This window comes from Chanodichthys erythropterus, chromosome 15, assembly GCF_024489055.1.
Source record: "Chanodichthys erythropterus isolate Z2021 chromosome 15, ASM2448905v1, whole genome shotgun sequence".
NCBI classification, from domain to species: domain Eukaryota; kingdom Metazoa; phylum Chordata; class Actinopteri; order Cypriniformes; family Xenocyprididae; genus Chanodichthys; species Chanodichthys erythropterus.
This window is the reverse complement of record NC_090235.1, coordinates 38,695,951-39,272,666: the sequence shown is the minus strand read 5'-3', so window position 1 is coordinate 39,272,666 and position 576,716 is coordinate 38,695,951. Positions and strand designations below refer to the sequence as shown.

The 576,716-nt window shown below is 40.7% G+C and overlaps 2 protein-coding genes, 2 long non-coding RNA genes and 2 pseudogenes across 9 annotated transcripts; 4 read left to right on the top strand and 2 right to left on the bottom strand.

Annotated features, from left to right (window-relative positions):
* Nucleotides 1-1,483: 1,483 nt before the first annotated feature.
* On the top strand, nucleotides 1,484-6,892 carry LOC137037687 (uncharacterized). Its single transcript, XR_010897308.1, has 4 exons — nucleotides 1,484-2,714; nucleotides 3,366-3,432; nucleotides 3,548-3,598; nucleotides 3,879-6,892. It is a non-coding gene; the product is annotated as an uncharacterized lncRNA (long non-coding RNA).
* Nucleotides 6,893-92,030: 85,138 nt separating this feature from the next.
* Nucleotides 92,031-476,459, bottom strand: thrb (thyroid hormone receptor beta). 6 transcript variants are annotated; one of them, XM_067361444.1, is made up of 14 exons: nucleotides 476,304-476,459; nucleotides 427,587-427,729; nucleotides 330,652-330,726; nucleotides 295,612-295,678; nucleotides 200,170-200,221; nucleotides 199,988-200,049; nucleotides 198,236-198,280; nucleotides 103,432-103,532; nucleotides 103,115-103,262; nucleotides 102,768-102,973; nucleotides 101,090-101,176; nucleotides 100,271-100,417; nucleotides 98,938-99,196; nucleotides 92,031-96,053 (listed from the first exon to the last, which is right to left on the bottom strand). In XM_067361444.1, exons 6-14 carry the CDS (start codon nucleotides 199,992-199,994, stop codon nucleotides 95,812-95,814), a joined length of 1,242 nt encoding a protein of 413 aa, XP_067217545.1. In that variant the 5' UTR covers nucleotides 199,995-200,049; nucleotides 200,170-200,221; nucleotides 295,612-295,678; nucleotides 330,652-330,726; nucleotides 427,587-427,729; nucleotides 476,304-476,459; the 3' UTR covers nucleotides 92,031-95,811. The 6 variants fall into 6 exon arrangements, with proteins under 6 accessions (XP_067217545.1, XP_067217544.1, XP_067217543.1 ...); XM_067361443.1 differs by lacking the exon at nucleotides 330,652-330,726; XM_067361442.1 differs by lacking the exons at nucleotides 330,652-330,726; nucleotides 427,587-427,729.
* LOC137037933 (uncharacterized) lies at nucleotides 182,421-182,935 on the top strand. The gene is made up of 3 exons (XR_010897326.1): nucleotides 182,421-182,441; nucleotides 182,588-182,770; nucleotides 182,869-182,935. It is a non-coding gene; the product is annotated as an uncharacterized lncRNA (long non-coding RNA).
* Nucleotides 209,614-211,653, top strand: LOC137037187 (ELKS/Rab6-interacting/CAST family member 1-like). The gene is made up of 2 exons (XM_067410996.1): nucleotides 209,614-210,251; nucleotides 210,306-211,653. The coding sequence occupies exons 1-2, from the start codon at nucleotides 209,614-209,616 to the stop codon at nucleotides 211,651-211,653; spliced, it is 1,986 nt and encodes a 661-aa protein (XP_067267097.1).
* LOC137002293 (5S ribosomal RNA) lies at nucleotides 426,779-426,895 on the bottom strand (annotated as a pseudogene).
* Nucleotides 476,460-522,991: 46,532 nt separating the features above from the next.
* Nucleotides 522,992-526,387, top strand: LOC137037186 (uncharacterized; annotated as a pseudogene).
* The last annotated feature ends 50,329 nt before the right edge of the window (nucleotides 526,388-576,716 follow it).

The window sequence follows — 576,716 nt, the reverse complement described above, 5'->3', positions numbered from 1 at the left end:
ATAGTACAAAATAAAATAAAGAAACCAACCATTTGTACACATATTTACAAATAATATTAAAAAGAGAGTGAGTACATTTCAGCAATCACTCACAATCCTGGCACTGCCTGGCAATATATTATAAATACATTTTGTATATATTCATTATATATTAATCTTATATTTGAAATACATCATAAGTCCATTTTTAAAAGTGTTTGAAAGATGGGTTCAAGTGTACTACAAGTGGTAACTAAATACATTTTTCTATACAGAGATAGTATGTTAAAAGCACATTTTAAGTTCAAATTCATGGTGTCTCAAAATAGTACACTTAGATGTTCTTAAGATTATCTTAAGAAGTACTAAAGAAGAGCTTTTAGTATATTAAGTAAAAAATAAGTGCATGGAAATAGAGCACTGTACATTATGGAAGTGTAAAAGTGTACTAGAATAAAGTGTATTTTACTGCACTTTTTTTCACCTGGGTAGACACTCCAACACTTTCCGTTTGCATTAAGATTATTTTTATTACCACACTGGCAGATATTGATCATTTTACTTAAGTAAAATGCACTTAATTTAGATCCCCCCAGGAAACAAGACTAAATATCATATATAATTTTCTCATATAGAAAATCCATCTTGATTTAAGATTTTTTTTTTTAAATTTACTTGAAATAGGATAAAAAATACTTAGTATGAAAAGCATTTTTGCAGTATGAATGAGTGAGTTAACTTTTTAAACATCACTTGCACTCCCTCATTTCAGGGTTAACATACTCAGAGTTTTCACTTAACCTCCTTTCTGAAACCGGCCCATGGTCAATCAAGTTCTCTGCTTTTAGCAGCCCTCCCTCCCCCACACATACAAACAAGCCACCAGCAACCATTCACACACACACCCCCAACCCCCCTGCAGATTGCTCAGGTAATGACCATATTTACACATGAATTGATGCTAATGATAGCCAAAAGACTAGCCAGTTAGCATCCACTTGGCTAAAGGAGGGTTACAAATCTCTGGGACTTCTAGTGTTAAACCTAAAGTCTAGAATTAATCTAATTAAGAGTACAATTACGGCTTCTGTTATTCACAGTGATGAACTTAACATGAAATGTTTTCTGTTTACTACTCTTTGTGGTTTTTAGCTAATTTGTAGCTAATGAAACAATCACAGACAGTTAATCACAATAATGTCTTAAATTTCAGTCTGTTTTCAAACAAAGCTATTGGATGACTTCAAAATAATTTGAAATATACCTCATGTAGGAACTGTGGACGAACCAGACAAATGAATCATTCAGATGATTCTTTCAAAACATACTTCTAATTTATAATCAAGGTTCCGGCTCCGGCCCATCTGCAGATAAAGCCAGACTGATTACTTTTACGACACATGCTTCCTGATAGCAGGAGAAGCGACTTACCAAAGGGTCACCCAAGAACAGTTTCTTTGATCATCAGAGCAAAGAAACAGAGAGACAATGCAGACCCTTTTGTTTCCTTACTTCACAGGAAAGCCACAGAGACTGTTGAACAAATAAAACTGCATCAAAATTGTTCCAACAATTTTAATGGACTTATCAAACATCTTTTAACTACATACATTTTGCATTATGCGTCCACAAGTACTTCCTGTAAAAAGTTATGCTTCAGAACACTCACAATTCATGTAAATGTGTTAACTCTTGACTGAATGACTGAAAGTATGCCTTATTTGGACTTGCTCTATTTCTTTTCATCTTTCTTAAATTATGGCTTGAATGAAATCCGTTTAAAATGTATCATATTCCAGTTAATAGAAATTATGTTAAAATGGCACTCTGCTAAAGCAGAGACAGACCGGGATGTAACACTTATGTTTTATTGGGGGCAGAGGAAGGCCCTCTTGAAACAGGTCAATGTCTGATTGGCCAAGACTCCTCTGAGGTGTGACAAACAACTAAGTTTAATGATCATATTGCAAGATAGTGAACGGGGGAGTTGGTTAGTAAACGAGGAAGGAGTTGGTTAGTTCTGGGAAAAGAAGCCAAGACAAGTACCAAGAACAATGGAGTAACAAGAAAAACAGACCAGCTGCTCATTCAAGCCATCCAACCTTCACTCACTTTTCTTTTCTTTTACTTAATTCTCCTTTACCGCTGAAAGTCTCGTGTTCTAAGTTTCGCCGCAAAGTTCAACCAACGACTTTTGCCGCTTCAACACCAGCGACAAAGAGACTTCCTTTCATTGTTCCACACGGACCTGATCTGGACCAATCATCGACTTGGGAAACCCTTCTCTGCACGACGAGGGAAATTCACCTTTAAGTCAATGCAAGCAAGTACCTCCAGATGAAAACTGAACTGGTGCATTTAAATTAATGATTCATGGTTCGTTCGGGTCTTTGAAATGCATTGATAGGAATTCTGTTAATCATATCACTCTCTCTCTCTCTTAACGCTCCGATGCTTCCTGAAGCAGTGTTTTGAAATCGGCCATCACTATATAAGTCGTTATTTTGTTTTTTGGCACACCAAAAATATTCTCGTCCCTTTATAATATTAATATTGAACCACTGTACTCACATGAACTGATTTAAATATGTTTTTAGTACATTAATGGATCTTGAGAGAGGAAATGTCATTGCTGGCTATGCAGGTCTCACTGAGCCATCGGATTTCAACAAAAAATATCTTAATATGTGTTCAGAAGATGAATGAAGGTCTTACGGGTGTGGAACGACATGAGGGTGAGTAATTAATGACATTCTTTTTATTTTTGGATGAACTAAGCCTTTAACCCCTGGTTGTTTCAGTGAGAGTGTCTGTGAAAAAATCCTTTAGCATAAAATAAATGAGATGAGGTGACAAATAATGTTTTAGTGGTTGTAGTTATGATAAACTATTATGATAACAGGATGTTATGGTCATTAATATTTTTTCTCTAGGTCTTTTTTGAGTTATTTATTTATATGTATTTTTTACTGATACATTCTTAAATAAGTTTTACTAAATATTTGGTAACTCTTTACAAGAAGTTTCATTTGTTAAACATTAGTTAATGTATTAACTAACATGAACTAACTATGACCAATACATTTGTTGCTGTATTTACTAATTTTTGTTAATGTTAGTTAATGAAAATACAGTCGTTCATTGTTTGTTCATGTTAGTTCACAGTGCTTTAACTAATGTTAACAAGATTTTAATAATGTATTAGTATATAATGTTAACTAATGGACCTTATGTTACCAAATACTTAAATACTTTAAATGCTGACTGGTTCAGGGGGTCAACAGCTTTAGGCCTCTAAAATGCTTGAATTAAAATCACCAATACAATATCAGGGGGTAAAGATGTCATTAGAGTTCTTACAATTATGGCTGTGCTCTTGTTACCAGATGAGATATGATCGCCAGCGTTTGGCGCTGAGATTCTTCAGGATGTGGCCTTGATGCCGTGAAGATGGTGAGTTTCCCCAATAGCTGCCACTACCGAGATCAAGAGACTGGTCACAACTTCAATCTGTATTAGTCTATTTTGATAGGTATATATGTAATGTGTCTTTTCTTTTTCATTACAGCCCATCACTGACAGGCTTTCCTGTGTAAACCATCATATTTATCCAAATGAGGTTTGTAAATGCATGAATTCTTTATATTTTAAATTAATCATTAATTTTGAATAAAAATTACTTGTAGAAGAAAATGTGACAAGGCCTCTCACAAAATGCCATATTAAAGGAATATTCAGAGTGCAAGTCAAAACTGCTTCTTTTGGGCAATATTATGCTATAAGTATCATCTATTGAGCTAAAGTTAAATTGAACCTGGAATGTTGATTTATGTTACCAGATGCGATACTTTGTAATGGGCATGTACAATGGATTTTTAACTCTACTATTTTTATTGCAGGGTCTCTGGGATCCCCAGCTGAAGGCATGAAAACATCAGATCTTGGCCTGGACAGATGTACCAACAGTACACCACACCGACCTCTGCTTTTGCATGGATGGCTGATTACTACCATGTTCTGAGAGGGTATTACTATAGCAAAACTGAGCACCTGTGACACTGGGATTTCTAGTTGAAAAGAATAATCACACAATGTTTTTTAGACGTTGCAAACTTTTCTCTCTCTTTTTCTCTTACAAACAACACAACAGTTAAACCTTTTCAAATTCTTTTCTGGTGGTGCACAAGTCCTATTCTACGAAACAGAAATTAAGATATTCATATGCTCACATTTAAGCTGCGGACACATTACTTTGAGCATGTGAATTTTCTTCGGACACTGCAACTGGCGTGATATGACGTCTGCAGAGTCTTTTTATAAACATGAATTCAACATTTAACAAATAGTATATTCAAAATATAAAAATATACAGTCTACTCGACTTTACTACACTTTTTTTTTTATTTAGCCATTAGGTCACACCTTCTTGTAGCGATTTTGTACTCTTTACACATAGTCGTGTGTGAATTCGCAGGTCAGAGTTCCAAACCAAACTTTTTGCATGAGCTTGTGTCTCTGGTCTCCCGCATTTGTCTGCATATGGAGGTCAGTGGAATGAAATGCGTAGTGTGACCGGACCTTATTCTGCAGTTGCTGTACACCTTTATCAAAAGTGTGAAGTCATGGACAGATTTTATTTGTGAACTGATATGCGAAATCTCACATATGACATATCAGTATGTGACATCCCACTGAAACATGTGCTCTATGCAGTGATAAACATTTTCTTGTTGTTATTAATCAATCAGTAATCAACACAGCACCACCCCGAAATTGCCTTGCACTGCAGAATTATGCTTTTGGCAAGAAATGAAAAGAAGCCAATAATTTATTATAAATGCTTCTATTTTACAATTAATATTTAAGACTATGTTAGAGAGGGATAGAAGTCATTTTTATGGATGATAGGATTTTTTTCATTACAGGTCATTTATTTGAATGATTAGCAAAAATTTGAGCCTTTGAGAATAATTTGAATTCGTAGAATAAGATTAGTACAAATTTAACTGTTGTGGTTGTGAGAGAGAAAAGAAAAGAAAACTACAAGTTTGAAAATCCTAATACATTTTCTCAGTGACATTACTGAAATATTCTCTACAGATTCCACTGTCACAGGAGCTCAGTTTTGCTACAATAATACTATATATTATACAGCACATGCATAATTTGAGACAATATCCTCATTAATTTCCAGTCTCATTTTACCAATGACAAACCACGTCTATCTTATTAACTACTGTTCATTTTGTGTATAATCAATATATAAACAAGTGATATTTAATTGTTAACGAGGGATTGGCTGGACCCTGCTGACCCAATCAGTATTTCTCGTCCAATGGTCATACTTAAATTTTCCGGTTTCTCTAGTATTGCATCCTTCTCATGGGCATTTAATGATTTTTCTGTTTGGGTTAAACCTCTTTTTTGACCCATAATATGTTTTTTTTTTTTTTTAAAGTAATTAAAAATAGTTTTGTCTATAGTATTGAAATTGTGGGTTACATCTTTGTCACCTTTTTCACCCAAGGAGTTTACATTCCTGGCAATACAAGAGCGAGGAACTTACATTTTAATTACAATTCTGTCCTCCGTTTTCAAGGGTAAGATTTCTTTATAAACCATCTACTCACCCATATGTCTTATTTTTGTGGAACACAAAAGGAGAGAGTCCCAGTCTCAGTCACCATTAGAAAAGAAACTGTGATAGTGAATTATGACTGAGACTGTCAGTCTCTTGATGTTCTGCCTTACATTTCCTTTTGTGCTCTAATAAAAATAACATGTACAAAAGAACATGACCAGTTTTGTTCATGAGTAAATATTCAGCATAAGGTAAGCAAACGATCCGCGTCGATTTTCCATTAGTTTTGAATGGCGTGTGTGACGTTGGTCTTTGATGTCGTGAGAAACATCGATTCTAGGTTGATTCTGGGTCAATGTTCTATCTCGGTGTAGCCTGAAAGGTTCAGCCTAAATAAATAAAGGCCATATATAAAGCCCCTGCACAGCGGCCAGTATTTACAGCTTTGCATCGTCCACGCATCGGCCAGAGAGCATTCGCGATCAGAGGCCGACGTCTCGCGACATTTTCCCGATGAGCAAACGCTCCGTGAGCTACGTCCCGGCGATAGAACTTTGTCCATCGAGACAATATGTGTGTTATCTGGGTTACTTCCTAGGGTGTTTTCCCTACACTCATGAGTCATTGGCTACTTTTTATGATTATTTTACTGTAAAATACTTTGCTTTAAATTAGAAGTCAGCCAGAAACCTTGCATGCAAGGTGCAGCATGACTTTGTCCCTTTATCAGCATGGTAAAGTTGATATGTTTTTTTGTTTGTTTGTTTGTTTGTTTGTTTTTGGTGTCAATGTCTCTCAGTGTCTCAGAAAATGTGTCAATGTGTCTCAGATGTCAATAGTGACTGACTTTGAAACTGGGTTTTAATTACTGTTTAGGATTATTTTATTAATTTTATTTTTTAATGACATTAACAGTTACTAGGTATGGTTAACGGGAGGGGACATGTGTCACAGACACGTCAGGTTCCTACGTCACCCAACCACAACACTCACAGTCTCCTGAGTACTAATCACCGCCACCTGCACCTCATCACCTCACTCATCAACAGCACTACAAAGCACACACGCACACAGCACTCTATGTCCGGTCTCGTTCGCAGATACTCCATGTCATGCTTACCTTAAGGACTCCTCTTCGTATACTCACCTGTTTCCAGCGTCTCTCCTTCCCTTTGTGTGCCTCGTCTGCTGTGTGGGTGTGTGTCAGCCAGCTCCAGATAACTCCAGCGCTCTCTAAGCTCCAACGTATCTCAACCTGCAAAAGAAAGGACAGTAACTATTCCTCATATCATCTGCTCATATCCATATATCATCAGTTCACTCACCTGTCTGTTGTTGCAAGCTCTACTGTGGTCAATAAAACTACCAATACCTGTTACTACTGTGTCCGTCTCCTGTATCCCGTAACAACATGTTTGGTTCACTTAGTTTTGTCGTGGCCACGACATATAAACTCGTGGGAACGTGATAGTAAGTCATGGCCACGAGATAATTTTGTTAGGTAACGACATCCTTATGACGTTGCAACGCTATGTAAAGTCGTGGCCTTGAGATCATATGTTGAGGGAACAACATATTTTTCTTGTGGCCAAGACTTATAACATCATTATTTCTCATGGTCACAAGTTAAATGGGTAAACAACCTGTGCGCCCATGGCAACCTGGAATTATCAGAAATGGATAGGCCTATAATATAAATATATATATATATATATATATATATATATATATATATATATATATATATATATATATATATATATATAATTTTTTTTTTTCTTCTTTTAATTAAGAATAATAAAATAATGGTGGAATTAAGAAATTATATATTTTGAATGTTGTGTATGTAGTCAACATCGTGCGCACTGTAAGCTATAAACAGCCTATTAGCCCATATCGTGCGCGATGTTGCCAATACAAATGAATACTATTTTTATCTTTTTTTTTTTTTTTTTAAATGTTCTTAAATGAGCTTAAATGTTCCTTTTAACATATAACCTATTAATAATAATAAATTATTTGAACTTCATTCGAATGCTGTCACGGGACGAGGGGCTACAAATGATAACGGACACTCGTTTAGCTTATCTTCACATAGGCTAGTCAATACAGTCATAAATTCACATTTACATATATTTAAAGTATTTACAAAATAAAGCTAATATAGGCCTACAGAAAGGTAAAGAGATATGGGAAATGAAGGGGGAAATAAAGCAAACATGGCTACATAACAATGAATAAAAAAATTTAACCAATAATAATAATAATAATAATAATAATAATGATAAATATAAAAATATGAAATAAAAATTAACAATCAGTGAATGGATTTAAAAGACTGTTGGATGTGATAAAAATATACACGGCATATTCTAATATTTATTGATAAACTTCATTTGAATGCTGCTATACTGTAGGCATCGCACACACAATAGCAATATGTTAATATAATCACTTCTTAATTCTGCACTTTTTCTTAATTAAAAATAAATATTATTATAGGCCTATCCATTTCTGGTAATTCCAGGTTGGTATGGTCACGCAGGTTGTTTACACATTTAACTCATAAGAAATAACATAATGAAGTCATGGCCACAAGAAAAATATATTGTTCCCTCACCATATGATCTCGTGGCCACAACGTAAGGATGTAGTTACATCGACAAAATGATCTTGTGGCCATGAGTTATCACGTTCCCACTAGTTAATATCCAGCGTTAGTGTCAGTTCTGGCAGGTCACGTCAGTCAAGCTCGCATCAGCTGACTCCCAGGTGACTCACGTCTACCTATAGGAATATGACGCCTATCACAGCATTCATATATAAGCTCTTCAGTATTATCAGCAGCTATTGCATTCTCAGAAGCTAATTACCCTCCTCCATCCCCAGCTCCTCTTCTTTTCAGTCAGGATTGGCCTTATGATTCCCCTGAATCAAACTAATTCTTGAAATATGTGTACATGTTAAATTATTGACATTAATTATATCTACATATATTGGTTTTGTTCTGTTTACCCTATGGGGGGTTATTGCTGCTCTCCCTGCTCTTATCCATGCTAGGCTGCATGGATACGCAAGGAGTTCTTGCCCAGAACAGAACCATACCACCAATACAAACTCTATGCAATTATCAATCATATTTGACGATAGTGGTCCTGACAGAAATGACATTCCCATGAATTAATATCTCGTGGACACAACATATTATCACTTTCCCACAAGTTAACATGTTGTGTCCTCTCCCGGTAACCGTAACTAGGCACTAGTATGTGATGGTGTGCGAGTTTAGCTTTTAGCAATGCTTGACACATTCGCTATGGTGCAAACGGCTGCAAGCACAAACATACAAACATTAAGCTTGTTTGAGATTAACAAAATCTGTGCTGAACCGGCGATAACCATGAGATGCATGCCGGTAAGAAAAGAGGTTGAGTATGGTCCAAATCAGTATCGGCTCCTGGCCATAATTTTAGGTAGGGCAGAGTCTTAGCGCTAGTTTATGTTAAACATTTTGTAAGCTTTATATTCTAATTGCTGAACACATTAGACACTTTGGCAGAATTCTAATGTCCTTGCATTATTCAGTCTGAGGGTGGTGCTCTAATGATGATTGACAGACTTTAGTACTGTAGTGATTTTGGATTAGCCTCACACAAGGGCACGACAAATGTAGTTATTTATGGTCTTAAATATTACTATTTTGTATTAATATTAATATTGAGTCAGGTGATTCATCCCTATATTTTAGGCACCAGCCAAGGACTCTCACCTTGACAATAAAGAACAATCATTTAAGATTGTTGACTGAATTTGAATTGTATAAATTGGAGGAAGTTTGTCATCTAACCAATCTGAAGGATTTAGTGAGATTCGGGCGAGCTTGTAGAGCCTCTGATTATCAGCACAAGAATGACACAGTTTGTAATAAAAATGTATTTATTAACAAAAAGATATACAAGAGTAAAATATCACACTCACTAAATACTACTACAGAAAATTAAATCAATAATCAAACACAAGATACTATTGCACAAATGGACATTAACAAAATCAATGCCAAGTAGATGAGCAATGGATTGGACGAAGCAATGAATGGGTAATTAGCAGTCTATGGAGGAGTCAATTGTGGTCTTTCTGGATGCTGGTATGAAATAATAAATAAGCATTTACTATGAACACACATAACATGTCTGATGTATCTATCTGTATACGCTGACCCAAGGTAAACAGTCTGTGCTGAACCGGCGATCACCATGAGATGCATGCCAGTTAGAAAAGAGGTTGAGTATGGTCCAAATCAGTAGCGGCTCCTGGCCATAAATTTAGGTAGGGCAGAGTCTTAGCGCTAGTTTATGTTAAACATTTTGTAAGCTAGCTATCTCATATAGCAACAACTTAATGCCAAGGCCTTTGGAAAAAGGTTTGGTTAGCTTATATTTACATTTCACTTGGTCGGGTGATCAGTCCGGTGATGGGAAATGTCTTTCACTAGTATCCTTCTGTTTGCAGTGGGAGAGACTGTGATGATGTGACTGGGTCGTAGCATTCCAGGTGTCCGTCCATCACGCCCACCTTTCATCTTGTGGAACTTGTTGCATTGTCCCAAAATACAGGGTTAAGTAAGTAAGTAAGTAAGTAAAGTTTATTTATATAGCACCTATGACAGACAAGGAGGGGTCACAAAGTGCTTCACAATAAATATAAACAAAATAAATAAACATAAATATACCCTACAAATACTATCAATACAAACAGGCAAATCGTATTGTTAATTAAAAGCTTGTCACCTTTATTTATATAGCGCTTTTTACAATGTAGAAAAGCAGCTTTACATTGATAACTGGTACATTATTTTGGCTGCACTGCAGCACTTAAAGAATAGTATCAATGCAGGCAGATCAAAGCACTGTTGAATATCAAATGTCAAGTCAAATGTCAAGTGTCCCCAACTAAGCAAGCCAAAAAAATGCATCTTTAGATGTTTTTTAAAAGACTCCACAGAACCCATAGTTCTCAACTTTAAAGGAAGAGAGTTCCAGAGTCTTGGAGCTACTACACAGAAAGCATGATCACCTCTTGTCTTAAGACGTGTTCTGGGAATAGTTAAAAGGTCTTGGCCTGAAGACCTCAGAGACCGACCAAGATTGTGTGCATGCAAAAGATTTTTTATGCACCGGAGTAATATGTGACCTCCTGCTGGACCTAGTCAAAAGCCTGGCAGCTGCATTCCATACAATTTGTAATCGATCCATGGAAGATTTGTTCAAACACATGTACAAAAAAATAATAATAAAACAATGTATTTAGAACCTTGGGAATGCTTTATTTCTTTTTAAAAACCTTTCTCAATGTCCTTGTGGCAGTGTTCTGAACTCGTAGAGTCCAAACTTGATGTGAATTGGTTGAGGTATCATATTTCTGTCTCAATGGGTGCAATCGCATTGACTTTTATTCCAGTGTGTGTACACAGTTTCGTGGGTGAGTAAAACGGCATATAGGACATGTTCCTTGCATTATTCCTGTCAATTTTTGGTGATTTCAAGCCAATATGTTCAGAAATTGTCTTTCTTTTGAGGCCTTTCTTTGTTCTTGCTGTGCTCTAGCCAGAACCGGTTTGGTGGCCCTGGGAGTCCATGATCATTCACACATTGGTCTCAGGCATGGAGTTGCAACAAAGGCAACTCGTGATGAGATGTGATCAATGGGCCATTGATGTATTGCCTTAAAGTAGTATTTATTGCTTTAGAATGTTGTTGTAGAATGTTGCAAGTTGTGTAGGAATTCCAGTGAGGAAAACAAAGTCTATTCTCAGAACAAACATAAAACAAATACAACAGAACTACCATATAAAAAGGCTATTCACATGAGCACATTTAAACTAAAGGATTTATTCTTTCATTAATTTGAAATACTCCACATAGGAAGAACAGACATGCCAACAAGTTACTGACCTGATGCAGACAATTAGATGAAGCAGACTGATATTGTATTTGTCACGGTTCGCAGATGCATTGTTTCCTTCTTGTCGCGTGCTCTGTGTTATGACAGCAGTGGGTGTGTTTGTGTTTGTGTGCGAGTGTGTTTGTGGGTGTGCCCAGGCCACGTGGGTGATCAGTGGACCCAGCTGCCACTCATCACTCTCCCCACCTGCTGCTCATTCCCTCAGTCTTTAAATACTCACCTTATTCATCTCTCCATTGTCAGATCGTTGTTTGGTGTCCTGTTCGTTGTCGTCTATCTGTGGATTACTGTCTTCGTGCCTTGTCTACTGTCTGGAACCTGGAATCATCTCACCGCCACTCTTCTGTCACCACGTCACGTCACCAGCCGACCATCTCAGTCCCTGCGCCACCTGAAGCCTGCACGTTTTCATTGACTGTGTTTCTGTTACTGCTTGTTGTTGAATAAACAGCGTTACTTGCATTTGCTTCCTGTAATCAATCATGACAGAACGATCTGACCATGCTACGGAAGCAGCAAGCACTCAGCAGTCTGCACTGGAGGATTTCGTCAACAGCAGCATTTGTCGAATGGAGTCACAGGAGAGAAATCTCAACGAGACGGGAAGAGCCTTGCAGGCTCTCGTGGCGCAGGTATCCGAGCTCACCCAGCAAGTCCAGCTGCTGAGTGCTCCGTCTTGAGACAACCCCGTCTTTCAGTACCCGAAGCTTATTCAGGTGAACCAGGATTTTGTAGAGCTTTTCTGACACATTGTACTATGCACTTTGCTCTACAGCCCCGCACTTTCAGCACCGAACAAAGCAGAGTGGCTTTCGTACTGACGCTTTTGACGGGGAAGGCGTCGCTCTGGGGAACGGCGGTGTGGGAGAACCAAGACCCCTGCTGTACCTCGTTCCAGTCACTCTCCGCAGAAATGAAGAGAGTGTTCGATCGCTCAGTCGCGGGGAGAGAAGCCGCCAGACAGTTGGCGGAACTACGCCAAGGAGAGAAGTCGGTGTCTGATTATTCCATCGAATTTCGTACATTGGCGGCAGAGTGTCACTGGAACGAGGAGGCGCAGTGGGACATGTTCCTGCATGGGTTGGCTGACCGTGTCCAAAGGGAGATCTACGCGCTGGACCTCCCCACCACGTTTAATGGTCTCGTCGACCTGCCGCTCCGGGTGGATGCTCGGCTGACCAGGGACGAGCGGAGAAGTCCAGCCCACAGGAGTGAGGAAGTCCTGAGGTCCAGCGGCGGGGACACGGTCAGTCCCATTCAAGATCATGAGCCCATGCAAGTGGGTTGAGCTCGGCTTTCCCGGGAGGAGCGGGAGAGGCGGAGGTCCCAAGGACTTTGTTTATATTGTGGCAAGGCGGGACATTTCGCTTACAACTGCCCGTTAAAAGGGGCAAGCCCGGCAGTAAGTTTGAGGCTACTGTCGGGTGGGATCTCCGCTGGAAAGTCCTCAACCAAATCCACCCTCCTCCCGGTGAGATTGGGATGGTCGCATCACCTTCACAGCTGCAACGCACTTCTGGATTCCGGGGCAGAGGGTAACTTCATGGACCAATCTTTCGCCACCAAGTTCCACATTCCTTTCAAACCACTCACCGACAGAATTGCTGTTCACGCACTCAATGGACAGAGCCTTCACACCATTTCTCACGTCACTGAAGATATAACCCTGATCACCGCTGGCAACCATTCTGAACGGATTAAATTTTTTATTTTTGATTCCCCTCACACCCCCGTCGTCCTTGGTCATCCTTGGTTCACCAGACACAACCCCCGGGTAGACTGGGTCCAGAACTCCATTGTGGCCTGGAGTGAGGAGTGTCATAAGTCTTGTCTTGTCTCTGCTTGTTCGTCTGTTTCTGGTTCTGTCTTACAGGAGGAAACAGTGGATCTGTCTACCGTGCCCGTTGAGTACCAGGACCTGAAGGAGGTGTTCAGTAAGTCCAGGGCTGCTTCTCTTTCTCCGCATCGTCCCTACGACTGTGCCATAGATCTAGTACCAGGGAAGTCTCCGCCTAAAGGCAAGTTATATTCACTTTCGGTTCCCGAAAGAGAGGCTATGGAGAAATATATTTCTGATTCACTAGCAGCCGGGTTCATTCGCCATTCCTCTTCTCCAGCGGGGGCGGGGTTCTTTTTTGTGGGGAAGAAGGATGGTTCCCTGCGACCTTGTATTGATTACCGGGGGTTGAACAACATTACGGTAAAGAATACCTATCCTTTGAAGTTAATGTCTTCAGCCTTCGAGAGGTTGCAGGGAGCATCCGTCTTCACTAAATTGGATTTAAGAAATGCTTATCATTTGGTCCGCATCAGGGAGGGTGATGAATGGAAGACCGCCTTTAACACCCCTAGGGGGCACTTTGAATACTTGGTCATGCCGTTCGGGCTTTCCAACTCCCCAGCGGTCTTCCAGGCACTCGTCAATGACGTGCTGAGAGATATGGTCGATCAGTGCTTATATGTCTACCTGGACGACATATTGATTTTTCCCTCATCTCTCCAGGAACACGTACAGCACGTTCGACGAGTGCTTCAAAGGTTGCTAGTGAATGGGCTTTTTGTCAAGGCGGAGAAATGCGTTTTTCATGCACAGTCTGTTCCTTTCCTAGGATACATCGTGTCGACTGAGGGAGTACGCATGGATCCTGAGAAGGTTAAGGCTGTGGTGGATTGGCCAAATCCAGATTCCCGTAAGGCCCTACAGAGGTTTCTGGGGTTCGCCAATTTTTACCGGCGTTTTATTCGCAACTTCAGCCAACTAGCCTCACCTCTGATCGCCTTGACCTTCCCAAAGACTACATTCAGGTGGTCAGACGCAGCGGAGGCTGCGTTTGTTAAACTGAAGGCTCGCTTTGTTTCGGCCCCTATTCTCGTTGCCCCTGATCCATCACGGTAGTTTGTGGTGGAGGTCGATGCATCAGAGGTGGGGGTAGGTGCAGTGTTGTCCCAGCGTTCTTCCGCAGACGATGAGATGCATCCGTGCGCGTTTTTTTCACATCGCTTATCTCCCGCCGAAAGTAACTACGACATTGGTAATCGGGAGTTGCTGGCAGTCAAGTTATCGTTGGAGGAATGGCGCCACTGGTTAGAGGGCTCTGGGGTACCCTTTATCGTCTGGACCGATCATAAGAACCTAGAATACATCAGAACTGCCAAAAGATTGAACTCCAGGCAGGCTCGGTGGGCACTTTTTTTCGGACATTTTGATTTTACTCTCTCGTACCGCCCGGGTTCCAAAAACATCAAACCCGACTCTTTGTCTCGTATTTTTGACCGTTCCGAACGCCCGTCTACTCCCGAGTGCATTTTTCCCGAGAGATTAGTTATCTCCACACTCACATGGGAGGTCGAATCGAGAGTCAAGTCGGCTCTAGAAGGGATAACGCCTCCGCCCGAGTGCCCACCAAACCGATTATTTGTGCCGGAGGGATTACGGTCCATGGTCATTCAGTGGGGTCATTGTTCCAACGTGGCATGTCATCCAGGAGTCAGTCGAACTAAGTTTTTGGTTAAGCAACGATTCTGGTGGCCTCTCATGGCTCGTGACGTTCGCGATTTTGTCTTGGCTTGCTCAGTCTGCGCCGTTGGTAAGACTTCCAATCGTGCCCCAGATGGGTTACTTCAACCGCTGTCAGTCCCTTCGAGACCCTGGTCCCATATCTCGCTAGATTTTGTGACCGCCCTCCCACCCTCCCAAGGGAACACGGTTGTTTTAACCGTAGTGGACCGGTTCTCGAAGGCGGCTCATTTTATTCCCTTGCCCAAATTACCCTCAGCCAAGGAGACAGCGGTTACGGTCATTGATCACGTCTTTCGGATTCATGGCCTCCCGGTAGACGTGGTCTCTGACAGGGGTCCCCAATTCGTTTCCAAATTTTGGCAGGAATTCTGTAGATTGCTGGGGGCGACTGTTAGTCTGTCGTCTGGGTTTCACCCCCAGAGCAATGGTCAGACTGAGAGAGCCAATCAGGATTTGGAGCGAACGTTGCGATGTATGGTTTCCAAGAATCCTTCCTCTTGGAGTCAACAACTCTCAATGGTGGAGTACGCACACAACACTTTACCAGTGTCGTCCACGGGCCTATCTCCGTTTGAATGCAGTGTAGGTTACCAGCCACCTATTTTTCCCAGTCTGGAATCTGAGGTCGCGGTCCCCTCTGCCCACGCCTTTGTCCAGAGGTGCCACCGAACTTGGACGAGAGCCCGAGAGACTCTCCTCCAAGTGAGGGAACGCACCAAGGCCAAGGCCGATCGCCACCGGTCAAGGCCTCCGGTTTACGTCGTCGGTCAAAAAGTGTGGCTTTCTACTAAGGACATTCCTCTCCGATCCGTTTCTAAGAAGCTTGCTCCTAAATTTATTGGCCCGTTCCCTGTCACCAAGATCATTAGTCCGGTGGCAGTCCGCCTCAAACTTCCTCCAGTGTACAGGAGGATTCATTCCGTCTTCCATGTCTCCAAAATTAAACCTGTTTTTCATTCTGAGATTAATCCGCCAGCCCCGGTTCCCCCACTGCCGCGTCTCATAGATGGGGAACCATCTTATTCGGTAAATCGTATTCTGGACTCTAGGCGGAGGGGACGCGGATTTCAGTACTTGGTGGACTGGGAAGGTTACGGTCCAGAGGAGAGGAGTTGTGTGCGAGTGTGTTTGTGGGTGTGCCCAGGCCACGTGGGTGATCAGTGGACCCAGCTGCCACTCATCACTCTCCCCACCTGCTGCTCATTCCCTCAGTCTTTAAATACTCACCTCATTCATCTCTCCATTGTCAGATCGTTGTTTGGTGTCCTGTTCATGGTTGTCTTGTCTGTTCCTGACCAGAGTCCCAGTTGTTGGTCATCTATCTGTGGATTACTGTCTTCGTGCCTTGTCTACTGTCTGGAACCTGGAATCATCTCACCGCCACTCTTCTGTCACCACGTCACGTCACCAGCCGACCATCTCAGTCCCTGCGCCACCTGAAGCCTGCACGTTTTCATTGACTGTGTTTCTGTTACTGCTTGTTGTTGAATAAACAGCGTTACTTGCATTTGCTTCCTGTAATCAATCATGACAGTATTGGTCTGGGGTGAGGTTTACGTAAGGTAACGTGAAAATAAGTGTCCAATAGCTCACAATTAGTGTGCTCCGCAGTTACATTTTTGCCACAGTTTTACATTGGAAATGTTTGGGGCACTGTAGAGCTGGGGAGGGCTCTTAGTATCATTATGCCTGCCTGCCATGTGATAAATTTTAATATATACTGCTAACTTTATGACTTAAAATATTCTATAAAATCTTAAAAATATTTGTTGCAGTATGCTAAACACATGTACAATTTTTTTTTTTAAATCTTAAATAAGGTCTAAAAATAGAAGGACAACACATATTTGAGGACAGAATAAATAACTGATATTTTGGGTGATTTGTTCATCATATTCATTTTTATATAAAAACAACAGAATTTAAATTACATCAAATTCATTAGCAACAAAGCACCTGAGCATGAATCATGCAAAATTCATCTTCAAACTTGTAGGTCCAATATGAGAACTGAGAACTATCCATCTTGACTGCCCTTTTTTCAGTCCTCCTCTGACTGCAGCCGCCTACTTTCATCTACATTCGAGGTGAGGTATTTGACATCTCAAATAAGTTTGTCGCAATGCATTCTAGGATTGCCAGAATGTATTGCAACTTTTTTTAAAATCAGATTAAAAAATATTTGCCTCTGACAAATAATGATAGCACTTTTAAATATGTAATCAAAGCAAAAATGAGTGAAAACAACAGCAATTACTAAACGTAATTACCAAAACAATGTTCCTCTGCAAAAAATAGAACAAGAGGACCAAAACTTCTGTACTGCAGCTTTAAATGTTGCTTTGTTCTGTCTGACCTAAAAAATAAATAAATAAATAAATAAAACATAAAAAACACAACTCTGTAGTGAATTGTGAGGTATTTTACTGATATCATCGATAGTGAATCTAGCCTCTCTACTGTTCTAAAGACATTTACATGCAGTCTGATTGGGCCTTTGATTCCCTGCTTAGAGCCCTGGGATAATGGGACCAACATGTCTGCAACAAAATCCATACTGGGGATTTATACTTCACAACAGCAGGGATTGGGAATGTGGTGCTTTTCAAGCTGGGTTTGATTTCTCATCATCTGAGGAAGTGTTTTTTCAGAGGACCGGGAGCAGCTAGCCTGACTTGTACATGGCAGGATTTTAAATGCAGTCTGATTCTGTCTTTGGCATATTGGAGGAGTGATTCTCATTGTGAGAGTTCTCTGTTTTTAGTGGCTCTTCAAAGGCCTTTGCTCAAGGGTGAATGATGGAAGAGTATGTGACATACACAAGAGAGAAGCGACCTTCAAACACACGTATTCTCCCTCTGAGCAGCAGATGCTGTCGTGAATATTAAAATTGGGATTAAAATTATGTTTATGTCAGGCCAATATTATTACAGTTTTTAGTATTTACAGTTATTTATTTCATTTGGTACTATTGTCACAAGTGCTACATTTTCAAAATTGTTAATACAAAATCTCAATAAATTAGAATGTCATGGAAAAGTTATTTCTTTCAGTAATTCAACTCAAATTGTGGAACTCGTGTATTAAATAAATTAAATGCACACAGACTGAAGTACTTTAAGTCTTTGGTTCTTTTCAATTGTGATGATTTTTGCTCACATTTAACAAAAACCTACCAATTCACTATCTCAATAAATTAGAATACTTCATAAGATCAATAAAGAATGATATTTTAAACAGAAATGTCAGGCTTCTGAAAAGTATGCTCATTTCTATGCACTCAATACTTGGTACGGCCTCCTTTTGCATGAATTACTGCATCAGTGTGGGGTGGCATGGAGACAATCAGCCTGTGCCACTGCTCAGGTGTAATGGAAGCCCAAGTTGCTTTTTTCATAGCGCCCTTCAGGTCATCTGCATTGTTGGGTCTGGTGTCTCTCATCTTCCTCTTGACAATACCCCATAGATTCTCTATGGGGTTCAGGTCAGGTGAGTTTGCTGGCCAATCAAGCACAGTAACACCATGGTCATTGAACCAGCTTTTGGTACCTTTGGCAGTGTGTGCAGGTGCCAACTCCTGCTGGAAAATGAAATCAGCATCTCCATAAAACTTGTCAGCAGAAGGAAGCATGAAGTGCTCTAAAATTTCCTGGTAGATGGCTGCGTTGACAGTGGACTTCAGAGAACACAGTGGATCAACACCAGCAGATGACATGGCGGCCCAAATCATCACTGACTGGAAACTTCACACTGGACTTTTCAAGCAACATATTTTCTGTGCCTCTCCACTCTTCCTCCAGACTCTGGGACCTTGATTTCCAAATGAAATGCAAAATTTACTTTCATCTGAAAAGAGGATTTTGGACCACTGAGCAACAGTCCTGTTCTTTTTCTCCTTAGCCCAGGTAAGACGCTTCTGATGTTGTCTTAGGTTCAGAAGTGGCTTGGTACGTGGAATATGACAGTTGTAGCCCATTTCCTGAAGACGTCTGTGTGCGGTGGCTCTTGATGCACTGACTCCAGCTTCAGTCCACTCCTTTTAAAGCTCTCCTAAGTTCTTAAATCTGCTTCGCCTGACAGTCTTCTCAAGCCTGCGGTCATTCCTTTCACTTGAACATTGTAGAGGGTCTTGATGATCGTCTTCTGGACAAGTGTCAAGTCAGCAGACTTCCCCATGACTGCTGTTGGGATTACTGACCTAAACCCAGTATTTATACCCTGAGAATGGTAATTTAATAGAACTTAAAATTAAATACTCAAATAATTTGAGATACTGATTTTTTATTTTTATTTTGATGAGCAGCAAGCTGTAATCATCAAAATAATAAAAAGTCTGAAAATATTTTACTTTGTCTAATAAATCTAGAATATATTTAAGTTTTGCTTTTTGAATTAAATTACAGAAGGAAAAAACTACTTACTTACTTATTAATTCTTAACTTACTAATTCTAAAACGTCACTTTAGAACCAGTAACGAAGGAATGTTGAGTCCCTCCATTGAAACTCATTGTATTTGGTACAGTGTTAGAGAGAGAGAGAGAGAGAGAGATTTTTTTTTACTTTTAACACACTTATTAAAACATTCTAAAAACACTTCATTATACCTCACACATATCACATTGCAAAATGTTCAAGAGATAAAAAAAAAATAATAATAATAATAATAATTAAAGCTGCAAGCAGCATTTACCAGGGTTCAAGCATTTAAGGCCTTTAATAAACACATAGGCATAAAAAAAAGACATTAAGCTTTATTTAGCAAGCATGTCACCACTTAAATCACAGATGAACAGCTATGATATATGCTAAACCAAACACAGAGAAACAAAAAGGCTTAAACAATAATATGCATGCTTACAACGACTTTAATTAATGCCACATGAGGCTGTGTTTAGTTATAAAGTTATAAGTTAATTTATTTATTACATTACAGTAACTAGCATTACATATATTCTATAAACATTCTATATAAGTAATTAAATAAAGTATAAGTGGCAATATGGCAATATCAGTGATGGAGGCTTCATCAACGTTGGTTTTGAAATTCGTAATGTGGACAGAGTTCATCTAGATGGTTCGAATGAGCCCAGTGCTGGCTGGATTGGTTGAGATTTCATTTATAAACATAGGAACATTGTCATTTTTCATCATTGTAACTGTTATAACTTCTACAACTGTTGCCCAATCTCCACAACATTTATCATGCTTATTTAGAATCATATGTGGCATATGCTCACTTATTTTCATGAAGTTCTGAGTTTTCTTTTAGGATTTATAGGCCTTTGAGTATATTTTGACACAACCATTTTCTAAATGACCCTGTTATAGCAACCCAAATCATAAAGTTGATTTTTTTCCCATAATTATTGATCTAGAGAGTCCAGAGAATTGTCCTGCATTGGTTTAGTTCCGATCGGGTGAAAAAACTAGGACTAGTTCGCAAAAGTAGGTTTTTCACATAATCATGAATATTTAATGAACAATTTGATTGACAGCATTGGTTCTTGAGGCAAAGTTGTTCAGAATGAGGAGATCTATAAAATGATGTGCATATTGTCTGTATGTGTGAAACAACACATGATTACAGAGGCGTAAAACTCGTTAGCGCCAACTTGTGGCCGATTTCTTTCAAAATTCTTACAGACCTCTAGAACAATGAGTCGAACATGCCCACAGAGTTTTGTTCCGATCGGCCTCTATTAACCTTGTCTAATAGGTGCTCAAATTTCATTGGCCGATGGCGGCCATGTTTTTTGAGATACGCCAATGTCCTCATAGACCATCATGCCCCCTTGGACCAAGACACTGCATGGGAAATTTCAAGTCGATCGGAATAACGGTTGCGTAGTTACAGCTGTTATCACATTTTTTCCAAGTTATAGCGCCAGCTAAAGGCCAATCGACGCAATTTTTTTTTTATCGTGACCAAAGAATGAGCTCTTACATATATGTACCAAGTTTGGTGCAAATATCTCATTTCGTTCTGGAGTTATAGCCATTTTAGTAAAAGTGGCTCCGCCCTTAAAGTACGTTTTAGCACCCCTTAGCGACCATGATTAAAAATTTCAACTTTTTTTTTGATAATTATTGATATACAGACTTCCAAGAACATTTCTGCACTGGTTTGGTTCCGATTGGGTGAAAAACCTAGGAATAGTTCGCAAAAGTAGGTTTTGAATTTACTTCAAAATGGCAGGAAAACCGGACCTCGTAGAGCGAATCTGATCTTCTAGGCTTTTCAATGCCTTGACCCAAGGATTCCAAAAATGAATTTTTTTTTAATCTACGACAAACGGTCTAGGAGTTATTAGAGATTTTCTACTTTTGGTCGCTGTAGCGCCACCTATTGGTGGATTGGGGTCATACTCTGTCATCCTCTCCTCGATTTTTGTACTATCATCTGACAAAGTTTCAAGTCTCTAGCACTTACGGTTTGGGCTGCACAATGCATTTTACGGCAGAAGAAAAATAATAATTAAAGCTGCAAGCAGCATTTACCGGGGTTCAAGTATTTAAGGCCTTTAAGCACATATGTGCAAAAAAAAAAAAAAAAAAAAAAAAATATATATATATATATATATATATATATATATATATATATATATATATATATATATATATATATATTCATTTGCACTATAGTTATTTGTCATAGTATCTGTAGTAATGATCTAAAAGAACAAATAAAGAAATAAAATGACAAACTATATTTTATGAAGTTGCAATAACATGACTTCTATGAAGTTGCAATAATGATAGCCTCTACATATCAATAGCATATACACAATACACTGTGACTCTCAGGCCTGTGTCTTAATGTATTATTATAGTCAATGCAAAGTGCAATGATACAGTAATGCAATAAAACGGACATAAAACACACACACACACCTGACCCAGAATAATACTTCCGTGGCTAATGCTAATTAGCGCATTTCTAGCTGCAAATTACGACCACAATTACATTTTCAGAACTCGCCTGTCACAGACACGTCAGGTTCCACCTCCTTCCAATACCCATGCACACAATCACCGGAGTTCTAATCACCACCACCTGCACGTCATCAGCACCGCAATCACCTCCACCTCAAAAGTCCCACACTCACACACAGTCACTGTCTGGTCTCGTTCGTACCACTTCTCCATGTGTATTTACCTCAAGGACTCCAAACTGCTACTTACCTGCCTCCAACGTCTCCAGTGTCTCCAGTCTTCCTCGTGTGCTTCTCCAACTGTGTGTGAGTGTTCCCAGTCTCCAGTCTCCAGCGTGATTCTCCATATTCCTCCTACAAATCAACAAAGGACAGTATCAACTCTAATATCTACATACCAAGCTTCTATCATTGCTATATACTCACCGTTATCTCTGCTGATATCAATAAACTATTGTACTTGCTTTTACATCTGCCTCTGAGCTGTCTCTGTTGTAACAGAAGACCGGACCCTACCAACTGGATATCAGCATGAGTTCACAGGATCCATTTCAAGAGCTCGTTGACGCTTTGCGCCGAGCACTCACCCCACAACCACCGTCACCCTCACCTGCTGCCGCTTCCGCATCCACTTCTTCCACTCCTCCACCGATGATGCACGCCAGTCCCATGGCCCGACCGGCGCCCTACTATGGATCGGCGGAAGATTGCAGCGGTTTCCTCCTGCAATGTGAGTTGGTCCTGGAGATGCAACCGCATCTCTACCCCACCAACACGGCTAAAATAGCGTTCATAATTTCACAACTGCAAGGCAAGGCTCTCCAGTGGGCCGACTCACTCTGGACTCAGAAAGGCTCAGTGGTAAAATCATACTTCTCATTCGTCACCCACTTCCGCAAAGTCTTTGGAACCTCCTTGGCTGACTCATCTATTGGTGAGAAACTCTATAACCTAAAACAAAGATCAAATTCAAATTCTGTGACTGATTATGCCTTGCAGTTCAGGACGCTAGCCGCTAGCAGTGGATGGAATGAACATGCCCTCATCACCTCATTTCGTCAGGGGTTGGAACCCAGAGTGCTGTTGCATCTCGCTGCATACGAGGATTCCATTGGCCTCGAACGCTTCATCCAACATGCCATCCGCGTAGGCACTCGTATGCAGTCGTGTCTCAATGAGCACCAGGGCCAGCCACTTTCCACCATCTTTTCCCACCGATCAGAACCCGTCAGCTCCCCAGAAGCAGCCAACGAACCCATGCAAGTGGATAATTCCCGTCTATCTCCCTCCGAACATCAGAGAAGGCTGACCCTGAACTTATGTTTATATTGTGGATCTCCGGGGCATGCAATCTCCGCATGCCCAATTCGTCCTCCTCGACCTTTGGCGAGTGCCATCATTCCCTCCATTAAGAAGATGAAACCACTCACTACTATTGTAAACCTTACTGCTGTTGATGTATCTGTTCCAGTGGTGGTGCTCCTCGACTCAGGGTCAGCAGGAAACTTTATCTCAGGCTCCCTCTGCCGACAACTCAAGCTCAAAACTTCGTCCTCTCCGACCATCTACCAAGTCCAATCCATCACGGGCAAACCCCTGAGCCGAAAGAGGATCAGTCGTTGCGTGGGACCCCTTCAGCTCTGTGTAGGCATTCCACACGCCGAAGACATCCATTTGCTGGTTCTGGAGGATTCCACCGCTGACGTGGTTCTAGGGCGTCCGTGGCTCGAACAGCACAGCCCCACCATCTCCTGGCGCACGGGCGAGATCCTGAAGTGGGGCGAATCCTGTTTCTCCAGTTGCTTCTCCGAACTTCCAGTTCCCAAGTCTCCATGTTCCAAGAAGATCTCCATCTGTACTACTTCCATTGAAAGCCCCATAGAGAAACGCTCCACAGACATTCCATCCTGTTATGCCCCCTTCAGTGATGTCTTCTGCCCGCAACGCGCCTCCAAGCTTCCTCCACACCGGCCATGGGACTGTGCCATAGATCTGTTACCGGGTGAACCAGTGCCCAGGGGAAGGCCATGGAAGAATATATCGAGGAGGCCCTTAACCAAGGATATATACACCCGTCTACTTCCCCTGCTGCCTCAAGCTTCTTCTTTGTGGCTAAAAAGAACGGAGGCTTGCGGCCCTGCATAGATTATCGCTCCTTAAACAAGATAACAGTAAAGTTCCGGTATCCACTTCCCCTCGTCCCAGGGGCCCTGGAAGATCTCTGTGGTGCCGCTGTGTTCATCAAGCTGGACATCCGCAGCGCGTATATCCTCATCCGGATACGCGAGGGGGACGAGTGGAAGACCGCCTTCATCACGCCCACCGGCCATTATGAATACCTGGTTATGCCCTATGGACTTGTCAACGCCCCCTCCGTATTCCAGGATTTCATTCATGAGGTGCTCTGGGAGTTCCTCCACAAGTTTGTACTCGTGTATATTGATGACATCTTGATTTACTCCCGGAGCCTGGCCGAACATCGCCACCACGTTGCGGAGGTCCTCCAATGCTTACGGCAATACCATCTATTCCTCAAGGCAGAAAAGTGCTCATTTCACCAACCCTCGGTCCACTTCCCGGGTTACTTCATTGATCACAGTGGCATCCGGATGGACGAGGGGAAGGTAGAAGCCATCAAGTCCTGGCCCGCTCCCACAACCATCAAAGAACTCCAATGCTTCCTAGGCTTCGCCAATTTCTACCGTCATTTCATCAAAAACTACAGTTCCATTGTCCCTCCACTAACCAACCTCCTCCGTCACCAGCCCTGTCCTGGTCCGAAGAAGCCACCAACGCCTTCAAAGCCCTCAAGGAAGCTTTCACCACCACTCCCCTCCTCGTCCACCCGAACCCTGACCTGCCTTTTGTCGTCGAGGTGGACGCTTCCACCACAGGAGTGGGAGTGGTACTCTCACAGCAGCAGGGGAATCCAAATAGACTCCACTCATGCGCCTTCTCCCGCAAACTCAACCCGGCAGAGGTTAATTATGACATTAGTGACTGTGAGTTCCTGGCCGTCAAGCTTGCTCTGGAGGAATGGAGGCATTGGTTGGAGGGAGCCAATCATCCCTTTCAAGTATTCACCGACCATAAAAACTTGGAATACCTCAAAGCTGCCAAAAGACTCAACCCTCGTCAAGCCCGCTGGGCCATGTTCTTCTTCAGATTTGATTTCACGATCTCCTATCGCCCCGGCTCCAAGAACATTAAAGCTGATGCCTTGTCCCGTCTCCATGCACCTGAGGAAAAGAATGAATTTCCTGAAACCATCCTTCCAGAATCCATCTTCGTGAATCCCATCCAATGGTCCGAATAAACTTTACCCTCCTCCAATGCCTCCTCCTACACTCCGCCGGGTTGTCCCCAGGACTGTCAGTACGTCACCCGGACACGTCGCACTCCACTCATACACTCTGCTCACTCATCACTTGGCACTGGTCACCCGGGGGTCAATAAGACCCTCTCGCTGCTTAAGGAGCGCTTCTGGTGGCCCAACATGGCCAGGGATGTCAGAAGGTATGTGCAGGGCTGCAGGGAGTGCGGCCTCGCCAAGAGCCCTCATCATCTGCCAGCCGGCAAGCTCACTCCGCTGCCCGTTCCTGAGCGACCATGATCACACCTGGGGGTTGACTCCATCACGGATCTCCCAGCATCGGATGGTCACACCTGTGTCTTCGTGGTAGTAGACCGATTCTCTAAGGCCTGCCGTCTCATCCCCCTTAAGGGTCTACCTACCGCCTTAACTACAGCAGAACTTATGTTTAACCACATCCTCCAATATTATGGAATCCCTGAAGACATCGTATCAGACCGAGGGCCCCAATTCATCTCCTGTGTCTGGAAGGCCTTCCTGTCGCTCCTGGGTGTGACCATAAGTCTATCCGGCTACCATCCTCAGACGAACGGGCAGACGGAACGGAAGATCCAGGAGATTGGCCGCTTCCTGCGTACCTTCTGTCATGGCCACCAGAACTCCTGGAACCAGTATCTGGGTTGGGCCGAGTCACGTATCGTTTGCAACTTCCACCTCAATACAAGATTCACCCAACCTTTCATGTCTCCCTATTGAAACCTCACCACCCTTCTGTTTCTCCCTCCACAGAACCTGACGTGGCAGCCGCCGACCCCCCCCTTCCACTCATCCTGGACGACGAGGCTGCTTACGAGGTTCGCGAGATACTGGACTCCCGGCGCCGTGGTGGTCTACTTGAATACCTTGTCAACTGGGAAGGATACGGCCCCGAGGAGTGCTCAGGGGTGCCCAGAAACGATATCCTCGATCCCAATCTTCTACAAGCATTCCACGCCAGCCACCCTGACAGACCTGCCCCATGCCCAAGAGGACGACCACCACGACGTCGGGGTCCTCGGCCCTCAGGAGCGGGCCGTGGGAGGGGGGCTACTGTCACAGACACGTCAGGTTCCACCTCCTTCCAATGCCCACGCACACAATCACCGGAGTTCTAATCACCGCCACCTGCACGTAATCAGCACCGCAATCACCTCCACCTCAAAAGCCCCACACTCACACACAGTCACTGTCCGGTCTCGTTCGTACCACTTCTCCATGTGTACTTACCTCAAGGACTCCAAACTGCTACTTACCTGCCTCCAACATCTCCAGTGTCTCCAGTCTTCCTCGTGTGCTTCTCCAACTCTATGTGAGTGTTCCCAGTCTCCAGTCTCTAGCGTGATTCTCTATATTCCTCCTACAAATCAACAAAGGACAGTATCTACTCTTATATCTACATACCAAGCTTCTATCATTGCCATATACTCACCGTTATCTCTGCTGATATCAATAAACTATTTTACTTGCTTTTACATCTGCCTCCGAGCTGTCTCTGTTGTAACAATAGGGATTCAGTAATTGCTTGAACCCCTAATAATAATTAAAGCTGCAAGCAGCATTTACCGGAGATCAAGCCTTTAAGGCCTTTAATAAACACATATGCATAAAAAGATATTAAAGGATTAGTTCACTTTTAAATAAACTTTTGCTGATAATTTACTCACCCCCATGTCATCCAAGATGTCCATGTCTTTCTTTCTTCAGTCAAAAAGAAATTAAGGTTTTTGATGTAAACATTCTAGAATTTTTCTCCATATCATTCATTTCAATGGGCACCAAACGGTTGAAGGTCCAAATGGCAGCTTCAGTGCAGCTTCAAAGGGCTTTAAACGACAGCAGACAACGAATAAGGGTCTTATCTAGCGAAACGATCGGTCATTTAAAAAAAAAATTAAAAAGTTTAAGTTTTATAAGCACAAATGCTGGCTTTGCTCTTTTCTCCGATGCGCGTTCGTGATGTCACGTAATACGCAATGACGTTAAAAAGGTCACGGTTGACGTAGGCGTAGCAACCACAGTTTCATTCGCTCAGGATTGTGTATAGGAAATCTATGAAAAGTCACAAATTTCTGTCCTGACAAAAAAAATATTTTAGGCTTTCTAATATTAAAACACCCAGGATAGTTTAAAATATTCTAACTGACTGCCAGAGTGAGTTTTTTTTTTTTTTAAAAGCGACCCTTATTTTAGAACGTTTGCCCTTATTGTTTCCATGGCGACGCGTGCGTGTCACGAGCGCTGAACGTAGCCACAATAACACTGTATGAGAGATGGATCACTATTATTTTGTTTTTCCTTTTTTATTTAAAATATTCGCAAACTTGCTTACATGTCTTCAACTATATGATATTCCGATTCTCAAATATGTGTGAGTGAGTGTGTTTTGTTGTTTAAAAACCTTTATAACTGATACTGATACACTTTATCTTGATCTATAATGCGAGATGGGAGCGCCATCTTAGTTTGCACTGTAGTTCACATAGTTATGTCAGTCTGATTTACAGCCGGTGAATACATCAGTTTCTCCTGAAATATATGCAAGTAAGTGGCTGGTGAACTGGAAGAATAAGAGAGTAAACTTTATAGTTACTTAGACCCATTATGTCTGATATGAATAAATGTCGGCAAATTATATTTGAATTCACTGTTTATTGATGCTTCCACTGACGTCTGACATCAGTGTGTATTTTATAAACTCCAAATGTATTGTTTAATGGTGCTTATGCGTATTTAAATGTCTGAAACCTTAAAATAAACATTATGTGGCTGAAAACACTGCACAGCTGTGATGACAGAGCGCGAAAGCACAGTTTGAATCTAAGCGGCAACCTCCCCCTTTCTCTCGTGAAGCCAAAACGGAAGTAACTTAAACTGCGATTCATCGACTGGCCGCTAGGGACAGGCTCCAAAAGAGAGCAGAATCTCATAAACTCAAAGTTTATAGCAGAAAAAAACATGTTTACAAGTTGGTTCAAATTGTGGTTTTGGTCTATACTGCTATTTTTGCCCTTCATGACAACTCTGAGGGGGGTGAATTTTTTTATAACTTATCCATTTAAATTATATTAAGCCTTAAAGTTCTGCATAATTAAGGGTGTGGTCACTTGAGTGACAGGTAGATTGCGCTGCTGTCTGTGAGCCGTCATGTTACCTCAGCTGCCGCTGAATTTGGCATCTCAGCCGTTTTTGTGCTTTTTTTTTCTCGATTATTCTATACAATTATTAAATATGGCTTTGTGGCGACCAGGGCGGGCGAGAGGGAACGGCGCAAGGCCGGTGACGCAAGTGATAACAAGCATCACCTGGGAGGCGCACCGGCCTTGAGTCTCTCACGGAGGAGCTCCGGGAGCATAAAAGGAGGAGCGACGACCGTGGAGGACGAGAGAGGACCAGGCCTGGACTTTATTTTATGTTTTATTATGTTTGTGTGGCCGGCAGACGTCCGCGAGGGTCTGCCGGCATTACTTTCGTTTTGTTTGTTTATTTTATATTAAAGTTTTGTTGAATGTTCGCCGGTTCCCGCCTCCTTCTTCCCACATCTACTAACCTCGTTACAGGCTTGCTGCATAATATTCAAGACTGATGTGTGTCTGTGTGCATGCATGGGGAAGAGACACAGAACCAAGCGGCAACCTCCCCCTTTCTCTCGTGAAGCCAATACGGAAGTGACTTAAACTGCAATTCATCGACTGGCCGCTAGGGACAGGCTCCAAAAGAGAGCAGAATCTCATAGAGTCCCATGTTAAATTGGCCAAGTTTATAGCAGAAAAAAACATGTTTACAAGTTGGTTCAAATTGTGGTTTTGGTCTATACTGCTATTTTTGCCCTTCATGACAACTCTGAGGGGGGTGAATTTTTTTATAACTTATCCGTTTAAATTATATTAAGCCTTAGAGTTCTGCATAATTAAGGGCGTGGTCACTTGAGTGACAGGTAGATTGCGAGGCTATCTGTGAGCTGTCACTTTACCTCAGCTGCCGCTGAATTTGGCACCTCAGCCGTTTTTTTTTTCTTGATTATTTTATACAATTCTAAAATATGGCTTGCTGCATAATATTCGAGACTGATATGTGTCTGTGTAGATGTGCATGCATGCGGAAGAAACAGAACACACGTTGTTGGATCGTGGCATTGGCTGAAAGTTTTGGTTGTGAGATTTACTACAATGACAATGGCGGGAGGATATCAAAATCAGACAGCACTGCTTGGATATTATAACTAAAACTGCTGCACTATTTTGAAAAAAATATACTTTGGACACAGGCTCATTTGTTTGTTAGATACGATCGCTGCTCAGATTGCATCCTTTCTTGAAGAACGATGACAGAGAGCAGATCATTCAGAAGAAATGTGAAATGTTTTTTTTTTGTTTTGCAATGGACATTTATATTTTACCCACGTGCCACAGATTGGATTCATCTCGCGATCTCTATTATAAAGGTATGAAGTCCCATTTGATTTTCCATGTTGTTATTTGCACACCCAACACTACTGGTGTTTGAGCATCTATATCTTAAAGAAACACCGTAGATTGACAGTAAACCTTTAGAACTTTCTGATGATAAAACTTATCTTGATTAATAATTTAGACAGTATCTAGATAGATAGCTCCTTTGCTTGCTAACAGGCCTGGACTGGTAATCTGGCATACCGGGCAAATGCCCGGTGGGCCGACGCACTTGAGGGCGGGGCCGCTATATGATATGATTTTTTTCAATAAACATAAAATTGGCCAACGACTGGCCCATAAAGCAGGGACAGCGGCCCATTGGTTCATTTTCCATACTGACACTGGGCTGGCCCAATTACATCTCTTAACAGACTCCACCCCTTCCCCTCTGTTTCGCCAGAACATCTGTGGATTAGGAGGATGGAGAAACAAAAGCGCAAGTGCAAGGGGGGTGCGGAGAAGTTGCGGGCAAAAAATTAAAAAATGTAGAGGTTGATGCCTCAACGTGCAAAAATTACTGGCATGTTTAGTGCGGTTACTGTAGCTTCAGTTTCCAAACCTACAGTACCTGACGTGCAAAAACAGGTGAACATAGAAGAACATGGAGGAGACCTGTAAGGCAGAGGAGCAGCAGGTGTCTGACAGTGAAGCCAATGAGGGACAGAGTAAGCAGGAGAGTATAATAGAAGCGGTAAGCAGGGTAGTTACATGATTAACAGGGAGGGACTCATGATGCGACGACGACGACGATGATGCTTAAATGAATGAATATTATAAGACAACATTATCGTCGTCGTTATTATAAAGCCAGACTGTCACCTGCTGCACTGGTCACTCAGTCAGCCAAAGTCAAATAGCACAGCAAAAGTTATTTTGCACTGTTTTTTGTAGTTAGCAGTGCCCTTGTAGCCATCAGAGTTCACTGCAGTAACGGCCCTTTTCATAGAAAAACCTGAAATGATGCAATTTGATTTTTCAAAAAAAAAAAAAAAAAAAACAGGTTATTATTATAGTGTAATATTATAGCTGTTAGTCGTGATGATGGTCTACTAGATCTCACTTTTCAGCTAAAAAGTAAGCTATGTTTTGTAGCTCTTGTACCCTATTACTCTGGTATGAACACTTGGTTGATTATGCAAGTGAATAACATGAATATCATTTTATAAGGACGTTTTTTGTGAGTAATTTGGTAGTATAGTTTTCTTTTTCATTGTTTTTAAAGGGGAGTATCTGAACAATGAGAGGTAAATGTTTGACACTTAAACAGGGGTTTGTGCTCTTTAAAACAAAGTATATTTGTAATTGTAAATTATAGTTTTTCTGCTGTCTGTTTCATTGAAAAAAAAAATTCTTTATAGAATTATCAGTATTCTACATCCACGTTCTAAGGGTTAACTAGCTTTTATATCATGGAACACATTGACCATCTAGAAATCCTACTCTTACTAAGTGTACTTTTAATAACTCTACCAATTAATTGTAATACTCTGGTGGGTGGTGTCCGACCGATTGTGGTGGGCTGGTCTGAGCAAAAATGCCAGGGCCATTTTTTTGTCCCAGTCCAGCCCTGCTTGCTAACATGGTCACGTCGAGCTAGGCGGGCGTGGTTTCAGCAACCAATCACATAAGCTCAAACCACCTCCCCGCCTCTTTGCCCATTTTCAGTTATCCGGGAGTGACGTGCGGTGACGCGCAGCTAAGATGGCCGCGGCCTCATTTACGCATCAAAACTGCTGTTCAGAACTCTATGGGTGAGGTCACGGACGCTACGTCCATATTTTTTTACAGTCTATGTTTGAATCTAGCAGTTATGTGACGTCGCTGAACATTCTAAATCCCATATGTGAAACCGTACGCCCAGGGGCACAGAAATAAACATCCCATATGTGGGAACGTACCGCTCAAAGGGTTAAACAATAAACTGACACAAAGACATTTGAATATGTGTATACGATCCTCCTTCCGCACATTTTTAATGTAAACACTGACTCGATACTTCCGCCTTCGTCAACCGTGATCTTTTCAACATAATTGCATATTACGTGACGTCACGAACGCGCATCGGAGAAAAGAGCAAGGCCAGCATTTGTGCTTATAAAACTTAAACTTTTAGGTAACACTTTAGATTACAGCCCGGAAAGTACTGTGTAATTACAACAAATTTGCAGCGTAATTTTCAATAATTATAGTGTAACTATACAGTAAGTATGTGTAAGTATAGGGGAACAATATGTGAAGTATTGGGAATAAAGGGGTAACAACCAGGAAAAATATCAAATTATTCATACTTTTAATATTTTATAAATAAGGGGTACGTATGACATAACTAAGGGGTAAATATGACATTACGGGCCGTAAATTAAAGTGGAGCTTGTTACACTCTTGTTTCATGTAGTTACAGGGTAAGTATGACATTACGGGCCGTAAATTAAAGTGGAGCTTGTTACACTCTTGTTTCATGTAGTTACAGGGTAAGTAATTAATAAAAATAAATAAATAAATAAATAAATAAATAAATAAATAAAAATGCAAACAGTCATATCACTTGGAAAACTTTATTTGAAAAATAACTTATTTCAAAACAGATTTAAAGTTACAACACTTCTTATTTGTTTCTCTTGCTTGGCTTCCTCCTCCTCTTGTTCCTCTTTTTCTTTCTTTCCACTGATGAAACTTAAGAGGGAATCCCATTTGCTATTCTGTATTTAAAAAATACAGAACACCCGGAAATGTGCTCACCGTTTACTCATCTTTTACCCTGATGCCATCTGAGATGTATATGACTTTCCTTCTTAAGATGAACACAAAAAGGATTTTAGGAAAAAAAATAATCATCTGGGAACGCTTTATAATGCAAGCTCACGTGTTCCTAAAAGTCGAAGCATCAAACAGCACAAACAGCAATAACTACAGTAATCCATACGACCCTAATGGATAAATCGATGTCTTCTGAAGTGAAACGATACGTATTTGTAAGAAAAATACCAAATATTTGAATATTTTTAAAACTTTCGACCAGCTGTCTTCTGCGCGTGCATGCGAGGGTTGAGAGTTCATGCTTGCCGTAACTTGAAGCGTGACGTAGGCGTGCCGAGAAACTCACGCAGATGTTGGATGCCGTCAGTTTTTTTTTTAAATAATTTTTTTAGTAATGCTCACAACAAAATACACAGAATAACAGATAATGAGAATGAGAAACAAACAAGACAGAATAACAGAGACGGCAGCTCTCGTGCGAGTTTCACACGAATCTCCCGCGAGAACGTCATGAAAGCTTCACGTTGCTCATTTCAATGTGCTTCATCGAATGCGAAGTCGACTCTCATGCAGGCGCTGGTGACAGCTGGTCGGAAGCGAAAAGATGAATAGCCTAAACCATGAGAAAATTTCGGGGTGTACTGTATTTTCTTATAATACAGAATAGCAACGGGATTCCTTCTTAAGATTCATCAGTTGAGAAACAAGAGCAGGTGGAAGCCAAGCGAGAAACAACAACAACCAAAAAACGGACAAAACTTGTTACTTTCTGTCAGGACTTTAGAGTTTGAAATGAAAAGTTGATTTAAAATAATGAATAATAAGTGTTGTAGACCTGTTTTTAATAAAGCTGTTTTTCAAATAAAGGTTTCGGAGTCAGATATCAGATTGTTTGCATTTTATTAATTACTTACCTTGTAACTACATGAAATAAGAGGGTAACAAGCACCCCTTTAATTTACGGCCCGTAATGTCATATTTACCCTGTAACTACATGAAATAAGAGGGTAACAAGCACCACTTTAATTTATGGCCCGTAATGTCATACTTACCCTGTAACTACATGAAATAAGAGGGTAACAAGCTCCACTTTAATTCACGGCCCGTAATGTCATACTTACCCCTTAGTTATATGTCATAAGTACCCCTTAGATATAAAATATTTACAGTATAAATAATTTGTTATTTTTCCTGGTTGTTACCCCTTTATTCCCAAAACTTTACATATTGTTCCCCTATACTTACACATACTTACTGTATAGTTACACTATAATTATTGAAAGTTATGCTATAAATTCATTGTAATCACGCAGTACTTTCCGGGCTGTAATCTAAAGCGTTACCAACTTTTTAATTTTTTTTTTAAATTACCAATCGTTTCGCTAGATAAGACCCTTATTCATCGTCTGGTATTGTCTGGTGTCGTTTAAAGCCCTCTGAAGCTGCACTGAAACTGTCATTTGGACCTTCAACCGTTTGGTGCCCATTGAAATGACTGATATGGAGAAAAGTCCTAGAATGTTTACATCAAAAACCTTAATTTTTTTTTCGACTGAAGAAAGAAAGTCATGGACATCTTGGATGACATAGGGGTGAGTAAATTATTAGCAAAAGTTTATTTTAAAGTGGAGTAATCCTTTAAGCTTTATTTAGCAAGCATGTCACCACTTAAATCACAGATGAACAGCTATGATATATGCTAAACCAAACCCAGAGAAAGAAAAGGCTTAAACAATAATACGCATGCTTACACACACACACACACACACACACACACACACACACACACACACACACACACACACACACACACACACCACTTATTGGTTCACTTTCATTCTGTGTCAAAACAGTATCTGTTTTGTGTTTTAAGTATATTTTCCATGTTCACTACATTAATTAAACGTGCTTTCAAACACATTTTGTTGCAGATATGGATATTTGAAATCATTAATGAGGTAAGAAAATGCTTATTCCAGGTTTCCCCTTTAAAAATCATCATTTTCAGGTCTCAATGTAATTGTAATGTTATATTATTGCAAAAAAACATACGTCAGATGAACAAATGAAGAGGTAAACCTTGACAAAATGTGATTTGTAATGATATTATAAGGATTTATATAGTTTAAAAGGGAAAACCTTGAAAAAAACTTTAAATCTTGAACTATATTAGTGGCCTTCTACTGCCATCTGGTGGCAAATGACAATTTCAGGACATACAAAACATGAACATTGTCATTCAACACATTTTTAACTGTTAGAGGTAGCTATTGTCCCCATCTCCATGAAATTGCTTGTTTAGAGTCATGTCACATCCTTGCTTATTTTCAGAAAGATCTGAGCATTCCTTGGAGAGATATATGGCTTTCAGGGACACTTGGTGAAGGCCACATTTTGAAATGACCCTTTTATATCCACTAATGCAAAAGTTAAACTTTTTTGATTTTTATTAAACAACAGAGTCCAGAGAATTGTACTGCACTGGTTTTGTTCAAATTGTGCAAAAAACCTGATTAGTATGCAAAAGTAGGTTTTTAAAATATTCTTGAATGAACGATTTGATTGACATAATAAATGATGAGTACCGAAATGTTTACTCCAAGTCTCTTTAAAGTTTTACATAATGTGGCACAATCATCATTAATACTTCAACCGAAATTAAGTGATGCATTTTGACAAAATGTGATTGTAATCATTAATAGTGATTTTATCAAGTCTAAATATGGATTATAGAACAATATAACTAATTTAACCAGCACGTGGCAGCAAAGGACCAGTCATTAGCCTAGTTTCAGTTTAAAAATGGTCTGGTTTTGGTTTTGTACATTTTCCATGACTGAATTAAACATGTTTACACACACATTGTTGTAGATATTTTAAATACATGATAGGTAAGAATCAATCAATCAGTCAATTTTAATTTATAGAGCACCTTACAACAGCCATAAGGAGCACTAGGTGCTTTCCAGTAAAACAAGACAATAAAAAATATAAGAAGATTAAAAAAAAAAAAATTAAGAACAAAATGAACATCAAATAGGAATTGGGACTATGTATTAAAAGCTTGTATGAATAAATAAGTTTTCAATTTCACTTTAAAAACACTCAGCACAGTGATGGAACGTAAGTGTGCTGGAAGTGCGTTCCTCAGCTTTGGTATGGGATCAGATTCCCGCCAATAGTATTGCGGTCACGGATCAAAAAATAATACCACATGTATAACACATGTAAAAATATATAGCACAAACTTAAAAAAATAATGCAAAATGATCGGAATGGCAAAGAACATGGTCACGGATCAAAATATAATAAGCGTAAATCGAAAAATTAAAAGCACATTTAAAAAAATAACAAGCATGAATCAAAACTTTAAACACATTAAAAATGATATTGCACAAATCTTAAACTTGTGTTTATGCGTTCTTAAAAGTTGTTTTCCTTGCTTTTATTACTCTTTTCTTTCTGCTCTCTTTACATTTTCTGCTTATATTTTACTCTTTTGTGCGCTTGTGCAGTTTTTCTCTTTGCTCTTCTTTCTATGTTCTGCTCTTGCTTTTCCAAATGTTGCAGTTCGAGTTTCATGTAAATTAGGCTGGGCTTAAGCGCCACCATTGGTCCACTAGTTCTAGATTGACAGCTCCTCCTCTAGCCAATCAATCGAAGGGAGGGAGATGACATCACTTCAATGCGACTCATGGCTACTGATGCTCTTTATGTTCATAATATATGGTATTTGGTGTTAAAATATTACTTGGCTCATGGTGCTAATATGCTAAGGCTACTGTAGCTAATATATTTCTTAATTGTTGTTAAACGATCATAGGTAAATTAATTCTAAGACTGAATGTATCATCTCTGCATTGACTACGATAGTGTTACAGAGAAGATAGTTACAGAAACCAGGTGGATTTGATATGCAGTGATTTATTCACACATTTATTGTGTTTAATTAAATAACTACATAATTGCACAATACTATAAGATTAATGTTTTAAATAAAAACAAAATTACAGATACATTTATGTAGGTGGCGAAAAGTTCATTCAAACTTCTCGTTCAAATCAGGAATTCATTAATGAAACACTGCTGCGTTGCTCAGAGACGAGCGAAGCTGTTCTGCTGTGACTTTGTTTGATACTCCTTTCATTAAAATAGTGCAAAAACACATTCAAAATTAACTTATAGCTATATTGATTTATACAACAGCTCAATAAACATTTGCAATTGCTCTAATATTGGGGAAAACACTGATGTGAAGGCTATTGCTTAACTTTATAATTTTATAATCTCAGTGTTAAAATGTGATCAAATTCATAAACCAACACCCGTGTCAATGACATACTGTACATGGAAGACAAAATCTATAAATCTGTTTACAGGAAAACAATACATGACAAAATATGCACAGTTTACTATTACGAGCAACATACAATGATCTAAACCAGTGGTTCCCAAACTTTTCAGAGTGGAGTACCCCCTGAGACACTTACCATCCTTCTGCGTACCCCCTCTCTTCCACTTAGATTGTAAATTTTCCATTAAGGGACAATATTTGCCCCCTAAATTGACTTTCTAGTGCAGTTTTTGATCTTTATGAATACCTTTAGAACAATAATAATGTTTTAAATTAAAAAATGTTCAATAGAGAAATATGCAATGCTAAAAACGTGAAAAGTGATTATTTTAAATACTAAAACCGCCAGTAGATGGCGGTAAGTCACTGTCTTAATGCCTGAGTCATCGAGTCATTCATTCAAAGAAGCAAGTGGCTGTATTTATGAATGAATCATGACTTTCACGAACAATTCATTCAAAGTTGCAGATTCGTTCTCGAAGCACTGCTGTGTTGTAATCCTGCTGTTGTTTTCGTTGCAAAATAGAGCAAATACTGACAATACTGTGAAGAATAACACTTAATATTACCCCTTTGTTTGTTGAACTGTTGTGTGGATATTTGGATTTGCATTCTTGCTCATATAATATTATCAACATTAAAAACAAGAACTCACAAAAGGTAGGCTATGTTTTGTATCAAGAGTTTGAATCTTAAATTGATATTTAACCTCTTGAGCTCCTGGACCATTTTGGGGATTTCCGCCTGGATTTTGACTACCCAAATTGAAAAGCTTCCCATACCCACATACAGTGCTCTAAATACAAAATTTTGGTGTCATTGTACATAAAACCCTTTGAAGTTTCCTAAAACACTGCTGAAAGTGATACAAATTATAGTATATGTTTTCTTTGCTGTAATAAATCCCCCCAAAAAGAGGCGCATTTTTATTGTTTTTGTTATAAATTATTTTTTGAAAGTGCCCTGAGTGCAGTAGCACTATGCAGACAATTCTACTTGTTTCCTCTATATTTCAGCAAACACTGGAAAAAAGAATTTTGTCTGTATCTTATGGTATGCCAGAATTATTCAAATACACCTGAAGGGAGAAATTTTACCCTTTTTGCTGTAATTTTCCGCCTACCCAAATCTAAAGTCTCCCCATACCATTATACAGTGGTTTAGATGCAATATCCCAGTGTCATTTTACAGAAAACCCTTTAAAATTACTCAAAACACTGCTGACAGTTATATTTAGTAAAGTATATGTTGTCTATGCTAATAATAATTTTAAAAAAGAGAGGCGCTTTTTTGATTTTGATCAGTTTTATTCTTTCAGGAGACATAAGACTCTATAAATTATAATAATCTATATTTATTTTATAGTCTAGAATATAATCTATACCTTCCAGATTTGTAAAATTCCCTATATGTGCATAATTTGTCACCTGTGTTGAACATAACATGAGCATCACCTCAGGATCACCCGGGTGCCTCCTGGAGATGCTAGCTGTGCCACCTGTGCCAGCTGCTGTTGCTCACTAAACTGAACTGAACTAAGAAATCACTGTTTATGCACAGTAATAATATACATATCAAAATGATGGTTTATTGAAATGACAATATTATTCAAGTCAACATATTTCCATACTTCAGTGAATGCAGCCTTGCCATGTATACTAAACGCAGTTTGACTTTATTTTGTCAAGTAATAGTTTATTAGATCGGTTTATATGCTTTCGCATTTCAAAATAATAATAATTCAATCAAACATGAGTATTAGCATTGTAAATAAACCAATACAATAAATGTAAACAAAGCCAACTCACCAAGCGCGCGTTTGGTTTCGCTTTCTCGCCTCCTCCCTCATCTCCGCGCTGCCTGAGATAAACTGCCTAAGATTCGCTTCTAAAGCTATCATTTATCAAAGCTTTTCCCTTTCTACGTGTAATTATCGAAATAAAGACTATAAATTGACACGAAAACTATTGAGAGTAGTCCTATGTCGCTCTGGAGAGCTCATCCGGGAACAGCCAGTCACCACCGGACTTCACACGCTCGTGTCAGATTTCACACCTCTCATTGGAAGAAGCGCCTGTCAGTCAAACCACTCAGGCCACGTAGTTCCCGTCAGATCTGTATACAGTTGATAGAGCCTCAGGCAGCAGCAGCGCGCTGTCATGTAGCTTGTAACTCGCCAGTTTCTCCGCTGACGCGCGTGAGGTGATATTGGGCAACCGTGAGAAAACAGTCGATTACTTACCAACGAAAGCTCACAGAAACGTGAAAATGGTCTCGTTTGAAAGGTAATATCCCAATATTATATAATATAATAATATTATGATATAAATGTTTGTGGTTGACTGAAGCTGTAATCGGTGTTGGAATGTGACACTTTTCTTTGTTTTCTCAGAATTATCTTATTTCCCTGAGGGATTCTTTGGAACATTACTCGATCTATAATCACACAATGAAATAACCTACATAGGCAAACTCCTTAGAATGAGAGCTTTCTTGTGATATATGACTTGACTGTTTTTTGAAAAATATGAAAAATAAATTTACGCAGAAATTTGTCTTCGCAATCGTCAGGCGGAAATTTGTGTCTTGGACTAATGCAATGTAAGCTCGATTTTAACACTCTTATGTATCATAAAAACAAAAGTTATGGTATTATTTGTAAAGCTTAGATTCTGAGCTTTCAAATGATACCAAATATGGGCTGATACCAACGTGAATTATGACGCAATTTCATCCCTCATCCGGGTTTGAGGAGTTTAAGAGGTTAAGCCCGTTTTGTGCCAGGCTATTGTTCTTCGTGCTAGTAAGTGCTAAATCTGCAGGTACAGAATGGCAGTATGTTGCGCGTTTTGCTCAGGCTGCAGACTCCCCACGCAACCTATACTGTAGGCTATATGCACCCATATGTGCGCTGCATGTGGAAATGGACTCTGTCAGATTTGACCGCAAAAGATGTGGTATTTTGATTGGATGTCATATGGCATATTGTACCTGTTAGAAAATACATGATCAGTTTTAATGTTATTTTAATGTAGAGACGAATTAAATGAATGGCAAAATTCTGCATTTTGTTCGTGTAACGTTACCCCCTCTGTCACCTCACGTACCCCAGTTTGGGAACTACTGATCTAAACAATTGCCATGGCATATCTTACTTTAAATGTAATTCACGAGCAAATATATTAGCCTAGTAAGGTAGGTTTCATATGTTATATTCTCTTGTGCAAAAGACAGGAATAAAAGAGACAACAAGCAAGCATATTATTATTAATATTATTGTATGAATACTAAAAATATCTAACAGTAACATAACAGGTATAGACGAGCCAGGCACACATAAGAGTGATGTTGTGAGGCTGCTGCATGGTGGACGCTGCGTTTCACGGTGCCAAGTCCAGTTGTAGGTGCATTAAAGATTAATATAACAATGATAGATCGTCAGACAGGCACAACTGTGACAGGTTGTCATTAGGATGGTAAATTTAACAATAAAAGATTGTCCAGGTAGAAGTAGCCTATATACCGGTGACAGGTCGATTTGCAGGTACATATGTATGAAGGTACATATGTACATATGTTATAATGTATATATATACATTATAACAGTGTCCTGCAACAGAAAGGGTTTACCACAGCTCGGAAATTGCCAGCTGTGATGGTTATCTTCTCCTGTGTGAGTGTGAGCATCAGTAGCCATGAGTCGCATTGAAGTGATGTCATCTCCCTCCCTTCGATTGATTGGCTAGAGGAGGAGCTGTCAATCTAGAACTAGTGGACCAATGGTGGCGCTTAAGCCCAGCCTAATTTACATGAAACTCGAACTGCAACATTTGGAAAAGCAAGAGCAGAACGTAGAAAGAAGAGCAAAGAGAAAAACTGCACAAGCGCACAAAAGAGTAAAATTTAAGCAGAAAATGTAAAGAGAGCAGAAAGAAAAGAGTAATAAAAGCAAGGAAAACAACTTTTAAGAACGCATAAACACAAGTTTAAGATTTGTGCAATATCATTTTTAATGTGTTTAAAGTTTTGATTCATGCTTGTTATTTTTTTAAATGTGCTTTTGATTTTTCGATTTACGCTTATTATATTTTGATCCGTGACCATGTTCTTTGCCATTCCGATCATTTTGCATTATTTTTTTAAGTTTGTGCTATATATTTTTACATGTGTTTTTAAATTTGTGATTCACGCTTATTATTTTTTGATCCGTGACTGCAATACAATTGGCGGGAATCTGACCCCATGCTTTGGTCCCTGGATGGTAAAAATGACCGGCCTCCGAACTTATTGTAATTGTATTTGGGAATGACCAGAGAGGTATGTCCAGAGGAGCGGAGAGCTCTGGCTGGTTGGTAGACCTTTATTAATTCGGCAAGGTAGGCTGGAGCCAGACCGTTGATGGCCTTAAACACAAAAAGAAGGACCTTATACTCCACCCTAAACCGCACCGGAAGCCAGTGAAGTGAGTGGAGTACAGGGGTGACGTGTGAGCGTTTGGAGGTATTAGAGAGAAGTTGTGCTGCAGCGTTCTGTCAATCTTCAATCTTCGAGCTGATGAAGGCATGTATAGCTTTTTCAAGGTCAGCTTGGGACAAAAATGATTTGACCTTGCTGAGTAGTCTTAGCTGGTAAAAACTTGCCTTCACTACTGCACTGACCTGCTTATCGAAGTGCATACTTTTGTCAAAGATAACACCCAGGTTACGCATGGTAGGTGAAAACTGAGGTGTTAGAGGACCAAAACTAGGAGAAATGCTAGGTGAATCTGGACTAAACAGGATGTACTCAGTCTTATCTTCATTAAAATGAAGGAAGTTCTGGGAAAGCCACTGTTTGATATCCTGAAGGCAATTATGGAGCGGGTCCATTGCAGAACGATTACTCAGAATCACAGGAAGATAGATCTGGAGGTCGTCGGCATAGAAATGAAATTGAACATTGTGATTGGAGATGATTTGACCAAGTGGCAGCATATAGAGTGAGAACAGAGTAGGCCCAAGAATAGATCCTTAAGGCACACCAGATGGCAGAGAAGCAACCGAGGAAGAATAATCATTGAGCATTACTGAGAAAGTTCTGTTAGTGAGGTATGATGAGAACCAATTTAGCACTGCACCCTGCAGACCAACAGCATGTTGAAGACGAGAAATGAGGATGGCATGATCTACGGTGTCAAATGCAGCGGTTAGGTCCAGTAGCACCAAAACAACAGAGCTTTTACCATAAAGGGCTCCAAGAATGTCATTATGGACCCTCAATAATGCTGATTCAGTGCTATGTCTCGACCTGAAACCAGACTGAAATGTATCACCAATGCCGTGCAGTTGAAGATGAGACTGAAGCTGTGCAAAAACAAGCTTCTCCATCAACTTAGATAGAAATGACAGGTTAGATATAGGATGGAAATTAGAAAGTATGGAGGGATCAAGGTTGGGTTTCTTGAGCAGCGGCCTAACAATAGCGTGTTTGAGAGCACCGGGAACAGTACCCATCCTAAAGCAGCTGTTTATGAAGGGGACAAGGATGGGACCTATGATATCAACAGCCTCCTTCAAAATCCTGGCAGGAACAACGTCTAGAGGGCAGGTGGTGAGCTTCAACTTGTGGACAGCTTTTTTGACGTCCACTAGAGTAACTGCATCAAAGTTATCTAGCACACATTGTGCCGCAGGAGTAGCCATGACAACAACAGGGACTTGAGTAATGGTTTGCCTAACAGTCAAAACCTTGTCTAAAAAATGTTGCTTAAATGCATTGCATCTGTCTACAGATATGTCAGTCAATGCGACAGACACCGGATTTATAACAGAATTAATAGTGCTGAATAAAATTCCAGGGTGGTGGCTATTGCTATTTATGAGAGCAGAAAGGTACTGTCCTTTGGCTACCTTGAGAGCACTCTGATAGGTGGCTAGACTGTCTCTAAACATCTCCAGTGACACCTGCAGCCTATCCTTCTTCAATTTTCACTCAGCCCGTCTACACTGGCGCCTGAAGGCCCGAGTTGTATCAGTGAGCCAGAGGTCCACTGGACCATTGGTCGACTTTACCTTGAAGGGCGCAACAGAGTCCATAATCTGGGAGCAGATTGTATGGAAGGAGGCGAGAAAACGATCCGGACAAAGAGGCGATGCCAATTCAGCAGTAGAGGCGAGGTCTGAAACAGAGAGGGCAGCAACAAAATTGTTAACTGTAGGTGAGGTGATAATGCGACGGCGATGGAGGGCAGTAGATGTTCTCCGACCGTGTCTTCTGCGGCGCTTCCTGCCTGGTAGCAGCCAGACAGGGCGTCTCAGGAAATGTGGAATAAATGTCAGCAATGGCGGTGGTGGTTTAAAAGACTGGGTATTTAAGAGGCGATTAGTTGTACAACGCAGTTCCATCAGCGTAGTGCGATCATAAACAATAAACAAGGAGAGAGTAGCAGGAACAAACATGAGGAAGCAGAGGAGCAAGTGGCAGGCCAAACACAACGGTGCCATCTTTTTTACATCTCCTATATGACATGAAAATCTTTTGACACCAGAATAATGAATGAATGAATGATGAATGGGAATATGGTTTTTCACTTATATCTCAGGAACAGGACATCGAATAATTCTGAAACTCAGAGGGTAGATAGAGCTCAACAGGCCCTGTGGAATGAGACCATCGCGGGGACAGTGGGTGATGAGGGTCGGGAGTTACGCCTGATCAAATGCATTGGGTGGGTGGTGTCCCCGAGGCCCACGACGGATGTGGCCGCTCAAGGGCCCGGAGGGGACCTTGCCATCCAAGTTTGAGCTTGCGGGGACTTTCGGTTCCTGAGTTAGAAGCAAAAATGTACCGGGATTGTGACGTCATTGGCGGCCGCCATTTTAAATCGCGCCCGCTGGTTTTTGGCTAATATCTCTGCGAAAATTTCAATGCCTGAAATTCATAGTGTGGACAGAGTTCATCTAGATGGTTCGAATGAGCCCGGTGCTGGCTGGATTGGTTGAGATTTAATTTATAAACATATTAACATTGTCATTTTTCATCATTGTAACTGTTATAACTTCTACAACTGTTGCCCAATTTCCACAAAATTTGTCATGCCTATTTAGAACCATGTGTGGCATATGCTCACTTATTTTTGTGAAGTTCCGAGTTTTCCTTTAGGATTTATAGGCTTTTTGAGTATATTTAGCCACACCCATTTTCTAAATGACCCTGTTATAGCAACCCAAACAATAAAGTTCTTTTTTTTTTTTTTTTTATAATTGATCTAGAGTGTCCAGAGAATTGTCCTGCATTGGTTTTGTTTCGATTGGGTGAAAAACATAGGACTGGTTCGCAAAAGTAGGTTTTTCACATAATCATGAATATTTAATGAACAATTTGATTGACAGCATTGGTTCTTGTGGCAAAGTTGTTCAGCATGAGGAGATCTATCAAATGATGTGCATATTGTCTGTATGTGTGAAACGCCACATGATTACAGAGGCGTAAAACTCGTTAGCGCCAACTAGTGGCTGATTTCTTTCAAAATTGTTACAGACCTCTAGGACCATGAGTCGAACATGCCCACAGAGTTTTGTTCCGATCGGCCTCTGTTAACCTTGTCTAGTAGCTGCTCAAATTTCATTAGCCGATGGCGGCCATGTTTTTTGATATACACCAATGTCTTCATAGACAATCATGCCCCCTTGGACCAAGACACTGCATGTCAAATTTCAAGTCGATTGGACAAATGCTTGCGTAGTTACAGCTGTTTCCATGTTTTTTCCAAGTTATAGCGCCATCTAGAGGCCACTCGATGCGATTTTTGTAACGTGACCAAAGAATGAGCCCCTACACAAGTGTACCAAGTTTGGTGCAAATATCTAATTTCCCTCTTGAGTTATAGCCATTTTAGTAAAAGTGGCTCTGCCCACATCGTACATTTTGGCGTCCCTTAACGACCATGAATCAATATTTCGACATTTTTTCGATAATTATTGATATACACACTTCAGAGAACATTCCTGTACTGGTTTGGTTCCGATTGGGCGAAAAAACCTAGGACTAGTTCGCAAAAGTAGGTTTTGAATTTACTTCAAAATGGAGGGAAAACTGGAACTCGTAGAGCGAATCTGATCTTCTAGGCTTTTCACCACCTTGACCCAAGGATTCCAAAAATGTAATTTTTTTTAATCTATGACAAATGGTCTAGGAGTTAGGATTTTCTACTTTTGGTCGCTGTAGCGCCACCTATTGGCCGATTTTGACGAGTCCGGGTATCTGAGTAGCGAGCAAGACTACTATCCTCTGACAAAGTTTCAAGTCTCTAGGCCTTACGGTTTGGGCTGCCAATTCAGTTTTAGCAAAGAAGAAATAAAATAAAAATCAGAGCAATTACAATAGGTTTTCAGCACTACGTGCTTGAATCCCTAATAAAAATCAGGACAATTACAATAGGGTTTCAGCACTACTTGCTTGAACCCCTAAAAATCAGGACAATAACAATAGGGTTTCAGCACTATATGCTTGAACCCCTAATAATAATAAACACTCAAAATAACCACCTCATATCACCAATTAAACATTATTTCTCCATCCTTACAGTGACAGTTAAGCTCCATTTGCACATCATTTAAACTCGAACTCAAGCAAGTTATTTGTCATTTGAAAAAAATATATGCTCCACTCTTATTCTGGATTCCACCAAAGCAGAAATTAGCAGAGAAACATTTATATTTTGCCCTTCTTTTCAGTCTACAAGACTTCCAAATGGCTAATTTGGCTTGTCCAATTATGAAATTTGCTGCTGTCTGTGTGCTCTTGAATACCTGCAACCATAGATAACAATGTCTTGTTAAAAACAACTCCCAGATTCCCAAGTGGTCGTTCTAGCAACATAAACAATGGAACCAATCTAGAACACTCAGTAAAACATGAAATACAGGTTCTGGTAAAGAGCAGAAAATGCAGGGTTGTCTAAACATTGTCTGAAAATGATTTTCCTTCCATCTAACAACATAACTGCAAACTCAAAAGAGGTTAAAAAGGTGACATTTAGGTGACATATATTTTTGTGATTTTAACATTTAAACGAAGCATTTCGGTGAACATTTGGAACAAAATCTGGCAACAGGACAACCTTATTCTTATAACAAGGTTTGGGCCATACAAATTATCCCGGGAGAAATATCAAAACGGAAGGGGGAGGGAGATGGGTGTGAAATGCGGGAGACTCCCGGCAAAAACAGGAGTGTTGACAGGTAGGCTATGTGGTCGGTTCATGTGCTAACTAAAGCACTACAGCGATCAGTCACTCCACAGAGTGCCAAGAAAGATCGCGACAGCTTGAGAGACATCCATGGTATCACTCTAATGTATGGGAAAATAGTCAGTCACTCCTCATGTTTGATGAATAACAGGTGAGCCGAAGGATAGCACAAAATGACCCAAATCTCTAAAATCACTACGCAATAGGCTAATGTGTGTGTGAAGTGAATGAGTGTAAACACAAAAACAACACGGCTATTTACAGCACAGCCTACCTGAGCATAGGTAGGCTGTGCTCAGGTAAATAGCCGCGCTGTTTGTTTCTCAGAAATCAGAGCTTTGACAAAATTAGTCTAATACATCAATAAAATACTGCATCATAAACATTTTCTACTATTTGATATGTATTTAAATGTTCAAACCTTGCAAGATGATAGACGATATGATACACAAATGGGTGAAAACTCTAATGAGCAGCGCATTCGTAAATCAAATAGCCGCTTTTTTCTTGCGTCTCTCAGAATTCAGCTTTGTCAAAAGTAGACTGCTATCAACTAAAACTCTACATCATATACACTTTCTACTATTTGATGTCTGTTTAAATGGTTAAAACATTGTACAATATGATCAATTAATGAGTACAAACTATATGAATGAAATGAAGCAGATAGGAAGTCAAGACAAATGTAGGACTATATATTTTTTTTCTGCAGCCAAATGCCGCACGCCGGAGATCTGGCACGGTGCTGGAAAACTTTAAGCCCTGCATAAACTTACATAAAGGCCTATAAATCTCTTTTTTACAGGTGTACTTGTGGAAATTTTGCACCTATGGCCCTCAAGAGAGAAAACATATGTTGCAGGGAAATACCACAAGTATTTCACAACTACACTGGATAGAAATTCATTCAATCCATATGTGTGCTTTCTGCTACTTCAGAAGTATTGTAACAGTCACTGCCTGTCACAAGGTTTATTGGATTTATGGTTGCTATGTTCTTCCTGGACTCTAGGGGGAGAGGGAGCAAACTCATTATGGTATATAACAGGAAACAGTAGAGTAAAAGTTTGCTACCTGTTCACTACCTGTTAGTGATGGGCAGAGCGAGGCTTCGTGAAACACTGAAGCAGTTGAATCAAATGTGCCGTGATGATTCGAGGCTTCGAAACAATCGGACACTTGACTCCACGGTGACCCCTAGTGGTCAAAAGAGTGTAAATGCAACAAAACTCAAACTAAACATGCAGTAAAAACACCATTTACAAATCTATTGCAAATGTTTTATTGAAAGTAAAATCTATTAAATGCAATTAACTAATTCTCTAATAAGATTAGGCTACATATAGAGTGACTGTATATTCTCTGTTCCATGGCTCAAGCTAAACAGGCCAATAAGAGATTAATAACTACCATTAATCATTTTAATTATTCTAATGTCTAATTAAAACATCTACAAATTTATAAAACTGATCAGAGATCAGGTAAAACCCATAGACACTTGTTCAATGCTTCTCAGGTGAATCTGCATGATTCATGGGTTAACTTTATCATCGCCCTCTACCGGTGAACCTCTGAAATTTCGAACTGTTTTGAAATGTTTCGAAACAGTGATGACATAATGAAGCCTCGTTTACTAAAATCACGTGACTTTGGCAGTTTGATACACGCTCCGAATCACTGATTCGAAACAAATGATTCATGAAGCTTCGGAGCTTCATGAAGCATGTGTTTCGAAATCGGCCATCACTACTACCTGTTTGCCTAATACTGTTTGAGAAACTGTTTCCTGCTCAAACGTAAGTTTAATGTTTGTATCAGTGTGATGAACTTGCATGGAATGTATTTAGTTTAATTGGTATATTGTTTTCCCTTCATAGAGGATTTTTGCTGTGATGTAGCTTTTGCTAATCAACTATGGCTACCTCTACATGTTTACTTGCACACTGTGTTGCTGAAGCCACCCTTGGTTCAAGTGTGAGATACTGAAATTGACCAGCCATTCAAGCATAGGACAACAAACGACCTTGTCAACTTCTTTGTCATCTGTAACTATACTCAACAAAGGATAACACTGCTTTCCTTCAATTCATGAAATGTTTAAGTTCTCAAACATCTGTGCTGGACAATTTGATTCCCTATATGCACATACACTTGCCTTTGATGAAATTGTTGAACTGTATACGCATGTATAGTTTTGATGACTGGCAGTATATTGGGTATTGTGAATATTGAATGCGAAACATTTTTTTGAATACATGCTAAATGAAACTGCACTCTTGTTTGTACAAGACTTTATTAATAGACCTTTCTTGCACAAAAGACGATTCCCCCTTAACTCTTGTAGCTTGACCTGTGCAAAGTAACTGGGATGGTTATAGTATGAAAGATTATTGTAAGTAAGAGTGACTTTTTTTTTTTCTTTTGCAGATTAGAAGATTAGTTCCTTACGAGATATCATGCATGACAGACCATCCCGGCCTTGAACCTGTGTGCTTAAATATATATTCTTTGCAAAATGCAATTAATGTTTATAGAGCTGATCATGGGCGTGTGAGACTCAGAGGGATGGAAAGGCAGTGCAGACACTTGGCCTACAGGTGGTTTGTCAGCTGGTGCTGGGGTTCCCATGGACGAAGTGTGTGTCGTCATCCCTTCATGTGTGGTGCTGTGTGGCATCCACATATGGAAGGGGATAATGGACAACCTCTTCAAAAACACTATCCATCAAGTTGACGATATAGCCTGTAAAGTATGAGAAGTTATTTTTATTTATTTGAACATTTATTTATTTATTTAGGAAATTTGTATTGTTTTTAAAATAAATATTTTTTGGAAAAGCTTACAAAATGTTGGCTCTGTCTTTACCGGTTTGACGGTATGTCCTCCCTTTTTAGCCTTTGGAAAGAGAAGCTTGTACGCATTTCCCTTTAGATGTTGTCACTTGTGGCCAGACAGCATTCTCATTGAAGTGCAGTTGTTACCGTCCTCAGATCTAGGGGATACCTGAGACGGCGGCAAATGATATACAGGCAGTGTACACTGTGGATCGGTGCATAAACTGTAAAAACATGAGAAGACAAAAGTTATATCTTTCCACGGCGGCAGTCAGTTTATTGCTGAGTGCGCCGAACAGGGGGAAGTAAATCTCTCACATTATTCATGTGTGCGTAATGCGCCATCTAGAGGTATGGCGGTGTAGTGCCACAAAGATGTTTAACCTTAACTGAAATGTTATCATTTTGTGAAAAGAAAAGAGAAAAAAAAAGAAAACATGAGGAAATGTATACACATATTAATGGGGGGGGATCAACTTTCAAAATTACATTTTATCATTCCATTACACTCTCCCCTACTTTCTTAGATGGCTCCTGACATCTGAATTACCTCTGAAACTCGTTTTTTTATTTTTGTTTTTACTTTGATATTTTTTTTTTTTCAAAACACTACCTCAGTAACCATTAGGATACCAATGACAGCAGGGATGAGTGGGCATATACTGGTAGTAAAGAGCATTTTCATATGGGATGTATTGTGGCGTAGACCAAAGTGCCTTTGCTTCTGCTCTCCAAGGTCGATATGATGGTTTGCCCAGAACGTCATATGTGAACATTTCTTGTGGTTTTCCCGCTCTTTGTGTCCTTCTCACATTTCCTTCCTCTATCGCCTCAGTTTCTCTTTCAGTTTCATTTTCTGCCATTCTGACCATATCTCCTTCATTCCTTAGTCTCTCCTTATCTTTATCTGACGTCACAGACCGTGGACTTGGACCAGGGACACATGGAGACTCAAAGGTTTGTTCCAACTCTTGAACCCGGTTCCCTGTGGGAACACCGCTTTCATCAGGATAGAATTCCAATGCAGTTGGACGGAGGTAAGAATGGGTTTGGGTTGTCTGAGTCTTGGGTCCACTCTCTGTTTGTGGAACTGTCACAAAATTGTAGCAAGGGATGTTCATACGACGGTCGAACCGGTTAGTATGCTCCTCCTCATCTGAGGCATCTGAGTCTGACTCATTCTCCAACTGACTTCTCACTTGTTTTCTTTGTTTTCCTTTTCTTGTCTCCTTAGCATCAGCCATGGGATCTTCCAAAGGTAAGTCATTGACAGCAAGAAGGAGGTTACGGTGAAGCACGCGGAAAGTCTTGGAACCTGTCTCAGGTTGTATCTTGTACACTGGGCCATCACCAATGCGCTCTACGACCCGGTGTACATCCTTTTCCCAATATGCACGTAATTTTCCGGGGCCACCTCTTTCGGAAAGGTTTCTGACCAACACTCGGTCTCCTGGTTGAAGAATGGCACCTCTTACTGCTCGGTCATAGTATTTCTTGCCCTTTGCTGAAGACTTCTGGCTGTTCTCCTTCGCAATTTTATATGCTTGCCTCATTCTGTCTTCCCATTTTTGTGCAAAAACTTGTTGATTTGAACTCTCTGTCTTGTTTTCCAGGTTAAACAGCAAGTCGACAGGCAATCGGGGTGATCTGCCGTACAAAAGGAAGAATGGAGAGTAGCCGGTTGCTTCATGCCTGGTGCAATTATAAGCATGCACAATGTGAGGCAAGTAGTCTTTCCATTCCTTTTTTTTTTCCTCCTCCAGAGTCCTGAGCATTTGCAGAATTGTCCGGTTTAACCTCTCCACAGGGTTACACTGAGGGTGGTATGGTGTGGTTCTTGAGTGGGCGATTCCGGACAGCTGTTGTAACCTCTGAAACAGGTGGTTTTCAAACTCTCTGCCCTGGTCGTGGTGGAGTTTTTCAGGATACCCAAACCGAGGAATGAAGTCCTGGAAGATCTTTTCGGCGGCAGTTTTACCAGACTTGTTTCTCGTTGGATATGCCTGTGCGAAGCGGGTGAAGTGGTCTATCAGCAGAAGAATATACTCACAACCACCCTTGCTTGACTCCAGATGTAAGTAATCCACACTCACAAGCTCAAACGGGGAACTGGATGTAATGGAACCCATGGGTGCTCGTTGATGGACATGCGGATGCTTTTGTTTTATGCAGGCACACTTGGTTGTTACATACTCCTCAATCTCCTTCCTCATTGAGGGCCAATAGAATCGTTCACGAGCAAGATGGAGCACTTTTTCTACTCCTACATGTCCCATTTCGTTGTGCAACTTTTTAAGTACTGTTGTTTTGAACTGCGGAGGGAGCACTAATTGCTTGTTCTGTCCTGTTTTTCTGTACAAAATCCCATCCTCTAGCCCCAGTTTGGGCCATTCAAAGAGTAGTCTCCTTGTTTCTTTTCCCATCATACTTTTGTCTTTTTCATTTGGTGTCCAGCTCTGTTCTTTCAACTTGATTATCTCACCTATTGCTGGATCACCTCGTTGTGCAGCTTTGATGCTTTCAGGTGTGACTGAGGAGATACTGCCCTTAGTGCATATGATCTCTTCTCTTGGACTGTTGAGCTCTAAAGCAGCAACCCAAGGAACATCACTGTCAGCCACAGCTTTACTACCCTGCCAAACAGCAGACACAGTTTCAGGTGATAATGTTTCTGTGTGTTCACCCATGACTTCTGTCAGTTTCAGGGGGTGTCTTGACAGAGTATCGGCATCAGCATTTGCTTTACCCGGTCTGTATCGGATGTCGAAGTGAAAATCTGCTAACTCACCCACCCAGCGCTGTCCTACCGCATTCAACCTTGCTGTGCTGAGGACATACGTTAGTGGATTGTTATCGGTGTAAACTGTGAATGTTGGAGCATAGTAGAGATAATCTCTAAACTTATCACAGATGGCCCATTTGAGCGCCAGAAATTCCAGTTTACCCGAGTGTAGGTGGTAGTTCTTTTCCACTGGGGTTAACGTGCGGGACCCATACCCAATGACACAGAGTTTATTGCCCTGTTGCTGATACAGCACGGCCCCTAAACCTTCATTGGAAGCATCCGTGTGTAATACAAAGGGTAGGTCAAAATCTGGGTAAGCTAGCACTGGCGGGCTTGTCAACATGTCAACAAATTTGGAAACGACACTCTGATGTTCTTCAGTCCAAATGACTGGCGTTCTGGAGCTCAGTTGCCCTTTTTCGCTCTTTCTTAGTGCACCCCGACGACTGAGAACCTGGGGATTTTGTGTACTCTCATTTGTTCCAGGTGCTCGTTGGAGAAGCTCAAAGAGTGGCTTGGCCAGTCTAGAAAAATCTTGGATATAGGATCTGTAATAGCTCAGGAATCCCAGCAGAGTCCGCACTTCTCCCACGGTGCGGGGTTCCTTGTTCTTCAAAGCTCTGACTGCCTCCAAGTCTGCTGGGTCTATCTGAATTCCATCTCCTGACACCAAGCGGCCAATGTATCTCACTTGACTTTTAAATAGTTCGCATTTTTTTGGTCGAAGTTTAATTCCATGCTCCTTCATCTTACGAAACACATTTCTGAGATGATTGACATGATCGTCGAAAGACTTTGAGTAACAAAGTACATCATCTAAATAAGGGGCGCAGCACTCATCTCTAACACCCTCTAAAACTCCTTCCATGCATCGCTGAAATGCAGCTGGGGCGTTCGTCAACCCAAAGGGAATACGAACCCACTCATATAATCCCCATGGAGTATTAAAGGCAGTAACATGTCTAGAGTCTTCACTCACAAATCCCTGATGGTATGCGCTCCCCTGATCCAGAATGGAAAACCAAGAATTTCCCCCAAGGCTGTCTAACAGATCTTGAATTCTGGGAAGTGGATGTCGATCAGGGATGGTCTTACAGTTAAGATCTCGAAAATCGACACACAAGCGCAAGCTGCTGTCTTTCTTTCGAACGCATACCACTGGTGACGAATATGATGAGGATGACTTCTTGATCCAACCTCTGTTCAACAGGTTTTGCACATAGTCTTTGACCTCCTTATAAAGGGGTTTTGGGATGGCATTATAACACCTCTGGACTGGTGTTTTATCTGATAGATGGATTTTCAGCTGAAGATCAGAAATACACCCGATGTCTCCCTCATCCTGAGCGAACACATCTGACTCATCAAACAACATTTCTCTTACAATCTCTTGTTCCCGTTTTTCAAGGTGCTCAAGATCAACAGGTGGGTGCCATTTTTCTCCAACTCTCCTCTCATGATCTTCTTCTCTTTGACCGATATCATCTGCTGACATGACCTGGGATGAACACAAAAGTGCACCATTGATCTGCTTATCTGAATGCCGAACACTGGAGGATGGGCATATTGGTCTCATTTCGCTGATGGGTTCGATACTACCCAACACAAGTCTCTGAGGTAGGTAAATGTTATGGTTTGTGGAATTTTGAATTGGAATTTTCACTGTCTTTGAAGCACCAGGAGGCACATTTACAACAGCAAGAAACAACTCCAGTCCTTCTGGGATGACACTTCCTGACGCTGGTTCAAATATCATGGTTCCACCCTTGTGCCATGCTTTTACTCGACATCTTACCTCTAGGACTTGACTACAGGGGATGGTGACTCCGAGCTTCCCAGTCTTCACTTTACAGATTGCATTACAGTCTTGGGAGGAGTTCACTGTGGACACCAAGGTTTCAGCGGCACCTTTGTGCATCTGCAAGGCCTCAGATAGAAGATCAATTAGGCTGATGTTATTCGCACAACTATTACTCTCCCTTATGATCTCCTCAATTACATTGAAACCTAGCAGTGGACAGTCCATGCATTTTTGACTCACCAAAAAGGGCACTTGGATGGCAATTTAGTTTTGTTTGCCACTTGAGATTTGTAATAAAACCTCAACCCATCCATCAAAGGGTACGGTTGTTCCATTTGCTGCAGTGACATGAAGCTGGCAATCCGCTAGTAGAGATTCTAGTGGTTGGATTTCAATGTTTGGTAAGTATTGCTTTAGCCACACCCGTCCAACAATACTGACCTGGGCTCCACTGTCCAAAAGCATTTGAGCCCGGACACCATTTAAATGGCAAGTTATCATGCAGCGACTGCCAATCAGCTGTGCAACACGTTTCTCTACAGTCTCAATTGCTCTGCTGTATGTGTTTTGTGTTACAGGTTTCTCACCTCTGGGTGCATGGGGAGTAGTTTGGGACACAAGATCATCTGCGGTCACTGGTGGTCCCTCCCCAGTGACCTCCTCTCTTTTAACGCTCGACTTTTCATGAGACAGCCCACAGCTCGGTGTCCTGCTTGACCACAGAAGAAACAGTGAGTACACACTTCAACATTCTGGGATATACACTGCTTGCATTTTCCCTTCACTTCCGATTTTAATAGCTGTTGAGCACTTGCGGTGACTACTTTTGTTTGCTGTTGAACACAAGGGCCCATGGACATGACAACTTTCTCCAGATTCTTGGTCAGCACAGATACTTGAGCAGAAAGTTCCTGAATGGCATCACGATTGGCTTTAACTTCTGCAAGACTCAGGGGAGAACACTGCCCAACCACATCATCCTGCTGTGTTACACTTGAAATTGTGACTTTGGACTTGTTGGTGTGACCTATTCGTTTTTGTCTTTCAGTTTCCTCACTAACAGACTGTGTAATCAGTTCTAGGATCTGATCATCTGTGGCTGCCTGGGTTGCTATTGCTGCTTTAATGTCCCTCCGAACAAATGTGTATTTTTCATTCAGACCCTGATACAGTGAGTGTAGGAAAACACCTTGGACCAGTTTACGATCATACTGAAACTCAGATTCGGTTTGTTCTGAAGCAAACAACACTCTCTGCTTAAGCCCCATTAACCTATACACAAACTGTTGGGGGGACTCTTTGTCCTGTTGTTTTGCATTACTCAATTCCTGAAATAATTCAGTACTACTTTTGTCCCTCAGGTGAGCTCTAAGGAACCGTTTCAACTCAGCTACTGTAAGGCTGTCTTTTGTGATAAGCATTTCTTTGAAGGTACCAGGTTTGATTACCTTTAACACTGTTCGAATGATTTCTGTCTCTGTGAAATTATCTGCAATACCTTCATCAATTTGCTTGCAAATGCTGTTGAAACTCAAATCTGAATTTGAATCAGAAATTTGTCCACCATAAATTTTAAACTCTCTACGTGGCAGATAAGATGCAACATCAGAGAATTTGATCAGACCAGTCATTTGTTCAGACACTCTAGGCAATGAAACAGTTTGTTTAGCTCTTGCATGTGATGTCAAACCTGTAGTTTGTGCTACCTGCGCCCTGGAAGCTACTGATGTTGATGCAGATTGCGATACCAGTCCCACAGTCTCTTCGTTTTCTTCGATGTTGGAGGCAAAACCTTGTTCTGTAGCAGTCAACTCATGAACGAGGTCAAGAAGTGCCAACAAGCGGGCCATTCCTTGGTCCTCTAGACTCTGCAGTTGATCTCCTCGCATGAAATCAACGATGAAGTCGTAGAGTTCCACTTCTGTTGCATCCACGCCTGGGACCACCTCTCCTTCCTCCACCGCGCAACACAGGGCTACTTTATAGAGTGCTTTGCAGTACGAAGAGCTGACCAGCAGGTGGAGCTGCTTCTCGATCTCCCACCGTAGTTCTCGAAGAGTAGCCATGACTGGACTGCTGATGTCTGCCGTTCAACTCGCTGGTCTGGGATGAAAGACGTTCAACCACTGTGGTTCTTTACTGATCAGCACCCGACCACCAGGTGGCGCTGATCCCGGACGAGCCCCCAAGTTGTTACCGTCCTCAGATCTAGGGGATACATGAGACGGCGGCAAATGATATACAGGCAGTGTGCACTGTGGATCGGTGCATAAACTGTAAAAACATGAGAAGACAAAAGTTATATCTTTCCACGGCGGCAGTCAGTTTATTGCTGAGCGCGCCGAACAGGGGGAAGTAAATCTCTCACATTATTCATGTGTGCGTAATGCGCCATCTAGAGGTATGGCGGTGTAGTGCCACAAAGATGTTTAACCTTAACTGAAATGTTATCATTTTGTGAAAAGAAAAAAAAAAAAAAAAAGAAAAAATGAGGAAATTTATACACATATTAATGGGGGGGGGGGGGGGGGGGGGGCAACTTTCAAAATTACATTTTATCATTCCATTACACATTGCTGCAAGGTACAACCTAAAGCAGAAGACAAACAAACACAAAAATTGTTCATATTGCCATTGTGACTAAGTCAACATTTGTATTTAACACTAAAAGTATGTAAATATTCAAGATACAATTTTAAAATACAGTAAAGCTATACCATTCTGTAAACTGTAAACTCTAACTGAAAGGCGCTTCACTTCAGGTCTTTTAGTTAGAACAGCCCCAAACTGATTTGCATTTTGATGGCCAGATATTGACTGTTACACTTGATGTTTCCTGGCAACTGTTCATGATTCACACCTCCACAACCCAAGACTATTTCCCCTAGACAGAAAACAATAGTGTGCCCCCTTCCACACTGTTTGTGTTGTGTTCTGACCTATGTTCAAATTGTGAGGGAGAAGACATACCTGCATAGCAACATGGGACACTCTTGTTTATCAGGACCTTATGTAGCCTATTCAGTGCAGTCGAACCTTGGGGAAAACCAGTGTAATGTTATTGATACAACGCATGAAAATGGGAGGATTTACATAACATGCCCCATTAATGCTTATGAGTGTTTTATGCAAATAACACATTGAGGTTACACACCTGGTTGAAACCACTTACTACAGTCCTTAGACACCCTTTGTTTATGTTGACACCTAGCTGGGTCAGAATGTGAGTGAATGTCTTGAATGTGGTGAATCAGAGCTAGTGGCAGACTAGTACAGGTGGTTGGTGATGCTCTTATGCCACATCTTCACCAAACTACAGTCCTTTTCTCTGGAAATTTTCACCCCCTTCTTTGACAATCCGAATGAAGTAAAATTTACAGGCAAAACATATCACAGATTTAAATGTTGATGCATTAAGCTTCTTCAGAAGTATGGATAGCTACTTCAACTATGAATATTTGAAATGTATTTTCTGTCAACAAAGATGCAAGCATTACCATGTGCCAGACGTCATAATAGTGGTTAATTTTATGATTCTTTTAGGAACCTTTGTATCTGGGGGTGACGGTCAGAGACGATGCAGTCCTACTTTACACCGCTTTCCTCCTGGAGATCTAAGCTTCTTCTAAGGCCCTCCTTCTCCATGTTGTTGCTTCCCCCTACCTCGTTGCTCTGTGTATCCCTCATGCCTGCCAGACACAGCCAGAGATGGCATTTCTTGGACCATCGTGGACATCGCACGACCCACTGACTGCGCTGTAACCTTCGTCGCTCAAAGCGCAAGGTCCATTGCGGCACGAAGTTCCTGAAGAACTTGTGGATCGTGACCACCCTCGTGCAGGTCCCTCAGTGCCTTGGCCTGATGGCCCTGAAACAACACCATAGCGTGTAAGGCAGAGGCGGGAAGGGATACACGGCTCCCCCCTGCCAGGTGGAGTTAGGGCACAGTTGCATAGCAATGGCCACGGCCCAATCCACAGGAGGGATGTGCGTGTAACCCTTAGTCACCCCTCAATCAAGGGTGGTGAGGAAGGAGGAGCCACTGGAACCGTTTCGGGCAATAAAAGGTGCCATCCACGAACTGTGATGCTGCACACACCATTTTGGATTGGATCATGGCAGCAGCACCTGGACTCTGCCTCTTTTCATGATTTGAAAGTCTCAACCGCAACTCAGAGATAGTCATCTTCCTGCAATGGGTGCATGACTCATCCATGAACGCCGCCTCCGCGTGCTCGACACCCAGACATGTGAGACAACGATCATGACCATCCCTCGGCACCAGGTAACGACTGCATCCAGAAACACAAGTAGAACATCATCTTTAAATAGACACAAGCTCTACTTGTGTAAGCTCTGTCAGGGACTTGTGCTGCGTGGCACAGCAGCTGCTGCAAATGTTTGCATGCCCATTGCATGTGCATTGGCTCGTTTTAGTTACGCTCCAAGTGGATTGGCCTCTCTAGTGAGATTCCTATTCATTGGTCTGTCCGATGTACGTCAAACGTGATCGACTGAATGGAAGCAGAAAATTTAATAATTCAGTTTTTGAAGAAATCCAGTACAAATTTTAAATGAAATGCATTTAACATTTAAAATACTGTACCAGTTAACAGTAGAACAGTTGAATCAAAATTTAATAAAAGTTGAATTAAATATTCTCAATTTCCTCAAATATTCTTCAATTTGACCTGAACCTGATTTTGCCTGAACATAATTCAATCTTTATGTCATTGCAGATTAAAATCTATAAATCAAAATATTTATTCTGCATATGTCATGTTAATAATTTTGCATACTGATGGGCCTATGCAGTTCATGATAATATATACATTTCAGTTTTGATTCTAAGGGCATTTGTGTTACCTTTTGAATAACAGGGTATAGTATTGGATCACTACTTGAAATACAATGTAAAACCTAAAAGCATCAGACCCTAGTTCCTATTTTGGATTTTTGAAAGTGAAATCAAGTCATAAACTGCAAATCCTCAAAAGATCTTTACAAGATGTTCGTCATGCATACTGCATGCATGCATCGGATCATGTGAGTATAGTATTTATTTGGATGTTTACATTTGATTCTGAATGAGTTTGAGGCTGTGCTTCGTGGCTAAAGCTAACATTACACACGAGTGGAGAGATTTATAAAGAATGAAGTTGTGTTTGCACTGCAAGTGTTTAAAAATTAAAATAGCGACAGCTCTCTTTTCTCCGTGAATACAGTAAGAAACGATGGTAACTTTAACCACATTTAACAGTACATTAGCAACATGCTAACGAAACATTTATAAAGACAATTTACAAATCACTAAAAATATCATGTAATCATGGATCATGTCAGTTATTATTGCTCCATCTGCCATTTTTCGCTATTGTCCTTGTTTGCTTACCTAGTCTGATGATTCAGCTGTGCACAGATCCAGAAGTTAATACTGGCTGCCCTTGTGTAATGCCTTGAACATGGGCTGGCATATGCAAATATTGGGGTCATACATATTAATGATCCCAACTGTTACGTAACAGTTGGTGTTATGGTGAGATTTGCCTGTTTTTTTGGTGGACTTTTAAACAAATGAGATTTACACAAGAAGGAGGAAACAATGGTGTTTGAGACTCACTGTATGTCATTTCCATGTACTGAACTCTTGTTATTCAACTATGCCAAGGTAAATTCAATTTTTGGTTCTAGGACACCTTTAAATTAACTATTCCTTCAATTCATATGCCCAAGGACATGCATGCATTTAGCCTTTTAGCTCAGTAGAGTTTTAAAGAATTTTTATTTTTGTTATTTTTATCTAGATATTAAATATACTGCATCAAATTGTGCTCATAATAATTCAAATAATACAATTTTTAGGACAACTCTGTGTTCATTTATTGTATGTCATAACTGTAACTGCCTGTTATGATTATACAGACAGCAAGTATTCAAGTCCAAAAACAAACAAATAAACTAGTTATATACAAATAAGAAACAATGGATAAGCCTATGCATTATCAAAATATAAAGTATTCCTTCATCCTGACCTACACCTCCATTTAACCAGATCTGACAAGCATGTTTAGCAGTGATTTGACAGTGTAGCAGGTGATTGGTTATATGTTATGTTAAGTCACACGACCATGGTGAGATACATTAACTTCTCAGATAATGGATACCTTCTCTAATCTGAGGAGTATTTGACACCGACTGATTGCAGTTTGCAATCACATGAACACTGACAGGTTTCTTTCAAGAGCTAGAGGGTTCTGTAAGGTATCGTTTTAGGGGTGTTACATAAAATTGTACATGAATTTGTTCATTTTCATGAATGAAGCCCATCGAAGCACTTCCTATAAAATATTTGTTAATATGTATTCACTGCAGAAACTCTTTCAAATAGGAGCGCTTAATTTAAAAAGAAGCTTCTAGTTCTAACAAACATTAGGGTGAATTTAAAAATCTTTGATGCAAATACAAAGCCATACATGAAAGCAAAAAGTATATAACAGTGGTACTGAGGCAAACAGCAGGAGAAATTAACAACATTATTAATGTAGACGTACTCCAGGCTATTACAGCTTCAAGCTTCATCCTTTGATATATTTCTCTCATTACTTTTGCATGGCTGAGAGTTTAATCACTACCTAACGCTCAACCTAACGCTGTCAACACCACTTGCATTCTAATAAGAGTCACGGAGCATCCCAGATGTTCCAAATGCCTTTGTGCCGCTGGTCTTAAATTTTTTATTTAATTTCGCTAGGATAAACTGTCATAGAAAAGTGTTAATGAAAAGAATCAGTAAATTGAAGAGTATTAGCATATCACAAAACCCTTAAAAAAATCTCTTCCAAAGTGAAAGAACATCAAAGGGTTTTCTTTTCACAGGTATTTGGCACAAAATGCATTTGTAACGAGACGACGAGCCAGAACCAAGCCTGCAGGAAGAACACAGACTCACCCTGTCTGACAGTCATGCAATCTTTAAAAAAAATATGTAGCTGAGAGAGACTGTTTGCTAGAATTCCCCAATTTTAATTGTATTTTATATATATTCACACACACACACACACACACACACACACACACACACACACACACACACACACACACACACACACACACACACACAGGCAACATTATATATAATGATTTAGATTATATACACACACTGAACAAAATTATAAACGCAACACTTTTGTTTTTCATGAGCTGAACTCAAATATCTAAGACTTTTTCTATGTACACAAAAGGCCTATTTCTCTCAAATATTGTTCAGATAATCCATCCACCTCACAGGTGTGGCATATCAAGATGCTGATTAGACAGCACGATTATTGCACAGATGTGCCTTAGGCTGGCCACAATAAAAGGCCACTCTAAAATGTGCAGTTTTACTGGGATGTCTTCCCAGCAAGAACTGGGATGTTTTCAGCTGTGTTGCATACTGTAGATGTGTGAGGGCAAGGCGTTGTCCTATGTTATTTCTTTGAGATCTTCTCTCCAAATGAGTTTTATTGCTTTATTGCAGGGAACTTGATCTCAGTTTTTGTCTAGCAGGAAAATCAAGTCTTAGACGAGCATGCAGATAAGCTTCCCTGAGACAGTTTCTGACAGTTTGTGCAGAAATTCTTTGGTTCTGCAACCCGATTGTTGCAGCAGCTGTCCGGGTGGCTGGTCTCAGACGATCTTGGAGGTAAAGATGCTGGATGTGGAGGTCCTGGGCTGGCGTGGTTACACGTGGTCTGCGGTTGTGAAGCCAGTTGATGATGATCTACTGCTAAATTCTCTGAAACGCCTTTGGAGACGGCTTATGGTAGAGAAATGAACAGTCAATTCACGGGCAACAGCTCTGGTGGACATTCTTGCAGTGAGCATGCCAATTGCACACTCCTCAAAACGTGAGTGGCCTTTTATTGTGGCCAGCCTAAGGCACACCTGTGCAATAATCATGCTGTCTAATCAGCATCTTGATACACCACACCTTTGAGGTGGATGGATTATCTCGGCAAAGGAGAAGTGCTCACTAACACAGATTTAGACAGATTTGTGAACAATAGAGAAATAGGCCTTTTGTGTACATAGAAAAAGTCTTAGATCTTTGAGTTCAGCTCATGAAAAATGGGGGCAAAAACAAAAGTTTTGCATTTATAATTTTGTTCAGTGTGTGTGTGTATATATATATATATAATATAATTTTTTTTTTTTTTTTTCTCGATGTGAGTCATCAGCTCCAGTCCACTACAATTTGGAGAGTGAGTTAAAGGTGATAGAGAGGATTTTTTTCGTCAACTGAGAATCCAAAGACTGTTACTGAATTTTTTCATTTCAAAGGAACACGAGTGTTTACCACCGGCATTCGCTGTGTCATGTTAGTGGATTCATTATGTCGGACTCACCGCAGGTAACTCCATAATCTGCAGTTGTTATTCCTGTCTCCTGACAAAAACATTGCATGCGACGCCTGTGGAGTATGGAAAGTTACTTGAGAGCGCAGCCGGGCTCGTTTCTCACAAGGAACGTCATGGCAGTGATTGACAAGCCAGAGGGCCAATCGTTGGCTGATGTTTTTAAGGCCCTACCTCGTGCACAGATGATGTATATTAATGTTATTCCTTTCAGTTCACCTAATAAATAGTCTTTTATCAGTTAGTAAAGACAGTTTCAAGTAATATTGCAAAAATGTATAAAACAAAACATCCTCTTTAGCACCTTTAAGGCCTGTACTTACTTCATTTCCGCTTTGAGACAGAGCGGAACGCAGGAAAGACGTGTTCAGCATATGTACACGCACACCGTCCGTGGTCACAAAAATTTGGCCTCTCTGTTCAGAGAGTCAAAGCTAATCTACAGTCTAGTAAACGTTTCTTGCTTGCGCCGACTGAATACATACAACAAATATCATGAGACATGAGAGACTCGAACATTGCAGTACTGAACACTGAACAGTCCATGCAGGTGGATTTAAATAAAAGTTGTGTTGACGCCGTGCTTGAACGCCATAGTAGCAGTGGCGTATAGTGGACGGGCACGCAGGGCTATTAAATTATCCTTCTTATTATCATGCTACTTTTATTATTAAATTAATATTGCAATTCATTTGGCCCACGATATCATAGCGCATTGCGATGGTAATAAAATATTAGATGGCTTACTATTAAGAAAATAAATAACATTTATTTTTCATCGTCTCTAAGAGAATATGCACCATTAAGGGTCAGATGCCAAAAGCTCAGTCAGTTTTTACTCTCATTTTCTGTAGTGAATAATTGACTGGCGTTTGAGACTTCACTCGCATAACTCTCACACAAAGTTTGCACATTGTTTGTGTGATATGCACTGGCTCGCCTTCATGGTTTAAAATGGAAATATTTTCAATATTGCAACGTGGCATTTTTCTTTATCACCAGTTGCTTGCAAAATGATGGACACTGATTCACATATCTGTTACATCTCTGTTTCAATTAAATGAACACACCAACACACACGACTTGTGGCTCCCACTCTGTTCACTCTCACTTGCTTACTGAAGATTCTCACATCAACTTCTTTACAGGTGACATTGCCCTCTAGTGACCAATACTGGATACAACCCCAGTAATCCTGATACAGAACATCCCCCCTTTTCTAGGATGCAAAATTACATTAACTAATTAATCAACTGAACATGTCCAAAACTAACTTATATAATAACTCAAAGAACATCTCATAAACTTCTTCAACCACTTATTTAGTGTATTTAACCACTTACTATGTTTCTTGTGGAAAAGGAAATATTATTAACAAACAATATTTTATGAAAACATGCATACATGTAGGCCAGTTATTTAGTTGATATTTCCCCCCTTTTCTGTGGTTAAATTGAACAGCCTACATCTATAGCAGTTATTCCTTCTAGTTCATGACATAATCAGGCAATTGTCTTGTCCGTAGGGGTCTGTCCTTTTTAGGTCTGTCTGACAAATCCATTTTGGGGGTCAGATCATGAGATTTGGAGTCAGGACAACAGCTCTTTTCGTTCTGGTCTATCTGTTCGCATTCAGTTTTTGCATCAACTGTTTCGCGGGTGTTGACGTGAGTGGTGTTTCGCGTGTATCTTGCACCAGTGGGTGATTCCACAGTCACTTGGTTTCCAGTTTTGCTCACGACTTGGTGCAGGATTGGGTTAAATGGAGTTGTGAATTTATCCACCTTTTCCTGTTGCACAAGCACTGTGTCACCTACATTCACATTCATGTATTGTGCTCCCGACGGTCATCTGCATATCGTTTTGCCTTTGCTTTTTGTTCTGCATCCCTGTCGCATACTTCTTGATCTTTACATGTTTCTGAAAGGTTGGGTAACTTTCCCTGAATCTTCCTGTTAAAGAGCAGTTCCGCTGGGCTTTTTTCCAGCCATGGGATGTTCAATACTTCTATACACAGTGACATTTTCTCAGCTTTTTTTCCAATCAAGTCTCTCAGCCTGTGCAATTCGGATTCTTTTCATTAATAATGAGTTTTAGCCAGGGCCCATTTGGGAGTGGTTTTGACATGTCTGATGCCATTGCTCTTGCAGATCACATTTATTTGTTCAGATTTGGACTGAGGTCCTTGATCTGACCGATATGTGATAGGCAGGCCGTGTCTACTAAATATAGACTCCAGGCTGTCTATGATTTTGTGTGATGTTGTTGACATCAGTACACCATATTCATAGTAGAGACTATAATAATCCACCACAACAAGTATGGAGTGACCAGTTGGAAGTAGGCCAAACAGGTCTATGGCCACGTCCTTCCAGGGTCCATCTGGTAGTGGTGTGGGTCTTAACGGCTCGGGTGCATCTGGCCTGGATATCACCATCAGTATCCATGACATGACTTGCAGTACTTCTTGGCGGCGAGTCATATGCCTGCTTGACTGAATGAATTCAAAACAGATCATTAGGCAAAATTTTCTTTCCCTTTCAGTCGGTCACGTTCGACGTACATCAGTAATGACCAACGAATTGGGATATCGCTAGAGAGCCCCTATCAGCTTTGAGAAAACTAAAACAAGCCAATGGACATTGCCGTGCGATATTTGCATAACGCACCCCTCCCCTAACCGGGGCATATAAAAGGGGGAGGAGATGCAATCGCACTCTGTCTTTCGCTTCGGAGCCAAACTTTGGTGTCCTACAAGCTGAATCTCTTACAGTGTTTGGCGCGATGACACTGCAGCAAGTCCGAGAGCTTCCGGGTCCGGGCAGGATCAACGGCTGTGATACAGCGTTCTGCTGTAATTCCAAGTGTTTGGTCTGCGATTTGGCCGGGTCCCTTGTGTGTGTGTGTATTCACACTCTCGTGACACTCCCTGTGTGTCTCATTCACGAAAGAGCTGTATTTCCCCTTCTACCAGACTTCACAGATGAACCCTGCATCTTGAAAGATGTCATTTCATCTGTGCGCTACTGGATGTGGTCATTCCCTGGTCCCTGCTGATGGGCACAATCGCTGTATCACGTGTTTGGGCGTTCAGCATGCTGAGGCAGCGTTTGTAGATGGTTCATGTTCTCATTGTGGGAACATGACTATCGCGGTGCTGAGGTCGAGACTCTCGTTCCTTGATTCTCAGGTAGTGGGGATCCCCTCCCCTATGCCCCGTGTGGCCATTTTTTCTGGCTCCGGTCGGAGTGATGGCTCGTCGGCGTGTAGGCAGGGTGACTTGAGGATTACGGTAAGGGCTTCCCCGCCGAGCACTGCTCCGCGGGCCCCTGCCGCCTCTTCAGCACCGCAGCCAGTGGTGTTACCGTCGTGCCGTGCCGGGCCCTCTTCGGAGCGTGCGGTGCTGTCCTTCGGCACACCTGCAGAGGATCAGATGTCGATCACGGCATCGGAAGGCGAGCATGAGTCCTCGGGAGAGGATGACTCGGCTGAGCCCTCGTCTCAAGGGGTGGCGGCTGTGACCGAGTCGGATCCTGAGTTGACGGCTGTGCTTACCCGGGCAGCCGAGAAGGTCGGGTTCATGTGGAACCCTCCACCGTGTCCCAGTCCCTCTCGGCTTGATGATTGGTACCTCGGGGTGGGTCGCGCTGGTCCTCAGCGTCCCACTCCGATACCTTTCTTCCCGGAGGTGCACGATGAGGTGACCAGGTCTTGGCGGACACCATATAGTGTTCGTTCGAGACCAGGTCCCTCGTCCGCCTTCACCACCCTGGATGGCGGAGAGGCTAAAGGTTATACAGGGATCCCTCCAGTCAAGCGGTCTGTAGCGATGCAGTTGTGCCCTACGGCCGCCAACTGGCGTGGTGAACTACGCCTTCCGTCCCGGGCCTGTAAGTTCTCTTCCTCTCTGATGGAGAAGGCTTACAGAGCTTGTGGGCAGGCCGCCTCCGCCCTGTATGCCATGGCCCTTTTGCCTTATACCAAGCAAAAGCGTTATCGGAAATGCCGCAGGGTGGTCTTGACCAACATCTGCTGGGGGAGTTGCGTGCTGCCACCGACCTCGCTCTCCGGGCGACTAAAGTGACAGCACGCTCCATTGGTCAAGCGATGGCTACTCTTGTAGTCCAGCAGCGCCATCTATGGCTAAACCTGGCCTATCAGCGACACAGTGGAGAGCTTCGCCCAACAGTTCTCCGCTGCCCAGAAGCAGGCTGAGGCGATTAAACATGTCTTGCCCCGCCAGCCAGCTTCTGCCTCCACCCCACCGGCGGCGCAACCTTAGCCTGCTCATCGCCGAGGGCGCCCGCCCGCGTCATCCTCCGCCCCTGCTAAGTTGGCCAAGCAGCAGCCTCCACCAGCCAAACAGCTGGGAGCAAGCAGCGGACGGAGCACCCAGCCCGCTCAAGCCAGGTTGCAAGAGGTCGAGGAAGTCATGATCCTGAGATGGGCGACCTGGAGGAGGAAGTTTCAGCTCTTCGGGGGAGGATTCCATCTTACCCTCCACTCCCGGGGGAGAGCCGGGAGAAATTTGTTGTGTCTGTCCCGCCTCTGGCTCTCCGGAGTCCAGCAATACCCACCTTATCACAGAAAGAGCTGTTTATTTTCCTTCCTCCAGGTGACAAGAGGGCGCGGTGTCCGCAGCCCCCTCTCAATTCGCCAGTGGGTGGCAGTCTGATGGTGCAGGCCATACCACGTGTGCCGTCTCCCATCTGTACTGTCACCTTGCGGAGTCTGACTCCACTTCGGGCCGCTGTGCCGTCCGAGTCGAATCTCAGTATTCTGCCTCGCTGCCCCACTCCCAGTGCGCCTGTGGTGCCTTTGGTCCCGCTGGTTCGATGTCTGGAAGCCTGGCTAGCGCTCCCCAGCCTGTCCCGCTGGCTCATTTGTACAATCAGGCTCGGCTATGCGATTCAGTTCGCCCGACATCCCCCGGTGTTCAGAGGTGTCCACTACACTCAGGTGTCACTGGACAGTGCTCCCGTTCTTCGGGCGGAGATTGCTGTCCTCCTGGCGAAGGGTGCAATCGAGCCGGTCCCTCCAGCCGATATGAAGTCAGGGTTCTACAGTCCCTACTTCATTGTACCGAAGAAAGGAGGTGGGTTACGGCCAATCTTGGATCTACGAGTCCTGAATCGGTCCCTTCACAGGCTGCCATCCAAGATGATGGCGCAGAAACGCATTTTCGAGTGCATCCGTTCCCCAAGATTGGTTCGCAGCGATAGACCTGAAGGAAGTGTATTTCATGTCTCGATTCTGCCTCGTCACAGACCCTTTCTACGGTTTGCGTTCGAGGGTCGGGCATATCAGTACAAAGTCCTGCCATTTGGGTTGGCCCTGTCCCCCCGTGTCTTTATGAAGGTTGCGGAGGCGGCAATTGTTCCCCTCAAGGAACAGGGCGTTCGTATTCTCAACTATCTCGACGACTGGCTCATTGTAGCCAGCTCGCGAGAGCAGTTGTGCGAACACAGGGACATGGTGTTGGCATACCTCAGCTGGTTGGGTCTTCGGGTCAACTGGGACAAGAGCAAACTCTCCCCCGGGCAGATGATCTCTTATCTCGGTATGGAACTGGACTCGGTTGCTCAGACAGCTCGACTCACAGAGGAGCGTGTCCAGTCGGTGTTGAACTACCTGAGTACGCTCAAGTGCAGGACAGTGGCCCCACTGAAAATGTTTCAGAGGGTCCTGGGGCATATGGCATCCGCAGCCACAGTCACAAGCTCTCATGGCAGCCTCCACTTGTGGGCGAATGGAGACTCCATCCCCAGGTGGTCCAACTGATATGGCGAGGCTCAGATAGATCTGTTTGCCTCCCAGGAGAATGCTCAGTGCCAGTGGTTCTATTCCCTGACCGCAGGTACTCTTGGCACGGATGCTCTGGCACACAGTTGGCCCCGGGGTCTTCGCAAGTATGCGTTTCCCCCAGTGAGCCTTCTTGCACAGCTCCTGAGCAAAGTCAGGGAGGACGGGGAGCAGGTCGTGCTGGTGGCCCCTTATTGGCCCACCCGGACATGGTTTTCGGACCTGATGCTCCTCACGACAGCCCTTCCTTGGCCGATTCCTCAGAGGAAGGACCTTCTGACTGTGGCACCCACGTCCCGACCTGTGGAACCTCCACGTGTGGTCCCTGGACGGGATGCGGAGGTTCTAAGTGATCTCCCGCAAGCGGTTGTAGACACTATCACTTCTGCTAGAGCTCCTTCCACTAGGAACCTCTATGCGTTGAAGTGGAACCTGTTCATTGAGTGGTGGTGTTCTTACCGAGAAGACCCCCGATCATGCTCGGTCAGATCTGTGCTTTCCTTCCTGCAAGAGGGGTTGGAGCGAAGGCTGTCTCCCTCCACCCTCAAAGTGTATGTTGCTGCCACTGCCGCACATCACAATGCAGTTGATGGAAAGTCCTTGGGGAAGCACGATCTGGTCGTCAGGGTCCTGAGGGGGCGAGGAGATTGAATCCGCCTCGCCCGCCCTCCATACCCTCTTGGGATCTCACCTTAGTTCTGTAGCGAATTACTAGCGTTAGGAGCTCCTACAGGTTCGATGCAAGCATGTCCGGTCACCCTTGTGCTACCTGCTGTTGGAGATCATGCGGTGTCTGCAGGAAGAGGATGTTTCCGTCCATGGCTTCTCCCTGTGGTAGGCCTGGGTCTGTCTGAATTAATCCTTCTCCTTCTGTAGCTTTAGAGGATTTCAGGAAACTAGCTGATAAGGTGTCAAGCAGAAGGTTTTGGCTCCCCCCTCTGTACCTCTGTGCTTGGCTGGGGGAGGTTCTTCTGCTGCAGGCAAGAGAGTCTTAGTTCTCATTGGGCCATGTCAAGTTCATCTTTGGTGTTGTCCAGCTGCTGGGTCAGAGCTTCAGTCCCAGATCTGGACACATCCAGAGGACGTTCACAGGTCCTGATTGTGTCATCTTTGATCTAGAGTTCAGAATTTGCTAATTTTAACAGTGACTATTTGTCCAAGAGTTCTTTTACCACGTCTTCTCTGGCTGCCTTTTCCAGCTGCTCTCGTTGCGGAGCAGCTGTCAGAGCCGTTTGCAGTTTGTGGCTTCTCTTCTGTGTCTCTATTCTGTCAGGGTCCTTGTGTCTGTCCCGAGCCTCTAGCTGGTCTATGTGGCTTTTAGCATGCATCAGTTCCTTGTGAGTCTCTGTGATCTGGAGTTTGAGGTTGTTCACCTCCTGTTTCAAAACAGTGAGGATGTGGGCCAGGAAGAAGTTGACTTCAGTCAGATCATTGTGACCATACCTCTGGTTTGAGTCATCTGCCTTTACTTCTCTTCCATCTTTGTCCAGTTGCTTTTGGCTCTGTTGCTGTGATTGATCAGCAGCACTGGTTAGGAGGGTGTTCCTCACGACACCTAGCCAGCCCTTTCGGTCTGCCATCTGGGCAGTTAGGCTGAGCATCTGCAACATTTAGGCACGCTTGTGGTGAGAGTAAGGGCAAGAGACTACTGCAAGATCAAACAGAATTTAGGGCTAAAGGCACAGTGAGCAGCCAGGTGTATAAAATACAGCTAGGTTTAATAAATGACTTAAGATGGTTCTTGTGGTCAAATTATTTCTTAGTATTTCTTACTGATGGCTCACAACAGGCTTGACCTCTGAACAAATGGAAAAGAGAAAGGGAGAGGAAGAGAAGAGCTTTCCTATTAGATTGTGCTTATTAGTGGTGCTCAAAATTATGCCATAGCAATCATTCAGATTCCTTTGTAACTGGCTCATAAAATTGAAGCAACTGTTGTAAATAAACAAAATCAAGAAGGAGAGTATGTCTAGTTGCTTGTGGTTATATTGGGAAATTAAACCACACAAGACTAAAAAGGAAGATGTAAATAAATCACAAAGATGAAAGAAATAATACTAGTAAAAATTAATAGCTGACTGCTATTATAATTAAAATCAATAAAAAGATTTAAAGAAGTGACTAAAACAGCAGAATGGGTTTAGATCAGTTCACACTGCACACACACAAGCTGTAGTTAAAGGTTTCACATAAATGATGCTAACCGCTAACTGTAGAAGCTATTAGTTAGCTTAGCCTGAGCGGAAGGGTTGCTAGGTGGGGTTAGCTTAGCCACCTAGCCTGGTTTGTTTACACCATGGCATCACAAGGTGATGAGTTAGCACTTCCTGTGACAAGTCGTTGTCATGGGAACCAATGCACACCACAGCAATTCAAACAGTTCATGAAGACGGTCTGCTCATTTCAAACTAGTTACGTACAGAGTTAAAATGTGACGCTTATACTTTCAGATTTTCAAAACTTGATATTACATTTAGTAAAATGCAAATATGTTTTGGCATTTGCAAATTTTACTCATGTAAACTCTTCTCTCTACTTTAAACAATGTCTTGTACTTGTTTAAAGGGGTAATTACACAGTTTGCTGTAAGTCCAAGCTTGTTTAAGCATATATAGTTAAGTCCGTCTTGTGCAGGTATACTGATATTCCTTTCAGCGAGTGAAACACAGTTTTGGTCAAGAGGTAGCTATGCTTGTAGATGCAGCCAAAGTTTAGATGAATGACATCAATCTTAACTATAAAAGGGGAGCATTACCCAAATCTACATTTATATAACGCTGTACTGAGATTCATTCATCAGAAACAGGTTAAGCAATACTGCAGTTGGTATTTCTCCAACCAAAGCAGAATAATCAATTCTGGTACAGTTTACATGCCGCTGAGTTGAGATTCCTTCGTCAACACAGGCTTACGCTCTAATACTGAGATTAGGATTTCTTCGCTAAAATCAGATTAACTTTACACTGATACCATTTGAACATATGCTAAAATGTCTTAAGACTCTTTCTGTTACGGCAGAGGTGTCACTTCAAGCTATAGTTTTATCTGCATCTAACAAGCCAGCACCATCGATCTACATGCGAATCAAACGTTGTCAAACGTCATGTTGGAATTATCAATTATTAAACACACTTTTAGTTGGATGATGGTTTAAGCAAGTGGCGTTAGGCCATGCTGGCTTAACCGGCTCAATCTAGTGTCATATTTCAAAATAGATTTACACATTCACACAAGGTTTCCTTCCACTCCTACTGCAGACTCCTGCATTTCTGCGAACACACATTTTCATCTACTTTAAAAGCTTTATGCCCTATGCTGCCTAGGAACCTTTGTAGAAGCTATGGGTAAAGCACTGCGTTGGCAGTTCAAAGTCATTGGGGTCTTGAGAACCCCCTGCTGAGGGGCCTTGTGTGTTACAGGCCTTCTGTGTCAGTTCACATGAGTGGCACTGTGTGAGGGCAGGTGGTGCTGTCCAAAGGGGTGACTAGCTGTTGTAGGAGGCAAAGGTCCTGTTGGTGTCCTCCATTCATTCCAGGTTTGTCTGAGTCGGTGGCAGTAACCTTGGGACTTTCAGATCTGCCCTGCTTGGTGTCAGGGGCAGCACTCAATCTGCATTCAGGCTTCTGGGTCTGAGAAATCCTTTATGCAGACTGGCTTCAGCTGCTGATAGTCTAATTGGAGTTTTTCTGGCTGTTAAGTCAAAACTCATAGTGAATCTGGTGGGGTGTGATCCAGAACAGAGAGCCTGTTTTCGTGGATCACACCAGTCAGGGACTTTGGAACAAAAGAGAATGTCTATTATGTTGGCATTGGTGCTGTGGTCTCCTAAGCTGCAGGCTCTGGCCCCTCCCCCCTTTGTGAAGGGTTGGGGGAGCTCTCGCCGCTGCTGCTGCAAAGTCCATCAGGTTGCAAGTTCCTTGTGTGGTCCATTCTTAGTTGTTCGGGCTGTTTCAGTTCTTTTCGGACCACAATGTGTTTGTTTCTCACGCTGCTGAATTGTGGAGTCAGTGTTTGACTTTCAGTTCTGCATGCGGGTGGCCTTCAAGGGCCTTAGCTTTAGTGTCTCTTTAAATTCAAACCTTACGTTCCTTACGTTCTTTAACTGGCAAAGTTCAACAGCTGTCAGACTCTCCTGAAGACTGGTGACCTCCCTCAATTGCTCTGCTCTGTCATGGTTCCTGCATCTGTCCTGTGCCTTCTCATGCTGAGTGGGTTGGTTCTCTGTGGAACTCAGTGACTTGCAGCGTTCGTTCAATTACCTCCTGTTGGAAGCCCGTATGAGCATGGGCTAAGGAGAAATTGAAGCTCCTTTTGGCTCAGGTCAGGTGTCAAGTGTCTGCTGGTGCTGCCGATCTCGCTGTCCCTTACTCTGCTGTTGCAGGTTGTTGACTGCTTTAGCTGAAGGGCAACCATCACATTGTTCCGCTGGGTCTCCAGGGGGTCCTGGATGGCAGGGCTGGATGTACTGGGCAGACAGGCACACTTATGGGGACATGAGAGAAAGGGATAGCACAGGCAAATGCAAGTTCGTACAGCTATGTGGGCCATATAGGAAGTGGCTAGCTGAAGTGGGGGAAGCCAGCATGAGACTAAGGTGTTTAACTATCTTGGATGACAGCTGTAAGCTGTGTTGACTGATGACGGGGCTGGTACACGTCATTAAACTATTACTCAGAGTACAGATGATTCCTTTCCAGAAATTATCACCATAAGGTAAATGAATAGAACAAACTGGTAGAGAGAGAGAGAAAAAAAAAATGAAATAAGAAAAGGGAAAGGAAGGAAAGAGTTTTTTTTTCCCATTTAGTCTTGCTAGGAGATATGGTTAAGCAGGTGTCACTGGTTCAAGTGATGAACTAATCTCTAGACTAACAGAGAAAGACCAGATGCCTTGAGGTCGAAAGGAGAAGAAACAACGGGAAGAGTTTCTAGTCCTTTCCGGAGCCCCAAGTGCACTGGATGGTGGCCGTACTTCATGTACTCAGCACTAAGGAGTGAGGAGGGGGAGCTGAGAGATTGGTGTTAGCGTAGTAATAACCTATAACTCATTATGCCTCATTAAGGAAACAACAGTTTCTAGAACTACTGTAATCCTATAGAAAAAGGGAAGAGGGTGATAGTAGAATAACACAAAAAAAATAAATAAAATAAAATAAAAATAAAAACAGAAGGTCCCTTTAGACCTAGGGAATGTGAATACCCAGGTTGATTTAATTAAATGCTAAGTTTGATTAAATCCAACTTGACCGAACAGAGATATAGAAAGAAAGTGAAGGAAATAAAATGACACGTAGAGGAGGAATGAAGTTGAACAAAATAAAATTAGAATTTCCTAGTAGATTTAGAAATCTAAAAGGAAAGTTAAACAGACAAAATTGATTTAATTAAATTTTCAAATTTAACCAAATTCAACTTGGCTGCATAGGGATAGTCAGGTGAACAATGTATTAGCATGAAGTAGAGATAGGAAACTAAACAAATTGATTTAATTAAATTTTAAATTTAACTTAAATTCAACTTGACTGAATAGAGGTACTCAGACTTGACAACATGAGTGACGCCACATACGCACACACACGCACACACATACAAACGGTTTAAACCAGAGATGGGTGCCTTTTGAGGCGTGCCTTGTGAAGCTTTGGAACTCAAATGAATTGTTTGTGTTGCATCAGTGATTCGGAGCGTGTGTCAAACTGCCACAGTCACGTGATTTCAGTAAACGAGGCTTTGTGATGCGTCCTAGCAGTTTCAGAGTGTTTCAATAAGCGCTACAGTTTACTGAAATATCATGTCTTGACAGAAACCTCAGGTTTAAGGATATAAGATGATTCATTGATCACATTTAATTGATAACAACTTAATAATAACCATTTGTGAATGGCTTATTAAAGATGTCTCGTATTCATATATCTCTAGTATTCACTACGCTTACTGTTCTGGCTCGCAAAGGGGCGCTTTGAGCGGTTCGAACAGTGAATCATTTGTGACGCAATTGATTAATTTGATTCGGAGCTTCACAACGCATTGTGTTCCCATCAGCGGTTCAAATCAAAATCCCTCCTAAAGGGAATCCCAAAGTCTATAAAGTCTTTGGCTTGAATGCTTCACGCTTACACATGTCTAGGTGCTAGCAGGGTGCTAGCAGCTTTTAGTCGAGGTAAAGGGTTTTAACTCGTAGGGTATACGCGTAGGGTTTCTATAGAGCTAGATTCGGCTACGTGTGCTTCGTTGTTTGCACAACAGTCTGTGATGTGGGTGTGCTGCTATCAGACTTTCAGAGGTGTCTGCTCTACACGCTCTGTTGTCATGCGTTGCCAGGAGACCAATGCCAGCCCGCAACACGATCAGAATGGAGCAGAATTCTAACCGCGTTGCAAGCCTGCATTAAGAACTCCAGTGTGGTCACGCATAACTCACAAATCACAACAGCACATCACTTCACAGACAGTGGTGATTGCTAGTTAGCTACGCTAGAATTTACACCACAGGTTCGTTGCGTGTGTTTCATATGTGCGGTCCCGCGCATGAATATGAATACAGTGACGGAACGAACAGTAAAAAGGCCTTTAATCGGTGACTGGGGAGTCTCGCCCAGAACACCATTACAAACTCTGTAGTGAGATTTCTTCGTCACACAGGTAAATTTATGCTGCTTAATCTGGAATTCCGTCATCAGAAAAAGGCTTATGCATTTAAAGCTGAAAGTGGGGATTTCTTCGCCCAGATTCAGGTTAGTTTATTTGTTCGTGCTGCTAATCTGAGATTCCATCGTCAGAAAGACTTATGCATTTAAAGCTGAAAGTGGGGGTTTCTACGCCCAAGTTCAGGTTAATTATTTTCGATACCCTTTTGTACGTGCTACTAATCTGCGATTCCGTCATCAGAAAAGTTTTACGCTCATTTAGCAACTGAAATTATGATTTCTTCGATAATTTCAGGTTAGCTTCTTCATACAATTTAAACATGCATTATAGCATCGAGGAACGTTCTGCCGTTCAAGAGAATGTGCATTGAAGCCCCAGTTTGTGCATGTATAAGATGTTAACAAAAATTATGCCAAAACACATGATTGATTACTGGTCCATCTGCAAACAATTGCTTAAAATGATGCCCGCATTCTCCACCAAATATGTAGCGAATTAACTCAAAGGGGAAATATTAATAATTATTCATAACTCATTATGATTATTAATTATGATTAATTATGAATATGCAAATCCGTTAATCAGATTAACTGGACATAGCTACATTAAAATTAATATTACAATCAGTTAACCTGTTCGTCCAGTGAACGCTCAGTGTTGATTGTTTATTAATTCTAAGAAATGTTAATTTCCAAGTTATGGAAAAATAATATTTCTTATTGTACTGTACTACTCAGAGCAGGTAGTCCGGATCTATCACTTAAGCGGCAATTCATTAGCAGATGGAGTCAGAACCAAACATGTCCTGTGCACAATCTTTATTAACTAACTCACAAACACATAACTAAACTAACAAACACGTAACATAACATACACAAAGGGTCACACACACATACACAAGTCAGAATGAGTAATGATAGAGTTGAACCAGAAGAGATGCTGTTACTAGAGCTACATGAAATGTCAAAGGCAATCTGGAAAGGAATCATCAGTTTCTTCGGGAATAGCCACGGTACATCTTACAAATTTATACTAAATTGCTATTTAGTGTTAAAATGTACGATACTTGCAAGGTGCTCTTAGGCTGAGGAGCATCGGCTTTGCCATCTGAGGAGAGGTCTTGAGGATTCAGTTCGGAGTTTTTATCAGTCTTTTCCATGTTGGATGAGGAGCACATGGCTCGTTTGTAGGCCGAGGCCTACAGGCCTTGCAGGCCTCGCCTAGGCCGGCCGCAAGGACAGTCCGTTCGGTCGTTCAGGAGCAAGGAGAAAGAGAGGGAGTGGCACTATCCACTGACTTTTAACCTCCGGTCAAAGCCAACCTCTTAGGAATGATGTGGGCCAATCAGGATGTTGTATTTCCGGGTGACATACACCTCCCCTTGTTGGGGCTTTTATGACCGATTAAGATTAAACTGGCTGAGATTTGAAGGACTATTACAAGATCCTTGTAATACTTATGTGTTGCGCAGGTATGGACATGCCGCATACACAAACATTCAAATCTTCCCGCTGGGAACCCGTAGACACTAAACATGGCATGATTGAAGTTACCTTGCATGTCATACTACTTAAAAATCATAAAACATGTAAATACAATGAGTATCATACAACAACAGTAATAATGGATACCATTTCATGAGAAGGGTTCATTTATAGCACAGTCTGTCTATACATTAATGCCATAGAGTCTGTGTTCTGTGTGGAAAATGCAGGGAAGATGCAGATTTTCTGTGTCTCTACTCTGTTCTCCATGCAGCAACCACATTCCTCAGCGCAATAAACTTGTTACTGAAAACTTCCCGGGGGATGGGGACAGACTCCAGAGTGAGCTTAAACTATTGGTTAACTAACCAATAATTGTGTCTGATTTGCCTCAGTCATTACAGTTCTTTCATCGTTTCGGCGTCATCCCTTCAAGCCTTTGCAATCAGTCGAGTTAAAAGTACTGTCCCTTAAGACCATCCTCCTGGTTGCATTGGCCTCGCTCGAGGGTAGGGGACCTGCAGGCATTTTCGGTCGACGAATCGTGCCTGGAATTCGGGCCTGGGGATTCTCACGTCATCCTGAGACCCCGGCCTGGATATGTGCCCAAGGTTCCTACCACTCCCTTCAGAGATCAGGTAGTGAACCTGCAAGCGCTGCCTTCGGAGGAGGCAGACCCAGCCCTGGCTTTGCTCTGTCCAGTTCGCGCTCTGCATGTTTACGTGGATAGAACTCAAAGCTTCAGGACCTCAGATCAGCTCTTTGTCTGTTACGGAGGCCAGCAGAAGGGAAAGGCTGTCTTCAAGCAGAGGATGGCCCACTGGATAGTGGATGCCATCGCCCTGGCTTACGATTCCCAGGGCGTGCCTTGCCCGTTCGGGTTGAGAGCCCACTCCACCAGAGGATGTGGCCTCTTCCTGGGTGCTGGCTCATGGCGCCTCCCTGACAGATATCTGTAGAGCTGCGGGCTGGGCGACACCCAACACGTTTGCTAGGTTTTATAGCTTACGTGTGGAACCGGTTTCTTTCCGTGTACTCGCTTCCACTAGCCGGTAGACGCGTTGAACCTGTTCTATGTGTCGGCTTGCAATGCCATTCCCGCCCTCTGGGCTGGACACGTGCATCCTTGACTCCAGTCGTGTTCCCCGCTCGGTGAACCCTGTCGAGTTCCTTCGCCTCCCCCTTTGGCTCGGACATTGCGGATTGTCTGATGCCAGACCAATATCCATCTTCGATGTTGCTGTTGGTTGGGTTCCATATGTTGCAATCCCTCTACATGAGTGATTCCATATGTGTATTGTTCCACGGAGCCTGTGTCTTTCCCTTAGCAGAGTTTTCTGCTGTCACCTGTCAGATGAGTCTCCCCCTACTCAGATGGAGCCATCCCAGGGACTCGTGTGCGTTCTGCCCTCCGGGCCAGTCCATATGTTTCCACGTAAATTCCTTCCCCACTGGGTAGATAGTTTACTTAGTGGGTATATCGGAACAGCGGTAGACTTCCCGGCGTAAGCTCGCCCCCTTCTCCGTCCCCTTGGTGCGACGGGCGGCTAGAGCCTGCGCTGGGCACTGGAAGGGGTTTCGTAACAGTGGCGTTTTAATTGGGATCCCAATTCGTTGGTCACTACTGACGTACGTGGAACGTGACCGACTGAAATGGAACGTCTCGGTTACGTATGTATCCCTCGTTCCCTGAAGGAGGGAACGGAGACGTACGTCCCGTCGCCACAGTTTCTGTACCCTCGCTGCAGTGCGGACACCAGTTGTCTCCTCAGCGAAAAACAGAGTGCGATTGCATCTCCTCCCCCTTTTATATGCCCCGGTTAGGGGAGGGGTGCGTTATGCAAATATTGCACGCCAATGTCCATTGGCTTGTTTTAGTTTTCTCGAAGCTGATAGGGGCTCTCTAGCGTTATCCCAATTAGTCGGTCACTACTGACGTACGTCTCCATTCCCTCCTTCAGGGAACGAGGGTTACATACGTAACCGAGACGTTTTACCATAATAATCAAGTCTTCTTTTGAACTTCAGTAAACAAATATGTATGTGCCACTCAAACCAGCAACAGATAAAGGAGCATATGTGTAGACCTAGAAGAAAATGTATATGTATCTTAGTTGATTGTCTGGTTTGTTTCTCAGAGATTTGCAAAGACGGAGCGTGGTTATTTGATTTGACATTGTGCTTTGCCAATTACATTCATTCATGTTATCAGATCAGTGCAAGGTTTACATCAATTACATATACATAGCCTATTAAACAGTAGAACATGCGTATGATGTAGTATTACTCATGTCAAGCTCTGATTTCGGAGAGATGCACGGAGAGGCAACATCAATGTGGTTATTTGATTGGCACTCATTTCATTCATAAAGTTTACATGCATTCAATTCACACACTCATTATTGCGTAGTGATTTTAGAGGTTTATGTATCTCGCTATCATCTCCTGGCTCATCCAGCAAACATGAGGAGTGACTGTTTCAGCCTCATATTATTCGTTATCCATTATTCGTGACTTTCCGAATAAGGTATTCAGCTTTGGGCACACTCCTATAAAGGGACACCACACCCCTTTATGAAAAACAACGGCCAGCCAGTGTTTAACATAGATGGCAGAAATTAGCGCAACACCAGCATAAGTAGCAGTAGCATACGCCACACAAAAGCAGCAGCACAGCCAGTGCTTATCATAGAAAGTGATTGTGGCGAGGTCTGCAACCGGAGAGAATAGCGGGAGACGCTTGGTAAGTGAGTGGGTTGAATACAAATCACGAACACCTGTGTCTCGTTCTAGTGATTGGCGCGGAGACAGGATAAGACGCCGTGAGAAGCAGGAGTGTGTGAGAGAGAGGGGAACTGCTGACTGAGGCACAGCGCGTTGCTTGAAGTGAAGCCCTTGTGGATTGCATCTACCGAATCTGGAGTGAAGCCCTTTGTGGATTATTTATGTTGCTGTTGTTGTGCGCTACACAGTCTTTCTGTTTAACTTTGTTCTCAATAAAAGCTCAGTCAGCAGTTGTTCGTCGACCTAGTCCTCTTCCTTCCCACACACGAACTTTAACTGTACTACACTGGTGCCGAAACCCGGGAAGGAAGACGGGAATACGCCGCCATGCAGTCATCGTCCTCCACCCCATTTGCGGACGTCATCGTGTCCCTCGCGGTCCTGCACCAAGAGCAACACCAGGCCCTGCTGGATCTGCGCCAAGACCAGGAGCGGTGCTTTCAAGCCAGTGGTCTATGAGGCTGGTCCCGCTCCTCTCAGGTGAATCCCAGGTGGCGGCACAGCAGCTTCCAGTCCAGAACCTCCTGGTCTATGACGACCTATGCCGGGCCATCATCCAGCGGGTTGGCCGGACCCCGGATGATGCCCTTCATGATGGCCCAACAGCTCCGGGACTTGTGCCGCAAATGGTTGCTGGATGAGGGAAGCGATGTGGATCTGGTCATCGATCGCGTGGTGCTGGAGCAGTTTATCACTCGGCTCCCGAAGAAGACGGCCGAGTGGGTCCAGTGCCACCGCCCCACGTCGCTGGACTACATGGTGGCGTGCCAAGGGGTCGATGAACCCCTTCCAGCTGTCTCTCTCTCTCCCTCTCTTTTGTCCCCCTCTCTCTCTAGACCTGTCCCTCTTCCCAGGTCTCGTCCACTCGGCCCACCTCGCCCCGACACCGCTCTATGGACCCAGGGGGGGCGGGACTCCCTGCTGCCGGGACGGACCCCACTCCTGCTTCTCCCCTTTCTCCGCGTCAGCCATTCAGCCCACTCCCTGCCACAGGAGCGGCGGGCAGGTCTGGGCCGGCTTGTTGGCAGTGTGGGGATCTGGATCATTTTGTGGATAAATGTCCGGTTATGGAATTTGGGACGATGGTCCGGGTCCCAGACGATCCACAAGCTGCCCTTGGTCAAGCTGGCAGGTACCAAATACCTGTGAGTATCAAGGCCTTGGTACCTATCAGGCCTTGGTGGACTCGGGCTGTAACCAAACCTCTGTCCATCAAGGCCTGATTTCATCTGGGGCATTGGATACAGGCCACATAGTTGGGGTTCGGTGTGTGCACGGGGATGTGGTGAAATATCCTGTAATGCCCGTCATAATTAAATTCAGGGGACAAAAGCATAGTGTTGAGGTTGCAGTTAACCCGCACCTCTGGCATCCAATAATTTTGGGAACAAATTGGCCTGCGTTCAGTCAATTATTGGGATGTTTATGCTCGGATGCCTCTTGGGGAAAGAGAACGCAGGGTAAGCAGGCGCGGGTGCAGGTAGGAGAGACTGATCAGGGACCGGGGAGCGCTGCTGCAGGGGAACAGAGTGAAGCCGGAAGACTAATTCTTCCGGAGCGCGATGATTTTCCCCTGGAGCAGTCTCAGGATGAGACGCTAAAACATGCGTTTGAAAAGGTCTGTGTGATTGATGGTCAGCCTCTCCAGCCTGGATGTCCGCTTGCTTATCCATATTTCACGATTATAAAAGATAGGTTGTACCGAGTGACCCAAGACACTCAGACAAAAGAGGATACAACCCAGTTATTAGTTCCAAAGAGCCGCAGGGAAATGCTTTTCCACACGGCTCATTCTAATCCGATGGCGGGGCATTTAGGACAAGCGGCGACACTAAATCGTCTCATGACCTGATTTTTCTGGCCGGGCATTCACGAGAATTTACGCAGGTGGTGCGCGTCTTGTCGTGAATGTCAGTTGGTAAACCCACCGGCCACCCCAAATGCGCCATTGCGCCCACTCCCATTAATGCAGGTCCCCTTCGAAAGAATTAGTATGGACCTCATCGAGCCATTGGAACGATCAGCCAGGGGACATCGCTTTGCATTGGTCATTTTTGATTATGCAACGCGATATCCTGAAGCAGTGGCTCTCTGCAACATTTCCACTAAGAGTGTTGCGGATGCACTGTTTCGTCTAATCTCCCGAGTGGGGATTCCAAAAGAAATCCTCACTGATCAAGGCACAGCGTTTATGTCACGCACGTTATGCGAATTGTACGAATTATTGGGCATTAAATCGATTCGTACCAGCGTCTTTCACCCACAAACGGATGGGCTGGTCGAACGTTTTAATCGCACGCTTAAATCCATGATTCGTAAATTCATTCAGGAAGACGCCAAAATTGGGATAAGTGGTTAGAACCTCTGTTATTCGCAGTGCGAGAGGTCCCGCAAGCCTCCACGGGGTTTCCCCCTTCGAGCTTCTCTTTGGACGCCAGCCCCGCGTGGTGCTGGATGTCCTAAGGGAGCCTTGGGAGGACGGACCATCTCAGGCCAAAAACGAAATTCAGTATGTGCTGGACTTGAGAGCAAAACTCCACACTTTGGGGTGGCTATCAATGGGGAATTTGTTACAAGCCCAGCACAAACAGAGCCAGCTGTATAACAGACGGTCTAATTTACGCAAATTTGCACCGGGAGAGAAAGTACTTGTATTGCTACCTACTTCAAGTTCTAAATTACTTGCAAAGTGGCAAGGACCCTTTGAGGTTACACTGCAAGTGGGCGAGCTCGTTTATGGGGTGGTACGTCAAATTTATCACCTCAATCTCCTTAAAAAATGGAATGAGGCGGAATCAGTGATGCTGGTGACGGTGATTAGCGGGGAGGATGATCTCGGGCCAGAGGCGAATGTAAAAACTCAATCCTTCGCTCTAACCCGGGGAGGAGATCACCTCTCGCCCTCCCAGCTCAATGATTTATCTAAACTGCAAGCAGAATTTGCAGACGTGTTCTCTCCCCTGCTGGGGCGTACCAACCTCATTCAGCACCATGTCGAGACGGAGCCGGGCGTGGTTATTCGCAGCCGGCCATATAGATTACCTGAACACAAAAAAAAAGTAGTTCAGGACGAATTAGAGGCAATGCTTGAGATGGGAGTAATAGAAGAGTCCAGCAGTAACTGGGCGAGCCCAATAGTTTTGGTCCCCAAAACAGACAGCTCGGTTCGTTTCTCTGTGGACTATCGCAGGGTGAATGCAGTGTCAAAATTCGATGCGTATCCAATGCCACAGGTGGACGAATTGCTTGACCGGCTAGGTGCGGCTTGATTTTATTCGACACTGGACTTAACGAAAGGATATTGGCAGATCCCCTTGTCGCCATTATCAAAAGAAAAGACAGCTTTCATGACGCCGTTCGGATTACACCAATTCGTTACGCTTCCGTTCGGGCTGTTTGGGGCACCGGCTACCTTTCAGCGACTCATGGATAAAATTCTGCGGCCCCATGGTGCATATGCGGCTGCCTATCTAGATGATATTATTATCTATAGTAATGACTGGCAGCGGCATATGCAGCATTTAAGGGCCGTCCTGAGATCGCTGAGAGGGGCTGGGCTCACGGCCAACCCAAAGAAGTGTGCAATTGGGCGCGCAGAGGTAAGGTATCTGGGCTTCCACTTGGGGCATGGGCAGGAGCGTCCCCAAATTGACAAGACAGCAGCGATTGCGACCTGTCCGCACCCCAAAAAGACCAAAAAGGAGGTTAGACAATTCCTCGGGCTGGCGGGATATTATAGAAGGTTTGTACCTAATTATTCCGCCCTCACCAGCTCGTTGACTCATCTAACTAAAAAGGATGCACCAGATACGCTCCAGTGGACGGAGCTATGCCAGGCCTTTACCCAGGTGAAGGCTGCTCTATGTGGCGGGCCATTGCTTCACTCTCCTGACTTTTCTCTCCCTTTTCTGTTGCAGACTGACGCGTCAGACAGAGGGCTGGGTGCTGTCCTGTCCCAAGAGATAGAGAGTGAGGAGCGGCCGGTGCTGTACATTAGCCGTAAGCTCTCTAAGAGAGAAGCTAAGTACAGCACTGTGGAAAAAGAGTGTTTGGCTATCTCCTGGGATGGGAATTCACTCTCTGTTCGGACCACGCTCCCCTGCAGTGGCTCCACCGCATGAAGGATACCAACGCACGGATCACTCGTTGGTATCTTGCTCTACAGCCTTTTAAGTTCAAGGTGGTCCACAGGCCGGGTGTTCGGATGGCTGTGGCCGATTTCCTTTCCAGAAATGGATGGGGGGCGTGGTTCAGCGAGGTCTGCAACCGGAGAGAATAGCGGGAGACGCTTGGTAAGTGAGTGGGTTGAATACAAATCACGAACACCTGTGTCTCGTTCTAGTGATTGGCGTGGAGACAGGATAAGATGCCGTGAGAAGCAGGAGTGTGTGAGAGAGAGGGGAACTGCTGACTGAGGCACAGCGTGTTGCTTGAAGTGAAGCCCTTGTGGATTATTTATGTTGCTGTTGTTGTGCGCTACACAGTCTTTCTGTTGAACTTTGTTCTCAATAAAAGCTCAGTCAGCAGTTGTTCGTCGACCCAGTCCTCTTCCTTCCCACACACAGCAGACCGCTGCCCTGAAGCGGGGGGCTTACTTAACGCTTGAAGAGTGGGTGACTCAAGCTTTTCCATGCTCCAAGTCTGAACATTGCAGACTGCTGCTTTGAAACGGGGCTACTTATGTGCGGGAATTTTGTTTTCTGTACACGACTGACCACTGCACAGAGACAGGGGGCTGTTTAAATCGTGTGGGCACCGGGAATTTTGTCTTCTATACATATCCAACCGCTGCACTGAGACAGGGGGCTGTTTATATCATGTGAGTGCTTGGAATTTTGCATGAGCGTGAGCTCATCACTAGAGTCTATAAGGTCCAACGCTGTTATTGAAGGCAGATGGACTCACGCTGCACTGCCTTTTGAAAGGGCCTCACCCAGGCAGAAACCCCGTAGTCCGGAAGGCATCTGAGGAAAAAAATATCATACTCACCAGAGAGCTGCAGGGGATCAGCAATACTTTTAGGCATCGTCCCCTGAATAAGTGTACCTCAACGGCGAGCTGTAGATGGCTTCTTGTAGCTGGAGGAAAAGATTCTGAGGCATGTCCAGCGCAGCCTAGTGCGGGAGAGCCCGATCTATTTAAAATACAGGTCTCTGCAGGACAGTAATGATCAGTGGGCAAGGCCATAAACAGAGGGGCATTTTTGAGAGCATTACTTGATTTGTCTATGTCAGAGTGTGGGTAAGGTTTAGGGGTGGGGTCGGGTGAAGGGGATCATTTTCATTGCATGATATATAAACACCAAACAGTTTGAAAACACCCACAAATACAGCAATGGCCACTTTTGTTCCGCAGAGACCTCATACTCATCTATTTTGCGCACTTTAACGCCATTGGCGGGCGAATTCTCACCTGCGAGATTTCGTAAGGCTTCAGTAGATTCGAGGAAGGAGGGGATAACCCCAAGCGACATCTATCGATGACGCAGTGTCGAGAGATTGACTCAAAAGGCGACTTGTTCTATGAGACAATTTTTTTTTTTTTTTGTTTTATGGGGATTTTAAAAAAAGGAGTGGGTGGATTTTTATCATTATAGGGTGGTTGTGTACACACACTGCTGACATATATTTATGTTCAAACACCATGTAAAAGTGAATATTGTATAATAGGTACCCTTTAAGACTGAAAGTTGTTTAAAGGAATCAAATGTAGTGTCAAAGAATAGGTCTTTGAAGCATTTTAACTAACTTTAAAACGTTCCATCCTGCATTGTAGGTGGTTATGAGCAACAGGGCTAAGGAGAGAGAGAGGTCTTGGAAGCTATTTCCTGTAAGGAAATATGCTTATGTTTCTAGAACAACCCAGGATAGACTGTTAGGCAAGTGGCGATAATGTCACTACTCACATATTTTGTATTAAAAGGTAAGCACTCCAAAAAGGTAAAGAGACAATAGCTGTGTCCCAATTCAGGGTCCGCGCACTTCGAAGTGCATGAAAGGGGTGGGGTTTTGGAGTGGAGGGTTGCCAGGTCTGCGCAACAAAACCATCCCAAAAGTAGTGTAATCACAGCACAAGTGTAAAAGTATCCCAATCCCAGACTTGGCAACAATGAGCCGAGCGTCGTTACATGGCTATCGGCTGTTTGACAGACAGCTGACAGTTGACGTTGTGTGCATTTTAAAGTTTATGACTTTCATTGGGTTTTGACATGCTTCACTGCCGGCGACGACGGGACACTGGACCAAAATATGTATGGTTAAACTATGTAATGTTAGTTTTATATCATTCGCAACTAGTTAACCTTGTTTGCTTTTTATGTTAAATTTATGTTAACTGTGAAAATATATACATTCATATTTATACATTTACTCTGTATTTAAGTCTGAATTTAAAGTACAGTACTTTAGGATTTTATTCAACCGTACTCCATCTCAGTCGTTGTTTATGATGTTCAACCTAAGTTCTGTTGTAAACAGCTGTAAAGGTACTTTATGTAATGTATAGAACGATGTAGCCTATTTTAATGTAAAAATATTTAATTTACATGATGAAAAAATAATTGTATATGCATTGTATATGTAAAATTCTTCATGTAAAATTATAAGTTGCATAAAAGAAATAAACAATGAACAGAACAATTCTTTTATTTACAGACGTGAGCATGCATAAAAAAAAAAAAAATTATCTAACAGAAATTATAGTAACAGAAATTACTCTGGCTCATTTACAAATAAATTACTTTACAAACATAATGTATAACTTATGCATTTCATTTTTAACTTACATCACAAAAATAAGCTGTACAGAAATTAGGCTGTTTCATTGAAAAAGTGACATTCAAATAATATTTATATCGACACATTTTATAAACTGTATTCTGTTCTTGAGAAAAATGGGGGGAAAGCGGACTTTGAAGTGCGATTCATTGCGGCGCGAGGAGGGATGACGTAATTCGAGAGCGACTTCAAGTGCACCCTCTCCGTTTCGCAGTGGAATGGCGTTCTCAAGATGGCGTCGGTGTAGGTTGTGTTTTCTTGGCTCTTTCGTGAATTTTGTGCAAATCTTGTTTTTTTCTTACCCTCTCTAGATTTTTTTTTTGTACTCATGTGCTGACTTTATACTCTGTTTATGCTCTCCGCATATCTAATGTTCTGTCGTTTTGTGAACTTTCACTTTTTTGAGAGCTTTTTTCAAGTTTCGTCAACGACTTCTCACTGGATAGGCTACAGCGCAGATTCTTGAATTTTTGTGTGGCGTCATGATGGAAGTGGATGATATCCCGAAATCTGAGAGCATTAAACGCGCGCATTCTTATTCCAAATCCGATCATGTTGTGGATTCCTTGGATGTATGTCTTACCGAGTCTCCTGCAGCAAGCCCTTTGCCGAAAATGCGACGCCCGACCTCAGATCCCTCAAATGCCGTCTTGCTTGAAGCAATAGAGAGACTGGGTAAGAAGCAGGATGACTTTATGGATAAACTTTTGGAGATCGAGAAATCGGTCGCGTCAAATTCTATCCTAATCTCTGATCTTACTACGAGAGTCGACGCTGTTGCGAAAAAATCTGAGGATACAGCTGCTAAATCTGATCAAATGGACTCTCAGCTCTCTACCCTGGTTGCCGAAAATAAACGCTTATGGGATAGAGTAGATGAGCTGGACGCCTACAAAAGGCGATGGAATTTAAGGATCTCAGGTATTCCGGAAGTAGATGGGGAGAATGTCAAGATGGCCATAATGGACATTTTTCTCCAGGTGTCCCCATGCTTGGCGGATGTTCTGCAAACTTCGATTGATGTCGCGCATAGGCTTGGCCCAAAATTAGGCAATGCACGCCCTCGCAGGATAATTGTACAGTTCCTTTCTAGATCTCACCGCGATCGTATTTGGGCTGACGCAAAAAAATCTGAAGTGCTTAAACAGAAAAACATCAGGATCTCGGAGGACCTGACGCAGAGAACGAAGGAAGCCCGGAACAGATTATGGCCTTTGGTGAAAAAAGCCCGAAAAGAGGGTCGTTGTGCTGGTTTTAAGGGTCCGTTTGCTATCGTAGATGGAAAGAAGATTTGTGCGGACGATATCTGACTTTTAAAAGAAGGTGAAGGTCAGCGCTTGCAGGCTTTGCCAATGATGTTCACTGCCGTCTTGATTGAGAAACTTTTGTCTGACGAATTGTATTGACATTGACTTGATGTCGTTATATATGAAGGTTTGTTGCAGTATGTTGAGGTAAGAGGAGGGCAGCTAACAGATGCTGTTATAGTGGGGTGTGGATATATTTCAAGTTTTGCACTTTATTGTACTTTGTATTACATTTTATAGATCTCCGTTACTATTGTAGTAGTATAAAGTTTTTCTCTTGTTCTGTTATTGTTCTTATGTCAGTTAAATTGTCTTGTTTTTCTCTTAATGTACGGGGGATTCGTGACTTATCTAAATGCAAGGCTTTATTTTTATTTTGTACGTCACTGAAAAGGGATGTTTATTTTTTTCAGGAAACACATTCTTGTTTTAAAGATGAAACCTTTTGGCGCAATCAATGGGGAGGTAATGTCTTGTTTTGTCATGGTACTAATCGCTCTGCTGGAGTTTTGATTTTATTTGACCGTAATTTTAGCGGCTCTATTCTTCAATCCTTTTCTTCTTCCGAGGGCAGATGGATCATTGTTGTAATTCTTTTGGGAGAATTTTTGTTTATCTTGGTCAATGTTTATGGTTTTAACAATCATACGCAAAATAGCATTTTTTTTCAGGATCTGTCTTCTAAAATTCTTGATTTAAAATGTAAATACCCCTCTGCTGCAATAATTGTTGGAGGGGATTTTAATGAAGCTCCCGATCTATGTTTGGATAGATTTCCTCCAAAACCAGAGTCATGCAGATGTAACATTATTATAAATGATTTTTGCAGTAAGCTTTCTCTGTTGGATGCATATAGGTTTATGCATGTTGAAAATGATTGTTCATATACTTGGTTTAGTGCGGATCTTTTAAGGAAATCGCGTATAGATTACTGGCTTATTTCAGACTTCATGTCTACTTTTATTAAATCTAGTAGTATTTGTCCTGCCCCTCTCACAGATCATGCTTTTATTGACCTTATTTTTTCTGATTCTGGTGCTGGTTGTCGTAGAAACCCTGGATACTGGAAACTTAATTGTTCTTTATTACGAATTTCCTCTTATTGCTCAGGTATTAAGAATATTATTGAAGAATTTAAAGGAAAACCTTCTGCTTCTGTATCTTCTAATTGGGAGATGTTCAAATACGAATGTAGAAAATTCTCTATTTGATTTAGTAAACAATTAGCAAAGGCAACATCTCTAAAGTACACCTCTATCTTAAGTGAAATGAATCAAATTTTAGGCAAGCAACAGACAAATGAAGATGATAAAATCAAAATGCATAACTTAAAAGAGGAATTAAATAATTTATATGTAGAAAAGGCTAAGGGTGCTTTTATTAGATCCCGAGTGAAATGGTTAGAATTTGGAGAGAAAAACTCGTCATACTTTTTTAATTTAGAAAAGAAAAGAGGAAAAGCTAAAAGAATATCTTCTCTATATATTGAAGGCAATTTGGTCACAGATGAAGCCAGAGTTTCTAATTTTGTTTCCAGTTTTTATTCCCAACTCTATACTTCTTCCTTTAAACCATATTTTTCTGATAGCTTTTTTGAGAGGGTTCAAGCATTCACACCTACGATAAGTGATGCAAATCAGTCGTCTTGTGAGATGGATTTGATGGTGGAAGAGTTGGATATGATTATTCAGAAAGCTCCCCTTAATAAAAGCCCAGGTCCAGATGGACTGCCTTTTGAATTCTACAGGACCTTTTGGCAAGATATAAAAGAGTTTGTTTTAGAAGTGTTTAAAGACTGTGTACAGAAAGGTGAATTGACTGAATCCATGAAGCAAGGCTTGATCACGTTAATCCCAAAACCTAACAAAGATTCCCTGTATTTAGATAATTGGCGCCCAATTACTTTACTTAATTCGGATTATAAATTATTAGCCTCCTTCTATGCAAATAGACTGAAACCATGCTTAGAAGAAATTATTTCTGTCTCCCAATCTGGCTTTATGAAAGGTAGGCATATAGCAAATAACATTCGGCTAGTTTTAGATATTTTAGATTATAAAGAACTGATAAATGATAAAGCAATTATTTTATTTTTAGATTTTTTGAATCTTTGCGTAAATTTGGTTTTGGCTTTTCTTTTGTTAAAGTAGTTCAGACTTTTTACAAAAATATTAATAGCAATGTGTCTTTGGTGAATGGTGTTTCTCCTCGTTTTGTGATTAGCAGGGGCATTAGACAGGGATGTCCCATTTCACCATTATTGTTTTTGTTGGTCGCCGAATTTCTGAATATTTTTATTACTCATTGTTTACCTGTTCGGGGTATTCTAGTAGCGGAACATACTTTTTTAATTAGTCAGCTAGCGGATGACACCTGTTTGTTTTTAAAAGACGAGGAACAGGTTCCTGTTATTTTGGATGCCTTAAATTTATTTTCTAATGCTTCTGGTCTCTCAGTCAATCGAAACAAAAGTGAAATCATGTCTGTACACAGCCTTAACAAAGATCAGATAGAAGGTATCGAGGTTAAAGATTCTGTAAGATATCTAGGTATTTTAATAAGTAAATCCCCCACTGATAGAATTCTAGATAATTTTTCACAACGGATACAAAAATCAAAGAATATCTTCAACTGTTGGTTACAAAGAAACTTAACCATATATGGTCGCGTTTTGATATCTAAAGCTGAAGGTATCTCTAGGATTGTTTATCCGGCTCTATCTTTATATGCTGACAGAAAAACATGTTCGTCAATCGATTCCATGTTATTTAAATTTTTGTGGAAAAATAAAACTGAATATGTCAAAAGGAAGACTCTGATCAGAAACACTTTGGAGGGAGGTGTGAATGCTTTGGACTTCAGTACTCTCAATCAGGTTTTTAAAATTGGCTGGATTAAACGTTGCTTGAACGCTGATCCTAATATGTTATGGTTTTATATTCCTAAATTGATTTTTGATAAATGTGGAGGCTTACACTTTTTGTTGGCTTGCGATTTCAATTGCAGCAAACTCCCAATCAAGCTTGCCAATTTTCATAAGCAAGCCTTGGAAGCCTGTAAGCTTGCCTTCTGCCACAACTTTTCCCCCCATAGATGTATCATATGGAATAATCAGAATGTGCTGCGTGGGAAAAAATCATTTTTTTTAAAAGATTGGTATGACAAAGGTGTAACTTTTATTTTAGATCTGTTAAAAAGGGATGGTAACTTCTATTCTTACTCTGAATTTATATCAATTTTTGAATTGGATACCTCATCTAAAATTTATGATTGGGTTATTAAATCTATCTCACCCAAACTGTTACATCTAGTTAGGGCATATTGTAGTTACAGAGTAGCAAAATATGAAGTACCCAAATTGTCAATTGGAGGTCTGGAGCTCTGTAACGTTAAATGTAACAATTTTTGGATGAGAAGAATCATTATTAAGAAGTTCAGCTGTCACCCAAAAGCATTTTTTAAATGGAAAATAAATTATCCTTATCTTTCTACTATTAAAGTATGGTCTGGTATCAATAAAGTTTTGTTACCTAACAAGATGAAAGAACTTTACTATAAAATTCTTCATAATTACTATCCATGTAACTCTTTTCTTTCTAAATTTAAATTGGACATTTCTTCACAATGCACATTCTGTAATTCTAATCTTGAAACAATACCACATTTATTTTTTGAATGTGATTATGTAAATGATTTTTGGAAAGAAGTAGCCTGGCTTATTTCCTGTTTATAGCAAACTTTTTATTTTTGAAATAATTAATGTTCTGTTTTTGATGTGGGAAACAGGATCAAAGGAGATGGACAATGTGTTAAAAGTCCTGACTATATGTGGACTATTTCATTTGCATAAATGTAAAGTTACTGAATGTAAGCCTTTAAGATTTAAAACTATTTAATGACTCTTTTTGTTCATCATTCAACAAGAAAGCTGCAAAAACTGCACAACTGCTAAAAATAATTATAATGTCATTATAATACCTCCTGTATATTTCCTGAAAATATACGTGTTAATTTATTGTTTTATTTTTTTTTCCTTTTTCTTCTCTCGCTTCCTTGTTTATGCGCTCTTTTTTGTATTTTGTTTCAAATCTATTTCATGTATCCCCTGTATGCTGTTTAATAAAAAAAAAAAAAAAAAAAAAGTTTCGCAGTGGAATGAAGCGCCGATTTCAAGACACTTCGCGGTCTACACTATCCTACAGTTCATTGCGCGCCAGTGACGACAGGAGTTCTGTGTGAATTCACATAAATGTAAGCAATGCCCCGTATTCACCAATATCTAAATCAAACTGTAATATCTGGTTTTCATAAATATAGTATTTGTCTCTGAGATGGAGTGCAGCTGAATAAAATCCTAAAGTACTGTACTTTAAATTCAGACTTAAATACAGAATAAATGTAGAAATATGAATGTATATATTTTCACAGTTAACATAAATTTAACAAAATTTAATATAAAAAACAAGGTTAACTATTGCGAATGATATAAAACTAACATTACATAGTTTAACCATACATATTTTGGTCCAGTGTCCCGTCGTCGCGGGCAGTGAAGCATGTCAAAACCCAATGAAAGTCATAAACTTTAAAATGCACACATAAACGTCAACTGTCAGCTGTCTGTCACACAGACGATAGCCATGTAACGACGCTCGGCTCATTGTTGCCATGTCTGGGATTGGGATACTTATAAACTTGTGCTGTGATTACACGACATTTGGGATGGTTTTGTTGCGCAGACCTGGCAACCCTCCACTCCAAAACCCCACCCCTTTCATGCACTTCGAAGTGCGTGGACCCTGAATTAGGACACAGCTCATGGCTTCATTTTTAAATGAGTGTGTATGTGTGTCATAATGATATTGTCCAGTAGATGGCAGCATTTAACTACACCAAATTACAGCAATGCACTATGGGGAATGGGAAAATTCTAGAAATAAAGGCAAAATCTGTGTAAAATGAAAGTCGGTATTTTTTTCATGAAAAAGTACAATACAAATTTTCCACAATTAATAATACTTTCACCAAAAAAAAAAAAAAAAAAAAAAAAAGTAAACTTATCTTTACAGACTGAAATTAAAAGAGGATTTTTTTTTATTAAAACATTTTGTTAAAATTAGTTAAAATATGTGAGTCAAATATGTAAATATCTTTATGTGAGATTACAGTCATTATTCAAATAAAGACTGCTAAATAAATATACATCAATTTAATTCACCCAAACCCCCCACCCCTACCCCTACATGCAGAATCTTACATTAGTCATGTACCAAACACAGCCAACAAATATTTCGGGGGTTTCTCAAAACCATCTTTATTGTCCTATTCACCTTAGGTGCAAATATCATCACCGTCATCATTTTTTGCCAAATCCAGGATTATATTTTTAGTGCAAGGTCTCTTCCAGGATATCCAAATCATCATGATCCAAACTTGAATTTAATTCAAGGCTTCACTGTCATACAGTAAGCCTGAGCAATATGTTCATTTTGGTAATAAAATAAAATAAAAGTAAAGTAAAGAAAAAAGACATTGAAGAGAAAGTGAAATACAATTGCTTGTATTGTTGGATAACTGATTCACATTCAAAGTTCACTTATTCATGCAACCAGCATACTGTGGATGTGATCAGATAAGCGTTAACTAAGACACAGAGAAAAAGAAGTACATGAACTGTGATTGTTTCTAGGGGTCTATTTCTTTCAGTTTAGCCTGGTGATATCTGGTCAGTTTCTTTGACTATGGCCTTTAGGTTTCATTCCCACACACAGAGAATCACTTTTTGTGATTGGTTGTGCTGGATTTTTTGTTTTTGTTATGATTATTAGTTAAAAAGTATATATTAGTTGTCATTGACACGGTTAAACAATGGCTTTAGAATGAAACACATAATAAGGAGAGATCACCAGTGAACTGGGACGGCTAAATAAATCAGGACTTTTTGAAAAAAGACAGTCTTTTGTTTTCTGCTAGTGTGTAAAACTGGAAAATGTTAATATTGTGCATATAACATGTAAAAAATATCTGCAGTCTGAAAAAAAATACAGCCTTTTCTTTCCATAAATATCTTTATTTTTGTAGTGCTTTGTGTTTTTTTTTTTTTTTTTTTTACTTACTCACTCAGAGGAAATAGTATTGACTCCCAGCGTGTCTGTGCATGCATGTGCTGATCTGTGGCCAGGGTCCAAAATTAACACACCAAGTGCCGGCACAGAAAAAAAAAAGGCTTTAGCAAGTACATAAGTGTTTACTTGCCAGATGGCTGGTAATATTATTAGCAACAACATAATACATGGTTTAAATCAAATTGTAAAAACAATTTTCTGAATCTTGTGTGTGAGCGATTAAAATCAAACAATATAAACTACTAAAATCTACTGAAGAATTGCAACAAAAATAGATTTGGGAAAAGCTGTAAATTAAATTTTACTAAAGTATTAAAAACTGGACTTCCTGTCAAGCTTGTCTGCATAAGCAAATGTAAAAAGATATTGGTGTGGAGCTGAGCAAAGGGTCAGGTCACCCGCCACTGACAGTTGTGGTGTATAAGTTAATTTTAGATCCTGGCTGTGGCCTTTACTTCCCTCTGCATCTTTCTATACCACTCTCTGCTGACACATTGATTGTCTGTGCAATGACATTGAGTCTGTTTAATATCTACGTTGGCATGTACGTTTGAATGTATAATCCAAAACATGTAAAACCACTGGAGCAATTCTATTGCTTAAAAAAGGAATCACTATAACAGAACACTGATTGAACATGTGCTGTGTTTTGAGGTGCGATTCTGAATTCATGTCCGTTTTTCAACAGCAAAAAAAAAAAAAAAAGTTCTGGCGGTTCCTGATAATCAGTAGAGGTATGTGGGATTCAAACCCTTTTGCAGCACACACGGATGTCTCTAGAAAGACTAAAAACACTACAGTGAAACAAGAAAACCAGGAAAGAAATGAAAACAGCTGAAACAACATCACAGACACATCCAAAAGCATCCCTGAACATTGAAGGGTTGACCACTGACCTCAGCATTGTGTGTTTTTATGTGTGTCAATCACCCAGACCATTCAGAGGTTAAATGACAACAGTCCTGGAGGTATAAATTGGCAAACTCATAGCACCAACAAGTTCAAGCAGAAGCATTGCCTTGGTCTATCATGTGACAGCTATAGAAGAGAAGAAAAAATCAACTGAACAGAGTTCCATCCCAGCAGTTTAATAGGTCTAGTTATGGCTGGGTACAAATGTGACCTCAAGTTCCTCCAAGCAGCTCAACACAAGTCCAAGCAGAGTATGATTTTCAGGGAAGTTTTTGGCACCTTAATAGGAGGCATTATGAACTAATGTTAGTGTATGCTGGCTAGAGAGTCTCTCATGGGCTTTTAATGTGTTTTCTGCTGACAGTCAAAAACGTTTCTTCAAGGACTAAAGTTTATAGAGATCAACATATGAGATCATCAAAAAACATTGTATGTGCTATGTATAACTGGAATTTACTCTTTCTGTCTAACTCTAACTAATGTATCATGAAGGTCCACTTGCCCAGTAAGCTTTAACTGACAAAGAAACATTTTACTTAGGGATTTACCACCATTAAAACTGATGCCACCTTGCCATTTAGAAATGTTTTGTTTACCTTGCCCACTTTTTTTCAGAGAACAGTTCCAATTCCAAAACCAAGTAAGCTGCTTTACTGTCTATTGCCAACATAGGCTTCAAAGAAAGCATGCCAAATGAAATGGAACCTGATAAGTGATAGTACTAGTATGGCACACAAAGTGTCTGACTATGTAGAACATTCCAAATCAGTGCTCCTCACATGAATGAAAGGGAAATTCACAATCCAATTGATCCAACAGAGTTTGATGTTAGCATGTTGCTAAGCTATGCAAAACTGGGATACATAGAGCAAACACACATTGGGTGAAATATTTAATTGCTAATTAGAACTATTTGATCTATATACTTTGACATGACGTGAATGCCAAGTATAGTAACCCATACTCAGAATTTGTCCTCGGCATGTACTCAAAGTTACTGCACATAAATTAGGGGCAGTGAGGGGCAGTGAGTAGTGGACACACACACAGCAAACCGTGCCTTTTTTTTCTGCGGCACTCTGGGAGCGACTGGGGGTTAGGTGCCTTTCAAGGACATCTCAGTCATTTCCTGCCTGTATTGAGAATCAAACTCACAACCAGTCTGACTCTCTAACCATAAGGCAATGACTATTTTAGAGAGAAAATTAGACAAATGAGACAGTTATTGAAAAAGTAAGAGTACAGAGCTTTAAAATGAATGTGGATAGCAGCAGATCATTAGGTCTTGGTAGAAATTGACTATCGAAATCGACTGTCTTTGAATTAATTTGTTATTGAGGCAGCTGAGATGTAATATTACTGTGGTCTTCCTCTAGAGCAGCAGCAGGAAAATTTAAGTTACCAAATGTCTTAATTCGCTTTGCATTAAGCGATCTTGTCTAGGACAAACAATTGTGATATTAAAGAGCCCTCAGTCGTGATTTTGCTTTTGTACACTCTCAATCTAGGGAAATGATGCCTAGGTAGGCAGCTCATTGGGTTTTGGAACAGAACTATTACCAATCTATGTCTTAATGTGAGCATGAAAAGACCTTTCAACCAACAGATTAGGGAAACAAAGGGAAAAAAGGTATTGCAGTGTGGCGCTTTTTTCTGAGGACTGACGTGACATGAAACCCAAATGCATAGTTCATACATCTCACTTAAGCGGCATCAGAGACTATGATTAGAAATAAAACAATTTAGCAAAAAAATTGAGTAACAGAAAGGTGATTTTTTTTTTTTTTTTTTTTTAACAAACAAAGAGTGAAAGAAAACAAACTAACGCTATTCACACGTACCCGCTTTGTAAAAGGAATGGTTCCATTCAAATTAGGCCAGAGAGCTACTCCTAAAACTATGGAATGAAATTATGCTCAGTAGTGACCAGGAACAAAAACAGTGTGTTCATGTGACCAAGAACAGGGACACAGAGTTCGAGGGGAGGTCGGATTTGTGGAGGTTGGTGTTGGTGGGAGCAGCCTGGCCTGATTGGTTGGCCATCAGTCTTCGAACACTTCCAGGAAGAGGGGCGGAAAGAGCTCTGTGGGACATTCCACCTTCATGTGCAGGAAGCGGCTGGCATGGCAGGCACCAATCATGCGCAGGTCTGTCACCTTCATCAGCAGCTTGGGCCAGAAGTGAGCCAACTTGTGCTTACGGTAGTTGATGTAATGTTCAAAGGCCAATAGGAACTCCTCCTGACAACGCTCTATCCGTTCTACACTCGTTAAACCTGGACGATCTGCCAGTGAAACAGAGGAGAAGAGATGATGGCTGGTTCCAGTTTAATTTTAAAACAAATTCACTTTAAATAAAAAAAAAAAGATGGGCTTGAAGGTGATGTCATGATTTAAAAAAAACTTTTAAATTATTTCTATTGTAGTTTGAGTCATTTAACATCCTGAAGACAAGCGTATGTAAACACCAGCCTGTTGAAGTGTGCCTTTTTATAGCATTTATACTTTATATGTGTTGTCTATGTTGATTTAAAGGGGTAGTTCACCGAAAAATAAAAACTTCCATTGTAAGGCCAAAAGAAAAAAAAAAACAAAAGAAAAAAAAAAAACACCTGAGACATCTCTATAAATATCTTTGGGTTGCACAGAAGAAAGTCATACAGGTTTGAAGTGACATGAGGGTGAGTAAATAATGAAAATGCCACAAACGTGCCCACAAATTTAAATACAAACTGCGCAGTGCTACATTTATAACAGGTACATAGGTGCCACCAGTGTGCTAGAAATTACACACTTTAAACAAAAAAGAAAATTCCAAGCAGAATTAGAAGGGACTATTGCAGTCTAGCTGTTATTGGTTTTCTTCATGACCAATGACATCTGTTGTGTTACAGTGCTGGAAATAGAGTCAAAAGTACCGACTTTGGTACCTATCGGTACTGAAATTTTAAAAATGTGACTCTTTGAGCACCGTTGAGTGGATTTGTAAACACCTTTTGATTGATTGGCCATTGTGTTGACGCGCTCATCAGATATGTCTGTGACTGGCTACAATGATCAACGCACGGCAGTGTTTGAAAGCACACGGAAGTGTTTGAATTTGAAAGCGGGAGCAGGAGCGTTTGAAAGCAGGCATCTATCAGTGGACTGGTCTGCGATAGACACCTACTTTCAAATGCTCCCATGTGTATCTGTGTAAGCGCTCGGTGAAGAGACTATTTACAGTGTTTTACAGCATTGATCATTGAAGATAATCACAGACAAACTCGATGAACTGTGATCACAATGGCCAATCATAGGTGTTTACGAATCCACTCAACAGCGCATAAAGCATCACATTTTTAAAATTTCAGTACCAACTGGGTACCGAAGTACAACAGTACTTTTGACAACTCTAGTTGAAAACGTTTCATATGTTAAAGCAGAAAAGTGATATAGAAAAAAGAAAATCATCACCTTTGTTCTCTCTCTAAAACCAAATCAGAAAAAAGACCTTTAGGACACTAGTTAAAACCCAGTTAATTATCAAAAAATCATTTAAGTCCCTGATTGAGTTAGGCCAGCTGCAGTACTGGACAATCTGTTTAAATGTGCTGGAATCGATAAGAAATCGATATAAGAGTAGACGTGGGCACTGAAGTCTTTACCTATTGATTGTGACATTCTCAGTTGAAGCAGAATCCCATTTTAATAGCGTTATTAAGTAGGCCTGTGTAATCCCGGGTAATCGGCACTCAATAACACCCACTGCAGCTGGCCTAATAGCTTTTAAACATACTTCCAATGGAAGTCATGAATCATACTGACAAACTGACATTAATCAATCATGAAGGAAAACAACTTTAGGAGAACAACTTTATGAGGTTCACCAAACCAAGTACAGTACTGTGCAAAAGTCTTAGGCACGTCAGTATTTTCACCCCCCAAAAAAGGTTTTAAGCCAGTTATTTATATCTTTTGCTGTAGTGTGTCAATAGGAAATATCCGTTCACATTTCCAAACATTCATTTTGCCATTAATTGTAATAATCCAGTGAGATTTTTGAATACACAAGGAGTCTGACAACAGCTGGTGCTCCACACAGTGATCTGATCTCACCATCATTGAATCCGTCTGTGATTACATGAAGAAAAAGATGAAACTGAGACAAACTAAATCCAGGAGAACTGTGGCTGTGTCTCTAAGATGCTTGAAGAAACCTGCCTGCAAAGATACAGTACTGTGAAGAGTTTTAGGCACTGTAAAGTAAGGATGTTTTTAAAAAATACTGTTATAAATAGATTTTATTGATCAATTAACTTATATTAACTAAATCAAAACAATATTTTGTGTGACCACCCTTTGCATTTAAAACAGCTCTTGTCCAGGTACACTTGGGCATCATTTTTCAGGTAGCTTTGGAGGCAGGTTTCTTAAAATCTCTTGGACACACGGCCACAGTTCTTCTGGATTTGGTTTGTCTCAGTTTCATATGTTTCTTCATGTAATCACAGATGGATTTGATGATGGTGAGCTCTGATCTCCATGTGGAGTCTTATTATTACAATTAATGGCAAAATGAATGTTTGTAAATGTGAATGGATATTTCCTATTGACACACTACAGCACTTTTTTGGGGGGGTGAAAATAATGACGTGCCTAAGACTTTTGCACAGTACTGTAGTTAATACGCTTTTTTTCATTGTTCAAAATGAACATTTTAGTCATAGTACATCCTTCTTTAATACAGCATTGATATTAATGTATGTATGCCCCTCTCCCTGACTGCATTTGCACACACAAGGATATTCTGATATTTATTGGAATTAGATTGTTTTGATTATGAAGGTGCCATTTAAACATGTTTTACCCAATTTGCTATTAGCCATTTTTTTTTTTTTTTTTTTTTTTTACTAGAAATTAGAAGAAAACTGACATATGCCTGCATCAATCTGAATTCTTAACCATGTAACATTCTTAGGATTTTTCATTGTAACAAGAAACTAATTTATTTATGTTAATTAAAATGAGTTGTTGTGCTAAGAGAGGGAGATTTTTTTTACAATATTTAAGGCTGATTTTTGTATACATTTTATTTGTATACAATGTGCATACATTTTGACATAATGTGATGGACAAGAACAAGAATAAATGATTGGATTAACTTTGAGAAGTGAAGATAGCACTAACCGGAGGAAAGCAAAATCACGGCTTGTAGCAACGCCACCTCTGAATCATCCAAGTTGAAGGAGGACAGCGAGACGCCCAGATCAAAAATGGCATCTGAGACCACGCCCAGGCCCCCGTTCTTGAGCTGGCCCCGTGTGACGGCCATCTCCCCATTCAACGTTAGAGTCTCGCTCTCAGGATCATAGCGCACCGCCGCTCGCAGAGACATGATCTCCATACAGCAACCTTTCAGCAAAATGATCTGGTCCTCACAAGGCAGCTGAACAATTACACAAATTACACAATAATCACAGTCACAGTATGTATTATTGTGCATCAAAAAACAAGAGACTGTCTGGTGCACAAATGAATTAATTTCATCTCATTAAATTGTTCCCTCATTTTGATGCATTTTCTGCTTTGATTTTTGTACAGAAGACCTTTAAAAATTCACATTGACCAACTGCTTGTTTGGCTGTAAGCTAGGTTTTGAAGGATTTAATTTCCTGCATTTAATGCAAAACGTTCTCCCTCCCAACTAGTCACATATAGATGCTTGATCAGGAGGCCTTGACACCCCTTTTTTAATGCATAGCATACCCCTTTTAGCATTTTTCAATGTGTAGGGTACTCTATTACTTTCAATGAGAAATCTTTGGCATCATACACAGACATGATTGGCATGGGAATTTTATCGTCATGATAAAATTATGTATTTGTGTATCATTTTGCCCTTATGACATATATGTAATTTATATAGTAATTTCATTTACATTACACTATTTAGATATTTTTCCGGGGGGGCCAAAAGATTGTTTGGTGTGAGGAACAGACCCAAAAGCGATCACTGTCTCCATCCATCATAAAGCTTAGATTAAAAAATTGTTGACAGAATAAGAGTTATGTAGGCTTTTTTTGTGAAATGGTATTGGCTCTTGTATGCCTCGAGACCGACTGCAACAACCTAACATATTTTGAATGATATCTGACAGTGTGCGTTCATGGAGCAGGATCATTTTCAGCAATTAAAACTTTAAGTTCCACTCTGTTCTTCACATAAATATATCGTATGGCTTTAGAAGACTTGGAATGCAACACAAATTGCCTGTTATAATTTAATACTCTACGACTGCACTTTTATTTGCCTGTTACCCATTTTATATCATTGAGAAGTGGTTAGGTTTAGGGTAGGGGTGAGGTTAGGTGCTCCAAAATATCTATGAAATTATAAATTACACTAAAGGGGTACCCTGGTGTGTTAAAAAGTGACGCCATGGAGTCCACCAAGCCTCCATATGTGACGAGTTGGGAGTGAGAATGTGTTGTTTGATGGAATGTACAGCAGGCTTCTTACCTCACAGAACATGGGCAGTTTTTTGGCAAAATCAACAACACGAGTGATTGCGGGGGTGATAATTTTTGTAAACTGACTGAAGGCTTCTATGTCCACTTTGCTCCCTTCTGGTGCGTTGACGATGGGTGCCGAACCGATGTCCTCCGGCTGCAACGAGAGGAAGGGGAGAGGTTGTGTGCTCAGTAACACAGATATTTATAGGTAATGGACATTCACAGAGACGAAGGTGTGACACAGCAAATCCTCATTCCCCTCTAAAGCACAAAGAAGGCCAAAGTTACAGCAAGACATGTCAACGAAACAAGAGTGGAGCCCAGTTATTAAGAGGGAAAAGAGGAAAGATGAGAAACTTAAACTAGAAGATCAGAGCAGAGAAGCGTCTTTGATATCTCCTTCTGCTGGAGAGCTCATTGACTAGGGTTATCCACTGATATTTGGATTTATTTATTTATTTATTTTTTAAGATTTGTGACCTTCTGACCAGAAAAATGTGACGTGAAAGACAGAGCAAAAAAAACAACAAAAACAAAAACAAAGCAAAAGAAGACTGGGAGCTGAGTTCAGCGCAAAACCAGCCTGATATTCCCCTTTGACATTAGTCAATTATTCAGCTTTCCTCTTCTGTGTACACCTTCATTCTGACACAGCGAGCAGAGAGCTACACAAACACTCCAAACAAATGCCTCAAGCATTCAGCATGTAAATGTTTCCGCAAAAAAAAAAAAAAAAACGTGACAGAAATGGAAGCAGCTGAGAATTTGAGAGAGCGTTCTTTTGGATAAAATCATAAATAAATGTGTTTGCTCTGCTGGTTCTTACCTTTGCTTCCTTCACCCCCACTGCACTCTGGTCAGAAGTACAGAATAAATTACATGTTATTTCATTAAGTAGCATTGCTTCCTCGACCTGTTGGGCAATCAACAGGGATCGTGAAGTTTCAATGAAGAACCCGAGTCAAGTCAACTAAAAAGAACAAGTTTAAACTGGACAGGTGAGTGCAGACAGAAAGTGACAGTGAGATATTTAGTTTGCGTGGAGTTTCCATGGATTTCGAGGCTTTAAAATCATCATCATATAATATTACATACAGAATAACTGCATACAGAAATTTAGGATTGAAAGTATAAAATTTTTACTGCAAATTGGCCATAGGAAAACCTGAAAAAAGTTTTAGTACAAATGTTGCTGTTAATTTTGTGTTCTACCTCACAATATATGAAAACTAGAACTGGGCGATTTAGCTTACATATATATTTTTTTGTTGATATTTTTCAGCCTTTTGACATTTAATGATATTTGCATGATATCTGAAGTGGCTTAATAGTCTGTTCAAACAGACAATGATGCTTTAATCATAGCTCATGAGCAATTTTTTTTTTTTTTTTTTTGTGAAAGTCATCAGTAAAAACTAACATTCAATTCAATGTAACAGTTTTCATAAGAATGTTTTACGAACAATTTACACAGAAATTCACTGTTGTGTTTTATGAGTGAAGCCCATTTTTGCTATGGATTCAAAATGTTTAGTACAAGAACTTAAGTAAAAATCAAATTATATGTATCAATATACCTCATAATAAGCTGTAATATTTACCTAGATATATTTTTGTTACTTCAAAGTCTTACATGAATTTTTGAGTAATGCTAACAAATCTCTGAATCAGTTATGAGTTAAGAAACAGACAGATGAATTAGCCTTGCTAAGCCTAATACATTTTTCCTACTGAAGTTCAAGTAAAGTTTGTAATTTCTGTACCTCTAGCATCATGAAACACAATTGCAAAAATAACTGGCTGTGTCTGTGCACTCAATCAGACAGATTTCAATTCCACTTGGTGCCACTGGCACAAAAAATACATACGTCTCCTTTAAATTAGAAATCTTAATGCTGTAACATATAGAATTAAGAAACTAGTGGAATGACGTACATTGGGGTAAATGTAATTGCCAAATAAAAAGCTTCAAACATTTAAAGAAGGCAATTAAAACTTCACATGGAAACCCACAGCAGTGTTAAAAGAATCCTCAAACAGAATTTCAATCTGTAGAGGACAGTTAGATTCAAGAGAAAAGAACAATTGTGAAACAATTAGAAATTTGGTTAGAAAAAGACAGAGAGAAGAATATCAGAAAAAGGAACAAACATGAGAAAACAGTTTTGGTTTAGGAAACGGAGCTTGAGAAAAGAAGGACAAAGGTGTTCCATTAAAGTTAGTGCTGCTGCCTTTGTGGTAGAAAGTCTCCAGCGTCCATCTAACACTCCCCACTCTACAAGGAGATACAAAAACATGGACATATTAACAATGGGAACAGCGGTGAGGAAGGGCTTGGGAATTGTGCGGGAAGGGTTGGGGAAAGGGAATCTAGGGTTGTGGTAGGGTAAAAAAAAGAAAGAAAGAAAAATAGAATCCCACCCAAAAAAAAAAAAAAAAAAAAAAACATCCTAAAACACAAGAAACATCACTGCGATCCGGTCATCAGGGAAGAGACCTCTCACCAGGAATTTACGCTTCTGTTTCCAGTGGTTGCCTTGGGCGTTTGTGGCCATATGCGCCTCTGTGACAACCCGGATCAGCTCCCACTCCTCCTGCGTGGGCTCGGGCCGCTCCCACACTGTCTTTTGCAGCTCCTCGCGTCGCCGCCGTTCACGGTTCTCCTCAATCAGCTTCCGCTTGGCTAGACGCTTACTGTCATCCAACACCACTGGAGGAACAACAAGATGTTTGCAAGAGCTATGCACAATATCTGTCTCTCTAACAATCAAAGACATAGCAACTTTTTGTCAATGCAAAGACAGCAAAGTGCACAAGGCTATTCAAGTGTGTTTGACTTTAGGATACTCACAGTCTGTTGCCATGCCAACAGCAATGCATTTCTTGAAGCGACATTCTTGGCACTGGTTGCGGGTGACTTTGTCAATGACACACTTTCCCTCGTACTTGCAAGCGTATGTTGGGTTTAAATTCTTCTGTATTGTTCGTCGAAAAAAACCCTTAAAAACAAGATTTCATTTTTAATGGCAGAGCATGAGCCTTATTTGAAATTTTATAATGAAGTAATGTAAACGGAGTGTGATATATGGTACATTAATAATTAGTCTGCACTGTGTGCTTTTCTATGAGAACAGAACGGCTGAACTCAAATACATTTGAAACACTCACTTTGCAGCCCTCACAGGTAATGCAACGGTAATGGTAGCCAGTCGCTTTGTCTCCACACACAACACACAGCTCATCCTTGTCCAGGTAACTTGGTATGTACCCTATAAACAGTTACAAGTACAGTAATACACACATTACATTAAAATAAGCACATTAAACATTGATAAAACTACTAAAGTTATAAAACAGCACTAAAACTCAAGATACAGAATACTCCCAAATATACCATCAAAAAGGAAAATGAGTAAATTATAACAGCTACATTTAGAAAGTTCAAATATATATACACATTTAGTCTTTTGAGTTATTTTATAAAAAAAAAAAAACATAATAAAAAATACTTAATTGAGATATGTCGAGTTTTGGGGAATAATTCAAGAAAGAAAAAGTAAGAAAAAGAGAAAATAAAGACGTGAGAAAGAAGAGAAGAAAAAAAGGATTAGAGAAAAGAAAAAAAGAATTTTATCAGAATGCTCTTATATTGAGACGAAACCCATCAACAACAACAACAACAAAAATACAAGTTTTAAGACATAAGTTCAGGCAGCTTGCAGCAGCTCAGGAATCAATGTGTGATCAATATTGTGACCTTTTGAGGAGGTCAGTGGCAGGACAGGAGCTCAGACCTTCTGTTCCTCTGTCTGTGTCCTTACAAATCAATACAACATACCCCAAACCTCCATCCAACCCTAAAGATCAATACACTACACAATGCCAAACTAGCTCCATGAATATCTGCAACAGGTCTTTGAAAGAAGCACTCAAGTTCAGTCCAGAAGACTAACTCAGCAGTTTTACTACTATAATATCATAATAATAGTTTTTCCAGTACTTGCTAAGATTGATTCATTTTTTGTAACTGGCACACATAGAGGATATAATAGAAAACGAATTATATAAAATGGCAATACAATCTGCAAAAATGTCACAAACACATTTTGAATCAATCCTCAAATGTTAGACAAAAAAAACAGGTTTTCATAGTCATAAAAAAAAAACATTTCTTAATCTCAACTGAGCACACCGGAGTTTAAACACTTTAAGAACTTTTTGAAGTGAGATATTAGACTACTACATATGCAATGCTAGCATACAGTCAGCCACCTAAAACATGCCAATTACATGCTCAAAAAAAGAAAAGACAAAACTCTGGTAGCCAACGGGACACTTCTATGCTTCTTTCTAGAGCTTGCGATACCTTTCTTGTGTGGCCCCTGCATCCACTGCATCTGAGAGAAGTCTGGCCTGCCATCAGAGTAGTAGTCTGGTTGATGGTAGTGACTGAGAGGCACCTCCATGGAGCATAACTCACTCTTGAACACAGGGTTGCCCCCAGTAAATGGGCACTCGTAGGGTTGGCTGGGTGGCCAGGCCTGCTCCATACTGGGAGGATGGTGGTGTAATGGCTGCGGCTCACAGTGAGTGAAACCAGGCCCTTCTCCACCATACATGCAGTACTCACCTCCGGGCGCCACTGCATATCCCCCACTCACACCGTGGGCTATGTCATACATGTCTGACATGCAGTAATTCATTATGAAATTCTTCAAAGGCACAACCACGAACACACACAAAAAAAAAAAAACTACTTAAAAAGCTTAAGTTAATGCAACAAAAAAGGTACAGTTAATGCACTTGACCAAAATGCGATTGGCGGTCGCACTGACGTGCGTACAAATATCAGAGCTGACATGAAGTCATGAAGCAAACTATGTGAAAAGTGTCTGGAGGACACCAGCTCTTATATATGGAGAATCCACCCGCCCCACTTGCCCCTCGCCCTGCCAAATTGGGTGGAAGATTTTGAGCACGCTCTCTTAATCTGACACCGGACAAATCCAAGAGGTTGAACAGCCGGGACGACACATCCTTGGACAGGAAGACCGTCATACATGTGTATGATGAACCTTTAAACAGATCAGATCATGTTAAATTCGCCATCAGACCAAGCCTGTCTAAGATGGTGAGATTACAATCGCAATCCCAAAAGCCAAAGTTTATTGATTTCAAATATGAGGCGCTTCAGACACTGATCTTAAGCTGTGATCAGTCATATTGATTGTTATTTGTTCTAATCCTAAATGAAGCAGTACAATGACTCGTGACACATGTGAGGGCTTGAGCCACGGGTGGCATTTACTTATGCATAACTTCATAGAAGTAATCACATAATTAATAAAATGTGGACCTGTTTTACCTTCAGTCTGTCTGATAGTGTCCTATAGAAACATTAATGAATTGCCTTTTCCCTTTGTTTACAGAATTTACTATGTTCTGTTCAAGAAATATTGCATCAGATAAAGGTAGATATACATCTTTTAAATGTCTTATACAATTTTAATTTACATTTTAATTAAAAATAATAATAATACATTAGAATTATAATTATTTACTTAGTGCTAAACTTTAAAAGAATATTTCAAGTTATATACAAGATCAAATCTATGGATATCGTATGTGCCATTCTGTTGATTACCACAGAAGATTGAAGACAATTTATTTTCAAATGTGGTGAGTTATGAAATATACTGGACTGAACCACTGTGCACTTGTCATTCAAGTGCATTTATATACATATTTTATCATTTGAAAAATGAGGTTAACCTTTTCTGTTGTAATAACTTAACTGCAATACAAATGTAAGTTCAATATAATTTGAATTACATACAAATTACATTAAGATGGAGTATAAAATACATCAAACAATCAGTCTACAATACTTTTTTTTTTTCACTCTCACAAGCTTCAGTCGAGATACTGTAGCATCAGTATCAGTACAGTACTGCTGTCTTTTCAGGAATATACAACAAAACAGTGCACAAGATCAAATTAACTAAGTTGGAAACTGGGTTATGACGCTGAGAGTTAAGACAGCCAAAGTGACCAGCAGGTAACAGCTGTTTTTAGCAAGGGCTCCTGAGGCAAAGCCCCTCCACAACAGAGCCTGATACCAGTTTAACTTTTTGATGAGGTGACTGTCTCACATAAGCCTAATCTTTACAGGGATTTCATAAAGGCTTTAATAGCCAAAAACAACATTCAGACACATTAGCACACATCTGAACAATCTGGCAATGCTTGAAAACAAAGAAGAACTTGCAAATTGGGTTGCAGATTATCAATATTTAGAAGTAAGCCTATATATTTTCAGTATGTGATTTATAATATGCAAAAGATATTTATACAAAATACCACAAAACACACATAAAAAAAAAAAAAAAAAAGAAATAGGTTAGGAATCTTGAAAAGCATCAATGCTTTCGTTAAATGCTTAATTGATTATTTGGGCAGACGCAAATGGTAAACTGCTCTATATCTTGATAGGTAAAAAATAGGGCATTTCCACCTAATTGCATATAATCATTATCCAATTGTAAAGGATTTTATGACCAGTAATTAAAAATATCCATGACTGTACCAATACATTGAAACATACACATACAGTTATGGTCTGCAGTTACAGGTTATCATAACATAAAACAGGAAACTTATTCTGAAAAAGAAAAATGATGAACTTACCAGGATTAACACTCCTTCAAAGAAGTAAAGTACTCCCACAATCTCAACAATAGCCTCCTCAAAACATCAAAAACCTCAAAGATGACTGATCCATCACAGACCACTGGAGATCCTAAAATCACCCAGTAATCAAGAACACTGATTTGTTCGAAAACACCTCCATAACCCGCACACTCTCTCGGTCTCAGCACATGGGTCGTTGGTTTATGTAGGAAGTGTGTGTTCAGTTTGGCAGGTCTGTGTGATTATGCACCTACTAGCGAGTTTTCCACCAATTTATTCCCTCCTGGATCGATCACTTGAGGTCCTGGGGTTCAAGGCTGGTCATGTACAGTTTTCAGATGGTGGCCCTCATAGCACTGGGGATAGGGCCTGGGTTGACATGGCTTCCTGAGCCAGATGTCCCCAGCGTTACCTGAGCAGTGAGCTTCGCTGAGGCCACCTTAAACATACAGCCAGGGTGACCTGAGGGAAAGACCAAAACAATGCTGTCTCATCCCTAGAAGACTCCCCAACCTTACCAATGACTCTCAGCAACACAAAGACAAAAGACCCACAGCGAGGGACTCATAATGACTCAATGTGATTTACAAGAGAATCAAGCCCGCCGTAAATACAAGCTGTCACTGGCCAGCCATGGCAAGATGCCTTGATCAATACTATAATGATAGACATAACTGATGAATATGGTTACTGATCTAGACACAACTTAGCCAGAGCAAATCAAGGGCACTGATCAATTAACTAATCACCTTAATTATGTAATCTGCAGCAAATGAAGACCAGCGTCAGGTTAGGACTGTTGATAGAATATTTTCATTTAGCCTACTGGAAAATCAGCAAAAAGACTGGTAATAAGAAAAATGTAAATTGCGTTGCCACATTTTGTCAAAACCATAAGCTTTTTTTCTGAATCCTAGTGAGCTATCTTTCTAGACAGCATTTTAAGGCACAACAACCACACTTCTGAATCATCCAGAAAGTAACGTGACAAGCTCTAATTATTATAGTCATTTCTCATTTATTTCATTTTCTTTTTTTCCATTTTTTTAACATGAGCTGCTTTTAGTTATATTGTTGGTACAAAAACACTTGATTATGCTCATATTATTATAAATCATTATCTTTATCATAAGCATACTGAGCACATATATTTTTACAGTTTAATTGCTCTTAATAAGAGAAGACATCTGTAGCAGTATATGTCACTGCTCTCTACATCTCAATGGTTTTCAAAAGCTTGACCAGCATCTCCTAAATATCCTATTGCCATAGAGGCAATCAAATTTTCCAACCAAACTGAACCAAACAAATCTGTTCATTATCCACTAACTATGCAATTTAGATCAGTTTCAAGAATGCAAAGATGGACAGCACTGCCAAAAAAACAAAAAAAACTTAAAACCAGATTGTGTATTTGCAAAAAAGATAAGTACCTGCAACTATAGCCATACACACATTAAGTTTCCTCTCAAAACAATTTTTGTCAATGAGGCAATGATACCTGCAAGCACATGGTTTGGGAGAAAAATTGAAAATGACACTGTCAAAAGGCCTGCTTTAACTCCTAACCCTAAAGACAGGGCTGTGAATACGGCAGGATGGAGGATTAAGAGGTTAATTAGAGGGTCAGAAGTAATCTCTATCTCACAGGATCAATAGGACGCTAACCAGATGCATATATGTGAACAAGAACCTGACAGAGCTGGACTGGTTAGAGACATGGTATCTGGCATCTAGCAATAAGAGTCAAAATGTGTTTATAAGTATTTGAAAGTCAAGTCACACTTTTTTTTTATATAGAGCTTTATAAAATACAGATTGTTTCAAAGCTGCTTTAATAAACTGGAAAATGACAGTGTCATTTACTAAGCATGCGTACACACAAATTTGTTAGTGAAAACTTGTTTTTACGACTAAATCATGATTCACCAAAAACATTACTACTAAAATGTATTCAAAATTTACACACACACACACACACACACACACACACACACACACACACACACACACACACACACACACACACACACACACACACACACACACACACACACACACACACACACACACACACACACACACACACACACACACACACACACACACACACACACACACACACACACACACAAATGTAGGAACTGAAACCACTCGTATGCCAAAAGCACTTTCTCTGTGCGGCCTTATAATGTTGAGAAGTTCATCTTAACACAACAAATATTATATTACATTATATTACATTATTATTTTTCTATAAAATTATAAAGGCCTAATACAATTAATAAATAATAAAATTTCATCATATACAGTGAAAGAGTAAGAAAAGCCGCATTATAGCTTTAAGCTGCATGTTTTCTCTGAATAACAAAGATATGTGTGTATGTACAGCTGGCTAATCACAGCTCTGTAATCTGGGTCTGTATAAAATGTGTTTGTTGTGTTTGAACTGGTTTTGAGAATGACACACTTGTATTATGCATATTACTAACCTTGTGCAAGCGACAACTCTTTTAGAATACTCCAAGTTCAATAACATTAGAACGAGATTAGGGACAAATTCATGTGTGTGTGCACATATTGTGAATTAGGCGGGATTTTTTGTGAAAAGTGCTTCTGTACATACAAATAAAAAATAATCCAAACAATTATTAGTGAATGAGTCCTAGTGTTCATTTTGCAAAATACTGAGTAATAATTAACTACATGTACTTACTATAGGGTTAGGGCTAGGATAAGGGTTTGGTTTAGGGTTAGTTGCATGAAATTATTTATAATTTATGATTTTACTACAGTAACTAAATGTAATGTGTAATAAGGACACTATAATAAACTGTTAGAAATTAATCACTGACCAACAGTCCACTAACAATTTTCTGTGATTTTACTATTTTTTTCAGTCTGTCTGAGGTATGTAGACTCCTGATGCCAGTAGCATAAACACAGTCAAGACTGTTAAGAAATGTCTTAAAGGGTTAGTTCACCCCAAAATGAAAACTATCCCATAATTTACTCACTCTCAAGACATCCTACGTGTATATGACTTTCTTCTTTCAGTCAAACACAATCAGAGTTATATTAACAAATATCCTAACTCTTCCGAGCTTTATAATGAGAGTGAATAGTAACCGAGATTTTGAAGCTCAAAAAGTACATCCATCCTTCATAAAAGTAATCCATATGGCTCCAGGGGGTTAATAAAGGCCTTATGAAGTGAAGCAATGGGTTTTTGTTAGAAAATGATCCATATTTAAAACTTTATAAACTATAATCATTAACTTCCGGTAACTTCCATCCATCTGTCCACAAGAGGGTCGCGTTCCGGCGTAGGATGTAGGAGCGTAAGTGTAGGTGAGAGTAGATGCCTCTCACAGTTAAAAAAAATAGGGCTGGGCAACAAATTCAAGCTCCTCCAACATGTCGCTTTAAAAATTATCGTTTTAGACTTTAATTTGTAACTGGTGTTTTGCTCTATCCTCTGCGCTTCTGCGTTTATCAATATGTCATGAATCAGGTCAAAGTTCACTCTTCCATCGGAATCGATTCGCAATAGGAAGCCAGAGATTCTAGTTTATAAATTTATAAATAAGTATATTTTTCTTACAAAAACACATCGCTTCACTTCAGAAGGCCTTTATTTACCCCCTGGAGTCATATGGATTACTTTTATGATGGATGGATGTGCTTTGAGCTTCAAGATCTTGGTTATTATTCACTCCCATTATCTTCAAAGCTTTAGCCAGATTATAACCCTATTTTTTTTATAACTCTGATTGTGTTTGACTGAAAGAAGTCATATACACCTAGGAAGGCTTGAGGGTTAGTAAATTATGGGATAATTTTTGGGTGAACTATCCCTTTAAGAACTAGTTTGATCAACTACCATTTAGCTAAAGTAATCAGTCTTTTCAGATTTTAAATTAGGCCAATCTGCATTTGTAGCAGACTTAAAAAAAATATGACCAATCTTAAAAAAAAAAAAAAAGAAAGAAAAAAAAAATAGTAGTAACTTAAGTAAGCAGTTTATGCAACTGGCTACTATTCACACAGAATGCATTCTTATATTTCATTTTTGATTTTTTTTTTTTTTTTTTTTAATTGTTGGTCTATGTACACATGCAGACTGAAAGGAAAGACACTTCTGAGTGTTCAGGTTAAAGAGATTTCACCCAAATCTTTTGATCCATTACATCTTGCTATTGTTAAAAATAAGTACCTATTTAGTAATGAATTAAAGGATTAAACACAGAAAACCCTCGTTAAGGACACCAGTTTCCATTAACACACAAATACAAATTTGACATTGTCAAAACAAATGATTCTGAATTAGATTATACTTGAGTCATCATGAGCTGGCAGGGATGGCTGATTCCGGGAATTCTTGTTACCAAACACAAATCTCATCTTGGGCCAAACCAATCCAAAAACAGAACACATGAATAATACACTACTAAAATGTCTACTGCAAATTGTCCATTGTGAATATATAACTTTTTCATGCTGCAGTTCAACATGAAATGTATTCTAATTTATTCAACTCAACATTAAAACGGTACATGAGTGTCTGACAGACTGAATGGCTCATACACACAGAACAGACTGGCTGAGCAGAAGCGTTTCATACTGATGTCACAGCTAAAGCAGGTTCAGCACCACATGGCACATCTGATGCAACAAAAGATTGGAAAAGATGCTGAATGAGGGAGATTGCACAGTTTTCATATGCAAAAAACAGATGCCCTTGTTTTTCAAAACGAATACGTTGACTAGACTTTGACTAGCATCTGAACACAGAGGGGCAAAAAAGTAATTCAGGGGACCTTTTACCACAACTGAAAATAAATGTATGGTTGCAAGTTAAAAATCTAATTTATTGATATCATTAAATGTTTTAAGTTGTAAACATTATTTTGAGTTCTGTCAACATTATAATGCTGATCATTTCATTAACTGTGTAATTTAAACATTTTTTTAAATATATTTTTATTATTATTGTTATTATTATTATTATTATTTTTTTTTTAATAAGTTGTAGTAGGTTGTCTTGATAACTTTGAAAATTGGGCAGTGGATTACTTGTTCCCTCCATAATTTACACAGGACTAGATATAATAATGTTGAAATTAAGTGTTATTTAATTAATGTTGAAACTACGTGTTATTTTATTTTATTTTTAGTGAAGAGAAAGATCTGTTAGTGTTCAATGCTGTTATGTTTGACATTTAAAAGAGCTACCATTGCGCTGAAGAGAAGACAACATGAAGGTAAACACTACATTGACTCCATAAGCAATGATAAGTATAAGCATAAGCAATGCCAGTGATAAGTAACATCTTACTTGCTCATTTAATTTACATGCTAAATAGGTTACATTTAGCATGTGCTATGATAGCTGTGGACTTTTTCTGAAATAGATAAGATTAATTGGTTCCAGAGCTACAACTCAAATAGTTTGAGCAATTTTTGAGAAAATTAACTGAAAGTGAAAAATTAACTCAAAATGATTGATGCAAACTTTTTTTTTTTTTTTTTTTTTTTTTTTTTTTGAGCCAACACATTATTTTTCAAGCATAAAGTGCACTATATTTCAATGTAAAAACCTATATCTTGTCCACTACCCACCCACAATCTAATTTAAACAGGCAGTTACAGTGATGGTAAAAAGTAAAAATTCATAAAAAGTCATTGTCATTCTTGTTCAAATTATTAACCCTCAGTAAAAGCAACAATGATAATGATGTTTGTCATTGTAAACAACGCTGATGAGATGAAGTGTGCTGGTTTATTTCTTTCCATTGACATGATGGAGTTTACAGCGTTTAGAACACACAGTCACCACACATTGACCTTAACATGGTCTGACGCTCTACACAATAATGGCCATTATCACACTGAAGAGGAGGATTTGTCACTCTCAATTAGTGTTGGTGGGACGACAGCGCTCCTCTCAGGCTCGGTCCTGAGGGGCCCATCATGCAACAGATGGCCTGCAAAGACCTTCATGATATCATACACATCACACTCATATTTACAGGCTGCTTTCAAAGACCGAAAGCTTATATATACACACACACAAAAACATTTGGAGAATGGTCTGCACTCACACTACACAGCTGCTGATCAATATACTTAGTAACTAAGAAGAACCAACAGAGATAAAATCCTGATTTACTAGCAGGGTTAAGAAAAAAAATGAATTTCAAAATGGGCTTGACATAATTCACAGGTTGCAATTGCCCACAGTCTAAGTAAAAATAAATAAATACAGTGGTGTGAAAAAGTGTTGGCCCCCTTCCTGATTTTTTTTTTTTTTTTTTTTTTTTTTGCATGTTTGTCACACTTTAATGTTTCAGATCAGATAAAGCACGTTTTCACACAGGGCCATGTGGGTTTGGATTTTGTTTTCCCTTCAAAAGCCTTCATTTAAAAACTGCATGTTGTGTTTACTTGTGTTATCTCTGATTAATATTTAATTTTTTTTGATGATCTGAAACATTAAAGTGTGACAAACATGCAAAAAAATAAAAAAATCAGGAAGGGGTCCAACACTTTTTCACACCACTGTAAATAAATGTTGTCATCTGTGACGTCCCAGCATAGGCTCTGCATGTGCTCTGTATGTGTTTTCAGGTGGCATTTGGGGGGCATGGCCGACACACTTGACACTTGTTAGACTCTGAATGAAATGTCAATGGAAGGGTTTGTGGTGGAACACTGCTTTGCTTGTTTTCCTAATTCAGTTTGTACAAATTGAACCAAAAGGGTATCAAGTTCTGTCACTGTAGAGAATATACCCCAGCAATTTTCTGTTTAGTAAGGAAACAAAAATATGTTGGCAATAGGCCCAAATTATATTTGTAAATGAACAATGCTTCGGTTTGTGTTGATACTACTTTATTATACAGCTTACAATGATGAGTTGTGAAATTACAATTTGTTATAAATCTGAGAGCACCATGATAAAGAGTGTCTATGGTACATACAAGTTTGGTATATGCCGATTTGTACAAAACATCACCTTAATGAAGAACTGGTATAAACAACTAATCTATTTTTTTATGTATTTATTTTTTTTTTTGCCTTAAAGGAAAAAACAGGCTTTGTTTTTAAAATAAAACCACAGCTTTAACTTGAGTTTAGTCCTTAACCAATTTACATGAGATTAAAAAAAATAAAGATTCATTAAATATAAAACCAAGATATTTGTTTTCTGCCACTATCTCTATTACAAGTAAAGTGGTATCCGGTAATAGATTCGCTGCTTGTTTCTTTGAATTTGAATTAAGAAAAGTCACAAACTGTAATAAAGATACTGCTTCATGCAATTTGGATGCACTACAATAAATCACTGTGTCATCAGCATAAAAATGAAAACTAGCTTTCCTGATGTTAAAATTTAGATGATTAATAATAAAACATAGAGGTCACAGAACAGATGTCTGAGAAACACTCCTCTTAATCTGTGAAGGTGCGGATGAGTGACCTTCCAATAGCACATTGTGTCCTGTTCATTAAACAGTTTTTAAAACAGGAGATATTGTTATTAGACAATCCTATCAGTTTGAGACTAGATTTAAAAGTGCTGAAATCAACAGTCCCAAACCTGACTGATTATGTGATAAAATATTATGTTCAGTTTAATACTGTTATGAAGGGGAGACTCAGGCAGGGGACCCAAGTGTAGCGTTTTATTAAATGTAAGCGTGGTCGTACAGGCAGGGTAAATCAGGAGCAAACAGGTACAGCAGAGGGTAGACAGAATTGTAATCCAGGTACAGGCAGAGGTCGGGACTGGCAGATATCACTCACAGGTCATTATACAAAGCAAGGGTCAGGACAGGCAGCAATGGGTCAATAAACAGGGAACAGGCGGGAACGGTAATAGGGAACAGGCAGGAACGGTAACAAGGAACAGGCAGACAGTGAATACAGGGAACCGCTCGGAATTGACAACAACAGTTAACAATACTTCGCGGTGAGCTGGTGTGTGTGGAAGTCCTTTATAGTCCTGGTAATGTGCTGCAGCTGGGTGTGGTGATCAGTGTAGTGTGCTAGCCTGTATGTGGCAACAGGTGATTGGTGTGAAGTGAACATGTGACTGACAAGGAGGATTGTGGGAAGTGTAGTCCGGGAACTGACAGGAGCAGACGGTGATCGTGACAAATATGAAGACAATTGTTCACTAATAAGAGTTTTGAAAACCTTCAAAAAATACAGAATTTAGAAATCAGTTATCCATGTTAGTGGGATCTCCTCCTTTTAACAATGGGATAACAAAGGCAGATTTCCCAATTTTTGAAACTTAAAACAAAGCAAAAGATTAAAAATCTATGTCAAATGGGCAGTAATAAAGTTTGCAGCAACTGTTTTAAACTAAAATTAAGATCCAATAAATGTCTTTCTCTATAATCCATATCATTGTTCATATCTACAGTTTTAAGTAGGTCTACCTGGAATAGAAATTCATGGCGACAAAGTGCTTATTAAAGCAATCAAGCATTTTTGTAAAATTTTAATGGAATTATCCAATATATATGAAGGAAGCTCTGCAACCTTTTTTGCCCTGATAATTTTTTTTTTTTTTTTCCAAAATTGCATAGGCTTATTAAAGTTGCCAGTTGTTTCATTTAAATAATCAGCTTTAACATAGTATTTGAGAGGAACATGTCTATTTATAATGAAGTGAGCCCTTTATAAAAATATTTCCAGGCATACTCCATTTCTGGAATCAACAAAAACTTTTCCTACCCAAACCAAGCAAGATCATTAACAAAACCCAGTTCACTAAATTGAGACATACACCGCCTAGTAATAATACAAGGTTTTGTTTTAAGTAAATTTACATTTCTATCTGAAACAGCACAGTGATCACTAATGTCATGTGCATTAACAGCTACTGAATATCTATGAGGTACATTTGTAAAGACAAGTTCAAGATGTGATGATTTATTGGGATTTTAATTAAATTGAATTAAACTGATCACAAATAATGATAAAGACCTTTCTGAAAAATATTTCAATGTTTCAAATAAATGGTGTTCTTCTGAACTTTCCATTTATCAAAGAATCCTGAAACTCAAAAATATTAAGCAGAACAATTTATTTCAACATTGATAATAAGAAACATTTCTTGAGCAGTGAATCAGCATATTAGAAAGATTTCTGAAGGATCATGTGACATTGAAGACTGAAGTAATGGCTGCTGAAAATTCAGCTTTTCCATCACAGGAATAAATCACATTTTAAAATGTTAAAACAGAAAACAGTTATTTTAAAAAGTATAAAAATAATAATATTACTGTATTTTTCATTAAATAAATACTTGGTGAGCATAAGAGACTTCCTTCATAAGAGTAACATTTGACCAGTTCAGGTCAAAGTTCAGTCTGGCCTTTGTCAGTTTGTAGCTTCATAAAAGAGAGAGATGGAAGGACCAGTGGAAGGACACATGGAGGAGCAGACGGTGGAAACTTAAGCCAAACCAACAGCGGTGACGCCGGGAGTTGTGGAGGCCCAGACGTTGTGTGATGGACCAAGAGACCAGGCATCATAGATGGACCAGGAGACCAAGATGGAGACGTGATGATGAGTGGCTGAGGTAGGGCCAGTGTGCTGGAGAACTGAAGCGATGACAGTGTGAGTTAGAACAGAGGCAGAGCCGGAGGGAAGGTAAAGCCTGACGGAGCCCAAGGAGATGAGGGATGAGGTACAGCTGAAGGCCCGGAAGTCCAAGCTGATGGTAGTCCAACGACTGACCAAGGTGGTGAGGTTGATGGGCCGAGGTGGAGCTGAGGGCTCGGAGGGATGAAGCGATGTCAGGGAATACCCACGGCACTGTGGAACTGTTGACCCCAAGGCAGATCCGGGTTGCATGGCAGAACTAACTAAGGAGCCGAAGGGCTGAAGTGAGCCAGCGGAGGTGTGATCAAAGGAATGGCTGTCTTCTTTGGAGCAGGCAGGAGAGGAAAGCTGAATTTGAATAGCACTGATATAGTACAGGTGCTGTGTGAGAAAACAGGCTTGGTGTAATACAGACTAGTGGCGACGAAGAATACTGAATCAGGGTGGGAAGGCGCTACTTCCATCTCCCAATCAATTAGCCTCTCCTCTTCATCCAGATCCACCAACATTCCCACTGGCATGGATGTAATGGCTGGCTCACACACCTGGTCAGCCAGGGCTTCAAACTCTTCCTCCGGGAAGGAGGAAGCTGCTGCCCACCGTAAAAGAGGATCCGTCAATCCATAAGGCAAAAATTAGGTAATCTACCAGGGTCCAGCAGGAATCCCCCTGAGACATGACAACCTGAATATCATCATCAAGTCCGCACCTGAATCCGTCAATGAGTGTCAGGTTGTTGCAGATGACATAATGGCAGATGCTGACAAACTCCTCCACGTATTCCTCCAGGTTTCGTCTGTTTTAGAAAATGAAAATCACAGCCCCTGGAGGTCCGTTCCCCATCGGAACAACATTAATTGAAGCAATTTCCATTTTTCTCTTTTTAGGTCTGGTATTCTTTCATGTTATGAGTCCAAAGATGATGAAGATAAACCAGGGATTTAAAAATAGCAGTGAGGTTTATTTAACAAGCAAACGCCAAGCAAAAACAACACTGGAACAAGAACTGATCAAACTGAGGGATTTAAATACACAAGGATAATTAACTCAAATACAGATAGGCATGCTAATTAATCAAATCATGAAATGCCATGACAACTAAGGAGCAAACATGAACATAGAACAAAGGAACAAAGGGAACAGGTAACAAAGAGAAACAAACTGAAAGTCCATGACTACTGTAGTGAACAGCACATTCTAGCGCCCAGTTTATGGCCGGGCCCCTCTCTGTCCGTAACAGCGGACAAATGTTTGCTACATTTTGATTGGATCTTGGTGGCCTAACACTAACAAACTGTCCAACGCCATCAGATAAAGATGGAAGGACAACATCCAGACCTCTCTTAGAGGGTAAGAAGAAGACCTCTTGTACCAATCCTGGGAAGGACAAGGCTTCTCATTGGTCCACAGGCAGTTACTGCCCTAGACCCATCTAGACATTATTTCGTAAAGTTGGCCAGAGACTGCCATAAAAATTCCTTGGGACCTTAGCAGAAATGGGTGAAACAAAGAGAGATCACAAAGATCCATCCAAATCCATTCAAAACTATGTTTGAAAATCTTAGAACTGATGCAAACTACACATCCATTTGATACTTATTCACAGAAATAAGTATTCTCAGTGACAGCCATTTGTAGTGCAACATCTGATACAAATACAGCTGTTAATGTACAATTGAATGACAGTTCAATCTTTTTCCATCATGTTTAGTCTCTATTAGTTTAGAATATTGCCAAAGGTATTCTGGTGGTGGTTTGGAAACTGAGAAATGCATTGGTAAACTTTAAAGACACTGTAAAGACTTCCAACTTTGTGCTTTATGCAAATGAGTTCCACAGGGGAGAGAAGGGTGGGCCACACTCTGTGTGTCCCCTCTGATGCCAGCAGCCAATCACAGCACTCGAATGGAGAAGCGCCAAAATGCAATCTCCTCCTCATCGGAAAGGGATAAAGGTACCCTTTCTACCGACACTCCTTGTTCTGAGTCTGTCCATCAAAGGGGATAGACATTAACAGATGCACAGTTCTGAGTCTGCCCTTGAAAGGGGGAAGACGTAACAGATATAGCGTTCTGAGTCTGTCCGGCACGGGGACAGATATTAACAGATACAACACCATTCTGAGCCTCTGGTCCATCCACAGAGACAACAACAGATCCCATGATCTGAGTCTACAGCTTGTGAGGCAGCAACAGAGACGACCACGTTCTAAGCCTCCAGCTTGTGAGGAAAGAGACATCAACAAACACTACGTTCAGAGTTTCCGTCCAGCGAGACAGTAACGACATCTGCAACAAGGTTAAGCTCAGGAGAGCAAACCTTCACTTCAAGGTACCTTCGTCTGCGTGTTCCAGATTGTTAAGGACCTTCTGCACCTACACCAGGGCCTCATCTGCGTGTTCCAGATTTTAGGACCCTTTGGTGCTCCAGGAGATCAGCATCCCACAGAGCTTCGTGTTCAAGACTGTTGAAACAGATTCTGGCTCCTCTCCCCACTGCATTGTCGCCCAGCACAACCAGTGGAAGACGTCACCGTCATTGGACTCAACAAAGTCGAACGTAAATATCACTTAACCAAACCTCTTTCCAGAGACCTTGGCATTGTTGTATTTTATCAGTATATAATTTCCTAATTTCCATTAGATGTAATATAGCTGATGTTAATAACAAATAATCTTTCGTTTATTTGTTTGGTGCATAATAAGGTTCTCCACCTTATTATTTTCAGAGAAACAGTTTGTCTGTCCATAAGATAACGTAACTCTTCCATAGCCACACCCAACTTAATCACTTGTATTCTATGTATCTTGTGGTCATCTGATGTACTCATAACCACAACCTTAAGAGACGTGTGATCCAAAATCACAACGTCAGTACCAATCCCTAATTTACTTCGCGTCCTTGGATGGACAAAGTAAAAATCACTACACTACTAAAGTTAACTAAAGTTATACACACAAAGAATGTTACGAAAACATGATCTGTAGACTTCAAACAATCAGCTTGGTGAAATGAAATGTCCATGTAGTAATGATCAAGTTTGTCAGGGAAGGAAGAGGACAAGGGCCGGCTTTGACTGCTGACTGAGTTTTTATTTAAAAATATACAAAAAAAAAACAAACAAAAATAAACAAACAAAAGTCTTTGCAACGCACAATCAAACAATCCACATCTACAGACGAGCTTCACTCCAGCATTGATATCCTGATCAGCTCCAGCAGTCCCTCTCTCTCTCACACTCTCCTGCTTCTCCTGGTGTTTTATCCTGTCTCTACGCCAATTACTGGAATAAGAAACAGGTGTTCGTGATTTGCATTCAACCCGCTCGTTTACCACGCGTCTCCTGACGCTCTCTGCCGTTGCAGACTTTGCTGAAACACGCCCCCCACGCCACAGTCCACATCTGTGACCAGTGTTTACTGAGCTTGATGACTGATGATACGAAAATAAGTTGACCTTTAAAAAGAACAGCTGAACAATCAGTTCAATAAAATATATTGTTTAAATTGTTACTGGCTTGAGTTATTATTTTGGAATAAATGTAAAATAAATAAATAAATAAATAAATAAAATCATTAACTTGGAAACATTTACTTGGTTTTAATAAATAGTACATTAATTACATTGTTAATGTAAAAATACTTTTATTTCCTTTACAGGTAAAGAATTCACATTAAAACAAAACAAAACTGAGTACTCCTCATTTTAGAACACCACTGCATACCACTGATTATCACCCAGTAATACATTTAAATTTGGATATATAGTACATTCAGCTTTACACACATACATACAGTACAATCTCATACTACTGTATATAGCAAATCTTGGCTGTGTGATTGCTTATATCATTGCAAAATTTTAACTTTATTGTCACCCAGCTCTAATTTGCTAAATACCAAATTTTTCTGTAAAGCTGCTTTGAAACCATGTGTATATTAAAAAACGATACAAATAAATTTGTCTTGACATGCTTTTTTCTGTCATAAAGGTTATAAATCTACTGTCATATTTATTCATAGTGGTTAAAAACTAGCTGAATTTCAAATAATTGAAATTTCCATTAGCTGTCAATACTATGATATGTTAATTAAAAGTAGCATGTAAACATATGAAGTGACATAATGATATGTATAAATGCATAAGATGGTGTGGAAAGAAAGACACAGCTCTTTGAAATCAAACAGGAATACAGTGATTCTGAGGTTTTATTTTAGCATTTTTAATAAAATTAATACACTTATAAATAATACAATTTTATACTATTAATATAATATTAATATAAAAACTAAATTCATATAGGTATTTGTTGTAGTGCCTTTATATGTGTGTATATTTGATGTATGTAAATATTCAATTGTTTTACAATATTTTGTACTCTAGTAAAGCGAAAAAAAAAAAAAAAAACTAAATAACACAATACAATAATAATAATAATAATAATAATAATAATTTTCTTTAAGTTAAATATAATGTTTGTTTTTTTCCCCCTTTTTGGATTGTGGAGCGGAATATGACCCTGGCATATTCACGAGGTTAGTCCACATACTGCACACAGTAGCCTATACTATATACGGAAAATAACTGTTGAAGCAGTGCAGTAGTACACCATTCCAAACATCTTTTGTTCCCACTGGCATGTTTTTGACCAGCACTGACTGTACTGGACTAGGCTGCAATATGCTTTCACTGCCCCCTAGCGGTAGATTATAAAAGTGCAATATATTGGATAAACAAAGGAAGTTGTGGCCTATTGGTTAGAGAGTTGGAACTGTAATCCAAAGGTTGGGGTTTTGAGTCTCAGTACTGGCAGGAAATGTAGGTGGGGGGAGTTAATGAACAGCACTCTCTTATGTTTTCATTACCCACAACTGAGGTGCCCTTGAGCAAGGTACCTAACCCAACCGCTCCCCGGGCACCACAGCAAAAATGGCTGTCCACTGCTCCATGTGTGTGTTCACGGTGTGTGTGTGTGTGTGTGTGTGTGTGTGTGTGTGTGTGTGTGTGTGTTCAATACTCACTGCTGTGTGTGTGCACTTGGATGGGTGAAATGCAGAGCACAAATTCCAAGTATGCCTACACATCATGTCACTTTCACTTTCAATTAAATAATATCAAAACATAATTATTTGCTGACTAATGTATAGGGCTGCAGCTTCATTCGGGATCATGATTGAAGTATTGCTCAATGATTTCATGTGTCAGTGATATGAAGTCATTGCAAAAGTGTCTCAGAAAAGTGTTCTTTTAACATTTCTTTGCAGATGCCACTTGCTTTAATATTTTGTATCTAATGCAATCGAATTGCATTAAATGTGATTTAAGTGGCCAAATATTGTTTTATCTTTATTTTGAAGAGTTTATCTACAGTTTTGTTAATAAATACAATATAAAATATTAAAACATTAAAACATAAAATTAAAAAAAATAAAAATAAATTCTTTGAGTGAAATGTTTTCTTTGAAGTTTGCTTAATGCTGTCATTAAAAATAAACAAACACTTTTTCTTTGTTGTTTAATGATATGACAATAAGTATCTTAATTTTCTAAATGTTTTAAGAGGCCACTATAGGCCAGCATAGTGAACATTAGTATTTTACAACTGATGGCATTAAAGCACAGAAGATTATGTTGCACTAATACAGGCCACTATGAAAGCAACCGAAAAACTGCTCCAGTATCAGCTTTTATTTTAACTCATTAACTGTGGTGTAGAGCAAACTGAGTTTACAGCTATTATACACCCACCCAGAGAGACAGAAAAAAAGACTACATCATATAATACAGTCTTTGTTTCATTAAAGCAGAATATATGCAGTTTTTAAAATCAAATTGAAGACTTTTTAAGAACTGCCCAAATAAAACTAATACCATATATCCATTCAGAACAAACCTCAAAATAAATCCTGTATCTCAGATTATTGTACTTAAACAGGCAAAACTGCAAGTTAAAAATACTAAAAGATATGTTCCCTTTCAGTCGGTCACGTTCGACGTACGTCAGTAGTGACCGACGAATTGGGATATCGCTTAGAGAGCCCTATCATCTTCGTTTAAACTAAAACAAGCCAATGGAATTGGCGTGCGATATTTGCATAATGCGCACCGCCCCCGACAGGTGTATATAAATAGGAAGCAGATGCAATCGCACTCTGTCTTTCGCTTCGGAGCCATTCACTGGTGTCCTGTTCAGAAGATTCCTTTCTTCGTTTGTTTTATTCTAAAACATTGCCTCAGAAGAGGATTTACAGCGAGCTTTCAGTGCTGGTGAAACGGCACGTTCAGCGAGGTCGCGAGTCTCCGAGGAGCTGAGCTATAAGCTCGAAAACTGCTGTTTTCACAGCAACACAAAGAGTGTGTGCGTGTGCAGCGATTTGGGCCGGTTCCTCGGTGTGTCAGGGAGTGGTGTACCTGACACATCGCGTCGCTCCCTGTGAGTTGTGAGTGAGTTGACTTCCCCTTCTAAAAGAGCCAATGGAATTGGCGTGCGATATTTGCATAATGCGCACCGCCCCCGACAGGTGTATATAAATAGGAAGCAGATGCAATCGCACTCTGTCTTTCGCTTCGGAGCCATTCACTGGTGTCCTGTTCAGAAGATTCCTATAAGCTCGAAAACTGCTGTTTTCACAGCAACACAAAGAGTGTGTGCGTGTGCAGCGATTTGGGCCGGTTCCTCGGTGTGTCAGGGAGTGGTGTACCTGACACATCGCGTCGCTCCCTGTGAGTTGTGAGTGAGTTGACTTCCCCTTCTAAAAGAGCTTTACAGACGAACCCTGACAGTATGTCATTTCGTCTGTGCGTTAATGGGTGCGATCGTTCCCTGGTCCCTGCTGATGGGCACAATCGTTGCATCTCGTGTTTGGGCATTCTGCACGCTGAAGCAGCTTTTGTGGATGGTTCATGTTCCCATTGCGGGAACATGACTATCGCGATGCTGAGGTCGAGACTCTCCTTCCTGAAGTCTCAGGAAGCGGGGGTCCCCTCTCCTGTGCCGCGTACGACCGTTTTTTCCGGCCCCGGGAACCGGAATGACGGTACGGCGCTGTATAGGAAGGGTGACCTGAGGATTACGGTCAGGGCTTCCCCGCCGAGCGGAAACGCTCCTCGGGCCCCTGCCGCCTCATCAGCACCGCAACCCATCGTGCCACCGTTGGTTTCCGCTGGGCCCTCTACGGACTGTCCAGCCGTTACCTTTGGTGTGCCGGCGGCGGATCGGATGTCGATCGCTGCATCGGAAGGTGGGCCTGAGTCCTCGGGGGAGGATTCGGACGCACTGCCGCCCGGGACGGTAGCGTTGCCCGAGTCGGATCTCGAGCTCACGGCTGTGCTCTCCCGGGCCACCTTGTGTGTCGGGCTTGAGTGGAACCCTCCACCCTGTCCCGGCCCATCTCGGTTGGACGATTGGTACTTGGGGGGGGGGGGGGTCGCGCTGGTCAAATCCAGCGTCCCGCCCCAATGCCTTTCTTCCCGGAAGTACACGATGAGGTGACCAGGTCTTGGCAAGCTCCGCATGGGGCTCGTACAGGGCCTGGTCCCTCGTCCGCCTTCACCTCCCTGGACGGCGGGCTAGCCAGGGGGTACGCGAGGATCCCGCCAGTCGAGCGGCCGCTGGCTGGCGCGGTGAGCCGCGTCTCCCGTCCCAGGCCTGTGAATTCTCAGCCGGTCTGACTGAGAAAGCTTACAGTGCCTGTGGGCAGGCTGCCTCTGCCCTGCACGCGATGGCCCTTTTGCAGGTCTATCAGGCAAAAGCGCTGTCGCAGATGCCCCAGGAAGGTCCTGACCAACAGCTGCTTGGGGAGCTGCGCGCTGCCACTGACCTTGCCCTCCGGGCAACGAAGGTGACAGCGCGTTCTGTTGGCCAGGCGATGTCTACTCTGGTAGCCCAGCAACGTCACCTCTGGCTGACCTTGGCAGACATGAGGGAGACCGACAAACATCGGTTCCTGGATTCCCCCGTGTCTCCGGTCGGCCTTTTCGGCGACGCGGTGGAGAGCTGTGCCCAACAGTTCTCCGCTGCACAGAAGCAGGCTGAAGCTATCAGACATGTCATGCCACGGCGGTCCGCTGCTGCCTCCACCCAGCCGCCCGTGGCTCAGCCTCAGCCCGCTCGTCGCCGAGGGCGCCCGCCTGCGTCTTCCTCCGCCCCTGCTAAGTTGGCAAAGCAGCAGCCTACACCAGCCAAACAGCAGGGTGCCGGTCGCAGACGTGGTGCCCAGCCCGTCTCTGCCAGCCAGGTGGCAAGCGGTCGGGGAAAACTCGGCCCTGAGAAGGGCGACCTGGAGCGGAAGGTTCCTGCCCTTTGGGAGAGTATTCCATCTGCTCTCCCACCCCCGGAGGAGGGCTGGGGGGGATTTTGTGGCGGCTGTCCATCTACCGCCGCTGGCTCTCCGGAGTCCAGCGGTACCCACTTTGCCACAAAAAGAGCAGTTTCCTCAAACTCCAGGTCACAACAAGGGGTGTCTGCCAGTGTGCCAGGCTCCGCCTCGCCGCTGACAGCTCCCTCCCCATTCGCCAGCAGGCGGCAGTGTGGTGGAGCAGACCGCGTCCCGTGCGCTGTCTCCCATACACACTGCTGCCTCGCAGAGTCCGACCCCACTCCGGGCCGCCCCCAAGCCGCCCGAGTCGGGTCCCTCTCTGCCTTGCTGCCCCACCCCCGGTGCGTCTGTGGTGCCTTTGGTCCCGCTGGCTCAGTGTCTGGAAGCGTGGATCACGCTCCCCAGCCTGTCCAGTTGGCTCATTCGTACTATCAGACTCGGCTATGCGATTCAGTTCGCCCGGCGTCCCCCGGTCTTCAGGGCTGTCCACTTCACTCCGGTGTCGTTGGACAGTGCACCTGTTCTCCGGGTGGAGATTGCTGTCCTCCTGGCGAAGGATACAATCAAGCCGGTCCCTCCAGCCGATATGAAGTCGGGGTTCTACAGCCCCTACTTCATTGTACCGAAAAAGGGCGGTGGGCTACGGCCAATCCTGGTCCGTCCCCAGGATTGGTTTGCAGCAATAGACCTGAAGGACACGTACTTTCATGTCTCGATTCTGCCTCGACGCAGACCCTTCCTAGGTCGGTCTGCGTTCGAGGGTCGGGCATGTCAGTACAAAGTCCTACCCGACATGGTTGTAGCTCCCAGCCGGTTGGGTCTTCAGGTCAACTGGGACAAGAGCAAACTCGCCCCCGGGTAGAGGATCTCTTGTCTCGGTCTCGAGCTAGACTCGGTCGCACGGACTGCGCGTCTCACCGAGGCGCGCGTCCAGTCGGTGTTGAACTGCCTGAGCTCGCTCAAGTGCAGGACAGCGGCTCCACTGAAAGATTTTCAGAGGCTCCTGGGGCATATGGCATCTGCAGCCGCGGTAACGCCGCTCGGATTGCTTCATATGAGACCGCTTCAACACTGGCTCCGCGGCCGGGTCCCGAGATGGGCGTGGCAGTGCGGCATGCTCCGTGTCCCCGTGACACCGAGCTGCCGTCGCACCCTTGTCCGGTGGTTGGACCCTTCGTTCCTGTGGGCCGGAGTACCCCTCGAACGAGTGTCCAGGCACGCTGTGGTCTCCACAGATGCCTCTGCCACGGGATGGGGGGCCACGAACAACGGGCATGCAGTGACAGGTCTTTGGACGGGGCCTCAGCTGCATTGGCATACCAATTGCCTCGAGTTGCTAGCGGTTCGTCTTGCGCTGGCCCGCTTCAAGAAGCTGTTGTCAGGCAAGCACGTTCTAGTCCGCTCACACAGCACTGCAGCCGTTGCGTACACCAACCGTCTAGGTGGTCTACGCTTCCGTCGCATGTCGCAACTCGCCCGCCATCTCTTGTTGTGGAGTCAGAAGGATCTGAGGTCCCTTCGGGCCACTCGTGTCTCAGGTGTGCTCAACCGTGCAGCCGACGAGCTGTCACGGCAGCATCCACTTGCGGGCGAGTGGCGGCTCCACCCCCAGGTGGTCCAGCTGATTTGGCAGCATTCCGGCGAGGCCCAGGTAGTCCTGTTTGCCTCCCTGGAAACTGCCCTCTGCCAGTGGTTTCATTCCCTGACCGGCGGCACGCTCGGCACGGATGCCCTGGCACACAGCTGGCCCCCGGGTCTGCGCAAATATGCGTTTCCCCCAGTGAGCCTTCTCGCACAACTCATGTGCAAGGTCGAGGAGGACGGGGAGCAGGTTCTGTTAGTGGCTCCGTACTGGCCCACTCGGACCTGGTTCTCAGACCTCATTCTCCACGCGACAGCACCTCCCTGGCCGATTCCTCTGAGGAAGGACCCCCTGACTCAGAGACAGGGCACCCTGTGGCACCCGCGTCCCGATCTTTGGAACCTCCACGTGTGGTCCCTGGACGGGATGCGGAGGTTCTGAGTGATCTCCCGCATGCGGTCGTAGACACCATCACTTCCGCTAGAGCTCCTTCCACTAGGAATCTCTATGCGTTGAAGTGGAACCTGTTCGTCGAATGGTGCGCCTCTCGCCGAGAGGACCCCCGATCATGTTCGGTCAGAGGATGGCCCACTGGATAGTGGATGCTATCGCCTTGGCGTACGAATCCCAGGGCGTGCCTTGCCCGCTCGGGTTGAGAGCCCACTCCACCAGAGGGGTAGCCTCTTCCTGGGCGCTGGCTCATGGCGCCTCGCTGACAGATATCTGTAGAGCTGCGGGCTGGGCGACACCAAACACGTTCGCTAGGTTTTATAGCCTACGTGTAGAGCCGGTATCCTCACGTGTACTCGCATGCACTAGTCGGTAGACGTGTTGTACCCACTCTAAGTGTCGGCTTGCAATGCCATTCCCGCCACTGGCCGGATACGTGCATACTTTCACTCCAGTCGTGTTCCCCGCTTGGCGAACCCTGTTGAGTTCCTCCGCCTCCCCCTTCGGCTCGGACATTGCGGAGTGTCTGATGCCAGGCCTACATCCGTCGCTGACGCTGTCTGTTGGCTGGGGCCCATATGTCGTGACCCCTCTATGTGAGCAGTCCCATATGTGTATTTTCCACGGTTTAAAACTCCCTACGGGCTGAGTCCGTGTCTTTCCCTTAGCTGCCTTAGGGAAGCGCCCCTTACTCGGGGGTGTCGGAAAGGCCTATGTCGCACTCCGCGGACAGCCGTTCGTGGACACTCCGCACCGCCCCCTAGCATCCGCAATCCGTACAGGAACGTCCTATCTGTCCACTTTGGGCCTACTTTGCACTCCGTGTACGGCCGTTCGTGGACACTCGACGTCGCCCCCTAGCGTTGGCGCCCCGTACATGAACCTCCTATCTGTCCCCTTTCGGCCTACGCCAGGGGTAAGGGGCAAAACGTACACTTGGCCGCTCACTTAAGAAGGAAACGGGTGTCCATTTGTTGCAGCGCTCCCTCCGACTGCCTAGAAGTACAGTGGCAACTCACATGAATGGGGTTTTTCCCACCAACGACCTAAATTCCCTTGACTGCCTTAGGGAAGCACGCTTGCTCGGGGGTGTCGGAACGGCCTATTTTGCACTCCGTGTACGGCCGTTCGTGGACACTCCGCACCGCCCCCTAGAGTTGGCGCCCCGTACAGGAACGTCCTATCTGTCCACTTTCGGCCTACTTTGCACTCCGTGTACGGCCGTTCGAGGACACTCGGCGTCGCCCCCTAGCGGCGCCCGACCCCCGTACATGAACGTACTATCTGTCCACTTTCGGCCTACTTTGCACTCCGTGTACGGCCGTTCGAGGACACTCGGCGTCGCCCCCTAGCGGCGCCCGACCCCCGTACATGAACATACTATCCGTCCCCTTTCGGCCTGTTCCGCATCCTCCCACCTGCGACTTATCCGACGCGACCCCTGTAGTAAGTCCGCGGACGGACCCACGGAAGACCAGCCGAACGACCGCGCCGGGCGAAGCGTCACGCGCCGCGCCACCCGGGCGCGTAATCGGGAACCGAGGCGACTCGGGGCTCGAGACTCGGGTCCCCGGGGGCTCCCGTGGGGTCCCCGCCGCAGGCAAAGTCCCGAGCCTCGGGGCCCTTCCGCTTCCGAGATACGGCCACTTCCTGTCCGGCTTCGGGCGGCCGTATCTCGGGAACCGAGGCGACTCGGGGCTCAAGACTCGGGTCCCCGGGGGCTCCCGTGGGGACCCCGCCGCAGGCAAAGTCCCGAGCCTCGGGGCCCTTCCGCTTCCGAGATACGGCCACTTCCTGCCGGGCTTCGGGCGGCCGTATCTCGGGAACCGAGCCGAGTGGGAGCCCGGGACTCGGGGCGTCGAGGGGTCCCGCCGAGACCCCCCCAGCACTCGGCTCGGTTCCCGAGATACGGGCACTTCCGGTCCGGCTTCGGGCGGCCGTATCTCGGGAACCGGGCCGAGTCGGAGCTCGGGGCTCGGGGCGCGGGAGGGGCGGGCCTCGGGCCCCCCTCGACGGGCGCGCGGAGCCCCCGGGACGCTCGTTTTCGCCTACGGGCCCCCGTCGGATAAGTTGGGTGCGGGCGCTTGCCGGTTAAGGGAAGCGCGTTTTGCGATCCGCGGCAGCCCATTACCACGGGTCCCGCGGGGCTCCCGGGGGCCCCAGCGAGACGGGGCCTTTTCCGCGCGTTGCCGGAGGGCGCGCGGACGGGCCCGGCGGCGGCGCCGGGCGCGCGAAAAATCGTGCAGCGCAGCGTCCTGGAACAGCCGTCCACCGAGTGCAAGATAGGCTGTTCTTGGCGGCGGGGGTAAGGGAATTCCCTAATAGGGGTTAGGGCACGTAGTTAGTTGGTGGAAATTTTGCCCTAGGCTTAAGAGGCCACTGTACCGATAGCATGTGTGAGGACAGGGTGGCTGTCTTTGTACACCCACCTGCTGCTTATTCTGATGTCCATTGTCTGTTTTTCCCTTACTCCGGGGGTAAGGGTTTTTTTCGGGCGATAGTCGGTGCGTGTCCACCAGCGGGGGCGGTGTTGGGTCGGGGTGTACAGGGACAGCCTATCTGTACCCTTCCGACCTAATTTTTGGGAAACGGCCCGTGGCGCCCCCCGACGGGCGGCGGAGGGCCGGGGGGCGCCTGGGGCGCCCTCGGGCGGGCGTTTCGGGGGCATCCCCGAACGGCCTACGTGCCCTTGCCGGATAGGCCGCGCGTGTACGCGGGGGAGCGCTTCCCGCACAGGGGAGGAGGAGGGGGGTCCATTTCGGAGTAAGTTCGCATACCGGGCAGGCCGAGGAAGCGCAGTTACTTGGAAATGCACCAGCGCCGCCCCCTGTGCATTTTCGAGTAAGAATGCATGCGTTTACCCGAAATTGCAGGCCGGGTGGCCCGGTCCATTTGCGGGTGAATCTAGCTGCGTCTTACTGGAGAGTGTAAGTCAGAAGGGTCTCAGGGACTGACAGGTGAGACAGTTAGGTTTAGGGTGCAGGTCCAGTGGGAGATGGTTAGGTTTAGGGGTGCAGGTCCAGTGGGAGATGGTTAGGTTTAGGTGCAGGAGGGCTGAGACGGTTAGGTTTAGGGTGCAGGTCCAGCGGGAGATGGTTAGGTTTAGGTGCAGGCGGGCCGAGACGGTTAGGTTTAGGGTGCAGGTCCAGTGTGAGGTGGTTAGGTTTTGGAGGAGAAGAGAAGTAAGTGATTTGGCCACGACTCACTGGACCAGCAGAACCGCGAAGCTCCGGGCCCCCGGGAGCCTGTATGTACACCGACAGCCTACGTAGAATAAGCAGGGGGTGGGATGCGCGGAAAGCCAGGGGTCAAAAGGTCGCAAAGGCTCCAAACTCGACGTGGTGGTAGTCCAGGGGCCCTCAGTTCCAGGTCCTGGATTTCGGGGTTCAGGATGGTTCCCAAGCATGTTTTTTCACGGTGCAAAATTCTTCTCCCTTTTCGGTTCCCATTGAAAAGAGTCTTTCTGCCTATGACAGCAAGAGGCCCGAGAGAGAGATTGCAACAAAGCGGCCTAAAAACGTGTCCCTGCGTGCGGGAGACCCTTCCTCTCAACAAGCTGTCCCTGGGGCCCCACGTATAGTTTGGGCCCCTGGCTGTACACCAACAGCCTATGTAGAATAGGCAGGGAGTGGGATGCAAAAGGGGCAAAACCATGGCCCGTGGGCCACGAACTATCCACGGACGGCCTAGGGGGGCCCTGTCGGATAAGTTAAGAGTGGGAGGGTGACCAGTGGTTGTCCACGGAATGCGCTTTGGTCCCCTTCCAGCCTATTTGGCGGGTCATCACAACAACTGTAACTTATCCAACGTGTGCAATCTGTGTACAGGCCATCCACTTGACCTGGACATCCCCAAACATCCTACAGGGTCTGTGTCGAATAGATAAAAAGTGGGAGACTTGCAGGTAAGGGAAGCCACCTGTGTACAAATATATGCACACTTTCAAGTTGTTCAAGTCAAAAATCCCATAAAATGAAACTCAAAGTCACTGCAGAATCCCCAAAACAGCCTAAACGGTCTGTGTAGAATAGATATAAAGTGGTAAACTTGCGTGTAAGGGAAGTCGATAAGCCGCCTGTGTACAAAGATATGCATCATTTCAACATTTTTCAAGTCAAAAATCCCATAAAATGAAACTCAAAGTCACTGCAGAATCCCCAAACAGTCTGTGTAGAATAGATATAAAGTGGTAGACTTGCGTGTAAGGGAAGTCGATAAGCCGCCTGTGTACAAAGATATGCACAATTTCAATATTTTTCATTCAAAAATCCCATAAAATGAAACTCAAAGTCACAGCAGAATCCACAAACAGCCTAAACAGTCTGTGTAGAATAGATATAAAGTGGTAGACTTGCGTGTAAGGGAAGTCGATAAGCCACCTGTGTACAAAGATATGCATCATTTCAACATTTTTCAAGTCAAAAATCCCATAAAATGAAACTAACCGTTTGAACAGAAACCCCAAACAGCCTAAACAGTCTGTGTAGAATAGATATAAAGTGGTGGACTTGCGTGTAAGGGAAGTCGATAAGCCGCCTGTGTACAAAGATATGCATCATTTCAACATTTTTCAAGTCAAAAATCCCATAAAATGAAACTCAAAGTCACTGCAGAATCCACAAACAGTCTGTGTAGAATAGATATAAAGTGGTAGACTTGCGTGTAAGGGAAGTCAATAAGCCACCTTTGTACAAAGATATGCATCATTTCAACATTTTTCAAGTCAAAAATCCCATAAAATGAAACTCAAAGTCACTGCAGAATCCCCAAACAGCCGAAACAGTCTGTGTAGAATAGATATAAAGTGGTGGACTTGCGTGTAAGGGAAGTCAATAAGCCACCTGTGTACAAAGATATGCACAATTTCAATACTTTTTCAAGTCAAAAATCCCATAAAATGTAACTCAAAGTCACTGCAGAATCCCCAAACAGCCTAAACGGTCTGTGTAGAATAGATATAAAGTGGTAGACTTGCGTGTAAGGGAAGTCAATAAGCCACCTGTGTACAAAGATATGCATCATTTCAACATTTTTCAAGTCAAAAATCCCATAAAATGAAACTCAAAGTCACTGCAGAATCCCCAAACAGTCTGTATAGAATAGATATAAAGTGGTAGACTTGCGTGTAAGGGAAGTCAATAAGCCACCTGTGTACAAAGATATGCATCATTTCAACATTTTCAAGTCAAAAATCCCATAAAATGAAACTCAAAGTCACTGCAGAATCCCCAAATAGCCTAAACGGTCTGTGTAGAATAGGTTTAAACTGGGAGGTTTTCGGGTAAGGGAAGTCGATGATAAGCCGCCTGTGTACAAAAATATGCACAATTTCAATAATTTTTCAAAGTCAAAAATCCCATAAATTGAAACTCAAAGTCACAGCTGCATCCCCAAACAGCCTAAATGGTCTGTGTAGAATAGGTGTAAACTGGGAGGTTTTCGGGTAAGGGAAGCGGCCTCCCACCTGCTGTCTATCTGACGGTGACCCAGTAAGCCACCTGTGTACACCAACTTGTGTACAGGCCATCCACTTGACCTGTCCCTAAACCTAACCGTCTCGGCCCCCCTGCCCCTAACCCTAACCGCCCGGGCCCCCCAGCGCCTAACCCTAACCGCCCGGGCCCCCCAGCGCCTAACCCTAACCGCCCGGGCCCCCCCGCGCCTAACCCTAACCCCCTAACCCGCCTGGGCACCCCCGCCCCAAACCCTGGCCGCCTCCCGCCCCGGGCGGTCGTTTCGGGGGAGTTTAGGCGGTCAGGGGGAGGTTCGGGCGGTCCGTGGACGCGAGGAAGACTACGGTGGAGGAAGGTCGGTCAGGGGGAGGTTTAGGCCGTTCGTGGACGGGCAGCGGGGGGTAGTCGGTCGGTGGGAGGTTTGGGCCGTTGGCGTACGTCTAGGCGCTCGGGGGGAGCCCTAGGCTGCCCCCGTCCCGTGGCGCGAGGGCGCCCCCCCCTGGCATCCGTGCGGGATACCGGGGGTAAGGCCGAAACCTCCCCCCCGCGCGCTAGGAGATGGGGGAGCGGGCGTCCACGGCTCCCTCTGACCCCCTAGACGTCCAGTCGCTGTCAGAGGCTATGGGCGGCGCGGGCCACGAACAGCCGGTTCCCTTGCTCCCCTAAGGGCACGGCGTTCCGTGGGAGCGTACGCGAACGGCCTGTTTTGCAGGCCGCGGACGGCCGTTGTTGGGAGGTGCGCGCCGCCCCCCAGGGATTTTTGGGGAAGTCGATAAGCCGCCTGTGTACAAAGATATGCACAATTTCAATATTTTTCATTAAAAAATCCCATAAAATGAAACTCAAAGTCACAGCAGAATCCACAAACAGCCTAAACAGTCTGTGTAGAATAGATATAAAGTGGTAGACTTGCGTGTAAGGGAAGTCGATAAGCCACCTGTGTACAAAGATATGCATCATTTCAACATTTTTCAAGTCAAAAATCCCATAAAATGAAACTAACCGTTTGAACAGAAACCCCAAACAGGGGCCGCCGCGTCTCTCGGCCCGAGGGGGGCCCCGGGGCGGGGGTCCGAAAATCCTGGCTCCCGGACGCGGTACTGGCTGCGGCCACGGGGTGGAACGCTTCTCCACGGACGTCCTAAACGTCCCCTTTCGGCCTAGGTGCTTCCACGGAAGTCCTAAGCGTCCCCTTTCGGCCTAGATTTTTTCCACCAAAGTCCTAAGCGTCCCCTTTCGGCCTAAGTTTTTCCACGGACGTCCTAAACGTCCCCTTTCGGCCTAGATTTTTTTACACCAAAGTCCTAAACGTCCCCTTTCGGCCTAAGTTTTTCCACCAAAGTCCTAAACGTCCCCTTTCGGCCTAAGTTTTTCCACGGACGTCCTAAACGTCCCCTTTCGGCCTAGATTTTTTCCACCAAAGTCCTAAGCGTCCAGTTTCGGCCTACCTCTCGCCACCAAAGTCCGAAAACGTCCCCATTCGGCCAAGGCTTCCCACCAAAGTCCTAAACGTCACCTTTCGTCCTATGCCATAGGTAAGGGGCAAAACGTACACTTGGCCGCTCACTTAAGAAGGAAACGGGCATCCATTTGTTGCAGCGCTCCCTCCGACTGACTAGACGTACAGTGGCAACTTAAATGAATGGGGTTTTTCCCACCAACGACCTAGTTTCCCTTCTCTGCCTTAGGGAAGCGCGCTGGCTCGGGGGTGTCGGAACGGCCTATTTTGCACTCCGCGGACGGCCGTTCGTGGACACTCGGCGTCGCCCCCTAGCGTCCGCAATCCGTACATGGAAGTCCTATCTGTCCACTTTCGGCCTACTTTGCACTCCGTGTACGGCCGTTCGTGGTCACTCGACGTCGCCCCCTAGCGTTGGCGTCCCGTACATGAACGTCCTATCTGTCCCCTTTCGGCCTATGCCAGGGGTAAGGGGCAAAACGTACACTTGGCCGCTCACTTAAGAAGGAAACGGGCGTCCATTTGTTGCAGCGCTCCCTCCGACTGACTAGAAGTACAGTGGCAACTTAAATGAATGGGGTTTTTCCCACCAACGACCTAAATTCCCTTCGCAGAGCCAGCTCTGCTGTCACCTGTCAGATGAGTCTCCCCCTACCAGGTGGAGCCATCCCAGGGACTCCATATGCGTACTGCCCCCCGGGCCAGTCCATGTGTGTATTCCCACGTAAACTCCTCCCCCATCGGGTAGGTAGTGGTCTCCGCAGCGTCCCTTACGGGTTCGCTTCCCCAGTGTGTCTAGTTTACTTAGTGGGTAGTGGTTAGACAGCAGTAGACTCTCTCGGTGTAAGCTCGCCCCCTTCACCGCCAGCCGGTGCTATGGGCGGCTGAGCTTGCGCTGGGCACTGGAAGGGGTTTCGTAACTGTGGCGCTTTAGTTGGGATCCCAATTCGTCGGTCACTACTGACGTACGTCGAACGTGACGGACTGAAAGGGAACGTCTCGGTTACGTATGTAACCCTCGTTCCCTGAAGGAGGGAACGGAGACGTACGTCCCGTCGCCACAGTTTCTGTACCCTCGCTGTAGCGCGGACACCAGTTGTCTCCTCAGCGAAAAACAGAGTGCGATTGCATCTGCTTCCTATTTATATACACCTGTCGGGGGCGGTGCGCATTATGCAAATATCGCACGCCAATTCCATTGGCTTGTTTTAGTTTACACGAAGATGATAGGGCTCTCTAAGCGATATCCCAATTCGTCGGTCACTACTGACGTACGTCTCTGTTCCCTCCTTCAGGGAACGAGGGTTACATACGTAACCGAGACGTTTTATTTAATATATGCATATGTTTTGAAATATGTATTAGTTTATGTACCAGTATATTAATACATACACATTGATTGATATTGTTTTTTGCCAATATGATAATAATTTGTTTAAAGCAAAGCACAAAAAAAAAGATTATTGTGCCGTTAACAGTAAAATCTGAGTTAAATAATGATTGCGAGCTGCTCTAAAAAAGTGAACTTGTAGAACACGCAGCAGTGTTGTGTTTTGATTTTAAACGTGCAGTGCTCATATTTAATTAAATTATCATATTAATCACATTAATCGATATCGCAGTTCCTCAGTTTTTTTTCTCATCTCCAAATCAATGTCAACCTCATATGAGTTATGAACAATCAATGTCAACAGTTCAACAGTCAACATGAAATTAGAATTCGGCATTAATTACTATGTTAGTGCATGTTTCTGCACTTAATGTGAATGATTAATCAGTGTATGTCATTGGAAAGAAAGTGTATTATCTCAGAATGTAATCCCGAAACTTGCTTTGTCAACTTTACTTTTTTCTTTTCTGATATTACTTTCTCAGGTGAATAAAATCAAGTTCCTCCCTTCTATCATTGAATGTACTGATTCACTCAGAAATAGGTCATATTAGTAAGTAAAATGAGGTTAACACTCTTTCATCTCTGACATTATGATCTGCATTCCCTCATAAAACACCCACTTTAACAGCACTCCACAAAAGAAAGAGAGAAAAGCGAGAGAGAGAGAGAGAGAGAGAGAGAGAGAGAGAGAGTGTTTTACAAACACTTTATTAACAGTTCTATGAATTTAAGTTCTTCAAATTACCTTAATTCATGTATAAAAAACAACTCATCATTAAGTACAGTACCAACATCATTACACCATTCAATTGATTCATTCATCAATTTGTAATAATTGAAATCAACAAGAAAGATTCTTGAACATATTCTTAAAAACTTCTACAATGTGCTGTCCATTTCTCTGTTCAATTTTATTTCTTCTAGACATATAAATTGCCATTTTGGCTTGACCAACAATAAAGTTAATTAATTGACACCTATATTTCTGTAGTTTACTGTACTTAAAAACCAGTATAAAACATTTCTTTGTAAAAGAAATCCCTAATAGAGAAAACAAAAAATCGAAGAGATCAAAGAGCGGAAAAAGTCTGTCACAATTCATAAAACAATGGAAAACTGTTTCTCTCTGCATACAGAAAGGACAATTATCATTTATAGTGGGATTCATTTTCGTCACAAAAGCATTTACAGCTATGGCAACGTGCAAGATTCTCCACTGGAGATCCCCTGCTCTTTTAGTCAATGGTGGTTTGTATAGTACTCTCCACTCTGGTTTAATTTCCTCTACCACTCCCAAATTATCTCTCCAAACTGTATCAGCTCTATCTTTTAACATATTTTTTATTAATAATCTTCACAATACATCTATATAGCACCTTTCCTTTGATTGTGCAAAAATCAAGATTTTAATTTTTATTCAAACACAACAGTGGACTATTATAACTGGATTTTTTTTCAAGATCAGGTATAATTCTGATGTCTGGGAAAAATCATAAGCATCAGTAGAAATAAGACCCATATTATATTCCTCAAGTAGAGCTTTTTCTTTGGAGTTTAAAACTCCCCAAAAAAAAAAAAAAAAAAATAGATGTTGCTGACTCAGTCCACTGATGTTTAAAAAGTCTCCACACTTTAAAGAGACTTTTATAAAAAGAGGGTAATCCAGTCAAATCCAGAAAAGAATGATCCATTAAGAAAAGCGCAGCATGAAGTCCCATTCCATTCACTCTACGTAAAATGCTTTGTGCTAATGGCTTCCACACTACACTTTGAGATCCCATCAGTATTCGCTGAATGAACTGTAATCGATAAGTTGCTCCTCTGCTGACCAGATTAATCAAACCTTGACCTCCTTCATCTCTTGGCAGGAAAAGAACACTTTGAGGTATCCAATGCAAATTGTCCCAGAAAAAATTAACCATTTCTCCTTGAAACTTTGGTAAAAGTCCAATAGGTGGATCTAGGCATGTTTATGCCATAAAGAGGACCCCACTAAATTATTAATTATAAGTGCGACCTCTATAAGACAGTTGGGGAAGTAGCCATTTCCATTTCTGTAAACGTCCTTTGATTTTTTCTAGCATACAATCCCAGTTCCTTTGAACAAAGTCATCATTACCTAAAACACTCCAAGGTATTTTAAAGCATCTTTCTTCCAGATTAAACCACTAGGTAAATTGGGAAGTCCTCTATTCCAGTCACCTATTAAAAGGGCCTCACTTTTTGCCCAAGTTGACTTTTGCAGACGAAAGTTTTTTAAAACCATTAACAATGATCTCCAATTTTTTATCATCAGCATTAGATATAAAACCAGTTACATCATCTGCATAAGCAGAAAGGTGCGAAGAGACATTACAGATTGGTATTATAAAACCACTTAACTCAGTTCTTAATTTATGAAGTAGAGGTTCAATAGCAAGGTGAATATAACATCCCTGACATAGCACATCCTTGTCTTACTCCCCTCTGAACTTCAAAAGGAGCACTCAAACCACCATTGACTTTGAGTACACTCTTGATGTTACAATACATGGCCTCAATCATATTTATAAAATTCTGACTAAAACCAAAAGCCTCTAAAACATCTCTCAGATATGCGTGTTCAACACGGTCAAAGGCTTTTTCCTGGACCATAATTAACACCCAACAACCTTGCAACCTCAAGAACGTCTCGAACCAATGATATATTGTCGAAGATTGATCGATTGGGTATACAATAATTCTGATCAGAATGTATTACTTAACTCAAAACTTTACCTAACCTTGTAGCCAAAGCCTTTGATAGTATTTTGTCATTAGGATACGTACCAAAAACTTTTAAGCTGGCTATTATTAAACCTCATTAAAAAAACACAACTAGATCCTAAAGAATTAGTCAATTACAGGCCGATCTCAAATCTTACTTTTCTGTCAAAAATACTAGAAAAGGCAGTTTCATCGCAACTATGTTCCTTTTTAGAAAGAAATGATATCTGTGAGGATTTCCAGTCAGGATTTAGACCGTACCATAGTACTGAGACTGCTCTCATTAGAGTTACTAATGATTTGCTCTTATCATCAGATTGTGGTTGTATGTCTCTATTAGTGTTACTGGATCTTAGTGCTTCATTTGACACTATCGATCATAATATTCTCTAAAATAGACTTGAAAATTATGTTGGCATTAGTGGAATTGCATTGGCATGGTTCAAATCATACTTATCTGACCGTTATCAGTTTGTAGTAGTAAACGATGAGATATCATATCGATCACAAGTTAAATATGGAGTTTATTTGGTTCCCTTGGGAGATATCATTAGGAAGCATGGCGTTAGTTTTCATTGTTACGCTGATGATACTCAGCTCTTTATTTCTTCACGCCCTGACGAAACTTACCAATTCACAAAATTAACAGAATGCATAGCTGATATAAATAACTGGATGACCAGTAATTTCCTACTACTAAATTCAGAAAAAACAGAGATTCTAATTTTTGGACCAAAAACTTCTTCACGTAATAACCTAGAATATTGTCTAACACTTGATGGCTGCTCTGTTAAGTCTTCGTCGTCAGCTAGGAACCTGGGTGTGCTCTTTGATACCAATCTTTCATTTGAAGGCCATGTTACTAGCATCTGTAAAACCGCTTTCTTACATCTTAAAAAATATATCTAAACTACAACATATGCTCTCAATGAAGAATGCAGAACAGTTAGTTCATGCGTTCATGACCTCAAGGTTAGATTACTGTAACGCTCTACTGGGTGGTTGTTCCTCCCACTTGATAAACTACAGCTCGTACAAAATGCAGCAGCTAGAGTCCTTACTAGAACTAGGAAGTATGACCATATTAGCCCAGTTCTGTCATCACTGCATTGGCTTCCTGTTAAACATCGTATAGATTTTATAATCTTGTTAATTACTTACAAAACACTAAATGGTTTAGCCCCCCAGTACCTAAGCGAGCTCTTAATGCATTATAGTCCTTCACGTTTATTGCGATCTCAGAATTCAGGCCAGCTGATAATACCTAGAATATCGAAATCAACCGCAGGTGGTAGATCCTTCTCCTATTTGACACCTAAACTGTGGAACAACCTTCCTAGCATTGTTCGGGATGCAGACACACTGTCAGTTTAAATCTAGACTAAAAACGCATCTCTTTAACCTGGCATACACATAACACATTATATATTTATATTTTCAAATCCGTTAAAGGATTATTAGGCTGCATAAATTAGTTCAGCCGGAAACGGGAACACTTCCTATAACACCAGATGTACTTGTTACATCAGAAAAAGAATGGCATCTACGCTAATATTAGTCTTTCTGTTTATCCCGAGGTTTACTGTAGTCAACCGGATTCGGGGCCGTTTCCAGATGAGACCGAGGACCGGTGCCTTGACACGACCACAACGCAGCCCTGAAGTATCAGCAGAGATCGAGTCGACTAGATCATCCATTGTGAAGACATAATCAACACGACAGCCAGTGCCACAGTTTCCTCAAAATTATAATTACGATTATTAATCATGTTTATTAATCATGTGACGATTAATTAAAATCAATTGAGAGAAGCGGATATCGTTATCGTGATAAAATACGATTAATCGTGCAGCCCTAATTTAATTTAATTTGACTTGACATTTGATATTCAACAGTATCCTTGACATTTATTCAACAGTGCTTTTGATCTGCCTGCATTGACACTATTCTTTAAAAGGAAAAATTATATACCAATTATCAATGTAAAGCTGCTTTGACACAATCTGCATTGTAAAAAGCACTATATAAATGAAGGTGACTTGACTTGACTTGTAATCTGCACATAAAAGAGATATTGGTCTCCAATTACTTATGTTTTGAAGATCCCCTTTCTTAGGCAACAGAGTAATAACAACTCTTCTACAGCTTAGTGGTAACAATCCTTTATTCAAACTATCATTAAGAATGCAAAAAAAAAATATATATATATATATATCTTCACCAATCACTGGCCATAAAATTTTATAGAAATCAACAGGAATCCCATTAATACCGGGAGTCTTCCCATTTTCCATACTCATCATAGCCATGTATAATTCATTTTGTGACAGATTGTTCAAGCATATTATTAGACTCCTCGTCAATCTTTGTAAGATCATTAAAAAAAAGTAAAACCTTCATTATCTCTTTGAGACAATTCACATCTATATAAATTTGAATAAAAAGCAACAGCATGTTTGCGTATTTCACTAGGCTCAGTAAGCTCTTTTCCTCTATCAGAGCGCAATGAGTGAATGATACGACTTTGTCCATTTTTGCTTTCTAAATTGAAAAACATTTTAGAAGGTGCATCCATTTGTGCGATACTTTGAAAACGGGAGCGAATTAACGCCCCTTGTGCTTTCACACCTAATAAATCTGTAAGCATTTCTTTTTTGGATTTACTATTTTCAAAACAATCACCATCTCCATCACCTGTAGAAGCTGTGGTACCCAAACGTTTTACTATTTAATTTTCTAACTCTTTCATTGACTGAGCCATTTCCTTAGTAACATTATAAGTGTACTCTTGACACAGTTGTTTAATATGGACCTTGCCACAATCCCACCATTGTTGTAAGGAAGTATAAAATTGTTTTTGTTCTTTAAAGTTTTCCCAAAAAGAATTATAAATTTCGATAAACTTCTTATAATTTAAAAGTGATGTATTTAAATGCCAGTAAGCACTCTTTAAATTCACAGAATAAATAAAAAAAAAAATTACAGATAACTGAACAATGATCAGAAAAACCAACTGGAATTATTTTACATTCTCTAGCAAGATTTACTTGAAAATTAAACACATAAAGCCTATCAAGTCTTGCCATAGAGATACGATTATCTCTACTGTGTGTCCAAGTATATTGTCTGTTTTTATGATGCACATTCCTCCAAACATCACATAAATCATAAGCTACATGTTGTACATGTCCTTGCTACATGTTGTACTGTTCTGTATCACGCACCATCCTCCAATAACTGCAGTAGCTGAAAATCTGGACTTTGCATTGCTGCAGTACACTTAAAAAAACGGGAGCGAATTAATTAGAGCTGAAACATGACAAACCAGGGCCCAGATCAGGACGCAGACAAACTGACTAAACCGACCGTCTGCTAGCCGCCTCACGTCACAGAACTCAGATTATTCAGAGCACATAGAAACTCTTTCACCTAGATATTATCACATAGAGACTGTGTCTGTACCTCAAACTAGTAAATACAAAAAACTTCCGAAACCTTTTAAGGGTAAAAATTTAATTGATGTTCAAAAAATGAAAATCACAGATGAATCAGATAAACAAATGATAAAGCTTGGGTTACTGAATATTAGATCTATTTCTTCAAAAGCACTTATTGTAAATGAAATTATCACAGACAATAAACTAGACTTGCTGTGTTTGACAGAAACCTGGCTAAAACCAGACGATTACATTATTTTAAATGAGTCTAGTCCTCAAGGTTATGACTATCGACACAATCCTCGACAGAAAGGCAAAGGGGGAGGTGTTACTGTAATTTATAGTAATATATTCAGAATCATTCAAAAGAATTTCAAATATAATTCCTTTGAAGTGATGGTGCTTTATGTAACATTATGTAAGTTGACATTTGTGCTGGTTACTGTATACAGGCCACCAGGACACCATACTGACTTTATCAAAGAATTTTCTGATTTTCTATCAGAGTTAGTACTGGCTGCGGATAAAGTCCTTGTTGTTGGTGATTTTAATATCCATGCAGATAATAATAAAGACGTATTTGGATTGGCATTTGCAGACATTTTAAACTCTATTGGAGTTAGACAACACGTGTCAGGACCCACTCATTGTCGTAATCATACCTTACAGTAGGTGGCCATCCAAAACGGTGTTTCTACCGCAGCGCCTGCCGCCGCCGCCGCGTCGCAAAGTGCATTTGCAGCTTTTGACCGCTGAGTGGCGCTTTAACCACATGTTATCCAACAAATGCATCAAATCACATTTATCTTTATGCAAAATGTAAGTTCTCTTACATATTAGGCCTATATTTATCACAAATACATGTTTTATTTATATTTTAAACTCCTTTAATAAAACAGCATGGATTTTTGACTCGCACATACTTTGTTATTCGTTACCTGTCCTTTATTTGACAGATAACTACTTAGGAAAAATATAGCCTAACTGTTTGGACACTGATTAATAAATTGTTGCGTGTTTCATGAATTATATCCCTTTATTTTAGTAAAACGTGAGTCAATGAATAATTTCGCTCCCATTATTACGGCACGATTTAGCTAAATCATTGATACTAAAAAGATTGGACGGATTAACAAAACTGCACCTCCTGCAGCCGCATTTAAATGCAGGAGTGTATTCTATTCCTTAAAATATCAAATACCAAATTCAGAAACAACACATTCCAGCGGGTAGATCACCTCTTATTTAACACAGACCTACGAATTTATTATCGAATTGAGATATTTCTTTCTTTTTAGGTAATTATTCGCTGAGTTTAAGTTACGTTTCAGTTTCTCGCAGAGAGACAGCTAAAAGCTCACCGTTTTTATTTATTTTATTGTACTAAAGCACAAGGTTTTGTTGTTATCGTGAGCGCACACAAATAAAAGTAGACCATTTGTAGTCTTGCACTAATCTGTAAGCTATCGCCAAAAATGACGGAAGGCCTGTTTTAAGTTGTTTCTGTCATGAGGAGAAAATCCGCAAGTTCCGTCGTTACCAATAGAGTTCAATGGGACTTACGACCATGGTTCACCAACGATGCTTTTGGGAAACGCACCCCAGAGGGATAAAAATGTAACCAATTTAGTTTCATATTTATATTTAAATATTGGGCTATAGCCTATTTTTTTATTTTTTTAAAAGATGTCACCAATGTTGATTATGAAAAGGGAATAGCATGCCGGATGCGCAATGTTGGGGAGACAAATGCAGCGGGTCAGACATAAGTTTGACCACTTCATTAAGTTTTGTTTTATGTAAGTCTTTCTTTAAAATGAATTTTGTTTTGTAGAAATTGTATCTTAATTTCAATCAATGTTTCATCAACCAATTGCCTATATTTAATTAGGAAGAAAACCATGAACGTCAGGAGTGGAATGGAAACGAAACCATGTTTCCGCGGCCTTTGAAAAAGGCTGAAGCAATAGAAGTCTTTCTGTTTTTATTAAATTTCTTAAATACATCCATGTCTTTATTACTTAATTATTTGATAAGATGTTTTGGTCTAACAATATATTTTAGCTGCTCTAAATTCTAAGTAAGACACAAATTTCAAAACTAAATTCATGTATTTACAGTAAAAGAATAAAGAAATAGCCTAACTCTAGACTTATATGCTATTTACGTTTGGGCAGTATAATAATAATAATAATATCTCAGCAAAGACCGAACATATTTATTTGTCTCGGCACACCACCGCTAGCAGTAACACAGCGCATCAAAGCTTGCTGTTGTCTTGGCTACCTTACAAACGGCGATGGAAACAACAGTGAATTTTTCCCCCTTTTGTGGTAATTTAGCACTAGTTTCTGTGGTATTCTGCTTGCATTTTTGGGCTTCAGTTGGATACTTTATTTTTTATCTTTAGTCAATTGAGTTTAGTTCTAAAAAAAAGCAAAGGCTAAATAGTAAATAATCTGCGCCGGGGCCCATCATAGGGTGCGGGCTGCGGGGGTGTCCCGTACGCCCATGATGTAATGGTAATACATCGCTTACAAAGGGTTCATGTTAACTACTGTATGATTATCAGACGATTTTAATGTGTTAATGTTTCAGCTATAGCTATGTAACAATCTGATAAACTGCAATTGTGCCGTTTGTATCCATTAACACGCTCATAAACATTACAAAAAGAAATGTCATGCCATAAGCTACACAATTACGAAAAAAAAAAAAAAAACGTTATCCCAATAATCAACATTTTGTTATTCAACAAATGCTAGGCTATTAAGATAAAGTTTCTGCTGTAGAGTTTGCGCCTAATCTGACTCTCCATGGGCTACACAATGCATCTGAATATTTTATAGGCCTATTTGTATTTTGACTGCAGTTAAGAGCAAAATGACGAGAACATGTTTAACATTGGAAATTTAAGATTCTTTATTAAATATTACTTTGTGCAAAACATATAGGCATCTGTACATTGTACTTCTATAACATCATAACATAAATCATTAAATTATAGTTCAGATGAACCGTACAAACCCAATCTTGTTTTTTTCTATTTATTTAGGCCTATTTATTTATATCAGCAGATCTGTGTTGATTCAGATCATTTCAATAACTGCTGATGTTGCAAACTGTGGTTAAGCTGTAAAGCAGCTCGAAAGAATTGACCAAGATATGTAACATTATGGTTCCGTATATTTATTAGAACAATAACTGTACAGAATCTGCCATCCAATGTTCCTAAAAGACAAAGAAATAAAATAAAAATGTTAAAGAAAAACAAACAAAAACAACAAACCGATTGTGTTCCATTTATATATCAATGTATAATTTTTTACATTATCTTGTGTGTATAAAAAGCACTCTCCCAACCTAACAGTGCTTGACAAGTTTGAGATGGGGGAAGGGCGCTTTGTTTAAAATGTTTGTCACCAAAGCCATTAATCCAGAGAGCGGGAGACTCAAAATATTAGCCTTAGCTATGCGCGTGACAGACCTTTTTGCAATCTTGGTGCTTTTTGTTAATTTTAACATCCTGATCTGATCATATGAAATAAGCTGACGAAATACACAATTGTTAGACTCTGTTATGAGTATTTGTAGTAAGTTTCTTTATTTGTTTGTATTATGGAGATTTGCAGTGTTTTGCAGTGTTTCACGCTCCACTCCAGAAGTTCCGAATGGGATCAACCCTCCCCCCGCGCGTTTGCCAGCGTCTGCTGCTGCCGAGCAGAGTATGTGCGAAGTTTTGACTGGAGCGAGGAGGGATTTTGTAAAAGTCGGAGCGTCGTGTTTTTTCTTTTGTTTGTTTGTTTGTTTGTTTGTTTTTTAAATCTGCAAGAAATGTTTGGCATGTGGTAGGAAAAAAAAAGTTTGCACAATAAGCCACTACGCAAATGTGTGTCTAAGTAGACCAGCTAAAATATATTGTTCGACCAAAAACATCTTATCAATTATTTAAGTAATAAAGACATGTAATAAAGTAATAAATAAATTTAATTAAAACAGAAAGACGTCTATTGCTTCAGCCTTATTTAAAGGCCGCGGAAACATGGTTTAGTTTCCATTCCACACCCTACGTTTGGTTGTCTTCCTATTTATTAAATGTAGGCAATTGGTTGATGAAACATTGATTGAAATTAAGATACAATTTCTACAAAACGAAATTCACTTTAAAGAAAGACTTACTATAAAACAAAACTTAATGAAGTGGTCGAACTATGTCTAACCCGCTGCATTTGTCTCCCAACATTGCGCATCCGTCATGCTATTCCCTTTTCATAATCAACATAGGTGAAATTTATTCATTTAAAAATAATAGGCAATAGCCCAATATTTAAATATAAATATGAAACTAAATTGGCTACATTATTATACCTCTGGCCGACGAAAGCGCCGGCGCGTTCTGGTGGATTTTTTCCTCATGACAGCTGAAACAAAAACAGGCCTTCCGTCATTTTTGGCGATAGCTTACAGATTGATGCAAGACTACGAATGGTCTACTTAGTGTACGCTCACAATAACAACAAAACCTTGTACTTTTGTTTTGAATAATAAAATAAAATAAATTAAAAAAACAGGGTGCGCTTTCAGCTGTCTCTCTGTGAGAATCTGAAACGTCTCAAAAGTGAACTTAAACTCAGCAATAATTGTACCTAAAAAGAAAGAAATATCTCAATTCGATAAGATATAACTGTTAGGTCTGTGTTAAATAAGAGGCGATCTATCCGCTGGAACGTGTTGTTTCTGAAATCATGGCCAGTGCTCGTTGCTGCTGTTATCAGTTCTCTTGGCGCTCGTGCACACTCGCAGTTTCACACAGACAATCGAGCGTTTCGGTCTGGTAAAAGCACAAAACAAAATGCACACAACGTGTCCTTGCTCTTAATGTACAATCACAGATGAACACCTTTGGTTTTAATTAGTAAATTTGCCTAAATATTTATTCCTGCCGGTATTTTAGTCTGCGACATCAAAATCACTAAACATTACATACCATATATAATAGCCCAAAAATTATATATATTTGTATATATATATATATATATATATATATATATATATATATATATATATATATAAAATAATCAAGAACAATTTAAAAAATCAAGAACAATAGCAGTAAATAAGAATTATTGCTATTAATGCGGTCTTAATGCTGGACCGTTCTGAATGAAAATATTACAGAATGAAAATATTAAATTTATAATCCGTGTGTGTGCTCCTAATATGAATAAATAAATAAATAAATAAATAAATATATATATATATATATATATATATATATATATATATATATATATATATATATATATATATATATGCCTAATGACTGTAATGACAATAGCATGCAGTAAGACTTTGTGTAAAGGTCTTTCTTTTAATTTTTGATGCATAGAGTAGCCTAAGACTATCCCACGTTTTGAATGTAACTCTCACTTTAAATTTTCTAATGTTTTTTAAGGATGTTAAAAGGTTATACTGTAATGTTGTTGTTTTACTTCGTCCTTTCATCTCCGTTTACAAACCGACATTTTTTCATTACAGTCACTTTCCAATCCGTCCCTTTGCGCCACCTGGCGGTAGTTTTTTACACGCGACTGAATTTCAGTTAACGCCGCGGCCCTGCGGCGGCGGTATGCGCGGCGGTAATACCCATTTTGGTTGTCCACCTACTGTAGATCTAATACTGTCGCATGGAATTGATATTGATGCTGTTGAAATTCTACAGCAGAGCGATGATATATCAGATCATTATTTAGTCTTGTGTATAATACAGTTAGACAAGGCTACAAAATCACCACCCAGCCATAAATATGGTAGAACCATCACTTCTACCACTAAAGATTGCTTTATAAATAATCTCCCCGAGCAGTTTCATCGCCTTAGTATACCTGACAACTTAGAAGAACTCGATGCTGCAACAGAAACTATTGGCTCTCTCTTTTCCAGCACATTAGATGCAGTCGCTCCTTTACGTCTAAAGAAGATTAAGGAAACTAATCCAACGCTGTGGTATGATGAGCACACTCGGGCTCTAAAACGAGCTGTGAGAAAAGCTGAACGTAGTTGGAAGAAAACAAAACTAGAAGTTTTTCGCCTTTCGTGGAAAGAAAAAATGATTGAGTACACAACGGCTATAAGAAATGCTAGATCTACTTATTTTTCAAATCTCTTAATAGAAAACAAACATAATCCTAGGTATTTATTTGACACAATGGCTAAATTAACTAGGAACAGAGATTCAACTGCTGATGTTTCCATAGAGCACAGCAGTAATGACTTTATGAACTTCTTTACTTGCAAGATTGACAATATTAGAGAGAAAATTATAAACATGCAACTGTCTACAGTTTCGCTTCAGACAGTGCACTGTAGTGTCCCTGAGGTAAAACTAGAATCATTCGCCGCTATAGGAGAGGAAGAATTATCTAAACTTATCAAATCATCAAAATCAACAACATGTATGTTAGAACCAATGCCGACTAAACTACTGAAAGAAATGCTTCCAGAGGTCGTAGGTCCACTTCTTGATATAATTAATTCATCTTTAACACTAGGATACGTGCCAAAAACTTTTAAGCAGGCTATTATTAAACCTCTTATTAAAAAACCTCAACTAGATCCGAGAGTTTTAGTAAATTACAGGCCAATCTCGAATCTACCTTTTCTGTCAAAGATACTAGAAAAGGCAGTTTCAACACAACTGTGCTCCTTTATAGAAAGAAATAATATCTGTGAGGATTTCCAGTCAGGATTTAGACCATACCATAGTACTGAGACTGCTCTTGTTAGAGTTACAAATGATCTACTCTTATCATCCGATCGTGGCTGTATTTCTCTATTAGTGTTATTAGATCTCAGTACTATCGATCACAACATTCTTTTAAAAAGACTTGAAAACTATATTGGCATTAGTGGAATTGCTTTGGCATGGTTCAAATCTTGCTTATCTGACCATTATCAATCTGTAGTAGTTAATGAAGAGATGTCGTATCGATCACAAGTTCAATATGGAGTACCACAAGGCTCAGTACTAGAACCGTTGCTTTTCACTCTGTTCATGCTGCCCTTAGGAGAGATAATTAGGAAGCATTGTGTTAGTTTTCACTGCTACGCTGACGATACTGAGCTCTATATTTCCTCGCACCCTGACAAAACCTACAAATTCACAAAACTAACAATGCATAGCTGACATTATAAACTGGATGACAAGAAATTTCTTATTATTAAATTCAGAAAAAAACTGATATCCTAATCTTTGGACCAAAAACTTCCTCACGAAAAAACCTTGAATACTCTCCAACACTTGACGGGTGCTCCATTAAATCTTCGTCCTCAGTTAGGAACCTGGGTGTGCTCTTTGATACCAATCTTTCATTTGAAAGTCATGTTTGTAGTATCTGTAAAACCGCCTTCTTCCATCTAAAAAATATATCTAAATTACGACATATGCTCTCAATGACAAATGCGGAACAGTTGGTTCATGCATTCATGACCTCAAGACTAGATTACTGTAACGCTCTACTGGGTGGTTGTTCTGCTCGGCTTTTAAACAGACTACAGTTGGTCCAAAATGCGGCAGCTAGAGTTCTTACTAGAACCAGAAAGTATGACCATATTAGCCCAGTTCTGTCAACATTACATTGGCTCCCTATTAAACATCATATAGATTTTAAAATCTTGCTACTTACTTATAAAGCTCTAAATGGTTTAGCTCCCCAGTATCTAAGCGAGCTCTTGGTGCATCATAGTCCTTCACGTCTATTGCGATCTCAGAATTCAGGCCAGTTGATAATACCCAGAATATCAAAATCAACTGAAGGCGGCAGATCCTTTTCCTATTTAGCACGTAAACTCTGGAACAATCTTCCTAGCATTGTTCGGGAAGCAGACTAATCTAGACTAAAAACACATCTCTTTGCTCTTGCATACACATAACACATTATCAATACATTAACATTTTTCAAATCCATTAAAGGATTGTTACGCTGCAATAATTAGGTCGGCCGGAACCGAGAACATTTCCTATAACACTAGATATACCTGTACATCAGAATAAGAATGGCATCTACGCTAATATCAGTCTCTCTGCTTATCCTGAGGTTTGCCAGGTGCTGGATCCAGGCCGTATCCAGATCAGATGGAGAACCTGTGTCTGCACCTGACTACAACGTAGCCCAGGAGACAGTGGGCCTACAGATCCAGTTCTGGCTGCATCTATAATTCAGATTTTTAATCTCCGTATCTGCTTACATATATTTATATATAATCTATTTTTAATCTCTATAATAAAATTTATAATTCTGATTTTGATCTCCATATCCACTTACCTATATTATATATATCTTCCAAGGGGTTTTTTCCCTCCTAGGACTTTTTTCCCAGTGCTAGCACGCTGGGTTTTTCTACTAGGGGGTTTTTCCACCCCTGGGAGTCAGCCGACATTGGCTTAATGTAGCACCATCTTGTATATGTTACATATTACCACGCTTGCTTGTACAGCTTATTTTTAACCACTTCTCTTTTTTTCTGTGCTTCTAATATGTAAAGCTGCTTTGAAACAATTACCAATTGTATAAAGCGCTATATAAATAAATTTGACTTGACTTGACTTAACTATACACATTTTTCCTGGCTACTAGAGGTTATCTATCTTATGTTTTACATTCCTTGTTTGTCACATGCTGTCTGGGTTATATATTGTGCTATTGTAGATCTTTTACACTTTATGAAATCGATTGAATGCTCTAATGTAATCTTGTTGTATTCTTACAATGATAATAAATGATTATTATATTATATTATATTATATTATATTATATTATATTATATTATATTATATTATATTATATTATATTATATTATATTATATATCAAATGTTTTTATTACTTGTGTGAGAGCTTTTTGAGAGGCAATATGTGGCTCTAATGGTTCCTGTCTAATTTATCATTTACTGTACAGTTAAAATCTCCACCTAGGCATGATAATTCTTCTGAACTTAGGTCTTTCATAACATCACTAATTGCATAAAAAAAAGAACAATTCTTTCAGCCCCCTTTGTAAGAGCATATATATTTAAAAAAATCATTAAAACATTTTCAAACTTTGCTTTAAAAAAAAATGTCCTTTAACTATTTCCTCTATTTCACAAGAAATTGGTAGTGATTTATTTGAAAACAACACAGCTACACCTCCACTATTAGAAGACAAATGACTCATAAAAATTTGACCATTCCATTCCTTTTTCCAGTCTATCTCATTTTTTAAGTTACTATGTGTTTCTTGAACAAAAGTAACATCAAGATGTTTTTAATAATAATAATAATAATAATAATAATAATATGTTTAATTTATATAGCGCCTTTCCCAAGCTCAAGGACACTGTACAGAGACAGTTGATTCACATGAACATGTTTTTGTTTATAAATTCGTACAAACACATTCTCTTCTGACTGTCTCTAGAACCATTTAAATTGAGAGTTCCAATTTCAAAATCTCCCATAATAAATGATTTAAAAAAACAAAAATGAAAAGAAACAGCCAGCAATGCTAAGACTTCTACCAGAAAAAAGGAAGTTACACCATATCTTGTTTTTCATCATTAAGAATTTGCTTTTAAAGTTTGTTCACAATTTTTCTGAGACGATAAACTTCTTTATCAGCAAATACACCTTCTTTCATTAAAAACTTTACATCAATGAAAGCTGATCGATCAGGGAAATAATCTTCAACCTGAACTCCAGGTAGCCCTTTAGTTTCCATCTCCAAATCAACAACACCCTCACTGACCTGTTCACTGACCTGTTCACTGACCTGTTTGTCAGTAGTTGTCAAATTATCTGCAGTTACATCACTGTTTTTTCTAGCAGTCTCAGAAACCATTAGCCTGGTAATACCAGACTCTGCTACTTCACTTTGCTTCGTAGACAGAGTCTGGAATGGCATAATAGAGAAGTGTTTTCTCTCTCGCCAGGGGGCGCTTGTCTGAAGTTTAAAATCCGTTGGTTACCCGTAAGCCAATCAGATACGTTTAGTTATGACGTATGTTATGTGCCTGTACAGCCGCATCGAAGCACAGACATCATGCATCGAACTCAAATCTATGATTGAACTTCCACTGTAAACCTGTTGTAAACACATGATAAAACAAATGTTTATCAAACACTCTTCTTGTTCTGGCTTCAGTTTGAAAAAGAGTTGAATGTTCTCCATAACAGAGCGAATTGCATCCCGTGTCTCGTTTCCCATTTCCGCGGTCGTTTCGGTTTTCGATTTCTCTAACCTACAATGTAAAACTCGGCGCTTAGCATCTACGTCACGGCTCTCAGCCCGCCCTCTGTTCGTTGATTGGCCCGGCTGTTTCCAGACCGGTGGTAAACAGAAAGCTCTGACGCTGTCTCAGACTGAGTACAGAAGCGAAATGAAATTGAGCGGAAGTAGGAAGTCTGACGTAGTCAGGCTAAGAAACCATGAGATCAGTTACAGAAAAAAGACCTGCAGTAATCTCTGCCATTGTTGGTTTATTTGGTTTGTTTACAACTGACCCACCAGAACCTGAGTCAACAGCAGCAGAAGCCACAACATCCTCTGTAACAGACACAACTCCAGAATGATTATTCTCAGAGTTTGTCTGCACAGTAGCATTTTCTTCCACTTTTTCAGAACAGGCATGTATCAAATGGCCAATTTTGCCACAACCAAAACATTTCATTATGCTTTCTGATGTAGCATAAACTGTATAGTTAAAGTCCTCAACTTTAACATTAAAGGACAGGTTTAGTTCGTCAGCATTGTTTATTAGAATCATATAAACCTGTCTCCGAAAAGACACTACATGTTTCAGTAAGGGTGATTTACATCCAAGAGCAATTTTCCGAATGGGAGAGACTATTCTTTAGCACTAAAAACAATTCTTTAGCAATAATTGCATCAGAAACAAAAGGAGGAACATTTGACAAAAAAAATCTTTCTGGAAGGGCTACTAAGAGGGAATACAGGTGGGGGGGGCGCTCGTGCGCAGTGATGGACTAGACGTGTTTCCGAAGTGCTCCGTGTCTTCTCCTTAATTTTACTTTCATATTATTGCACCTTAACATTATTTCACGCTGGTTTCTCCTTAAAACTGTGCTGTACCCTGTCGGGAGTGGGTTTATGTCAGCATGCCTAAGAAAGACAATAGTCAGAGGAATACATCCAAGACGAGCCCATCGTCCGCTAGCAACGAGGCTATTTTAGCTGGTATCGCTAACCACGGGGCTGAGCTTGCGAAGATCACCTCTCTCGTAGATGGCTTAAAGAAATCGATGGAAGACCGCCTCGACGCAATTGAAGTAACGCTATCATCGCTTCAGAAAAAAAAACACGAAACTGAGCACCGCCTCGATGATTTTCGACGAAGCCATGTCAGCTAGTGACAGCCGCATAACAGCTCTGGAAGCTACGTGCAACGAGTTACAGGTGGCCAACGGTCTCCTCAAGGCTAAAGTGAACGATTTGGAGGGCCGCTCCCGCAGACTCAATGTCAGGATCGTGGGCATTACAGAAGGGGAAGAGAAAGGCAGCCCTACTGACTTTGTTTCTAAGCTGATCCCAGAGCTACTCGGCCAAGACAACTTTAGCAGGCCCATAAAAATAGACCGGGCCCACCGTAGTCTGAGACCGAAACCACAACCTAATGAGCAGCCACGGATCATCATTGCCAAGGTCCACAACGATCGGGACGTGATCGACATACTACGACTCAGCCGTCAACAAGCACCGCTGCACTATCGCGGTGAGAGGGTCTCCATTTTCCCCGACTACACAGCGGAGGTCTCAGCACAGCGGCAAGCCTATACAAACGTGAGGAAGAGGCTAACTGAAGCTGGTGCTAAATGTTCCTTGCGTTTTCCAGCCAAGCTTCACGTCGACTACAACAACACATCTAAGATGTTTGCGTCACCAGAAGATGCGGAACGGTTTGCCAACTCTATAGCTCCAGCGAATGTCTCTTAAATCCTATATACTTGATGTTACTCAGGTCTAACTTTTATTTTCAGCTGGTTATGGATGCAGCATACGGCAACGCTATGTGTTTACATAGCGTTCCACATAGTGTGCTTTCTCGGATACATAAATCTAGCATTGAGACAATTTTATTTTTATCCTCCGTTTTGCATTTATATTGTCTGATACTTCCGGCTATGTGTATTAATTTGTATGTTCCCCTTTTCATAAAAACACACACTCCTTTATGGGATGCTTCCCTTATTTTCTTAAGTTTGCTATATATCACCAGCGTGTGTTCTGAATATTGCATACAGTGTGTACTTCTTGAAGGTGCAATATAAACTTTTGTTAATGTGATTGGGAGGAGCACGGAGCCCTGTGGTAAGTGGGCTTCTTTGTGTGTAGTTTGGCTGGCTCTGTTACCCGGCAGCCTCCTTGTTAGCTTGTGGGATGTACCGCTTAGTTCTTTTAGCGGGTTTGGGTTTTGGGGTTTTTTTTTTTGGTTTTGTTTTTTGCCATTTGTTGCTTTGCCAGCCCTCTGTATGGCGTATGTCAAATTGTACCTTATGTCCCTCCTCATAGATCTATGTCACTTACTCACTTAGGTCTGGGATGAGTCACATCACTTTTACTTCCTGGATTGTAGGGGTATGGGAAGTGCTCTTAAAAGAGGCAAAGTATTCACACATTTGAAGTCCCTGTCGTCTGATATTATATTTTTGCAGGAAACCCATATCCAACCTTCAGAGCAGAGGCGTTTAAGATCTGCGTGGATTTCTCAGGTGTACCAGTCCACCTTTTCCTCCAAGGTGAGGGGGGTTGCCATTCTTGTTCACAGAACCATCCCTTTTGTATTCAAATCGCAGACTACCGATCCAGGTGGGAGGTTCATACTTGTCACGGGTACGGTCAATTCAATTCCTTTAGTTCTTCTAAACATTTACGCCCCAAATTTCGACAACCCTGACTTTTTCTGTAAAATATTCAATTTTATCACAGAATACAATGATTACAGCATAATTATCGGTGGCGACTTTAATTGTTATTTTGATCCGGTATTGGACAGGTCCTCCTCATCCATGGCCCCATCATTAAAATCCGTCTCGGTTCTCAATAATCTTGCCAAATCCCTGGACTTGGTTGACATATGGAGGCACCAGCACCCCTTAGAAAAGAAATTTTCTTTTTTCTCCCCCGTGCATGGTAGTTTCACAAGAATTGACTATATGTTGGTTGACTCCAGACTTATGTCGAATGTAATAAGCTCAACTTACCATAGTATCTTAATTTCCGACCATGCACCCCTCTCACTGGTGATTGATTTTAAGCTCTATACCCCTCAATATAGCTGGAAATTTAACCCCTCTCTATATTTAGATGACATGTTCAGTGTCTATATATCGACCAAGATTGCTGATTTTATGCTCATTAATGACAATGGGGCTGTTTCAGACTCCACTTTGTGGGAGTCGTTTAAAGCTGTGATAAGAGGGCACATCATCTCGTATCAGTCGTCTCGCAAAAGGGCCAGGCTCAGGCGTCGCACTGATATTGAGGCTGAGTTAGCAGAACTTGAGGAGGATTTTCGAAACACAGGCTCTGAAGATACACTTAGCTCTATTTTGAAAGTGAAATATGAATACAACCATATTCTAGGTGAGCAGGTAGGGAACTATATTCGTAAACTAAAGCAGAAGTATTTTGAGCTGGGCGACAAGGCCAATAAATTGCTCTCTAGGCAACTGAAGGGCGTCATATCTGACAGGGCAATACATAAAATTTACTCTTCCACTGGTCAGCTATTAACTGACCACAAGCAGATTAACGATAGATTTTTTATTTTTTTCAGCCAGCTATATATCTCCAGATCCACTGCCACAGATACAGACATTGACAATTTTCTCCATACTTTAGACATTCCAGTCCTTTCTGAATCTGCAAGACTAGAATTGGACTCTGATTTTACCCTGGAGGAGATCAGAAATGCCATTCATTCTTTCCCCGGTGGCAAAGCATGCGGTCCAGATGGATTTGGGATAGAATTTTATAAGACACACATTGACGTTGTCGCCCCCCTTCTGCTTCGGATGGTCAATTGTTCGTTGAAAAAGGGCACTTTCCCTCATACTCTTTACGACGCCCATATCTGTGTCCTCTTAAAAAAGGACAGAGACGAAACCAATGTCTCTTCATATCGTCCCCTATCTCTGCTCAATTCGGACCAAAAAATTATAGCAAAAGTCCTCGCCATCCGGTTAAACAAATACATTGGCACTTTAATTCATCCTGACCAATCGGGTTTCATCCCCGATAGATTTTCCTTTTCAAACACGAGGTGTTTGATTAATCTAATGTATTCCACTAAATTGCCCCACTCTGCAGTAATTTCTTTAGATGCCCAGCAGGCCTTTGATCAGGTGGAGTGGAGATACATGTTTGCTGCTCTTGACAAATTTGGCTTTGGGTTGAAATTTAGGTATATATTAAAAATGCTGTATGCCGCTCCCCAATCCTCTGTTCTAACCAACCACGAAAGACCCCCCCCATTCCCATTGCACCGTGGCACCAGGCAGGGCTGCTGCCTCTCTCCAATGCTTTTTGCTTTAGCTCTTGAGCCGCTGGCCATAGCCGTTAGAGCCAACCCCCAAATCTCCGGTATCAAGTGCGGCACATCTGAGTGCACCATTGGTCTGTACGCAGATGATGTAATCCTGACCCTTTCAGATGTAAAATCATCTCTCTCACCCCTTCTCAATTTGATAGATGACTTTGGGTGATTCTCTGGGTTTACTACAAACTGGCAAAAATCTGTGTTTATGCCTCTGTCTAATGATCTTGACTCCAGTTTTCTTCTCAATCTGCCTTTCCGAGTCTCCCATGACCACTTTTCTTATCTGGGGGTCAAAATCCAAAACTTCTCTTTAAACTTAATTATATGGATATGATTAGCAGGCTTAAGTGTATGATAGATAAATGGAAACTTCTCCCCATCTCATTGATTGGCCGTGTCAACATTGTTAAAATGGTTGTGCTTCCTAAATTTACTTACTTATTTCAGAACGTGCCAATTTTCCTCACTTCTTCCTTTTTCAAGACGCTAGACTCTATTATCATGCCCTTCATCTGGGCCTCCAAGCCCCCCCGTATTTCAAAGGCCCACTTGCAGAAGCCCACTGTAGAGGGGGGTTTAGGCCTGCCAGTCTTTCGGCACTACTACTGGGCTTGTAATGCTAGAGCATGGGTTTTCTGGAATAGGTACACAGCTGGGGGTGCAGAGATGGACGGATCCAACCCTAGATGGCCTGAGTTTGAGCTTTCTAAAGCCGTTTCACTTACTGGTGCTTCCTTGTCCGCCATTCTATTCTCAAAACCTAATATCAAAATTAAATCGCTGCGAAATAATTTCTTGCTCTACAACTCGATTAAAATCTTAAAGCAAATCAAGGTAATTTTGAACCTCCCAGATAACTCAATTTATGCCCCCATATGTCAGAACCCCTGTTTCAAGCCTGGCTTGATGGATGCTGTTTTTATGCAATGGTCAGATAAAGGATTATCTATTATTAGGGATCTCTACATTGACAATAATTTTGCATCTTTTGCCCAGCTCCAGACTAAGTTCAAACTCCCTACAAATCAATTTTTTTGTTATCTACAAATTAGGAATTTTGTTAAACATACTTTTTCTCGTCTAGATGTGACCCCCGTGCAACATGACTTTTTTGTTATTATGGCCAGCCCTCCCACCTCCAAACATTTGATTTCTCGGTTTGTAAATCTCTTCGCAGTGGCTACCCCCTCTCTCCATATTAAAGAGGCGTGGATTAAGGACACTGGTGAAGTTATATCTGATGAACTATGGGCGAAAGTATTAAACAGGATAAAAGCATGCTCCATTAATGCTCGACTTCAGCTCATTCAGTTTAAAGTAGTTCATAGGCTGCACTATTCTAAGATTAAACTGAACAAATTTTTCCCTGCTATTTCCCCCTTATGTGACAAATGTAAATCAGCTAATGGAACTCTTGGGCACCTTTTTTGGTTCTGCCCTAACCTCACTAGATTTTGGGTTGACATTTTCAGATTGTACAGTGCTGTCTATAAGAGACAACTGGCCCCGGACTGTCTTTTAGCGATACTGGGCTGCTCCAACAGTTCTTTGGCTCTTCCATCCGCTTTACAACAAGCCCTCATGTTCGGTATGGCCATTGCAAAACGGGTAATCCTAAAGGAATGGAAGTCAGCTTCCCCTCCTTGCTTCAAGACATGGCTTAATGATATGGTTTCCTGTTTACACCTTGAAGAAGTGCGGTTTTCTATGTCTAACTCTCAAGATAAGTTTATGAAGATCTGGGGCCCTTTCATAAAACACATCAGGAAGGATAATCCACAAACTGGGTCCTAAAGGCAATGTACTGGTTTTGCTTTTTTAACTTTGTGTAAGCAATCTTTATTGAGACTTTGCCACTCCCCTCCGGCACAGGCCTCCCTGACTTTATCTGTATGAGTGGACTCTGTGGGAAATCTGTTAAGTCAATTGACGTGTATAATCATACGTTTTCCTTCTATAAGATCTTCTTTAAGTGCTGGCTGTTTTTTTGTTTGTTTGTTTTTTGTTTTTGTGTGCCTTAATTGTCTGATTCACTGCCTTTTTTACTCTGTATTATGTGCACTTGTGTAAACAAAAAACCTGTTTAAATAAATACAATTTACAAAAAAAAAAAAAAAAGAGGGAGTACAGGTGTAAGCACATCATTAATTACTACTCCCGTTTGAACAACCTCATTAGCCATTTTGATCAAGTTCAAAAACAGAACAAATGCGTTCATTCTAGACGCAGAAATGATAGAGTTGTAACCCACCACATTGCCAACCGCTAAGGCACATTCATCTACACTGAATTTACACAATATTTTAATCCCATGACGCCGCATTAGACCATCACTATTCGTAATACTGGAGCAGCCATGCTTCCCGGCAAAAAAGAAACGCCGAGAGCAGACTCCCACAACTTTCCCTAAGCTACTCTTATACAACAAATACACGCAAAATACATTTAAAAAAACCCAACAAACTACAGAAAAGTTAGAAAGAGATGACACTCAAACTCACCACACGCTCTACTTACATGCACCCACACATGCTCACGCACACAGAGAGAGAGAGAGAAAGAGATTTTTTGATTTTCAAAACCCCTTTTATTACAATTGTATGCCAAAACCCAATACAGCAAATGACCAAAACTAATTAAATATTAAAATTCAATAAAAATCATCTCAACAAAAAAGAAAAATACAACTCTTCTTCAACAATTTCACAAAGAATTCCACTTAAACACCAAATTGCTTCAAAGGATACAAGATCATGCATTAATCTATAATAATGATAATCAATCAAAATCCTAGATTTTACTAATTTAACAAAAACAACTTCTAAGCTACTACAAACATTTTGCTCAACTTTTCCTTTTCTTGTAGCATAAATAGCCATTTTTGCTTGACCTAATAAGAAGTTCAACACTTGAGACTTTTGTCGACATTTTTTCACATATCTAAAACCACAAATAAACATTTTCATTGTAAAGGTCACATCAAAAAGATTAAAAATCCTCTTTAAGATATCAAATAAAGGTTTTAACCTCTCACAATGCATGAAAGCATGAAAAAGAGTCTCTTTATGCAAACAAAAAGGACAATTTTCAGTGATTTCAGAATTTATCACAGAAACAAATGCATTAACAGCAATGGCACCATGCAACACTCTCCACTGTAAATCCCCAGTTTTTTTGACCAATGGTGACTTGTACAAAGCTCTCCATTCTGGTTTCTCATTGACATCAAGCTTAAGTATGCTTCGCCATGGAGTATCACACCTATTGTTCAAAGATTTCTTATTAAAGGCTTTTACACAACTCGCATACAAATCCTTGCCACATACAGAATTTGAACCCACAAACATCAATTCTTTATTATCCAACAGCATACCATTACACTCACCCAAAATGGGGGTTATACTCAAGTTTGGAAAAGGGTCTTTACAGTCAAAATTAATAGACCCGTTCGAGTACTGATCCAACAACTCTGTTTCTTCTCCAGTAAGGGCTGATCTCCATTTTTCAAGTGCTTTCGCCACTATGCGGCATGATTTGATTTCTAAACGCTCAGCAATCACAGTCACATTTTTAAAAGCAGTTCCAGCTATTTGATGCAGATGACCGATTGTTATCAGCTGGGCATTACGCAAAGTCCTTTCTGGTATGGCAAAAGACATCTCTCTTGATAAGTCCAGTCGTGAGCCAAAAATCAATGGCTCCTGTAATAACCAAAAGAGGGAAGTATTACTTTCCCTATTTGTCTTAAATAAAGACCAGACTTTAAACAGGTTACGATAAAAAATTGGAGAATCACAGAGTTTTAATCTTTGAGGGTCCAACCAAAATAAACCTTTGTCTAGTCCCAAGCCTTCAATACGTCGAAGAATTGCACAAGCTGCGCTCATCCAACTTGACTCTGCAGAGCACCTTAAAAGTCTTTGAACATACTGCAGACGAAACGCAGCCGTTCTGCTCTGCAAGTGTACCAAACCAAGCCCTCCTTCATCTTTTGGCAAATACAAAACACTTTTTGGCACCCAGTGCAATTTGTCCCAGAAAAAATCAATTAAAATTGACTGGATTTTCATCAGAACATCAGCTGGAGGATCTATGCAGGCTAAACGGTGCCAGAGTGCAGAGGCCACTAGATTATTAATAATCAGAATACATCCTTTATAAGACATTTTAGGAAGTAAAAACCTCCACTTATCCAGTCGCCCTTTTACTTTTTCAACAGTACCCTCAAAATTCTGTTTTACAACACTTTCATTTCCTAAAAAAACACCAAGATATTTAAAACCATCTCTGGACCATTTTAGACCATCAGGAAGCCTTGGTTCACCATTCAACCATTTTCCAACTAAAATGGCTTCACTCTTTTTCCAGTTAACCTTTGCAGAAGAAAGAGCTTTAAAATCATCTAAAATCTTTAACATCACATTGACATCATTGGGTTCACTGATTATTATAATAACATCATCAGCATACGCTGATAACTTAAAAGTATTTTCACAATTTGGCATATATAAACCATGCACATCATTTCTTAATTTATTTAACAGGGGTTCTATGGCTAAGGTATATAACATGCCTGACAGTGCACAACCTTGTCTAACACCCCTATATACCCTGAATGGAGAGCATAAGTCACCATTAATCTTTAATATACTCTCAACGCCACAGTACATAACTTTTATCATTGAAATGAAATCAGAACTAAAACCAAAAGCTTTTAAAACACTCCATAAATACATATATTCAATTCTATCAAAAGCCTTCTCTTGATCAATTGATATGAGCCCAAAATCCAAATCAAAAAGTCTTCCACAATCTAAAATGTCTCTAATAAAGGAGACATTATCAAAGATTCTTCTTCCTGGTACACAATATGACTGATCTGGATGAATAATAGATTCAATGACTTCACCAAGTCTAATTGCTAAGGCTTTAGATAGTATTTTATAATCATTACATAATAAACTTACAGGTCTCCAGTTTTTTATTTCATTTAAATCTCCTTTTTTTGGCAATAAAGTAATGATTGCTCTCCGGCAACTTCTGGGCAATTGTCCATTTACCATACTCTCATTAAAAACAGATACTAATTCTGGACCCACTTCTACCCAAAAAGATTTATAAAATTCAACCGTAAAACCATCAATACCTGGTGCTCTTCCATTTTCCATTTTTTTAAGTGCCTCTTCAAGTTCACCTAAGCTCAAGGTTTTACTAATTTTCTCATTAGCATCTTTAGTAATCTGTGGTAAATTTTCCAAAAAAACAAAATTACCATCTTGTTCACCTGAAATTTCACTTTTGTACAAATCCTTATAAAACTGTACAGCTCTTTTTCTGATATCTAAGGGGTTAGTCAAAAAATCCCCCTTTTCAGACCGCAAGGCATGAATAAGTTTTTTCTGACCATTCTTTTTTTCTAAACTGAAAAAGAATTTTGAAGGAGCATCCATTAATTCTGCATTTTGAAAACGAGATCTAATTATAGCCCCTCTCGTTGTCAGACCCAGCATATCAGCTAATAAATTCTTCTTCTTTTTTATGTTCTTCATATAAGTTACATCTTTTCTGGACTCCGCTAACTCTTGTAACTTCATTAAATCCTCTTCCAACACATTAATTGAGCTATTAATATCTCTTGTGGCGTTGTGAGTATATTGCAAACACAATTGTTTTATTTGTACCTTCACAAAATCCCACCATTGCTGTAATGTTAAAAATGAAGATTTCATAATTTTAGCATTTGTCCAGAACTCTTTAAAAACTTCTCTAAATAGAGAATCACACAACAGATTATTATTAAAATGCCAATAGGCGCTTTTTGATTTTACATCATTTTTTGCCACAACACATTTTATCAAATTATGATCAGAAAAACATACAGGAAGTATTGAACATTCTCTAAACATGCTTAATTGATGCTTAAAACCATAGAATCGATCAAGCCTTGCCAAAGATATCTGATTATCATGAGCATGAGCCCAAGTGTACTGTCTCTGTGAACCATGGAAATTTCTCCATATATCCGTAATGCTATGAGACTTTATCATTTGAATTAACCTCTTCCTTGATTGCATATGTGGTTCAACATGATTTCGGTCCATATCATTTTCAGTGCAATTAAAATCTCCTCCTAACATTAAGAAATCATCATTGCTACAATCATTTAAAACATCATCCAAAGTGTTCAAAAAAGTCATTCTTTCAATTGCCATAGTTGGAGCATATGCACAAATAAAAACAAAAGAGCTATTTTCAAATACAGCTTTAACTTTCAACACTCTTCCTTTAGTTATTTCTTCAACATTATAGGAATATGGGGTAAAATTCTTTGAAAATAAAACAGCAACTCCACCACTCAAAGAGGTATAATGGCTTAAAATCACTAATCCATCAAATTCCTTGGCCCATTCCACAGCATTAGATGCATCGCTATGAGTCTCTTGTATAAACAATACATCAATTTTCTTTTGTTTCATTAGTTCATATACTTGAGCTCTTTTCTTAAAATCTCTTGCTCCATTAGCATTCAAAGAAGCAAGATTTATTTCGCCCATTAAGAAAAAAAGAAAAGAACAAAAGAGACAAAAAAAACAAAAGATGCATCAAACTATCCATTCTGACTGTTTTCGCTGGACATACCTGACTGACTACTTAACTTTGTAAGAATTTTCTTCAGACGGTAAACCTCTTGATTAGTGAAACAACTTTCACTTCTGAAAATCTTTACCTTTTCAATAAACTGTACAATGTCTGGAAAATACTCTTCTATTTTTACCTTTTTCAGATTTTTTGTCAATTTCAAGAAAGACTTAATGTCACCAACTGTATATGATCGGCTAGAAAAACCACTTTGGGGCAGACTAGCAGTGACACTACACTCTGAAATGTCACTTTCACTCTCTGTGTCGGTCTGGCTCATATGAATACTATCTGTTCTTTTTGCTTGTTTATCAGTAGCCTTGCATTCCATCAACTTTCTTTTTTGGGGGATTTTAAAGAAACATCCTTCATCTCCCAATAAAGAACCTTCATCCTCTGGATTTACCACAGCCTCATCTTCACTATTGCCACCTTCTGATTCATCTGATCCACCTACTATTTGTTCTGTTCTCAGAGAACTTCTCACCTTTTCTATCTCAGTTGCAGCTGTCCTATCTTTCTCAACCATTTTCCCCTCCAGAAAACCTGCGCCATTTTTCACAGATTCTACGTCAACCGGTGCCCTACTTGGGCCAGGCATCTCATCATCAACCGCAGCAACATCATTCTGCACTTCAGCTACATTTTCTGAGACAACAGTTTGTGCAGTTGCAGTTTCCACCCTTTTTGGACAACCACGAATAAGGTGTCCATTTTCACCGCAACCAAAGCACTTCATTGTGTTTGTTGTGGCATATATCACATAATTAAATTCATCATGACGAAAATTAAGAGTCAAATCAAGTTCTTCCACGTTATCTTTCAGTACCATATAAACATAACGTCTAAAAGAAACCACATGTTTCAACAAAGAAGACTTACTTCCAATTGGAATCATTTTTATTGAAGAGACCAGTTTTCCATACCTAGAGAGCATACCAATTAGAACCTCGTTCTTAATAAACGGCGGCACATTAGATAGTGTAACTCTCTTTGAAGGCGTAGAAAGAGGTAATACTGAGGTAAAAATACCACCAATTTCTACACCACTCTCTACTAACAAGTTCGCCAATTCAATCGTCTTAACAAACAAGACAACCGCGTTGTTCATTCGCGATGCCGATAAAACATTTTCATGTCCAACTACTGCACTTACCGCTAAACTACAATCCTCTATACTGGCAGTAGCATCGATTTTCACACCATGACGTCTCGTTAGAAACTCCAAACTCTCTGCACCTGGAGCTGCCATACTCCCAGTACACAGACTGGGAGTAAAAACTCCCCCAAAATAAACACCTTTCTCTCGCTAATATTACCAATACCTCAAAATAACTAATATGACACAAAAAGCAGAGATAGAAAAGGTAGAAAAAGTTTTCAAACACTCGTACCTCACACCGGCGTCACTCACTCCCCATCCACGCTACTCACTCACTCACTCAGCGCATGCGCACACACGGAAAGAGAGAGAGAGAGAGAGAGAGAGAGAGAGAGAGAGAGAGAGAGAGTTGAAGTGAAGTGAAGAAGCAGTAGCAGGTCAAAAAAAATTGTTACAATTTTTTTCACTTCTGGAGTAAGGCAAGCCTAACAAAACATATATCAAACCGAAGATAAAAGCAAGAGGAATATTAAGGCAAAAAACAAACAAAAAAACTAAAAAAAAAAAAAAAAACAAGAAAGAAAGAAACACTGAAACAGTACAGTCAGGATGAGAACTGGAGGAAAACAGAAGATACTGGAATCAATTCACATCCAAATAACAGGCAAGACTGAGTCTCCATCTACACTGCATTTAAAAGACTACTGGAAATTAGTGAGACAGAACAAAAGAGAAAGAAAGAAAGAAAGAAAGAAAGAAAGAAAGAAAGAAAGAAAGAAAGAAAGAAAGAAAGAAAGAAAGAAAGAAAGAAAGAAAGAAAGCAAGTAAGTCATTTCTTGGTTTTGTGAAATACAGTATAATATAGAAATTAGCATAAATATTACCAACAGTCTTAAGGGCCGCGACACGTATTTAAAATTCGAACAAAATTCGTAGATGGGCACTGCGGACGGGCGCCGCGGACAGGCGCCGAATGTCGCCGTCGATGTGCGTATGCTCATAGAAAACAATGCGTTCGAATTTTAATGACGTGTCGCAGCGCGGCGCTGCGCTGAGCTTCACGTCCGGTGTGCGAGCCCCTTTACAGTGACAGTTAAAGTGACAGTTACAGAAAACAAAACAAAACAAAAAATAATGGAAGCCACTGCAGGGAAGCCCCTCCCCACTCCATCACATACCCACAGACTATCAAGAGTACAAAGGACATGAAAGCCTATAAATACAGCCTGCTGAAGAACAACCTAGAGACTTTAATGGCAGAGGTTTCACAAAAAGGGGAACAGAGCATCATCACTAATCTGCTCCTCTACACAACAAACTGTAATGTTTGGCACACGGTAATCTGGAAATATTACAAAAGTTACAGAAAACTGGGTATCTGTAATGGCAGACAGATTCAAATTTATGAAGAAAATGACACTAACAAGGCATTTCTAACTGTAAACATCTACCATAATGGAACCATTATGTTCCAGGTGACGGAAGCATGCCTCAGCTCTGTCCAGGCAAACTTTACCAGCCTAAAAGCTCTGGCAAAGGCTGAGAAAGGAGCTGCAGGAGACTGTGAAGCCCAGAGCTCAAGGGAGGGGCTGGAGGGGGCTGGAGGGGGAAGAGCCTAATGGCCCTTTCACACAGGATGCAGAATGCACTGCGTTCACCGCTGGATTCAGCGCAGCCGTAGCTACAGTGTACACTCGGCGCAGAAGTATAAATCAGCCTTTACACACACCTGCAAGCAGCAGCAGCCCACCTCTCCCACCTCTCCCACCTCCCAGACAGCAGCAGCCCACACTCTGACACCAAAATCCAGCAATCCAGCAGCAGCACCACCACCACCAACGTCACAGGCAGAGGCCTCTGAAGGCCCCCAAGAGCAAGAAATTGCCCTACAGAATGCAGAAGTCATGATCTTGATTGATTCAAATGGCAAATTCATCAATGAAAAACAGCTCCTGGCCACAAAACATTAAAACTCTGGTGCCCAAAAACAGATAATGCCCTACAACAACTGATCAGGGAAAATTTGGGTGAACCCAGCCACATCATCATCCATGTGGGCATGAATGACCTGAGGGCACAACAAAAGCGAGTGGCAGAATCAGTAACATGGGTGGCCATTAAAGCAACACAAACCTTCCCAACAAACCTCCCCACCATCCTACCCAAATCAAACTTTCATCCTCACACCATACAAAGAGTAAACACAGACATCTCACGTAGATGTGCTGGAATGCCAAACATGGCACATAATCCCAAACTGGACCTCCAAAACCTCCATGACCACATCCACCTCCATAAAGACAGTGTTCATATGTTTGCTAAAACTCTTAAAGACGTCGCCCAGGGCCGTACCCCTGGCAGCTTCCCAAAGAACACCAGAGCAGGGGTCTCAGACAGCGAGACGCTTTATTCATGCAGCACCACAAAACATTGTCCTCTTCTCACTCAGCTGAGCCTCACTCTACAGCCCTTTCCCAGAGGCCTGGACCCTATCACCAACTCACTGAACCCCCACAACCCCGCCCTGGGCCCCGCACCCACATCCTGCCCCCCTACATCTGCATCCTGGACTCCACTGCCCATGGCCTCGACCTCCACACCCTGCTCTTTACCACCATCAACCTACACCACAGACACAACACCCTGTGCCACAGGACCCTTTCTTCTGGCACCACAACCACAAAAGACCCAGAGCAGCTCCAGCGAGGAACAACAGCATCTCAGCAGAACAGCGGTCCAGTCCAAATTTATATGAGAGATACAAACTATATATATATATATATGAAGAGTTTATTTGCAAAAACAGATAACTCCATTTTTATGAATTCTCACAAATCATGTTTTTTTTATTGTGCATTCCAAGTAATAACAATCAAACTGCAGTTGGGCTGTTTTGATTAAGTAAAGATAACTCTAAAAAATACAGGTAAATTAAAAAATTAAAATTCAGTGAAAGTATGTTTTATATATATATTAAAAGTTTGTTTTTTAGCAAAAGCAGATAACTCCAACAGTCGTTTTTTTGGCAAAAGCAGATAACTCCACATTTCATGTTTCATAGTTAAACAAAACCCAAGTAATTGCATTTAAAACACTCTCAAACACACATGTGCACACAAACGCACACACACACCCACCCACCCACGCGCGCGCGCGCGCACACACACACACACACACACACACACACAAACAGATCGGCAAACATACACACACACGCACGCCCTCTCTCTCGCTCTCTCTCTCTCTCTCTCTCAAACACACACACACAGATCGGCACACAAGTACACACACACGCACTCACACACACACACACGCATGTGCGCGCGCGCACACACACACACACACACACACAAAAGGACAACCAATTTTTCAGCATGTAAGTCGTGTATGGTGTACAAGGACTTACAGGAGTCGAAATCATAAATCCTCGATCACTTTTAGTGAGCTTTGATAAAACTTCCCTCAGCTAGCATGTCTTTTTGAAGTGACTAGAAGCCTTGTCACCTGACCTGAATACTGCGCGCTGATTCGCTAAAACGGACTTATCGGTTTCTGTACACAAACAACAAGGGCGCTTGTCGGCTTCTGCTGTAAAACGTGAACTTGCGATGCCTGAAAGTGGACAAAACCGGCTCTTCTGACAAAATGGATTTAGGGTACAGAACGTGCTATATATGGAGAATAATGCACAACACTTAGTTCATTTTTTTTAAAAATGGCGTTTATCGGTTTTTGCAAATGAACTCTTCATATATACACACACACACTGAACAAAGTTATAAACGCAACTCTTTTGTTTTTGCCCCCATTTTTCATGAGCTGAACTCAAAGATCTAAGACTTTTTCTATGTACACAAAAGGCCCATTTCTCTCAAATATTGTTCACAGATCTGTCTAAATCTCTGTTATTGAGCACTTCTCCTTTGCTGAGATAATCCATCCACTTCACAGGTGTGGCGTATCAAGATACTGATTAGACAGCATGATTATTGCACAGGTGTGCCTTAGGCTGGCCACAATAAAAGGCCACTCACATTTTGAGCAGTGTGCAGTTGGCATGCTGACTGCAAGAATGTCCATCAGAGCTGTTGCCCATGAATTGAATATTCATTTCTCTGCCATAAGCCATCTCCAAAGGTGTTTCAGAGAATTTGGCAGTGCATCCAACCGGCCTCACAACCGCAGACCACGTGTAACCACACCAGCCAAGGACCTCCACATCCAGCATCTTCACTTCCAAGATCGTCTAAGACCAGACACCCAGACAGCTGCTGCAACAATTGGTTTGCATAACCAAAGAATTTCTGCACAAACTGTCAGATACCGTCTCAGGAAACCTCATCTGCATGCTTGTCGTCCTCATCAGGGTCTTGACCTGACTGCAGTTCGTCGTCGTAACCAACTTGAGTAGGCAAATGCTCACATTCACGGATGAATCCCGGGTTTCACTGTACACGGCAGATGGCAGACAGCGTGTATGGCGTCGTGTGGGTAAGCGGTTTGCTGATGTCAAAGTTGTGGATCGAGCGCCCATGTTGGCGGTGGGGTCATGGAATGGGTAGGTGTATGTTATGGACAATGAACACAGGTGCATTTTATTGATGGCATTGTGAGATACCTTGACAAGATCCTGAGGCCCATTGTTGTGCCATTCATCCATGACCATCACCTCATGTTGCAGAATGATAATGCACGGCCCCATGTTGCAAGGATCTGTACACAATTCCTGGAAGCTGAAAACATCCCAGTTCTTGCATGGCCAGCATACTCACCGGACATGTCACCCATTGTGCATGTTTGGGATGTTCTGGATCGGTGTATATGACAGCGTGTTCCAGCTCCTGACAATATCCAGCAACTTTGCACAGTCATTGAAGAGGAGTGGACCAACATTCCACAGGCCACAATCAACAACCTGATCAACTCTATGTGAAGGAGATGTGTTGCACTGCGTGAGGCAAATGGTGAACACACCAGATATTGACTGGTTTTCAGACTCCCCCAATACAGTAAAACTGCACATTTTAGAGTGGCCTTTTATTGTGGCCAGCCTAAGGCACATCTGTGCAATAATCATGCTGTCTAATCAGCATCTTGATATGCCACACCTGTGAGGTGGATGGATTATCTCAGCAAAGGAGAAGTGCTCACTAACACAGACTTAGACAGATTTGTGAACAATATTTGAGAGAAATAGGCCTTTTGTGTACATAGAAAAAGTCTTTTTGAGTTCAGCTCATGAAAAAAGGGGGCAAAAACAAAAGTGTTGCGTTTATAATTTTGTTCAGTATATATATATATATATATAAGCAATATATATAAGCAATATCACACTCGTAGCCGTGTGATATGGCTGTATATCAGCACGGCTGTGATTCGTCCGTAGGCATGAGGCCGCAGGCCGAGTGCCGTAGGACTAGTAACGAAGGAACTAGTAACGAAGGAACTAGTAACGAAGGAACGTTGAGTTGCTTCATTGAAACACATTGAATTTTGTACAGTATTAGAGAGAGAGAGAGAGAGAGAGAGAGAGAGAGAGAGACTTTTGACTTTTAACAATCCTTTAATTACAATTTTCCTTATAAATTACATAATTTCATAAATCCTACATTAAATATAAAATAAATAAATTAAAAAATTAAATTAAAATAAGACCAAAAAAAGACTACTCAAACTTTGTTTACAAAAAATACACCAATTAGACATACATTTGTAGAGAACAATCAATGTCAATTTCACATAAACAGTTTTCCACTCCAAGTATACTTAAAGGTCTCCATGTCTTTAACCAATTGAAAATAAGCATATTCCACCTTTATCCTTGTTTTTATTAGACATTTTAAAATAGACATTGCATCAGTTAACACCGTTCCATTTAGTTTACTTTTACGTGATAGCCACACTGCCATTTTAGCCTGCCCAAACAAAAAAATTCACATCACGTGAATCTGCTTTCTATTTTTATTATACTTGGGCCCATAAATAAAAATTACAGGAGAGAACACTTCTCCCAAAATTCTACACCATTCTTCTAATTGAGATAGCAAAGCTTCCAGTCTAACACAGTGAAAAAATAAATGAAAAACAGTTTCAGTTTGCCCACAAAAAGGACACCCCTCCTCTACCTGTGGATCAAGGTGTGCTCTGTGTCTGTTTGTAGCTATTAAACCATGCACAATTCTCCACTGAAGGTCCCCGGACCTTTTCTCAATGGGAGCCTTGTACAAGGTCCTCCAGCTACCTTTAGGGGGAGTTTCTGATCCAAAACTCTACTGCCACTTAGATTCTTTTAGTCCTTCTAAAGAGTTCATATGTGAGACTTTGACACATGTGACATACAGTGCTTTTTTCCCAGTTGTACTGAAAAAATCTAGTTCAGGAGTCCTGAAGGTAAGCAAAGCCCCTTCCCTTTCTTGAAAAGCATCATAAGCAGGTGCAATTTTTAACTCTGGAAAAGAAACCTCTGTGTCTTCATTTGATGTTTCCAGACCATGTTTAAAATCCATAGGTAAACAATCAAGAAGATCATCAAACAGTCTCTGTATCAAACGAATTGACCTCACACCCAGCTTAGCAGCCAGTATTTCAGCAGACATCCATTCATTTGTTGTTATTAAATGTCCAATCTTTGTAATTCCAGCATTCCTTAAAATATTCCTCATTGACGCCGACTTCAAAATCTCTAAATCCACAACTGGATTATGCAACAGGGGTTCTTCTCTCATCCAAAGGCAGTTCACATCCTTGAGACTCCTTGATACACTTAAACTTTTCCAAGCTTTCAGCATAGACCGATAAAAAGGTGTCAATCCAGACAAATCAACTCCTTCAGTGTCCATCAGAAAAAGATGTCGGTCCAGTCCCATATTGCCCGCTTCTCTTAGAAGGGAACAAGCTACTCCAGCCCAGCTTACATCCTTTCCATAAAGTAGTCTTTTTATTGTCTGGAGTCTAAAAGTCTTTATCCTGCTTTTAATGTCCACCAATCCTTGGCCGCCTCCTTGTCTAGGTAGATATAAGACAGGACCTCTTAGCCAGTGCTGGCCAGACCAAAAAAAAAAAAAAAAAATCACTAGACGTCTTTGAACATTTACCACCAGTTCCTCAGGGGGTTCTAAGACAGTCAATTTATGCCATAAGGATGAGGCTACAAGGTTGTTGCAGACCAAAACTCTTCCCCTGTACGATAGCTGGGGGAGCAGCCAATGCCAGTGAGACAACCGAGCAGACACCTTTTCCAACAGGCCCTCCCAATTCGGCCTCTTATAATCCTCTCTTCCTAAAAAAACTCCCAATATAGTATACTTATAGTATACTAATACTTGAATCCAGACCTGCCCCACTGTTAACTACCAGGAAGACTAGGACTATTATAATCTAAACCACACCAAAGTGCATCACTTTTATCCCAATTCACTTTGAGAGGAAGCTTTACCATAACTATCCAAAGTATCAGTTAAAACCTGAACATCATATTCATTTCTTAAAACCACAGTGATATCATCAGCATATGCTGAGATTTTTACACACTCATTAAAAACTGGAACATTTGTCTGTAAACCCGTTAGATTTTTCCTTAGTTTACATAGGAGAGGTTCAATGACCAAACTATACAGTTGACCTGAGAGTGGGCATCCCTGTCTTATGCCCCTCTCTACTTTAACAGGAACACTCAGTCCCCCCCGCCATCTTTATCATACACGTAGCATTATTATACAATATTTGAATCATTGCAACAAATTTTTCTCCAAAACCAAAAGCCTTTAAAACTCTGAAAAGAAACTGATGATCAACTCGATCAAATGCCTTTTCCTGATCTAGTGATACAATTCCTATCTCAACATTATTTTTCAAGGCATAATCAATAACATCACGTACTAAATGCAAATTGTCAGTGATACATCTCTCTTTTATACAATAGGATTGGTCTTTGTGTACAATACTATGTAATACTTTGTTTAACCTATTAGCCAGACATTTTGATATTAGTTTGTATTCAGAACATAAAACTGCCACTGGTCTCCAATTCTTAATTAAAGTAAGATCACCTTTCTTTGGAAGTAATGTTAAAACTGCTCGCTGGCAACTTTTAGACATCAAACCCACACGTAAAACTTGTTTTAGTACTTCATAGAAATCAGCTCCAATTAATGTCCAGAAGTGCTTGTAAAATTCACCAGGAAGTCCATCTATACCTGGGGTACGGCCTGAAGCAAGTCCTACTACTGCAGCAATTAATTCCTCAAAAGTAATTTCCGACTCCAAAGTTTGTTTGTCTTCAGCGGTTAAATGGGGAAGATCCTGTAAAAGTTAGTTTTGCCTCTTCTCGTCAGTTTTCTCAGCAGAATATAACTTAGAATAAAAGTCTACTACCATTCTTCGCATTTCCACAGGGTCACTTGTATTATGACCATGACTGTTTTTCAAATTATACATTTTTTTTCTTGTACATGTTCATGTTCCAAGTTAAAAAAAAAAAGAAGTAGGCCCATCCATATCATTCATTGATAAAAACCTGCTCCTCACAAGAGCACCTTTGACTCTCTCGTTTAAAATAGAACTCAACTTTAATTTCCTGTCAGTCCACTCTTGTAAATTAGCAGAACTACCGGTCATCATTTTCTCTTCAATTACTAAAATTTCTTTCTCAATCCACTCCAAAGTCCGTTTCAAAAAGACAAAGTTGAATAAGATGTATATTGTTGACAAAAATCCCTTATATGTGCTTTACCAATTTCCCACGAAAGAATTACATTTTCATATCTATTTTTTTCACTTTTCCAGGTTTCCCAAAAATGCTTAAAAGATTCACAAAAACTTTTGTCTTGTAATAACTTTACATTAAAATGCCAATAGGAACTCTTATTTCGTGTAGACATCAATGTGCAGTCAACAGTGATAAGCTTATGATCAGTAAAATGTGTGGGAACAATAGCTGTATGTACAACTCTGTTTTTACTATTCTTTGATAAATACAATCGGTCTAATCGTGCAGCTGAAATTCTCCCCCCATTCACCTTTATCCAAGTATATTTTTTACCAAGGGATTATTTTCTCTCCAAATATCCATCAGATTAAAAGTTTCAATAATATTAGCTAAAAAAGTAGGTGAATGAAAATTAGGTTCTTCTCCATTTCTATACAAAGAAGGGTCAAGTGTACAATTCCAATCCCCTCCTAGAAATATTGAATCATTAGCCTGCTGTTGTTTTAAAAAAACTTCCAATTTTTTAAAAGTGTTTGTCCTATCAGAACCACTATTAGGCGCATAGATATTAACAGAGACAAAAAAACAGACCATTAATATCAACTCTAACTGCTATTAACCGTCCTGGTTCAATTTCTTTTTTGGACAGTATTTTAAATTTAGTGTTTGAAGAAAAAAGAAAAGTTAGTACCATGAGTGAAAACACACTCATTACCCCACCACAGTTGCCAGTCAACCTCATTATTAACATCACTATGAGTTTCTTGCAAGAAAGTCACATTTAAATTTTTCAACTTAATGAATTCTATGATCATTTCTACCTTCCTCATATCCCTCATCCCATTAACATTCAAAGATCCCACCCGTAAAGTCTCCAATAGAAGAGAAATAAAAAAGAAAGCAGACAAGAAAAGCATATTAACCATAGTGTTTAATTATTTTTTTTCCCCCCTCTTTGGTCTACCTTTACCGGTTTCACTTTTTTGTCGGATTGCAGTAATATGTTTCTTTAGCCTAAAACGCTTCTGCTGTGAAAGCTCCTCATAATTACTATGTCTCCTTGCCCACATAACAGATGCTATAAATTTATCCAAATCCGGAAAAAAAAATCACTCACTTTTTTACCCTTTGTTTCATCAAGAAACCCACTAATTTCAGCCACAGTATACAAATCTTCTTTCATCACTTTTGACATCTCTTCTCCTTCAAACCATTGTTCATTCATGTTATCATCAGTACATTGAGACACCCCATCCAACTCATCTACTGAGACTTCCTCTACTGCTTGTGCATCAGTCACACTCTCACTAACCACATCTTCAACTTCACTTAAAAGCCTAACAACAGCATAACTACATCCAGCTTGCTCGTCTTCAGCATCATCACCGCTTTCACTCACCTCATTGTGCCCGATGACTCTCTCAGACGGCCTTTTTTTCTCTGTCACTGGTATTTGTGGTGTCGTTGTAATTTCCACTGCATCAGTACTATCGTTGTTTTTAGATTTTTCGCTCTCCGTTGAATCGGCAGGCAAACGCTGTTCATTATCCACTTTCTTATTCGAGCAAGAGAAACGTTTGTGGCCCAAGTTTCCACATTCAAAGCACTTAAGATTGTCGGTACTTGCATACAGCATATATTAATTTTCTCCATTATTCACACGGAACGAGATTTCTAACGTATGCTCAGGGGAAGTTAAAAACATCAAAACTTGACGTCTAAAAGACAGAACGTGTTTCAGTGCCGCGTTTTTACATCCTAATGGGATCATTCTAACTGGACTTGCAATTTTTCCATATCGTGTCAATTCTTTAGTAATTGCCTCAGTTGAGATGAAAGGTGGCCCATTTGAAATTGTCACTTTAGTAGCCGGAGCCGCTAAAGGAGTCATGGGCACAAACATTTCATTAATCCAGATTCCGCTCTCTGTCAGCTGGTTCACTAACTGCTCCGTTTTTAAAAACACTACAATAGCCTTGTTCATTCGTGATGCTGAGAGAATGTTTTCAAAACCTACTAATTCTCCCACCACCACGAGTACATCCTCCACGCTAACGCCAGGCTCAGCCACACACCTGCAGCCATTTCGCATCGACAGGTGTGAGTTTACCTGTACGGGGTCATACGCCATACCGTCACGTGACAAACGCCGCGAGCGGCTTAGAAGACAAAACTTACCTAAATTATAATGAAATTACCAAAAAAGGGGAAAAATTGAAAAAAAAAGAACTGAAAAAAGAACAGTTTTTCACGCTCACTCAAACCAAAACGCTCTACTCTACCCACCACACTCGCACATGCGCACAGAGAGAGAGAGAGAGAGAAGGCTATTACCTGTGTCTGAAATATTGCATTACATTCATTCTTCAAGTCTGTTTGAATGTCCGCTGAGGAAAGCGATCTTTGTATTTGTCCTTTTTTACAGCTTTGGGAATTTTCCATAACACCACAGCGCTAAAACAACTTCCTTTGCAAAAGTTCCTTTCAATTTAAAAGTCTCTTGTGCTTCACTGACTGATTCTGGCGTATTAATGTAACTTTCACTCAATCCATATTACTTATTAAAGGACATATTTATATAAAATAATATTTAATGAACAACAAATAAGCACAATTGTACAGTTCAGTCAAACATAAAGCACTAGTTATAAAAAAAAAAAAACTATAGGTCACCATTTACGCATATATATGGTTTTACTAATATGAAATGAATGAAAAGGATTTTAAAGAGTGTGTGACAAAACCTTGTAACTCCATTGGATCCTCAAATTGTCAGTCAAACCTGATCAATCCGCCTCACCTCGTGAATGAAGTGCGCACACAGTTTGGACATCTCCTCTATACAATGCAGAGGTAAATAAAGATCTGATGTTTTACAAAAAAATTGTAAAGCGTTTTCTTTACTCAAAAAACCCTATGTTTATAAAGTGTAATGGTTTACGTATTTGAAGAGCGGAGAAGAGTCTTCGTCTGATATGTCCCATCTAGTTGTAGTAGCCAATATGCTATATAAGGATGTAAAATAACGTTTATTATCAAATTTAACATTGCACAATTTGACTTGCTCTGGAACAAAGATTGTCCGTTCTATGTACTCAAATTGAATAATTTCTCATGTTTAACCACTATAAGAGCCAGCGGCAAATCCCCAAAGCACTGGCCGAGATTAAGCTGTTCTCGGCGGTTACAGAAGCACTGAACGGCCGCTGACGCCCTGGAGCTCGCATCTCCGAAAACGTCAAAACCAATTGTAAAATAGGCGCTGTTATTAAATATGAGTCACATATTTCAGGTCTAAACAACTACATTCTCGCCTAAAAAAACTATTAAAACTACAGTTCGTGGTACAACAAGTAGTATATGTAAAAATTACAGTTGATTTGCTCAGCCGCCATGATGGTCACTTCAAGCGGAGTGATACAAACGGTGAAAAGGTAGGAGGAGTGCTGTTATCACTGAAATATTGCATGGCTATCAGCCAATCAGATTCAAGAACCAGACAGAACTTTTGTATATATATATATATATATAATATCACAAATCACAAAATTCTAACCTTTCATTTAAATAAAACAATTGAAAATGGGGGAAAAAGCTCATTATGATATGTTTTTTTTCTAGTTCACGTTGGCCACAATTATTGGCACCCAATTATTGCAACCTCCTTTTGCCAAGATAACAGCTCTGAGTCTTCTCCTATAATGCCTGATAAGTTTGGAGAACACCTGAAAAGAGATCAGAGACGATTCTTTCATACAGAATCTCTCCAGATCCTTCAGATTCCCAGCTCCATGTTGGTGCTTCTTCTCTTCAGTTCACTCAACTTATTTTCTTTAGGGTTTAGGTCAGGGGATTGGAATGTCCATGTCAGAAGCTTCATTTTGTGTTCAGTGACACATTTTTGTGTTGGTTTTGATGTTTGTTTTGGATCATTGTCCTGATGGAAGATCCAACCACGGCCAATTATAAGATTTCTAGCAGAAGCGGTCAGGTTTTGATTTTTTATCTGTTGGTATTTGATAGAATCCATGATACCGTGTATCTGTACAAGATGTCCAAGACCTCCAGCAGTTTATTTAACCATGGGCATGGGGTACTTTTTGTCGCTGTGTGCACCAAACCCAATCTTTTTTTTTTTTTCATCTGACCATAGAACCAGGTCCCTTTTGAAGTTCCAGTCATCTCTGACAACTGAATATGCAGGAGATTGTTTCTGGATGAGTGAGGAGGATTTTTCTTGAAACCCTCTTGAACACCTTTTGGTGATGTAGGTGCTGTTTGATTTTTTTTTTTTTTTTTTTTTTTTAGCTTTCTGAGACTCAAAACTTAATTAATCTCTGCAATTCTCCAGCCGTGATCCTTGGAGAGTCTTTGGCCACTCAAACTTTCCTCCTCACCGTGCATTAGGACAATATAATCACGTCCTCTTCCAGGCAGATTTGTAACATCTTTGGTTGATTGGAACATCTTAATTATTGCCCTGATGGTGGAAATGGGGATTTTCAAAGCTTTACCTTTTTTCTTACAGCCACTTTCTAGTTTTTGCTCAACAAGCTCAATAATCTTTTGCTGCACATCAGAACTACATTTTTTGGTTTTACCCATTGTAATAATTGATTAAGGGAATTTGGCCTTTGTGTTTACAGGAAGTTATGGCTGGACAATTTCATGTTCATGGTCACCCTGGTGTGCTACAAAAAAAAAAAAAAAAAAAAGAAAAAGAAAAAAAAAAATGAATGGGAATATATTTCAGAGATATTTTACTTATAAGAATTTCTAGGGGTGCCAATAATTGTGGCCAACATGTATTGGAGAAAAACAGTTATTTCATAATGTGAGTTTCCCCCCACTTTCAATTGTTTTACTTCGATGAAAGGTTAGAATTTTGTGAATTTTTGAATAAAGATCAGAGGGACAAACAATGCAGACATTTTGCATGTGCCTTCAAATGCAAATTAGCTGCTGTGCCCCGCCCCCTCTCTATGATCACAGTTCCTGCCTCGATTCTCTGCCAAATACAAACAAGACATCTGCTTGGTTTTGATTATCATCTATATCGCGAACACTCTCACGGATAGCATAGTTTTTCTTTCATCATTAAAGTTTATTATTTCCATGCATTTTAAAGCTATATCAGTTTAAACCTCTAATGGATTGTTTTCTGAGCGCACTTATCTGAAGCGTACACACACAGACATCTGGCTGTCAGACGTCAAGTGTCATAAGTAACTTCTCTTCTTTTTTTTTTAAACCAGGGGTGTCCAAACTACGGCCTGCAGGCCAACTGCGGCCCGGGGATGAATTTTAAGCGGCCCGCAGCTTGTCTATTAAAATATATTATGTGTGGCCCACCATGCATAATTTAAAAATCGTGCATTTTCACAATGTCAACACAAGGCGGCAGTACTAGATTTTTGGCAAGGAAAACAACGCACCAAAAGCAGAACGAAACAGCGCTACTTGTTCACACTGCACGACTCACAAGCTCACAAATGTGTTTTCTTGCTCACTAAACCACTAAACAGCCAGCGAGAAGTGCTTGAGTTCGGCGTAGAGGTCTCGGGTACAAGCTGAAAATCTATCTGTGATTTAATTCAGTTTAAAGCCAGTTGAAACAGCACTGACTTTATAAACAACACTGTAACCGTGGTTGTGGCGACCAGGGCGGGCGAGAGCCGTGAGGGAACGGCGCGAGGCCGGTGGCGCGAGTGTTAATGAGCTTCACCTGGGAGGCGCACCGGCCTTGAGTCCCTCACGGAGGAGCTCCGGGAGCATAAAAGGAGGAGCGACTACCGTGGAGGACGAGAGAGGACCAGGCCTGGACTTTTCTTTTTCCTCTCTCCCCTCTCTCGTCCTGTCGCTCCCCTTGCTTCCGTCTCCTTTCTCTCGTCTCGTCTGTCCTTACCCCCAGGTGCTGCGGCCGCCGAGACAGGCCCCGGGGGGGAGTAGAGCGCAGTCTCGGGAGTACCCCCCGGCCTGCGAGGGGCGATGGGGGTATGTGGCGACCAGGGCATGCGAGAGCAGTGAGGGAACGGCGCGAGGCCAGTGGCGCGAGTGTTAATGAGCTTCACCTGGGAGGCGCACCGGCCTTGAGTCCCTCACGGAGGAGCTCCGGGAGCATAAAAGGAGGAGCGACTACCGTGGAGGACGAGAGAGGACCAGGCCTGGACTTTATTTTATGTTTTATTATGTTTGTGTGGCCGGCAGACGTCCGTGAGGGCATTACTTTCGTTTTGTTCTATGTTTATTTTGAATTAAAAGTTACGTTGAATGTGCGCCGGTTCCCGCCTCCTTCTTCCCACATTTACGAACTGTGTTACAGTGGTATATTGTCAGAAATGTAGGTTAATACTTTATTTAATTTTTAATGTAGACTTGTATTAAATGCCAATAAGGCCACATTACAAACTTTTTTTTGTCATAAACTTGCAGTTTTGTGCATTCGTATTTATATTAAATGTGTTTATAGGCTAAATACCTTAAAGCCATTCTAGATACAGAAACGATATTTTTACTTTTTCCATGTAGTGAGGTGCCATGTGTGGTTTAACCTGCAGTGATCTAATTATTCTTATTTAAATTAAAAAGTACTCTAGAGTCCTAACTCAGTAATAATATTTAAATTTCACTCTTTAAAAACAAGGTTAAGTTTTATAGATATTGTTTGTGTATTAAATTTGCATCTGTGTCCTATCACAAACTACTCTACTGTCAGCTCAAGCTTTTGTCAAATCTGCTATGTTTTCAAGAAACAAAACATGTAGGCCTTTTAAGACCTGAAGAAATAAAAATTAATACTAGCATAGTAGCCTATACATTATGGCTGTTTCCAATCAAATGAAATCATTATCAACAAAATCCATCTTTGCAATACAGAGGTGACACAGAATGAGAAGTGACATATATTTACACAGCATTTACAATTTGTCTACATAAATTTAATTTAATATTTAAATATTTAAATATTTTTTTCTAATTTTAACTTTTTAATGTCCCTTAAATATGAAACTAAACTAAACTGCCAGTAGGTGGCAGCAAGTCACTGTCTTAATGAGTGAGTGAGTCAAACGATTTGTTCAAATTACTTATTCATGACTTCATTCAGGAACGAAGCTCGGATTCATTTGTTCTAAACGCGATTCAGTCTGTGTAACAAAAACATTTCTGTTGCACAGGGCTTTGTTCTGCTGTTCATAATTTTAAAATTTTCGTTGGCGAAATAAAGAACAAAACAAACAATATTAACAATACTGTGTCTAAAATGTAACTCACATTGTTCATTTAACAAGCTGAAGGAACATTTCATTTGTGCTGATTTGGGGAAAACAGCACTTTTGCTCGTGTGATATTGTAAAACAACTACATCTTATAATATGATATAATGACAAAAAATTGTTGGGGCAAAAAATGCCCGTGTATCTTGAATTTTGAGGGCAAATAACTGCAAGCATATCTACATCACTCTGAGTAAAGGCCTTTGCACACTGAGTCCAAAATTTTCGCATGCGTTTTTTCATATTCACAATCCTAAAAATTCGTCACGCACATAAGACGAATAAAGAAAACACGGTACTTAAATTAATCACCCTCTATTTAAATACGTGAACACAGAAAATCGCTGTTACCAGGTTAATATAACATTTCAAATTCCATGACTAGTAAAATAATCGCAACTTACTCTCTGTAAAATGGAGTAAAATGGAATCTGCAGGGTGATGGACACGGAGGTGGGTAAGAGGTTGGTGGTAGTGATGGGACATTTGAACCGAGGCTTCGGAGCTTGTGTCAAGCATAAATTAGGTTATATTAGGTTTGTATGGTATAATTTATGAATAATTAATTATCTGTGTGTGTGCGTGTGTGTGTGTGTGTGTGTGTGTGTGTGCGTGCGTGTGTCTGCCAGTTGTCTCTGCACAAGTAAAGTCAGACAGAGAAGATACATATTTTATTTTATACCCAGGCAATACACAAATGTCTGTTCAGGTCATACCCTGACAGCAACATTGTGTCGACCCAGATCCGGCCCACATCTGATCCGCGTGTGATCCATATGTACCAGATCTGGGCCACAGTATGTTGCTGTCAGGGTAGGCTCAGGATTAATTTTGTCTGCTATTTCTTTGCACAGTAGCTAGGTGTCACTAGTGAGCAATGCTAGTAGAGTATCATATACACTGTGTCAGAATGATGATTTATTACCCTAATTTATGGCTTAATTTATGACCCATATTTCTGTGTGTTGTCAGTCAAGCTGGCTGGACAGTGGATGTCAAATATGTTTTATGAGGGCTGTGAGCCTTGATTGGCAGGTCAGTGGTTGTCAATGGTTGTTTTTTATGGCTGAATTTATGGCTGTTGTCCCCTGATTGGCAGGTCAAGAGTGTCAATGAGATATAGGGTGAGTTGGATTTATAGTTAGATATATGGGTAAATTTATGGAGGTTGTATCTCAGCCCAGATTTGGCATTTTTATGACATTTTGGTGAAACCCGGGTATCTGGCTCCTTTCAGTCTGTTGGGAGCTGATGGTGACCATGTTTTTCCTTTGATTGTGGGGTGAAAGTCACCCAAGCAAATTTCACACCTTGGAGTGAAAATCAAGTGTTATTTCATCTAAAATATTGACTCTGTAGAGAAGCAGTACAGGGCTCTCTCTTATCTTAAATCATGCTGAGGAAGCAAGATGTCTGCATTTTCATGTTTGCATTTTTAGATTGAGACCTCACCAGGGATGAGCATCAGAAGCCTAGTTTCTCTTATCAATTACCTGCTGTGATTGAGAATGTGTTTTAATGTTTTTTAACATGAAAGTTGCAGACGCAAGGTCTACTGATGTCTACTTATATCTATACAAAAATATCCTTTGCCCCCCAGGAAAAGGAGAATCAATAAAATAACTTTTTATAAGCTTCCCTAAATACAATAGACAAATTGGATGTGTTATTTTAAAGATTTTTGTTAAATCTCATCCTTTGAACAAAAAACAGTAAACTTTCTAGGTAAATAATAGATGTACAGGGTTTTATAATTATTAAAAATTGTAATGCATCTATTTATAGACGGATGAAGCTATGCATTGATTTTTTGTTGTTGTTTTGTTTTTTATCTTATTTTTATTTTGAAAAGCCGACATAGTTTTATTCTTTAAATATTCCGGTGTTCAATCCTTTTCCTCAGGGGTTTGTAAGGAGGTGGGGTCTACCGAGACGTAACACCCCCAGTTTTCACACCACTGATTGTGTTACCTATAAAGACCATTGGAGGCTAGTAGGCCGGTTTTTCTGTGTGGCTAACACAAAGAGCATTTGCTACGATTTTACTTGGTTTTACTTTAGATTTTCTAAAGTCATCAAAAGGGTTTCCAGTATTCCATTTTCACCCTAAGGACATATTTCTGAAAATGGATCCTCCTTCAAACGGTAGGTCTATTTTTCTGATTTGGTGTTTTAATCATAAATAAAATAAATAAATAAAATGCATAAATAAATTGTTTATGTAGTTCATGGCATCAATATGTTGTTCACTAGGTGATATGACGTTCTGCGTACAGAACTCCCATTATGACAAGGCTGTGGATCAGCTTCTAGCTTTGAACGGTGTTGGTATGATGTTGTTATGATGTCAATTTTCAACTCTATAAATATTAAAAACGTATATGGAGTGTGTTATAATTGTGATTTTAAAGTATTTTCCCCTGCCCAATAGTGCGGGGCCCTCAGGTTTCTGGGGCTGATGTGAGCCAAAATCAACAACAATCTCTGCTTGGTAAGTTTTAGCTCATCGTTTTATTGTTTGTTATAACGTTTTTATCATGTTAAAAACATGAACTAATATGAATACATTATTATTTTTTTTTTTTTAGCATCCTTGAGAAGTATTGTGAACAGTGTTGGAAACAACGGTTCTGAAACGAAGGTTGGGAAGCATTTGAAAGTAAAGGCCCAAATTCACACTCCAACTGAGGATTCTGGAATATCTGATCCGATCGGTATGTGGGTCAATGCATTGGTGGATAATATATATATATATATATATATATATATATATATATATATATATATATATATATTGCAGGGATGCAAATGTTAAAAATCGGAAAAAAATCACTCATACAGAATTTCATTACCCCCCCAGGACATATAAGGGATGCTGTTAGAGCCATACCACCACCCACTGCATTTGCTGATGATATCACCACGCATGGTATTAAAAGGAAAGAGCCTGGGTCAGGATCAGTAGTACATAGTTCTGAAGAATCAGATGAAATATGTGTGATACCCAACACCCCTGAGCAAAAACGTCAAAGACAATCATGGGGTATGTATATACAGAAAAATATAGATATATGCTAATGTTTTTCCTTTTCATGTTATTAGATTAATCCCGATACACTTATACAAATTATTTTTCCACAGAATCGTTCCCGGAAAATGGGGTCCCAAGCGTGGATAATGCAGATAATTGGGATGATGAGATGCTGCATGCATGGACCATTTCTGACTTTTCAGAGGCTTTACCAATTGAGTCTCAAACAGTAAAGAGTGGTTCGGAGAACGTCGCTCATGTGTCTGGTTCAGAACCGGATTCGGATTCGGATGCACTACCTTCCAACCAAGAGGCCTTCAAGAATGAGGGACAATCCTGTGTATGCCAGAGTAAGGATGTGATGTCGGGACAATTTATTGCTTTTAGAGAAGAGAATGAACTATTACATCAGAAGAGAAGAGCAGAAAATGAGATATTACGTCAACAAGTGAAAAGTTTAAAATCATCCGTTGAATTGCTGGTAAAAAATCAGAACATTGCGTCAGACCACAGACGAAGGGATAGACAGGAGTATGAACTCTTTAACCGGACTGTGACTACCGAGCTCCAGGGACAAAGAGCTGGTTTGAAAGAAGTTATTGCGTTACTAAGACGTCACGGTTCTATACAACAGCTCTTAAGAACTAACTGTGGAGTTGATGAAGCAAATGGTTGAGAAGTTTATACCTCGCTTTGGTAAGTCCTGATTGATTTAATACAAATGTGGATTTACAAATGTTCGCTATGTTTATGTTATGATTTTGTGCTATATTTTATGTATTATGCTTACGGTGTGGTTTTAGGGTTTCATTTGTAGGATTATTTTTGTGTTCTGGTGTTTTGACACTTTCCAGCTTATTGTTGATTATTTAGTGTGTTTGTGCTAGTTGGTTGTGGATTTTAAATAATTTGTGTTAAAAATGGCCACAAAACGTTGTCTGGAGTCAGATAATAGTGAACAAAGTCCAGCAGTGAGATTTAGATGTGATAATGATTCACATCATCAGCAAAGCACAACAGAAACTATGCATTATTTAATTCAAACAGTCGAAAATATGGATAGACCTAAATCTAGTACACAAGTTTTGGTAGATTTGCTAAACACTGTACAATCAGCGGTGGTAAATCAAGAAGAAGAAACAGATTTTGATGTAGACCAATTTTTTAATTCTCCTCTGACCAACAATGCGTCTAATGATTCGTCAAACACCAATTTTGATGTAGACCAATTTTTTAATTCTCCTCTGATCAACAATGCGTCTAATGATTCGTCAAACACCAATTTTGATATAGAGCAATTTTTTAATTCTCCTCTGATCAACAATGCGTCTAATGATTCGTCAAACACCAATTTTGATATAGAGCAATTTTTTAATTCTCCTCAGATAGGTGGGGGGGGGCGACCCCCCCGCAGTACCAAGCATTTGATCCAGCAGCACCCAACATGGGCCTTACGCAGGGTGAAATAGATTCTCTTGTGAAAGATGGGGGTGTCGTGCATGAGTACACAGTGATTCCCAGAGCCCGATTCAATGGTTTGGAAATTCATAGGCTTATAAATCTGCGGCAGATATCTTCTACAGATTTATCTGCCTACACTACATTTTTACATGATCTATTGGCCGAAATTGTCTCATTTTCCAGATTATTAGCAGGTGATGGGGGGGTAATTAATATTACTTTGCGTGGGTCCAGCTTGACATCTGATGTTGATGCTCTCTTGTCACCTCAAAATAATTACGATCCAGATCTCTTTATTAACCAGCTTGAAAAGATATTGCAAAGCAACTCTGATGTAACTGTCGATGAGGCATTGGATTTAAGAGTGTCGATAGCAATGTGTAAAAATGGCGGTGCTCGTCGAAAGATACGTGACCTTTTGCATAACCAAGTAATCAGTAAAAACAGGATGAATTTATTCTGCCCAACAAACATTACAAATAATCTATGTTTTACAATTTGTCTCGCTCATTTTCTAAACCCAGAGAAACCACACACAGAGTTAGAGGCTGTAGCAGCATCTATACAGAAGTCAGCTGGTTTCACAGATCAGCATAAAATACGTTTTAATGACATTTCATGTTTTGAGCGCATGCTGAATATCAAAATTGTTACTTTCCATCGCACAAATGCAAGAATGTTGGAGAAGTATACAACGACGGACGACCCGCATCCAAAAACTGTGTTTTTATATTTGCATGATTCGCATTACTATTTGATAAAAAACCTAAAAGCGTTTTTAGGCGTGCCATATGTATGTGTGTATTGTTACCAAGGGTATACTTGTCGCAGAGATCACAAATGCAGATTTGTTTGCGATGTGTGCAATTACCCAGATTGTCACACACACCCCAAAAAGATAAAACACTGTGGCGATTGTTTGCGATACTGTACATCTGATTATTGTTTTGAAATGCACAAACATCCCGCCCCTGGTGAGGAATATGCACAGTGCACTGTCACCAAATTTTGCCCCCAATGTAATAGACGTTATCACGTCAGTGGGACCAACCCGAAACCACACCGATGTGGCGCTGAACATTGTGTCCAATGTGGTGAGAGTTTGGTTACCGATGGGGAGCATCAGTGTTTTATTCAGCCGATCAAACCAGAGAAACCAAATGATCGGTACATTTTTTATGATTTTGAAACAAGATATGAAAATAATACCCACATTGCAAATTTTGTCTGTGCAGTCACGTTTAACGGTGAGGAATTTGTGGCAGAGGGCCCAGATTGTGTCGAACGTCTCATTAAAAAGTTCAGACAGCCTATTTATAGTGATTTCACATGGATTGCACATAATGCGTCCGGATTTGATAATTTTATACTTTTGGAATATTTCACTAGAATGGGGATCACTCCTAAAATTATAATGCAGGGCTGTCGGTTGATTTTAATGTATGACAACGCATTTAAACAGAGGTTTATCGATAGTTATGCATTCATTCCTATGCGTTTGGCCAAAAAAACCTGCTGCTTTTAATCTGACTAACAGTGAGAAGGGATATTTCCCGCATCTGTTTAACCGTGCAGAAAATGATGACTACATCGGCCCGTACCCAGAAAAACATTTTTATGGTTATTCGACGATGTCAACACAGGAGATGTTGAAGTTTGATGATTGGTACAATGGGCTCTCTGGTGCAGTTTTTGATTTTAAGAAGGAACTAGAAATGTACTGTAAGAACGATGTTTACTTGCTACGAGAAGCGTGTATGAAATATCGTAACGAGTTCATCCTCTGCACAGATCTGGACCCGTTTAATTACACCACTCTAGCAGGTTGTGCAATGGCTGTATATAAGACCCATTTCCTGCCAAAAGATACAGTAGCGCTAACACATGACAAGGCGTACACTAATCAAAACAAAACATATTCAAATGTTTCAATTGAATGGCTAGAATATTTGCAAAAATCACACTCCAATGGCATTCAGCATGCTCTAAACCATGGTGAGGTATCGTTTGGTAAATATTATGTCGATGGGTTTTATGATGATGGCACTGTGAAAAAAGCATTCAAATTTCTCGGTTGTTTTTTTCATGGATGTGAACATTGTTATAACCCGAACGATTTAAATCCTTTATCAAAAGTGCCTTATGGCAGCATCAGAAGACAGGTTGATGACAAGTTTGAAATTTTGCAACGTGCATATAATCTTCAAATTCATTTTGTTTGGGAGTGTGATTGGATGCTTTCCAAACAGACTGATGCTGATGTGATGGATTTCATTTCCACTTACACACACACAGAGAGGTTGAAACCACGCGATGCACTTTATGGAGGGCGAACAAACGCTTGCAAGGTGTACCACAAAGTCAGTGAGGGTGAACGGGTGTGTTACCTAGACTTCACTTCGCTCTATCCGTTTGTTCAGGCGTGAAAAAGCTACCCCGTAGGTCATCCACAAATAATTCATAAAGATTTTCAAAATCTTGAAGATTATTACGGTATAATAAAGGCAACCGTCGTGCCACCACGAAAGCTGCTTCACCCCGTGCTACCATTCAGAAGCTCTGGAAAACTTATGTTTCCTCTTTGTCGAAGTTGTGCTAAACAACAGAATCAGACCACGCCGTGCAAACACTCGGATGATGAAAGAGCTTTAACAGGCACATGGGTCAGCATAGAGCTTTTAAAAGCTGTTGAAAAAGGCTATGTCGTAGTAAAACTGCATGAGGTTTGGCATTTTTCGCAAAGTTCAGAAACGCTATTTTGTGATTATGTTAAAACATTTTTGCAACTCAAACAGGAAAGCTCTGGATTCCCAAAAGATGTCGTGACAGAGATGGACAAAGAAACCTATGTCAGAGAATACTTTGAAAAAGAAGGGATTAGACTAAATCAGGACAAGATTGAGATTAATCCTGCACGTTGGTCTATAAACAAGCTCCTTTTGAATTCTTTATGGGGACGCTTCTGTTTACGTCAGAATCTACCTCATTCAGAATTGATTTCAGAACCTGAACAGTTTGCCCAACACATTTTTGGTCGGGGGTATGATATTAAGTATTTCACATTTTTATCCGACTCTGTTGCATTAGTTCAGTGGGCTTATGCTGAAGGAAAAGGTGGTCAGAGTCGTGATGTAAACGTCTTTATCGGTGCTTTTACAACAGCGCATGCCCGGTTAGAATTGTATGATGTTATGGATAAACTGGGTGACAGGTTGCTTTACACGGATACGGACAGTCTTCTGTTCACATCAAAAGATGGTGATTGGGAACCCCCGCTAGGACCCTTTCTTGGTGATCTTACGAATGAACTTGATTATGATGATTACATTGTAGAGTTTTGTTCAAGTGGTCCAAAAAGTTATGGCTTTAAAACGGTTAATGGTAAGACAAGCATGAAAGCCAAAGGTATCACTTTAAATTCTGTAAACTCTCAAATCGTCAAATTAGACTCGCTGATTGAGCTTGTTGGTCAGTATGTGAGGGGGGATGGTTGTGATAATTATATTCTTGCACAAACCGATGGTATCGTAAGGAACAAAAAGCGATTCACACTACATAAGACATTTGCAAAAAAATTCAAAGTCGTTTACAACAAACGCGTTCTGCTACCTGACTTTACCACACTACCATATGGCTACTGACAACGTTTTTGGACACCAAGGTGTGCGAGACACAGATGGTTTTGATTTCAGATTACAATTTCCATTCAGTTGTGTTTTATGTGGACCTTCTAACTCTGGAAAAACGTTTTTTGTAAAAATGTTATTATAAAAATGCTAAAAGTGTGTTTTCTAAAAAGATTGAAAATATAGTCTTCATATTTGACTGTTGGCAGGGTTTGTATGATGAATTGTTGGCATTGTATGATATTAAATTTATTGAAGGAATCCCCCAGAACCTGAATGATGTTCATCTTTTTCCTCCCTTATGAACGATGCATGTAACAACATACAGATTGAACGTTTATTCACTAATTATGTGCATCACAAGCATATATGGTCCAGAACCTCTTTTGTAAAGGAAAATCCAGTAGAACCATCAGTTTGAATACAAGTTATTTGGTGTTATTTAAAAACCCCAGAGACAATACCCAAATTAATGTGCTAGCACGCCAGATGTACCCCAGAAACAGCAAATTTTTTATGGAATGTTATCAAGATGCTACCAGTATTCCTTTTGGCTACCTTTTGGTTGACTTTAAAGCAGCAACCCCAGACCATTATCGTCTCAGAACGAGTTTACTCTCAAAACACCCTGTTGTATACATTCAGAAAAGAAAACACTAAGACTCTTGGATGTCACAATATCTGCAAGACTTTTAAGGAACCTCCCAGTTTTAAAGTTGTTATTAAAAGCAACACCCAAACAAAGGCGTGCTATTTTAGAGTCAGCATCAGACGAACTCATCGTTGCATTGTGTGAACTAGCTCTTAATGTTCTCCATGGTAATAGTCCACTTACACCACAGCAATATCAGAGACTGAAGAGAAGAAAAACCAACATCAAAATTGTTGCAGATAAGAAGGTTGGTGTTAGAAGGAAAAGACAGCTAATCAATCAACAAGGAGGTTTTCTATTACCGCTTTTAAGTGTTGCAATACCATTCATAACAAGCTTGGTTAGCTCTAAATAAGGTCCGGCGATGGAGTATGGTGAGAAGATGTTTTTAGTTCCACAACATCAGCTGGATAAGTTGAAATCTTCTAACACACGCGAGTCTATACAAGACCTCGTGGAAAATGACCTAGACATTTCTATAAAAAGCATCCTGTACAGTTCTGATCTAAATCCCAAAGAAAAAGCAAAAATGTACACAGCTGTTTTGCAAAGGTTTCTAACAATAGCTAGACAAGGGGATAAGGAGTTTGGTACATTAAAACTAAGTTTTCCACACCCTGATCACGTTGAAAAAGAAGACCCACCCAGGGCAGTTAGTGAGCCTGTTCATGACTTTTTAGATAATGTTTCAGAAGAAATATTAAACAATGTTCCACAGAGGAGTGTGAAAAATGTGCGATACATTTTAGAAAAAATGTCTAAAGCTAAAAGTATTTCTTCATGGACTGACACGGGTGAGTTTGTGTTTAAAGGGCGCACGATCCCCGGTCCACACATGTTTGATTTAATTAAAAACATCACAGCTCCACATAAGATTGCAGATGAACGGAGACCGGATGGATGGAATGAGTTTCTGGAGGCTTTTGCTGGTTTAAATTTACCATACTCTGTGGTACCAAATCATCAGGTCAGACGTGCAATTAACTCTTTCAAAAGCAAAACGACACCATCTGTAACTAATTCATCTAAGAAGAATAAACAGCAGAAAGTGTGTCCTAGTACACCATCACCATCTGTATTCAAATCACCCAAACTTGAACATGGACAGTGGTTAACTTTTTAATCTGTGAGTTCTGTACACATGTATATTTTGTTTTATCATTATTAAAATGTATTGTTGAAATAATGTGTATAATAAAAAAGAGACAATACAGGAAATTAAAAATTGCTTTGTTTTTATTAAAAGAAATTAATCATGAGACATAAACATTGCACCTGTTTGTACACACTGAACACATTTGAAAACATTTTCATTACATGGGGATTGCTTTAGTTTTTTCACAAAGGCTGACACCATTTTGTCATTTTTAATACAATCATGAGTATACAATTTCAACACATAATCATAATCAAACCCTTTTGCCATGTGGTACAGGAAGAACACACAGTGCTGACCACATGTGTCTGATGAAAAGTCTTGGACTTGGACATTTGAATGTTGGACCTCTTTAGAATTCCGAGTTAAAAAGTTTTTGATGAATACTGGAAAACGATGATGATCCGGTTTGTTTCCAAAGCTGTCAAAAAAACAAGCAACACCATCTTCGTTTATGTAGATGGCTAGCCAATGCTGACCTGGAAGCCCCGATATATCTGTATTTATAATAACTGCTGATGGTAGTTTTCTTAGCTGGTAAAACTCACGCACTGCAGAACCGTTTTCATATTCAGGTTGCAAAGGTTTTGCGGGGTACTGTTGCCCATCCACATAAACTGCTAGAAATTCAAGGTCATAATTTTTAAATGCGAACGGGTTTTTATTATATGATCCTGTAAATGCATCATTATCAACCATCGCTATAACCATAGATTTTGGCAGTGTGCCTAAGAACAAGTTTTCTTGATTACAGACACGTGAACCTGCAGGTATTGAGAATGTCTTCATACACACGCGGTCCACAGGGTATTTTGCTGTTGTTGTAAGCAGAGCTTGAGCATGACCCAACCTCACAGCAGGTGCCACGGACAGTGATGCAGACAATATGATTAGTTTATAAGGTGTACCGTTGCTCCTCATTAAACAGAACTCATCTTTACCTCTGGTCAGGCGAACTTTAAGATCTAGACCAGGAATTAGAAGTTTTGACTGAAAAAATATATCATTATGTACAGGTGCTAACAGCTCGACGATATTACTAGCATTGGTAAAGGCTGCTCTCTTTGTCAGCCCGCGATTTTCTCCAGCGGGGTCTGCGACATCCATTTGTCCTGCTGTGTCTTTGTAAAAAAGCCCTGCAGACAAATTTGTTTCAAGCGTGTCTTTACCATAATTGGTAAGACAATCTATTATGCAGCGATACGGATATGTACTTGAACTCTGTGATATAAGACGATCCCCAAGCGATACATCTACTTGCGTAAATATTGTTGCTCCAGGGTAGTTAATCAGCCCAACCGGATCCCCATCTGCGATATCAGTGCCATCAGGATTGGTAAGCTTGACCCGCAAAAACAGAAGTGTATTGTTTAGGTCGATGTAGTCCTCACCAGCCCCCGCAATAAAAAACTCCAAAGGTGTTGTCTCCGATATTGCTGATAACGGGGGGACTTCAATATAAGTATTTCTTTCAAGCGACATTTGGGTGGGTGGCACGGTGAAAAGATCCAGCTCAGTTTTTAAACATTCTTGTGACATGTTATGTATTGCCGCCATATTTTTAAAATATTGTATTAACAGCTCTCTTTGCTCTTTTTGACCCAGTACGCTTGGCTGTCTCCTTACGCTTGCGTTTTACAACTGGTGTTTTTTTCTGAGCACGTTTTGTTTTCTTCTGTGTCTGGCCACTCCTCCGTACCCCTGGAGGCCTGGAACCTCTTTTGCGAGCCATCACCATTAACCCGGATCCATCTTGAGTACCATCGTTGTTAAAAGATTGTGATAATGTATTGCTAACAACATCGCTTAATATATTTTTCGCCGCTGATTTAAGATGTGGTTTCGCTATGCTAAATCCACGCTTTAGCAAGGGTATTGCCATTCTAAAAAGCCCACGAAAAAGCCCCCCAACCCCCGCTCCATACATAGGTCCGGCCCCGACATAGCCGGACTTTGGCACGCAGTTCGTGCAAAATAGTATCCACTGACCCCTGGATCCTTTGGGGATGAATTCTTAAACCACACCGGTTCAGTGCCTGAGCTATGATGTGTTTGAGTCCTGGTTTAATTAGATTATGAGCCAGCTCCTCAAAGTATGTGTCAAAGAAATAGGCATCAGGTTCAAACAAACAGGAATGTCTAATCTGACTCGGGTGCTCCACCTCACAACCAAAGCAAATCTGTTTTAGCTTTTTGTTGATGAGATGTTCCAGGAGGACCACAACAGTTGCTTTTATGATTCTGAACCCATCAGACCGAATAATTCCGTCTGTGTCGTCAACCCCACCATAGACTGCAGCTCCAGCTACTGCTCCTGTGTTCCCATACGGTGTTGTAAGGAAAGTCAGGTTGTGATATCCCAGATCCATGCAAAATTTATCCAGCCAGCTGTTGTCATAAGTTTGTGGGTGGGACTCCTGCGATATAGCACTGTCATTAGACATTGTTATGTCATAAATTTGTGGGTGGGGTTCAAATGGCATAGCGTTATCGTCAGGCATAGCTGGTCCAGTCTCAGAGGTACTGGTGTAGCAGTAGTTAGATGCAGTTTCTTGAGACATGGTGAATGAATGCAATGAGTGTACCAATCCTGCAGATGTTTTAATGTTTGTAGTAAGTGGGCGGACTTAAGAGGCGGTCTTCTTGGCTGGTAACGCCCTGCTCAGGATGAAACAATTTCACCTTTACACTGTTGTAGCGATCGTACATATCACACCATCTGAACATCTTGTTAATACAGGTAAAAAGATTGTCAAACAGACAAATATCTTTCCACTGAAACAAAAATTTCATGTCATAGCACACGTAATGCTCAGTCTCAGGGATAGGCCATACACGTTCGCAGAGTTTTGTCTTTTCGTTGGAGCAAAATATATAGACACAATCGTCTGGTAGCTTTTTACTATGATCACCGACCACGCGAAATCTCGTGTCAGGACTCACACCATCCCACTCTGCGATGTACAGCGGTTCGTCGCCACAGTCATTCGGATCTCTCCAAACGTAATTGAAAAAAATAAACCAGTCTTTCGCAGGGAAAATCAGACACGGCTCCTGTGATGTAAATTCATCTCCAACATCCACAGCGTAGAGTTTTACAACCCGCATCACTTTGTCAAACACATAGCGCCCGACGCGTCCACCAGACATTGAGAAATCACGTTTCACAAATTTCATTTCTTCATGAAGAAACTTTGTCAAACTGACGCTTTGTCTCTTCTTTGGTGCAAAAGTCAACTTTTCACCCATTTCAACAGGGCCTCTTGTTGGTGAAATACACATCACTTTTCTTGTAGTTTTAGGGGTGCTTGGACTACCCATTGTAACAGATGACTTGCAGATTCTCCTCTGTGTTCAACAAATGTACCCCATACACCTTATTTAAATAACAGGACCATGATTCACCAAAATGTCATAAAAATGCCAAATCTGGGCTGAGATACAACCTCCATAAATTTACCCATATATCTAACTATAAATCCAACTCACCCTATATCTCATTGACACTCTTGACCTGCCAATCAGGGGACAACAGCCATAAATTCAGCCATAAAAAACAACCATTGACAACCACTGACCTGCCAATCAAGGCTCACAGCCCTCATAAAACATATTTGACATCCACTGTCCAGCCAGCTTGACTGACAACACACAGAAATATGGGTCATAAATTAAGCCATAAATTAGGGTAATAAATCATCATTCTGACACAGTGTATATGATACTCTACTAATGCTGAATGAAGCTTCGGGTAATGAACCTTTTGGTGAAGCAATGGGTTGCGAAGTCTCAGTGCTTCATGAGGCTTCATTTGCCCATCACTAGTTGGTGGTGTTGCCACCGTTCGCACTGACTGTAGCTAGGCAAATCCTGAGGTTTGGGCTGTCTAAGAAGCCGAAAAACTCCCATATTGTCGAGCTTATTTACTTTTTTCGGGTGTGTGAACAGAGCATAGATAGTAAAAGAAATGGACACAGCGACCCCATTGGAACTCAATTGAGACAAGTGAAGCCCATTTTTAGCGATTTTTAGCACTTCCGTTTCTGACGCGCAGACTCAGACTAATCTTGATGACGTCAGCAACCTGTCTGACAGATGTAAATCTCCTAGTAGCTGTGCATGCAAACTGCCATCGGTAATCTTGCAGAGACGGCGAGCTTGAGCGGGGAGTTCTTTGGCGTGAGTGAGCAGGAGTAAGTATTCTGATTAATTAATTTGTATAGTATTTTAAAATGTAACGCCAGTACGCCATATTAAGTTAATGCATACTATTGCCTGCGAGCTTCTCCTCCTGTCTGTACGGTAATTTCTCTACTGTGCGACAGAGAGTCGAATGGTTATGACGCAATCGTTAGCCTATTTTTACAAAAACTGTTTCTACGGGGCCATAATGTAACATAGAAGGTAATGGAGCCCTTTATACATTGTCGTGTATGTTTAGAAATAAATAATGGACAAATGGAGTCTTTAATCGCCTCAGATGTAAAGTTATTCGCCGTCAAAGTGACACCAAAATGAATGGGAGTCAATGGGATGCTAACGCAAGTGAAGTTCACTCTCCCGCTCGGAATAGCTGGGCGCTGCGTCTTCTTCTTGTTTGACAGGCGTCAGCATTAGGGTGCAATACTGCCACCTGAGAGCTCAATCAGGTACTGACACTGGAGTATTTACATGTCATGATATCATAAGCGTCCTATTCATTTTAAATATCGTGGTTATCGCCAAAACCAGTATAATCGTCACACCCTAAATTAACACGATATTGATATTTCATGCTTTGAATATCACGGTTATCATCAATACCTGTATATTGCGACACCCCTAATATATATATATATATATATATATATATATATATATATATACACACACACACACACACACACACACACACACACATATATAATAGAAAAGGAACCGGCCCCCACATGTGTCCACAACATCGAGTCTGGCCTCCTTTTAAAAAGGTTTGGAAACCTCTGGTTTAAACTGTCAAATACACACAAAGTTCTGTCAAAAACACACAGTTCACATAAACAGAGTCAGTTATGTCTGTGAACGTAAATAACAGGCAACGTTACAGAAATTGTATGTGTATATTAGATCTGTTGAGCATTCCCTTCAAAAATAAAACTAATTGACTGCATTCAGCAGCTCAGATGTCAGTAAAAGAAGACTATTATGTTCACTCTTACATCCAACAACAAGACATCTCAATTACTTAACAGACATTGTTGTCGCTACAGGTGCTGTCAGTCAGTGGCTGTGGGCGGGGCATGAGGAATGTGACGTCACATTACTCAGAGAATCAAAACGGCTTGTCTAATGAGTCTGCTTTGGTTTAACGGGGATTAAAAAAAAAAAAAAAAAAATCATTCATTCACCCAGTTTTGGTTATAAAACCCAAACCTTAGATTTAAAACAGCAACAACAACAACAGAAAACATATCAAACATGGACATAATATTACTACAGGAAACTTGGCGCAGAACTCATAAAGTCACCCTTTGTCCCTCAGGATACTGTGAAACATCTCTAAATTCTAGAAAGCATGAAATAATCACACGTGGGAGAGATTCAGGGGGCATCATAATCTGGCACAAACAAGAAATCGAAAAAATACATTTAAACAGTTAAAAAAGACGAATCACACATCTGGCTCAAAATCAACAACCACCTTATCCAAACAACAAAAGATGTGTTGTTATGTGCCCTTTATATTCCTCCCTATGAATCTCCATACTATAATGAGGACATCTTTGAATCTCCAAAGTCAAATTAACCACTTCCAGACCCAAGGAAGTGTGTTAATCTGTGGGGATCTAAATGCCAGTACAGGATCCCTTCCTAACTACACAACGGATAATGGTAATAACTATATTTTTGGACAGAGCTTCCCACAAAACATTGTAAACTTCCCAAGGTATAACTCTGATGCCCAAGTAAATAAAAATGGTAAGCTTCTGATTGAGCTCTGTCAAAGCCTCGGTCTGTACCTCGTTAATGGCAGGGTGAGAGGGGATTCTCTAGGGAAATACCCCTACAGTTCATTTCATGGTTGCTCAACAGTAGATTACATGATCACAGATTTAGTCTATTCACTGTCAAATCACTAACACTCCTATCAGATCACAGCCAAATTACAATTTATCTAAAAAGGACAAAAAATATTCACATAAATTCACAGCCCAGTAAGCTGTACAACATTAGAGAGAAATACAGATGGGTGAAAAACAGCACAGAAAAAATATGTGACAGCAATGGACCATGCAAAAATATGCTCACTTATAGACAACTTCCTCGGCAGAATTTATCCTCATGATGGAGGAGTAAATCTGGCAGTGGAGAACATAAATTATATATATATGATTATTTGGCAACTTCATCTAACCTCAAATCATCTAAGAAAATCCATAAAACCAAACAAGATAGTGACAAATTTGGACTGATTTAGACTGTAAAACAATGAGGAAAAAATTAAGACAATTATCAAATCCAAAACACAGACAACCAAACAATGCAGATTTGCGCCATCAATATTGTGAGGAACTTAAACAGTATAAAAATGCACTCAGAAAAAAAAAAGAGAACAGTGCATGCAAAATCAGCTAAAAACTATTGAAGAATCTGTAAATTCTAACAAATTCTGTGACAACAGGAATTCCCTGAATAAAAAATAACATGAACAAACAGTATATACAAAATGGAAACAACTTGGAAAAAATCACTTTCAGCAACTTTATAGCGAAATAAAAATGAACCCAGAACAGATCCAAATATATGAAAAAATGATCAATATGGAACATACAATTGGTAAATACCAAAACCCATTAGACTACCCCATCACAGAAAATAAACTGATTCATAAAATCTAGGCCCTAAATATAAAAAAAAGCAAGAGGACCAGATGGCATCCTCAATGAAATGCTGAAGAACACAGAGCACAAATTAAGATTGACTTTACTAAAACTGTTCAACTTGGTTCTGAGTGTTATTCATTTCCCTGACACCTGGAATAGAGGACTCATAATACCCATTTTCAAAAGTGGAGACAAATTCGATCCAATTAACCCTGCAGGTCATCTGTGTGAGCAGTAATCTGGGAAGCTGTTCTGCCGTATCATCAACACAAAACTCATACACTTCCTCACAGAGCACAATGTCCTAAGCAAAGGTCAGATTGGATTCATACCAAATTATATAACATCAGACCATATCTTCAATTAGGGCTGTTCAGCGATAACCGTGGTTATCGTGTACAAAATAAGAGTCTGTGTTTACGTAATATATGTGTGTTTGTTATGTGTATAATTATTATGTATATATAAATATACACACATACATGTATATATTTAAGAAAAAATATCTTATATTTCTATACAAATATTTACATATATATATATATATATATATATATATATATATATATATATATATATATATATATATATATATATATACATACATGCTTATATTTCTTAAATATATACATGTATGTTATATTTATATATACATAATAATTATACACAAAACAAACACATATATTATGTAAACACAGACTCTTATTTTGTACACGATAACCACAGTTATCGTTGAACAGCCCTATCTTCAATACATTAACCAAAACAAAACCAAAATTTTTGCTTGCTTTGTAGATTTCCAGAAGGCCTTTGATTCATTTTGGCATGAATATCTTCTGTCTAAACTTCTAGAAACAGGTATTGGGGTAAAACATTCAACATTATAAAAACAATGTACTCAAACAATCATTGCGCTATTAAATTTGGCAATAAACAAACAGGGCGAAACAACTAGAACAGTCAGCAGCACCTGGCCTCACACTTCATGACTCCAAGTTCTTCCTGTATACCGATGATCTGGTCCTACTGTCTCCAACAGAAGAGGGTCTACAGCAGAACTGGTACATCCTGCATCGGTTCTGTCAGACCTGACTATTAACCATAACAAAACTAGAGTACTAACATTCCAGAAAAGACCTAGATTTCAGGGAAAGAGACACAATTTCACCCTTGGTATTACCAAAATTGATCATGCCAAAAGCTACACATAGCTCGGGCTGAAAATAAGTGCAACTGGAAAGCTAAATTTGGTCATGAATGAACTGAAAGAGAAAACAAGAAGGGCCTTCTATGCTATCAAAAAAATAAACAAATAAATAAATCCAAATTGAAATACCAATCAGAATCTGGCTCAAAATATTCCAATCAGTCATAGAACCTATTGCATTATATGGCAATGAAGTTTGGAGTCCTCTTCTAAATCGCAAATTTAACAAATGGGACAAAAACCCAACAGAAGCCCCGCATGCCAAGTTCTGTAAGAGTATCCTGAGAGTACAGAAGAACACACTGAACAACACATGTAGGGCAGAATCAGGCCAATATCCTCTATTAATCCACATTGAGAAAAGAGCCATCAAATTGTGGAAACATTTAAAAATGAGTGACCCCAACTAAAAAACATGAAATGAACATTGAAAAAAGAAACACTTTGAATTGAATTGAGAGAGAGACAGAGAGAGAGAGGTGAGAATAAATGGGTGATGGAGGGTATTACTGTACCATTCGGCTCATCTTTCCAGCGGGAGGTGCATTTGTCTGCTTGCTCTAAAATAAATGGGAGAGGCATTTTATTACAAAGACATTTAGAGAAATTGAGGCAGAGACAGCTTGTGAAGACACAATTTGTGAAACAGCAAGTACAGGGATCAATAGTAAGGATGTTCTGACGGCCTGGGACCAGTGTGAGAGGTAAATTCAACTGCACCTTCAGTGTGCTGTAGAAAACTCAAGAAGAAGCATATAGACACTTGAAGTTTCACTTAAAACTTTCATTTAATTTTTCAAAGGGTCAGTGGGAAATAATAAATAAACTTAGTAATGAGCCCTGAAGAAAGCAAGCAGAAAAAGAGAATTTTTGGTATGCTTGTCATCCAGGATCATGGGGTTAGAATTAATGTCACAATAACAGACCACAATGTAGATCATAGGATGAGAACGCCGGTGTGTGATAGCTATATGTCTGTCTGAGCAAAAAGTAGTATAAAAGTAGTGTAGTCAAGCTGTTTCATCAGAAAATGCTAAAGATAAGGCAATTAGCAAACTGAGAAAGCCTGACATAATTCAGTTCAAAGATCATTATGATGTGCAGCACTGCTAAACACAAAGGAAACTGTGATAACAGAACATACGCATTTATACTTTGATAACAGACACAGTCTGAAAATACCAAATATTGTGTTGCTACAATGGTTACTGTTTTATTTATTAGACTTTAACTATCTAGATCAGACATCAACTGATACAATACCAATAATAGCTCTTTTCTTAAACCTAGACTGAGCTGAGCTGCCAGTTTAGACAACATTTTAAGGCATCATATGTACGTTCCTAAATTCTAATTCTAAAGGCAAATTGTATTTATTCTTCGTGGAGAAGGCAATCCCAGAATCCTTTATGATGAAAACATTTCATTCAATAGTGAATGTAATCAAAAATATTACCCCCAAATTTGTGTTGGAAAATCAAGTCATTAGCAACATGCTAACCCAAACTCTAATGGAAATGATCAAGTCCTGTCTCTGTTTTTCATTTGGCTGCACAATTATAACTGAAATATTTGTTTTAATATTTGTTCTAATTGTTAATTATTTCCCCTATTGTTATCCCCAATATTAATTTAGTTTACACATTATTGGAAAAACACAGCAATATTTACTTTTTCTGAGATGTATATTGCTATATGAAGAAATACATGAAATTTAACCAGATGACTTGAATAGCTATATTTGGAAAGAATCAATCATCCCAGAATGAGAGTGATTTTGTTGGGGAGTGCAAAATTAAAATAATTTAAAAAGCTTGTAAAAAGCACAAAGATTTTGAAGTGATACTGGAAGTAGTGAAAATTAAAAACACAAAACTGTTTATATGTACAGTAGATATAAAAAAGTTTACCCAATATCACTTCTTAATTCTTTAATAAATTAAATGGAATGGAATGTGTTCTGGTTCAAACTAACCCAGAACATAGTGTATACATACAAAATGTAACAGAGAAATAAAGATGGTGGAACATCAATCCAGATTGCTCCGGATTAAAATAAACAAACAAACAAACACACACACACACACACATATATATATATATATATATATATATATATATATATATAAATATATATATAGATATATATATATATATAATATTAAAATTCACGGGATGCTGCCTAGAAGGAAGCTGTCTATGCAGAATGTATAGATTTTGGAACAGAGCCAAAGTGTGTAGCGTGTTTTAGAATTGTATGACATTACCTGACATACTGCTGTATATTAGACCTCAAACATTCTTTTGTCATCCACAGACTCACTGATATCTGACAGAGAAACAGAATATAGTCAAAAGAAGAATGACACAAAAGAAGAAAAACAGAGCAGAATGAATGCAGTAAAAATTTTGCCTGGTGGTCTACACAACGAAAGGTGCTTTGGCCCACCTTGTTCTTTGTGATATCGGAGTTGTCCCAGAGTGGTTTGGAGCAGCAGAGGCTGAGGAAGACACACACAATGAAGAGTCACACTTACAAAATGCAAGAAAACGGTATTCATCAGAGAAGGGCAAATAACAATATGCATGAAACATTGCACACAACAGCAGCACCAAAAACTACGCTAAACTGTTCATGTTATTAGTGGTGTTATTGGTAGTTCAAGCACTGCTATTACATTTTCTAAGACTTAGGGATAGTGATTTGAATAAAGTAGCGCTGTCAATTAAGGGCTGCTGGATCCAGGCTCAAACCCAGGACCTTCGGGTAACAAGTCCAACTCTCTAATCAGTAGGCCACATCTACCCTGCTCTTTGTTCTGTCCTTGGTATTGTCAATTTTGAGTGAGAGATGGTTCTCCTGGCACCATTTTGTTGGAGTGTGCACCTCCTCTCTGTAGGCCATCTCATCGTTGTCAGTGATGGCCTACCACCATTGTATCAGGTGTTGCTATGTGGTTGCTAGGGTACTCGGGGGGTTACTAAGGTGTTGCTATGCGATTGCTAAGGTACTTGGGTGGTTGGTAAGGTGTTGTTATGCGGTTGCTAGGGTACTCGGGCTGGTTGCTAGGATGTTTCCAGGGTGATTTATGTGGTTGCTAGGTGATTGCTATGGTGTTCTAGGTGGTTGCTATGAGATAGATAGATAGATAGATAGATAGATAGATAGATAGATAGATAGATAGATAGATAGATAGATAGATAGATAGATAGATAGATAGATAGATAGATAGATAGATAGATAGATAGAAATGGACAAATGACATCTGACTATTTATTTTTATCTATCTATATATCTATCTATCTATCTATCTATCCATCAATCATCTGACTATTTCTATCTATCTATCTATCTATCATCTGATTATTTCTATCTATCTATCTATTAGGCATGTGACGGTATCAAATTTTCATGTTGCGATTAATTGATGAAGCTTTTATCGCGGTATACGGTATTATCACGATGTTAAAATAAGTTGCAAAACCATTTTTGTCATAGTTTAACAGATTTAAGAACTCTTTTTGTAATAAAACAAAACAACTCTGAAATTTTCAAACAGATTAAAATGCAAAAGAATTAGGCTATAAAGAACAACAGATAACACTTTACTCTATTTAATGCATTAACTAAGATTGAGCAATAGCTACATTTGTTACAGAAAGTGTTATTTTTTGTTAACCTGTTAGCCAGCAGTTAGTTTAGAAACACAACTGATCATTGTTAGTTTTATCTCAGGTCCATTAAGTAAGTTTTTTTTTTAGTAATGTTATTAAATAGTAACTAAGAAATTAACATTAATTAATAATAATTAATACTTTATAAGTATTTTTATTGTCAGTTTAGTGATAATGAATTAACATGTTAACTAATGAAGCTGTATGTTTTCAAAGTTTTACTGAACAATAACAAATAATCAGAACATTCCTAATCATTAGGGCATGTTGTAGTCCAGATTAAAATATAAAAATGTTTAGGTTTGAAAATAAATATCCTTTTAAGTATTCAGTATTTGGTGCTGTGATGAACAACACTAAGATTACAAAAAAAATGAATGGCTGTTTGAAGCATTTTAAAAACTTGTTCCATCAGCGCCCTCTGCTGTCAGAGAGTGAACGCGCACTTTCATTCAGCTCGTCTCCTTCACTGGTTCCGCCATGTGCTTCTCGTGCACGTTGGGATTGTTTACATCTATCTATCATAGCAACCACCCAGAACAACCGCCTTATTGCATAGTCTAATATTTTAAAATGGTGCAGTAGATGTGGAACATCACTGTCACTGTGATTTGTGTTCATAACAGCACACTGCACATTGAACATCAAAGTTTCTCTGCCTACAGTACTCTGTGCTTGGTTAAGCATTTAATTTGTGCTTTATTGTGCCCCCATCCCCTTTGCATGGTTCTCTGAGTAAGCCTTATCTCTTCACTAAGGTATCGAACGACGATGCTCATTTCGTTATTATTTTGCAAAGGTTTTCAAAATCTTTAATTAGCTAGTAAAGCATTATCAAGTAAAAGCGTTCTTATCCCTCTGCAAAGGTATTGTATGCCAAAGCTTATCAATCTTCGTCTTTGTCTTTCAAATACTTATCTTCTTTAAAATGGCCTGTCACGGTATTTCATGGCTTTCATATTTCACAGACAGTCATAGCCTTTACTGAATTTTGCCTTTTGCGGCCCTTCGCACAAAGCAGCGTTTGCCTTTTGTGGCCTTCGCATAACGTGGCTTTTGCATAATGTGGCCTACTGCGGCCCTTCATATAATGCAGCCTATCGTGGCCTCTATATAATGATGCCTATCATGGTCCTTCACATAATATGGCCTACCGGGGTCCTTTGCATAACACAGCCTACCAGGATCCTTCTTTTTACATGGCCTATCGATGCCTTTCACATAACACAACCTTTCACGTAATTAGCCTATCATGGTCTTTCATCGTTTTATTTTCAGAACTGGCATATCGTGGCCCTTCATATAGTATGGATATCGGGACCATTCACATAGTACGGAATATTGGGACCATTCACATAGTACGGCCTATCAGGACCATTTGCATAGCATGGCCTATCGGGACCATTGGCAAAACCTATCGGGACCATTCGCATAGTACGGCTTATTGAGGTAAGACTGACTATTATTATTTTATGTAACCTTGCCTTTAGTGGCCCACCACACAATTGGCCCATCATGGCCTTTCATTGTTCAATTTACACATCTGGCATAGCACAGCCTATCGTGACCTTCGCATAGCATGGCTTATAGCGGCCATCAGTTAAGAATGACTACTATTGTTAGCTGGCCTTTCACATAATCGGCCGACATGGCCTTTCATTCTCACAACTGGCGTATCGTGGCCCTCTGCATAGCACGGGCCATTACAGCTCTTCACATAGCACTGCCCATCACAGCCCTTTGCATAGCAACGCCTATTGTGGCCCTTGCATAGCACAGGCTACTGTAGCCTTTCATGCAACATGACCTACGTGGTCTTTCTGTGTTAACTGGCATAACGTAACCTCTCATGTCCATAGCTTTTACAGTCAATCGCTTATCACATGGCCTATCGGGGCCATCAGGTACGACTGACTATTGTTGTCTTATGTAACCCGACCTATCGCTGCCTTTCATATGTATATGTCCTTCGTGGTTTTTCCATGTTGAAAAGCCTAACATGGCCTCTCATGCCCATAGCTTATACAGTCATTTGTTGATAAATATTTACTATTTATGCCTTTTTGTCATAAAATGTACTACTAATTTTCATTGTTCTTTTTAGGAATTCAAGTTAAGAAAAGCCTCAACTGGTGGGTAACAATCGAATGTCTTCATTCCCCCAGGATTTGGAATAAGGACTGGGCCTACGCCAAAACACTTATTTAACTAAACATGAATCATTGTTGCTCACTACCATCTGTTAATACATTATGGAATAAATACCAAGCAAATGTTCATCTGCCCTCTGAGTCTTTCTGATAGAAAATAAAGCTTTAGCGTATGTTCTACCAGGAAGACTCTAATGCCACATCATTCATTCATACTCATAGGTCTGGCCAATCACTGCTTTACACCTTGAGTATATAAGCACTGAACTCTCTGTTTCACATTCACAGTTGATGACCCTGACGTTCCCCTCCATCCTCTCCACCACCAACAGGTTGGCCCTGTCCATCCATCGGGGATAGGCTCTGCCCCTGCCTTCATCTTCAGGCAGGATCAGCCGAATTCCCCCAGGATTCGGAATAAGGACTGGGCCTACGCCAAAACACTTATACAACTAAACATGAATCATTGTCGCTCACCACCATCTGTTAATGCATTATGGAATAAATACCAAGCAAATGTTCACCTGCCCTCTGAGTCTTTCTGGTAACACAGCGCTGTTTTATCATATTAGATTAGGGGTGAAACGGTACACGTATTCATACCGAATGGTTCGTGGGGCAAGTTCCAAATGGAAGTGATCATCTCTATGCAGTGGCGTACCGCAAGTCTGTGAGGCCCCCCCGCAAATAATGAGATGGGGCCCCTCCCACAAGCAGTGATGTCATATGTTAAAATTTGTTGTGCACCTGAGTCCATCTGCCCCACAGTTTACAAAAACTGATTTAACAGTGAATCATGTGGTGAATTATCATTGCATTGATTTATTTGATGTTATTATCGAATAATATTATAGCCTATATGATAGGCCTATATAATGTTTAGTGATTTTGATATCGCAGACTAAAATACCAGCAGGAATAAATATTTAGGCTAATTTACTCATTAAAACCAGAGGAGTGTCAAGAGAACGGATAACAGCCGCAACGAGCACTGGCCATGATTTCAGAAACAACACATTCCATTGGATAGATTGCCTCTTATTTAACACAGACCTACAAATTTCTTATCAAATGGAGATGTTTCTTTCTTTTAGGTACAGTTATTCGCAGAGTTTAAATTAATGTTTGAGACGTTTCAGAAAGAATCTCGCAGAGAAACAGCTGAAAGCGCACCATGTTTTTTAATTATTTTATTTTACAAAAGTACAAGGTTTTGTTGTTATTGTGAGCATACACAAATAAAAGTATACCATTTGTAGCCTTGCACTAATCTGTGATATCACCAAAAATGATGAAAGGCCTGTTTTAAGTTGTTTCTGTCATGAGGAAAAAATCCATCAGAACGCGTCACCTATGTTGATTATGAAATGTGAATAGCATGACGGATGCGCAATGTCGGGAGACATGCAGCGGGTTAGACATAAGTTTGACCACTTCATTAAGTTTAGTCTTTCTTTAAAGTGAATTTTGTTTTGTAGAAATTGTATCTTAATTTCAATCAATGTTTCATCAACCAATTGCCTATATTTAATAATTAGTAAGAAAACCATTGTAGGGACCCGTTCGACAGACGTTACCAAATGGCTTTATCAGCCAGAGGCATGATTGAACAAAGCTTCATTTGGTCCAAAAGATCCATTTCCTGACAGGGAAAACCTAGCTTTTACAGGAATGATGACGTGACTTCTTTTAACAAAGGACTCTGTCTAAAGGACTTCTTTGCTCATCAGCAATAAACTAATCAGAACCCATCACGTGGGTCTGATCACATTAAATCTATTGATTCTCTCACAAAACCCTCTTGTATTATCGAACGGAACAGGAAAACACCCATCAACGGATTTAAAGACAAATCTGTCCTATCAATACCTCCCTTGTGTGGCCGTCCATCGTGACCCGGTCACCCATGACTCCGGTCAAAGTTAAACTATGCTTAGGACTCAATCTTGAATCTCAAAAGGGACAATTGTCGATTACTTAAAGTATTAACTATATCCAGAATAACATTTGCTATGATGTGATTACTAATATGTTGGAGTCAATGCTTTATATGTTTATAGTCCTGTATGCATCTTCTTTCTCTTATAATCATTGTTTTAATTAGGTCAGTCTAGTAATATGTGTGGAAGAAGTGTGTCGTGTTTGAGCTCTAAATGCAGAATTTATAATTCTCTGTAATTCTGTGTGAATGAAACATTGAAATTCAGTATCAGGAAAATATTAAGAAACTTTATAAAGTTGTTAATAAAACAAGAGAATGTCCTGCAGATATCACGCGATGTGATCAATAGACAATAGACGAGGCGTGTCTAATCTCCGTAGCAACGTCTCATTGGAGGATCGCATCTGAAGGATGGAGCCAGAATTGCTCCTTTAAAACTATGCTGTCCGAACAAGCTGACAGTCAAGGCAGTTGAGAAATATGAAGTAAAGTCAGAGTCAGAAGCTGGAAGTCAGAAGTCGGTCAGAAATACTGTGACCACGGCTGAAAAGTTGCTTGGGTCATGCTGAACAGAAGAAGTTGAGAAGATCCTTTATCGGGGCTGATTTTCCATCTAACAGCCGCCGATTTCAACTACGAGCCACGCCGCTGATCAACAGCCGTCACATTCAGACTCCACAACCCTCGGTGAAATATCTGACCAAAGTCTCCCAAGAAGAGAGCCGCTCAAGCCAGACGCTCAGATCAGAACAGCTTCACCAGCCAGCAGCATCCTTCAAAGCTTCCGCGCAACCCACAGGACTTTCCCGAGAAGACGTCACCTGAAAGACAGCCAATCCAGAACGCGGGACTCCGCTGTACATGAGTCACGGAACAACCCGATTACCTCAGCTGTCAGAGCAAACGCAGGTACAAGCAAACTTCTCTCTCTCTTGCTGGAAACTGGTGAAACTCCTTTAAACCTAAAGAATCAAGCCAAAGCTCTGCTTTTGTGATTTTCCTCAGGTTATGAGTTAGCACTGAACTTGGGACTTTTCATAACTCATCAACTCCGCGAATGTGTGTGCATGTATGTATGTGTGTGTGTGTGTGTGTGTGTGTGTTTAGCCTTAGTTTCCTGTAATCGTTAGAAGTAGTCAATAAATCTTGTTTTGATTTTCACATATAGTGTTTCTTGTATTGTGTGTCAAATTACTGCCTTAAACTTAAGATCAAGTTACCTCTTGCTTATAATAATATAATAATTATAATAATAATCATAATAAAATATTGTTACTGTTGGCCACAGAATAATATTTTATCCAGAATTGGTAAAATACTCTAACCTCAATTTTCGCTGGACGAATAATTGGTGAAGTGTTAAATATTAATTCTGAATCATTTACAGTGAATCATTTACAGTTGATTCAATTCTTATTCCCTTTAACAATTAAATTGAGCTAATAAATGACGTAAGGCTAAGGGTACTTACAGTAATGGTGGAGAAAATTCGTGCAGTTTAATCTAATTTGTACACAAAACAAGTAACTTGTGTGATTGTGTCTTTTCTATTGATCCGGAAAATAGATTAGAAACAGAAACGAGGCTTTTTGATTGTCATTACAATGATTGCACATTAGGCGCGGTGGATGAATGAAATCTGAACTCGAGTTGTTTGTCTGTACGTTTTGTTGTTGTTGTTAAAACTGCAGTAAATGAATCTAAGATTGCCTGCCAAGACAAAAGGAAAGTCGCCTTAGAGAGCACCAGGACAGAGTAAGCGTGTTCCTTGCTTTTGTTCTTAAGGCCTTGTAGCTAGTGGATAATATTGCGTGTTCCAATGTTATTTCAACTAAGCTAAAATCCCTGCATGGTTACATTAGAGAGTACCTACCTACCTGCCGCCTATATCCGCTCATTCGTGAGATGAGATATTAATACTCTAAACACCACGCGTCTGAGTTTGATTTGAATGGGATTATTTTTAAAATTCTTGATCAAGTATTGTTGCAGTAAATCTTGCATGTTGTTGCATGTCCAGAAACTGACACGAATTCAGATCGCCGAGATCTCAGTAACGTTAATTATTAATTGCAGAAAAATCTGTGGATTAATGTGCCTCACTCTAACTTGAGGGGGTTGTTCAGCTCTGAAACGCGAGAAGCTGAATGGTTCATTGTGAATGAACTGCGCTGTCAGTTCAATAATTATTGTGCTTTTGTTGTTTGTTATCTGTGTGCAAAGAGTAAAGAACAAGTGTATTCTTTGTTGTGCGTTAGTCACCACGACAGTGACAGCTGTAACCCGGAAGCCTTAAGAAACATTTTCCGGGACAACCTTTAAGTGCGCATGCGCAGACTGCCAGCGCCATATTTAACTGTGTGTAAACAAAGCCTAGCATAAGCTGAGCTAGCTAAAACTAGCGCGGTTGCATTACAGTCTATGTAAAGCTAGTAGCATTGCTAAAGGGCTAGTGGCTAGCATAGCATTTTGGGGTCTGAATGCAATGTTGCAATGTTGGAATGACTTCTTTCTTACTGAACTTTAATTCACTCTAGTGCTTTCACCCCTCTCTCTCTCTAACTTACACATCTTATCTTTTCTCATCTCCTCCCATTTGAGAGAACGTGACAAATGTTAAATTAATAAACCTGTTTTGTTAATCTCATTTGTTGAAGAGTTGTCTCTCTCCTAAATTTACTCTTGTCAGTTAAACACGGTTTTGTTTTATAATTAGCAATCGTCCTGATTATTTTAATGTCATTTCCTGTTATTTGTAACTGCTCTTACTGAATTTAATGACATCTGGGAATATGAATTTTTGATTGGAAACTTTAATTCGATTTCAATGTTAATTGAAAATCAAGTTCATAATCAATTTCAGTTTAGCTTTCATATGGTATGGATATTTGTGGATTAATTTAATGGTAGTTGCTTACAAACATCTGGCAATTTTAGTCATTAACTAATCATTATTTCTTTGAAATTTTAATTTCATTAGTCATTAATTAGGATTTGGGCTTCCCTAATTCAGATGATACTTGATTGATTAATTTGATTATAATTGCTCTCAATGTTTAAGGCTGAACCCATTACAATTTTCATTCACAACTATAATTTCCAAATTTGAATTCAAAATCTTACTTAAAATAAAGTGTATTCTCAGACTTTTACTCCCTTAGTCTTTGATTTAATTCATTTATTCAAAGGAACATTTTGGGGTCTCCCTCAATACTTGGGTCAGTTGACTTCTGCTAGCGCAGTAAGCCAACCCCCTAGGTGTAGCGACTGGGAGCAAAACTTCACTCTCTTCTTCTCTCTCTCTCTCTCTCTCTCTCTCTCTCTCAGCTGTCCTCTTTGGTTTGACTACTGCTGCTGGTTTTTGGAATTGTACCTGTGAAAGTCATAAAAGCAGAGTGTTTGAGAAATATTTGACAAATATTTGGGAAACGGAACACTTCTTTTAAAATAGTATGACACTCACTTTACCTTCCCTCCTCATCCTGTTATCCTACTTAGCCTAGGCTCAAGCAGGTCGACAAGGAGACTGGTAGGCGTCCATAAACCCCGATCGCGCATCTAGAAACACTTTGTGGTGCATGGTTGTCAATCCTACTAGCTGAGAAACCAATACTGTCATTGTTATTGTTTTTCTTTCACCCCGAAGGGAATTTTAATAACAATCACAGTCCTGGTACCTTGAAATCCTTTTTCAAAACCCCTGTCTAGAACCATCCTTCTAAATTAAATTTTACAAAACTCATTCTGCAAACAGTGTTAAAGACAAAACTTCATTTTATAGGGAAACTGGAAGCACCCCATTATTATTCTGCTCTTCGCTGAATGCTATTCTGTTTGTTTCGTGCTTTTCTTTTCTTCTGCTCTTCTCTAGCTGTGCTACCTGTGTGTGCTTACTGATTCTTTTCGCAGAGACTCCGAGTTAGAAGCACATCCACGAGAGGACCACAGTCGAGAACCAGTCTTACCTGCACATTTACACACTCATTACTCATTCCCATTAGCCCACACTTGACATTGCACCCTTACACCTTTGATTTGCCCTGCTTGTTGTTTTGTTTCGTTGTGTTTTGTTTTGTTCTTTTCTTCAAGGTCTGTGTCAGTTAGATCTCCCTCGCAGTGCCAAAACATGTCTCGCACAACAGACCCTGCTGGACACTGGGAGGACCTGGAGACCTGGCTAAGTGTTGTAACAGACAGCCTCCTACCTAAGGTCGCTGAAACACTAAAGCATCAGACACAGGACCAGCTGGATGACAACATAACAGGCCTCATGAAACAAGACCCAAGCCAGAGCTACAGCCACAAAGAACTAGCCAAGATCACCGGCTCCTTAAGCCACACACTCATCGCCACCCTCAAACTGAGCGACAGGCAAGCTGCCCATCGCCAGCAGGAGCTGACACGCGCACAACGACGCATCGAACAGCTGGAGCTGGAGGCTCAGGAACGACAAGAAGGGCCTGATGAAGTGGAACAAGGCGCAAAAGAGGAGATCAACAGGCTAAAAGAGACCCTAGCAGCTACTACGCAAGAAATGGAACGAGGAAGAACAGACTACGCTGATCTCTCCGACAAGCTACAGTACGCAGAACAGCTACTGGAAAAAGCAAAGGCTGACTTCAGAGACAAGAACAGCCGAATTAAAGCTCTCGAAACTCACCTGAATGAGTCAAGAAATGAGGTCAGCCGCCTAACACGTCAGCTTGACTACATCAAAGAAGAGTCCGACAGTATTAAAGAGGAACTCAAGCATGCATATGAATTGCGCTGTGAGCCGTCAAGAACACATCGGACACCAACTTCACCTTTGCCGAGCAGGACCGGCTCCCCTGTTCCTGGACTGGCACATGATCAGAAGGGGGCAGTGCCAAAACAGTCACCAGCTCCCTCCGAAGAATCCTATCTCCCCACTAAACTAAAAGAATTTGCTCCAGCCAGCCACAGATCATCTCATGGCTTGGACCTCAGAGACCTTGACAAGCTTGCTAGAAACATTGGCAAATTCACTCCAAATGTGCCAGGTAGCCCAAATGTTCAGAGTTATCTGCAAGATATTGACTTCCATCTGGAGATGAGACCCAATGTCACTGACAAAGATAGACTTTATTTGCTCAGAGCCACATCCAGCTCTGAAGTGCGCAGCTTCCTGGACCGGCAGCCTGCCCACACAAAGACTGATTACCACCTGCTCCGAGAAGCTCTCATTAAAGAGTTTGCCGACCCTGAGTCAGAACAAGGACTAGTGGCTGCCCTGGAAACAAAACAAGGTCGCCATGAATCTCCTCAAGTCTTCTATAGCCGACTCAGGCTAGCGTACTTCGGGTCTTGCAACGAACAGAATATGGAGGAGGAATTGAACTTCAAAACTCTCTTCCTGAGAAACCTCCATCCTGGGGTGAGCCACCATCTTGGCGTCCTTGCCTGTCCACGCACAATGAGTGCTCAACAGTTAAGAGACTTGGCGCACAAAGCTTACTGCAAACAGAAGATGACCTTAGAAAAGGGCACCAAAACCACCACAGTTCTTGACTTCAACACACAGAGTCAAGGGCTGGCCCTAGAGAGCACCCAGCGTCAAGACCTTGCCAAGCCGACACCCAAAGAGTGGAATGCATCCTCGTCCAACAGAGAGTGGGACTCCCACACTGGTACCCAACCTAAACAGAGAGACAACCGCTGGGATGGACCACGTGGACGACAACGCTCACCTGGACGTCACTGGGAAAATTCATGGAACCAATCAAGACCTCATGAGAGTCATTGGGAGAAAACCTGGAATCAGCCAAGCTCATTTGGAAACCCCAGAGGAAAAGGCTCCAAGGGAAAACAACAAACACACCCTGGAGAAACCAGCCCAAGGAATCGACGAAAAAACTCACAAAGATTCCAAGCTGACCGAGCTCAAAATGAATCCATACCAGAACAAAAGACTTCACCTTGTTTCAACTCTCAAGAGCTGATGAAAATGATGATGAAAGAGTTCTTCCAACGAAAGGAGGACGACCGGAAGTGGGAAGAGAAAAAAAAAAACAGATTCATCCTGACTAGCGGCCGGACGAGATGGCAGCGACCACCTGACTCAACACACCCCAGAGAACAGCACCTCATCTCTCTCCCAGAGAACCACAAGCACCATAACTCCAAACGGACAAGAAGTCCCACCTGAACATCCCACAAAACAGTCAGAAACTGATCCAACACCTGATGGGTCAGATCACAGCAGCATCCAACAAACGCCTGCTGTGGAAACCACTCCAGTTCCTGAAAGTGCTGTCTTGGTCGTCTGCCACTCCTCCGAAGAAAACGAAATAAATGCTGACATCCTACCTCTCTCATTCCAAACTCCAGTCCCACAACTCCTGGGTGATCTCATTGAGAAAGGTATAGCAAGAAAGTTTTACCTCTCCGTTATCATCGAACAACACATCAAGGTTGAAGCCCTCCTCGGAGCTGACATCACCTTAATGTCAACAGAACTCCTTGAAGAAGTCCAAAGCAGAACAAAGAGGTCTAATGGAACCTTTAAACTTCAAAGGTGTGAGCTAAACCTCCAAGCATATTCCCACACAGGCCTACAACTAAAACATGTGGCCCCAATTCACCTAACTGTGGGACCAATGAACCTTGTTCACCCAGTATACGTCTCACCACTCAACACATATCCTCTCCTCATTGGGAAAGACCTGCTTAACCGCTTTGAACCCTTAATAGACTTCAAACATCTGAAGATATGGACGCAAGTCCGTGAGCCTCTGCCTCTCCAGTCAGTAAACTCCAACAGCAGTTGAGTGTCAAGTCACAGTGTCAAGTCACAGACACCGCCCCCCATCTACTGACTGACGATGCAAGTTCAAAACCAAGAGCCAGTTCCACTCCAAGCAACAGGAACCAAGACCCATTTCTCTGCTCATTGCAAGCATCTGACTCAGACTCAGGTTCCCTCAGAATCATGACTGCCATAAAATGTCCAAGACATATCAGTGCCTGATGCAGCATTAGCCCTGTGGGCTGAAAACTCAGCTATCAGCCTGAAACTCTTCAGAACATTGAAGCAGACAAATAAGAGCATACCACACATCTCGAAGCATAGCCGCTTCCCTCTCAATCCTTGGTCAACAACCATGGCTACCTCCAAGATCGTCTGTGCTGTAGACATACAATGGAACAACAGACTCTTGACTCACTACCTCCTGGTTGTCCCCAACCTGCCTCATGACATTTACATAGGAGCAGACATCATGGTCCGTCTCAACGCCTGCGTTGACACCGTGAATGACGTCATATGGACTCCCTTGTCACACCAATTGACATCTTCAGTCAACCTCAAGAATCTTCGATCTGGTCAAACAATACCAGATGCATGCTCCATGATCAATGAGCAAGAAGCCACAATCCCCGCTTACAAATTAAACCAGCAAGTTCCCTTATCGCGGTGGCCTATGACTCAATTGGACCAAGAGATTCCCAAAATCAAAGGCTCCACGATCCTATCCACACTGGACGTCGCCTCAGGATTTTGGACAATCCCTGTCCACCCTGATGACCAACACAAATTGGCATTCACCTTTGGCAATCAACAATTCACCTTCACAAGGAGCCCCTTCGGCTATGCCAACTCCCCAGCTGAATTCAACATCTTTCTGAACAAAGCTTGCCCCGACGCCAGAGCCAGAGGCAACCTCATCTATGTTGATGATATCCTTATGAAAAGCAACAATGTGGCAGACCACCTCAAAGAAATCGACCATGTCCTGAACCAGCTGACAACAGCAGGAGCGAAAATTGCCCTCCACAAAGGACAATGGTGTAAAACCAAGGTAAATTATGTTGGCTTGCTCGTCGGACGAGGCGGCATTGAACCGCAGTCCAGCCGTACACAAGCAATACAAAACATAAAGACGCCCACTAACATCTGTGAGCTACGAAGCTTTCTGGGAGTGTGCAACTACTCACGACAGTTCATCGAGAATTATGCTGACATTGCACGACCACTGACTTCCCTCCTGAAGAAGGACAAACCCTTTGTTTGGTCGGAAGCCCAGGACACAGCCATGAGCAAGCTCAAACAACGCCTGTGCTCCGCCCCATGCCTGGCCTACCCCGACCCAGGAAAAGAGTTCTATCTGGAAGCTGGATTCTCCAATCATTGCCTCAGTGCAGGTCTGTACCAGCTCCACGACAAAGACAAACGGGTGGTCGCTTATGCCAGCAAAACCTTGCTTCCCCCAGAATGCAAATACTCAGACTGCGAAAAAGCCTTGCTTTGCACTGTATGGGCCATTCAGCGTTTCTCCAACTACATTGGAGCTCAGAAGGTTATCATTGAAACGTGTCACCAACCAGTGACCTTCCTCAACAGCCAACGAATCAGGGATGGCGTGGTAACCAACGCCCGCATAGCTACATGGTTAATGACGCTCCAAGGACGAGACGTCGAGGCAAGATATGCCCAAAACCACAAATCCTCACTGGGAGACGGGCTAGCAGCCTGTCAGAGCTGTTCAACAGACACGCTGAATACCTCAGCAGAAGCCAAAGAACCGGCACCACCGCAACTGACAAACTATAGGTACTTCGAGGAGAATGTGTGTGAAGGTATGCCAACAGCATATGTCGATGGTTGTTCCTACAATCAACAGGGCAACTTGAAAGTGGGAGCTGGAGTGGTCTGGCTCAACAATGATCCTTGCCCACCACAACAGTTCAAGTTAGGCCCTCACTCATCAAAATATGCAGAAATAGCAGCCATCCTTATCACCCTACAACTGCCCGCCTCCCATAACATCAAAGAACTCCTAATATGTACCGACTCGAACTATGCCCGTCTAAGTTTCACATGCCATCTAGCTGGATGGATTCAAGACAGCTAACAACAAGCCTGTCAAACATTAGGAACTTTTCCAAGCATGCGATACCATTGTCACCACACATGACATGATCATCTACTGGAAAAAGGTCCGCGGTCATTCACGCCAACCAGGGCAAGACAAAGATCTCAATGACCAAACCGATGCCCTTGCCAAAGCAGGTGCATCACATGGAGTGCCTTGGAAATTCCCATCCCTCCCACCCAACCCTTCAGTTGCAGCCATAACCCGCCGCCAGCACGCCATTGGCGCGCAAACCCCCGCCTCCTCCCATGTTGACCTCTCACCTCAGTTCGCTGCTGATGATCTCCTCACCCTCCAAGCATCGGATCCCATGCTGCAAACCATTGCCGCTCACATTTCCGACCCGATAACTCATCCCATTTCCACCTCCGACCTATACAAGTCCTCTGATCTCCGCCACCTTCACTCTATCAAGCACATGCTGCATCTCACGGACGGCGTTCTCACATATGTCCCTGAGCCCCTAACTGCGCCAAAGCTTGTAGTTCCTCAGAGCCAAAGGGGGATGATGCTGACACACGCCCACGATGCACCATGCGCTGGACACCATGGTGCCAAGGCCACCTATGAAACGCTCAAACAAGTAGCATATTGGCCTGGCATGAAGCAAGATGTGACGGAATACGTAAAAGGATGCCTGGTGTGTTGCCAGTTCCAACCGGCAAACCCAAACCACAGAGCACCACTACACCTGCTGTACCAACCTGGTGACATGAACCTCGTCACCGCCTACACCACTCATCAGTATCTGGAAGAGTTGCATCAGCACCTGAGAGCGACTTTCGCCTTCGCACAACAAAACCTCCAAAGAAGCGCGGAAGGTCGTAAAGCCTACTACGAAAAAAGGGCCTCTTACCAAGAACTCAATGTCGGCGACAAAGTGTGGTACTACAGCTTTGACCAGCCAAGGCAGAAAGCTCCCCATCACCTGTCAAAGAAATTCCTACCTCACTGGACAGGGCCACATGAGATTGTGGACAAGCTCTCACCTGTCGCCTACCGAATCAAAATCAGACAAGGCCGCAACGAGCCTGTCCTTCGATGGGTCCATCGAAACCAGATAAAGAGGCACCAAGGTTCCAACCGACAGGAAAAGGGGGAGGTTCAAACCCACTGACACAGACCGACAATCCCCTACTCTACACCAAACTAATGACTTTGTCATTTTAGGGAAAGTTTTTACTTTTATTTTTCTGGTTTTGTTTTACACAACACTTACACATGCTCCTCCACAGCACTGCTAGGAACAACCTCTAGTAGGAAGGAGTCGCTTCACACATGTGACACTCATTTTGCTCTAGTAAACTCAGTGTCCTTGTGTCTCCTTGTGTTTTATTTTCTCTTTCCTTATGCGTTCCCTTCTCCTCTTTCACTATCATCTCCCTCTTCCCCTCATCAGGAAAATCCCGTAACTGATTCAGATCCCAAAATAGGATTGACTACTCTTCACCAAAAGCGTTAGAGTTTGTCGTAAAACCCATTGCCAACTAATGAAGGTGAGCCTACCAAATCATGATCTTCGGTGCTAATTGTTCCTTTTCTCTGCTCTATTGCCAGGGAGATGCTCAAATTCGCTGCCTTGTGTCTCTGCATACTTGGGGTCATGCCCCAGCCAGAAGTTGCGTCACCTGGACCAGCGTCAGGGATAGTACTCCGTGAACAACCGGGGTTATTGATAACGAATTGCAAAACCTACACTCAAAGGGTTTATGTCAGATTCAGCCCCCGTGATGTTGTCAGAGCTCACTACACCCCCACAGCCGCTCAAACCACCTGGGCCGGAAGCCGTTGGACTAGGGAGATCCTTGGCCATGCCCAGGCAGATGTGAACCACATGCTGCAACAACTGCAGAAAATGACCGTAACCCAGGCTGAATTAAGCGGGTACAACCGGCGTCCCAAACGATTTTTGGGCGCCCTACTTGGGGCTGCGGCGGCTGTAGGAACTCTGTTTAACATTGGCGTGAGCACCGCTAATGCTGTAAATTTGGCCACCGTTAGACGGCATGTGGGCGAAATACAGGCCGAAATGCCTGTAATACGACAACAGCTCTCAGTGCAGAGCCAGGCCTCACAAACCTTTGGGAAATCCTTGAACGGGACTATCACAATCTTAAACACGCATAGCACTCTTCTCAATCAAACTATAAAATCCATCAACACCCTATTTTCGGTCGTGCAAAGCGATTTAGCCCAAATACAACTCCTAACTACACTTATGCTAAGGGAAATAAGTTCCTCAATCGATAACTTAGCCATGGGTAGGATCCCCTACTATTTGATACCCCTTAGCTTGGTCCAAAACATTCTAGCCTCGGCCACTCCAGGGCCTGTAAACCCTGTGCAAACCCATCTCGCTTTTTCCCTGGGTAGCGCTATTCCCCTATACGTAAGCCCAGAAACAGGCAACTTGGCTTTCCTCCTCAGTTTGCCCATTATCGACTCAAACAATATTTACCGGCTCAAAGACGTTGTTAACGTCGGATTTTGGCAAGGGAACACCTATGTCAAAATACACACCCCTGAGGTCGTGGCGTACCACGATAACAACGAACAGTTGTATCTAGCCCCAAACCTAAAAATGTGTACGCTCACTAAAGACATTCATTACCTTTGCCCAAGTAAACCATTCGTCCGCGACAATACCGAGGGCATCTGCGGCCTAGAATCAATTAGACCCGACACTAGCTGCCCCGCTGAAGCTACCCCATGGTCTCAAGTCGAGGCAACGCAAGCCGAAATCATAGGAAACCGATGGTTAGTCAACACCCCTGCACGTACCGCTACCCTTACCTATGATCAACACGATACTGCCACGCGCATCAGTCTGCCTAATCAAACCCTCTGGATCAGTGTCCCTAAGGGCTCGATCCTCCACATAGACGACCTTGCATTGTATCACCTTGGCGACGATGAGTACCAGGCAGAACTTGAAATCTCACCGTTCTTCAAACAGCATTCCTTCGTCCTCGATCCGGAATTGGAAGAAAGGATCAGGGAGGAAGGAACACAACTTATTGATCTGACTCCTGTTGATACAGCCTTAGAAGCTATAGCTCGCCTTCCGCCCGCTGGCGTGTCGTTCATTCAGTCTTGGTCTGCTGCTGACACAGCACTTTGCATCTCTACTATTGTAGGATATATTGTGACCTTGACACTGGCCTTCATCCTGCACAAGCGAGTGAACGCCGCGCAAGAGTCTTTTGATAGATGCACGTCAGGCATCCCGCGCATCTTCCGACGTGATAAGATCGACCAAGGACCTGAACCCGAACTCGAGAACTCAACCAACCTGATTGAAATCACGCCTCTACCTCCTCGTCGAACCACTGACAATTAGATTAGTAGAAACCACCCAATTACAACTGATCTTAAACAGTACGCCCCTATGTTAGTTGGAGTGTTCCTAACCCGTTTAGTCCAAGATACCCAAGTCCTTCACCAGGCCTCAGTCAAGTGAGGGAAGCGTTGTTTGTGTTTTGTGTTTGTCTGTTCTCTCTCTGCCTCTTGTTCCAGTGCCTGCCGACGTTCGCACCAGGAACCTCGCCAAGCAAAAGGGGGACTCTGTAGGGACCCGTTCGACAGACGTTACCAAATGGCTTTATCAGCCAGAGGCATGATTGAACAAAGCTTCATTTGGTCCAAAAGATCCATTTCCTGACAGGGAAAACCTAGCTTTTACAGGAATGATGACGTGACTTCTTTTAACAAAGGACTCTGTCTAAAGGACTTCTTTGCTCATCAGCAATAAACTAATCAGAACCCATTACGTGGGTCTGATCACATTAAATCTATTGATTCTCTCACAAAACCCTCTTGTATTATCGGACGGAACAGGAAAACACCCATCAACGGATTTAAAGACAAATCTGTCCTATCAATACCTCCCTTGTGTGGCCATCCATCGTGACCCGGTCACCCATGACTTCGGTCAAAGTTAAACTATGCTTAGGACTCAATCTTGAATCTCAAAAGGGACAATTGTCGATTACTTAAAGTATTAACTATATCCAGAATAACATTTGCTATGATGTGATTACTAATATGTTGGAGTCAATGCTTTATATGTTTATAGTCCTGTATGCATCTTCTTTCTCTTATAATCATTGTTTTAATTAGGTCAGTCTAGTAATATGTGTGGAAGAAGTGTGTCGTGTTTGAGCTCTAAATGCAGAATTTATAATTCTCTGTAATTCTGTGTGAATGAAACATTGAAATTCAGTATCAGGAAAATATTAAGAAACTTTATAAAGTTGTTAATAAAACAAGAGAATGTCCTGCAGATATCACGCGATGTGATCAATAGACAATAGACGAGGCGTGTCTAATCTCCGTAGCAACGTCTCATTGGAGGATCGCATCTGAAGGATGGAGCCAGAATTGCTCCTTTAAAACTATGCTGTCCGTCCAAGCTGACAGTCAAGGCAGTTGAGAAATATGAAGTAAAGTCAGAGTCAGAAGCTGGAAGTCAGAAGTCGGTCAGAAATACTGTGACCACGGCTGAAAAGTTGCTTGGGTCATGCTGAACAGAAGAAGTTGAGAAGATCCTTTATCGGGGCTGATTTTCCATCTAACAGCCGCCGATTTCAACTACGAGCCACGCCGCTGATCAACAGCCGTCACATTCAGACTCCACAACCCTCGGTGAAATATCTGACCAAAGTCTCCCAAGAAGAGAGCCGCTCAAGCCAGACGCTCAGATCAGAACAGCTTCACCAGCCAGCAGCATCCTTCAAAGCTTCCGCGCAACCCACAGGACTTTCCCGAGAAGACGTCACCTGAAAGACAGCCAATCCAGAACGCGGGACTCCGCTGTACACGAGTCACGGAACAACCCGATTACCTCAGCTGTCAGAGCAAACGCAGGTACAAGCAAACTTCTCTCTCTCTTGCTGGAAACTGGTGAAACTCCTTTAAACCTAAAGAATCAAGCCAAAGCTCTGCTTTTGTGATTTTCCTCAGGTTATGAGTTAGCACTGAACTTGGGACTTTTCATAACTCATCAACTCCGCGAATGTGTGTGCATGTATGTATGTGTGTGTGTGTGTGTGTGTGTGTGTGTTTAGCCTTAGTTTCCTGTAATCGTTAGAAGTAGTCAATAAATCTTGTTTTGATTTTCACATATAGTGTTTCTTGTATTGTGTGTCAAATTACTGCCTTAAACTTAAGATCAAGTTACCTCTTGCTTATAATAATATAATAATTATAATAATAATAATCATAATAAAATATTGTTACTGTTGGCCACAGAATAATATTTTATCCAGAATTGGTAAAATACTCTAACCTCAATTTTCGCTGGACGAATAATTGGTGAAGTGTTAAATATTAATTCTGAATCATTTACAGTGAATCATTTACAGTTGATTCAATTCTTATTCCCTTTAACAATTAAATTGAGCTAATAAATGACGTAAGGCTAAGGGTACTTACACCATGAACGTCGGTTGTGGAATTGATTGAAGTGCGTAACAAACGAAACCATGTTTCCGCGGCCTTTAAATAAGGCTGAATCAATATTCTGTTTTTATTAAATATCTTTATTACTTTATTGCATGTCTTTATTACTTAATTAATTGATAAGATATTTTTGGTCTAACAATATATTTTAACTGGTCTATAAGTTAGACAAAAATTTGCTTATATCCCTTCTAGACAAGCTCGTAAATTGCTGTTTCGGCCGCAAATTTTCAGTTATTTTGAGCGGTGCATCAAATGATGTATGATTCATGTAGTTATAGTAAAAGAATAAAGAAATAACTAGACTTATTGGCTAGGCTACATTTGGAAAAGAACTTCAGGCATTCCGGTAGCTGACCATTAGCAGAGCTGGCGATGGGGTAAATACGTTTGGGCAACATATATAATAATAATAATAATAATAATAATAACATTAATAATGTCTCAGCAAAGACCGAACATATTTATTTGTCTCGGCACACATCCGCTAACAGTAACACAGCGCATCAAAGCTTGCTGTTGTCTTTGCTTCCTTAAAAAACAGTGATGGAAACAACAGTGATGATCCAAAAAAAGTTGGAATACTGTACAAATTGTGAATAAAAAAGGAATGCAATAATTTACAAATCTCATAAACCTATATTTTATTCACAATAGAATATAGATAACATATCAAATGTTGAAAGTGAGACATTTTGAAATGTCTTGCCAAATATTGGCTCATTTTGGATTTCATGAGAGCTACACATTCCAAAAAAGTTGGGACAGGTAGCAATAAGAGGCTGGAAAAAGTTAAATATACATATAAGGAACAGCTGGAGGACCAATTTGCAACTTATTAGGTCAATTGGCAACATGATTGGGTATAAAAAAGAGCCTCTCAGAGTGGCAGTGTCTCTCAGGAGTCAAGATGGACAGAGGATCACCAATTCCCCCAATGCTGCGGCGAAAAATAGTGGATCAATATCAGAAAGGAGTTTCTCAGAGAAAACTTGCAAAGAGTTTGTAGTTATCATCATCTACAGTGCATAATATCATCCAAAGATTCAGAGAATCTGGAACAATCTCTGTGCGTAAGGGTCAAGGCCAGAAAACCATACTGGATGCCCGTGATCTTCGGGCCCTTAGACGGCACTGCATCGCATACAGGAATGCTACTGTAATGGAAATCACAACATGGGCTCAGGAATACTTCCAGAAAACATTGTTGGTGAACACAATCCACCGTGCATTCACCGTTGCCGGCTAAAACTCTATAGGTCAAAAAAGAAGCCATATCTAAACATGATCCAGAAGCACAGGTGTTTTTTCTGGGCCAAGACTCATTCAAAATGGACTGTGGCAAAGTGGAAAACTGTTCTGTGGTCAGACAAATCAAAATTTGAAGTTCTTTTTGGAAAACTGGGATGCCATGTCATCTGGACTAAAGAGGACAAGAACAACCCAAGTTGTTATCAGCGCTCAGTTCAGAAGCCTGCATCTCTGATGGTATGGGGTTGCATGAGTGTGTGTGGCATGGGCAGCTTACACATCTGGAAAGGCACCATCAATGCTGAAAGGTATATCCAAGTTCTAGAACATATGCTCCCATCCAGACGTCATCTCTTTCAGGGAAGACCTTGCATTTTCCAACATGACAATGCCAGACCACATACTGCATCAATTACAACATCATGGCTGTGCAGAAGAAGGATCCGGGTACTGAAATGGCCAGCCTGCAGGCCAGATTTTTCACCCATAGAAAACATTTGGCGCATCATAAAGAGGAAGATGCGACAAAGAAGACCTAAGACAGTTGAGAGCAACTAGAAGACTGTATTAGACAAGAATGGGACAACATTCCTATTCCTAAACTTGAGCAACTTGTCTCCTCAGTCCCCAGACGTTTGCAGACTGTTATAAAAAGAAGAGGGGATGCCACACAGTGGTAAACATGGCCTTGTCCCAACCTTTTTGAGATGTGTTGATGCCATGAAATTTAAAATCATCTTATTTTTCCCTTAAAATTATACATTTTCTCAGTTTAAACATTTGATATGTCATCTATGTTGTATTCTGAATAAAATATTGAAATTTGAAACTTCCACATCATTGCATTCTGTTTTTATTCACAATTTGTACAGTGTCCCAACTTTTTGTAATCAGGTTTGTATTTTACTCATTATATACAGTATTATATAGCATATTTTAAAAACTTTTTAAAATATAAAATGTATGTTTTTATTTGCAACAGTTAGGCCAAAAGAAAAAAAAATAAAAATAAAGAAAAAAGAATTATGCCGTTAAAACAGCAACATCTGCTGATGGACACTGTGCTGCATTGTCACAGGAACATCCCAACTGAAGATAATGAGGAAATTACACCGCTCCCTTTGCTAAGTGCATTCCAAACAGCTACATATGGCACGCGCGTGCCTTAATCACATGGAATTTTCCTTGTGAACCGTTCCGTACGAATACGCGTACCATTACACCCCTGTATTAGATACATTTGAGTGTGTTGAAAATTTTATTATAACATTACTCTGAGCGTTCACTCTGAATGTATAATACAGATGAATAAATGATAAAGCTTGGGTTGCTGAACATTAGATCCCTTTATTTTCAAAATCACTGTGGCGACCAGGGCGGGCGAGAGCCGTGAGGGAACGGCGCGAGGCCGGTGACGCAAGTGATAACAAGCATCACCTGGGAGGCGCACCGGCCTTGAGTCTCACACGGAGGAGCACCGGGAGCATAACAGGAGGAGCGACGACCATGGAGGACGAGACAGGACCAGGCCTGGACTTTATTTTATGTTTTATTATTGTGGCGACCAGGGTGGGCGAGAGCCGTGAGGGAACGGCGCGAGGCCGGTGACGCAAGTGATAACAAGCATCACCTGGGAGGCGCACCGGCCTTGAGTCTCTCACGGAGGAGCTCCGGGAGCATAAAAGGAGGAGCGACGACCGTGGAGGACGAGAGAGGACCAGGCCTGGACTTTATTTTATGTTTTATTATGTTGGTGTGGCCGGCAGACGTCCGCGAGGGTCTGCCGGCATTACTTTCGTTTTGTTCTTTGTTTATTTTGCATTAAAGTTTGTTTGAACATTCGCCGGTTCCCGCCTCCTTCTTCCCACATCTACTAACCTCGTTACAATGGTGCCGAAACCCGGGAGGAAGGAGGGACATGCTGTCGAAGAGCCCTCGCTGCTGAGGGGGATCGCGGTGCTGCGGAGTTGGGGCAGCGCGGGAGTGTGTGTAGACCGCGAGAGGCTGCCAGAGGCGGTGGTGCTGGAGCCTTGTGAAAGGTGGGACGGAGACCCGGATGCCGTGCTCCTGGGACGAGGTGGGGTGGCTGCCGTCCTGGACCTGGAGGGAGCGGAGGAGTCGCCGCCGTCTGCCGTGGGCCGGAGCCTGTTGCCGTCCGCCATGAAGGGGAGGAGCAGGGGACGGGGGACTCGCTGCCGGCTGCCCTCAGTCGGAGGAGCCATCGCCGGCCGCCAGGAGGCGGTCGAGGATCGACATGCGTTCATGACCTCAAGGCTAGATTACTGTAATGCTCTACTGGGTGGTTGCCCTGCACGCTTAATAAACACACTACAGCTGGTCCAAACTCAGCAGCTAAGGTTCTTACTAGAACTCAGCCAGCTCTTAAATCTTTATAGTGTAATGTGGTCTCAGAATTCTGGCCAGTTGATAATAACACCCCATGTACTCGTTACATCATAAGAAGAATGGCCTCTATGCTAATATTAGTCTCTCTGTTTATCCCAAGGTTTACCGTAGTCCGCTGGATCCAGACCATATCCAGATCAGATGAAGAACCTGCACCTAAACACAAGCACAACACATCCCTGAAATGTCAGCTAGTTTGTGTCAACTAGACCATTCCCTGTGAAGACCTCATCGACATAACCGCCAATGGCACAGATTCCCAACAAAACCGATTCCATACCATTGTGATGAATCCAATCTTCAACCAGACGGAACTGGATTAAATATTTTGACTGTTCCGATCCCAATCTGACTTAAGACCTGTAATGCTGCCTGAATCATAATCATGCACTGTTCATTGCTGGCCAGAGGAGAACTGGCCCCCTGACTGAGCCTGGTTTATTTATAATTAAGTTTTTTTTTTTTTTTTCTCCATTTTTTTCAACTGATGGAGTTTGGGTTCCTTGCTGCTGATGCCTCTGGCTTGCTTAGTTGGGGACACTTGATATTCAACAATGTTTTTGATCTGTCTGCATTGACACCATTGTATGAGAACTGAACTGTGCTGGATGATGACATCATCCAGAGCTATTGTTTAGATAAATTAATTAAATTAATAACTACCGATTTTTACAAAGGAGTAAATCAATGCCAAACTTATTTAAGTTGGACAATGACACCATCTAGAGCTGCTGAATAGACAAAATTATGTTCCCTCTATCACTGTAAAGCTGCTTTGACACAATCTGCATTGTAAAAAGCGCAATGTAAATAAAGGTGACTTGACTTCTGTGCTGATCGATATTAGAATATCATATTAATAAATGCTGGGTGGCTTGTGTTGACAAGTGGCATGCAATTAATTTTAAAACATATTCTCCCAGTTTCACAGACAAGGCTTAAGCTTAAATGCATGTTTGAGCTGTTTAAACTGAATGTAACTTGCACTGACATTCGCGGAACATCAAAATGCAGTTGCGGAAAATCAAGAAAATGAGATTCAAACAATAAGACTAAAATGTGTTGAGCTACATAACAATAACTAATTTTCCATTAATTTTAGATCTGTCCATAAATGTATCCAAACAGTTGTTCCCTTGTCTAATAAAACATGTAATATATGAAATTAAAGTCTTTGTTGTTTCCATGGTTTCTACAAAATAAAACCAGAAATCGAGGGTAACATAGGTATGATGCCACTGATAGGCGACGCATGGATATGGTCCGTGTCCTGGTTAAAATTGCTTATTTCTCTAGATTTTAACATTCTTGGAAACATCTGGGATAATGGAAGAACACAAGTCATCAAAATATATAACACTGTTCTAGTGGTTTTTGGATATTTTAATCCAAAAATCTTACATATTTTGAATTTAATTACTTCTATTTTTATGAAAGTACACTTTGAAGTATACTCTCAGTAAACTAATAATTTAGTAGTTTTATACTTTAAGTATACTTGTAAGTTTTCATTAAGTGAACTTAACATCATACTTGTCATTTATTATTTAATTTGTGCACTTTAAGTATACTACTATGTTCCTATTTAGGTATTAATTTTTATACTTGAGACAGCACATTTTTCGCACATTTTGGTAACACTTTATAATAATGTTCAGTTATAAGTCATTTATGAATTATTAGTTAATGATTAACAAATAATTTACAAAACATGAATATACATTTATAAATGATTAATAAGTGATATGTTAACATTTTATGAATGTTTTATTAGTTCAGTTACAAGACACTTATAAGTTATTAGTTAATGATGAACAAATCATTTACAAAACATTACAATATACGTTCATAAATGATTAATATGTGTTATGCTAACAATTTACAAATGTGCTGTAAGTTATCTTAATCAAATAAATCAAACAGATCATTAGTAGATGGTTTATAAGCTATTAATTAAGACATTATTTATGACTTATAATAACTGAAGTATTTACGACAAAATTGTTTTAGTATCATTATCTCAATTAACAATTGTTAATCATAAACAAATGTTGAACAAACCATTAGTAAATGATCAATATATGATTTATTGATGAAGTTGTAAGCTGGTCTGTGTTTAAAAGCACAAACATGCAGATATGCTAAAGCACTATTTTAAGAAGAGTAATTTATTTGTTTTGAAGTGGATAAACATTTATAAATGCCTTACAGTCAGGTGATTCCAGTGGATTATATTAAATCCTTTCCTCGTCAGCACAGACTTGTGTTCTGGGTGGAGTGTGTGGGGTCTAGTGATGAAGTCATCCTCTGATCTGGATTTACCTTCCACTGAAGCTTACATCAGGTGCACAGAGTTAAACATTCCATGTGTGTCAGAGAAGACAGCTGTCTATACCCTCACCAGTCTGCACTTACACTGCAGTACACACTACAAAGTGATCAACACCTGTTATAGATGGTGTGTAAACGCATGAATAAATCATTTACAAAGCTTTCTGCATCCCCTATTCTAAAGTGTAAACTATTCTTCACTTGTAAATGTGTTATATATCATTTATAGACCTTTCTTACCTGTTACAAATTATTTGTATATGTATACAAGTCATTTATAACACTTTCAGCATACCCTATTCTGAAGTGTAAACTATTCATCACTTATAAACGTGTTACACATCATTTGCAGATGTTCCTGTTACATTATCATCTCACTTCATCACTTTACCCAAGCCTAAAATGTATATTATTTAAAAAAATAAATCAACCCTCTGCCACCGTTTAACCAGCACTTAATCATTTAATTTTTATCTTGTTTTTCATGGAACAGCTCCTCACCATAACATGAAAACGCACCATAAACTGATAATAAACGTAGTCCATTATTTCGTGCATTTTTTTTTCCAAGTATTCATAAGTCTTACGATGCCATCGTGTGAGGAAAAGATTCTTATAACGTAATATAACCATTATACATTAATAATCGTATCAATCCGCCATTTCATAACTTTAAAATTAAAATTGCCGCGTCTAACAATACGACACAGGTTTGCGGCAATGACGTCAAACCTCGCTCCTTATTGGCTATCACATGTGATTTGCGACTACCATATAGTGTTTGCGACATCATCGACATGCCGAATTTGAGTCGCTGTGTTAGATTCAGCACGATGCTTTGGAGGATGGAAATGCAGATCAGAGGAATGCTTGCAGCGATTAAACACTTTAATTTCATTCTGTTACTCACACACAATTATGATGTGCTGTCATTTCGCTGGTAATGTTGAACACGCGTCGTTTTGTCTGTTCTGTATACTGCTTTTTGTAATGTTTTAAATAAATTATTGTGACTAACGTACATTTATCTGCCTGTTACACTACGTATATTGTCAAAATGGTTATGCTTAAGGTTATAGGGTGGAGTAGGGAGCTTAAAATTATACTTTTTATACAACAGTATATCAACTAAGATAACAGTCACTGTAAATATATCTATATTGCGTTTTTATTTTTGTGAAGTGGCTAAAAAGTGGTCGTGTTTAGGTATAAGGGGTGAGTTAAGGGCTCAAAGTAAAATATAGTATATAGTAATAGTAAAATATATTTGCATAAAATATCATAATTTTTATATAAAAATATATAATTTAAATATCGGGATTCCTGTAGATTTTTATATCCTGTAACTGAAATATATACTTTGCATATGGCAAATAAATGGTACATTTACAAATTGCAGTTTGTACATAATTTATAAAGAAGGTCTGCAAATGATATGTAACACATTTATAAGTGATGAATAGTTTACACTTTAGAATAGGGTATGCAGAAAGTGTTATAAATGACTTGTATACATATACAAATAATTTGTAACAGGTAAGAAAGGTCTACAAATGATACGTAACACATCTATAAGTGATGAATAATTTACACTTTAGAACAGGGGATGCAGAAAGCTTTGTAAATGATTTATTCATGCGTTTACACATCATCTATAACAGGTGTTGAACACTTTGTAGTGTGGACTGCAGTGTAAGTGCTGACTGGTGAGGGTATAGACAGCTGTCTTCTCTGACGCACATGGAGTGTTTAACTTTGCACCTGATGTGAGCTTCAGTGGAAGTTAAAACTGGTTCAGAAGTTGACTTCATCACTAGACCCCACACACTCCACACAGAACACAAGTCTGTGCTGACGAGGAAAGGATTTAATATAATCCACTGGAATCACCTGACTGTAAGGCATTTATAAATGTTTATCCACTTCAAAACAAATAAATTATTCTTCTTAAAAATAGTGCTGTAGCATACCTGCATTTTTGTGCTTTTGAACAATGACCAGCTTACAACTTCATCAATAAATCATATACTGATCATTTACTAATGATAATTTACTAATAATCATTAACTAATCACTGATCATTAACTAATAAATTATAAATGACTTATATCCAAATTAATAAAACATTCATAAAATGTTAGTATATCACTTATTAATCATATATGAATGTATATTCATGTTTTATAAATGATTTGTTGAACATTATCTAATAATTTATAAATGACTTATAACGGAATTAATAAAACATTCATAAAATATTAACATATCACTTATCAATCATTTATAAACATATAATCATGTTTTGTAAATGATTGGTTCATCATTAACTAATAATGTACAAGTGACTTATAACTGAACGCTATCAGAAAGTGTTACCTATTATTCTTATTTAACCCCTCAAAAAAGAATTGCTGCTAGGAGAACAGAGAACGAGTGACAGAAGAGAAAGAATTTCTTGCGTAATTTATCGCCAGAAGAATTATTCAATCGTATTTTTGCCTAGCCACATTTTTTTATTTATTTATTTATTTATTTATTTATTTATTTTTGTATTTGTGCTGTTCTTGATAATTACGCATTGTCAGTAGATCACCCACAAGAAATTTCTACTCCCATCAGTGCTTTTATAGTATTGCAGTCTAATTTGCCCTAGTAAATCTGTACCCTGAAATGTAAATATTTCATAATAACAGGGATATAAACTGCTCTGAGGGACAGCAGTTTCCCCTGGGACCACAGGAGAATCTGATTCGCCAGTTTGTAAAGCGGGCGTGATCTCAGACCCCCCTGATGATTTATATATGAGACTACTGATGTGTTGTCTGTTCGAACTAACACATGATGGTCCCTGAGATCTGGGAGGAAAATATTTCAGAGCCAGAAATACCGCCATCATTTCCAGGCAATTTATGTGCCACGTGAGATGATGGTCCTGCCACAGACCCCGTTTTGAGCGACCACTCATGATCGCTCCCCAACCCGTGAGGGATGCATCCGTTGTTAGTGTGACGTGACGACTGAGAGCCCCCAGCACGGGTCCTTGGGATAGAAACCAAGGTTGCTTCCATATGACTAGAGCAAATAAGCAGCGCCGTGTGACTCTGATCATACGAAACGGATTCCACCTCGGTGAGAACCCCTTGGTTTTGAGCCACCACTGCAGTGGTCTCATGTTCAGCAGGCCAAAAGGTATCACACTGCTGCCATTAGACCTAACAGTCTCTGAAACTGTTTTACAGTGAGTGACTGGCCTAGCTTTATGTCCGAGACGGTATTGAGGATCGATGATATATGAGCCGGAGATGAACGGGCTCGCATAGCCACTGAATCCCATAACACGTCTAGATAAGTGGTCCTCTGAGCTGGAGAAAGCACACTTTTCTTCGCGTTTAGTCTCAACCCCAACTTTTCCATGTGAGCGAGAACAACATCTCGATGTTGAACCGCCATCTGCTCTGATTGAGCCAGAATCAACCAATTGTCTATGTAGTTCAGAATGCGGATGCCCTGCATGCGCAAGGGCGTCAGAGCCACATCTACACATCTGGTAAAAGTGCGGGGTGACAACGCTAGGCCAAAGGGAAGAACCCGATATTGGAATGCTTCGTCCCCGAAAGCAAACCTCAGAAACTTCCTGTGATGCAGGAGGATTGATACATGGAAAAATGCGTCTTTCAGATCTATCGTCACAAACCAGTCCTCGGACCTGATTTGTGACACAACATGATTTATTGTCAGCATTTTGAACTTTGCTACTGTTCGATTTAACTGACGTAGATCTAAAATCAGACGCAATCCCCCGTCTTTCTTTGGCACAATGCTTTTGTTGTTGTCTGTAATGTGAGGAGCTTGTACTTGGTTTCTGCTGCTCTCGCCCAGCAGCAGAAGGGACTTGGGCCCGTCGAGGGAGAAACTGCTGCAAGGCTGCAGACTGTTTCTTCGCCTCTTGGAACCTTTCAGTGACAGATGTAATAGCGTCACCGAACAGGTTGGAAGGATTCAGTGGGGCATCCATGAGAAACGTCTTGTCCTTGTCCTTAATCTCAGCGAGATTAAGCCACAAGTGCCGCTCCATGGCCAGAAGGGCTGCCATAGACCGGCCCACTGACTTGGCCATCTCCTTAGTGACACGGAGAGCGAGATCGGCAGTCAGACGTAACTCTTGAATGAGATCCGCCCCCACTTCATCACTTTCCCCCAAGTCCTTCAGCAGGTCAGCCTGGTAAGCTTGCATGATGGACATGGTATGCAAGCACGCTGCAGCCTTACCTGCTGCCGAGTATGCTTTGCCCACTAGTGCTGAAGTGGTCCTGGGGCTTTGAGGGACGATGCCGCCTGAGGAGAGAGATGACTCGCAAGCATCTCTTCAGCTCTTGGCATCACCCCATACCCGTGTTTCCTCATCCCCGCCACATTGCTGTAAATGGAAGTCTGAGGGGTGTAAACACGGGTAGACACCATCTCTTCCACGACCTCGACACCTTGGTGTGGAGGTCGGGAAAAAACTGTAAAGCCCGACGTGGAGGCTGAGCAGATCTAGATGGCAAAAAGCGTTCATCAAGCTTGCCCTTCACCGTCTGCTCTTGCTTCTCGGCTGGCCAATCGATGTACAACTTGGCGACACCATGAGAAAGCACCTCCATGAGCTCCTCACTCGCAGGAGACTGAAGTGGCGAATCTTCAGACTCTCCCGTTGCCACGCTAACAACATCCAGCTTTTCAGAACTGGACGCCATTAACGTGACTGTATCCATCGGAGCGGAAGAAACCGCAATGCGTGCTTCCTGCCTCCGAATGGATACACTACCGGATGCAGCAGGTGAAGGCAGAGATAGGGCATGGCCTGTCTCCAACCCCTCTGCTACATCCATCTGTGAACCCCAAGACATAAGGCGCCGCCCTGTCTCGGCAGAAGCGAGACCCGAGCTTCGAGGAACACGAGCCGAGCCACTCTGCTCGAAGAGAGCCTGGCAGGAGCGCAGCGTTCTTAACGGTAGCTGCTCACAGTGCATGCAGTGCGAGTTCCCTTGAAAGGAAACCTAAATTTTCTTGATCTTCTGGAATAAAATAATTCCGGAATAAAATTTGAAATATAAGAGAATGACGCTAGCAACACTAAGGCCACTGGTTCGATTTCAGGAATAAGAGAAAGACAGTATGCAATTTAAGTTGTTTTTTAAATAAAAGCATCTGCAGAAATCATTAATTCAAAATGTAAAAAGAACATTTATTGAAAGTAAACTGGAAAAAATATTTGTTTTGAACTTATTCAACTTACTGACGTCAAACCTTTTTTTTTTTTTACTGGCTGTGTAGCGCATGCTGCTCTGAATATCCTACACATTGGAGAGTGGCTGAGGTTTATTTTAACAAGACGCCAAGATTTTTTTATGAATCTGTAACAATTTTGCAAAAATGCTGTTATTGAAGGACATAACAGCCCAAATATATCAGACCCAACAGCAACCTGGGAGTACTGATACTCATTTCAGATGCCAAGAGGTTAGCCAATCAAAATACAGGTCAGTTACATATAGAAGTCTTAAAGATACAGTAGTAAAATATGAAAAACATCTGCACTATAAAATAATAAAATAAAAAATAAAAGATCACTCTTCTCTATGAAAAAAAAAAAATAATATATATATATTTTTTTTTATTCCTGACAATTACAGTATAATGATTACCAAACACAGATAGTATACCTAAGAATGAAATAATAGTTAATAGTCCATATTAATCCCTATTGTTAATAGTTTTTCAAACTTATGTTAATGGTTTTAGAATAAACCTTAATCAGAATGTTTGAGGAATATCATTGCACTGTAATAAGTGTTTCTGTTGTCTCTCAGAAAGAGGGTAGAAGTGTAGAGTGTGAAACTCTAACTGCTGCTGTCAAGAAAAAAAGCTCATTTCACCTCAGAATGACACCAAGCACACAAGCACAGTGTCTCCGCACACAGCAGACTGAACATAAGCAAAGGCAAGTGACCAACACTCTCCTTCAGAGAGGGGTGAAGTATATTTAATAGAAAACCAATCTAAAGATCAAACTTTAAATTATAAGCTATATTGAACTTCTATTAAGACCCCCCCCCCCCCCTTCTGCTTTTCTGAAAAGAATTTAAAAATTTGTGTCTGTCAAAGTAATTTGTCTACTTGTCTGTGTATTTGTCAATTTAATAAACAAATAAATTTAATATACATGTATATTAATGTATATATTAATGTATTTTTTCTTAAAAAAAATAAAATAATAATACATCTTCTGTGGAACTTTTAGGACCAAAACATGTTTGTCCAATAATTGCATTCAGTCCGAATGCAATGATAGAATGTCCTACCTGCCTGCCTGTTTCATTGTTAATATGCAAGTATTAATATGTAAGGACACAAAACGTACATTTTTGTACATTTGGATATGTGCGGAAATTTACAATATAGACATATTGACAGCATTTAAATGTAGCATTATTATGTTTTTACAGTGAAAAAACATAAAATATTTAAGAATCTTTCATGTCATAAAGACATATGTATAATTTCTCTTTTATCATTTTATAGATAAATGTAAGATCCCTAAACCCCACCCCAAACCTAAACATACCCATTTTATACAGAATTTTAAAGAATAAAACATAATGGACATAAATGTGGAGGAAATGACAATTTATTAATAATATAGCATTAAAACAACATATTGAGCCGCTAATCCTGCACCTACCCCTAAACCTACCCATAACCATTTCTTAAAACTATGTAACTTACTGTTATAAATAAAAGAATAACAGAACAAGCGTAATCACAATCATTTATTTATTGCGAAAATGGCAAAAGTGGAACCAAAAGTAGTTCAAATGATGATGACTTGCAGTTGCAATCCTCTCTGGTGGTAATAGTTTTTTATGGGATAGAGAGCAGTTAAGTTAATAATCCATGAAAAAAAACGAATCCGGCTTCTCTTTGTGGCTGCGTTTAAGTTTGTTTTTTTAGGCCCTTCCCTCACTAACTTCCATTAGTCTCGTTAACTTGGATATAGGTCATTGCTTACGATGCACGAGGGCAATTTTTTTACTTACAAAATTGTTTAATGCAGCATTATATATAGGTGTGTTTGGATTGTTTTAGATATTTAAAATAAAAATAATGAATGTAAAGGAAAAAAAAAATGAATAATGAGTTGTTTGTGGTGGGGTAAATTAAACTCGATATGTGGTGTGTTACAGATCCCTTGTTCCCCTGGACTCCATTTCCCATCATCCTCCTGTTCTCCACACCTGCACTCACTTCCCTCGTCATCTCCCTATCATCACGGATCACCTGCACCTGGACTCTCTCATTAACACACCCTTTATATTGCACTCACTCCATTCACTCCTTGTCGGTTCTCTGTTTATGTTAAATGTATGTTTGGTGCCTCCTGCCTTTTTTAAGTAAAGAAGTATATGTGTTTGTGGAAATCCGTATCTGCCTCATCTCTCTACACCAGTACACGTAACAGAAGAACCGACCTAAAGAACGCTGGATTTCCACAGAAAAATGGAGACTTCCACCAGCTCCCTGGCTCCTGCTCCTATGCCTCTCTCCCATCTGGCAGCCGGCGATCGCTTCATCGGGCTCCTGCAGGTGAGTCGTTCGCTGGAGAGGTATGTGGAGGAGTTCGTTGAGCTTGCTTTTTTGACTAACTGGCCCGACGCTCAGTTGATCGCCCTGTTTCTGGATGGACTGGACGACAACACTATCCGTTTTGATGAACCTGTTTTTCGTTTCTCCTTAAGCAAAACTATCAATTTAATTTTGTGGTTAAATGGCTCCAAATTCTTCGTGGACACGGTTCATGATCAGTGTATGTCTCCATTCCATCCGGAAACACGGTTGGCCGGGCCAGTCAGTCAATCTCTGTCTTCCCCTGCATACCCCTCCAGCAAACTCCCTGCCTGCCCCATGCTGGACCCACATTCCTCTACTGGGCCCAGTAAACGGAGGAGGAGGAAGAAAGCGGCTCCAGTATCTCCAGAGCCCGCTCCAGTGTCTCCAGAGCCCGCTCCAGTGTCTCCAGAGCCCGCTCCAGTCTCTCCAGAGCCCGCTCCAGTCTCTCCAGAGCCCGCTCCAGTCTCTCCAGAGCCCGCTCCAGTGTCTCCAGAGCCCGCTCCAGTGTCTCCAGAGCCAGCTCCAGCCGCCGCCTACGAGCCCTCAGCTCCCGCCGCCGCCTACGAGCCCTCAGCTCCCGCCGCCGCCTACGAGCCCTCAGCTCCCGCCGCCGCCTACGAGCCCTCAGCTCCCGCCGCCGCCTACGAGCCCTCAGCTCCCGCCGCCGCCTACGAGCCCTCAGCTCCCGCCGCCGCCTACGAGCCCTCAGCTCCCGCCGCCGCCTACGAGCCCTCAGCTCCCGCCGCCGCCTACGAGCCCTCAGCTCCCGCCGCCGCCTACGAGCCCTCAGCTCCCGCCGCCGCCTACGAGCCCTCAGCTCCCGCCGCCGCCTACGAGCCCTCAGCTCCAGCCGCCGCCTACGAACCCTCAGCTCCAGCCGCCGCCTACGAACCCTCAGCTCCAGCCGCCGCCTACGAGCCCTCAGCTCCAGCCGCCGCCTACGAGCCCTCAGCTCCAGCCGCCGCCTACAGGCCCTCAGCTCCAGCCGCCGCCTACGAGCCCTCAGCTCCAGCCGCCGCCTACGAGCCCTCAGCTCCAGCCGCCGCCTACGAGCCCTCAGCTCCAGCCGCCGAGCAAAGTTCTCCAGTCTCCGCCGTGCCAAGTTCTCCAGTCTCCGCCGAGCCAAGTTCTCCAGTCTCCGCCGAGCCAAGTTCTCCAGTCTCCGCCGAGCCAAGTTCTCCAGTCTCCGCCGAGCCAAGTTCTCCAGTCTCCGCCGAGCCAAGTTCTCCAGTCTCCGCCGAGCCAAGTTCTCCAGTCTCCGCCGAGCCAAGTTCTCCAGTCTCCGCCGAGCCAAGTTCTCCAGTCTCCGCCGAGCATGTTTCTCCAGTCTCCGCCGAGCATGTTTCCCCAGTCTCCGCCGAACAAAGTTCTCCAGTCTCCGCCGAACAAAGTTCTCCAGTCTCCGCCGCCGAGCAAGCAGCGCCCGTCTCCGCCGCCGAGCCCTCCGCTCCAGTCTCCGCCGCCGAGCCCGCTGCTCCAGTATCCACCGCCAAACCAGCTCCATGCTCCTCCACCCACATATTTACTTTATTCCTTGGACTCCTCAATATTATCCTAAACCTCTCCAAGTATTTTTTGGGGGGGGGCCAAGTACCCATGGGTGGGGGACATGTGGGCGCCACACATGTGGGTGGGCCTCTGACATGGCAGCCCTCTGCACCTGACCCGCCGTGGCCTGCCGAGGCTCCTGACCCGCCGTGGCCCGCCAAGGCTCCTGACCCGCCGTGGCCCGCCAAGGCTCCTGTCCCGCCGTGGCCCGCCAAGGCTCCTGACCCGCCGTGGCCTGCCAAGGCTCCTGACCCGCCATGGCTCATGGATCCGCCCTGGAGACCTCCACTCCATTCAACTCCTCCCCCGGCACCTGCATGAGGTCTCCAGGGCGCCTGAAGTGCACATATGAAGATGATTTTGACAGAGGGAGCGAGGGTCTGTCCATAAAAACTGCCCTTGTCCACTTCTCGAAGTGGAGCGCAACAAGACCACGCCCCCTTTTTGTGTATTCCTGTGGGCGGAGGTTAGTCAAAAAACTGTTTTAGTGACGTCATTAAAGAAGGAAGTAGAGGGATGTAGTCCAAACGGGCCGTTCGATGTAGGCGACTTCTGTTAAATAAAATATCTTGCTTGGCATTGAACTTTGAGCTTTAAAATTTTACAGATTTTATTTATACTCTAACAACAACATTACACACTAACTAAAGTTTAAAACATGGGATCACGAAGAACGGGACCTTTAATCAATTTGACACCTATAGACCAGTATGGTGGGGATAGAGTACTGAGAGGGGGAAACCTATGAGGAAGTCTTCACCGCAGGGTTGGCCCCCGAGGCCTTATGCACTTCGGTTCTTCCCTAGGCTCCTCACTGGTCTGTGTCCTATTCTCTCCCTGTAGTTAATTTCCAAATTCAAGGTGCTACATCTCCATCTTCCATTGAAACATCAGTCATAGCAGACATCAGTCATAGCAGACATCATAACCAATAGAGGATGGATAAGTGAATGGTGTGTGCTGTAGCATAACATTTAAGGCTGTGAGTGTACTTAACCAGTGTCCCCAAATGGTGGAAGTGACAGTCAACTTTCTTTTGTTCAGAATGAGTCTTTCAGCTTTCTTGTAAATGACTGAGGAAATTAAGCACTCACAGCCCAAATGGTTAGCATGTCAGCAAGCTGCTGATCCAAGAGTTTGGAGAAGAGGGGAGGGGCAGTTTCAATGTAGCAAGTAGACTGAGTAGGAGCTGAGTAAAGCTGTTCATTTCTTTTAATGTCTTTTTGTTTTTCCTACACTCTTTCATCCAATGTCCAGGTTTACCACAGTGATGACAATTGCCTTCTCTCTTAGGACATTTACGTTTCTGTCGATTCTCTGTGTTGACCTTAAAGGATGCTGCTGCAATCTTTACTCTTGTCTTGACATCTGAGTCTCTTTCCCAGATGGCTAACCTATCCAAGTTGTTTTGCAGGGTTCCACTGGACCATGTGAGGTCTAAGAAAGGCAATGCATGTCTGTATTCTGATGAAAGCCCATCAAACCACATGCGGACCAGTGGTCCATTATCCTCTAACACCTTCTCTGCAGTGTCAGCTATTCCACTGTATGCTGCCACTGACTGACAGAATCTTTCAGTGTACTCCCTTACAGTTTCATCCTTCTTCTTTACACAACTAGTGATCTTTGACCAGTCTACTTTTGGTCCAACGAGGTTCTGTAACACTCTCAGAACTCCTTATCTCAATTCACCTTTGCTAGAATGCTGAAACTCAGAACTATTTACAGCACTTTCATAATCATTTAATTCTGATTCTTTCAGGATTTGTGACATTAGCTGGGTGACTTCAGCTGGGGACATATCATGGAGCTTCATTTTTCTGGACAACTCTGTCCTAAACTCAGAAAAATTTCTCTGCACTGATGGCAAACTCTCAGCAAGTCTTTCTATGTCTTCAGGACCTAGAGCGGTACTGACTGCTTGTAACTGCAGTATGGGGGTTACAGATGGAACCCCTTTTGCCCTACTCTGAGCCTTTTATCTCGCTCCACACACTTCAACTGCATTTACATCTTTATCCATGAAATCTACAGAAAGACCGTAAGTCAGGATAGCTTTCATTTGACTGTTGGTCTTTTGAGTCACATTTGGTTGAGGCTTTGTTAAGGCCCAACTTCTGAGTGAGACGAGACACTCGAGTGTGCAACTGTTTGTTCTGCTTTTCTAACTTAGCAATACATTGGATTTGTTCTTGTGCAATGGATAGAGTAAATTCTCTGTGGCAGCAGATAATGCCCTTCATATTTTTCTTCCGAATACAAGCACCAAGTACCTTTTTGCATTCTTCAATAGACCAAACTTTTTCTGGATGAATCCCAAATTTCTTTGTCAAATCCAATTTGACTGACTCAGTCACAATTGAGTCCATGTGCTTTCCTAACAATGATTTGAACTCACTATCTGTCCATAAAGGAGTAGCTAGTCCCCCTTTCTCAGTTGATGGAATTAGTCTAGCGTTCTCTCTCAAAATTTTGTAATGTCTTTCTGGCACAACAATACACTTCAACACTTCCCTGACAGAGCAGAGGTTAACATAGTTAATACACATCGTAATGTATTCAACCTTCTCTGGTGAGCAGAGTAGAACCAACTTGCTAGCACGCTGTAACAGTTGTAACCTTCCCTGACTTAACAGAGGATGAACTCTCTAGCAAAGTAGAGGATGGCTATTCTGTTAACACACCATCTTCCCTGATTAAACAGAGGATACTAATATTAGCATGTAATGCTAAAACTTCCCTGCCTGAACAGAGGATACCAATATTAGCACTTACTGCCAATCTTTCCTGTCTGAACAGAGGATAAACTTAATCTCTAAAAGAACATTTTTAGAGGATAACTTAGTTAACCAAACCCTACAGCTGTCTGTTAACTCTTCTCTGACGGTGCAGAGGATAACAATTTTGTACTGGTCTTAATGGTTCTTTTGGATAGAGTATCACTCACCAACCCTTGGGTGTACAGGAAAATTCAGCCTGGATCTTCTTTTGGATCAGATCCCTGTTGTGCTTGAAGTTTCAATCTGTATTGAGGTGAGAAGCTCTATCCGGGTCACATCACCAAAACTGTTGGAAATCTCAGAAGCATAGAAAGGTGACTTGACTCTGGGTGATCAGCAGAGACTTGACTTGATGTTGTTGTGGTAGTAACCACCATTTTGTGAGTGTCTATGGGCGCGGCAGCCATTACATGACTCAGCGAGGTGTCAAAATTCTCAGCAACACCCACAGTAAAGGGAGACTCGCTCAGTTGCAAAGCCAGCTCGATATATTGTTCTAAGGTCCCGTTAATCTCATGTAGTGGCATGACGGAGCTGAGCGGGTCCGATAATCCACCGTGAAAAAATATCATTAAACAGTCCTCACTGAAACAAGTTGATGGTGCCAATTCAATAAAATCCATGACATAATCCTCAATGGATCTGTCTCCCTGACGGAGACCCATTAACTGGGCAGATGGATTCATCTTGGCAGTGATAGAAACACTCACGGAAGCTGCTGGATCTATGGCGGCGAAGTATTCTGTCATGAATGGGAGCTCAGGCAGAGGATCCAAGTGCAGCGTTTTATTTTCAGTGAGAATGGTCTTACAGGCAGAGTCAATCAGGAACAAACAGGAGCAGCAAAGGATAGGCAGGGTCGTAGTCAGGGTACAAGCAGTAGGTCAAAAGGCAGGCAGATATCACTCACAGAACAGTATATGAGGCAAGGGTCAGGACAGGCAGCAACGGGTCAATAAACAGGAACAGACAAGGTCGAGAACAGACAGGCAAACAGGGAATAAACGCTCAGAAATAGCAACAGTGTTAACAATACTTCGCGGTGAGGTGGTGTGAGTGGAAGTCCTTTATAGTCCTGATAATGAGCAGCAGCTGGATGTGGTGAACAGTGTGGTGTGATAGGGTGATGTGGCAACAGGTGATTGGTGTGATGTGAACATGTGACTGCCAGGGAGGATTGTGGGAAGTGTAGTCCGGGAACTGACAGGAGCAGACGGTGATCGTGACAGTTTTAAAGTTTAATCTTGTTTAACATTATGTAATCCTCTGAAACTACTTTGCAGCACAAGTCACGATAGTATATGAGCAAACTGCATTTAATAAATGCGACTAAAACATGTATTGATATGACAATTGAATATTAATTGAATAACAGAATCAAACCATAAATGCCTTGATTTTAATATTAATACATTGATACAAATTCACACTTGAATACTAGGGCTGGGACAATAAACCGTTGTAAATAAAATTATTCTTGATCGATTCTGAGATTTTTTGGAATGCATTGCAATTCTCTCTCGAATCGATTCTGAGCTTAGTTGGTAACAGCAGATGGTACTGCATGCTTTAGAAACAGCCTATAAAATAATCCCTTCTATAAAATAATCATTCATAAAGTTCAAAAAGGTTGAAGTGAATTACAAAAGTGTTTGCAGTGGGCTGTTTACATTATTCTCACATCATAAAAGCATTCTAAGGTGCAAGTACATTCTCAGACTCAGCTGAACGAACGAGCTGTCTTCTTCATGAGCATTTGATTGTGCAGTTAAAAACTAGCCTAGAGCGCCATCTGCTGTTACAAACTAAGCTCAGAATCGATTCAAGAGACAGTCACAATGCATTTGGAAAATCTCAGAATTGATCCATAATCATTTCTCAATTTATTGCAACAATTTACTGTCCCAGCCCTATTGGACATGCAAATAATTTTTTTTTTTTTTGCTGTCAATATGCAAGTATTTAAAGTTTTAGTGCTATAAATACGTCAATATTGTACATTTTTGTACGTATGAAACCGTAAGTAAATGGACGTGTAGTAGAACCACACTTTGCATAAAAATACACATATATTTTCATAAGATCACGTTGGCCTGTCAACCTATGCATTTCCATACCTTTGCGCAGATATCACACATCATCAGCATGTTCCATGAGGCTATGCAGAGTTGTAGACAGACAGTCACTGAGCACCACAAACAAACAGAAGCCACTATTTACTGTTCCTCCCAAACCAATACAACAAGCTTAACACTCTGAGGTCTGCGTTTTGCAGGGTTTTTTTTTTTGTCATAGAGACATAAGTAATATATCAATTGAAACTATAGAATATCTTCTTTTATTTATATACACTCAGAGTAAAAACACAATGTTGTGCTTTTTGTAAAATAAAGAAAACTAACATGATGCGTGATCTCACGTCTCCCTCTGAACGAAGTCCAATCTGATAGTTCTCAGAAAATGAACTGTAACTTAGTGAATACTAATCACAGAAAAATTAAACTTATGTCTAAAAAAACGTTAAGATGTCAGGTTTTAAATTATGTAAGTCAAATCGAAAACAAACCTTCTGTGTTTATGTAATCTGTATGAAAAGAGAGCCATCAGATATCCGTGATTCAGCTCATTATCCGCTAATGCAGCCACGCCCATGGAGCCAGCGCTATTCAGACGCAAATTAGAGGCAATACATGCATTCATCGTCTCAATCGTGTATTTATTGTCTTGGAAAGTGTGTATCTGGATGTAAAAGTCATGGTTAGGGAGCTCTAGAAGACATGCAGTTAGTTACTGTTTTCTTTTCTTCTATAGATGAATTTTAGATGAGTTTTTGTTTCTTTAGCACCCTCCGGCTGCAGTATGAATTGGAAACTCCATTCATGGAATAGCCCCTTCTTCTTTTAGATGAATTTGTGGACTAAAAATGCACAGAGCGCCCTCCGACTTCAAGGATGAATTGAAAACACCAGCGCTCATAGTAATGACAATGAATATTAAATAAATATAACTCCTCTGTATAGAAAATTGACATAAGCATATGAGAATCCAATATTTCTCCAAATGTGCATGCTTTTAAACTAAAAGCCTATATTCAGACTCTTTGCATCACAGAAACACATTATATTTTAAAGGATAATATAAAACCATTACTTTATATTGTAATAATATTTTTCTGTATGTTACATATATCATAATGAGCTTGAGACATCACAGAAGGTTTTTTTCACAGCCTACCTGACTGAAATGCCTCATTAATATGCAAGTCATTTCAGCTCATTACTATCAAATTCTTTTGTCTTCTCAGGTGAGAATGGCCCATTATTCAGTGGTGATTCATGCTGTCATAATTACCATCTGATTTATGCATTTATATGCCAACACTATCAATGCCAAAAAGCACCTGTAGCCATCAGATGGCACAAGTAAGAGCTCTGTTGACTGCTTGTTGACATTCATTATTGTAGTTATCTTGACACATGAGGTAATTGCCTACCCTACCTTTAATTTGGTCACTGTAAACAGAACCGAAACTATTTCTAAACGATATGACAATAAGAAAAGGTTTATGGGAGACAGAAGTTGAAGGAGTTGTTGAATGTGTGCTTTAGTTCTATGTGTGTTTTTTACTTCTTCCTATAATGGAGATTATGTTTCTGTTTATTGCAGGGAGACAGAGGGAGCTAATTTCACCTAAGCAGAAATCCGTTAAATGCATTACAGAGGCAGTTACCAGGAAATGACTTTATATCAGATGGCACTCTTTGAAGCAACGTATCACCACACTTCCTTCATGCTGTGTTTCCTCATACCACTGTACATGCAACTACACACATAAATGTCTTACATAGAATGGACACAAGAAGTCACGTGGCTTTGGCATTTCCCTGACTGTTCCACCTATATTATTGAGAAGCAATGTGGAAATATATCTTTATCAATCTACAGCTTAGTTCAGTTAGGACATGATGCGGGTGGAGTGGCAGAGTGCAAAGAAATTATTAGTATTCAGTCTGCAATATATCAGCAGCAACATCACAGCACTGCTTTAGTTTTTCTGCATAATCTGCATTCTTTTTTATGCAAATTAGCTTTATTATAGAATGCATGGTTTCACAAACACTTGCGATATTTGCATGGTGGAGTTAACATTGTGCTTTTACCACCAGAAAAAAATGTTGATGAACAGAATTTTATTTAAAATATATTTTCCGGAAGGGCTTCACAATAATGGTTGAACTGATAATCATAAATATTTAGCTTGAAATCAAGATTAATCATGATTATTAAAGGGTTAGTTAACCCAAAAATGAAATTTCTGTCATTAATTACTCACCCTCATATCATTTCAAACCCATAAGACCTTCGTTCAACTTTGGAACACAAGTTAAGACATTTTTGATGAAATCCAAGAGGTATTTTTTTTTCTAATCCCCCATAGAAAACAACATAATTACCACATTCAAGGTCCATAAAAGTAGTATGGTAGTAGACATCGTTAAAATAGTCAACGTGACTACAGCGGTTCAACTTTAATGTTATGTTGTTTAATGTTTAATGTTATGAAGCGTTGAATCACCAAGAATACTTTTTGTGCGCAAAAAAAAAAGACTTTATTCAACAATTTTGTCTCTCCCCGTCAGTCTCCTACACTGTTTATGTTGTATAGACAGTGCAGGCTTCTGTGTTCTACGTCAGAATGCCGACTCAGTATTTGGTCGACGCTGTTCATGTGAGCAGCAGGATGCATGCATGTGATGCTGACACAGGAGCCGGCCAATAACAAGTCGGCGTTCTAACGTGAAGGACCAAAGGAATTATGCAAATCAAGTAAATGTGAATTGATTAAACAAATCAATTCACATTTTCTTGATTTGCATAATTCCTATGGAGGATTGACTGCTTAGACAATGCAGACAGCAAATGTTAAATAAATGATGATATCAGCATCACAATTTATTTTTAGTTAATTTCCACTGAGGCTCAGTTATCAACATGTTGGACATATGAAATCTGCTTTGCATTATGCTTTGTTCCTCCAACTTTGTATTTGAAACGCCTACAGACACACACCATCCTAAAGGTTATTTTGCATGTGTATTGAGGTCAGTCTTTTGTGTGTTTTACTCACCCCTTATTATCATATAATACATTATGAAAGGATATAAATTAAAGACTATGGAACATTCATCAGCTCTATACATGTTTATGTGTCTAGACATGTCAGACACAGGTATTCAGGAAAGCAGTTTTCATAGAAAAAATAATACCAGACAAAACACACACAGCCATACATCTATTTATCAGCCTGACTATTCTAAAACACAAAGAATAACAACAAAAGTTAAAACATAAGTCAAATTTTAAGCTTGAAATTTTACCTCAAATTTGCTAGGATATGTCTTATTTATTTTTTACAGTATGGTTCTGTGGGCTGCCATATGACTTCCACTACACCAGAATAATGACAAGAACAAAACAACAAAACAAAACAAAAACAAATGCACACTTGGTTTTTGAGCCCTAATTCTGACTTATTAATTGAAAGGGATCTTTGTACCTTCTGGTAATTTGATTTTTGTTTTAGGAAGATAATTTTAAAAATGAAAAAGGACCGTTATTTTTATTGTCTTCTAATACTCCAGAATCCAACTACGGAAAAACTAGCCACTTTCCCTTTTTTCCCATTGATGAATGGAAAATAAAATCAACAAGAAATTAAAACAGAAAAATGCTTTGATTTTTTAATGTTTGAATGCTGATCCACAGAGTTTCAGGGCATCAGTTCAGGCAGTCAGAGTTGCGCTACCTAATATACAGTGGCTATCTGTAGTCTTGTGATCTTTGGATAAACAATGAATTTCTAGAAGACAAAAGATGATGACAAGAATATTAAACCGAGCTAAGGTTCAGTGAGTCTTTAGTGCTCCAAACGCTATGGTGCGTGTCCAGTGGCGTAGAGCGAGCATTTTGAATTTATTCCTATGGAAGGTGAGCTTCACGTTCACACACTCACGTTCTATGAATTAACTGAAAATGCTCTCTCTGCTCTGCGCCAGTGGACACGCACCGTTATAGCCTATAAGTAGCTTTGAGTTGAGCTCTGCTTTCAAAACAAAATATATATTTTCAGGAAAAAAAGCTACTTTTCCAATGATTAGCTGTGCAGTGCGGCGATCTCTGGTTTTTGTAGGCTATCGATCGAGTGGAGGTAAACAACCACAACTGTTGATTCTATATCAAAGCGCTGACAAGTCAGATTTATTTAATCTTAAACAGTCCTCTCTCTCATATGTAGCTTTGGAAAGTCATAGTGTAATGACTGAGGCAAATCAGACACAATTTTTGGTTAGCTAACCAATAGTTTTAAGCTCACTGTGGAGTCTGTCCCCATCCCCGGGAAGTTTTCAGTTACAAGTTTATTGCGCTGAGGAATGTGGTTGCCGCATGGAGAACAGAGTAGAGACACAGAAAATCTGCATCTTCCCTGCATTTTCCACACAGAACACAGACTCTATGGCATTAATGTATAGACAGACTGTGCTATAAATGAATCCTTCTCAGGAAATGGTATCCATTATTACTGATGTTGTCTTGTACTCATTATATTTACATGTTTGATGATTGTTAAATGTTATGACCTGCACGGTAACTTCAATCATGCCATGTTTAGTGTCTATACGTTCGTAGCGGGAAGATTTAAATGCTTGTGTATGCGGTACATCCATACCTGTGCAACACATCAGTATTAAAAGAATATGTAATAGTTCTGATTCAAGAACTCAGCTTGTTAATCTTTCTGGGTTGTAAAAGCCCTGACAGGTGGGGTGTTGCCACCCAGAATTACAACATCTTCATTGGTCCGGTCAACAACTGAGAGGTGTGACTTTGACCAGAGGTTAAAAACCAGCGAACAGTGCCACTCTCTCTTTTTTTTTTCTCCTTGCTCCTGAACGACCGAACGGACTGTCCTTGCGGCCGGCCTAGGCGAGGCCTGCAAGGCCTGTAGGCCTCGGCCTACAAACGAGCCATGTACTCCTCATCTAACATGGAAAAGACTGATAAAAACTCCGGACTGAATCCTCAAGACCTCTCCTCAGATGGCAGAGCCGATGCTCCTCAGCCTAAGGGCATCTTGCAAGTATCGTACATTTTAACACTAAATAGCGATTTAGTATTAATTTGTAAGACTTACCTTTGCTATTGCTAAAAGAAACTGATGAGTCCTTTCCAGATTGCCTTTGGCATTTCATGTAGCTCTAGTAACAGCATCTCTTCCGGTTCAACTCTATCATTACTCTCTCTGACTTGTGTATGTGTGTGTGACCCTTTGTGTATGTTATGTTACGTGTTTGTTAGTTTAGTTATGTGTTTGTGAGTTAGTTAATAAATATTGTGCACAAGACATGTTTGGTTCTGATTCTGTCTGCTAATGAATTGCCTCTTAAGTGATAGATCCAGACTACGTGCTCTGAGTAGTACAGTACAATAAGAAATATTATTTTTCCATAACTTGGAAATTAACATTTCTTATAATTAATAAACAATCAACACTGAGCGTTCACTGGACGAACAGGTTAGCTGATTGTAATATTAATTTTAATGCAGCTATGTCCAGTTAATCTGATTAACAGATTTGCATATTCATAATTAGTCATAATTAATAATCATAATGAGTTATGAATAATTATTAATATTTCCCCTTTGAGTTAATTTTCTCTACATATTTGGTGGAGAATGTGGGCATCATTTTAAGCAATTGTTTGCAGATGGACCAGTAATCAATTATGTGTTTTGATAATCTTTATTGACATCTTATACATGCACAAACAAATTTCTGATAAAATCAGCAAAACTGGGGCTTTGAATGCGCATTCCCTTGAACGGCAAAACGTTCCTCGATGCTATAATGCATATTTAAATTGTACGAAAAAGCTAACGTGAAATTATCGAAGAAATCATAATTTCAGTTGCTAAACGAGCGTAAGACTTTTCTGACGACGGAATCGCAGATTAGCAGCGCATACAAAGGGTATTAGAATAAATTTACCTCAATTTGGGCGAAGAAACCCCCACTTTCAGTTTAAATGCATAAGTCTTTCTGACGATCGAATCTCAGATTAGCAGCACGAACAAATAAACTACCCGAATTTGGGCGTAGAAATCCCCACTTTCAGCGGTAAATGCATAAGCCTTTTTCTGATGACGGAATTCCAGATTAAGCAGCATAAATTTACCTGTGTGACGAAGAAATCTCACTACAGAGTTTGTAATGGTGTCCTGGGCGAGACTCCCCATTCACAGAGTAATTTTTACTATTCGTTACGTCACTGTATTCATATTAATGCGCTGGACCGCACATATGAAACATACACAACGAATTTGTGGTGTAAATTCTAGCTTAGCTAACTAGCAATCACCACTGTCTGTAAGTTGATGTGTTGTTGTGATTTGTCAGTTATGCGTGACCACACTGGAGTTCTCAATGCGGGCTTGCAGCGCGGTTAGAATTCTGCTCTATTCTGACCGTGTTGCGGGCTGGCATTGGTCTCCTGGCAATGCATGACAACAGAGCGTGGAGAGCAGACACCTCTGAAAGTCTGATAACAGCACCCACATCACAGACTGTTGTGCAAACAACAAACCCCGTGTAGCCAAATCTAGCTCTATAGAAATCCTACACGTATACGCTACAAGTTAAAACCCTTTAGCTCGACTAAAAGCTGTTAGCACCCTTCTAGCACCTAGACACGTACGAGCGCGAAGCATTCAAGCCGAAGACTTTATAGACTTTGGGATCCCTTTTAGGAGGGACTTTGATTTGAACTGTTAATGGGAACACTAAGCGTTGTGCAGCTCGGAATCAAATGAATCAATTGCGTCACAAGCGATTCACTGTTCGAACCGCTCAAAACGCCCCTTTGCAGATCAGAACAGTAAGCGTAGTGAATATTAGAAATATACGAATATGAGACATCTTTAATAAGCCATTCACAAATGGTTATTATTAAGTTGTAATCAATTAAAAGTGATCAATGAATCATCTAATATCCTTAAATATGAGGTTTCTGTCAAGACATGATATTTCAGTAAACAGTAGTGCTTGTTAATAAAAACTGAACTATATCAGACAAAACATGACAATACGTCACTTCCCTTTATCAAATGCGTCATTTAAATGTGTTAGACACATTTCATGTACAAATCATGTACAGACATGGGTTCATGGGACTTAGAGATGAACCATGGACATCTTGAAACACTTTGAAACTGCTAGGATGCATCACAAAGCCTCGTTTACTGAAATCACGTGACTGTGGCAATTTGACACACGCTCCGAATCACTGATGCCAGACAAACGATTCACTTGAATTCCAAAGCTTCACAAGGCACGCCTCAAAGGCACCCATCTCTGGTTTAATCCATTTTTGTGTGTGTGTGTGTGTGTGTGTGTGTGTGTGTGTGTGTGTGTGTGTGTGCGTGCGTGGCGTCACTCACATTGTCAAGTCTGAGTATCTCTATTCAGTCAAGTTGAATTTAAATTAAATTTAAAATTGAATTAAATCAATTTGTTTAGTTTCCTGTCTCTTAAAGCTACAAGGAAATTCCGAGTTTACTCTTTATTTATTTATCTATTCATTTTTTCCCCTAACCCTATTTCTCTATCTTAGTTCTACTTCATGCTAATACTTTGTTCACCTGACTATCCCTATGCAGCCAAGTTGAATTTGGTTAAATTTGAAAAGTTAACTAAATCAATTTAGTCTGTTTACCTTTCCTTTTAGATTTCTAAATCTAATTAGGAAATTCTAATTTTATTTTGTTCAACTTCATTCCTCCTCTACATGTCATTTTATTTCCTTCACTTCCTTTTGGTTTCAGTCTGAATATCTCTATTCAGCCAAGTTGGTTTGAATTAAACTTAGCATTTAATTAAATCAACTTAGGTATTCACCTTCTCTTTAGGTTCCCTAGAGCTAAAAGGACCTTCTGTTTTTACCCTTTTTGTGTTATTCTACCATCACCCTCTTCCCTTTTTTTTTTTTTTTAATAGGATTACAGTTGTTTCCTTAATGAGGCATAATGAGTTATAGGTTATTACTATGCTAACACCTATCTCTCAGCTCCCCCTCCTCACTCCTTAGTGCTGACTGAGTACATGAAGTACGGTCACCGTCCAGTGCACTTTTGGCTCCGGAAAGGACTAGAAACTCTTCCCGTTGTTCCTTCTCCTTTTGACCTCAAGGCATCTGGTGTTCCTCTGTTAGTCTAGAGATTAGGTCATCACTTGAACCAGTGACACCTGCTTAAACATATCTCCTAGCAAAACTAAATAGGTAAAAACCTCTTTCCTTCCTTTCCCTTTTCTTATTTCATTTTCTCTCTCTCTCTCTCTCTCTCTCTCTCTACCAGTTTGTTCTATTCATCTACCTTATGGTGATAATCTCTGGAAAGGAATCATCTGTATTCTGAGTAATAGTAATGACGTGTACCAGCCCCGTCATCAGTCAACACCGCTTACAGCTGTCATCCAAGATAGTTAAACAACTTAGTCTCATGCTGGCTTCCCCCACTTCAGCTAGCCACTTCCTGTATGGCCCACATAGCTGTACAAACTTGCATTTGCCTGTGCTATCTCTTTCACTCATGTCCCCATAAGTGTGCCTGTCTGCCCAGTACATCCAGCCCTGCCATCCAGGACCCCCTGGAGACCCAGCGGAACAATGTGATGGTTGCCCTTCAGCTAAAGCAGTCAACAACCTGCAACAGCAGAGCAAGGGACAGCGAGATCGGCAGCACCAGCACACACTTGACACCTGACCTGAGCCACAAAGAGCTTCATTCTCTCCTTAGCCCATGCTCATACGGCCTTCCAACAGGAGGTAATTGAACGAACACTGCAAGTCACTGAGTTCCACAGAGAACCAACCCACTCAGCTTGAGAAGGCACAGGACAGATGCAAGAACCCTGACAGAGCAGAGCAATTGAGGGAGGTCACCAGTCCTCAGGAGGCTCTGACAGCTGTTGAACTTTGCCAGTTAAAGAACGTAAGGAACTGTTTGAATTTAAAGCGACACTAAAGCTAAGGCCCTTGAAGGCCACCCGCATGCAGAACTGAAAGTCAAACATTGACTCCACAATTCAGCAGCGTGAGAGACAAACACATTGTGGTCCGAAAAGAAATGAAACAGCCCGAACAACTACAAATGGACCACACAAGGAACCTGCAACCTGATGGACTTCGCAGCAGCAGCAGGAGCAGGAGCGAGAGCTCCCCCAACCCTTCACAAAGGGGGGAGGGGCCAGAGCCTGCAGCCTAGGATACCACAGCGCTCATGCCAACATATGAGACCTTCCTTTTTGCCCGAAGTTCCTGACTGGCGTGACCCACCAAGACAGGCTCTCCGTTCTTGATCTAACCAGAATCACCACGATTTCTGACTTAACAGCCAGTCAACCTCCAATCAGACTATTAGCAACTGAAACCAGTCAGCATAAAGGACTCCTCAGACCCATAAGTCTGAATGCAGATTGAGCGCTGCCCTCGACACCAGGCAAGGCAGATCTGAAAGTCCCAGGGTTACTGCCACAGACTCAGACAAACCTGGAATGAATGGAGGACACCCACAGGACCTTTGCCTCCTACACCAGTTAGTCACCTCTTTGGACAGCACAACCTGCCCTCATACAATGCCACTAGTGTGACCTGACACTCAAGGTCCCTCAGCAGGGGTTCTTAAGACCCCAGTGACTGTGAACTGCAAACACAGTGCCTTCCACATTGCTTCTACAAAGGTTCCTAGTCAGCATAGGGCATAAAGCTTTTAAAGTAGCTGAAAATGTGTGTTCGCAGAAATGCAGGAGTCTGCATTAGGAGTGGAAGGAAACCTTGTGTGAATGTGTAAATCTCAAATGCTCATGACCATCCACGACGAGCTATTTTGAAATATGCCACTAGATTGAGCTGGTTAAGCTAGCATGGCCTAACGCCACTCGCTTAAACCATCGTCCAACTAAAAGTGTGTTTAATAATTGATAATTCTGACATGACATTTGACAACGTTTGATTCGCATGTAGATCGATGATGCTGGCTTGTTAGATGCAGATAAAACTATAGCTTGAAGTGACACCTCTGCCGTAACAGAAAGAGTCTTAAGACATTTTAGCATATGTTCAAATGGTATCAGTGTAAAGTTAATCTGATTTTTGCGAAGAAATCCTAATCTCAGTATTAGAGCGTAAGCCTGTGTTGACGAAGGAATCTCAGCTCAGCGGCATGTAAACTGTACCAGAATTGATTATTCTGCTTTCGTTGGAGAAATACCAATTGCAGTATTGCTTAACCTGTTTCTGATGAATGAATCTCAGTACAGTGTTATATAAATGTAGATTTGGGTAATGCTCCTCTTTTATAGTTAAGATTAATGTCATTCATCTAAACTTTGGCTGCATCTGCAAGCATAGCTACCTCTTGACCAAAACTGTGTTTCACTCGCTGAAAGGAATATCAGTATACCTGCACAAGACGGACTTAACTATATATGCTTAAACAAGCTTTGACTTACAGCAAACTGTGTAATTACCCTTTAAACAAGTACAAGATGTTGTTTAAAGTAGAGAGAAGAGTTTACATGAGTAAAGGTCAAGTAAAATTTGCAAATGCCAAAACATATTTGCATTTTACTGAATGTAATATAAAGTTTTTGAAAATCTGAAAGTATAAGCGTCACATTTTAACTCTGTACGTAACTAGTTTAAAATGAGCAGACAGTCTTCATGAACTGTTTGAATTGCTGTGGTGTGCATTGGTTCCCATGACAACGACTTGTCACAGGAAGTGCTAACTCATCACCTTGTGATGCCATGGTGTAAACAAACCAGGCTAGGTGGCTAAGCTAACCCCACCTAGCAACCCTTCCGCTCAGGCTAAGCTAACTAATAGCTTCTACAGTTAGCGGTTAGCATCATTTATGTGAAGCCTTTAACTACAGCTTGTGTGTTTGCAGTGTGAACTGATCTAAACCCATTCTGCTGTTTTAGTCACTTCTTTAAATCTTTTTATTGATTTTAATTATAATAGCAGTCAGCTATTCATTTTTACTAGTATTATTTCTTTCATCTTTGTGGTTTACTTACATCTTCCTTTTTTTCTTGTGTGGTTTAATTTCCCAATATAACCACAATCAACTAGACATACTCTCCTTCTTGATTTTGTTTATTTACAACAGTTGCTTCAATTTTATGAGCCAGCTACAAAGTAATCTGAACAATTACTAGGGCATAATTAGAGCACCACTAATAAGCACAATCTAATAGGAAAGCTCTCCTCTTCCTCTCCCTTTTTTTCCTATTTGTTCAGAGGTCAAGCCTGTCGTGAGCCATCAGTAAGAAATACTAAGAAATAATTTGACCACAAGAACCATCTTAAGTCATTTGTTAAACCTAGCTGTATTTTATACACCTGGCTGCTCACTGTGCCTTTAGCCCTAAATTCTGTTTGATCTTGCAGTAGTCTCTTGCCCTTACTCTCACCACAAGCGTGCCTAAATGTTGCAGATGCTCAGCCTAACTGCCCAGATGGCAGACCAAAAGGACTGGCTAGGGGTCGTGAGGAACACCCTCCTAACCAGTGCTGCTGATCAATTATAGCACCAGAGCCAAAGCAACTGGACAAAGATGGAAGAGAAGTAAAGGCAGATGACTCAAACCAGAGGTATGGTCACAATGATCTGACTGAAGTCAACTTCTTCCTGGCCCACATCCTCACTGTTTTGAAACAGGAGGTGAACAACCTCAAACTCCAGATCACAGAGACTCACAAGGAGCTGATGCATGCTAAAAGCCACATAGACCAGCTAGAGATGGAGGCTCGGGACAGACACAAGGACCCTGACAGAATAGAGACACAGAATTAAAGCCACAAACTGCAAACGGCTCTGACAGCTGCTTCGCAACGAGAGCAGCTGGAAAAGGCAGCCAGAGAAGACGTGTTAAAAGAGCTCTTTCACAAATAGTCACTGTTAAAAATAGCAAATTCTGAACTCTAGGTCAAAGATGACACAATCAGGACTTGTGAACGTCCTCTGGATGTGTCCAGATCTGGGACTGAAGCTCTGACCCATCAGCTGGACAACACCAAAGATGAACTTGACATGGCCCAAAGAGAACTAAGACTCTCTTGCCTGCAGCAGAAGAACCTCCCCCAGCCAAGCACAGAGGTACACAGGGGGGAGCCAAAGCCTTCTGATTGACACCTTATCAGCTAATTTCCTGAAATCCTCTAAAGCTACAGAAGGAGAAGGATTAATTCAGACAGACCCAGGCACCAGACCTACCACAGGGAGAAGCCATGGATGGAAACATCCTCTTCCTGCAGACACCGCATGATCTCCAACAGCAGGTAGCACAAGGGCGACCGGACATGCCTGCATCAAACCTGTAGGAGCTTCTAATGCTAGTAAGGAGCCCCTTGAACAGTACTTACTTGAGAAGTACTCAGAAGCACAAGCTTCTGGCCACTCACACAAGACCACCCAGACCTGCTCAAGTCGGCGCTGCCACAAGAGTAGAGGGACACAGCAAACTTCAGACTCCTTCGGACTGATAGCAGAGGTAACAAACGCTTCTGACATCAACCCTAGGTCAGTCTGAAACACTCTTCACACTACAACTCCCATAACCTCTTCCTGCAACCACCTGCTTCACGGGTGTCCGAATGACAGATGACACTGTCATGGCACCTGCTACCTCGACACCTGCTGAGCAAGCTCAAAGAGCTTATCCTCGCCACCAGCAAACCTCTTGCCCCCACTAACTGACTTTAGAGTGACAGGTGACACACTGTCAAGGCACTGGATGCTTTGATTTCTGCAGCACCAGCTCAGAGACCTGAGCTTACAGACTGTCTGCATCAACCGCCATGAAACGACCACCACTCCAGGAGACACACACAACCAGGGCCCATCACAGCCTTCCAGCCTTGTGTGCCAGTGATGTGTCTGATCTTCCGGCACCTTCAATGTCGCTCACTGTTGTCATAAGAGAAACAACAACGAGCGAAAGTGAGGGAATTATGTAATGACTGAGGCAAATCAGACACAATTTTTGGTTAGTTAACCAATAGTTTTAAGCTCACTGTGGAGTCTGTCCCCATCCCCCGGGAAGTTTTCAGTTACAAGTTTATTGTGCTGAGGAATGTGGTTGCCGCATGGAGAACAGAGTAGAGACACAGAAAATCTGCATCTTCCCTGCATTTTCCACACAGAACACAGACTCTATGGCATTAATGTATAGACAAACTGTGCTATAAATGAATCCTTCTCAGGAAATGGTATCCATTATTACTGATGTTGTATTGTACTCATTATATTTACATGTTTGATGATTGTTAAATGTTATGACCTGCACGGTAACTTCAATGCCATGTTTAGTGTCTATACTTTCGTAGCGGGAAGATTTAAATGCTTGTGTATGTGGTACATCCATACCTGTACACATCAGTATTAAAAGAATATGTAATAGTTCTGTGTAACACGGTCAGCAGATGTGGGAAGAAGGAGGCGGGAACCGGCGAACATTCAACAAAACTTTAATCTAAAATAAACAAAGAACAAAACGAAAGAAAAAATTCTTGGTCCAGTTCCCCGACACACTGCCGCTCGGTCCTCAGCCTGCCAAGAGGCTCTTCTTCGCGGTGCCATGCGGTGGCACTGGACGCTCGGTGGACGGCCCGATCCTCGACCGCCTCCTGGCGGCCGGTGATGGCTCCTCCGACTGAGGGCAGCCGGCAGCGAGTCCCCCGTTCCCTGCTCCTCCCCTTTATGGCGGACGGCAGCAGGCTCCGGCCCACGGCGAATGGCGGCGACTCCTCCGCTCCCTCTTGGACGGCAGCCACCCCACCTCGTCCCAGGAGCACGGCCTCGAGCTCTCCGTCCCACCTTTCACTATGCTCCAGCACCACTGCCTCGGGCAGCCTCTTGTGGTCTTCCCACTCCCGCGCTGCCCGAACTCCGCAGCACCGCGATCCCCCTCAGCAGCGAGGGCTCTCCGACAGCATGTCCCTCCTTCCTCCCGGGTTTCGGCACCAATGTAACACGGTTAGTAGTTGTGGGAAGAAGGAGGCGGGAACCAGCGAACATTCAACAAAATTTTAATATAAAATAAACAAAGAACAAAACGAAAGTAATGCCGGCAGACCCTCACGGACTTCTGCCGGCCACACAAACATAATAAAACATAAAATAAAGTCCAGGCCTGGTCCTCTCTCGTCCTTCACTGATGTCACTCCTCCTTTTATGCCTCCGGAGCTCCTCCGTGAGAGACTCGAGGCCGGTGCGCCTCGCAGGTGATGCTCGTTATCACTCGCGTCACCGGCCTCGCGCCGCTCCCTCACGGCTCTCGCCCGCCCTGCTCGTCACATTCTGATTCAAGAACTCAGCTTGTTAATCTTTCTGGGTTGTAAAAGCCCTGACAGGAGGGGTGTTGCCACCCAGAATTACAACATCTTCATTGGTCCGGTCAACAACTGAGAGGTGTGACTTTGACCAGAGGTTAAAAACCAGCGAACAGTGCCACTCCCTCTTTTTTTTTCTCCTTGCTCCTGAACGACCGAACGGACTGTCCTTGCGGCCGGCCTAGGCAAGGCCTGCAAGGCCTGTAGGCCTCGGCCTACAAACGAGCCATGTGCTCGTCATCCAACATGGAAAAGACTGATAAAACTCCGGACTGAATCCTCAAGACCTCTCCTCAGATGGCAGAGCCGATGCTCCTCAGCCTAAGGGCATCTTGCAAGTATCGTACATTTTAACACTAAATAGCGATTTAGTATTAATTTGTAAGACTTACCTTTGCTATTGCTAAAAGAAACTGATGAGTCCTTTCCAGATTGCCTTTGACATTTCATGTAGCTCTAGTAACAGCATCTCTTCCGGTTCAACTCTATCATTACCCACTTTGACTTGTGTATGTGTGTGTGACCCTTTGTGTATGTTATGTTACGTGTTTGTTAGTTTAGTTATGTGTTTGTGAGTTAGTTAATAAATATTGTGCACAAGACATGTTTGGTTCTGATTCTGTCTGCTAATGAATTGCCTCTTAAGTGATAGATCCGGACTACGTGCTCTGAGTAGTACAGTACAATAAGAAATATTATTTTTCCATAACTTGGAAATGAACATTTCTTATAATTAAACAATCAACACTGAGCGTTCACTGGACGAACAGGTTAGCTGATTGTAATATTAATTTTAATGTAGCTATGTCCAGTTAATCTGATTAACGGATTTGCATATTCATAATTAATCATAAATAATAATCATAATGAGTTAATTTTTAATGAGTTAATCCCCTTTGAGTTAATTTTCGCTACACATAGTCTAGGCTAGGCCTCTTATTACAATTTAAAATAATGGTTTTCTATTTTAATATACTTTAAAATATTCAATTAAATTCAATTCACATTTATTTATATAGCGCTTTTCACAATACAGCTTTACAGAGAATGCATGTCAACATTACAATTTAAAGAATGCAGTTAGCAAATAATGTAAATATAGCTGCAAGCAGCAATTACGGGGCCAAGCACAAAAACAGCACAAGAAGCAAGCCAACACGACTGTGAACATCAGGCTAACTGCAGCAGTGAGCAATTAAAGACCTATTAAGATCATTTTAACTAAAAGAGCTGAAAAATGATCAAAAATGAGGATTTACTGGCTCATCACTTTCGACCAATAGGTGGCGCTGTGTCCAAATTGCTGTGGTATGGTCAGAGTGAGGTGACAATGAAACTTGCAAAGTTTGGTGTCAATATGTCAAAGCACTGAAGAGATACAGCTTCAAGAGTCGTTTTTGCATCATGCCTCATTCTAGGTCTAGGAGGAGTTCGAAAAAGTAGGTTTTTAAAGAAAAACAATATGGCGGACAGGAAGTTCAGCTGACTATGGCAAATTTGATATTTATGTTCCCAGCATGACCCAAGAAATCTACTGAGACCAGTTTCATTACAATTGGTGAATACAGACAAAAGTTATTAACATTTTTGTATATTTTGCTATAACTTTTGACCACAAGGTGGCGCTGTGCCGAAACTTCTCAGGCTCCTTCAGGGCATTGTCCTGATGACCCATACCGAGTTTCGTAATGATACTTGAATGCGTTCATAAAATACAGCACTTTAGCACAAAATTCAAAATGGACGACGGCCAAAATGGTTGAAATGGGAAAATTGGATATCATTCGACTCGGCATGACTCCCTGAATCCAACGAGACCAAATTTATTATTTTTGGACAAACCCATCAGAAGTTATAAGCAAAAATAGCCATTTTTCTTATCTCCGCACCAGTAGGTGGCACTGCGATGAAACGCTGCATGATGCCTCATGTTATGATTTTGATGAGATGTACCAAGTTTGGTCTAAATACGATAAAGCATTGCGGAGATACAAGTTCAAGAGTTTGTTTTACATCATGCCTTAAATTCGTTGCTCTGGTATACGAAAACGGTTTGACTTATCGACTTGAAATCCATATCTTTTTGTCGGCATGGTCTGTAGATGATACATTTCAATTTTGGTGAAAATCAGAGCAAAGGTGTAGGAGGAGTTCGAAAAAGTAGGTTTTTAAAGAAAAACAATACAGCGGACAGGAAGTTCAGCCGACTATAGCAAACTTGATATCTATGTTCTCAACATGACCAAAGGAATCTACTTAGACCAGTTTCATTACAATCGGTTAATATAGTCAAAAGTTATTAGCATTTTTGTAAATTTTGTTATAACTTTTGACCACAAGGTGGCGCTGTGCCGAAACTCTCAGGCTCCTTCAGGGCATTGTGCTGATGACCCATACCGAGTTTCATAATGATACACTAATGCGTTCGTAAAATACAGCATTTTAGCACAAAATTCAAAATGGCCGACGGCCTAAATGGCCGAAGTGGGAAAATTGGATATCATTCGACTCGGTATGATTCCCCGAATCCAATGAGACCAAACAAACCCATCAGAAGTTATAAGCAAAAATAGCCATTTTTCATATCTCCGCACCAGTAGGTGGCGCTGCGCCGAAACACTGCATGATGCCTCAGGTCATGCTTGTGATGACATGTACCAAGTTTGGTCCGAATACGATAAAGCATTGTGGAAATACAGCCTTACATCTGTTTTCACAAGCACTACGTACAATTAGTTCGTGAGTTTTTCAAAAACGGTTTGAGGAATCGACTTGAATTCCATAATTTTTTGTCAGCATGGTCTGAAGCTGATCTGATTAAATTTTCATGAAAATCGGAGTAACGGCCTAGGAGGAGTTCGAAAAAGTACGTTTTTCAGAAAATTCAAAATGGCGGAAAAATTTTCATGACGGAAAATGACGTCATATGGTACAGTCGATTCGTCTTGAGCCAAGGAATCAGGGGAAAAAAGAATTTTGTTTCTAGCCTTTACGGTTCAAAAGTTATTATCATAAACATAAGTGCAAATTTGGACAGCTGGTGGCGCTAGAGGGAATGGCGTACGGAACGCCAACAATAACAATAGGTGCCTAAGCACCTTCGGTGCTTGGCCCCTAATAAGCGTACGGAATGCCAACAATAACAATAGGTGCCTAAGCACCTTCGGTGCTTGGCCCCTAAATATAGCTGCAAGCAGCAATTACGGGGCCAAGCACAAAAGCGGCACAAAAAGCCAGCCAACACGGCCGTGAACAATTAAAGACCTATTAAGATGATTTTAGGCAAAAGAGCTGAAAAATGATCAAAAATTATGATTTACTGGTTCATCACTTTCGGCCAATAGGTGGCGCTGTGACCAAATTAATGTGGTATGGTCAGAGTGAGGTGACAATGACATTTGCAAAGTTTGGTGTCAATATGTCAAAGCATTTCAGAGATACAGCTTCAAGAGTAGTTTTTGCATCATGCCTCAAATTCTTTGCTCTGGTATACGAAAATGGTTTGACTTATCGACTTGAAATCCATAAATTTTGTTGACATGGTCTGAAGATGATACGGTTCAATTTTGGTGAAAATCGGAGCAACGGTCTAGGAGGAGTTCGAAAAAGTAGGTTTTCAAAGAAAAACAATATTTCGGACAGGAAGTTCAGCTGACTATGGCAATTTTGATATCTATGTTCTCAGCATGACCAAGGTTTCATTACAATCAGTTAATATAGTCAAAAGTTATTAGCATTTTTGTGAATTTTGTTATAACTTTTGACCACAAGGTGGCGCTGGTCTGAAACTTCTTAGGCTGCTTCAGGGCATTGTGCTGATGACCCATACCAAGTTTCATAACGATACGCTATTGCGTTCATAAAATACAGCATTTTAGCACAAAATTCAAAATGGCCGACAGCCAAAATGTCCGATATGGGAAAATTGGATATCATTCGACTCTGCATGATGCCCCGAATCTAACGAGACCAAATTTACAATTGAACAAACCCATCAAAAGTTATAAGCAAAAATGATTTTTTGAAATTCATTTTTCATATCTCTGCACCAGTAGGTGGCACTGCGCCGAAACACTGCATGGTACCTCAGGTCATGCTTGTGATGACAGGTACCAAGTTTGGTCTGAATACGATAAAGCATTGCGGAGATACAGCCTCACTTCTGTTTTCGCAAGCACTAGGTACAATTCGTTGGCGAGTTTTTTGAAAACGGTTTGAGGAATCGACTTGAATTACATAACTTTTTGTCAGCATGGTCTGAAGATGATCTGATTCAATTTTCATGAAAATCAGAGTAACGGCCTAGGAGGAGTTCGCTTGAGCCAAGGAATCAGAGGAAAAAAGAATTTTGTTTCTAGCCCTTATGGTTCAAAAGTTATTAACATAAACATAAGTGCAACTTTGGACAGCTGGTGGCGCTAGAGGGAATGAGTTAGAGACTCCAAATTTGCTATGGACATAGTTCAGACTGTCCTCTAACTGTGTGCAAAATTTCACAACTTTCCCACAAACGGTTCTATGGGTTGCCATAGACTTCAAGAGCGAAAGAAGAAGAAGAAGAAGAAGAAGAAGAAGAAGAAGAAAAAAAAAAAAAAAAAGAACGGCAACAATAACAATAGGTGCCTCCGCACCTTCGGTGCTTGGCCCCTAATAATAATAAAAAAAAAAAAAAGAACGTCAACAATAACAATTGGTGCCTCCGCACCTTCGGTGCTTGGCCCCTAATAAGCGTACGGAACGCCAACAATAACAATAGGTGCCTAAGCACCTTCGGTGCTTGGCCCCTAATAATTTAGGCAATTAATTTACAATCACTGTTAGCAGATTAACTGAAGGTAGAAGCAATGAGTTCCTGGAACAATGAATTACATATTAACAATAATTAGGATATATAGAAATGTGTGAATGTGCATGTTGATCCAGATGTTGCATCTTCTGAAGTCCTCGCAGGAGTTGGCGCAATCTCTTTATATATAGTTTATTTCTGTGAAGCAAAGCTTAATTTTCTGCAGCCATTAGCCTACTCCAGTCTTCAGTGTCACATGATCCTTCATAAATTATTCTAATATGCTGTTTTATCAACAATGTTGGAAACATTGTGTTGCTTAATTTTTTATAACCTTTTTTCAGGATTCTTTGATGAATAAAAAGTACAAAAGAACAACATTATTTAAAAATATAAATCTTTTGTAACAATACACTATTTGTTCAAAAGTTTGGGGTCAGTAATTTTTTTTCTTTCTTTTTTTAAATAAATTTATATATTTTCATTCAGCAAGGATGTGCTAAATTGATAAAAGGGGAGAGTAAAGACTTATATTGTTAGAAAAGATTTCTATTTAGAATAAATTCTGTTCTTTTACATTTTTTTTAATCATCAATGAATCGTGAAAAAAGTATCACAGGTTCCAATTAAAAAATGAATAATAAGCAGCACAACTATTGATAATAAGCAATGGCGCCACACACTGCATTCAAATAGCTGCTGTCGCAACTCTAGAAAGCTGATTATATTAGCGCTAAATAAAAACAAAATTTGATTAAAAATTAAAAATCTGATTTAAAAAAACAAAAGCATTTTCCTGTTTTGATGAATCAGGGTATCTTCCGTTCATTATTTTTTTTATTTAATATTGAAATCAGAAAAATGAGAAAACCGCACTTTTTTTTCGTTTTTCATTTTTAAAATGAAAACGAAAAAAAAAAAAACTGGCTTGATTTTTCTTTTTTCATTCTGGGGTTGGAAACAAATAACCAGTTTGAATATTCAATCTTTAAATGTGGGTGGGAATGAAACGCCCCTTTCCGCTTATTGGTCAACCAGAAGTCAAACCATGTCGTCATCAGTTGTTCATCGGTTCAGATCAACAGCTCTACAGCTGTATGGATTCTTAAAGCATTTATTCTACATTTAATCTCTTTCTCATCAAATAGCCAGACTAGTGAATGGCTTGACACAAATCGTTCTGATGCAGAGTCAGGGCTTAATTCAGCGTAGACATTAATTTGTCACGTAAAATATTAATTTATCTCATAAATATGAATTTACTTTGCAGCTGCAAACAACTATGTGTGTGTGTGTGTGTGTGTGTGTGTGTGTGTGTGTATTTTACAGTGACAGCATATCTATTAGGCCTATTCTATTTTTTATTTTTTTTCTCATAGAGAAGTGTAGGAAATGTCAAATAATCTAAATATATTATATAGAGCAGTGTTTCATTCCTGAAAGAATCAGAGTCTTTGAACAAATCAGTTGAGCGATTCAATGGCCCAAAATATTATAGAGATCCAATTGATATATTCTTGAATGAATCAGCGTTTTGAACGAATCGCTTAAATAAATGACTCAATCACTGACACAATGACTTGCTGACACCTACTGGCGACATTATTTTCATAATCCAATTATCTTTTCATTTTGTCATTTAAAATTTTCTGTATTCAAAATTATGTTTAAAACATTAATCACATTACATTATGCAATTGTAATTCATACACATATACTGCCCTCTCTGAGCAATCTAACAACTCATAAATCTAAAAGCAACTTCAGGTGGTGCTTCATTGCCACCTCTGCAAGCCTTTGGATGATTTAATTGGTAACAACCTATAGCATCATATTATTGTAATTTAAATGACTAAATTTAAGAACTTAACATTAAAGAAAGCATACATATTTGATAAGATTATGAAAAAATCCTAAAATCCCCTGAAAATCAATTAATCAATTAAATCAATTACAGTTAATTTCTGACACAGACAGATGGCAATAAATAGGCTATACAAATACTCTTTATCTCATTATTGTTAGTGTTATTTCAGGGTAACACTAACAATATATATGGCCTAATATTGATAAAGTATAATTGATATCTTCTTAAGAGACCACTATAATGGTTATTTTTTAACACTGTTTAAACATTTTCCCCTTTATTTATTTATTTTACTTTTTTAAAATGTGTGATAGCCTATTTCAAATTGGCATAAACGAGTTCACCTCTGTCATCAAATAATCAAATTCACATTTTAAGTCCATCTCTCTATAGCACTGCTTTGATGAACTAATAACATGTAATATATTTTCATATCTGTCATATTTCAAATTCAACCCATGTCCAAAACTCAGGGTGTTGTCTAAAACAAAAGTTATGCCTGCTGCATATTTACATCGATAGGCTACTGATTTGTTAATTAAATGTATGCCTATACATTCGCTGCCCAGTGCGTTGAGCAGCTTCGCTAGATTTTTATAGTTGGTCACTTCAATAAAACAGGCATTGTGCCAACGTTGTAGAATGGGGGTAATTATGTGCAGCTGCAAAGTAAATTAATATTTGATGAGAAAGAGATATAAATGTAGAATTAAAGTGTTAAGAATCCGTACAGCTGTAGAGCGAGGGACTTTTATTCTGTTGAGCGGAACCGATGCACATCTGATGACGACACGGTTTGACGTCTCGTTGACCAATCAGTGGAAATCATTCCCCCACACATGTAGAGATCGAATATTCAAACTGTTTATTTGTTTCAAACCCCAGAACGAAAAAAGAAAAATCAAGCCTTTTTTTTTTTTTTTTCGTTTTCATTTTAAAAATTAAAAATGAAAAAAAGTGTGGTTTTCTCATTTTTCTGATTTCAGTATCATATTAAAACATGTATGAATGGAAGATACCCTGATTGAGTTTCTTGTTGATTTTCTTTTCCTTGCATCAATGGAAAAATTGAAATTTGCTTGTTTTTCCATTGTTTGGTTCTGTAATATTATAAGACAATTAAAATAATGGTCCTTTTTCATTTTTAAAATTATCTTTCTAAAACAAAATTCAAACACACGGACCTGAAAGGGAGCTGATTCTTAAATGTTGATTTTTCCCCAAGCCTTAAAGTAGCACTCGAGTCATAACCTTGGAAAGGTTTTATGTCCAGACCAAATGCTGGTCACTGCAAAGAGTTAACTTGCTCCAAATGAGGCCAAATGACTTTAGATCAACAGATGTTTACAGCTCAATAGAGATCTGACCGACTCTCTACTGATGACTTTACTGGGCTCTATTCATGTTAACATGACTTTAGTGGGAAATAAACTTGATACAGTCCTTCAAATACACCTTCAAACATCCTTGGCTAAATGTATACTGAGATAAATAAATAAATAAATAAATAAATAACTGAACTCAGTTCAAATGCTGATATAAAAGCTCACAGTACAGTGAGAAAGAGCATGTGTCACACAGAAAGGCACAGGGCTGGCCCGAGGCATAAGCGAACTAAGCGGCTGTTTGGGGCCCCCTGGCCAATAGGGGGCCCCCCAATCGTGTTTTTTTTTTTTTTTTTTTTTTTTTTTTTTTACAATTAAATAACTTAAACAAGTGATATAAATGAATAAATGAATGAATGAATGAATGAATGAATGAATGAATGAATGAATACGAATGAATAAATAAATAATTCGAGACAAGAAAATTCTGATTTGCAGACAACTGCTGCTGTGTCTGCTTGAGGTAGCAGCTAGTCATGACTCATGATCTTATATAAGCCATCACCAGAGCTAACATTAAATCGCATTATTAATATACATTTATCTAGGTGTATTTCACGTATTGATTATAGATATCAGTTTAAGTTGAAAGGGATGCCATATTTCTTTATTTCTTTATTATTCATTTATTAATATGGTGGCGAGTGATGTAGCAGTGCTATCCTCGGTAACACTTTAGAATAATGGTCCGTCATTAATAAGTAACTATGCAGGAAGTAATGCAGGACTAATATTTAGATCTACATTAACACTTGAGCTACTACTATTAACTAATATAGAAACAAGCTTAACTAATCAGTAAGTAATATCAAATTTAGGACAAAGATAGTTCCTTATTAGCTAATCAATAATTAGAAAATGACATTTGCATCCATAATAACTAATAGGTAACTATGAGAAATTATAAAGAATTACTAATTAATTACTAATCACAACATTAAAGTGTTTGAGATGTGAGCAATTGTCTTTTTTTTTACTCTCAGTGTGGTCATAAAATGCATCATTAATTACTCAAGTGTTACCTAGTCACTATGCAGGAACTACTAGTGATCAGGACCATTATTTTAAAGTGAAAAACATGTTTTTCACTTTAAAATAATGGTGCAGACCACTAGTAGTTAATATCAACATCGTCATAAAATGCATCGCTAATTAATCAAGTACCTAGTCATTTTCTTCAAAAACTACTAGTGATCAGGACCACTTTAAAATAATGGTTCGTGATCAGTAGTAGTTCCTGCATAGTGACTAGCTAACACTTGAGTAATTAATGATGCATTTTATGATTATAATCAAAGTAAAAATTATGACTGATTACATCTCAGACACATGCTAATGTTCTTTACAATTTGTCCATTAGTTAATAGTTATTAATGATGGTAATATCATTAGGTAATTACTGATTAGTTAATAAGGAACTATCTTCTAAATTTGATATTACTTACTGATTAGTTAAACTTGATTCTATAGTAGTTAATAGTAGTAGCTGAAGTGTTAATGTAGATCTACTCATTAGTCCTGCATTACTATTAATACATAACCTCACTGTATTCATTTATAATGTAACATTATAGTGTGACATTTGTGTCAATAATCTTCAACCACAGGTGACTTCACGTGGTGGGAGGGGGCCCCCAAATCAAATGCTGCTTAGGGCCCCCAAGAGGCTCGGGCCGGCACTGGAAAGGCAGCAACACTGCCAGACACAAATATTATGAGTCACATGAAACAAATTCAAGTAACACCCTTCTCTTGATGTACTCTCTGTCTGTACTTGGTTTGCAGTTCAGAGAATTCCTGGTAATCATGACTTTTTTTCTTTTTTTTTTTTACTCATTTTTTATTTACACAACAATCAACATACATATTCACATATCAACACAAACCACAATAGAGCCTGCATATACACAGATATTGTGCTTTTTCAACATGTACAAAAAAAGGAGAGAAGAGAGAATCACATCAGTCAATCAACAAAACCTGACATCAGCATCGGTTCGTCCACATACAGTTATAATTGGTTTTGGAGATAATTTATGAAAGGACGCCACATGACAGTGAACTTAGACCCGGAGCCCTTTAAATTAAGTCTTATTTTTTCCAAACTCAAGAATTGTAACACATCTCTGGCCCACTGTTTAAAAGAAGGAGGAAGGGACTGTTTCCAATTAATTAAAATCAGGCGCCTTGCCAACAGAGAAGTAAAGGCTATAAAGTCCAATTCACTTTTTGAAAAAGTGTTTTTTTTTTTTTCACACACAACACCAAAGATGGCGGTTAAAGGATTTGCACAAATATCCTTACTAAAAATTCTAGAATAAGTTACAAAAATCGGTGACCAAAAAACAGACAAACTAGGACATAACCAAAACATATGAGCTAATGTAGCAGAGGACTCCTTACATCTTGTACAGATGGGATCTACAGAAGAATACATCTTTGCCAGCTTGGCCTTGGATAGATGAAGTCTATGTACAACTTTGATCTGAATAAGGCTGTGTCTAGCACAAATTGAAGAGCTATGGATTCTATATATAGCCTCATTCCATTCCTCATCCGTCAGGCAGATATTAAGATCCAGTTGCCAGGAATCTCTTTGTGCATTAACAGAAATGGATAATAATGATGTAAATTTTAAGTATAAGCTAGAGATGGTGCCTCTTTGCTCTGGGTCATCAGGAAAAAGTTGATCAATAGGATTTGGATCGGGGAGGGAAGGAAAAGATGTAAAATTCTTACGTGTGAAATCGCGTACCTGTAGATATCTGAAAAAGTGGGCTTTAGATATTTTAAATTGAATTTCTAATTGCGAAAAAAGATAAGAAGCAACCATCAACAAAAAGATCTTTAAAGGTTAAGATACCTTTTTCTTGCCATAGCAAGAATGCCTGATCATTCAGAGGCTGAGGAAATCGATGATTTCTGGCAACTGGAGCACAAATTGAACCTCTCTGCCACCCAAAATGATTGCGAATTTGGGCACAAATCCGTACAGAGTTCCATACCATTGGGTGCAGCGAGTGAGAGTCTAGACCCAATGGTAAAGGTGAGAATAGGAGGGATGAGAGTGAGAAAGGAAAGCAGGCTGCTGATTCTATCTGGACCCAGTCTGGAAAATGATTTGTATCATGTGAACCTTGCCAGTAAGACAGAGCTCTTAGATTACAAGCCCAATAATATAACTGAAAGTTTGGGAGAGCCATCCCCCCCTGTTCTTTAGGGTTTTGCAGAAAACATAGACGTATTCTTGGGGGTTTCTTGTTCCAAAGATAAGACGAGATTATCTTATTTAAATGAGCAAAAAAGGATTTCTTAATGTAAATACGTATGGTTTGGAACAAATATAAAAACTTAGGGAGCGTATTCATTTTAATTACATTGATCCTACCAATTAAAGAGATGGGAAGCTTGGACCACTTTTCAAGGGTTATCCTAGTTTGTTCCAAGAGAGGGGTGAAGTTGAGCTTAAACAGCTCAGAAATGTTTCTTGAAACAACCACGCCTAAGTATGTAAATTTATCAGGGGCTACTGTAAATGGGTAGGCAGAAAAAGACGTGTTTCTTGCTGCATGATTTATAGGAAATAATTCACTCTTAGAGAGGTTAAGTTTATACCCAGAGATAAGACTGAAACGCTTGAGTGCGGTCATAACATGAGGGAGAGAATTATGTGGATCTGCAATAAATAGGAGCAGATCATCTGCATAGAGTGACAGTTTATGCTCTCTGTCCCCCCTAGTAAGACCTTGAATAGCTGTGGTTGACCTCAGCAAAATGGCTAGAGGTTCAATCGCCATCGCAAATAATAAAGGGGACAGAGGACAACCCTGTCTAGTTCCCCTATACAATGGACAATATTGTGAGCTAGAGTTGTTTGTAATAACAGAGGAAAAAGGAGATGCATATAAGAGTTTAACCCAAGTCAAGAAATTTGGACCCACACCGAATTTCTCTAGACAGCTGAAAAGATAGCTCCACTCCACTCTGTCAAAAGCTTTTTTCCGCGTCTAGAGATATTAAAATTTCAGGTATACGCTTATTTGAGTCGGGAGAATAAATAATATTGAATACTCTACGTATATTGAAGAAAGAGAAACGTTTTTTAACGAAGCCAGTCTGATCTGGGTCTATGATAGTAGGAAGAATGCTCTCCAGTCTTCGGGCTAGAACCTTAGCTAATATTTTACAGTCGACATTGAGCAGGGATATGGGCCGAAACAAGCTACAGTAGAAGGTCTTTCCCTTTTTTAGGTAAAACTGAAATTCTCGCTTTATAGAATGTGTGCGGGAGACGGCCTATAGAGAATGATTCTTCAAGTACAGCTAGTAACAGAGGCATTAGTTTCCCTTTAAACATTTTTAAAAATTCTACCGTGAAGCCATCTGGCCCTGGAGCTTTTGAGTTTTGCATGTTTGAGAGGGCTAAATTAATTTCTTCTAGATTTAGAATTTTCTCCAATTCTGCATTATCGTCCAAGGGAATTTGGGGTATTGTAATGGAATTGAAAAAAGAGTTAAGATCAGAAGGATTAAAGTCAATTTCTGATGAGTATAGGGCTGTGTAGAATTGTTCAAAAACCAAATTTATTTCCAATTCATCCTTTGTGATGCTGCCGTCATCTCTACGGATAGATGTTATAATATTTGTAGTTGAATATTGCCTTATTTGTTGTGCAAGAATTTTGCCAGATTTGTCTGAGTGTTCATATAATTTAGAGCGAGATTGTAGCAAAAGTCTTTCTGTCTGTTCAGATGTTATTAGATCAATCTCTGATTGTAGCTTTGTTCTTTCCTTAAACATTTCGGGTGAGGATTTGATTGCAAATTTCAAGTCTAATTGTTTAATCTGATTAATAAGATCATTTAGTAGCTGGTTTCTTTTTTTTTTTTTCTCCCACAATGAAAATGAGATTATTTCCCCCCTGATATAGGCTTTTAAAGACTCCAAAAGTGTAGCCTTGCTAATGTCTGGGGTGTCATTAATAGATAAAAAAAGATCAATTCAATTATTTATGAAGTCCACAAAGGATGAATTGGAAAGAATAAAATTATTAAAGCGCCATGACTTCCAAATTGGCGATTTGGGAAAAGCTAATTTTAATACAACTGGACTATGATCTGAAATTACGATAGATTCATATTTACAGTCAGTAACAGAAGTTAAAAGTTTCTCATCTATTAAGAAGTAATCGATTCGTGAGTATGAACGATGCACTGGGGAAAAAAATGAAAATTGCTTAAGATTTGGGTATAAAAAACGCCAGGGATCTGAAAATTTATATGTCTCCAAAAAAGTATTTATAAACATGGCGGATTTAGTTATATTGTAGGGCGTTTTTGAAGACCGATCCATGGTGGGGTGGAGCACACAGTTAAAGTCTCCTCCTAAGATTAATTTATGTGTAGACATATTGGGGAGATTAGTTAAAAATTTTTTTATAAATGATACGTCATCCCAATTAGGGGCATAAATATTGGCTAGGATCAGGGAAACATTATATAATGAACCAGTTACTACTACAAATCTTCCCCCTCTATCAATTTGAACATTACTCACACAGAATGGAGTGTTCTTACTAATAAGAATTGCGGTCCCTCTGGATTTTGACTGGAAATCTTTGTGATAAATTTGTCCAACCCATGATTTTTGTAGTTTATGATGATATTAAGTGAGTTTCTTGGAGAAATGCTATATTTGCATCCAGTCTCTTTAAATGGGTAAGGATCTTATTGCGCTTTATAATGTGGTTAACCCCTTTCACATTCCAACTTACAAAGTTCACTGTAAGTGATTTACTATGTCTCAGGTTTTATAGCATTATTTAATGGACAAAACACTGATGTGTCAACCTCCTTTTGAAATTTACCTATCAATTGTACACAAAAGCACATGTAAAAATGAACAAATTTGAATGTTGAACAGACACCTTGACCCCAACCCACCCACCATGCAGCTCCCCAAACGAGCAGCAAGAAAACATCCCACATGTTACTAACCTTCAACGTTCCCAAACGCATTGGACTTCTTCTAAACGCTCAACATGCAAAATATTCTTTAACACACAATAATTTTTTATCTTGTTGAAAAGAGTTTCATAAGACAATCTAGTCTTTCACCAATAGGTGTCCCCAATGTTGAGGTAAGAGAAGAGAGAAAAAGAGAAAAAGAGAAAAAAAAAAGTAGTAATAATAATAACAGTACTAATAATAATAGATGATAACAGAAAATGTAGTGTTCAATGACAGACGAATATAATGCCCAGCTAAACAAAAGGGTCCATAAAGTGGACAGGCACTGACAGAGTTTATGTCCCGCATAGCACTGAACACGCTGTATCAAACATCGAGGGGTCCTGAAAAACTATTCAGAAACGCGTGCATCTATTTTTGGTTTAATGTGTTGCTCGAAGTAAGCCTCCGCTTCCGATGGTGACTTAAAAGAAAGTCTTGTGTTGTCATAAGTGAACCGTAAATCTGCTGGATGGTGGATGCCGTAGGAAATCCCGGCCTGCTTAAGCTTGAGTTTCAAGGAGTTAAAGGCAGCTCTTCTACGGCTCAATTCGGCACTCATATCTGGGAAAATATGGACACGTGCGCAGCGAAATGTGAGCTCTCCTCGTTTCCTGGAGGCTTGAAGAATTTTGGCCTTATCAGAGAAGTAGTGCAGACGAACGATCATTGCTCTGGGCCTGTCGCCAGGACGAGGCTTTGGAGCGAGGGCACGATGAACGCGATCTAACACCACCGACTGAAGATCAGGCAGATCTTCACCTAGCACCTCTGAGAAGAAGCCAGACATCAAATCAGTAGGCCGGCCATTCTCCGCATCCTCAGGTATGCCAATTATCCGAAGGTTTTGGCGACGACTCCTATTCTCGAGGTCTTGTTGTTGCTCTTGTAACTTCAGTATTTGATCTTTCAACGTTGAGACTGTGGTTACCATTGCTTCTAGCAAGTCGTGATGAGAATTGAGAGTTGTTTCCATATTCTCCATAGTATCAGACATAATGGTTTGCTTAGTCTGAATGGAGTGGATTTGCCCCGTTATCTCCAGTTGTAAAGCATCCATTTTGGTTTTAACCTCCGATCGAAAATTTTCGACCATCAAGCCAATCTCTGAGCGGAAGCTCGCCATCTCTGTTTTGATGGTGTCAGACATCTGACTGCGAGAAGATGTTAGTTCAGTTTTAACCAGCTGAAGAAGTGTATTGTCTTCTGGTGTCAAAGATAGCTCTGCGCGGTTGCTAGTAGCGGCCTCCATGCTAGCTTGCTTTAGATTGGGACTGTCGAGCCGTTTCTTGTCGTCAATTTTTTCAAGTTTTTGCTTGTCATTTTACAATAGATCGGTTAATAGGGATCCAGAGCATTATTACGGACGAAACTGTCCCTTTTCAAAGTATACTTGATCGTATTTTAATGTAAATAAAATGAGATTATGTGAGAGCGCAAACGAAACGCGACTACCTCCTTCCTCATCGCGCCACCGGAATTCTCCCGTAATCATGACTTTTAACCCCAAAACATAAATGTTTTATGGCATATTTTCTTGGAAGAGCCACAGAGCCAAACTATGACTTATTCACTAAAACAGAGGCAAGCAAAGACAAACACACAGGCGAACAACAGACCTGTGAGCTCAGTGTTTAGAATAGAATGAACTCACAGAATGAAAAAAAAGTATAAATTTAGTCTTTACAAAAATGTGGCAAAATCCAGCTAGATGGGTTCACCAGCACATGCTGTGCTAATCATACAGAGAAACAAATAAACAATTTAAAACTACAGAGGTATGGCCCCAACAAGTCATGACAATAAACTAATAAACATGGCTTGTATTGTATTGCCTTTCCCATGTTAAAAGTTGACATGTATATGACTTTTTCTTTTTTTAGAAAATTTTTAGAAAAATAATTCACCTTTGTGAGTTCATACAATGGGACCTCTAAATTTGATGCTTCAAAAACCACACAAAACAAACATGCCGTACGTCTCGCTGCAGTTTCCAACAAAAACGAACGCTAGAGGCCGGTAAAACGTCAATAGGCGCTTTTGCTTGTTTTCACACATGGTTTTGATGACGGCTGGGGTCAGATTATGGATTAATAAAAACTCGTTTTCACGTCTTCTCGCGCAATATGATGTTACGACTTCAAAACACTTCTTACCAGAGTGCCCGATTTGTAAACGAACATACTTTGGACTTGCGTTGCTTGACCGGCTCTATGCGTTTTCTTTTTTTGCCCGTAACCAAGCTTGCTCGGTAGCTCAGCCGATGCGGGGTTGAACTTACGATGAGGAGTCGACTCCCCCTGCCTGGGTACGAATCCCGTAAAAAGGCAACTGACGGTAACAAGAGAGCTCAAAGAGAGATCTAAACGAGCTATCACCCTATTATCTGCTCCAGCAAAAAAAAGAAAAAAAGAACACACTTTTAGCGCCAGTCAGTGGACAGGTACATTTTCGTCATGAGACCAGGTTGAAAGAATTCTAATTTTTGGGTGAAGTATCACTTTAACATACAACAAGCGGAGTTCAGTTGTTTGTGGTTGCCAATATCAAAACTTCAGTAATAAAAAAGTCAACTTTGCAGTCAAAGGTATGTGTATATCGGCTATTTCCATGTGGCTCATCCAGACCGAATTTAAAGTTGGGATTATCAGTTTCACAATTAAGCAAAAGGTGTGAAATGTAGTGCCATATTGTGAATCCACAGCATGGCTTCAAGTGCCGTATTGCTTTTATAGAATAGTTATTGACATAACACCCTGCTTTGCTGCTAGGGTGTCAGTGCTAGTGCCTTTCCTGTGGTTCTGAATGGCAAAATCAGTTCTGCACCCTCTCACAAATAGTCTGATGCATATTGCACACAAAAATGACAAGATCTTACTATAAATGGCAGGTGACAATGTGTCTGGCAGTCTAGTGAAGACATGTTTACAAGGTACCAGGCTGCTACACTAAGTGCTTCAGAGCACAGAATCTGCCAAAGTTTTGAATGTTCATGGTATCAAATCTTTTAGTTTTTCCTTGTTTTGTTTTTTTATTCAGGAGATTAGACACCTTACAGAAAGTAAATACATGCACACACCTATAATTTTAGATATCTAAGAAAATTATGTTACACTTAATTTAAGGTGTCCGTTTACAGTGTAATTATACATACAATCATTATTAAACAGCGCTGCAAAATCCAGTAAGAAGTGTTTGGTCTAAGCACAGAATTAAAAAACAGTGCTGCAAGATCCAATGATAACAATGTTAATGTATGTATACTTAGTGAAACAACAAAATATTGCAAGACAAACGTGTTTAAGTGTTAACAGCCTTTAACAAACTGGCCTAATACATTAAAACATTAATAGTGTTGATCAACACGTTTCGGCTTAACACAGCCTTCTTCAGGATGCACATCCATTGCTCACACAAGCATTTTTTAAATCAGTGGATCATCAAAGCAGCTGGTTAAACAGTGGGAATGGCTATATACTGTATATATTCTTTTGGTCACGTATTAATGCTTTATTCTGCATTATCATATTCTATATCCCTTAGGGAGATAACTACTACCTTGTTTCGAATAGGCACATTTCTAAAACTAACCATTGGTATTTCTGGAAAAAATAGTCCTGAGTGTGCTGTCACTTTCAATAATCCCAATTAGAATTTACAATACATTTAATTTGTGTTGCCTCTCGGCTGTAAGTCACTGAAAAGAAAACATAATTTGAGTTATTTGAAGGATATTGGGTGCCATGCCAGGATATATGAAGCCTGTATTTATAATGCATTATAAGGTGATTCTTAATGTGTTATAATACATGCATGATGCCTTATAAACAACCTTATAATATGTTGTATCATCTTATAAATAATCACAACAATAGGTACAATACATTGTAATACTTACCGATGTGTGGTTATACCTTTTAGAAGTACAATGCTTTATAACCCCAGATGAAGCCTGCATTTACAGTGCAGGCTTAAGAACATTCTTAATTCATTATAATATGTGTATAACAAATCTGTATGAGTTTCTCTCATCAGAACACAAAAGAAGATATTTTTTGTGAATAAAACATAATTTTCATTCTGAATGTATTGTTCTTTTGTACTTTTCCACACAAAAGATATTATAACCACTTCATGATATCTTATGGCTGTTTAAAAGAAGACAACTTTTGTTACTTTACTTAAAGCATACAAATACCACTTAAATAAAGCATTAAGAATACTCTTACGATGCATTATAAATGCAGGCCTCATCTGGGGTTATAATGCATTGTACTTTTAAAGGGTCATGAAACCCCAGAACACATTTTTTGAGCTGTGAACAGATATGTATAGGCTGCACATCTTTGAAAACACTAAAATGTACTCATTAATTTTATTTAAAAGTTAATATTAGTTATTTTTGCATTTTTCAGAGCGATTTCTGTAGAGCGATTTTTTCTTTTGAAAAGCAAAATCTGATGTCATACTATGTGTACTCGTAGTTTCTGTATTTATTCATGAGATAAAGCTCATTTAATCCAATCACTGCGCTGTAGTATGTATAAGATTATAATTGTGGTATTATGCATGAGGAAGTATCACTTAATGAAGTAAATGTCTCTTGTCATTCAGAGACATCGGTGCTCGATTCCTCAGTGCTACAACACAATGTGTTTTCCTGCGACCAGAGCAGAGGTTTGGGTGCATGTGAATTGTTTTGCTGTAATCTACCAGCACAAATGAAAAATATGTTCGCATGAGATCGCATTACAGCGGAGAATTCAAATGTCAAAAAATTGTGGCTCATTCACCTCTGCCTGCTCTAGCTGCGTTCAAACACGCGAGCCGTATGTATGTATTTTCGTACGTATGTATTTCCCTCAGCACAACAGCACATTTGTGTTGTTTCGTTTTTTGCCCACGATGCGGTCAGAACTGGAGTTTGAATACGAACACATGAAAAATACGATTGTTATGATATACACGCGGAGCGCGCATATGATCGGTTTCAGCGCGGAGCTTGGCGTTGTGTTTAACAACACTAGCCACATGGATCCTAGCTCATATACAGAATAAAGTATCCGTGTTTAAAATTTTTATAGACATATTTCACACATTCTCCTGCACCAAACATTAACCAGCACAGTGAATGCACACATATTTCATCAAGTCTTCTTCAAATTAATTATATGTGCAAACTGGACACTGATACAGTGGTGTAGCCTATCTGAACGCGACAATGCGATTATTCTAATAGACAAAAGACTGATAGAGTGCAGTGCTCGTAAACATAATCAAAGTAGCTTATTATTAGCCATATTAAATATTCTTTCGCATTTCTCCCTTGTGCTTTTGTTGTCATTTTTTTCAAGCTTATATATTAATATTCATTATTCTGTATAATGAGTGTGTTCTATGTCTGTGCTTCATTGTTTTTTCTCTCCTCTCCCCCCCCCCTCTACACTCCCACTTTTCCAGAGCTTTACATGCCCATTTTAAGTTTTTTGAGCTTTGAGGTGTGAACGACCAGGGTAAAACGGGGGTTTCATGACCCTTTAAAAGTTATAACCACAAATAGTTAAGTATTATAATGCATTGTACCTATTGTTATGATTATTTATAAGATGATACAAAATAGGTTGTTTATAATAAGACATTATGTATTATAAATACAGGCTTCATAGAAAGTGTTAACTTATATTGTTGCACTCTTTTTTTTTCTTTTGCAATAATAGCTTTCTGTCAACAGTGTTAACTTTCTCTGTGGCACTCTTTAATACTTTCAAATCATACCCCCTCTGTCGAAATATATTAGTCATATTAGTCTATATTAGTTTCATCTGAATCACAAATGCGTTTCAGTTTTTGAAACTGACCATAAGGAATATTTTCAATCAACCAAGGTGGATGAAAACTATTGGCTCTAAGAATGGTATTGCAGCCCATTAATTTCCTGAAAATTGAAGTATGCAAATCACCATTAGCACCTTTATTCATTTTTAAATCCAGGAAATTATTTTTTCAGACACTGAATAGTCAAGGCTCAATTTCAAATTCTAGTTTGTAATAAACTCATGGAATACATGTAATTCCGACTCTGAGCCAGACCAAATCAGCAGAACATCATCAATTTATCATCCCCAAGACCCCAACATACAATTTTATCAAAAAGGTGTTATTCATTAATTGGGAACAGAATACAAGGATCTATGGAAAGTAAAAAATCATACTCATTTTGAGATATCCAATTTTCATTCTTTGCAATTTTCATCCAATTTTGCCTCACTTGTCTGCCCGTTTCACAATAATTTCCTTATTTCCAAAAAGCAAAAGCATTTCAATGCTCTGATGTATAGATGTATAGAATCCCCCAAACCTTAACATAATGAGACGGTAACTCAAAATAATGAGATATTATGTTGAAATAATGAGACATTATGTCGAAATAATGACATATCTTGAAATAGCAAATTATGTTGAAATAAGTTATTATGTCAAAATAATGAGATATTATGTCGAAATAACGGCTTAATATCTTAAAATAACAAGTTATTATGTCAAAATAACTAGATATTATGTTGAAATAAAAATGAAAGACTGCACTCAATGTTACAGCTTGTTTGGCATTCTGAAAAAAAATTCCCACTGTGTGGAAGCGTGCAGTTATTGCCCCAATTAGGAAAAAAGGTGACAGTTGTGAGTGTAAGAATTACAGCGGCATCAGCCTACTTTCAATTGTTGGAAAGGTCTTCATGCGCATTGTGCAAATGCGATTACAGAACTATCGTGAACAGATCACAAGAGAAGAGCAGGCTGATTTTCACACACAAGGAAGTTGCTGCAATAAAATCTTTAACATCAGACAGCTGATGGAATAATGATAGCATATACTGGCCAGTACTATGGAAAGTGCTTAAAAGTGCCTTCGAAAATAATATGCCTACTCCAAATAATGTACAGCAATTCGAGCAGCTGTGTTTGCATCCACAGTGAGCTCCAGTATGGAGATGTTGACATCATAACCAGTCTGATGTTCGCTGATGATAGTGCCGTATTCGCAAACAATAATGCAGAGACCACTAATATTCTTTATGATATCACCAGTACAGCCAAACCAAATGGATTAACCATCAATATTTACAAAACTAAAGTCATGACAACAGATGGTTCACTGGTTGCTGTTTACCTTAACGCCATCCAAATCGAACAAGTTAGCGAATTCAAGTGCCTTAGCTTGATAGTGCAGGAAAAGACAGTGAAATCAACAGTACAAGTCTACAGTAGAATTGGGCTAGTTTCCGCTACCTCGAATGGTGCTTATGGAGGAAGAATAATGTCATGGTAAAACCAAAAATTTGGATTCTTCGGACACTTATCTTACCAGTATTACTATATGGATCTGAAGCATGGATAAGCAGATTTAAATAAACTACAAGTGTTCCAAATGCTTTGCCTGTAATACTAGGTGTCTCTTAATTTGACCGGCTTCGAAATGACACCATCAGACTGAGGTGTGGGAATCAGCCATCAGTTGAAGAAGAAATCCAAAAGCTCAGCCTGCAGTGGTTTGGTCACATATCGTCGCTGTCCGATGTAAACCACGTATGTCCATTTTGCTGATTTTGAGATTTTTCGACGGATTGAATGTCCAGGTTCATTTCCGTATACAGTATGCTTCACATATCTAAATGGCCAATGAAAAGCTATGAAATCATGTCATCTGATTTTCGCGTATATCCATTTGGTGTCAAAGCTGTCAATCACGCCGCGTATCTCCCGCCCTGTGGAAGCATCTCGCCGGTCTCCTGAAGTTTTCATCGAAGCTCAGCACTGGATAGCCGAATAACACTGTGAGGTTACATTGCCAAATAAAAATAGCCTGGTGAGACAATGACTTTCCTTTATCGAGGTAAACGTTTCCCCCCTGACGCCAGATGTACGTCTAGGAGTGACAAAATTACGGTAGGACTGTGCAAACAACGTATCTGTCTAGCATTACCATGTCAGTGTATTGATTCATTGTCCCTTCATAGTTTGCAAGAGACATTTAATAAATTTATAATTAATATTAAATAAACTACGCTGTAATGTAGTTCGTATATACGGGAAGAAGGAGGCGGGAACCGGCGAACATTCAAACAAAACTTTAATTCAAAATAAACAAAGAACAAAACTAAAGTAATGCCGGCAGACCCTCGCGGACATCTGCTGGCCATACAAACATAATAAAACATAAAATAAAGTCCAGGCCTGGTCCTCTCTCGTCCTTCACTGTAGTCGCTCCTCCTTTTATGCTCCCGGAGCTCCTCCGTGAGGGACTCAAGGCCGGTGCGCCTCCCAGGTGATGCTCATTATCACTCGCGTCACCGGCCTCGCGCCGTTCCCTCACGGCTCTCGCCCGCCCTGGTCGCCACATAAGCGTATTTAGTAAACTAAGATGTAGGCTATTTAATAAACTGAGCGTATTCATCTGTCAATATGAAACGCGACTTGGCCATTCTAATTAATGATCGGAAGAACGCGTATCGACCACCGTTATTGTAAAATATGCAGGTATGTCCATTTAAACTCAATTTTGGTCAAATGTGGATTATATCATTACACTGACAAGAATATGGTTACATGTAAAGATGCCGTATCAAGTATGACAACGCTACATTCAACTGCTTTTGAAATACGGTGGGTTTTTTTCACTTCCTGAAAAGTAACCGTTTTGGACATATGTGATTTTCATCGGGCAGCGACGATATGCTGAATGAATGAACAACGTCTACTATATTGACTACTTAAATGACAACGGCCTGCAAACTGGAAGGTTCAACAATTGGTGTCAAAGAAAACCTGGGCAAAACAGATCGAGGCTGAAATATGCCAAATATGAAGCCCTTAACGACAAATATTGGAAAACCATTGCACAAAACTTCTTCACAAAAGCAGCTTCTTGGCTCTGGGATAAATCCCATCCAAACATTTGCTAAAGGTTGAAGAGACAGCAAGCTTAGCTTACTTTTTACCAGGGTAAAAAGAGGGCCCAACCTCAGTTTAGGCCACCCCAATCCTAAAATAATTGCCACAAGTACAAAGCTCAACCTGATGCCAACTATCCCCATTTTATTCCCCTCTTAAATTTTCTTCAAAACAACCCTTTTTCACCCCAACACCCTCTTGATCATGCCTTCTCAGGTGCTCTTCTTATGCGTTGTGGCGCACATTGTGATGCCATCGCACTACATTGGCCAATGAATGGCATGATATTACACGTTCCTCATACACCGGGTTCCACAAAGACGTGTCCCTATAGCGTCAACAACTGACGCAGTGTAGAGTTCCACAGTTTCTAGCAGAAATGAAAACTAGTTCTAATAAAACACCAACAACTTTAATTCCTTCTCACAAAAAATATATTACCGATGCAGATTAATTATTATATTTTGTGTGGTTTCTTGCACAAAACTATGTTATGATCTCAAAACACATTTACTATAGTGCATGAATTGAAGAATAATACATTTTCATCATATAACCAGCTCCATATGTATGACGTTTCTAATGCTGTAAACTTGTTCGGTACCTCACCTGGTACACTAGTGCACTTGTGATGTGGAGTGCTGAGAAACAATCACTCAATAAAAGACCTCAAAGACTAGAAGCAAGCAAAATGGCATCAGCAAATGCATTTTTATTCCATGTTTGCTTTCTGTAACAATATTGGTTAGGATTGGAGTACGGTTTAGTGTAGGTAGGTTGTTCTTTTAAAAAATGATACAGCATAAACCTTTTAGTGCCACTCTATGGACATTTCATTTTCAGACCATTCAGTTTACCAAACTATGTACAACATCCAAGACAATAAAATGTTGACACATTCATATTTATTTGTTGCTGGAAAGATTTTAACCATTCACTGGATATTTCATGTTGAAAATGCTGTGAAACATGCAAGAAACAACTTAATATAATTTACCAAAATGTCACCATAGGCGTGTTTTTCCAATAAGCCTGTATTGTATTTGCATGTTTTCTCCTTTTGTGACAAGAAAATCATATGTCATTAGCACAACAAGAGAGTAATTGATCACATAATTTTCATTTCCCCGTAAACTATTCCAATAAATGGATAGTTCACCCAAAAATGAAAATGCTGTCATCATTTACTCACCCTCATGTTGTTCTAAACCTGTACAAGTTTCTTTCTTCTGTTGAACACAAAGGAAGACATTTTAAAGAATGCTAGTATAACCAGACAGTTGGCGATAGCCATTGAATTCCATAGTATTTTTGTTTCTTACTGTGGAAATCAATGGCTACTGCAACTGTCTGGTTACCAACGTTGTTCAAAATATTTTCCTTTGTGTTCAACAGAAGAAAGCAACTCATACAGGTTTGGAACAACATGAAGGTGAGTAAATGATGACAAAATTTTTGGTTGAGTGTCATGGAGCACTGTAAAACTTTGCTGTAAATTTACAGCTAATTTCTAACAGTATTATACTGTATTTTCATAAAACAGTAACATTCTGTATATTTTACAGAATGTCTGTAAATATACAGTAGTTTTCTGTTTTCAGCCCTTTTCACTCGTAATACAGTATAATACTGTAGAAGCATTGCATTATGGGATTGATTTTTTTTTCCACGCTCATTTCAAATTTCTAGGCCAGGCATACATTTTAGCTTTTCTCCCAACGCTTTTAGTGTTTCACTTCGACTCTTCACGGTTTAATGTTATCATTAAACGATATTTGAGTGAATATTGTGTGCAGTTTTAAGCTTTCGAAGCGTCAGTTTGCCTGAGACGCGGGATGACCGGACGCCGCTGCTGAGAAGACGGAGATGTTATTTTCCGCCTGATTAATCAAAACGTTTGTGCCCGTGTCGAGAAGACGGAACGATTGTTCGGCTGAGAATACGGTAAGTCACTCTTTTCTGGAGCTTTTCGTTCGCGTTTTTACTTTGTCATGAATTGTTTGATCTTGAAATGTTAAACTTCTCATGAGCAAACAGTTAACGTTGCTCTGTTTTCAGCGCTTCACGCAGTAACACTTGATGTTTCATCTTATAGACAAATCTAAGTTATTCTTACAACCTGATTTTTTTTTTCTCATTTCAGTCTGAATCATCTGATGCAGCTCCATTGTTTACGTAAGTGTTGTGCTTATTTTCAAGTATATCAGGTTTATGATAAAGAATTCAGTGAATAAACAATTTTATTTTGTCAATTATTTTAAGCATTATTTTAAGATGCATCTTTTCTGAAGTGTAACAGGACACATTACTGAGATCATATGCTTAGCTGTGAGTCCTTGTGTTCACAAGAATGCTATGGTGAATGAATGCACAATATTCACTTCTCTCTCTCTTTGCTTTTCTGCTTTTAGGCTCTTTGACATACACCCTAAACATGGCTCAAGAACCAGAAAGGGGGGAAAATTGCCTTCTGTGAAATATGGTTTTGTTAATGTAAGTATTGCACCTAATTTCACATGTGATGTAATAAGGTTTATGGCAAAGAATGGACTACTTGCACTGAGGCTTGTAACACACTTACATTTTGAAATAATACAACTTGCCTATTTCTGCTTAGTGATCGATGCTGCAGTGTGTGTGAGACCTGATGAATAAGTTCAAAACAAACCTTCATTTATTTTTAATAAATATGTTAATCCCTATTTTTCATTGACAATCATTTCACTGTATGTAATTCACTCAATTCTTAGTATTCAAATTCTTAATATTTAAAGTATATTTGTCAGTCCGTACATTTCTGTCATTTACTCTCCCTCATGCCGTTCCACACCCATAAGACCTTTGCTCATCTTCAGAACACAAATTAAGATATTTGTGATGCAAGAGCTTTCTGTCACATATCACAGAGACACATGGATTACTTTAACAATTGAGTTTACTACCATTCTTGACCTTGAATGTGTAAGTTGTGCTGCTGCCTATGGAGGAACAGAAAGCTCTCAGATTTCATCAAAAAATATCTCCATGTGTGTTCCAAAGATGAACTAAGGTCTTACGGGTGTGGAACGACACAAGGGCAAGTAATTAACAACAAACCGAAATTTAATTTTTGGGTAAACTAACCCTTAAAGATTAAATATTTAACATTGCTAAATGTCTTGAGGCAGGTACCATTTATTTAACTATTTTAAAAGACTGGGATAAGAGCACCAACACACACAAGCTTGTACTTATCGTTACTTTATTAAATTAATTAAAATGTAAATTCAACAGGTAAAAAATATAAGAAAAACAGTAAGAGAAAAACAGTTAATGAGAAGATGAGCACTGGACTGCAGCAGGTTAGTGGTGTAAATTGGTGAGCTGAATGCTTTTACCAGAAACTCCAGAGATGTAGTACGACATACAATGTGGAAGCTGTTGTGCATATAGTCCATTCAATGAATGAACGATTTCATTGAATACAATTATTAGCATTTTTTTTTTTTTTTTGCAACTTTTCTGAAGTGCTAATTGGATATTTTAACTTACTGCAATCAAATGCTTAGGCATTTGAAATGCTATGGTGCATATATTCACAATATTCATTACTGTTTTCTCTCTCTCCTTTTTTTTCTTCTCTTTTTCTTCTTTTATAGGTACTTTGACATCAACCATGAACACGGCCCAAGAAGAAGAGAAAGTGACTTCCAAGACTGGCAACACTGTGCAAAAAAGGAGCAGTACTGAAAAACTTGTAGGCCTACTATTTGTTTTTACTCCACATTTGGAAAAATGTTAAAAGTAAATAATATTGCTGTATTGTTCATTGATAACTGTTGATTGCATTTAAAATGTTGACCTTTCAACGTTGCAATTTTCTTCTTTTTAAAAATAAAAGTTTTAAAACTCAGAGTATGTTGCTTTTCATTTCCTATCCATAACATAACAAAAGTATATTTTTTAATGATTTAATGACATATATAAGTACAGTATGAAAAGCTGTATAAATGCAGTTAATAGCTGTAGATAAACAGTATAATACTGTAAAAGTACATAATATTACAGCAGGATACTGTATTTGGTAATTACAGTACTATACTGTAAATGTTGTTTACAGAAGTAGTACTGTAAAAATACAGTAAGTGGCTGGCAACCCAGCTGCCAGTATTTTACTGTAAATTTACAGCGAAAAGTTTTACAGTGAGGTCAGAATGTGTAGTATACACAACAGTTGTGTAACCATAAGATGAATTATGAGACTACTGGATGCACTGCTGAACCCCCTGCTCATGTTTACATACAGAACAGACATGTATATCACTGTATATGGTGCCTCAGTTTTTGTGGATCGTGATGCCATCTGTTCCTTGTGAGACTGTGTGTGTGTGTGTGTGTGTGTGGGTGGGGGGGGGGGGGGGTAACTCATGCTACTGTATGAAGAAATGCACTCTGCCCTCACAGTCTCTCTAGTTAGCTGAAGCAAAACTGCCATCCTAACATGACCAATCAGAACAGTGCAACAGAAGCAGGGGTTTATAAAGCATATTGTGTAAAATATTGATGTAAACCGTCATCTTTCCTTATAAAAATACTTTGCAGTACCATTAGACCATCATGAAATCTGACAGCCTATTCTGATATAGGTACTGAATCATTCCCATGTTCAAATACCATGATTAAAGGTTGGTGGAGGAAGATTTCTATTCACATTTTATACAAAATAATAGACCATGTGTCATGTGTCTAACCTGGACCAGTGAATACATAATGCATGTTTTAAGTGAATCAGACACCCACGTAACCAGCTTTTCTTTCCTCTGCAACTTCAACAGTGAACTGTTGTTACTGAATATTCTTGTCAACACGGGACAATCCTTAGGCAAATTACACTATAAAATGTTTTTTTGTAAGATTTACAAGAAAATACAATTTCAGTTTTCTACTTCAACATTTCACATTTAATTCAATGTGTTACTTTCTGCTACTTTGTAATCATTTGTGAAATTCAGCAATTACTGAGTGAAAATTATTTAATAGTAAATCCTATACCAGTAGTTTTTTAGTGTACCCACCACTGCAAAGAAATACCTGCATTTGACTAATGGCAGTATTAACCCTTGTGCATTAAAAAAAAAAGAGTTACACTTAGGTTAAAAATGGACAAAAATGTCCATGCCAAAAAACTGTCACAGAAATATGATTTATTAATATTTTTTTCTACTTTCACTGATGTCAATTTTTTTAACCAGCATCTGTTCTATCCATAGATACCAAATATTCATTCATTTTAAGAACTTTAACCCTTTAAATGCTGGTTTGTTTACATAATGCCATAGGTGTTTTTTATGAAAAAATTAAAAATAGTAGTTAATTTTCATAAACTAAGTGCTAAGCAGAATTTTTTTTCTTTGCTTATTAGATTCTTGGGTGGGTCAATGAAGAACAACAACATTAATTTTGAGGCATTTATATTTTTTATGTAGTGTCAGATTTTTTACAAAAAAATAACACTTAGGTCGATAATGGACAAAAATGTCCATGCCAAAAAACTGTCATAGAAATATTATATATTAATATTTTTTTCCACTTTCACTGATGTCAATTTTTTAACCAGCATCTGTTCTATCCATAGATACCAAATATTTATTCATTTTCAGAATTTTAACAATTTACAAATCGGTTTCTTTACATCCTCGGCTTCTAATGCACCTGTGTGCTCAGTGTCAGTGGGCAGCACTAGTTTCAGAGCTTCCTCTGCTGAGTAATGTCTCTTCAAACAATGAAATGATCAACCCCTCAAGCACCACATATTTATAGGTTTGGCTGTGAGGATACCTGTGTGAACTCAAACTTTGTATAAAATCTAACAGACTAAAAAATCAGTATTTTCTTGTGGTGAAAACTAAAATAATGTGTTTAGGGGCTTCTGAACGTCTACTTCAAATTCAAGCGTAACTTTTATCTCCGTACAAAAACAATAACAAGTGAAAAAGTGCAATCAAGGGTTAAGATGCGTGTTTGGTCAAAAAGAAGAACCTTAAAGCCTTCTTTGACCTTTTTCATAGTTTTCACATGGCCCTATGACCCTGCCAAGGGTGTGACTCATACATGGAGTGGGATTTTTGATTGCCAGTATGATATAATTTCTTTCAAACTAATTACACAAATTAAATTTTCAATAAACACCTGCAAACTACACTCTGACATCCTTACCAGTATACCCACACAATTATAGCTGCATTATTTTTCAAATTGACTTTATCATAGACTATAATATGCATAAGCAGAAAACTCAAATAAAGTGAGTATTTCTTTTATATGCCTAATTTGAAAATATGGCACAATCTAGTAAAAAATGGTAATAATGTAAAATTTGAAGCCTTGCCGATAGAATGAATGCCTATTTGCAAATATTGTATCATTTTATAGTCAAATGGCCCTGGGTTAAAAAATTGCAGTTTTAATGGGTTTCAATGTGGACATTTTTGTCCTTAAGGTCCTAAGTGTGAGTATTTTTTATACGGAGGGTAAAATTGATTTTTTGAAGGAAATGAGGGTAAAATATTAAAATTCCAATAAAAATAAACACCTGAGCCAAAATTCATGTAGTTGGCATTAACAAAGGCACACTTATAACAAAAAACAAAACTGAAATGGACAAAAATGTCCATAAGGATGCACAATTGTACTTTAAATGACGTTAAAGCAGTAGCATGCAGTGGTGATCTGAAAAGTCCTTACTTGCTTTATTTCACACAATGTAAATTAATGTTCCAGTTACACCTAATATTTTTCCATGGATAAGTAAATAAACATTACTTACAGTAAACTTCTACTTCTACAGTAAACTTAAAAAAAAAAAAAAAAAAAAATCGAACTGTTGTATTTGTATTTTTTAAATTTCAATGTAATGAATGTTGTATTTATTATCTCATTAAATTTAAAGGGTTAGTTCACCCAAAAATGAAAATCCTGTCATTAATTACTCACCCTCATGTCGTTCCAAACCCATAAGACTTTCATTAATCTTTGGAACACAAATGAAGATCTTTTCGATGAAATCTGAGAGATGTCTGTCTCTCTATTGCCTGTCTTTGCAGTGAACACGGTTTAGTTCAAATTTTATGAAGAGACTTGATCGCTTTTTATGATGAAAAGATATAATTTAGGCTTTTACTCATGTAAACACTGATCAGCAAACATAAGCAGAAGCTCAGCCTAACATGAATAACGCACAAGAACAAACCTCTTTCGGAAGCTCAAACATGCTGTGTAACGCACAAGAATGAACATCACTGGTTATGCAGCATGTCTGAGCTTCCGGAAGAGGTTTGTTCTTGTGCGTTATTCATGTTTGGTTGAGCTTCTGCTGCTGAGTTTGGAACGACATGAGGGCGAGTAATTAATGACATTATTTTCATTTTGGGGTGAACTAACCCTTTAAGAAGTTTTATATTTATTTAAAAATAACAATTTTAAGAACACAGTGACATTTTATATTTCGTCTATATTTTATTTAATAGTGGTATTTATTTAGTATTATTTCACTTATTTTCAGATCATCAGTCATCAGCTTTGTAAACACTGCAGGTGTCATGATGATCTCAGGGATATTTTTATTTCACAAAGATTGCTCACTAAAAAAATCATTATTCATTCAGACCAATGTCTGGAAGTGGATGTGAGAGGTTGGATTTATCATGGGAACAGTACAATAGCCAATCATAGCACAACGGAAGCATTGCCTCCTCATTTATTCTCATTTAGCCCCACCAAACCCAAAGCACACTTTATTACACACTCTATTCAAATTTAATGTGCTCAGGGAAGGCTTGAGACAGAGGCACAGCCTCCCTTGCCTCCTCAAAGGAAATGCCCCTGCTTCAAAGAATACTTTGATAGTGTATATGTCTCCAAATTCATATTGGTACTTTCTTTGTCCTTTTTTAATGCTTTTATTAGATGGGACAGTTACAGATCAGGTAAGACAGCACAGGGTGGAGAGAGGGGAACGGGATCACACAGAACACCTAAGTCTCACAATGAGTAGAAATGAACCTTTTGTAACACAGGTGTATCTGAACAGCTGAGGACCATAGGATGTGCTAAGCTATTAGTTAATTTAGTAGTGGGTATAAACTAATTTTATTAAATATAGGCCCATTTACATGGAAACAGCAGAATGAACGGAATGAACAAGGACAGCAGATGGTGTTTTCATTAGAAGGCGGTGTCTGATTAAAGAATAAACTGCCTGATTTTGATAGCATGTCCTCTCTAAGCTGATCATATTACAGGTTTTCTAATGTCATCACAGACAAACACTGCCTATATGACAAAAGAGAGTCAAAAAACTATATTAAAATATTAAAGATTAACAATGCAGTCACAGAACTGCACACCCGAGTGAAAACTGCCTTTCTACAGGATTATTTTAAAAGAGTAGAATACATATCTCATGTATCATTTTGATATTTTCTGAATGGGTGGGTGTTGCATGTAGCAAACTAGCTCAAAACAGGAAATATAATTAATTATAAATATTTGGATCAGTGAATCAAATTAACTTGTGTAGCTTGATTAATATTACAATCAATTAATCTGTTTGTGTCACGGTGCACACAAGAACAAGATGGTAAGATCCAAGTGCAGCGATGTTTATTACAGGAAACTCCAAGCATGTAATCCAGAACACAGGCAAAGGGTAAACTCCACAAAAACAGTCAAATACAGAAAGCCAGAGAAACAAAAGTGCCCGTAACAAAATACAACAAACCACAACTGAGGACAGAAACAACTAAGATTAAATAGACAGACACTAATGAACAAACACAAAACAGCTGAGTGCAATGAACGAGGTTAATGAGTCCAGGGAAGTGTCTTATGGGTAATGTAGTGAATGCAATGGTGGAAATGAGAGTCCGGGATGGAGTGCCCTCTAGTGGCTGATAGGGCACTCTCACTGGTGATCGTGACAGTTTGTCCAGCAAACACTCAGTACTGATCATCTATCAACTCTTCAGAAAGGATATTTTCTGTGGCCACAGAATAACAACTCTTTCTCAGGATGTAGCTGTGATCATAATTGACAATGGTTTATAAGCAGATCAGAATCAAATCGCATGAATGTGCACAAAAGTTTTATTAAAATAAATCCCGAACACATAACTAATCAAACACATACATACAAATCACGCATACATGGGAAATGAGAAAGTGAATTAAACTGTAGCGTAACAGAAGAATGGAGCTATGAAAAGAGTCATTTAACGAGCTGGAAGAACCATCAGTTTTTCACGATAAAGCACCTTTGTTAAAGGGGTTCACAATTTAATACTAAATCGCTGTTTAGTGTTCAAATGTATGATACTTGCAATTGCCTTAGATGTTGAAGAGTGTCCAAATATTCACTTTTACAATTGTGTGTTTGATTGATCCAGTCGTTACAATTCCCCCTTTCGCACATTGTTATCCATCCTATAGACAACAGCGTGCAATGACGAAGATCAGACATACATCTGACATGCAGGGTTGGAGGTTGTGGTGGTTTCCTTGGCCACTGGTTTAGCTGGAAGCAAGGTTCAGGTCTCTGAACTTGCTCACCAGGTGTCGAGGTAGCAGTGACAGTGTCACCTGTCATCATGATGTCAGTTGGTGTGGGGCAGGTGGTTGTTTGTGTTTGCAGAAAGTGCTTATGGGTGTTGTAGTGTAAAGAGTGTTTCACCCTGACCTAATGCTGGTGGCAGAAGGGCAGCAGGTGGTTGTTAGCGTCTGCTCTCAGTCAGAGGGAGTCTGAAGTTTACAGTGTCACTCTGCTCTAGTGGCGGAGCAGACTTGAGCTGGTCTGAGTGTTGCGCGAGCGGTCAGATGCTTGTGCTTCCCAATACTCCTCAGGTAAGTACTGTTAAAGGAGCTCTCTTACTAGAGATAGAAGCTCCTGTAGGTCCAATGCAAGCATGTCCAGTTGTCCTTGTGCAGCCTCTGAATGGCTGCTGTGTGAAGAGCTTGAAGGAGGAGGTTGTTGCTGCTTGCTGTTAGAGATCCTGTGGTGTCTGCATGAAGATGCTTCCATCCATGGCTTCTCCCCATGGTAGGTCTGGTACCTGGTCTGTTGCCATGGTGACAGTTCTGTCCTTGGCTGGCCAGGAGCCTTTTGGAGAAGGGTTTTGCATTGTAGCAATGCTGTGTGCCTTCTGACGCCAGCCCTGGGTTCTGGGTTTTGCAGGACACAGTTGCTGGTGTTGTGTTGTGTTGTGTTTGTTAAAGGCCTTCTCTGTCAGGTCACGCAATTGTTGAATAGGTATTGTGTGGAGGCAGGCCGTAATGCCTAAATGGTGTCTTAGAGTAGGGTGGTGGTTTTGTAGGAAAAGGCTCTTGAAGCTGGTGTCCTCCATCCCAGGTTCATTGCGAGCTCTGAAGTAAGCTCGTCTGGGTCTGTGGTAGTACACATAGGGAGTTTCATGTCTGCCCTGTTTGGTGTCTAGGGCAGCAATCAGTCCACTATCAGACTCTGATAATTATAATATAATATAATATAATATAATATAATATAATATAATATAATATAATATAATATAATATAATATAATATAATATAATATAATATAATTATTTTTGACTTCAGCTGCTGGTAGTCTGATTGGATGTTTTCTGGCTGCCGTGCCAGAAAGCGTCACAACTCTGGTCTGGAACTGATCCAGAGAAGAGTCTGTCTTGGTGTGTCACCCTGGTCAAAGACTGCAGGAGAAAATCACTCATACATGTTGTCTCATACACAACATGTTCTCCAACCATATAGGTTGTTTGTCACTGCCCAGGAATACGACCCATAGGAGCGTTTACTAAAGTGGCACCCCTATCGACAACAGGACACTTTAATTTTAATGCATTGTTCCCTTTTATCTGTGTCATATTTCGGGTTTTGCATAGCTCAATTGGCAGAGCCTTCCAATAACAATATGCAATCATGTGATCATGTGATCGTGGGTTAGATCCCAAGGAACACATGTGCTCATAAAGCGTATATACAGGTTTAGGGATGGGGTGGGTGTAGTCATTAATAAAAAAATAAGTGTTGCTAAATGGAAATTGGAGAAATGGTATAAAAAGTACACACATTGCATTTAAATGAACATGCATTTTGATTGTTAACGACAGTCATACATCATTTCATGACGACAGATGGAACACAACACTGTCATTATTTTTACGCCAGCTAGAAGGCGCATGACTTTAAAACACAAATATAATTCGTAATAAGGTGCTTGAAAAATGACCTATAGGGTTGTTTTTTGTTTTGTTTGTTTTTTTGGAGGACAGTCTCCTCATACAGTAGGTAGATGTGGATGTCATAGTCTCCTGCAAGCTCTGGTGTGAATGCAGGGATGTGTCTGGCCATTCACTGGAGGTCTTTGAATGTCACTTAATGTGTTGTTTCTGGGTTTGTCTAAATTAATCCTTCTCCTTCTGCAGCTGCAGAGGCTCTCAGAAAACTGGCCGGTGAAGTGTTAAACAGAGGGCTTTGGCTACTACCCTCTGTGTGCAAGGTTGGGGGAGTTTCCACTGCTGATGTGAAGTTCAGCAGGGTACCATATCCATGTGGGGTCCATTTGCAGTTGGTAGGACTGTTTCAGTTCTTTTTTGGATGTAGTTAAACATGTTAAGCTACTCTTTGATGCTGCAGAACTGTTTGGACTTCAGTTCTGGCTGCACACAGATGGCCTTCAAGGGCCTTAGCTTTAGTCTCTCTACATTAGCTCAGTGTGTTTGTTTTAAACAGTTCTCTTTCAAGGTCTTGTTTGGTGGCATTATCCAGCTGCTCTTGGTGTCCAGCAGCTGTAAGAGCCTCCTTAAGACCGGTGATCTCCTTCAGTTGCTCCATTCTGTCAGCGTCATTGTGCATGTCTGGTGCCTTCTCTCTCTGAGCAGAGTGGAGCTCTGTGACTTGCAGTTTTAGTTCATTTACCTCCTGTCAGAGGCCCATAAGAGCATGGGGCAAGGAGAAGATGGTGCTGGTCAGCTCTTCTTTGCTCAGGATGGGTGTCAGGAATCCACTTGTGTTGCTGTCTTGTTGTTCCTTTCTGTGCCATTGCAGGTTGTTGGCTGCTTCATGCTGAAGGATGTCCATCACACTGCTCTGCTGGGTCTCAAGATGGTACTAATCATCACTCAATGGCTGGCTGTCTAAGTGGTGTCCGTAGAATAATATAGGTTTGATAGACAATTGGAAAAGTTTTTGGGGCAGACCTGACCTGTTGAAAAGAGATGGTATTCATCCGTCCCGGGATGGTGCTGCTCTTTTCTCTAGTAATATAGCACATAGTCTCAGAACTAAAACATGACAAACTGGGGCCCAGGACAGGAAGCAGACAGACTGGCTAAACCAACCATCTGCTGGCTGCCTCACGTTACAGAAGTCAGATAATTCCCAACACATAGAAACTCTTGCACCTAGATATTATTACATAGAGACTGTGTCTGTACCCCGAATTAGTAAAAACAAAAAACTTCCAAACCCATTAAATGGTAAAAATTTAATTGATGTTCAACAAATAAAAAATAGAGATAATAATGATAAACAAATGATAAAGCTTGGGTTGTTAAATATTAGATCACTTTCTTCAAAAGCACTTATTGTAAACAATATTATCACAGACAATAATCTAGATGTGCTGTGTTTGACAGAAACCTGGCTAAAACCGGATTATTACATTACTTTAAATGAGTCTAGTCCTCAAGGTTATGATTATCGACACAATCCTCGACAGAAAGGAAAAGGGGGAGGTGTTGCTGTAATTTATAGTAATATTTACAGTGTCAGCCAGAAGTCTTTCAAATATAATTCCTTTGAAGTGATGGTGCTTTACATAACATTATGTAAGTTGACATTTGTGTTGGCTACTGTATACAGGCCACCAGGACACCATACAGACTTTATCAAAGAGATTGCCGATTTTCTATCAGAATTAGTACTAGCTGCAAATAAAGTCCTTGTTGTTGGTGATTTTAATATCCATGTAGATAATAAAAAAGACTCATTAGGATTGGCATTTACAGACATTCTAAACTCTATTGGTGTTAGACAACACGTGTCGGGACCCACGCACTGTCGTAATCATACTTTAGATCTAATATTGTCACATGGAATCAATATTGATGCCGTTGAAATTCTGCAGAAGAGTGACGACATCTCAGATCATTATCTAGTCTCGTGTATACTACATTTAGTCAAAGAGGCTAAACTGCATCCCTGCCATAAATATCGTAGAGCCATCACTTCTACCACTAAAGATTGCTTTATAAATAATCTTCCTGATCAGTTTCATCGCCTTAGCATACCAGACAGCTTAGACCTCGATATTGCAACAGAAACTATTGCCTCTGTCTTTTCCAGCACATTAGACTCAGTTGCTCCTTTGCATTTAAAAAAGATTAAGGAAATTAATCCAACACCATGGTACAATGAGCACACTCGGGCCCTAAAAACAGCAGTTAGAAAAATGGAGCGCAGCTGGAAGAAAACAAAACTAGAAGTATTTCGCATTTCGTGGAGAGAGAAAATGACTGAGTACAGACAGGCCTTAAAAACTGCTAGATCTGCCTATTTTTCAAAACTTTTAGAAGAACAGACACAAGCCAAGGTATTTATTTGATACAGTGGCTAAATTAACAAGAAATAAAGCTTCAACTTCTGATGTTTCCAAAGAGCACAGCAGTAATGACTTCTTTAAGTAAATAACTTCTTTACTTGCAAGATTGATAATATTAGAGAAAAAATTATAACCATGCAACAGTCTACTACAGTCTTGTGTCAGACAGCGCATTGTAGTGTCCCTAAAGAAAAATTCAATTCATTTACTGCTTTAGGAGAGGAAGAATTGTCTAAACTTGTTAAATCATCAAAATCATCCACATGTATGTTAGACCCTATGGTGTGACCCCATGGTGTGCTGTAGTCCGTTTATAGCCTACTGTTAACCTTTTATATCTGACGACTTTATTTAGGCTTCAAAATCTATAAATGTAGTGTTAACTTGTAAAGATTTTCTTTGTTAAACACAGAGCTTATTTTCTGCAATTTTCCAAAAGTCTATGGGAAAAATGCATAGGCTTTCAACCAAGGGAACCCGTGCACCGCTAACTTCCGGGTTGGCCTACAAAAAGGCCTGGGGCATTCTATTATTTACAAAGCACTAAATGGTTTAGCTCCCCAGTACCTAAGTGAGCTCTTAATACATTATAGTCCTTCACGTTTATTGCAATCTCAGAATTCAGGCCAGCTGATAATACCTAGAATATCAAAATCAACTGCAGGCAGTAGATCCTTTTCCTATTTGGCACCTAAACTCTGGAACAATCTTCCTAGCATTGTTCGGGATGCAGACACACTCTGTCAGTTTAAATCTAGACTAAAAACGCATCTCTTTAACCTGGCATACACATAACACATTATCAATTTATATTTTCAAATCCATTAAAGGATTATTAGGCTGCATAAATTAGGTCAGCCAGAACCGGCAACACTTCCTATAACACCAGATGTACTCGTTACATCAGAAAAAGAATGGCATCTACGCTAATATTAGTCTTTATGTTTATCCCGAGGTTTACCGTAGTCAACCGGATCTGGGCCGTATCCAGCTGAGACCAAGGACCGGTGCCATGACACAACTACAATGCAGCCCTGAAGTATCAGCAGAGATCGAGTCAACTAGATCATCCATTGTGAAGACATCATCAACATGACAGCCAGTGCCACAGTTCCTCAACAGATCGCCCATACCGGCGTTATGAATACGATCCTCAACTGGACACGACCACAACGCAGCCCTGATGTATCAGAAGAGATCGAATCAACTGGATCATCCATTGTGAAGGCCTCATCGACATGACAGCCAGTAGCACAGTTCCTCAACAGACCGTCCATACCGGCGTGATGAATACGATCCTCAACTGGACGGAACTGAAATAAATACTTTGATTGTTGCGATCCTATCAGACTTATGATAGCAACCTGATTGTAACAAAGCACTGTTCGCCAAAGGAGAACTGGCCCCCCGACTAAGCCTGTTTTCTCCCAAGGTTTTTTTTTTCTCCATTTTAACACCTATTTGCCACTTGTTTGCCACCTGATGTCACTTGATGGAGTTTGGGTTCCTTGCCGCTGTCGCCTTTGGCTTTCTTAGTTGGGGACACTTGACATTTGATATTCAATAGTATTCTTGACATTTATTCAACAGTGCTTCTGATCTGCCTGCATTGACACTATTATTTAAGAGCTGCTGTGCAGCCAAATTATGTACCAGTCAGCTAATGATGGGTTGTTTGTGTAGACAAACTATTACTCACAACTGATGGTTCTTCTCACAGGTTTGGTCACTACGAGGGTAACAAATAAAACAAACTGAAAGAAAACAATAAGATGTAATCAGAAAGGGAAAGGGAGGTTTTACATATTTAGTTTAAGCTAGGAGATATGGCTAAGCAGGTGTTACTTTTTCAAGTAAATGCTGCAGTAGACTCATAAAACCATAAGGGGCCTGATAGCTAAGCTAGCAGGGACAGACCAAAACACCTCAAGGTCAATAAAAAGAAACAATATGAAGTGTTTCTAGTTCTTTCTGGGGGCTTACAGTGAGTTTCAATGATAACCATACTTCGTGGACTAGACCTGGCACTGATGAGTGAGGAGAGGTAGAGAAGAAACAGGGGTTAGGCTTCTAATAACCTGTATTCAGTAGCTCATTAAGGAAACAACAGTTGCTAGAAATAAAAGCTCTAGCGTAAGTTCTGCCAGGAAGACTCAATGTTACGTCACCAATTAGTTTAGAGCTAACCAATCATTATCTTGCACTTGGAGTATATAAGATTGCTGACAGGGGGGTCGGCTATGCCCCTGCCTTCATCTTCAGGCAGGAAATATAGGCTGCGCATATGCATGTGCCGAACGCGTCTTTCCCATGGTCTTTCCGCGCTCATGGGCAAAGGAATTTCTCTGAAAGACTCGCGACCTGTCCTAAAACGTTAGCACGCTTTGATCGATGGTTTGGAGATCGCATGTTTCTCCATACGAGAGTGCATTTCCTGTTCACATCCGCGACAAAACAGTTGATTATTTACGAACAGAAGCTCACAGAAACGTGAGAATGGTCTCATTTGAAAGAAAATATCCTAAGCTAAAAGATTATATAGTGTGACTAAATGAAGCAGCTCTTATCAAAAGTGCGGGGGTCGACTTCTAGCTTTTCAAAACTGCGGGGGTCCTGACCCCCCTGTCCCCCGTGCCAACGGCGCCCCTGTACCTCCCCATGTCTTTCTGTAAGAACTACTGTATTCCTTTACAGAGAGAGAAGATGGTGATTGTTAACTAACTAAAATAACGTAAAAGTAAAAGTAGAATGTCCTTATAGCTCTGGAAAACTAAACGGAAAGATAAATAAACAATTTGATTTACATTTGATTAAATTCAACTAAGCTGAATAGGGATACTTGGCCTAAAACCAAAGTAAATAAATGAAATAAAATAAAATAGAGGAGGAGTCAAAATAAAATGACACAAAACCAAAGTATATGTAAAAGTATATTTAAGCCCTGTCTTCTTTTTTCTGGTGTACCTAGTTGTCCCTTTCCTGTTTGTCTTTTTGTTTTTGAGTATAAAGTTGCACCAAAGGTGCTTTATTGGACCGAGATTTGATGACTGTTTAGGGCATTTGAGTATAGTGAACTCCCTTTCATGTTCAAGAAACCAGTTTGAGATAATTTGAGCTTTTTTGACATGGTGTGTTATCCAGCTTAAAGTAGCCATCAGAAGATGGGTACACTAACAATACTCTGGTAGGCTGTGGCATTTAAATGATGCTCAATTAGTACTAAGGGGCCCAAAGTGTTCCAAGAAAATAGCCATTACACCAGTGGTTCCCAAACTGGGGTACGTGAGGTGACGGAGGGGGTACACGAACAAAATGCTGAGTTTTGTCGTTCATTTAATTCTTCCCCACCTTCAAATATCATTAAAACCGAGCATGTATTTCTTACAAGCACAATGCTGTAAATACATGGCATCCAATCAAAATACCACATCTTTTGTGGTCAAAACGGATTGCATCCATTTTCCACACAAGCAGCGTGCATTTGGGTGCATATAGGTTGCGTGCAGAGTCTGCTGCCTTAGCAAGTTGCGTTATTACTGCCATTCTCGACAATGTACCTGTATATTTAGCACTTACTAGCATGAAGAACAAAATAGCCTGGCAAAGAAAGTGCATAGAGATCAACTTAAGATAAACTCATGATACAAAACATACCATTTGTGAGTTCTTGTTTTTAATGTTGATAATACAGCAAGAATGCAAATCCAAATATCCACACAACTGCAAATGTGACATTTTACAACAGTTCAACAAACAAAAAGTGATGTTCTTCACAGTATTTTTGTATTTGCTTTAGTATTTTGCAACGAAATAATAGTTCCAATGAAAGCCACAGCAGAACTACAACACAACACTGTTTCGTGAACGAATCTGCAGCTGAACGAATCATTCGTGAAAGTAACTGATTCAATGATTCATTCATAAATGCAGCCACTTGTTCATTACTGAATGAATGACTCAATGACTCACATATTAAGACAGTGACCTACTGCCACCTACTGGTGGTTTTAGTATTGAAAAGAATCACGTTAACGTTATCATCATTGCATATTTCTCTATTGAACATTTTTTATTTATTTAAAACATTATTAATGATGTAAATGTATTTATAGGGAATGGAAAAGGTGCAGTCAGGGGGTACTCCACTCTAAAAAGTTTGGGAACCACTGCATTACACCATTACACCACCACCAGCCTGAACTGTTGATACAAGGCAGGATGGATCCATAAAAATCCCTGTAGATCAGCAGTTTCTGAAATACTCAGACCAGCCCTCCAACACCAACAGCCATGCCACTTTCAAAGTAACTTTAATCACATTTCTTTCCCATTTTTTTCCCATTTTCCCACTCAGTTTGAACTTCAGCAGATCATCGTAACCATGTCTACATGCCTAAATGCATGTAGTTGCTGTAGTTACTGCCATGGAGTCACATGGAGTTGCTGCCATGTGATTGGCTACTTTGATATTTGCATTAGCAAGCAGTTGAACAGGTGTACTTATAAAAGTGTCTGGTGATTGCATATGTTTGTGTGAGTGTAAGTAAGGTATGTTGTCTGAATAAATCTGTCATGAAAATATTTATTTAAATGTTTATATTTCATCACCAAATTTGGGAAGAAATTTAATTATATTCTAAACTGCCTTAAGTACAATTCAAATGTTCATTTACAACTGCATTTGATTATAAAATCAACTAGATATTACACACAAACCACTGTTCTTACCAGAAAGATGTGGGAGCGCTTAGTCCTGCCAGGGCTGATGTGTACGAATCCCTTCCAACATGAAAATCTAGAATGAAATGTTGAGAGCGATTAGAATGCATGTTAAGCAATCTCTCCAGAGACACAACTCAGAAAGAAATTAATAATCAAATTTAAACAGAATATTATTTAATAAAAACTGTAAACCTCTCAATATAATGTAGAACAAATTGTTTACTTAAATGTATTTTTCTTTTACTTCTGGCATGTCCTGCAAACAGACAGGCAACCGCCAGTGATATTTCAATGGAAATGATGGTATAGCTCTCATTAGGTATTATACACCTCCTTGGTTTAGACAAACATCTAATCCAACCCGACACCAATTTAGTCAGAGCCTTGAAGAACTGACATATTGGACCACAAAAAAAAAAAAAAAGTTACTCTTCATAAAGTCAACCTACAAATGGCTTACTTATAGTTGAGCCTAAACTGGGATGGGTCAAAAAAAAAAAAAAAAAAAAAAAAACACACACACACACACACAAAGAGAGAGAGAGAGAGAGAGAGAGAGAGAGAGAGAGAGAGAGAGAGAGAGAGAAAGAGAGAGAGAGAGAGAGAGAGAGAGATTTGTTTTGCTATCAAAGTGAGGACTGTACAAACTGTACACTTTATTCCCCTACACTACCTAAACCTACCCATCACACAAAACCTTATAAAACATTGTTTAGTATGTTTTTAAAGCTATATTAAATATGAGGACTCATGTTTACGTTGTAATACCAGTGTAATGACCATGTCATTATACACATTTGTGTCCTCATACGGGTACACACACACACGAACACACACACACACACACACGAACACACACACACACACACACACACACACACACACACACACACACACACACACACACACACACACACACACACACACACACACACACACACACACACACACACACACACACACACACACACACACACACACTTCACCTTTAAGATATTTTCACAGACATGGCCAAAAGTGTAATAATGTACAGTACAGTCCAAAAGTTTGGAACCACTAAGATTTTTAATGTTTTTAAAAGAAGTTTCGTCTGCTCACTAAGGCTACATTTATTTAATTAAAAATACAGTAAAAACATTAATATTGTGAAATATTATTACTATTTAAAATAACTGTTTTCTATTTGAATATATTTCACAAAGTAATTTATTCCTGTGATGGCAAAGCTGAATTTTCAGCATCATTACTCCAGTCTTCAGTGCCACATGATCCTTCAGAAATCATTCTAATATGCTGATCTGCTGCTCAAGAAACATTTAATGTGTACAATTGTACAAAATATTTGTGTACAATATTTTTTTTTCAGGATTATTTGATGAATAGAAAGTTCAAAAGAACAGTGTTTATCTGAAATCTAATCTTTTGTAACATTATAAATGTCTTTACTGCCATTTATAATGTCAAAATTCTTACTGACCCCAAACTTTTGAACGGTAGTGTATAATACTACAGAAGCTTTGTATTTCAGATAAATGCTGTTCTTTTGAACTTTCTATTCATCAAGGAATCCTGAAAAAAAAAAAAAGTAGGGGTACACAACTGTTTTCAACATTGAAAATAATCATAAATGTTTATTGAGCAGCAAATCAGCATATTAGAATGATTTCTGAAGGATCATGTGACACTGAAGACTGGAGTAACAATGCTGAAAATTCAGCTTTGCATCACAGGAATAAATTACTTTGTCAAATATATTTAAATAGTACACAGTTATTTTAAATTGTAATAATATTTCACAATATTACTGTTTTTTACTGTATTTTTAATTAAATAAATGTAGCCTTGGTGAGCAGACGAAACTTCTTTTAAAAACATTAAAAATCTTAGTGGTTCCAAACTTTTGGACTGTACTGTATAATGGTTCTATTATGCAACCTTCAGTTCATGTTTAGCGGTAAGCATGAGCCCCGCCTGCATTTGTATTGCAGGATATAGTATGTCTATGGCAGAGTGCAGGGTTTTAGGAAACCAGCCTTCCAGATGTTCCTTCCAAGGCACTGCCCAGTCTTTCCCCTGAGGAGCATTACCATCTGCTTGACCTCTGCTGATCACCAGATGGAACAATCCAAACTGCTTCCCCATAACATCAGAAGAGGATGTCCTTCAAGAGCCTTTCCAAAATTCAAAATGCCTCTGAGTTCTAGTCGAACCACTTCAGTGATTTGGCCTCTAAGTCAGAGAAACTGTTTGGAAGGTTTTTAAGGAGATGGTTTGGAAGGTTTTTAAGGAGATGGTTTGGGTTTGAGGAATTTATAAACTAGGAACTTGTGAGTCATGCTTATATTTTAATGCTTTATGAATATTAATTTGCTTAATATTTTTTTGGAAACCGTGATACAATTTGTTTTCAGGATTCTTTGAATAATAGAAAGTTCAAAATAATAGCATTTATTGGAATTTGAAATCTTTTGTAACATTATAAATGTCTTTACTGTCAATAATTTATTGAGCCCTTGTTGAATAAAATTATTAATGTCTTTCTTCCTTGGTGAGAATTAGAGATATGTTTAAAAAACATTCAGTATTAATTAAACATTAATTATTTTAAACTTTTGCCTGGTAGTGTAGATTTAGAAAAATATGACGTAGTAAATCTGAGATTTAAGATTTCACACATAATTAAAGTAGCGAGAGAGTATATTTGTGTGTGTGTGTGTGTGTGTGTGAGAGAGAGAGAGAGAGAGAGAGAGAGAGAGAGAAAAGGAGGTGGGATGAAAGCAGTAGAAAGTAATTAAGAGGGGAAAAAACAGCTATTTGTTTATGTGACACACTTACCATCAAGACTCCTAATTACATGTAATGACTTAGGTAATTTTCTACCATGTTTGTGAATGGAGAGATGGAGAGAACACCGTACACATGCATGATTTTCAGAGCGTATAAATACATGCTGCCTAATGCAAGCGTATTAAGATAAGAGAGAAAAAAATGAGTAATTCTGCTCATCATGTGACCAGCTGCCCTCTATAAATCCTAATTTAATATATGGTGTTGAAAGAACAACCCAGAAAATGTTAAAGTTTAACCTCAAGCTGGGTAACACCTTTCCAACCTTCTATATCAGTGTTTCAGAAACCTGTCCTAGGGATCCCCCACCACTGAATATTTTCACAATATTTTATTGTCTCCCTCATCTGACACACCTGATTCAAATCATCAGTTAATTAGTAGAGACTGAAGAACTCAAAATGGGTGCGTCCGATAAGAGAGACATCTATACAAATCTCTATATCAAATCTCAAATATCTATACAAATAAATTCTAAACAAATATTAAAACTAAAGCAGTTGTGGAAGACACTGTTTTAAGTCTGGCCTGTAATAATTATCTTAGAACTCGCATTCAGTAAGTAAATACTGCAAGCTCTGCAAATCAATATTTAAGAGATATTATGAATTTTATATCTAGATCTGGTCTTGGCTCTGCGCTTTAATAGTTTCCATGGTGACTCAGTTATACCTGGAATGCTGAACAGAATATTTGGAAATATCTGTCTTATAAACTCATGAGCCAGAAATGGAACAATAAAGGGGAAAATACAAACAAACAAAAAAATTAAATAAATGAAAACTGACACTATTATTCAGGCTTTTAAATTGTAATATGTAAATTTGCTGATTAGATCTGGCTACACATTAGTTTGGTAATGATCATTAATGAATATTTGCATTAAAATAAGCTATAAATTAGGGGTGCAATCGGTCCTCTGTAAAAAATCGAACCGTACCATTCTCCACTTACGGTTCGGCACGCACTTGTGCCGCGGTTCATTTTGAATGACAACACATCTATATGGTTTGTTGAAAATATCAACGTGTAAAACAGACAGAGTTCGGATAATGTATGTTTCAGTCGACTAATACGTATTCTGGTTTCCCAAAACATTACAACAGCGATGATGAAAAAGCGTGAACAAAACTGTCACTCTCTGTAAACTTGGTTCACTGCGAGTGCCGTATGTTCAAATATGAGCAGTCATTTACGGTGTCATCACCCCGGTGTTGATTGCGCACGAGTGCGGGTGAGACCTGAACAGTGCACATTGCTATCTGCACTGTAAACGATTTCTGTTGTTTTCACAGTATTATTGCTGTATTATCAGAGAAAGCTTACTGTAGAAACAGTTTACAGTAAGTTGCTGTCAATTTTATAACTTTTGCAGTATTATTGCTGTATTTCCAGCTTTGTCTTACTGTAGAAACTATTTACAGGACAGTTGCTGTCAATTTATGCTATTCTTTGAAAAAAACAATAGAGTGGGAAAATAATTACAGTAATCCTTATTACTGTTAAATTGATGACAGTAATAATCCAACAGACAAGGAATTTTATTTATTAATTATATATTTATTTATAAGGAATTTTATAATACATCGTTTCATAAGGTAACCCATATATTAAGGCATTTAGCATATAGTTAAAAAAAGTTTAATGTTTTATGTGGGTGTTTTTTAATTGCGTATCTTTATGGTTGCCAGATTTTGACACAAAACCAACTAATCTCATAAGTTATAGCCAACAATTTTGTGGGTGGGAGGTAGTTGTAGAGATGTAGATGTCAATAATATAGGCTAGGTAAATAGATAAAATCAATTCCCATGATATTTTTTTATTATTATTATTTTGCTTTCTATTAAACACACTAATTACATAAAGAGCGGAATCGCACGGGATATACCTGGCAACCAATCATCTAAACCGTCAGCCCGCACTCATTTTCCAGTTCATTTGCTGAGCCTTTGAGGATGAGCAAGACCAACAAGAACCAGTCAGGTGAGATATACAATTTTATTCAATATCTTAAAGATGTGTATTTCTAAAAGTTTCACCCCAAATGGGAAGATATTCGTTTTAACGTTACCACTAACGTTAACGTTAAATAATCAGTGGTTTGATAGTAGTTTTGTAACACAAACATTCTAACTTTAACGTTAGCCAAATACTAATTATCACAAGGTTTGCTGTTAATGTTAGTTAATAATTTCAAGTTCAGAACAAAGTAATCGAAATGTTCTTGTTTCTGAACATTTGTGTGTAACTTACACCGTGTGTGTGTGTCCTGTCGCGATCGAGGCCTTACGCGCCTAAGCCTAAAGCTATGTTCGAAATCGACCTGTTGCACTAATGTTATGCATGACTTTCGGTTAATAAAGAGGTAAGTCATTTTCAGCTATTGAAGAACGCAGTAAAATTCATAAAATGAGAGCGGTTTTAGCTTTGTAACGGATCGAGGAGATCAGGATCATTCAGAAAGGGGATGCATTGTGAAACGAATATCTCTGTGTAGGTCTATGCAGTGTTGAATATGTTTTTCATTTCTTTCAGCGTGTATGTTGTTCTACATTGCAGCGTGCTGATGAGTATCGCTCTTCGGTTAATAAAGAGGTAAGTCATTTTCAAGTCTGTTTATCACATTGATGTCTGTCAAGCTGTAGTGCAACTCAATTTTTGTGTTTTGTTCTCTATAGGCAGCAAAATCCTGGGATCTGCATTGGCCCTGTCAAGTCTGGAGAGTGTTTTTACCGTTTAATGAATTAAATTGTAATAAAAGTTTTTAAATGGACTTCTGAGTGTTGTCATAATTTATGTGACATCTAATAATCAGTAATATAACTGTGAAATCTTTTTTTGCATACAAGCCTTTATATTTAATTATTTTTAAGCATGTAACAGATTGTAGTTAGCTATATGTTGTGTATATATGCGTATATGTGAATATAAAAACTACCGTAATCAATTATACTGCATAGTAACTTTACTGTATTTTAAAATACAGTGCAAAAACATGAACTGTAATTAATTTTACAGTATAAATATACTGTAAGTTATTATACAGTATGTTGTGAACTACTGTAGTCAGATTTACAGTAATATTACCGTGGAATAAAATACTGAAGCTTGCTGGCTATTTGTTGCCAGTAAGTTACTGTTGATTTTACGTTAAATTTTTTACAGTGTGTGTTTAAACTAAACTCATTTAAGCCTTGCTAATTTAAACGTTCAAGAGCAAGACGCGAAAGAGAACTTGCACGCGCTGTGAAAAGATTTGTGTTTGCGCTCATCTCAAGCGCGCACGCCCTTTATCTCATCGTGCAAATACGGAGTTCTCTTTCAAGTCATGCATTTGAACGGACAAATTCACACAAAAATTATGTCAACATGCCCGTCTTGGCAATAGGGCTGAAACGATTAGTCGACATTATCGACAACGTCGGCAATAAAAAATTTCGACAAATATTTTTGTTGTCGAATAGTCTCTTGATCTCATACGACCTATTTGAAGGGCCTGCAATAACGCGGTGTAACCAGTGGGGCGCTGTAGCGCAAAACTGTAATGCAGCCCGGATCCAATCCAATAAAAGAAGTCAGCGCTTTGGAGACCATAGTACAAACGAAGTCGATCCCGTGAAATGTGGGAGATTAACATAGCATAAACATAACAAACATAACGGTTAGCATAACTACAGAATACTGTCATGCAGGGCCATCAACTCTCATTCAAACTCACTGTTCTCACGCCACACGTTCATTTTCTCACACAGTGAAAGATGCATCGCAGAGCAAAGAGGACAGACAATGCACCGACAGATCAGGTTACTTTTGATATAAAACTAAGTCTAAGCTTTTAAATTCAGTCAATATTACTACAGGATTCAAACAGTACTTGTGGTGGTGACGCTGTTTAACGTTGTGTGGCAGATCGCTGTAACACCTCGGTTCAAGCGGCATGTGAACCTATTCCTCTATTACAGCGCGAAATAAACATAAATGAATATCAAAAAGTACTTACTGAACTTACTGAAATGAATCCATCTCTAATGTAATCACTTAATCGGAGTTTTAACCGCAGAAAGAAGTCAATAAAACTTGCAAACAAATATATCACTCAAAATGTAACATTTACCTCAGGAAAGCCATTCAATGACCATAAACTCGATAGTTTGTGTGTATATTTTATATATATATATATATATATATATATATATATATATATATATATATATACACACACACACATACATTTTAAAAGAAGTTTCGTCTGCTCACCAAGGCTACATTTATTTAATTAAAAATACAGTAAAAAACAGTAATATTGTGAAATATTATTACAATTTAAAATAACTGTTTTCTATTTGAATATATTTCACAAAGTAATTTATTCCTGTGATGGCAAAGCTGAATTTTCAGCATCATTACTTCAGCATCATTACTACAGTCTTCAGTGTCACATGATCCTTCAGAAATCATTCTAATATGCTGGTCTGCTGCTCAAGAAACATTTAATGTGTACAATTGTAAAAAAATGTTTGTGTACAATATTTTTTTTCAGGATTATTTGATTAATAGAAAGTTCAAAAGAACAGTGTTTATCTGAAATCTAATCTTTTGTAACATTATAAATGTCTTTACTGCCACTTTTGATTGATTTAATGCATCCTTGCTGAATAAAAGTATTCATTTCTTTAATTTCTTTTCAAAAAGATAAAAATAAAAATTTGTACTGACCCCAAACTTTTGAACAGTAGTGTATAATGCTACAGAAGCTTTGTATTTCAGATAAATGCTGTTCTTTTGAACTTTCTATTCATCAAGGAATCCTGAAAAAAAAAGTACACAACTGTTTTCAACATTGAAAATAATCATAAATGTTTATTGAGCAGCAAATCAGCATATTACAATGATTTCTGAAGGATCATGTGACACTGAAGACTGGAGTAACGATGCTGAAAATTCAGCTTTGCCATCACAGGAATAAATTACTTTGTCAAATATATTTAAATAGTACACAGTTATTTTAAATTGTAATGATATTTCACAATATTACTGTTTTTTACTGTATTTTTAATTAAATAAATGTAGCCTTGGTGAGCAGACGAAACTTCTTTTAAAAACATTAAAAATCTTAGTGGTTCCAAACTTTTGGACTGTACTATAATATGTGTATGTATAAAAAAAATAAAAAAAACATTTAATTACATTATATTTTTTTAACCTGAAGGATATTGGTCTATTCAGTTGGCTTGAAAATTATACACTTTTAAAAGCTGAAGTGATTTCCTTGTTTTATTTACTAGTTAAAGTACAGTATAACTCAATATTTTAACTAATTGCTAAAGTAGAATAATCTAACAAAGCTTACTGATTAATCAGTGCAATAATCGATGATTAGTCGATTAATCGTTCTAATAACCGATAGATTAATCGATTATCAAAATAATCGTTTGTTGCAGCCCTACTTGGCAAGTATCCTAACAAACATAGTCGGTTATGTCTTGAGTGAAGGTATAACAGTCGAAAAAAGAGTGAAGACAACATATGTGTAACAGTACTGGATTGTGCATTATGTCTTAAAGGGAAAGAAGCCTATTCCTGCTGCCTGTGTATTTAATGTTAATTAAAGAACAAATGACAAAGAAATCACTCACAGCTCACAGTGAAGATAACATGCAGTGTTATTTTATATTTGATTATTTTATTAATTTTCTGTACCTGAAAACATACTCGGTTACTAACGTAACCTCGGTTCCCTGAGATACAGAATGAGTACTGCGTATGGGGAAAAGTCTCCCTTTTTCCCCGTTACTGAAGCCTTTTTCAATAACACAGTGTAACTGCACCGTCATTGGTTCACTCATAGACAAGTTGTTGAACCAATGACGGCGCGGCATAGCTGCACGGCCTATGGCGACAAGCGCGCAAACTTTCCCGCCGAAAGGGGCAGGGTAAAGGGTAGGGGTGTGACGAGACAGGTATCTCACGAGACGAGACAAGACAAGATTTTTACACACTATTTTTAAGAAATCCTCAATGGTGAAATCATGACTAGAAAAAAATATTCTGCAGGTGTATTTGAAATGTTTTAACTAATCATCTTGTAATGAATGTCATTTCAGTTCTACTTTCTGAGTGTGAATTATCATATGCAGTAAAAGACAACAATACTCAAGTACTGTAAAAGGTTTTGCTACTAACTCAACTGACTTTTCTTCTGTATGATTTCAGTCTCTTCAGACCTTACTGTACATGATTTATGAGCTTCTACAACTTTAGATCTCCTAACTGAACTCCTTTCCACAAACTGATCATAGAAATAAAAACAGTATAAGGTCTCATTTATTAACATTAATGTATTAACCAACATCAACTAACAATGAGCAATATATTTGCTACAGTATTTAGTAATCTTTGTTTATTTTATTAACTAACATATATGTTAGTTAATTAAAATAGTCATTAATTTTTAGTTCATAGTTTACAGTGCATTAACTAATGTTAACAAATGAAACCTTACTGTTTGTGCTTAATAAGATTAAGAGAAAACTGTTATTCGTTTTCATGTCAGTCATGCAAATAAGACCACATTTTTATTTGATACAGAGCTGAGAGATGGTTACAACTACACTGCCCAGCCTAAAATAGCTTTCATATTGAGAGATATCTGTATTAATCAGGGAGCCGCTTTCAAAATGCAGGGTATTGAGATCGCGTTTGAATACGTGCTTATGTTTACTTTCACTTTCAACGACCGCGCGTAACTCTGTAAATATGGAGCGGCGGCGTCCGTTATCCAACTGAATTAAATGTTTTTTATTTAAATACAAAGCAAAACGACAGTGGAGGCGTAATGTATACATAGCGGTGGCATATTCTTTCCTAATCATCCTAACACTCTGTCATGGCAACATCACGAGACTACTTTTCGCCTCGACGAGAAATCTCGTTACAGTTTAGTCTCGCGAGATCTCGTGACACGAGATCTCGTCACACCCCTAGTAAAGGGCTATATAAGCAGGCATTTCGCCATAGGATTTCAGGCCATATCGACTGAAGCGACGACACTGAAGCCGCAACCTCGTGGCAAGGCAAGTAACGCAGTACTCATTCCATATCTCAGGGATCCGAGGTTACGTTAGTAACCGAGTATGTTCCCTTTTGATACTTCACTCGTACTGCGCATGTGGAACGAATTCAACCGCACCATGCCACAGCAGGGAACAACATAACTTGTTTTGGACACAGAGAGGGGACCATGAGAACAAGTAAGAAGGCCGAAGCCGCTGTTAACCCTTTTTACACTACACGAGGAGATAACTCCTGAATTGGTTTGAGGCAGAGCTCAAGAGAGGCCGCCTGGTCATACCAAGAGGACCCAAGCTTGTAAGGTCGGAACGTCCAGATGATAGAACCTGACAAAAGTGGACGGCGAAGACCAGCCGGCCGCCTCACAAATGTCTTTAATGGAAACTCCATTGGACCAGGCCCAGGAGGAAGCCATTCCTCTAGTGGAATGGCCCCTGACTCCTATGGGGCATTCAACGCCCAAGGAGGAGTAACAGAGATTAATAGCGTCGACTATCCAACGCGAGAGACGTTGCTTTGAGACCGAAGACCCTTTGGTGCGGCCACCAAAACAAACAAAGAGCTGATCTGACTGCCTGAAGGGCTGTGATCGCTCCACATAGGTCCTCAATGCCCTGACAGGGCAGAGCAACTCCAGCTCCTGTTCGTCCGTGGAAGGAGGAAGAGCAGAGAGCGAGATGACCTGTGCTCTGAACGGAGTTGAGAGCACCTTGGGAACGTAGCCATGCCTGGGTTTCAGTACGACATTAGAGTCAATAGGCCCAAGTTCGAGGCACGCAGGGCTTACAGAGAGGGCCTGCAAGTCGCCAACACGAGCTGAACGCAGAGGCTCAAAGGGGTTTCCCTTAAGAGCCTGAGGACCAGTAAAAGGTCCCAAGTGGGAACAGTGAGGGGACGAGGTGGATTTAATCACCTAGAACCCCTTAAGAAACGCACCACAAGGCTGTTTCGACCCACTGACTGGCCAGCGATAGGAGCATGAAACGCTGCGATGGCTGCTACGCATACTTTAAGCGTTGAAGGGGCGCGCTCCAAATCTAAACACTCTGGGAGGAAAGACAGTATCGGAGATACGTCACACTCCACGGGGTCTATGTTGCGTGTGGAACACCAATCAACAAAAACCGACCATTTCTGGGCATAGAAGCGTCTCGTGGACGGGGCTCTCGCCTGAGATATGGTATTTAGTACGTCCCTGGGGAGGTCAGCCGGCTCCCATCGAGGGACCAGAGGTGTAGAGCCCAGAGCTCTGGCTGTGGGTGCCAGATCGTTCTGTTCACCTGAGAGAGGAGATCCCGTCTCAGGGGGATGGGCCACGGGGCTTTTGTGGAATGCCTGAACAGCTCTGAGGACCAAACTTGGCTCCTCCAGAGCGGGGCCACTAGAAGGACTCTGTGTCTGTCTTCCCTGACTCTCCTGATGACCAGCTGGATCAGTGCGATCGGTGGTCGTAAAGGAGTGTGCTGCGCTAGGTGTGGGCCAGCGCATCGGCTTCCTTCAAGAAATAGGTTGGGCAGTGAGAGTTGTCTTCTGAGGCGAAGAGGTCTACCTCTGCCTTCCCGAAGAACTCCCAAATCTTGAGAACCGTCTGGGGATGGAGCATCCACTGAGGTGTCTGAGGGGACTTTGCTCCGTGATAGCATATCTGCACCCAGATTGGTCTTGTCAGGTATGTGAGTCGCCCTGAGCGACTGAAGTCTTGGCAGTGCCCACTCCAGAAGACGTTTCGGCAGAGCGCATAAGCGGCTGGACGAAAGGCCGCCCTGGTGATTTATGTACAACACCACAGTCATGCTGTCCGATTGGACTCGGACGTGGCGTCCCGTCAAGTGAACCTGAAACGACTGAAGGGCTTTCATCACTGCTAGCATTTCGAGGCAGTTGATATGAAGATGGCTCTGTTTGTGGGACCATGAGCCAAAGGCCGGTCTGCCCTCCACAGAGCGCCCCAACCCGTGTTGGATGCGTCCGTCGAGAGCACCGTCCTTCGCGATACCGCCGGTAGGGGTACTCCAAGACTGAACCAAGCAGGGTTCATCCAAGGTTTCAGGGCTAAAAGACAGGCCCGATTGACCTTGAGACACAAGCGGCCATGCCGCCAGGTGTGTGGAGGGACCCGGAACTTCAGCCAGTACTGTAAAGGCCGCATCCGAAGAAGGCCGAGCTGCAAAACTGGGAAGGCAGAATCCATCAGCCCTAACAGCCTCTGGAAAAGCTTCAGAGGAAGATAGGCTTTGTTCTTGACGGAAGCTGCGAGCTGCTGAATTGCCAGAGCGTGCTCTGGCGAGACCACTGCCGTCATGCGGACTGAGTCGAAAACTGCCCCCAGAAATTATATACGTTGGCTGGGGAGCAGCAAGCTCTTGGCTAGGTTGACCCTGAGACCCAGGCATTGTAGATGGCTGAGGAGCATGGATCTGTGTTGTTCGACTTGCGAATGGGCCAATATGAGCCAATCGTCGAGATAATTCAGAACCTGGCTTCCCATCTGTCTCAGAGGGAAAAGCGCCGCATTCATGCACTTGGTAAAAGTGCGGGGAGCCAGAGACAGCCCGAAGGGCAGGACCGTATATTGGTATGCCACCCCCTCGAACGTGAATCTCAAGAATCGTCTGTGATGGGAGGCTATCTGGATGTGAAAATATGTATCTTTCAGATCCAGCGAGCAGAACCAGTCCTCGTGACAAATCTGTGCAAGGATCGTCTTCATTTTGAACTTCCATCTCATGAGGGAGCGATTCAAAAGTCTGAGATCTAGGATGGGTCTGAGACCGCCATCCTTCTTAGGGACCAGAAAGTAACGGCTGTAAAAGCCTGACTCGTTCTCTGAAGGGGGAACTATTTCTATAGCCCCTTTCTTCAGTAAAGCCATGACCTCGGCCGGAGGACGTGAGCGTCGTCCAAGTTCACTAAGGTTTGAAGCACCCCGCCGAAGCGAGTAGCCCTGAATTATGATCCCTAGGATCCAACTTGACACGCCGGGGATGGCCTGCCAGGCCTCGGCCTGAGTGACAAGGGGTTGAATAATGTCGAATGACAGGTCTTCAGATTCACCGGGTCCAGCACAATCTTGGGCCGGGGTCCCTAACATCTCGGGAAGGAAGGGCGCTTTGCAGGGCGCGAGCGCTGGCGATGCTCCTTAGGCGGCACTGCATGAGAGGTGGATGGAGCTGGCTTGTTCTGCTGGGCTGGCGCAGGCCTGGGGCGGCTTGAAGCAGAAGCAGAGCTGGAGCGCTTGGGCAGAAAGTGTCTCATGGCCTGAGACGACTTCTGCACCGCAGTGAAGCGCTCGGTGAAGCCTTCCACCACTGGCCCAAAAAGACCGGAAGGAGAGACCGGGGCGTCCAGAAAGGCCGTCTTATCCAGATCCTTTATCTCAGTGAAGTTGAGCCAAAGATGGCGCTCGAGCACAACCAGGCTGGCCATGGACCGACCGATGGCCTGGGCTGTGGCCTTCGTGGCCCGCAGGGCTAGATCAGTGGCACTGCGCAGATCCTTGAAGGCGGGTGCATCAATGCCGGGCTCGTCCATGGAGCGGAGGAGCTTGGCCTGGAACACCTAGAAGTTCGCCATGGTGTGGAGCACCGAAGCAGCTTAGCCTGCAGAGGGGTAGGCTCTTCCAGCCAGGGTGGAGGTGGTCCTGCAGGGCTTAGAAGGTAGAGCTCTCTTAGTTTTCCAGCCCACAGCCGTGGGAGGACAGAGGTGAGCTGCCACTGCTTCATCCAGGGGCGGCAGATGCTCGTAGCCCTTTTCTTCTGAGCAGTCCACAGTAGTGAGGGCTGAATGGTGAGTCGTGTGGAGGTGGGCAGACGACTTTGTAAGCTCCTCGTGCACCTCGGGAAAAAACCGGCGGAGCGCTGGCAAGGGGCCTAGCGGCGGCCGGGCAGGAACCACTCATCCAGCTACGCGATGGCTCCTCCGGCGGGGCCCACTCGAGGTCTAGCTCTTCCACTGCTTTGGATAGGGTGCAGAAGAGCTCGGCATCCATACCCGGGCCATGGTCAATGGGCTCCAGAGGAGGCGGGGGGGGCGGGGTCGTCCGACTCCCCAATCCATCCTTCCGTTTCAGAAGCCGTAAGGGACATGGAGTCGTCGAGCGGCTCTTTGTCAGATCCACCAAACGAGATGAGGTCGCTGGCATCTGCAGAGGGACGCTGATCAGGTCAGGAGAACATGACGGGAGAATGTTCTCTGGTGGGAGAAGGCACGCGGGGGCTGGGCCGACATGAGCTCGCACAACTCCGGGCGCTGGGTCGCTCTACCCCGCTGTCTCTTCCTAGCCAGCTCGCGGGAGGAAGGACACGGGAGGGAGCAAACGGCGAAATCGCCTTCAGTGAAGAAGGCGACCCGCGATCACAGAGAACCAAGGCTCATGCACTCGCAGTGCGAGCATAAGTCTCCAGCGACCAGGACTTGCCCAGGCACGCGACACACTCGCTGTGTCCCCTCTGCACGTGCCACAAGAGTGGCCCGGCATTTGTATCAACGCGCCACCATTATAACGGCGATTGTGGAGCTCTTTTAGAGCGGTAGAACCGCTGGAAATTGCTCTTCTAGAGCAGCAATAAACCGCGGGGAAAAGCTCTCTGAAGGCGCGCCAGATGGTGGCAGGAAACACGCTGAGAAAGGCAGCCGGAAGCGGGAAGCGGGAGGCAGGTGTCTCGAGGACAGCGCTCTGGGCGGCATTCAGCGAGGGCGCCAGCGCTGTCTCCGACCGGCGAGTTCAGCTGGGTCCACTGCAGGAGCCTCTTCAGACGGTGGCGAGAGCTTCTTTCCAGGCGGCGAGCTTCTTCAGGCTTTGAACGGAGATCAGTGAAGAGATGCGTTGTCGCCTCTGAAGGAGAAAGGACTGAAATCCTATGGCGAAACGCCTGCTTATATAGCCCTTTATCCCGCCCCTTTTGGCGGGAAAGTTCGCCGGCTTGTCGCCATAGGCCACGCAGCTATGCCGCGCCGTCATTGGTTCAACAACTTGTCTATGAGTGAACCAATGACGGTGCAGTTACACTGCGTTATTGAAAAAGGCTTCAGTAACGGGGAAAAAGGGAGACTTTTCCCCATAAGCAGTACGAGTGAAGTATCAAAAGGGAACTACTGTTAGATACCTGAAAAGTACTGTTTATTTTATAGGATTCTTTGCTCTGTGGTATTGATTTGTGCTGTTGCTTGTAGTTTGATTATTTGTTATTATTTTCTTTATTTTTATTTGACAGTAGTCCTTTTTTCCCTGAACATAGCACATACCAAACCGTACTGAAACCATGAGCCTAAAACCGTGATACAAATCGAACCGTGAACAATTTGAACCATTGCACCCCTACTATAAATGAATAAAAGCATTCATGTTCAAGTATAATCCTTAAAATGACAATCATTTGATCAAATGAATCGTGGGTTGCTCTACATTATGAACACAATTACTGAAGTTTTTCTTGGGCTTCTTCCAAAGAAAAACTTAATAGAAACTTAATTTTATTCTCAGATGTACTTTTTTAAAGAAACTGACAGTAGAAGATTTGGCAAGTTTGTGCCAAGTTATGCTGGCATCTCATTTCTTTCACTTTTTATTACTGATCCCAGTCCTGCATGTGGACGTCATAAACAAATGCTGTCAGATTTGTATCTTTGGATGTATTTTCACACTCACAGTCAATTCCACACACAGTAGATGCTGTCATCCACTGTGTCACTTAATTTCAAATAAATATGTAAGTTTATGCACATTACAGTATAATGAGAATGCGTTTTTATGCTAATATGAATTAGGAAGGGGGTGCTTAATTGTCATGTAAATAGTGTCACAATGCAAAAAAAAAAAAAAATCCTTGAAATTTCTTACATCAGAGGTTTCCAACCACATTCCTGTAGGCCCCCCCAACACTGCATATTTTGTATCTCTCCTTTGTCTGACCCATTTCAGGTCTTGGAGTCTCTACTAATGAGCTGATCATCTGAATCAAGTGTGTTTGATAAAGGAGACATGGAAAATATGCAGTGTTGGGGGGTCACCAAAATAGATAACCTAAAAGCTCCAGAGATGTGTGTCACATTTAGTCTATAATCAAAAGGACTTTTAGTTTACATTTTTTCTGTTTTCACTTCCTGTGTTTTTTCTTGCCATGGTTTCTGATTATGTTGTGTCTCGTTTAGTTGCTTGGTTTCTCTGAATATTTAAAGCCCAGTGTTTCAGTCCTTCGTCCTTTGTCGGTTATTGTCTTAGTGTTTTTGGCTAGGCTATTTTGTTTGTGTTACCCATTTGATTGGTCTCCTTCTTGGATTATCATATTTCAGTTAAAAAAAAAAAAAAGAAAAAAAGGCTGTACTTAGATCCATTTCTTAACTACTTCTTCATTCCCACAATGTAACAACTATGGTCTAAAAGCATCAAAATTATTAAGAATTCCAAATTCATTAGGTCTTCTACGAAGACAGGCAGATACTAATAGTAAGAAGGAATCTATCAAAACAGGTTGTATAATCAGGGGTGCACATAACTTTTTTGGTCTGGTTCTAAAGGGAGCACCTGGAGATGTTGCTTGGTACTCACACTTTACGCAACACTTATCTTAAAAGCTGTACTGATCACTTTCCTCCTGACTGCTCTCCTCACTGATGATGTTTTTTTTTTGTTTTTTTTTTTACTAACATTAAAGACACAGACAACAGCAAGAATATTAGGCTGCTGTCACTTTAAGAAGGAAAGCATGGACCGAATAACTGACACATTTACGGTTTCTTTCTCAGCTGTTCACTTATGACATAACCGAGAGAATACTTGCCGAGACAGGTATTTTGACATAGTTTTGTGTGTATGTGTCCATTCAAGCACAAGTAAACGCGAAAGAGGAATTAATTCAGTGTTCGAGCGCTCTCTCTCTCTCTCTTTCTGCGTGCGCGTGTTTCGGGGGTGTGAGGCACAGATAACTCGCGAGTCCCGATTTCCCCCTCTTCTTCCATTTTTAAAATAATTTGAATGTGTTAATTGGCGAGACAAAACATGTCCAAATGATAAACTTTCACTGTATGATGGTTAATTTTAGCAGTTAATCCGCAAATCACATGCCTGCCGAACCGTTGGACCTTATCCGTACGGATCACGGATTAATTGCGATCCTTTGCACACCTGATAATTAAAGAACACACTTTGTTACATGTACTATAGTAATAACAGTAATAGTAAAAGCAAGCATTACATGCAACTAACCCCAAACCAAACCCTAACTCTAATCATAACCCTATAGTAAGTGCATGTTGTTAAAGGAACAGTCCACTTTTTTTGAAAATAGGCTCATTTTCCAACTCCCCTAGAGTTAAACAGTTGAGTTTTACCGTTTTCGAATCCATTCAGCCGATCTCCGGTTCTGGCGGTACCACTTTTAGCATAGCTTAGCATAGTTCATTGAATCTGATTAGACCGTTAGCATTGCGCTTAAAAATGACCAAAGAGTTTTGATATTTTTCCTATTTAAAACTTGACTCTTCTGTAGTTACATCATGTACTAAGACCGACGGAAAATGAAAAGTTGCGATTTTCTAGGCTGATATGGCTAGGAACTATACTCTCATTCAGGCGTAATAATCAAGGAACTTTGCTGCCGTTCCATGGCTGCAGCAGGCGCAATGATATTACGCAGCGTCTCTCACAAACGTCTCCATGGTTGCAAGGCACGTTCCCTGTGCAAGCAGGGGCACACAGGCGCTGCGTAATATCATTGCACTGCTGCAGCCATGATACGGCAGCAAAGTTCCTTGATTATTACGAGGAAGCTATGGACAATTTTTTTTTTTTTTACTGAAAACGTTCCATTGTGACATCCAATGGGTCTTCCCAGATTGCATCACAAATGTATAATTAAACAAAGACATCATCCAACATCACAGTCTGAAGTAGACTATGCAGACTATAGGCTAGTAGTAAGTAAATTATGCTTTCTAAGTTTAATAATGATACACACATTAAAAAAAAAAAAAAAAAAACTTGCAGTATTTCTATACACTCAGTAGCCAAGCAAATGAAAACAACAAGGTTATGCCCTCAGTGGTGAATAACAGCACAAAAAACTCATGACTCTCCCCTGCTGCTCATTCACCCACATTGTGACCACCAACAAACACAAACACCCAACTTCAGAATGTCGAGGGACTGATCCCTAATGAAAGTTGAGAGTTTCTACATTTATTACCCCATGAAATAATTTTTATTTTTTTCCCCAAATTCTGTGTTTTCCATTTTATTTTTTCTGGATTTTCAATGTTTTGATAACATTTTAATAATCAAAAGGATGCTTTTCAATTAAAATCATACAATTTCAACAATTTAATAATTCATTTTAAAAATTTTAAATAGTGCCAAATAAAAACTTGTATTTGTATTTTTTGTCAGAAATTCTGTCCGTTTTAATTTTTCTAGGTTCTGTGATTTATGATTTATTACAAATATATTATCCAAAATGGTGGTAATCAAACGAATGCATAAAATTTTAACTATTTACAGTAATTCATATTTTAAAATGTAATCAAATTACATTTGAACAATTTTTGGCAAAAAAGTAATGTGCAACAGAGGTTTACTGTTTAAATTAACATGGATGAAGATGGATTTTAACTATTTACAGTAATTCATATTTTAAAATGTAATCAAATTACATTTGAACAATTTTTGGCAAAAAAAGTAATGTGCAACAGAGGTTTACTGTTTAAATTAACATGGATGAAGATGGATTTTAACTATTTACAGTAATTCATATTTTAAAATGTAATCAAATTACATTTGAACAATTTTTGGCAAAAAAAGTAATGTGCAACAGAGGTTTACTGTTTAAATTAACATGGATGAAGACATTCCTTAAAAAATATTCCTTGTTTTACAATGGCCCTAGTGTTGTAACGGTACCAAAATTCCAGTAGTCGGTACCGATACCATGAAAATTGTACGGTTCTCGGTACCAATTTCGGTACCACAGCAAAATCTAATGGAACTATTTTGCCATTTTATATAGCCTATTTTAAAAACATTAAATATGATTTGGAGTGTGTGTGTGTGTGTGTGTGTGTGTGTGTGTGTGTGTGTGCATATAGGCCTAGGCTACCTCAATTAAATAAATGTTGAAATCTAAAAAAAAAAAAATAAATCAATGCTCAAACGTCCATTGTGTACTGTTGAAAAAAACAGCATATGCTGGTAAGGTAGGTTTTGAAGCTGTATGCTGGTCAAATGCTGGTCCTAAACTGGTCTTGCTGGTCCATGTTAGCCCTAAGCTGGTCCTGGACCAGCATAAACCAGTTCAAACCACCATACCAGCTTCAAAACCTACCTTACCAGCATATGCTCGTTTTTTCAACAGGGGTAACGTGCGTGTTTATTTTAGCTATTCCGTCAGTGAAACAACACACTACAGCCTGTAATATGGCGGCATTTTAATGCCATTAATGACCGAGCGCACAATTGATGCTTGCGCGCGCAGTAGTAAATCACTTCCGCGAGAGGATAACAGATCTGCGCACCCGAGGAAACGTACTCGGTTACTAACGTAACCTCGGTTCCCTGAGATACGGAACGAGTACTGCGTATGGGGAAAGGTCTCCCTTTTTCCCCGCTGCTGAAGCCTTTTTCAATAACGCAGTGTAACTGCACCGTCATTGGTTCACTCATAGACAAGTTGTTGAATCAATGGCGACAAAGCGTGCGAATATTCCCGCCGAAATGGGCGGGGTATAGGGCTATATAAGCAGGCGTTTCGCCATAGGATTTCAGTGTCAATCGACTGAAGCGACGACCCTGAGCCGCAGCCTCGTGGCACGGCAAGTGACGCAGTACTCGTTCCGTATCTCAGGGAACCGAGGTTACGTCAGTAACCGAGTACGTTCCCTTTCGATACTTCACTCGTACTGCGTATGGGGAACGAATTCAACCACGCCGTGCCACGGCTGGGAACGATATAGCTTGCATTTGGCCAACCCAGAGGGGGGCCAAAAGGACAAGCGGAGGCAAAGCCTAACCGAACCCATGGTTACACTGAAGGAAGATACTTCCTATGGTGGCGTGAAGCGGGACTTGTTGAAGGCCGCTAATCACACCGACAGGACCCGAGCTTGTAAGGTCGGGACATCGAGGTGATAGAACCTGACAAAGGTGGACGGCGAAGACCAGCCGGCCGTCTCACAGATGTCTTGGATGGAAACTCCATTGGACCAAGCCCACGAGGAAGCCATTCCTCTAGTGGAGTGGGCCCTGACTCCTATGGGGCAATTAGTGCCCAGTGAGGAGTAGCACAGGTTAATAGCATCCACTATCCAACGGGAAATGCGTTGTTTCGAGACCGGAGACCCTTTGGTGCGGCCGCCAAAACAAACAAAAAGCTGATCCGACTGTCTGAAAGACTGTGATCGGTCGATGTAGGTCCTCAATGCCCTGACTGGGCAGAGTAGCTGCAGCTCTGGTTCGTCCGCCGAGGGAGGAAGAGCAGAGAGCGAGATGACCTGAGCTCTAAACGGAGTTGAGAGCACTTTAGGGACGTAGCCATGCCTAGGTTTCAGAACGACCTTAGAGTCACCAGGCCCGAATTCGAGGCATGCTGGGTTCACGGAGAGGGCCTGCAAATCGCCAACACGCTTTACCGATGCTAGTGCTAGTAGCAGAGCGGCTTTTAGCGTTAGGGGCCTGAGGTCGGCTGAACCCATTGGTTCAAATGGGGCTCCTTTCAAGGCCCTGAGGACCAACGAGAGGTCCCAGGAGGGAATAGTGAGAGGGCGAGGAGGATTCAAACGCCTAGCACCTCTCAAAAAACGGATCACAAGCCCGTTTCGTCCCACCGATTGGCCAGCAACAGGAGCGTGGAACGCTGCAATGGCTGCTACGTAAACCTTAAGCGTGGAAGGGGAGTGCCCCATTTCCAAGCGTTCTTGGAGGAAAGACAGTATGGAAGATACGTCACTCTCCACAGGGTCTATGTTGCGTGTTGAACACCAATCAACAAAGACTGACCACTTCTGGTCGTAGAGGCGCCTCGTAGACGGGGCTCTAGCCTGAGAAATGGTATTTAGGACGTCCTCGGGGAGGCTAGTCGGCTCCCATCGAGGGACCAGAGGTGCAGAGCCCAGAGCTGCGGCTGTGGGTGCCAGATTGTTCTGTTTGCCTGAGAGAGGAGGTCCCGTCTCAGGGGAATCGGCCACGGGGCTCTCAGAGAGAGCCTGAATAGCTCTGAGGACCAAACCTGGTTCCTCCAGAGCGGGGCCACCAGAAGGACTCTGTGCTGGTCTTCTCTGATACGCCTGATGACCTGGGGGATCAGTGCGATCGGAGGGAAAGCATAAAGGAGCGTGATGGGCCATGTGTGGGCCAGAGCATCTACTTCCTTCGAGAAAAATGTTGGGCAATGAGACTTGTCTTCTGAGGCGAAGAGGTCTACCTCTGCCTTCCCGAAGAGCTCCCAGATCGTGAGGACCACTTGGGGGTGGAGCATCCACTCGTCGGAGGGGATGTTGCTCCGTGACAACATGTCCGCACCCAGATTGTTCCTGCCAGGAACATGAGTCGCTCTGAGCGACTGAAGCCTCGGAAGAGCCCATTCCAGCAGACGTTTCGCCAGAGCACATAAGCGGCTGGACGAAAGACCGCCTTGGTGGTTTAGGTATGACACCACCGTCATACTGTCTGACCGAACTAGAACATGACGTCCCGTCAAGTAAGCCTGAAAGAACTGAAGGGCTTTCATCACTGCTAGCATCTCTAGACAGTTGATGTGTAGATGGCTTTCCTCGTGGCTCCACGAGCCGAAGGCCGGTCTGCCCTCGCACACAGCGCCCCAGCCCAAGTTGGAGGCGTCTGTTGAGAGCACCGTCCTCCGTGAGACCGCCCGTAAAGGGACTCCGCGCTGGAACCATACTGGATCCATCCAAGGTTTCAGGGCTAGAAGACAGGCCCGATTGACCTTGAGACATAGGCGGCCGTGCCGCCATGCGCTGGGAGGAACCCGGAACTTCAACCAGTACTGAAGAGGCCGCATCCGAAGGAGGCCTAGCTGCAGCACCGGGGAGGCGGAAGCCATCAGCCCTAGCAGCCTCTGGAAAAACTTCAGAGGGAGATAGGCTTTGTTCGTGACAGATGCCGTGAGCTGCTGAATTGCCAGGGCGCGCTCTGGCGAGACTACTGCCGTCATACGGACCGAGTCGAAAACTGCTCCCAGAAACGAGATTCGTTGAGTGGGATATAGCGAGCTCTTGGCTAAGTTGACCCTGAGACCCAGGCATTGTAGATGGCTGAGGAGCACGGATCTGTGCCGTTCCAGCTCGACTCGCGAACGGGCTAAGATGAGCCAGTCGTCGAGATAATTCAGAACCCGGATTCCCATCTGTCTTAGAGGGGAAAGCGCCGCGTCCATGCACTTGGTGAAAGTGCGGGGAGCCAGAGACAGCCCGAAGGGCAGGACCGTATATTGGTATGCCACCCCTTCGTAAGCGAATCTCAAGAATCGTCTGTGACGGGGGGCTATCTGGATGTGAAAATACGCATCCTTCAGGTCCAGCGAGCAGAACCAGTCCTCGGGGCAAATGTGCGCGAGGATCTGCTTCAGCGTCAGCATTTTGAAAATCCGTCTCATGAGGGAGTGATTCAACAGCCTGAGGTCTAGGATGGGTCTGAGACTGCCATCCTTTTTGGGGACCAGAAAGTAGCGGCTGTAAAAGCCTGTCTCGCTCTCTGACGGAGGAACCGTTTCCACAGCTCCTTTTTCCAGCAACGACATGACTTCGGCCCGGAGGACATGAGCGTCGTCCGGATTGACCGACGTTTGAAGCACCCCGGCGAAGCGGGGGGGCCGTCGTGCAAACTGGAGCGAGTAGCCCTGGTTTACAATCCCCATGACCCATTCTGACACATCGGGGATGGCCTGCCAGGCCTCGGCCCGAGTGGCTAGGGGTTGAATAATGTTGGGTGACAGACCGCCGTTGAGAGGGTCGTACACCACGAGGGGTGGAAGAGGAAATTTGCTCTTTTTGTGATGAGGTAAAAATTTGTTCGCCGTGAAAACGCCGTTTGGAGTGGGCGCAACAGGTGTGGGCCCAGCTGTCACTTGGAGTATGTTTCCCACGCCCGGAAATAAACGAGGCGGAGGGGAAATTACTTGTGGGAGCTTTTGGGGTGGTCCGGTCGTAACGGGACGGTCCCCCATCCTCTTCCTGTCCGACGAATCAGGACGACTTCGGAGGCACCGGGTCCAGCACAATCCTGGGCCGGGGTCCCTGGCGCCTCGGGAAGGGAGGGCGCTTCGCAGGGCGCGAGCGCTGGCGATGCTCCTGGGGCGGCGCTGCCTGTTTTGCAGGTGGGGCTGGATTGTTCTGCTGAGCCGGCGCAGTCCTGGGGCGGCTAGACGCTGAAGCGGAGCTGGAGCGCTTAGGCAAGAAATGCCTCATAGCCTGAGACGATTTCTGCGCGGCAGTAAAGCGCTCAGTGAAGCCATCCACTGCAGGCCCGAAGAGACCGGAAGGCGAGACCGGGGCGTCTAAGAAGGCCGTCTTGTCTAGGTCTTTGATCTCCGTTAGGTTGAGCCACAGGTGGCGCTCCAACACGACCAGGCTAGCCATGGAACGACCGATGGCCTGGGCCGCAGCCTTCGTAGCTCGCAGGGCAAGATCCGTGGCGCTGCGGAGATATTTGAAGGCTGGCGCGTCGATTCCAGACTCATCCAGAGAGCGGAGGAGTTTGGCCTGGAATACTTGAAATATGGCCATGGTGTGGAGCGCAGAGGCAGCTTGGCCCGCCGAGGTGTAAGCCCGTCCAGCCAGAGTAGAGGTGGTCCGACAGGGCTTGGAAGGAAGGGCCCTCTTCGTCTTCCAACCCACAGCCGCGGGAGGACAGAGGTGAGCAGCCACCGCTTCATCTAGGGGTGGCAAGCGCTCGTATCCCTTCTCCTCGGCGCCGTCAACGGCGGTGAGGGCGGAGCGGTGCGTAGTGTGGAGGCGGGCAGAGTAAGGAGCGCGCCACGACTTCGTCAGCTCTTCGTGGACCTCAGGAAAGAAGGGCGCTGAACGCTGGCGAGGTGCTTGGCGGCGGCCTGGCAGAAACCATTCGTCCAGGCGGCTGCGAGACGGCTCCTCTGGAGGGGCCCACTCGAGGTCCAGCTCTTCAACGGCCCTAGACAGGATGCGGAAGAGCTCGGCATCCATGCCCTGGCCATGCTCGATGGGTTCCAAGGGAGGCGGTGGAGCGGGGTCTTCCGGCTCGCCAGCCCAACCTTCCGCTTCGGAAGCCGCAAGAGACATGGAGTCGTCTTGTTCGTCGTCTGTTCCCCCGAATGAGACAAGGTCACTCGCTTCTGCGGAGGGACGCTGCTCAGGGCGAGAGAACAGAACGGGAGAGAGTTCCCTGGGAGGAGAGGGCGAGGCACGCGGGGGCTGCGCAGGGAAGCGAGACTCATACACTCGCAGTGCGGGCATGAGTCTCCAGCGAGCGCGCCGTCTGCGTGGGGCTTGCCCAGGCAAGCGACACACTCGCTGTGTCCATCATCGTCGTGCAGGGGGGCCCTGCAAGTACCACATGAGTGGCGGGGCATCGTGAGACGCCGCTGCCGTGAAAACGGCAATTGGGTGGCTCTTTTAGAGCGGCGAGGGCCGCGGAAGCTCTTAGAGCGGTGAAAACCGCTGAAATTCGCTCTTTTAGAGCGGCGTTTAAGCCGCGGATGAAGCTCTCAGGCGGCGCGCCGGATGGCGGCAGGGGACACACAGGAAGCGGCCGGAAGCGGGAAGCGGGAGGCGGCGGCGCTAGAAGCTGCAGTCCGCGAGGGCGCCGGCGCTTTCTTCCACCGGCGAGTCCAGGCGAGTCCGCTGCGGGAGCCTCTTCAGACGGCGGCGAGAGCAGAAGGCGGCGAGCTTCTTCGGCTTCAGGCGGAGATCAGCGAAGAGAAGTAGATGTCATCGCTGAAGGAGAAAACACTGAAATCCTATGGCGAAACGCCTGCTTATATAGCCCTATACCCCGCCCATTTCGGCGGGAATATTCGCGCACTTTGTCGCGATGCCGCGCCGCCATTGGTTCAACAACTTGTCTATGAGTGAACCAATGACGGTGCAGTTACACTGCGTTATTGAAAAAGGCTTCAGCAGCGGGGAAAAAGGGAGACCTTTCCCCATACGCAGTACGAGTGAAGTATCGAAAGGGAACGGGAGCCCGCGAGCTCATTTTTATGGCAAGCCAAAGTACTCACAAACGCCTGGTCGGACGTCTGATTGCACACTGACGCGTCAAAAGCGTTTTTGACGTGCGTTTATCATAACGAAAATGGGCGTCGAATACGTGCATTTTGAGTCAGACAAAACGCTCGTTATGAACTTGTAAACAGGTAAACCAAACAGACAGTGCAAACGTGTGTTTGAAGTGTCCATCAGGCGAAGAGAACGCGCTCTTTCCTTAGTGTTCTCAAAAGTGCACGTCGAAAGCGTGTGCTCTCTCCTTAGGGCTTTGAGTCTGTTATAGGTTTAGGACAGCATTATCATTAAACTCAACCAAAACAACATGGAATTATCAAGGATAAATTTGGCAGATGATTATAATTGTTGAGTTATAATCCAGTATAATTAATATGAAATATGCATATGAACACGTAAAACTATTATTTAAAATAGCCGTGGGGGATAACAGGATAAATATACCTTCGATCAAGGCCAAAACTTTGTAAGTTTGTAAGGAGCCAATAAAATACTACACCACATGTATGATCATCTTGGCTATATATTACGGTGGCGTATTGCCTCATACATAATATGTTTTCCACTCAATTATGTCGTTAAGACATCTTTATCTCATAATAACGAGATGTTATGTCGTTAAAACAACATATTTTGTACGTGTACGAAAAATACCTTTATCTGATCTATAGAGCTCATAGCCTATATCAGTTCAATTTACATTTATTTTGTTTAGCGCTTTTCACAATACTCAGTCCTATAGTTTTAAGCAGCTTTATAGGAAATGCTTTAACATTACAATTTGGAGTACATAATCTGTTATCAAATGTGACTGTACAAGTTATGGCTTAATTTCAGACATATATAGCCTACATACATAGGCTATATGTAGTTAGCTAACATTAATTTAAACAATGTAGCCTATTAAGGTAGAAACAATGAGCGATGTCCAGAAAAATGTGTAGACATAGCTTATATTAAACGCTGTAGCCTACTAAGAAAGCATAGGTACTACACAGAAAATGTCACGGATGCACACAGACAAGATGTTAGGATCCAGTTGCAGCATTTATTGGTGAATCCAAAACATAAATCCCAAGAAAGGCAAAGGTCAAACTCCACGTAGTCAGTTCACAAACAAAAGCCAGAAATATAACGTGCATGTAACAAAACAACGAACCACAACCAAGGACAGACACAACTCAGTATAAATAGACAGACACTAATAACATAATACAGTCCAGCTGGGTGCAATGAACATGGATAATGAGTCGGGTGAGTGTGTATGGGAATTGTAGTCCATGTAACGGGTGGAAATGAGAGTCTGGGATGGAGTGCCCTCTAGTGGCTGATAGGGCACTCTCACTGGTGATCGTGACAGAAAAATGTATTCGTGCAGAATTTGATATTTTAATAGCCTATCACTTAGTAGGCTACGTTAAGAGACCTTAAGCTTTTTCTTTATAACGGTTTTCTATAAGAGAAAAACACTTAATTAAACGAACTGTGTTCATATTAGGCTCATCTGCTTTGCTGTACATAGTATGGCTTAGTATGCTTCTATGTCACACATTACACAAGCATTAAGCTTTAAACATGTATTTTAGGCTATTTCCACAACAAATCCATAATGGTATTCATAATGAAAATAGTTATAAAAAGTATAAAATAATCATAAACAAATTATAGCATTCATTACAAACAATATTTATTTTAAAGCCTAAAATATTATTTAAATCGAAACTGTTGGGCTCTCATTCGGCACAAATCCAATTGTTTTTTAGCACTTGGACGTTAAAATATATTTACGCCTATTATGTTGTTAAACAATGCTTTCATGTCCCAAAACCACACCCTTCAGATGCGCAAAAACATGTTTGGAACAGGGCCGATTATTTCAATATTAGGGGAATGAAATATGTATTATAATCATTCTAAATAACCTGGTATTATTCATGAATATTAAATAAGAATATCGACAAACTTTAGGCTATTTAGTATTTGTCTAGATGGGCAATATGTGGCTATTATTTTCTTTTTAATATTTTTTCCAATACATGTAATCTTTTAAACACTATTATTATTTTTTAAACTCTGCCTTTGTGCAAATTAACTTGGATGTATAACAAAATTTAGTAGTTTGGGCTTTAAAATATTGTTTGTAGGTAACAAATGACAATATAATTTATGTTTATTTAATACTTATATTTTGTATAGAACAATTTAAAGGATTTGTTGTGAAAATAGCTTAAAATACATGTTTATCGTATTTTTTGTGTAAAAATTTCGTTTTTACCGGCTATCCCGGCTTCAGGTTGGCATAGGGGCATTTAATCCCATAGGGGGGCACCACTACTTAGGTATTTTTAGTTCCCCTACAAATCTTTTCAATTTAATGGTATTCAGAAAAACAGAACAATAATGAAAAATATAATATATATTTTCCATATGCACTAGTATTTAGATGCTATAGCCTATAGCCTATTTATTATTTAAACTCTCTGATTGTACACAGATATTTAAAATGAGCAGTGGAACTTTTTCTGTATTTAGTTGACTGTATTTTGTTTTGACAATAAACAGGCTGTGAAGTCAAGTTATAGTAGGCTAGCTACTAAAACTGCCGGCGCGTTCACTTGATTTTTTTTTTTTTTTTTTTTTTATAAAAGCGTAAACAACTTAAAATACTCAGACATTTATGGTCATAAGAGTAATACCATTCCAATCTGTGTAGGTATAACTATTATTGTAACTATTATTTGTACTCACACAATAAAACATTGCTTGAAAAATAAAGACAAGCAATGCCTTTCCGTGAACTTCTCAAAAATGTATGGAAACTCAGCATTTTAGATGGTCTACTTGTCGAAACTTTGTACTTGTACTTTTTTTCTTTCATTTTCTTAATATGTTAATTATTTAGGCTTAATATATTTTGTGTATGCCTAGCTATATAGGAAGAAGCTATTTATTCCGTTTATAAGATTTTATCTCGTTTCTTCTCCGTTCACAGAAGCGCTGCATGCGATGCAATGAATCCTCCTGTTTTGTTGTTTCTTCTATATAGCCTAGGCTAAAACTGAACCCCTGGGATTTTTTCCTCATTGTAATTTCGTTTAATTCTAATTTAACATAATCTTGTCGGTTAATGAAATGATCGCCTCAGGGGGGAGAAAGGAAATTATATTGAAATTTTCAACTAATATTTAGGCTATATTTTCTTAAATTTCAGGTTTATTTCGATTAGCATAAATGTTTTGAATAGTTTTTTTTTTAGTTAACTATAGGCTAATATCCTTGCCTAGACAAAACACCCACAGAACTGCAGTATAGCCACAGTCATTTTTCCAGCTGTTTGAGCCACGAATATTTACAAATATTCACAAATTATTTAATGCCGTCTGAGACACAATCTCTGACCGGGAGTCTCAGACTCATCGAGGCCAATAAACCTTTTAAGAATAATGACACAAATGTTGGAAAAGTAATGTAGATATTTTTGGAGGTAGGCTATTGTCTCCACTTTCATTTATCAGTTTTATTTTGATAAATAGGTCAATGACAATATAGCATTATTGTTGTATCCGTAGTGTCAGGTCTGTTTACCGGTATTTTAGCTATATTATTTTTGAATAGGCCTATAATAAAATGCGACTGAAACACCAATGATAATTTTTTTTCTCTTTTATTAGGCAAGAAACTGCATAGGCTATAATATTGTGTTCATTATTCTATGGGCACTGCCATCGATACAGGCATCGAAATGTATTTTACACTATATTTGCTTATGCTTTTCGAGTGCGGAAGTGTGATAAAGGCATGATCTAGGATAAATTCTCTATTATAGATCAGATAAAGGTAGCCTATATGTTCACGTCATATATGCCTACAAAATACAGTATGTCGTTTTAACGACATAACATCTCGTTATTATGAGAAAAAGATGTCTTAACGACATAATTGAGTGGAAAAAATATTATGTATGAGGCAATACGCCACCGTAATATATAGCCAAGATGATCATACATGTGGTGTAGTATTTTATTGGCTCCTTACAAACTTACAAAGTTTTGGCCTTGATCGAAGGTATATTTATCCTGTCATTCCCCCACGGCTATTTTAAATAATAGTTTTACGTGTTCATATGCATATTTCATATTAATTATACTGGATTATAACTCAACAATTATAATCATTTGCCAAATTTATCCTTGATAATTCCATGTTGTTTTGGTTGAGTTTAATGATAATGCTGTCCTAAACCTATAACAGACTCAAAGCCCTAAAGAGAGAGCGCGTTCTCTTCGCCTGATGGACACTTCAAACACACGTTTGCACTGTCTGTTTGGTTTACCTGTTTCCACGTTCATAACGAGCGTTTTGTCTGACTCAAAACGCACGTATTCGACGCCCATTTTCGCACGTCAAAAATGCGTGTTTTTTGTCATTCCAAAGCGCACGTCAAGAACGCGCATTTTAATAGCAAATCACACGTCGAGAACGCGCGTTTAGGTACACGTTTTCCATGATACCAAAGCGCGCGTTAAGAACGCGCGTTCTTAACGCAAATCATACATCGAGGACGCGCGTTTTGCTGCCAAAACGCGCGCTTTTGACGCGTCAGTGTGCAATCAGACGCCCGACCAGGCGTTTGTGAGCACGTTGGCTTGCCATACATTTTAAACCCGCGCGCGCGCATGACATCTCCTCTGCGCGCAGATCAAGCCCTCGCGTGCTCGGACAAGATTCGCAGCACGCGCGTCATCATTCCCCACACTCGCGCTCAATCTTCTATTTCGCTCGCGCGAACACTTTTGATTTTTGTCAGTCGTGGGGCGGGACTTTACTTAATTCAGTGTAAGCTCAAATGTCATTGGTCAATTCAGTTTTTCCAGAAGTCTGTTTTGATTGGACGCCTGTTGTCGATTAGACATGGCTTCGTCAATGGACCAGATGCAACTGAGTTAAACTTTATTTATTAACTGATTGATTGCATTATTATTATAATTTGGCCTACCATATACATTAACTTGATTTATTATTATTATTATGGAGCTATAGCTGCTGGGGAAATAAGAGAACACATTATATTTGCTGTAGTTCACCGCTACATTACTATACTTCCACTAAACAGTATCTGTTTACCCAGCCAAAATTATATCAGTTCTGAGAACTACAGAAATGTCAAAAATGTCAATTAAATAGTTGTAACTATGATTCTAAATCCAGAATTGCTTCATGTGGCTTTGGATGAAAGATACATTACTTGTTCATATCAGCAAGAGTTTTTGTGTAAGCTTTTTGTTATCATTCTTTGTCAGTTTAATATAGCCTATTATCAGGTTAATATATTTTCCATTAAATACAGTATAAAATGGTTTCAGCATTTCACTCTGTTGAAAGGTTGCAGTTAAAGTTAAGATACAGTACACAGTATGAATGATCATACCCCCCGAAACCCAATTTAGAAATCTTTATATCTAAGACATATTTAGTTTTTTTGTTGTTGTTTTTGTATACTATCATGGGTAAACAGATACTGTTTAGTGGAAGTATAATGATAATGTGTTCTCATTTTTCCCCAGCAGCTACAGCTCCATAAAAATAATAAATCAAGTTAATATAGTATCTAATAAGGACATATAATAATAATAATGCAATCAACCAGTCAATAAATAAAGTTTAACTCACTTGCATAATAATAGTAAATACTATAGTGTTTTGGACCATACTATAGTAAAGTGTAGTATACTGTATACATTATACTATTTACAACACTTTGTTAATGAATGCTTCAGTATACAGTGTATTAACTATGATGAACTGATAGACTGTAATAAATACTGTATAGGCTACTTTAGGTTTTACTACAGTATTGTAGTAATATACCCTATAGTTGTGGAAAACTATAGTATTTGGGTAATTTGCTTATATTACCCTCAACAACTATAGAATTACCACAGCAAATTAAATTACTATACTATAGTATGGTTCAAAAACACTATAGTATTTACTATAAATTACTATAGTATTTTTTTCATCTGGTCCAAGCCATGTCTAATCATTTTACAACAGGCGTCCAATCAAAACAGACTTCTGGAAAAAACTGAATTGACCAATGACATTTGAGGTTACACTGAAATAAGTAAAGTCCCGCCCCACGACTGACAAAAATCAAGTGTTCGCGCGAGCGAAATAGAAGATTGAGCGCGAGTGTGGGGAATGATGACGCGCGTGCTGCGAATCTTGTCCGAGCACGCGAGTGCTTGATCTGCGCGCATATGGAACGCCAAATGGGTCAAAATACGCCAGGAACCAAACGCCTGGTGCCCAGAAAACGCCGTTATTTGCGTTAGACTTTAACATTGTCCGTCATTTTGACGGACAGGGTCGTAAAAATTCCTTCATAATCTATTATTACCCATCATTTTAATTTTCATATTTTAATTATAATAACACATTTCATTGCTTTCATTAAGTTTTGTTTTGTAGAAAGCCTTTCTTTTAAAGTTAATTTCGTTTTTATAAAAAATGTATCTTAATTTTAATCAATGTTTCATTAACCAATTGCTTCGATTTAATAAATAAGAAGCAAATATAGCAGAAAATATAATCATGACATTGAAGCACGGGTGCGATCACTGGCGCGTGAACTATAGTGCGTCTAGACTAAATGAACCGAAACTCAGCGTATAGGCTACTTGCCTCAGAGACATGAGAAATATATATATATATATATATATATATATATATATATAGAAAGCTTTAAATATCTACTTTAACGAAAACGAAATAATTCAAAACGAAAATGAAACATTGTTGATGAAACATTGATCAATATTAAGATATAATTTTTCCAAACCGAAAGAAAGGCTTTATTTTTTTTTAACTGAATCTATTAAAGTGCATAGGCCAATAAAAAAAGAAGAATATATAGGCTACTGGTAAAAAAAAGATATAGGCCTAGTGCCAGTAGTTATTACAGAACTGTCTGTAGATCTATGAAATTGTCTATTGGAAGTTTGACAGAATTTATTATTCTATGATTGAACTGAAAAATGCTCACTGCGCTGCTAGAAATTGTAATTACGAGCACACAAAGAACAGCTATAATGTCGGGAAATATGCAACAGGACGGAGACAATACTTGTGTATTTGCTGTAACCGCAATAATGTGTTTATATTTATTTATTCAGCAGCATTGCTCGATGTAAGAGATACATTAATTCATCAGGTTAAGAGCAAAGCAAGGAAATGTATATGTAGCCTACATTACAGTTTTGTTCGTCAGAAACCTATAGGTATTATGCTCAAGGTTTGCATCAAGTGGGCGAAAACAAACCCGCTTGTGTAGTAAATATTTTTTAATCAACAATAGGCTAAACCCGACCCACACAACAATAAGAAGCCTATATTTAGCTGTTGCGTGTAGGCTATTTAAGCATGTGCCAGGTCGCCAGACCTCGAACTCCTGTCACAAAATAAAGAGTAGACTACTGACTCGTGAACAAAGGATAGCTCTGTGGTTTTCACAAACAATAACGTACACAAAAGATTATAAAATAGTTTTACTTAGGCATATATGATTAAGGAAAAGGCACATACACACATGCCCAATGAAAAAATACAAATATCACACGATGAAAGTCCAAATATCAGTTGCAATAGCGTTAAAAGACAGGACTCTTGAGGTGGATCGACATTCTACTACACAGGTCTTACCGTCTTTTAATGGGGCTGGGCTGTGTAGTAAAAGGGGGGGCTGGTTTGAATATTATAGAAAACGCCGCTTTTTACGGCGTCTTTGACAGACTGAAGCGCCGTAACTGACGGCGTAATATGGAACGCCAAACGGCGAAATGAACAGCGATTTGGGTCGGATCAAAAACCACCGATATTCACGGCGTTTCTGCGGTGAAAACGCCGTCATTTACGGCGCTTGTACTAAATAACGCCGTATTTTGCGCCGTCTTTTCGTCTAAAACGCCGCAAATAACGGCGTTTTCTGGGCACCAGGCGTTTGGTTCCTGGCGTATTTTGACCCATTTGGCGCGCGCGGGGGTTTAAAATGAGCTCGGGGGCTCCCGTTTCCTCGCGTGCAGATCTGTAATTCTCTCGCGGAAGTGATTTACTGCGCGTCCAAGCATCAATTGTGCGCTCGGTCATTAATGGCATTAAAATGCCGCCATACTGTAAAACTATAAATAAATATCGGTAAATAATGGTAACCTAAATAATAAGAAAGTTAAATATTACTTCAAAAAACACAGCTAACACACGACGTAACAGTTACGTAATGTATTCGTACTTTTTGGTAATGTCATGACTTACTAACTGACAACGTAACTACGACGTCGCATGCCAGTAATTTCATTACCTTCAGATTACCATCTCACAACGTCGTCAGTACTTTCTCCTAACGTTATAAGATTACCAAGAACGTTCCAGATACGTCCTCTATTCGTAATATATTGGTAATTCCATGACTTACTAGTAACGTAACTACAACGTTGTATGCCCGTAATAATATTACCATCAAATTACCATATCACAACGTCGTCAGTACGTTCTCCTAACGTTATAAGATTGCCAAGAACGTTCCAGATACGTCCTCTATTCGTAATATATTGGTAATTCCATGACTTACTAGTAACGTAACTATAACGTTGTATGCCCGTAATAATATTACCATCAAATTACCATATCACAACATCGTCAGTACGTTCTCCAAACGTTATTACCAAGGACGTTCCAGATACGTCCTCTATTCGTAATATAATGGTCATTCCATGACTTACTGGCAACGTAACAGCAACGTCATGTGCTCGTAATTTCATTACCATCATTTACACATTCTTTATATGTTATTATTACCAGCATTTGCAATATAAAACGTGTAATTAAATGTCAGACACAAGACTGAAATGTCCCCTTAAGAAAAAAAAATGTTTCTTTTCACCAAATCAGAGTATGGATGACTGCTTTTTATATATAGTGACGTGACATACAGCGCGCGCCTCCACAAATGTAGTGCGCGCGTGCCCACAGTATGTTGATAAGAGTGTAAAGTTAATTTTTCTGAGAGAAGAATTTATTTTTCCGAGGTGACAAGGAATAAATGGCTTTTATAAAAATGTATAAAGTTAACTTTGGAAAGACGCAAAACCTTTTTTTATTGTTATGTTAATATATCGTCACATTTTCAAAATTTCAGTACCGACTTACCGAAGTACCGGTACTTTTGACAACACTAGCCCCTAATATGGTTTTCGGCTATTACCTTTCATGTTGTTTGTTATATAGCTGTTAAATAGTTGTTGCAAATGGAGTTGCACCGAGAGAGAAAAAAAAAAAAAGAAGAAGAAGAAGAAGAAGAACCAATTATGAATGGCCTGAAATGATAATTAATTCCAGTCTTACTTCCTGCACAAACTTACATAGATTTTTAACAAATCTGGATAATTCCACCATGTGGTCTTCATGTCTGCTTTGATCTGCCCTCAAACACTGTAGTTAGCTATATAGTTTAGTTTGTGTTGTTGACATGTTGACTGTACTGTGTCTGTACAGTGATGTTGATACCGTCAGATGATAATACCATGGTACTTTTCCTAGTATACACCATTTGACCATCAGTGGACAGAAATGCATTACATTAGTTACATGTGAGAGCAACAACAACAAAAACAACAAAAAACATTAAGTAATGTGAAAATACAGTGTAGAACAGAATGTGTCCCAAACGAATAAAAACAAGAAAGAACAAGCACAGGCAGTTGTTTATGGTTGCTGAGCAATGTCACAACTTGCCATACTTATATAGAATTTAGTGTGTGGCCGCAGGTGTGTTTATATTACATATTTCACAATAGCTTTAAATGCAGCTTATCCAACATTAACACTTTATTTTAAAGTGTCCTTATTAAATATTTTACATGTACTTACCATATTAATAAGAGTAAATTGTGTGCAGTGTTTCCCACAGGATTTTGTGAGACTGTGGTGGGTGGACATCGGTTCCTGTAGGGGGGTCCGGGGGCATTCCCCCCCGGAGGAAAATTTTGTACATTTTAAATTTAAATGCATAAATCTGGTGTATTCTGAGAGCAAAATTACATGACTAGATCAATAAAGAAATTTGTTCTCTTGTAAACAATTTTGTGCTCTAAAAGTAATTTATTTATTGGTGATGATAGGGCACATTAGTCATGTACACAACATGTAGTAGGCTAAATGATAGTTCATAAGTGGTCAAACATGTAGAGTACACATTTAAACCATTAAAAATATGTAGCAAAAGAGGTTACCTTTGTTGAATTAATTAGTGGGAGCCTGTATCTTTGATTTGTTAACCAATCCAGAATGCACTAAACACACCATCTCATTATAGAGAAAAATAACAAATGAATAAAAATATATTCATAAGCTGACCAATAAATAAATAAGTAAACTAGGCGAGTATATAATTCAGCAGCAAAAAAATATTCTAGCCTAAAAACTTTGCACAGTAATTTTATAAATCCAAATGTTAATAAAAAGTTTAAAATTACTATTTGTATTCTGAAATGAAAAAACGATTTATATTAGATTTATATGTAAATAATTAAATGTATTTATATTAATGTTACATTAAAAGGCGCTTATTTTAAATGTATTGTGCAGCTTTTTAATGGGGCAACAAGCTATAGATACGACAGAACAAAATAGGCTATTAATAATCTTTCAGTGTGCAAAACCATGATAATATGAAACGCTTCAAAACAGCAGCAAAAAACTGCTAATGCACATCCCGGGTGCAGAATGATGCGCTTGAAGCAATATCGAGTCAGAGCGCGCAGTTGTGCTGCGCATTGAAAAGTTCACGGTACAAAGAGAATCCCTGTTTACATCTGACTGTATCTAAGTTTATTAATCGTATGGTTCTTTCATTTTTAAATTCCAGTTATTGTGCGTGTGACACGAATTCATAGTCCTTGTGTTGTGCGATCTAACAGACATCCTGTAGCCAGGATGATGACATCGTTCAGAAACAGCAATAAACTCCAGCAAGATAAAGTCATTTTATGCAAATCCACAGCTCTTTATATACATATCAAGTATTATAATGGGAATATCATATTGGAGAGCTTTACCGTGCTGACTGTCGTTACCGAACGTGACGCGCTGTTTGAGTGCTGAATGATTAACAGCTGTAGCGGAGGGAAGACGAGTTTCTGACCGTGAACTTATCGATGTATATTTCTTCTGTCCCTCACATGAAGCTATGGAATGGCTTCAGATGACTTTGAATATAGTGCACGAAAACTTAATTGGTGCTAGTCTACTTATTTTGCTCTATGTCTCCCACTTTTGCCATATAAAAGAGCGCAATTATCAGACTGTAATTTATATATCGCGACAAACCTAATTTCCGTTTCATTCTGAGACTGTGGCGGGACAAATTTGAATGTGGCGGGTCGCCACAGTCTAGTCAATGTATGGGAAACACTGGACCCTTACCTAATAATTATGGCTACTGCCAATGGCTACGTAAACTGTTTGATTACCAACATTCTTTAAAATATCTTCTTTTGTTTTTGATGAAAACTTTCCAGGATTTTTCTCCATATAGTGGACTTCAATGGAGCCCAAACGGTTGAAGGTCAAAATTACAGTTTCATTGCAGCTTCAAAACGTTCTACACGATCCCAGACGAGGAATAAGGGTCTTATCTAGAGAAACCATCGCTCTAAAAAAAAATAAAAAATAAAAAAAAATAATACAATAAAATAAATAAATAAATAAAAATAAAAAATATATAAGTTTTAACAATAAATGCTCATCTTGAACTAACTCTCTTCTCTATTAGAATTCCGGCAGTGTAGACACTGGTAAGGGTATTACTGCCCTCTACAGGTTAAAGTTTGGACTAATTGTTATATAATTGGACTAGAATATTATATATGACAATTTAGTTCTAACTTTGACCTGTGGAGGACAGTAATACACTTAGCAGTGTCTACACTGCTGGAATTCTAATAGAGAAGAAGAAGAAGAAGAAGAAGAGAGCTAGTTCAAGATGAACATTTATGGTTAAAACGTATAAAATTTGTATTTATTTATTTTTTTTTTTTTAGAAAATGGTTTCTCTAGATAAGACCCTTATTTCTCATCTGGGATCGCTGTAAACTGTAATTTTGACCTTCAATTGTTTGGGCTCCATTGAAGTCCACTATATGGAGAAAAATCCTGGAATGTTTTCATCAAAAACCTTAATTTCTTTTCGAATGAAGAAAGAAAGACATGAACATCTTGGATGACATGGGGGTGAGTAAATTATCAGGAAATTTTAATTTGAAAGTGAACTAATTCTTTAAGACTCGCAGAAACCCTGAATTTTTTGAAAGCATCAGTTTCTCAAAAGAAAAGTGTCAGACATATTTCTAAACAAATAGTTAAATTGACATCTTCACCACAAAATATTATTAAACAGAATCCATATTTTGAGATGTGGTGGAAATTACATATGTTGATTCAGAAAACAGACAGATGTCTCCTGAGATGTATATAGACATGTAAAGTAGCGAGAGTGTGAAAAGTGTTTTAATAGTATTTTCTGAAAGTTACAGGGCAAATACAGAGCAAAAAAGGGCACACAGTACATGTAATAGAAACATCAATCTATTATTTTATCATTTAAAACAAATGTCATTGTATCTAATGCAATGACATTTGTAATTATGACTTTTAGAAAGTGTCCAAATCTTTTAGAGGCCACCATAAATGCCCAAGGATATTTTTACATAAAAAGATTTAGAGATTACTTGTTCTCTATTCTGCTCTGTGTTCACAAATTGCAAATCTCTCTGTCACACACACACACACACACACACACACACACACACACACACGCACACACACACACACACACACACACACACACACACAACACACACACATGGTTTCTATTTCACAGACGTAATGGTTTTTATACTGTACAAACTGTATATTCTATCCCCTTACTCTAACCCTATCCCTAAACCCCACAAGTATTGTAATACCAGTAAATTCTGACCTTGTGGGACATTTTTTTTTTTTTTTTGGTCCCCATGAGGAAACAAGCTTATAAATCATACAGAATGATCTTTTCTGAAAATCTAAAATATCAGAAAGTTTTCTGTGATGGGTAGGTTTAGGGGTAGGACATACACTTTGAACATATTGGTTACAATCTAAAATAAATCGCTGATAATGTACAAAGAATTTGTTACTTTGGTTATCTGTATCATGAATTGCAAACAACGTAGAAACTATAGAATCTATAGAATCTGTATCTATAGATATCTATACATGTACTAAATGATTAACCATTAAGATCATTTGGATTAAATGATAGACAATTGTATATTAAACTAAAAAAAATATTAGTACTAAGAGTTTTGAAAATTTACCAATTGCTTGTGACAATTGCGCCAAAGCAATAAAAATAAATAAATAAATTATATATATATATATATATATATATATATATATATATATATATATATATATATATATATATATACCCTGTAAAATACTTTCTCTATCCCAGTTTAATATAGAGCTATCTACTTTTTCCAGAAGGAGCTTACTGTGTTTTAAAATATGGATGGAATTCAGTTTGTTAGGAACTCCCAATCAAAAGGATTGAAACAAATAAATTCAAATAAAAAGGCTGTGATACAAATAATCCCTATCCGTTGTTTTTTTCTGAATGATCAGTAAATTTTTCATCTTTCTCTATTGTTATGCATCAGGAAACCCTTTGTAATTTATCTACCAATAACTAGGCATAAGTGTTTTTAATTATGTGTCTACTATGTAGAAAAAGTTCTCAAAAGCCAAGAGTGTTATTTTCAAAACCAGTTTATAAAATGGATAGTTCCAGCACTTGATTCTGTTTGGTTGAGCCGTGTTCAAAGCAGTTGTAAAATTCTCTATTGATTTTGTTAATTGAAGCTTACTGCATTATATAGAAGAGTATTGTGAGAGAGATATCGAGTGACCGAGTGTATTACCTGCATTCAAATTAAGCAAATTCCTTCTGGTTAGTTACCAGCATATTCCTTCTGGTTAGAAATGTTCATAATCAAAACCTGTTTGAATGTCTGCTGCGATCTTGTCCTTTTAACATTTATAGGGTTTTCTAATGCCCTGCTGACACTGACAGCACTAGTCAAAGCATTTGTCATTTCCACCTTGTTCCGTGTTCACAAAAAGTTTCAATATAAGTCTTTTCGACTAAGTGACTCGCTCAAAAAGACAATCTTTGCTGCCATCTAATGGTGTAATAAATGTAACTTCTGTTGCTGTTCATGGTCAGGGACTATTTTTTCCACTGGAAGGAAGCCTTTTAATGATTTTACTTTAAAAAAGTTGCATTGATACATATTGTTTTGCCTTTAATATCTTTATTGTGTGGTAACCATGTTATAAAAACAATAAGCCCTGTGAAGCCATGGTTTACAGTGAATTTATAACAGCTAAGGCGGTTTTAGCCACTCCGCTCCGTGTCATGCCTAACAATGGCCCTTAGCTGTTAAAAATTCACTGAAAACCATGGCTTCTTGGGGCTTATTGCTTTATTAAACTACAGTGCAGCACCAAAATAAAGTGTTTAGAAACACTTTATTTTTTGCACATTTTTTACATTCCTACTTCAAACTTCATATCCCAAAAAACACTAAAAGGCAATTAAATATAAAATAAATAAATAAATAGAATACATATTATTAATACATATAATTTTTTTTTACAAAAAAGCAGTTACATTATTTGTAAAACTGTAATATGCAAATTCTGTTCTCAATCTTGCTGCCACCAGACACATAAACCTTACTTTAGTGCCAACTCTAAGCCTTTTTCATGTTTTTCATATGGCCAATTTTGCTGTCCCTATTAGATAATTTAATAAACATATTCTTCTTCTTCTTAATAAAAATCTGTATTTCAGTGCTCCTATAAATATTTAGTCTGAAAATTCTTCAGTAAACCCATGAAACAATGTTATAAGTATTAGGATTATAAGGATTATTTAATCTAATGCATTGTAAAAACAAATGCTCTAAATCTACTCCCTCACCACAAAACCTACACTGCTCACCCACTGCTATATTCAAGTCTCCCATGTGTCTGTTCATGGCCCTGTGAATAATCCTCCACTGCAGATCAGCAGTTTGCTTCTATACAGGGAGTTTATATAGGGTCCTCCACCTGTCTCTTACAAGAAAATCTTGCCCCAACAAACCTGGCCATCTTGAGGCTTTTTGTCTCTTTAGTGACTTCTGATGCATCACCATGACTGTTGTGAGGTAAAGTGCTTTCTTTGAAGTACAGTCTAGATACTCCAATTGAGAAGTTCAAGATTGAATCAGCACATTCACCCTCATTTTCATCACACATTAGCTTGAAATACTGAAATACTGGTGTCACTCTGGTTTAAAGGGATAGTTCACCCAAAAATGACAATTTGATGTTTATCTGCTTACCCCCAGCGCATCCAAGATGTAGGTGACTTTTTTTCTTCAGTCGAACGCAAATTATGATTTTTAACTGCAACCGCTGCCGTCTGTCAGTCAAATAATAGCAGTGATTGGGAACTTGAACAATAAGAGTCGAAAAAACTTCCATAGACAAATCCAAATTAAACCCTGCGGCTCGCGACGGCACATTGATGTTCTAAGACACGAAACGATCGGTTTGTACGAGAAACCGAACAGTATTTATATAATTTTTTACCTCTAATACACCACTATGTCCAACTTCGTTCAGCTTCCGGCTAGTGAGGTCTGATCGCGCTTTGACAACGGAAGTGATGTCTCGCGCTCATTGAAGTATATGGGCGAGACATCACTTCTGTCACCAGAACGCGTTTTTTGACCTCACTAACAGGAAGCTGAACGAAGTTGGACATAGTGGTGTATTAGAGGTAAAAATTATATAAATAATGTTCGGTTTCTCGCACAAACCGATCGTTTCGTGTCTTAGGACATTAATGTGTCGGCAGCGGTTGCAGTTAAAAATCATAATTTGCGTTCGACTGAAGAAAAAAAGTCACCTACATCTTGGATGCATTGGCGGTAAGCAGATAAACATCAAATTTTCATTTTTGGGTGAACTATCCCTTTAACATTTGTCCTCTTGCTAAACTTTCTCCATAAGTGCTTTGTATTACCAGAGAAATTTCCTCTATCAGTTTTGATGTAAATCTCTGTGTTCGTAAACCAGTCACTTCCTTGATCATTTCTACAGATTTCCATCCATCTTTATCCATTATGTGACCCATCTTCATGATCCCATTCCTGAACAGACATGCTCTCACACTCATTGAGGACAAAAGTCTTGTCTGGATCATGTTATTAAAAAACAATGGTTCCTCAGGAGCCCAGTGAATGTTCCTATCTCTGTACACCGTTAAAACATAAAAAGGTGTAATTTCAGACAAATTAATATCTTCCAATCTCTAAAAAAAAAGATGTTTGTCAAGCCCAAGTCCAAGTGAAAATTTAAATTACCTTAGCATAGTTGAATAACAAGAGTTCAGTACATGGAAATGGCATACAGTGAGTCTCAAACTCCATTGTTTCCTCCTTCTTATGTAAATCTCATTTGTTTAAAAGACCTCAGAAAAACAGGCGAATCTCAATATAACAACGACTGTAACACAACAGTCAGGATCATTAATATGTATGCCCCAAATTTTGCATATGCCAGCCCATGTTCAAGGCATTAGACAATGCAGTATTCACATCTGGAGCTGTGCATGGCTGAATCATTAGACTTTATGCAGGTAAGCAAGGACAACAGCGACAAAAAGGTAGATGGAGCAATAATAACTGACATGATCCATGATAACATGATATTTTTAGTGATATTCGTAAATTGTCTTTCTAAATGTTTCGTTAGCATGTTGCTAATGTGGTTAAAGTTACCATAGGTTCTTACTGTATTCACGGAGACAAGAGCCGTCGTTATTTTCATTATTAAACACTTGCAGTCTGTATAATTCATAAACACAACTTCATTCTTTATAAATCTCTCCAACAGTGTGTAATGTTAGCTTTAGCCCGTTAGCCACGGAGCATAGCCTCAAACTCATTCCGAATCAAATGTAAACATCCAAATAAATACCATACGTCTCTGATAAGCTGCATGATGAACACTTTGTAAAGATCCATTTTGAGGGTTATATTAGCTGTGTGAACTTTGTTTATGCAATGTATTATAGAGTCGTGAGCTTGGGGCGGGGAGCGCGAGCATTTAAAGGGGAAGCACGCTGAATCGGCACATATTTAATGATGCCCCAAAATAGGCAGTTAAAATAATAATAATAATAAAAAAAAATCTATGGGGTATTTTGAGCTGAAACTTCACAGACACATTCAGGGAACACCTTAGACTTATATTACATATTGTGAAAAAGCATTCTATGGCACCTTTAAACTTCTAATATACTCTTTCCAAAATTGTTGATAAAATTCAACTGGCAACCCATCTATTCCTAGGACAACTGCTGCATTGCCCCTATGAGTTCCTGTAAGGTTATTTCATTGTCCAGCAATTTTTTGTGTTCATCTGCTAACTTTTGTAAATACTGGAGCAATTCCTCAGTACTTTTGGAGTCACATGATTCTTTACCTTATAATGTTCCATAAAAATCTACAGCCATTTTTTTATTTCCACCGGATCAGAAGTTATAGTTCCATTTGCACGCCACAAATGATACATCTGTTTCTGTTGAATATTTTTCTTTTCTAAATTAAAAAATAAGAACGGGGGGCATCCATATCTTTAATGGAGCAAAACTTTGCTCTTATGAGTGCTCCCTTTGTCCGCTCCTGTAAGAAAGATCCAAGTTCCATTCTCTTCTTTTTCAAAAAGTCTTTCTGCACAGTTCCAGGATTATCCATAAGCCCCTTTTCTAACTGCACAAAGTCTCTTTCCAGTCTTTGTACTGTTTCTTTAATTTGTGATGAAGAATTCAAAGTATAATTCTGCCACTCCCACCACTGCGTAAGATTCTCAAAAGAACTCTTTTTCACTTTCCATTAATTCCAAAACAATGTAAATCTTTCACAGAACATAACATCTTGTAACAGTTTAGCATTTAAATGCCAATAATATGTGTGTCTCGACAATTCTTTCATGTTTAGATTGAAAAAGCATTAGGTGAATGAAAAACATTCATAACTCTGTTGTTCCATATTTTTTCCAAGATAAAACGATCCAATCTAGCCCCACAGACGATATTGTCAGTCAATTTAACCCATGTGTATTCTTTTTCCCGTTTATTACTTATCCTCCATACATCTAACAATTAATTTTTGTTCATTATTTTGTATATTACTAAACTAGATTGATTATGAGGTTCTTAATTTCTATCAATAGTAAAATTCTAGTTCCAGTCTCCCCCTACAGTAATACACACATCATCAATTTTCTTTAAAGAATTATTCAGTTTCATTAAGAAAACTCACTCTTTCTAACCCATTATTTGAGGTGTATACATTAACAAAAACAAACAAAAAACCTCCAAACTCTATTTTTGTTAGTACAATCCTCCCTTTTTCAATTTCCTCAAGTTAAAATATTAACATTCAGGGTTTTTGAAAATAAAATAGCAACCCCAGCACTATGATTCGACCCATGACTTAAAACAAGCTTTCCACCTCACCACATACCCCATTCTATCTCATTATTATTATCAGTATGAGTTTCCTGTAAGAAGGCAACATTAACTTGTTTGATTTTTAAAAATTCTGAAACCACTGCCAATTTCTTCCTGTCTCTACCCTCATTCTGTCACGGTTCATGGGTTCACTGACTTATTCTCACTCTCTCTCTCTCTCTGTGTGTGTGTGTGTGTGTGTGAGTTTGTTTATATTACATTGTGGGGACCAAATGTCCCCACGATGTAATATAAACCTGAGTTCACCTACATCGTGGGGACCAGCCACCGGTCCCCACAATGTAAATTAATTAATAAAAATACTAAATGATGTTTTTGTGAGAAAATAAAGGTGTGCACCATCCTGTGATGGTTAGGTTTAGGGTTAGGGGTAGGGTAGGGGGGTAGAAAGTACGGTTTGTACAGTATAAAATGCATTGCGGCCTATGGAAAGTCCCCACAATTCACAAAAACAAACATGTGTGTCTGTGTGTGTGTGTGTCTGTTATTCACCTTTATTTATATAGTGCTTTTTACAATGCAGATTGTGTCAAAGCAGCTTTACATTGATAATTGGTATAAAATTTTTCCTTTTAAAGAATAGTGTCAGTGCAGGCAGATCAAAAGCACTGTTGAATAAATGTCAAGGATACTGTTGAATATCAAATGTCAAGTCAAATTAAATTAAATTAGGGCTGCACGATTAATCGGGTTTTATCACGATAACGATATCTGCTTCTCTCGATTGATTTTAAATAATCGTCACGATATTGGCCCGCTCTATGAAAATGAACATAATTTGGAAATATTGGAGTGCTGTCAGTGTCAGTTTGTCTACTAGCGTTGCTGTAGCGACTAACTGCTGATCAGCTGGCTGATCAATCACAGCTGCAACTCGTTATCTGTCCCTATATGTAGTCTTGAGTTTGCTGTGTTCATTGTCAGATCATTCGGGTGTTCACATCTGTTCTCCGTTGTTCCCAGCAGTATTGTCTTGTCTCCAGTTCCTGTTTGTTTGATTCCTGCTTGTGTGGATTATCTCACCCATTCTGATCGTCTGTGGATTAAATTCTCATGTGGACAGCTTGTTCCAGCCCGCTGCAGTCTCCTTGCCACCAAAGCCTGTTTCACCAGTTGCACTTCTACATCTATGTCTTTTAACTGGAGTCCGAGTCAAGTCTGAAGTCTTTAAGCTGGAGTCCGAGTCAAATCTGAAGTCTTTATCACTGGAGTCTGAGTCTTTTGTCACGAGTCCGAGTCGAGTCTCGAGTCATTAAAAAAAAAATATCATAATCAAATCCTATTTTTTATACTAGTTGTATTATATAGACAAAATAATATGATCTTTCTATCATCTGTTTTATTTGAAATTAAGGTCCTATGATGTAAGGGATAATGTACATCCAGCTTTTTACTTTATAATCCATTACAATGTACAAAACAATCATCCTGGCAACACAAGTAGTCATTTTCAATACAGTTGCTAAGTGGACGCAAGATGGACACAGTGAGTCACAGTTTGTTCTACAGCTTCGTTGTTAGTGATGACAGTCATTATCAGAAAATATCAAAACTCGGAATGTTTAAGAATGTCAATAGAAAACTCTACACATGCTGATTGCGATACGTTGAAATATGAGCTTTATGTAATAAATGGATTAACATCTCTTTCTATCTCTCTCTATCTCTCTCTCTTATGGACACACATTAAGAAATAGAAAAGCTGCGTATAGTACAAAAAGATTGATAAAACGTAGTGCTAGGTTTAAAGTCTAGATTTTTTTTGTTCATATTTTAACAGGCTGGCAATTCAAATGAGCCATGCAGCTCCACCACAGTATAATAGCTAGCTAGCTCTAGTGTGAGTTTATGTGACTAACCTTTGTGGATGCAATGTCTTATAAAATTTGATGATGTTGTTCCGGTGTCTTTAATTGTTTTCCCACATTCTGTGCATCTAGCCGATCTGACGTGACAATAAACCCAAACGAAAGAATATATGGCACGGCGGCTCCCGTCATGTTTCATGGGACTCGTATGATATTTCGGAGTTTACACGCACAGACATACATAATCAAATTCTATGACAAGAGTCCGATCTGCCACGACACGTAAGGAAATATATGAGACGCAGATATTATAAAACTATTTAAACCCAACACAAATCCTTTATTTATTATATCAGTAGTTAAGGGTAAAAGACTTGAGTCATTTTTGAGTCTTTTGTGCCAAGTCGAGTCAAGTTTGAAGTCATTTCAGGTCGAGTCCGAGTCAAGTCTGAAGTCTGATAAAATGCGACTCGAGTGCGACTTGAGTCCGAGTCTCTAACTCGAGTGCCCATCTCTGCTGTCTTGTTTATCTGTCTGCTGTGGACAGTAAACTGTTTTTGCACTCGCGATTGGATCTTGTGTTATTTGTTATGTAATGATCTGACCAAACATGGATCCAGCGAGTGCTGCCGAGCTGATGAATATCCTGTATAGTAACAACGTTCGTCTTGAATGTCAGGAGGATCAGATCATCGTGACAGGTGGTGCACTTCAGGCTTTGGTGGCGCAGGTCTCAGACTTGACCACCCAGTTCCAACAATTACGGGTCGACTCTGCCCACGCTCCCACTGCGCCCAACACACCACTGACTGTTCCACCTGCTGATCACTCCACTCGCCCCACGGAAACTCGACTGCCGCCTCCAGCTGCTTATTCTGGTGAGCCTCAATTATGCCATTCTTTCCTGGCTAAATGTTCACAGTTTTTTGCTCTTGAGCCGTCATCCATCTTTACAGAGAAATCCAAATTGGCTTTTGTGATAACACTTATCTGGATGAGATGTGCTTTGGGGAACGGAGTCCTTTAACGTGTCACTCAAGAAAGAGTTCGATCACGCAGTCTCAGGGAGAGAGGCAGGCCCTTCCTTCGATCTCGATCCAATGCAGGTGGGCAGAGCTCACCTGTCCCGGGAGGAGAAGGAACCACACAGAACACAGTGACGATGTATATATTGATATATAGTGGAGTTGCAGGACATTTCACAGTTGAGTGTCCCATAAAGGTCAAAACCCCGTCAGTTGAGATGAGGTTACTGATGGGTGGCCTTGCTTTTGAGAAATCCTCGCTTACCGCTACTCTCCTCCTGGTCAGACTGCAATGGGCTGCGAAACATCACCAGTGTGAAGCCCTAGTGAACATCAACCTGGCTCACAAACTCAAGATACCTGTGGTTCTACTCACTCACCCAATATCCCTCAACGCCCTGGGTGTACAACCTCTGTCTTCTATTACTCATTCCACCAGATCAGTCTCATCACGTCAGGCAACCACACTGAAAAGATGCCTTGGTTCCAGCTGGGTCATCCGTGGCTCATACTCCATAAGCCTCACATAAACTGCTGTTAGAACACTGTCATGGCTTGGAGCGAGAAGTGGCATGCACTGTGTTTAGTGTCTGCTTGTTCTTCTATGCCTTGTTCTTTGTTGCAGGATGAGCCCGTGAACCTGTCTAGCGTGCCTGAGGAGTATCTCGACCTGAAGGAAGTGTTCAGAAAGGCTGCTTCTCTTCCATCCCTATGACTGTGCTATAGATTTATTGTCAGGTATGTGTCTGCCTAAGGGCAGGTTATACTCGCTTTCTATTCCAGAAAGGGAGGTCATGGAGAAATATATTTCTGATTCTCTGGCAGCCGGGCTCATTTGTCCTTCCTCTTCTCCTGCTGGGGCAGGATTTTTTTTTTTTGTGGTGAAGAAGGATGGTTCCCTGCGACCGTGTATTGTAGAAATACACGTATAATACCCCCAGGGGGCACTTTGAATATCCTGTTATGCCTTTTGGGCTGGTTTTCAAAGCGCTCTTTAATGTCTACCTGGATGACATATTGATATTTTCCTCTTCTCTCCAGGAACACGTTCAGCACATCAGGCAGGTGCTCCAGAGGCTGCTTGAGAATGTTTTTTTTGTCAAGGAGAAGAAATGCGCGTTCCATGCAGAGTCTGTTCTGTTTTTGGGGTACATCATCTCTTCCGAAGGAATGCGCATGGATCCCGATAAGGTTAAGGCTGTGGTGGATTGGCCAACCCCAGATTCCTATAAGGCCCTGCAGAGGTTTCTGGGGTTTGCCAATTTCTACTGCCATTTTATTCACAATTACAGCCAACTAGACATTCCTCTGACCGCCTTGACCTCCACCAGAACGACGTTCAGGTGGTCCAGTGCAGCGGAAGCTGCATTCGCCAACCTCAAGAGCCGCTTTGTTTAGCTCCCATTCCTATAGCCCCTGATCCTACACATCAGTTTATGGTGGAGGTCGATGTGTTGGAGGTGGGGGTAGGCATGGCTCTTTCACGGCGCTCTTCCTCGGACGACAAGATGCACCCTTGCAAGTTTTTTTCTCATTGGTTGTCGTTCGCTGAACGTAATTACGAAATTGGTTAAAAGAGATTTGCTGGCAGTCAAGTTATCACTGGAGGAGTGGTGTCATTGGTTAGAGGGTTCGGGGGTACCCTTTATTGTCTGGACCGACCATAAGAACTTAGAGTATATTAGATCCACCAAACAACTCAACTCCAGGCAGGCTCGGTGGGCACTTTTTTTCCTGGTCATTTTGACTTTTCCCTTTTCTACGGTTTGGGGTCGAAGAACATCAAACCCGATGCCTTGTCTCATATTTTTGACCATTCCAAACGATTCTGGTGCCATTCCATGGCTCGTGACATCCGGGGTTTTGTTTTGGCCTGCTCAGTTTGCGCTCGTGGTAAGACTTCCAATCAACCACCGGAAGGGTTACTTCAATCACTGTCTGTCCCTTCGAGACCCTGGTCCCACATTGCACTCGATTTCGTCACCACCCTCCCGCCCTCCCAGGGCAATACAGTCATTTTGACTGTAGTGGGCCGGTTCTCGAAGGTGACCCATTTCATTCCCTTGCTCAAATTACCCTCTGCCAAGGAGACAGCGGTTACTGTCATTGATCACGTCTTTCACATTAATGGCCTCCCGATGGACGTGGTCTCTGACGGGGCCCAATTTGTTTCCAGTTTTTGGAGGGAGTTTTTTCATTTACTGGGGGCGAGTGTTAGTCTGTCTTCTGGTTTCATCCTCAGAGCAATGGCCAAGCTGAGCGGGCCAACCAAGACCTTGAGAGAGTGTTGCGATGTTTGGTGTCACAGAATCCTTGTCGTCCACGGGCCTCTCTCCATTTGATTGTAGTATGGTTACCAGCCACCTATTTATTGAAGTCTGGAATCCGAAGTCGTAGTACCCTCTGCTCACGCCTTCGTCCAGAGGTGCCGTCACACTTGGAGAAGAGCCCAAGAGACTCTCCTTCAGGTGGGAGCGTGCAAAACTAAGGCTCAGGCCGATCGCCACTAGTCGAAGCCTCTCGTCTATGCTGTTGGTCAAATAGTGTGGCTTTCTTCCAAGAATATTCCTCTCTGCTCTGTTTGTAATAAACTAGTGCCCAAATTCATCGGCCCATTTACTGTAACTAATATTCTACGCCCAGTGGCAGTCTGCCTCAAACTTCCTTCGGTGTAGAGCAGAATTCACTCCGTTTTTCATGTCTCTAAATTAAAACCTGTTCTTCATTCAACCATGAATCCGCCTGCCCCGGTTCCCAGGAGGGGACATGGATTTCAGTACCTGGTGGACTGGGAAGGTTATGGTCCGGAGGAGAGAAAAAGAAAAGATAAAAGGGATAGAAACAGAAAAGGAAACCATAGTAAGAAAGACACCCTGTGCAGCTTTATCATTTCTTTAACTCTCTGGAGTCGGGTAACGCGCCGGCACGTTTTGCAGGATTTTTTTTCACATTGCAGCAAAACAGACTTAAAATACTCCGTCATTTTTTGTCATAGAGACATAAGTAATAGATCAATTGAAACTATAGAATGTCTTCTTTTATTTGTGTACACTCAGAGTAAAAACAAAGTGTTGTGCTTTTTGCCAAATAAAGAAAACTAACATGATGTGTGATCTCTCGTCTCCCTCTGAACGAAGTCCAATCTGATAGTTCTCAGAAAATGAACTGTAACTTAGTGAATACTAATCACAAAAAAATTAGACTTATGTCTAAAAAAAACGTTGAAATGTCAGCTTTTAAATCATGTAAGTCAAATTAAAAACAAATATTCTCTGTTTATGTAATCTGTATTAAAAGAGAGCCATGTCAGAAGTCCATGATTCAGCTCATTATCCGCTAATGAGGCCACGCCCACGGAGCCAGCGCTATTCAGACGCAAATTCAGTCAATACATGCATACATCATCTCAATCGTGTATTTATTGTCTTGAAAAGTGTTTATCTGGATGTTAAAGCCATGGTTAGCGATCTCTGGAAGACATGCCGTTAGTTCCTGGTTCCTGTTCTTCTTTAGATGAATTTGTGGACTAAAGGTGCACAGAGCGCCCTCCGGCTGCAAGTATGAATTGAAAACACAGTATCCAGCGTTCATAGTGATGACAATAAATATTGAATAAATATTACTCCTCTGTATAGAAAATTGACATAAACATATGAGAATCCATCAATATTTCTCCAAATGTGCATGCTTTTAAGCTAAAAGGCTATATGAAATGCCATAGAGGTAACATAATTGTTCAGACACTTTGCATCACAGAAATACATTATATTTTAAAGTATATAATAGAATACCATTATTTTAAATTATAATAATTTTTCACAGTATTGCTGTTTTTTCTGTATGTTTGATATACACCATGATTGCTTGAGACATGATCACAGAGGGTTTTTTTCACAGCCAACCTGACTGAAAGGCCTCATTATCATGCAAGTCATTTCGGATCATTATTATGCGATTCTTTTGTTGTTTCAGGTGAGAATCACCACATTATTCATGATGATTCACGCCTTCACGCATACTGTGTTTCTTGACAAAAACTGTCTTACAAAAACTAAATCAATATATTGTTTTATATGAAGGAGCAGGCAGCATAATTTGTACATAATTTAAAGCAAAATAGCAATTAAAGCAAAAACTCTAGTCTACAACCTTCAATACCCAAAAGTCTTGTGCACAGATTTAATATACTTTTTTTGGCCTTATTTCAGTGACTTAAGTTTTTTTTTTTTTTTTTCCAATAACCACGCATAAATGTTATTTCTCCAAAAATACAAACATGTACATATAAGTTTCTCACATATTATGGTAGCCTAGTTTGAGTTTCTTCAAACAAAATCTCTTCTTACTTAACTCTTACTTAACCGAAGCAATACATTTATCCACATCTGGGAAAAAATCATTAACTTCAACTACTTTTGAAGTTACATCCAAGAAATTGTTTATTTCCTGCAATGTATACACATCTCCCATAACTTGGGAACCAATTTCAGAAATATCTGAAAAAGCATCGTCATCCACTATCTCATTGTCATCACTCATTTCAAAGCACTGTGATGCTCCAGGTTGTGGTTCAATTTCGTTTCCACCAACCTCACCAATCACTGTTTCTGCATCTACTCCACTTACTTCTGCTGTAACTGTATCTTCATCAGCCACCATCATTCCTTCAGTATTCCTGTTTTAGTTCACAATAACAGTAGGCCCATTACTAGGCCTCATTTTATCACCCACTGCATTGCTACTATCATGAAGGCCTACCTCACTTGTAGCCTGAGGTTGTACTTCCACGACATTAGAACCATTATCACAATCTCCATCATCAGCATCCTGCTTCGTATTTTCACAATTCTGGGCCTTGTGTGGACATGCAACCCTTTTATGCCCAATGTCTCCACATTCAAAGCACTTCATACTTCCGGTACTCACATATACTAAATATGATTTTCCTTCATGCCACAGTCTAAAAGAAAAATTCAACTCTGTTCCATTCAGAAACATAAAAACTTGTCTTCTGAATGATAACACGTGCTTCAAAGCCTCATTTTACCATCTAAGAGAAATCATTTTAATTGGACTTGCAAACTTTCCATAACTCACGAGAGCTCTTTCAAGTTCACTATTCTTAATGAATGGCATAACATTTGATATTGTTACTCTAGCAGTTGGTGTAACCAGCAGTGAAACAGTAATATAAGCGCCACTTACCACAACATCAGTGCTTATCAGATGACTAACCCTGTTTTCTTCTTTCACGAAAATCACTACTGCCTTATTAATGCGGGAGGCTGAGCAAATGTTCTCATATCCGATCTGCTCCCCAGCCACCAACATGCTCCACAGTTACGCCAAGTTCTGCCATACACCTGACACCATGACACAGCAAGAGAGACGCTGCACCCCCCCCCCCCACCCCCTCAGGAAGGGATGCCATCTCGTCTCCGTAACGACTTCCAACAACTTCCAAAAAAAAAAAAAAAAAAACTATTAGCTCACCTCTCAATTAATATCCCTACTTATCCATCATCACTTCAAAGTGAAAAGAAATAGAGAAAAATAAAAAGTTAACCCTGTAAAGCCCACTGTTGCAGAATTAAAACAATTTTTTAAAAAGGCTTGCAAATGTTTTTTTTTTCTCTCAAGACCACATTTACATAGTTAATGGGTTCTATTGTTCGTCCTCACAATGCTATTGGATAGAATAAGTGTTTATAGGTTCGGTCAACTGGCCATGAAGTTACTCTACCTGCAGATTTTGCGTCAAGCTCATCTCCTTTTTTTACATCCTGTCTATTCTTTCAGTTTATCTACTACAATATAAGACCCATTTGTATTATTCACATATTATTTTTTTTACTTTTTCCATTTCAGAATGCCAAGATGTCATCGGAATACCCCCCACTGGATGTACGCAAAGACATGATTGCACATTTCCCAGTAAAGAACAGAGGACGCTGTAGACGCTGCAATAATGGATACACAAATACATTGTGTAGCAAGTACAATGTTCGCCTGTGCTTCTCAAATGAAAAGAACTTAGGGACAGTCTTAAGGCCAATTCACACCGCCCTGACGACGGCCAACAAATGCCAACAAACTCGTCTGTTGGAGTTTGTTGGTTTGGTGTGATACCCCTGTTGGCGTTTGTTGGCCGTTGTTGGCGTTGACCGGAGTTGGTTTTCACCCGACTGAACATGTTTAATCTGCGTTTGTCGGGTCGTGGAATGTCTGCGCGGTGTGAACAGTTTTCCAACAGACGGCAACAAACTCTGACGTAATCTGACCTGGTTACGAACCATTGCCATGACGATGAGGCAAGCCCCCTGCAAAGACAGCTGTTTGATTGCGCCCGCGCGTGCAATCCGTGCCATTCAGCAAGAGCAGCTGCTCCACACCGAAAGAGAGAGACGTTATAACCACAATGAGAGCATAGCAGGTTTACCTTCAGTTTCGTTTTTAATAATTCGTTTTGGCTTGTTTAGCTACGTGGTTGTATATGCTTATGGGTCTCGTTAATAAAAAGGGTCGCGGCAAAAAAAAAAAAAAAAAAAACGGTGTATACCAACCGGTTACGATCAGATCGATGGCTACAGCGCTTCGGATTTCAGGTATTTTGTTTTGCCTCAATACTTTAATACAATAAAAATGTATATGATACTATATTATTAATATAATAAACTTGCCTGACAATATTGTTAACATGGTTACATATGTAGATGTGGAATTTTCCCAGTCAGACGTCACTCGTTGGTCGGTGTTTGTTGGGGCGGTGTGAACATGACAGTTCCCTTTCGTGGGAACTATCGACGCTACGTCGGATGACGTGATGGGAACCCTCTGTATTTTTGTGTTCGTGAAGCACCTCTGTATCCAACCAATGAAAAGACGCGACGTCAGAGGCGGGTGACGTCACGGATCAGGAAGCTATAAAGCACACCTGAACACAAAGCACGCCAGCTTCTGTTGTCTTCAGCAAGCGTTCTCTGTATCTTGTCTGTCTTATTTATTGTTGTCTGTCTGATATATATATATACATATTCACACAGTGATCTCTTCGTCCGAGGACAAGAGTTTCAAAGCACAAAAATAAGACAAAAAGCATTATGGCGGAAAAGCAGCAACAGTTTAAAAAGTGTACTCCTCCTTGTCCACGCTACATAGTGACAGGAGATTCACACGACATGTGTGTGAAATGCCTGGGGGTTGAGCATGCACAGGCGGCTCTCGAGGGAGCCGTCTGTGTACACTGCGATCAGCTCACCCTCAGAGTGCTGCGATCTCGCCGGGCGCTCTTTGAGGAGGGCGCCGAGGCGAGTGTTCCCCGCGGGTCTGGTCCCGCTGTTGCCGAGGCACAGCGAAGGCTGCACTCGTGGGGTTCACAGATGGATCTAGCAGAGGGGGAAGAGACGGGCACTGCCCTATCGCTTCCCTTACCTGCTAGACCCAGTGTCTCTTCTTTGGTGGCGGAAGCACGCGTAGCGGTTTCTTCCCCCCGAAGAGAGGCACCGATGCTTAACATATCTTCCTCCGAGGAGGTTGATGTGGAGAGCGTCGATGAGGAACTGCCATCCTCATCCCCTGCTTATGAGGAGCTATTAGAGGTAGTGACCAGGGCAGTAGAAAAGTTAAAAATCGACTGGCCCGCGGAAAAAGCTGAAAATAAACCAAAAAGTAAGCTTGATGAAAGGTTTCTTCCCGCGCGGTCACTACCTCAGCGCCGGGGTCTGCCGTTTTCCCGACCTCCACACCGAGGTGTCGAGGTCGTGGAAGAGGCCAGTACAATACAGACTGTACAGCCCGCAGACGTCACTATATAGCAATATAGTTGGGCTGAAACGTCACGGCTATGGGGCGATGCCTCGGGTCGAGGAGACGCTCGCGAGCCATCTCTCACCCGAGCCCACATCGTCCCTTAAGACCCCGACGCTGCCCACCAAGCCCCTAAAGACAACTTCCAGCTTGGTGGGCAAGGCTTATTCGGCGGCAGGTCAGGCGGCGGCATGCCTTCATACCATGTCTATCTTACAGGCATACCAAGCCGACCTGCTGGGGGAAATTGATGACACTGGGAAAGCGTCCTTTGAGGCTATTCACGAGCTCAGAAAGGCAACAGATTTAGCTCTCCGGGCCACCAAGGAGACGGCCAAATCCATCGGCCGCTCTATGGCAGCCCTGGTGGCCACGGAGAGGCATCTCTGGCTCAACCTCTCAGACATCAAGGAGAGAGATAAAAATGTTCTCATGGACGCGCCGCTGTCTCCTGATGGCCTGTTCGGCGACGCAGTGTCAACTGTCGTCGACAGGTTTCAGGAGACACGGAAGCAGACAGCGGCATTTTCTAAAATTATTCCTCGCCGCTCTCATCCCCCCGAGGCTGCTGGGCGGGAGCAGCCTCGGCCGACAGCCAGCTCCTCAGCACACAGGGTGCAACAAAGAGCCAGTGTCGCCTCCCGCGCTCCCCCACAAAGATTTGGGGGGCCGGGGCGGGTGGCACAGGCGAAGCCTTCCGGAGGTAGGACGGATCTGAGGACCGTCATTATCTCCCGGAAGGCTTCAAAGAAGAGGTCCTGACCTTTATAGTGCAGGATCTCTCGAGGGCAGCCCCCTCCGGGGGGATTCGGATATCGGGTCCCTCCCGGTGCCCTCAGGGGACCGTCCTGTCAACCCTGCCACCCAGCGTGCGTCAGGGCACAGCGGTCTCCGCCGATCCTCCGAGGAGGGTTGGCCAGCACGTGATTCGCCTGTCTGCCGGTGCGCCGCGTCAGATGGACGAGCCAAGTGCTCAAAAAACACCAGAGACCAGTCTCGAGAGACTGGTTCCCTTAGTAGAATATTTGGAAGAGTGGAAAAATCTCCCGAATGTTTCGAAGTGGGTGCTGCTCATGGTAGAACAGGGCTACAGAATTCAGTTCGGTTCACGACCGCCCAAGTTCAATGGGGTGCTTCCTACGGTGGTAACCCCAGAGCAGTCTCTGGTGATGGAGCAAGAAGTAACGACGCTTTTGCAAAAAGGGGCTATAGAAAGGGTTTCCCCTCCCAGCAAAATGTCGGGCTTTTACAGCCGCTACTTCATTGTTCCGAAGAAGGATGGAGGGTTGCGTCCGATCATAGATTTACGTGTGTTAAATCGATCAGTAAGGAAGTTGAAGTTCAAAATGCTTACACTCAGACAGATCATCCCTCAGATCAGGTCCGAGGACTGGTTTGTAGCGATAGATCTGAAAGACGCATACTTTCATGTATCCATCCATCCTTCACACAGGAAGTTCCTCAGGTTTGCTTTCGGGGGCGAAGCTTACCAATACAGGGTTCTTCCGTTCGGCCTATCCCTCTCACCCCGCACGTTCACGAAGTGCGTGGATGCAGCGCTGGCTCCGCTGAGACTCCAGGGCATCCGCGTGCTGAACTATATCGACGATTGGTTGATACTAGCTCAAACAGAACAATTGGCAGTTCAACATCGAGATGTTGTTCTGTCGCACATGAAAAGGCTTGGGCTGAGGCTCAACGCCAAAAAGAGTGTGCTGGTCCCAAGTCAGGTTGCAAACTATTTAGGTGTAATCTGGGATTCCACCACGATGCAGGCGCAGTTGTCCCCTGCTCGTGTGAGTTCCATTCTCGGGGCCGTGAAAGGGGTGAAATTAGGCCAGTCACTCACTGTAAAACAGTGTCAGAGACTGTTGGGTCTGATGGCAGCTGCGTCCAACGTCATTACTTTTGGCCTCCTGCACATGAGACCCTTACAGTGGTGGCTCAGGACCAAGGGGTTTTCCCCGAGGGGAAATCCTTTTCGCATGATCAAAGTCACGCGGCGATGCCTTCGTGCTCTGGTCATGTGGAAGAAGCCTTGGTTCCTAACCCAGGGACCCGTGCTGGGGACTTCTGGTCGTCGTGTAATGCTTACGACAGATGCTTCCCTCACGGGCTGGGGGGCGATCATGAGTGGTCGCTCGGCTCAGGGTCTTTGGGAGGACCATCAGCTCTCCTGGCACATAAATCGGCTGGAGATGATGGCGGTGCTTCTTGCACTGAAACACTTCCTCCCCGACCTGAGAGACCATCATGTGCTGGTCCGAACGGACAACACTACGGTGGTCTCGTATATCAACCATCAGGGGGTTTGCGGTCTCGCCCATTATCAAAGTTGGCCAGTCGCATCCTCCTCTGGTCCCAGGGAAAGCTCCTCTCGCTGAGAGCAGCCTACATCCCCGGGCGGTTGAATGTGGGAGCGGACGCCCTGTCGAGGCAGGGCGCGAGATCGGGGGAATGGAAACTCCACACCAAGGTGGTGGAGTTAATATGGAAAACTTTCGGTCGAGCTCAAGTCGATCTTTTTGCCACAGAGGAGTCAGCTCAGTGTCCTCTGTGGTACTCACTTCAGCACCCAGCACCTCTAGGGCTGGATGCCATGCTACAGACGTGGCCGAGGCTACGTCTGTATGCATTTCCCCCAGTCTCAATGCTCCCGGGAGTTCTGGAAAAGGTTCGCCAGGAGAAGGTCGACCTAATATTGGTGGCCCCTTACTGGCCGACCAGAATATGGTTTTCGGACATAATGTCTCTTCTGCACGGCTCTCCCTTAGAGCTTCCCCTCAGGCAGGATCTCCTGTCTCAAGTGGGCGGCACGATTCTCCATCCCCGCCCAGAAATGTGGAAACTGTGGGCCTGGCCCCTGAGGGGGCAAGGCTCATAGGATCTGGTCTCCCAACTGAGGTTGTGGAGACCATCCTTCATTCCAGAGCTCCCTCCACGAGGAAGTTGTACTTATACAAATGGAAATTGTTCTCTGTGTGGTGTGAACAACATAATTTGGACCCGGTCCATTCTTCAGTCTCAGACGTGCTTCGGTTCCTTCAGGAAAAGTTCTCGGAAGGTTTAACCCCTTCCACGCTGAAAGTATATGTGGCCGCTATTTCGGCTCATCATATTCCTGTAGGGGGCTCCTCGCTGGGTCGAGACCCTCTAGTAGTACGCTTCCTCCGTGGTGCACTCAGGTTGAGGCCTGTGGTGCGCACAAAGACCCCGACCTGGGACCTCACTATTGTGCTCCAAGGGCTGGCTGAGGCTCCCTTCGAGCCAATAGAGGAGGTGTCAGACAAATTCCTGACACTTAAAACTATCTTTCTCTTGGCCGTCTCTTCTTTGAAGAGAATTGGTGATTTACAAGCGCTGTCAATAGCTCCATCTTGTCTTGAGTTTGCGCCTGGTATGGTGAAAGCCTTTTTGCATACCAGGCCGGGCTATGTTCCAAAGGTTCCGACGAGGGTCCCAGGCCCCATTGTACTTGAGGCTTTCTGCCCGCCTCCTTTTGCAAACTTGGATCAGGAAAGGAAGAATCTGCTTTGCCCTGTAAGAGCATTAGATGCGTATGTCCACAGAGCTGCCCTGTGGAGAAAAACAGAACAATTGTTTGTGTGTTATGGGTCCCCTAAGAAGGGGGGCCCAGCATCTAAACAGCGGATGAGCAAGTGGGTGGTCGAGGCCATCTCACTTGCATATGAGACGGTGGGGCGCCCGTGTCCTTTGATGGTGCGGGCTCACTCCACGAGAGGTATGGCCGCGTCCAGAGCTCTTCTATCTGGTGTCTCTATGGACGACATTTGTGGTGCGGCTGGATGGTCATCCCAGCACACCTTTATCAGATTTTACAATCTTCACCTTAATATCACTCCGGGGGCCAGGGTGCTACAAGATAGCAGCCAGACACTTGGAGAGACGGCGTAGTTGGGATTGCGTTCCCATCACGTCATCCGACGTAGCGTCGATAGTTCCCACGAAAGGGAACGTCTCGGGTTACGAGTGTAACCCTTGTTCCCTGAGTAAGGGAACGAGACGCTACGTCACGTGGCCATATCTCCTGCATACCTGGTGCGCTTGCTTCAGACAACCTACAGAAGCTGGCGTGCTTTGTGTTCAGGTGTGCTTTATAGCTTCCTGATCCGTGACGTCACCCGCCTCTGACGTCGCGTCTTTTCATTGGTTGGATACAGAGGTGCTTCACGAACACAAAAATACAGAGGGTTCCCATCACGTCATCCGACGTAGCGTCTCGTTCCCTTACTCAGGGAACAAGGGTTACACTCGTAACCCGAGACGTTTTTTTCTCATAGAATTCTAAATCCAACGGCCAACTTGTTCGTTGGCGTTTGTTGGTGTTTGTTGGCGTTTGTCGGTGCGGTTTGAATTGGCCTTTAGGGACTATCACTGTAAAACACAGACTTCATTCAAACCACACTGAAAGTTATAGAAGAAAAAGTTTTATAAATAGATTTTTTTTTTCTTCAGTATTTTTATTAATAAATGCTTATTCATAAAAAATATGATTGTTGTGTGCTTATTACTCATGATATATACTGTTATGGAGCTATGTAAGCAATCAACCCTGCAAATTAATGCTTAAATGCTCTGTATATCTGTTCAGACAAAGTGAGCACAAATACAGAAATTCTGCTCCCAGCTAGGCCCAACGTTGCAATATTACAACATTTCCCTAAAAACTTACTAAAAAGTAAAAAAATTAAAAAATCGTTATTTTCTACATCAGAGGCCTCCTAAAACAATATCTGAGAGGTCAAAAAATGTTTTGCTCTTTTTTTTTTTCTATATTTGGGTTTTACAGGGTTAAAGGAAAAAAACAATTAGACGCCCTCTCACTATGTTCACCCTCACAAGCACTCACACACTCCTGGCATGCAGAGAGAGAGAGAGAGAGAGAGAGAGAAGGAGAGAGAGGGAGAGAGAGAGGGAAAGAAATCGTGAGAAGTATGAGAGGCAGCAGGGGTCATGGATCAGCCGTCTGTGTTTACATTGACCTCATCTAGCCATAGTGCTCAGTGCTTGACATTTATATCTCTCAACAAACAAAAACTATAAATTTATGAATGGTTTGTAAGTATTAACACTCTATCTATGTTCAGACAGCATGCAAATCAGATTTTTTCTTGAATCAAATCTTTTCACGCAGACTGTCCGCCCTATTAATGTCAAGTGATCAAATAAGATTTGCGTGTCCAGTAGTGATGCACGGATCAGTTATATTCGCGGGCGCTGCGGATAATCTGTGGGTCGGGTGATAAAAAAAAAACATTCAATTAATTGCGGATGAGAGATATATCATGAATGTGTTGATTTTAGACACAAACTCTCATTTTATGGTAACACGCAATGAACGTGTCACACTTTCTTTCATTTTCAAAAACAGCGTATCTCTTCAGAGAAAACCAATAAAGAAAAACATTTGTTGAGAGCAACTCCTAGTGGACATTACAGAAAACAAAGGAAGAAAATCTATATGAGATATTGCTTAATACTTATTGTAATTTTTAATTTGCAGACGCAATTGTGGGGTTTACCTGTTAAGCAGCAATGAAGCCAAAACAAATCCAAGAGAAATTTTTAAAAAAGGAGAATTTATCAAGTGTTGGGTATGTGATATGTAACGGCTGTGAAATGCTGTATATTAAACAAATGAAGCCTATATCCAGCCTTTGTAGGGCCCTATGTTCCCTTTCGATACTTCACTCATACTGCGTATGGGGAAAGGTCTCCTTTTTCCCGTTACTGAAGCCTTTTTCAATAACGCAGTGTAGCTGCATCGTCATTGGTTCACTCATAGACAAGTTGTTGAACCAATGACGGCGCGGCATAGCTGCGCGGCCTATGGCAACAGAGCGCGCGAATATTCCCGCCGAAATGGGCGGGGTTTAGGGCTATATAAGCGGGCGTTTTGCCATAGGATTTCAGTTCTCTCTCCTTCAGCGACGACTTCACATCGCTCCTCGCTGATCTCCGGCTGAAGCCTTCGCCGCCTGGAAGAAGCTTGCCTGGAAAGAAGCTCTCGCCACCGTCGAAGAGGCTCCAGCAGCGGACTGCTGAGCTCGCCGACGAAGAAGCGCCGGCGTCCTCGTCGACTGCCGCCTTGAGCAGCCCGCTTCACGCTTCCGGCCGCCTGCCAGCCCGTCTCCTGCCGAAATTCGGCACGCCTAAAAGAGCGATTTTCCCGCGGTTTATTGATGCTCTAAAAGAGCTTTCCAACAGCGGTTTTCACCGCTCTAGTGGCCCTTGCCGCTCTAAAAGACCGTTTTCACGGCGGAGGCGTTGTTACAAATGCCGCGCCACTGACGACGACGGACACGGTGAGTGCGGACACCTGTTCTCCCGCCCTGAGCTGCGTCCCTCGGCAGATGCGAGCGACCTCATCTCTTTTGGCAGTTATGAGGACGAGCCGCTTGATGACTCCATGTCTCTCGCGGCCTCTGAAACCGAAGGTTGGGCCGGTGATTATGACCCCGGTGATTATGAGGCTCGACGAGTGGTTCCTGCCGGGTTCCCGCCAGGCCCCTCGTCAACGCACCGCACCGTTTTTCCCAGAGGTTCACGACGAGCTGACGAAGTCGTGGCGCACCGTATTCTGCCTGCCTATGTACTACACTTTATTCAGCTCTCACCACTGTGGATGGCTCTGAAGAGAAGGGTTACGAGCATCTACCACCCCTGGACGAAACAGTGGCGGCTCACCTCTGTCCCCCAACGGCTGTGGGTTGGAAAACTAGGGCCCTTCCATCCAAGCCCTGCAGGACCACTTCTGCCCTGTCTGGCAGAGCATATACGTCAGCGGGCCAGGCTGCCTCAGCGCTGCACACCATAGCTACTCTCCAGGTGTTTCAAGCGAAGCTCCTCCGTTCTCTGGATGAGTCCGGCGTCGATGCACCTGCCTTCCATGACCTCCGAAACGCCACTGACTTAGCCCTGCGTGCCACAAAGGCCACAGCTCAGGCCATTGGACGATCCATGGCCAGCCTGGTCGTGTTTTACTGCAGCACAAAAGTAGTCCCAGGCTATGCGACACTTCCTGCCTACACGCTCTAGCTCCACGTCTGCTTCCAGCCACCCCAAGTCTGCGCCGGCTCAGCAGAACAAACCTGCCCCCTCTACCTCTCAGGCAGCACCACCCAAGGAACAGCGCCATTGTAAGCGCTCCTCCTTCCCGAGGCAACATCAGGGACCCCGGCCTAAAATTACGCTGGACCCGACGCCTCCTAAGCCCTCCTGATTTTTCAGGAAGGAAGAGGATGGGGCAAAGTCTCGCCATGGCCGGACCACCCCAAAAGCTGGTCCGGCCATCCGGGAACCATAAGTCGAGGCTACTCGCTTCAGTTCGCCCGAAGGCCCCCGCGCTTCAGCGGGGTGCTTCAGACTTCAGTCAACACGGACGACGTTCATGTCCTCCGAGTCGAAGTCACATCTCTTCTGAGGAAAGGAGCTATAGAAATAGTCTCCCCCTCAGAGAGCAATTCGGGGTTCTACAGCCGTTTTTTTCTAGTTCCCAAAAAAGATGGCGGTCTCAGACCCATCTTAGATCTCAGGCTCTTGAACCTCTCCCTCATGAGACGGAAGTTCAAGATGCTAACGCTGAAGCAGATCCTCGCGCAGGTTTGCCCCGGGGACTGGTTCTGCTCGCTGGACCTGAAAGATGCATACTTTCACATCCAGATAGCCCCCCATCACAGGCGATTCTTGAGATTCGCGTTCGAGGGTGAGGCTTACCAATATACGGTCCTTCCATTCGGGCTGTCCCTAGCTCCTCGCATTTTTACCAAGTGCATGAACGCAGCGCTTTCCCCACTGAGACAGATGGGAATCCGGGTTCTCAATTACCTCGACGACTGGCTCATCCTAGCCCAGTCACGAGCCGAGCTGGAGCATCACAGATCCGTGTTATTCAGCCACTTGGAGTGCCTGGGTCTCAGGGTCAACTTTGCCAAGAGCTCACTGCTCCCCAGCCAGCGTATAACGTTCCTGGGTGCGGTTTTTGACTCAGTCCGTATGACGGCTGTAGTCTCTCCAGGGCGTGCTCTGGCCATTCAGCAGCTCGCGGCATCGGTCAGGAACAGAGCCTATTTCCCTCTTAAGTTTTTCCAGAGGATGCTAGGGCTGATGGCTTCCACCTCCCCGGTTCTGCAGCTCGGCCTTATTTGGATGCGGCCTCTGCAGTACCGGTTGAAGTTCCAGGTCCCTCCTCACGCCTGGTGGCACGGGTTCCGGGTTCTCAATTACCTCGGCAACTGGCTCATCCTAGCCCAGTCACAAGCCGAGCTGGAGCATCACAGATCCATGTTACTCAACCACTTGGTGTGCCTGGGTCTCAGGGTCAACTTTGCCAAGAGCTCACTGCTCCCCAGCCAGCGTATAATGTTCCTGGGTGCGGTTTTTGAATCAGTCCGTATGACGGCTGTAGTCTCTCCAGAGCGCGCTCTGGCCATTCAGCATCTTGCGGCCAGGAACAGAGCCTATTTCCCTCTGAAGTTTTTCCAGAGGATGCTAGGGCTGATGGCTTCCGCCTCCCCGGTTCTGCAGCTCGGCCTTCTTCGGATGCGGCCTCTGCAGTAGTGGTTGAAGTTCCAGGTACCTCCCCACGCCTGGCGGCATGGCCGCCTGCATCTCAGGGTCAATCAGGCCTGTTTGGCAGCTCTGAAACCCTGAATGAACCCTGTATGGTTGAACCAACCCTGTATGGTTCAGCCAAGGGGTACCCCTACAGGCGGTGTCCAGAAGGACGGTGCTCTCAACGGATGCGTCCAACACAGGTTGGGGCGCTCTTTGCGAGGGCAGACCGGCCTTCGGCTCGTGGTCTCACGAGGAATGCCATCTGCACATCAACTGCCTTGAGATGTTGGCAGTGATTCGAGCCCTTCATGCGTTCCAGGCACACCTGACAGGGCGCCACGTCTTAGTCCAGTCGGACAGCATGACAGTGGTGTCATACATAAATCACCAGGGCGGTCTTTCGTCCAGCCGCTTATGCGCTCTGGCGAAACGTCTTCTGGAATGGGCATCACCGAGGGTTCAGTCGCTCAGGGCAACTCACATACCCGGGAGAACAAACTTGGGAGCAGACATGCTATCTCGGAGAAATGTCTCCTCAAACGAGTGGATGCTCCACCCCCAGACAGTTCTCATGATCTGGGAGTTCTTCGGGAAGGCAGAGGTAGACCTCTTCGCTTCAGAAGGCAACTCTCACTGCCCAATTTATTTCTCGAAGGAGGAAGATGCGCTGGCCCATGTTTGGCCCAGCACCCTCCTTTACGCTTTTCCCCCGATCGCTCTGATCCCACAGGTCATCAGACGAATCAGGGAAGACAAGCACAGAGTCCTCCTGGTGGCCCCGCTCTGGAGGAGCCAAGTTTGTTCCTCAGAGCTGTTCAGGCTTTCCACAAAAGCTCCGTGGCCGATCCCCCTGAGACGGGACCTCCTCTCTCAGGCGAACAGGACGATTTGGCATCCCCAACCAGAACTCTGGGCTCTGCACCTCTGGTCCCTCGACGGGAGCCTGCTAACCTCCCTGGGGACGTGCTGAATACCATTTCTCAGGCGAGAGCTCCGTCCAAGAGAAGCCTCTACGCCCAGAAATGGTCGGTCTTTGTTGACTGGTGTTCTACACGCAGCATAGACCTAGTGGAGTGTGACGTATCTCCGATACTGTCTTTTCTCCAGGAGCGTTTGGATCTGGGTCGCACCCCTTCAACGCTCAAAGTTTACGTAGCAGCCATTGCAGCGTTTCACGCTCCTATCACTGGCCAGTCAGTGGGACGAAACAACCTCGTGGTGCGTTTCTTGAGAGGTTCTAGGCAATTAAATCCTCCTCGTCCTCTCACTGTTCCCACCTGGGACCTCTCTTTGGTTCTAAGAGCTCTTAAAGGGCCTCCCTTTGAGCCACTGCGTTCAGCTGACCTCAGGCCCCTGACGCTCAAAACCGCTCTGCTACTTGCACTAGCATCGGTTAAGCGAGTTGGTGACTTGCAGGCCCTCTCCGTGAGCCCTGCATGCCTTGAGTTCGGGCCCAACGACTCTAAAGTCGTTTTGAAACCTAGGCATGGCTAAGTCCCTAAGGTGCTCTCGACTCCATTCAGAGCACAGGTTATTTCCCTCTCAGAGCTTCCTCCCTCGTCGGACGAGCGAGAGCTGGAACTACTCTGCCCTGTCAGGGCATTAAGGACCTACGTTGATCGATCACAGCCTTTTCGGCAATCTGATCAGCTCTTTGCTTTGGTGGCCGCACCAAATGGTCTTCGGTCTCAAAGCAACGTCTTTCGCGTTGGATAGTCGACGCTATTGCTCTTTGTTACTCCTCTATGGGCCTCGACTGCCCCATAGGAGTTAGAGCTCACTCTACTAGAGGAATGGCTTCCTCTTGGGCCTGGTCTAGTGGAGTTTCAATTAAAGACATCTGTGAGGTGGTCGGCTGGTCCTTGCCGTCCACTTTTGTCAGATTTTATCATTTGGACATCCCGACCTTACAAGCTCGGGTCCTCTCGGTATGATCCAGCGGCCTCTATCAAGCTCCGCTTCATGCCACTCTGGGAGTTAACTCCCTTTTTGTAGTGTAACGAGGGTTCGACGGCTCCGGCCTTCTCACTTGTCCTCTGGTTCCCTCACGGTGCCCAAGACAAGTCCAGTCGTTCCCTGCCGTGGCACGGCGCGGTGAATTCGTTCCCCATACACAGTACGAGTGAAGTATCGAAAGGGAACGTACTCGGTTACTAACGTAACCTCGGTTCCCTGAGATACGGAACGAGTACTGCGTTACATGCCGTTCCACGAGGCTGCGGCTTCAGTGACGTCGCTTCAGTCGAATTATATAGCCCTAAACCCCGCCCATTTCGGCGGGAATATTTGCGCGCTCTGTCGCCATAGGCCGCGCAGCTATGCCGTGCCGTCATTGGTTCAACAACTTGTCTATGAGTGAACCAATGACGATGCAGTTACACTGCATTATTGAAAAAGGCTTCAGTAACGGGGAAAAAGGAGACCTTTCCCCATACGCAGTACTCATTCCGTATCTCAGGGAACCGAGGTTACGTTAGTAACCGAGTACGATTTCCACGATGCAGAAAACATGGACGGATCCATTCATAAAAACGGAATTTACTATATAACGCGGAATGTCACAGAATGTCAATTTTTTTGATGAATGAATAAAAAGCAGGTTATATAGCACTGAAGCACGTGTGACGCTTGCTGTGTTTTCATCCTCTGTCGCCTCACTATATGAGGACATGAACGCAAAAAATTCATCTTCATCAGCATTTTACCGCTTTGTTTGAGAAAATCTTCATCATACCATAAACACAGAAACTCAAAGCTCTTGGCAACCTGTCAAAAAAAAAGTTTGATTTAACTTGACAGAAACATATTAGTGTTGTACAGTAGAATTTAAATATGTTTCAATGTAATAACACTAACACTAATAGACTTAAAAATAATAATAAATTATTAAAACTATATTTTTAAGGAACAATCTCAGTTTTTCTTCCATGTTTTAATTTTAACAGTAAAGCTCTGTTGTGCAGCACTTTGTTAAAAAAAGTTAAAAATAAATTAAATTAATGTTCAGAAAAATTTAAATACGCAGCAGAATTTCTGATAAAACAAAAAAAAAATCATAAAAATGCATTTTTATTTATTTTTTAAGAATTCAATTAATTAGACTTTTTTTATTATTAAAATTGAATTTAACCATTAAAATCAAGTCCAAAATAAAACAAATCCAGAAAAATTAAAAATGGAATTTGGGAAAAAATAAAACGGAGCTTGGGAAAAAATAAAATGGATTTCATAGGGCCCTACCTTTGCTTGGGCTGAACGTCGGCTATTTAATCATGCACAGTTTTCAATTCAATTCAATTCACATTTATTTGTATAGCGCATTTCACAACACATATTGTTTCAAAGCAGCTTTACATAGAATGCATGTCAACATTGCAATTTAGAGTAGAGTATTATCGGAGGTGACTGTCCAATGTATGTAATTTCAGAAATGTACATATATAATCATGTAAATTGGCAATTTTGCCAAAGAAGACCTTTTATTACTTCAAATAAGAAAAGAAAAGCATCAGAGTTCATTGTCATATGTTACCATATCATGATGCTGAACACTGAGAATTTGAATAACTGTAATATGGCATTTCGGGTACGGATATCTAAATCAGAGAAAATCATAGGTGCGGTTGGGTGGTGGGCAGATGACGAATTTTTAAAAGCAGATTCGGGTGAATTTTGAGCTGATCCATGAATCACTAGTGTCCAGACATAACCAACCCTATATGCATGGGTTGCTTTTGTAACAACGTAGACGTACCCACGTATGTGACAAGTCTTTCAAAATGGGTGCAGGAAAAAGGTGGACATTGCACTTGCATGGCAAATAATAAATAACATTGCTAACTATGCTAGTAAACTAATTGCTATGTGCCATTATTACTTATTTCATACATTTCAAAATGTATGTGCTTAAGTTAGGTAAGGTTTGTAGTCATGTTGCTGTGAAACAGTGTAAGAGAGGGTTTAAATGCTCCATCTGTGACATCTGAGCCCTGCGTGTGGTCACTTTATAAACAAAAGGTGCAATTCAATGCTGGCAACCGTGTCTTTTCTAATGCATAAATCTATATTATGCCTCTTAGATAAGAGTAGATACCTGCAGATTATTAAATGTACAAATCCACTTTGTTTTAGATTGATCAAAAACCAATGGAAGACATTGACATTTTCCAAGCCAGTCAAACAATGATCAGTTCAGAATAGAACATACAGAATATACTTTCTAGGAAACATTTGCAGAAACCTCATAAATTATAACATGCAACATATTACACTGTGTCATTCATTTAATTAATTTAATTTAATTTTCATTTCAAATTCATTATTTATCATTTCTGCATGACACATCGGGCCATTGGAACGATCTGCACAGGGACATCGCTTTGCATTGGTCGTTGATTATGCAACGCGATATCCTGAAGCAGTGGCTCTCCGCAACATTTCCACTAAGAGTGTTGCGGATGCACTGTTTCGCCTAATCTTCCGAGTGGGGATTCCAAAAGAAATCCTCACTGATCAAGGCACGGCGTTTATGTCACGCACGTTATGCGAATTGTATGAATTATTGGGCATTAAATTGATTCGCACCAGCGTCTTTCACCCACAAACAGACGGGCTGGTCGAACGTTTTAATCGCACGCTTAAATCCATGATTCGTAAATTCGTGTAGGAAGACGCCAAAAATTGGGATAAGTGGTTAGAACCTCTGTTATTCGCAGTGCGAGAGGTCCCGCAAGCCTCCACGGGGTTTTCCCCATTCGAGCTTCTCTTTGGACGCCAGCCTCGCGGGGTGCTGGATGTCCTAAGGGAGGCTTGGGAGGACGGACCATCTCAGGCCAAAAACGGAATTCAGTATGTGCTGGACTTGAGAGCAAAACTCCACACTTTGAGGCGGCTATCAATGGAGAATTTGTTACAAGCCCAGCACAAACAGAGCCAGCTGTATAACAGACGGTCTAATTTACGCAAATTTGCACCGGGAGAGAAAGTACTTGTATTGCTCCCTACTTCAAGTTCTAAATTACTTGCAAAGTGGCAAGGACCCTTTGAGGTTACACGGCAAGTGGGCGAGCTCGATTATGAGGTGGTACGGTCTGACAGGAGGGGGGCACGTCAAATTTATCACCTCAATCTGGTTGATGAGGATGATCTCGGGCCAGAGGCGAATGTCAAAACTCAATCCCTCGCTCTGACCCCGGGAGGAGATCACCTCTCGCCCTCCCAGCTCACTGATTTATCTAAACTGCATGCAGAATTTGCTGTGTGTTCTCTCCCCTGCCGGGGCGTACCAACCTCATTCAGCACCATGTAGAGACGGAGCCGGGTGTGGTTATTAGCAGCCAGCCGTATAGATTACCTGAACACAAAAAAAGGTAGTTGTCGCCTTTATCCTAAGAAAAGACAGCATGTGAGAGCCGTCCTGAGATCGCTGAGAGGGGCTGGACTCACGGCCAACCCGAAGAAGTGTGCAATTGGGCGCGTGGAGGTAAGGTATCTGGGCTTCCACTTGAGACCTGTCCGCGCCCCAAGACCAAAAAGGAGGTTAGACAGTTCCTCGGGCTGGCGGGATATTATAGAAGGTTTGTACCTAATTATTCGCCCTCACCAGCTCGTTGACTGATCCAACTAAAAAAGATGCACCAGATACGGTCCAGTGGACGGAGCTGTGCCAGCAGGCCTTTACCCAGGTGAAGGCTGCTCTATGTGGCGGGCCATTGCTTCACTCTCCTGACTTTTCTCTCCCTTTTCTGTTGCAGACTGACGCGTCGGACAGAGGGCTGGGTGCTGTCCTGTCCCAGGAGATAGAGGGTGAGGAGCGGCCAGTGCTGTACATTAGCCGTAAGCTCTCTAAGAGAGAAGCTAAGTACAGTACTGTAGAAAAAGAGTGTTTGGCTATTAGGTGGGCCATCCTTGTGGGTTAAGGACCCATCAGCCTGTGCATCTAGAGTTTTAATGACTGAACTATCTATTTACTTTAGCCTTTTATTCACATTAAACATTGCTCAACGTAAATACTGTACATAGTGCACATCAAATATGGACAACTGAAGCTCAAACATGCTTAATGTGTCATTAGTCACATGGAATTTACAGCTCAGGTGACAACTGGTCAGCAGAACTGAACACCCATTAGTAAAGATGGCAGCTTTCAAACTGCACTTCTCCAGGTACAGACCTTGTTTAAAAGAAGTGCATTTTCCCACCTCTGTGCTATCTTTTAACCTTTTAATCTCCAATTCAATAAAATGTTAGGTATTTGACATAAGTCATACAGGGTCTCTCAAAATTGTTATAAATTATTCTAGCTTCTGTCAAGTCTAAGAACATGGATACTAATTTGCCAAGGAGCCAGGCTATCAGCCAGTGCCCTTCAACATTCTGGAATGAAAAGTCTCAAATTCATCTGAACATCATTCAGTGCAGGTGTATAGATAGTGTGTCTTATAAAACGGATAACAGTTCTATCTAAAAACAACTGGCTAATGTCAACTTGAGCCTGAAAGCACAAAAATAATTCCTGGGGATCAGGAGGCTTATATCACTGGCACAGTGATAGTCTCAGAGTTCATACAGTACATGCACTAGCACGTGCAACACAAGCATAGCAAGGCTTTGCCTGCACACCATTCATGACAGGAGCTGTCTTGTGGAAATAAATATCGTGCATCTTAAAGGGAAAGGTGTACAGCACTTCCAGATCCAGATCTCATGCATCAAAACTACACAGAAAATATGAAAGTGTTTCTAGTGGTTTCGAGAAATCTTTCTCGAAGATTTTCTAGTGGTCTCGAGAAATCAAGAACAGAGGAGAACTAAAGGCTTAAATACACAGAGGGAAGATCTTCAACAGAAAAGGGATCATATATGGATGGATTAGAAACCATGACAACTGATAAATGACTAGAACTGGTGACAAAGAAAACTAAGGTTAAGAAACTAAACAAGACAGTGAAACTGAACATAACTGTAACAATCGCATAGTGGAATATAATATTTTGGTCCATCTGGCTAACCCTACTGTGACCTGTAAATTACAGTGAGAGCATTTGGCAGAAATACAGAAAAAAAAGGGGCTGGTGAGAGGTCAGCTGTGCCAACTGTGACATGATGCAAGCTGTGCATGCATATCACCATGATGAGTTTGGTGTTAATCTCAGAGAAAGAAAACAAACACAGGCATAGTGAATGAATAGCAAGCAGGTGTGTATGCAAGCATGAATGTGAACAATGAGCTTCAACAAAGCAAATAATGCAAAAGAAGTGCTGCACGGGGTATGAGTTCCTTGTTTCGGTGCTCTTTGGGTGCCAGGGAAAGTTCAACTAAATAAAATTAATAATAGTCCAAGGCACTCGAATCTTATTGGAAAGTTTTGAAAAGCCTTTATTTCACCATGGCTTTAAGTTAAAAACAGGTTACAAGTGCACAGTCTGCACACCTACGTGTTGCGGCTATTTTGTCTTTGTTAGGGTGTGAGTAACAAATACAATCAGAGTTCACTTTGAGCAGCAATTATTTAGTCTAATAATAATCACCTGGTTGTGCTACACAGAACAAACAGAAGAGAGGACGTTTGACAATTATACATAAATTAAATAAAACACAGTAGAATCAAAGTGTAAAGGGACGACGAAGAAGAAAAAAATCTATCAAATGAAGTTAAGTATATATCTCAGATTCCACAACTCAGTGTATATAATCAATAATGTACATAGTGTAACTTATTTTTCTGTCATAAATATCACAAATCAATAATATACACAGTATAATTTTATATTTCAAAAAAAATAAAATAAAATCAACAATATATTAAATTAGGATAAGCATATAAATCAGACTCCACAACTCAATGTATATAAAATAATAACAATACTTTTAATAATTACATTGCCCTCCAAAAGTTTGGAAACACCCCTTTGAAGCAAACTGTGGTTTTGGACGATATCAGCATTGTAACGCCTGTACCAGAATCAGTCTTAGCCAACCATCATTGGAATTTTCAGAATGCTTTTGGCCTGCTGAACTGTGTTTGTAAATCTCCCATTGGCTCCGGCCTGGCGGACACTAATGGATCACGAGACCCGTTTTATGACTATTTCGATAGATTCCTGAACATTTCCCTCGCGACTTCAAAGGGCCACCGCCGACTCAGATCGAATTACGGCAAGCCAGATGCCAGAACCAGACAGCACTAAAATCAAATACACATAAACGCACCCACAGAGACACCCACACCACATGCATGAAGATTGTATGTGCAAAATATAACTATGCCTAAATGTAACCGCCGTTGTATTTCAAATTGCATATAGGTGTACTGTATAAGCTTAGCTAGGATTGTAGTTGTGGTAGTGGCATTTCTAATGATTACTCTATGACTGTAAACTATAACTTCTTTTATATGCTTTTCTTACATGGCAAGTTTGGTTTTGTTATAAAGCTCTCTGTAAGCCTCATTCAACAATGTACGTCACATTACTGTAAAATGCATTGTTCTGTTTTTAATGGTACTGTGAAGAAAGTGCAATCCGATCTGACACCTCATAAATTATGCAAATCAAGCCACAAGACAAGACAAAGAAAGTTTTGCCCGCGAAACATTGCACCCTGACCATTGGTTGTTTCAACCAAGGAGTCATGTTGGCTTGTTTGTCCATAAAAGACAAAGCACAAACAGTTTTGCTTTGTCTCTCCATTGTCCCTGAATCATCCATCACCCTTTCTCGAGCACATCTCTACCGGACGTCTCAGGCGACCGTGCTTCCATCACGCGCTATTCTGCATCGGGAGGACCATCTTCTTGGCACAAGCTTTGCTTTTGTCAAGCCTTTCGTCATCCGCCATCACCTAGGAGACGACTCTCTCTTCTTTCTTTTCCGGTTATTTTACTCGTCAGTTAAAACTTGTTTGAAAACCCCACTGGAGGAAATCCTCTCGGAAAGGACCAATCGCTCCAAGCCAAGCACACTGAAACTCTACAAACTACTGCACACTGACTTGAACCTATATGCAAGTATTAATTTCTTTGAAATTCATTTAAACGGATTTCTGTGCTGGCTCTCAAAGGTTTAACTGTTTGTAATTTACCACTGCTTTGATCACCTTTCTTTTCCTGCCTTTACTTTCGCTTCTGTATATATATGTAGTACTTGTGTATATTAAGCAGTATAGCCTTTGTATTATCTATTTCGTATATTAAATACATTATATTCATGCTCGATTGTTCTGCTGCTCATTCATAAAACCCAGGTCACTTTACCGTTTTTTCGATCCAGCACCATTGCTTTGGGCTTTGATGCTATGATAGGAGGTTTATTCTCGTGGCCAGAGAATAACATTCCTTTTATAATAGTCTGTGAAAACAAACAGTTTGCTAGACAAACTTGGATAGTTTCTCTAAACAACTATTAAGCTAGAACTGATTGTATACGTAATTGATTATAATTCACTGTAATTGATTCATATATATATATATATATATACACACACAGTGGCGCCTGCAGCTGTACGCACTGTGCGTACCTTGAGAGGGCGCTAATTAATGCCGTTTTTATTTTTTACATAATTTTTAAATTGATCATTAAAATCTATCTGCGTACATTTTATTTCAATAATATAATTCACATATTAAATTTGGCAATAGATGAAATAGATAAAAAAGCAATAATTATAATAATAATACTAATGCATACTGAGTTGTTTGAGGCAAGTAAATTGTGTTGTTATTTTATTGTAAATACTGTTTATATGACAGAACATATGATGATGTAGTATAGGCTACAGGTTTATATATTTAAAATGTTTAGTAAATGGACTTGAACTTCCATAGTGGTCTGGATTCAAACATTCTGACACACAAAGTATTCACTTGACTGGAAAAAATGCGACGCTTCGTTTCTCTGAAAACAATAACCACTTTTCGGGACAAAGCTGCTCAGAGACAACGTAAAAAACAAAACAAAAATTTCACGAAGCATCAAGCACATCAGGGAACATGAAAAATGGGGAACATGAAAGAGACAGTCGATCACTCGATTTGTACAGCATTAGATCGTTCCACCAACTCACTGATTGATTTAATCGGGTTTTGCAGACAGAAGGGGGGGGGGGGATGTTCTGTGCGTACCCTTAGATAAAATCCTGCAGGCGCCCCTGTATATACATATATAAGCAAATATATAATTCCCTCTTGGGTCGGTATATGTATCATAATTAATCATACACTGTAAAAAAAAAAATTTTTGAAAAATTTTGGAAACTGACAATTAAATATTGACTCAACAAATTGCTTTCAAATAATTATCCCCAAACAAAAAGATGCATTGGGGTAATTTTAGCTTATGGTCTAAAGGTAAAATTAAAATAATAGATTCACTGAACATATTAAATTGTGTTCAGCCAATTCATCAAGTAAAAGTGAAATATCTGTGTTTGCCGAACAAGCCTTGCGGAGAAAAAAAAAAAAACGCATGCGCATGCCAGACAGGCGCATGCATAGGCGCATGCACCCGAGAGAAACCGTTGGATTCAAATGTATCTGCGCGGGAGAGTGAGGAGAGGAGACAGAGGAGTCGATGCTGAAGTACGACGACAGAAGTTCAGACATCATTTCCAAACAGATTTTTCTTCATTTAAGTTATGGTGAGTACTGAAATATTTATGTTAAACCGAGTGCAGGTCTCAATGTTTCAGCATAAAACCGTAAAAACATGGGCATTAATGTTACACTACCGCGGCCATTACACTAGCATTGGGTATGGTTAAACGAATTTACGACTCTCTGAATGTTTTTACTTGAGGACATAGTAAATTGTAATGTCTGAAAAATGACAGACAAGGGAAGCTCTATTTCCGAACTTTTAATCAGAACGAAGACAGTCTATGAGACGAACACTGTCCCGGCCCTCCGAACTATGCTCCGAACTTAAAGGGATAGTTCACCCAAAAATGAAAATTTGATGTTTATCTGCTTACCCCCAGGGCATCCAAGATGTAGATGACTTTTTTTCTTCAGTCGAACGCAAATTATGATTTTTAACTGCAGCCGCTGCCGTCTGTCAGTCAAATAATAGCAGTGATTGGGAACTTGAACAAGAAGAGTCGAAAAAACGTCCATAGACAAATCCAAATTAAACCCTGCGGCTCGTGACGGCACATTGATGTCCTAAGACACGAAACGATCGGTTTGTGCGAGAAACCGAACAGTATTTATATAATTTTTTACCTCTAATACACCACTATGTCCAACTTCGTTCAGCTTCCGGCTAGTGAGGTCTGATCGCGCTCTGACAACGGAAGTGATGTCTCGCGCTCATTGAAGTATATGGGTAAACTAATTTAGCCCGATACTATTTCTAATACTATTTATTGAACTAAATAAATTTGTCAAACTACATTGTGATTATGTTAAATGTATGAGACACTAGGTATGTTATATGTTATATAGTTATATGTTTCTGTTATAACTTTTTTTTTCTCTCAATGTAGCCAAACATCGTAGGTCTGACTCAACGGAACGACTAATGTTACGACTTTCACAGTGAGTATTTAAAAGTTTTTATTGCATATTTGTTCATACCATATTCGTGTCAAATACCCTTAGCTCTTATGATATTTAAATTGTGTTAAATTGCTTAATTGAGAGCCGCCATGAGACGCTTCTAAAATTTGTGACACTGTAATTCAGGCTGCATAATTTACAAAGTGGTTGGCCATTTTGTGTTACACCCGTTTGACACACATACACCGTCTGCAGTGCTTATGTGCGTGTTGCAGTACATGTATGGCAAGCTATAAGGCTCAGAATTTAATTAAATCACTATTTATTAATAGCAATCTGTTAATTAATAATTAAATACTGTTGGGTTAACATACGCACTGCAAATGGAGTATGTGTGAAACGGGCATTAGTCTGGGAACAAGTTTTGCCAAACCCCTCCCTCAGAAAATCTTGAACTTGAACAAATTTTATTTTATATAATTTTACATCTAATTAATTTTTTCTAAAGATTTCTAACTCTTTTTTTTTTTAAGATGTAACAGAAATTGATCAATATTACTCTGGGTCTTTTGCCCTTTCAGCAGTGTTGACTTGACTATCACCAGCATGCTGGTCACACAGTCCACAGTTTGCTATATTTTCCATTAGTTGCTGTACAGACTGCCTGACAACTTTTCCCCATTTAGCTCTATCTTTAGAAAGCTTTTTTTTATGCAAAAGTATCATCTTTCAGCTTTGTCATTTATTTATTTTGCAGGTTTTCATCACCTCACCAAGACCTAATTTAAGCACTACAGAACTTGCCATTGGTCAGTTAATGCAACTTCCTTTCCATGTTTACACCTAGAATGTGTTTGCATTTTCAGTCTAATAAGCCTGCTGCTGTCTGTCATGTTAATCAAAGAGAAAAAGACAAATCAAATCACTCTACTCTTGACTGAATAAATTTTGTAAGTGTAAGCATTCATCTGTATTTAATTTTTACAATGAAGACTAACCAGTGTTATTTTGCATCTGATTACTTTGATTTATGTAGTATTTCTAACTGCAAGTTTTTTTGTACATTCTGTCAATTATATTTTTTAGAAGTCTGTATCAGCCTGCTTTCTATATATCTGTAAATGTGTTTACATGCTTAATATTTGAGTAAGATGCAGTTTTTTTACATAATATTTTAAATTATTTAAATGTTTAATATTGTTAGTGCAGTTTCATAAATGTAGTACCTAAATACCAAAATGTCAGTGAAATTTCTCTAAACACTGATAACACATGTTTTTTAAAATAATTGTGGTTTTGTTAATGTAAGATCTAAGGTCTAATGAGTTTTGTGTATCTTGGAATCCTGAATTGAAATGCATGATTTCTATCTACTAAGGTCTACTGTGCAGAAATGTTCAATGTATTTACCATTTAAGGTATTTTAATAAAATGTATTAAATACAATGTGGCTGTATGGCTTGAGTGTTTAGTATATATATATTTTTTCTTTTGGGGCAACTGGGAATAAACAATACAGTGAAGTTGCTTTACTAATATAAATTTACCAAAATACATTTTTAGTTTAGGTAAAACTAAAAAGGAATGCTACTACAATTTAAAATGTATAATTGGGCCAATAATATGGGTTGGTAAACTAATTTCTTTTCAATTGTTTTAACAAATTATTTCTCATTGAGCCAATGTTAACAGACTATTGCTACAATTGATAAAACTACATTTACAGAATTTCACTTGGGCCAATTGAAAATTTTAGATGTGACCAGTCACTAGAAAATTTTGAGTTGGGAAGATTAGAATTTTTTTACAGTGTAAGGCTTTATGGTTTATTATATTCATATATTTCACCCATAAATTGATTAAATAACTGTACGATTCGTTACAGATTCACTACAGCATAAATCCTTATAATTTTTTGGTGCAAATACATTAAAGTAAATTGACATGATTATTGAAGACCAGCAATAATAATTTTCATTTTGATTACATAATAATGGCAATATATACATGTCAAAGTCATACATGCCCCTTTGCCAACTGTGATGCCTGGTTACTGGTTTAAACTTGGCCCAGGTTTGTAAAAGATTTTTTGGGTCAGCACACCTTAATAGCTTCAACAATTGATTACCAATTAAGTTTAGAATACAATGAACCAATCAGAACCCAATTTAGGTCAGATAGCTGCTAATGGTGGATATTTTGATGAATCAAAAATTTAAATTTTTTCTATGTATAAACTGTTTATGTAATAAAATATGTTTTTGTAGTTTGTGTTGTCCCTTATCAGTGCAAAATGATCACAAATTAAAAAGGATTCATGCCAATATTGTCCAAAACGCCACTTTTCTAGGGCGTTTGCAAACTTTTGGAGGGCAGTGTACATTGTGTATATTATTGATTTGTGATATTTATGACATTGTTGAAAAGTTTTTTTCCACCCCAAGGAGGTATTTTGGCTTGTCTGTCATAAAAAAGGAGCACCAGGATTTTCTTCTGTGTTCTCCCGATTACCCCTGATTCATCCATCGCCCAATCACGCACGTCACGGCGACCGCGCTTCCATCGCGCTCATCTTTCGGGACCACCATCTCCGGCGAAACTAACTTTCACGTCCTCAGTTCAAATCCTCCCGCAGAAACGGAAAAAGCCAATGAACTGCAGCCGAACTTCTCCGAAACTCAGCAAGGAAACTGATGCAAGTACCGTTTCTGAATCTTAGATAAGGAAACTGTGCTGGCTCTCAAGGACTTTTAGTAAGTTTTGCTACTTTTCTTCTCTCTTTTCCTGCCTTTACTTCCGCTCATATATATATATATATGTATATATATATATATATATATATATATATATATATATATATATATATATATATATAGATATAAATATATATATATATGTGTGTGTGTGTGTGTGTGTATATCCTGTATATATATTTAGATGCATAAACTCTGTATTAGTAGTTTCCATATATTAAACACATTATTCATGCTTGATTGTTCTGCTGCTCATTCAACAAAAACCAGGTCACTTTAACATTTTTCGATCCAACACCATTGCTTTACGCATTGATGCTAGAATAGGAAGTTCATTCTCGTGGCCAGAGAATAACCTTCCTTTTTATAATAGTCTGTGAGGAGCTAACAGTTTGCTGGACAAACTAATATAGTTTCTCTAAATAATTATTAAACCAGAACTAATCATATATGTAATTGATTATAATTTGTTGTAATTAATTCACAATATATGTTTAATTCCCCCATGGGTCGATATATGCATCATAATTAATCATAAGGCTTTATGATTTATTATATTCATATATTTCACCCATAAATTTATTAAACCTGTACAAATACATTACAATAAGCTACACTATGTAGATTATTGATTATATACACTGAGTTGTGGAGTCTGAGATATATACTTAACTTCATTTGATAGATTTATTTATTTTTTCTTTGTCATCCCTTTACACTTTCATTATACTGTGTTTGATTTAATTTATGTAATCATCAAACTTCATCTCTTCTGTTTGTCCTGTGTAGCACGACCAGGTGATTATTATTAGACTAATTAATTGCTGCTCAAAATTAACTCTGATTGTGTTTGTTACTCACACCCTAACAAAGGCAAAACAGCTGCAACGCATACAGTACAGTCCAAAAGTTTGGAACCACTAAGATTTTTAATGTTTTTAAAAGAAGTTTCGTCTGCTTACCAAGGCTACATTTATTTAATTAAAAAATACAGTAAAAACAGTAATATTGTGAAATATTATTACAATAACTGTTTTCTATTTGAATATATTTCACAAAGTAATTTATTCCTGTGATGGCAAAGCTGAATTTTCAGCATCATTACTCCAGTCTTCAGTGTCACATGATCCTTCAGAAATCATTCTAATATGCTGATCTGCTGCTCAAGAAACATTTAATGTGTACAATTGTACAAAATATTTGTGTACAATATTTTTTTTCAGGATTATTTGATGAATAGAAAGTTCAAAAGAACAGTGTTTATCTGAAATCTAATCTTTTGTAACATTATAAATGTCTTTACTGCCACTTTTGATTGATTTTAATGCATCCTTGCTGAATAAAAGTATTAATTTCTTTAATTTCTTTTCAAAAAGAAACTAAAATTAAAATTCTTACTGACCCCAAACTTTTGAACGCTAGTGTATAATGCTACAGAAGCTTTGTATTTCAGATAAATGCTGTTCTTTTGAACTTTCTATTCATCAAGGAATCCTGAAAAAAAAAGTACATAACTGTTTTCAACATTGAAAATAATCATAAATGTTTATTGAGCAGCAAATCAGCATATTACAATGATTTCTGAAGGATCATGTGACACTGAAGACTGGAGTAACGATGCTGAAAATTCAGCTTTGCATCACAGGAATAAATTACTTTGTCAAATATATTTAAATAGTACACAGTTATTTTAAATTGTAATAATATTTCACAATATAACTGTTTTTTACTTTATTTTTAATTAAATAAATGTAGCCTTGGTGAGCAGACGAAACTTCTTTTAAAAACATTAAAAATCTTAGTGGTTCCAAACTTTTGGACTGTACTGTAGGTGTGCAGACTGTGGACTTGTCACCTGTTTTTAACTTAAAGCCATGATGAAATAAAGGCTTTTTAAAACTTTCCAATAAAGTGTTGAAGCTCATTGAATTAATAATAGTCCAAGGCACTCGAATCTTAAAGACACTGCTGAGACCACATCAAACAAAACACCAAAACTGCTTCAAATGAAACCACACATTTCTTCTCTATTAAATGAGCTGAACCATTATAATTTGTGAAAATGAATATGTACCGATTTATGTTACTGAACGAAATGATTTTTATTTGTTTGTGTTGCAAATAAACACCGGTAACATTGACTGTGACTCTTGACTCTTGAGCTCACACTGAATTGAGCAGATGCGTTCATTTTTTAATTGTAGCGTCTGTTCTCTAACTAAACTAAATAATTATCTATTGGTGTTGCAACTGAACACCAGTAACATGGACTATCGCAGCAAGCCTACTGTGGGGGGGTCGATATTAAATGTAACAGTTAGTATCTGGAGTGGGACAAGCTGCTTTAAGGACCACAGTTGAGCTTCCAGAGATTAATTGAAAATGCTCACTCTGCTCTGCGCCAGCGGACATGCACCGTAAGCGATTTAAAAGCGAGGTGAAAAAAGAGGGAAAAACTTTGTCTTTGTCAAAGCATTACAAAGTTATAAGTTAATTAATTGGTCAGGCAATGCCCATTTTTACCAGATGACCTATAGCTGCTGGACAGGACTTTCTGAGGATGCACACCAAGCTTTGAGCCTGGTTTCTCCCAAGGTATTTTTCTCCATTATTTCACCTGTTAGAGTTTGGTTTCCTTGCCGCTGTCACCTCTGGTTTGCTTAGTTGGGGACACCAACTATTCAACAGTATAACTGATCTGCCTGAATTTACACCATTGTATGCAAACTTAACTGAGCTGGACGATGACAGCACTGTTTTCTCTAGAGCGGCTGTGTAGATAAATGAACTATATTAATAATTTTTACAATGGAAATGAATCAATAATGAACTTACTTTAGCTGGACAATGACAGTATTGTCCACCATAACTGCTATACAGCCAAAACAATCTTTGTTATCTGCTTTGAAACCAATCTACATTGTAAAAAGCACTATATAAATAAAGGCAACTTGACTTGACCAAGTTTCATAAAATTCTTTCAATGGGGGTGCTACAAATAAAAAACTATTATAACTCCAAAACCATATGATCCATGAAGTTGGTATGCATCTTCTTTGGTGGACATCCTAACATCCTCTAATATGACTCGGATACTTTGCTGCCAACAGCCAATCAAATTTCAGAGACTAATAATATCAAACCTACCATTACAAAAATGGATATACTGTATTTGTACATCTTATGAAAATGAATGTGTACCAATTTTTGTGACAATCAGCCACAACGTGGAGCTATAATAAGCAACTTTACATTTTAGCTAATAACTTCGCAACCGTATGATGGAATTATTATTTCTCGCTTTAAGCATTAACAATAGTAAATCTAATTTTTTATGATTAGATAAAAACTTTATCCACCATTGTAATTTGTTAAAAAAAAAAAAAAAAAAAACTTTTTTCAAACTCCTCCTAGGCTGTTTGTCAGACCTTCACCAAAGTACATATGGAGAATAAGTACATATTTGTACATATGGAGAATAAGTCATTCTGAGCAAAAAAACAACATAAAAAAATATATAAAATTTATTTTCATAAAATTTTAAATTCTAAACTCTCCGCAATTTCAACTGAAAGATGATGCTGTCCTCACTTTTATTTGAAATTGTCCTGTGACATCCTATGGCATGCAATTCTCAAATTAAATGTTGAATATGAGTCCACAGAAAAGACTTTGAAAAGGACAAAATTCTTATGGCAAGATGACTGAGAATCTCTGAAACGGCAAGGCTTGTGGGTTGTTCCCAGTCAGCAGTGTTAGATGCCCAAGGCTCATCGATGCATGAGGCTGTTCTGTCTGATCCAAGCCAAGAGAAGGTCTACTGTAGGATAAGTCATAAAATTGTTTACAGATGGTTATGGGAGGAATGTGTCACAACACACAGTTAATTGCACTCTGCTGCGTATTGGGCTGTGTAGCTCCAGACCTGAGTTCCTATGATGACCCTTGTCCACCAACGAAAGCGCCTACAATGGGCACATGAGCATTAGAAGTAGACCTTGGAGCAGTGGAAGAAGGTCATCTGGTCAAATGAGTCTAGTTTTCTTTTACATCACATGGACAGCTCTGTGTGTGTCTGTCGTTTACGTGGAGAAGTTATGGAACAAGGATGCACTGTGGGATGATGACAAGCTGGTGGAGGAAGTGTGATGCCCTGAGCAATGTTCTACTGGGAAACCCTGGGTCCAGCCATTTATATGGGCCTCCAAAGTCCCCAGAGAGCAATCTAATTGGGCATCTGTGGGATTTGCTGGATTAACAAGTTCTATCCATGGCGGCCCCACATCGCAACCTACAGGACCTGAAAGATCTGCTAATGTCTTGGTGCCAAATACCACAGGGCATCTTCAGGGGTAGAGTCCATGCCTCAGTGGTTCGGCGCTGTTTTTGGCAGCACGCAGATGAACAACAGCATATTAGGCAGCTGTTTATAATACTTTGGCTAATCAGTGTATGCATGTTCATGTACATGTACAGTCAAACCAAAAATTATTCAGAGACTAGATATAATTTTTTAGATTTTTTACTAGTAGGTGCATGACACTATAGTTAATTTATGTAAGTGAGGATTAGCAAAATAAAGTAAACTGTGACATATCATACCCAAAAATTCTTCATACAGTGGACTACTGTCACAATCCCTGCCTTAGTTCCTTTTGTGTGCTCATCTTTTTTCCCCTAAGCAGGGGAAAAAATATCAATTAAATTATAAATCAAAAAAATAAACATTGAAAAAATTATCCCTTTAACAAATAAAGAAAGTTTTTTTTTTTTTTTTTTTTTAATTCAGTGTCTAAATATGCCATTTCATATGTGCAGTAATTTATGTACAAATGAAAGCAGGCCGTGTTTGAGGCTGGCTGTCATGTGACTCATTCTCACCCTGAATGACCCTGATTTGGAACGTTTTCCTTGTCGAGAGACTCTCGCTGCCCTAGAACAGCCGGTTGCATATAGATGTCAGAGCGGTTATGTAACATGCTGGCCTGCTCTTGTCCACTGTTCATTTCTACCTGCATCTTTTTCCATTCTCATTTCCCTTTCATAATTCCTGTCCTTCCATAATTGTATCCTCTCTTCATGCATGCAAACAAGAACACTCACATATTTTTCAACAACAGCTGCACCACATTGTTTAGAATTCTTAAAGGGATAGTTCACTCAAAAATTACAATTTTGACTTGTTTATTTTATAATTTGTCATTTAGCATAACAATCAGCTATTATGGCTATTATTATACATCTTTCTCATATTTCTGGCTTCTAGCAGAAGTTTTTTTCATGGGCAGAGTCAGACAACTTAAAATGCATTCTGTGGTGCAGACTGACACTCTAACAGATACTCTGAGCACTACTTTATTATACAATACACTTAGTTTTATGTAAATGCACATATAATTTTTAAATACTTACTTACTAACTATAGTTTACATTTGGAAATTCAAAGAAAAAGTGGTTTGTAAAGTACCCTTAAAAAAGTATTTTGACATTTAAAAGCTTAAAGGGGTTATGGATTGATAAATCAAATGTTCCTTGTTCTTTTGACATATAACAGGTCATTATGCTATAAAAACTTAAGGGTAGACTTAGTAAAGAAATTATGATTAATAATAACTAATAATAATAATTAAATCATAGAAGTACTTTTGTTCCAATTGTACCCATGTCAGATACAGCTGAAACACATTTTAATGCTCCAAACTAAAGCAGTGGTTTTCAACCTGTGGGCCGCAGCACCTCCAGGGGAGCTGTGAGATAAACTAATTTCAATATATTCATATAATTAATTAATTTTATTATTGATAAAATTAAAAATTAAAAAATAAATTAAAGCAAAGCACCTCTCTGATACGTATTCTGTGATTGTTTCGGATCAGCCCAAGCCATTTCTCATCAAGCTGTGTGAACGGTGGCTCAAAACACCCAACCGATTAATAGGATTCACAAACTACATCTCTCAGTTGGATAAAGAAAACCAGTTTTGATGAATCATGATTGTGATGCAGGAAAGACGATTACAGCAAAATACAGGAGTTGTACATTAGTGCACGAGTCCTTTATTATTGATGTGCAAACAAACACTGCATGTGCACTCTCGGCTCACTGATCGCTATAAAATTTATAAATATTTCTGCATGAACAGAGTTTGCATAGTTGTCAAAATGAATGTACTGTGAGTGTTTTATAATTGATGCTCCCTGAAGAAGTATGTTTTTTGAAGGAGCTTGTGAGGATCAGAGGTTTTTATGAATGACCCGCCTTCAGATCGCTGAGTTTCAACTAATGATTTGCTGTTCAATAGCAGAACATCTAAGACATCTAAATACCCATGAAATCAAAATGGAAGATTTTTTTTTTTTTTTTTTTTTACTTTAGCTTATAGATAACCTCAAGGCTAACATATTCATACTAATGTGAAAAAAATTGCATTAAGTAAATCAAAGTGCCATATTGGTGACATCAGCCTGCACTTGTGCCTCTCATTAGATTTTCTGTCCAATCAAGTGCTCTCTAGAATTTGAAGTATCCCACCCCCTACACTATAAATGAAGCTGTGGGTGAAATCAGTTAATTGCACATAGCTAAGTGAATGCCACATAAGGCGCTATATAGGGGATAGAGAATGATTCAGAGAATATGTAAATATGCTTTCCACTGGGGTGAAAGAAGTTTGGCGCACACAATATGCTCTGGTCCTGAGGCAAAATAGCACAGAGCAAATTATATGTGTGAGTCGGTGCATACCACAAATTCTACACAGAATGCCAAATGATAAAGTGATGTGGAGGAGATTAGAAGGAGAAACGGTAAGACTCGGCATTAGAAACAGCACTGATGAGTAGATGAGATAACACTGGTGCCATTAATGCAGCAACATAAATTTAGAAAGACACATCTACACAAACTACACTTTTCAAACTACACATCCTCAGCATGATCACTGTTTTGCTTTAGGGTCTAAAAGATGGGACTCGGTCCGCTTCCAAGCGAACTCTGGTGCGGTTCGAATGATGTATGAATGCAACACAGACCAAAGACATGTAAACGAACCAAAAACAGGAAGATGAGACCCTAAAATGGACAGAATCCTCATGCATGTTGTTTTTTCTTGTCATAATCGCGAGTTTGCCCATGACAGGCATCAGACGCGCATCTCCACGCAGCAGATAATTTGTGTGTGACGGATGGATTCCCGCCGCTGTTTTGACTACTTTACTCATTTTATAAGCTCTTCATGAGTTCCCAGCTGGCCAAAATACCATCATATGCATGCTACGCACACACAACGAGCGCATATACCTCAGCACACAGCATTGTTTTGGATGTTCGGTAAGTTCTGTCTCAAAATAGGGAATACGTCATAAAATGGTTGTGAATGTATCCCTATGCCTTAAGATTCGGTTTCTTTTGGTTTGGTGATAAAATTGCCAATCTGAATGCTAATCGGGCCAGGACTAAATGTTTTGGGGTTTTTTTTGCTTCTTTGGTCCGGACCAAATTAACCAAACGAACCGAACTACAAGTGTAGTCTAAAGGGGGAATCTATTACACTGTGGCTGTCATAAGCTATCAAATGCGGCCTTGCTGAGCTCAACGGCTTTGGCCAAGCTGTGATATTAGGGCTGCAACAACTATTCAATAAAATCGATAATAATTGATAATGAAAATCATTGATAATGATTCCCATTATCGATTAGTTGGGTCTGCCCACCATGTGCAGAAAACTTCTGCCAGTCGAATCAAATTACAGCACTGAATAACGCATTTCTATGGATAAAAATGCATCTAAAAATAGTGGAGTGAGCTGCTACAGGAAAGGTATGTGATTCAAGCTGCCCAAAACATGATCATTCTTTATTTTAAGCTTCAAGCTAATGCATTGGCGTAATGGCTTGCCCTTTGTCAGATGCATGTGCGTCCTCAGCGCAAAATGTTCATATACGGCTATATCATTATCTGTAAATGTTACAAATTCAAAAATGTTTTCATGTTTCTATAATGGTTAATCCACCAGTATGTGTAAGCTCTTTAGTCACAGCAGTATTTCCAATGCTACAATATAATTATTGCTGTTATCCATACATTTTCAAATTGACTGTTTTACAAGAAAGGCAGAAAAAAAGTAAAGCACTTTATAGTTGTTGTTGTTGTTTTCAGATGCCCAATTACAGTCAATAATTTTTTGGATATTGTGTGTGAATAATGACTATTTAGTTGTTTCAGTTTGTTATTTGCCTAATAAATGGCAATAACATTTTTAGTTTTAAACATGTGTTTGATAGAATCCTAAAATATTTTAGTGTTCTCTCTTTATTTTGACAGGTAGTCTAATAAATTAAGCACTGTATGTTTTCATAGCGTTCAATTGGCACATTTGTTTGAAGTACATTGGGTAGAATGTGCAACAGTGTGTTTTTTGTCAATAAAATAAAAAAATTATAAAATTAGGATTTTTATCCAATCAATCGATTAATCGAAAAAAGAATCGTCCAACTAATTGATTATCATAATAATTATTAGTTGCAGCCCTATGTGATAAGCGAAATTCTTTTGGTTATTTTTACCTTGATATGTCTCGTCCTGTCTTCCTGTTTCAGTGGAAATTACTTCGAATAATGCCGCACATTTCAAGGTACTTCAGTGGACCTTTAAATAGTCCACAGTTCATCAGTGAACAACTAAGATCAAGAATTCACATTAGAAATAGGTAATGTCTAAAATGCTGAACAACAGTTTTAAATTACAAAAATATTGAACAATTAAAAACCAGCTCATTGTACAAGTTGTAAAGTTATTTGTCGCAACATCAATTAATGCTATTTATACATGACTGAAAATCATGATTAAATGTGATTAAATCAGATTAAATACAGAAAGCAATCAAATAAAGTTCCCTTTATAATCAGAGCTGTCAATCACTTCATGCACTAGTCTATCAACGATTTGAGTTCTCCACTTTTGCGAAAACTCCAGTTGTGATCAATGACACACTCTACACTGCGCAATGAATCTCTTATTTACACTGAATCTCTTATTTACATTATGTTTGCACTGTTATGATGAAAGTATTCGTGAGCTAAGAGTGCAGAAATTGATATTAAATGGTTAGGTCATTGCATTCAGGTGCTCAACAGACATGATTGTGGTTGGCTACAATGCTCAGCACTGAAACCTTTAAAAGGAGTAGATATTAAATATAATGCTATAATTAACACTCTTCATGATTAGTTAATCTAGACAACTGTAACAGCAGAAAACGTAGTATTGAAGCTTTCAAAAGAGTTGCAGTGCACATGTAAACTTTTTTTTCATATTGCAAAGATGTTACCCAATCATAGCAGTGTTGTTGTTAAAACTTAAAGGGATAGTTCACCCAAAAATGAAAATATGATGTTGATCTGCTTACCCCCAATGCATCTAAGATGTAGGTGACTTTGTTTCTTCAGTGTAACACAAATGATGATTTTTAACTCCAACTGTTGCCGTCTGTCAGCCGTACAATGTGGGTCAATGGGAACTTCTTTTATAAGAGTAAATAAAACATGCACAGACAAATCCAAATTAAACCCTGCGTCTCATGACGACACATTGATGTCCTAAGACACAAAACGATCGGTTTGTGCGAGAAACCGAACAGTATTTATATAATTTTTTACCTCTAATACACCACTATGTCCAACTGCGTTCAGCACTCGATTAGTGAGGTCTGATCGCGCTCTGACAAAGGAAGTAATGTCTAGCACCCATTGAAGTATAAGCGCGAGACATCACTGCCGTTGTCATTTGGTAACAACTCTTTATTTAACTTACTTATTTGCAGCTTTCCTGTAGCTCAGTGGTTAGAGCAGTGGTCTCAAACTGCCGGCCTGCCCTCCCGCTCTACCCGTCCCGCAACTGATCTCAAAAATAAAACATAATCCGGCCCGCTAAATTATTATTATTATTCTCTAGTTGCTACCTGTCTGATATGCAAAGAAAAAGTTGCCGTTCTATGGGATCATTCACATATCGCGTCACATAAGCGGCCGAGCCGCATTCTCCTTCTTTCCAATATGCTTTTGCTCCAGTGGCATCTGTCGTTGCTATGAGCCACACTCTCAACCGCGTCGCTTCTATTATGAGTGCGCTTGCCCAAATTACAGTAAAAGCACTCGACTTTAAGTCACGAGCGTCAATTTAAACCACGGAAACGCGTCCGATGCAGCCATTAAACATTACCGATGCTAAAACAGCATCTTGGACAAATGCGCTGCCAGGTGTCTGTCAAGGAACAGAAGAGTGTACAAATATATTCAGGGATCGTATTTGTTCAGTACAGTGTTGGTCAGTGCAAAACTGTAATGTTATTTAAGCTAACATAGAGTAAGGGAAAATACTTCCACTAAATATTAAAAACTAATAATGTATGTATGTAACAATGAGAGATTTTTATTTTTTGGCAAAATAAAGTTGATATATATATATTTTATATAATATAGCTCCAGTTTTTTGTTTATTTCTGACCCCTTCACACCACAAGTGTTGATGGTTTTGTTCCTAAATTACTATATATTTTTTTTTTATTCCATGCACCTTGTTGGATGTGAGAAGTTATACCAGACTATTGCAATTAATAGTATATTAGTATTATATTAGTACATTAGTAGTATTATATTAGTAATAGTATTATATAATTATATTACACTCTGTAACAATGAGAGAGACACTGCTGTTTACATTTAGTAGGGTAAATAGAATATTTAGAGTATAGGTATAAAGATATTTTAGTAGGCAAATTTGATGTAAATGAGAAATAATGCAAAGGAAAGTAAATTTTCTGAAATGTTGCGCTTTCTTGCGCTTGAATGTTATGGCCCTCCTATGAGGTGTCAATCACAGAAACGGCCCCCCGCCAATTTGAGTTTGAGACCCCTGGGTTAGAGCATAGCACTAGCAATACCAAGGTCATGGGTTCGATCCCAGGGATTGCACATACTCAGATACAAATGTATAGAATAATGCCATGTAAGTCGCTTTGGATAAAAAGCGTCTGCCAAATGCATAAATGTAAATGTAAATGGTAACACTTTACAATAAGGTTCATTTGTTAACATTAGTTAATGTATTAACTAACATGAATTAACCATGAGCAGTACATTTGTTACGGTATTTATTTGTTAATCTTTGTTAAGGTTCGTTAACCCTCATGCACTGATTTCTGCTGACTGCCTGTATGGTCCGGGTCAAATTGACCCTAATTGGATTCAATACAATTCCCCAAAAATCACACTATGAAAAAAAACATACAATCATGTACAAATAATTAACTTTTAATAACAATATTTTTCACACATTACAAAGAATACATATCTGAATTTATGATTAATAAAAATATTTTTAACCACTGTTTTTAAGACTGCCTCTCCCCCATACCTATGGGACATTAACCATTATACATTTATAACAACAATATCTTAGTCTAAAGTAATCTTGACAAACTATCGTTTGAAAGCTTTCAGACTCTAGTTTTCATAATTGGTGACTGATTTTCAAAAGAAATGACAGAGCAATAGATAAATAGATAGATTCAATAGATTCTTCATTTGTGATGTGGTGCCAAACTATAACACACGCTCTGATTCTTTCTATATGTTTTTTTATGTGTTTTAGGGATTGAATTCAAATCAAATATTAACATTACTGCCCAAACTTCTGAATAGGATGTCTACTTTGTAAATATTTTGAAAAGTATGGAAAAATATGGTTCAGATCACTCAAACCATATATGGAAATCGAAGAGTCACAGGTGGAGTCTGGATGTCATCTAGTGAAAAAGTTTGGTACTGCACACAAAAAAAATCTTACTGAGAGTTTTTTTTTTTTTTTTTTTTTGAGATATTAACATAAAATTCGGCACAGAACTTGTTCAGATATATAACTTTGATTTTCTTGACGTTTTAGAGTTGAAAATGCTTTGTAAAATATATTTCTTATATAAAATATAAAAATATATATTTTACCATCAAAGCTACCATCATACTGCCCAGCCCTTGCACACGGAGCTACTTAGAAGTCCCAATTGAGTTTCAATTAGAAGGGTGAGAATGGTAATGAAGAGAATGAGATCCTGGGAAACTGCCACGAATTAGTGAAAAAAATGTGGAGAGATTGTCTTTTTAATAAATAACAATGTAATTACATTTCAGTCTCTTTCACACACAACACTCTGTATGGCTTCAAAAGACATATAACTAGAATCAGGGGTGATAGAATCAAGAAGTCTTCTTTAAACAGTTATGAGACATGAACTAAGTCAATCAGCTAAGAGGTGAATTACGAACTTTGATTTGAAGCAAAAAAGTTTTTGAAAATCAGACAAACAGTCAAAGGTACAAGACTGATTACTTAACAGCTTTACTGAGAGTAAGAACTACAATACCATGGAGCATTTCAAACAGCATAAAAAAAAAAAAAAATGGAGAAATATAAATTTTAATTTTGTAAACTACTCTACTACTTATCTCATTCAGTCGTTTTAGCTATAAAACACCACATCAAGACGTTTCTGCCAGACTTGTCTACTGTCTTTAAATTAATCTGTATGTGTTGTTTTTACTAGGGTTTTGTGGCAGAGGGTTTTTTTATTTTTTATTTATTTGGTTAATGGCATCTTTTTACTAAATGCTATGAATGAAGGCTAGTATCACTAATACCAATACTGCTACTGATGTCTCTGTCTCTGTCGACAGTCTCTTCATAGGAAGATTACAAACAGCGATTAATGACACACAACGATTCACTGCTGTTATTTTGGTGGTTTGCTTAACAGTGTGAGTACAGGACTCTTTTTACTTCAATGCCCCTTGTTGGTAGACAATATTTTTATCATTTGCTCTATATGTTTCGTCTCCCTGCTTCTTGAATCTCGCGCCTGAGCTGACTGGAATTCTTTTTAGTTGTCATGACAATGACGTAGTTTAGGGCAGCTTTATTCCGCGTTCATTTACACTGAACCAGTATCAGTATCAGAGTCGCCTTTTAAACTCTCGACGATGCTGAATGACTTCTTTAGTTAGCAAACAAATTGCTTGAGTGGGTGTAAATACCGATCACTTTCATGTTTTTTTGCACAACCTGCAAAAATCGCTCGATGCCATTGCTGCTTCTGCAAACCGCGGATCAATGCTGCAAACCAATACAAACTAACCCTGCGTCTCAATCAGCTCCCTAGTTCCCTAGGTCGTGAATCAGTATATCATGAAAGTGAATGTGGCTGATTCCCTGATCAGTGCCCAGACTACTGAACTAGGGAGCTGATTGAGACACATGGTAAACCTGTCTGGAGTTTTCGCATCGCTCTGCAAAGTACGTCACCTGGATCGTTGATCTGATTGTTTGAAGGACTATCCAATTGTGTGAATAATGTTCGTTGATCATGCCTCTTGTGCAGTAGGAAATACATAGCAAACTCCCCAGACAAATGTTCAATTTTAAATTGAGCTTGGTCTGGTGATAGCCAGACTAGTTTCTGTATATTTCCTCCTGAATATTAGTTACTGCTACCTACCTGAACACTTTAAAGCATTGTTTACAAGGTTACGTGTGTCAAAACAATAAAAAACAATAACTTTTATTAATTTATTTATTTTGGCAGGGCAAGTAAAAATAAAAAATAAAAAAAAAAACAACAACATTGAACCCTTAAAGGCACAGCTAAAGGTGAAGATTAAGTGAAGGTGAAGGTGAAGTTAACTTAAATTAAAAGTTATTTTTTTTTTAAGCCTATTAAATGTAAGAAATTATGGCTTTATTTTATACTGACATACTGAATGGATATAATTAAAGTAATCAAATGTAAAATAACTAGTGCTGTCAATCAATTAAAAAAAATAACTAATTAATCGCATTAAAGTTTAATATATTTTTATATTGTAATACTTTCACACTGAATCTCCAAAATAATGTAGAAACAACATAACGATTCATTAGTTAAACATTAGTTAATGTATTAACTAACATGAACCGTGAACCATGAGCAATACGTTTGTTACTGTATTTACCAATCTTCGTTAACGTTAGTTAATGAAAATACAGTTGTTCATTATTTGTTAACGTAATGTAATGACGATGACAGGCATAAGCAGACTATGACTATAAATAATTTTAAGGTCAAAGGATCTATTATAAAATATTATTTGACAGGGTTTTTCTTGGGTCAAAAATGGTCTTTGTGGTGGATGACAGACATGGTCATCCACAAAAAAAATAAAAAGTACCAGACCCACGTGATCTGCAAGCCCAGTACTGATGATAAATTATCTGCCACTCTCACCGTAATCCTTTCTTGCCCTCTTTGCAAAAAAATCTGTAATTTCATAGCTATTAAAAATAGCATTAAAAAGCATTTTAACTAATAGTCTAATTTTCTACCATATACAATTGAATGCATCTATTTAACAGCAATTTTATTTTTCTGGTTTTTCTGGTCTCACTCCAGTCTAAACTAAATGATTTTATAGGTAATTTTACACATTGTCATATAAATAACCTGAAAATACTGTGGATTATTAAGGCTAAATCTTACTAACCACTCTTGCTAAATGGAGTATGCACACTTAGAGGTGTTCTGATTAAATTATTTGTTATACACAGATTGAGAAAGTGACATCTCATGAGTTCAGTATTTTTTTGTTTGTTTGTTTGTTTTTTTATTGAAAGTGTGGTTTATGTAAGCTGCATGTGCGGAATGCCTGTCAGAGAAGATGAGGTGACGTTCTTTTGAGCACTATTCACACCCAGCGGTAATGTGAAACATGGATTCAGTCTTCTGAACTTTTAGCATTGTGCCAGTTGATTTACATTAATATGTGCAAGGGAGAGAGAGCAAAGAGCAAAGAGAGTGTGCACGCATAAGGGAGGAGCTTTCTGCTCGTACTCTCCTTCAGTTAACATGTTCCCTATCACAAGTCATCATCTGCATCATAAATCACAATAACTGATCAAATAATGAATTGGCATGACAAAAATTTGTTGTAGATGTAGCATCATTTACTACTGACCAAAGCCGCTCTTCACTAACACGCTAATTTACCAATATAAAAATGCTGGTGTTCATTTTGTCCAGTAAAACAGTTTCATTTTAAAAGATACAAAGATAACAGATGTGTGAGCTTTAGTGTGTCATTTGTGACATTGATAATTTTAAAGTCAAAATGATATGTTAATAAAGAGACTCTACAAGCTGCGCTTGAGGAAAGACACTGAAGTTTTCTTCAGGTAATTTATTTCTCCTGATAATTCAGGGTTTTTTTGTAATCTGCTTACGTGTTCCACACCCGGGACCCATAACACCAACACTGTATTTGTATTGTTCTAAGGGTAGGTTTAGGGTTGGGGTAGGTGTAGACATTAATAAAGCCCCATATTACATGCTGAAAGCATAATCTGATATGTAGCATGTTCGGTTGACTTACAGTAGTTTTGTCATGGGAACATGGGAACATGATATGTCATGGCCACAAGATATTAATTTGTGGGAACGTCATAGCATGTTGAGTCCATGCTCTACTTCAGCTGCATGACCGAAGCTACCTTGGATTATCAGAAAAGGACAGAAATGGCTCAGACTTGATTTTCTGCTTCTGGTGTTGAGCTCCAGAAAGTACAAATAGAACAACAACAAAAAAATGGTTTATATAACTCCATACTCAAGTCTTCTGAAGCCATACACAAATAGCTTTGTGTGATGAGCAGAACCAAATTATTGTTGATATTTGTTCTTCACTGATAATCTTCCCCTTCACAGTCATTCTCCAATCTCTTTTGCGCTTCAGCAAATTCAAATTTGACACAACTCATTGGTTACAACTCATGCAGACCTGGCATTTTAAATCAGAATGCAAATACAACATTCATTGTATGGAAAAGGACGTAATGAATGTTCCGCCTAACTCCGAAACATGAGCAGTTTGGAACAACGTGAGGGTGAGTAATTAACAGAATGTTCATTTCAGGGTGAACTATTTCTAAGAGTGTTTATTTAAGCTTTTTCTAAGCTGATCTAAATAAGTTGTGTGAAAAACAAAGGCAGAGTAGGCACAGAGAGGCAAAGTAGATCCAAAGCTCAAGCAAACATGCTGCATGAGCCAAAAATGTGTGCCAGTGTGCTGGACAGCCTTCAAACACTGAAGGATAGAGAAAGAGGACAGAGAAGAGCAGAAAGAAAGATGGATGAATGAGGAAGGATAGCAGCAATATAGTGTCTCTGCTCATGTTGAGAAAACGCATCACACAAAAGTTTAAATGAGAGATGGTATTAAAACATCTCTGTGGTAACACACTTATTCTCACAAGTCACGAGACAAGGAAGGAGTATGAAACTAGCCCGTGGTGTGCAAGTTGTTGTCAAAGGTGCCACATTGGGCTTTAAATAGTACATTGGCCAAACAGTATAGTTCCCTTATAAATACAATATTCTGCCTCAATTGGTTTTTGTATACTTTAAGCCCAGAAATAGTTGTATACCCATTCTAATACATCATGCACAGTTTTCTAAAGTGTGTCTGTGACTAATGGGATTGTCCAGATCGCCCTAAAATTTATTAGAAAACCTTGAAAAGGGGGGGGGTTATAAATATTTTCTTTTTTTTAGCCTTCCCTATTTCCCTAATTTTTAATTAACACACTTTCTACATTCATGAAAATTCATGAAAAAAAAAACAAAACAAAAAAAAACAACTATCATAGTAAAATAAATAATTATTAGGAGTGTAACTGTCAAGTCAAGTCAAGTCAAATTTATTTATATAGCGCTTTTACAATTGGTAATTGTTTCAAAGCAGCTTTACATATTAGAAGCACAGAAAAAAAAAGGGAAGTGGTTAAAACTGTACAAACAAGCGTGGTAATATGTAACATATACAAGATGGTGCTACATTAAGCCAATGTCGGCTGACTTCCAGGGGTGGAAAAAACCCCCTAGGAGAAAAACCCAGCGTGCTAGCACTGGGAAAAAAGTCCTAGGAGGGAAAAAACCCCTTGGAAGATATATATATGTAAATGTATATGGAGATCAAAATCTGAATTGTACATTTTTATTATAGAGATTAAAAATCGATTATATATAAATATATGTAAGCGGATACGGGGATCCTGGGCTACGTTGTAGTCAGGTCCAGACGCAGGTTCTCCATCTGACCTGGATACGGCCTGGATCCAGCACCCGGCAAACCTCAGGATAAGCAGAGAGACAGATATTAGCGTAGATGCCATTCTTATTCTGATGTACAGGTATATCTAGTGTTATAGGAAATGTTCTCGGTTCCGGCCGACCTAATTATTGCAGCGTAACAATCCTTTAACGGATTTGAAAAATGTTAATGTATTGATAATGTGTTATGTGTATGCAAGAGCAAAGAGATGTGTTTTTAGTCTAGATTTAAACTGACAGAGTGTGTCTGCTTCCCGAACAATGCTAGGAAGATTGTTCCAGAGTTTAGGTGCTAAATAGGAAAATGATCTGCCGCCTTCAGTTGATTTTGATATTCTGGGTATTATCAACTGGCCTAAATTCTGAGATCGCAATAAACGTGAAGGACTATAATGCATTAAGAGCTCACTTAGGTACTGGGGAGCTAAACCATTTAGAGCTTTATAAGTAAGTAGCAAGATTTTAAAATCTATACGATGTTTAATAGGGAGCCAATGTAATGTTGACAGAACTGGGCTAATATGGTCATACTTTCTGGTTCTAGTAAGAACTCTAGCTGCCGCATTTTGAACCAACTGTAGTTTGTTTAAAAGCCGAGCAGAACAACCACCCAGTAGAGCGTTACAATAATCTAGTCTTGAGGTCATGAATGCATGAACCAACTGTTCCGCATTTGTCATTGAGAGCATATGTCGTAATTTAGATATATTTTTTAGATGGAAGAAGGCGGTTTTACAGATACTAGAAACATGACTTTCAAATGAAAGATTGGTATCAAAGAGCACACCCAGGTTCCTAACTGAGGACGAAGGTTTAATGGAGCACACGTCAAGTGTTAGAGAGTATTCAAGGTTTTTTCGTGAGGAAGTTTTTGGTCCAAAGATTAGGAAATCAGTTTTTTCTGAATTTAATAATAAGAAATTTCTTGTCATCCAGTTTTTAATGTCAGCTATGCATTCTGTTAGTTTTGTGAATTTGTAGGTTTCGTCAGGGCGCGAGGAAATATAGAGCTGAGTATCGTCAGCGTAGCAGTGAAAACTAACACCATGCTTCCTAATTATCTCTCCTAAGGGCAGCATGTACAGAGTGAAAAGCAACGGTCCTAATACTGAGCCTTGTGGTACCCCATATTTAACCTGTGATCGATACGACATCTCTTCATTAACTACCACAGACTGATAACGGTCAGATAAGTATGATTTGAACCATGCCAAAGCAATTCCACTAATGCCAATATAGTTTTCAAGTCTTTTTAAAAGAATGTTATGATCGATAGTGTCAAAAGCAGCACTGAGATCTAATAACACTAATAGAGAAATACAGCCACGATCGGATGATAGGAGTAGATCGTTTGTAACTCTAACGAGAGCAGTCTCAGTACTATGGTATGGTCTAAATCCTGACTGGAAATCCTCACAGATTCCATTTCTTTCTAAAAAGGAACACAGTTGTGTTGAAACTGCCTTTTCTAGTATCTTTGACAGAAAAGGTAGATTCGAGATTGGCCTGTAATTTACTAAATCTCTGTACATGTACTGTACATGTATTCATCCCGAACCATATGGTACGGACGTCACGCATGCAGTTAGACGCCAAATACAGTTAGTCACAGGTAATATACACTCCAATCCAGAAGGGGGCATGCAGGTAATACAACTCTGTTTGCTAACCGCCACAACAGGGAAAAAGAGCAGAAGAAAAACACAGCATACACAAATGACTTGAGCGCTTGAAAACAAAGTCCACTAGGTAGGTGCACGTCGAATGCATCTTTCTGCGGTCATGGATGAAAAAGGAGAATCCTTTGACAGTCTTGTGCTCTCAACTGCACGAAACAGAGAGTAACGCAGAAAATTAAGTAAAAGAGGGCTAAGCTTTGAATGTTTAAATATACTTTAAGTGGAGCAAATTGTGACACTCATAATTCAAAAGTTTTAATTTTTATTATTCTATATATTTTATACTTTTGTAACACAAGATGCTTTTTAGTTCTATAGCTTATTGTGACCAAACATATTTTTTTTCAGCCCTACGAAAAATATGACCTATGCAAGAGTGCATTCTGTTTACTGCTTACACCAAAGGAGACTGTACTGTACCAACTATAGGGGACTAAATGCTGCTAGGTGGAACAAACTGTAATTTACACTACTGTCTGTTCAAAATAAAATAAAAGAAACCTAGCATTGTGGATTTGGTCCTTTGACTGGTATCACTTTAGTTCAGGGTCCAATTCTCACTATGAAATAGTTACTTATTACCATGCATATTACTATTGGTTGTTTATTAGTACTTATGAAGCAGATATTAACACTCTGAGGTCTGACGGTATCGCCGGCGATACCACCGTGGTTTTTTTCTTATCAGTGTGAAAGAGACTCAAAATACTCCGTCAATGTTGCACATACAATTAAGAGTTATACACCATTTTAATCTGTGGAATATCTTCTTTCATTTGTGTACACTCAGAATAAAAACAGAATGTTGTGCTTTTTGTAAAATAAAGAAAACTAACATGATGCGTGATTTCTCCTCTCCCTCTGAACGAACTCCAATCTGATAGTTCTCAGAAAATGAACTGTAACTTAGTGAATACTAATGACAAAAAATTACACTTATGTCTAAAAAAACGTTAAGATGTCAGGTTTTAAATCATGTAAGTCAAATCGAAAACAAACCTTCTTTGTTTATGTAATCTGTATGAAAAGAGAGCCATGTCAGAAATCCGTGATTCAGCTCATTATCTGCTAATGCGGCCACGCCCACGGAGCCAGCGCTATTCAGACGCTAATTCAGTCAATACATGCATTTATTATCTCAATCGTGTATTTATTGTCTTGAAAAGTGTTTATCTTGATGTAAAATACATGGTTAGCGATCTCTAGAAGACATGCAGTTACTTCCTGTTTACTTGTCTTCTACAGATGAAGTTTAGATGAGTTTTTGTTTCTTTAGCGCCCTCCGGCTGCTGTATGTATTGGAAACTCCATTCATGGAATAGCCTCTTCTTCTTTTAGATGAATTTGTGGACTAAAATGCACAGAGCGCCCTCCGACTTCAAGGGTGAATTGAAAACACCAGCGCTCATAGTAATGACAATGAATATTAAGTTAATATAACTCCTCTGTATAGAAAATTGACATAAGCATATGAGAATCCAATATTTCTCCAAATGTGCATGCTTTTAAACTAAAAGTCTATATTCAGACTCTTTGCATCACAGAAATACATTATATTTTAAAGTATAATATAAAACCATTACTTTATATTGTAATAATATTTTTCTGTATGTTTCATATATCATAATGAGCTTGAGACATCACAGAAGGTTTTTTTTTCACAGCCTACCTGACTGAAATGCCTCATTAATATGCAAGTCATTTCAGCTCATTACTATCCAATTCTTTTGTCTTCTCAGGTGAGAATGGCCCATTTTCAGTGGTGATTCACGCCTCCTCGCATACTGTGTTTCTTGGCAAAAAGTGTCTTACAAAAACTAAATCAATATATTGTTTTATATGAAGGAGTAGGCAGCATAATTTTTACATAATTTTGAAGCAAAAACTCTAGTCTACAACCTCCAATACCCAGAAGTCTTATGAACACAGATTTATTATACTTTTTTTGGCCTTATTTCAGTGACTTAAGTTTTTTGTTTTTTCAACAACCACGCATAAATGTTATTCCTTCAAAAACACAAACATGTACATACATGTTCCTCACATATTATTGTAGCCTAGTTTGTGCTGAATACAGTGTAATGACACTTTTTCCATTAATATGTTTATGAACAACTGAAAAAAGCACAAATGTCAGGGCATGTCAAAAGTTCCCCAGGCCCCAAATCAGCCTCAGACTCCAGAGGGTTAATGCTTTATTTTGCATGACCATATTCTACATCCCACAATCCTACCCAATACCTAAACTTAACAACTATCTTACTATTAATAAGCAGTAATAAGCAGTAATTAGGGGTTTATTGGGGCAAAAGTTATAGTTAATAGTGAGAATTGGACCCTAAACTAAAGCTGACCATTTTTTTCCTATTATACCGAACCGTGACCCCAAAACGGAAGAACGTAGCGAACTGTGACTTCTGTACCGTTAATACCTGTAATAATTATCATACATTTTCCTTTTAAAATATATTAAAAACATATTTTAACAAGCACAGAAAACATATGTTTAATGCTGCAAATAGATCACACAATCAAAAACTGATTTTTGATTCTCACACATAGCTGACAAAAAAACAAAGAAAATGAACAGCAGAGTTTTAAGGTGGTGAGCCAACCAGAGGATATCTGTGTTTGGATTTATTATTTTATCATTGAGATGGTTGGCTGGCAGATGTTATTCTCGAGATCGATAAGCTCCTTCATACTTGTTTGGCAAATGGAAAGAAAGCACATTCTTATGGTTGCTAGATTGGACAAATTGGCCCTTATTTATCAAACGAACGTAGAAACCAGAGTACATCCAAACGAAAAAAATCAGCTTACGACAATGCTCACGTGTGATTCATTAAACTTTTGTATGCAGCCAATAGAGGGTATGCATAGACATCACTTTCCTGCTGGAACGCGCTCCCTCAGCTGGACTGAGTGGCAAAAGAACCTGCTGCATGACTGGATTTAATAGGGGAAACTGCAAAAACGCAAGTAAAACAAACGATTACACTAAAGGTTGGGCTCGAAAATGTTCCTTATGACATGTCAAAGAAACCTAATCCAAGGATATTGGCATGCAGCCAGTAATCATGTTTCCTGACATTTATATGTGCTTGATTTCAACGCCAGGGAAATACATAAAGTAAATCTGCCTGTGAACACTTTATATAACTACAATATAGGTAGGTCTAAATCGGATTGATCATTTATATCAATGCTATATATATCGTCCAGCCCTAAAACTTGTATAGTTTTTGTCAGTGTTTATTTAAAAGCACTAAATTATGCAAAATATAACATGGTAAATATTTAATTGATGAGTTGTCAACACAATATATAACAATACAATATATAGGGTATTGTTACAGATCCCTTGTTTCCCTGGACTCCATTTCCCAGAATCCTCCTGTTCTCCACACCTGCACTCACTTCCCTCGTCAGTTCCTCATCATCACTCATCACCTGCACCTGGACTCTATTGTTAGCACTCCCTTTATATTGCACTCACTCCCTTCACTCCTCGTCCGTTCTCTGTTTTGTTAAGGTGTCTGTCTGTTGTTCATTGCCATTGTTTGAAGTAAAGTCTCTATTATCGTGGAAATCCGTATCTGCCTCATCTCTCTACCAGCCACCCGTAACAGAAGAACGGACCCAAAACCGACCGGATTTTCCACGAAAAAAAAGAATGGAGACTTTCCCCAGCTCCCTGGATCCAGCTCCTCCATCGCCTCTCACCCTAACAGCCAGCGAACGCATTATCGGGCTCCTGCAGGTAGGACGTTCGCTGGAGAGGTATGTGGAGGAGTTCGTTGAGCTTGCTTACTTGTCTAACTGGCCCGACGCTCAGTTGATCTCCCTGTTTTTGGATGGATTGGATGACGACACTATCCGTTTTGATGAACCTGTTTTTTGTTTCTCCTTAAGCGACACTATCAATTTAATTTTGTGGTTGAATGGCTCCAAATTCTTAGTGAAAGAGGTTCAGGATCAGTGTTGTCGTCCGGTCCATCCAGAAACACGGTTGGCCGGGCCAGTTAGTCAACCTCCGGCTTCCTCCGCACACCGCTCCAGCGAACTCCCTGCCTGCCCCAGGCTGGACCCATATTCCGCTACTGGGCCCAGTAAGCGGAGGAGGAGGAAGAAAGCGGCACCAAAGTCTCCAGAGCCCGCTCCAGTATCTCCAGAGCCCGCTCCAGTATCTCCAGAGCCCGCTCCAGTATCTCCAGAGCCCGCTCCAGTATCTCCAGAGCCGGCTCCAGTATCTCCAGAGCCAGCTCCAGTATCTCCAGAGCCAGCTCCAGTATCTCCAGAGCCAGCTCCAGTCCCCACAGAGCCAGCTCCAGTGCCTGTGGGGATTTTAATTGTATTTGAGGGGATGAAATGGCCCTCAACCCCAATCTCCTCCGAGCCAAGTTCTCCAGTCTCCTCCGAGCCAAGTTCTCCAGTCTCCTCCGAGCCAAGTTCTCCAGTCTCCGCCTCCGAGCCAAGTTCTCCAGTCTCCGCCGCCGAGCCAAGTTCTCCAGTCTCCGCCGCCGAGCCAAGTTCTCCAGTCTCCGCCGCCGAGCCAAGTTCTCCAGTCTCCGCCGCCGAGCAAAGTTCTCCAGTCTCCGCCGCCGAGCAAAGATCTCCAGTCTCCGCCGCCGAGCAAAGATCTCCAGTCTCCGCCGCCGAGCAAAGTTCTCCAGTCTCCGCCGCCGAGCAAAGTTCTCCAGTCTCCGCCGCCGAGCAAAGTTCTCCAGTCTCCGCCGCCGAGCAAAGTTCTCCAGTCTCCGCCGCCGAGCAAAGTTCTCCAGTCTCCGACGCCGAGCAAAGTTCTCCAGTCTCCGACGCCTACGAGCCCTCAGCTCCAGCCGCCGCCGCCGAGCCCTCAGCTCCAGCCGCCGCCGCCGAGCCAGCCGCTCCAGCCGCCGCCGCCGAGCCTGCCGCTCCAGCCGCCGCCGCCGAGCCAGCCGCTCCAGCCGCCGCCGCCGAGCCTGCCGCTCCAGCCGCCGCCGCCGAGCCAGCCGCTCCAGCCGCCGCCGCCGAGCCTGCCGCTCCAGCCGCCGCCGCCGAGCCAGCCGCTCCTAGTATGGTCTCTGTGATTGAACTCTCCAGCCCAAAGACTGTTTTCCCTCCCTGCCTCCCTCTCCCGCCTCCTCCAAGTCATGTCTATACTGCACCTCCACCTCAAGCCCCCTCGCCCAGATCTCCACCTCGGACCTCTGGGCGATTACCTTCACCCCGGCTCCAACCTCCCTCTGCTCCACCGTTGCCCATCAGTCCTCCAGCTTCACCAGTCTCCATCCTGCCTCCACTCACACCTTGGTCATTCATCAGCCTGCCCTCCCCTCTGGACTTCACTCCTCCGTCTCCGCTCCGTCACTCCGTCCCTCGGATTCAGTTGGCCTCCTCACTCCCCCCGGTGTTCGTTTTGTTGGCTGTCCTTCTGCTTTCACTGCGGCCTTCTGGAGCCCCGGCTGCGCTTCGGTCGGCGGAGCCTTCGGTTCCGCCATCACCCGCCAGTCCTTCAGCGACGCCTGGGCTCAACGCCTCGAAGGCTTCGGCTCCTGACCCGCCATGGCTGCCCGCTGCACCTGACCCGCCATGGCTGCCCGCTGCACCTGACCCGCCATGTATGCCCGCTGCATGTCTGCCCGCTGCACCTGACCCGCCATGGCTGCCCGCTGCACCTGACCCGCCATGGCTGCCTTCAACCCCTGACCCGCCATGGCTGCCCACGGCTCCTGACCCGCCATGGCTGCCTTCAACCCCTGACCCCCCATGGCTGCCCACGGCTCCTGACCCGCCATGGTTTTTGGACCTGCCCTGGAGACCTCCACTCCAGTTTACTCCTTCCCCTGCTCCGGTTTGAGGTCTCCAGGGCGCCCGCCCCCCTCCCGGTTGTTACATCTACGGCGCGAGGACGCGCCTACCGGGAGGGGGAGGTACTGTTACAGATCCCTTGTTTCCCTGGACTCCATTTCCCAGAATCCTCCTGTTCTCCACACCTGCACTCACTTCCCTCGTCAGTTCCTCATCATCACTCATCACCTGCACCTGGACTCTATTGTTAGCACTCCCTTTATATTGCACTCACTCCCTTCACTCCTCGTCCGTTCTCTGTTTTGTTAAGGTGTCTGTCTGTTGTTCATTGCCATTGTTTGAAGTAAAGTCTCTATTATCGTGGAAATCCGTATCTGCCTCATCTCTCTACCAGCCACCCGTAACAGGTATGATTTTACCCCAAAATCCAACATTTTGACACAAAATGATAACTGCAAAACCTTTGCCTGGAGTCCAGCTGTTTCTGTGAATTGCAGTGACCTATTTGCTTCTTTTTTTCTGTAGCTTTCAGCAGTCTGTAAAAATAAACCTCAGATTTTGTGTCAAAGCTATTTGTACAGTCAATCACAAAGCTCCCATTTTGGATGTGTTTTGTGTGTTTTGCGGCATTCAAGCTGAAAACCAAGTCTTTTGCCACTCAGTGGGCATAACCGCAGTCATAATGGTCGACGGAGACGTCACGTGCATACCCTCTATTCCGCCGGACGAATGGTGTTGATAAATGTGGTGGCTGAAAACAATCATTATTTAAATATCACACCCCAAATTTTAGAAGCCTCGCCCTATAGTTTACGACACAGAGAAACGTAACCCGGCCATGAAGAGAAAGTAATCACATGAAAAAGAAATTTATCTTACTCTAAAAACACCACTCAACCTCGTAATTGCAAACAATAAAATAATAAAAATAAAAATACCAGTAAATAAAACTAAATACTTACAAACATTATTTATATATAAACTTGGTTATTTTAGTACCTCACTCCACAGAAAATCCTTTAAATTTTAAAGAATACGTAACTATATATTATAAATTGAAACACAAATAAGGCTATAGTGGCATTCATTATAAAGCAGAAATGAATTTATTTAAAGCAAAACTGAATTGGGCTCACATAGCCTAGCCTACCTCTCTCATTCTGGGAGAATCCAAACATTTCCATATTCACGATGTAACATTCATTGCTTGCTGAACTACTGTTCCTTATGTAAACAAGGCTTTCTATTTCACTCTCGTTTCAATATCCACGTAAAACATCATCCTTCACATGCACAAAAATGTGTTTGGTTGGGCGTTGCGCGCGCCGACTGGTACAAATGGATAGCGGACCATTTAAACTAAGCAGTGTTAACTTTGTCTGCATTTTAGTTTGCTGATAAATGGCTAAAATGTAAAGTAAGCAACGCAAGAACTGATATGTAGGGTCTGCGTGTGTGAGTGAGGCGTCTGTGCGATCAATTGGATTTAATAAAATAAAGATAAATAATTTAATAAAATAAAGAAAACGAATACAACGCGAGTGAAGACTGTACTGATGCACAGTTTTCTCTTTTGTTTTGTTAATCTGTTCATTATTTCAGTAACAATATTTCGTGTAGTCCTATTTTTTATTCCTTGTAGGCTATATTATTCTGTTTTTCTCTGCATTGCAGGTGCATGATGTGTGAATCCTAATGTTCTGTTGATGCAGCCATTTGTGCATCCAAAGTTAAATAGATAAATTAAAAAAAAAAAAAAAAAAAAACATTTGTGATATTTTAAGGCATCTATTCTAATTTAATTTTAATTTGACATTTTAATCGTGTTGTTTAACAAGATGCTTATTGAGTGATTGTCGGTCAGGAAAATAATCGGTAACACTTTAGAATAACTCACACTATGAAGCATTAGTTAAGCATTAGTAAATAGTTAATTCATAATTTATAAAACATTAATAGACAGTAGTAAGCCATTTATAAATACAGCTATAAATGCTTTGTTCTTGATTTATAAGCATATCTATAATGAGTTTAATAATTGTATTTTCATACTTTATTAATGATCAATTTGTCATTTCTAAATTATGTATTACATTATTCACAAACCAGTAAATTAGGAGTTGTCAGTGGTTTATAAGATCATTTAGGAAGTGTAAGTAAATGATTAATAAAATATTTAAATGTACATGTATGCATCTTATTATTTAGACGTATAGTATTAGTTACTCCGTGTGTTAATAAATGCTTTATTAACATATTCCTAGTGTCAAAACTACCTCGGTACTAACTTTAAAACATTAGAGAACAGCAGTGCAGAAGATCACTGAACCTTTAAATCCCATTTATAAAAGCTTTACAAAGCATAAATAGTCCTCACTTTAGATGAGCTCACAAAAATAATTATTAATAATTAACTGACTACTTCTAAATGTTGTATAACTGCCTGAATTAATCATGAATTGCAGTAGGAATATGTGTTAATAAAACATTTACTAACACACTAAGTAACTATTACTATGTGTCTAAATAATAAGATGTATAAATGAATGTTTAAATAGTTTATTATTCATTTAATTACATTTACTAAATGAACTACTGACAACTCCTAAATAACTGGTTTGTAAATAATGTAATACTTAATTTAGAAATGATACATTGATTATTAATAAAGTATGAAAATACAATTATTAAACACATTATAGATATGCTTATAAATCAAGAATAAAGCAATTATACTTGTATTTATAAACTACTTACTAATGTCTATTAATGCTTTATAAGTGATGAAATAACTATTAACTAATGCTTAACTAATGCTTCATAGTGTGCAGTTAATATAAAGTTTTACCAAATAATCTATATGTTCTCATAACAGTTCTCTACCAGATGTACTATGCTGCACACGCAAGTTCCCGCTGACTCAAAAACTTTCGTACATGAGCTGAGACCTGACTTGAGATTCGATCGTAGCCACCGCTCACGCTCATATTGATAAATGCCAACTTTTGTGTGGAAATGAGCGTACACACAGTTTTCTGGCGTACGAGTGTATGCACAGTTTTCTGGCGTACGATCGTTTGATAAATGAGGGCCCATTGATTATAACATTGAGTGGAATATTTCAGATTTGTACATGTTCAATGCTCTGATTGGGTGGTTTGGATCTTGTGAAAATCTGGCAACACTTAGGTTAAAATACTTAGGTTAAAATAGTAGACCTCATTAGGTCTTACTGCAATATAATGCAGCTATTGAAATGAGGGGGAAAATAATAAAACATTTTCAGGATAAAATAAAAACATTTTCAGGATAAATGATCTATGGGCTGGATTAAACCACATAGACGGTTGAATCCGGCTGTCACGGATCCCTTGTTCCCCTGGACTCCATTTCCCATCATCCTCCTGTTCTCCACACCTGCACTCACTTCCCTCGTCTGCTCCTCATCAGCACTCATCACCTGCACCTGGACTCTATTGTTAGCACTCCCTTTATATGGCACTCACTCCTTTCACTCCTGGTCCGTTCTCTGTTGTGTTAACGTTGTATGTTGGTGTTCCTGCCTTGTTTAAGTAAAGATCTATATGTATTGTGGAAATCCGTATCTGCCTCGTCTCTCTGCACCAGCATCCGTAACAGAAGAACGGACCATTAAACTACCGGATTTTCCACAGAGAAAAAAAAAAAGAAAAAAGATGGAAGCTTCCTTCTTCCCCCGGGCTCCAACTTCTCCCATGCCTCTCTCATCCTGGACAGCTGGTGAGCGGCTCATTGGACTCTTACAGGTGGGTCGTTCGCTGGAGAGGTATGTGGAGGAGTTCGCTGAGCTTGCTTTTTTGTCTGACTGGCCTGAAGCACGTTTGATTGCCCTGTTTCTGGATGGTCTGGACGACAACACTGTCCGTTTAAACGAACCTGATTTTCGTCTCTCCTTAAGCGAAACTATCAATTTAATTTTGTTTTTGAATAAGTCCAAATTTTTCGTGGAACAGGTTCAGGATGTGTGTTTGTCTCCAGGCCATCCAGAAAAAACGGTTGGCCGTGCCAGTCAGTCAGCCTCCGTCCTCCTCCGCATACCCCTCCAGCGAAGGTTCCCCCTGTGTCCTGCCGGGCCCACAAATCTCCGCTGGGTCCGGTAAACCTAAGAGGAGGAAGAGGAAGAAGGGCGAGCGCTCTCCAGTCTCCTTCGAGCCAGTCTCTCCAGTCTCCTTCGAGCCAGTCTCTCCAGTCTCCTGCGAGCCAGTCTCTCCAGTCTCCTGCGAGCCAGTCTCTCCAGTCTCCTGCGAGCCAGTCTCTCCAGTCTCCTGCGGGCCAGTCTCTCCAGTCTCCTGCGGGCCAGTCTCTCCAGTCTCCTGCGGGCCAGTGTCTCCAGAGCCCGCTCCAGTCTCTCCAGAGCCCGCTCCAGTCTCTCCAGAGCCCGCTCCAGTCTCTCCAGAGCCCGCTCCAGTCTCTCCAGAGCCCGCTCCAGTCTCTCCAGAGCCAGCTCCAGTGCCTGTGGGGATTTTAATTATATTTGAGGGGATGAACGAGCCCTCTGCTCCAGCCGCCGCCGCCGAGCCTGCCGCTCCAGCCGCCGCCGCCGAGCCAGCTGCTCATATTATGAACTTTATTATAAAAGTCTCCAGCTCAAAGACTGTTTTCCCTCCCTGCCTCCCTCTCCCACCTCCTCTCATTTGTCTCGACATGTCACCTCCACCTCTAGCCCCTTCATCCAGTACTCCACCTCGGCCCTCGGTCCCATTACCTCCACCTTGGCTCCAACCTCCCTCGTCTCCACCATGGCCCATCAGTCCACCAGCTTCACCAGTCTCCATCCTTCCTCCGGTCAAACATTGGTCGTCCATCAGCCTGCCCTCACCTCAGGACTTCACTCCTCCGTATTCACTCCGTCCCTCTGTCCCTCAGTTCTGTTGGCTTCTTCACTCCCTCCTGTTCTCCCTTTGTTGTCTGTCGTCCTGCCTCCGCTGCGGCCTTCTGGAGCCCTGCCTACACCTCGGTCGGCGGAACCGCCGGTGTCGCCATGGTCCGACGGACCTTCAGCGTTGCCTGGACTCCATGGCTTCTCGGCAGCCCACGGCTCCTGACCCGCCATGGCTGCCCACGGCTCCTGACCCGCCATGGCTGCCCACGGCTCCTGACCCGCCATGGCTGCCCACGGCTCCTGACCCGCCATGGTTTTTGAGCCTGCCCTGGAGACCTCCACTCCAGTCTACTCCTCCCCCTGCTCCGGTTTGAGGTCTCCAGGGCGCCCGCCGGTACTGTCACGGATCCCTTGTTCCCCTGGACTCCATTTCCCATCATCCTCCTGTTCTCCACACCTGCACTCACTTCCCTCGTCTGCTCCTCATCAGCACTCATCACCTGCACCTGGACTCTATTGTTAGCACTCCCTTTATATGGCACTCACTCCTTTCACTCCTGGTCCGTTCTCTGTTGTGTTAACGTTGTATGTTGGTGTTCCTGCCTTGTTTAAGTAAAGATCTATATGTATTGTGGAAATCCGTATCTGCCTCGTCTCTCTGCACCAGCATCCGTAACACCGGCCAGCTGGCTGCAGTTTGCCCATGTCTAATGGCTTATGGGCCAAATAAAAACATGCATTAAAATCATCACATTATTCAAATTATTTTGTATTTCCACCAAATAGTTGTCTATTTACCTTTGGGCTAAAAGTTGGAAACTGAAGAGATGCTGTGTGATAGTGTATGTATATGTTTGTTTCTTGTTTTTTCTTTAGGGCAAAGCAAGGGAGGCAGCTCTCATGACAAGGTTTATGGGATGTAAGGCAGGATGTAAGGTGATCGTCTTCTATTTTGGTGTGTTTGCGGTCGTGTAATGTCAGCTCTTTTGTGGAGCTCACGTCATGTGGTGGGCATCGCAGACACGTGTACAGTGGGAATGAATTTGCCCTGTCTGTTATCAACCGTTGTCATCTGCTGTGTTTCCAATTTACCAGATTTTTTAAAGCAACATTTCTATTAAGAAAATTCTGTCAGAATTTATTCATAGATTTTGTAATTGACTCATGTCATTACAAAACTGCATAGCAGCTCTTTTCAATATAATGAAAGTGAATGGTGACCAGCTGCTGTCAAGCTCTAAAAAGCACCTTTGAAGTGTCATAAAAGTAGTCCATATTAGGGCTGAACGATTGGGGAAAAACTGAACTGTGATTTTTAAAATGTGATAAAAAAATATATATATATATAATATAATATAATATAATATAATATAATAATCTCCTAAATTATTTAGTCTATGACACAATTAATTTAATGTTTTTTTAGTGAAATGTGCTTTTTTATTTTAAATTCACTCTCAATGAATTTAGCAATAGCAAAATTATTGCTCACTGAACAAAGCAACATGCTTTTTATTATTAATACATGCAGTTATTCACAGCCTAACCATAAGCTCTACTCTTCTGCACAATGGTAACGATCAAAACTTCAACATAACAAAAATTCTTTCAAATGTCAAACATAACTGAACATTAAACATTAACAGATATTTCCCTTCACTCAAAAACACAATAACACTTAATTTCAATATTTACTCTCCATTTCCAGCCACATGCAAAGCATGCTGGGAACAAACAATGGTGTCTCTAAATAAAACTGCACAATTTAACTAATTCTCTGTCCTTATTTTTATTAGCTTAATCAGTTCCTCAATTTAAGCCTCAAAACTGTGAAAAATTAGGAAAATGTATCTCTTGGTTTTATTAATGAAATGTTCTCAATATTTTCTATAAAACATTTAACCACAATTTTATTAAAATATACACACTATTTTTAATTATCACCTTAATTTTTTTTTTTATGAAAATTACAAGACCGATGATCACATCATACTTTTGATCACAAAGTACAAAATCATAGCAATTACATCTGGCAGATTCCTTTGCTACAGTTTGAGATCTAAACATGTATGAAAGAGAGATAGAGGACAGGTTGAGGAGATTGCAGGAGAACAACTTACTGTGGTTCTCAAGTTTAGGACTGCCTTACACAGTGTCTACAATGCCACAACAGTTTGAGGCTGTTTAATGTTCTCAAGCAGATCTCATCCCCCATTTACTACCATAGTAGGAAAAAAAAAAATGTCAATGGGGGTGCGATGATCTGTTTGGTTACTGACATTCTCCCAAATATCTTCCTTAAATTCATACAGGTTTGGAGCTACTTGAGGGTGAGTAAATTATGATAAAAATTTATTTTTTGGGTGAACTATCCCTTTAATGGTAAATAAATATTGTGATAAATATCGATATTGTACAATATGGAAAAAAAAAATCATGATAATATAGCCCTATTGCCCAGCCCTAGTTTGGTTAATTGATTACTGATTTATTATTTATTTTCCGTTTCAGTTTTCAGCCAAATGCATTCTGAATTTTGGTTTTGACCCATAATTTTCATTTTGGTGCATTACCACATATTGGATTTACAATAAAAAAAATAAATAAAAATAATAATAAAAATAAACTGACTAACTTCAACAATAACAGAAGCTACTTTTAATTTGTGAAAAGAAAAGAAAAATCGAGATGCATTTTAAGTTTTCAGAATAGATGCTCATTAATTGATTTGGCTACATAAGAAATCCAGAGTTGAGAGAGCATTTGAGAGTGTTAAAGCATGTAAAGGCAGATAGTACTGTTGTGGTCTGGCTGCTATTGTAGAGAGCGCCAGTAATGTATTGATGTTCTTTGGGCTGGCTGGATAGATGGAGTGAATAATTGATGAGGTCAGGAAGGAGGATAAGAGAACCAGAGAAGCTGTTGTGTTCACTTTCATGCCTCTCTGTGACCAGCTTTCTTTTTTCTTCCAACACACCCCATCATTCAGGGCAAATTGACATAGAACTTAAAAATGTCCTGTATATTGTCGAGAACTGTTATCAGAACTTTATATTATGAATGATGTATATTTTGGGTTTCATACCACTTGCTGTTTAACTGCAGTTTGCCTTACATGTATGTAATTAGAAAAACGTCCATCATTGCATTCATACATGAATACATGAATCTATCTATCCTTCCAGCTGTCCGTCCATCTGCCATCCCATCATCCATACATTCATTCAGCTGTAAGTCTGTCCGTCCATATGTCCATTTATCTATCCATCATTTGACACCACAGCTTTAAGGCCCTGATATACTCTCAGAGAAGTGCTTCCTCATTCTTCACTCAGGAGTAAACAAGTTCAAAAATACCTGAGCAACAGTATAGTATTTGTGAACATTCCACTGCTTCTGGCAGCGTTTAGATGAGTATTTAAATTTGTGCTGTTTTCCTATCAATCACAAAATATGCACAACAAAAATCACAGCAGTAAGTAAACCGCAGATAAGAAAGCATCTCATCATAAGAACGCAGATATGTTTACACCAGTTCATCAGTTTGACATTCCATTAGCTATGTTTCCATCCACCTATTTATATGCTCATTTTGGGATATTGCATAAAAAAATGCTGGATGAAAACGTGCTCATTGAGTTGGGTAATTTTTTTTTATGTGATACAAAAACATGTGCATAAACTACAAAGGAAACACTTTTACCAGATAAATTCCTTTATGCGCGTCAAAAAGGACTTTTGCGATGGGACAGAATAACTGGATCAACCAGCCAACCGACCTCATTGTACATCATCTGAAATAGTCTGTTTTGGTCATGCTTGAGCAAAGTAGTTAGTGGTTCAGTATAATTCCCTCCCAGAAGCACCTCAAATGATTGCATTTACAAACACCAGGTATCTGAATGTAAGAGAACATGTCAGTGCTTACTGTGTTTCATCAGCTCACTCTGAGGCACAAGTAATTTATTATATACGAAAATTATTATATACAGTGGCTTCTACTGCAGAAAAAACTTCCATTTTACTAAGTGATATTTAGCTTCAGTTTATCAGGAGGTGACGATTTTGTTCTCTTCGACTCACTGGATGGATACAGTGCTTTATTCACAAATGGTTAATGTGATATTCCAAATTTGTGCACAAGTTAGATTCACAACTTTGGATGGAAACATAACTCATGCCTGACCTCGGTGAACTGGGATAAGAAATTAACTTCAGAAGATTCTTATGCCAAAGAAGGTGGAGCATCCCCGCCTGTCATATAATAATTATGGACTAATGGCTAATGGCTGAAAGCAATTTTAAAAAGCATTGGGACTTAAATGAGGTATCAGGGTCCGTGTAACGCTTTGCAGTTCTTTGTTCAATTTGCACCATCAAAATGAACCATATGAAAAGTTGGCTTCAAACTTTCATTTTTTCATTTTTTAGAATACTTCACAAACGGATAATTGTCACTCAGTTTAATTTTCGATTCTACATGTTTGGGTTGTTGCGTCCGAATCTGATTTTTGAACAAACATAAAATATGACTCATTATTCTGATTTTCCATTAATAATGAGCGCTCGCGCGTGGATCGTACCACCAGTGTCGCCGGGGGTGGAGCGTGTGTTGATATTCATCCAGAGCGCTGTACAGTTATGGATAGATCTACGGCACGTCTGCCCAAGCAATAATTTACAACGTACTGTACATTATTATGTACAGTACGTTGAGCTGTTCATAGAATTTACTTTGGACTTAAGCAGCATAAAGAATACGGTCAGTGCTTAACTCAGTAAAGTTGGCAATATATTTTCTCATAATAATGACATAGTTTCTCATAATAATGAGAAAGCTTCTCGTATAATGACTTAACATCTTATAATAACAAAAAACTTCCAATAATTACTTATTTTCTCATAATAATGTGAAACTTTCTCGTAATAATGACTTAACATCTCATAATAATGACAAAATTTCTCATAATAATGACTTTATTTCTCATAATAATGAGAAACTTTCTCGTAATATTAGGCTTGTTTGAGATGCGCCTAGCCTCGCCTGAAGTTCAGCCGAGAGTAGGCGGCTGCAGTGAGGGGAGGAGTGAAAAAAGTGCAGGCAAGACGGACAATTCTCCGTTCTCGTAGTGCATCAGACACCTGCGAGATCAAAGGCGGATATCGCGGGAATCACACTTGTACGCTGTGTTGCTGATAAACTGGATGTAATTTACGTTCTGTTGCTTTTAAATTAAAATAAACATAATGAACAACACACCCAGAGTACTTGATATTTATTTCCATTCGAAGGATGTGTGTATCAATCATTTTTATTTTAATTAAAGACATGTTTTTATATATTTTTCATAAATATGATAACAATCACATAACCCATAGAGAGATCGCACTGTCAGAGACTTTTGGAATATTCACACATAATTTATACGCATAAAATCATGGTATTAGTGTTTCAAAATCAAACATTTTAAAAGAGATCAATACATCACGGTTGGTTAAACCAATAAGCTTTATCCTGTGTCGTCATCAAGTCGTTTCCCATCATGCTTTTGGTCAGCGCAGTCGGTGGAGAGCAACTGCGCTCGACTGCAGAATCCGATGAGGCCGCCTCGCCCTCGCGAGAAGTTTTTGACATACGTCAGCATGACATCAGAGCAAGGCGGACCACCCTCGGACACATTTCTAACCGGCATGCATCTCGCGGTGATCACCGGTGATCGATTCTGCGCAGAATTTGCTCATCTCAAACAAGCCTAATGAGAAACTTCTACGCATGCGCAAAGCAGCGGAGCAGAAGGGAGTGACACGCTATAGCGACACCCGCTGGTCAAATCTCAGCAAACATGGCACATTCTGCAAAAGTGTAATCTATAATATCATTAAATAACATTATTGATAAATTATCAGAATATGAGATATAGTTTTTTATTCATTTGTATTTTTGTGTAACAAGCAGCAACAAAAAAAATGATTTCAGTTCAAACAGATAATGATAAGACCGCACACACCTCTGCTTCATCTGCAAAATTGTCTACAAACATCTGCTAAACATATTTTCATGTTTTACATTGTTTTGTACGGTGACCAGGAGGGGACATGTTCGGTTCACTTAGTTTTGTCGTGGCCACGACATATAAACTCGTGGGAACGTGATAATATGTAGTGGCCACAAGATATTAATTCGTGGGAACGTGATAATAAGTCGTTCCCTCACATATGATCGCGTGGCCACGACATAAGGATGTTGTTACCTCGACAAAACAATCTCGTGGCCATGTGATGTAAAGTTGTGGCCTCGAGATCATATGGTGAGGGAACAAGATATTTTTTCTCGTGGCCACGACATCATTATGTTGAGAGAAGGACATCTATTTCTCATGACCACGAGTTGTGTACACAACCCGCGCAACCATGGCAACCTGGAACTGTCAGAAATGGATAAGATTATAATAATATTTATTTTTAATTAAGAAAAAGCGCGGAATTGCCTAGAGCGGCATTCGAATGAAGTTTATCAATAAATATTAGAATATGCCGCGTATATTTTTATCACATCCAACAGTCTTTTAAATCCATTCACTGACTGTTAATTTTTTTTATTTCATATTTTTTTACATTATTTATTATTATTATTAGGCTATCATTATTGGTTAAATGTTTTTTATCCATTGTTATTTAGCCCTATTTGCTTTATTTTCCCCTTCATTTTGTGTATCAGTGGTTTAGGTCATATTTAACATATAAGACATTCCCTGTTATGATTGATGACCTCTCCTCCTCTTCAGCCCCTATAACCTCTGGTGTGCCACAGGGATCCATTTTGGGCCCTGTTCTATTGTCTCTGTACATACTGCCTCGCCTTTATTATTACAAGTCACAATGTGTCAGTCCTTCCATCTGTATGCAGATGACTTACTATCTGCCGGTTGTCCCCAATTCTTCTGACAGTCTTGAATCCATAAACAGATGTTTAGATGACATCAAATTGTGGCTGTCTCAGAACTTTCTCTGTTTGAATGAGGACAAAACTGAATGTATTGTTTTTGGCACATCCAACCTGCCCAGCGTTTCAGCTCCTGGTCTTGTTGCGTTGACCCCCCATTTTAACCACGTTGTGAAAAATTTGGGGGTGAAATTAGACAGCAGTCTGAAATTTGATAAGCAAATTGATTCTGTGGTCAGGGCAAACTTCTTTCAGCTCCGCCTCCTAGGAAAGGTTAAACCCTTCTTGAGCCGTTGTGACCTGGAGAAAGCTATCCATGCTTTTGTTAGTTCCCGCATAAACTACTGTAATGCGCTCTATGTGGGAGTTCACCAAGCTGGTCTTCACCGTTTGCAGATTGTGCAAAATGCTACAGCCCGCCTGCTCACTCACAGTCGGAAACACGAGCACCTCACACCTGTCCTATACTCCCTGCACTGGCTCCCTGTCCAGCTCGGAATTCATTTTAAAATTTTGACATTTGTTTTTAATGCAGTCAAAGACCTTGCACCTTCCTATTTGTGTGAGATTTTGAGCCATCACCAACCCATGGGCAACATCTGCTGGAGGTCCCCTGGTCCCGGTGCAAACAGTGGGGCGACCGTTCTTTTGCAGTGGCCGGTCCAAAACTCTGGAACTCTCTGCACATTGACTTACGCTCCATCACTGACCTGCCTTTGTTCAAAGCCAAACTTAAAACCCACTTATTTAGAATAGCTTTTAACACTTAGTGGTCCTGTGACACTTCTCTTTATCTTAATGTTGTAATGTGCTCTGCTGACCTATTTGTACTTTTATTATTATTTATTATTATTACTTTTTATCTTGTTTTTAATGTTGTACGGCACTTTGGTTCAGCTTTGGTTGTTGGAAGGTGCTATAGAAATAAAGAAAAAGATTGATTGATTGTATCCCTTGTAGGCCTATATTATGTTGTTAGCTATATTTTGTAAATACTTTAAATGCCAGATTATGCCAAAAAATTTGACTTTATGACTTTATAGCCATGAAGATAGGATAAATGAGGGTCTGTTATCGTTTGTAGACCCTGACAGCATTTGAATGAAGTTTGAATAATTTATTATTATTAATTGGCTGTTAAAAGAATATTTAAGCTAAAAAAAATCCATTCACTGATATAGCCTAGACAAAAACTTAATTTTGTTCATCATTTTATTTAGGTTTAATAGGCATATTTATAATAATAATAATAATAATTATTATTATAATAAAGACACGATCAGATTAAAAGGCTGTGAGATGGGATGGATAAATGTTCATTATCATTAAATGAAGTTTGTTATCAAATTGATAATAACAAACTTCATTTGAATGCTATAGTGGCAAGCAACATCGATGTTGACTATATAGACAGCATTCAAATAGGCTAAATAATAATAATTTCTTAATTCCGCACTTATTTTATCATTCTTAATTCCAGGTTGCTATGGTTGAGCGCGTTGTTTACACATGTAACTCGTGGCCATGAGAAATAGATGTCCTTCTCTCAACATAATGAAGTCGTGGCCACGAGAAAAAATATCTGGTTCCCTCACCATCTAGAGGCCACGACATAAGGATGTCGTTACCTCGACAAAACGATCTCATGGCCACGACTTATTATCACGTTCCCGCGAATTAATATCTTGTGGCCACGACATATTATCACGTTCCCACGAGTTTATATGTCGTGGCCAAGACAAAACTAAGTGAACCGAACATGTCCCCTCCCGGTCACCGTACGAGAAAAAATATTGCCAACTTTACTGAGTTAAGCACTGACCATATTCTTTATATGCTACTTAAGTCCAAAGTAAACTCTATGAACAGCTCAACGTACTGTACATAATAGTGTAGGGCAGGCGCTAAATTATTGCTTGGGCAGACGTGCCGTAGATCTATCCATAACTGTACAGCGCTCTGGATGAATATCAACACACGCTCCACCCCCGGCGACACTGGTGGTACGATCCACGCGCGAGCACTCATTATTAATGGAAAATCAGAATAATGAGTCATATTTTATGTTTGTTCAAAAATCAGATTCGGACGCAACAACCCAAACATGTAGAATCGAAATTTTAAACTGAGTGACAATTATCCGTTTGTGAAGTATTCTAAAAAATGAAAAAATGAAAGTTTGAAGCCAACTTCTCATATGGTTCATTTTGATGGTGCAAATTGAACAAAGAACTGCAAAGCGTTACACGGACCTATCAGTTCTCCTATTGTCAGTGTTCTGGTTTGCTTGGTAACAATACAAATAATGGGTTAGGGTTGGTTATGATGTAGTTTGGTGTAGTTTCAGTTTTTAACAAGACTAGTTTCAGTTTTATAAGTTTTGCATAAGCCTCAATATTTTTATGTTAAAAAAAAAAAGATTGTTTTTTTAAAAGATTACAATTTGTATTATGTTTTGACATCATGTTTTGCTTGTAAAATATGTTAGACTATTGAGGTTTGAGAGAAATCCTGTTTTCTGAGGTTATTGTTTCAGTTCGTTGAGCTGTTTCTTCATTATGGGTTTTCTGTTGGGAAGAAAACACTTCAAGCATAAATGTATTCTTTACAGATTTTTTGTTGTTGTTGTTGTGGCTGTGATAATAGGGATGCATTAGAAAAAAACTCGATACTTCACTCGTACTGCGTATGGGGAAAGGTCTCCTTTTTCCCCGTTACTGAAGCCTTTTTCAATAACGCAGTGTAACTGCATCGTCATTGGTTCACTCATAGACAAGTTGTTGAACCAATGACGGCGCGGCATAGCCGCTCGGCCTATGGCGACAAAGGAATGGGCGGGGTAGCTATATAAGCAGGCGCGTCGCCATAGGATTTCAGTTCTCTCTCCTTCAGCGACGACTTCATAATCACTCTTCGCTGATCTCCGGCTGAAGCCTTCGCCGCCTGGAAGAAGCTCGCCTGGGAGAAGTTCTCGCCGCCGTTGAAGAGGCTCCCGCAGCGGACTGAGCTGAGACCGCCGAGCGAAGACAGCGCCGGCGCCCTCGCAGACTGCCGCTTCGAGCGCCGCTCTCGAGCCGCCCGCTTCCCGCTTCCGGCCGCCTCTCAGCGCGTCTCCTGCCGCCATCCGGCGCCGTTCAAAGAGCTTTTCCCGCGGCTTAACGTCGCTTACTAAAAGAGCTTTCCCAGCGGCTCTCACTGCTCTAAAAGAGCTACAATCGCAGTTTTCACGGCGGCGGCGTTGCCTACAATGCCGCGTCACAACTGTGGCACATGCAGAGCCAATCGCTCCGCGGATCTTCGTTCTCTAGCAGCTGTTCACCGCGCCGCCCTCGTGCCGCCTTCAGCATCGGAGAGCATTCAGCTTATTCCCTGCCGTCTTCCGTCAGGTGAGTACAGAGCTTATTTTTCTACTTCTCGCTGGCGTTTGCTTCAAATGCCGTCTCCGAACGCGTTATTTGCCGGGTCCTCCCCCGCAAACCGCGCTCGTTGAGGATGCGAGCTCTCGCTCTCTCAGCTGAATTTGACATGATGCTCTCCCCTGACTTAGGCGAGACTCGTGATACATTTTCTATCTGAGTGAGTTTATTTCTCCCTATGTGCGTCGGTCGCCGGTCCCTCCCCCGCGAGCCGCGTTAATCCAGATATATGACATGTCTTTCTTCCCTAGCTTGGGTGAGAAACAAGTTATATGCTTAATTTAATGGAGCATCCTTCTGCTGTTTGCACTGAGTCTTCTCTATGCGTTGTTCGCCGGTTCTGCCCGCGAGCCGCGTTTATTGAGAAATATAACATGTCACTTTTCCCCCTCTTGGGTGACTCCCATGTTATAAACATTCAGTTTATATAGCAGATTTTTGCAGAAGTTAACAATCTCTCAGCTGAATTTGACATGATGCTCTTGACTTAGGCGAGACTCATGATACATTTTCTATTTGTGTGAGTGTATATTTCCTTATCTCAATGTGCGTCGCTCGCCGGTTCCGCCCCGCAAGCCGCGTCGATTGAGAAATATAACGTGACCTTCTCCCCCGACTCGGGCGAGAAACATGTTTTTATACTGTATTAATGGAGCTGATTCTGCTGTTTGCGCTGAGTTTTTCTATGCGTTGCTTGCCGGTTCTGCCCCGCAAGCCGCTTCATTGAGAAATATAACATGTCGCTCTCCCCCTGTCTCGGGTGAGACATACGTTTTATATATATATATATATATATATATATATATATATATATATGTATATGTATATATATGTATATGTGTGTGTGTATATATACAGTTGATACAGCGTATTTCTGCCGAGTTTGCTGAATTTCTCAGCGCGTTGCTTGCCGGTTCTGCCCTGCAAGCGTCCTTTGAGAAATATAACGACACTCTCACCTGTCTTAGGTGAGACCTAGGTTATTTATATTCAGCATATCAGTTGATGTAGCATATTATTCCAGTCTCTCTGCGTGTCGTTTGCCGGCCCTGCCCCTGCAAGCCACGTTCATGAGGATGTATGCGCTCACTGAAAGCGAGTTCAATGCTCACTTGTGCTTGGTGGAACTAACATGCTCATTATGCTGGACCTCTGTTCATGTGACTTGCTGGCTCTGCCCTGCAAGCCATGTTCATTGAGGTAGAGTGGTCTCACTTCTGACACCGCTCTGTGGAATATATCTTGATGCTCTCCCCTGACTCAGGTGGGACACATGTATATTTTTCCAAGAATCATATATCTGTTTACTGAGTTTCTCAGCGTGTCGTTTGCCGGTTTCACCCCACAAGCCACGTTCATGAGGATGCGTGAGCATTTCTAAAAACTAGCCGGTATGCAGGCCCCCCTTCCAGCGGCCCGCCAACCGGCACCATTCAACCCCTTGTCACGCGGGCCTGGCAGGCCATCCCCGGAGTATCAAGGGGGTTCTGGGGATAATATCTCAAGGCTATTCACTCCAGTTTGCTCGCAGACCCCTGCGTTTTTGCGGGGTGCTTCCCACTTCAGTGAACACGGACGACGCTCACGTTCTCCGAGCCGAAGTGATGTCTCTGTTCGAGAAGGGGCCTATAGAAATGGTCTCCCCTCAGAGAGCGATTTACAGCCATTACTTCCTCATTCCCTAGAGTGATGGCGGTCTTAGATCCATCTTAGACCTCAGACTCCTGAACCTTTCCCTCATGAGATGGAAGTTCAAGATGTTAATGCTGAAACAGATCCTCGCGCAGGTTTGCCCCGGGGACTGTTTCTGCTTGCTGGACCTGAAAAATGCATACTTTCACATCCAGATAGCCCCCCATCTCAGGCGATTCTTGAGATTCGCATTCGAAGGCGTGGCTTGCCAATATATGGTCCTTCCATTTGGCCTGTCCCTAGCTCCTCGCACTTTTACCAAGTGCATGAACGTGGCGCTTTCCCCACTGAGACAGTTGGGAATCCGGGTTCTCAATTTTCTCGACGACTGGCTCATCCTAGACCAGTCACGAGCTGAGCTGGAGCATCACAGATCCGTGCTACTCCGCCACATGGAGTGTCTGGGTCTCAGGGTCAACTTTGCCAAGAGCTCACTGCTCCCCAGCTAACGTATAATGTTCCTGGGTGCAGTCTTCGACTCAGCCCGTATGACGGCTGTAGTATCGCCAGAGCACGCTCTGGCCATTCAGCAGCTCGCGGCATTGGTCAGGAACAGAGCCTATCTCCCTCTGAAGTACTTCCAGAGGATGCTAGGGCTGATGGCTTCCGCCTTCCCGGTTCTGCAGCTCGGCCTTCTTACGGATGCGGCCTTTGCAATACTGGTTGAAGTTCCGGGTCCCTCCTCACGCCTGGCGGCACGGCCGCCTGCGTTTCGGGGTCAATCAGGCCTGTTAGACAGCTCTGAAACCCTGGATGAACCCTGTATGGTTCAGTCAAGGTGTACCCCTATAGGCAGTGTTCAGAAGAACTGTGCTCTCAACAGATGCACCCAACACAGGTTGGGGTGCTCTTTGCAAGGGCAGACGTGCAGCCATCTGCACATCAACTGCCTCGATGTTGGCAGTGATTCGAGCCCTTCGCGCCTTTTAGACACACCTGACGGGACGCAACGTCTTAAGTCCAGTCGGACAGCATGACAATGGTGTCATACATAAATCGCCAGGGTGGTCTTTCGTCCAGCCGCTTATGCGCTCTGGCGAAGAGTCTTCTGGAATGGGCATTACCAAGGTTTCAGTCGCTCAGAGTGACTCACACAACCGGGAGAACAAACTTGGGAGCAGATATGCTATCCCGGAGCAATGTCCCCTCAGACGAGTGGATGCTCCACCCCCAGATGGTTCTCATGATCTGGGAGTTCTTCGGGAAGGCAGAGGTAGACCTCTTCGCCTCAGAAGACAACTCTCACTGCCCAATTTATTTCTCGAAGGAGGACATTGCGCTGGCTCACATCTGGCCCAGCACCCTCCTTTACGCTTTTCCCCCGATTGCTCTGATCTTGCAGATCATCAGATGAATCAGGGAAGACAAGCACAGAGTCCTCCTGGTGGCCCTGCTCTACAGGAGCCAAGTTTGGTCTTCAGAGCTGTTCAGGCTTTCCACAAAAGCCCCGTGGCCGATCCCCCTGAGACGGGACCTCCTCTCTCGCGAACAGGACGATTTGGCATCCCCAGCCAGAACTCTGGGCTCTGCACCTCTGGTCCCTCGACGGGAGCCTGCTAACCTCCCCAGGGACGTGCTGAATACCATTTCTCAGGCGAGAGCTCCGTCCACGAGACGCCTCTACGCCCCGAAATGGTCGGTCTTTGTTGACTGGTGTTCTACACGCAACATAGACCCAGTGGAGTGTGACGTATCTCCGATACTGTCTTTTCTCCAGGAGCGTTTGAGTCTGGGTCGCACACCTTCAACGCTCAAAGTTTACATAGCAGCCATTGCAGCGTTTCACGCTCCTATTGCTGGCCAGTCAGTGGGACGAAACAACCTCCTGGTGCGTTTCTTGAGAGGTTCTAGGCGATTAAATCCTCCTCATCTTCTCACTGTTCCCACCTGGGACCTCTCTTTGGTCCTCAGAGCTCTTAAAGGGCCTCCCTTTGAGCCGCTGCGTTCAGCTGACCTCAGGCCCCTGATGCTCAAAACCGCTCTGCTACTTGCACTAGCATGGGTTAAGCGAGTTGGTGACTTGCAGGCCCTCTCCGTGAGCCCTGCATGCCTTGAGTTCGGGCCCAACGACCTACGTTGAGCGATCACAGCCTTTCCGGCAATCCGATCAGCTCTTTATCTGCTTTGGTGGCTGCACCAAAGGGTCTTCAGTCTCAAAGCAACGTCTTGCGTGTCGGATAGTCGATGCTATCACTCTTTGTTACTCCTCTATGGGCCTCAACTGCCCCATAGGAGTTAGAGCCCACTCCACTAGAGGAATGGCTTCCTCTTGGACCTGGTCTAGTGGAGTTTTGATTAAAGACATCTGTGAGGCAGCCGGCTAGTCCTCGCCGTCCACTTTTGTCAGATTTTATCATTTGGATGTCCCGACCTTACAAGCTCGGTCATCTCGGTATGATCCAGCGGCCTCTATTGAGCTCCGCTTCATGCCACTCTGGGAGTTAACTCCCCTTTTGGTAGTGTAACAAGGGTTCGACGGCTCCAGCCTTCTCACTTGTCCTCTGGTTCCCTCGCGGTGTCCAAGACAAGTCCAGTCGTTCCCTGCCGTGGCACGGCGCGGTTGAATTCGTTCCCCATACGCAGTACGGGTGAAGTATCGAAAGGGAACGTACTCGGTTACTAACGTAACCTCGGTTCCGAGATACGGAACGAGTACTGCGTTACATGCCGTGCCACGAGGCTGCGGCTTCAGTGTCGTCGCTTCAGTCGAATTACCTGAAATCCTATGGCGACGCGCCTGCTTATATAGCTACCCCGCCCATTTCGGCGGGAATATTCGCGGGCTTTGTCGCCATAGGCCGAGTGGCTATGCCGCGCCGTCATTGGTTCAACAACTTGTCTATGATTGAACCAATGACGATGCAGTTACACTGCGTTATTGAAAAAGGCTTCAGTAACGGGGAAAAAGGAGACCTTTCCCCATACGCAGTACTCGTTCCGTATCTCAGGGAACCGAGGTTACGTTAGTAACCGAGTACGTTAAAATATGTTTTTGTTTTCCAAACAGTGCAATTATGCATATGTTGTTCAATACAATATTGACTTTAAACAACCTTCACAGACAGTATTATACATTTTAATTGACATTCAGTGCACAGAAAACTGAATAGTAAAAATGATCTTAAATCTCAAATAGTCTTTTTTGAAAACCTCATTTACCTGAGCTCCTCAGGGAACACTAGTCTTTTGTATCTCCTGGCGTAAAACTGCACATTATCTCCATTTCACAGGGTCAGAATTTTGACAGCACTCTTTCCTCTTTATCATCTGTAACATTGCCACAGGCATACATGGAAGTGATTGTTGCCATGTTAACAGTGTTATCAATGTTGCAAAGTCCCACGCCAACAGAGTTGTTTGCATGACTTTCTCTTGCCAGAGCAGGCCACATGCCATCAATCCCACTACCAACAGTTCAACAGCTGCTCAGATGCCTCAGTTTGTATGACTAACATGTATGTATCCAAATGCAAAGGATTGTGCTTGCATCTGGATTTACATGCACTGCTGCTTTGCAGGATTGATTTTAGAGAACAGCATTTTTTAAAGGGACTGTTTTTGTGGAACTATAGAGTCTTGGAGCTCTAGTGGTCAGTAATACCACAGAACAGAGAAATAATGCCAGCAGAGAGAATTAAAGACAGAATGGAGTCAGGGTTCATGGAAATTACAAAGAGGAGATGCTTGTGCTTATAATATTAGTTCATAAATCAATTGCAGATGGACAGCTGCAGGAGAGAGTTTGCTGTTTGTTACTGACATCATCTTTTGGTTCAGGAATTAACACTATTAATCTGAGGTCAACATTGTAAAAGGAAATAATACAAAAAGCCTTGACTTCCTTCTAAAAAGCACCATGTGCTCTGATTGGTCGGCTGTACCAATGTGTTTGAGTGTGTTTCGTAAAATGTTGTGCCCCTTGCAAAAACATTACACACTAAAGAAAAAAAAAAAGAGATTACAAATGTTAATTTGATTTTTTTTATTAACATTCTACCAGATTTAGCACTACACTTTTATTTTTTCCCTGTTAAATGTTTTTTTTTTTTTTTTTTTTTTCTAGAATTACTTTTGCTGTTGAATTACCCACTCATCTAGTTTATAATATATTTTTTTTGTCATAGATTATTTATATTTATTCAGTTGTTGTTTTTCCTCTTATCAAGCAGTATTTAGTGGATAGTGTTTAACACAAAAGTTTAATCATTGGCTCCACACACACAGATATATGTGACCAGTCACGGAAAGTAGGGACACAAGTCGGTTCTGGGGCATTTTGAGTTATTCACAGATTCTGAAAGTGTAGTCTCCAAGCTTTCCAATGATGTGTGACACATGGAAATCTGATAATGTTTGGATAAGTTGTGGCCATTTGAAGGTAGGCATTCAAGAAAGCTCTATAGGGAGAAAAACGCCTCTAAAGTTGCAGTTCTCACCTGTTCTCACCTGCTTGGAGTGACAATAGGGCTCATTTACATCTCATTTAGATAAACCATACCCCCTGTAAAGCTGCATGGACCGCATACTATTAATAATAAAGGTTAATGTGCATTATAAATGTCAGTAATTTATCTTTTTTGACTTTCATAAAAATGATTTAGAGGCTGAAATATGTGACTTTTTTTTTGTCAAAACTCTATTTGAACTTGTGCATTGTAGATTGTTGTAAGACACTCCTTTAAAATCTGCCCATCATTTTTAATGTTATTATTTTAATGTTTATGTAAAGAAAAAGTACATATTGATGCTAATTTTATTTGTTATTTGCTGGTTTCCACATGAAACTTGGTGAATTTACTTTTTGAATAGGATTCTGTGATAACCTAACCGTGATCATTTTGGTCACTATAATCATGAAATGAAATTTTCTCAGCCGAGAAGCCTGTTAAAGAAGAATAGGCAATCCAGGAACTAACTGGACTAACAGAGGCCAGAGATCGCTAACTGTGGCTATTCAAAACACTTTTCAAGACAATAAATACATGATTGAGACGATGAATGCATGTATTGACTGAATTTGTGTCTGAATAGCGCTCCCTCCGTAGGCGTGGCCGCATTAGCGGATATCATGAGCTGAATCACAGACTTCTGACATGGCTCTTTTTTCATACAGATTACATAAACACAGAATGTTTGTTTTTGATTTGACTTACACGATTTAAAACCTGACATTTCAAAGTTTTTTCAGACACAAGTATATTTTTTTAAAAGTTACAGTTCATTTTCTGAGAACTATAAGATTGGACTTCGTTCACAGTGAGATGAGAGATCACGCATCATGTTAGTTTTCTTTATTTTACAAAAAGCACAATATTTTGTTTTTACTCTGAGTGTACACAAATAAAAGAAGACATTCTATAGTTTCAATTGATATATTACTTATGTCTCTATGACAAAAAATGACAGAGTATTTTAAGTCTGTTTGGCTGCAATGTGAAAAAAATCCTGCAAAATGCGCCGGCGTGTTACCCGACTCCAGAGAAGTAATGTCTTATTATGCCGCTTTCATCGTCGCTCAGATCGTCTTCAGAATCAGTGAGCGCTTGTTCATAAGCATCCGGCTTGTCGAAGAAGTACTTCAAAACATTTTCGGTGTAACGGCCACGGTTCTTCATTGAATTCTGATATCAGCTAGAGCCGGCCAGAGCGCTGCATAATAAGTAGCCACGCTTCCCAGTATGGAAATACACACAGACATGACACGCCCCTACTGCGTGCTAGAATCTCCGAAAAACAAGCTGATTTCAACCTCAAAATGTACGCTTTTAAATATACCAATACTGCTATCTCAAACACGGAAAGGCTTCTTCATGATCTCAACTAACAGATTCTGCAAAAAAACGAAAATCACCAATTTTGCAAAGAAATGCTTCTTTCTCATTTTGCTCGAAAGTTGTGCTGCCGACTTGTGTCCCTGGTTTCCGTGACAGGTCACATAAAATCTACAAGGATCAATAAAAAAAAAAAAAAAAAAAACAGCACTGGTATCGGTATTGGCCAATATTCATGAATTTAGTTATCGGAACGGTTATGAAAAAATGGTATCCGTGCATCCTCAGTTTTTACTTTTACTTTGACCAGGATCTGAGCAATCATCTTTTTGAGGTTAGGTATTTGTCATTTGTCGACTGCATAAAAACGTGTATTTGATAATTTCCACATCTGAAGTCATGATTACGAGCACATTGCATTCAAGTGGGAGGGCGTTTATGTGCAATTTTTACCTAGGAAACGCGTAATTACGATCATTCCGAGAGCATGTGAAGTAGTGCTGGGTGGTATACTTCAAAAAACGCCATACCGGTGCATAGCTGAAACAGCTGCTGTATCTATTCAATGGCCATGAAGTGCAATGTATATTGATGTATTATGATGTATATATTACGATGCTATGATGAACTTTATGCCTTTCTCCGCCGACATTCTGAGTTATTCAAAGTGTTAAGGATACTGATTGTTAGAAGGGAGCTGTCTGACTCTGACATGACAAACGGGAACCTTGATTTGTGTAGCAACACATTATTAGCTTTTTGATAACATAGTCAAGCAAAAGGTTAATCGTATTATTTTCCGATATATGTCCGATGTTGTAAAGAGTGATACCATTGTGCAGCATTGACCTCAGTAAGTTGACCGAGTTGATCTTTGAGCTGGCGTGAGCAAGTGGAGGTTATTATAGCTTCTCAATTTTGGGTGTGTGCAAAAACACGCCTTTTTGTGTGTGTTCCTTTAAATGCAAATGAGCTGCTGCTCCTGGCCCCCTTTCCACAAGAGGGTGGAGCTATAACAGCTCACGCTTCGGTTGCTCAACAAAGCTGAAGAATCTCACATGCAGACAAAAAAAAAAAAAAAAGGTAAAATTTTTTAGAATGCATCTGGACTGTTTCTGAATGGTTAGTGGATAAATTTACGTAGTTGCTGTGGAGTTAGTTAAACTCATCGACTAGCATGTGCCGTCATGTTAAACTTAAATCCAGCGTTGAATTGGCCCTCGTTTGTGAAGCAGTCTGGCGTAAAATGACAGCATGGTAACAACACTCTACTACAACAATGCTTCCTCTTCTCTGAAGTAGCCCAACATGGCCTCCCCCCTTTTGTTGCGTGTTCCTGGGGGCAGGGTTTATGTAAATTTTGGGGTTTTTGATGTCACCAACCCGGGAAGAAGCTTGTTGTAGTCCCTACCAGTCATTTGTTGTAGTCCTTAAAAAGTGATTTCTGTCAAAGAAAATATCTCCCTTTGCATTGAACTTTGAGCATTGTAATTTGCAGATGTTGTTTATGCTCAAACAGCAACATTACAGGTGCATCTCAATAAATTAAAATATTATGGAATTTTTTTTTTCTGTAATTTAATTCATAAAGTAAAACTTAAATATATTCTATATTTATTAGACAAAGTAAAATATTTCCAGACTTTTTTGCTTTCATTTTGATGATTACAGCTTGCTGCTCATCAAAATCAAAAAATCAGTATCTCAAATTATTAGAATATTTCATTTCAAGTTCTATTAAATTACCATTTTCAGGGTATAAATACTGGGTTTAGGTCAGTAATCCCAACAGCAGTCATGGGAAAGTCTGCTGACTTGACAGTTATCCAGAAGACGATCATCAAGAACCTCTAATCAAGAACCCTCTAGGGTAAGCCACAGAGGGTTATTGCTGAAAGAGCTGGCTGTTCGCAGAGTGCTGTGCCAAAACATTCATGAAAAAGTTGACTGGAAGGAAAAAATGTGGTAGGAAAAGGTGTACAAGTGAAAGGAATGACCGCAGGCTTGATAATATTTAAGAACTTAGGAGAGCTTCAAAGGGAGTGGACTGAAGCTGGAGTCAGTGCATCAAGAGCCACCGCACACAGACGTCTTCAGGAAATGGGCTACAACTGTCATATTCCACGTACCAAGCCACTTCTGAACCTAAGACAACATCAGAATCGTCTTACCTGGGCTAAGGAGAAAAACAACTGAACTGTTGTTCAGTGGTCCAAAGTCCTCTTTTTAGATGAAAGTAAATTTTGCATTTCATTTGGAAATCAAGGTCCCAGAGTCTGGAGGAAGAGTGGAGAGGCACAGAAACCCTGCCGCTTGAAGTCCAGTGTGAAGTCTCCACAGTCAGTGATGATTTGGGCTGCCATGTCATCTGTTGGTGTTGGTCCACTGCGTTTTCTGAAGTCCACAGTCAACTCAGCCATCTACCAGGATATTTTAGAGCACTCCATGCTTCCTTCTGCTGACAAGCTTTATGGAGATGCTGATTTCATTTTCCAGCAGGATTTGGCACCTGCCCACACTGCCAAAGGTACCAAAAGCTGGTTCAATGACCATGGTGTTACTGTGCTTGATTGGCCAGCAAACTCGCCTGACCTGAACCCCATAGAGAATCTATGGGGTAATGTCAAGAGGAAGATGAGACACCAGACCCAACGATGCGGAGACCTGAAGGCCGCTATCAAAGCAACCTGGGCTTCCATTACACCTGAGCAGTGCCACAAGCTGATTGCCTCCATGCCACGCCGCATTGATGCAGTAATTCATGCAAAAGGATGCCCAACCAAGTATTGAGTGCATAGAAATGAACATACTTTTCAGAAGCCTGACATTTCTGTTCAAAATATCTTTTTTATTATTGATCTTATGAAGTATTCTAATTTATTGGTGGGTTTTTGTTAAATGTGAGCCAAAATCATCACAATTAAAAGAACCAAAGACTTAAAGTACTTCAGTCTGTGTGCATTGAATTTATTTAACACACAAGTTCCACAATTTGAGTTGAATTACTGAAATAAATGAACTTTTCCATAACATTCTAATTTGATATGCACCTGTATACACTAATAAAGTTCAAAAAGTGAAATTATAATCAAAAAACCCTTTAAGTTGCAATGTGTCTTTCAACATACCTTTTGATGTTTTGTTTTTTAACTAGCAGTTTTGTGCTGTAACTATTAGTAAAGAGGAAGAGATGATTGGTTCACATTAGGAATATCAATTTACATAAATTCCCATAATCGATCATTGTTTAAATTAACTAGGGCTGCAACAACTAATTGATAAATTGATAACAATCGATAATGAAAATAATCAACAGCAAATGTCATTATCACATCAAATTACTGCACTGAATAATGCATTTCTATGGAAAAAATGTATCTAAACATAGTGGAAGAAACAGAGTGAGCTGCTGCGGGAATGGTGCATGATCCAACCAGCCCAAAACATGAGAACTGTTTATTTTAATAATAATAATAATAATAATAAATATAGCTGCAAGCAGCAATTCGGGGCCAAGCCCCAGAAGGGGCAGTAGCGCAATACGGAGCAGGAAGAGCAAAAACAGCAGAAATTTAATGTACATGCTAAACAGCTCGTTCAGAAGGACAGGTGGAAATGAAATGAAAATTAATAGAAGTTCAGAGAATGAACACGGAATGAATGTGATGATATGTCAAATTGTTTAAAAGTTATTGCAATTTATGACAAAATTCAAAATGGCGGACACGTGGTTCATCCGATGTTGACGAATTTGATATCCTCGGATTCGGCCTGGCACAGGGAACCCATAGACACCAAGATCTTGATTTTCTAATAAAGTGTTCAAAAGTTATTGGCCAAAATAGCCATTTTTCAGATCTCATGACCTGTAGGTGGCGCTGTTCCCAAATTTGGCATGGAACCTCAGATCATGGTCTTGATTAAGTGTACCAATTTTAGTTTTGATTGCTCAAAGTTTGGCCGAGATACAGCCTCTATAGCAATTTTGGGTCAACCTTGTTAACTTCGTGACATCATAACTTTTGAACAAAGATGAATAAAAAAAATCTGTTCAGTCATTTCTGTGCGGCTCAGACCAAAGATCACTTGATCAAAGTTTGGACAAAATTGGACAAATTTTGAAGGAGGAGTAGCGAAAAAACGGAATACTGTACTTTTCAAAATGGCCACTACTGTACTGGGTGGAGACTTAATGTAAGATATTGAATGTGATCAGTATGAAGAGAGGAATCAGTTGTATTGACATTCATTTTTCTGGAACAAAGGGTTCAAAAGTTATAACCTTTAAAAAAGTGAATATTTGAACTGGTGGTGGCGCTATAGACTTAGTCCTAGATACTCCAAAGTTGGTCAAATTACTTTTAATTACTATCACTACAAGCATGCCAAATTTGATAATTTTCCTTCTTATGGTTCATTGATTACCATACAGGGGGAAGAAGAATAACTACGAATTTGGACATAAAGGAATTGCATGTGATAGCTTCAGATTAGACCAGTTTTAGGCAGAATGCCTAGAACAGACACAAGTTCTGCATCTTTTCCTGCCACAGTACCTCATGCGGTCTGGGCATGTGTCACACTGAGTTTCGAACCCACGATGCAGAGCATTCGGGATCCGTGGCGTAACACATTGAGCTAATCAGCCATGCAAGTTCATCAGTATGCTAAGCAGAGGTTTCAGTGTGAGAAAGAGTTCACAAAAAAAAAAGCTTCATAGCATGTTAACCATATTAGTATGCAAAGTTATTTAATGCCAACTAAGTTTTGGTTAACCTGTTGACTGAAGACCACATTAGAAAGAATAGCAATAGTTTAGCATGCTAAGCAATTACTGTGCTAAGCTAACTAGCATAAGACAACAAACACAAGCAAGGTCACATTCAGAGATGAATATCTCGGAAATGGTAGTGAATATCAAAAATCTGTTCAGTCATTTCTGTGCGGCTCGGTCCAAAGATCATCTGAGCTGATTTTGGACAAAATTGACCAAAATTTGTAGGAGGAGTAGCGAAAAAACTGTTTTTCATTTACTTCAATATGGCAGACAGGTACATTTAAGGAAAATGGCAAATGATACATTGTCGGAATCGGCATAAGCCAGGGAATAAAATGACATGAAGCATACACATTTTGGAAAGTGTTTTCAAAAGTTATAAGCGTTTTTGAAATAATCATTACATCTGTGGAACAGTAGGTGGCGCTGTGCTGAAACTTCTCAGGTACCTTCACGACCTTCTAAAGGTCATACATACCAATTTTTGTGAAGATATGTCAAATTGTTTAAAAGATATCGCAATTTATGACAAAATTCAAAATGGCGGACACGTGATACATCCAATATTGACAGGAATCCAAGGAATTCCAAGGAATCCATAGACACCAAGATCTTGATTTTCTGACAAACTGTTCAAAAGTTATTGGCCAAAATAGCCATTTTTCATATCTCATGACCTGTAGGTGGCGCTGTTCCCAAGTTTGGCATAGACCCTCAGACCATGGTTCTGATGAAGCGTACCAATTTTTGTTTCGATTGCTCAAAGTTTGGCCGAGATACAGCCTCTATACTAATTTCGGGTCGACCTCGTTAACTTCGTGACATCATAACCTTTGAACAAAGATGAATAAAAAAAATCTGTTCAGTCATTTCTGTGCGGCTCAGTCCAAAGATAATCTGATCAAAGATTGGACAAAATTGGACAAATTTTGAAGGAGGAGAAGCGAAAAAAACAAATACTGTACTTTTCAAAATGGCCGCTACTGTAATGGGTGGAGACTTAATGTAAGAAGTTGAATAGCATCAGCATGAAGAGACGAATCAGATGAACTAAATTTAATTTTTCTATGACAAACAGTTCAAATGTTAAAACCGTTAGAATGTTGAAATTTTGAACTGGTGGTGGCGCTATAGAGTTGGTTCTAGAGACTCCAAATTTGGTCCAATCACTATTCATGAGCATCTCTACAACTGTGCCAAATTTCATCATTTTCTCATGTTCCGTTGATAGGGCTGCCTTAGACTCCCATTCGGGAGGAAGAATAATAATAATAAAAGGGAAAACGTACAATTACAATAGGGGCTACAGCCCCTTCGGGGCTTGGCCCCTAATAATAATCCTTACATTTATATAACGCTTTTCTGGGCACTCAAAGCGCTTTACATATTGAAGGGGGAATCTCCTCAACCACCACCAATGTGCAGCATCCACCTGGATGATGCGACGGCAGCCATATTGCGCCAGTATGCCCACCACACACCAGCTTATTGGTAGAGAGGAGACAGAGTGAGGAAGCCAATCAGTGTATAGGGATGATTAGGAGGCCATGATGGGCAGAGGCCAATGGGCAAGTTTGGCCAGGATGTCGGGGTTACACCCCTACTCTTTTTCGAAGGACATCCTGGGATTTTTAATGACCACAGAGAGTCAGGACCTCGGTTTAACGTCTCATCCGAAGGACGGTGCTTTTTATCAGTATAGTGTCCCCATCACTATACTGGGGTGTTAGGACCCACACAGACCACAGGGTGAGCACCCCCTGCTGGCCTCACTAACACCTCTTCCAGCAGCAACCTAGTTTTCCCAGGAGGTCTCCCATCCAGGTACTAACCAGGCTCAGCCCTGCTTAGCTTCAGTGGGCAACCAGTCTTGGGCTACAGGGTGATATGGCTGCTGGCCAAATTTTAAGTTTCACATTAATGCATTAGGGGTGGGACACTTCAGATTCTAGAGAGTATTTGATTGGACAGAAAATCTGATGAGAAGCTGAAGTGCAGCTATCAAAATCATTGATCCATATTGGAAAATGTCAGCGACTGTAAGTTTTGAATACTTATATCTTCTAAATACAAATTTTGTCATTGTTTTGGAGCACACTAGCTTATAAATACAACTAAGGCTAACATATTCATATAAAAAGCCAAAAAAATTCAATATTGATTTCATAGCGACTGTAAGTAATAAATGGAATGCAAAGGAAGATTTGTCTCAGTGCGTGCAACTGAACAAAACACTCAAACTAATTTGCAAACCAATACAGACCATTTTGCCAATTGATTGATCAACCCATTATAAAAGAATTGACTCAAAAGAGTGATTAATTCACAAATTAGGCATTGCTCATGCCCCAGTAAAAAGAGAAAGTGCTCTTGGAATAAACTACACATTTCTTAAAATTTCATGCATTGAAATAAAGTAACAACAGGAGCGTCGGCCAGTGTAACAATGTAAAAGTAAATCTTTGTCATTAGAAATTACTTGAGTAAGAGTGAAGTACTCACCTTTAAATCTACTTTTAAAAAAACATGTTTTTTTACAAATTTTACTTATGTAAATGTAATGGAATAAATGTAGCACATTACTACCCACCTCTGCTTTGCAAAGATATACTGTTATCGAAACATCCTGGCACCGCCCATGTTGCAGGGAGCGGCATTTAGCTGAATATGAAAAAATGTGCTGTGCTGTATAATTAAATTAATATCCATGGTAACTGATGACTGGTGGGAAAACTAGAACATAGGAAATAGGAAACAGACAATAAACAAAATTAGTCCAATGAAAGTCCATGAAAGTGAAACTAAGAGAACATAATCTTGACAAGGACATGCTAAATGTAACTTATTTAGCATGTGAACTTAATGAACAAGTAAGATTACTTGTCACTGGCATCAGCTCAGTCATTGCTTATAGAGCCAATACAGTGTTTACCTCCATGTATCTATAATTTTCAACACAATGGTAACCATAAAAACTTCAGAATTATATAAACTCTTTCAAATGTCAAACATAACCGCATTAAACAATAACAGGTCTTTCCCTTCACTAAAAACAAATAAAATGAACACAGACATTTGAGTTTAAATTACACACAATATTAAGTTAATGTAATGATCACCATTATTATATCAACAGAACTCAAGAAAATAATGTTTGCAACTTAAAAGGTTTACTTAAATCAATAAATTAGAATTTTTAGCTTGCAACCATGAATTTATTTAAGTTGTGGTAACAAGACCCCTGAATTACATTTTATTACAGAGTTACAGTTTATCTTGAGGAACAGCCTCTTAGTGACGTAAAATAATTTGGCTTTAATCCAACACTCATTTTGACCTTATCAGTTACCATGGATGCTGAATTTCAGGTTCGACATTAGTGTGCAACTGTTATTTCTAATGACAGCAATCTTTTCATCTTTCAGACTATAGCACATCAGTCTTCTCTATCATCAGCCAGCAAAAGCATCAGCTCAACATTTATGAAGCAAATCTCCTTTGTAATACAGTAAAGGGACAGTGAGAAGGATAAAATTGTACTCTCATTTTATCTACTATCATCTTGTCCAAAAAAAAAAAAAATAAAAAAAAAAAAAAAAAAAACTTTTGTGTGCATTTCTATTCACCAAAGAGCTGTCCATCACAAGTCACTGAATTGTGTTTCTAAAATGGAGCTGCTATCAGTGCTCACAGAATACTATTTCCAAAAAACACTCAACTCCATGTTTCATCTCTTGCCTACAGTTTAAAAAGATTTCTGGACATTTTTTGCTGAAAACTGTTCTGGTGTGATTGGTGGGCAAAGTGCGAGCAGCGTATCCTTTAACAGAGATATCTCACCTCATGAATATTATAGAACTCAACTTCTATAATACTATCTATAATTCTATCGCACTACTCATATACATCAGATATCAATGCAAGAAAGAGAGAGAGAGAGAGAGATGCACGAAGATGCCTGATTAATCTTTAAAAGATTGTGTTCTTGATTTCATCACCCATAGGATCTAATACCTAAATGACAACTCTGAAAACAATAAAATTGAGGTATTCCATTCTGCGTTCGCGGTGGCAGGTTTAGATATAAACAGCTTCACAAACAATCTTTTCAAACACAGTCTCATTATTGCTGTGTTACAAATATTCCAGTTATCACAGAAGTATATCAGTCAGATATAAACGCTGATCTCTACGTTACCGATCAAAATAGAATAAATCACCCTTTGAAAGTAACTGGGTGCTTCAAATAACGACTGTATCGATTGCATTGTTATGCCACTGGTGGCAACAAATTACTGTTAAAAATGTATTAATAAATTATAATTAATAAATGTTTAAAATCAGGACAATTCTTCTTGGTATGTTTTCATATACCCTTCAGAAAAAGTATATTTTAAATTAATTTGCTCATTTATACAATTTGTGTTTTATAATATACAATAGCTGACTCCTAATACTGCAGTGACTACCATCACACCAAGCATTTTAGAAAACAGCCAAGTTCTGTTCATTATCCCACACAAATTCAAAAAGAGGGCCATGATCCTCAGATCTTTATTCCATGTGATAAATGTTTTAACAGAAAGCAGTTTCATTTTCATGATTTCTAGTATTAAAAAGTGGCTATAATTGACAAATTGCCATATAATACTGTACCACAGTACCACATTAAAGAGTACATTATTTTAAGTGATCCAATATATTTGGACTTGCATATGATGACTAAACAGGCATTTGAGTGAGAAACCACATTCTCCACATGGAAAAACCACTGTCTGAGGAACTGAATGACACAGGGTCGTGCACTATATATGTATGACCACATACACCACATCATATAAAGAGTTCAGCATTTGTACACTGGAGGCATTGAGAAAGATTGGGGGAAAAAAAATTATATCAACCTCTAAAGATTGTGTTAGCTGTGGTTGACAGTCTTTTTAATGTACACCATCTTAAAGGGATAGTAAATTGTGTAAATTCTGTCATTAAATGTGCCCTAGAATCAAAAATTGAATTTACCTTGGCATAGTTGAATAACAAGAGTTCAGTACATGGAAAAGACATACATTGAGTTTCAAACTCCATTGCTTCCTCCTTCTTATGTAAATCTCATTTGTTTAAAAGACCTCCGAAAAACAGGCAAATCTCAACATAACACCGACTGTTACGTAACAGTCGGGATCATTAATATGTACGCCCCCAATATTTGCATATGCCAGCCCATGTTCAAGGCATTACACAAGGGCAGCCAGTATTAACGTCTGGATCTGTGCACAGCTGAATCATCAGACTAGGTAAGCAAGCAAGAACAATAGCGAAAAATGGCAGATGGAGCGATAATAATTGACATGATCCGTGATATCATGATATTTTTAGTGATATTTGTGAATTGTCTTTATAAATGTTTTGTTAGCATGTTGCTAATGTACTGTTAAATGTGGTTAAAGTTACCATAATTTCTTACTGTATTCACAGAGACAAGAGAGCCGTCACTATTTTCATTTTTAAACACTTGCAAAAAACATTCATTCTTTATAAATCTCTCCAACAGTGTGTAATGCTAGCTTTAGCCACAGAGCACTATCAAACTCATTCAGAATCAAATGTAAACATCCAAATAAATACTATACTCACATGATTCGACGCATACATGAAGTATGCATGACAAACGTCTTGTAAATATCCATTTGAGGGTTATATTAGCTGTGTGAACTTTGTAAATGCCCTGTATTATCGTCAAGCATAGAGCGCGTGATTTAAAGGGGCTGCGTGCTGAATCGGGGCATAGTTAATGATGCCCCAAAATAGGCAGTTAATAAAATTAATAAAAACAATCTATGGGGTATTTTGAGCTGAAACTTCACAGACACATTCAGGGGATACCTTAGACTTAAATTACATCTTGTAAAAACTGGTTCTAGGGCACCTTTAATTACTCACCCTCATGTTGTTCCAAATCCGTAAGACTTTACCTCATCTTCGGAACACAAATGAAGATCTTTTTGATGAAATCTGAGAGCTTTCTGTCCCTCCGTTGACAGTTACGCAACATCCACTTTGGCGCTTCAAAAAGTTCATAAAGAGATCGTAAAAGTAATCCATATGAATTGAGAGGTTTAGTCCAAATTTTCTGAAGAGACACTTCTGAAGTGTCTTCACACATCACTTTATATAATGAACAGATTTAATTTAGGCTTTTATTCACATATAAACAGAGATCAGCGAACATAAGCAGAAGCTCAACTGAACCTTCTTCACCTGCTTGCTACACAAGAACAAACCTCTTGTGGAAGCTCATTGGTTCAAACATGCTTGAGCTTTCCTTTACCACAACTGATGTGTGAGTTGATGAGTGTTTATGTGAATAAAAGCCTAAATTCAGTCTGTTCATTATATAAAACAATCATGTCTCTTCAGAAAATTTGGACTAAACCACTGCAAGAAAACAAGATCAAACATCACCTTTAAATAACACAAGCTCACATGCCCACTGTTCAGAAACAAAAACACATTTTTCTTTTCAGTTTTCCTGGGATTATGAAGCACAATTTGATTGTTCAGATTCCCTTCAAATCTAATTCGCTTGATGTGGCCCGTAGCACTGGAATCCCAGTCAGAGCGAAAACAAACAGTCCATTCTCTCCATTCTCTTCTCAAACAATCACCACAGTAAACAACAGCATTTTCTTTCACCTTTCTTCTCTGCACCCTCTCCAGGGTCTTGAAAAAGCCTTACTGAATCAAAAACATACACCTGACATTTACACACACACACACACACACACACACACACACACACACACACACACACACACACACACACACACACACACACACTATATATATATATTTATATATATATATATATATATATATATATATATATATATATATATATATATATATATATATATGTGTGTGTGTGTGTGTGTGTGTGTGTGTGTGTGTGTGTGAGTGTGTGTGTAAGTAAATGTCAGGTGTATGTTTATATATAAGGTATACATATATATAAATAAATCTGAAAAATGATTCAGTGCATATATTTTATATATATATATATATACACTGAATCATTTTTCAGATTTCGGATGCAGCTTTCGACTCTCACCAGTTCACCAATTCCACAATCCCGCGCGCAAGCCTGCATACAGCTCCCATACAGAATGAAGGCGTACTTGGGATTTGAAATCACAAGGCAACTATTATCTGTGAATAGAATGTGCTATTTTCCTGTTCCAACCCTAATCAAACACACCTGAACAAAACACACTAATCAATGTCTTAAGGATTACTAGAAAGCTACAGACTGGTGATTTTAGCCTCGTTCAGACTGTCAGTCCAAATCCGATTTGTGTGCATGTCTGAATGAAATCTTTACGAATTTTACTAATTTGTTTCAAGCTAAATCCATATGTGTTTTGAGATCCATCTTTGATAGAATTTCTTATGGTTTATGTGTTTTCTCACCGCATAAAACGTACACGGCAGACGTTCTTATAGGAAACATGCTGATAGTCACTGCAGAAACAAGGTTGTGATGTTGTAAAGTGCCGGACAAGCAGAAAATTATAATAACAGAGACATGTTTTGAAACCATCGGAGACGACAGCACAGGATACCGCCAAACCACTATAGCCACCTCCTATGTTTCTACAGCTGCCTCATAAGACACAGTAGTCCAATGTGGTGGCTACACATTGTCATGTTGTAAATAACACAACATCTGTATTATAAACCCCTCCATGTTGCAGTTGTTGATGTTTTTGACGTATACCTACCAACACAACCTCATTGCCACAGAAACCAGTGCAGATATTCCAGAAAATGAAAAAGTGGCATTGCACACACAAATCGGATTTGAACAGTCGCAATACACAATGTAAACACGCAATCATTTTAGATCAGATTTCATTCGGATACACAAATACAAGTGCGAACATAGCCTGTGATCAGAGTTGGAGATAAACTCTGCAGGAAATGGATTTCAAAGGCCAGAGTTTCTCAGCCCTGGTCCATGTGGACAGCAGTTAAGTAATGCTGAGACATGTACATGTAAGAACATGGACTTCCATTGAACATGGATTGGATCCATTTAACATCTAACAGGCCAACACAAATACATAAATACAACAGAACAAAGATGTATATGAAATAAACAGTGCTTTTCAGGTAGGTTTAACAGTAGTTTCCAGGTATAGAAATAAAGAAATCAAATGTAAAATATATTCTTCATTGTATAAATTAAATATAATCCTTATTAAAGTTACAAAAGTTATTTAATCAAGATTACACTATTTACGTTCATTTAAGTCATGACCCACTATGTTTACTAGAGGCGGGAATAACAGAAAACCTCACATTATGAGACAATCATAATACATGGCTCACGATAATGATGATATCACCATACAGCGATTCTGCGATAATCTATATATTGCTAGACAATCCTATAATGATACATCACGATATCTAACTATGAAAACAAACTGCAAAAAAAAAAGAAAAAAAAAAAAAGCTCAAACTTTTCATTGCGTGTAAACTGACACATTTAGCCCAAGTTAACTGCTTATGGACTTGTTTTATATACACCTGGTACATAAAAAAAAATTTAAACCTGGGCATTAAAAGCATCTCAGTGTTTACCAGCAGCTTCCTTAACATAAACCTGGGAAAAGTGTTGTCAAAGGAACTGACCTGGGTATTTTAAAATGTTTAAGTCCCCCTGAAATCAAAAGCTTAGCTTTAGTTAGCTTTAGTCTTATGAATGAGCTGGTGTGTTCCAAAACAATGACAAAATTCGCATTTAGGAGATATAAGCATTCAAAACTTATGGTCTCTCACTTCCGCTAAAATGAATGACGGATTTTCATGACATCACATCGCACTTCAGCTTCTCATCAAATCAAATCTCTGTCCAATCAAATGCTCTCTAGAATCTGAAGTCCCGCGCCCTCCTACACTATAAACAGACAAGATGCGGCTGAAATCGGTCATTTGTTCACACATTTACTAGTTTCTACATGGTGAATGGCACAGAGTGCACTACATATAGAATAGGGAACGATTCAGACAGTTTAAATATGAAGAATGAAGTCCGTTTTCGTGTTAGTATAACGTGAACTTTGACACTCTTCACCGAGCGCTTACAGACTTACTTTTTAAAGCAGGCAGCTATTGGCAAATTCGTCTATCGAAAGCAGGCATCTATCAGTGGATCCCTAATATATATTTCTGTGTAAATGCTCGTTGAAGAATGTCAAAGACATCTATGTTTGTCACATTAAAGCCTAAGTGCGTCCAGACTTTGAACTTAAACTTTTTTTACTCACACTGCTGTCCGTCATCCTGGTGACAACCTTGCTTTCTTAGGCTAGTTAACTTTGACATGTTTACATTTTTAACTTTGACATGTTTACATGTCCCTCATTAGTAGCAGCGCTGTGAGCATGGAAATCTATTTAGAGCGCCTTATTTTATTAATTAATATATCAATATTTGGCGTCAGTGTATCGATTCTCATATATCACACAGAAAAGGACGACAATATATCACAGTATCGATATTTTGTCCCACCCCTAATGTTTACAAAAGTGAAAGAGAACTCAATTCAGTATTTGCACGCTGTCCAAATCGTAGCTTTATAAATGTTGGTGGCGTATACATAGTGCATCTCTAATTAAAACATCCTGCAAGTGTCATAGCTTAAAATGTCCTCCTCATTATGAAGAAAGCATTTATGTAACCAAGCTCCAAAAATGGCTCGTTTGGAAATTGTGGGATTTGTGATGTCACACAGACAAATATATTTGCCTGCCTCCAGAGCAAGACACCGACGAATAGTTTTACATCATTGGCCCCACCCACTACCAGTCAGTCTTAACAGCTGATACTTGTCTACACCGTATGCAACCGTAACATCGCGTCAAAGCAAATTAAGAGTTTGGTTCTTAAACGTGATAAACACTATTTTTATATTTTTATTTGTATCTGGTTGGTATTGAAAAGTAATTTATTAATTTTGCGATATCCGTTGTTATTCTGTCATGTTTTCTCCCTTTCTTTCCAAAACGCGACAAACGCCCGTCTCCTTTCTCTGCAGAACGTGATATATCCGCTCAACCAATCACAGCGCACCATTCTACACACTGTAAACCAGGGGCGCAGGAGACATTTTCAAAGTGGGGGGGACCAAACTGCATTCCGGGGGCGGGGGGGTGGGGGGATGGTAATGTTATTGTTATGACCACGGACGGTGCACGTGTGCATACCGAACGCATTACTTTGTGCTTTGTGATCAACAAAAACAGAAAAAATAATAATTTTGATGGAATTGATGAACCTGTGGTGGTTTCTGCGGTGTGGAAGAAACGTATGTCATCGAAATGTAATCATTTGCGTCAGGAGATGAGGCACTCCTGTTAGGAGGAGGAAAAATGCCGGCTGTTGCTTGTTCCACGACAGCATCAAACTTCTGTCACGTTTCACAAAACTGAATCATGAACAGTTTTTAAAAGTAGTCTTTAATACCAACTTACTCGATAAATGTGTTTATTTTAACCGTGCGGTGGCGCCAGATACTCTTTAATCGGTAATGACAAACAGAGACATAATTAATTTATAACAGTAACAAGATGACCCGTTGAATTCATTTTCGGAGTGATGACTAAATGTATTTTTAGTCAAATGCCTGTATAAATGATTAGGATTGGCAAAGTTCAGATGCTGTCATATATGTATTTTCAATATGAAAAACTAACTTCTATATTGATGGATTAATTGCATTTTGAAAAAAAAAAAAAATGTGTCATGGATTTATTGCATTTTGGGAAAAAAATTATCAGTTTTTATAATAAACCTTTTAAAATCAAAATGTAGATTTGAATTTTTAATGTTTTTATAACCAAAAGATGCTATGTGAAAGTTTGAAACAGAAAATAGTGGTTTTCATCTTACCGCTTTCTTGGTAAAGAAAACGCCTTTTTACTCAAATTAATCAAAATGGAGTTATTGTGTTTTGTAACCAAACTCTTCAAATATAACCCACTGAAATCTTTTCTCCAAGTTTTATATTTAAAACCAACTAACAAAATTAGCAGCAGGGATTTTTAAGAGTTCATATTAAGTTTTGGTGTTCGTTTTGGTAGCCTAGGCTAAATAGTATACCAATTTACATAATGTTCTTGAAAACAATTATATCGAGCAGCAGCCCCCTATATTTATGATTAACAATCAAGTGATTAATTTGTTATAAACTAGTTGCTATCAATACAGGTGCCGTCAGTTGTCTTCTTATAAATTACTTGTTTGTCATTGAGTCGGTGTTGCTGATGCAAAGTAGGCCCTTCATTACCAAACATCAAGTAACTAAATTAGGATACAGTTATGAGTCATTTGCAAACATTATACTGTTGGTTACTTTAAAACTAACTGTCATCTAGGAGATCACAGTGATATGTTAATATTTGATCTGTTAAAGCCACAATATGTAAATTTTCGCCGCTAGAAGTCACTTATTCAAAACAAAGGCGTAGCTTGATGATGCCTTGATTTCACGGAATCATGGGAGGTGTTGTCTTCATATCTACAGCCGGTGGAAAAGATTCAGTAGTATGTAGTACGAAGCAGAGCATGGCCGAATGCTGTGCGCTGAATGAGGCCGCTGGAGCGATTGATAATGAGAGACGAGTGCGACACACACCTCGAGAGCAGCGAGACTTTTATTATGCCACAGTCGCTGCTTCCACTTCTTCTGGTCAAGCACATGTGGGGTAACGCAGTGCTGTTTTATCAGATACATTTGTTTGTTTAAAGTTGTTATAGTGCTATTCCGTGCGTTCACTCGCCAGCTGCTATGAGACACTTGTTGCACACTGCAGTAAGATAGATCAATATTAGTAATGGTAAAACATGTTACTCGCTGTAAATCAAGAAAACAAGATTCAAACAAAAAGACTTAATGTGTTGATCTATTTAACATGATGAGTTTTCTGTTAATGAATGTATCCAAACAGTTGCCCATCTTTCTAATAAAACACATAATATACTAAAGTGTCTTTGATGTTTCGAAGGTAATGATGTCATTGATAGGCGACGCATGGACATGGTCTGTGTCCTGGTTAAAATTGCTTATTTTTCTTGATTTAGCCAATTTTGGACATTTTTTGGGGATAATGTAAGTACACAAGTCAACCAAATATATAATATTGTTCTAGTGTTTTTTGGATATTTTAATCTAAAAATCCTACATATTTGGGCCTTTAACTGGTTGCATATGTCAGATTTATTGATTGACTCTGGCAGAGAAAAGCTGTTGCTATCAAACATTGTTTACTTAATCATCCGAGTCAGTGTAATGGTGAAGGGATATCAAATGGGCCAGTTGATGGAAGGAGGATGGGCCAGTTGATGGAAGGCCAGTTTGCGAGGAAATTTCATGCTCCCTTGTAAAAGTATTTTGTAGTATTTTTAAAATACAAAAATACAGTAGTTTATTTTAATACATTTTGTGGCTGCTGTATTTTGTAGTTTATTTTGATACACTTAAAATTAAAGTATTTTGTATTTTATTTTTAAATACATTTTGATTGTATTTTTGCCCAACCCTGATTAGCAGCACTGTGAACTTTTTGTTTGAATAAATATTAAAATAATAACATTAACAAAGATGGCACCATGTGACCATAAGATGTAGAAGTTTACCTATTACAGCAGGTTTTAAGGAACACAACCTTGACAAATCGAATGTGCATACAATATAAAAGCAACACAACTAAAGCAATATGCATGTAATTTCTGTTGTGAATGTGCTTTTCCTAAAACAATGCACTAAAACAGAAAACTAAACACTATATATATATATATATATATATATATACAATAGGGTTCTCATTAAAATGCAATGACAACTTGGACCAATACAACTTGCAATTTTCATCTACTTTATCGTTCAAGTAATTCTAGACATTGCTGCACAGACATTGCTCTCCATTATATTATCTATTTTACAGATTAACATCTTGCACTTAACAGTATTTACAGTGAGTTTTCATCAGTTTTAATGATAATTAAAAGCTGAAACGGTAATACTGACCATTTGGAATTTTACTGTGGTTTATCGTGAAAACAGTAACCGATTTATCCCTAGATTGAAGTGTCTGCATTTACATATTTGCATAGAGTATGTTTTGGGCCTGAAGTATATATTCTGAAAAAAAGCTGTGTGTTGACATTATTCACATAAAAAATTATACAAGATCACAGACCTATACTTAACCCTGTAAAATGAAGGAATTGGCAGGGTTTAGTATATAAAAACACTTGCTTCTCACATACAGTATATACAGTAAAATGAATCCCAGTTCTGGCCAATGTTCAGTTGTACAGCATCTGTATGCAGTGTTTGTGAATGTACAGTGCTCAGCATAAATGAGTACACCCCCTTTGAAAAGTAACATTTTAAACAATATCTCAATGACCACAAAAACAATTTCCAAAATGTTGACAAGACTAAGTTTTATATAACATCTGTTTAACTTATAACATGAAAGTAAGGTTAATAATATAACTTGGAGAATAAAATGTTCAGTTTTACTCAAATTAGGGTGATGCAAAATTGAGTACACCCCAGTGAAAGTCTCTGGAGCAAAGCTAAATTTTAGACTACAAATGTCTAATTTAACAAGAATTCAACCACAGTTGACTATAAAAGGGTGTTAAAACCCCTTCCCATTTCATGCTGTCAGCAATAGCACCACATGGAAGAGAAATGTCACAAGACCTGAGAAAGAAAATAATTTATTTACCCTAGAAAGGTGAAGGCTACAATAAGATCACCAAAGCTTTACTTATCAGTCAGAATACTGTAACAAAAGTGGTACAAAGATTTAAAAAAGATGGAACTACAACCATCTCACTCGTCCACGAAAGTTAACACCTTGACAGGAGCGTCTTCTGACGAGAAGGGTTGAAGAAAATCGACAAGTTTGCAAGTTCACTGCAGTTATCTAAAGAAGTAGAAAGCCAAACTGGGGTGACTATGACACAATACGGCAAACACTGCAGAGGACTGGCTTGCACGGGTGCCGTCCACGAAAGAAGCCTCTCCTAAAGCCCAGGCACAAAAAACCCTGCCTAGAGTTTGCCAGGGCCCATGCTGACAAAGATGAAGACTACTGGGACTCTATACTCTGGAGTGATGAGACCAAGATAAATGTTTTTGGAACTGATGGCTTCAAAACTGTATGGTGTCACAAAGGTGAGGAATACAAAGAAAACTGCATAGTGCCTACAGTGAAACATGGTAGTGGCAGTGTCCTTATGTGGTGCTGTATGAGTGCTGCTGGTGTCGGGGAGCTGCATTTCATTAAAGGGTTAGTTCACCCAAAAATGAAAATTCTGTCATTTATTACTTACCCTCATGCCGTTTCACACCCTTAAGACTTTCATTCATCTTCGGAACAAAAATTAAGCTATTTTACTTATCTTAATCACACTGATTCACTTGTGCTCCGATGCTTCATAAGTCGTTATTTTGTTATTTTTGGCGCTCCAAAAATATTCTCGTCGCTTTAATATTAATATTGAACCACTGTGCTCACATGAACCGCGTTTTTAGTACCTTTATGGATTTTGAGAAAGGAAATGACATTGCTTCCTATGGAGGCCTCACGGAGCCATTGGATTTTAACTAAAATATCTTAATTTGTGTTCTGAAGATGAACGAAGGTCTTACAGGTGTGGAACGGCATGAGGGTAAGTAATAAATGACAGAATTTTCATTTTTGGGTGAACTACCCCTTTAATGGCATCATGAATTCACAAATGTACTGCTCTATGGCCACAGACCGCCATAAAAATTCCTCGGGACCTTAGCAGCAATGGGTGAAACAAAGAGAGATCACAAAGATCCATCCGAATCCATTCAAAACTATGTTTGAAAACCTTAGAACTGATGCAAACTACACATCCATTTCATACTTATTCACAGAAATAAGTATTCTCAGTGACAGCTATTTGTAGTCCAACGTCTGACAAATTCAGCTGTTAATGTACAATTGAATGACAGTTCAATATTTTTCATCATGTTTAGTCTCTATTTGTTTAGAATATTGCCAAAGGTATTCTGGTGGTGGCTTGGAAAGTGAGAAATACATTGGTAAAATTTTAAAGACACTGTAAAGACTTCCAACTTTGTGCTTTATGCAAATGAGTTCCACAGGAGAAAGAAGGGTGGGCCACACTTTGTGTGTCCCCTCTGATGATAGCAGCCAATCACAGCACTCGAATGGAGAAGCACCAAAATGCTATCTCCTCCTCATCGGAAAAGGCTAAAGGTACCCTTTCAACAGACACTCCTCATTTTGAGTCTGCCCATCAAAGTGGGAAGACATAAGGGATATAGCGTTCTGGGTCTCAACTTTGTAAGGAGTGAGACATTAACAGATACACCGTTCTGAGTCTCCCATCGGGTGAGACACTAACAGATACAACACTATTCTGAGCCTCTGGTTCATCCAGAGAGACAACAAAAGGCCCTATGACCTGAGTCTACAGCTTGTGAGGCAGCAACAGAGACGACCACGTTCTGAGCCTCTAGTCTGCGAGGAAAGAGACATTAACAAAGACTACGTTCAGAGTTTCCGTACAGTGAGAAAATAACGACATCTGCAACAAGGTTAAGCTCAAGAGAGCAAACTTAACTTCAAGGTACCTTCGTCTGCGTGTTCCAGATTGTTAAGGACCTTCTGCACCTATGCCAGGGCCTCATCTGCGTGTTCCAGATTTTAGGACCCTTTGGTGCTCCAGGAGATCAGCATCCCACAGAGTAGAGTTGTCAAAAGTACCTGTACTTTGGTACCAAGTCGGTACTGAAATTTTTAAAATGTGACGATACCAGCATTTCATTAGTACCGGTAGTACCGGGAATCCGGGTATTCGGTACCCACTGATAGGGCTGTGCCAGTGTTTACTTGAATATCACATGAGTGAAGCACAAAGCTTTGTTTACAGAAGCAATAATAGGTTAGCAATTAAATGTGACATCGCAGCCATGGAAACATTTTGGTTCATGCCAAATTAGAGGTACGTGAGTCCAAAATTCTTCACTCACGCAGGGGATTTTAAACATTTCTTTCTTTCGTTCACATTTAGGCCTATTATATTCACATTCTTTACTGTGGTAAAGTAGAAAAAACACTGTAGGACAGAAACCTTTTTGCTTGCACGTCAAATTCTATTTAACACAGTTTGTGCTTGTTATAAGTTTATTTGTATAGTGCGTTTCACACATGCCGGTGATTTTTTGTTTCACTTTCTCTGGCAGCACTAAATCAAACATATCTTGCCCCTGCGGAGGATAAAACTCCTCTTCAGACCTTTTATAACAAGTGTCAGTTGCTTGTAACATCAGGAGATAACATGAAGATATTATTAAAGAGAAATGGTCTCTTTCCTGCTCGTGTCCCACATCCCTCTCAAAGAACAAAGCAGTCTATATCAAAGACTATAGAATAACGGGACTTTGGCTATATGATGCATCTTTGAGTGGAAATAAAAAACGAATGTTTTTTTTTTTTTTTTAAATAATATTTAACTTTCTTATTATTTAGGTTACCGTTATTTACTGATATTTATTTAATAGTTTTACAGGCTGTATTGTGTTGTTTCACTGACAGAATAGCTAAAATGAACACGCACGTGTTACCCCTGTTGAAAAAATCAGCATATGCTGGTAAGGTAGGTTTTGAAGCTGGTATGCTGGTTTGAGCTGGTTTATGCTGGTCCTATGCTAGTCCATGCTGGTCCAGGACCATTTTAGGACCAGTATGGACCAGCACTTGACCAGCATAAACCAGCTCAAACCAGCATACCAGCTTCAAAACCTACCTTACCAGCATATGCTGTTTTTTCAACAGTACATAATGGATGTTTGAGCATTTATTTATTTTTATTTTTTTTATATTTCACATTTATTTCATTGAGGTTGCCTATATATATATATATGAATGTCACCATCATCGGACTCAACCACGTGGAACGTAAATATCACTTAACCAAACCTCTTTCCAGAGACCTTGGCATTGTTGTATATTATCAGTATATAATTTCCTAATTCCCAGTAGATGTAAAATAGCTGATGTTAGTTAATAACAAATAATCTTTCGTTTATTTGTTTGTTGCATAATAAGGTTTTCCACCTTATTATTTTCAGAGAAACAGTTTACCTTTCCCTAAGATAACGTAACTCTTCCATAGCCACACTCAACTTAATCACTTGTATTCTACGTATCTCATGCACTTTATTCCTTTATCATTCATGGTATTCAGTTAGTAGTTGTGTGTGTTATTCTTGTTTATCTTTTTGTTAATAAAGTTTATTTTATTACACTATAATCTTCCTTGTGCTGATAATACAGAAGAGGCTCTACAAGTTAACAATCTCACCAATCTTTCAAATAAATCAGCTGACCACTTTACATTAATTCTAAATGAATGAAAAGACCCTGTTAAGAGTGTTCTCATACTGGCAAGGTAAAAGACCTTGATTTGTGCCCTGAACTAGGGAAAAGGGGGATGTGGTCATCTGATGTACTCATAACCACACCTTAAGAGACGTTTGAACCAAAAATCACAATGTCAGCCGTGATGTGAGTACCAATCCCTATTTTACTTTGTGTCCTTGAATGGACACAGTATAAATCACTACACAAGGCTCTCTGAACCGCGCCCGATCACATTTGACCCCCAAAGCCCGGATCGCTTGAGTAGTGTGATCGCTCCGTTCCGTGACTGGGCACGGTTCGTTTAGTCGGCCCTGGACCGCTTGGAAGAGGAGGGCCAGAGCGCGGTTCAATTGGGCTCGAGCGCGGTTCGCATGCAGTGGGAGCACTAACCGTGCCTGAGCACGGAATAGTGTGTGTACTACTGTCATCATGACGGCAAACATCTTTATTACTACTCTGATATTACACTTATCAATTCATGTAATTAAATTGAGTGTATTTGGGTTTATATTGGGTGATTCTCACCTTTGGTGAACAGGAATTGTAGTTTGCGAGTAAAGCTGCAAATTCCTCCATTAACATCACCTGCCTTTGTAATTCTCTGATACGTGCAAGTGAAAATCGATGCGTGGCATAAATGAATAGTATCTTCGCAAATGTGCATTTCTTCCCGTTTCCTTCCATTCAAAAAGTTGCATCATATATGACGTAAGCGTGCTTCGGATCAGAACGTTAAAGGTCCTCTAAGCGATGTCACGTGTTTTTAGGCCAAAACATTTTTTGTCACATACAGCAAACATCAACTCACCATCCGCTAGCTGCCTGTCCCCTGAACACACTGTAAAAAATGCACTTTTCCAACATGACCTAAACACACATCTATGGCCACTGTTGGATTTCTGAAGAAGAACAGGGTGAAAGTGATTGCCGCTCATTGCTTCTACCTTCAGTTAAACTGCTAACAGTGATTGTAAATTATTACATTATTTGCTAACTGCATTCTTTAAATTGTAATGTTGACATGCATTCTCTGTAAAGCTGCTTTGAAACGATACACACAGCTCTCACTGAATATAGACAAATAAACAAGCCAGAATGACTTAAATGTCCTAAAATAATAATTCATGAACACTGAACATTGACTCAGTCTTCATTCACTCCTTTCACATGGTTTCTCAATAGAATTCATAAAAGTTATATGTATGAATTACATAACTAATAGCTAGAATAGCACAGCTCTAATTGCAGGACACATTGTAATGCAGTGTTACAACATGCCAAACCTGCATAATGTATTATTTCCTTCAGCTGAGACACTTCAGATGCGCGCTGTTCGCCATGACGGTTTGGAATTTCTTGAAATATGACTGGAATGCTTTGATATGGATACTTTCATGGTATTCATTTTAATACTTTACAATATACCATGTAAATACCATGATAAATGAATATGATCTTTCCCAAGTTATATATTACTTTGGCATAAAATAGGTTCTTAAAATATATGTTTTGTGAATTAGTCTGTAAAAGCAAACCACATCAAACCAAAATTATAACTTACTAGAAAGATTCTAGTACATTTACTAGACTGTAACCAAAATGTTGAGTTTATTAGAAATTTGTAATTATTGGTAACATTTTAGAAAACACAGCTTATGTAATCTAATGTACAGCACAGGCTCATTAGAAAAAAACGTTCCTGTGTCAACATTTTTGCAAAGTGCAAAATATGTTGCGTCGTGCACGTTTTCCAGTGAGTGGCGCTAAAAAGCGTGTTTAGTTTTTTCTGGAACAGACAAATGTATGGCAACGTTTTATTATGTTGGAGCTTGTACGCATCACTGTAGTTCTGAATTTAAATGTCTGGTAAGTGGTGCTAAAAGCTTAATACTTAATCAGGTTTAATAATGTACACCTACACTAAACCCTAAACCTACATGATAGTGTTAATAAAGGCAAATGTGACATGAAAATGTAATCGTAACCATGGCATTTTAGCTTGTTTTTGAACTCTTGTCTTTGAGCTCTTTTACTTTGACTCGTCGTCTTTCATGGGATTTGTACCCGAGCTCTTCGCATCGCAAGTACAGTTCTGTACCAGATGAGCTACCGATCAGGCTTATTACATCAGTAAAACTGAACATCTGGAGATGGGTAAGTGATGCAAACTCCAAAGTATATTTGTTTACAAATAATGCACTATGGTAAAAAAGTGTTTTGAGGTCATAACTTAATTGTGCAAGGAGCTGCGTGAAAACAAGTCTTTATTAATCCATAATCTTGCCCTGTAATTATAATTGTGTGTGAAAACGATTAAAAGTGCTTGCTGTTTTACTGCCTCTAGTGTTCATTTCTGTTAGAAACTGCAGTGATATTGGTACATACTTTGCGTTTTGCAAAAATGTTGACAAAGGTACGTTTTTCCAATGAGCCTGTGTTGCTAATTTAAGTAAAATTACTCAAAATGTTCTGAACTGGAGCGTAGTCCCCCTCCCCCATACCTTGCTGAAGCATGTGGGCTAAGATTCAGAGATATTCTCAGCATGCTGCTTTGTGGAATGTACTGATAGAAACTTTTTTTTACACACAGACGTAAGGCTGTGAAATATTATGAAATATATAGTGGCAATGATATAAAGAGATTTTTAGAGATTTTGCTATGCCGCGTTAATATATCTGCTCAGCGCAGTACTACCTATACTGTTATTTACATGTTAGAGCAACAAATAAACATAAGAAAGCATGTGTCCCAAATTCAGTTCACATACACACAAAACTACGTGAAAATGCCCATCTTGAAGGAATTTTAATCCATTCCTCAGTATAGAACAGCTTCAACTCTGGGATGTTGGTGGGTTTCCACATATGAACTGCTTACTTCAAGTCCTTCCACAACATTTCATTTGGACTAAGGTCTGGACTTGGACATTCCAAAACATTATCTTTGTTCTTCTTTAACCATTCTTTGGTAGAACGACTTCTGTGCTTGGGCTTATTTTCTTGCTGTATGAACCACTTTTTCTTAAACATCAGTTCACGGACAGATGTCCTGACATTTTCCTTTGGAATTTGCTAGTATAATTCAGAATTCATTGTTCCATCAATGATGTCAATTTGTCCTGGCCCAGATGCAGCAAAAAAGGCACAAACCATGATACTACCACCGCCATGTTTCACAGAGGGAATAAGGTTCTTATGGTGGAATGCAGTGTTCTCCTTTCTCTAAACATAACGTTTCTCATTTAAACCAAAAAGTTCTGTTTTTGTCATCCACAAAACGTTTTTCCAGTAGCCATTTGGCTTGTCCACGTGATCTTTAGCAAAATGCAGACAGACAGCAATGTTCTTTTTAGAAAGCAGTGGCTTTCTCTTTGCGACTCTGCCATGCACACCATGGGCCATATTTTAATATTTTATTCTAAGTTGTTAAAATAGGACACAGCGTAAGTGCACTTAGGGCATGTCCGAATCCACTTTTGCTACTTTAAGGATGGGAAACATGGTCGGCACCTCAGGCGCGTGGTCTAAAAGGGTTGTCCTTATTCTCTTAATGTGTAATGGGTGTGTTTTGGGCATAACATGCAATAAACCAATCAGAGTATCATCTCCCATTCCCTTTAAAAACCAGTTGCGCTTGCGCCATGGCGGATTCACTATTTACATGGCGGAATTTGCAATCAGAAAAAAATGAACGCTTCTCTAGTGAGGAAACGGATCTACAGGAAAAGCCAGATTTCGCAAAAGCATTTTCATCTTTATGTACACTATAATAACCTTTTACATCCTTTTATTTTAAATATTGGACATGTTTGTGTGCTGCTGCACGTCCCTGTGTGTGTAATAAGCAGCGTGTACGTGCATTGTGCACCCGCATATTGGCGCATATTACTAATGCGCTGTTTAAAAAACAAAACAAATATTGTGCCATTGACTTTAGACCAGGCTTCAGTTGGTCAATGGCTCAATCTATTTCAGTTGCCTAAAAATAGTAACGTGTCAACATTGCACTTGAACACACCTCTTTTTCAGACCAGCACGCCCATGGACGCACAAATGGGCTCAACTGCATTTGCTATTTAAACAACATGGCACAGGCCATGAAAATGATAACTGCGTTGGCCTGGAAACAAGCAAATAACACTTGCGTCGCGCCTTTGAGCTGGACGGGAGCAGCGGGGGCACAGGAGACTATGCTGGACAAGACCAGTAGGGGCACAGGACACAATGGGAAATATCCTCTTCCATAGATAAAAATTCAGAGCCTGATTATTCAAAAAAATCCATAATTAAGGGAGAAAGTTGTCCGGCTTGATGATAACAATATATGTTCCGAGTTTGGTAATTGAAGGCAAAACTAACCCCTCCACTTTTGTCAAAAGGTGGCGCTATAGAGCCCCTCCTCTCCACCCATTTCTAAGGCTTTGTCCATGTCTACTAGACAACATCTCTGATGTGTGTGTGTAGAGTAACAAATTGATCATGCAATTTGAAGCGTGCTAAGAGTCTAAACAGCACCCACAAATAATATTAAAGTTTGACACGTTGCCATGGCAGCAGTATTTTAGATATCAAAAATCATTTCACAGGTCTAAATCTGCCATGTTTTGACATTATACTGATGAAGTTTGAAGCAAATAGGGTAATATAGGCAAATATTGCCATCTAGTGTTTACAGTATGTATGACATTTATCTATTTTTTTCAACCAGAGGTGACTAATCTGCTTATTTTTAACTCACATGCGTCTTGAATTGAAAAAAAAATTAATAAAATGCGCTATTGACTGAAAATTTGAAAATAGTGATGAGATCGATATATGTACTGAGTTTGGTTTGGTGACTGTAGGTGAAACTAACTATAAGTACTTTAAATATTTTAAATATCAAAAATATTTTCATAGGTCTACATTTGCCATGTCTTGACATTATTCTGATGTAGTTTGAAGCAAATCAGGTAAAAATAAGGATGACAAAGCATTTTTGAAAGTGACACACTTCCTGCTGCCAGTTGGTGGCACTATGACTTTAACTCACAATAGTCACAACCCGTTTGAGATATCAAAAATCCACTCGCAATTTAGCATCTTCAATGTCTTGACTTCATGCTGACCGAGTTTGGTAATGATTGGATGAAGTCCCTGGAATCTCATTCCCGATGAGTTCTACATGTGTACCAAGTTTCATACATATATGTGCTAGTATGTATCCATGATTTCATATTGTGTTCAAGGGGGCGCTGTAGAGCCCCCCTGCCATGCCAGCGTCCCAGTTTTGGCCCAGCCATAATGGCCGCAGATTCTGACCAGTGTGCAAATTTTCAAGAGTTTTTGAGCCAGGGCCCAAAAAGCCTGCAAAACTATGGGGAAAAGATTTTAGCTGCAAGCAGCAATGACAGGCCCAAGTCCCGGCACCACTGCCACCCTGGTGGCTCCAGGGCAACAGTGCATGGTGGGCAATATGCATTTATAGTGGGTAAATGTAAAGGAACTATATGAAAGTTGTTTGAATACACCACATTTTCTGCAGCCACCTGGTGCCACTATGACTGTGAACCACAACAGCCACATCCATGAGATCATTTAAATTTAGATGTCATTGGATGTCACAGGTCATTTTGAAATGAGTGCAAAGTTATCTTTTGCAGCTCAAAATATTTTAAGTCCAGAAGTCCAGTATTTATCATAAGGTCACTTTATATTTTTATTAACCTAATTATTAAACTAATTATATAAAACTATATTGTCAGTGCCCAACAAATGAACTGGTTCTATGCATTTATTTTGTTATTCATACTCAGAAAAAGACAAGGCCAAAGATATTTCTTATCCTTTGAATCAGGCCAAAGAACACATCAATGAAAGTTTTAAACTCTAAACCATAATTTTTAACTTACACATGCTTTTTGAATTGAAAAAAAAAAAATGAATGCGTTTATTTCAATTTGTTTTATTTTATATATAATTAAATAGTGTATAATGTATGAATATGTGCTACATGTGTCATTTCATCAATGTTTAAGTGAATAAATGCCTAAATTAAAAATTTTCTCGTGATCATGTCTCGTGAGAAGAACCTGCTCACTCTTAAGGTGAAGTTTTCAGAACCTTTTTTTCTTTTTATTTCGAACAACAACAAATAGAAAATAAAATAAAATATGAAAATATAATAATTGTGTTACCACATTGTAATCATATCATAATCCTCATATCATTTTAGTAACTTGTTTTTATACAACTTTTTAAACTGTTTAAAGTTTGTATAATATTTCAACACCTGCTCCAAATTATTCCACAACCTCACCCCATAATAGTGATGCACATACTTTTTAGAGTTGTTCTTATGTTGAGCTTTTTAAAGTTTAATTCTCCTCTCAAGTTATACCCACCCTGCCTCTCCATAAACATTTTTTGTAAATTTTCCGGAAGTAAATTATTTCTTGCTTTAAACATAACTTGTGCCATCTTAAATATAACCAGATCAATAAACTTTAGTGTATACGATTTCAAGAATAATGAATAATGAACCTTATGTTATACTACTTAGGGAAATGACAGTTAAGGGGCTTTATGCAACACTTATCGTTTTTTTAAGGGATTACTTAAGTGAAAAATATATCCTTAAGGGAAATTCTTAAGGTTTATGACGTTTCAACTAAAGAAACCCTTAAGTAACACTTAACGGTTATTTTCTGCAACACCCTTAAGTTTAAGGGAAATATAAGGGCAAACTTAAGGCAAAATTACACTTAAGGTGCTTTATTCAACCAGGCACAGGACTATTATCAAATGAAGTTTGGGGCAGATAGGACATTGTATGCTAGCGTTACAACAGCTTCCTCTTTCATGGCTTTCAGGAGAAGGAGAAGCCCTTTCAGGGCTTGGGCCATAAATAGAACATAACAGGGCATACTCATTACAGTCTGTTTGAGGGTCATTACTGCCGCACATCAATGTTTTGTTTTGTTTGTTTTTTGTTTGTTTTTTTTGTTTTGTTTTTTTCAAATTATAAATGGTTTGCTAGTATATGTGTATTTAAATGTCTGAAACCTAAAACAACCTAATAGAGCGAATAAGGCATAGCAAAGGCACACCTAAAGAGGTGCAGGTTGAAGAAAAATACAGTATAGTAAAAGGAAAACAACGGCACAGTCACTGATGTTATGATATAGACACGGAGGCAGAGATAAAAGCAATCCAGGTGAGTTTATTTGAATATTATGAGAACACAGAGAGGTTATGACTGTTATCAGGTACTTGAGAGATGAATTGAGAGTAATACTGTCCTTGTATGGCTTGTTTATCCAGGAGCTGAGATGAGTTGAAGAGAGACGTTGGAGACACTCACACACACAGAAGGGTAAGTACATGAAGGGACCAGGAGACGAAGGAGATGAAGGAGATCGCTGGAGCAGGTAAGTCAGATGAAGGGGAGTCCTTAAGGCAAGCATTAACACGAGGTATTGCAAACGAGACCGGACAGTGAGTGTGTGTGAGTGTGGTGGTTTTGAAGTGCTGGTGATTGCAGAGTGAATGAGATGCAGGTGGCGGTGATTAGTATGCTGGTGATTGGGTGCGTGGGTACTGTGGTGAGGTGGAGCCTGGCGTGTCTGTGACAGTACCCCCCCTCCCACGGCCCGCTCCTGAGGGCCGCGGACCCCGACGTCGTGGTGGTCTTCCCCTGGGTCGTGGGGCAGGTCTGTCTGGATGGTTGGTATGGAAGTTCTGTAACAGAAGAGGATCAAGGATATCGTTCCATGGAATCCATGAGCGTTCCTCAGGACCATAGTCCTCCCAGTCCACGAGGTATTCGAGTTTACCACCACGGCGCCGGGAATCCAGGATCTCGTGGACCACGTAGGCTGTGCCGTCTTCTAGGAGAAGTGGAAGGGGGGGCTCGGCGGCTGCCACGTCAGGCTCTGTGGAGGGAACAACAGAAGGGTGGTAAGGTTTGAGTAGGGACACATGAAATGTAGGGTGAATTCTGCTATACTGTGCCGGGAGTTGGAGACGATAGGTGACGGGGTTGATCTGCCGAAGGATGGTGAATGGGCCAATGAAGCGGGGACTCAGCTTCTTGCAGGGCAGACGCATCCTGATGTCCCGGGTGGACAGCCAGACCTTCTGCCCCGGCTGGTAGTCAGGAGCCTCGGAGCGACGAAGGTCGGCTGCCATCTTGCGTCTGCGCAGGGCTCTCTGCAGCTGGTGGTGAGCTGAGTCCCACACCCTCTCGCTCTCCCGGAACCAGTAGTCGACTGCCGGAACGTCGGAGGGTTCCCCGTCCCAGGGGAACATCGGGGGTTGGTAGCCGAGTACGCACTGGAAGGGTGTTAGTCCAGTTGAGGCTTGGCGGAGGGAGTTCTGTGCGTACTCGGCCCAACCCAGGTACTGGTTCCAGGAGTTCTGGTGGCCGTGACAGAAGGTACGCAGGAAGCGGCCAATCTCCTGGATCTTCCGTTCCGTCTGCCCGTTCGACTGAGGATGGTATCAGGACGATAGGCTGACGGTCACACCCAGGAGGGAGAAGAAGGCTTTCCAGACGTGGGAGATAAACTGGGGTCCTCTGTCGGAGACGATGTCTTCAGGTAATCCATAATAGCGAAAGACATGATTAAACATTAGTTCTGCGGTGGCCATGGCGGTAGGTAGACCCTCCAGGGGTATTAATCGGCAGGACTTTGAGAAGCGGTCTACTACCACCAGGATGCACGTGTGACCGTCAGACTCGGGGAGGTCGGTGACGAAGTCCACTCCCAGGTGTGACCAGGGTCTCTCAGGAACGGGCAGAGGAAAGAGCTTGCCGGTGGGAAGATGGCGTGGGCTCTTGGAGATGGCGCACTCTCTGCAGCCCTGCACGTACCTCCTGACGTCGTTGGCCATGTTGGGCCACCAGAAGCGTTGTTTGAGCAACGAGAGGGTCTCCTTGACCCCCGGGTGACCAGTGCCAAGTGAAGAGTGAACGTTGTGCAGGAGTGGAGTGCGACGTGCCCGTGTGATGTACTGCAAGCCCGGTGGGCAACCCGGCGGAGTGCGTGTGGAGGCATTGGCGGAGGGAATGGTTTCTTCGGACCACTGGATAGGGCTCACGAAGATGGACTCCGGCAGAATAGTATCAGGTTTTTCGGGCTTTTCCTCAGGAGCATAGAGGCGAGATAAGGCATCAGCCTTCGTATTCTTAGAACCAGGACGGTAGGAGATGGAGAAGTTGAATCTAGAGAAGAACATAGCCCAGCGAGCTTGGCGAGGGTTGAGTCTCTTAGCGGCCTTCAGATATTCGAGGTTCTTGTGATCAGTGAGAACTTGAAATAGCTCCCTCCAACCAATGCCTCCACTCCTCAAGGGCAAGCTTGACGGCCAGGAGTTCGCGGTCACCGATGTCGTAGTTGACCTCCGCCGGGTTGAGCTTGCGGGAGAAGAAGGCGCATGGATGGAGTCTACTTGGTGTCCCCTGCTGCTGTGAAAGGACCGCTCCCACTCCGGTGGTAGATGCGTCCACCTCTACTATGAACGGGAGGTCCGGGTTAGGGTGGACGAGGAGGGGAGCGGTGGTGAAGGCTTTCTTCAGGGTCTCAAAGGCGTTGGTGGCTAGTGGAGACCAGGACAGAGACTTGGGCTGGTGACGGAGTAGGTTGGTGAGTGGACTGACGATAGTGCTGTAATTCTTGATGAACCGGCGATAGAAATTGGAGAAGCCTAGGAATCTTTGGAGTTCTTTGATAGTGGTAGGAGTGGGCCAGGACTGTATGGCGGAGACCTTCCCCTCGTCCATCTGGATGCCACTGTGATCAATCACGTACCCCAGGAACTGGACGGAGGGTTGGTGGAATGAGCATTTTTCAGCCTTGAGGAAGAGATGGAACTGCCGTAAGCGCTGGAGGACCTCCGCAACGTGGTGGCGATGTTCGGCCAAGCTCCGGGAGTAGATGAGGATGTCATCTATATAAACCAGAACGGACTTATGGAGAAACTCCCGGAGCACCTCGTGGATGAAATCCTGGAATACGGAGGGCGTTGACCAGGCCATACGGCATCACGAGGTATTCGTAGTGTCCTGTGGGCGTGACAAAGGCGGTCTTCCACTCGTCCCCCTCACGTATCCGGATGAGGTTATACGCGCTGCGGAGGTCCAACTTGGTGAACACAGTGGCACCGCGGAGATGTTCCAGGGCCGCTGGGACGAGGGGAAGTGGATAGCGGAACTTTATGGTGATCTTGTTGAGTGCACGGTAATCGATGCAGGGCCTCAAGCCTCCGTCCTTCTTTGCCACGAAGAAGAAGCTTGAAGCAGCAGGGGAAGTAGACGGGCGGATGTAACCTTGTTCGAGTGCCTCTTTGATGTATTCCTCCATGGCCTTCTCCTCCGGTATGGACAGGGGGTATATGCGTCCCCTGGGCACTGGTTCACCCGGCAGCAGATCGATGGCGCAGTCCCATGGCCGGTGTGGAGGAAGCTTGGAGGCGCGTTGCGGGCAGAAAACGTCGCTGAAGGGGGCGTAGTCAGGGGGAACATCCACGGAGCGCTTCTCAACAGGGCTCTCGATGGACGTGGCATTCACGAGAAGAGACTTGGAGAGTGGAGGTTTTGGAACAGGAAGCGCTGGGAAGCAGTCTGGGAAGCAGTGATCGCCCCACTTCAGGACTTCGCCCGTGCGCCAGGAGATGTTGGGGTTGTGTTGTTCCAGCCACGGGCGCCCTAGAACCACGTCAGCGGTGGATTCCTCCAGAACCAGCAAATGGATGTGTTCAGTGTGCAGGATACCGATGCTGAGTTGAAGTGGACCCACGCAGTGACGGATGTGTCTGCGGCTTAGGGGTTTGCCCGTGATGGAGTGGATTTGATAGCTCGTCGGTGAAGGAGAGATCTTAAGGTTGAGTTGTCTACAGAGGGTGCCTGAGATGAAGTTTCCGGCTGACCCTGAATCAAGGAGCGCCACCACTGGAACAGAGATGTTAGCAGCAGTAAGGATTACAGTTGTTGTGAGTGGTTTCATTTTCTGAATGGAGGGAAATATTGCACTCACCACGGGTCGAGGAGGACGGATTGGGCATGTGGAGAGATTATGCCCCATAGTTCCGCAATAGAGACAGAGATTCAGGGCCAGCCTTCTTTGTCTTTCGTTTGGGGTGAGACGAGAATGATCTATTTGCATGGGCTCGTTGGCTGGTTCTGGGGAGCTGACGGGTTCGGACCGACGGAGGAGGTTGGTGGTGGATGACTGGCCCTGGTGTTCTTGAATGCACGACTGCATACGGGACCCCACGCGGATGGCGAGTTGGATGAAGCGTTCTAATCCCATGGAGTCCTCGTATGCAGCGAGATGCAGCCGCACGGAGGGTTCCAGCCCCTGACGGAATGTGGTGATAAGGGCTTGCTCGTTCCATCCGCTGGTGGCGGCTAGCGTTCGAAACTGCAAGGCATATTCGTTAACAGATAGGTTTCTTTGCTTTAGATTATAAAGTTTCTCACCAGTCGAGGAATCAGTCAGAGGTTTCCCGAATACTTCCCGGAAGTGGGAGACGAACGCCGAATAGGATTGGACGACTGGGCCTTTCTGGGTCCATAACGAATCTGCCCATTGTAGAGCCTTCCCTTGCAGTTGTGAAATAATGAACGCTATTTTAGCCGTGTCTGTGGTGTAGAGGTGCGGCTGCATCTCCAGGACCAGCTCACATTGGAGAAGGAATCCGCTGCATTCCTCCGCCGATCCAGAGTAGGGCGCCGGTTTGGCCATGGGACTGGCGGTGAATGCAGGTGAAGGAGTGGTGCTGGTGGGTGCGGAGACAGCCGTGTTGAGGGATGACGATGTTGAGGGCTGTGGTGTGAGTGCTCGACGCAGCACGTCCACGAGTTCCTGGAATGGATCGTTAGTACTCATGCCGTTAGTTGTTATGGTCCGGTCTTCTGTTATGATATAGACACGGAGGCAGAGATAAAAGCAATCCAGGTGAGTTTATTTGAATATTATGAGAACACAGAGAGGTTATGACTGTTATCAGGTACTTGAGAGATGAATTGAGAGTAATACTGTCCTTGTATGGCTTGTTTATCCAGGAGCTGAGATGAGTTGAAGAGAGACGTTGGAGACACTCACACACACAGAAGGGTAAGTACATGAAGGGACCAGGAGACGAAGGAGATGAAGGAGATCGCTGGAGCAGGTAAGTCAGATGAAGGGGAGTCCTTAAGGTAAGTATTAACACGAGGTATTGCAAACGAGACCGGACAGTGAGTGTGTGTGAGTGTGGTGGTTTTGAAGTGCTGGTGATTGCAGAGTGAATGAGATGCAGGTGGCGGTGATTAGTATGCTGGTGATTGGGTGCGTGGGTACTGTGGTGAGGTGGAGCCTGGCGTGTCTGTGACAACTGAAGCATAGGCTGAATATTTATTCGCCAACGTTTCGGCTAGTAGCCTTTGTCAAGGTTGAGCAGGCCTCATCAAAGTCGGTAAACACAACTACACCAGCAGGGATTTTATCTTCCATACTGGATAAGAACCTCAAGAGCTGCTCAAAGCTTCCCAAAGCGATGATTTAAAGCATGTAATTATCCATCCTGATGTTAAATATTTCCAACGAACGGCGGCGATCAAGTGCCACACACGGAAATGGTCGAGCACCTACAGAAAAACGAGATATTCTCCATTTGTTTTAACCGATACAAAATTGCGAAATTCAGACACGACTTTCTTCTCACGTTAATATTTCATTTAATGTGGGTTCTATGGCGTTATTATATTGAAAAATGTCGAGAGCGCATCAAATGCGCGAGCAATCTCTCACAGGCGGATTCCCTTGCACAAAACTGGACGCGCGCGCTTTCGCTCAGATATTACATCTGAGTGCTCACACTTTTGTCCTCCTGCATGTGCAGCCGTGAATCTAGAATTGTCTTCTCTCCAGGATTTAATGTTGCCATAAGCGCAACATTATAGTGTGGGCACCCACCGGCAGAAACATTAATCGGCGCATATGCCAAGTTTGCCAATAAATGTACATCAATATTTACGTCTCATGTGTCCCGCAAAATCACATCTACTGTCCTGCAACAGATCAACAGTCAGGTGGTCACCCTAGTCTAAAGTCACAATGAACACATTTCCTATTTTATTTACAATTTCCTTGCTCGCTGCGGCACTCATTTTCTGCTTATCAGTGACCGGTTACTGAAGAGGAATCCAGGGGTGAGTTTCCCGAAAGCATCGTTGGTGAACCATGGTCGTAAGTCCCATTGAACTCTATTGGTTATGACGGAACTTGCGACCATAGTTCGCTTTGGGAAACGCACCCCAGCACGAGACAACGATATGGCGCAACCAAAATTGATACTGTTACATGATTGGCTGTTAGTGTGTCACTCCCAAGCGGCAACCTCCCCCAGTCTCTCGTGAAGCCAATACGGAAGTGACTTAAACTGCGATTCATCGACTGGTCGCTAGGGACAGGCTCCAAAAGAGAGCAGAATCTCATTGAGTTCCATGTTAAATTGGCCAAGTTTACAGCAGAAAAAAAACATGTTTACAAGTTGGTTCAAATTGTGGTTTTGGTCTATACTGCTAATTTTGCCCTTCATGACAACTGTGAGGGGGGTGAATTTTTTTCTAACTCATTCTTTTAAATAATATTAAGCCTTAAATTTCTGCATAATTAAGGGCGTGGTCACTTGAGTGACAGGTATGCCGCTGCTGTCTGTGAGCCGTCACTTTACCTCAGCAAATTCCAGCCGCTGAATTTGGCATCTCAGCCGTATTTGTGCTTGATTATTTTATACAATTATGAAATATGGCTTGCTGCATAATATTCGAGACTGATGTGTGTCTGTGTAGATGTGCATGCATGCGGAAGATAAACAGAATACGTTGTTAGATCGTGACATTGGCTGAAAGTTTTGTTTGTGAGATTTACTACAATGACAATGGTGGGAGGATATCAAAATCTGACAGCACTGCTTGGATATTATAACTAAAACTGCTGCACTATTTTGAAAAAATATACTTTGGACACGGGCTCATTTGTTTGTTAGATACGATCGTATACAGTTTTACAACATAAACGCTGCTCAGATTGTATCCTTTCTTGAAGAACGATGACAAAGCAGATCATTAAGAAGAAATGTTATGCAAACAATGGATAATATATCAATATTTCATGGACAAAAAGTACTGTTTTTGTTTTGCAATGGACATTTATATTTTACTCAAGTGCCACAGATTGGATTCATCTCACAATCTCTATTATAAAGGTATGAAGTCCCATTTTAATTTTCCATGTTGTTATTTGCACAGTGCACACCCAACGCAAATTACTGGTGTTGGAGCATCTATATCTTAAAAAAAGACCGTAGACTGACAGTAAACCTTTAGAACTTTCTGATGATAAAACTTATCTTTATTAATAATTTAGATAGTATCTAGATAGGTAGCTCCTTTGCTTGCTAACATGGTCATGTCGAGTTAGGCGGGCGTAGTTTCAGCAACCAGTCACATCAGCTCAAACCACCTCCCCGCCTTTTTGCCCATTTTCAGTTATCCGGGAGTGACGTGCGGTGACACGCAGCTAAGATGGCCGCGGCCTCATTTACGCGTCAAAACTGCTGTTCAGAACTCTGTGGGTGACGTCACGGACACCACGTCCATATATTTTTACAGTCTATGGTCACTCCCTACGTTGCTAGGTTACCAGAGAACGAGTGCCTTTGTTAATGCAACCAAACTTGCTTCGCATCCTCTGTTTTCTTCCGACGAAGAATAAAAAAAATATAGAACGTTTTATTGAACACATTTTTTATTGATATCGATCACGTGTCTATCGCAATACATATCGTTATCATTTTATCGCCCAGCCCTAACTGTGCACTTGTTTTCATTTTACTATGAAACCTAAAACAAACATTATGTTGTTGAAAACAGAACAGTTGTCTCCCTTTCTGGCTCAGTGCCAGCCAAAGCGCGATAATTTTACCGGTGTGATCATACGCTGCAGGGTCTACAGTGATCAATGCTCTTATTTTGCTTTTAGAAGGCAGGCCATAAAGACTTTCCAAGTCAGAGGGCTTAAGTCTGAGACAAATAGCTATGTCTCCATCACCCTGTTTTTATGTGCATTTTGAAGTAAAAAAAAAAAAAAAAAAAGGCTAATGGAAACACAATTTTGAAAAAAAAAAAAAAAAAAATTCTGACGCAGCGAACATTAAACCCATGTGACTAACTGTCTGTTTCCGCTGATGTTGTTGTAACAGACATGTTATACAAAACTTCACTAAACATTAACATGTAGCATGCCTAATATCCAATTATCGCAATAAGCTTTGTGCTTAGTTACTTTTGATTTGAATAAAACAGTTTGAATAGTCTCAGATGTCACATTGTTCACTATCTGAGAAAAGAGAGTGAATGTGAGTGAATTTGGACAATATTGACATACAGTCCACCATTAGTTACAAGCACATAAATCATGTCCCAAGTCACGAAAAAAAAATGTATGGTTCAGACAAAAGCCGAGTTCAGACTGCACGATTTTCAAAGTAGTCAGGTCACTGTTCTTTTCACACTGCATGACTATCTTGGCCAGCATTCAGTCGCTGCTGTGTTCAAACTGCACGATGGATCGGCGACAGAAGGTTTCACACTGCCTGACTTTACAATAGGAAGAATCGCCGACAACTCTGTCTGGCACGCAAACTACGTTTCACAACCAAACACACGCGAGATGTGACAAGGAAACAACGCGATATCACGCATGCAGGACCGGAGTTATTATTATTATTAAAAACAGTAGCCCGCAAGAAGCTTGCAATAGGAGTTGCCTGTGCACTGATTTGCAGCGAATATAAGAAAAAGAAAAGAAAAATATGGAGGAGGAAATGGTTGGGGAGACTATGAATTGGGTGTTTCTGCAATGAGAGGAGGTAAATAAAAAACTTTTCAATGTACTGCTGTTGCGGATGGTCAAGCAAATGTTTGTGCTTTGGTTCTGTTTGATAGAATTGTAATGTTTATCTGAAACAAATCAATGTTTGCTGATGTTGTGGTCTATAACTCCTCCCCGAACTCCCCGCTGCTCTGTATCTTGCTCTCTCATTGGCTGTCGGTCATCGCCGATGTAGTTTTCAGTCAGAACACTTTTCACACAGCGATTCTCTCAGATCGCGTCTTTGCTCATTCACATTGCGTGATTGTCACTCACGTGAACGAGCACCGATTTGCCTGTGATTTCGGGCATTTGTCGACAATTTCTCAAAACCTGTCGGCGAGCCAAAATCGGGGCTAAAATTGTGCAGTCTGAACTCGGCATTAGATACATTTTCTTTAACCTTTAAAGATTATCAAATACCAAACACTACAAAGGGTTTATCAATTCATGTGGCCCATGGCATTAGTCTGAGCTCAAAGATGAAAAAATTGCTTGTTACACTTATGAAAGATAAGTTAGCGACCCTTTGAAAAGGTCAATGATTATCTGTTGAACAGTACTAACATTTACAACAATGAATGAGTTTGATACTGCACAAGGGCTGCTCTTTGTTCTAAAACAAGAAAATAAATATGTTCAAATGTATAGGTACACAAAAACCTAATTAGAAATTTCATAAGCATTTGTCTACTTTTTACACCAGAAAATCCTTGAGATTGGCTCGGGATATCCCTAGTACAAACCCACAGTCTGGCTATGAAGACATACAGACAAGTACTACTCTTCCACAAGAATGTAAGCAAATAAACTAGTATTACCTGTTTTCAGGTGAACTAATTCATCATGACCAAAGATGAATTAGTGTACTTTGTGTCCATTCCTTTTTTTGTTTTTTAACCATGTTGAGAAAAACAAAAAACAAATGGCTGATGTATTTTTAAATGCTGTGTTGAATACCAAAATTTCAATTAAAACCAAATACACAAATTTCATGTGTAACAAAATAAATATTCAGATTTTTGTTTACATTTTACATCTTTATGAACCAAAATTAAAAATGATTAAAGTTAAAGAAACATCAATTCACAAGTTTTCCTTTGTAAAATAGTTGTTTCTCCCATGCTTTCGAGAGCCATGTCTCTGAAACATGATAATATTTGACTTGATTTTCAACCCGTTCTCACTCACGAGGGGTCCAATACTGCCGCATGTCCAAAAGAATACTATTGCCTACTGGCGGCAAATGCGCCAAAAACTGCTTAATGTGGCTTAATGTACTATTAAGACAGTGATATTGGAGGAGCAAATTCAGTACACACCCTATAAATAAAGCATAGGCTATGTACAGCAGATGAGTCCACATTATGAACGCAATTACATTAAGCATTTTCCTAGAAAATAAAGCATTTATAAAGAAAACGCTTAACGCATTAAGACAGTGATATCAAACGATTGTATGATGCAAAAACAATAGAAATTAAATTTTGCATTTTTACATATTAAAAAAAAACAATCTGTATATAATTTATATTATATTATCTCAAAGGTGGAGCTCCAGCGTGTAGGCTCATCATGAATGAGTTTTTGCATAGGTAGCTTTAACCCTCATGTGGTGTTCAAAACCCTATAACACCCACGATTAGTCAGATGCAAACAGAAATATAAAACCAGTCCTAATTGAAAGAGAACAAGTTGACAAAAAGATTGAATCCAAGATTGGGTGAAAATATGGTATAATGAGTGATTTATAAGCTATTTTTTATAGGCCGGTCATTTTTGACCGGGAACACCACAAGTGTGACTATGTGCCATATTTTTTACAAAATAAAAGTTTCAAAACAAAATTCCTGGTGAAACATTAGAGTAGACTAGTGTGATCAACAATACCAATTTTCTTCAGATTTTATTTAATATTTCCAAAATTATTCAAAAATTAAAAAAAGAATTACTCAAAAAATTAGATGCCTACTCTCAGATAAATGAGGCCCACAATTAATCAGATGCAAACAGAAATATAAAACCAGTCCTAATTGAAAGAGAACAAGTTGACAAAAAGATTGAATCCAAGATTGGGTGAAAATATGGTATAATGAGTGATTTATAAGCTATTTTTTATAGGCCGGTCATTTTTGACCGGGAACACCACGAGTGTAACAAGGTAACAAAACCCCCACAAAAAAAGTAAGAAAATTTCCCAAAAAAAACTGAGATTTAGTTATACCCTTTGGGAACAAAGTCACTAAGTTTCACTCCAAAGCGATAACATTAACTAGTATTTTCGGGAAAAAGAAAATCTTCTCCGGGTCAAATTGACCCGAACACCACATGAGGGTTAAGAACTTCTGTTTGTCTTTCAGGTTCCTCATCATTTTGTTTGACCTGGAAAAGGCAGACACACTTACCCGGAGCCTGGACAAGACACTTGAGACTTGGGGCAGGCCTAATGCCTTCCCTACGGCCAAATGCAGGTTATGGCCAAAACATGGTATCCAGGTTCTCGAATGCCTTCTTGTTGTTAGAGGCATTGTCAGTGGTAATGCCAGCCATGTTGAACAGGTTCAGTCCCCATTTCTCTGACACAATCTCTTCCAGGGCTTCATGGAGACTGTCTGCTGTATGATCTGTATATAAAGCTGAACATCCTAAACACAAAGACTGTGTTTCCCAGGAATCAGTTATGTAGTGGATTGTGACTGCCATGTATGCATCAACTGCCCTGCTTGTCCAGATGTCAGTGGTACATGCGAAGAAAGGTTGGTGTGCGAGTTGTGACTGAACAACATTCCGGGACTCGGTGTAGAGCTTTGGGATTTCATTATACATGAAATAATTTCTTCCAGGCATGTCATATTTTCTGTCCAGTTGTTGCACAAGGTTTCGGAATCCACTTTTCTCAACTGTATATATCGGTACCTGATCAAGACAGATAAACTCAGCTACTGCTTTGTTTAATCTTTGTGCATCTTTTGAGTCTTTGTCATATTTGTGGTGTGCTTGAAAAACAGCTGGAAGGGAGGGCTGCCTCATCTGAGTGGTGGTCGGTTCTGCTGGCATCAGATTGTTTGACTGTGGGGGTGGGGAGATGGATAAATTATGCTAATGTTTTAACAATTTTATAATTTACTTTCTTAGTTTGATAGCACAGACCTTCACCAAGGAGATGTAATGAGCCTTTTGTCTTCTTTAGCACACCAGTGTGCAGGCCGAAAATTCTGTATTTGAGCTTCATTGCCATGGAGTTACATTTTTAATGTTTATTTTGTCATACTCAATAGAATTGTAAATTATTTGCTGTTATGCTTTTTTCATACATGTAGGTGTTTTTGACAATGAGTAAGTTTATTTTATTGTAAAAAAAAAAAAAAAAAATAGATTACTGTAAATAATAAAAGCAATGTTATTAAAGCATAATTTGGTTTAAAATTAATTAAAAAATTACAGGTATACAGTAATTTTATTTTTGCAACCATATATCACTTATTAAACAGACTCAGTAATACACCTCTTTGCGGAGGTCTGCTTTTGCGAGTAAAATAAATTAATTAATAACACTCATTTAATGTTTGAGAGCATAAACATAATGTTGGTATCACATTCACTAACCTGTCGCTCTTTAAATTCTTTAAACAAATCGGGATGTTTGCCCGCTAGATGTTTTGCCAAATTAGATGTGTTGGCTCCCTTTGCTTGTGTTATTTTGAAACAACATCGTTTACAGACGGGCTTTGTGGTGTCCGTGGGTTTTCCCTGACTGTCTGCAATGTAGGCAAAATATTTCCATATTTCGCTTCGTCCATCTGCTTTTTCCACAATTTGTGGACGGTCTGCAAGAGCGCTCGTATTTGCAGCCATAACTTTCTTTTTGCCACCATCAAGCCGTTGCGTAGTTGAGAGAAATAAACACTCACTCAACGTGCTTTAGAAGCAGCACTGCTGCACGCACACTGCCCCCTGCTGTTGCACATCAGGAAATACAGCTTGCACTCAAAGTACCGGTACTAATAAATTGTAGAACTGAACCGTTTTTAAATGCAGGGTATCGCGATACTTTTCTAGTACCGGTATATCGTGCAACACTAGTAAACAGTTCAGAAAGAAACGTTTGTGTAACAGTATATTGGATCCGTAGCTCTTTACAGTGACAGCAGCCTAATATACCTGCAGTATGTCATTAATTGTCTGATAAACAACAAATGCCAAAGAAAAATCACTCACTGATCTTGACTGAATAACTTAAGTAGCTTTAATAAGGAGTAAGACTATGCAGTAGGCCTGGACAATAAATCGGAATAAATCGAAATTCAGAACCTCTAATAGAAAGAATTTTCCCATGTCGGTTATTTCGGTTTTTAATCCTGTTAATACTTTTCCCTTAAAAACATATTACCGCATATGTAGTCACGTGACTCCGCTTATCCAGTCAGCGTCATGGAGGCAAACTCAAAAGGCGAGTCAACACACACACACACACAGCGTGCAAGTGGCGAGCCCTGATGTGAGATAACTTTCACTTTCGTCTTCACTAAACTTTGTCAATTGTATGTTTTAAGGCTTGCCAGTTTGGACATTCAAACGATTTTAGACCAACTGATGTGTATTATTATATTGAGCTACATGCGCTGAAGCATTGTGGCACACAAACACTCATACAGACAGCAACTGCACATCACTCTTTCATTATGAAAAAAAATATCCCACCTTTATTAGTTAAGCATGTTTACAGTACAAACCTTGTCAGTGAACTATGAGGGCAAAAAAACAAACATAAAAAAATAATAATAATAATTGTTCATTAAGTGTAATCGATGTAATGTTCAATTAATCGAGATTTATTTTAAAGGATTAGTTCACTTTCAAATGAAAATTACCCCAAACTTTACTCACCCTCAAGCCATCCTAGGTGTATATGACTTTCTTCGTTCTGATGCACACAATCTGAGAAATTTTAATAAATACCCTGATGCATCCAAGCTTTATAATGGCAGTTAGCATTACCAAAAGAGTATGAGCTGAAGAAAGTGTCTCCATCCTGGACGTAGCATAAGCTTTTTGAACTGCTAGAGTTTTACACTTTCTTCGTAAGTAGAATACGGAAAGTGGTCTGGTGGAAGCTTGATATTTTACTACTATTTACTACTATTTTACATAACTTGTTAAATATTGATTTTTTTTTTTTTTACACAAATGCGTCGCTTCACTTCAGAAGGCCTTTATTAACCCCCCAGAGACACTTTGATGAAGGCACTTTTTTCATACTCGTTTGGTAACGCTTACTGCCACTATAAAGATCAGATGCGTCAGGATATTTATTAATATTTCTCCGATTGTGTTCAACAGAAAGAAGAAAGTCACACCTAGGATGTCTTGAGGGTGAGTAAAGCTTGGGGTAATTTTCATTTGAAAGTGGACTAATCCTAAAATATACTGTCCAGCCCTACTATGCAATGTGATACGAATGGTTATTTTACATGAGTAATCCCTTTTTTTTTTTTCTTTGTCTCTTTTTTTTTTTTTTTTTTTGCAGGCTATTGTGGTAATCTGAATACCACTGTTAGTATATCTTCCTGAAAAACTTAACACACTGTTTATTTAATTTGTATTTCCATTTTATTTATTTGTTTTGTTTGTAATTACTTTGTTCTTACTGTATTGTTGACCGTTTACTTGTCTTATGTAATTGTTTTGAGAACCTTTTTCTTACATTAGTTAACCTTGTAGGCTATTAGTTTTTACTGAATTATACATAATTGTGAAATTTCACTGATATTCATACACTTTTGCTAAAATCAAGCAGCCCTATTAAAAATTGTCTTCAGACTAAGAAAATGACATTGCTTTCACTTGTAAAACTGCTAACTAATCTAGCTAAATAGGCATGAAAGAAAGGCCACCAAGATGTTTTCTCTTAATAAGATTCTGCAACTAAATCCATTCCCCTATGGAACAGAAATCAATCTATGCCACATCAATATGACTATGGTATGAATGCAGAAATCAAAAGGAATTTGAAGAATAATTGATTTACAGTCACTGGAGCTTAAAGTAGGCCACAGAAAATGCCAAACATTCTTTTGAGGGACAAGGGTGGTTAAAGTAATGACACATAACTCATAATCATTCAACTTAATTGGGTCTTTACACAGCATCATGGGAAATATCAAGGAATATAAAAGAAACATTTTATTTTATTATATTTTTATTCAGTAATGAATAACTGTGACCTTGGTTGTGCTGAAGCAGGTAATAGAGGAGAAGTCTGAAAAATCAAGGAGAGATTGGTAAATGCAGTCCATCACATGCAGCCTAGGCCCATATAAAATTTACATATAGCATTTACTGATTTAACTGGATTTGAGATCACACACTTGATTTCCTCAAAGATCTTGCCAAGATTCCTCTCAGGTGAGAGCAAGAGTGGAGAAAGAGGTTGTGAAGAAAGCCCTTTTCTGGAGATGTTTTTTTAAAATGTGATGCTAATTACACATCCTGCCTCATTTAGAACAATCTGGATTTTTTTTTAGAGCAAAAATAAACTGTGTATATGCAGACATACTGTTTACTGCATACTACTATTTGAAATAAACAGCATGGCCTAGACCACACAGTATGAAAAACATTTTTAAAAATATTTTAATCATTACATTTCACACTTTAGTGGTCTATTTTGTAGGGCTGTATGATCGAAATTATCTAAGTATCACAAATGTATGTATGCATACATTTTGATGCAGGTTGATGCAGATAGCAGAAAATAGACTGGACACATGACTGAATGTGTGATGTGTTTAATGTTAAGAGCTAAGAGCAATGGTTCTGGCACGCACAGAAAACCACCTCTCAGACGGCGCATAATCCCAAATTTAGTTCTCTTCCGCAACTTTATTATACTTTATTATAGTTATCTCAATACATTCAGAAACACTTTACAATGAGGTTCATTAGTTAACATTAGTTAACTACATTGACATGAACTAATAATGAACTGCATTTCTACAGCATTTATTAATGTTTGTTAATGTTAATTTCAACATTTACTAATACATTATTCAAATCAAGAGTTATTTGTTAACATTAATGCACTGAGAAGTAACGAATAAATTATGAACAGCTGTATTTTTATTAACTAAGGTTAAAAAAAAACATAGTAACAAATAAATTGCTCATGGTTAATTCATGTTAGTTAAAGTTGCTAAAGAGGATGTTTTGTTTTATACATTTTTGCAATATTACTTGAAACTGTCTTTACTAACTGATAAAAGACTATTTATTAGGTGCACTGAAAGGAATAATATTAATATACATCATCTGTGCACGAGGTAGGGCCTTAAAAACATCAGCCAATTGGCCCTCTGGCTTGTCAATCACTGCCATTATGTTCCTTGTGAAAGACGTGCGCGGATTGGCCCTCTGGCTTTTCAATCACTGCCATGACGTTCCTTGTGAGAAACGTGCACGGCTGCGCGCTCCAGTAACTTTCCACCCTCCACAGGTGCCGCATGCAATGTTTTTGTCAGGAGACAGGAGTAACAACTGCAGATTATGAGTTACCTGCGGTGAGTCCGACATAATGGATCCACTAACACGACACAGCGAATGCCGGTGGTAAACAAACACTCGTGTTCCAATACTCGTGCACGAGTTTTGGGAGGCGTTCCCTCGAAATGAGCTGTGGAGGAGGGGGGTTGTTCTTACGCATTGTGCTCATTTCAAAAACTCACTAACAGTCTTTGGTTTCTCAGTCGACGAAAATATCCTCTTTAGCACCTTTAATACATTAACTAATGTTAACAAATGAACCTTATTGTAAAGTGTTACCACAAATTCAACACAAATAAGATGCTTGAACACACATGTAAGATCCAGACAGGTGAAACAGAATATTTTTGTAGGTTGAATTCATAAAGACTTTATTTGTTTCTGAAAGAATAATTCAGTGATAGATACATTTTTAACAGCAATTTGTTGTCACCTAGTGGTGTAACAATGCAATTGATAGTCGTTATTTAAAGCACGCAGTTACTTTCAAAAGGTAGCCATCAGCATAATGTAGACATCAGCATTTATATCTTAAGTATATAGACTTCTGTGATAAATGGAATATTTTAAGACAGAAATAATGATACTGTGTGTTTGAAGAGATTGTTTGTGAAGCTGTTTATCTAAACTTGACAACTGCTCTCATTAGATCAGTTGCAGCGCAAAAGCAGATTTGAATGTCGCCATTTTTTTTGTCAAAGGTTTAATATAGATGGAAAAATCATTTTTATTTAGTAATTAGATCATGTGAGTGAAGAAATCGAGAATGTTATCTTTTAAAGATTAATCGTGCAGCTGTGTGCATCTCTCTCATAATATATATATATATATATATATATATATATATATATATATATATATATAATTTCAATACAAAGTGTGCTTTATTGGCATGACCAATGTGACAAAGCATTTCTAATATTTTCTAACATCAATGTTTTGTAATGTAGACCCCCTGTAGGCAAGTTGCTTAGAGAACCCAAGTGCAGTTTATTTCTTTCCAACATGAATCCAACATAAAACAAACACTTTACATGGCACGGCTTGACATGGCATGGCTTAGCTTAGCATAGCATAGCTTAGCTTAGTAAAAACACGAACAAAAACCTCACCCACAATGGTACAGGGACAATGCATGACCCAGGCTGCGTTCCAGTTCGGTTTTAGACACGCACTCGCAAACTTCCCTAAACACTTCCCCTCGGGGGAATCCCTGCCGCCATTTTGAATTGCGTTCCACTTCGTGAAGTGGACGAGGGAAGTTTATATGGACAGACCCTCGCTCCCTCGATTTTGACCGAGGGAGCGAGTCTACTTCATATGTACACATCAGGCAGCTCCATAACCCACAATGCAACACGATTGTGATGTCACCGCATATCGCGTTTAATTTACCCCACCACAAACAACTGTAACAATGATATATTAATTATTTTTTTAAACATTTAAAACACACATGTATACATATAGAATGCTGTTTTAAACAATTTTGTAAGGGGAAAAAATAAATAATAAATCAGCTCCATTGCAGATTCCAAGTGATCAAGGGCTTAGGACGTTCCAGTTCAGCCCATACAAAGGTTCCGCCAAAAGTGGGCACTCGTGCAACGTAAGCAATGACGTACATCCGAGTCAAGGAGACCGAGTGAAGGGCATTTAAAAACCGAACTGGAACGCAGCCCCAGACTTAGGCAAACATGAGGACTAATGACAAGACAAGACACACCTGTGCACTATCAACCTAATGTAACAATGACAACAAAGGACACATGACAAGGGAGTACATGGCAGGATTACATGAGGACACGGGAATCACGTGACATGGGAGCACATGGCAAAACATAAGCATGGCAAAGAAACAAGAAGCATGAACATAAAACATGAAACTTGAACATGAACACAAAACTAAAACTAGACATGACACATCTCAACATACAGTGAATCCTTTGTACATATACAAACAAAAAAAAAGTAAGTAGAACAATCAATCAACTTTTTAGAATACTATGAACAATTTTGAATTATATGCGTGTGTGTGTGTGTGTGTGTGTGTGTGAGAGAGAGAGAGAGAGAGAGAGAGAGCGCGCATTACACTTTTTGTAACAGGGATTAATGTACCTTGCTGCTAGTAAGATACAATCTCTTTTTTCCCCGAATAAATGACAACTAAAGTTGTGTTTCGTTGTTAAATTTTATGAATTTAGGACAAAGTATTTCAAATTTTGGATTAGGGATGTGCACAAATAGTCGAATTATCGAATATTCGTTCTGTAATTAATATTCGAAAAATAAAAAATACTATTCAAATTTTACTATGTTGCATTGCTGGCCGTAAATGCAGTGAATCCATGATAAATCCTAAGCATTAAAACTCGCACTTATAACTAAATGCACCAGGTGGTGCTGTGGAACGTGTTTAACAAGTTTCTTTTATTTGATCGTCACATAATATTGTCGTCTGCATCGCGAAGTTTGGAATTACTTGGAAGAAAATGATCTTACACAATGGAATTACTTTTGATCAAATGAATTAATGAAACAGAGTTATCCTAATATCACCACCATAATGAGAAATCACATAATATGGAGGAAAGACAGCGGTCCATCACTGCATTCACGACAGGTAGGCTAAGCGCAGCTATACCCAAAGTGAGCCGAGAAGATAACTTATCTGATAGCAAAATGATTTTGAGACATATGCTTCCTTTAAATTTAGTCAAGGGAGACATATTTACGAACAGAAAACACAAAGTGCTACTGTTAGAAATGTGGCTTAGCACACCGTTATGTATTATCATTATCTTGTTTCTGCAACGTCTGTTAGAACGGCTCGTTTTCTCACCGAGCAGGCGCGCCGTTGGCATGGGGGACGGGGGGTCAGGACCCCCGCAGTTTTGAAAAGACAGAAATCAACCCCCACACTTTTGATAAGGGCTGCTTCAATCAGTCACAATATATCTTCTTTTAGCTTAGGATATTTTCTTTCAAACGAGAAAATCACGTTTCTATGAGCTTTCGTTCATAAATTATCAACTGTTTTGTCGCAGATTTGAAAAAGAGGAAATGCGCTCTCGAACGGAGAAACACGCTATCTCCAAACAATCGATCACAGCGTGCTAATGTTTTAGGATAGGTCGATGGTATATAAATCATGGCCGAACGTTAGCGTTTGTCAATCAAGCCAAACCATCCATTTAGAAACCAAGAAATTTGACACGTTAAGGCAAGGAGGCTGATCTCTCAGGTTGATGTGCGAGCTGGCTTGACTGAAGTTTTCGTGAGGATTTGTAGTTTATGGACTGTTTTGATTTAGGTAATTACATCTAGAAAGTTAAAAGCATTGATGGCATCTATAAAAGAGATATCTAAAAGCAAAACAAAAGTTATTGCCTCGACCGGCGACACAGTGGGGAGGAAGCACGAGAGGAGACCTGCACGTTTAATTGGTATGTGTATACTGTAATACTGCATTTACCAGGGGCGCCGTTGGAAGGGGGGACAGGGGGGTCAGGACCCCCGCAGTTTTGAAAAGATAGAAGTCGACCCCCGCACTTTTGATAAGGGCTGCTTCAATTAGTCACACAATATCATCTTTTAGCTTAGGATATTTTCTTTCAAATTAGACCATTTTCACGTTTCTGTGAGCTTTCGTTTTGCTGCGGATGTGAACAGGAAATGCGCTCTCGAACGGAGAAACACGCAATATCCAAACCATCGATCAAAGCGTGCTAACGTTTTAGGACAGGTCGATGCTATATAAATCATGCCCGAACGTTAGCGTTTGTCAATCAAGCCAAAACGTCCATTCAGAAGCCGAGAAATTTGACACTTTAAGGTAAGGAGGCTGATCTCTCAGGTTGACGCACGAGCCGGCTTGACTGAAGTGATATTGCCTCATCCAGTGGAGGACGCACGAGAGGAAATCTGTGCGTTTAATTGGTGTAAACTGTAATACTTAATAATTTACAATGCTTATCAGTGGCATGCACTTGGATTGTGAAAGTGAAAGTGCCTTTTGCGGTTGCATCGCGGTGCTCCTGTGTTCCCGATGTGAACTTGAGCTCCAGTCCATTACAATTTACAGCGGTTAAGGCCCGGGTATACTTCCTTTAAAAGTTTCGTTCGCGTTCCGTTCAGCCTTTCAGAGCAACTCCTTTGCCCATGAGCGTGGAAAGACCATGGGAAAGACGCGTTTGGCGCATGCATATAATGCATGCAATAATGTTTTATAATAAGAGCGACATGGCGGATTTCCGCGGGAAATTTGAGCATGCAGCAGTTCGTCTATGCGTCATTGCATCACGTCCGTAAACAAAGGAAGGAGTTCAGGCTAATCGGTTTTATCACGTGAGGACGCTGCTGGTAGCGGCACATTTATAGCCTGTTCTCACAGCAGCTTATCATTTTGATGGTGGATTGTAATCGTTAAATTTAATCATCATTGGCAGCGCGATTTATTGTAGGCTAATGCTTTTTTCCTCAGTTGGTCAAAACAAAAGTGGCAAACATGTTACTTACTTGTTCAGATGATATTTTCCAGTGAAAATCTTATATTGGTCATACTTTCAAGACGTAGAGTCTGTGATTCTGAAGTTCAGTATCTACACCGGTGCGGTGACTGACAGCAAGCATTAGATTCATCCGCGCTGACGAGCTGTGCCGAAGCACAACGCACGTACAGATAACTGTTCCGCATATGACTGCAGTCGCATGTTTCAAACAGAGATGGCGACAAAGAGAAAAATTGCGGACAGCAGCTTTAAATATTTGAATATTTGTTTTTTACGAGCCCGAATATTCAAATACACAAAATTTTAGAAAAAATGCCCATCCCTATTTTGGATAAAATGTCTTTCTGATTTCCTCATAGTTAAGGCAGCTGATGAGGAACTGTTGCTCTGTCTCTGCTTCTACCTGGTCACAGTAGGGGCAAATGCTCTCTCTCTCTCTCTCTCTCTCTCTCTCTCTCTCTCTCTCTCTCTCTCTCTCTCTCTCTCTCTCTCTCTCTCTCTCTCTCTCTCTCTCTCTCTCTCTCTCTCTCTCTCTCTCTCTCTCTCTCTCTACAGTCAGCGTGTGATTGCTCAGTCTGTACCTCGCCATCATTCTACTTAATTTACAGTCTTTCACTGTACTCAGATATTCTGCTGTTGCATTGTCTCCATTTAGGGCCAAATAACATTCAAGTTTACTTTGTTTTTCTGCTGTTTCAGTCCAATAGGTCAGGTAATTTTCTTTTTGTGCTTTTATAATTTGGTTGGGCCGAATTCTGTGGATGAGGGTGTCAGTGTCCAAGGCTAGCTGTTGTTAGTTGTGTTAGATTGTTTTTGCAGCTTCAGGACCATCTGAATCAGGGGGGCTTTTTTCAATGTTCATTTCATGGTTAAGGGCTTTAAAATGGTAAGAGTTGGGGTCACTCATTTTTAGATGTTTCCAAAATTTGTTTCTCAATCTGGAATAATAGAGGGTATTGGCCTAATTCTACCCTGCATGTGTTGCTCAGTGTGTTCCTCTGTACTCTCAAGATACTCTTACACTCGGCATGCAGGGATTCTGTTGAGTTTTTGTCCCATTTCGCAAATTTAAATTCTCTCTCTCTCTCTCTCTCTCTCTCTCTGCATTGGTATCTTGATAAGAACCAGTTCTCAGTTTCCAACCTTAGCCAGCAGCCAAATATACACACAGCTGTCTGTGTCAGAAAAAAAAATTTCACTCACTGGCTGCTCTTCACTGATTAACTTCTGTAGCTTTAATAAGAATCAGTGTATATTTATCTAATTCATACAATGAAGACTAAGCAGTGTTTTATTTTTACAATAGATTATTCAATTTCTGTTTTATTTCTTACTTGAATACCACTATTAATTAAATAAACCTAATGTGGGCCTACCTGAAAAACCTGGAAAAAGCACTGTTTATTTCATTTGTATATTTGTTTTGTGTTTGTCCTATTGTTGATAATTTTCATCTTTGTTCTCATTAAAGTATTGAAACAAAAATAACAGTCCACCCCAAGTTTGAGGTGATTTTGTTTGTCTGGATGTTCTTAATGTTAAGTTTTCAGGTTGATATAACTATATATTACCAAGCTGGACACTGAGTTTGTAGTATTTGAATTATATTCAAACCACCCAAGCACGGCACATTTTAAATGTCTCCCTTATTAAAATGCAGCTGATCAGCTGCATGAATGAAACTCTTCAGCTGATTAGTAGAGTACTGCATAACCTGAGATGGGTGTGTCCAATAAGGGAGACATCCAAAATGTGCAATACTGGCTTTCACTTTTTCAAGTTTGTAGGGAGGTTCTAAAATAGAATGTGAATATAATTATGATATATAATATATTATAATATAATTGGTTATATAATTTTTAGTTTTTTAATATACTTAAACATCATTTAAATTTATTTTACAGTTAAATCATTATCTTATTGCATTTTGCATCATTTAGCAAGTTATTGCATATCACATTTTTCTTCAATATCATGCAGCCGAGAGCCCTACTATGTTATCACAAGACCTCACTATACAGCCATTTCTGTCAATATTTTTTATTTATTTTTTCCAGTTTTGTGTAGGTCCAAGAAGGAGAAGTTTAAAAAGTGTAACTACATCCTTCACACTGCTAAGTTATGAACTTTTTGCATTGCATTGTGGGGCACACAATTCGACACAGTGTGTTCTAGTTGTATATTGCAGATTTTGGCAAATTGTTTAGGTCACAGTATAAACATACAGCAAAAACAGTATGAATAGTATGGTAGCATGCTATTACGAACATACCACAGATATGCTACTATTGAAATTTGATAATTAAAACAAATGCTATAATTACTATGTGGGCAACCTCGAGGAGAGAATTTGAATGGCTAAGCTAAGGCAGTTTGACATGCATTTTTCACATTCATGAAGAAATTTAAATGACAGGCAAGTTGAAGAAAGAAAAGACAGTGAAAGACCAATAAAGCTTTTATGGGAAGACATCTTACAAGAAGTGGTCTTGTTGGGTGTACTAAAGTGATTTTAGTATGAAAAAAAGCACAAGTGACAAGTAGCAAGTCCAAATCTGTAAGTTGTGTTTTGATACTTGTGTCTATCTGCATGTCTCAGGAGAGTGCTAAATTGTCAAAATGAGAATTTCCTCCATTTTGGATTCTCAGATTCTCAGCATTCAGTGGTCCAATGCCTTTTCACTAAATTAATTCACAGGTCATCACACTTGAATCTGACAACAACCCTCTATGGACACACTGAAGCTCAAGATGCTTTTGACAAGTATTTATTTATTTTTTATTTTTTTACATGGAATGCAAGAACAAAACAAATGAAAAAAAAAATCTACTTAAATATAATACAGAATATTAATATAACATATACATTTCAAACACTATTAAAGTCAAGTAAAAAGTCTGTAATAAAATAAGAACATAAACTACATAATAGAACAAAGATGCAAATCAAATAAACAGTGCTTTTTTCAGGTTTTTCAGGTAGATTTAACAGTAGCTAGATACAGATTAGATAGATTAGGTACAGAAATTGAACAAATGTAAAATAACTCTGCATAGTCTTCACTTTATAAATTACATATAGATGCACATTGTAGAAGGTTGTGAGAATTATATGTATATGCTGCTTGCATACCCGCTGTTCTTTGTTCACATGAATTCACATAAATAGAAGTGAACAGAACATAAAATGTTCATCTACTATGATCTACAAAAAAGGATATTTTCTGATATTTGTCATGTCAACTGACATGTTTTCTGGTGTTACTTTTTTAAGAACTCTGGTGTCTGTCAAATGAAAGTTATAAATAGCCAACACCCTATTTTCATGAATAACCATACCATACCGTACCATATGCCATACCATAAACTCAACCAAGCAACTACAAATATAGGCCTACTCTACACCCAATAAAGACTGATGGACAGATGATTGGACAGTTGGGGGGGGGGAGGCTTGCAAAAGAGTGTAAAGATTATATGGTCTCTACTCTAAAGTGAAAGTGAAAGTGACGTGACGTAGTCAATTATGGTGTCCCATACTCGGAATCTGCATTTATCCCATCCAAGTGCACACACACAGCAGTGAGCAGTGAACAAACACACACATACTCACCGTGAACACACACCTGGAGCAGTGGGCAGCCAATTTTTGTTAGTCACTAGACATAATGTACTGTCAGGGCCATTAGAGAATGCGAGCCCCTCTCGGCATTCTCAAGGCCCCCTAAAGTGTGAGGCAATGTGAGGTCGCACACTTCACACAGTTGGTTTTAGTAGACTGCTGTACACGACATCTTAAAAATTTTGGACACACTTTTTGATGATCATCTTTATCAGTTTCTGCTTAAATGCTTGAAATTAGTTTTGAAGACAAGTGTTTCTACATATAGCATATATATGCGGAACAATTTATGTATATAAAATCTATTAAAAGTGACTATTGAAACCAAACACCCCTTCATAGATTGACAGACGCTCTGGGACCTGTGACACCAGGGACACAGAAAAAAGCTGTTGAGGGGGTTTTATATTCCCGAAATCAGTAAAGGCCACTGATACACAACAGTCATCTGCTCAAACCCTTTAGAGATAGACATAACCCCTTATCCAATGCACTTAAATCTACAAACGTTTGCAGCTAAATGGTAAATTGACATGAAATGCACTTCATTACAAAGACCTCAGTGTCATCTTGCCAGATGCAGTTTTGCCCAGGCTTTTAAATGGATTCACCGATCCACATGGCACACAGCTGACCTGAAATAACCCTCCAGCTGCAGAGAAATTATCATCTACGGAGAGTCAAGAGGACCACTAATAGTTTCCATATTTCAACAACCCTTTTTCTTTCGCATGTCTGTTTAAAAAAAAAAAAAAAGACATTATTATAAAACACTAATCATTAACACAGATAAGTGATAACCTTGTCACTGCATCAACTGTTCTGACATCATAAACCTCAACTGCACTCATAACAGTAGATTTGAGTAGGATGGAATACTAGCATGCTGATTTCTGCATACTGTAGCCTATATAATGTATTTTGTATACTTTTTACAGTGTGGGAAAAAGTGTACACTACAGTATGCAATGATAAACATTTAAATCTGTAGAATGCAAACTGTAGTCACATAATCTCAATATATGCATATAGGGCATCCAAACTTTTTTTTTTTTACTTTTTAATTTTGTGTGTGTGTGTGTGTGTGTGTGTGTGTGTGTGTGTGTGTGTGTGTGTGTGTGTGTGTGTGTGTGTGTGTTTGTGATAAAATTGTGTAATAATGTTGTAACTTTTGGCAGTGATGTCAAATAGGAAGTCAATTACCAAATGTTAAAAATCACTTATAGTTTAGTCACTGAAATTCAAATTGCTTTGTAGGATACAGTATAATTCTGTGCACCCTGCTGTTATAATGTTGTATACTGCACATTTTGGGAATGTAATAGGTCACCTGGGTATTCCATGTTTACAGAAATTGCATACAGTATGCATAGTGCGTGCTACAGAAATAGTATGCATATTATGATAGTATTCCATTCCAAACATGTCTTTGGTGAAGAGTTATTACAGATATAATAAAAGATATGTGGCTTTTCTGTTCATGCACAAACAACTGCAACAATTTTGTTATAGTAGCTACAATCAAACAATACAATTAGAAGATAAATATTGCCATACTGGCAGTCTTTGTGTAAAATAATAATATTCTGCTAAAATATGTTGAAATTATGCAGTTTCTGTAAGTGGGTCAAATCGTTGGGCTCTGCCTGTGAGCCAACAAAACAACACTGGCCAACTCTAACACATTTGAGAGCAAAAAACGGTATAGGATGTCATAAAAGTTTATTATTACGTCTGACTAAAGTTAGCAAAATGGTACACGCATGCACGTATGCGTGATTGTATCGGTGCAACCATAACTTTAGGAGGAGCAGCAGCAACAACAACAACAACAACAACAACAACAACAACAACAACAACAGAACACTGTTCACTACATAAAGCATATTATTTTAATGACATTACAGATAAAATTTACAAAAAATGTCAAAAAGAAAGCATTTCGCTTTGGGGTAAATGCAGGCTAAGGTTATGCTTTTTCAATACCTTCACGACTCTTAATGGTTTTGCCGAAAGACGCTAAAAGTGCAGAAAACCACATCCGCTTACAAAAACATATGAAATATTAAACGCACGCAATGACATTTCATGCCATGTAGAAACACAGCTGCTGTATGTCGGAGCGATAGCGAGTTGCACTTGGGTCTCGATGTTTTAACACGGATACATTTTTCAGCAAAGTAATGCCGTTTCACTTCACACAGGCGTAAAACACGGGAAATAATGACTCACCTCGAAGCTGCAGCACAGTATGTGTGTATGTCCTTTATTATATATCCACGTAATAGCAATGTTTGCTCCTGTGATCGGACAGACGTGGCCTGAAATGACCCAGCATAGCAGATCAACTCCAACATGGACCCGGAGACACAGAGAGAAACGTGCAGCTCTCTCATCTGATCGCTGTGGGGAATCAGAGAGCGTTTGACGTCTGGCCAAAGATGGTTTAACCCTTTACAGTGGCCCAAAAAAATTATGATACTAAAGCACACTTAAAATAATCGAGTGTCATTGCATTACACTATAGCCTACCGGGGTGAATCCCACGAAAACGAAACATGTCTGGTCATGTTTCAATAAATAAATTTTAAATAATTATATGATATATGATATGATATTCTGCATCAAGAAAATTAAGCAGACCAGGATTGTTTTGCACTATTTTTTTATTTTATGCCACTGTGCCCTCAATTCTCACTACAGTAATGTGAATGAATATTATATTATTTAAAAGGTATTTGCATTATGTACTGTTTGTTGTAGGCTACTGGATTTTATTTGAATATATAAAATGGTGATTGATCGATCGATCGATTGATTGATTGATTGATTGATTGATTGATTGATTGATTGATTGATTACTAGTGAAATGAGATGATTATAATGAAATGTGCTTCATGCTGTGCAAAATAGGGTGGTGTGCTCAAAGTCCTCAAAAATGTATTGATGTGCTATATTGATACATTAACTATGAATGATCCAGACACTAAACCTGAACACTAAAATTAATTTAAGTTGCTTTGCTGTCTGGATAATGCCGTTCCACACCCGTAAGACCTTTGTTAATCTTCAGAACACAAATTAAGATATTTTAGTTGAAATCCGATGGCTCCGTGAGGCCTGCATAGGGAGCAATGACATTTCCTCTTTCAAGATCCATTAAGGTACTAAAAACACATCTAAATCAGTTAATGTGAGTACAGTGGTTCAATATTAATATTATAAAGTGACGAGAATATTTTTGGTGTGGAAAAAAAATTAATTATTGACTTATATAGTGATGGCCGATTTCAAAACACTGCTTCAGGAAGCATCGGAGCATTATGAATCAGGCCATGTCTACACTAATACGTTTTCGTTTGAAAACGTATTTTTCTCTCCGTTTTGGCCTTCCGTCCACACTGAGACAGCGTTTTAAGTCAACGAAAACATAGCTTTTGGAAAACGCTCTCCAAAGCGGATAAATTTGAAAACGCCATCTTCGCGTCGTAGTGTGGACTGTGAAAACGGAGGCTTTTGAATACGATGACGCATTTTTAGTCATGTGATGCAGTCATATGACCAATTCAGCCAAGACACGTCTCCCAGTTTACATTCTCGCTTGCTTTGGCCACTTTATACTCCTGTGTTACTCGCAGCAACAACTCCACCTCACTGTCGGTCCATTTAAAAAACTCAGTGCCTTTCCTCGACATTGCCTCAAAGTTTCAAAGAGCCGGAAAGTAAATAAACGCCTAGCGGGAATGACGCAGGTCGAAGCTTTACTCATGCACAGTAGGGGGATGTAAGCGTTTTCATACGTTTCAGTGTGGATAAGCAACTTTTGGAAAACGTTTGAAAATGTTAGTGTGGACGCGGAGCGTTTTTAGACGAAAACTCTGTTTTCAAATATATCCGGATCAGTGTAGACGTAGCCTCAGTGTGTCGAATCCACAGTTTGGAGCGCCAAAGTCACATGATTTCAGCAGTTTGGTGGGTTTGACATGCCATCCGAATCATGATTCAATACGCTGACTCATAATACTCCAAAGCTTCATGAAGCAGTGTTTTGAAATCGACCATCACTAAATCAGTCGTTATTTAGTTTTTTTGCCACACCAAAAATATTCTTCTCGCTTTATAATATTAATATTGAACCACTGTACTCACATGAACTGATTTAGATGTGTTTTTAGTACCTTAATGGATCTTGAAATAGAAAATGTCATTGCTCCCTATAGAGGCCTCACAGAGCCATTGGATTTCAACGAAAATATCTTAATTTGTGTTCTGAAGTTTAACAAAGGTCTTACGGGTGTGGAACGCCATGAGGGTAAGTAATAAATGACAGAATTTTCATTTTTGGGTGAATTAACCCTTTAAGTACTCTGAATAGTCAGTGGCCAATGTAAAGCTATGACAGTTGTTATTACAGAATAAACCCTGACAGGATGATCAGGTCATGCATCCTCCTAAAGGAGTTTATTCTGAGATAAACTCTTTAAAGGACTCTGTGCAGTATAACATATACAACCCAAATTCCAGAAATGTTGTGACGTTTTTTTAAATTTGAATAAAATGAAAACTAAAAGACTTTCAAATCACATGAGCCACTTTTTTATTCACAATAGAACATAGATAACATAACAAAAGTTTAAAGTTTAAACAGAAATTTTACATTTTTATCCACTAAATGAGCTAATTTCAAATTTGATACATGCTATAGGTCTCAAAAAAGTTGGCATGGGGGCAACAAATGGCTGAAAAAGTAAGAAATGTTGAAAAGATTTAGCTGGGAGAACATCTAGCAACTAGTTAAGTTAACTGATATCAGGTCTAACATGATTAGCTATAAAAGGGATGTCTTGTAGAGGCAGAGCCTCTCAGAAGTAAAGATGGGCAGAGGCTCTCCAATCTGTGAAAGAGTGCATAAAAAGATTGTGGAATACTTTAAAAACAATGTTCCTCACGTCAAATTGCAAAGGCTCTGTAAATCTCATCATATACAGTGTATAACATCATCAAAAGATTCAGAGAAACTGGACAAATCTCTGTGCATAAGGGACAAGGCCAAAGACCTTTATTGGATACCCGTGGTCTTTGGGCCCTCAGACGACACTGCATCACTCATCAGCATGATTGTGTCAATGACATTACTAAATGGGCCCAAGAATACTTCCAGAAACCACTGTCAGTAAACACCATCCACTGTGCCATCTGCAGATGCCAACTAAAGCTCTATAATGCAAAAGGAAGGCATATGTGAACATGGTCCAGAAGCGCCGTTGTGTCCTGTGGGCCAAGGATCATTTAAAATGGACTGTTTTAAAGTGGAAATGTGTTCTATGGTCAGACGAGTCCAAATTTGACATTCTTGTTGGAAATCACGGACGCAGTGTCCTCCAGTCTAAAGAGGAGAGAGACTTTCCAGCATGTTATCAGCGTTCAGTTCAAAAGCTAGCACCTCTGATGGTATGCATAAGTGCATGGGCAGCTTGCATGTTTTGGAAGGCACTATGAATGCTGAAAGGTATATAAAGGATTTAGAGCAACATATGCTCCCGTCCAGATGATGTCTATTTCAGGGAAGGCCTTGTGTATTTCAGCAGTACAATGCAAAACCACATACTGCAGCTATTACAATGGCATGGCTTCATCGTAGAAGAGTCCGGGTGCTGAATTGGCCTGCCTGCAGTCCAGATCTTTTTTTAAATGCCCCTGTCCCAACTATTTTGAGACCTGTAGCAGGCATCAAATTTGCAATGAGCTCATTCTGTGCATAAAATTATGCAATTTCTCAATTTAAACATTTGTTATGTTATCTATGTTCTGTTGAGAATAAAATATTGGCTCATGTGATTGGAAAGTCTTTTAGTTTTCATTTTATTAAAAAAAAAAAACAACAAAAAAAATGTCCCAACATTTCCGGAATTCGGGTTGTGTGTGTGTGTGTGTGTGTGTGTGTGTGTGTGTGTGTGTGTGTGTGTGTGTGTGTGTATGTGTATATATACACATATATATATATACACACACACACACACATATATATATATATATATATATATATATATATAAACACACAGTCAAACCAAAATTTAATCAGACACCTTGAACATTTCATTCATTAATACAGTTTATTCGCTATAGTTTAAAAAAAAAAAATGGTAATAAAATATGACAAGATCTCAGAGTTAAACTGTGTCAGAAAAAAAATAATCTTAATTATGACAGATAACACTTAAGCAAAACATGGTCAGGTCAAAGTGTCTGAATAATTTTTGGTTCCAAATTTTTATAAATTTTACTGGTAGTCCACTGTATGAATAATTGTTGGGTATAATATGTCACAGTTTACTTTATTTAGCTATCCTCACTTACATAAATTAACTATAGTGTCTGAATAACGTCTGAATAATTTTTGATTTGACTGTATATATATATATATATATATATATATATATATATATATATATATATATATATATATATATATATATATGTAAGCAAATTAGAGATAACTATATTACTTCTTCCTTTGGAGTGTTCTCAAAACATCTCAAAAAATAAATTAGTAATGAAAAACTGCATTCTAAAAATGCAGACTTAGACTTTTGTATCTGATTGTCTCATATCTCACATAAATGTCGTGAATGTTTATTTAATGCATGACTGCTCTAATTCCATTTTTAGTGTATTTTCATTTGTTTTATTAATTGTATTCACAATTTGTATTTAAATAGGTCTATTGTTTTGCATTCTGTATCAATACTATTGTGCATTGTATACACTATTCCTACTAAAAATAAAAACAAACTCATCATGATTGGTTTCAAATTTATATAGCCTTTGAATAAACAAATCAGGCTTAAATACAAAGAATATTTCCCACCAAAAGAAAAAAATAAATGTTTCTCAAAGCAGCTGGATAAGAGGCCTTTGAACCTTGGACCTGATTCAGGTTTATAAACTCCATTGTCACATGAAATCACATAGTAGTTAGATAGACTATTATCTAACATCATTTTAAAGGTGCTCTAAGTGAAGTCACGCCTTTTTAGGCCAAAACATTTTTTGTCACATACATCAAACATCTCCTCACTATCCGCTAGCTGCCTGTCCCCTGAACACACAATAAAAAAAAAACGCGGTCTCTGTAGTTACCACAAGTTTCGAAAACGGCAATAAAAACAAACTGGTGCAGCCTGGACCACAAAACATAATAAACATGCTCCAGCCAATAACCGACAAGAATGATTTTAAATGCGCGTTCATGACTGTTTCAGGAAGCACAGAGGGTAGGGGGAGGAGGAGGAGGAGGAGGGAGGGAGGGTCTAGCTAGCCTCTGTTTTGTTTGACAACACTTCGAACGTCATCAGGAAGTTACATCCACCCAGGATCACTTAGAGCACCTTTGAAATGTTCACTTTGGTTTTATAGCCATAATTTTGACATAATCTATTGAATTAATATTCAATCAATAGAAAAAACTATTTTTAATTACTAATTAATTTCAATTACCAAAAACATGAAATGTCTGTCTGACATTTTGGGAACATGATTTACCACTTAAAAAAAAGTTTTAAAAAATGCCATTGCTTCAAAAAATATAATATAGATTACCAATAGAATATAAATTTAACAATATTTGGTTGCAAATTAGCTAGCCCTGTAATTCTACTGTGACTTTTTAATTAAAGAGCACTCCACATCATATATCTTAGCAGATCACTTTTTATTTTGCATGAATGCTGAGAGATTGGAAAACTACACCCCCACAGTTCAAGTAGATCCCTTTGGCAGGACATTTGTTTGCTGTGTCTTAACTTTGATATGTTTGATTTGGTGGTGCTCCAAGTATGTCACAGTGTGTTAACAGTTAAATTAATGTGCCCAATAACAAAGAAATTGGACACTACACATACTTACATTGTTTTGTTTGTTTGTTTTGAAGGGCATTACAACAAGAAGATGTACACTTCCAGTCAACTGAATTTGTATTTCTTCATTTTAAAATCCTTTAAATTTAAATGTTTTTGTTTAAATAGATTAAAAGTATTTCTGTATAAAAAATATATAACTTGAGCTAACATATAAATATCTTAACAAAACTACATTTTTTTTTTTTTTAAATATGCAATTATATTAATAATAGTAACAACAACATGATTAAAAATACTATAGGATGAACCTTGAAGTTAGTACAGAAAGTCTAGAGTGATTAAAGGTGGAACTAGGTCACTAACTAATTCCCTTGCATCTCATTTTAGTTTTAAAGACTTTAATATTATTCTAAAATGTGTGAAACAGCACTAATACAGAATTAACATGTGTCCAAAACATTGTCATATTATTTTCCTATTATCACAAAAGAAAATGTGTTTCATATTGCTTCGCTTAAACTAAGAGTTTTATGGTCAAATCAACACATTCTCACTTCCCAATATTATACACTAGATCATGTGGGGTGGGGGTAAATTAAGTGCAACCTGCTGTGACGTCGTAATCATGTTGCATTGTGGTCTATATCTGCCTGAAGTGAATACTGAGTAAACTTGCTCCCTCTGTCAAAATTGAGGGGTCGAGGTTCTGTCCAAATAAACTTCCCTAGTCCACTTGACGAAGTTTAACACACTTCAAAATGGTGGTGGGGATTCCCCCAAGGGGAAGTGTGGTAACACTTTACAATAAGGTTCATTAGTTAAACATTAGTTAATGTATTAAAGGATTATACAATATACATATTGTATACACAATATACCATATACAACTGTATATGCTTTATAAACACAAGTGATCATCTTGTACGTGCTTCCTCTTTCCGTATTCTTCAGAAAGCTTATGCTGTATGTCCTACGCCTTCCCTATTCTACTTACAGAACGAACGCAGTGCCAGTTCCATTTTTTCCGTAAGTAGAATAGGGAAAGGCGTAGGACATAGGACATAAGCTTTTGAAGAATACGGAAAGCGGAAGCACGTACAAGGCGATTACTTGTGTTTATAAAGCATATACAGTTGTATTTTTTCTGAAAATGACTGATCGTTTCACCCTTATTCGACCCTTATTCCTCGTCTGATATCGTTTAAAGCCCTTTGAAGCTGCACTGAAACTGTAATTTTGACCTTCATCCATTTGGAGGCCATTGAAGTCCACTATATGGAGAATAATCCTGGAATGTTTTCATCAAAAACCTTACTTTCTTTTCGACTGACGAAAGACTATTTTTAATACTTTTTGTGCGGCAAAAAAAAAAAAAAAATATTCAACAATATCTAGAGATGGGCGATTTCAAAACACTGCTTCATGAAGCTTTAAAGCTTGTCGAATCTTTTGTTTCGAATCAGTGGTTCGGAACGTGTATCACGTGTATGACGTAATGAAAACTTGTTTATTGAAATCATGTGACTTTTATGCTCCGAACCACTGATTCGATAAAAAAGATTTGTAAAGCTTCAAAGCTTCATTAAGCAGTGTTTTGAAATCGCCCATCACTAGATATTGTTGCATAAAGTAATTATTTTGGGGGTTTTTTTTGGCGCACAAAAAGTATTCTCGTCGTTGAGGGTGAGTAATTAATGACAATTAATTTTAATTTTTGGGTGAACTAACCCTTTAAGCCAAACTGAGAAATAACTTATCCATTGGGTAAGCAATAATGTAAAGTAATGATAAATAAGTAAGTGAAAGAAACAGAGCAGCAGCCAAATCAGTCAGCAGGACACCAGGAATTTTCCTGACTGACTGCGAGGCTGCAGGCTGTGCACGTCATTGCCGATTATGTTTGGGTCCAATTGGGTTTGAAAATAAATGCTGTCAGGTCGGGTTCGACTCAGTTCTAATTTTATCGGATCTGTCTCTGGTCGGGTTTTTCTTTAAAAAAAAAAAAAAACCTTATGCACATTGGCTTTGAGTAAGAAGTGATTCAAGATGATTTGGGTCGGGTACAGATTTTAGGACCTGAGAAGACCTCTAGTGTAGGGTACTCCATTGCTTTTCGATGAGAAACACAGAACATGGGCATGGTAATTTTATAGTTATGATGAGGTTATACGTATATTGATACATGTTGGGGAATCATTTTCAATTTATACTGCCACAGTCAACTTATTTACATTACACTATTTAGACACTTTTAGGTTCCTTTTCCGGTTCCTGTCTGCCTCGCTGCTGAATGGTTTGCATTTGTAGCTCCATATAGCTTTGTTTTGAATCTCTATTTTAATTTCATTCTGTGTTGTTTATATTGCTAACTTAATCATGACCATAAACACGTTAGCATTTTGCTAGCCTTTTAACTTGTCATTCATGCTTGCCATTTCCCTTCTCTATGTACATCAGGGGTGCTGTAGTGATTTTGGATTAGTCTCACAGGAGGGCACCACAAATGTAGTGATTTTTGGTCTTAAATAATAATATTAATATTTTGTATTAATATCAATATTGTGTCAGATGATTCCTTCCAATATTTCGGGGCACCAGTCAGGAATCTCACCTTGACAATAAAGAACAATCATGAAAGATTGTTAACTGAATTAATATTTTATAAATTGGAGGAAGTTTATCATCTGACCAATCTGAAGGATTTAGTGAGATTCGGGCGAGCTTGTAGAGCCTCTGATTATCAACACAAGAATGACACAGTTTGCAATAAAATGAGGGAGTCAATTGTGGTCTTTCTGGATGCTTGTATTGAAAATAAGTAAATAAGCATTTACTCTGAATACAGATAACGTGTCTAATGTATCTATCTGTGTACGCTGACCCTAGACAAACAGTCTCTACACAAATAGCAATCTCATTTAGCAACAACCTAATGCCAAGGCTTTTGGAAAAGGTTTGGTTAGCTTATATTTACGTTTCATTTGGTAGGGTGATCAGTCCGGGAATGGGAAACGTTGTCCACTGGTATCCTTCCGTGTGCAGTGGGAGACTGGATTGCTTTCCAACAGCAGAGTTCTGGAGGTCTTTGTGTAATCCAGAGAACTGTAGGTCAGATGGTGGTCAGTCCGTAGGATCTTCTGTAGGTTGGAGGTACTTGGGTTATGCAGGTCAGGAGTCAAAGTCCTCTGCAGAAGCACTTTGGCTGCTTGATCTGTGCGGTGAAAGGTTTACTCGCAAGAGTCTCACCTTGGTCGTGCTGTTGTTCTTCCCTCGTCAGGTCAGAAACTCAGAACAAGGGTCTATTCACTTAGGAAAACTTTTATTCCTTCTCGTTGGGGAGGGGATTACTAATCCCCACCTTTCCTGATGTGGTGATGTAATTGGGTCACAGCATTCCAGGTGTCCGTCCCTTAACACGCCCACCTTTCATCCTGTGAAACTTGTTGTATTGTTCCAAAATACACAGTTAAATAAGACAATGTCTTTAGGACCTTGGAAATGCTTTATTTCTTTTTCAAACCTTTCTCAAAGTCCTTGTGGCAGTTTTCTGAACTCGTAGAGTCCAAACTTGATGTGAATTGGTTGAGGTATCACACTTCTGTCTCAGTGGGTGTAGTTGCATTGGCTTTTATTCCAGGTGTGGTTTCTACTGTGTGTGCACAGTTTCCTGGATGAGTACAAGGACACATAGGACATGTTCCTTACAGTATTCCTGTCCATTTTTGGTGATTTCAAGCCAATATGTTTAGAAAATGTCGTCTTTTCTGAGCATTTCTTTGTTCATGCTGTGCTCTGGCCAGAACCGGTTTGGCAGCCCTAGGAGTCCATGGTCATTCGCACCTTGAACTAAGTGAACAAAGGCAACTTGTGATGAGATTAGCCTATCATCAATGGGCCGTTGATGTCATCTTTCCTGTCTTCCACCTTTGGCAGTCCTGATTACAATAGTCGTTTACTTGACGTTGAGGGTCCGATCACATTCTTTTGATTAATCAAAGTGGGACAAAAGAATGTCTGTTGTGAAGCTCTGGTGCCATCACGTCTGTTGTTCTATACAGGTGCCTAATCCTGTTCCTGGAAATCTACCTTCCTGCAAAGTTCAGCCATGATCAAATACAACTGAACTAGGGCTGCATTCCACTCCACTTTGCAACTCTATGAAATACAGTATTATTATTATTTTTTTTTTATATCTAAATAAATAACCCAACACCTATATACATAATGCATATAGAATTCTGAATAAAACAGTTTTATAGGGGGAAAAATGTAAATAATAAATCAACTCCATAGCAGATTCCAAGTGATCAAGGGCTTAGGACATTCCAATTCAGCCCATTGCAAGGGTTTCGCCAGTAGTGGGCACTCGTGCAACGTAAGCTATGACGTACATCCGAGTCAACAAGACTGAGGGAAGTTAGTGAGGGAAGGGCATAAAAAATGAACTGGAATGCAGCCCAGCGAATTAAGATCTTTGGGAGCACTTGATAATTACAGACAGGTGTGTTTGATCAGGGTTGGATCTGAACTCTGCAGGTACGCAGATCTCCAGGAACAGGATTGGGCATTGTTGGGTTCCGGTTCCAGAGACCCCGCTGCAGGGTGACCGCAGACAAATAAATACTACAAATCCTGAACCCATTTAAAGGGGACATATTATGCAAAATTCTCTTTTACAAGGAGTTTGAACATAAATGTGTGTTGGCAATGTGTGTACACCACCACCCTATAATAATAAAAATTCACCCACTCCTTTTTTTTATCCCCATAAAACCTCCACAGTCTCATAGAACAAACTGTTTTCATGGTCAATATCTGTACAATGTGGCATTACATTGTACAGATATTGACCATGACTGCTGGATTAGTTTTGTTTTTGAAGAATGCACCACAGATCTAATATACACATGCAATTTCTGCCCCTGCTGTTTACGTTCACAGACATATCCGACTGTGTGTGTGAATTTTTTATTATTTTTTTAAGTTATATTTATGGGCTTTTTGTGCCTTTATTTGGAGAGGACAGTAGAGAGCAGACAGGAAAGTATTGGGCAGAGAGGAGGGCAGGATCGGCAAAGGACCTTGAGACGGCAATCAAACTTGGGTCGCCTTGAACGCATTTGCGCCATATGTTGGCGCGCTAACCACTAGGCTATCTGCACCGACAACTTTGTATGTTTTTGACATAACCTTGTGTGTATTTAACAGTTTAAACACAATAAGACATGAAAGAGAAGTTTAATACTCACGAGACGCGCCACCTGACAGCCAGCTTTCTGTGCGTATGCATTGTGTGTGCTCAGAAAAATTATATAGTTTTAAACGCATGCAGATAATAAACTTTTATGATGAGGAAGGACTGCAATGTCCGTTAGCGTGTCCCCCCTCCATGTCAAGTCGTCATTTTGTGCCGGCATGTTTCTACAGCAGCCCTAAACGAACAAACACTCTACAGAGCGTGTTTCGTCACTTTGGTTGTTCTTCTAAATTGTTTGTGTTTTAAGAGGCAGCTTGCATCGTCACTACGTTGAATACGCACGTAGTAGTAGTAGTAGTCTGGTTTATCAGAAGCAGACACCATTCTTTGTTACAAGTAAGAAGAAACCTCATTGCTTGACTAGCTAGTGTACTCTCTGCTGTCTCAGACGATGACATCTTTGACTTTTGTCGGCCAGACGGCCATCGTAGCTTCACAAATTACGCAAAAGGGAGGTGTGAGTTGCCGTTGATTGCAGTTCACAACCTCACCACTAGATGCTGCTAAAATTTACACACTACACCTTTAAGTGGGGGTCTTTTTTTTTTTTTTTTTTTTTATTCTTTACCTAAATTAAATCTCTGAGATCCTGACTGGAGACTCCAGGTAGGTTCATGAACAATTATATATCACATATAAATGATTAAAGGTGCCCTAGAATTGAAAATTGAATTTACCTCAGCATAGTTAAATAATTAGTTCTGTACATGGAAATGACATACAGTGAGTCTCAAACACCATTGTTTCCTCCTTATGTAAATTTGATTTGTGCAAAAGACCTCTGAAGAACAGGCGAATCTCAACAATAACACCGACTGTGACGCAACAGTCGGGATCATTAATATGTACGCCCCCAACTTTTTCATATACCAGCCCATGTTCAAGCCAGTATTAACATCTGGAGCTGCACAGCGGGATCAACAGACTTTATGCAGGTAAGCAAGCAAAGACAATAGCGAAAAATGGCAGATGGAGCAATAACTGACATGATCCATGATTTCATGATATTTTTATTGATATTTGTAAATTGTCTTTCTAAATGTTTCGTTAGCATGTTGCTAATGTACTGTTAAATGTGGTTAAAGTTACCACTGTTTCTTACTGTATTCACGGAGACCAGAGCCATGTCATTATTTTCATTTTTAAACACTTGCAGTCTGTATAATTCATAAACATAATGTAGTGATTTTTACTCCCTTCACCGGTGACGTAGTGATTTTATTTATCATGTGTCACTTAAGGTGTGGTTATGAGTGTATCAGATGACCCCTCCCCCTTTTGTAATACGGGGCACCAGTTAAGAATACTATCTTAACAATTTAAGAACACTCCAAAAGAGCTGTTCAATAATTCAGAATTAATATAAAATGGAGGGAGTCAGTCAACTGATTTATCTGAAGAATTTGTGAGTCTGGTCAACTAGTAGAATTTTTGATCATCAACACAAGGAAGACACAGTTATAATAAAATCAATGAAATTTATTAACAATAAACATGCAAGAGAAACGCCAGCACTTGTTGTCTAGTCTTGTCCCGTCTTAAGTTACTATTTCTACTATGAGAGATAAGTCTGTGTATTACCCAGCTGTGCCTGTTTGCAGAGTACCTGTTCTGCGCTCGCCCTTGGCTGTATTCCCTGGCTGCTGTCCTCATGGTTTTCAACCGGTTGTACGCATCTCGGGGTCCCTGCCTCTGTCTTCGGGGAGCTTAAGACAGATTTCCTTTGTTCCAGTCGTTCTGGCAGTTTTTTGTTCTGGCTCTGTTTAATGCCAGTGTTTTGTGTTTAATCTGATAACCCTGTGAGGACCATTTACGATTTTCATTAAAAACTGTTTATTTCTTCCACCCCTGGTCTTCCATCATTCCCATCTAACAGAATAATCCGACCAGAGATGGACCAGGCGAGTGGTAACCCCCTTCACAGTGTGGTAGAGCTCCAGGGTGCTCTGCTGGGCAAACATGAGGAGGATTTATCCGCCACGAGACACGCCGTTGATTCCCTGATGGTCCAGCTCTTGGATCTTACTCAGCAGTTCCATCACTACCGTCACGAGACCTCTGCTTCAGCTGGACAGCGCGACTCTTCGGAGCCACGTATAAACAACCCGCCGTGTTACTCTGGTGAGCCTCTGCAGTGCCGAGCCTTCCTCACCCAATGCGAGGTTGTTTTTTCCCTCCAGCCGTCCACCTATGCCAAGGACCGATCTAAGGTGGCTTATGTAATTTCTCTTCTCAATGGATGAGCTCGAGAGTGGGCGGCAGCGAACTGGGAGGCAGAGGTGGACTGCATTTTTAAGTTTTCTCTTTTTAAGGAGGAGATGATCCGAGTCTTTGACCGGTCAGCACACGGTCATGAAGCATCCCGCCTCCTATCCACCTTGCGCCAGGGAAAAAGGTCAGTCATTGATTTTTCTGTTGAATTCCGAACCCTGGCCACAACAAGTGGATGGAACGAGCCAGCACTCATCGCTTGTTTTCTCGAGGGCCTGAATTCTGAAATTAAAGATGAGGTCCTGGTTCGAGTGGTTCCTGACACTTTCGATTCCCTAGTCGAGTTGGCTCTCCGCATCGAGAGACGCTTTGAGATGCGACGAAGGGCTCGCAGAATGGAGGTTTCGCTACTTCCCGCCTCCTCGGCGACCCAGCCACCACTATCATCCGTTGCTGAGCCCGAGCCAATGCAGCTTGGAGGGCTTCGTATATCCACACAGGAACGCCATCGCAGGATTATAAATCGCCTTTGCATGTACTGTGCTGCCGCTGATCATTTTGTCTCTAGGTGCCCAGTAAAAGCCAGCGCTCGTCAGTAGGCGGAGGGTTGCTGGCGAGCGCTATATCATGGGTCTCTCCGCCTAAGTCCAGTACCTCCCTTCCTGTACACCTCCGCTGGCCGGGATCGTCAGTTTCCTGTTCTGCCTTACTTGATTCGGGGGCGGAAGGGAACTTCATTGACGAGACTTGGGCTTTGGAACAAAGTATTCCTCTCTTAGATTTACAAGATTCCACCCCCCTATTCACCCTAGATGGCAGTTCCCTTCCTAGGGTACAGAGAAGGACCTCTCCATTGACTCTTACAGTTTCAGGAAATCATAGAGAGACTATTTCTTTTTTAATTTTTCATTCCCCTTTTTCTCCAGTGGTTTTAGGCCATCCGTGGTTAGTTCTCCATAACCCCCAGATTAACTGGGCGGAGGGCTCTATTCTCTCTTGGAAAGTGTCTTGTCATGTTGATTTTCTGTCTTCTGCTGTGTCCCCTGTCTTGTCCGTAACTGTTTTTCAGGAAGAGCCGGGTGATTCAGCCGTTCCCGGGCCACTTCTCTCCCCCCCATCGCCCGTATGACTGCAGTATTGATCTTCTCCCAGGTACAACGCCCCCTCGGGGAAGACTATACTCGTTATCCGCTCCCGAAAGGGAGGCGCTCGAGAGTTACCTTTCTGATTTGCTCAACGCCGGTACCATCGTTCCCTACTCGTCTCCAGCGGGGGCCGGTTTTTTCTTTGTTAAAAAGAAAGACGTCTCCCTGCGTCCCTGCATTGATTATCGGGGTTTAAATGATATCACTGTCAAGAATCGTTATCCTTTGCCACTGATGTCATCTGCCTTCGAAGTCTTGCAGGGAGCTAAGATTTTCACAAAGCTCGATTTACGCAACGCCTATCACCTAGTGCGCATAAAGGAGGGGGATGAATGGAAGACCGCATTTAACACGCCCCTTGGGCACTTTGAATACCGGGTTCTTCCATTCGGATTGGTCAACGCCCCCACGGTCTTTCAAGCCTTAATCAATGACGTCTTACGGGACATGCTCAATGTCTTTGTGTTCGTCTACCTCGACGACATTTTGATCTTCTCACCGTCACTCCAGGTGCACGTTCAACATGTTCGTCGTGTCCTCCAGCGTCTTCTGGAGAATCGACTTTATGTAAAGGCCGAGAAATGCTCTTTCCACGCCTCCTCAGTTAAGTTTCTAGGTTCAGTCATCTCGGCAGAGGGGATCGGTATGGACCTGGCTAAGGTCCAGGCGGTCACTGATTGGCCTGTGCCCGAATCTCGCCTCGCGCTTCAACGTTTTCTCGGGTTTGCAAATTTTTATCGTCGTTTTATACGAGGTTTTAGTCAAGTAGCCGCTCCCCTTATGGCTCTGACCTCAGTCAAGTCCCAGTTTAGGTGGTCAGAATCTGCGCAGACAGCGTTTGACGTTCTCAAGTCTCTTTTTACTACCGCGCCTATCCTTCTTACTCCTGACTTCACTAAACAGTTTATAGTCGAGGTCGATGCCTCTGAAGTGGGAGTCAGGGCTGTTCTTTCCCAGCGGTCCGCCGCTGACGGACAGATACAGCCCTGCGCTTTTTTCTCTCACCGTCTTTCTCCTGCTGAGCACAATTACGACGTGGGCAACCGCGAACTGCTCGCCATCCGTCTAGCGTTAGGCGAGTGGCTACAGTGGCTTGAGGGAGCTCCCGTACCTTTTATTGTCTGGACTGATCACAGAAACCTAGAGTATATCCGCAAGGCCAAGAGACTAAACGCGCGCCAAGCCCGCTGGGCTCTATTCTTTACCCGTTTCAATTTTTCCATCTCGTATCGTCCGGGTACCAAGAACGTTAACACTCTGAGGTCTAAAAACGGGCCGGCACGTTTTGCAGGTTTTTTTTCACATTGCAGCAAAACAGACTTAAAATACTCCGTCATTTTTTGTCATAGAGACATAAGTAATATATCAATTGAAACTATAGAATATCTTCTTTTATTTATATACACTCAAAGTAAAAACAAAATGTTGTGCTTTTTGTAAAATAAAGAAAACTAACATGATGCGTGATCTCTCCTCTCCCTCTGAAAGAAGTCCAATCTGATAGTTCTCAGAAAATGAACTGTAACTTAGTGAATACTAATCACAGAAAAATGTAACTTATGTCTAAAAAAACGTTAAGATGTCAGGTTTGAAATCATGTAAGTCTAATCGAAAACAAACCCTCTGTGTTTATGTAATCTGTATGAAAAGAGAGCCATGTCAGAAATCCGTGATTCAGCTCATTACCCGCTAATGCGGCCACGCCCACGGAGCCAGCGCTATTCAGACGCAAATTCAGAGGCAATACATGCATTCATCATCTCAATCGTGTATTTATTGTCTTGAAAAGTGTTTATCTGGATGTAAAAGTCATGGTTAGCGATCTCTAGAAGACATGCAGTTAGTTCCTGTTTACTTTTCTTCTATGGATGAATTTTAGATGAGTTTTTGTTTCTTTAGCGCCCTCCTGCTGCTGTATGAATTGGAAACTCCATTCATGGAATAGCCTCTTCTTCTTTTAGATGAATTTGTGGACTAAAAATACACAGAGCGCCCTCCGACTTCAAGGATGAATTGAAAACACCAGCGCTTATAGTAATGACAGTGAATATTAAATAAAAATAACTCCTCTGTATATAAAATTGACATAAACATATGAGAATCCAATATTTTGTGCATGCTTTTAAACTAAAAGCCTATATTCAGACTCTTTGCATCACAGAAATACATTATATTTTAAAGTATAATATAAAACCATTACTTTATATTGTAATAATATTTTTCTGTATGTTTCATATATCATAATGAGCTTGAGACATCACAGAAGGTTTTTTTCACAGCCTACCTGACTGAAATGCCTCATTAATATGCAAGTCATTTCAGCTCATTACTATCCAATTCTTTTGTCTTCTCAGGTGAGAATGGCCCATTTTCAGTGGTGATTCACGCCTCCTCGCATACTGTGTTTCTTGGCAAAAAGTGTCTTACAAAAACTAAATCAATATATTGTTTTATATGAAGGAGTAGGCAGCATAATTTTTACATAATTTTGAAGCAAAAACTCTAGTTTACAACCTCCAATACCCAAAAGTCTTGTGAACACAGATTTACTATACTTTATTTGGCCTTATTTCAGTGACTTAAGTTTTTTGTTTTTTCAATAACCACGCATAAATGTTATTCCTTCAAAAACACAAACATGTACATACATGTTCCTCACATATTATTGTAGCCTAGTTTGTGCTGAATACAGTGTAATGACACTTTTGTCATTAATATGTTTATGAACAACTGAAAAAAGCACAAATGTCAGGACATGTCAAAACTTCTCCAAGCCCCAAATCAGCCTCAGACTCCAGAGGGTTAAGCCTATCTCGTCTTTTTGACTCCTCTTCTTCTTCCAAGCCCGAGGAGATTATTCCCCCGAGTCATATTGTTGGCACGACCGTGTGGGGAATAGAGAAGCTGGTGAAGCGTTCTCTTTCTCGAGTCATAGTTCCGCGCAACTGTCCTAAGGGGCTTCTTTTTGTCCCTGTATCCGCGCGTCGCGCTGTCCTTCAATGGGGACACACCTCTAAATTGACTGCCCATCCCGGCGTCCGGGGCACCCTCGCTTTTATCCGTCAGCGCTTTTGGTGGTCGTCTTTAGAACGAGACGTGCGACAGTTTATTGCCTCCTGCGATACGTGCGCGAAGACTAAGGCTAGCAATTCCCCTCCGGCCGGTCTACTTCGTCCGTTACCGGTTCCTACACGACCGTGGTCTCACCTAGCTCTCGACTTTATCACCGGACTTCCTCTCTCGGAGGGTAACACCGTTATTTTGACCGTGGTAGATCGTTTTTCTAAGTCGGCCCATTTTATTCCACTCGCTAAGCTCCCCTCTGCCAAGGAGACCGCCCAGATCATGGTTGATCATGTTTTTAAGCTACATGGTTTACCAACTGATATTGTATCTGATAGAGGCCCTCAATTTTCCTCTCAATTCTGGAGGGAGTTTTGTCGCCTCATTGGGTCATCCGTTAGCCTTTCGTCTGGGTTTCATCCCCAAACGAACGGTCAAGCAGAACGGACTAATCAGATTGTCGCCCGTATGCTGCGCAGTCTCACTCATCAGAATCCCGCGTCCTGGTCACAGCAACTATCCTGGGCCGAATACGCCCATAATTCGCTTCCCTCCTCTGCTACCGGTCTTTCACCCTTCCATTGCTGTCTCGGCTATCAACCTCCGTTATTTGAGTCCCAAGACTCTGAATCTAATGTTCCGTCAGTGCTAGCTTTTATTAGCCGTTGCAAATGCACCTGGAGGAAAGTGCGATCCGCTCTCTGTCGAGCTAGAAGACGCATGACAGTTTCGGCTAATAGGCGCAGAATTAGAAGTCCTCGCTACGTTTGCGGCCAAAGAGTGTGGTTATCCACTTCAAACTTACCTCTCCAGTCTGAATCACGTAAGTTGTCTCCCCGCTTTGTTGGACCATTCCGCATTGTAAAGGTCATAAATCCTGTCGCAGTAAAGCTCCTCCTTCCGCCTAATTTACGCCGGGTTCATCCCGTGTTTCATGTCTCTTGCATCAAACCAGTCATCCGTCCTCCTTCTCGCCCGGTCCGCGTCCCTAGTCTTGTCGATGATACCCCTATCTACAGGGTTCGCCGGATTCTCGACATGCGCCGTCGGGGACGCGGCTGTCAGTATCTTGTCGATTGGGAGGGGTATGGTCCTGAGGAGAGAAGCTGGGTTCCCTCCCGGGACGTCCTGGATCCTTCACTCATCGATGATTTCCTCCGGTCTCGCCAGTCGGCCTCAAGAGCGCCAGGAGGCGCTCGTTGAGTGAAGGGTACTGTCATGATCCTGGTTTTTCCCCTCTGTCTCTGTCTCCCTCTTGTGGTCACACACTCTCACGCACACACTTCCACTTCTCCGCTCATTATCTCTTTCAGCTGGTTCCCCTTTCATTCCCTTCTCCTCACCTGTCCCTGTTTCCCTCTTGATTTTCTCTGCTTCTTATTCCCTCTTCCTAGCCCTGTCTTGTTGTCGGATTATTCAATGACCTCTCGTGAGAAACGCCAGCACTTGTCTAGTTGTCTAGTCTTGTCCCGTCTGAAGTTACTATTTCTACTGTGAGAGATAAGTCTGTGTATTACCCAGCTGTGCTTGTTTGCAGAGTACCTGTTCTGGCTGCTGTCCTCATGGTTTTCAACCGGCTGTACGCATCTCGGGGTCCCTGCCTCTGTCCTCAGGGAGCTTAAGACAGATTTCCTTTGTTCCAGTCGTTCTGGCAGTTTTTTGTTCTGGCTCTGTTTAATGCCAGTGTTTTGTGTTTAATCTGATAACCCTGTGAGGACCATTTACGTTTTTCATGAAAGACTGTTTATTTCTTCCACCCCTGGTCTTCCATCATTCCCATCTAACAGAATGTAGAATGGATGAGAATTGAATGGCACCCTCTTAGGTTTTGGCTCCACAGGTGTAGCTTGGAGGCTACCTAACTGGAGGCTGATCTTTGCTAATTTAGGTCCCTCAAACAAAACTTGATTCCTGAGTGAATTGTCTACTACCAGAGTGTGTCCTTTAAAGGCATCAGCTATTTCAAACTCAACACTATGCACATCAGCATCAAGATGGTATAGAGCTAAGTGTTTGATGTGGAGAATTGCTCCTACTGGGATTTGAATTAGCATAGTTTCATAAGGGAGGTGTATTGGAGTAGCTGCATCATGTCTGTTATATGTCATTACAGCTTCACTGACAGGTGTATTCACTAACCACTTATTTCCTGCTCTCTCAATTCGGGTGGTAGTCACATCATCTATGTATGTAGCAACAGCATTGCATTTTTCTTCCGTGGTTAACCTTTTAATGCCACATAGGCCTTCAATGGGGTCTCTTACAAAAGGTTTACTGGACACAGCCAGTGAATGTCTTTGACCACTGTACACATATGTAGGTTAGGTGTCAGATACATGTCAGGATTTTCATCTTGGTAAGTGGAATCTGGTTGAAGTGGACCCATTTGTACACAGGGGATCTTTTCCCTTTTGAGATTTTGATGTGGTATGCTACTGGTGATAGTTTTCCTACAATTTCATGAGGACCAGACCTGTTTGGCAGAAACTTTTTTGGACAACCCACTGGTTTTGTGAAGTTAAAATACATCACCTTGTCTCCCACCTGATATTCTGTAGAGCTACCCTTTTGATCGTAGTATGCTTTCCTGCCCTCAGCACTTTGCTCCAGATGCTCTTGTGCCCATGCAAATGTCTGCCTGAGGTGAGCCCTTAGGTCTGCCACATACTGGTGGGCAGTATATGCGCTGGCTACACTGACATCTTCAGGTTGGTAGAGGAGATGCAGGGGGAGTGTCATCTGCCGCCCTGTCATCATTTCAAAAGGTGTGACACCTGTAGAGTTATGAGGTGTGGACCTAATTGCCATTAAGACCAGGGGTAGTTTTACATCCCAGTCTTTTCCATTAGCTGAAATGTACTTTCTCAACATCCCTACAATATGGCGGTTCGACCTCTCATCCTGTCCTGATGCCCGAGGGTGAAATGAAATGTGAAGTTTTGCCTGAACTCCCAACATTTTCCACAGTTCAGTCATTACAGTGGCTGTAAAATGAGTACCTCGACCTGAATCTACAGAGAGGGGTAGCCCCCACCGGCTAAACACATGATTAATCAGCAAGATAGCTGTTGTCTCTGCTGTGTCATTTCGGGCTGGGAGACATTCCACCCACTTTGTAAATGCACATGTCACATTAAGGAGGTATTTGTTACCTCTGGAGGACGTAACTACAGGACCGATCCAATCCATCTGAATGTTGGACCAGGGAAATGTTATTCCTGCCTTCTGAAGAGGGGCTCTGTGAGGGGGGTTAGCCGGTTGAAACTGACAACAAACTAGACAACCCTGGATGTAGGCGGCAATGTCCTGTTCCATCTGTGGCCAGTAGGCTAACTGATGAAGGGTCTCATGTGTTGCCTTCACCCCCCGGTGGCCTCCACAAGGTTCATCATGGGCATGCAGAAGCATAACCCCCCTGTGGGCTGTGGGGACCACCCATCGAGGTGGTGAATTTTCATCAGCAGTGTACACTAGCAAACCCTTTTCTAACTTAAGATGGTGTCTGATAAGATACAGTGTTTTCAGGTCATTTGACTCAGATTTTGCTCAGTTATCGGATGCTCTACTGGGTTAGAAATGAATAGGTACATAGTGCTGATCACAGGGTCATGTTTTTGCATGGCAATAAGGTCAGTATCTGATAGCTGCCTGCCTATCACTACAGTCTGAGGGGTGTCATTAAGGGTTGTCACTGCCTCCTTTGCTTGCCTACGTGTGGCAACATTAACACTTACATGAGTTGACTCTGTTGGAAGCCACTCCTCCTGGAACTGCCAGGGAGAGCCTGCTATGGCGCCTGCTTTGGCTAGCCTATCAGCTTCATCATTGCCTGTTTTGTCTGGCCCAGGTGCTTGTGAATGCCCTTTTACCTTCTTCCAATACACAGTCATACCATTCTGATATACAAGTTTGTCACAGGCAAGAAACAGTTCCTTATGCTTAACCTCCTTTCCTCTGGCATTTTTCATGCTATTCTGTTTCCAATGAGGGAGGTGAGAAACAAAACTGTGCCTGGCATAGTTTGAATCAGAACAGATTACCAAATCTCTGATCCCATACTTTGCTGTTTGTTGCAAAGTTATGAGTGCATACTGACTAGATTTAGGGCCTAAACAGAACTGCTGTGCACCACAGGGGGTGTCAGCCTCCCAGACTAATCCTACTCCAGCCTGTATGTGTTGTTCATGGTGATAGGAGCACCCATCAATGTAGGCCTTAGGAAGGCCTGCACATACATTTTCATCATAATAGTGATGGCTAGATGTCAGTGAGGGTGTGGTGATTACTGTGTTGGCTTCTTGAGTGTATTCTCCATCGACGCAATGATGGCACATAGCTAGTCCATGGCCTAATGTCATTTTATTGTTCTGTGCATATCTCACCTCCACCTCATATCCTTGCAAGGCCATCATCTATGTGGCAATGCGACTGTTTGAAACTCTACCTTCCCTGAGTCTTTGGCTATTGAGGAACTGGACAGGTTGATGATATGTCTCAACAATGACTTTCTGACCCCCAATATAGCTACGAAAATGTTCAATTGCCCACAATGTAGCAAGTAAGGCTTTCTCACAGTCTGAGAACTTAACCCTCTGGAGTCTGAGGCTGATTTTGGGCCCTGGAGAAGTTTTGACATGCCCTGACATTTGTGCTTTTATCAGTTGGTTATAAACATATTAATGACAAAAGTGTCATTACACTGTATTCAGCACAAACTAGGCTACAATAATATGTGAGGAACATGTATGTACATGTTTGTGTTTTTAAAGGAATAATGTTTATGCGTGGTTATTGAAAAAACAAAAAAAAAAAGTAACTGAAACAATACCTCAAAATGCATACTAAATGTTTTTTCACAAGACTTTTGAGAATTGTATATTTTAGTGTAGAGTTTTTGCTTCAAAATGATGTGGAAATGATCCTCCCTACTCTGACACATAAAACATTGTATTGATTTTAAATTTCTAAGACACTTTTTGTTTAGGTAGGCCATATGCGAAGAGGTGTGACTCTTCATGAATAATGAAGTGATTTACACCTGGGGAGATTAAGACCCTGCCCCTAATGAGCCGCATAATGAGCCATTCAGTCAGGAATGTGACTGAGTCAACTAAGAAAATGCAAAGACAAGACATATCATTGTTTTTTTTCTTTTTTATTTAAAATAAAGTTAACAATATAATCCACATATAAACTAGGGTCAAAGGCACATTTTTTGTGTATACAGGCAAATAAAGGTAAGGTTTATAAAAAAGCCCACTTTTACACCCTATACATAACCTGCTTGATCACATATAGATAATCTTTGCAGCCCAATGGTCAGTGAGAGGTGGTGAACAGAGAATCTGAACAGTCACACATCTGTGTGCCATTTTTGAAAACAGTTCAACTGAAGACACAAGTAAATGTCACATGCCTGGCATTTCCAAGGTGTGTCTTGCCTTTTACCAAGCTGTACTTTGCAAAGCATGCAGTTCCGACGACCAGCGGTGGCATTATTCCTTGCATCTGATGTCAGCTCTGCTCCTGGAACCGGTACATGGTCACTTTTGGTCTGTTTTGGAGCTGCTTTCTGTGACGACACACCACAGAGCTCTGCAAATATATTATCATCAAATATGAATCTTATGAATATTATCATCAAATATTATCATCAAATATGATGATTTGCTACTTATGAAACATTTCTGAACAATTGTAAACAATAAATGTTTCTTGAGCTGCAAATCATCATATTAGAATGATTTCTGAAGGATCATGCGACACTGAAGACTGGAGTAATGATGCTGGACATCACAAGAATAAACGACTTTGTGAAATATATTCAAATAGAAAACAGTTATTTTAAATTGTAATAATATTTCACAATATTACTGTTTTTACTGTGTTTTTAATTGAATAAATGCAGCCTTGGTGAGCAGACGAAACTTATTTTAAAAACATGAAAAATCTTACAGATTTCAATATAGGCCTACCATATAGTGGGTAAAAGTGTACTTACTCTTTCTCATTTCCGCCTATGTTGCTGCGTGCCCTCCTAGTGGGAATTGCAGGTGAATGTGAGAGTGATGGATCCACATTCCTAAAAAAAAAAAGATAATACTCTCATACCATTAGCTATGCATAACTGACAGGAAAGTAACAGGTATACAAGCATGCTGTATATGTCTGTCAATTGGCCATTACCGGACAAAGTGTGCAAATGTGTAAACGTTTACAGTCTACTATATCAGTTAGCACATTTAGCAAATAGCAACATGTTCGCGCATTTCACAACCAAGCATATTTTAGCACATTCACGCCTATCATATACGGTACTTAGATACGCTATATATATATTTATAGATAGATGTAAATATAAGGCAAATATAGATGTACGCTTATATATAAAAAAAAAAACACGTCAAATAATTTAAGTATATCAACAGAAAAGCATTCTATTTATAAGCATTTTATGAGATAAAGTTATATATATATATATATATATATATATAGATAGATAGATAGATAGATAGATAGATAGATAGATAGATAGATAGAGATAGAGATAGATAGATGTAAATATAAGGCAAATATAGATGTACGCTTATATAAATAATTTAAGTAGGCCCTATATCAACAGAAAAGCATTCTATTTATAAGCGTTTTTATGAGATAACGTTATATATATAGTTATATAGATAGATGTAAATATAAGGCAAATATATATGTACGCTTATATAGAAAAAAAACACGTCAAATAATTTAAGTAAAACTAAATCACTTACTCATCAGAAACTGTATCTTCAGCTGGATCAAGTCGCTCTTCAAAATGCAGACGTTCATCGTCAGAGTCGTGTTCTTCTTCCGAGGAAAGAGTGAACTTCCTCACTGTCCAGGACCATCTGAAGAGCCTGCTCACCTGTGTAGTGTGCCATCTTCCAAACGCGAAGGAAAGCGAATTAATCTGATGAAACTTGATGCTTTTTAAGACGTTGTTAGGGGCGTTTACAGTTCGCATAGATCGCCTCAGCACATTATCTTATGAATAGAGCGCTCTGCGCGTGGGCGGGCACACATTAAAGATAATTAGGTCAGACAGGAGAAACAGTACCTCTCTTTACTTTTATACTGATTACATAAAGGGAGAATATTTGTTTTAGAATTTATTTGTTTTGTTTAAAAGTAGACACTTAAAGCTTTCCAAAGACATATCTCTCATGTCCATGTAGCATGTATAAGCCATCTATTTTAGTTACTTTTAGTGACGTTTTAGAACAATGTTTGCAGAGACGGAGACGGCAGGACAGCACACCCTGTATATTTTATTTATTTTTAAAAAGCACAAAGTTTTATTTTGATTGTGAGTGTACACAAAAAAAAAGAAGACATTCTATAGTTTCAATTGATATATTACTTATGTCTCTATGACAAAAAATGACGGAGTATTTTAAGTCTGTTTTGCTGCAATGTGAAAAAAAAACTGCAAAACGCGCCGGCGCGTTTTTAGACCTCAGAGTGTTAATCTCTACACTACTTAGTGCCCTACTAGCATAGGCTACAACCCGCTTATCCTGGTCGTGCTTTTGGGAGAGTGCTGCACTGAGGCAGCCTGAAGGAAAAACTCTTTGTCGTTGTCAGGGTAGGCTAGGCATGGGGCCGTGCAAAACCTGTCCTTCAGTTCTTTCATAGCCTGTGCCTGACTTTCCTCCCAGCTAAATTCTCTACCTTTCTGTAGCAGTTCATGCAGTGGTCTGGCGATGTCTGCATAATCTTCTATAAACTGATGGGAATAATTGCATACTCCCAGGAAGCTATGCAGTTCAGAGACATTTGTGGGAGGTTTAATATTCTTTACTGCTTCTATTCTACTAGACTGAGGTTGAATACCTTCAGGACCAACAGTCAGTCCTACATACTCCACCTTTGTTCTACACCACTGTCCTTTGGATAATGACAACTTTGCACCTGCCTCAGTGAGCTGGGTGAGAACATGTCGTATTTCAGTTAGATGGTCTGACCAAGTCTGGCTACGCATAAGGATATCATCAACATAGATCAAGTTCCCACGTGTAGCTGCATCACCCAATGCTTTGTGTAGAAATATATTAAACAATGCAGGAGAGTTTGAATAGCCAAATGGCCACCTGTTCCAGGTGAACTGTCTACCTCCAAAAGAAAATGCTAGCTTATACTGATCTGCTGGGTCTACCTTCATTGTCCAGAATCAATTTGCAACGTCGACTGTGGAGAAATATTTAGCTGTAGTAACCTTTGCTAAATCTTGGTCAAGATGTATCATAGGCCAACGTGACAGGGGAACCTGTTTGTTGAGCTGCCGGTGATCTACAGTTAAACGCCACTTTCCACTTGGCTTTAAGACAGGCCAAACTGGATAATTGTAGGTGGAATTGCATTCACGTATGATCTTTTTCTCTAACAGGGAATCAATAATTTCCTGAATGGAGTCAAAAGCAGTGAGTTGAATTCTTTATTGCCGCACAAAGGTAGGCAGTGCATTTGGATCTGTGGGAATATGGACAGTATGGACATCTGTAACTCCACAATCCTATAGGAATCCTTAGAAAAGATTTCCTTGTGCTCATAAAACACCTGCCTTAATTCCTGATGCTGAATCTCTGTGTCAAGAGCGTCTGCTTGATCTAATTGCTGCTGCACTTCTGACTCAAAACCAGGGTATGGTTCAGCGCAATTTCCTGTGTCTCTCTCACAGTTCACTGGTGCATGCAACTCTTGGGCCATCACAGTATGTACCACTATCTCACTGTCACTTTCAAAGTCTATTCTACAGATGACTTCCTCAGACACAACTGGGAGGGTTATGATGGAAATCATCTTGGTAGGGTAGGTGAGATACACTTGCTCACAGTTGTCTCTCTCTATAGGCAAGTCAGGAAGCTCTCCTATGACAGGAATAGTTAATTCAAAATCATGAAAGGAGCTATCAATCAGGTGTCCTAGAGGAGTATGTGGAGGAATGTGAATACTTCCTCTGGTGAAATTTTGTACAAGTAGGTAAGTTGAGCGGTTGTACAATTCAAGCTGTGGGTTACCACATATTGTAAGTCCCAAACAGCAAAACTGAGCAGAGGGCTGGAAAAAGGCTAGTACTGTCTGGTTCATTTCTTGACCCCTTTTTATGACTAGTCTGACCGGGACCTCTGCAGTTTCGACAGGGACCACTGTGTCAAACTCATTCATAACCTGACATGCTTGGGGAACTGTCTGGCCAGAACGCATGTTATTAGCGTCACAAGATAATATGTTAGGGCCAATATCTGCTCTGGACCATAACGCATTGTTGACTGTGTCTAACTGCACCCCTAGTCTCACTAACACATCAGAACCAATGTATATTGAGTGTGGCAGGTCAGGTAACACAAGCATGTAGTGCATGAAATTTTTATGGCCAAGCTCAAGGGAAACAGAGCAAACTCCAAATTTTTTTTAACTGCTTTCTCTGAGCCACCAGCAAGCCAAACTTTTTGCTTCTTTTCAACCATGGGAATTTTGCAAGGCTTTTCCTGTAACAGTTGATACAGTTCCTGACTTATGGCTGACTTCTTTGACCAGAGTGCGACTACAGCATCCTCAACAAGTACTTCATTAACATGTATGCCCCCCACCACCTGTGGATTATACACCTGGGTGTTAAGAGGTTCCAAGGCACACAGAAATGCACGTTTCTTCTCTAACAGCTCTAAGGGGATCTTGTGCTCATGAGCCATGTCTGCTGACTGGGGGCTGATGGTTTCCATTTCCCTCACAGCGGGTGCCTCTTCATTAAGGTGGGCATCCTTCACTGTCAGCTGTCTAGAGTCACATGTCCTTTTTACCTCCACTGCACTGCATAGCTTCTGACCAGAGCTAATCTCCTCAATGGGTCATGGGATTCTAACTTGTGCCCACAATTGACAGCTGTGATAGTCAATTAATGGTGTGAGCCTATTCAACAAATCCTGGCCAATAAGAAGTTGTTCTGTGTCAAAACCAACAACATAGAGAGGGTGAACTACTTCATCTCACCAAAGGTTAACTCCACCCACACACGCTTGATAATCGGGGCCTGATCCTGTGTGTAGCTAGTTATCTTGATCTGGCAACTCTCAATCTTGAGCCACTTACCAAGTGAGTTAGTTACTTGGGTGAGTTTTTTAAACAACCCAGGTGACACCAAAGAGATTTCTGAGCCAGTGTCTAGCAGTGCGTCACATGTTAATACACCTTCAATGGACACAGAAATGTAAATCCTTCTAGCCCTACCCATCTGTGTCAAGTCACCAAGGAACTGACAGAGACTGGGATTTGGTCTACTGACATCTGATTGGTTAGGCCTTACAATCTGTTGCATGGTTCCCCCTTCCCCCGGCTCTTCCCCCCACCCTATCAAATACACTTTAGGCGGGGGAGGGGAGGGGTGCCGGCCTAGTCATTGCTTTGAAGGAGGGTCTTTCTCTTTTGGGGATGTGTGCTCCTCTGACTTAAAGTCTTTGAGAGCTTTCGCAAGTATTTTCTGAATTTGAACCTCCTGTGCCTATCTTCTCTGTGTGTATGTCTGCCACTCTTGTATCCTCCATTTCTTGAGGATTTATGGCCCTGCGTGTCCTGTTGGAACTCACTGGACTTTAGCTGCGAGGGGCGACTAGGACGAGCTGGTCCGCTTTGGGGAAGCTCTGAACCTTCTAGTTCAAGGGGAGGTTCCCTGTCATGTCGGAGTTCAAACACATGAGTTCCTGGGTCCCTGTCCTTCTTGTCTGGGTGTAACTTCTCACTCTCCCAGGCTAGCATTGCCAGCTGTCTTAACTCTGCTGCAGTCATGTGATCAACATCTACCAGCAGTGAAAGAGACTTCCTAATTGTTGGATGCAAATTACTCACAAACAGACTTTTAAACATCACATCGTCTTCTGCCCTACGAGAATCAGCACCAGCAAAATATACTCTGCGTAAGCGTTCATAATATTCTCTGGGTGATTCGTATCGATTTTGCTTGGTCTGCAAGGCAGAAAGCCTGGAGACCGATGGGTTTTGATATATTGTGTATTCTGCTCTCAGGGCCCACAGTTTATTGTAATTACCAGCAATGGCAGGACTTTGTCTCTCCATGAAACCATGGACAGTTCGCACGGTGGTTTTCCTCAGAAGGAGTAGCTTATCTGCCATAGTGGCCTCCGGGATGTATGACAATGCATAGTTTACATCCGTGCTAATTCCCTAAGCTGACGCAGCCTACTGTCTCTGGACTGTGCTATACTAGGGAAATCCGGGATGGAGCGACTAGTTTTTCCCCACACAGGTGAATCAGAATCTACTCCATAAGGATGGCTGGGACTAGCAGTGGGGGATGGGCCACTGGCAGCTACAGCATCACCATGGGTCTGATAGCGCTGTCTCTGTGAAGGGCTATCGAGAAGGGAATCTTTCATCTGTGGGCCAAATGAGCTGAAGCACACACTTGGTGGTTCAGGTTCATGGGGTGTGTCCATATTTATGTCTAACTGCTCCATTCTCTTCCCTATTTCCTCTAGCCTCTGCTCTGCCATATCAGCTTTATCTGCCCACTCTCGGGCTCTGGAAGCAATTTTGTCATGACTGTTTTTTACTTCCAATAATTTATTTGGCCCTAGCCAAGCCCTCCCTGAGTTGGACCTGAGCCTGTTTTGAATCGTACAGTTGTCGTTTAAACAACTCTGACTGCTCGCGGGCATCAATACACAGTTTATGTTCCATTTCTAAGTCCAGTTTCAAACTAGAAATTTTAGACAAGGCTGACTTTAAGTCATCTTTGGCCTACTTCTCACTGATACTCACTATCCTTAATTTGTCTGCCTGTTCTGACAAATCATTTTGAGCCTGAGCCAGCTCTGTTTGCAGAGCGGCTGTATCCTGGCTACTGGGTATAGTGACTGAACTTGAGCATTCTTTCCTGAGCTGTTCAAGCTCAGTTTCTAGGTCTAGATTTTCATCTTTTAGACTATTGATTTCTGCCCCTTGGCTGTCTGTAATATACTGCAAGTCTTCTTTCTCTGCAGACAACCTATTGGTTTCAACCTTCAAATGGTCATTTGCATGACGCAGATCAGCCAGCTCACTCTTTAGCTGTTGGATCGTCATATCCCTATCTTTTATCTGTTCATTAGCAAGGGATACTCTGTCTATTGCTTGGGTTAACTGAGCAGCCCAATTTAGTGCTAAGCTAGAGAGGAGTTTGATTAGCGAGGCACCCTTTAAGGCTGGGTGTAACTTCTCACTCTCCCAGGCTCGCATTGCCAGCTGTCTTAACTCTGCTGCAGTCATGTGATCAACATCTACCAGCAGTGAAAGAGACTTCCTAATTGTTGGATGCAAATTACTCACAAACAGACTCATCTGTGGGCCATTTGCATGACGCAGATCAGCCAGCTCACTCTTTAGCTGTTGGATCGTCATATCCCTATCTTTTATCTGTTCATTAGCAAGGGATACTCTGTCTATTGCTTGGGTTAACTGAGCAGCCCAATTTAGTGCTAAGCTAGAGAGGAGTTTGATTAGCGAGGCACCCTTTAAGGCCTGGCCTGTTGCTTCAGCTGTTAGCTGTGTTGTCTTGAGATTGATTTCATCATAATTTAAGCCCTTAAGTGTCTCTATGTAACCTGGGTTCACAGCACTGGTCCGGTCTACAACCAGCTGTTCAGCTAGGGTTAACTCTGCCATTTTTGACAGATATTGTACTGCACCTAGCGACTAGCTAATCTCAGTACATAACACAAAAGTGTTGATAGATTTGTGTCACTGGGACACTGTCTCACACTGACTAGTGATGAGGATTTTAGCCCTTATATCTAGCGTTAGCGTGGCAGGTCACGTCAGTCAAGCTTGCATCAGCTGACTCCCAGGTGACTTGCGTCTACCTATAGGAATACGATGCCTATTATGGCATCTATATATAAGCTCCTCAGTATTATCAGCAGCTATTGCATTTCTCAGGAGCAAATTACCCTCCTCCATCCCCAGCTCCTCCTCTCTTCAGTCAGGATTGGCCTTATTATTTCCCCTGAATCAGACTAATTCTCGAAAAATGTGTATGTTAAATCATGACATTTAATGATATCTGCATGTTGGTCCTGTTCTATTTACCCTGGGGGGTTTATTGCTGCCTGCTCTTATCCATGCTAGGCTGCATGGATGCACAGAGAGTTCTTGCCCAGAAAGAACCATACCACCAATACAAACTCTATGCATTATCTATCATATTTGACGATAGTGGTCCTCGACTTACAAGGTATCTGAGCCCCTTGATATGCTTAGTAGTAGCAATTAGTTATAATTAGTGATTACAACCTCTGCTAACACTATAGTTCCCTGAATGAGGACCAGAAGTATGCCACTGTACAATGGTCCAAAGCTCAAACAACAATTCTATTTACTGCAAACAATTCAACTTCAACAAATCCCATTCATAAATAGCACTACAGAGCTAAGTGAGGAAACTATGAATCAGGCTTGGGAGGGACCACCTGCTAAGCAAACGGTAACTGACCAAACAGAGAATTTTGGCTTCCCGTTAAAGTAACGGGAGTGTATCAGATGACCCCTCCCCCTTTTGTAATACAGGGCACCAGTTAAGAATACTATCTTAATAGGGCTGCAACGATTAATCGCGATTAATCGTTTGCAAAATAAAAGTCTGTGTTTACGTAATATATATGTGTGTGTTCTGTGTATAATAATTATTTATATATAAATACACACACATTCATGTATATATTTAAGAAAAATGTTATATTTATATATAAAATATTTATGTTTATATGTAATATAAAATATATATATATAAATATATATATTTATAATACATGCATATATTTCTAAACTTTATACCTGTATGTGTGTGTATTTATATATACATAATTATTATTCAGAATACTGAATTAAATCAAAGAAACAAATAAATTAAGTAAACACAGAATGGATAAATGCAAAGCTGTTGAACTGAATGTAGAATGGAAGAGAATTGTATGGGAATGCTTCTTATGGAAGCCACCTAATGGCTCTGGTAAAATGGTGATAAATAACTGCTTATTTATCATTCAACAAATAATATCCCTATTATCTGTAACAAGCTGACCTCAAGTAACTGTTATCTAAACAGGTTAGAATAACATATGCTGCGTGTATAAACTAATGCCAAGGTCTCTAGAAAAGAGGTTTGGTAATTTTATATTTACATACACAGTCGGGTGATCAATCCGGTAACAGAGACGTCTTCCACTGATGATGCAGGCTGCGTGCAGTAGGAGGGCGTAGAGTTGCGTTCCGGTAGTCGTGCCACGCTGGGCTGGAGGATGCTGAACTTCAGTTGCGCCAAGAGGGTCGTTTAGGATTGACTGGGCAGCTGGGTCAGATGAATCTTCACAGGTTCCTTTACAGGCTGGCTGCGTCGCTGAGGAGCCGTGTGGTACAAGCAATGTCTGCCGATGCAGAGGTCCTGGGCTGCACTGCTGTAGGAGCCATAAGGGTCAGATGAAGTCCCTCAATGCTGGGGACCTTTTGCAGCTAGAGTGCAGCTGGAAGCAATGAAAAAGGTTTTGATTGCAAAAGCTTCACCTTAACTATTTTTTTTCCCCGTCAGGTCAGAAACTCAGGACGTGGAGTGTCTGTTAATGTCTCCTTCCCCGTCGAGTTGGAAATGCAGAACAAGGGTGTGTCTACCCGGGGGACATATTTATCCCTTTCTGATGAAATGTGGCGCCTTGCCGATCCTGAAGTGTGATTGGCTACTGTTATCTCAAGCAGCCCTGGTGTTGCCCACCCTAGTGTGGAACTCATTTGCATAGCATAAAGTACAGTGTTAAAATAGTGTCTTTAATATTTTACCCATGCATTATTTCTTTACCAAACCTCTTTCAAATTATTAAAGGCATCGTAGGGAACAGATAGACACCAAACACAATATGAAATGGTTAAATCATCATCCATGCATTTGTTTATCTGTTAACAGGTCTGTCCCATGACCTGTTGTTTTAGCAGTCAGTAACCATTAACATAAACTGTGCTTTGCATGAAGATGGAGTGGATGTGATGCAGTTTAGATCAAATTAAGGCCTCCAAACATAGGTATGAATGGATTTAGATAGATCTATGTGGCCTCTCTTTATTTCAGTCTCTGCTGCTCCATCCAGGAAGTCCTGAAGGAATTTTTATGGCAGTCCTTGCCTAAACCTTAGGACTGAGTTTAATGGCTAGAGTCTATGTGTCATCCAATGAGAAGTCTTCTCCTTGGTTTTGGTGTGTGCAGAAGGTCCCCCTTCCTGTTCTGGAAGAGGTGTCTGGTAGTTGTCCCAACATCTTATCTGATGTTGCTGAATATTTATTAATGTTCATTCACCAAAGATCCAATCACGGTGTGGCACATCTTCCTACACACCAGCAGTTAGAGAGGGGCCCTGTCGTAAACTGGTCCCTGGAATGTCATCTTGACTGGTGTTCACAACAATAAACTTCATTCATTATAAATCTCTCCAACAGTGTGTAACGTTAGCTTTAGCCCCGTTAACTGCAGCATACTATCAAACTCATTCAGATATAATTCATTCATCAAATGTAAACATCCAAATATATACTATACTTACATGATCTGATATGCTGCATGATGAACACTTTGTAAAAATCCAGTTTGAGGATTATAATAGCTGTGTGAACTTTGTTTATGCAATGTATTATAGAGTCACGAGCTTGGGGGCAGGGAACGCGAGCATTTAACCCTTTGAGCGGTACGGTCCCACATATGGGATTCCCTTTCGATACTTCACTCGTACTGCGTATGGGGAAAGGTCTCCCTTTTTCCCCGCTGCTGAAGCCTTTTTCAATAACGCAGTGTAACTGCACCGTCATTGGTTCACTCATAGACAAGTTGTTGAACCAATGGCGGCGCGGCATAGCTGCGCGGCCTATGGCGACAAAGCGCGCGAATATTCCCGCCGAAATGGGCGGGGTATAGGGCTATATAAGCAGGCGTTTCGCCATAGGATTTCAGTGTTTTCTCCTTCAGCGACGACATCTACTTCTCTTCGCTGATCTCCGCCTGAAGCCGAAGAAGCTCGCCGCCTTCTGCTCTCGCCGCCGTCTGAAGAGGCTCCCGCAGCGGACTCGCCTGGACTCGCCGGTGGAAGAAAGAGCCGGCGCCCTCGCGGACTGCAGCTTCTAGCGCCGGCCGCCGAGCCGCCGCCTCCCGCTTCCCGCTTCCGGCCGCTTCCTGTGCGTCCCCTGCCGCCATCCGGCGCGCCGCCTGAGAGCTTCATCCGCGGCTTAAACGCCGCTCTAAAAGAGCGATTTCCAGCGGTTTTCACCGCTTTAAGAGCTTCCGCGGCCCTCGCCGCTCTAAAAGAGCCACCCAATTGCCGCCACGGCAGCGGCGTCTCACGATGCCCCGCCACTCATGTGGTACTTGCAGGGCCACCCAGCACGACGTCTATGGACACAGAGAGTGTGTCGCTTGACAGCGCAAGCCGCACGCAGACGGCGCGCTCGCTCCAGACTCATGCCGGCAATCCGAGTGTATGAGTCTCGCTTCCCTGCGCTCGCGGGTCGCCTTCTTCACTGAGGGCGATCTCGCCGCCGCTCGCGCCCTCCCGTCTCCCCTTCCTCCCGCGGTCCGGCGAGGAAAAGACAGCGGGGTAGAGCGACTCAGCGCCAGGAGTTGAGCGAGCTCACGCCGGCCCAGCCCCCGCGTGCCTCGCCCTCTCCTCCCAGGGAACTCTCTCCAGTTCTGTTCTCTCGCCCTGAGCAGCGTCCCTCCGCAGAAGCGAGTGACCTCGTCTCATTCGGGGAACATACTACTAACAAGACGACTCCATGTTCTCTTGCGGCTTCCGAAGCGGAAGGATGGGCTGGCGAGCCGGAAGACCCCGCTCCACCGCCTCCCTTGGAACCCATCGAGCATGGCCAGGGCATGGATGCCGAGCTCTTCCGCATCCTGTCTAGAGCCGTTGAAGAGCTGGACCTCGAGTGGGCCCCTCCAGAGGAGCCGCCCGCAGCCGCCTGGACGAATGGTTTCTGCCAGGCCGCCGCCAAGCACCTCGCCAGCGTTCAGCGCCCTCTTTCCTGAGGTCCACGAAGAGCTGACGAAGTCGTGGCGCGCTCCTTACTCTGCCCGCCTCCACACTACGCACCGCTCCGCCCTCACCGCCGTCGACGGCGCCGAGGAGAAGGGATACGAGCGCTTGCCACCCCTAGATGAAGCGGTGGCTGCTCACCTCTGTCCTCCGCGGCTGTGGGTTGGAAGACGAAGAGGGCCCTTCCTTCCAAGCCCTGTCGGACCACCTCTACTCTGGCTGGACGGGCTTCACACCTCGGCGGGCCAAGCCTCTGCGCTCCACACCATGGCCATATTTCAAGCATTCCAGGCCAAACTCCTCCGCTCTCTGGATGAGTCTGGAATCGACGCGCCAGCCTTCAAAGATCTCCGCAGCGCCACGGATCTTGCCCTGCGAGCTACGAAGGCTACGGCCCAGGCCATCGGTCGTTCCATGGCCAGCCTGGTCGTGTTGGAGCGCCACCTGTGGCTCAACCTAACGGAGATCAAAGACCTAGACAAGACGGCCTTCTTAGACGCCCCGGTCTCGCCTTCTGGTCTCTTCGGGCCTGCAGTGGATGGCTTCACTGAGCGCTTTACTGCCGCGCAGAAATCGTCTCAGGCTATGAGGCATTTCTTGCCTAAGCGCTCCAGCTCCGCTTCTGCGTCTAGCCGCCCCAGGACTGCGCCGGCTCAGCAGAACAAACCAGCCCCACCTGCAACACAGGCAGCGCCGCCCCCAGGAGCATCGCCAGCGCTCGCGCCCTGCGAAGCGCCCTCCCTTCCCGAGGCGCCAGGGACCCCGGCCCAGGATTGTGCTGGACCCGGTGCCTCCGAAGTCGTCCTGATTCGTCGGACAGGAAGAGGATGGGGGACCGTCCCGTTACGACCGGACCACCCCAAAAGCTCCCACGGGTAATTTCCCCTCCGCCTCGTTTATTTCCGGGCGTGGGAAACATACTCCAAGTGACAGCTGGGCCCACACCTGTTGCGCCCACCTAAACGCCGTTTTCACGGCGGACAAATTTTTACCTCATCACAAAAAGAGCAAATTTCCTCTTCCACCCCTCGCGGTGTACGACCCTCTCAACGGCGGTCTGTCACCCAACATTATTCAACCCCTACCCACTCGGGCCGAGGCCTGGCAGGCCATCCCCGATGTGTCAGAATGGGTCATGGGGATCGTAAACCAGGGCTACTCGCTCCAGTTTGCACGACGGCCCCCCGCTTCGCCGGGGTGCTTCAAACATCGGTCAATCCGGACGACGCTCATGTCCTCCGGGCCGAAGTCATGTCGTTGCTGGAAAAAGGAGCTGTGGAAATGGTTCCTCCGTCAGAGAGCGAGACAGGCTTTTACAGCCGCTACTTTCTGGTCCCCAAAAAGGATGGCGGTCTCAGACCCATCCTAGACCTCAGGCTTTTGAATCACTCCCTCACGAGACGGAAGTTCAAAATGCTGACGCTGAAGCAGATCCTCGCGCACATTTGCCCCGAGGACTGGTTCTGCTCGCTGGACCTGAAGGATGCGTATTTTCACATCCAGATAGCCCCCGTCACAGACGATTCTTGAGATTCGCATACGAAGGGGTGGCATACCAATATACGGTCCTGCCCTTCGGGCTGTCTCTGGCTCCCCGCACTTTCACCAAGTGCATGGACGCGGCGCTTTCCCCTCTGAGACAGATGGGAATCCGGGTTCTGAATTATCTCGACGACTGGCTCATCTTAGCCCGTTCGCGAGACGAGCTGGAACGCCACAGATCCGTGCTCCTCAGCCATCTACAATGCCTGGGTCTCAGGGTCAACTTAGCCAAGAGCTCGCTATGCCCCACTCAACGAATCTCGTTTCTGGGAGCAGTTTTCGACTCGGTCCGTATGACGGCAGTAGTCTCGCCAGAGCGCGCCCTGGCAATTCAGCAGCTCACGGCATCTGTCACGAACAAAGCCTATCTCCCTCTGGAAGTTTTTCCAGAGGCTGCTAGGGCTGATGGCTTCCGCCTCCCCGGTGCTGCAGCTAGGCCTTCTTCGGATGCGGCCTCTTCAGTACTGGTTGAAGTTCCGGGTTCCTCCCAGCGCATGGCGGCACGGCCGCCTATGTCTCAAGGTCAATCGGGCCTGTCTTCTAGCCCTGAAACCTTGGATGGATCCAGTATGGTTCCAACGCGGAGTCCCTTTACAGGCGGTCTCACGGAGGACGGTGCTCTCAACAGACGCCTCCAACTTGGGCTGGGGCGCTGTGTGCGAGGGCAGACCGGCCTTCGGCTCGTGGAGCCACGAGGAAAGCCATTTACACATCAACTGTCTAGAGATGCTAGCAGTGATGAAAGCCCTTCAGTTCTTTCAGGCTTACTTGACGGGACGTCATGTTCTAGTTCGGTCAGACAGTATGACGGTGGTGTCATACCTGAACCACCAAGGCGGTCTTTCGTCCAGCCGCTTATGCGCTCTGGCGAAACGTCTGCTGGAATGGGCTCTTCCGAGGCTTCAGTCGCTCAGAGCGACTCATGTTCCTGGCAGGAACAATCTGGGTGCGGACATGTTGTCACGGAGCAACATCCCCTCCGACGAGTGGATGCTCTACCCCCAAGTGGTCCTCACGATCTGGGAGTTCTTCGGGAAGGCAGAGGTAGACCCTCTTCGCCTCAGAAAACAACTCTCATTGCCCAACATTTTTCTCGAAGGAAGTAGATGCTCTGGCCCACACATGGCCCAGCACGCTCCTTTATGCTTTCCTCCGATCGCACTGATCCCCCAGGTCATCAGGCGTATCAGAGAAGACCAGCACAGAGTCCTTCTGGTGGCCCCGCTCTGGAGGAACCAGGTTTGGTCCTCAGAGCTATTCAGGCTCTCTCTAAGAGCCCCGTGGCCGATTCCCCTGAGACGGGACCTCCTCTCTCAGGCAAACAGAACAATCTGGCACCCACAGCCGCAGCTCTGGGCTCTGCACCTCTGGTCCCTCGATGGGAGCCGACTAGCCTCCCCGAGGACGTCCTAAATACCATTTCTCAGGCTAGAGCCCCATCTACGAGGCGCTCTACGACCAGAAGTGGTCAGTCTTTGTTGATTGGTGTTCAACACGCAACATAGACCCTGTGGAGAGTGACGTATCTTCCATACTGTCTTTCCTCCAAGAACGCTTGGAAATGGGGCGCTCCCCTTCCACGCTTAAGGTTTACGTAGCAGCCATTGCAGCTGCCCACGCTCCTATTGCTGGCCAATCGGTGGGACGAAACGGGCTCGTGATCCGTTTTTGAGAGGTGCTAGGCGTTTGAATCTCCCCTCGCCCTCTCACTATTCCCCTCCTGGGACCTCTCGTTGGTCCTCAGGGCCTTGAAAGGAGCCCCATTTGAACCAATGGGTTCAGCCGACCTCAGGCCCCTAACGCTAAAAACCGCTCTGCTACTAGCACTAGCATCGGTAAAGCGTGTTGGAGTATTTGCAGGCCCTCTCCGTGAACCCTGCGTGCCTCGAATTCGGGCCTGGTGACTCTAAGGTCGTTCTGAAACCTAGGCATGGCTACGTCCCTAAAGTGCTCTCAACTCCGTTTAGAGCTCAGGTCATCTCGCTCTCTGCTCTTCCTCCCTCGGCGGACGAACCAGAGCTGCAGCTACTCTGCCCAGTCAGGGCATTGAGGACCTACATAGACCGATCACAGTCTTTCAGACAGTCAGATCAGCTCTTTGTTTGTTTTGGCGGCCGCACCAAAGGGTCTCCGGTCTCGAAACAACGCATTTCCCGTTGGATAGTGGATGCTATTAACCTGTGCTACTCCTCACTGGGCACTAATTGCCCCATAGGAGTCAGGGCCCACTCCACTCAGAGGAATGGCTTCCTCGTGGGCTTGGTCCAACGGAGTTTCCATCCAAGACATCTGTGAGGCGGCCGGCTGGTCTTCGCCGTCCACCTTTGTCAGGTTCTATCACCTCGATGTCCCGACCTTACAAGCTCGGGTCCTGTCGGTGTGATTAGCGGCTTCCAACAGGTCCCGCTTCACGCCACCATAGGAAGTATCTTCCTTCAGTGTAACCATGGGTTCGGTTAGGCTTTGCCTCCGCTTGTCCTTTTTGCCCCCCTCTGGGTGGCCAAATGCAAGCTATATCGTTCCCAGCCGTGGCACGGCGTGGTTGAATCTGCCCCCATACGCAGTACGAGTGAAGTATCGAAAGGGGAACGTACTCCGGTTACTAACGTAACCTCGGTTCCCTGAGATACGGAACGAGTACTGCGTCACTTGCCGTGCCACGAGGCTGCGGCTCAGGGTCGTCGCTTCAGTCGATTGACACTGAAATCCTATGGCGAAACGCCTGCTTATATAGCCCTATACCCCGCCCATTTCGGCGGGAATATTCGCGCGCTTTGTCGCCATAGGCCGCGCAGCTATGCCGCGCCGCCATTGGTTCAACAACTTGTCTATGAGTGAACCAATGACGGTGCAGTTACACTGCGTTATTGAAAAAGGCTTCAGCAGCGGGGAAAAAGGGAGACCTTTCCCCATACGCAGTACTCGTTCCGTATCTCAGGGAACCGAGGTTACGTTAGTAACCGAGTACGTTTTTATTTCAGTGCCCCTGGGCGTACGGTACCACATATGGGATTTCGAACGTTCAGCGACGTCACATAACTGCCAGATTCAAACTGTGCTTTCGCGCTCTGGCTACAAGACTGACGCGCGCAGCTCTTGTCATATATCACAGCTATGCAGTGTTTTCAGGAACATAATGTTTATTTTAAGGTTTCAGACATTTAAATATGCATAAGCACCATTAAAACAATACATTATGCGTTTATAATTTACACATTGATGTCTGACATCAGTGGAAGCAGCAATAACAAATATAATTTGGCGACATTTATTCATATCAGACACACATAATGGGCCTAAGTAACTATAAAGTTTACTCTATTATTCTTCCAGTTCACCAGCCACTTACTTGCATATATTTCGGAAGAAAATTATGAATTAACCTGCTGTAAATCCGACTGACAGGACTCCGTGAACTGCAGCGCAAACTAAGATGGCGGCGCCCATCTCGCATTATAGATCAAGATAAAGATCGTTTATAAAGGTTTTAAAACGACAAAGCACACTCACTTACACATATTTGAGAATCGGAATATCAGATAGTTGATGACATGGTAAGCAATTTTGCGAATATTTTAAATAAAAAAGGAAAAACTAAATAATAGTGATCCATCTGTCATACAGTGTTATTGTTGCTGCATTCAGCGCTCGTGACACGCAAGACGCGTCGCTATGGAAACATTAAAGGCGAACGTTCTAAAATAACGGTCGCCTTAAAAAAACTCACTCTGGGGGGACAGTTAGAATATTTTAAACTCACGGTCGAAAGGGTTAAAGGGGACACGCACAGAATCGGAGCATTTTTAATTATGCCCCAAAATAGGTCGTTAAAAATTTGAATAATAAAAAAAATCTATGGGGTATTTTGAGCTGAAACTTCACAGACACATTCAGGGGACACCTTAGACTTATATTACATCTTGTGAAAAAGGGTTCTAGGACACCTTTAAATACAAAATTAATAGTAGTTTTTAAGATGTGGTTTGGAATTGGTAAAATGTGCTTGGAAAAAAATATGATCAGAAAATCAACTTGCCTAATAATTCTGCACACGGTGTACATTACTTTAAAGGGGTCATGAATTGCTTTGTTTTATTGTTTTATAATGTTTCCTGGGGTGCACTTTTAATGTTAGTATGCTTTTTACATAAAAAATTGTCATAATTTAGAAATAAAAGGCATTTTAGCTATCCTGATTTTAGCCCTCTTATTTGAATGCTCTGTTATAAGGGGCTTGTCTGCTGTGAAACTCCCAGCTTACAAGTTGTAATTACGAGCTCTACGAGGACGTGAGCGCTTTTTACAAGCTAGAATCTCGTAACTACTGGAATTATGAGGCCGCGTGAATGCACCTTTATGCTGAGTTCACGCCACCTCGTATTTACCGGAATCTTGAGATAACAACACATGACATTATATTCGGAGCTGTTCACGGAGCTGTTCACGTCCTTGGACTGGCAATTATGCATTTCTATGGCACCACTATCAATGCCTATGAATCTACAGCGGTCATGTGGTACAGCAGCCACGTGGTACATCTGGGAGCTTTCAGAAAACTCCCAGCTTACATGCCGTAATCACGCAAGGATGTGAAAACTTTTTACAAGTTAGAATCTCGTAACTACAGAAATTGTGAGGCCGCGTGAACCTCTCTCTTTTAGACTTTCCTCATAAATTTCATCATAATTATTCATTGAATAAAATGGGAGTTTTAATAAAATGGTTCTCTCGCAGGCTCCTGTTTCTCCTGGCGTTAAATACTAGGCTTGTTTGAGATGCGCCTAGCCTCGCCTGAAATGTAGCCGAGAGTAGGCGGCTGCGGTAAGGGGAGGAGTGAAAAAAGTGCAGGCAAGACGGACAGTTCTCTGTTCTCGAAGTGGATCAAGAGGATCAGACACCTACGAGATCAAAGGCAGATATCGCGGGATTCACACTCGCGCTTTTTTGCTGATAAACTTGATGTAATTTAAGTTCTGTTTCTTTTTATATGCATAATGAACAATACACCCAAAGTACTTGTTATTTATTTCCATTCGAAAGATGTGTGGATCAATCATTTTTATTTTAATTACAGACATGTTTTTATATATTTTTATAAATCTGATAACTATCATATAACTCACAGAGATCGCACTGTCAGAGACTCTAGGACTATTCACACATAAGTTATACACATAAAAACATGGTATTAGAGTATTAAAATCAAACATTTTAAAACAGATCAATACATCACGGTTGTTTAAACCAATAAGCTTTAAGCTGTGCCGTCATCAAGTCGTTTCCCATCGTGCTTTTGGTCAGCGCAGTCGGTGGAGAGGAACTGCGCTCGACTGCAGAATCCGACACGTCCGCCTCGCCCTCGCGAGAGGTTTTTGACACACGTCAGCATGACATCAGAGCAAGGCGGACCACCCTCGGACACATTTCTAACCGGCATGCATCTCGCGGTGATCACCGGTGATCGATTCTGCGCAGAATTTGCTCATCTCAAACAAGCCTATTCTCTCCACGCCAATTACTGAAACAAGAGACAGGTGTTTATTATTTGCGTCTAATCCACTCTGTCACAGCGCGTCTCCTCCCTCTCTCTCCCGTTGCAGATTCCGCTGAACCACGCCCCCCTTGCCACAATTAATAACCGGGTCATTCCACCAAATCGGCGCCTTTTGAACTTTGAAAAATTATAAGTTTAATTAAAAAAAAATTATATCTATAAAATGAAGACAACTTAAAATGACAAGAAATTGTATTGGGCCATCTCAGGCTATATCATTTTTTATTTTATTACTACTTTTCTTCCTCATGTTTTGATATTTTTGTCAACCCTGTTACAGACATAATCATCACTATATACTACAGTTTTAATTATAACTATGTAATAGTTTTTACATATATGAGCAGTATTTTTGTCCCTTTTTTCACTGGGGTTGTTTAAAATTTGGTATTTTTTAAACAAATCTTATATTTGTCATTCAGATGACCAAAAACATCCTAATTTTGAAGGCTGATCACCTGTCAATTAAGAAAAATATATATATTTACAAGAGAGATATTAAAAGGGCTTTGTCCAAAACAAAATAATGTGATTGTTACAACTGAAAAACTTGAAAGGCCATTTCAAATATTATTTTTACATTATTTATGAAATTAATGACAGTAACAGGATTGACATTATGGTAACAGGACTGACCAGAGTAACAAGGATGATGCTACACATTCTTCAGCATACAATCTACTTATTTTTTTACATAATACTGTAAAGTTTCTTACTTTTTAATTCACTATATATTGTTTTGCATTCACTTTGCATGGCTGTATTAGTGAAACATTCAGTTTCTAAAAGATCAAGAGCCTTACTTATAGAATGTTGCACAGAAAGCATCCTAAATTTGACCTTACGATCATTTCTCAGATGTGCGTATGTGAGATTCTTAGAATGAACGTACACACAGAAAACGAGCGTATGTCTCTCTTTCAGATGTTAAATATATAGCCTAAATCGCAAATAAATCGCAAATAATCCTGAAACTGAATGGTTTTAGTTCTCAGTGTTGTAAACAACACCTAATTAATGTCATTTACATATAAAAGATCACCAGTCATTGTCCAAATCATTTAATTTAGAATGGCGAGCTGTAAGAATAGCTTAGATTTCCAAAAAACCTGCAGTAATCTGACAAGGAAAAGTTTGTACTGTACATCTGTTCAGACTCTGATGTGGCTTTAGCACTTTTCCATGTTTTTATAAATATGAGCGTTGCTGTGGATTTAACACTCTAAGATCAAATCTGTGCATATGCACAATTTAAATGTTTTAAGGCTACTGTAATTAGACCAATGCGTCCATACATTTTGTCTGTGTCAGTGTGTCCCCTCACAGAGCTTAAAATATTTACTGCCCGCCGTGCCCGGCCAAAACAAAAGGTTGTTGTTTGGATTTTAATAGGTAAATACTTAAGAACCTATGAATGGATCATTATTACAGTGATTATTATGTTTCTAGCATGTTATATATTTGGCAATGGTTCTTTTAACCCTAAGAGATGTAGTGTGTAGCTTTTCTTTTCTTAAACAAATGTGTTGAAAGACACATGGCCATAATCTAGGATGACAATGCCAATATTCAAAGTATTTTAAAATATTAAAACTGTGAAAGAATGGTTCACAGAGCACAAAGAATCATTTTCACACATGAATGGGCACTTCAGAGTCCTGACTTTAACCTCAGTGTAAGTCTTTGGGATGTGCTGGAAGAGACTCTGCAGAGTGCTCACCTCTTGCATTGTCAATACAAGATCTTAACCAAAAATGTATGAACCTCCTGATGGAAATAACATCAGAACATTTATTTCCATCAAGAGGTTAGTCTTACATTGAGGTTAAAGTCAGGACTCAGAAGTGCCCATTCATGTGTGAAAATGATTCTTTATGCTCTCTGAACCATTCTTTAACCCTGATAAATACTGGCCTTGTCATCCTGGAATATGGCCATGATACATATTCCAACATGGTTGTTTAAGAAATGAAAAGCTACACACTCTGTTAGGGTTAAAATATATTATATATTAAGTTTATATAATACATTTAAATAGTTCATACTTGAATTACGAGATTCCTGTACCAACAATAGTAATACTACCAATACTACAAATACTAACTAAAAATGTAACTGATATTCATATGCCACCCACACTGAATAATATAGACAACAATAATACACCTGGGATGACTTTTTAAAATGTTTGCATTTGACACAGATAAATGTTAAATATAGAGAGGATAAAATGATATATATTTTATAAAAAATAATATATACTTCTGCTAAAACATTGCTTGACAATAAGACTATACTTAGAACAACATGCAAAAGTGATTTTTGTATAATTTTGCATTCAGTTTGCAAATTAAAACTCCTGCTGAAAAAGAACAATCATAGCAAGGGACAGGCCAAAAACCTTACCCTTATGAGAATAAATGCAATTGTAATTATTTAAAATAATATTAAATTGACTTTACTTTTGTGTAATATTGATAAAACAATGCACAGTATTGATATGTTTTTAAATTACAAATTTATTTGCTGTTATAGTACTTCTATGTCTGGTTATTTCTTAGGGATGCAAAAGGCACAGATTTCGTGGAATGACTCAACCATATTTCTATCATAAGGATCCTTTGAAAGGTAGTTATTTTTGTCCTGTTGTATCGCTCTTCTCTCCTCTGTCTCACTAACACACCAGTGGGTGGGGTTAACATTTCAATGATGAAGTAGGCATTGATTTCTTCTGCAGAGGTGGCGTTTCACCCATCATAAATAGGCACATTCCAGGATCAGTCATTCAATGGGTCTGGTGTCAATAAAAGCTTTTATTGGACTAAAAAGGAAGTTTTCAGTTCTGAAACTTAAAGGATATTCTTATAGTATGATGACCTCTTATATATCAAAAGCTAAAGGAAAAGCTGATTTCTCAATTCATGACCCCTTTATATGAGTCTACCCCTTAAGATTACTGTTATAAACATGAGCATTGTCTGAAGGGCAAAGGGAGAGGTGTTGTTGCAATTTATTGTAATATATTCAGTAATTCTATAGGTTTGGTTTCAAATATATTTCTTTTGAAGGGATGCTGCTTTACATAACATTATCTAGTATAAATAATAAATCATGTTTGAAATTTGTTCTGGCTACTGTGTACAGGCCACCAGGGCACCATATTACAGACTTTATCAAAGAATTTGCAGATTTTTTTACTAGAGTTAGTATTGTTTGTTACTATATCCTGTCGTGGAAGTTCTCAATACAAATCTGACTTCACCACTGACAATTTAAACATCCTAGTTGTTAATATAATACTACAGTATCTCGAGGTAATTCCCTGAATTCCTGAATACTTACAATATGATACAATACTTCCTGAAGTATGGTGACAGCGTCCTGTCAAGAAGCTACTATCACTACCTCAATCACACTTTAGCTGTTACTTTTGTTGTGTTTTGAGTGTAGAATCTTTAGTACTTCTATTCCTCACTACCTCAATCACACTTTAGCTGTTACTTTTGTTGTCTTTTGAATGTAGGATCTTCTGTTTCTTAGCTGTGCAGCATATACCTGACACGACTTCCAAGCTGCTCTTTGCAGAAATGTTTTATTTACAGCCGGGAGATCACTGGTCAAAACAACCGAGTGAGTCTCAATGAATAGAAAGATACATGCACATTTAAGTCAAAATCAATGTCTTCTTTACTGTGATTTGTTGTGGTGATTGGTTTGTAATGATCTAAGCTAATCATATGACTGGTCTTTGACCTGAGCATCCTTAGTCTGCATTTTCTGTACATTTCATGTTGACATGAAATATTTCTATCACAATCCGCAATGCCATAGGCTTAGATTTTCTTTTTAAATGCAAATTTTCCCCTTTTAAATGAACGTTTTCTCTCTCTCTCTCTAAATTTTGCCAACAAGCATTACTTGCTTGGAAATTGTATTATGTGCACAAATGTTCTCCCCACAAATAAATTCCATGGAATAATTTGAATATTTGAATATGAAACAAATAATTTTTCATGGACAAGTGGTTTGATATACTGTTTTTGTCTGGTGGCGGTATCCTGTGGCCTGTTGCATGAAGCTAGTTGAACAAACTCTGAGTTTCAGAGTAGGTTTAGAGTTGACAAATCCAAATAAATCCAAACTGGTTTAGATCAGGCTCAGTGGGCTCACAACGCTTGGTATAAACATTCTCTGTCAACTCAGGTTTAATCCAAAGTTTGCGATTAACTCTGAATCACGTGCTTATATATGACTATATCAATGCACGTGAATCAAACAAATGAGCCAAATAATTTATATAGTTTCACAAAGAGCTCAAAAGAATACATATAAGCTTAACCTGTTTTAAAGCTTTATATATTAATGCATGCATTATATTTATTTAAAAGCAAAGTTTAATATTGTCAAATAAAATTATAATTTTATTAATGTCATATGAATTATACATAATTATAATTTATTTAATATAAATATTATAAATAATTAACAGCAGAAAATGAGCAATTTTGTCTCTAAAATTTTTTCACTATAAACTGATTTAATTTGGAGCGATAGATACAGGGGGAGTGGCTTTATTGCATCAGATACAGGTCACTTTACTTACAGCTGATTGGTCGAGTTTGGGTTTGCGTTCTCTAACCCAGAATAAAACCTGCTCCGGAGCAGGTTAGCTGTGTAGCGTAAGCAACCATAGCAATGAAACAGGCTAAAAACCAATCCACCTTCATGAGCCTGAAAAACTAGAGTTTGCTCAAACTAATCTTGAACTTACCTGGGTAGAAACTGAAACCAGCTTTGTGCAACAGGCCACTGGTGTCAGGGTTATGTTTGTGTTGCCTTTGAGTTTTTGGATTTTTGTCTTCTGTGTTAGTTTTTCCTTTGACCCAGTTTACCAAGTTTAATTCATTAATCCAATTAAGGATTAGTTTTGAGTTGACAAAACGAAACCACTACAATCCGGATTTGTTGGTACCATGATGCTTATCATCATCTTTCTCTATCAACTCAGGCTTTGATCCTGAGTTTGTGGTGCGCGTGCACATGAATCCGTGACATCAGTGGCAAGTGAAGTTATTAAACGTAATTTCGGGAGGAGTATGCCCATCTAATCTTCCAATTAATACCGAGGTATAAAACCAGCATCTTACCTCTTCCTGTTGTTAGTTCTTTTGGCATTTGGTCCACCCAAACCACATCATGACTGACTTCCAGGAAATCAAACCGTTTCCCTCCGACAACGAGCATTCTAATGTGCCAGAAACTCCTGCACGTTTTTCTCCAAACAGGTTGGATCCTCCTTCACATCATATTTCACCTGTTGATCGCCCAGGTCGCCGGTCTCATTGCTCCACAAGCCAGCTCAACACACCTCGCTCAAGAAGACCAATTTCTCCTCCTCCATCTAGATCATCACGGGGCTCAGCTGATCTTCACCGTGATGCATCTCATCCTTCATCATCATCATCATCCTCTTCAGCAGCAACCCCTTCCGTCCCTCCGGTAGAGAAATGGTCCGTCAACGCACTCAGGCAAGCATTATCCAACGCGGGTATCCATTTCTCCCGGAGGAATGCAAAAGTGCAGCTTCATGATCTGCTCGTGCGCTCGCACCAAAACTCTCCGCATCCTCCAAGCAACATGCAAGTTACAACGCAAACAGCGGCTCGATCTATACGGTTTGCCTCCAACCCACTCCTTCGGCGGTACCCATTTCTACACTTATTACAGCCTTTTTTCAGCCAAATGCGCAGCTCGAGTCACCCAGTGGAATCAATGTCCTTATTGGGGAGCTCTCGTTCTTGAGCTGTACAATAAGGTTTTTCTGGGTTGCCGTAGCATCTCTTGCGTTTTGTGTAATTCCGCCACACATGAGCCGTCCACGTGCCCCCTTTTCAATCCTGCCCCTCCAAGCAATCTGGGCCATAATCCAGGCACTTATCAATTTGTAAATTCCACATCTTACGTACCACAGTCCAGGGGCAATTCCAAAAGCCGCAATTTCAGGTTCACTTCAGGCAGACAAGTATGTAATAATTTCAATCAGTTTGGCTGTACTAGACAACGCTGCAAATGTCTTCATGTGTGTCATTTCTGTGGTGGAGCTCATGCTCGCTCTGTATGCCCTGTCTATCACTCCTCACCAAACTCCAATAAAGAATTGAAAAAGTATCTTTCTTCTCCTATCATTGTCTCCTCTTTAGCGCACGAACTGGCGCATCACCCAGACCAAAACTTCACAAAGTATCTACTTGCAGGTTTAAAGGAAGGTTTTAATCCTGGTTTGGAAAGCTTGCCTACCACTAACCTTATTTGCAAAAACCTACAGTCTGCAATAGCCAAACCTGAAGCAGTTGACACCCTACTAGCCAAAGAGCTAGAGTCTGGATTTATGATTGGCCCCTTTGATTCCCCGCCTTTCAAATTGTTTCGGATTAGTCCCATCGGTGTAACCACAAGGAAATTTTCAGGGAAAAAACTAATGATCATTGATCTCTCTGCTCCACATAACAGCACTCATCCAAGTATTAACAGCCTCATCCCGCTAGAATAATTCTCCTTGTGCTACCATAACATCGACCAAGCCATCAATCTAATCAAAAATGCAGGTTACGGAGCCTGGTTAGCAAAAGTTGACATCACTTCAGCATTCAAAGTCATGCCCATTCATCCAGATTTCTGGCACCTTTTTGGCATCCGCTGTAAAGGAAAATTTTTCAGTGCGTTTAACTTTTGGCTGCAAAAGTAGTCCCAAAATTTTTGACTTGCTGTCAGAAGCACTTTGCTGGATCCTGCAAAACAACTTCGCACCTTACCTGGTGCATTTCCTGGATGACTTTCTCACCATTTCCCTGAACTTCTTTCCTCCAGCTGCTCACCTCTCCACAGTTCAGGAATTTTTCCACTGTCCCCAGAGAAAACATCAGGCCCTACCACATTCCTAGAATTCCTTGGAATTAACCTTGACTCTGTTAAATTCCAAGCTTCCCTTCCCAAAGACAAAATAGACAGGATAATCGCCATCTCATCCAATCTGCTGAAAGCACCTCAGTGCAGCAAACGAGATTTGCTATCCCTGCTAGGCCACTTAAACTACGCCATGCATATAGTGCCTCAAGGACGCCCCTTCATTTCCCACTTGCTGTCTCTTGCATCTTCTATTCAGGAATTGGATAATACCATATCTCTAACCCCATCTTGTCTCGCCGATCTGAATCTATGGATCATGTTTCTTAAACAATGGAATGGCCTTACTTTCTTTTACGAGGAAATTCAATCTCATTCTAGTGATCTCACTCTGTTTATAGATGCCGCTCCCTTAGTTGGCTTTGGAGGTTTTTACAAGAGTCATTGGTTCGCTTCAACCTGGCCTCCTGAGCTCTCTGAGTCAAATCAACGTGCCGCATCCTCAGCTCTTTTTGAGTTATATCCAGTCGTCATAGCTGCTTTTTTGTGGGGTCACGAATGGTCTTCTAAAAGCATAGAATTCCACTGTGATAATCTGGCCACTGTTCACTGCATTAATAAAGGCCGTTCAAATTGCCCTGAAATCATGTCCCTCTTGAGACGCCTCACCTGGTTATCCGCTTGTAATCAGTTCATCTTCAAAGCCATTCATATTCCAGGCCATCAAAACCAAATCGCTGACGCACTCTCTCGTTTTCTGTTTCAGAAATTCAGAGCATTATCCCCGGAGGCGGACCCAGACCCAAACCCAGTTCCTCCTTATTCAGACTTTATATTCCTGTAGCTCACCCACTCAAACATCTCCACACCTCAATATTCCACGCCATCTCACCCAGAACATTACAACCCTACTGGACAGCTTGGAGAGCTTTCAAACAATTCCATTCCTCCTACAACCAGCCTTTTTTACCAACTTTTCCCTCCTTTCAGTGTCTTCATTCATCTCATATCTCAACCAGATTAAGTCCATCCAACCCAGTACTATCAAAGTTTATCTTAGCGGCATTCAATTTTTCTATAAACTAATCTATGGCCATCCATGCCCTGCCAAACAAACCCTCAGATCACACTCCTTATCAAAGGAATTCAAAAAACCAACCCCACTCGTCCTGATTCTAGGCAACCTCTAACCATTGATCTTTTAGCTAAATGCCTGACTTTCCTCCGTTCTGGTCATATGCCCCCCGATACAGCAAGAACGCTGGATGCTATGTTTACCCTGGCCTTTTTCGGATTCCTGATCAATTAAAAAACGGCAATTTCATCCATATCTTTAATCTTCCGACACCCATTCAGCCATATCAGTCTCTTTCCTATTTCCTTGCACACAGGAAGGTTCAGATCTCCTCTCCGCTTGACCCGCTTTTCATTGATGAGAACAACCTTCTAGTCACTAGGCATTGGTTCCAGAAAAAGCTTAAATACATCCTCACCCACTCTGGTATCCAAGCTCACTTGTATTCATCTCACTCCTTCCGCATAGGAGCAGCCACCACCGCAGCCCAAAAAGGTCTGCCAGATCATCAAATCAAACTACTGGGTCGGTGGTCCTCAGACACCTTTCAGTCTTACATTCGTTCCGACCTCAGCCTCATCAAACAAACCCATCTAACTCTTGCTTCTCTTTAGGATAGCCGTCCCATGAAACTCAATCCAACCTATGCCTGCCAAATCTTGCTTTATTTGATACTGCCGTTGCAGTGCTCTGCCTAATTTGATATTGCCGCTGCACTGTTCCGCCTAATTTTGATACTGCCACTGCAGTGCTCCACATGATACTGCCGCTGCAGTGCTCCACCTAATTTGATACTGCCACTGCAGTGTTCCGCCTAATTTTGATACTGCCGCTGCAGTGCTCCACATGATACTGCCGATGCAGTGCTCCACCTAATTTGATACTGCCGCTGCAGTGCTCCGACCTAATTTGATACTGCTGCTGCAGTGCTCCGCCTAATTTTGATACTGCCGCTGCAGTGCTTCACCTGATACTGCCGCTGCAGTGCTCTGCTTAATTTTGATACTGCCGCTGCAGTGCTTTACATGATGCTGCCGCTGCAGTGCTCCACATGATGCTCCGCTGCAGTGCTCCACTTGATCCCTTGCTTCCGCCACAGTGCCTCACCTAACTTAAAACTGCTGAAACAGTGACCTACCTACCTTCTTTTCTCCAATTTTTGGGGGTTATTGAAATAATTCACATGCCGATTCCTTCAATAATCATGATCCGTTCAAATCCTATAATTCTTGCTTGCTGTCTAAATTCTGCATTTATGTTTTTGGGGGGCAATCGGAGCTTGAGTAGGATATTCTTTCCGAGCCCCTCTATAGCAGACAGCAAGCCAAATCTGTTTACCACTTACGCTAAGATTATATGGGCACACAAACTCGTGAAGTGAAGTTAATAAACATAATCTAATCTTCCAATTAATACCGAGGTATAAAACCAGCATCTTACCTCTTCCTGTTGTTAGTTCTTTTGGCATCCCTCCTCCTCCCCTTCTCCTTTGTACTTATTTTTGCCTGTTATAGGGGGGCAATCAGAGCTCGAGTAGGATATTCTTTCCGAGCCCCTCTATAGCAAACAGCAAGCCAAATCTGTTTACCACTTACGCTAAGATTATATGGGCACACAAACTCGTGAAACAGCCAATCACATGCCTTGCAACAGAGAGAAACTGTGATTCACTTCTCGTGAGAGAGCCAGCGTGATTCAAAACTCTTTTTCTGAAAATGAAGAATTTAAATGCATTTACACTAATGGAAAACACTTGTCTGTGAAAGAGGACAAATAAAAGAAATGATCTTTCTCTATCAGTGCAAGTGAAAGTTGTGAAGTTAGTTTATATATTTGATAATATATAGCGATATAGACTCAAACATACAAGGTCACATGTCATATTTAAATTTAGTATATTTACACCTTATTTATATTACATATGATCTATATATATTAATATTCATTGAAACTAAATGCTTAATAACAACTGTTAAACTAAACATGCTTGTGTGTAATGGATTAATAAAAATATAGATCATATACTTATACAAATCATAAATAAATCATAAAATAATTTTAAGTAATTATCATTAAAACCACACAATTTCATCGTAAATATTTGTTTCTACTATATAATGACCTTTAATTTGGAGGAAGAGAAACTGGGGGAGTGACTTTATTGTGTTGGGTGTGTCAGCGTCTCTTAGCTTACATCTGATTGGTCCAATTTCAGTTTGAGATCTCTAATCCAGAACATAACCTGCCCCGGAGCAGGTTAGCTGTGGAGCGTAAGTTACCATGACAATGAACACTGCTAAAAGACAAGTTACTGTCATGGTACCTAAAACCCAGGATTGGCGCAAACTAATCTGAATTTACCTGGCTAGTCAGCTATTCCAGCTTCATGGTACAGGCCCTAGGCCTGGTCCTCTCCCATCCTTCACTGTCATCGCTCCTCCTTTTATGCTTCCGGAGCTCTTTCGTGAGAGATTCGAGGCCGATGTGCCTCGCAGCTGATGCTTGTTATCATTCACGTCACCGGCCTCGCGCAGTTCCCTCACGGGTCTCGCCCCGCCCTGCTACTCACATACCCCCATTGCCCCTCGCAGGCCGGGGGGGTACTCCTGAGCTGCAGCACCAGGGGGTAAGGACAGACGAGATGAGAGAAAAGGAGACGGAAGCAACAGGGAGTGACAGAACGAGAGAGGGAAGAGAGGGAAAAAAAATCTTGGTCCGGTTCCTGGACACTCTGCCGCTTGGTCCTCAGCCAGCTGAGAGGCTCTTCCTTGTGGTGCCATGCGATGGTACTGGGCGCTCGGTGGACGGCTCGATCCTCCTCGCCCCCTTGGTGGTCGGCGATGGCTCCTCTGACTGAGGGCAGCCGGCAACTTGTCCCCCGTTCCCTGCCCCTCCCCTTCATGGCGGAGGCTCCGGCCCACAGCGAACAGCGGCAACTCCTCCGCTCCCTCCTGGATGGCTGCCACCACACCTTGTCCCAGGAGCATGGCAGCGAGCTCTCCGTCCCACCTGTTGATAATCGATTTAGCACCACCACTGCCCGAACTCCACAGCACCGCGACTCCACATCACCGCGAGCAAGGGCTCTCCGACAGCATGTCCCTCCTTCCTCCCGGGTTTCGGCACCAAGGTAATGTAGTTTCTTGATATGGGAAGAAGGAGGCGGGAACCAGCGAACATTTAACATAACTTTAATATAAAATAAACAAAGAACAAAATGAAGGTAATGCCGGCAGTTCCTCACGGACGTCTGCTGGCCACACAAACATAATAAAACATAAAATGAAGTCCAGGCCTGGTCCTCTCTCGTCCTTCACTGTCGTCGCTCCTCCTTTTATGCTTCCGGAGCTCCTCCGTGAGAGATTCGAGGCCGGTGCGCCTCGCAGCTGATGCTCATTATCACTTGTGTCACCGGCCTTGCACCATTCCCTCACGGCTATCACCCACCCTGCTAATCACATATATAAAGTAATTTTTATGTAATACAGTTTACTCATCCCCTAGATGTAAATTTTTCTTGAACAGGAATATTTCTTTCTAGTAGTATTTACTGGAAAAGTGAAAATTTTGTATTTCTAACATCTTTAATAGTATATATCCAAATAACCAACTTTAAGAATTAAGACCTTATCTTTTTATTGACTGAGGTGCCTTTTGTTTACTTGCTTGTATTTTTCCCCCTTTCCTTTCATTTTATGGTCTTTGCATGTCAGTTCAGTGTCGTTTCTTCTTTTGCATTAATAAAAAGAAGAGGAAGAAGAATGAGATATGACTGCATGCGTTCATGGAGCATGAACATTTTCTGCTTTTACAAATGCATGCAAAGAATTAAATGTATCTTAATCTGACACATAAGGCAAACAACTAAAAGCAATGGAGTTCCCTGAACCTCGAAATATGATGTTAAAGGGGTCCACTGTGAGTTAAAAAGTGACACCAAGGGGTCCTGGCCAAGCTTCCATCTGGATGCCTTTGTAATTATTGGCTGCATGAAGGTTCACATGAAAAGCAGGAGTCCATTATTGTATTACCATGTTTATTGCAGATATAAACTTAAGCTGTGTGCTTAGCTTAAGGAAATTGTGCAATGAAATCTTGTAGAGCATGCATTCTCTTTGTTACATTTTTGCATAAATAATCAGATTAGGTTAGATGAATAATATCCATTTCTTACCTCTGCTGTATAAAACAATGCAGGGGCTGAGCTTCCGAGAGCTAATGCAGATTATTTTTGACCACAGAATGAACCATGGTTTAAAATCAACCTCACAGAACCTCTGCTAGTAAAATAAATAATTGTTGTGTTGTACTTTTCTAAAATTAACCCTACATATACCCACTTCACTTTTAACTGTCATTTACTAATGTCATGAGATAAAGGGAAATGAGTATTCTTATCAAATATCAGCATTTACTGTATACAGTTATGACAATACTCTGCACAGTCTTAGAGAGACATGTAGTACCCTGAGTACAATAGTTGTACAGACTTCACTTTTTATAAAACATGTAACATGTTGCCAGTAGGCCTGCCAGAAACTGTGGCAAACAAAAAGGATTGCAGCTCTCTTTATGCAGTTGTAGTGATTTATAGTCATTAATATTAATATTTAGTATTAATACTAAGGTTTGGTCACATGTCACCTAAGGTAAGTTTGAGAGAGTGTCAGATGATTCCTTCCTATATTACGTGACACCAGCCAAGGAATTTCACCTCGACAATAAAGAACAATCATGGAAGATTGTTGACTAAATTAGAATTATATAAATTGGATGAAGTTCATTATTTGACCAATCTGAAGGATTTAATGAGATTCGGGTGAGCTTGTAGAGCCTCTGATTATCAACAAAAGAATGACACAGTTTGCAATAAAAATTTATTTAAATGTTGAAATTAACATTAACAAAGATTAATAAATGCTGTTTAAGCGCAGTTCATTATTAGTTCATGTTAACTAATGTAGTTAACTAATGAACCTCATTGTAAAGTGTAACCACAAAAAGATATACAGGAGTAAAATATCACACTCAATTAATAATACAAAGCAAAATGACTAAACTACTTAGGAAAATGAGTAAACTACTAAGAAAATTCAATCAATATTCAAACAGAAACTACAAACTTCTACACAAATAGACATCAACAAAATGATTGCCAAGTAGATGAGCAACGGATTGGACGAAGCAATGAATGGGTAATTAGCAATGTATGGGGGAGTCAATTGTGGTCTTTCTGGATGCTAGTATAGTAAATGGGCCATTCCACCGAAATGGTGACATTTGCTTGTTGTAACTCTTCAAAATTAAACTTAAATTAAAAATTAAACAAAATTAAACTGAATCTAATACTACACATATTTAACTATTCAAAATGTGTATTGGTCAATCTCAGGCAACTTTATTTAATTTTTTACAAGGTTTCTAAGCAGAAGATGGATGCATGTTGTCTTAGTCCTGTTACCAAAACTCATGTGCCATTTAAAAGCATGTTTAAAAGCATGTCAATTAATTCCTCTATATTCACATCAAGAAAGTGTTTATTTGTTCACATAATTTATATTTGTGACTAAAAAAAATCACTTTATATTAAAGGGTTAGTTCACCCAAAAATGAAAATTTTGTCATTTATTACTTACCCTCATGCCATTGCACACCCGTAAGACCTTCGTTCATCTTCAGAACACAAATTAAGATATTTTAGTTGAAATATGATTGCTCAGTGTGGCCTTCATAGGGAGCAATGACATTTCCTCTCTCAAGATCCATAAAGGTACAAAATACAAATCGGCATCACTTTATAAGTCGTTATTTTGTTTTGTTTTTTTGGTGCAACAAAAATATTCTCATCGCTTTATAATATTAATATTGAGCCACTGTACTCACATGAACCGATTTAAATATGTTTTTAATACCTTTATGGATCTTGAGAGAGGAAATGTCATTGCTCCCTATGGACGCCTCACTGAGCCATCGGATTTCAACTAAAATATCTTAATTTGTGTTCCGAAGATGAACGAAGGTCTTATGGTTGTGGAATGCCATGAGGGTAAGTAATAAATGACAGAATTTTCATTTTTGGGTGAACTAACCCTTTAAGGCAAGGAGTATTTTAATAAAAAAAAAAAAAATCATTTAAAAGAAGACAGAAGCCTCAAGTTTATAATTTAATTTATTTAACAATTGTATAAATGATGGACCAAACAAAATGGATAAAAACAGTTGTTCAACTTTTTTTTTTCTTTTTTTTTTAGAAAAAAATACAATTTAGTAACAGGAATTAGCACTTTGTAACAGGAATGAACACTGGGTAACAGGAATGAGTGTCCATATGTGTGTGCATGTGTGTGAGATAGAGAGTGTGTACATGGCCGTATGTGCATGTATGTGAGTGAGATTTCTGTGTTGAAGGGATGTGCTATGTGCTAGTAGTACTTCACAGCAAAGGAACTGGAAAGAGAAAGAAGGAGAGAGAGGGAAAAGGGGGAAAAGAGAGGGTTGCAGGTGTATTTCACTCCTTCCCTTGCAATATGGGTGTTTGTGGCATCTGCATAGTATAGGTTCAGTCCATGTTCTACAAAAGATAAGAAAGAAAAAGGCAAATATTTTAAGTCACTTCGTGGTGGACTGGCTCCCTGTAAGTATGGTATTCACATTGTAAAACTAATCCTAAAAATCTACAGTTTAAGTAATTTCAACCTAAATTGTAAACCTTGTGATACAGGTGAATATATTATATCAATTAATATTCAAATTATAAAATCAACAAAACAGAGGACTCTACTGCCTCCTGTTACTCTTAACTCACTCCTGTTTTTTTTTTTTTTTTCATATGAGTAACAGGACTGCAAGTAACAGGATTGAGTTTTTAAGCAAAAAAAAATAATAAATACATGACATATGGCCACATGGCATACATGCTAATAGCATGTGGACACTAAGCAAATTCTAGTGACTTACCTAAAGTTAATTTTTAAAATAAACAAATAACATCTAATAGATCATTTAGGTAACAGGACAGTACATTGAGATTGACCTTCTCAGTCATAGTTACAATTTCATCAAATAGAAATTAAAATGAGAGAACTTATTTTTGGTGTTCTTGTGGCCTGGATAAAATCCAGATGATGCAACTTCCTGTTGAAGATGTGTCTTGTCGCAAGTTTTTTTAGAGGGGGCAATGTGTGAGGGTAACAGGACTGAGAAAAAACCTGGGGACATGACTAAAATGTGTATTTCTTATGAAATTTCTTTTTGTTAGCATAGATGGTATATGGAGTAACACAACAATACAAAGATTTTAATGATTATATTTCATGATAAAGTTTGGGTTTATATAGCAGGGACGCGTAACAAATGCTATTTTTTTAGTGTTCTCGGTGGATTTTAATAATGTTTTAAATTATAAATTTGCAGTTAGATTAATGTTCAGGAAACTTTGCTTAATAATAAAATGTATTTTAGAGTTAAATTTCATGCATATTTACACACAATTTCCTGGGTACAGAAATTGCACCCATTCGGTGGAATGGCTCAAATAAGCATGAATACAGATAACGTGTCTAATGTATCTCTCTGTCAGTGTTGGGGAAGCTACTCTGAAACTGTAGTTTGACAAGCTACAAGTTACTCATAAATTAAAGTAGTTAAACTACAGTCAAGCTACCCTTTTGAAAAAGTAGTTGTCACGATCACCAGTGAGAGTGCCCTATCAGCCACTAGAGGGCACTCCATCCCGGACTCTCATTTCCACCCATTGCATTCACTACATTACCCATAACGCACTGCCGGACTCATTATCTCATGATCACTTCATTACACACACCTGTTTTGTATTATGTTATTAGTGTTTGTCTATTTATACTGAGTTGTTTCTGTCCTTGGTTGTGGTTTATTGTATTTTGTTACGTGCACTTTTGGTTTCTCTGGCTTTCTGTTTTGGACTGTTTTTGTGGAGTTTAACCTTTGCCTGTGCTCTGGATTACATGCTTGGAGTTTCCTGTAATAAACATCGCTGCACTTGGATCTTACCATCTTGTTCTTGTTTGCACTGTGACAGAATAAACCACCACCATGCAAGGATCCAGCAGCAGGAGACTCCGGTCATCAGTGGGGGCTGAGGAGGCTCAGGCCCTTTTGGCAACTCTCCGCCAGAAGAGAATGGGAGTGCGGGCATTCGTCCAGAAGTTCTGGTCATGGGCGGAGGGGTATGGTCTCTCTGATACGGTCCTCAAAGACACAATTAATAACTGTCTGGATAAACCTCTGCCGCAGTGGGAGATGGAGCTGGTAAGGGGATTAAGCTTTTGGAATTTCTCCAATTACCTGCATCTGCGTGGGAATGGGCCGCTTCGACTACCTCCAGCACCCGCTCCAGCCCGTGAGGCCACTCCAGCCCGGGTGTCCACTCCAGAGCCCGCTCCAGCCCGTGACTCCACTCCAGTCCGTAAGTCCGCTCCAGCCCGTGTGTCCTTTTCAAGGCCTGCTCCAGCCCATGAGTGCGTCCCAGCCCGTGAATCCGCTCCTGAGGCCTCAGAGGAGGTTGGCACTGAGTCTCCGCTTCACACTCGTAAAAGGAGGAGGAGGAGGAGGAGGAGGAAGGCTATAGTCATCCCTCAAGGCCTGGAGGCTTTCCCAGAGCCCGCTCCAGTCAGTGAGTCCACTCCAGTCAGTGAGTCCGCTCCAGTCAGTGAGCCCGCTCCAGTCAGTGAGCCCGCTCCAGTCAGTGAGCCCGCTCCAGTCAGTGAGCCCGCTCCAGTCAGTGAGCCCGCTCCAGTCAGTGAGCCCGCTCCAGTCAGTGAGCCCGCTCCAGTCAGTGAGCCCGCTCCAGTCAGTGAGCCCGCTCCAGTCAGTGAGCCCGCTCCAGTCAGTGAGCCCGCTCCAGTCAGTGAGCCCGCTCCAGTCAGTGAGCCCGCTCCAGTCAGTGAGCCCGCTCCAGTCAGTGAGCCCGCTCCAGTCAGTGAGTCCGCTCCAGTCAGTGAGTCCACTCCAGAGCCCGCTCCAGTCAGTGAGCAGAGCAGGCTCTGGAGTGGACTCACTGACTGGAGTGGACTCACTGACTGGAGTGGACTCACTGACTGGAGTGGACTCACTGACTGGAGTGGACTCACTGACTGGAGTGGACTCACTGACTGGAGTGGACTCACTGACTGTGGAGCAGAAGGAGGAAAAGGGCTTCCTCCATCCTACAAGGCCTGGAGACCACTCTAGTGGGTGATCGTGGGTTCTCCAAGCGCCTTGCCCTGCCGGCGCCACCGAAGCGCCTTGCCCTGCCGGCGCCACCGAAGCGCCTTGCCGTCCCGGAGCGGCCCCAGCCCGAGCACGCTGCCGTCCCGGAGCGGCCCCAGCCCGAGCACGCTGCCGTCCCGGAGCGGCCCCAGCCCGAGCACGCTGCCGTCCCGGAGCGGCCCCAGCCCGAGCACGCTGCCGTCCCGGAGCGGCCCCAGCCCGAGCACGCTGCCGTCCCGGAGCGGCCCCAGCCCGAGCACGCTGCCGTCCCGGAGCAGCCCCAGCCCGAGCACGCTGCCGTCCCGGAGCAGCCCCAGCCCGAGCACGCTGCCGTCCCGGAGCAGCCCCAGCCCGAGCACGCTGCCGTCCCGGAGCAGCCCCAGCCCGAGCACGCTGCCGTCCCGGAGCAGCCCCAGCCCGAGCACGCTGCCTCCAGTTAGTGAGCCCACTCCAGAGCCCGTTCCAGTCAGTGAGTCCACTCAAGTTAGTGAGTCCACTCCAGAGCCTGCTCCAGTCAGTGAGTCCACTCAAGTTAGTGAGTCCACTCCAGATCCCGTTCCAGTCAGTGAGTCCACTCCAGTCAGTGAGTCCACTCCAGAGCCCGTTCCAGTCAGTGAGTCCACTCCAGTCAGTGAGTCCACTCCAGAGCCTGCTCCAGTCAGTGAGTCCACTCCAGAGCCTGCTCCAGTCAGTGAGTCCACTCCAGAGCCCGTTCCAGTCAGTGAGTCCACTCCAGTCAGTGAGTCCACTCCAGAGCCCGCTCCAGTCAGTGAGTCCACTCCAGAGCCCGTTCCAGTCAGTGAGTCCACTCCAGTCAGTGAGTCCACTCCAGAGCCTGCTCCAGTCAGTGAGTCCACTCCAGAGCCTGCTCCAGTCAGTGAGTCCACTCCAGAGCCTGCTCCAGTCAGTGAGTCCACTCCAGAGCCTGCTCCAGTCAGTGAGTCCACTCCAGTCAGCCTGCTCCAGTCCAGTGAGTCCCGCTCCAGTCAGTGAGTCCACTCCAGAGCCCGTTCCAGTCAGTGAGTCCACTCCAGAGCCCGCTCCAGTCAGTGAGTCCACTCCAGAGCCTGCTCCAGTCAGTGAGTCCACTCCAGAGCCTGCTCCAGTCAGTGAGTCCACTCCAGAGCCTGCTCCAGTCAGTGAGTCCACTCCAGAGCCTGCTCCAGTCAGTGAGTCCACTCCAGAGCCCGTTCCAGTCAGTGAGTCCACTCCAGTCAGTGAGTCCACTCCAGAGCCCGTTCCAGTCAGTGAGTCCACTCCAGTCAGTGAGTCCACTCCAGAGCCCGTTCCAGTCAGTGAGGCCATTTTGGGTAAGCCACCGCCTCACCCTCATAAGTGGAGCAGAAGGAGGAAAAGGGCTTCCTCCATCCTACAAGGCCTGGAGACCACTCTAGTGGGTGATCGTGGGTTCTCCAAGCGCCTTGCCGTCCCGGAGCAGCCCCAGCCCGAGCACGCTGCCGTCCCGGAGCAGCCCCAGCCCGAGCACGCTGCCGTCCCGGAGCAGCCCCAGCCCGAGCACGCTGCCGTCCCGGAGCAGCCCCAGCCCGAGCACGCTGCCGTCCCGGAGCAGCCCCAGCCCGAGCACGCTGCCGTCCCGGAGCAGCCCCAGCCCATTTCCACCCATTGCATTCACTACATTACCCATAACGCACTGCCGGACTCATTATCTCATGATCACTTCATTACACACACCTGTTTTGTATTATGTTATTAGTGTTTGTCTATTTATACTGAGTTGTTTCTGTCCTTGGTTGTGGTTTATTGTATTTTGTTACGTGCACTTTTGTTTTCTCTGGCTTTCTGTTTTGGACTGTTTTTGTGGAGTTTAACCTTTGCCTGTGCTCTGGATTACATGCTTGGAGTTTCCTGTAATAAACATCGCTGCACTTGGATCTTACCTTCTTGTTTGCACCGTGACAGTAGTTAGCTACACTACAAGTTACTTTCAAAAGTAGTTTCAATGTAGCTAGCTACTTTTTATTTTTTTTTAAGTGACATAGTCTATTACAAATAACTGGATAACTGCATGAAGAATGTTTAAGTAAATGTTTGGGGTTTAAAACAAAGCAATGTACTACAATTATGATTTCAAAGCGTACCATTTTATTTTGTAAATTATCAAAAGTTACAATACTCAAATGTAGCCTATATCTCACATTGACTCTCTTTGCACACTTTGTATATAATGCATTCAGAATTTTAATGTAAGTTTCTTTTTCATGCTATGAGAGACCGACCACCAATTGCACTCTGCAGTTTCAGAAGTGATTTCTACATATAAATGCAGAATTCATGCTCAAAATTGCTACCATAACACGGGACAAAAATATGCAATAATAAGAATAATAATAATAAGCAATGTAAATGCAGACTAGAAAAAAAATTGAATTTTGTATCAATATTTTTGAAATTCTATTCCAATTATTTATAAAATGACTTAAAATCACCCTCACCAATAAGCACCCTCACTTATTTCAGAGGCACCCTCAATGATTTGATTCTGGAACCGGACCTGCACTTAAACCTGTTACGGTACAGAGACACGGAGGCAGAGATAAGAACAATCCAGGTAAGTTTATTGAAAACAGCAAAGCACAGGGTGATGTTGAGCAGATAATTGGAAGTTGAGAGGTGAAGAGAAACTAATACTGTCTAACTATAAACAGTTGTAAGATTACGACCGAGCAACTGAGTTGTCCAGCATTCATTTGCTCGAACCGTAATAAGCTCTTGTAGCGGATATAAATATCCAACAATCATGAAAACACTTATTAAAGCCCGGTAACTTGATCACAGTTTAAGACATTAAATTTTAGAATCACATAATACAAGACACTTTCTTTTTTTTATTCCAACACAAACTAATCTAACACAAAGATGGCATATACCCACACACATACATTCATACGCAATGCAGTAAGAAGGAAATTAATGAGAGAGAAAAAGTTTTGAAAGAGAGAGAGAGAGAGAGAGAGAGAGAGAGAGTGATATGATTAACAGAATTCCTATCAATGCATTTCAAAGACCCGAATAAACCATGAATCATTCATTTAAATGCACCAGTTCAGTTTTCATCTGGAGGTACTTGCTTGCATTGACTTAAAGGTGAATTTCACTCGTCGTGCAGAGAAGGGTTTCCCAAGTCGATGATTGGTCCAGGTCAGGTCCGTGTGGAACAATGAAAGGAAGTCTCTTTGTCGCTGGAGTTGAAGCGGCAAAAGTCGTTGGTTGAACTTTGCGGCGAAACTTAGGACACAAGACTTTCAGCGGTAAAGGAAAATTAAGTAAAAGAAAAGAAAAGTGAGTGAAGGTTGGATGGCTTGAATGAGTGGCTTGTCTGTTCTTCTTGTTACTCCATTGTTCTTGGTACTTGTCTTGGCTTCTTTTCCCAGAACTAACCAACTAGCCTAGAACTAACCTAGTTCACTATCTTGCAATATGATCATTTAAACTTAGTTGTTTGTCACACCTCTGAGGAGTCTTGGCCAATCAGACATTGTCCTGTTTCAAGAGGGCCTTCCTCTGCCCCCCCCCCAAAAAACATAAGTGTTACATCCTGGTCTGTCTCTGCTTTAGCAGAGTGCCATTTTAACATAATTTCTATTAACTGGAATATGATACATTTTAAACAGATTTCATTCAAGCCATGATTTAAGAAAGATGAAAAGAAGTAAATCAAGTCCAAATAAGGCATACTTTCAGTCATTCAGTCAAGAGTTAACATATTTACATGAATTGTGAGTGTTTAAAAGCCTAACTGTTTACAGGTAGTACTTGTGGACACATAATGCAAAATGTATGTAGTTAAAAGATGTTTGATAAGTCCATTAAAATTGTTGGAACAATTTTGAAGCAGTTTTATTTGTAGAACAGTCTCTTTGGCTTTCCTGTGAAGTAAGGAAACAAAAGGGGTCTGCATTGTCTCTCTGTTTCTTTGCTCTGGTGAAAAAGGATCTATCTTCTTGGGTGACCCTTTGGTATGCCACTTCTCCTGCTATCAGGAAGCATAGGATCGTAAAAGCCATCAGCATTGGTTCTCTCTGTAGACGAGCCGGAGCCGAAACCTTGATTCTGAATTTAGAAATATGTTTTGAAAGAATCATCTGAATGATTAATTTGTCTGGTTCGTCCACAGTTCCTACAATATAGACTACAATAAAGCAGGGCAATCCATTTAAAAATGCTGTTATTCACCTGTATGTGCTTGAAGTCTTCGACACAGCGTTTTAATCATTTGTTTATAAATTAAGGGCAACCTTACTAATCGATTTGTGCAGTGTGAACCCACTCCTTTACATAATCATGGTGATCTCTTCTCGATGAACAGCTGATGAACCATATTGATGAACTGATGAACTGATAAAGCCACAAGATGAATGATATAACAATAGATGGCGGTAATGCACAGTTTTAGTTCATGATCTGAAGCTGCTGTGTTGCTTCAATGCATCGCAAGCTCATCAGAATTTTTGGTCGCGCTACACCAATACTTGCTGAAAAAAGTAGTTAACTACAGAAAAGCTACACTTTTTTTAAAAGTAGCTGAACTACATACAAGCTACTGAAAAATGTAGTTAAACTAGTAGCACCGCTACATGTAGTTAACTACTCCCCAACACTGCTCTCTGTATATGCTGTATATGTCTCTACACAAATAGCAATTTCATAATAGCAACAACCTAATGCCAAGGCCTTTGAGAAGAGCTTTGGTTTGCTACAATTTACGTTTAACATGGTCGAGTGATCAGTCTGGTCTCCTGTTACAATACAGAAGGGACAGAGACCGAATTTCACAGGTAAAGGAGTTTTATTGAGAACCAGTACGAGCAATAGCTGAAGTGCAGGTGAGTGAACAGTGAATTAGTGCAGGTACTTGAGGTGTTGAGTGATGACAGAGTTCTTTTGTGGTTTCAGATGCAGATGAATTTGGATAATTTCGGTTCTTGTAGCATATGCACACTTATCAGGACAGTCAATAAAATATGGAATCTTCAGGATGCCTCTCGCATTCTGGACTGTGTTGTAATCTGACCTCGGCTCTGGCCGGTCCAGAGAAAAACAGACACCCTGACATCTTTGTTACCCCCCGAGGTAAAACAGAGGGCCCAATTTCCTAGCTCTTGGGACATCAAATGGGGCCCCTCATGTAGACTGAGTGCCAGATTAAATTCCACACACACACACACACACAGTAACACAAAAACACACAAACATGCTTAGAGATTGTATGTACAGCTACTCTTAGAATATGTGCATGTATGCTTTCTAGTGTTTAGACTTAGTTTAAATGACTGTTAAACTATTTGTGCTAGTGTTCGTTTTAACCCTTTGATGCACAAGCTATGAAAACCCCTTCTAATGCGCAACATGGGTCAAAAATGACCCGTATTCATTTCCTATGTAATTTCAATCATGGTTGAGTGTTTCTTTGCTGAATCTTTGAAAGAAATTTATTTTATCATTTATTTATTTCAGGTATTACTTAAATATCTTGTTTTTGATTTTCTACAAATAATTATGTTTATTTTTCTTTCTTACTTTATAAACAAACACAGTTTCTACATCAATTTTACACACATGGGTCAAAAATGACCCGTATTCATTTCCTATGTAATTTCAGTCATGACTAAGTGTTTCTTCGCTGAATCTTTGAAAGAAATGTATTTTGTCATTTATTTATTCCAGGTATTCCTTAAATATCTTGTTTTTGATTTTAACAAATCATTGTGTTTATTTTTTCTTTCTTTTTTTCATAAACAAACACAGGTTTTGTATTTCTACATCAATTTTACACACATGGGTCAAAAATTACCCATATAGAAACCTTTGCAAATTTTCGCAAGAAGGAACATATTTACTGCAGACAACTGTTCATCCGCCACACATTTCATGTCTCAACATGGCTGCTTTTGTATATTTGATGGATGAAAGACATATTATATTTCATATAATAGGCTGTATATTATATTTCATAATTTGTATTTTTTGCAGGGTTGCACATACACAGTTACAGAAATCCGGCAGAAATTATAAAAAGTTACAAAAATCTGTATGCTGACCCTCACGTACACATAAAAAGTGAAGTATACGTTGGCCTTTAGAAAGGTAATGACACACACATTCAAAAAAATTCATTCAAAAAGAAAGGAAAAATTAAAATAAGGATTTGGTTATTGAGTAATAGATGGAATAATGAATGATAAAATTAATTTATTGCAATATATGCGATATAGAAAATAACTAATTCGGGTCACTTTTGACTCATGTTGTATTTGTCCAAAACTGTTACATTTCAGGAACGCTGACAGACATAAAGGATGACCAATTGCATTGATTTATGACAAAAAATTAAAAATTATGAAATATATAGCCTAATATATTAAATATAATAAGACTTACATCCATCAAATATACAAAAGTAGCCTTGTTAAGATGTAAAATGTGTGGCAGATGAACAGTTGTCTGCAGTAAATATGTTCCTACTTGCAAAAATTTGCAAATCTTAAAGATTTCTATATGGGTCATTTTTGACCCATGTGTGTAAAATTGATGTAGAAACTGTGTTTGTTTATAAAGTAAGAAAGAAAAATAAACATAATTATTTGTAGAAAATCAAAAACAAGATATTTAAGGAATACCTGGAATAAATGAATGATAAAATACATTTCTTTTAAAGATTCAGCAAAGAAACACTCAACCATGATTGAAATTACATAGGAAATGAATACGGGTCATTTTTGACCCATGTTGCGCATTAGAAGGGTAGTGATACAAAAATGATTTTTATTAAAAAAGTAAGAAAGAAAAAATTAAAATGAGGATTTGTGATGATCAAAAACAAGTTAATTGAGGAATACCTGGAATACTGAATGATTAAAATAATTTCTTGCAAAGATATATAAAAAATAAAAACTCAGCCGGGTCATTTTTGACCCATGTTGTGCATCAAAGGGTTAATGATGGAATTTTGTCTGTAAACCATAACTTCTTCTACATGCTTTTCTTATATGTCAAGTTTAGATTCATTTTAAAGCTATCTCCATGTCTCATTCACCTATGTATATTACATGGCTGTCAAATGCATTGTTAGATTTGTTTAATGATGCTGTGAAGAAAGTACTCCATCTCGAAATCCGATCTGATAGTCATAAAGTATGCAAATTCAGTTAGGAGACCAGACAAAGGAAACGCTTGCCCGCCAACTTTGCACCTATGTCATTGGCTATTCCACCTCGAGGAGGTGTGTCGGCTTATCTGTCATAAAAGAGGAGCACTAGGATTTTTCTGTGTGTTCTCCCGATTGCCCTGAATCATCCATCGCCCACTCACGCACGTCTCTCCCGGACGTTACGGCAACCGCACTGCTATCGCGCTCATCTCTCGGGGCCTACATCTTCCAGTGAAACTAGCTTTCAAGTCCTCAGTTCAAACCTTTCCGCGGAACGGAAAAAACCAATGAACTGCACCAGCGCTAAACCAAAACTCGACATGCAAAACTAATGCAAGTACTACCGTTTCTCAATCTTAATGAAACTGATTTCCGTGCTGGCCTCAAGGACTGTTTGTAAGTTTTGCTTATATTTGCTTATATATTTGCTGTTTTGTAGTTTGCTTATATTAAACACATTATTCATGCTCGATCGTTGTGTTTGTTCATTCAACCGAAAACCAAGTCACCAACATTTTTCGATCACTTTATGCTTTGATGCTATAATAGGTATTTATTCTTGTGGCCAAAGAATGAATCAGTTTATAATATTCTAGGAGGAGCTAGGGTTTGCTGGACAAACATAGTTTCCCTAAATAATTATTAAACAAGAACTAATCATATATGTGATTGATTATAATTCTTTGTAATTAATTCACAATATATGTTTAATTCCCCCTTGGGTTGATATATGCGTTTAAAGCTATAAAGCTTTATGATTTATTATAATTCATATATATATATATATAACCCATAAATTGATCAATAACTGTACAAACTGCTACAGATTTTTGGTGGAGAATGCGGGCAACATTTTAAACTTGGTTTCTGGTAAACAAGCAATGTAGAATAATTTGTGTGTGATTTAATGTGTATGCGTGCTTTATTCAGTAAGACAAGACGCACGCGTCCTCACTTTGAAGATAGTTAAGCTTGCTATTTTCTTGTCTGAAAACACTCGTGAAATAAACTGCAGTCTAATATTTCAAACTGTATCTGCAAAAGGCATCAATCTTTTTACAGTACAGTTAATATTAATTTCCGCTTGAATGAAACGAATTGAATCGCCATTAAGCGTGTTCTGAAACGAGATTTTGTAGCGAGATTCCTACTAATCTCTCAAAAGGGGATTTGCCGCTATTAAATCTGAATTACTTGTGTCGTCCAATAATTCACAATAGCCGGCTCACTCCTTGGTGACGTCATTGGCTTAGCTACCCAACCACGTGACCGATACAGATCTAGTCGGAAAACAGTCTGATTTATCGAATTGATGTGTAAGAATTTGGAGACGGTCATGTCCTGATCCAACGTGACCCGTAACAGCGGCGAAGCAATCCCGCAAAAGTTACATATTCGTGTCGTGTACACAAAAGGGACTGATTCCCAAAGATGTGTACCCGTGAGTAAAAAATTACATATTTGTATCCAGTAAACTGGTACCAAAGAATCCGCTGAGTTTCTTTAGTTGTAATCGTGATCGTGCAGTTAAATCAGTCATAAAGGGTCAGAACCCTACAGGCGCGCTCATTTTTATATCACGAATTAAAGAAGGTGGATGCAGTAACTCTGACCAGACGCCAGAGGGCAGTCTGTTCAGGTGTGGCAGCCCTCCCTACTTAATGGTTGTGTGGACTCATTGACACCACCGTGTGGATGTTCTGAGTTAAAGCTGCTCTCCATACTTTGAACTGAATTATCTCCAAATTATCTTTTGCTGCTCTAAACTGCGTGGAGTTGTACAAGTAATTTGTTTTGATGGTTATCCATTCCAATCGTTTTTGGAATATGGTTTACTGATTTAAATTTAATTTAAACACGTTTAAATTTGTAATTTAAAATTAAGTTGCCCTTCCAACCAGATAATTCCCTTTCTGGAAGTGCTCCCCCTGGTGGACACTCCCAGAAATGTCAATTTCCTTTTCCTTATTTCTTTTCCTGTGTTCACAGATTTACTCTACTCTATTCTATTATATTCTATTCTATTCTATCTTACTTTATTTTGTTCTATATTATTTTATTTTTATTTATTCCCTTCGTTCTTTTCTCTCTCTTTCTCTTGAGTTATTTTTTATTTTTTTTTATTTTTACTTTGGACATTCATTCCTTTGTATTACTTAATGTTTTATTTTATTCACTCTTAGTTCTGTGTCCTGTTTGTTATTGGCTGGCAATAACATTCACGCACAACCAAGCCTCCCTTATTTCATACACTTATTTTAAATTTAATTAAGTAGTGTCAATCAGTTGACATTTAGCTCATCAAGAAGCAATTCCCTTCAGGGGAATTCACAAATAGGGAAGGCTTTCTCCTTTCTGTGTCCCATGCTGTTATTCTATGCACTTATTTAAATTCAATTGAACAAAGTTTAATTCCAATTTGAATCAAGTGCCTCTGGATTGTCTTCTTTTTCTCGCTTTTCCCATTCTGTTATTCCACGCACTTATTTAAATTTAATTGGACAAAGTTTAATTCAAATTTGAATCAAGTGCCTCTGAATTGTCCTATTTTTCCCCTTGTTCCCATCCTGTTATTCTATGCACTTTTTAAATTCAATTAAACAGAGTTTAATTCACATTTGGATCAAGTGCATCTGAATTATTTTGTGTTTTCTTTACCCCTTCTGCTCATTTCCGTTCTAGTTTAGCTAGTTCATTCTGACCGTCATTTTAGACTAATTTTCTTTTGTCCTACACACTTTATTATTTAAATTTAATTTAAATGCCACGGACACTGCAGTCGAGTGTGGGAACGTCTAGGAGAGGCTACCCCATCATTGAGTTCGCACACAGGCACTCACAATTCACTTCAGGCCTAAATTAATGACAAACAGTCACTTCACCTAAATGAAAACCACAGAATATTACATATTCTTCGATCATTCAGGTGCGGGCCAACCCTTATACTCTTAAGCCATACCATCCCTCTAGGTTTTATGACGTGACAGCACCCTCGCCTGGCCCTGTCTTAAACCCAGCTGTGATAGGGAGTTTAAGTTTCACTTCTCCCCTCTAGCCCTTCTTGTTTTATTTTATTGCTATTCTACTTCTATTCCTTCCTATTTGCTTACTGCTCCATTTCTCATTTAATTGCATCCATCCTATTCTGTTGTGTTTGTTTTTCTGTTGTGTTTTTTTTTTTTTTTTTCAGTTCACGTAAAGGCAGAGCCTGTGAGAGCCATCACGGAAAACTGAGTAATAGATTGACCAAGCAGTGAGAGTCATCAAAGGACTCTTAGAGCTACCGCCTGTCAAAATCTTTGTTTAAATCCGGCACTCACCCACACAAATTGACCCACGTGGTCCTTTTGGCTATCGACAATTAAAGGGTCATGAAACCCCGTTTTACCCTGGTCGTTCACACCTATGACTTGAAAAAACTCTGTGAAAATGGGCGTGTAAAGCTCTGGAAAAGTGGGAGTGTAGAGGGGGGAGAAGAAGGGAGAGAACAACCAATGAAACAAATACATACAACACACTCATTATACAGAATAATGCATATTAATATATGAGCATGGAGAAAATGACAAACTCACAAGCACAAGGAAAAAATGCGAAAGAATATTTAACACTCTGAGGTCTGAGGGTATCGCCGGCGATACCACCGCGTTTTTTTCCTTACAGTGTGAAAGAGACTCAAAATACTCCGTTAATGTTGCACTTACAATTAAGAGTTATACACCATTTTAATCTGTGGAATATCTTCTTTGATTTGTGTACACTCAGAGTAAAAACACAATGTTGTGCTTTTTGTAAAGTAAAGAAAACTAACATGATGCGTGATCTCTCGTCTCCCTCTGAACGAAGTCCAATCTGATAGTTCTCAGAAAATGAACTGTAACTTAGTGAATACTAATCACAAAAAAATTTGACTTATGTCTAAAAAAACTTTGAAATGTCAGGTTTTAAATCATGTAAGTCAAATCGAAAACAAACATCCTGTGTTTATGTAATCTGTATGAAAAGAGAGCCATGTCAGAAATCCGTGATTCAGCTCAATGCAGCCATGCCCACGGAGGGAGCGCTATTCAGATGCAAATTCTGAGTCAATATATGCATTCATCATCTCAATCGTGTATTTATTGTCTTGAAAAGTGTTTTGAATAGCCATAGTTAGCGATCTCTGGCCTCTGTTAGTTCAGTTATTTCCTGGATTGCCTATTCTTCTTTAGCATTGGCATTTGTGGACTAAAAGTGCACAGAGCGCCCTCGGGCTGCAAGTATGAATTGTTAACACAGTATCCAGCTTTCACAGTGACGACAATAAATAATGAATAAATACTCCTCTGTATAGAAAATTGACATAAACATGAGAATAATATTTCACAGTATTGCTGTTTATGATGAGCTAAGACATTATTACAGAGGGTTTTTTTCACACCCTACCTGACTGAAAGGCCTCATTAATATTGCAAGTCATTTCAGGTCATTATTATGTGATTCTTTTGTCTTCTCAGGTGTAAATGGCCCATTATTCATGCAGATTCATGCCTCCACGCATACTGTGTTTCTTGACAAAAAGTGTCTTACAAAAACTAAATCAATATATTGTTTTTATACGAAGGAGCAGTCAGCATAATTTTTACATAATTCTGAAGAAAAAACTCTAGTCTACAACCTCTAATACCCAAAAGTCTGATTTAATATTCTAAACACAGATTTAATATACTTTTTTTGGCCTTATTTCAGTGACTTAAGTTTTTTGTTTTTTCAATAACCACGCATAAACATTATTCCTTCAAAAATACAAACATGTACATACATGTTCCTCACATATTATTGTAGCCTAGTTTGTGCTGAATACAGTGTAATGACACTTTTGTTATTTATATGTTTATGAACAACTGAAAAAAGCACAAATGTCAGGGCATGTCAAAACTCCAAGCCCCAAATCAGCCTCAGACTCCAGAGGGTTAAGCAACCAACCCTGCCAACCACAGAACATCAGGTGTGGTCCCCAGTCGCATCGGTATGTTGACGTAGCAGCTACCCTCACAACCCTTCAAGTCACCACAGCCCATAACATCAGAGAACTAATGTGCACAGACTCACTCTACGCCAGACTTAGTTTCACATGCCACCTTCTGGGCTGGAAGCAAACTGGTTTCAAGACTGAATGCAACAAGCAGGTGAAACATCAACACCTGTTCCAGGCACGTAATCACCTCACCCGAACACATGACATGATCGTTTACTGGGAAAAGGTGAAAAGCCCACAGGCTTTGGTGGTTGCGGGGGTTGCCGCTTTTTTGTTGATATCTGGGGGCTCGCAGCAAAAGAGTGGCAGAGTTTGGTTCCAGCATAAACCAGTTCCTCCATTTTCTCGGATAAGCACAGAAGAGGGGATGATGGAGAGAGGGATAATGTGTCCGGTGAGAGAGACTGTTGCTCTGGTGTTATAGGAGGCTGTAATTTGTTGTACTGGCTTCCCTGGCTGTTTTCGCTATAGTTGTCCTTGGGTGCTGAATCTTGGAGAAGTTCTAACACGTCACTGTCTATCGGTGTGCTCTGTGGGAGGGCTCAGTCAGGATTGTATCCGTGAGCAGTGGTTGTTGTGGCTGCGTGGTGTTAACATTGTCCTTGTGAGATGTGTCAACCGCATGTCCATTCAGGTGCTGAAATGAAGTCCTGTGGTCAGCTGTACTCTGTTCAGGTGTGTTTGTGCCATTTAGATTTAGTAGATTTGCACAAGCTGCTGAAGTATGATGGAGGGAGAAGTAGATATTGTCCTTTAGCACTCTTGAGCCCAGTTTGTTTGGGTGCATTAGTTGATTTGCAGCTTTATATTTCATTAGAATGCTCTTAAGTTCCCTGTTTACATCATAAACTGTTGCTTATGGAAGGCAGCATGTAGTTGTATCCCTGCTGCTAATGTTTCTGATAATAGAGTCACCCACTATCACAGTCCTGGGCTCGGCTGCTCTCTGAGCTGAGTGCCGCTGTCTGCTCGACCATGAGCGGCAGTTAGCATCGTTGTTAGCTGCTGGCTGATTTGATCTGTGTCCGGTCATGTTTGGGGATTCCTCACCCACATTCATCACGTCTGGAGATTCCTCACCCACACTTATTAACACTGCAGATCTGTTCTCCAGATGTATTGGCGGTGGTAGGGAACTAGTGTTTGGGATAGAGGATGCTACTGCAATATGTGATGCGCGTGACAATCTGATGTCTCAAGTGCCTTTGGGTCTCACTCCCTGTTTGTGCCATCGATTAGTATGTTGATCAGTTTCAGCACTCAGTATGGTCTGTTTAGGAGCATTAGATTCATGGGACTCACCGGCTGTGTGCTGAGGACGTCCATGACGAAGCTCTGTTGTGTGTTCTGTCTGGTTTGGTAGTCCCGCAAATAACTTTGTTTGAAGAACTGCTATCCTTTGTAGAAGTCTGTGGCAGTTTGTGCAGCAGGTAGATTCTTCAACCAGAGGAGGCATATTATTTCTAATCCTTTTGGATGTAGGCAGCTGTGTTTTCCCTTCTCCGGAATGTAAGCTGATGGTTGCCGTCAGTGGGAGGCTGGTTGGATAAAAATTCCCCTTTTTAGTAGCAATTTTTCCAGTTAAAAAGTTTGTTGGTGCCAAGATTTGTCGTTTGAACACTGTGCTGATTTGCTGTAGTTAAAATTAGGAGATAAAATATGAAAGCAATAGAGCAAAGCATGGAGCTGTAAGCAAGAGCGTCCGAACAGTAGCGAAGCAGGAAGTACTATATCTATGGTCACACCCACCCCATTCACCCACCCTTAGTGTGGCAGCAACAACCTGCAGCCAGTGTCCTGTTCCTGCAACAGATCCCGCCTTACTGCCACTGCCACTGACAACTAAAATTTCCAACACTTCCATACAAACTGTTTTGCACCTCCACTCAGACCCCTCCTTCCTCCCGATCACGCCATCTGGTCCCATGGCGGCCCCTACCCACCGACGGCTGCATGGGATCAACAACATGCTGCGTGTGGGACTGAACACGCTAAAATATGTCCCTGGTGACCTCACAACGCCAAAGCTTGTAATGCCACAGGGCCAAAAGGGGGGTGAACTAATGTACGCCCACGACACACCATGTGCCAAACACCATGGAACCAGAACCACGGACGAGACATTAAAACAAGTGGCGCACTGGCCCAGCATGCAGCAAGATGTGGCAGAGTATATCAGAGGATGTCAGGTTTGCTGTCAAGTTCAAACTGCAAATGCAAATCACAGAACTCCACTGCAACGCAGAGGAGTCACGTTTCCATGGTCAGTCAACCAGAAAGACTGGACTGTAGAACTTCCTCTGATGCTCATGGCCATCACAGACACCATACAGGAGTCAACTCAGGTGTTCCCCACGGAACTAATGACGGCACAGTGGGTGAAACTACCGTTGCACCTGTACCAACCAGGAGACTCGACACAGACCTGCTGCGAGAGGTTAGCTTCTCTATGGAGAGCGTGGCTATGAATAGGATTCCTCAGTATCCTGTACAAACTGTGCTGGACTTTGCTGCTGGTAGACACACCAAGACTGTTCCAGCCCACCTTGCTGACTCTCTGGGTGCTGCCATCCTACTGCACGCCAACCCCGAGCAGAATGAGGCGGCCGTCCTTCTCAATCTACCCATCAGTGAGCCAGATAACATCCACAGACCCAAAGACAAGGTCAATGTAAGGTGGCGGCAAAGTAACATCCATCCCAAGATGCATACCTCCGATGTGGTAGTCTGTGGGTTGCTGTAGTGGTAGTCCCTCAGAAACCACACTGAAGGAATGGGCCGGTTGCAGCCCATGACCAGCGAAACACGCTGCCCTGCCGAGGCCAAGCCTCGCACCCAAGTCATCGGAACACAAGCCGAGATTGTGGGTGATCGACTACTCGTCCACACCCCCACTCATGCTGCTACCCTAACCTACAATCAGCACAACACTGCCACTCGTGTCAGCCCGCCCAATCCAAGTAAGTGGATCCAGGTACCCCTGGGTTCCATACTTCACCTCAACCATCTGGTAGCGTACTGTAAGTGAAGAGTACCAGTCAAAACTGGAAATCCCTTCCGCCTCTAGGAATCACCATCACACCTTAGATCCAGGACTGGAACTGAGGATTGACAAAGGGGGGTCCCAGCTAAGTGACAGAACTCCCATCGATGCAGCCCTCCAAGCACTCTCCTGACTGTCCATCCTGACCAGCTCACTTAGAGCCCAGGCGTGGACTGCTACCAACATGGCCCTTTGCCTCTCCATGGCACTCAAGTGCGCACTCACCCTGGGATACCACCTGCTACTTGACCATCTTGATCCATGTGCCGTCCGATGTTGTGACCGTCCAACGAGGTCCACACAGGAACTTCGTTGGCCAAAGGGGGGTCTGTAGCATATGCACAAATAAAATCAGGACAATCAATAAAATCTGGAATCTTCAGGATGCCTCTAGCATGCTGGACTGTGTTGTAATCTGACCTCGGCTCCGGCCGGTCCAGAGAAAAACAGACACTCTGACATCTTTGTTACCCTCCGAGGTAAAACAGAGGGCCCAATTTCCTAGCTCTTGGGACATCAAAGGGGCCCCTCATGTAGACTGAGTGCCTGTTCGGTTTTTCAATTATTTAGCCCTCCGAAAAGGCCCACCAGGAAGCACACAATGTCATGACTCGTGTTCGTCTTCAATTTTATTTAAATCAAATGACCACAGGTCATAAACCTGAAATGCAACAAACAATAACAAATATTATTTAAATAATGGCAAATATTATTTAAATAATGACAAAATATTATTTAAACAATGGCAAATATTATTCAAATACATCATATAAGTTAATCAAATAACATAATACAACAATAATGTAAATAATGAAATCAAAAACCTGCAACACCATCAAATGTGATGAATCTAGCTTAAAAACTACATTGACTACATTACCCAGAATGCCTAGCGCCAGAGGAGCATGCGCACAGTGACTCTACCGTCACTGGTAGCTATGGACGCTGTCTCCGTATACAAAACCCATGCTACCACAATCCTCGTTCAAATGATTCGTACACGCATAAATGCACTCTACCATAGACCACCGATTAAAACCACCGCTATCACTACCGCCACAAGAAACCAATAAAGTGCTCTGAATAATCAGCACAAAGCTAATGGCTAATAATGATGCCTAATGCTTTACAACATCCAGGACGCTAAACTACCGCTACAAGTTACTCTTATCCAATTAATACAGACATAATAAAGTAAACGTTTAGTGCATTCATATATAATTGCCTCAATGTTACTAGATTGTGTGAAAAGTTAGCGGTTACATACCAACGGGCTGTGTGCTCCTGCTGAATGTCTGTGATGAAGTGATTACCAGCTGCCATGACTTTAAAGTCTCTAGTAAAGCTGCGCATGCGCACATACTATAACACATCTGAGCATGTAAACAAACTTAAGAAAATCACTCATTTCCCATTTGTGTCTCATTTATCTATTTGCATATACATTTTTTTTTTTTTTATAAACAAGCTAAAAGTCTTAACACCTCCCACTTGGCCAACTGATCAAAGATCCAAGGAGGGCACAGTTGCTTTAGTCTTAATGAATAGCTAAGCAAAGAACACTGAGCTACAGAGTTTTGAGTACCTATGGTGAGGACTTATATTACCTCCACTTGATCTTCAGCAGGAATTAAGATCACCAACCTCCGTACATCTCTGCGAATGACAATGGTCATGGACATGGTAAAATCCTTTCTCTGAGCTCTGGGAGCAGGAAGACCCACACAGGTTTTTATGTCCACATCCCGAACAACCCCTTTCTTGTCTGGGTATGTTGTTGTAACCCGGCCGAGCCGGAACTGCCCCCTTAGAGAATTCTGGTCCGCGATCCAGACAACATCTCCAACCTTGACACTTCTTTCTGCCCTGTGCCACTTGTGTCGTATGAACAAGTTAGGTCCTGCCAGCTCACTCCATTTCTTCCAGAACCTGTCGACTCCAGCCTGGACAGCCCCAAGTCTACGCCAAGAGCAGGTGTCCATATCAATTCCGTGCACGTCTCCTCCCTGACCGGAGCGCCCCAGAATAAGGGAGTTGGGGGTCAGATACTCCACAGAGTCCTCTTGTTCCTGTGCCCTGGCGTCAATTGGTCTCTCATTAGTCAAGTTGGCTGCTGAGTAGAGAAGGGTCTGAAACTCTTCCCAAGTATAGCTGCCAGTTGTCGCGCCAAGACTGTTAAGAGCTCTTTTAAGGAGCTTGACAGCTGCTTCTGCTGCTCCATTTCTGTGTGGCGAGTCAGCAGGATGAAAGTCCCATTGCCACTCTGTGCCATTTCTGGCAGCCTTGTCTTCAATGGATGCCTTCTGCAAACAGGCCAGGTGCTTGTACAGCTCCCTTAGAGCAGGTCTTGCACCCAAGAAGTTTGTGCCTCTGTCTGACCATAGTTTTTTTGGATGTCCCCTCAGAGCAGTGAACCGAGAGTAGGCCTGAAGAAAGCTTTCCGAAGACTGATCGTCAACGAGATCAGCATGGACAGCTCTAGAAGTCATGCAGCAATACACGATTCCCCAGACCTTTTTTTTTGGTTCTTTTCTTAACAGCATCCCTAACTTCAAAGGGTCCGAAGAGGTCCAGTGTCGTATACCCAAATGGATTCGCTCTACTAGTACGTTCTTGAGGAAGAGCGCTCATCACTTGCTGACAAAGCCGAGCTTTTTGTTTCTTGCAAGTGATGCACTTATTGACCACCTTCTTTACTATTCTCCGACCTTGCACAACCCAGGATTTTCTTTTAGTACGTAGCAGTGTGGCAGCAACCCCTTCATGATTCGCTTCATGAGCTTCCCTCGCAAGCAAGGTTCCCAGCCACGACTGGAACGGGATTAAAGGAACAGCGGTTCCATCTTCATTCCAAGACTGAACTCTACCACCACAAAGTAAGTGCCCACTGTTGTCATCTTTAATCACAACAAGACGATTTAAGGTCGTATCCTGAAAGTTCACGCCATCTTGGGCTGCAAGGGCTAGGTCTTGGAAAGCCGCCGTTCTCTCTTCCACAGATAATCTGCGACGCTTTACCTCCCACTTTGCTGAGCTTGAGGCTTTGTTTATTGTTCTCAGCCAGGATTCTGCAGCTCTTTGAACCCAGGCAATTGTTCCACACAATTTAGACAAATTACTGAATTGTTCAGGCTTAACAAGGTGTACAAGAGCTACCCCCCAGGGCTTCCTCTCTACTACTGGAGATAGACCTTGGTCTTTTATCTGTGGTTGCGGTGTGGAGTTTTTCCAATATGCCCCAACATCAGTATTGCTGGAGCTTGAGATTTTTCTTGCCTGAGCCCTGGTGACTGCTGCTGAAAAAGCTTTTCTCTGCAACTTTTTAACATCATCAGCAACACTGGTTACGATCTCACTGGCCGTCTTCACAGGCCACTCATCTTCAGGCCAACTCAAGAACTTTGGGCCTTGTTGCCACTCTGACCCTTCAATGAGTTCCTCAGGAGTTGCTCCCCTTGTGATGATGTCTGCTATGTTCAGGTTACCCTCAACCCACCTCCAATCTTCCACTGGACTAGCCTTCTGGATTTCTCCGATGCGGTTAGCAAAGAAGGTTTGAAAGCCATAGCTATCTTTGTGAATTGCTCCCAGGATTGTTTGGCTATCCACAAAGTGGATCCAGCGGGTGACCTTGATGCGACAGTGCTTCTCAAAGTACTTTCTCAGGCGGATCGCAAAGACAGCGCCACATAGCTCTGCCTTAATTACATCTCCTTTCTGGTTGAGGGGGGTAAGCTTTGCCTTTGACTCAACTAACTTAACTACAACCCCATTTTGTGTCTCCCAACGGAGATACAGCACCACACCATAGGAAGCTTCACTCCCATCTGAAAACGTGACTCCCATTGGATGGCCTTTAGCTCCAATTGGTGTGAGGCTTCTTTCAAACCTAATATGGGCAAGTCTCACATATTCTTCAAGGAGTTTTATGGAGGCCTCTCATAATTTTGGTGAAAGTGGGTCATCCCAAGTGTCTTTAACTTGACTCCTTATACTCACTTCTTGGTAAGCTTCTCTCACAAGCATTACCCCTTTCTGCTTCGCAGGTGTGGCAAGACCAATGGGGTCGTAGAATCCAGCGATCTGGCTTAGCAGCATCCGACGGGTCAATGGGTTTGGAGTTTTACCTCTGACTTCCTCTTCGCGTAAATCGACTCCTGTCCTCATCTTTCCTCTCTTCTTCGAGAAATTTACAGAAGCCATCACACGAAGTTTGTCAGTCTCTGGTTCATAGCCGACTCCAAGCGCTTTGCTTTCTTCGTCTCGCATCTGGTTGGGCAACACCAGGGTTTTGGGCACACTCACAGTTATCTTACTAATACTGGGATCAGTTGCGGTTTCAGGCCTCCCACTTTGGCCAGATAAGATCCACGGCTTAAGGGAGAAGCCTCCAGCCTTTAAGATTTTTCCCACTCCTTTAGTGATTTTCTCCAGTATGCGCAGGTCGTTGTGGGACGTCAAAATGTCATCAACATAACTATCTTCTACCACAACTCTGCGCTCCTCAACCATGGCTTCAAATTGGGGCAGATTGGCGGTTTCTCTCATTGCCACCTGAGCGATACAACCAGCAGGTTTATCACCAATATTTACCCTGACAACGGCAAAGACTTCAATTATCTTCTCAGGATCATCTCTCCAGAGAAATCGATGGAGATGTACTTCTTTGTCTTCTAGCCAGACAGAGTTGTACATTTTTTTCACATCACCCAGGGCGGCGTACAACCCAGTCCTGAATCTCAGAAGTACGCCCCTTATCTGATTCAGGACATCAGGACCCTTGTACAGTAGGTCATTTAAACTTATCCCCTTAAATTCTTGGCTACTGTTCCAAACAATTCTTACAGGGGTAGTGGTTGAGTGAGGATTAGGAGCAACTAAATGACTGATATACCACTTAGATCCTTTCCAGTTATCGATTTCCTCTTGGGTGACTTTAACGGCAGCCCCTCTTGAGACCATATCATGGATTTGCTCTCTGTAGGCAGCCTTCCATTCTGGTTCCCTCTCCAGTCGTTTCTCAGTGTTCAAAAAGGTGGCTTCCACGGCACGTCGATTGTCAGGTAGTTTTGCGGGGTCTCCTTTCCATGGGTAAGCTGCGTGCCAGTGCGGGGATTCGCTATGCTTGTCAGCTTGCACATATGTAAGACATTCCTTTATTTTTTCCAATTCTCTCTCCTCTCCTAGGGTCATTTCCATGCCTCCAAGGGGGCACCTACCGCATCTGCAGCCACCACACTGAGGATCACAGGCGGCACCAATACTGTCCCACTTGAACCATTCTAAAACTTCTTTGTTGGTCGTTGCAGTGTTTCTAAGGATTGCGTCTTCTTTTTCCACCGAAACTTCACTTGGTCCTTCAGGCTTTACACAAATCTCTTTGTACACCTTCGAAGCTGTTCTCATTGACCTACAGAAATGTGTTTCAGACCTGTGCACTGCTAGGTCTATCACTTCAAAGAGATCAGGATGCGTTCCACCTACAGTCTTACCAAGGGGGCCATCCCAGAGGACGAGGTCTCCAACTACTCTGACTGGCTGTGGGACCAGACGACCCTCTCTGTGACTTATCAACAGGTCGATCTTTTTAGTCCAGACCAAGTCCTTGAGTGGAATGTTTGGAAAGAACTTCTTTAGTTGCTGTGGTGTGACAGCTTGGTTCACCTTTGCAACATCTTCCAAGCCGTAACAAAGGAGTTTGTGTTCTGCTATTGTACCTTTAGGAGTTTTAACTCTCAGCCTCAAGGTATACTTCTTGGTAGTAATGGTTTTCTCCATCCCTCCAACACCTTGGACAATCAACTTAATGTTCTCACCATTTAGCTTGAGACGCTCTGCTGCATTATTAGATATATAATTAGTATCTGAAGCGAGATCAATCAATGTACCGACTAGTTGGCCAGAGTTTGTCGTCACATCCAACAGCATCATTATGACAGGGCATTCTTTTGGCTCACAACCAGTGCTGGCACACATTTTTGTTGTAATTTTATTTGAAAAGGCTTCCTTGAACTCTGCTCTCAACTCTGGTGAAAGTTTGGTAAGGAGTTCCTCCTGTTTGTCGGTTAATCCAAGCCCCCTTTTTCCCAATTTTGCATCGTTCTGCTCTCTGCTCTTTTCATCCTTCTTTTTGATCTGTGGCTTTGGACAGAGAAAATAATTGTGGTCTGAAAAGCCCTCTTTCTGACAATCAACCTTTGAGCATAGATATCTGTTTGTACAACCGCCATCATCACCATGAAGGTGCAAACACTTAAAGCACGCTCCTGCTCTCCTAAGATGAGCCTTCTTGCCTGTCAAGTTGAGCTTTTTGAAGACTTTGCAGGCAAATAGCCTGCCTCCGTGCTCGTTGTCTCCACATGTGATGCATGGTTGAGAGCCCTTTTGAGCATTTCCTGATGTGGCTTTGGTCAAGTCAAGTCAAGTCAAATTTATTTATATAGCGCTTTTACAATTGGTAATTGTTTCAAAGCAGCTTTACATATTAGAAGCACAGAAAAAAAAAGGGAAGTGGTTAAAACTGTACAAACAAGCGTGGTAATATGTAACATATACAAGATGGTGCTACATTAAGCCAATGTCGGCTGACTTCCAGGGGTGGAAAAAAACCCCTAGGAGAAAAACCCAGCGTGCTAGCACTGGGAAAAAAGTCCTAGGAGGGAAAAAACCCCTTGGAAGATATATATATGTAAATGTATATGGAGATCAAAATCTGAATTGTACATTTTTATTATAGAGTTTAAAAATCGATTATATATAAATATATGTAAGCGGATACGGGGATCCTGGGCTACGTTGTAGTCAGGTCCAGACGCAGGTTCTCCATCTGACCTGGATACGGCCTGGATCCAGCACCGCTTTGGTGAATGCTCTCCTTTCTTTTCTCCTTTCACTTGACCTCTCTGTATAGTCTGCCGAGCTAGGCTGTAGCTGGTCTAGCTCCTCGAGAATGTCCTCCTGCTTTGTCAAATATTGCAGTAGACAGTCAAAATGGTTTCGTGGTAAAAACCCGCTTCCAGGGTCATTTTTGTGTATTAACCACTTTTCTTTCAGGGAATCAGGAAGCTTGCTTTCAATTGACTGCACGACCACTCTATTCTTTACAGCATCTTCTTCCCCTAGAACTTGTAGGTCACGAAGGGCTCTTTCCACGGCTTGAATTAATTCAATTGTCTTCCTCGGATGGTTTCCTTTAATGGGAGAAAGCAGGGTTGCCAACTTTGGGACTTTGGCTGGAGTGAGACTTTGTAAAAATTTCAGTTTGCGCGTGTGCGCGGAGAAAATGTTTGGTAACCCTAATTTTAAAAATCAATGTCAGTCCATGTTTACTTAGTATCATTGGGGTGAAATAATTTATTTTATTTTTTGTCAGTTTTGTTACCTGACAGGGGCGGAGCCAGACATTGTAAACATTAGGGGCTTATTCCAAATCTATATTTGTCCAAAGACATTTCAATTTTCTATTAATAGCTTTAATGACATGAAAGGAGCTTTTGTTGTCGTATGAAAATGTACATTATTTGACACTGTAATTTGTAAAACTTTGTTGGATGTACCTCTGCTAGGGGGGTATGCCCCCCCGGAAGAAAATTTTGTACATTTTAAGGTTAAATGCATCAATCTGGTGCACTCTGGAGACTCAAAATTAAGAGCTTCAACCCATGTACAGTGTGCAAATTGAACAAAGAAACAGCATTGACTTGTACCTGGACATTAAAAAGGGTTCAAACATTTTTTTTTTTTTTTAAATACTTTTGTACTCATTTCTTTTTAAAAGATATCCTTGCGCTTTTATTTTGATCACCAGATCACCAGCTGATCGCGTGCACAAATGCGCGCTCTTCTCTTTAAAACACGCAGCACACACAGACTGTATATATACTTAATCACTGTCTTTTGCTGTTTTATAAAGGCACAAAGCCATATCACAGTTTCGATTTTAGTTCGTTGGCAAACGTAGTATGTTTTAAGTTTTCAGTTCATTATGAAACGGTGGCGGAAGCAGAGGGTCATTAATGGAAAACACTGAATGAATGTATAGCTGATAAATGTGCTAAAGTTGTCATATCGGTTGTTATATAACAAAACGTATATAACGTAACGTTACTCGGTTACTTACGTAACCTCGGTTCCCTGAGAGATAAGGGAACGAGTATTGCGTTGCGACGCTATGAGAAAACTCCTTTTCTCAAGAAAATAACGGCCATGGTGTGTAAAGCTGAAGCAGCCTGGCCAGCGGTGGAGTGTGCATGATCCGGGAGTGCTGAAGACGTTCTGTGCTTTGTATATTGAGTGCGCGCGCGCGGCCGGGGCTCTCTCTCACTTCTGACACGCAACTGACGTATCACGTGCAAGGTTTTCAGCCAATCAACGATCAGAGAATACTGCAGTGAGAACGTTGTAAGGAGATGTAACAGCTGTGGGCCTTAAACTCCTCTCCTGTCATTAATACGCTGTGGTCTAGTCATCAACAGAAAGTAACGGATTGAGAGGGGAGAAGAATGGATTTTGGCATGACATTTCTTGCGTGTGCGTGAGAGCGTGAGATTGATGCTGAAAGCGTGAGTGTCACGCCAGATGCGTGAGAGTTGGCAACCCTGGAGAAAGTCCTTGAACTTCTTGTGCAATCAGTAGCACTATTTTTGACTTATTTCCATACTTGTTGTCCAAGAGCCTGAACACGTCTCTGAGTCAATACATGCATTCATCATCTCAATCGTGTATTTATTGTCTTGAAAAGTGTTTTGAATAGCCATAGTTAGCGATCTCTGGCCTCTGTTAGTTCAGTTATTTCCTGGATTGCCTATTCTTCTTTAGCATTGGCATTTGTGGACTAAAAGTGCACAGAGCGCCCTCGGGCTGCAAGTATGAATTGTAAACACAGTATCCAGCTTTCACAGTGACGACAATAAATAATGAATAAATACTCCTCTGTATAGAAAATTGACATAAACATGAGAATAATATTTCACAGTATTGCTGTTTATGATGAGCTAAGACATTATTACAGAGGGTTTTTTTCACACCCTACCTGACTGAAAGGCCTCATTAATATTGCAAGTCATTTCAGGTCATTATTATGTGATTCTTTTGTATTCTCAGGTGTAAATGGCCCATTATTCATGCAGATTCACGCCTCCATGCATACTGTGTTTCTTGACAAAAAGTGTCTTACAAAAACTAAATCAATATATTGTTTTTATACGAAGGAGCAGTCAGCATAATTTTTACATAATTCTGAAGCAAAAACTCTAGTCTACAACCTCTAATACCCAAAAGTCTGATTTAATATTCTAAACACAGATTTAATATACTTTTTTTGGCCTTATTTCAGTGACTTAAGTTTTTTGTTTTTTCAATAACCACGCATAAACAGTATTCCTTCAAAAATACAAACATGTACATACATGTTCCTCACATATTATTGTAGCCTAGTTTGTGCTGAATACAGTGTAATGACACTTTTGTTATTTATATGTTTATGAACAACTGAAAAAAGCACAAATGTCAGGGCATGTCAAAACTCCAAGCCCCAAATCAGCCTCAGACTCCAGAGGGTTAAGCAACCAACCCTGCCAACCACAGAACATCAGGTGTGGTCCCCAGTCGCGTCGGTATGTTGACGTAGCAGCTACCCTCACAACCCTTCAAGTCACCACAGCCCATAACATCAGAGAATTAATGTGCACAGACTCACTCTATGCCAGACTTAGTTTCACATGCCACCTTCTGGGCTGGAAGCAAACTGGTTTCAAGACTGAATGCAACAAGCAGGTGAAACATCAACACCTGTTCCAGGCACGTAATCACCTCACCCGAACACATGACATGATCGTTTACTGGGAAAAGGTGAAAAGCCCACAGGCTTTGGTGGTTGCGGGGCTTGCCGCTTTTTTGTTGATATCTGGGGGCTCGCAGCAAAAGAGTGGCAGAGTTTGGTTCAAGCATAAACCAGTTCCTCCATTTTCTCGGATAAGCACAGAAGAGGGGATGATGGATAGAGGGATAATGTGTCCAGTGAGAGAGACTGTTGCTCTGGTGTTATAGGAGGCTGTAATTTGTTGTACTGGCTTCCCTGGCTGTTTTCGCTATAGTTGTCCTTGGGTGCTGAATCTTGGAGAAGTTCTAACACGTCACTGTCTATCGGTGTGCTCTGTGGGCAGGGCTCAGTCAGGATTGTGTCCGTGAGCAGTGGTTGTTGTGGCTGCGTGGTGTTAACATTGTCCTTGTGAGATGTGTCAACCTCATGTCCATTCAGGTGCTGAAATGAAGTCCTGTGGTCAGCTGTACTCTGTTCAGGTGTGTTTGTGCCATTTAGATTTAGTAGATTTTCACAAGCTGCTGAAGTATGATGGAGGGAGAAGTAGATATTGTCCTTTAGCACTCTTGAGCCCAGTTTGTTTGGGTGCATTAGTTGATTTGCAGCTTTATATTTCATTAGAATGCTCTTAAGTTCCCTGTTTACATCATAAACTGTTGCTTATGGAAGGCAGCATGTAGTTGTATCCCTGCTGCTAATGTTTCTGATAATAGAGTCACCCACTATCACAGTCCTGGGCTCGGCTGCTCTCTGAGCTGAGTGCCCCTGTCTGCTCGACCATGAGCGGCAGTTAGCATCGTTGTTAGCTGCTGGCTGATTTGATCTGTGTCCGGTCATGTTTGGGGATTCCTCACCCACATTCATCACGTCTGGAGATTCCTCACCCACACTCATTAACACTGCAAATCTGTTCTCCAGATGTATTGGCGGTGGTAGGGAACTAGTGTTTGGGATAGAAGATGCTACTGCAATATGTGATACGCGTGACAATCTGATGTCTCAAGTGCCTTTGGGTCTCACTCCCTGTTTGTGCCATCGATTACTATGTTGATCAGTTTCAGCACTCAGTATGGTCTGTTTAGGAGCATTAGATTGTGCCAGATCAAATTCCACACACACAGACACACAAAAACGCTAAACTGAAACTCGACATGCAAAACTAATGCAAGTACTACCGTTTCTCAATCTTAATGAAACTGATTTCCGTGATAGCCTCAAGGACTGTTTGTAAGTTTTGCTGCTTGCCTTCTCTCTTTCCTTTCCTCTACTTTCACTTTTGTATAAACCAAGTCACTTTAACGTTTTTTGATCACTTTATGCTTTGATGCTATAATAGGAATTTATTCTTGTGGCCAAAGAATAAATCCGTTTATAATATTCTAGGAGGAGCTAGGGTTTGCTGGACAAACATAGTTTCCCTAAATAATTATTAAACAAGAAATAATCATATATGAATTCACAATATATGTTTAATTCCCCCTTGGGTTGATATATGCGTCATAATGAATCATAAAGCTTTATGATTTATTATAATTCATATATATATATATATATATAACCCATAAATTGATTAATAACTGTACAAACCGCTACAATCTTGATATGCTGCTGTTCCAAAGTTCACCGCTAAGTGGCAGTGTGCTACACAAACTGATGTGAAACCGGCAAATGTGACAAAATCCAACGTGTCTACACCAGGCGCACTGCGGCGCAACATCTAAAAGCTGTCTACACTACAACGCGTCAAACCAACCATTGCAAAGCACTTAGACTACGTCAGAAACAGAACAGGGAATCGTCTCCGGTTACTATGGTAACCTCGGTTCCCTGTGAGATGGGAATGAGACATGGCATCAGAAGCTGACGCTTTGGGGGCTCCCTTCCTTCCTAATCCTTCCTGAAATCCTATTGCACAAGGCCAGTGAAGTTGCAACTCTCACTGGCCAATGCCAGCCAAGTCAGTGGAACAGCATAAGCTCAGAATCTTCCTACTGAACAAGAGTACAGTAGATCTGAGCGGTGAACAATGCAGTCTACACCATGTCTCGTTCCCATCTCTCAGGGAACTGAGGTTACCATAGTAACCGAAGAAGTTCCCTTTCGAGGACGGTCTCTCAACATGGCCTCAGAAGCTGACGCTTTGGGGACTGTATAGAACAACGCGGGAACACGGGAACGTGGGAACGTGGGAACAGCGAAGAAGGGAGCTTAGCCACGGTGGAGCTATTATGAACAGTTAACACAGAATAATCCCCCACCAATACACAACTTACGATATGCGCATAACGTAGTTACTCATCTAACATTGTATGTATTCAAGTATATAATATAACAGGGTACATAACAGGGTAATGAAGCATGTGAGCGGCCAGGCCGGGCACAGCAATTAAGGAACATACACCTAACGAGTGGCTGCTGCCGGCATCGGTACAACATGAGAGAAGTCATCAGCAAGCCCGTGCTCATTGCGAGGACATAGACGAATTGTGCCCCATATTTCAGGTCGCCACGGTGGTATTATGTGCGTGGCAATACTGTATATCACACAACTCACTCTGCCGATGTGAAGGGGGGAGCGCCACAAACTGGGTGCGATGCTGGCTCCGCCCCCAGTTTCCACTTATACAACCTAGTTGAAACCACCAGCCTCGGCTAGCGGACAGAAACTGCAGGCAGAATATGAGTCATACTCACCACCAGGACTTGTGAGGCTAGGGAACACACGTCCAAATTGTAGAACCTGGCGAAGGTATTCTGTGACGACCACCCAGCCGCCATGCAAATGTCTTTGATGGTGACGCCTTTAGTCCATGCCCACAAGGATGCAGCCGCCCTCATTGAATGTGCTCTGACACTGATAGAGCATTCCATTCCTCGACTAGAATAGACCAAAGTGATTGCATCAACCACCCAATGTGATAGCCGCTGTTTATAGACAGGTTGTCCTTTGGTACTGCCGCCAAAGCACACAAACAACTGCTCAGAGTGCCTAAACTGAGCTGTGCGGTCAATGTAAACTCGCAAAGCTTGCACTGGGCATAGCACCTGATGAGGGGCGTTATCCGCTGACTCTGGGGTGAAAGCTGAAAGCGTTATCACTTGCGCTCTGAACGGCATTGATAGTGATTTAGGCACCTAACCCAGACTCGGTTTGAGCGTGACATTACAATCACTTGGCCCAAACTGCATGCAACCAGCGTCCAGCCAGCCAATCCCCCACGCGTTTTACTGAAGCGAGGGTGAGCAGCAGCGCGGTTTTAAGTGAGAGCTCCTTTAAGCCGACTGACATGAGTGGCTTAAAGGGCGTGCCAAAGCCCCGAGCACAAGAGCTAGATCCCATGACGGCACCGTGGGAGGGCAGGAGGGTCTTAGTCGTCTTGCACCGCTCAAAAATGTTACCACTAGATCATGCCTGCCCACTGAGTGCCCATCGATAATGCCATGTAAGGCTGAAATAGCTGTCACAGTGGAAGGCATACTGCCGCTGTCCATCTACTGTTGTAAAAAATCCAGAATGTCTGACAAGGGAAAGTTTTCCAGTTCGCGACCTTTCGATTTGCACCATTTCACAAATACTGCCCATTGAGAAGCGTACAAGCATTTGTAGAAGGGGCCCGCGCCTCTGTAATCGTGTCCATAATACGGTGGGACAAAACACTCAGTTCTACCGGTTCCCCTGCATTTCCCCTGGGGTGCCAAATCCAGTCGTCCACCTGCGACTGGAGGTCTCGTCTCAGCGAAATCATCCACAGGGGAGCCATTAATAGTTCTAGCAGATTGGGAAACCACAGCCTGTTCGGCCAGTACAGGGCAATTAGAAGCACTGACGCTCTCTTCTCCCTGATTTTGTGCAGCACCTGTGACAAAATGTTCAGCGGAAGAAATGCATATAGGCGGGCATTCGGCCATGGCATAATGACCGCATCCCCTCCCAGGGGAGAGCGTGACAGAGAAAAGAGAAAAGTGCTGAAAACTCTCTGAGCGAATGGGCACGTTGTGAGGCGGCGAGTGTCGTGCATTGCTGAATAACGGGAAGTGCGAGCCCTCCACAGAATGTGCGAGTGATGCGGATGAATTAGGAGCAGCCCCGGGAAGACCACATTTCTTAAAGCCATGACGTGACTTCGGCGGTCTCTGCCAGGGAGTTTTGGTGCGGGCAGAAGGCTCTGGGTCCGGCGCCAATGGAGCGGAAGTAGAGGGAGCGCGCTTCGGTGGCCTATTAGAAGTAGACGATGATCTACTGCGTGCTGGAGGTGGCGCTGGAGCCTGGCGTGGGAGGAAGTGACTCGTTGCCCTGGAATGCTTTAGTGCTTCAGAGAAGTGCTCCGCGATTGCTTCCATGGCATCTCCAAAGAGGCCGGAGGGAGATAAAGGAGCGTTGAGCAGCGCCTTCCTGTCTGTGTCTTTTAGCTCGGTGAGTGTCAGCCACAGATGACGGTGGAGTACTACAAGATTCACCAAGGGCGACGTTCCTCCGAGCCCTCAGCCCGACCCGGCGAGTGCCGCCTCTGCATGGGCGATTCCCAGGCAGAGAATACAGAACTCGTGGGTGTCCGAGGCCTCGATGGGTCCAGAACACAGTGTGCAAACGTTGGACATGCTGGAATGCAAGAGGGTAATCCGTCTTCTTGCGTCTTCTCCACAGCTGTCTTCAGAAATCGTAGTCCGTTGTAGTTTGTTGTAGTCCGTGAAAGCTGGCATTGGACAGTGAGAGTTGCAACTTCACTGGTGTTGTGCAATAGGATTTCAGGAAGGATTAGGAAGGAAGGGAGTCCCAAAAGCATCAGCTTCTGATGCCATGTCGAGAGACAATCCTCAAAAGGGAACCGTTTACTGTCGGGAATGTAATGTGTTGTATGTGTGTTTTAGCAAAGCGGTCTGTGTTGCAAATTGGTGAATGAAGAAACTTGCTAGGTTACGTGTCACTACTCTTTATTCATTTATCCAGTGTAAAACCCGGACACCGCCACACAAATGTGGCTTTTTGTTAATGACTGCCCTACTGCAGGATTTAACACAGAGTAGCAGCTCAATAACAGTTACAAATGACACTGTAACAGTCTTTCACAGGAAATTCTAGTTGCATTTTTCAATTAATTCCTTAAATTATCCTTTGACTTTGTCTGGCCCACCATCTGGTTGCGAAAATTTTTTTTGGCCCAATGTCAAACTTAATTGCAGACCCCTGACATAGAGGAACAAAATGGATAACGCAGTTGAATATCACTCAACACGCCCAGAACTAATTAATAAAGAGGACAGTAGAACGTAAGTGGACTAGCAATGTCTTTTGAAGCCAGAAACAATTTGTTCATTTTGAGACACGGGAGATGCAGTATTGCTGAAATTACTTCTCACAAGAAATTAATTTACTAATGAACATCTGTGGTAAATTCCCGCTTTATAAATGCAAAACCTGTGTGAATCAGTAAAATTATGTGCAACACCTGCGCTAAAATTCAGACCATGTATGGTATCGTATTTAATATTGGTACTACGGTATTAGATAGAGAACAAATGTGCCAATTGAATGCTATGAAATCATACAGTGCTTAATTTATTAGACTACCTGTCATAATAAAGAGAGAACACAAATATTTTAGGATTCTGTCAAAAACTTGTTTAAAGCTAAAGAGGGTATTGGCATTTATTAGGAAAATAACAAACTGAAACAACTAAATGGTTTCAAAATAATATTCACACATAATATCCAAAAAAAAAAAAAAAACCCAACAACTTAACAGTCTCTGTTCTTATTGACTGTAATTGTGCATCTGAAAAAGATTTAAAAAAAAACTATGAAGTGTTTTACTTTTTCTTGCCTTTCTTGTAAAATAGTAAAATCAAAAATTCATGTATAACAACAATATATTGTAGCTTTAGAAATACTGCTGTAACTTAAGAGCTTACACATACTGGTGGATTAACCATTACAGAAACATAAAATTATTTTAGCACCAATACTGATAGTTTAGGCTGCCCTGACCTGTGGCATAAACCTTACATTGGGTATCAGATGTCTAATAATTTTAGCACTGTATATAGTGAATATAGTTTAAATCTCTACATTAAAAAATGAAGATGGTAATAAAGATAATAAAGAAAAACACAAACTCATTGTTAACCAACAGGCAAGATAAATGTTTTGCAGGAACACACACATTCACTCTGGACACAATCAACTCTTACGGTCATTTCTTTATCCAGTAAATAGGTTATAAGTAACATCTTACATTTATATTCAATTACATGTTGTTTTCCGTTTACAATTACTATTCTCATAAAATACTTGAATGACATGTTGATTTTTAAATGTAAATTTAACAAACAGATATTTCAGCAAAATGAATATTTTTGTGCTGAATATTAATTGTCTCCCTCTCTACCACGTTCCGTCTGTCTGACGAGGGTGTCTGACCTCTGGCAGTCCTGATTACAATGGTCCTTTAGTTGTCATTGAGGGTCCTATCAAATCCTTCTGTGTTCTTAATCACAGTGGGACAAAAGGGACTCCTGTTGTGAAGTGGGGACCTCTGGTGTCATTATGTCTGCTGTTCACTACACAGTGATAACTGCCCATCAAAGATTCATACAGTCTAACGGCAGGGTGCTGGTTGTGTAGATTCATCATCACTCTGAGTCAACAGCATTTAAACTACATTTCAGCATTATGCAGTTATGTAATGTCATTTCAGTACCCACACTCTGCTAGGAGAAAAGGTCATGACCCCAGCATTTCTGCATTTTTTTCTAGCGCTGCTCAAATGCTGTGTGAATGTGCACATAAAATGGCTCCTTTGGGGAGAAACAGCAAAAACAACAGTAGAAATTATATGGACAGATGTTAGGGCTTCCCCTCAGGGGGCTGTGGTATTTTTATGTCCTCCCACATCTGACCTTACAGAATAATGCAAAATAGCTAAAAAACAATAATAAAGGCAGTGTGCATTTGTAATAAACAGCAAAATGAGCAACATAAGAACTAGGCACATAACTTACATGATACATGACTGCATGATAAATTGCTGCCCCAAAATTGCAGTGGTGTAATGTAACGAAATAATAATGTAATGGTTGCAAACATGGAGACGAGACAGATCCAAGTGCAGGTAAGTTTAATGGGTAATCCAATATTGTGAGTCCATAAACAGGCCAGGGTCAAAATCCAGAAAAGCAGTCCATACAAAAACAGGCACAAGAACAGGGAACAAGAAACAACACAGACCGGGAAATGTGAACTGAAAACTCCATGACACGAACAGAAACCAACAGGATATAAATAGACAGACACTGATAACATAATACATAACAGCTGGTTGTAATGAAGTGATAATGAGATCATGAGTCCGGCAGTGCGTTATGGGTAATGAAGTCCAAGGGGTAAAAACAAGAGTCAAGGATGGAGTGCCCTCTAGTGGCTGATTAGGGCACTCTCACTAGTGATCATGACATTACCCTCCCCTCAAAGGAGCGGCTACCAGATGCTCCACCAGACAAAAAAAGACAAAAAAAAAACAAAAACACAAAAACTCAGGAGGGAGGTGGACAGGAGGAGGATCAGGGGGAGGGATGGCGGGCAAGGTCCAGAATCCCCAACTGAAGGCCAGGGCTGTTCTGGAGGAACTGACCAGGCGGGGGCCAGCAGGCCTGGAGTCCTGGCTGATTGCCAGGGTGGCGCTGGAGGAACTAACCAGGCAGGTTCCCGCAGGTCTGGGGTCCAGGCTGAACACCAGGGCGGCACTGGAGGAACTGACCAGGCGGGTCTCAACGGTTCAGGCGACCTGGGCAGAGGCGGCCAGGCAGAAGGCTTGGACGGCGGCGGCAGGGCAGAAGGCTTGGACGGCGGCGGCAGGGCAGAAGGCTTGGACGGCGGCGGCAGGGCAGAAGGCTTGGACGGCGGCGGCAGGGCAGAAGGCTTGGACGGCGGCGGCAGGGCAGAAGGCTTGGACGGCGGCGGCAGGGCAGACGGCCTGGGCGGCGGGGGCAGGGCCGACCAAGGGTGCTCTGTGGCCATATCAGGGAGAGCGGGCAGTTCGGTGATGGCCTCCGTGGCCGTATAAGGGAGAGAGGGCTGCCCTGGGACGGCAGCGGGCTCTGGCTGCCCTGGGACGGTAGCGGGCATGGGCTGCTCTGGCAGCGCCGGCAGGGCAAGGCCCTTCGTTGGCGCCGGCAGGGCAAGGCGCTTGGAAATACAGAAAACAACCTCTGGAGCCGACTCACTGGCTGGAGCCGACTCACTGGCTGGAGCCGACTCACTGGCTGGAGCCGACTCACTGGCTGGAGCCTTCTTCCTTCTCCTCCTCCTTTTACCGGGGTGAAGCAGAGGTTCAGTGCCCACCTCCTCTGTGGCTTCTGGAACGGATTCACTGGCTGGAGCATGCACACTGCCTGGTTGGCACGGTGAGGCCCTCCTACTCCGACATTCGAGGTAATGGACAAATCTCCAAAAATCCAGGTCACCCAGTCTCTCCATCTCCCACCGAGGCAACGAGTCATCCAAACAATTATTCAGAAGGTCCTTTAAGACCGCATCATTATATCCCAGCCCTACCGCCAGGGTCCAAAATAATTGTGCCAAACCACCCACCTTCCTGCCCTGTTGCCTCAGGGCTCAGGGTGGTTAAGTTCTCCAGGCGAGCTATCCGTTCCTTCCGCATAGTCGGAGGTGTGATATGGATCCCCATCCTGCTGGATCCTTAGGTGATGGAGTTTTCTGTCACGGTTGCAAACATGGAGACAAGAGACAGATCCAAGTGCAGGTAAGTTTAATGGGTAATCCAATATTGTGAGTCCATAAACAGGCCAGGCTCAAAATCCAGAAAAGCAGTCCATACAAAAACAGGCACAAGAACAGGGAAAAAGAAACAACACAGACCGGGAAATGTGAACTGAAAACTCCATGACACGAACAGAAACCAACAGGATATAAATAGACAGACACTGATAACATAATACATAACAGCTGGTTGTAATGAAGTGATAATGAGATCATGAGTCCGGCAGTGCGTTATGGGTAATGAAGTCCAAGGGGTGAAAACAAGAGTCCAGGATGGAGTGCCCTCTAGTGGCTGATTAGGGCACTCTCACTAGTGATCATGACAAATAATACTTCGTTACAGTACTTAAGTATTTTGTGGGAAAATCTGTACTTCGCTTGAGTTTTTGTATTTCTGTCAACTTTTACTTTTACTCCACTACATTTCCTAAATAAAATGTATACTTTTATTCTGATACATTTTCCCAAAGCATTTTTGTTACTTACTACAAAATAAAGTAGGAAGAACACAGACTGCAAGCAAGCATGTGCAAACAAGTGCTCGCACAACCACGGTTCATTTCATTTTCCGGGTTTGGTCCATTGCTGGAGCAGCTAAGAAGAGTGCGCTGTCACTATAGAGTATGAGAGCAGCATCTAGAGGCAAAATAAAAACTATCACTGATGCATCGTAGAGTTTGTTTTGACACGTGACGTGAGGCTGAGAGCTGCACAGAGAGGGACACTTCAAAAACGGATTTAAAACGGACAACAAAATGATATGTTATACAGTGTACACTACAGTACATGTTTTCATATCATTATAAAGTAATTCGTTTGTTGACTAGATGCTGCAATAGTGGAGAACAGTAGTTTGCCATCGAGGGTGAGAGGATGCTAACATTAGTAGTACCTCAAGCGGTTAAAACAATGTGACAAAAACACCAACTGTTTAATGTCACGATTGTTACCATTCATTTGCATTAGTTTATATCCATTTGTTCACTGTTATTATGCATCTGTTATCCAGCGAAGTTGCATATTTAACTTGTATTCTCATCATGCACTGACAGAAACATAACAAATCAGAAATGTATTCGATTTCAGCTCTTTTTTTATCGGCACTGTAACATATTTTGATTAGATAATCATCAAGTTTTCTAAAATAGAGGCAAATAATGTGTGAAAGTATACATATAATAGACCCATGCTATGCCTTTGTGTGTAAAGATGGTAATTTTTAAGCATGACTGTTTGGATTTATATGAAATGGTAACACTTTACAATAAGAGTCAATTTGTAACATTAAATAAGGTTAATAAAACTTGTTCATTTTTAATTTCAACATTTGCATTTTATCATTTTAAAGTTATCTCTTAAATTAGTTATAGTGCACTATAAATGAACGTGAATGGTCAATGTATAATTAATATGTTAGTAGTTTTTATATTTAAAAATTACAATAAACATTTATCCATTTTTTTAATTCAAAGAAACAAAATGTAAGAAAGTTAAAACTGAACACAATCTTGCTGCTGAAGCTGTGTATTTTACAATTTTTAATAATGTTTTTTGCTTCTTTTGTATTTTACTGGTAATTTCTGGTAAGATATCTATATTTTTACTCAGTATGGTTTTAGTACTTTATACACCACTGCAAAATTGTCTGCCTTGTATACCTCAAGGGATCATTATTAAAATGAGAAGGAAAGGATGTTTCACATTCCATGTATAAAATTAAATGTCAATTAAATATTTGCTGTGTTTGAGTTATGAATGAGTTTTATGGCTTTCTCTGTACTGGGCAGTGTTGGGTAAATTACTCAAAATAAGTAATCCACTACAAATTACAAATTACTACATTAAAATTGTAATTTGATTACATTACTGATTACTAATTACTTTACATTCAAGTTACTTTGAAAACCTATACAATTTACAAAAATACACCACAAAGTGAAACTCAGTTCTTTAAGTAATTTAATATTGACTGAAAATTACAGAAGTATGAAAACAGCAACTTGACTTATAGTTCCAATGCATTACTAGAACTTAAACTTAACATTCTTAGAACCTGCCTAGTAATGAAAACTCTAGTCTCTTTAAATTTGTCTGTACAGTATGTCTTATCTTCAACATGCCTTGCTGTGTGTAGCATGTATGTGTGTGCTAGCTTAACTGTGTTTATGTTTGTATGCAACTTATGGAAGTAAACTAATGCCATATGTTTTTTTTTTAAGTAAAAAGCTTGTTGAATTGCACTACTTGAAAAAAATATATATATATGCATTGCATTAACCGTGCTTGTATTTTAATGCATTGTATTTTTAGGGCTGAAATTTTTATGGGCTGAAATTCAACATGGTTGTATATTTAAGCTGTGAATATTTCAATTCAAAACATTTCACACACATTTTCATTGTTAAAAATGCAGTAATCCATATTCACCTTTTAGATTTCACTTCCAAAATATTCATATACATATAACATTCAGCAGGCAATTTTCGGTCCATTTTATTTCGCATCCAAAAATTCAGTGGTTCAAATTTCAACATTTAACATCCAGGAACTGCAGGAATAGCAGTAGAGTACCGAGCATAATCTCCATCTGCTGTCACCAGCAGGTGGTGCAAGCGGTGTGTTGATGAAGAGCAGTTATTCATTCAATAAAACGGATTTACATGAACGGAGTAAGTGGTAAGTGCATGTGTGATGAAAATCAGGGACAGTATGCAGAAAAGCTGATAAAGACACAAAAGTTGTGTTTACATTTAATTCAATGTCTTCACTGTTACTTTCCATGTGTAGCCTACATGTAATCCAGCAAACACAGTACGTTGTGACCAGGGGCGGCGCTAGGGGTGGGCTAAGGGGGCTGGAGCCCCGAATGTTTTCCCAAAAGCCCCGAATCTTTCAGGTTTGAGCTTTCTTAACAGTGCTCTCAAAATATAATTTTTCTCTATTAAAATATGTTAAACAGTTCAATATCTCTTTTCTTCAGTATTCGTCATAGGTATCCATACACCGGCAGCGCTTTCTCTTCTCTCCAACAGCGCGTTCACAGCAGCTGAACACAGACCATAGGACACAGACGCGCCTCCTGTCACTCACTCAGAGCAGCGGCAGGCCTTAAGACCCTCGTTCGGTCCGGTTGGATAGGATATAACAGCTGATATTACAATTTTAGCACATTTGTCAGTTTAACATTCATTCAGTGTTTCCCAATGACCCTGTGCCGCCGCCACCGTTTCATCATAAACCGAAAATTTAAAACATACAAAGCTTAAATGGTCTCTACGTTGTATTTTACCAACGAACTAAAATCGAAACCGTGATATGGCAGTTTGTGCCTTTATAAAACAGCAAAATTTGCGCACGTGATCAGCTGGTGATCAAAATAAAATCTCAAGGATTTATCTTTTAAAAAGAAATTAGTACAAAAGTGTTGTAATTTCCCTATACTGTTGTGTAAAGTTAGTAACTAATAATTTATTTTAGAGTGCATGCATTACAATAGATATGGAAATTGCTGTCATGACTAATTATATAATATTAAAACATTATTATATTATTGTTTTATTAATAATTATTTGGCATCCAAAAACAATGTAGACTGAGACTTTATATCACAACTATAAAGATGTTTAAGCCCTCTTTAATGTCCAGGTACAAGTCATGCAGTTTCTTTGTTCAATGTGCACACTGTATGGCTTAAGCTTTTAAGTTTTTGAGCTCTCAAAGTGCACCAGATTGATGCATTTAACCTTAAAATGTACAAAATTTTGGGGGGCATGCCCCCGGACCCCCCTAGAGGAGGGGGTGTGCAAATTGTACTGTGTGTTCAGTGTGCAAATTGAACAAAGAAACAGCATTGCCTTGTACCTAGACATTAAAAAGGGTTCAAACATCTTTTTAGGGGCCAAGCCCCGAAGGGGCTGTAGCCCCTATTGTAATTGTACGTTTTCCCTTTTATTAGGGCCCAAGCGAATTAAGTGCGCAGGGCCCTCTTGTTCTTCTAAGGATTATTAGGGCCCAAGCGAAAATTCGGGCAGGGCCCTCTTGTTCTTCTAAGGATTATTAGGGCCCAAGCGAAAATTCGCGCAGGGCCCTCTTGTTCTTCTAAGGATTATTATTATTATTTTTTATTTTTTTTTATTTTTTTTTTTTCCGTCTTCCGGGGCTTTTTGGGGGCCTTAACATGCTCAAAAACTCTTGAAAATTGGCACACAGGACGCCGGAGAGGCTGGTACCCGGGCGTGGCAGGGGGGCTCGACAGCGCCCCCTTGAAAAAAGTCTGAAAATTTGGTCCATATATTAAACATGCTTGCACGTATTAGTATGAAACTCGGTACACATATAGACCTCATCGGGCCGAACAACTTTCGCGCTCTAAGTTAATCGCCACGCCAACAGGAAGTCAGCTATTAAGGGTTGTTTGAAAAACGCATGCTCTGGAATTTGATATACTCCTCCTAGACGATTAATCCGATCGCCACCAAACTCGGTCAGCATGAAGTCAAGACACTGATGATTAAAAATTGCCAGGGGATTTTTGATATCTCGAACGGTTTGGCCGTGGCGAGGCAACGAATTTATGGCGAGAAAAAGGAAACAGGAAATGTGTTATAACGTCTTAATACATATATTGATCTTTATGAAACTTCACGAGTGTGTTCGTTATAGGAGTCTGATCACATGGATGTGACTATTGTGAGTCAAAGTTATAGCGCCACCAACTGGCAGCAGGAAGTGTATCACTTTTTGAAATGTTTTGAGATCACCCTCTTATTTTTACCTGATTTGCTTCAAACTTCATCAGTGTAATGTCAATACACAGCAGATGTAGACCTATGACAGGATTTTTGATATTTGAAATATTGTTGCCATGGCAACAGGTCAAACTGTAATAATATTCTTGAGTGTTTTTGAGGCTCTTAACATGCTTCAAATTGCATTAAACTCGACACACACATCAATATTGTCAACCAGTAGACATGGACAAAGCCATAGAAATGGGCGTGGTGGAGGGGCTCAGTAGCGCCACCTTTTGACAAAAGTGGGGGGGTTAGTTTTTCCTACAGTCACCAAACTCGGTACACATATTATTCTCATCAAGCCGGACAATTTTCTAATTTACATTCATTAGCTCCGACCAACAGGAAGTCAGCTATTTTGGTTTGAATGTTAATTTTTTGAAAAAACAGGCTATGAATTTTATACTACTACTCCTACAGGGTTTATCCAATTTACACCAAGCTTTTTTTAACTTGTTGCGAACACATTGAAGTTGTTTAATTGCAAACGGATTTTGGATATCTCAAACGGTTTGGCCGTGGCGAGGCAACGAATTTATGGCGAGAAAAGGGAAACAGGAAATGTGCTATAACTTCTGCATACATTGATTGATGCTTATGAAACTTCAGGAGTGTGTTGGTTGTAGTAGTCTGATCACATGGATGTAACTATTGTGAGTCAAAGTTATAGCGCCACCAAATGGCAGCAAGAAGTGTATCACTTTTAAAATGCTTTGAGATCACCCTCTTATTTTTACCTGATTTGCTTCAAACTTCATCAGTGTAATGTCAATACACAGCAGATGTAGACCTATGACAGGATTTTTGATATTTGAAATATTGTTGCCATGGCAACAGGTCAAACTGTAATAATATTCTTGAGTGTTTTTGAGGCTCTTAACATGCTTCAAATTGCATGAAACTCGACACACACATCAATATTGTCAACCAGTAGACATGGACAAAGCCATAGAAATGGGCGTGGTGGAGGGGCTCAGTAGCGCCACCTTTTGACAAAAGTGGGGGGGTTAGTTTTTCCTACAGTCACCAAACTCGGTACACATATTATTCTCATCAAGCCGGACAATTTTCTAATTTACATTCATTAGCTCCGACCAACAGGAAGTCAGCTATTTTGGTTTGAATGTTAATTTTTTGAAAAAACAGGCTATGAATTTTATACTACTACTCCTACAGGGTTTATCCAATTTACACCAAGCTTTTTTTAACTTGTTGCGAACACATTGAAGTTGTTTAATTGCAAACGGATTTTTGATATCTCGAACGGTTTGGCCGTGGCGAGGCAACGAATTTATGGCGAGAAAAAGGAAACAGGAAATGTGTTATAACGTCTTAATACATATATTGATCTTTATGAAACTTCACGAGTGTGTTCGTTATAGGAGTCTGATCACATGGATGTGACTATTGTGAGTCAAAGTTATAGCGCCACCAACTGGCAGCAGGAAGTGTATCACTTTTTGAAATGTTTTGAGATCACCCTCTTATTTTTACCTGATTTGCTTCAAACTTCATCAGTGTAATGTCAATACACAGCAGATGTAGACCTATGACAGGATTTTTGATATTTGAAATATTGTTGCCATGGCAACAGGTCAAACTGTAATAATATTCTTGAGTGTTTTTGAGGCTCTTAACATGCTTCAAATTGCATGAAACTCGACACACACATCAATATTGTCAACCAGTAGACATGGACAAAGCCATAGAAATGGGCGTGGTGGAGGGGCTCAGTAGCGCCACCTTTTGACAAAAGTGGGGGTTAGTTTTTCCTACAGTCACCAAACTCGGTACACATATTATTCTCATCAAGCCGGACAATTTTCTAATTTACATTCATTAGCTCCGACCAACAGGAAGTCAGCTATTTTGGTTTGAATGTTAATTTTTTGAAAAAACAGGCTATGAATTTTATACTACTACTCCTACAGGGTTTATCCAATTTACACCAAGCTTTTTTTAACTTGTTGCGAACACATTGAAGTTGTTTAATTGCAAACGGATTTTGGATATCTCAAACGGTTTGGCCGTGGCGAGGCAACGAATTTATGGCGAGAAAAGGGAAACAGGAAATGTGCTATAACTTCTGCATACATTGATTGATGTTTATGAAACTTCAGGAGTGTGTTGGTTGTAGTAGTCTGATCACATGGATGTAACTATTGTGAGTCAAAGTTATAGCGCCACCAAATGGCAGCAAGAAGTGTATCACTTTTAAAATGCTTTGAGATCACCCTCTTATTTTTACCTGATTTGCTTCAAACTTCATCAGTGTAATGTCAATACACAGCAGATGTAGACCTATGACAGGATTTTTGATATTTGAAATATCGTTGCCATGGCGACAGGTCAAACTGTAATAATATTCTTGAGTGTTTTTGAGGCTCTTAACATGCTTCAATTTGCATGAAACTCGACACACACATCAATATTGTCAACCAGTAGACATGGACAAAGCCATAGAAATGGGCGTGGTGGAGGGGCTCAGTAGCGCCACCTTTTGACAAAAGTGGGGGTTAGTTTTTCCTACAGTCACCAAACTCGGTACATATATTGATCTCATCAAGCCGGACAATTTTCTGATTTACATTCATTAGCTCCGACCAACAGGAAGTCGGCTATTTTTGTTTGAATGTTAATTTTTTGAAAAAACAGGCTATGAATTTTATACTACTACTCCTACAGGGTTTATCCAATTTACACCAAGCTTTTTTTAACTTGTTGCTAACACATTGAAGTTGTTTAATTGCAAACGGATTTTGGATATCTCAAACTGTTTGGCCGTGGCGAGGCAACGAATTTATGGCAAGAAAAGGGAAACAAAGTGTTATAACTTCTGCATACATTAATTGATTTTGATGAAACTTTGGCTTAGTCTTCGTTGTACAAGGCTGATCACATGGATTTGACTATTGTGATTCAAAGTTATAGCGCCACCAAATGGCAGCAAGAAGTGTATCACTTTTAAAATGCTTTGAGATCACCCTCTTATTTTTACCTGATTTGCTTCAAACTTCATCAGTGTAATGTCAATACACAGCAGATGTAGACCTATGACAGGATTTTTGATATTTGAAATATTGTTGCCATGGCAACAGGTC

Coding starts and splice junctions, on each gene's coding strand:
- thrb (XM_067361444.1), bottom strand. Junction 101,177..102,767: donor AACAGAAGCGTAAATTCCTG/GTGAGAGGTCTC, acceptor ATTGCCCAACAG/GTCGAGGAAGCAATGCTACT. Junction 99,197..100,270: donor AACTGCCCATGTTCTGTGAG/GTAAGAAGCCTG, acceptor GTAATTGTTCAG/CTGCCTTGTGAGGACCAGAT.
- LOC137037187 (XM_067410996.1), top strand. CDS start 209,614: ATGTCTCGCACAACAGACCCTGCTGGACACTGGGAGGACCTGGAGACC. Junction 210,252..210,305: donor CTCAAGCATGCATATGAATT/GCGCTGTGAGCC, acceptor TTTGCCGAGCAG/GACCGGCTCCCCTGTTCCTG.